Raw genomic sequence first — 489,716 nt, forward strand, 5'->3', positions numbered from 1 at the left:
GGTTGATACCATTTATTCCATCTGTTGTCTGGTGTTTCTGATGTCTGTTTAGTAATAACCTTCTTTTGCAATGCTGCAGGCCAAATTTCCCACTTGGGACAGGGACAATAACAAACTGAACTGAATTGGAATGCACTTAAGTCAACTCAACATGCAGTATATAATGGTTTATGTTCCCAGATGTGACATTGTATCCTTGCATACAGTGGAAGATGCGTAAGGCTATAGTTTCATTCAAAAATAGTAGCTAAATAGTGGTCAAGGAATACTGTCTGCAGTTCCTCATCACAGTGGCCCTTTTCCTCACTCACTTAGAGCTTAGATTACTGTATTTTAATGGCAGGTCTACGGTCACTGTTGAAATAAAACAAATTGATTCCCTCAGATGACAATGCAAAGTGCATCTGTTGCAGTTTTCCGTGACTATACCTCATACTATATGAATCCCCTGTATCGTAACTACTTGTACCACAGAAGAGGTTGCCTTCATTATTCAACATACTCAACAGACTACTACAACAGACTGTACATGTGGATAAAGCCATGTTGCCAGACGTAGTAATATGAAGAATGATACATTGCCTCAAGTGATGTCACTCGAATCAGTTTGTTGTAATTGAAACCTAAAAGTTTGAAATTGAAATACATTTTGGGTAGGCCTATGTTAAGTTAGAAAGCAAGCCGTTTCTCATCTTTGCTTAATGCAAGCGACTCAAGACTATATTAGCCTCTGCTAGCGTAACACTGCTGAATCTTAGAACGAATTGTAAGTGGTTGAACAGCATTGTGGGTTATTTTACCTCTTTTACCAGCTAATGTTTGCTCTGACTGGATGAGCTCTGCCGTGAACCACCGCGTCCTTCACAGTCTAAAGCTGTCCCATAGCACCCACTGCTTCTGACCATCAAGCCAATCACTGCACCAGTGGACAGTGGGTCATGTGAGACCAGTTAAGACTTTGATGAGGCTCCACCCGACAGACAGGGGGGAATGGGACAGAAGAACACTGTCTTTTATGGGATATTGTGGATAGTGTGCTCCCATCTCAAGGCTATTGAAAGGTCTCCCCAGCATGGAGACTCTCACAGCCTGGGGGTGAGACATGGTGCACCTGGACTTTTACATGGAGCAAGGAGACTTAACCTCTTCTCTCCTAAATCCTGCATTTCCTACACCTCATGTGTCCACCTCGCCATTTATATATGCCTATATCTTTACACCAGAGGGTTTCAAACTGTGAGGTGATAGACTTTGCTTCAAAATCCGTGCTCCTTCTCAGAGTCATAATTCAGACAAATTTCAGAACTCAGGGACATAAAACACATACTTTTCAGATTGAGCGTGACTTCTCGATCATAAACTTATATCCTGTGTCGAGTAAACGCCCATAAATCTGCTACCAAATAAAATAAAATAAAACACTCCTTATAAACAAAGAATTTGCCTGAGAACCATAACTTTCTTAAGTCTTCCGCAGCAAGAACACTTGCACATGGGTAATAATAGTACACAAAGGCATGCTAGAACAACATATTTACTCTTTGCATCCCCCAAAGCTCCAGAAAGCTTTCTTTATTTTGTCTGAAGAGGTGACTTGATGCCTTCATGGTTGTGATTGTTCTTCTAGAAGCAGCAGAATTCAACAGTGAGAGCGAGCAGTATATATAGAGATTACTGTACCCGCTTGAGGTTAGCTTGTGGTTCTGGTTAGTTTTATGTTCAACAGGCAGCTGCAGGGATAAGTGAGCTCACTCGACATTTACGTCCGAGTCTCCACCGACAGCAGGCCTTTATGACATGCATGTGCACCCGCAATAAGTGAAAGCCTGTGTCACCGAGAAGAAAACTAGTCCCATAAACCAAGATGCAATTAACTCCACTACAGGGGAATAAACTGTGGGCCTATAGAAGCAAGCACACCTCACTGAATTTTGATTTTAGAAATGTATCTCACAATTTCCCCCAGCTTGTACTGTATCCATCCATCCATCCAGAGAGCCGAGCATGCAGTGTGCTGCCAACGAGAGCATTTTGATTCAAGTGGGGCTCGCTAGTGAGTGTGTTATTGTGTGATCCTGAGCCTGTTTTCATGCCCCACCGTGCTGTCTTCCGGGTGTTATTAACTTAGCATCCAAGATGTGTGTTGGAGGAGGTTTCCTTTTTTCCCCAAATCTTTTCTTTTCTCTTTTTCTAAATCTTTCTGCTGATTGAATTCAACCTTCACTCTTCATACTATTTGTTGAGAGCTATATGTGGTAAAAACAAGGGAGGAAAAGGAAGACAGAGTGTGCGGGGAAAGTTACAAGGGAAGATGTTGAAAAGGCTTGATGTGGCATGCAGTGCATGACACCGGAGAGCAGCTTCTGATTTTGGATGTAACAGCCTCCTTTTCACATCTTGCCTTTTCTGATGTCAGATCATTGGCTGCCAAAGGGTTCCTCTCAACCACTCTAGAGAGGGTGGGATGAAGTGTGTTCACACAGAATCAGGTGAGAAATCAGGCTTCCCATTCTTCAGCAACATTATTTTCTCACATGGCAGATGTCTTGGCGCGCCACGGTGACCCGCAAAATGGGTTTGATTTGCAACTATCTGTGATACTAAAGGATGTTGAACATTAACATAAACAGAAAACGTTAAGTTTAGCTTAGCATCAAGAGTGGAAGCACAGGGGAAACAGCTGGCCTGGCTCTTTTTCCAGCAAAATAACTTTCCTTTGTATTATAGCACTTGCAACATGTTAACAATATGATTCGACTCTAGTCCTCCTGTCACAGTGGTTTAAAATGATTTGTCGATCAACAAAAGACATTTCAGCGTCTTAAGCATGAAGATTTGCTGGTTTCATTTACACACAATCATTGGTTGACAGACTTCACATTTTTGTATGTTTATGGTTTTCAGCAGCAATTCAACAACATATTTATTTAAATGAATAGCACACTGTTAGCTTATTTTGGCATACAGACGGTAAACAGCTATTCTGATGACAAGACTTAAGGATTCACTACTCTGCTAGGGGATGTATTTTACCTTTGGAAAAAGGCTTGTTGACAGTCTTTAAGCTAAACCAAGATGCTGGCCTTCTTTGATGCTGCTGGACTGCTCGAGGCAGCTATATAGTAACAATAAAAACATATAGTCAATATAATATTGATCATATCATCCAACTCCTGCAAGAAAGCAATTAAGTTTATTTTCCCAATACTTCCTTTTAGTCAGATGAATGTTGAGTCAAATGTTCTATAGTAAAAAGAAACTGTCACCTACTATATCTCCGGCCTTTTGCCAAGTGTCCATTTTTTTCTTCCATCCCTGCCCTTCCTCTTTACCCGTCTGCCTCCCTGCAGTCTGGACTTGTGTGCCATGTGCTTTGTGGCCTGTGGATAAAAGAGTGAATGTGACAGGGCGGGACGCCAACTGTCCCCAGAGGGACGTGAAGTCCTTCTGCCTCAGCAGTGAGTGAGAGCCAGCCCATCCTAAATGAAAGCCTCAAACTCACCATGACAGAGGAGGACGGAGACTCAGCTCAAGACTAAAAGCGACTGGACATTCTGTCGGGTCTGATCAGGAGCCACGTTTACATCCAATACTGCACCCATGTGATCAGAAAAAGTACCTTCCTTCCAGGTCTTAAATACGGTGGAAAATCCATCCATAAAAAGAGAGCATTATGTAAAACAGCTGTGACACTGCGGTTTTCTCAACAGGTGTCATAAATCTGGCTCAGAGCCACTGTCCAATAGTCTGAGGCGAGGAGAAGATAGAAGATGGCAGCGTCAAAGCCGTCGAGTGTCATTACAAATCACTCATAGAGGACTTTTACTGGCACGGCCACTGTAGTGCATACGCAGACGTGCTTGTAAAACCTCAGAAGTCTGCCCTGTGATTGGAGAGAAAAATGATGGGCCTCTGGGTTAATGGTGAAAGCAACCGGCGGAGGAAGCCTGTGTTTTTCTAGCTCATCTGGCTTAGATTAGTGCACGCCTGCACTCCACTGTCACAGTGAGAGCGGAGAGGAGAGATAGAAGCATTAAGATATGAAGAGAGCACAGAGCGAGGAGGGAGGGGACCAAGGGGAGGGGAGAGAAAGGGGGGTAAAACAAACAATAAAGGCAGAAAGCATGGAAGGAGAAAAAAAGCATTTGCAGAGGGTTTTCAGATTTGCGAGGAGCTCTGGCTCTGTCACCCCGAGTGCTTAGCACAAGTCAGAGGCATAAACCCTTTAGATAGGCCTTGTGCAACAATGGAGATGGGAAAAAGCTCTCAAGACGTGACCATGAATGAAAGCAAAGGGTCTGGGTGAAGGGAACAGAGCCAAATGCAAGTGCTTGCCCCTGGCACGTCCTTGTCCGCTAACTGAGAGCACATGCTTGGCGCAAAAGGACAACTTTCACCCTCATCACCTTCAGAACATCCTTCTGCCTCAACAATCCCCCCCCCCCCCCCCCGCCCTGCTAATGCACTCAACATGTCACACTGTTGCTCCCCGCAGTCTCAATGAAGGTGAAGACAAACACAGACACTATAAAGGGTGAGGGCATCCATATCACTCACTGCAGGTTAGCATTGTTTACATGGTTTGCAGCTTCCTCGCAACACGCTTGAGTCCCAAAGACAAGTTGCTGACGTGTTGGGACTAATTGTCTCTTCTGTTGACAACTGCAGGAAGCAGATTCAAAGGCTTTAACTTAGTTGCCTATTTTATTAAGTTGACAGTCTCGTTCAGTGTCTTTTGTCCTGCAACATGTTGTGTTTATGTGCCTCTCTGCACGCTACCGCGTCTCTAAATAATTCTTGGGATTGAAAAGGTTATTGTAAGTGGTATTTTCTTTCTGTATTCATGTTGTCTCATAAATGTTTGTGTTTATGTGTGTGCCAGTTAATCTGGGCTTTTAGACAGTGAGCTGAGTGGGGGTATTTGAGCCTGTCAGTCTGCCTCAGCTTGTTGTGTGTAGCATTCGTGCAGACAGGCTTTCTAGGTCAGGCATAATTGACGATGTGTATTAATAACAGTGAGTTGTGTGTGTGTGTGTGTGTGTGTGTGTGTGTGTGTGTGTGTGTGTGTGTGTGTGTGTGTGTGTGTGTGTGTGTGTGTGTGTGTGTGTGTGTGTGTGTGTGTGCTCGTGTGTTTATATATGCTGTATGTGTATGCGTGTGTGTTGCTGTCCTGGATTTTGCTGTCTCACTGTCCTCAGGCACACACTCAGCACCCCCTCCTCATAAAAACTCCTCTGCTCCCTGGGGTTCTTGCTGTCTTGGGGGATATCAGTGGGACACAAAGGGCTGCTGGGTGTGTGTGTGTGTGTGTGTGTGTGTGTGTGTGGGAACGTCCTGCTGTCACCGCAGGCAGGCCAGTCTATATGGGGTATCTCTCTCTTTCTCTCTCTCTCTTTCTCTCCCAGTCAGATACTGTAGGAGTGGGGGGTGCTGCGGGTTCACAGTCTGAACAAATAACATCACCTCTAAAGGCCAGGACACACCAGCCCGATAATAATGGGCAGACAGTGCAAAGCAGCAAAACAGTCAAACGGCAGACGAGTTGAAAGAAAGAGATTGAAAGAAATGGAACCTTGCATAATAACAATAATTAGTGGTTTCATGTCCATACAAACTCATTCATGCCTTCATCTCCAGCAGGGTGTACAACTGCACAAAGTAAAGACCATTTGACAATCTCATCACAGTAAGCATAGTGCTACTGAGCACGGTATTCCTGTCAATAAAGAAAAACTATTTTAAAAACTTTTTAGTTATTTATATATTTTTGGCTACCATTTCCATCAATAGCAATTACACTAGAGCTCTTGGAGCCGCTCTAAAGAAGTCAGATGGGGTAAAAAACCTGAGTAGTCACATGAGCAGAGTGGTTATAAACAGTCCCCGTGGTTTTGAAGAGAGAATGAAGCCTGATTAAGTTCCTTTACGAACAGCGGCAATGTGCACAGTTCTTCTTGGATCTTGGATGCAGCCTTCTTAATGTGCTGCAGACGTATGATGGTCATTTCATTGGAATATCTTTTTGGAGAAGCTGTTATAAACCAGAATTATACTTTAAATCTTTACACTGGCTTTCCATGTTGTTCTCGGAACAGATTTTAAAGAGCTGCTGCCAGTTTATAAATCACTATACTGGACTGGGGCCAAAATACATTTTTTAATTAGGTTGAAGAATAAAAAACGCGAAGGCACTTTAAATCTTTTGGAAGCAGTCAACTAAAACCAACACAATGAAGCTGCGTTTAGTTGGAAACTTTCCACTGATAGTAAATGCACACCGACTTTACCCTCATTAAAATCTAAATTAAAACATATTCTTTCCTGTAACTTTGACCGACTCATTTATTCCTTGACTAATCATTCTTCTTTTTATTTCATTGTTGTTCTGCTTTGATTTAGTCACTCTATCTCTTCATTGTTTTATTTAATGCATTTCTTATTGCTATGTGAAACATCTTTTGGGCTGCCTCTCACTCTCTCTGCCATGGTTGTCTATTTGCTGGAAAGTAAAAGTATTTAAGTGACAGCTTGAGGGACAGACCTTTGTCATTTCAGAGAAGCTCTTTCTCATTGTGGGGAAAATGACTTATGTAAACCCTCACCTCACAAACTTTTTTCATCTGGGGGGGAAAGAAAAACTCAACTTTTCCAGCTCTGTCTTGTGGTGGAAGATATAATGCATTTTCCTCACACAATGAGCAGGCTTCCTTGTTAATCTTGCAGGATGCACTTTGAGCGAGCTGAGTCTGGAGCTGAAAGCCGCGTTACCTTGAAAGCAGAAAAGTCGGTAAAGCGGTTCTCTCTCTCTCTGTGGAGCAAAGCGCTCCTGCTGCTTGGCCTCCTAATCCCTCACGGAGCTGCTGTGTTCGACACACACTCCAATAACCCTACGCTTCTTCTTTTGTCTGACACACGTCTCAGCTTTATCTGTGCTTCCTTTCTTTCATTTATGTCTCATCCACTAGCTGGAGCTGGAAAGAACCCCATCCACGCACACACACACACACACACACACACACACACACACACACACACACACACACACACACACACACACACACACACACACACACACACACACACACACACACACACACACACACACACACACACACACACACACACATACAAGCACACAAGCCCCTTCATCCTCCATCCATCTTCTATCTACAAGAACCACCGCTGCTCCCAGAGGAAATGTGAGTGTGTCTGTGTTGTGAGGGAGATGGAAACAAGTGAAGTTAGGGTGACATTATTTGTTTGTTTGTATCAGTGAAGTGTTCGCATAATGGTTCTCGACAAAATTCCCCCACCATTGACCAACATCTGACAGCAGTTGGGACAATAAATCTCTGGCTCCTTGTTAAGACAATATTTTGGACTTGGACTCCGGCACACACTGGTCTGTGGAATGTGAATGTGATCGCTTGTAATTCCTCACATCTGCTTTCCTCATAAGCGTCCACATCTTTATATGGTCAAAGTATTCTGTTGCTCCTGCTGCTATTCGCTAACAATGTCTAGAAGTGGCCTGAGATCATCATCTCAACATGTCCATGTCCACAGTTTGACATCTGCGGTGAAGCTTATTCACAGAGGCAGCCTGTGAAGCGTGTTGTGTGCACTCCTCCCTCTTGCTAAAAGCTACACGTGAACATTAACATATTGCTGCTGGAGCACACTTAAAAGACCTATACTTCACCGGTGGAAATATGAAGGTGTATTAAACTTTGAGATCCTATGAGGTATAAATGTGCACATTTTTTAGAAATCAGTTCATCCTAGCCTGAGAAAAGGCAGAAAGAGTGTTTTCTCACTGTCCAACCCTACATTTTCCCATGTGTGACATCACATATTGGTAAAATTTAGGGTTAGGATTAACAGGATAGCTGGGCCAAGGGAAGACTGAGGGAAGAAAAACCTCATACCTTATATTATAATAGCGATTTTATAATGATAGAAAGCCGGTTCCGTATGGGTGAAGTGATCCTTTAACGTGCACATTGTTTGCTCCATTCTCACTGAGAGTCCTGCTACTTTTGTCTGAGCAGACCGAAAAGGAGGGCCAAGTCCTGCTTGGCTCGCTCGCTGAACTCTGTTGTCATGGCGACAGAGACGTCGTGGCAGTTGGAGTGCATCTTCCCTTGGAAGAGAAGAAGCAGCACAGAGCATTATGCATCTTCTTGTGCCGCCTCTTTACTATTAATGAACATAAATATTTATGTGCTTTGGTAGATAGTGTCACGGTGGAGCAGAGCCGGTGGCCTGCGGTGAGCACAGACATGAGCTGATGAAGTGGTCTGTGTCAGACATTTGTGACCGTGTGCTTCTGTGGATGAGCATGTGCATCTCTCATCACCCTCTGATCTATCTTTAATAATGTGGGTGTTTAATGCAACACAGAAATGGGGCTTTTATTAAGGTTTGCATACATTTAAACCTCATCAATCTGCTGTGATCTTTTATATTTGAATCATGCATTTCTGTTGGTGAGCCCTGATACTGCTGTACTGTATGTTCACAGTACTGCATTCTCACACCATTGTGCTCCAACTATATGTCGATTATAATTATATGTACTGACAACTATTTAGAAAGTTGAAGTATGTGATATTTTTTTGTTAATATGCGTATGTGTAAAATGTCTCTATATTCATACAGCAAGCACCTAAACAGCATCGCAGTTCATAACACAGGTCTCCCAGTCATTCAGCTTTGCAGTAATTGGCAGTTAGAATTTTGAGTATCCTGCTTGTTTTATCCAAGCAGGAGACAGAGCTCTATAAAGAGGCAGGTCTCTGTGCCTGTGAACGATGACTTGCTGCTCTCCATCGCGGCACCATCTGACAAAGACGGCTGTGCATTCATGTGGTGGTGATGTATGGGGACGAGGGAGGGGACTGCCAACTGCAGTCACTGACAGGAAGTTAGCTAAACCATATCACTTACTTCTCCTTTAATAAGGTTGCTAATTTCTCTAGCAAAAATACCAAAAATTACCTGATTCAATCTTTTTCATTGGGATGATCAGCTGTTTTTTTCTGTTTTATTTCACCGTAAATTGAATATCTATGGATTTTCAGACAGACAAACAAGTATTTAAAGATGTCCCCAGAGTGATTAAGAACTCCAAAAGTGTATTACAGTTACATTTGGTTAATTAAAGCAGTTTGACGCAGCAATACAGCATATTTTATAAAAAGGAAAAGGAAAGGGGGGAAAAAAGGTTAAATATGAGGCTGGAGCCAAGAGATGCTTAGCTTGATTAGCTTAGCACAAGGAAGGAACTCACTGGGAGTCGCTGCTCCGAGCCAAGAAATAGTCATGGAACATAATCCCTAAATATATTTTACACTTTTGTGTAAAAAAACAAAAACAAAAAAACTAAATAACGTGTTACGAGTTCTAAAGTATTTTTTGAGTTTTAGATGTGCTCAAAAATACTGCCAGAAAAAGTGAATGAGCCTATTTCCCGAAATAATGAAATGTCTACTCTTTTAACATAAACCTGGAAACATATTCTATTTTCAGTGTCGGACAGGAAAGCAGTTGCTCTCGTTTTTACAGGAATAAGACAAACACAGAGCAGGAAGAGTAATGAATAAAATAAATACAACCTATCTATAGTTGCATTTCCTTTCGCTTTTCTTAGCCTCGAATTCCTCGAATGACACTCTCTGGCTACAAGGTCACCCTGCCACTTCAATGTGAAGTTTGAGATCTATATTTTATTGGCTTCTGTGCCGCTTGTGTCTCATCCTCATCGCCTCGTTCCTGTATACTTTGTTCTCTAACACACACACACACACACACACACACACACACACACACACAGACACATTTTTTGTGTATCCTCTTTCTCTTGGACCTGTAAAATGATTTCTGGTAATAAGTGTAGGGTAGAGGCTCCCCGAGGGCTTCCCACTGAGGGCTCTACTTTATAACAGATTAAATCATAAGTAGCAGCTGTGGGATGTACGGAGAGAGCAGAAAACCCATTTTTTTTTATATTTCATTTGCATGCTCTCCTCATCTCTCCTCCAGGCCTTTTTGGTTAACGTGACCCACCTCCCTTAGCTGTCTCACAATCTATCCTCTCTCTGATGACTAATTTAAATTGCTTTGATAATCCGTTAGTACTATGAATTAAATAGCCATTAGAAGAGGGTTCACAGGGAATGAAGAGGATGGAGGAGGTGGCCTGTCTCCATCTCGCCTCGTGCTCTGTAGAGAAACATATTTCACATTTATTTCTCATTGATTTGAAGCATTAGTTAAAAGCAAGACTAAAACATTGTCCTTTCATTTAAAGCTGAAGACCATTGTCTTTTAAACACACAATCTACAGAATGTCCTTATTTTTAGACAGTCATAGCCTCGTGTCCTCAGCTGTCATTTTGTAGACTTATTTCAGCCTTTATATCAGAGTATTTTCATTTACTTCCCGATTAGATATTTTTTCAGCCTCCAGTAAGAGTAAAATATGTATTTGAACTAGCAGACGGAACATCGGATGAAGTGGGAAATTGTAATTACGTTTTATCTTAGCTTTCCCTTAAAACTTGACATGAGAGTATACGAATGGTCTACCGTCATTCCAGGCTTCCCCCAACACCAAACATCTCTGAAGGATTTGAAATATTTAAAAAAAATCCTAACTTTTAACTTCCGCTGATGACAATGAAAAACTACAAATGATTGTGTGGCAACTAGCAGATAAGTCCCCTCTTGTCCTATATAATTATATTGAATTAGGGTTCCCACTATTCTTTCACATGGAAAAATACCTTCTGCTTATTCATACTTTTTTAAGCGAGGTGATGTTATACCTTCAAGAAATATTCAATTTGTATTTACTCTGTTGACTAAAGTTTCTGTAGATGAGCTGGGCTTGCTGTTTCCCATCTCCAGTATGTGTGCTAAGCTAAGCTAAGCTAAGCTAACTCATGTCTTCATGATTTCACTAATGCCAAGTAAGGCAAGGCAAGTTTATTTATATAGCACAATTCAAACACAAGGCCACTCAAAGTGCTTTACAGGGGAAAGATTAAAATACATAAAACACATTAGAAGACATTTAAAAGCGAATGAAAATAAGTAAAACGTAAGAGAATGTCTGCTTTCCTAGAAAGGTCAACTATTCCTTCAATGAAATGCTGTTGAAATATTGGTCAAATGGTCTCTTTTTTAATGTCTTTTTGCTCCTGAGTTGTACTCGTGGGTGGTATCTGTGGACCTAGAAGAAAACCAGCTTGCTCAGTTTACTAGTAGTGTACAGTTAGTAAAATCCCTCCCAGGAGTAAGGGGGAGGGGGGGGGGGGGCTTCCATTATTAAACAAGGCCCTCGGGCGCCAAACATCTGTATTGTTAACGGTAATTAACAATGCACTTTCCTTAAGAATAAACAGTTTTAATAAAGCAGCTGAGATGGAGCTCTTGAAACAAGGAGAGGGGTTGGAGCAGATTTACAACATGTCTTCCTGTAAAGCTCCGATAGGAAAAACTGATGGAGGGGGGAAGGAGGGGTGCTTGTGCTGAGAAGTATTCCCTGAATCCACTTCTCACGTGAAAGTTTTATGTAGGCGCCTATCTGTCACTTTCTGAGTGCTATCGTGGAGCTAGAGCAAATGGCACATTCATCCAGAGGGAATGTAAATATCACATATGTACACTGCCAACTGACAAAAGCATCAACATCCCTGATGAACTCGGCTCTTGGATTCAAGATTTCAAAATGAGCTTATTTGAAACTCAGCAGTCAGGTGTGTCCCCTGTTGACATGACATGAAGAAGAAAATAAGAGCAAACCGGGGCCGCTCCGCTTTCCCTATTAGCCTTTTTTCCCTTCATTGCTTCCCTCTTTCATGAAGTCTTTCATCTCATATAGTATGTGACACGTTTGCCATTTATTCTTTGATGCAGCAACAGATCGGTCTTGAAGTATACTTTGATGTGACAATATTTTACACAGCGAATACTTTAAACTCAATCAGGAGCTTTGAATCATCAGTGGTGGTGATCCAAGGTTAAATGTTCAATTAGACCCTCCACCTTCACCTTGTCGTGTCCTTGTATGTAAGTAATTACACCACTGTGCCTCTGTCTCTCACGATAGGTCGTTGCAATCAATCACCTGGATTATCTTTGGACAACGATCACATCTTCAAATAATGAGACTGAGATCCATCGGTAAGTTAATGTGTCACATCACTCAGGCGTGATGGGGGCCATATTGCTCCGGTGGACAAATAACTGTCCATTTCTAGTCCATCACTTTACTTTCTTTGATAGACTTTCCAGTAGAATGACCTTTCCAGCCAAAGTAGATGACCGAGCATTGAGTATTATCTTCATTTCATTTGAATTCCTTTTGATAATCAATTATAAATCATTCTTCGTATTTTATAACTTTTTTGGCAATAGCATTTAGCAGATGTTGCAGAAAAATTAAGCATACCACAGAGCACGTGTACATGTTTCCAAAATTTAGTTTACATTTGAAATCCTGTTGGCTATTTTTGTTGACCTGTCGAACTGAGCACAGAACGCACACTTACTACATAATGAGGGTTGCTTTCGAACCTATATTAGGTGATGAAAGCCTGTGCTCCTTACATGACCATCAGTCGCTGGTGGTTGAGCCCACTCACACAAAGTGCTGTATGGGAACGGGGTAGCAATTACGAAATATTATATTGCTTTTTCTTCTGAGATCCGCAGTGACCTTATTGGCATCTTCTGATATTTCAGTTTTTGCAGCTGTTTGGTTTAACAAGAACTTGTTGTCTGGTTTTCAAAAATATCCACATACAAGGTAAAGGTGCCTCTTAAAGTATGACATCACCTTTTCTTTAGCCTGAGGTGTTTCTTAATTTCTCCATGGAAAAAGGACCAAAATAAACACTCATTTAGTGCAGTAGATTTTGTTTTGGGAGTCTTGTGTCTTTGTCAATGGAAGCATGGCTGCAGCTGTTGTGCATGTAGAAACAGGTTAGAAAACACCTAACCTGATGTCGAAGAAGGAGGAGGAGCAACTCATTTGCGTTTCATCATCTCAAATTAAATTATGCATGTGAGGTCTGGCACTTGCGTGTAACATGTTTGAGTCATTTTTCAATTTACTCAGGGAGCTGTGTTTACATCCGTATCTTAAGACATCTGAGTGAGATGAGAAAAAAAATCTTTTATTGGTATTCTCAGATTTCTGATTCTTGAGTGTTGGACAGGTGTTACCAAGGAGTGGGCCTTGTCTCTGTTATTGGCCACACTGTGTACACACACACACACACACACACACACACACACACACACACACACATACACACACACACACACACACACACACACACACACACACACACGCGCGTGTAAATCCCTGATGGTTGGCCTCGCGCCTGGTGAATTTCACATAGAGCAGATAGTAATGAGAAAAAGGATAACTGTTCTCCATCAACAGCTGAGCCCTGCAGCTCTTGTCAGCATTAAGTGCACATGTATAGCTGCTGGCCATGCAGTTGCTAAGGAAATGTTGGTATCCAAGCAGGAATTGGCACGGAAACATCTCCAAAGTTTATTCAAGAGATTGGATGTAGCTGGAGTTGATTTGGAGCTGCATCGATTTTTCAGTTATTTATACTAGTTCTCTCAAGGGAAGGGAAGGGAAATTACCTGGGCATCTGTAAAAAAAAAAATAATGTATATATATATATATATATATATATATATATATTTTCAGTATTTTTGAAGTGGGGGTTGTGTTGGGTACATAGTTATTATGTTACCTTATGGAGCTGGCGGTCAGCGCAGTCATTTTAAGCGGTAATGCTGCTGTAGCAGAAGTCAGCGTTACTGTTGCAGACAGGGCCAGAAGAAAAAAAAAAATTCTCCAAAAATATAAAGTTAAAACCTAAATATCCCTTCAATTGTACACTGAACTGAGATTTTTTCCACATCTTTAGTTTGCAGCCAGGCAGCTGTGTGTTTTTGTTTTCTTGTGTCTCTTTAATAATCCACAGTAGCTCTGAGTCAAGCAGCTGATTGGAGGAGTGAAAGAAAAATAAACGGCTGTCTGGAAGCAAACTTAAGCTGTGAAAAAACCTCAGTTAAGCAGACAATTGAATGGATATTTAGGTTTTAAGTTAACATTTATATATGTAGAGAAAAAAAGCAGTACAACCCCACTTAAAAATTCTGAACTATCCCTTTAAGTGTAGCAGGTCCAAAATAAACACTGGGAACATCATTATCGGCGTGTGGACCAGAAAAAACAACGTTAGTGGTGGAATAGGACAGGCGCGAGAGTTATAGTCCTCCTTAAAGCCCCCAGCTCAAAATGTATTAACAGGTCTCCACATTAATCTTGGTTAGCGAGGTCTCCAACAGGCAGAAAAAACTAGTGACCACCATGACAGTGTAGTTTCCACACTCAGTCCAGTTAAAAGCTCTCGAAACCGTGGATCCAGGCCTCTGTAGACGGACCAAAAAAGTGTACTGCTGTAAAACATCAGACAGGAATACTCACAAACTTGGATTCCTCTGACTTGCAGTTTTTGTGACGTAAAATTATGATTTGAATCAATGTACAGCTGAAAGTTCATCTAATGAGATGGTTAAAGAGACATTGTCATCATATTTGCAGACTTCCTGGCATGGAATGTTCGGGTGAGAGAAAATTGCAAAGTGTTGAATCAGATTTCTTAATGCAAAAAGGTGTGTCTCAAGGACTTGCTTATGGACCACCTCAGTTTTTCACTTTTCTTTCAAATGTTTTACTCCTTCAAAACAAAAGAAATGTGTCAGTAATGCGATCACTGATTGTTTCCCTTTGGTTTGACCATTTCCCTTGTCTTTCCTGAGGTTGTTACTGTGAGGTCATGCTTTTTTGTTTTCTGTTTCTTTTATTGTGTCATGTTTTCTGATCTGTTCTGCAGTTGAGTTTACAACACTCTGAGGAAAAAATGTGACACTGTAATCACTTCAATTGGAAATTGGTTTCCCCTTTGTTTTTAAGTGTAACCCGGTTAAAATATTCAACAGATAGAACGGCCACATTGCCTCAATCCCACAAGTCATGATTCATTTTTTTAAATCTCTTATATCCCACAGTTCCACCTTACAAGACTTCCAGACCAGAAAATGTGTCCGGGCTGCACCAAAAAGCACAGAGCTTAAGCGGCACTCACAACAAGAGGCTCAGAACTGTTTGAATTAAACTAAACAGGGATGCCTTGTCAAAACACACAGAACAAAGAATGTATAGCACACCTACAGTAACCCAGTGAATATAAGAAAATAAAATCCTGTAAATTAAACAGAGGACTGCCGGAATTCTGTGTGACAGACAAAAGGATCTTTCCCCTCCCGGTGAATCAGATTTCCAGAGGAGGAGGAGGGGGAGGAGGGGATGCAGTGGCAGCTCCCATGGCCTACTTTCCTCAATTCGCCAACCATTTCATCCTCCTGGGAACACTGGAGGTACAGTAGTATATGGAGGGAGTTCAGCCACGCTTGGCCTGTCACCGCAAGACAGCAAAGAAATGGCTGCACTCAAAGGGGGTGCGAGGGACGAGGGGGAGAGTCAGCACACTTGCTGTACATAAAACAAGGGCAAAGACGGACCAGTCATTCCTTGGTTATTCACGCGTTCAATTTCCTCTCACTGTACACACAGCCCCGTTGCATGCTGTGTGTTTTCTCATTGCTTGGCCGAGCTCAGTGCCTGCAGATGTTTCTGAAAACAGCTGAAAGAATGGCTGTGTAAAATATCTGGGCAGATTGACACACATCTCCTCCCTTTCCCTCTTCCTTTCTCTCTTGTCTCCTCGGGCTCCTGTCACCGACAGCAAGTAGACAGCCGTAATTATTGAGGTGGAGGAAAGCCTCACACTAGATTGCCTACAGGTGTTTTTCTCCATTGCAGAGGAATGCATACATACACTGTAGCCTACAGAGCTGGACCAGTTTATAGAAGGAATTAAAGATACTCCAAAGAGTGTTCTGATTTCAGATTCAGCATACTCAGTGCTTCTGTACTTCTTCTGACGGATTGTGTCCAGTTATGCCTCTAAACAGCTTGTTGCTAGGTTACAGCCAGGTAACACACGCCATAACCACAGCAGTTGTTAAAATGAACGTGTTTCTAAATAAAGATGGTTCATTACCTTGTAGCTTAAGAAGTCAATTCTATTGTGAGCGCGTCTTTGTAAGCTTGGCTGTGTAATAGACGCAGACAGGCTCACTTTGCCAGATGGAGATGCATGAATTCACAGATGATTTCACGTGAAAGCAAGCTGATTTCAAACGGTGTCTTGGTAAATTCTCGGCTAGAGAAATGTATTTGCCACTTGCCTCACGTGAACGGTTTCTGCTTAAATATCTAACGAGAGCTAATTCTCCACAAGGTTTCGCCTCAAAATGAGCCTACATGTTGAAGTCAAATTCTATAAATAAAAACTAATTTTGACCAAGACAATACAATGGAAAATGAAGGGACTGTAAGCCTATTTAGAGGTATAAGTGAATGTGTGTGTGCTACCCTGAAAGGGCATCCAGGAGATGTGTCTCGCCCGCCTACACCCCATATCTGTTTGATCCTGGTCCTGAAGTCATGCAGGGGGCAGGAGACCGTGAGGTGTGGCACGTTTCCCCTGGGTGCTGCTGGCTGATCCCACCTGACAGATTGAGGCTGCAAGGCGTGGGTTCAACGTCTTTGTGTGTACATTTTATCAGAAAAATGTCAGGCACAGTTGATGACAAGACTTACACAACATTGTTTGTGCTTTCAAGCAAAAATAATACATACATAAAAAAAATATATATATCATAAAAGAAAGCATCAGTGTTTTGCGACTTATCCTAAAACTGTGACTTCTGCTCTATATACAGTTTTTATTTTAAAAGTTTCCAGATAACGTTTTAATTACATTTTTGTGAATGTGAGCCTAAATTAAACAGTTTATGTTCAATCACTGAGTCACCCACAGAACATTTACATTCACAAGGAATAGTTAAACAATGAAGATATACAACTGTAATGAGGACAAGTTATGGTGTATTGGAGGGTTAGTGTGGTGGAGCTATTTCTCACTAAACAGTGAGTGGAAAGACAGAGTATTCTCACCATGAAGTTGCCAGCACGGACCTCCCTGTAAATCCACGCTTTGTACATTTTACATTTGAGTTAAAGTATGAATAAAAACATGAGAAAAAAACATATTGGATGTTTGAACTTTAGAGATTAGAACCAGGCTAACGTTCTCTCTGCTTTCGATCTTCATGCTAAGTAAGGCTATGACCTCCAGGCTCTAGCTATAAGACTTGATCAATAGAAAAAACATTATTAACTCACATTGGAGAAGCTTATGCTTCTCCAATGTGAGGATCTGCTGTTTTTCACAGTTTTTTTTTTATAATTGTAAATTGTGTACATTGAATATAAGGTATTTTGTTTACGACTGTTGGTGGTTGGAGACGAATAAGTGCTCTCTATAAAATACATCTCAGATGGCTCTGGGAAATTGCGACAAGTATTTATCACAATTTTCGGACATTTGATAAACAAAATATCTCATTGATTAATTCAGAAAATGACTTCGTAGTTTGTTGAAGCTACTTACAGTAACGTGCAGACACACGAGTGGCAGCAATGCTGTAATCTAAATCTCAGCAGGGATAGCAAATAAGTTTAAATGTCAAACTATTCCTTTACCCAACACACATGCATTAGTGTCAATAATAACTAAGCTGCACATGGGAGAAGAGCTTTTAGGCCAAATGTAATCCTGCCAAACATAAGCATAATTTCAACAGTTTTATCTCAATGCAACAACCACCGAACGATAAAAACACACACAGTGTTAATATTTACATTTTACAAAAAACACTTAAAGACAGAATGATCCAGCGTCACATTACCGCAACATGCACTATCAAATTACTACTATGCTATTGCCGGGGAATTTCCTTAAGACCAAATCCCTTGTGTGCATCTGTGTGTGTGTGTGTGTGTGTGTGTGTGTGTGTGTGTGTGTGTGTGTGTGTGTGTGTGTGTGTGTGTGTGTGCACGCACAACAATGAGTTCGACTCTGTGAAAGGCTGTGAAGCATGTCGCAGCCTGTTTAATGAGATAGCATGTGGTATGATGCTATGTGTGTGTGTAAATTGAATTAAATCGGTTTGTGTGCAATAAGAATGTGCATGTGAGGAAGCTAGCCTAGTCAGCCTATCAGTGTGTGTGTGTGTGTGTGTGTTGTGCAATTAACACGGACACAAGAGTACATTTTATTGCCAGCAGCATGGATACTGGAGGAAAAAGTAGAAGATACGATACACTAAATCATGCCAGAAAAAAGTGAGGATTTCAAACTATTTTTGCAAACGTAATATAAGAGTGTGAAATCCAAACTCCTAATGCTTTATCAACCACGTGGATTTGTTGGACCAAAAAATTAAATACTTAGTTTGCTCTACTTCCATCGCCTCGTCTGAATCCCTTCAAATGTCAATATATCAGTCACCACATTTGAAAGAGTTTATTGATCTAAGTCACTTTAAAATGTTTCCTTGAATTTGTTTGAAGTGACTTCGACCGTCACTGAAAAGGTCAAAACCTGAGACTGTAAACTGATTTCGGAGATGTTTGTATTGACTGCTGTACTACGTCCCTAGGGCCACAGAGCACTACATTTGTTGATCAATCACTGATTAGTTAAGAAAAACAAATAATCATTGAACAGAGCAGGGTTGAGGCCTATAAGAAGAAAGGGACTTCTCCCCGACACCAGTGATCCATGTGAGCGCTCAAAGACAGGGGGTGGGGGTTTAGTCAGTGATTCACCTCAGCCTTTCTTTACTCTCTGACTGAGCCCTCTGAAAATACCCAAGGAGCCAAAAAGAAAATACCTCACAGCTGTTCTCTCTGCAGCTAAGCCATTCCTGTGATACTTCTCCTAAACACTGGCAAACAAAGGGCCTGTCTGGACCCCAACTCCTGACGTTTCTTTGAATCCAATCTTTTCCATACACTAATCTCTTGCCTTGTTTTAAAGTTAACTTTGAGCCGCTGGTTGTCATTTATTCTTGACTCCCCAAAAAGAAATGCTCTTAAAATTGAAGGATTCCTTTGGGCCAATAAGGGAAGGGGGATCAGGAGAAAACACAAGGAGACTGGGGGTTGGAAGTATCACGTATGCCACTGGGAATGTCAGTGTCACGACCTCAGAGGGAGAAGGCAAAAAGATCAGTCTCCAGAGCGCTTATCTTGCTCTCCATCTGTAGTAGATTTTGTGACATGGGGAGCACAGAGGGATAGAAAACACTACAGCCCCCCGAAACAAAAGCACTCCTCTTGTGTTCTGGCTGCAGAGAGAGGGGCTCACAGCATGAATAATTAACAAGGGGATAAACAACAACTATCCACTGCCTATCTGGGCAAATGACACTTATCTGTTGTCGGAATCAAAAAACAGTGTTGAGCTCGTATCTCAAGAAAGCAACACTCCCACAAAGATTATATTACATTCTCCCTCAGGATACTCTCCAAAAGCAGTAATTTGTTTTAGCCTGTTCTGTGTTCCAAAACCTTTTCATTACTTTCCCCACAAGTCATGACTGCTTCTTGTCTAGTCCGTGTAAACATGATGTTCACTTCCACCGTGTCTGTGTGTGTCAAAGATCATCAGGATAAACATAAAGATGATGTGCTGGGCTTTTTAATGACTTAAATCCTGCACCTCCAAACAAAAGGACCTTTATACATGAAACAATTAAACAGAAGACAAAGAAAAGAGCTTTGTTAATTCAAATTTTTTAACTTTTTAATGTTTTTGTAGGCTATTTTATGAAACACTCAGTATCCTAATTAATTCCTGACATTAACTAAGTAGTTTCGTGAAAAAAAGAGAAGGGGATAAGGAAACGTTGTGCCCGTTGATCCAGAATCTAACCTTGTTACTTTGTTATATCTTCTGTTTAATCCACACATAATTTACTTTTATCATTATCAGGCCAGTAATTAAGTATCCTGCTGGTTGCCTGGCAACATATCAGGTGATGACAAGACTTCAGGAAATGGCTGAAAAGATAAAGTCAGTTAACAAAGATTCACTGTGTGTGTTTTAAAGCTAGTTTGTAACTTCTGTTGCCCCCATGATGAATTCTGAGTCATTACAACAACGCTGTCGGTGCATCTACTTGTGCATGAGGTAAGCCTTCTGTGATCTTGCCTGGATTTGATACCTTCCGCTGTAGCCTATGTCAAGGTTTTTTCTTAGCATTAGAATCAACAAATGAAACATTACTTGGGCGCATCTTGGGATTTTTCTGAGCTCACCAGTGCCGGGGTGAGACCAGTTTGTAAACGCTGCCATGCTAAGACATACAGAAAGAGTTCTGTGGAGCTGCTAGCCAGGCTTAATCAATTTTGCGTCTATGTTGTTTATTATGAAAAAGCTACACACTATAGCTTTAATCTCAAAATCGTATTTTGTATTTCTTTCGAAATTTAGTCTTTATTCTTGACATTTCAAGTTTATTCTCGAAGGGCATAATGAAAAAATAATAATAATTCTGCTCTATTAATTTTTTTCTCTACAGTGTCCCATAGGCTACTACTATGTAGAGTTTGTATTCCTCTCCAAATAATAACACAGGAGTGACAATAGAGAAGGTACACTGGGGGCGTGTCTATGTAGGATGAGTCTCCGCCCTCCGCAGCAGAGCAGGCTGCAGGATGAGCCGTTCTGCCTTCACTCACTACTCCAAACTGTTTGCATACCAATCCTCCCTCAGCGCTGCATGCTTGTCCAAATTGGGGATCTCGGAGCGAGCGGTGGATTGTATTAGCTGGACCCTGCCTGCCGGGGCACGATTCACCTCCGTGGACATCCTTGCTGATTTTGTTGTTATTTTGGTCTTATTTGAATACTTTTCCTTTCTTCTCACCTCATCGGCTGGTTAGTTACATTTCTCGCAGGGAGACAGTTCGTCACAGCCGCTCGGCACTGAGCTGCGCTTTGAGGTAAGAATAAACGTGTCGCTAAAGTGTCTCCAACTTCAAATGTTGTGTGTGAAAACAAAAGATTAGACAAAAGATTCGACAATCACATGTCGAAGCCCCTTTGCTTGTTTCCTTTTGACTGTCTTGCTAATCGGGCACATTATTGTCTGATGGTAATGCGAAGTGTCTGATTTATGCTTTAGACTACTTTTTTCTCCTCGAATGAGCTGCTAAAACCAAATCACCATCATGGAAGAGAAATTAAATTACGGAGAAACCCCCTATCCTAATTGTTTAAGTAATGTATTCTGCTGTTAAAACCACGCAGACATGAGTTATAACCTCAAATTATGGTCACAGATAACAGTGCAGTATAATATTAGGAAACCTGACATCAGGGTAAATCCGAAGCAATGTGTGTCAGTCTCCAAGCTGGCATCCTTCCCAAGGGGGGTGCAGCCATAACCGAGGAGGAGGGCTGTCTGCGGGGATGTACGGGGTCACCATATGGAGGTCTCTGGCGGCGCTACCTTTGCTGTAGGGCAGGAGTTCACTGTCAGTTTGCATTAATCACAGGGATTCATCACCCAAATACACCTCATTCTTCTCTGTCTGTCTGAGCTCCTCTGAAGCAAAACATGACACATTCAAGAGCTCTGGAACAGAAAACTCAATTGGGCCTAATTCTGAGGTCACCCTTATAACATGCTCTATGACAAAGTACTGAGCGTGTGACTTTTTGAGTGAATTCATCATTGCTTCACTCAAATATTTGGACACTATCTGCAAGAGGGGAGGGGGGGGGGGGGGGGTTGCAGATTCAAAGTAAAAAGAAAAGTTTTGTGCTCACATAGACAAGACCCAAACAGTTGTTTCAGTCAGAAATCAGGTTCTAATTAGATTTGGTTGGAGGAGATTGTCTCCAAGGGACCCATTAACTCACACCAGTGTACAGGTGAGTGTGCTATGCAGGATTTTCTTGCCTCAAGTTAAAGTCACAGCCACTTACTCTGGCTTTCCGTCTCCCTGAGGCTGATTGTGTGTGTGTGTGTGTGTGTGTGTGTGTGTGTGTGTGTGTGTGTGTGTGTGTGTGTGTGTGTGTGTGTGTGTGTGTGTGTGTGTGTGTGTGTGTGTGTGTGTGTGTGTGTGTGTGTGTGTGTGTGTGTGTGTGTGTGTGTGTGTGTGTGTGTGTGTGTGTGTGTGGAAAAAGGAAGAGAAGAGCCCCACCAGCTCGGATCCATGGCGATCCTGTTTTTATTTTAATTAGTGAGCTGGGCTACCATACTCCTGCATCATTTAAAGATCTTTTTCCCCTCCCTCCATTTTTTGTTCCACTATGTTCTCAGAAAAGCAAAATGTTTGGGAGTTAACAATTTGTAGATATAAACTGGAAACAGAGGCGGGTTTGTTCCCCCATGTTGTGGGTGAACATTTGCCTCATCAAAAAAAAATAGGAAAAGAAACAGTAGTATTGATGCTTTTGGAGCCGCTGCCAACACGGATGACTAAACGCCGCCTGAAGTCTCCCTGTCCTCATCTTGATTCACATGTGACGTGTTGGGAAATAGTTTTGTGGCTCAGACGCAATAGTGATGTCTGAGGGATGAGGCCAAATGCAAACAACAGGGTTCAGTAAACCCACAGTGTAATTTACACAGGGAATAAAGGTTAGCAGAAACTATGTGGAGGATAGCAATTTGGAGCAAGCGATGTTTGAGCAAATATTGCAATCTCCTCCGAGCCAAGCTGGTATTTATTCCGCCCACAGACACGGAGCACCTGGTGTGAGACTTGCCACTGGTGATCACTGTACTCATTTTAATAGTGCCTCTGATAATGTGTTCGCTCTTAATCGCACATTCACAGTGGCAGCGATAAAAAGCCATCAGCAAAAAACAAGTGAAGAGGAAAGGAAGTGTGAGATTGAGACTGTGTGGAAGTGTGAGATAGAGACTGTGTGTGTGCGTGTGTGGGGGGGGGAGGAAGAGAAGAGCCCCACCAGCTCAGATCCATGGCGACCCTGTTATAATTAGTGAGCTGGGCTACCATACTCCTGCATCATTTAAAGATCTTTTTCCCTCCCTCCATTTTTTGTTCCACTATGTTCTCAGAAAAGCAAAATGTTTGGGAGTTAACAATTTGTAGATATAAACTGGAAACAGAGGCGGGTTTGTTCCCCCATGTTGTGGGTGAACATTTGCCTCATCAAAAAAAATAGGAAAAGAACAAGAACAAGTGAAGAGGAAAGGAAGTGAGATTGAGATTGTGTGTGTGCGCGTGTGCCACCCAGCCCTTGGCAGAAATATAGTAGGAATTGCAGTGTATGGCAGCTCCTGCTGAGAGAGACGGGGCGACTGACTTGATGCCGCCTGACCTGGCAGAACATCGCTCATTAAAAGGCCTGAAATTAATCAGTCTGCGGATCCACATGGTTGGGTGCCTTCGATTTCAGTCTCTCCCTTCCTTTCCCTCCCACACTTTCCCTATAACATTGGCTGATGTGCCTGCGAATTAGGCTGCTGCCCTTTTTGGCCAGTCATTTCATCACTGGGCAAGATTTCACATTCCTAATTCGCCACAACCTCCTTCCTCCTCACAGTCTCCGTCTATATCATCACATCTATTATTCTATCTTCCTCTTGTCCCCATCCTTTCTCATCATCCCTTTCTCCATTCTCCACCTCTTGTACGGCCAGCAAAGCATGTCGTCTCTATCCATATCGATGGGTTTGGAGCGGCGAGGCAGAAGGGAAAACTAGGCTGGGTCATCAGTCTACACTCGCTTTCATCTTTATCAGCCCCTCTACAGCGGCAGCGGTCCGTAGAGAGCCCGGAACTAAATGGAGTATCTATTGGCTCAATGAGAAAATTGCTTTTTTTCGATTGCTAGAGGACCCTTCATTTAATGTGTGTGATGCTGAGGCCTCCGTCAGTAATGGGTTCAACATCTTTGTTGTCGGGAGACATGAGAAAATGAAATTTGCTTCTCAGCTGGCGGAATTAATTTACTTTCAGAAGAAAGGTGTATTTTTTCATCAGTTGTTTAAAAGCCATGAAGGTGTCTGCTATAATACATGACTGCACTGTGTGTTGCAAAGTGCTGGATGTCCAAACCCTGTGGTTTGTTTTCATCTACTAGATACTTTCAGGTAAAGGTCCTATATTATTAAATCAATAGTCAGTTCAATGGTTTAATTGCACTTGACTTCAGAATAAGCACCCCAATGCACCCAACTCCTCATATTTACATAGTGGTATACCTCATGGAAACCCACAATAATTTGTGTTTCCTTTCCAGGTTTTCTTGAAATATAAATTTGAGCTAGGTTTGAATTGAAACTTGACTTGTGGTTGGTCACTTATATTTGCTCTTTTCAAGTTTTCTTATATCGATTGTGACATCGTGAATGATCTGGCTTTAGGGTGCGCCTCTCTGCCGCACCCTGCGTCTGCTCAGTTTGTGTTTTATATAAATGTTGTTAAATGTCCAATCTGTAAAATCTTGAATTCTGTTATTGTAATGTTATGTTGAATGGATTTCTTTTTTGGGTCCTGTCTTAATGTCTTAATGCTTGTCTCCTCTTGTCTCTTTTGTCTTTTCTGTAATGTTGTTAATGGAGCTGTTGCGATCCAAAACAAATTTCAGACTTGCTCTGACAGAGTAATATCGTATTGTATTATATCGTATGAAGCAAGTTTAGGAAAGACTTGTGTTATATTCTCCTTTTCAGTGACTCTACTGCAAAGCTTCAGCTCCCCTGGATTTTCTGTCAATGAATGGAAGAATATATATACTGTATATTCTGGAGCTGCACAAAATAGTCTCATAATCAGTAATGAGACAAGGCGATTATTGTGGGAAATAAAGTAAAGGCACGATTCGGCCTGATCACATACCATATACAGTATATCTAGTGTGGTGCTAGTGCTATTGAGGGATGATATCCCAATGTAACAATTTACTTTTAACCTCAAAAGCATTTTTTGGTTTTGTTTAATACAGCTTTTAAATGCTTAATAGGGGCGGGTTAAATTAAAGTGATACCTCCAAAACTAACCTCTGTCTGTCTGTGGTGGGTCTTTGTGTGAGGTACCCGTTTTTAGATTAGCTTTAGATAAGCTTTTGTCCACTTTTCCCTGCATGAACAGCGCTGAATATTCCAGCGATATTATTCACACATGCATTCCTTTGGCCCTTGTGTGTCTCCATATGGGCCAGGAAGGAGGGAATGACCTAAGCATGGGGCAGCTGGCAGCCCCACAGTTCACAGAGAGCAGGAAGCTGAGAGGCCTTTCTCAACCGACACTTCCTTTTTATCAAGAGGAAGCAGGCCGGCTGTTTGTGCTCAACCCAAGAATTCTTTGTGCTTATCTCGCCCTCACCCTATTTCCCTCAATAATGGCTGCGCTGAGCAGGTAATGAGGTAAAAGGTATGTATTTGACAAGCTGGCCTCGGCAGATAGCGGGCTCTCCAATGGTCTCACGGCTTGGTAGGCGCTTAGTTGAGGCTACACTCAGCCCCGGTCTCAGAGTGTTCAAATCACATTTATCTCCAAAATCCCCCCCCAGCCATCTTCCCCTCTGCATAATGTTTTTCAAAACTAATAAACCGTGTCGCTCAGGTGTCCATTAAAAGGCTGCTGGTGGGGACACACTGGTCATTACTAGTAGCGAGGACGCTCAGTAAATCCCTACGCTTTTGCCGGAAGCTTTCTTCTCATCGACTCGTGCTCTTTTCATCCCCCAGATGTAGTCAAAGCTCAGAGAGAGAGAGAGGGGCTTAGGCTGGCCGGGAAGTCTGGCACTGATAGGTATGTGACACGGGGCTGACGTTTGGGGGAGATTACCTGCCTGGCTTTAGAGAGGACTGGAGCTAAACTCCAATCCACTGAATGATGCTGGAGGTTAAGCACATTGCTGCCTGAAACAACACTGAAGCAAAATATCTAACAGGGAACCTCACAGCTTTATGTGTATACATGGAGGTTTTGTTTGCCACAATAACAGCCAGTTCTTTACTCACACAATGGTGCTCGCTTGATTCACATTGGGTTCAGTGTTGGCACACTGGGCAGGAAGAAGCTGGGTGTTAATCAAAGCAGCACTATGGGAGGAAGGTCTAATTTCTTGGCTTTGTTGTTGTTTTCCCCATTCATTGCCTAACACAGGAGCTTTTCACTGGAGATGACATTTAGTGCCAACTAAATGAACATCTAGATAAAGAACTCATGTGACACTCGCTTCTTGTTTCTTGCATTAATTGCTCGGTTCCTGCTTAGGATTTCATAAAGACTCAATGTTTGGAGTAATCGTTTATGAACACAAACAAAGCATTGTACGTTGTTTGTGGATCACTGCAGAAAGCGAAGATGGTTGGTGGATGAAGAAGATCACTGTTGTGTGTAATTTTAAATTAGATCCTGTGAATAGACATAGAGTAATGTAAGGCTTCCCCCTCTGCATGTTAGCAGACATGCAAAGGCATTCGTAGATGCTGTTTTCTTTTATGCTTTCAACAGATTTTTTGTGTTTGTTTGATTTGCAGTGCTGCACCTGTTGTTGTGATTTGGGCGGTGTAGCTACTGTTCTACATTACAGAATTAGAGCCGAATACATTAGTAAATTAGCAAATTAATACATAAAATACTTTTTAAAATGTTTACAGCACAATTGTTTCAGTGAAAGAGCCACAAAAAGTCTTAGGTCAAGCTTGCAAGGAGGAAATGTGACTTCAGGCGTCAGTAAACTTCAATCACCTGTTTTCACTGTTCTAGCATTTTGTCGAACAAACACTGCATTCATTTAATGGATCAAAAAAGCAGATTCAGCAATAATGAGAGCAGTTTCTATTAGAACTAGCTTGCCTCTGCAAACCCCTTTGACCTACATTATGCTTTTGCAGATGCTGTATATGACTTCAGTCTGCGGCACACTACTGGGCAAAAGAACAATTGTGATACATTTTGTGGCCATTGTCTGATCTTCTCTGGCAGTTTTTCGGGGATTGGTGTGAGCCCAGCTCAGCCCAGCTCTGTTTTTACAGCCTCTCCCTGTAGCTCATTGGGCCTAATGGTTCTCCCTTCTCCTGACTCAGGCATTTTTCTGATGAAATGGGACTCTCTCCCAGCTTCTGGTCTTTCTCTTTTTCTCTTTCCACAGCCCTGACTGTGTCCCGACACCCTTCTACTCCACCCGTCTCTCTCTCCTTCTCTACTCCCCAGTTTCTCCTCCTTGCTCTTTCCAACCACGTTTTTTGGGAATAAGAGTATGTACTGTAGCTTTACCAGAATGGCCTCATTAGTCATTTATAGCTTTCTTTTAATTGGTTCCTCTTTTCTTACATACATTTGGCTCTGCATTTGTATTCCCTCTGACTAAAGAGGATCTGAGCTTCTTTAAATATACTGTTTATTTTTAATCACTAAAGACGGGCTATAGTGTAATGTGATATGATAATTACTCCTCGCATATACAAACACACACTTAATATTACCACAAATTGATATGTTTTTTTAAAGCACACACATTTTTTGTATGGATGGACAGTATGGTTGTTAATGATGACCTGTATAATTAGCCCATTATAATTTTAAACAAATTAAATGCAGGACAGGTCTCGGAGCTGGATGTGAGCTCATTAACTGTCTTCCTCTTATGTACATCATGATTGGAGGTTGTGATAAGGGGTTGAGGTGGTGCAGTCACATCAGATTTATGGACACAGGGAGGAATGTCAATTGGTATATACAGTCATATGAAAAAGTTTGGGAACCCCTCTCAGCCGGCATTATAATTGACTCTGCTTTCACAAAAAAAATATAAAAGTGGTATGTCTTTAATTTACCAGGAACAGCTAAGTACTGGGATGTTTTCCAAACAAAGATTTTTTGAAAAGCAGTATTTGGTTGTATGAAATAAAATAAAATGTGAAAAACTGGCTGTGCAAAAATATGGGTACCCTTGTGGTTTTGTTGATTTTAATGCCTGTAACAGCATGTAAAACTGATGAATTTAAACACAAAGTTGGTTGGATTATGTTGTTAAGCCTTGAACCTCATAGAAATGTCTGTTTAATCATGAGAAAATGTATTTTAGGTGCCTAAATGCAAGTTGCACTTCTCTTTGACTCTCTGCTGAAGTGAGACAGAATGGGATCATCAAAACAGCTCCCAAAAGATCTGAAAAACAAAGATTGTTCATTGTCATGGTTTAGGGGAAGGCTACAAGAAGCTTTCCCAAAGGTTTCAATTGTCAATTTCGACTGTAGGGAACGTTGTCAGGAAATGGAAGGACACAGGCACAGTGGCAGTTAAACCCAGGCATGGCAGACCAAGAAAAAAACAGGAGCGGCATAGGTGGAGGATTGTGAGAATGGTTGCACACAACCCACAGATCAACTCCAAAGACCTGCAAGAACATCTGGCTGCAGATTGTGTATCTGTACATCGTTCAACAATTCAGCGCAATTTGCACCAAAACATCTGCTTTTTATAAAGACCAAATAACTTAATTTTTGTCTCATCAGTCCAAAGCATTTTCTTCCAATATGAATCTGGCTTGTCTAAATTAGCTTTTGCATACTCCATGCAACTGTATCTGTGGCGTGGGCGCAGAAAGGGCTTCCTTCTCATCACCTGGCCATACAGATGTTTTGGTGCAAATTGCACTGATTTGTTGAACCATGTACAGATACACAATCTGCAGCCAGATGTTCTTGCAGGTCTTTGGAGGTGATCTTTGGGTTGTGTTCAACCATTCTCACAATCCGCCGCATATGCCGCTCTTGTACTTTTCTTGGTCTGCTAGACCTGGGTTTAACTGCAACTGTGCCTGTGTCCTTCCATTCCCTGACAACGTTCCTTACAGTAGAAATTGACAATTGAAACCTTTGGGAAAGCTTCTTGTAGCCTTCCCCTAAACCATGATAATGAATAATCTTTGTTTTTAAGATCTTTTGGGAGCAGTTTTGATGATCCCATTCTGTCTCACTTCAGCAGAGAGTCAAAGAGAAGTGCAACTTGCATTTAGGCACCTAAAATACATTTTCTCATGATTAAACAGACATTTCTATGAGGTTCAAGGCTTAACAACATAATCCAACCAACTTTGTGTTTAAATTCATCAGTTTTACATGCTGTTACAGGCATTAAAATCAACAAAACCACAAGGGTACCCATATTTTTGCACAGCCAGTTTTTCACATTTTATTTTATTTCATACAACCAAATACTGCTTTTCAAAAAATCTTTGTTTGGAAAACATCCCAGTACTTAGCTGTTCCTGGTAAATTAAAGACATACCACTTTTATCTTTTTTTTGTGAAAGCAGAGTCAATTATAATGCCGGCTGAGAGGGGTTCCCAAACTTTTTCATATGATTGTATGACGCCGTCTTGTTTGCTGCCTCGGCTTTTCCAGCATGGCTGAATTATAAGCCCCTTTTATACAGAGATTGCGGCATATTGACGGAACAACATCACTCCAATATGCTGGCTTTGCTTGCTTCTGTGTTATTTACACAGAACCAAGCAACGCCGGCCTGCTGGCGCATCAGTAGCCCCTTTTACACAGCGTTCCGGAATGAAAATTAATAGCGGCGGCGATCCGGTCGCAGCCTAGCTTAGCCTAGCCTAGTTTAGCCTAACTTCCCCTGGGCAGAAATAGACTCATACACTGCAAAATGAAGCGCGGGGGTTTGGATTCAGCAGCGGACCTTATGACCAGCTAGATTATACGCCGTTCCTTTTATTTGGTGATTTTTACGGGACATCAGGCCGCCGTGGTTAATGTTAAACACACGTCCTTCAACTGCTTCGTTCCGCAACGGTCACATTTATACAGCAGGGCGGAGGGCCGAAATTCCGGCATATTCCCGGCTTTCACTGGCTGTGTAAAAGGGGCTATAGATTAACATTGGTTTTGGGTTTGCATCCCTAGTTGGTTAATATTACTTTGCCGTTCAAGACAGTGATAACCATACAAATACACAAACACAAATGTACATGAGGCTCTCACACACGCGCCTGCAGCCTGGGTGCTGCTGGCAGGTCTCAACTGGAATTGGGGTTGTTTCATATTAACGAAATACAAACCTCATATCTGCTCGAATCTAGGCTAAATGTTTTCCATTCATCTCGTAATCATGGCACAGAAAAACCTGAGCTCAGCTGAGTTTTTTCTACATTTTGGCTTGAAAGAGAATGTTGTAAACTTTAGTAGACGTAATTGGGCTAATATGAATCTGATGATGTGCATTTGCATTAAAACATCATGCCAAATATGAGAGTAATAGCCTTTTAGAAAAAACTGGCATTTTTCTTTTCCACGATGATGGCTGCTTCTTGCTGCCTTTTGAAGCCCACACACCTTGTCCATACAGCGCTGCTTCCTGCAGCTGCTGTGGAATAACAACAACGGTACAGTCCCTCTGTCAGGACGAGACTCTCCACAGGTCTCTCAGACACATGGGCTCCTTGTCAGCCTCCACAGCATCAGGGGGACAGATCAGTGTTTGATTTTTAGAAAAGTCCACAGCAGGGTTCCAATTCCTACCTGGGGAAACTTTGGAAGAAGGCCCCGCTAATGATGTCTCTCCTGCCAGGATCACAAGCCTTCGAGGTAGACGCTTGTGTTTCGTTTCAGCTTGTTAAAGAACAGGAAAATTCGAGATAAACTGATAGCAGTGTAAATGAGGGCTATCACACTGTAGGCATTTAGAGCTGCTCCAGTGCTATTCTGTGCTTGTGGGATAATGAAATATCACCTGAGGTTACATCAAATGAGGTCCTATTGTGCTGGTGTGTGATACAGGGGTGCTTTCTTTCACAGGGTTTTCTGTTTATTTCTTCAGTGTCATTCTATCTGTGGCTCACAATAGCATCATTAGACAGTAGTGGTGGAAAAAAAATTATGCACAAGGGGTGAAGGGGTGTTAGGCTGTTTGACAATGTAGCCTTAAAGTCAACTGAGGTCGTTAAAACGAGCCAGCATCCTCCAGTGATCCAGCCCAGTTTGCTTGTTCTGCATGCATCTTACAGTGATTCATTTATTTCACACCTCCTGCATGTCTGACAGAACAATAGCCATTGCCTTTTACCAATATATAAAATGCACAATGTTGTAGACTGTTATTTTTACTCCTCTGTGATGGAAACAATTAGACAGCAAAGACTGTGCGACCTTACTGCCTCATGATTATTTGATGCTGCTTTATGAAATTTTTAGCCCACTGCCACTTTAAAAGCGCGCTCCTCGAGACAGCAATCACAGGTCACTGCACTAAAACATGGCCTCTGTCCTTTGGGCAAACAGTCGGTCAATGCCAGACGACATGTTGCGGCCACAAGCAGAGCGCGCTGCCATTACTGGGGGGGGGGGCGGTTGCATGCATTTTATAAACTCAGTGGATCAATTCCAGTGGGGAAGCGTAAGACGCTGTGGTTTTTCTAAGAAGAGGGGAACAAAAATAGATATGAGAAAGCATTTTCTTCAACGTAAGATTTCTTTGCTAATAGTTCTTATGGTTAACACATGCACACCATGAAGCATAATTAATTTTTCCCTAATCCTCACCTCGCTGCATCTTCTTTTCTCTGAAGCTTAGGGGGGAAAGGAGAATCCACTGCATTGAAAAGCTAGCCACTGTTTACCCATTTCACGTAAATTAAAAGAGTTTGATATTTTCATGAACGGTATTTCAGTTCTAACATTTCTGACTCCAGGGATCACCTTCACTTGTGTTTTTCAGAGATAGCACATGCGTGGCAAGTGTCTCCAGTATGTGCAATTAAATCGTCTGCAGTGCTCATTGATTTAAGAAAAAATTTTATTATTTTATTCAGGTGATCTTGGATTGCTTCCCAACCTTATCTTGACCACCTGGGTGTGACGCTCAAAACTTTGAAGTGTTAGGATAAAACAGACAGCTCAGGCATTTCTCCAAGAGTTTGGGGCCCAGATCGTCTTTCCCGATAACACTTGGCAGGCATCAGAGCCCATGTGAAATGCCTCAGCACAAATGTTGAAGCCAAACTCATTTTGTGGTTGTCTCTGAAAACCCCTGGATGTGTGTAGAGGTTCTTTTCGCTTCATTTGTCAAATCCGTACAGTAAAAAAAAAAAATCTCCAGTGGCTCAGCTGGTGGTTCCAAACTGGTGTTTTAATTGGACAGATGACAACACTGGATTTAAAGTGGATACAAACTATTTTACATTGTGTTTTGAATGGTTAACTAAAATAAAGTTTCAGTCAATAACTGGAAATGATCTTGCCTCATTAAAATGATGCACAAAGGCCACAAATAAGGGAAAGGCAATGTAGTTGGCAATTACCAAAACCACTTTCGCTTATCTCTCAGGCAGTCTAGAATTGAACAAGCTGCTTTCTTTTTTTCTCTTGCTTTTTTACTGTAATGAGAAACAGATGTCCGACCTTTTCTTATTCAAAACATCTCTGCGTGAGCTTTCCATACGTTTGCCACATCTAGAGCAAACCACCTCCTCTCAACTCAACCCTTGTTAATCTAGCCTACACTGCAAGCTTTCAAAACACCCCCGTTTCAATTATTTGGCCAGCTCTTTATGTGAATGTATTTATTCTGTTGCCTTTCGCCTGAACCAAAGGTCTGTTGTGTTTCAAAGAGGCTTGAGACTTTTGCAGACAGTTGGGAGTTTTTGCAAACTGGAAATACAAGACCGTTTAATATCTCCTACTGATTATCCACCGCTTATTATACTGAATATCTCCTATAATCTCCTCTTCATATCCTTACCATTTGGTAGCTGGTAAACAAAAGAAAATGAAATTTAATTAATTGGTTTTTTTTTCTTTCTTGTTTAGGCTCATGCGTCTCTGGATAACAACATTTCTTGCAGGCGATGTGACATACATCTTGAATAGATACTATCGGTGTGCATATAAATCTTTCAATAATCCGCAACAATCATCTGTGGCAGTTTGACGAACGCTGCTTAAGTTCAGTGTACAGGTGATTAGCACTTCAGTCACACAGCCGCTCGGCTTCAGCTCATTGGACTTCTGTGCGTGCATCTCCAAGACGAGCAGGAGGATGTTTTTGCATTTTAAACTCAAGACACACTTAAAGTTTAAATAAGCAGAAGAGCAGTAATGTGTTTTGCCATAAATATCCCAGCTGTGGTCACTTGTGTGGTCCTGTTACAGTAGTGGTGAGCTGTAAATGGGTTGTTTATTTATAACTGTTGGGTTGCAGTAGGCCGATGGGTTCCCCCCAGTCGAGACAGCAGTGCACGCTCGCATTACTTACAATTTCATCACTTCCCCCAATTCATACTCAACATAGCATCAGCAGCATCTGCTCGAGCGAGACTGTTGTCATCAGTTCCCTGTAGAAGTTCATCAAGAAGCTTCTGTGTTACTATTATAGCTGTTTTATACTTTCTGTGTGTTTTCAATCCTTAATCAAAACCAATCATTTCAGATCGCTTTGACCTCACCATGGTGCCAGTGTTTGTCTGACCACATATACACTCCCACACAATTGTCTCCGATCCATCATGTTTTGTGGTGTAAACCTATTGACTTTTTGTTTCTTAAGGGACCCAATCTTGGACCGCCTCCAAGCAGCTCAGTTTCCATCCTCTCCCCATCTTTCCTCTGTCTCCCATAAATCAATGTGATGTAATTGCATAAACTCCCTTTCCCACAGCTTGGGCCTGGAGGCAGAGTATTCTCCGAGTGAAAGTGTTTCACTGTGGCCAGTTAACCTTAACCCACTAACTCCCACAGCTGCCATTGTCCCTGGCTTGTGAAAAGTTTTTATTTTGGTCTTTAAAGATCTCTGTTTGCAAAAGGTTTTTTTCATTGGTATTGTTTGACGTTTCATGCATTGTTTTTTCAAGCAGCAGTGCTGTGAAAGTTATGTTTCTCACAGCTGGTCCTGACTGTTTACATCTGGCTAATACACTCTAAGCTCAGCAGATTAAATCTCATTTCTCTGAGTGCTTTTTGTGTTGAGCCAAGCATGATTTCTCCTGACGTCTCCCCGCTTGTGGCTCCCTCAGCCCTTCCAAAGAATGTTTCTTAAAGCACTCCTCCATTTTCACAAGATTGTAGCCTATCGTGGAAAATGTCTTGCCCTCTTTTTCCACATTACAGTCCCTTCCTCTTGGTAGTCAGTCACTCGCAGGCAGGATAACTTCCAAAAGGATATCTCTCAACTCTTGGTCCTGGAAGCATCAAGCTTTAAGTGAATCAATGTGGAAAGGAGTTTTGTATCTTGAGATTTTGGATGTTGACAGTAGACTTACTGGCTCAGTTCACATCTTCTTTATCCTGGGTTCACCTTCCACTCCTCTATTAATCTTCCTGCCATCAGTCTCACCCTACTATGCCGAGGAACACGAGGGATACAACTATTTTTGTGCCACTCATGCAGAAAGACATTTTTATGCTATTTGGCCATTAGTGGAAGCACATTTGACAGTGTGAGAGACAAAAAGACCGAGTCATTTTCTCTGCTCCCTCTCTCTATGATGTTGTGAGTTTGTCACAGCTTGTTACCTTCTATCATCACCACCACAGTCACTGCATAACTGGTTGACATAGATGAAGGATTCCGAGGAATTCTGGGTCCTTTCGCACACGTGCAGCTTTATGAGGGGGTCTCAGTGTGGAGCGCCTCTGGGCTGAGGAAATGGTCCAGATGCAAAGCTTCTGGTTCTCTCGTAACCCAGTGGGACACCTGCCCTGCTGCTCCTGTACAACTTCCTGCAAAATCACCCACAGACTAGAATCTATCTGTATTTAGCAAATTTGTTCAATGTTTTTTTATGCACGGTAATGATACTTGTGCACTCTTGTTATGAGCAATGCATTTCAACCTCGTAATCAATTTAGTTAATCTTGAAGTAAACATTAGCCAGACTCATTGAATATGCAGCACTTGTTTTACCTGAAGGTCAATGTTTTATTTATTGATTTATTGAACGTTTGGATGTTAAGGAAGTTGGTCTTTGTTTCAGGGAATGTGTTCTATCTCCACTATAAAGTACTTGCCATGGCAAAGTTGTGAAATCCAATATACCATCAGACCATGGATATGGGAAGCAAACCAGCCATCTACCTCCATGTTTGTTTTGAGTTTTGTATACCACATGTTTGTTCTCATAAACAAAGCAATTAGGTGTGTTGTTTCAGCACAGCCTTTTGCAGCGTTGTTTAACCTATTCTGAACACGGTTAAAACGACAATTATATGCCTCAAATAAGCCAAATGAAAATATTCAATCACGAACACTCACTGCTATACTGCCTGAATTCATAGTAGTGTTTGGATAAAGAAGTTAGCTGTGCTGGGTGTGCTCTGTACGGCATGCGGTGAAAACCATCAGCAATGAGAACCAGACCTACTAGGCTTCACATTTTGGGCTGAACTGATGTCGAAACTACCAGGCAGCAATCCAAGGGTCCCTCTGCCCATGTTTGTTCGTTATATAGTCTATATTGAGATTTATATTTCATACTAATCCAAGTTGTCAGTTTTTGTTTTTCATTTGCATTGCCATGTAATGTATACATGCATTTACCAAGTGTTCATAAAGCAAATTCAGATAAACACAAGGAACACATCACTGCACACTGACACAGCTTTTTGTCAGCAAATAGCTATTTCATAAAAGGAGTTTTGCTCGTGGAGGAGCACAAACTCAAATGCCCTCTACTGGTTTTAATTATGAAAAATAAGTTGCATGTGCTCCGTCCCGTTGAGCAAAGAATCTGTTTCCACTTCTTGTATAACTTCTGCATCGAGATCTTTACCGCATTGTTTGTCATCACACTAAACGGCTCCATAAGTCACAAGCAGACAGAAGGTGAAGGTATAATGAGGACAGACATTAACAACTACAGGTAACGTAGAAATGAGCATTGCTAAAGTGGTCTTTTGCTACAGAATATGATTCCAACATATATACAGAACCTACTGCTCTATGGTGTTTTTAGCTACATTTAAATGAGGCCTAGGAATGGTCACCAGATGTGTTCTTAACACACGTTTAAGTGCTTGGTTTGACTTATAGGACAACAGTGGCCACATATTTCCACAGTCAATGTCTTGTGGAAAATACAATACCATATGTTCCTAGCAGAAATGCCACGAATTCACACAATATCAGCCTTTCAGGTTTAGCAACATACAAAAACTTCTATAGGTTCAGGTTGACAATTTGTCTTTAGTTGAGATGAAACTATCAGTCGTGGAATAATCAATTAAATGACTTTCAAAAAAGGTAATTGGCAAATATTTTGATAATTGCTTAAGCATAAATGTCAAAACTTATCATCTTCTGTCTACACAATTGTCAGGAGTATCTGCTCGAATTATATTTTATGTGATTCCAAATTTAAAAGTTTAGTAACTGACAAGCATTTCTTACAATTTATATTTGACAGACCGATTAATCGAGTAATTTACAGAATAACGGATAGGGATGGCAGTCATTTAAAAAATTAATAGTCCTGTCAATCGTCCAATTAGACTTGACCACAAATCTGGTGTGTTGTCTTTTTGTGCACTGGTAATGTTTTAGCTGGGGGAAACGTCCTGGGGTTAGACTTCCCCATTGTTCAGGCAGCCTAGATCCTCATCTCGATTCCTCTGTAAGGTGGAGGCTCTGTGCGCTGTAAGCTGTGAATTCTCAAGCTTCACTAGGCTTTAGAATTTAACTTGGATAAAAATGTTTATCATGCAGCTGTTCGTCAGCTTGCAGGGCCTGTCTGTCTATGGGAGAGTTGGTGAACAAACTGGCGAGAGTTTAACAGCCCTAGCCCCTTCTGTGTTTGTAGTAATGAACTCTTACCTTGGCTTGGAAGGCTGCACTGCTGGTATCCTTGCTGTGTTTTTGTAACCCTCACTAAAAAAGCCTTGCTCCTAATTGTATCCCACGGGGCCCCTGAGCTCTCAGTATTCACAGCCTTTCCTGTCCCTCGCACTGATCCTCCCCCTTTCCAACCTCAGCCCCGTCATCCCAATTGGACAGGTCTTTCCTCTTTAATCGTTCAACTTCAAAGTGGTGTTGTGATGCCCCACAGGCCCCTGGCTCCTCTGAGGCAGGGGGGGTCTAGCCTTTGGGGCCTGGGAAGTAGGGTGAAAGTGTGGTGGAGTATGAGGCGTCTTGTTAAGTTAGACAGGCATGGGATTAAGAAAATAACAATAAGTAGTTGGGTTGCTGTTTCTTATCAGGGTGTCACTAAAGAGAAGTTGGTGTTGTTTATTGTAGAAGCAGGTTGCAGACGTTTGAAAGGGTCTTTGATCGGGGGCAACTTTGCAGATGGTGGAATATAGAGGCTGCTGTCTGAGGAACCTGCTACACAAGAGGTCTGGCTAATGTTTGCCGCTGACTTACCCAAGAGGTGGACACAGTGTCAGTTTTCATCTCGGTCAAAATAGCACCCTACAAACACGTTACCATGGCCAGCGTTCTTAACTGATTCCATTTAGCCCAGAAGAATCAACACCGAGAAAACAGATGACTGCATAATGAGTTTATTCTGCATCTCTAGCTGGAAGAAATTGAGTACGCCAAATAAGTTAATGCATTCTTGGCAGGGTGTGTAACCCCGGCAGCAGCAACAGTAGTGTGGAGAAGTAGAGAGGGTATTGTTTTTCCAATGTGGTAGTTTATCCTTATCTCTGGTGGTTGACTCAAACTGTCAGATCGATAAATCCAGATGGGGTAAGGCGATAACTCTACCTCAGCATAACCCTCATTAAAACAGCCATTCAGGAGATGTATGGCTGCCGGTAATTGCCCTCTTTCTCATTTCTATACTATTACCCCATGAGGTTATAGACTATATCAGAATCACCAGGGAGAGCTGTAGATCGTTCTTTTTATTAAGTGTGTTTATAAAGATTTGATTGAAGGCGTAAAAAGGTACCACATAGGTCATTACTGCAAAAGTTTTGGTGCTAACTCTTGAGCTCGGCGGTTTGTTTTTGTCAGCACAGGTGAGAAGTTGAGGTCAAACCCAGCTGCGAAGTGTAGATGGAAGAATTGTCAGCCCTCCTACGTTTTACTGCCCACTTCCTGTCCTCAGCGGATGTGTCACCGATCAAACTCCCTGCTGTTCTCTGACCTCTGACATTTCAGTTAAGGTTGACCGGCTGACTGGCAGGATGGGGTGAGTCATGGAGGTAAAGGGGACGACCACAAACGACCAGTCCCTAGCCAATAGAACTCAAATAGGGAAGGATATAGTAAGCTCCAGATGAACCTGTTTGTGTGTGTGTGTGTGTCATCAGATCATGTCTGATGGCAAAGGTGTTTATGGCAGTGACACAGTCGAAGACATGAGGAATGTTACAAATGGGGATAGCGGAGCAGACTTTCACACAGTTTTCATGAAGTTTCCCGTAGATGTACTGTACACACAAAAAGTGTAACAAAAGTAGTAATATTGTGAAGCGTGAAAAATAAGAGCTTGAGAAAGACTTAGAAATCCATCCTACTTTCTCACCATGACATTGGTGGTTGTCACAGGCCTATAATATTGGCCTCGATCCGAAACGGACCTGTGGAAAACCTATCCAAACATACCCACCACAAATATAGAGAGCACACCCAATCCCACACTGACTAAAACAGCTTGGATTCCTAGTTTTACACCCTGCTTAAACAACAAAACATGCTGCAGCCAACTGGGCAACAGCAGACAATTTTTGTACAGGTTTAATATCTGTGAATCAAATTCCAATAAGTAATTTAACAGCATTAATCTTTCTTTAACTCTGTTGTCAACCTGTGAAGACCTCAGCTGCACACCAATTACTGTGTGAAGTGGATGTACTTGTCAAAGTGTCAGTGGGATGCAGCCTCCGAATGCCAAGGTCGGACACTGTTTGATGATCTGAGAAGCACTTTGATTGAAGCGTACCAATCCCTTCATTCCTCTTATTTCATTTTATTTTGGCCACCCACAGTTTCCGCCACCATCTCTATTGTGAATTGGACTGTGGGGGATAACTACAGTACAAACTGAATGTAGAAGCACATCATTTATAATGTGCTACAACCGGAAAGATGCGGGTGATGCAATGATATTGTCAGAGCCTGAAATCATCAGGCATAGGCTAATCAATTAGTGGCTGCCTTGATGTTTGAATTGCCCACAGTACTTGTGAGCTTAAATGTCAATGACTACTGGCGGGAGAGATTTTTTTATTAAAGCAAATCCATTGAGTGGATGTACATGAAACCTTTTCCTCTAGTGTTGAGTCGTTCCCCGCTTTGTTGGACCCTCTGTGGCCTGGCCTTTATAGTCTCCCTCGAGGGTTCGTCCTATTGTTGTGCTTTCTCAGCCGCCTGCGCTGATCTCTCTTCTCAATCCCATAACTGATTCAATGAGGCTCTGCGATCCTATTGGTGCTCCACTTTCCTATGAAGAGAAAAGGTTTCCATGGAAACCAAAAAAATAATACAGTCTCTCACCACTGTTGCTCTTTGACGGCTGATGGCTCTCTAAATAAGGGGTCCAGGAGAGACTACATGAGGATGTTGACTGTTTATCTATATGCTGCTATTGCCATAGACTGAAACAAAATGGAAAGCAATTACAGTGTTGTATTGCTTGGGAATATGTTTGCCAAGTCATATTGTGAATCTTTTGTAGATAGATGCCTCCTTCAAACAAGCTCCAATCCTTTAGCTCCCTGTGCACGTGTAGCCACTGTGGAGATGTTATTGATTCCCTGAGCATGTGCTGTGTAGTGCCTGAATTCAAGGCTCTGTGATAAGGGACTGTATCATTCCAGTGCATCTCCCCACTTCTCAGATTTGTCCGTTTTCTCACTCAGACTTTGATTGCCTTCTTCTAGATGCAATCAGAGCCCTTGTATTCTGTATGGGGGAGGGTGTGTTGCTGCCGCTGTCAGTTGGGTTCTTCGTCCCGGTGAATCTGATGTCTGCTGGCAATATGGTGTGTCGGCGGGATGATGTGGCTTGCTCTATCAGCCAGAATACTCCTGGGAGATTCTCCATCCCCAGCCCCTGTCAGAATGAAAATACCCTGCCTGTATTTCACCATCTAATGTGGCAAGAGCTGCATGCTGTCCATGCCTCTGTAGGCAGCTCTCGCCAAATTTGATGCCGTAGTTGTCTTGTGGGGCTTTGAAAAATCCTGCTCAAAAGAATAACCAGTCGAAACCATGCAGCCGACTATTTTCCCACATTGAGGCTTCAGTTCCAGCAGCTTAATTGGTTCTCATTGCTGTATCGTTATTTTCAGCTGGAAGCCACTTGTGGCAAAGCATTTAAGAAACTGGAAAAAGTTTAAAGCCTTTATATTCATTAGACACACTTGGTTGGAGACGTTTATTTTATCGACAGTTAAAACCTGCAATGTCGGGTAAAAAAAAAGGGAGCTATTCTTTTTAGTGAATAATGCATGAGTTCAGATGCTCATCAAGGTCACGTTATAAAACTGTATGAGGGGCCTTCGGTTCTTAGGTCTTCTTATAAAAGGTAATTAACCAAGACAGTAGGTCCAAGATTCTAACATCTCAAGGCAGATATTAATATTTTACCTGCCCAGAACACAGGCCTGGACTGCTACTATTAAAGACTGTACTTTTTTATCCTTACCTTGTTAATTCTGCCTTCCAGCTGAGAAGTGGAATATTCATACAGATAAAAACACTGTTGCAGTCCTAAATTAGCTCACTGCTGGGAGCGGGTGCTTCATACATAATAAATACGAACTCTGTCATTTTAAGTGTCCTAGAATTGTGTTTTTCTGAGTGTGTTTTTTTTTCAAGCACACATTCCTATTCTGCTTCAATGAATTACGCATACTAAGACAAATGTGCCATTATTCCTTCTCCTTGCCGGTGCCTCACTGTTTATTCATCTCATTAGCTCAGTCCTGACCTCTGCTTCTGTCTTTGTGCTTCTGTCCAACAGCCCATGAAAACAGGAGAGGAGAGGAAACCTGAACAACTTCACCTGAACAGAGGCACAAGGACGTAAACATGGTATGTATATTTAAAGTACACACGCTCTTGAAGAAAAAACACTACTTTTTTCTTCAGATCATATTTTCGTGTGAAGCGCATTTGTGCTCCTGAATTCCCCCAGCATTTGTAAAGTGGGGGTGTTGCCATGAAGTTTTCAAATCAAATCCAGCTGACACATGTTAAATCAGCGAGAAAACCACAACAAGAGCTTGCTGACAGACTCTTTTGAATGAGATGCTGACAGCACAGGCGCAAAGCCTTTGTTACCATTAACAGGAGGCTGGCTGCTGGCGAGAGCCTGTGCGTGAAGCAGGTCCTGCGAACAGGCAGACAAGTGCTTTTGTCCCTTTACTGTCACGGCAGGCCAGCACTGGTCTTTGTTAGCCCCTGATTTGCATTGGCATTTGTAACATTAGTATTCCAGGCACGTCTGAGTAGCAGACATGTATAGATTGAGAGGTTAAAGGGGAGTTTAGACCCAGACACATCAGCTGTAATCAGCCATACAGCACATAAACATGAAAGCAGCCAAACTGACACAGAACTGTGTGTGACATGTAAGATTATAGCCAGATTTTTGACACATCTCTACTTTTTAAGAACTGACTTAAAGTTTTGTTATCGTTTTTGTACAATTGAGGTATTGTTTTCTGAATTGTGGATTTACTTTGGTACAGACTCACTGAGCTATGAGGGATTTAGCAACATTTTGAGTGCTAATTTTAACTTTAATTTTACCTCCAAATAAAGTGGTTTAGATAATCTGTAGGTTTGTTCCCCAGGGCCTTAACTTGTAGATCCCAGCAATCACTTGATAAATATAAAAATGCAACATTTTCATCCATTCATAGTGGTCCACTTATCCGTCCTCTGGTTGCTGTGGCAACAGATCCTTGCAACATTTTCATAAAAATGAAAATAGATGTTTTTGGATTCAAAGTTAATACCTGACCCTGGAAACTGATGTGGATGAAACCGTCTGGCCACAATATTAAGTTAGTAGCTTTGTTGAACATGACCTTGAGTTCTTATCCATTTTGGCTTGAATTTGAGATTGAAGTTATTTTGTTTACCTTAGAAACGGTGGTTGACTTAACAGTCTCATCAGTATGAAATTAAATTGTTTTCCTCCAAAATCCTGCAAGGAGTTACATTAATCACCATATGCAGTATATGCGTCTATTGCAGCAAATAACAAGGCACAGTAAGAAACGTGAATTTTCTGCTACACTTTTCATGCAAAGGCATAAACATGCTTTATTTCTGTGGTGTTTTTATTTGCAATGGGGCCTCCAATATACATGTGTGGTATGTATCCCTTTCATCTCAGGCTCTGAATAAACCCCCACAAACATTCATACGCTTCATCCTCAAGGCTTTGTTTTAATCTTTGCGTTGCGCGTCAAACTGCAGCATGTAAGACAAATTAGGTTACACTGTTCCTTTTGCTGATTTTCTTTTGAACTTAAGATGAGAGTATGAAGGTTGAGATGTGTGTGTATGCATATACAGCCATCAGTAAGTATGAAAAAAAACAGCTCCTTGGTCTTCTATACAGGGGAAATAGCTGGGTTCAAACTAACATATGGCCTTGCAACAGGGTGTGAGTGATCTCTCATTAGACAAATGGCTGGCCAAGCTGTCCCTCTGTCGTAAAGTGCTCGATTTAGCTCCCCTTTGTTTTCCAACAGGAACTAGTGGTAAGTGGAGAAGCCAAACACAGCTCTAAAGACAAAGGCCACTCTCACCCCGTATCCGGGTTGCCTTGGAGACCAGAGTCCTTAATGGTGGGATGGAAAGATTCCAACATTTGTTAAGAGCACAAGAAAGTCACAACACTAATTATTTGTTTCGTCGTGCACTTGGACGAAACTGTTCTTTTATGCAACGTTGTGTGTGGGATTGTGTGCTCCTGCTTATCTTTCCCATCCTGTGTGTCTTTTTGTGTTCTGTCCCCTGAGGCTCAACGCGTTGTCTCTCCTTAAATCTCCCTTTGTTTACTTCTGCCGAGGCCATCTGTGATGAAAACAGCCTCAACTTGAACAATATTTAAACCAACGTGTAGAGACAGCATCACCAACATTTTAACTGTTCCATGCCTTAGGGTCAAACACAATGTCAAATTAGGGTTAGGTAGATTTATTGATTTGGATTTTTCAACAACTTTTTTTGTCAAGCGAGGAACTGATATTGTTTCCGCTCCTCCTGACAGAAGGAGGATTTTAAAAATTGCGAGAATGAAGAAAGAACAGGGCAGAAATAGGATTCCAGGAAAAGAATCCCCCTGTTGTCATCACAATAATTATTAAGCATTTAGTATGGAATTGAGTTATAACCCATTCTAGCGGAAAGCCCCAAAGGCAATGTATCATCCACCTAAGCATCCTGTGGGAAAAGCCCGAGCTGAGTCCAAAAAGGCAACGGTGCAGAAGTGTTTATGTGTTCATTTTGTGCTGCGAACCTGCTACCACATGCCCTCACTGCCAGACAACCAGCGGACTCCGAGATGGAACTCCAGGGGATCAATGCATCATTGACCATGTTCTTGGGCCTGATATTGATCCAGCCCTGCGCAGCCAGTTTGTCTCTTCACTCAGCTAGATAGAGGTGCCAGCAAGATTAAGTGAGAATCTCTGCTTTGGGATGGGCGAGGATCACACACATACACTAGTGTTCAATAGAAGTCCAGATCTGCTCATCTCAATCACATGTCCTCTGCTTGAGTTCACCGAGGAGTGAGCAGTACCCTAACCCCTTCCAATCTCTCTTACCTAGGGAGCTGGAGAATCGATTTCTCTGCAGGAGTATGAGCAACTGTTAGTACAGAGTGACCCAACAGCCGGATTTGTGTGCCCGGTTGGGATGTGAAGAATGTGGCCTGCAGTGCTGTTGACAACACATGGTCCGTCTGTTTCTGACTGTACATTTGTTCAGTCTGGGAGTCTTCCCTAGTTAATCAGCCTGTTGTTCAGGAGTGTGTCAGCTGCCTGGTCAGAGGACTTCTACCCTCGGGGATTCACACAATCTCATTTCCAAAATGAATAGGTCAGAAGAGTGCCACTCACAGGCTCAGATTAGAACTGCTTTAGATTCACAGCACGTATAGGAACAATGGGCTGAAATGATAAATGGCTTTGCAAGGCAGAGGAAATTCATCAGAGAGTATCCACTTTTTTATGGTGAACTAGCAATCCTGATAATGTGCAGACGCTGGTAGTTCTCACCAATCCTATATATATATACTGTATATATGCAGTATATATGCTCTGCGAAAAGTCATTAAGCTAAACTTGCCAGAGGGTAGGTTATTTCTAGGCCTCCACGTGAGCATCTAACCAACATTTGAACCTTTTGTGGCAAGCCTAGCAGTTTCAGAAACTTCCCAATCGGACTGTGTTTCTACGCTCTACACACATATGCACTGTGTGCTGGGATGCCTTTCCTGCTTTTTATACACTTTCTCTATATGGTTGTTCCCTGTTTTCTGCAAGCTGTTTGCCCTCTAAAGCAGCATACAGTGATATAGCTGCTTAGCATTCAGTACACTTCAAAGCTCCTCAGTGTGACAGCACAGCCCAGGGCTCATTCTCTCCTAATTGGAGGTTCATTAAGGGACATGGTGCGCCTCAGGGGAGCTCTGCTCACTGCCATAGGAGCATGTCTTTGTTCGGATTTTGGGGTGTTTACTCGATGTGGCTGATTTAGGAAGTCATCGGAAAAAAATACGAAAATGGGTTTTTAATTGAGATAAAGAGTGATGTGGCATGTGTGTGGTCCCGTAGTGTCATTGTCAGAGGGTATTAGCGCAGAGAGCTTTAGAGTACCATGCACTAGATGGAAAAGCACACCTGCTCCAGCTCCATCAGGGAGCCAGAGGATGAAATGTGCCGTCCCCAGGGTTCAACAACAGGTCATCATTTAGAGGTTCAATGACATTTAAAGGGGTCAAGTACCAGCCCTTATACTCTCAGCAGGGCTTCTGAATTAATGTTTATTTGTTATGTAGGCTCATGCTCAAGATGAAGGGAGCTGGCTGGTTATCAGGCAGGTGGAGGGTGGCGATAGTTTGGCGAAGAGAAGACAAAGTGTCCTTGTCGTGCTGGTCCAATTGTTCGGGGGCGGTGGCCAATGGAGCGGGTGAATAATTGTGCTGAAGATGTCAACTTCAAGGAGAACCATCCAGGGGTTGTATTTATATTTGGAGCAATGCAGAACTACGTCTTCCTTATATTTTAATTACAGTAGGTTGACATGACCATCATGGTTGATTGTGTAGATGACGGCCAAACAGACCTCTGGATTATAAAGGCCTGTAGCATTTTTTTTCACAATTCCTCATTCTCATGCTGAGAAGAATTTAGGTCAGATGGGTTTGCCCTCATTACAGAGCTCCAGCTTCTGACGGTACTGTGAAGTCGATTTAGAATCAGTTTTCATGAATCCACTGTCAAACTCACCCATGCAGCACTCCACAGTCCAAGCTTGTTGTTGTGGATCAGTTTTCACCAAGAGTAAACAATTGTATTTTACTGCTGTGTGGCATTTCATGATGTCAGGAACAGGAGAGGCTGCAGACATTGAAGGAGTTGGCATTTCCTTTATACCTCAGGGCAAAGACTGCCACTCAGATTGTCAGATTGAGGATGTACAGTATTGCCAGGCTGCCAGCTAACAAACACATAATCAACAGCTATAGCTATGCAGTATTTCCAACTGCTGTGTTTGTAACGTTTGCTTATATGTAGGGGATTTATTTGCAGGTCTACACAAACACAATTCCACATAACTCTTGATCTTGACAATGTTGGCTTAGCAAAGCAGTGCACCTGCGGGAGGTCGGCCTTTAATCGGACGGTAATTTGTCGAGGTTGTTGTGCGGCTGCACCTCCTTGGGTGTGAACCACGTTACCCTTGTTTACATAATGCACTCTGCAGAATGTTCAGAGAGACTTAATGGTCGGATCTCTACGGCTGGGCTTTGATCGATGAGCACCTGCGATCCCATGGGAGTCATGGGAAAGACCGTTTTGTTTACTCTGCACTTTCTCTGGGGTCTCTGTGGCAGTTTGATTTATACTATGCTGGTTTGCAACATAGGCATGTTCCTTGGAGCCAGGCTAGGCTAGGCATGTATAGCCCACTTAATTCTTAAGCATCCAATGCATTTTAATGCATAAAAAACGAAAATTGGCTCCGGATTTGACAGTGGGTGTGACCCTGAGATGGGAGCAAAGAGCAAAAGGGTGAAGCTGGAAGAGAAAGCAGACATTTAGCTTGCAGAATGTGAGCTGAGCCCTGAGAGTTTTTCCAGCTGACCCCATCCTCCCCCCTTTTTCTGTTCCGCCTCTTCATTCCCTGATCCAATAAATACAGTTTGCACTCTTCATAGGGGCCCAGGACCTAAAGTGGAGTGCTGAAGGGATGAGAAAAGACCTTTTCTTAGGCTTCTTTATGTGAGACTATAATGTATGCAAATCTCAATTAAGACCTCCTGTGCCCTCATTAGGCCTTTCAGTGAGGCTTAGGAAAGGGAGGGGTTAATTAATACCCATCTCGGCCTGTTGGTTGCTGTCAGAGTACCACTAGGAGAGTGATCAATACCTAAGCATATCATTATGATTTAGAGGAGCTATTTAACCAAAGCTCTAAATCAATTTCCCTGGGTTTGGGGAGGAGAGGAGGGGGGGGGGGATAAAAAGCCTTCAGGCTGGTGAGGGAAGGAAATGTTCTCACTCTATGTTAACTGGCTCCCACAGCAGACAAAGACCGCCTTCACATTTTCAGTATTGTTCAAATGTATTGTCACGGCAACGTACACAAGCCTATGATGAAACAACATAACTTGGAGCTCGCAGCCCACTTAAATTAGGAGCAGAGGGAAATGCACAAAACAATAAAAGAAAAACAGACTGGAGAAAAGATCTGGGTTATACCATTCCTATTTCTGCAATTGCTATACTTCTGTATAAAATGATTCCAGCAAACAGTTGAGCAGTTTTTGTTAGAGACAGTGGTTTTATGATTTATTTCTCCTCCTAGAAAACATGAATGTCCTAGTGGAAGGGGTGAAAAGGGTCAAGGTTGAATCACATTTGAGTGACAGCAAAGCCTGTTCAGAGATGGACATGAATCGAAGCTGGCATCGATCACAACCCAAAGCTTCAGCGCCGCCTCAGACAGTCATCTGGCAGCTCTGTAAAGACTGCCTATAGATTAGGAGATTACGTCTGACTGATGTGAATGAGAAGAAGACTTTTTAACAATTTATTTTTCAATTTGGAGGTGGCATTGTGAAGCTGCCTAGTTGTGTAAACCTGTACACTTCCTCAGAGAAATCTCTTTTTAATCCGCTTGTTACCCCGCCTCGATCCTGGCTATTACTATGGGAAAGCGAATTAATAATCAAAACTACAAAGCACAGCGTCGGTTCGTTTCTGCCAAATAATTAATTTTCTTCTTTCACTGAGACTGCAATTATAGCTGCCCCGCAGATTGTTTCTACTTTAGTTTTTGCAGAATGTGTAGAGATGATTCCTTAGACAATTCCTGTCCTCCCTGAGGGGAAACAACGTGTTCATTTGCAGCCTGTTGGGTTAAACAAATGCTCAAATGAAGGCTTTGTGGTGCACCAGATATAAATAGGAACTGTACACAGGGTCACGGATGCTGAGGCACCAATGTTGTCTCCTAATGCAGGAGAGGTGTTCTTCATTAAACAGGAGTGCTTTCCAGGACGGGCGCTCATCAGGGAAAGTGTGTTTTATGTCAGATAGAGGGTTGGGAGCACAAGGTCTCTACCTCTCATTACATTAGAAAGAAGAAGCTGCATAGTGAAGGCCATGCCTTGTCGGTTAATGCACCAGTCAGGACTCATGCCCTTAAAAATGCCCTTAAGGTGCACAGCCCCACGAAGCCACACTGAACCCAGGGACCCCATCTGTCCAAAGCTAGGGAGTGTTGATTGGGAATCAGGGCCATCTGACTGTGAAAGCACATTTTATGATTTGTTAAGTTGTCACGGTGTGTGAGGGGGATGAGTTGCGTCAGATTTGGTTGATACTGTGTAGCCCAAACTTGAAGTTAGTTAAGGAATGGTGAGAAACTATAGCGCGCCTGAGTGGATAATAGAAGGATTTCTGGCTGTATACGGTCCAAATGAACTGACAGCCCTGTGTGGGTGTGTAGGTGTGTATTCTCTCAGTTTGAGTGGCAGAACTCATTAAATATGTGAGCAGCTTTTTTGCAGAGTATTCTTTTCTTGGCAGTTTCATCTGAATGCCTATCCAAAAGTGCAGGAGAATGGGAATACTGTGAGCATTCGGCAGGATTCATTAAGTGACACGCTCTTGTTTTAATGTTGTTTTTCTTGTTGTTTTCTCTCAGGGGCAGGGAGAGGCTTCAGCGCGGGGGACAACCATGGAGGGGGACTGTCTCAGCTGCATCAAGTACCTCATGTTTGTCTTCAATTTCCTCATCTTTGTAAGTATTTTTCATCTCTATTTTATTAGTATTATTAGTATTTCTCTCTCTCTCTCTCTCTCTCTCTCTCTCTCAAACACACTTAATATGGCTGTCTCCTAAGTTAGTGTCAGTGCAATGTTTTAAAATGGGCTTCTGGCTGCCCCCTGCCCGGCTGCATAATGGAGCCACATTTGCATTTCATTAGGCGATGCAGTCCTGATTCCATCAAATTCTCTTTTGATTAGATTTTAGTGTGCCGACACTCATCTGAGGCTCACTGTGCCATGAAGACTTTGTGACTGGCACCTGAGTTTATCAGTCTTGATAACACAATCAAGGGTAATCCTGTTACTCTGAGCCTGTGAAGGTGGAAGGGGGGTTCAGAGTAAGAAGGTTTGTCTCTTCCCGTGCTTTATTAAGCACAAGTCAACCATTTAGAGACTTTACTCAGAGGTGGTTGTTCAAGGCCAGGGTAATAATGCAACCAGCAGAGCAAAGAATGAACTTGCCTGTTAGCATTGCTCGTTAACAGCCACTGTCTTACACTGCCGCCCCTTTGTTTATTTCCATGGTCATTTCACTCCATTTAACACAACAGTATTTTTCTAGCCCAATGCTACCTCCTCTCCTCTCCCCTTCCCACAACCTCTGTCTCTGAGATGAAGTGGCTTTCAATTTCCAGGAGCCCAAGTCTCTCCCAATGACAGGAAGAAGAGGATTGTGCTGGAGCGTATAAGGCTCAGATTTCCCCCCACACACACACCTCGATACCTTCTTTTCTTAATCACATGAGTCACCCCATGCTGGTTTCAGATAGGGTCTTAGTTCTTTGAAAAGAAGGATGGGAGGGGACGGAGGCTGCAGTACTGTGCATTTCTTTAGCAGAATGGGGGGTTAGTTGAAGTAGGGTAGATGTCTCCACCCACCCCCCTCAAAGGCATTATGGCTCTGTAGATATTCAGCCTTTCATGTGCACTCAACTGTCACCCTTTCAAAGATTTGCGTGACCAGCATGTTTTTTTTCTGGAAAAAAGGCACATATTTATTTTCCAACATATGAAATCTTTTTGAATTTTTCGTGAGCCATTTGGGAAACGGAGCAATCCTCTTGAGTTCCACATTAATTATTTAAACGGATACAACTTCAGTTTTCTAACTAGTGTCTTCTTTCCTTTTTCTCCATCAGCTGGGAGGTTCCTTCCTCCTGGGAGTGGGAGTTTGGGTCCTGGTGGACCCCACAGGGTTCAGGGAAATTGTAGCAGCCAACCCCCTGCTGTTCACCGGTGTCTACATCATCCTGGGCATGGGAAGCATGCTCTTCCTTTTGGGCTTCCTGGGCTGCTGTGGAGCCATCCGCGAAAACAAGTGTCTGCTTCTCTTTGTGAGAAATTTAAAATGCACTTTTGTTACTGATGTTGTTTGTGTGTATGTGTGTTGATTATCCTGTCTGTAGTTTTTCTTGTCATCCTTGAAACAGTAAGCCCGAAGAGCAAAAAAAAACGATATGCCCCAAACTTCATGCATAGTTAATGCTGAGTGAAGCGGGCACTGCCGAAATGGGATTTTTAAGTGACTGACACTCATCTAACCTTGTCCCACTCTGTCTCACCCTTTGCCTTTTTGTCTTATTGCAGTTCTTCATGCTCATCCTACTCATCTTCTTAGCAGAGCTGGCTGCTGCCATCCTAGCCTTCATATTCCGGGAACATGTAAGTTGCCATCAGCGTCCACTTCACCTTAGGTCACCAGTGTCCAGGGCTGGTTGTCAAGTATCAAAGTACAAAAAGCTGGCATTTATTGTCTGTTCAGATTGATACTCTTCTTAACTTTTATTTACTTATTCTTTAACCGGACAGTTTATGATTTAAATGTCATTTTTGCATATTTTATCTAGTTCATTATTAATATAGCTTTCCTATATGATTGTTCGTGCTTAGACAACCCTAAAATAGTATTCCATTAATTTAGCATTGAACTCCAAATATTGTCAGACTTGTCAGATGATAATCAGACATTATCCCTGTGGTGACACTAACCTTTGATCTCGCCTGCGGTGCTTATAGCTGACCAGAGAATACTTCACTAAGGAGCTGAAGCGACATTATCAGGGCTACAACAACACTGACGTCTTCACCTCTACATGGAATGCCATCATGAATACAGTAAGACACACACGGCACACATGGCAAATAGCTTGCACACCGTTGCTTTTACCAACTCATTGCTTCCACCGACAGTCTGTGGAAACCAGAGGGTTTTGCAGCCTGGCGTCAGGGGACTATGTTTTATAGATAAAATCCTAGACATTTAGGTCAATATTCATGCTGGATTGGTGCACGCACACAGTGGACCACAGGCCAGTGCACAAATAGGCACTCAAGAAATAAGGGCTTTTTCTCCTTTTCCTCTCCTCTCCTCCCATCAGTTTGACTGCTGTGGGGTGAACAGCCCGGAGGATTTTAAGGACAGCCTGTTCAGAGTGATCAACCAAAATCATATGGTGCCAGAAGCCTGCTGCCAGCGTGCCAGTCAGACCGGAGAAGTGCCCTATATCAGCCAGGAGCAATGCTTAGCAGGCAATATGAATTTCCGACATAATAAGGTAACTTCTGACATCCACCATGGCAACCTCTCTCTCCTTCCTTCTTTCTCTCTTCTTCCAGGTTTAATTAGAGCAGGAGACAGTTGAGGAGTTACATCCATGAACTTGTTGAGTCCTCCATGGCTGATTAAGGCTTATCCAAGTTTTGGGTGTCATGTGGAGACAATAGTGTGTGTGTGTGTGTGTGTGTGTGTGTGTGTGTGTGTGTGTGTGTGTGTGTGTGTGTGTGTGTGTGTGTGTGTGTGTGTGTGTGTGTGTGTGTGTGTGTGTGTGTGTGTGTGTGTGTGTGTACGTGTGTGTGTGTGTGTGTGTGTGTGTGTACATGTGCATATAATGGTAAATTGGATTTTTTTGTGGAGCATACATGTGTGCATGAGTAGAGGATAATAAGTATGTGAATATGGGGTAATTAGGTGTGCTTCACGGTTACACACATGCACATCCACATCCCTGCTTCCATGTGTGTATAGAATGTGTTGGAGTGGAATACAATTATAATGGGGGAGCTGATAGGAAGACATTTTCCCCGTGCCCCCCCACCTGTTGTTTTTCTATGCCACTAGAACAATGCAGGGTTTCCACAATGCTTCACTCTCACTGTTCATTCACACAAAGAGCCCTCATTAAAAGGCAGTGAGGCTGGAGGCCCTGCTTCCCACTCATTCGACCAGGCTTTTGTTCACAGCATCACTTGATTAAAGCTGTGATGTTGCTTTAATTGTCCCTGTAATGCTACCATTACATAGCCAATTGATTCTCGGCTGAATGTCACATCTTTGTGTTTCCACAGGGCTGCTACTCTGCAGTAGTTGACTACTTTGAACTGTACATCTATGTGGCTGGAGCGCTGGCCATCGTGGTGCTGACCATTGAGGTATGAAGCGATTCTCACTTTAGTGCAGTCATTACCTGTGCAGCATTTGTGTTGCCTTTTCAGGTATGTGATTGTTCAGGTCAGAGTGGGGAATTGTAAAATTAAACTGACCCTACGTTCCAATCCCCATACTTCCCTACTAGTATGCCAGAAAAAGATTTAGGAAGTCCCAATACATGTATGTCAATTGTAGTATGCTGAAAATACCTAGATGCCCCACTAACTCCAAAAGCATTTTGGAATATTTGTCTTAATTCTTGACATTTCTCAACATAATGAAAAAAAAACTTCCTTATCTGTTTTTTTTCTCTCCTGTGGCCCTAAAACTCTTCTGTACTTTAGTATGTAGTATAGTAAAAAGAAAAGAGTATGTGATTTGGAACGCAGGGTAAGAATAATTTCCTGAATATGTATAGTGTTATTTAGAAGATATCTGGATGGCAAGATCTCCATCTAGCGGTAAGACTTGGTGCTACAGGAACATAAATCTGACTGCCCTGCCTTTTTTCTTAAGGTACGAACACACTGCACATCGCCGCGCGGCGAGTTTCAATAGAAAGTCAATGTATTTCGAGCGCCGCCGCGCGAACCGGCGGCCGGCGGCCGGCGGAGAGCGGATCACGCGGCGCGGCCAGGGGCGGCGCGGCGCGGCGCGGCGCGAATGGGGCGGCGCGGCCGCCGCAGAAGTTGAAAATATTGAACTTTTCGCCGCCGGCCGCCCCGCGATAGCCAATCACCGTCGTTGAGCTCCTCCCGAAGTCACTCGGGTGAGTCTGCTGAGCTACAAGACACGTGAAACCTGGCTGGCGGTGCAGTCGGGAAAGGAGGGATAAAGGGAAAAAAGAAGGAAAAGACAGAGAGAGAGAGAGAGAGAGAGAGAGAAAGTTCCAACACATCGATAAAATGTATGACAGCAGTTTAATGAGACACCTTTTAGTAAAAGGAGCAAGGAATAGACTCACATTATAGAAGAGAGAAGGAGAGAAAGCCAGGGAAGATGTACTGCAGATGAGTGAATATGCAGAGACAATAAAAACTAAATACGACAACTGACACTTCCAAACATTTCCCTAAACATCTGAAAATCTGTTTGGGTTTTCTCTACATGTTGATATGCCGGCGTGAATGTGTAGCCTATATGCACGGCCATCGATACGTGCGTGTGTGTGTGTGTGTGTGTGTGGGCGGGTTGTGTGTGTATGTGTGTGTGGGTGCATGTGTGGGTGTGTTTACGAAGCTTGGGTGGCAGGTGGCGGGGAGAAATGTGTGAGAGGTGCAGTGAGACCAATACAAGGGCCGATGGCAGAGATGATGAAGGCAGAATAGCCTACTTCAGAGACGCTCCCAACAAAAACAAATCAGTGAGGATGACGACGATGATGAGAGAGATGTAAATAGCGGGAAGAAACTGGGCGTGTACATTCAATGAGTCATCGGGCGGCGGCCGGCGGCGGACACAAATGAGCCAAAATGACCACGCGGCGCGGAACCTGCGATTCGCGCGGCCAACCGCCGCGCCGCGCTGTGCAGTGTGTTCGCACCTTTACAATTGGGTTTTGACACACCTACACTTAGTCAAATCTTCTTTCACATGTGCTCTTTTCCAACACACAGCTCAGCACAATAGTTATTCTTTTGTCCATAATCGGAAAAATACAATTGAAAAACTTCATACACGTTTCAGGATCATCTCCTGTACCACAACACTGAAAAAATCCACTCATATTACAATGGTTTAAGGTTTACCATCAATCACTGTTGTCTCTTCTAATTGTGCTTGCAACATATCATTATGATAAAATGAGTGGCACCACTTTGTTGCATGGATCATGCTATCTACATCACACCTTATGTCCTATACTTATGTCCTTATGTAACTCTTTCATAAAGGTAATTCTGGAATAAAAAGAAGTGTTCAGTATTGTGCGGATCAATTGGTCATATAGCGTTAGTTTAGAGTGGAAGTAGTACACTGCATACAGTTCCACACTTTAGCCATAGTTTTGTGAAAATGGTTTTCTTTCTGTGTGCTTATAATTTATTTATCTTCCTTCCTTCACTCAGCTCTTCGCCATGGTCTTTGCGATGTGTCTCTTCAGAGGAATCCAGTAGAGCTGCTCCATCTGTGAATTTCTTCTTTTTTTTTCTTTTTTTTTAAGGGATTTCAGGAGAAAAGAACAAAATGGACACTTATAAATGTGTTGATCTCTTCTTTCTTTTTTGGCTAATTGGTAGAAAGACAAACTCTCAAACTCTTGTACTTCACAGCTGGACTTTTGAGGTACTGGGTGGCAACACATACAAACAAACAAATACACTTAAACTATTAATTCATTTGGAGATCAGAGACAAAACTGATGTAAAAAGATTTGTGTGTAAAGTGGAAACAGTACACTTTTTGGACCAGGTCTAGCACAGACTGGGCGTAATGGGGACAAGGCATGAGGACCAGGTGAAGCCTAAGCAGAAGGCACTGCACTGACATTTGGATGAAGAATATTTATATTAAGTAAAGTTGGCTTAACTGTAAAAATGTGTTTAATGTACACTTTGGCTGTTACCCTTTTTCCTTTCATACTGTATACTGTAACACACTCCCTCCCTCCATATGCCTTTTTTTTTACAGCCACACTTCTTTGATGCTGTATTATATAAGCTCTGTGTGTGGGCGTGTCTGGATGTGTGAGCATGTGTGTGTGTGTGTGTGTGTGTGTGTGTGTGTGTGTGTGTGTGCGTGCGTGTGCGTGTACATACTTGATGCTCTTTTTGAATGTGAATGAACTAGTTTGTGAGCATGTGAGCTCATGGCTCTTCATGACCCTTCCTGAGCTCTGATCTTTTTCTATTTGTATGGTGATGTTTATTGCATTAGTGGTTAAATGTGGTCTTAGGAAGTGAAATGTATGTGTATGCATTTGTATTAGATTGTTGAAAAGTCAATGACATAAAAGGCATTCTAAATGACAGTCCCTGTGTTTTGTTTTTTATTATTTGCATATAGTCATCAAATTTTTTTATTTTTATAAATTCAAGTCACTGCATGTGTTCTGCAAATAATTGAGAGTTGATACTGTATCGTGGTATTTTTTCTAATATCAAAATAATTTATTTTAACAGTCTGGTAAGACATACATATTTAATTTTTTGTGAAAAACAGCTTTAAAGGATTTTGGGTTTTTTCTTGCACTGGGCCTCAACATAAAATATATTTTCTATCTAAACTGCGAAACCAAGATATAAGTCAAAAAAGACCGTTTTCAACTTTCGGTTGTAGCCTTGAAGCATTTCTGATTGGTCTCTTTTAAAAAAGTAAAAACAAATCATTAATCCGTGCTGCACATTTTCGACATCTGAGTTATTCAAACATAAAAGATTGATGTTTAATTTATAGAAGAGCTGAAGCCAAATACAATGTGGTTAGGTCCCTCATGGCTCATGGTGCGTTTGTGATAATGAACCCCTCAAATGCATTATCGTATTGATTGATTTTTTTCCTGCAAGAAAATCCATAATGAGTTTGAAGGAGACCATTGCAGCTTGTGCGGCAAATGGCCAAACAATGCACAAAAGAAAATTGGAAAGTAAAGCATATGAGGAACATTAAACAGTTAGCCTACAAAATTAAAACGGTAGAATGAGAAGTGCATAATGTTTTAATTGTGTGTGAAAATTAGGGTAGCATATTTCAAAAAATATTTAATAGTTGAAGATTTAAATTACCAACATTAACCCACTTTGCCTGATACTCTTCTATGTGTGATCATTTATTCTCCTGATAATCTTATTGCCCCAGTTAGTGTGGAGCAACTATCATTTCTATACCTGGAGTTTACTCTCATTTTTATAAAAAGAACAGACAAGACCTGTGTCAATGTGAAGATGTAATGTACCAGAATACAATACGATTCTGTAGGTTTTAACATAGGGGTGTTTTCACACAATATGATACCCTATGACTATTGGATCGGACTTTTTATTTTTATTTTACCTGATTATGTAGCCTACTGATTTGTCAGATCAGTCTGATTGTCAGGGGCAAATGTTAGCTAAAGGGCCAAAAAATAGCTAAAGTTACTCTAGTAACGTTTAATTCCAGGAAGCAGTTTTACAAAATGTGCAACCAAAAAAAATCCACTAATTAATTTAAGGCGGGAGCGTTTTTGGCCGCTAGGGGGCAGAAAAACATCAAAACAGAATGTCGCAGACTGGTACTGCACATAGCCCTTCACCTGTCCACCTGGGAAAGTTGTTTATGATGTTAACATTTCAACAGAGAAGTACTTATTTTCACATGCAGTAGACACTCTTAAACATTTCCTGTGTTTTTGGTAATCTGTATCGTTAGCTTGATAGGTGTTCAGCTGTAGTAGCCTACTTGCTAAGGACATTGGAGCATCCATTCTGAGGTAAAGGAGAACCTGTGTGACTGCACCCAGCAGGGTTCACTGCTATGCCTCCCCAGATTTCATTTCAGTTTTGGGTGGGTAAAGTGGAAATCTGACTGACTGAGGCTCCTTACTCAAGCCAAACAGGTAAAACTCATTCACTCTTTTCCGGTTGTTGCCCTCCATAATTTTTTCCTGTCTGCTTGTGTCTCCACCTCCGTCACACTGTTCTGTTAGTAAGTGTTTTTTACTTCTTGAATTTTATTCAACTGTCACTGTGGTTGGTTTCTCAAAGGTATAGGTCTACATTAAGTCTGGTTCATTTAACGAACAAATAACCATATTCTTCAGATAGGCATCTTCAGTTCAACAGTTGCAAGAAGCTGTTTAATTCTTGAAAATCATAGGTTTTGTTTGCTATGTATTATTGGTACATTAGCACTTATATTAGTTAAACCAGACCAAGTTTGATTATACTGCACTTTCTCTTGCAACAATCCCAGATAATTTACATTTAATAATTTATTAATCTAGTTGGTAGGCCTATGAGTGGTAAAGAGCCCAGATGACCAGTGTTTCTTTTATTATGAAATTGTTTTGTGTTATATGGCTGTGGATGTCTTTCTAAGTAAATCAAATACAAAATACAGTTTCCCCTGCTGTAGTTCAACTTCCTGCAAACGCCATTACCCTTCTTGGTTTTCTTGGGGCTTATTTAACTGTATAGTTCTGTCATATTTATTAAATAATTGGACAGGAATACTTAAGATAAAACTTGTTGTGTAGACTCAAACTGTCACAACAGTACATGTACAATTTGTTAACAGGCTTAGTAAGAATCACACTTTCACACTTTGGGAATGTATGAACACTGCACTTGAAAGTGAACCAAACAATTGCTTGCTGACTTTGTTTAGTTGTCCTGCCTTAGAAATCACATGTATAAATAAAGAATCCTGACCCTGTAACTTCTTACAACTGGTTACTTGAAATGCCTCCCCCACAGTGTACTTCCTCCATAGGTCTAACATATAAAATGAGAAATCAGTATTTGTTTCTGTTACCCAGCACTGACTTCAAATCACCACATGGGGGCAGTAGCATTCCTTTCTCCAACCACCCCTTGTACGGGACCTTTGACCTTTGTAAAGAGACAGTTCTACATAAACATAAGGATTTCAGTAAGTAGGTATTTATCATTATTTTATAATTTTGTTGCATTTCAGGTAGTTAACATAACGTAGATGTTTTTCAGAATTCAGAAAGGAAGACTTTCAGGTACATTTTCCTCATTTTTAGTTTAGAATTTATTTAGAAATAAATGTAGCGGCTTGCCACATAAACCTAACACAACACCATCTGTGTGCATATGTTACATGGTGCCCTTAAACTGACTCTGTAAACATCAACTCCAATCCAGCTACTCTCAAGAGAGCCTTAGATTTGTATCCTACACACTCCCAAGTGTTGTCTGAAGCAAATTTGACATGACTATAAGGCCGGACCCTTAAATTAAATCAGTGTGTGTGGCACATTTTCCCGTTTGACCTGCTGATCAGAAAGTAAGCACCAGTAGCAGTTGGTGTGTCAGTCCCCCCTCACTTTCCCTCCCATTTGATGTGTCTGCATTGGCTCGGGTCAGGATCTCACTGAGTAGTTAACAGCTGCTAAGTGTTACTGGTGGTCAGCACGAGCTGCTCTTGATCCTGGTGGTTCTCTCTCTCTCTCTCTCTCTCTCTCTCGCTCTCTCCAGTCGCATCACATACAAGTTATCTAGTATTGACACAAGCCTGAGGTGAGCAACCCGAGTCATGTTGGCATCAAAGCAGACTTGCTACTTTGGTACAAAATCAACCCTGATGCAGATATAGTGGCTGCGTTCCTATACCCATACTTCCCTTCTATTAAGTATGGCAGAAAAAGATTTAAGATGTCCCAATACATGTAATAATAATAATAATAATAATAATAATTCATTTTATTTGAGGGCGCTTTTCATAGCACTCAAGGTCACCTTACAGGGCAGTGTTTAAAAAACAAGATCAACAATCGTAAAAAACACAAGAACAAGATACATTGAAACAATTTACACAAGTGGGGTGAAATGGGTGGGAGACAAGGAACTAGATTAAATATGTCAGTTTAAAAAGATGTGTTTTTAGACGGGACTTAAAAGTGGAGAGAGTGTCAGAGTTACGAATGCCAGATGGGAGGGTGTTCCAGAGGTGGGGGGCAGATCTGCTGAAGGCCCTGGACCCCATGGTGACCAGGCGGCCGGGTGGTACAGTTAGTTGAATGGAAGAGGAGGACCGGAAAGTGCGGGTGGGTGTGTTGGTGTGCAGGAGTTCACAGATGTATGGAGGGGCGAGGTTGTGGAGGGCCTTGAAGGTGAGGAGGAGAATCTTGAAATCGATGCGGGTTTTGACCGGGAGCCAGTGAAGCTGCTGAAGGACAGGGTTGATGTGATTAATGGAGGGGGTTCTGGTGATGATGGGGGCGGCAGAGTTCTGGACCAGTTGAAGCTTACGGATGGACTTGAGGGGGAGACCAAAGAGGAGGGAGTTACAGTAATCAATGCGGGAAGTGACCAGGGTGTGAACAAGGATGGCTGTGCTATGGGGTGTGAGGGATGGGCGGAGGCGGTTGATGTTGCGTAGATGGTAATAGGCAGACCGGGTGATGTTATTGATGTGTGCTTGGAATGATAGTGTGCGCCAAATGTGGTCAAATGCAGCATGCTAAAAAATACCCGGATACCCTACTACATCCGGACCAGTCGTAATTTGTAGTGTGGAAATAGGCATGCTTTTTTGTTGATTCTGAACCATAATCTACTTAGCAGCAGAAGTTATATATCACATTGACTGAGCCTCCAAGTTAGTACAACCAGCGATGCGTCGCGTCCATGGAAGTATTATATTGCGACAGAAATATATGCAAGAGGCAAGTTCAAGGCGAGGTCTTATAACAAAATAAATTGGTAAAAGTAGGTCCCAATTGCCTACTGCATGCAAGCTACATACTTTTTATGATCAGCTGTAGTATGTAGCATAGTTAAAATAAACAGTATGCGATTTGGAACGCACAGAGTGTTTTATCTCATTAATGGTTGCTTTTCATTTGACTCAAAAATACATATATGACTCATTTTGCTCTGAGTTTGTTCAAATAAATTGACAGATTGTAGTAACTCTTCTCTCAGAGCATCTATGATTCTTTCAGCATTTTCCATCTTAGTTGTGGAAACCGAACATCCTTGCAAAAGCTTTTGGATCCTCTCTATAATAACTAGTGTTCACTAAAGACAAGAGAATGAACAACCTACATTGAAGAACGCTCCTTTGTTCTCATGTAACCAGTTACAGGGGTAGGATGTGTCGTCTTCCTACTGCCCTCAGAGGTACTTGTGTAAAAGCCCTTAGAATAATGTTTGATTTTTTGTTGTGTATGTTGGGGTCACATCAAAGGATAGATGTTGTAGTATTTAACTCCTTGCTCCAGTGTAGTCTCTCACCCCTACGTCTCCTCTTTCCTCATAAAAATTCCTACCCAGGAAAAGGGGAGAAGAGAGCAAGGGATGGGATGGAGGAGAGGTGGGGCCGAGGGCCTCCGTGTTCGGTTTGTTTTAGCCCCCTGTTTGGAGAGGAAACTTTCATTGCTTGATGATTTATGAGTGGTTATACTCACAGGGGAATTAGAGAGTGCCTTTTCCTGTATGTAATAACCCACACTCTAACATAAAACGTACGTCGCTCCTTTGTGTTGTGTTTATCCAGAGTGAAAGGTGTTAGGTCCGGTGGGGAGTTGGAACGGCCCGGAGAGACTCTGAGGGCCGTTCAACAGAAACCATACCAGGGCAGGGGGGAGACGATTCACATCTGCTTGGATCTGACCGCAAACCCCATTGTGAAAATGTGAGAAGCTAAATATACTCCACGACGCAGTGTGACATGCAGGGCCCACAATAAACCAAATAATTCTGCATCCAGTGCTGTAACAGCCCCGCTGTTGTGGCATAAAAGGACTGAATTGTCCCACAGAACCAGTGGTCTCGGATTGGAGCGGGCAGCTTTTGTGACGCACTGTGTGGTGCCCCTGAAACAGGAAGTGAGCTAGAAAGGCCAGGAAATGAGTCTGTGGGGATGGGTTGTTTCTCAAGCCGAGCATCACCGCTGTCTGGAGAGATCTCTGGTGCCCTGTGACTCACTTGTGAAGCATGTGTATCTGTCCACAGGACTTGGGTTTTAGATGATGACTACAAATAGATGGCCCTTGTGAGAAGACCACAAAGTGCTCTATGGTTACAAAGAAGAAGAGTAATGTTTTGCAGCCAGCCGTGTCAGCCGAGTTGATAGTGACTGTTAGAGGCCACTTAATTTTTTCTCATTAGCTATATCTCTTTGTGTTGTTAGCATACTTTGTCCCCCCCTTCCCTACAGTATGTTTCTGTGCTACAGAGTTTGCTCACAGCTGGAGGTTAATGCGGTGCTTAACTCCTCACTGCACAGCAGATTTTCTCACCCTGTGGCCGTCGAAGTTGAGCCGACATCCACGCCTGTCAATCAGGTCCAGAGTGACCGGCTGCACATGGGTCCACCAGAGGTCAACTGTTGTGTATGTCTGGCCTTTGAGCTCTGCAGCAGGAGGGCTTCTAGTGCAAATGCAGTGAACAAGGCTAGACTTGAGTACACAATAAATCAATAAAACATTCATAATTGGAAGCATATTGCCAACAGGAGAGACACAATGAAAAGAGGGAGTTAGAAACACAGTCTGATAACAAACTTGACTGTTAACTTGGCTGTTGGGGGGAAATTGGTGGACAGGCTGCTGATTTCAGTACGTCGACTCATTGTAGACATAGACAGAAAAGACAGGGAAAAAAATAAAGGAATCACGGCGTGAGTTATTTCATTGCTAAAGCATGCCATCTGACAGTTGAAGCATGTTTAATCGGTGATTCTATTTAGGTTCTACCATATGCATTTTGTGAATTATACAAAAACATAACTGCTTTTATAAACTTAACCAATAGTCCTATACTTAATGCTTATGAAAATATTCACTTTTATATTTTCCCATTAGGTCAACAGTGCTGCTACTCTACAATGATACATGCATGCTGATTCTACCCACTAACCTAGAGGTTAGATTGGCAGAGGTCACCTCTTTTAGACATTCAACCAAACCATCAGCCATGTGTCGGTACCACTTTAAATCCTTTCCCTCTCTGTTTATGTGAGCATGTCAAAAAGCCACACGAGACATTTCCACACTCTAATAAAGTAGAGTTTTATTTGTGGGAGTCGTTGAATGATGTGAGCCATCGGGACGCTGTCTCCATGGTTACAGACCACAGAGATGCCTGTCAGGCAGCTGGCAGACCATCGGCTGTTTAGTGACCACTGTCAAGTGATGGGAAAAGGGTGGAGAGATTAAGACAGCAGGCTAATACCTCCTCAGACGTGGGAAGATGCTCGCTTTGATGACTCACTCACGTTGAGCAACCTTTCTCTACACAGTTTTCATTTTGACAATTTTGTCAATGGTTATGTACTATTGTCAGAAAGAATTACTTAAAGTATCAAAAGTAAAACTTCTAATGTTGCAGTTAAATGGTCAGCACTTTTCTATTATGTAATGATTTTGGAAATAATTTGTCTGCAGCATTAATTGGCATGTTGCATTTTACTGTGGTATTTGTTTAAGGATTTGCTCACTGTAGCTACAAAATGTAGATAGGTAGTTAGGTAGTTTATATTTATATAATTACATCTATTATAAGATCATCATATGTTTGTTGTGTCTTTGTTCTGTGTGTGAACCACATATATCTCAAAAGTATTGTATGTGTTCATGAAAACCGCCCTGTTTTCAGCTTTGTGAATGCATTTTTCAGCATATTACATTTTTAATTAATTCATTTTTAGTTTTATAGTTTATTGGCTTAAGAATTTGGAAAAATGGGACACACAATTAAGGTTCATCAGAAAAATATTTTCATTTTTAAATTACCACATGTGACAGGTAGGATATGAAACATTTTAGTTTGAAAAGCAAGTGCAGCTGTAAAAAGTAGTGGTGAGGTGAGGAAGGGGGTCATGTCATTATTTTTTCATCCTTAATGCCTTTACTGGCTAAAAAAGGAGTACTTCAATGCATGTGATGGAGCATTGTCCTGCATAAAAATCATGGTCTTCTTGAAAGATGCAGACTTTTTCCTGTACCAATGCTTGAAGAAAGTATCTTCTAGAAACTGGCAGTAGGTTTGGGAATTGATTTTGAGGCCATCTTCAACCCGAAAAGGTCCAACTAGCTCATCTTTAAAGATACTAATAGTTGCCTTTAAAGATGAGCTAGTTGGACCTTAACCACCTGACTTAAACCCTATTGAGAACCTGTGGGCCCTGCTTAAACGGGATATTTACAGTGAAGGAAATCAGTACACCTCTCGGAACAGTGTCTGGGAGGCTGTGGTTGCTGCTGCACAAAAAGTTGATCGTCAACAGATCAAGAAACTGACAGACTCCATGAATGGAAGGCTTGTGACAGTTATTGAAAAGAAGGGTGGCCATATTGGTCACTGATTGTTTTTTTTTGACATGTCGGAAATTTTTATTTGTAAATTTTGAGTTGTTTTATTATTCTCACTTTAACAGATGAAAATAAACAAGTGAGATGAGAAAATTTTTGTTTTTTTATTTAGTTGCAGAATAATTCTGCATAAGAGCAAAACATATATTTTCCTGAGAAAGACAAAACCTCACTTTTACTTTCGTAAACATTCAGGTTTAGGTTCTTTAACATTTTGGATTGCCCGAGAGCACTGTAGTTGTTCAATAATAAAATTAATCCTCAAAAATACAACTTGCCTAAACATTTTGCACACAGTGTATTATTCAACTTCTTCAGACTTGTTTCCTCACAGCTTGGTAACAAATTGTCCCGAGGTCCAGTCCTGGTTTAAAGCCACCTAAAAATCATGTTAACAGGGAGAGGAACAATCAGCCTTAACTTACGGTATATACTTAAAGTCTCAAACTTCTTCATATACTCGCAAATAAGTCATTTAAAAGGAACACAGACACACGTTCTTATCAGGTATGACCCCTAGATTTTCAAATCTTCAACCCTGCAGATGTGCTCCACAGTTTGAGCATCATAAGAGATAAAACTTTGTAGAGTTGAGTTTGTAGATACGTTGATAGAAGGGGCTGGACCAGAGCCAGAGAGCCCATTAGAAAGGTATCCATGCTCCTCTCTCAGTAAACCCCCACTCTGTCCGCCAAGTCCTCCTCCTACACTTACCTCCTGTTGCAGACACAATGACCTGTCACATTCTTCTGTGATCCTCAGACGTGATGACATGCAAATACACATTTAGGCTTCAGTTTTAATTATGTCATTCTGAGTTAGGTCCTAAAATATAGTTTAGCTGAGAGAATACCTCCCTGTCTCTTGCTCTTTATTTTCTTTTTTTGTTACTCTTCCTGCATGGCAAATCCTTACGCAAACAAATGTTACTACTTTTAGATCAGAAGTTAATTCAGGCTGGTTTTTTTATGTGTGTCAAAAGCTTAGATAAATGTGAGCTGTTTATTTTGCAGGTTGTAATGAGGGACGTTTTACTGGACAAAGTGATGTATGTTGTGTTCCTTCCCCTTCAGTGGCCTGCTCCTCCCAAAAAAAAAAAGCCTTGCTGAGGGGCTGTAGTGCTGACTTATGGCCACAGCAGGAGACTGCTCCGCCTTTTATGTCCCTTAGGACGGCATCAATATATCAAGCTTCTGCCGGCTCTTTTGATTTACAACAAGTCGCTTGAAGTTATTTGAGTTAGGTAGACTTTGGTTGCAGAGCAGCAATCGTGGCCTGTGTGAATTTACATGACTGAGTCTGTTAGGAGAGAGTTTTTTTTTTGTTTTTTTATTGGTCAGCTTGCTTGTCATGTCCTTTTGGCTCCAGTCATGTAAAGCTCATATAGGAGTCCCTTCATTGGTCCAAAAGTGAGTATAGAATTTAGATTTTACAGTTTGCGCTCTAAAGGGATAATTTAACTGTAAGCGAAGTGTCAGCTCTAAAATATGACCAATAAGATTTTTTTTTCTGAAATGTGATATAAGCACTGATTTACAGCCCTGGCCTGCTAACGATGGCCCTTAATGAGCAGCTCAAGCATCCACTTGTTTATGGAGCGGACTGATTGACAGGTCAACCAATGGAAAAATAAAGTTGTGAATGAGGAATTGGATCTGTCCCCTCTTTGCCCTATCAGCAGGGCCCTAATGTATTGGGGTGAACTTTGAAGTGCCCTAATGGTCTTCATGGTCCCTTAACCATGCAGGCTTCTATTAAGGGTGTCAGTGGAGCCTGGCTGGAGCAGCGTGACCCATTAGGTTTAATGAGTGCTGTTCAGGGCACAGTGGGCTGCTCTTCTTCCTCTTTGTGAGTGTTTGTTTATGTCATCTACCCGTGTTTTGGACAGAAAGGAAGTTTAGAGGCATAGGGAACGTCTCTTAAACTAGAGAGGCCCATTTGGTCTTTTGGATCTCTGATTTTATCAGACCTGTGCGGCCGAACTCTTGTCTGCATCAGCGAGATAGTCCCCACAATGCACAATTTGAATTTACTCCTGTTAACATTTGCTAAAAACTACAGTGCCCAGCTGTTTTAGGAAGTTATCAAGCCAACAATTCAATGATACATTTGTGATTGCTTTTTATAGATTTACGTCTTCTATATGGGGTTGATAGCTCAAAGACCTGCCGGGGATTACAGATAATACTGAATGATGGCCTAAGTCATTTTTTGGTTCTGTGTTTTCCTGGGACTTGTTGACAAAAACAAAAAGCAGGGCTCTTCTACCCATCCCTTGCATTCCTATTGATGACTACAGCTGGAGGCTTTAGTGGGTGACAGCAGGCTTCTCTTGAATTTTCCCATTTTCGTGAGATCAGAGTGTTAAACTCTTGCACAACTGTGGAAAAGACAGCAATTGTTTTCTGGGAGCGAGCAGAAAATGGCAGAACTTCAACATTCTTCGTAGGGCAAAGACCACAGCGATGGCAAGATGTGAATTGGCACAGGTTAGCTTTTTTTTGCTTCTTCCTTCTTTCCTTTGTCTTACGTGAGAGGAGTTGTCCGAAGTGGATGTTCCCTCTGTGGATGATATTCAGCACAAAGTTTGAAATAAATGCTGTATTTATTATAAACGTTATTGTTGTGTAGGAAAGATGTTTTGAAGTGATTATGAGTGTTTTTCTGAGGACTTTTTTTTTGGAGAATGATTAAGATCGTATTGCAAAAACAAAGAACATCTGTGTGAAACGCTGTTGCATACTGTATTGCATGACAGCTTTCTCTCGCCCCAGCCATAGCTACACTGTTAGCCGAAGACCACCTGGAGGTATTTAAGGCTCATTCAAACTATTAGGCTTAACTTTGGGACTAATGGCTCGGCCAGAGCATCCCATCTGGAAGCTGCTGATGCGAGAAAAAGAATGGGATCACATATCGTCCACCTTCAACCACAGATTTGCAAAACACACACACACACAAACACACCCACTTGAGTCAGTGATGCAAAAGATATTGCTATAGTTTGCCTATGCATGTTGATTTAAGCTCTTTATGTCATTACCTATAAGCATGCAAGTGTCTGTGTATATTCAGCGGTCTTATTTTGTTGGTTAGTGGTTCAAAACTTGGTTTCAGATTTCTCCATAATAGCCATAATTTAAAGTTAGAAATTGGAGGAAACAGTTATTATTTATTTAAGAAATGATGTGACATTCTGGGAATTTTTTTTCGCTTTCTTTTGAGTTTCTTGTTGAGTTGAGAAGATTGATACCACTCTCTCATGTCTTTGTGTTAAATATGAACCAGCAGCTGGTTAGCATCTATTAGCGGAAAAGCCTGGAAAGTGGGGACACACAGTAACAAAAGCCACCCACCAGAACCTCCGATCACTAATTAACCCGTTACATATTGTTTGTTGAATCTGTTCGAAGACGGAACTGTAAAAATGACACGTTATGGTCCAACCAGAGAGCAAATAAGTGTTCCCAAAATGTTTTTTAAATCTATTTTAGGTTTTTACACTCAAAAACTCAGACTGTTTCAGAGTATGTTCCCCATTTACTATAGACCTATTCACCTCCATCATTTAATCTCAGAGTCTGAATTCTGAATGTGAAAACGATACTCTATATTGTCTACTAAAAATGTCCACAATGGAACAGCAAAAAAAAGTGTAGACTATCTTTTTCCATCTGATCTCTGCACACGTATTTAAACACAAATACAGAAATATATAGCTCATGTGAAATAACCAAAGCTGTTCCAACTAAGTAACTGGCAAGTAACATGTGAAGGACATCATTGGTTAAAGGAAGAAAGCATTTTGGAGAAAAAACTTTGGGAAGTCATTCAACCATTGGAGATGCATTTATTTCAAAATAATTTCAAAACAAAAAAAACAGGTACCGTACTTCTGTACAAACAAAATATGAACAGCACCTTAAAGCGATGATGCTGTTCATGGTGCTAAATGTGGACGGGCTTAGGAGACAGTTCTGGACTGTTGGGACGCAAAAAGCACAAAGAGCAAAGAGGCCGCTGTCTCAGTGGAAGTGAAAAAACAAAAAAACAAAAAAAAACTCTTCAACACTGTAAGTGCAATAACTTATTGCAATGGCACATTATATAAATTCACCATCTGACGTAAAAATACTTGATTAATATACAAAAAGCTGCTTAAAGCCATGGGAAAATTAGTAAGCATTTCAACCTCTGTGATAGTCCAGAGCAAGATAACACACAGAACATCATTTTTAATTTCTTGGCAAATATTACTGTAATATTTAATTGGTTTATCTCTGGAGATCCATTATTGGCAAAAAATGCAAACAAAAATATACAAGCAATACAAAAGAACACTTTCATTTATGTTGTTCACATTCATACAATACATCGTTATAACTATGGATTTCAATTGCTTTATTTCAGTAGTATCAACATGGACGGAGCTGCAGAGGAGTGGAACAATGAGGGAAGACCAGCGAGAATACAAACACACAGTCAACAAAAGTAGGAATTCAGTCACACATGTAGTCACGCATATATTTTGACCACATCCTGCTTTTATGTTGAAATTGTGGGATAATGTTATTGATTTTTTGTTTCTCCTCAACTGATTGGAAGTAATTGCTTAATTTTGCAATTAATTACTTTTTAATTAGAGCCATTTGTTAAATTGCTGCTAATAAATCCTAGAATACACAGTGTAAACAGCAGGAAAACTCAAGTTAAAGTAATCATCATGTCTTCACCTAATTGAATTGCTTTCAAAGGTACAGGGCTTGATTTGAAGGCTACAACAATACGTTCAGTCACTGCCTGAAGTTAGATGATAGATTTTAAAATGCGTTCTCCTTCCTGTGAAAAAACTGCAAACTTTGTAATTCTTTCAAAATGTAACAAGAGTAGTTTGTCAGCTGCAAATACGAATTAACAGGAAAAGATAGAACTGTGTTCATAATAATTTTATATCTTAATGTCACTTTAAAATCATAAAATGCCAAATAATTTCTGGTTCAATCTTATCACATACTACTTTCCTTTATCTTATGTGTGAGTAAACCTAATATTTTTAGGTTTTGGACAATTAACACAACAGGTTTTATGAGATTATGATGATGAGAATTTGGGATTTTTCACTATTTTCTGGTATTCATATGTGATTAATGGAACAATCAGGAAAAAAATTATTCATTATTAGTTGCATTGCTGTTCTCAAGCATGAGGGCTGCAGTGGGCACTCGTATGTTCAAATGATCGTCCACACAGGGGAAAGAAAGGCCATGCAGGCGTCATAGAGAGATCAGCCAAAAGACTAATGAAGCCTGTCTCTAGCCTCAGCCTGCAGCCCGGCTCTGGTGACAAGCTTATTCCGGCGGGGTAACACACAGAAACACCCCTGCAATCACTGGACGCGCTCACTACATTCCTGCAGTCCCGCTCTAATGTCATGACATTAGCTAAACATTACGGAATGCTCTTCTGGACCATGGGGGGGGGCACTGATTTGACCAGCAGTCTCTGGCATGCGAAGGATTATTTGTCATCTCTGCTGAGCCGACATGTAACTATGAATTGATTACTACAGCGTGTGGAACTGTGTGTGCAGTTCGTCCTCACCATGATGTACTGTGGTGTTTAGGAAGGGCAGGACAGCTCACTTTGATGCTAATTAAGTGTGTCCATTCCTGTTGGTTCATGATCGAAGCTGGCAAGGCTAGTTGGTGTTGAAGGCTGCTGCTGTGCGTAGCTGGGCCTTGTCTGCCACTGGAGACAGTGTTTCCTGTAACCTGAGGCCTGAGCCTAGCAGGGGGAACCTGTGGGGGCAGCCCTGGGGGAGGAAATGACACGTTGGTTTGAAATTGCTGCCAATCCAACGGCCTGCCCTCCTCCCACAATAAATTGGCACAGGCCGTGTCTGCTCTCGATCAATTAGACTGTTCACTTATTCGATTCAACCTTTTGCAGGGACGTAAACTACCCACCGCACAATTGTTTTCTCTCATAAACAATTATAGTTTAACTTAAAGGACAGTTTGCAGTGACAATTGACGGAAAAGAAACTCCCAGCACTCCTGCATCTGAGCTTGCTTTCATTCGAGTGGCCTTGGCTTTCTAAATGGCTTTTGAAAAACAAATACAGAATGTTCAGATATGTATTTGAACTCATTTACACAGTATGAGAGCCAAGTCTAAAGTAACACAAACAAAATGAGTGGGGAAGGATGGGCAAAGAAGAAGCTAAGAAGCTTAAGGAAGTAGATATTGTGAATCAAGCTTAATTCTTTCAATTAAAATACTGTACGGTAACTTAAGGCTGGATTTGGCACTGAATTTCTGTCTTCCATAGATTTTGTAAACAGCTTTATTGTGTTGCTTACTTTACTGAAACCTTTAACTATTATAAATTACCCAGTTTATCGTGATATTTGAATGAGACCTGAGAGATCAAAGAATCAGGAATTAACACAACATCAAAGTAACATCTTCGTCAAAGTCACACCTTTCTTATTTCTCTCACTTTCAGCATCTGCTGATTGTCACAGTCACAGTTGTTATCCCGGTTGCGTTTGGCCGCTGTAATGGCCTCTGTTATCTCCACAGTCTCTCCCTGTTCATTTGACCTGTGTTATCATTAGTGCTCTCAGAAAGAAAGAAAAAAACTCCCTCCTCCCCCACGGCGCTCGCTGATGGCTGCTCCAGGAAAGAGGGCCATATGGGGGGGGGGGGGGGGGGGGAGCAGGGTGGACCCGGGGCCTGGGACATCATGTAGCCCAAGAGATGGCTGCACTGTGTTCCTTGGCCTTCATACGCAGCGCAGCTATGCTTGAGGACTTGCGGTCTGGATCAACATTGAGATCATAGCCATTGATTCCACCGCCCATCCCCGGACCCCCGAAAAGGCTGCCCATGTGTGTCTGTCCCATGTGGCTGCTGCCTGGACTAGGCACGCCCAGGAAGTCAGGGACGCCTCCGGGACCGTGAGGGTGAGGCGGCATGCAGGACTGGACCGAGTCACAAGGCACAACGCAACCCGGCACTGGAGAGGCCCCACTGCTGCTCCCGATCCATGAAGGGTTCTGGATCTGGAGGAGAAGAGCAGGGATTATGAATTAAAGCAGCTTTAATTGACATGCTGTCATAACAAAATCAAATGATAACGTGAAAACAGTGTGAAAGTGGTCGCTCGTAGTGATGAACCCACCGACAATATTTACTTAAATCTGCATCTCCCCTCTGCTATACAAAGCTTTATACATAGTGGGTATAGGCTCATCCAGCCTGCTACTTTATTGCTTCACTCTTTACCGCTCTCATGAAGTTGTATTTAGCCACATTGTGCAGCTGTTTTTCTGTGAGAAGGCTTGAAAAACCCCACTGTACACTACTATAGCTCAGGAGCAGAGAGCAGCTTAGTGGAGCCTTCAGCAGCCAAAGAAACAGAAATTAACCTCAAGAGTTGGTAGTAGACCAAAACCAGATATAAATAGAGCTAACATAGGACTTACATTCAGGTGGACAGAAAAACTATACCAAATTAATGCTAATGTTTCTCCGTTACTGCTGGATGTGTAAACATGCAACTTGTTTGCTAACAACATTTCCTATATCAGCTTAAGATAATTATGTCAATGTTGTGTTAAAAACTTGTTTTCTCTGCCCCCAAGCGGTTCAAAAAAACCACTGATTTAATAACACTCGCGTTTCCATGGCACAACTAGATTGGATTAAGACCAAACTAGACACTCGAACGGACCGTGTCACTTGTCTGAGTATACATGGCCTTTCAGGAATCGGATAAATGTCCGATGCATGGCTGTCTCCACTATGCTAGGTGGCGCTGTAGCCCTTTCAACAAGTGGTTATAGAGCCACGTCAGGTTCCCTTCCGGCAATAACCCTACTATTTTTTACGTCGTCTCCTACCACTTCCTTGTGAAATCCTCCGCAGGGATTCTCGGGCAAGCGCAGAACGAAAACTCCGATATGCGATATCCGATCCCTGTATACATGCAGAGAGAATGCCGACTATGAACGAGTTATCTAGGTGTTCTTATCCGACTTCGCTTGTCTGTTAATGTGCCGATTTGTGTGCGAAGTAGATTGGATAAAGGTGCTTACATGCATTTTACAAGTCCTGTTGAAGTCTTATTCGTTTATTTACCCGATTATGGGTCTGCATGACTCAGTGCGTTTCCATGGCACAACTAGATTAGATTATCACATATATCGAACTAGACACTCGAACGGACCGTGTCACTTGTCTGAGTTTACATGGCCTTTCTTTCAGATATCGGATAAATGTCCAATGCATGGCTGTCTCCACTATGCTAGGTGGCGCTGTAGCCCTTTCAACCATGCTTTCAACAAGTGTTGAAAGAGCCACGTCCGGTTCTCTTCCGGCAACAACCCATGGTGTAGCCTATTACGCGCAGGCACACAAGCACAGAACGAGAAGTCCGATATGCGATGTCCGATCCCTGTATACATGCAGAGAGAAAGCCGACAACCAACGACTTATCTAGGTGTTCTTATCCAACATCTCTTGTCCGTTATCGTGCCGATTTGTGTGCGAAGTAGATCGGATAAAGGTGTTTACATGCATTTTACAAGTCCTGTTGAAGTCTTATTCGTTTATTTACCCGATTATGGGTCTGCATGTAAACGCACTGACTGATTCATTGATTACTTCCACCCGTCATTACCATTTATGATTCTGATATCTCAGATCACAAGCAGCTCTGTATAGTAATATTCAGTGAGCGGTCTACCACGTCTTTTCCTTCACCTGTGCATAGTTTTCAGGCCGAGTCAGTAGAGGCAGCTCATAAGCCGTAGAGAAGTGTGTCCGGACCTGTTGCATCTGGCCAAAGCGCTCCCTCTTCCTCCACTTGGCTCTGCGATTCTGGAACCACACCTGAGAAGAAAACAAACCATTAGGAGAACGCAGAAACAAAACTTTATAAATTCAACTCTCAACTCTCGTCTCACGTGCAGACACATTTTTTTGGGGCTTTTTTTTTTGTTGCACAAAACGAGGCCGTCCTCACCGCTCAGCAAGACAAAGTGAAACGCTGAACCACATAAAATGAAGATTGTGGAGCAAATAAATTCTTCAGCACATGAAAGTCCGGGCCCAGGTTTTAAGACTTGACGTGCCTTTAAAGTGCCATCCACATGGAGCTATTGATGTGAAAATGGTGAGTCTCCCCTGGTGCCGCACGTTTCAGCTCCTCCCTTTGATACACAGGCGTCTGCCTCCCTTCAGGCTGCCAGCGTCGACAGATCCACATCTGGGCCTGTAGCCATTCATAAATCACTCTGAGAAAGGTGTGCTCTCCCCCACATGTCAGCACAGTGGGATGCAGTGGGGAATACCTCTGTGTAATCCATGAAAACCAAAGTTCAACTTTTGACCAAGAATATGCTCCTCTTTGTCCGTGTTTGGGTTTTATTAAGTATGCTATGGAGTATATGAAGCAGATCCTTCAGGGTAAATTCTTCTTTTGAGATTGATAGACACGCTACTTTACAGAATAGGGTGTTTCTTCAGGACCTGCTGACAGATCAAGTGCAGGCTACTTAGCTCATTTTAGCTGTGGAAGGCACTGGAGAAAAGCAGGACTGAAGGTTGAGAGAGTATCATTAGAAAAACAAAAAACTCAAGCTTCATTGCTTGAAATCACAGAAGTAGATCTGCTCAAGTGTTTGTATAAACGGTCAATGCTGTGTATTGCAGTAGCCTTTTTACTGTTGTTATTTATGTCTATTCCATGCACACAACGTCTACTGTGAATCTCTGTTGCTCTTTCTTAGCTTTCTTCCTCATTTGTCCGCATCCAATAGGTTGTTGTATGTTGTACAGATGGCAAATTCTTGTGAGGCCGATTTGTTGTATTGTGATTTCGGCTATGTAAACAAAATTGACTTGAAGTTGACGTTAATGGGCAAGAGTTACATTGTTGCCCTATAACGGAGCTATTGGATATTTACTTTAGACATAAACACATATTTATAGACATTACAATGCTTTGTAATTAGTTAAATATTAGCTATATTGACTGGCCTGGGTGAACCCAGCCAAGTCTGCCAGCGATTTGATTTCGCCCTCCAGGCTCTTCTGGACCACTGTTTTGCCCTGTCTCCTCCTTAACTGTTGGTGACAATAACAAACGCTGATTCCAGACCCATGTTCAATATTACATAAGATTGAGCTGTGGTCTGGTGACAGCCAGGCTGTATTTTGACACCTAAGTGGCCTTCAAACCTTTGTTTATTAAATGCCAAACATGTCTGCATGCTCCAGAGCTGCAATGATAATCTACAGAAAACTATTCATGGGAAATATTTAAAGTTAATAGTTAAAGTATTTTTTTTGGCATTTTTATGCTTTTTATTGACAGTGCAGAGACAGAGTTGAAATGGGGCAGAGAGGGGAGTGACATGCAGAGAACGACCGCGGGCTGGAATCGAACCCGGGTCCGCTGCTGGCCGAGGCCCATGGGGGGGGGACGCCCTATCAACTGAGCTAAGGGCGCCCCACTGTTAAAGTAAATTTGCTGGCAAAAATGTACGTCTCAAGCTTCTCAAATGTTAGAATTTTTTGCTTTTTTTCATCATTGTTAATTAAACATTTACTATATGTTGATGTTTCATAGAACAAAGTTGTTTGATCAATCAAGAAAGTCATTGGCAGAATATTTCATTATCAAAATAATTGTGCTGTACAGTAATTGTTTGATGTAAGACCAAAAGCAACATCTGCCTGTTAATGAAAATAATCAAATTAAAATGAATACAACTGATTCATTCAATAGACCAAACATAACTCAAATCAGGACATTTTAGTGATTTTTTACCTCTTAAATCCTCCAATAACATTAACTTTATAAAAGCCTGTGGAAGCCATTTATAATTTCTGCTTTCCTAACCATGCATCTCTTCAAAACTTTCTCACATGGCAATGCAAGAGAATATAGGAGCGAAGGGGGTTGAGGGGGTGCTGTGAGCCCCCACATGTTTGTCAGTATCTATTTGTTGGTTGTTGAATCTTATACTCCCAAGAGGGGAAGGGAAACTTCTTCAAAGAGAAACGAGCGAGCGATCCTGCTTCAACGCAGGGGTTTGAACTTGGATTGTGGGTTGATTCCCAGCCCAATCAGCTTGTGGTTTCCACAGTCCCTGACATGCAATTTCCCCTCAGTCAACCTCCTCAAATCCCCCCTCATGGCTCCCTCACTCTCACCATTTCTCTGTCGACTTAAACACAATAGAGTTTAATGACGAACATGAGCAGTGTTGCACAAAGATGTAAAGGATGTGTGTATTATTTTTACTATCCCATGTGGAGTTTTTCTTAAAGATCACTGGGGATTTTTATCAAATAGGATAAGACCAGTTATAAGAATCTCAACGTGCACACAAAGCTGTAATGTTTCTGACTGGATAAAACAACTAGCAAGTCATTTCATCAAAGAGAAGACCATAAATGGCCTCTTGCTGCACATATTGCCTGCGTTTTTTTTGCGAAAGGCTGACGTAAAGAAATGTCGCCTGACTCCGACATTCCGCAGGTCAGCTGGTGAGATTAGAGGATAGCTCACCCTAGCAAAGTGGTAAACTGATATCTGAGGTTGTGGCTGAACCCCAATGTCAAGGTGAGGGGTTGATGCCCTTTGAATTATATCGTATGTCCTGGAGGAGAGCTCGGAGTCTATGTTATACTCCCCTTGGGGATTTGGGCTGTATTATTGTTTAAGGTTTGTCATGTCTTTCCTTTGGTTTTTCTGTGGTTACGTGAGCTCATAACATCACAGGTCTCCAAATTTAATCCCCAACACAAAAGGCCCCCCATAGGACCGATGATGACCATAAAGCTTTCTTAAAGTTATTATTATAGTCTCTAGTAAGTAATGACGCTGTTTGGTTTATCAGAGGTTAATTTATAGCCCCAGGAATACTTTCTGCCTTTATGTATCACCATTTCATTTGAGTCGAAGAGCTAAGCATCATATTGTCCTGAAAAATAAATACACCGCAATATTTGGAAAACTCCAAGGTCATTTAACCAACCAAAACAATTACTTTTCTATATGGATGAAAAAAAGGTCCCATCTGCTGCACATACAAATCTCTCTCTCTCTCTCTCTCTCTCTTTCTCTCTCTCTCTCTCTCTCTCTCTCTCTTTCTCTCTCTCTCTTTCCCAGGTTATCCATATTTTATCTAATTCAAACACATGTTGGAGCCAGAAATTATATTCTGTATCTCTTCGCTCAATTTGTGCAACATGAACAATTAAATATTTAATATCTGTTATATTGGTTGTTTTTATGTTTCTATCCAATAGCCTATTTAATATTTTTATACTACATAATGTGTCAAAGTTGTGTTTAACATGTCATTTTTGGCTGCCTTGATTTCGGAAATACAGTCACAACTTCATAAACACGCAAAATCGTATCATGTTGTGGAGCTGATGAAATATTTATTTGATTTTGAACGTTTAAAGTCTTTAAGGATTCTGGAAACAATAAATGCAATTGGTGTGTACACGACCAGGAACCTATTAATTTTAATGCTTTGCTCTGTGTGATGCATTCAAAAGTATTAAAAGGGTAAATGATTGTTTTAAAGGTATAATGTTTTATCAGTTACCGAGCTGTCATCTCAGTTGTGATGGATCAACATAACTTTCCTTTACTCCTCTATTCTTGGCGTACTCCCAGCCGACTGTTGTAGCGCAGCCTTATCTCTCCCTCCCTGTCCCCCCGCCACCTCTCTCTCTCTCTCTCTCTCTCTCTCTCTCTCTCTCTCTCTCTCTCTCTCTCTCCATGTCTCTCTCCTCCCTCTTCCCTTTTAAGTCGGCGAGGGGAAGTGGGGATATTGGAAAGTGAGATGGGAGAATGTTCAAACTGGAGCTTGTTTTCATTTCATGTTTAATTTCCTGACGCCTAAGCCCTTGGCTTTCCGCAGCTAACCTCTCTGACCTTTCGGAGGCGTGCAGACGAGAGCAATGGACCAAGCGCGCACACACACACACACACACACACACACACACACACACACACACACACACACACACACACACACACAGACACAGAAAACAGATGCATTTACATACCATGTTATATACAAAATTCAAAGTCAGTCACTAACAAATGTGTTCTTTTAACATGGACGCTCTCACACACTTACTGGAACCTTCTATAAACAAACGATGTCAGACACATATATGCCCCCTTGTCTTGGTTTCTGGGCTCTGTGTGTCATGTTTCACAGAGGGTTTGCTCTACGTAGCTTTGCCTTTGAACGGCAGTAGGAATAAGACTCAAGCCAAATAGTTTGGCAAGGAGATCATTCAGGGAACATTATGAAGTCAGATGTGTCCCTTTGCTGCTCTGTGTCTCTTATTTTCCGACTTACAAAAGTCTAAGTTCATTTAAGAGGAAAGCATGCAGTGTATTTGAAATAGCAGAATTGTGAAGGATCAACGGAGTGACCCATCTTTATATATGAATCTCGAGGATGCTATAACACTTACTACTCTTGTTTGTTTTATCTTGCGGACATCTGCAAGGAAGGTGGCTCAGAGCTCTTGCAGCTCAAAGTGCTTGGCGGTGATACAGTAATTGCTAAAGACGTTGACAGCAAAAGGCAGCTTACAGAGCCATTAAAGAGCTTTATTTATGCTCCAGAGCCAGCAGGCAGAGAGAGGGAGAGGAAGAGGGAGAGAGGGAGGGCAGAGTGCACAACTCCAAAAGCAGCTTTGAAGTCCAGCCGTCTCACCTCATCTCTGTCATCCTGGACCGCAGCGATTGATAGACTGCCGCACAGTCACTCAGACACAGCCCCCTCCTACGTAAAAAGTGGTCAGTGTTGGGAAGTTCAAGTCTGAGGCCTAGACCCAATTGCACTAAATAAACTAGTGGTAGCAGCAGTCACAGATGTGATTATGGAAAACTGAAGCCCGACTTTATGAAGACATTCATCATCAAACTGAGGATAAAACTGCAGGACCTTGACATTGGCATTTTGGCAAAAAACATCTGCACCCTGTAGTTGAATGGCTGTTGTTTTCGAGATGAAAAGGATTCTCCAAATGGCTTGCCAAGCTTCCAGTGCCCCTTGGTATTCAACAATTGGATATCCCTGGACTTTGTCTTGATGGACCTTCTGTTGAAATTGTGGGGTTTAGTCTTGATTGCGTGCATATTTAGGGTCTGATTTTAGAAGCATGGGTCAAACCTCACAGTGACTCAACAGAGTCTGCTGTGTGCCTGTCAGATGAGGAAGTTAATTATATTCATCTGGGGAATAGATGGGCCTGTATGATCGCAACATGAATGTACTTATTTTACTGTACCACCACAAGGACCAGGCCAGGTTTTCGCTCCCTGACTATGTCTTGGACCCTGCATGGAAATTGAAACTGGCATCTCAAAGTGTTTTTTTATATCCTTGCCAAATAGCTTTGATGACTTTCCTTTTTTTCCCATGTGTTTCCTGGTGAAGTAGTTTGAAAACAGTAGTGCTGGGGAGAAACCCTTGGCCTCTGACCTTTTTCTTGCAGAGCCTGTTGCATGTAAAAGCTATGAGCGGAGTATTCCCTCAGTCCCACCCATCCCACTCTGATCTAAAACTGGCAGGCAGAAAGAGAGATGGAGAACAATAGGCCTTGCTGTCTGCTCAAAGAACAATCTTTGTCAACACGCCAGTCTTGACTCTCCCAGCCCTCTTTGTCAGGTCCCCAAGTGATTTTTTGCATGCAAACAGCTCATGGAGAAGGAACAACAGAATCTGTCATTTCAGCGAATATGCCAAATTGACATGTATTTGCTCTCGTGACAAAGCAGTGTTTCCAGAAACCTAACAAAGTCATTAGTGTGCCAAAGCTTCCAAACCTTCACATTGTCACATCATTAGACATTTCAACACTTAAATTAAATGGTTTTCCAAGGCACAGACAAATTATATCATTCTGTGTCGTTGCAGGTGTCACATGAGAAAACATTTCATTACTAAAAGGGAATGGACAAATGGACCTATTTTGTTCAAGTTGGAGGATTCCCTAATGTCAATGCAGGTATATTTTTGAACATTTAGTCTGGTATTATTCCCTGGTCCTCACCTGTACACGAGCCTCCGTCAGGTCAGTCCTCAGTGCCAGCTGCTCGCGGGCATAGACATCTGGGTAGTGTGTCTTCTGGAACACCTTCTCCAGCTCTTCTAGCTGGTAGCTGGTGAATGTGGTGCGGTTGCGTCTCTTCTTGCCTTTGTTGCTCTCGGCCTCGCTTTTGTCTAGAGGGCTGGAGAGGTCGGAGCCCGGCCGCTCGTTGGGCCCCTTCTCACCGGGCACCTTTAGGTTCAGGTAGCTGCCCTCCATCCCAGAAGGGTCCACGCTCTGAGGCAACTCAGACTCTGTCAGGCCGCTGTTGTCTTTCCCTGTGAGTACGAAATCAAGAAGGAGATGGAGGAAGTGTGGAAAGTTACAATTTTGTTTCTTAGTAAAGATGCAGTTTTATTGTCGAGGAGTACTACTTGGTTAGTGAACAGTTAATAAAATCAATAATAGATCTCATTTCTTCGGTTGCTCTGGTGGGGACAAAAGATAGCTTGGACTTAGGAGTTTAAATTCTTAACAGAAAGTCTACATTTGCAATTGAAAGTGTTGGGTTTGAAGGAAGTGTAGGTCCAATGAAATAATTCCATTTACATTTTGGGAAATGTAGGATCCCCTGTGTTTTTTCCCCCAAAATATTTCCTTTTATATGACTCTCTCTTGAAATACAACACTAAATCACAGTGCGTTTTAATTATGTGATGTGGTTTGACTGCACTGCTCAAAAACATAGTCAAACATACTAGAGAGATTTGTAAGTTAACATGGTCTTCTCCTGTTATTCTTAAAAAGCCATTTTGGTTTTGTTGAAGTTTGCCAACACAAGTTTGCCAGTTTGTTTCTTAAGGTTTTCATTTCATTCTTGAAAGATAGCTCTATATGTAATACAATTACAATTCTTACTGTGATAATATTATTTACATATATGCTTTTATTACCAACTTTTTTTTACCATTTTAGAGCTGTAAAAAGAATCCACGTGTTATCAATAATAGTCCTTTATAATTATTACTACTCTATAATTGGATAATTTAGCAGAACAATACTTTCTTCAAACCGTGGCCATAGTGCCTCAGTGGGTCTGCTCATTGTCACATTACAGCATCCGCCCAAAACGACATTTACTTTATGCTGACATCACCTCTCTAATGTTTTATTTTAAGGTTCAAAGGCCTTGTCTGAATGCAGAAAGTCTCTCAAAGTTGAAAAGAAGACATGTCTCTTTCTGTTTGAAAGGTATGTCACTACACATTGGCGTGACCTGTGACACAGCCCTTGAAGCCCTCTCCCTCACAACCCTCAATCACGCCACCTGAAACCCGAGCCACAAAACAACCTGCTTCACCTCGAGCCGTGTATGGTGGGCCTTGTGTGCGGGGGCCTTGCCCCTCAGATGTAAACAACATTGTGTTTGTCACTTTCAATTTCGACTGCATCCATTTTGTGACAGACCTGGCTCTGTTCTTGTCAGTGCTTGCTGGCTGTGTTGTTCCCCTTTTAGGAGATGAAGAAGGCTGTCCCTTCTCCTTCAATAAACAAACAGCTGTGTGAATAAATAAGCTGAAGGGCTCTGGTTGCTGGCCAGTGAGAACAGTGTGCTCTGTCAGCCTCCCTGTTTGACTTTCCTGCAAATGGGCACGGGGAGACGCTATCCTTACTTTATTGGTCCAAAACCAGCGCATAATGATCTCCTCCACACAAAAAAACATTGTGCAACACCAGCATTGTTTAAGTCCAACAACATTTGTAGGATCAAATGTAGGACGATTAGCTTAATAGTTATGTGCTTATGTGCGTGCATTTAACTTTGTCACTTTGAATTATTGTTTTGAGTAATGTCAGTAATGGCCTCCTGTCATGCTCAGAAACCCATTGCAATGAAGGAGAGTGACTTGACACCTAGTGGCACTGGTGACTCACTGAGCCGAGGGTTTTTTGGTTAGTACGATGACTGAATAGTTTTAGAGTGATGAAGCTAGGCGGTGGCTGTCTGCAACATGCATGTTTGTTTTCATGGATTAGTACGCCTTTTGGCTAGTCCGTCCCACAACGAGAAGTCAATAGTCATCCACTCGATACTGCAGCAGCCCTCCCCTGCTCTGTGGTGCAGACTTGCCCCGACTGAGATGCTAATGGAACAGCACAGCTCGCCCAGCTGGAGTTCATGACCTCATATCGCTGTGGCCCACCTGTCAGACCCTCTTACAGTCTCCACGCCAGGCAGATGTTCTGACATCATCAACCCCCGCGCTGGCCTCATATGCTAAAGCACTGTGCAATATTTTCATTTCTACCCCCAGGCAACAGCATAGCCGCAATGTTAAGAAGTAAGACAGGTCAATGGCAGGTTCCTGCTTTGCATTTGCATCCGTGAGAGAAAATGCAGTTATGCCCCTGAGCAAGGCATATATATCCTGTAACGCAGAGGGAACAGCTGGACACACATATGAGGAGAAAGGAAGATGGTGGGATAGTTGGTGGCCATGTTTAAAGTGCTCAGTCTTATACTGTTTCGGTAACATTGCCACCTAAATCTGCACTAACTACAATGTTTCTACCTTAAAGGATGAGTTCGTCATTTTGGGAAATATTCTTATTTCTATCTTTCCAAGAGTTAGGTGAGAAGCATAACACTACTCTCATCTGTACAGCAAACATAAAGCTACCTCTAGCAACAAGCTAGGTTAGCTAAGCATAAAGACTGGAAAAATGGGGAAACGGCTTGACTGGTTTGTAACTAAATCTGCAGCACATTTTAAGATCCTTAATTAATACATTATGTTTCACCAGTACAGAATACTAAGTGTAAAATGACAATTCACCATGTGATATATGACGATTTTTGACTGGAAGTAGTTGCCAGGCAGCCAGTGGTGTTATGTAGTCCTACCAGTTTGGCACATAACACCCTGTAAAATAAAATTGTATTATTACATTCAGGTTGTTGTACTTATTAAACAAAAGAAAAACAGCAAATGTTGTTACATGTGGGCAAAGCTAGGCTAGCTACACACTTTATGCTAAACTAAGCTAGTCGGGTAGTTGTAGTAGTGTCATATTTACTAAAAAAATGAAAGTAACATAAGTATTTTAATCGAAGTCCCTACAAGAAAAGTGAAACTGTTCCTTTAATGTTCTCAGCCTTGTGTAGACTTTACTCTGGAAAATGCACTAATCAGCATTTTTTTTCTGTCTACTCCAAATTCATCTGTCTTTTTTTTATCTGTTTCACCAATCACACAGAATCCTTTGCCACAAACATCTCCCAGTATTCCCACATGCTGAGCTGTCTTTTCTGCACACTGTTCTGGAGAACACAGCCTTCACACACTGCTTTCTTTTGGGAGCCAAGATTCCACTGCACTAGCTCCAGCTTTCTTGGCGTTGAGAGGAATGTGTTCTTGACTGTTGTTCTCATTTGGGTATTCATCAACGAATGTATGAATGCGGCGAATATGACCGGCTGATTCCTGCAATTTGCCAGAGTTACTCTGTGACAAGCTGCAGACCTCTTCAGTTAGCTGAGGTCAGATGTTTACTAGGGTCAGCAATTTAATCACTGCTGAAAACAGAGAGAAAACATCAAAGTGTAATTTAACTGGTTGTAAAGCAACAGGGCTCCCTCTAAGTTTTTATGGAAAGGGACGGGGAGGGTCAAGTGAAGCCAAATAAAAGAAACACTATAAATTAGTAACCTGGGGAAGGGTTAATGACCAAACACTAAATAGGGAAGGGAATGCTTTTAAACAGAGTGCTCTAAAATGTTCTCTCAAAACACTGAAAGCTGACTGCAATCTGCCACAATGGCTCTCCACTTATCACACCTTTAATGGACCAAATAAAGTCAAATATTCCAGTCTTTGGCGACTTTTAATTTTATATTCACTGCCTGTTTGCAGACATGCTTTGGGCTAGATTGTCTTTCCCGCAGCACAGTCTAAGACCTGATGTTGACTGTTGTTTCCTCGGTTGGAAGGGAGGCTCCCAGATGTTCCTGAGGAGAGATCTATGCCAGTGGCTCACGCAGGAATGCAGATTCCCTGGGAAACCAGAAAATCTTTCTGTTCAGCCTCAGCTCCTGATAAATTGACACGATCATGACCTCACTACTGTCAAAATACCTTGAGCTGTAGCTGTCACTGACTCCTATCAAAGAGCATAAAAATAGTTTGAGGATTTTTTTTCTTTCAGAAATGCAGTGAATAGTGGTAAAGGTACACATGTTTTTTCCCTAAATGTTTTGGTAAAACCTTAAATTTGAAAAGCAGATTTTGAAGTATTTGCAGTGAAACGCATGTGCATGTTCAACTTAATGTTATAATAAATCAGTGCAGAGAAGAAAAAAAATCCACAATCAATACATTAAAGCCACTACGAGTAACATGGCACGTTGGCGTCCCCTTTGGACAAAAGCGGTATAGTAGTATTTTTACGACGCCCGCTGTCGCAAAGCTGTTTTCTAGCTCATGCCAGGCGTGCGAGTGTGAACTGAGAAGGGCGCAATATAGTGCATGTCCGTGTGTTGAAAGTGTGAGGACTCTTTTCAGCTCCGTGAGAGTGGTTTTGACACTGCATCAACTAATGCCAGTCAGTGCTACACACACCTGATTGCAATGAGTTGATGCAGCAGTGTCACCTAACTACTCTCTCTCACAGAGCTGAAAGATTACTTGTCCTCACAGAAAGCGAATGAACGAGAGACGGCAGTTAGTATGGATCACGATGAGGTAATGTGTTTGTGTTGTTGATGTAAATAATGACTATTTCAGATAATGGTTATCTGATGATGGTGAAGCAAAGCAAACTTTGTGTTAGTACCAACCGCTCATTCATTTAGGAGTAAACACTGCAGTCTAGTTTCACTCTTGTGAAATTGTATACACGTTGCTTGGCAATGCCCTCGTCCCGCCCGTAGCCTATATCACTCTCCCTTTTAGCTTTTCTTCATTGCATTATCTTTTTTTTCTTTGATGGTTCAACCCCGTTATCAGTCGTTATGACGACAAATAACTGTCTCAAACAAGGCTCCCGTTCCCCTTCCCTCACCTTGAGGGATAGGCTTCTCAAATCGCGTTGCTGCGCCACACTGAAATCTGCGACCAATACGGATATGTGACCATAGAGCCTGCACGAGCGAACCGAAAATCGGACTGGGTGTGCGACCAGACCAAAAGCAGTAATTAAAAACTATTTAAAAACGTCTTTCTTTGCACTGATGGTCTCGTTTGCTGTTAAAGGTCATTTATGATTATCAGAGGAAACATGAGGCTGTTTAAAAGATATTTAAATGTTACTCGTAGCCGCTTTAACCTCTCAAGGGCTTTGTATCATCATTATTACTAGCAATGGGCTTTGGTGATAAACCTGAAGTTAAAACAAGGGGGTATCATATGATAAAGAATCAAATCAGGATAAGGATTTGTAATTAAATGTGATTATAAATGATGCAATCAATTGTTGGTTAGCCTCGCTCTGTCTTCATGTCATATTATCACATTATTATGAAATTGTTTTGCCTCTTTGCAAATATAGAAAGCATAAAGAAAGTTTGTGGTACAGGCAGTGTCAAACTAGAAAAAGAAACCTTGCTTCTCTGCTGAAAGGATGCTGAGAAAGAGAAAAATAACTATTGTTAATTATGGGCCTAAAAGTAATCATCATACTTGTGCAATGCCCAGTAGTTTCCATCATTAGTCTGTCTTGGATTTCCGGAGTTTACGTTTTGTGGCTTCTCAGGCAATATGCTTATACCCTTTCTGCGTGGCCAATGTTTGCATCATACTAGAACCCTTACATAGTTTAGATTTAGCTGACTGATAAGACTCAAGGAAGTCAAGGTAAAGACACAGCTTCAGCCTCCACATGAAAGGCACCGATTAAAATGTGTGCCAGCTGCTTAAAGTTTCCAAATCCTGAAAGTGAAGGGCAAGGCATGCTGTGCAAAAAAATATAGGAGCAGAAAAACATCATTTTGAGTGGTGATAAGGAGATTAAATCCACTTTCAGAGATGAAACACTCTGCACTCTGTGTTGAACGTCTTGTGTTTCTATTCACGCAATTGCAAGCGATTTGCTTCCTGAGTCACAAATTTGAACAACGCCTTTAAATTGTAATGAGTCAGGAATCCATTCTTTCAAGTGTTCTCATTATGCATTCAGATGTATTCTACTCCACATCACACACGCCAGCACGATCACAGGTGTCAGTCTGGCATTTGCTTATTGTTAACATCGACACAATGTGTTAGTCATCAGCGCATGCATATCCTGTGACATCACTTCCCGCAGCCTTTTAACATGTACTTAAAGTTCTATATTTTGACAGGATGCCTTGAAAACGCTTCCAGGACTTTTTTTGGGGTCTTGTTTTGGTTTTTTCATACACCCTAGAAAAATGTTTTACATATCACAGGATGCTTTAATATTCCACTGACAGGAGGAGGGGTTGTTTGAAAGTCCAAAGATTGACGTAGCTGTATGTTAAAAATATGTAATTTGCTTTAAACTGTTATTTTGTGAAAAGACAAAGCGAGTGAGGCACAGAAAGTGCATACAGAGTGTTCACACAGACTCTTCAATGCAATGCAGAACTTAACCTCAGAACTGACCACAGGCCCATAAACACAATGGTTTCTACTTTTCACATTTAGCCTTTGGCTCCACTTACATTCTCTCAAATTTAGAAGTATGGTAATATTTTCTTTTTAAATTTGTGTTTAGAAAATGTTGCAGTCTCTTTATTACAGCCATTTATAAGGAAACAGAAAATTTATTAAACGTATAAGCAAAAAATACATTTATGCAAAGCATCTCAAAGCCACAGCATTCAGTAAAGTCTATGCATGTAAACAATCATTCACACACGTGTGCGGCTTTCCAAGAAACCCTCTTATTTCTCCTGAGTCCCCCAAATAATTACCCAAGCTCAATGTCCTTTACTGACTCATTGCTTATTTGTACAAGGTATTGTTGAGACGGGGTTATGTAAACCAGTCCCACTTTGTCATCTCAGGCACTCTCCGAAGCTTTGGAGATCTGATGTTAGAGGAGTATGAATAATAACTATAGGAGCCAGTAATGCACATCTGCCTTGGATTAATGTAGACCTCTCCTGCAGTGTTGACCTGCATTCCTCAGCACTCGATCAGCTCCAAGGGTTTTATTTCATTCATCGCTGTGTGAGCAGGTAGACGGCTACAACCCTGTCCTCACTGTGGGATAGTTACTCTGATTCACACAGGCACTCTAGGACACAGTTCCGCAACCTGAGCCACCGCTGTACAGAAATACGCTCAATGACTCTTTCAGGGACATTACTGTATTTTTAATGACAGCCACTTAAAAATCGGGTTGAGACTATAGTGTGATTTTCATTTACGCAAAACCGCATAAACCTTGCAAAACATTTTGCTGTTATTTTAGAGATCAAACTGTATATGCGAGAATTTCTGGATACTAATTTTAGTATCACTTTCAAGCTTTTTTAAATCTCAATATTTGCTACAGCTGAATCATACTTGTTGTGCCATTGAAATAAAGTGATTTTGAAGAAATAATTTGCCAAATAAAGAGACTGAAAAGTAGGTGTTAATATCTTGAGGCCTATGCTACAAAATAATTCCCTTCATATTTGAAGAGAATTAGCACAGTAAATCCACATATTTACTTTTGGTTCTCTCATGCTATTAAATGTAATTACTAACATATTTGCAATTTAAGCATGTATTGTATACACAGTGGTGGCATAGCTGGTGAGATGTTTTCTCTTTTATTCTGTGTATTTTGATGTTCCCAAACACTGATTTGCATTTAACATCCTCAGAATGACACAGATACCAAATGTTGGGTTGCCATGTAAACAGTGTTTCATTTGTAGCATGAAGTTGCCACACAGAAACCTCCCTTCTCGTGTGAGATGACTTTTGTCATCAGGATGGAGATAAAGCATCAGCATTGAGCAATACATCTCCCATTGAAGACCACACATAACAGCACAAGCCTGTTGACGCCTGAGGCTTTGGCAAGACCCCAAAGTATCCTCCCCAGAGCCATGATGCCTTCATCTGGCTGCAACATTTTCAATAATAACATTGCAGAGCTCTCCTCAAGGGAGGCATGTTGCATTTAATGATGGTGCTTAAATGGTTCCGTCAACGCACTTGCCAAATCAATTCACCTCAGTGCAGGGGTGCTTGGGTCTGATTGGAGGCATTGATCCACTACAGAAAAAGTGACACTTCAGTTCCAAACAAAGAGTGTGGCCGTTTTTTTTTTCTTTCTAAAAAAAAAAAAGATTACTTATCACTTTATGACTGTACTATGGCAGTGGTGTACGGCTACTGCTCAGAAAATGTAGTTATAGCCTACTGAAGGCCTAATTGGTTCCACTGAACAGAATTAGCAGGTCAATTTTATTTTTTACAGATAATGTTTCAATTTACGTTTATACTATCAAGCATTTAGTGTATTTAAATACGTCATGGTTTAGCTTCTGTAATCTAATTATTTATTTTTTTCAGTGACTAAATATTTTCCAGCGCGAATCGCCCATTACGATTTGGGCCTGCATTTGGTTGGGTTGCTGCAGAATTTTAGATGAACATCCAATTTTAACTGTGATTATAACAGATGTTTTCTCCTGTAACATCCGCGTCATTCTTAACATCTGGACCTGAAAGATAGGCGCCGGAAAGTCTGTACTCCGATAACTCACCAAAATATTATTATTAAGGTCAATTTTAATGCAGGCGATAATATATTTAAAAAAAATCGTATGCACATATTTTGAAAAGTTTATTTTTTATACATATATAAGGGTGTATTTTGTAGGGTCTCGGCCCTTCATTGCGGGTCTGTTGTCACGCTGTCTGCTCAATAATGAGGTTTTCTCGGTTTCTTTTAAACCCTCACGTCTCGTAAAACGGACAGTAAACAGATTGTTTTCTTTAAGCTGTATTTTGTAGTGTAGGCGAATAGCCATAAGACTCTGTAAAATAGGCAAAGCTATCGTTTTAAATACACCTATTGCTAGCCTATTCGTCGGAATATCCAAGCGTGCAGTCTCAAAATATTTAAATCACTGTCAGTGATTTTTTAATTATGCTCGGCAAATTGTAAATAGAGCTGCTCCAGTGAATACATTAATTTATTTAGTCAATTGTAGTAATTATTTTTAAAAATTAGGCTATTATTCACCTGCGCCTAAAATAAAATAAATCAAACATAATGAGCCATGTGTTAGAAAAGTGTGTTTTTAGAGTAGACTAAATAGAATTGTACTTTTTTCATTTGGACCTTTTTCGTTATTAGTCTACATGTTTGTGCGCCTTAACGCAGGTGAGTTATGGTTTACATTTAGCCTAAATAGTCAAATAATTCTTGACGTCTATATTTGCTAGTGATGAAGATCATTTTACTGTCGGCAGACAAGAACAGACTGCAGCAGTGGGCCAGTGGGAGATCAGTGACATGGCTCCTGAAATTAGAGCCAATAAATTAAGTGAAGAGATGGAAAACCTGTCACTGGCAGTCTGTTAATGTCATAAGGTCAATGTGCTTAAAAAGGTCATGCATCAGTTATAAAAATAGTTTAGAATAACTTCGTCGTAACGGAAATCATTTGAAATGCTACATGTATGGCTCATCTTGCAGGCTTTCAGGGCAGGACATCCTATTTCACTGAACTGTGTGTTAATGTAGGCTAGAGTTTGCGTATTTGTCCATAAATGTTCATATTCAGTAGGCTACCCCATATAGTTGCTTATTTCGTACAAATTGTATAGGTTTTCCTAATAGTTTTAAGGATTTATAAGGTATGCAATTAAGACAACCGGGTAAGTTACATTTTCAGAAAAGCATGGCTTATTAAGTTTCTCGTCAGTTGTCCACATAAATTGAAGATACATTGTTGCATTAAGTATTACATTATACATAAACGTCTCTGTTCAGTTGACAAAAAAAAAATCTGGGGCTGATTGGTGGAAATCCTGGTGGGGTTTACCCTGTCTTCTGCTTTTCGCTCACACATTACTAACTTCAGATGCGGCATCAGGCTACACACTAGGCTTTACGTTTCCATTATTGCTTGCAATTGTCTCCTGCTGTCGTGCATTTCCGTTCAACTCAAGGCCGATGTGTTGCCTCCGATATATAATAATTCCACTGACTCACCATAGCAGGGCATGAGCGTCCCGTTGAGTCCCCCGTCCGGGTGCAGCTTGCTTCCTTCGGGCGGAGTTTTGCAGGTCGGTCGCTGCATGAAGAGCTGGTATTTGTTGAATGTGCCTTCTTCAGCGCCATCCAATGACTGGCACTCCGACTGGAAAGGACTCCGGGACTTCTCTCCGTAAGGCTGCCCCTTACCCTGAATGAACGTGGGGCTATATTTGGTTTCAGCGCTCGGGAAAGTCCTGAACGGGTTCGCCTGGTGATCCCTAACTTGCGAGGACGTGCTATAATATGAATCCATCGATGTCATATCGCAGTATGAGACGCACGCTGCGTTCATACCTAAAAAAAAAAGTTATATTAAAAAAAAATCCACACGGTTTCTTCTTTCCCTCCCCTTCTCTAGACAGCAGATATTCTCATGCACTGACAAACTCACTCATATGCGCTCATGCACACACACTCTCGCGCTGCCGCATCTGGGACTGGTTAAAAAATGAATCAGATGTTTTCCAGAGACTGCAGACTGAACAAATGCTAAAAGCCCCCTGAAGGTTTGTCGAGGTAAAAAGAGAAATGCCTTGCTCAAGCTGATGCCGCCTCAGTAGCTTAACACACACACACACGGAGAGAGAGAGAGACACACACACATAGGCCTACACACACACACACCAAACACAGCACTCCGACCTTCAGGCTCCACACACATCTGAAGTATAGGCCCACACCGGGCTTCAGTCTGCGCTATTATGCAGTAGAAATGGGAGGTCAAGCTCAGAAGAGAGAGGGGGCTAGAGCTTTTTTAGTAAACACGCGGAGACACAACACATGACATTAATGTGATTAGAGGAGGAATATTTCGGCTTTGATTCCTGCAGCTGCATGCTGAACACCCTAACCCTTTGACTTTATCCTTACTTCAAACTTAAAAGCATCTTGGTTGATTTTCTTTGATTCTTGCAGAAAGACGACAGTAAAATGACACGTGAATGAAAGGATCAATTGGACCTAAAGTCAACCGATGTTAAGCTTAATTATTATATACATAGCATATTTTCCCTCTGTAGGCCAGCCTGTGATAATTGTTAAGTCAGACCTGTAGGCAATTAAATCAGATATCAACCGTTTGACCAGGACTTTAATATGACAAGTCAGCTTATAATGATAGAGACAATTAGGAGTCCATCGTCGTATAGGCTACATTACAGCGATGCTATTTGGAATGTGGCTTCTCTTCTATTAAATTCATTATAAAGCATTAAGCCTATGATTGAAACAGTTGGCTTCGGACGCTGTGGCGGTGAAGGTAAAGCGACACCGTGCCAGCAATTTGCCTTGTCTTATAAAAACCTGAATGAAAGCGGTGAAAGCGTGTTTGAAGGACACAACATAGACCTTGATGTGGCGGAGTCAAATTGGATACGTTGTCTCAAATCACGTCCTTATTTTCGTTTTTCCCCACTTTGTAGCGATGTTCGAGATTTGCAGGTGATTGTGACATGATCATCAAACAGAAAGTGTTTGATAGTGTATCCTAATATATCTTTTATGTAGGCTAATCCTGTCAAATTAATCGGTTTAATATTTGAGAGCCAAAAAAACTATTATTTTTATTATAATGCCTGTTTATTCTTATAGGCCAATTATTATTAGGCCTATCCTTAATAATGGGCTATTAGTAGTAGGCCTATTTTCTTGTGAGTTGCTGATCCTGAATGTAATTTTAAAGGGATGAAACGGATTTTCTTCACTGCGTTCAAATGTAATTAATTCAGTATAGCCTACGCAGTAGCCTACGCTGGAAATGCACTCCGTAGTCGCCTTTAATTAACGCATGAATTGTGACTGAATACATTACTCGCGTCCTGTCGCGGTAACACAACAAGGAGTCTGCAGTCCATAGCCTACTCAAATAAAAAACAAATATAAAAATGATACAGGCAAAAACGGAATTGAAATCAAATTATTTTATTTTAAGCTGCGGACAGTGATTTCTTCATTTGTTTCTTTTAATTTCAAAGAATTCTTTAATCTTAATTTATTTTCTATTCGAACGGTTTTCATCTAAGCATCTCACGTTTCTTTCTTTAAGCAATTTATATTTGCACGTCTGAAAAATAAATTGCTCGGTTATCAAAACATGAATTTACTTGTTTTGGGCCCAGTGTACGTGCAGTTTACCCCTTGTGTCTCATTTTCCACCGGCACCTCTCTCGCTGTGCAGGTATTCGTTAACGAGCCTTTTGACTATATTCCTCAATGTTTTATTAGTAAATGTCTCCTGTAAAGAGCTATTTCCAATGTAACGTAATGCGTTTAGCTTTTTCTGCACACCACACCGAGCCTACACTTTTGTTCAGGCCTAACAGTTTTTCTTTTAATTATTTTATGTTGCGGCTTGATTTAGGGAGATTTTTGGACCGATTTTAGTTTTTTTTCTCGTGCTTATGGCTGCATTTTTATTGCAGCGGATTTGTATGTGTTCATGTGTCAGAAGATCAGAGCGCTCAGAGAACATCAATCCACAAGCATCGGATAGTTTATTTGACTTTGACAGCATTTATCTGCCGATATCATTATCGGTGGTGTGTGATTGGCACAAAACAAACAGTGAACATGTCAGTATGTTGATGTGTGCACTTGTTTCTACACGTTACACGGTTTTCAGAGGATTTTACTTCAACATTTCTATTTGTTTGCTCATACAGCAAATTGATGTTGCCTTTGACTTAGAAATAATCTCTTGGTGTTGTAAGACTTATTCATCAAACTGAATGTTAAAATGAAAACAGCTTTAAACATTTTAGGGTGGAAATTATGAGATTTATTCACACTTGGTTTAGCTTCACATTGCTTGTGTGCATTGGGCAGCACAGGGATGTTAAAAAAAGGTGGACACATTTTTGCACATGCCAGGGTTTTCTCTGCTGATGAGAATATTTGGCTACATGTATTACTAAAGGGGTGAAATTTGAAAATGTAGCCTACGTTAAGTTGCATTTTGTTACCTTTTCACGTTGCAAGAAAAGTTGCCACAAACATATTAAGGTGACACTTTTGCAATAAAGAACCTCAAACTTGCAAGTCAAAGGTTGTCACACAAGCTAAACAGTCAAGAGTGACAGCCTTCTGCTTTGAGTGCAGCGTATGTGCAGGCCCCCTTTAATATAAACCACTCCACTGCTACAGGCTAAAGTCTCAGCTGTCACAGATATACATCACTCATGCATGGCATTCTCTAAAAGGTTTCCACTATAATGGCCACTTGTCTGTTTAACTTCCAGCAGGGACTGTGTCCAGGTGTTTGGACGGGCTCTTCGCCGATGCTCAGAGCCTCTGGGGTTTACCTTGGCACAGGCCTCGTGTGTTTCAGCAGCAGAACTCCTCTGGCTATCAGTTTCTTCTCTGAGAGGTGTGGCAGTGTGGGTAAGGGGCTGGAGAAAGTGCTTCAAGTCAGACCATAAGGCTCAGCCATACCATGTTCAGTTTGTCTGTGGGAAAGGCCAGGCATGGGAGATGGGGAACAGTTATGTTAAATAGCTTTTTTTTTGTTTTTGTGCTGAGATGTTCACATGTCATTCAACAGACACATGCTCAATCAGATTGTAACTGGAGTTGGACTTGAACTTGTTTCATGCGATTCCCAGTTTGCTCATAGATGGAGAATTGAATGTAATTAGAAGAATGATGGGAATTCATAAACCACGCTGAGCCTCCTCGGGCCAGGCCTGTCACAACACGGCTGCCGATCAGATCTCACTCTGTCATTTGTCCCAAAGTCTATTTTGGGGGCGACGTTTCTCATGAGCCTTGTCTCCTGCATGCACGTCTGCACTAATCCCCGCTGTAGCACTGTCCTCTATGTGTCGACTGTGGCTACAGGTTATGTTAAAAAGGATAGTTGAATTTTGTTTTCTAGTCTTTCTTTAAATAACACTCCCATGCCATGCCCGTTTGTGCAGCTGAAAACTTTTGATCGCCGTAATTGTCTCTAAACTGGTTGTGAATAAATTGCTCTTTAATTTGATTTTAAACTGCAGATCAGACAGAATACAGCCCTGTGTTTAAACAATGCTGTACTGGTAGAGGCTTTTTGTTTCAGGTATACCAGTGAGACAAAGTAATATGATCGTGGAAGACCAGTTTTAGCTGAACATCAATGACTTTGAAATCTTATTAGACGTTGAAAAACTGTACAATGATGATGATGGTGGCAGATGGTAGAATGGTCGATAGATTTAAAATATTGAGTCAATCACAATGTAAACTGTTGATGCTAAGAAAAACTTACACCTGAAACTGGATCTTGGCCTAAAAGATGTGGGACAAAATCCACAGTCCTTATCCTGTGCAAAAATGTATTCTGAATTTCCGAAGGTGAAGCAAACATGAGACTTCAGTAGTCTATCATTTGAATAAATTAAATATGTATCTTTTAAAGTTAATTTTATTTTATTCTAAAATGTCACCCCAACAAGACTGCCACATTGGAAGAGACTGCTTAAGATTTGGCTATAAGCTCTAACATGCATTTTTGCACAGGAACAAAAAAATCCGAAAGCTTCTCCTTTCTGAGTGAGCATCAGAGCAGAAACTATAGGAGCAAGTCAAGAGATTGAAAATATCATGTGGGAATGTTGAGTGTTGCATAACTTAAAAAGATATAACATGACTCCTGCTCTTAGCACACAGAGGTGTGACTACTGTTTATGATTGTGAAGCGTTGGATATTTTGTGCTTTTTAATATGATGAAGATGGGTTCCACTATGCTTGAATCTCTTCCTTATCTTGTCCATCCATCCACAAAAATGCCCCATTGTTCTGTGCTTTGGATACATCTCTCTCTGCCTCTCACCTGTGGATGAGCCATCAGATGGTGCTCCCTGCTGAGATTTATACAGGCAGATTATCAAGAAGGTCTCTGCATCTTTGACAAATGGCCCACACCCTCTGTATGTGTGTGTGTGTGTGTTTGTGTGTGTGTGTGTGTGTGTGTGTGTGTGTGTGTGTGTGTGTGTGTGTGTGTGTGTGTGTGTGTGTGTGTGTGTGTGTGAGAGAGAGAGAGTAAAAGAGACACCAGATTTTTATGTGTAGCTTTAAATTGGTTTCACATGAGCCGGGCACACACTGCATCAGCAGATTCTCTGATCAAATTAAGCAGAGATGAGGGGGGGGGGGGGGGGGGGAGAGAGAAAAAAGAGTCAGCGGTTGTACTGATGTATAATTCAATAAACAGGACCAAGCAGGGGCAGACAGAGGGTTTGCTATACTGCCTTCATCTCTCAGCTCTATATCTGGTTCAGTCACGGTGGACAGTTAACCCATGAGCAGGAGTACACCTCCATCCATCATCACTGCAGCAGCAGACACAGGCCCTGTGGACTCACTACACATACACACACTGTAAAGTGAATACAGATACATAAGAGCAAGGACATAGAGAGCACAACGTTATTTACCATATACTGTATATCACAAAAGAGCGGCTATTAGTTGATCAATCAATTTGTCGACCAACAGAAACTTAATCCGCTACTCCTTTGATATCATTAGGTTTATACTGTCATTATTAAAAACAGCACGTTCACTAGTTCCAACTTCTCCCTTGTGAAGATTTTCTTCTTCCCTTTGTCATTTGTTATATTAAACTGAATATCTCAAAGTTATGGACTCTTTTGGGACTCCATTTCAAGATATCACCTTGTTTTTTTTGTGTTTTTTTTTTATAATGACCATTTTAACCGATTTTCTTGCATTTTATTGTCAAACGATCAAACTAACAGATAAAACAATCTGCAGATATGATGGTAGATTATTTTATAAAGTGTTCACTTACTAAAATTCATGTTAGACCATCTGTTGAGCTTTGCATTAGCATCGAGTTTAGGATTATCCATGTTTAGAGCCAATTAATTGTGAACTGGCAATGAAAGTTAATCGGCATCTGTTCAGACAATTAATTATGGTTACAGTCATTTTTCATCCAATAATGCCAAACATTCACGGGTTACAGTGTTGTCCCACGTGATAGTTAACAGAATAGTTTTAGGTTAGGTTAAAAGAAAAGCCATTTGAAGACATCAACTTGATCTTTAAAATCAAAATGTGCATATTATATGCCTTTTTAATTTGACCATTTATTTGCTAAATGATTTTGACAATTATTTAGCAACTATCCGCAGATTAATCGATATTGAAAATAGTCGACCATGATAGCATTTGGTAGCTATGGATTTTTAATTACAAGATAAAGAATGTCATGCATTTATGAAAATATTGCCTTTTCTTCACTTTCAGTGTTCACTTGCTGAAGCAGTTTAGCTCTGTATTGCTGGGAGCATTAAGGTTAGGATTATATTTATTTTCATCACTGCTATTTATTATGTAGAAGTGACACAATTAGTTTGGTTCGTTCACATTATTAGCTTTTTTTCAAATGCCACACATTGGGATAACACTTATCAATAACAAAGAGATGTATATCAGGGTAGATTAAGCAAGATTCGCTTTCCTCCTCTTTGAATATAGAAATTATTATCCATTTACAGAAAATAAGTCCATAAAATATAGGCTTATATGGCCCCAAACGACCACATAATTAATGCATCATTTGATTTAGGAATTGTGCGACCACTATATAAGACATTGAACATGTGGAAGCTTGAAGGTGGAACATCACTCCACAGTGTTAATATATTCACGGAGGTGCCTCACTCTAATAATGCAGAAATTGAAGTAGCACTCATGATTGTTCAAACACGGGACATATGGAAGACTTCAGGAGATGGGGTTCAGGGTTGTGGACACGTGCTAAGACAAGAGATCACACACACACACACACACGCACACACACACACACACACACACACACACACACACACACACATACACACAATAGTAATGTATTCAAACATGTCTGCGCTGCGTTGATGACAGATAGAGGGCATCTTCACCGTGCACTTGTGTAAGATCACTCACCGCAAACGAACACGGGAGATAATGGAGATAATGACAGCCTCTGTTAAAGCTGTGTAAATTGACTGCAGACAGAAATTGTGCCATCTGCCAAACATTCTGAGAAGATTACACTAATGTCCTGTAATTTGGACGTTAACTTTAATATCGTTGGAAGAAGCCAGATGGTCTTTGTTCCTAAATCATCATGAAAAGTAATGATTGAGGGATAACACACAACACTTTTACAAGTCCATAACTGACATTTTTGCATTTTAATATCTCACTGGTCTTGCTAATATATAATCAAATATTCTTGTAAATCTCTTGTAGACACAACATCTCCACTGGTTGCTAGCTGATGCAGTGCAGCTCCTGAACATTTGTATACAAAAACTCAGATTCAAGGCCCGCCTAATGCAAGTCAAATGCTCTTGGTCTGAAAATAGCACTTGTTGCATTGGCATGTATTTGTGTGTTTTGCTTACTCCAGTCCTTGTTTACAAGATGTACTCTGGAACATGCTGACTTTTATTTGTCTCTTTTCAACAAGGCCAAATTACCTGGAAGTCTGATTACACTTCAAACAAGCGTTCTCTCAGATCATTATGAAATTAGCTGCTGACGATGGCCGACCTCTGTAGATATTTGTGAACTGAAGTCGAAGTCTATAATAATTGAGCATAACAAACACGTATCTATTTGCTGTGTACATGTTGGAACAGTATTCTTGCAGTTCATTTAATTAGACCTAACACGGCTTGCTTTGTATCTAAACAGTGTAATTCCCCAATTACATTTGGCTTGAGTTTGTGGTGGCTTGGAACTCAATCAATACACAGGAAAAACTCACAATGTGTTTCTGTTTTTTAAGACTGAAATTAATTAAATTGTATTACGTACATCAGCCACTGCTGTCATCTCAAGACCATGCAAGGTAACAGCCAGAATTACTGCCACATTCTTTTTTCACCCATGGTCCCCAATATATCTGCCCTTTTGATACAGTTTTAGTAAGTGTTTGGATTGTAACAGAACACCGTGTGTGTGCTGTCCCAGCCTGATCTTCCCACAGCAGTGTCTGGACCCGGCAAGGCGATGTGTGCAGAGATGCTTCACCAAAACAAAACAAACTGGGGCTAAGGGAACATGTCTGTCGGTCCAGGGTTCAGCCCAGCCACACAGGGCTCAATGAGGACTCCTATCTAGATGGGGAAAGAGCCACATTCCCCTGAAATGAGCTTCTCTAGGATGAAAGCCTTGTGTGAGCTCCCCAGATGACCCACGACCCCATCTGTATTTGTGCAGGGGGGAGCCCTGATCCTGGCTTCTCAGCCTCCCTGCCAGGATCCTGGGGAGTCGTGTTGGGGTGGCCAGACAAGCCCATCATTCTGCCCTCGGGTGTTTTGCTTTTGGGGTAAAGAGAAACCCTCAGATGAGCCGGCACTGTCACAGCAGTAACCTTTCACCCCCAGAGGTGAGTTTCAGAGGTGGGCCATAGGAGGCCGTTCCTGGAGCGTGGCACTATCTCATATCAGAGTTTGCTACACACTAATATTTCAAATTGAAATCTGTTGTAAAGTGTTTTACTTTACAAACACAGTTTGAGATTTTAATATTGAAAATCATCCTGTACGTATCTGAGTTCAAAACGCAGTCATGTGATTGAGTAAATTGCACTGGCAGCATGGTGTCCACATTTTAGTTGCCTATAACTGAGAAGAGCCGGACAGGAGCTGGTCTCAGTAAACTGGAGACCAGCTCCAGTAAATCCAAACTATGGGAGGAGGTGAGGAAAGAAGCTGTCATCAGAAATCAGTTTTTTTCTTTATACCACTTTATTCTACAACAGTACATTACAAATAAATACAGACATTAGTAATTCGTTAACAAAAGCTCATATCATGACAACATTACAACACTTCAGAGATTCAATTGAGCAATAATGGTCCAATTAAATTTGTGTCTTAGTTTGGCATCGTTTAAAATCCTCCAAATCCTTCCAAATTTTCATGGAAAAAATTTGTACCTATTGGTGCCTTTACATTTGACATCTATCTCCCTGTTTGTCCCATAATCTCTGTCAATCTCTGATGATTGTGCACAGACATTATCACGCCAAGCATCCTTTGATAAATTGCTCGAGGGATGAGAGGAGGAGAGATGAATGTTCACAGGCCAAACTCTTCCGTACTCAACCCTGATACATTTAAGGAGTAGTGATGCTCAAAGTTCAACAGTAGAGGTATATGCACGGTTTTAGGCATGAGCACAGTGTACCAGCACTGCTATGGCTAACCTCTGCCCTATGCCTTAGGCTTTGCAGGATGTCAGAGTCAGTCCCAAACACACCCAAATACAAACAAACACAGATGCCCCGAATTCCACTTTCACTTGAAACAGTTGTCTGACCCTCTATTCCCCTCTGTTCAGGTTACCTCTACCCACCCTCACCCTCAGGCCAACATTAATCCAATAGAGAGCTTGCTTTAGAGGAGGCTAAACAGGAGGACACTGTCGGTGACTGGTTGACTTACCCAGCCTCTACCTCTTCCCCCACCAGCCTGCCTATGTTCGAGAGGGGGGTGGGGGGGCACAAGGAAAGAGTGCATGTTGACCCGATCCTTATCGTTACCCTGACCCACCCCAGGTTACCTTCATACCCTCCCTTCAAACTCTTCAGCAAGACCGTTTTCCCCTCTTTATCAGTCCTGTATTTTTTCCCCCCCTGTAACTGATTTTCACAGCAGTATTTGCTTACTGTTAATCTAAAAATTGCACATTACGACCGTAACAAAAGGACATCTTTAATGTTAACCAAAGTTTCTTATATTGTACTTTTCCATTGGAAAAGTGGAAAGTATCTTAAATACTCAATTAATGCTAAAAGCGAACAGGCGAAATTCTAGTGGATAGGATCGAAATCAGGCTGGTATTGATTAAGACAATAGAGCAAGCTAAATAGTCCTACTAACACGCCCACAATGTAAACATGCTGATGTTTGGCATTTGTGTTTAATTGGCATTAAACACAAAGTACTTGGTTTAAATAATTTAATGTACTGGAAAAGTTTAATTTGAATGGCAATTTCATTGTAATGCATCCAATATGCAGTTGTTGAGATATGAAGCTGAGATGAGGTCACTAGGTGTATTCCTGTCATAAAAATACATCCCCAGTTGCTTTTGTATAACTGATAGTTGGACCCATAACAATTTGCAATAATGTGTCAGACAACTACATTTTGTTAAGTTGCATTCTTTGATTCTGTCTTCTTAGGTCAAACTCTGATTCTCTTATCCTTTTCCATCTCAAAAGACACAAACTTTCCACCATTCATCTTAAATGTCTCTCTCTTTTTTCCACTGTCACCCCATTGCTCACCAGAGTTTGGCGTTTCTAAATGCTCAGAGGCAATATCCGGATTCTGTTTTGTGGCCACAACATAAAATATTTCCTTACAAAGTGACATTCCCAAAATGCTTTTGGCTCTGCAGCTGAGCATTAAGCCCCCCAACACCAGTCATATTAGAAGCTACATTGGCCCAATAAACGTGTCTGTCATGAAGAAATGGAAAAGTAAAAATTCAAATCCAATCCAATCTTATCTCTTTGACTTGTTTGCTGCTTTTCATCTGTTCTTACATGAACCACAATGGCATGTAATGTCATTTTAAACCTCCATGTGAATGGACGGTGGGTGGGTGTTCACCTGGCGTTTGTTAGCGCTGTCATTGCAGAGCTGCATGCAGATACATCACATGGTTCCTGTCCATCTTAGCCTCCCAGGTAGTCACTGAACCAACTGACAAGGTTGCCTCCGAGAGACAAACAAAGCTGTACTCATCCTCCTAATTGTCAGGAATGTCCCCAATTGAGACAAGAAAGAAGCTCATTCACATGGTGCTTAATCAGAGTCATGCTCCCCGCACTAAGTTTCAGAGAACACTTGTTAAACAACTGCCTTGTCCTCTTACAAATGGCTGCAAAGACACTGTGTCCTACTCGCCCCTGCAGATCCACCACAGGACAATGTTAGTTCTTAGCCTTGCCCGTGTCGCAATCTCACGAATGCCACGTCTGTACATTGCCACTTTAAACAATGTGTCTTCTTTTACGTTTTTCGTTTGTAAAACTCTGATGGAAACATTACACATCTCTAAGAATAATATAACCAGGGTTGTGTTAGGGGTTGAACCCAAGGGCAAACTGATTCCAACAGCTTTGATTGTTACCTTTTTGAAAGCTTGATTCGCATGATGCAAATCAGTTCAGTTTGTGATCTAGCTCTGTAGCTTCTGAATCCTCTGTTATGTTCGCCAGCTTGTTGCTAACTTTGATTGTTGCTGTTTGGTGCTGGTCAGACAGTCTACAGTGGGTTTATGAAAACTTTTTCAGTCAAATAACCTCTGTTGTGACTGAAAACAACAGTAGTGATGTGTGTGGCTCTTTGTGTATTACTTGTATTTTCAAAAATACCCTTTATAAAAGCAATTATTTACAATCTCTTTTTTCATTTGTTGTTTCCAATGTTAAAGATAAGATACCACTTTATTGTCTGTCTAGTTGGCACGGATATTTGTCTCGCATGAGGGCTGTAAATTTGATATGTTTTTATCAAGTAGTTATGTTGTTGCCTACACAGTGACATTGATGTTATGCAGGTATTGTTTTTTAAAGGCTATGAACTTAATTTCTCATTGAAATGAGGAATTAATACATTATATTTATGTAAGTCAAAGATCTGATTGCAGCCCCACTTTGGCATGCTGAGAGAAATTGCATGAGATGGTGACTTAACTGTGATTTGTGGGTTCAGATGTGATCTGAATCAGCTGCAGTAGTCCTCATTTCATCCAGGAGTCTGTAACAATTATAGTAACAAAGCTTTACAACATACAGTATAACTTGAGAATAGGGATTCTGGCTGCCCCACTCCCGCTATTGTGCTGCAGGGTATTACTGTAAATCTATGGGCCTTCTTGGCACATGCCAAAAGGGTGTAGTCTATCTTTAACAGTATGACAGTTGGCAAGTAGGCTGACCAAGCATTAAAGACACATGTTGGATAATACACTTGTCTACACACACATTTGCCGAGATTGCTTCCACAAGTCAGCTCCTCAAATGGTGGCGAGAATTTCTGACATTTCTACAATCCTGGAATTAAAGATTAACATCTACTTTTATATTTTTTTAACTAGCCTTGACTGTGCAATCCCGCCAAGGGCTCGTGTCCCTTTGGTTTAGTAATGATCTATATTTTACAGACTTCAGCTCCTCTGGGGGACTTTGATTTACTCTGAGAATTAGCAGACTTGAAGTAATTTATGGAACTATTTCGCTGCATCACAATAAAGCTATGGAGTAGGGTCCTCTCCATTTTCTTTACTTTAATGCCAAATTTGCATGAGCTGGGACAGATTGACAGTAAACAGCTGTGTGAACGTAATGGGTCCACACACGCAGGGGGAATATTTCAACTTGTGTCACAACTCGGGGTAATTTCACAATCCTCTGTCACCGATGTTTTGAATTCGAAGCTTTTATTCTTTCAGTTGTTGAAAGCAGTCAAGTCAATCTACTTGGTATGATGGCTTTTGACTGAATATTGGCCTTATCTGAGATAGCTGATGGAAAACATTCCCAAAACTTGACATGTCACAGTGTTTGTGGAAATTCTGCTAGCAGACAATACTAATTGGGATGTTTTTCTGTAGTTCATCCCAGTCTAAAGATAGTGACTCACATGGCAAACACAAGACATGGCAAGCCTGAGCAGTAAACCTGTAAACTGTATGGTTCCTGAAATTGGTGGCACAGACAATTAGAGTGGAGGGGTCCACACAGGGGTGCTGACCAGAAGCCAAAGAAGGCGCGTGATGCAGCCTGAAAAGTGGCAGCGATGATGGAGGGTCCTGGACAAAGGCTCCACTCACCAGTGCTCTTTTGCTTTACGCCTCACACTCACGCGCATTGCCCTTCGATTGCTTATTGAATTACATCTTATCATTCAATTAAAGTCACATGGAGGAGCAGCATACGTTGCCTCAAACTGAGCCACCGGACGCTGGATAACGGGTACTGTGTTGTTGTTCGTGGGAAGTTTCAAAACAAGATGTCTGAAATGTTAGCACCATGACAAGCGTCTGAATCCCTGGCAGTTTTTGGTGAACGACAACTTGGGAAAGAATCATCGTAAAATATATACAGTATATTTATAATTGAACATCAAGTTAACCTTACATTTGAATGAGTCTAGGATAAAGCCTCCCTTTTATGTTTTCAAAAAGGATGATTAGGCAGCTCTGGGCAACTGATCACTAACATTTAATAATTAAGGGATGTGAAACTATATTCTGATGATAATGAATGAGCATTCACGTTGGCAAATATTGCAATGCATTCATGTTGCAACAAATGGTATGAACAGCGCAATTCTATACTCTCCTTCTATGTAGTTTCAACTGAACGTGCTGCTGCAATGTCTAATCATAATGAACAAGTATAGCACTTTAACCAGTTCTTACAAGATTTCTATCTGTAATGGAGGTAACAAGTGTCCTATCATAATCAATAGAGGCAAATGTATCTGTTAGATACATTTAATTATAAATGGGCCACAAACTCAAATTCATGTGTATGTAGTGTCTCAGGTGGTGTTTTTTTTTCATTATCAGTTAATCTGCTGATTATTTTCTAAATAAGATATTTGGTCTGTAAAATAAAAGAAAATGTGTGATTTTTTATTATTTTTTTTATTCTCATGTCATACCATTTAAAATGGTCCATCCTAGAGCGGTTTACTTGACACCCAATAATAAAACATTTAGATCAGGAACTTCTGACATCCATGTTAGAGAAAAAAATCCTTGCCATCAACCATACTAATCATAGTTGGTCCATCCATCAAAGGGGAAAAATGGAAAACAAAAAGAACAATCATACGTTCAAAGTCATCATATAATTATATAGAAGACGCAGAAAATAATAAAAATGCCCATTGTAATTTTTCGTTGTGCAACCTGAAATTTTTAGGCTATTTGTTTTGTTTAATCAACAGTCACAAACCCAAACACATTAATATTATTATCATATAAAACAAGAAAAAGCTGAACATCTCCATATTTAAGAAGCTGGAATCTTTGAATGTACGTCAACTGTGCTTGAACGAGAAATTCGAATGTTTTTCTTGACCAACAAATTGGTTTTTTACCAATTATTTTAGCTACAGTTTACACTAATACATTTTTTTATCTTGGGCCTTTGCCCATCTATATTCAGGCCCTGTAAAACATTAACAAGCATGTGGAATTAGTTTTATTGTTGGATCAGCTGCAAGATCTGGTAGAACTATGTATCTCTATTTACCATGGTAATTAGACCAAAACGTTTCAATCCGTGTTCCGAGCGCTGATATTGCAACAAAGTAAATGATGTAACATTTGGGAGCAATGGGCCATTTATTGGCATAGTTCTATGTGTATGTCTAAGGCTTTCTGCAGGGTCACTTCCAAGGTTTTCTCAATGTATACAAGTTCCATGTGGAGATCTACTGTGGCCACAGCCGGTTGGGTGTTGAGAGGCAGCAGTGAGTGAGGAGGAAATGGGGTCTGGCATGTTGACTCAGGAGTAAATCCCAACGGACTTCTCAAAAGGCTGCTATTAGAGTTTAATCACCCTGCGATCCTGGACACACTCTGAGGAAGCTGAGAGGGTACGACTGATGAGCATGCAGCACACAAACTGTAAGCATCAACTCATCCAGAAGCTTCTATCAACGCTCTGGATGGATCAGTGCAACCAGGAAACACAATAAGATTCTTCTTTTTCTTAAACCTAATGGTATGCTCTTCTCTCCACATTTCACGCTTCCTCTTTTATTAAAAACTGGCTCTCGCCTGCGTTTGAGCTATTTTCATTGTGAAGCCACTAGATTAAACTAGTAAATGAGACTCCAATAGCCAGCGTGAATTATCCTTCCTCCTATTTATATTTTATTGCCTCAAATTTCCAAAGACCTTCGCACCAGTGTTCTCAATTTCTCAACAAGCGGGGCTCTTAGCTCTGCTTATGCACTGCTTGTTTTTTTTTCAGACAAAGGGCTCATTCTGTTGTTCTGCTAAAGCAAAAGGCAGAGCACCAGTGAATTGTTTCAAGGACATTTGCATAATGCTTACTGACTGAGTCTCTATTTAAGGCAGAATTTTTTCCAGACATGGCCGTTTGAGCTACCCGAGTAAAAAGAACAAGTGTGGAGAGAGAAAGGGACTATCAAAGGAAGGAACTGAGCTTTCATGTTAGGACATTTTGATTGTTTTACAGATTGGTTCCAGGTGAGAAAACGCTGAAAGAAAGGGAAGAGAGAAGTTCATAACTAAGGATGGCATTGCAGGGATTTAAACATTAAGGGAAGATAGAGAACAGCAGGTGTAGGAAATCGATGAGGCTCAATTGTTCTATGTTGTGGTGGGTGGCAACTCCATGTGGTGTCGTTTTGTTTAATAATCATTGTCATTTGAAATATCAAAGCCAGTCGTGGAAGGTAAATAAGTTCATGTACTCTAGTACTTAAGTACAATTTTGAGATATTTGTACTTAGGAGTATTTCCTTTGTATGCTACTTATATTCCTGCTACACTACATTTCAATGTGAAATATTGTACTTTTTTGTCTCTTCTATTTTATAGCAGCTATAGTTGGAGGTCAAGATTTCAATGATTAATTATGTAACCAACTTTAGGCCTACAACTAATCATTATTTTCATTTTATATTATTGATGAATCTGGCTATTCTTTTCTTGATTACAACTCATAGGGTGACATTATCAAATGTCCAAAATATCAAAATCTTCAATTTATTACAATGTAAGAGTAAAAGCGATGAATTGTCACATTTGAGATTCCAGAACCATCAAATGTTTTCCCCTTTTTCTTGGGAAATACTTCTCTAGGACTAAACCTTGTTGTGAAGTATTGTTCTTCTACTTCCCCCACTGACAAAAGCCATACAAAGCCTGTAAATGTGTCATTTAAAATCCCCGCCCCGGTCAATTTTTTCGGTCCTGAAGTTCTTCATGATCTGTCCAACTGCGGCCCTCCATCCTGCCAGCGTGCCTGCCTGCGCTGGCATTCTGCAATGATTAGAAGCAGGCATTGCGTGGGAAGTCCAATTAGAAACGGGAAATTGCACTGAGCCCCGCGCCGTGTAGCCAAGGTTTGACGCATGGTCACTTACCTGCACATCTGCATTGATTTTTTAAAAGCAGTAGCCACCTTTTTCCACCACCTTAATTGGACTCTCCATCGCTGATTGCTTGAAGGAGAAATGCAGTGCCACGGTCTGCTTCCTGGTAACGGTCTGGCATTTCACTGATGTCTGAGAGGGAGGTGGGAGTCAGGTTTAGATTGAAACCAGGAAGTCCTTTTTTTATGCTCATCTAAATAAAGCAGGTCTAAACTTATGAGGTTGCCGTACAAAAGGTCACATACTGTCACTGGAATGATATGTCATATGCATGACAGTGCAGTGTTATGAGAAGAAAGTTGGCCGAATGAAAAGTTACCACAGCAATCAATCACTAAATTAGTGTTCACATGTAGGCGAGAATAAATCAAACATTAAGTAAGATTCACCGTCATGAAAATAATTTTTTTATAGGTTATTGGATGGGTTTTCTCTTTATAACAAGCCTCCCTCTATTTTCAGCACAAACCAGCTTCACCTTTGACCTGTAACACTGTATCCACTCACTCACGGTCACACTGAACCCACACAAATGTTTTCATGTGTCATTTCGGCTCATTTTCTCGGCTATTCATCCGTGAAAGCACAAGTCTGTGGTTTTGGAGTTATAAAGCAAGTAATACCCACCATTGTAGTTTCTAATCCATATTATGTGGTCTTGACATGCAGCTACATTTATTACTCTGCGATATTGCTGCTTTGCCCAATGTGAGTCAGTGCAAGATAAAAAAAAAATGCCTCACCTAACACCCGCCCATCCCATAAGGGCAGCACTTTCACCCAAGCATATGCTTGATGCAGGTCTTGGGACAGAGCCTCCAGTGCAATGTGTAGTTGGTTCATCAGAAGCCAGGAACACTGCTAAACATGTGGGGATCATTTTTGGGGGAAAAGGACTTATGGCCAAAGAAACATATGTAAAAAACATAAGGTAGATTGGCCCAAAAACTAATTTACTACACTTGCATCACATTTCTTGTGTCATTTCAACCATGATAAATGCAAAAATGTGTATGCTTGTGTACAGACACACTGCTTTGTCAATGATGCAAAGTAACCGATGACATTTTCGCAAGAACTATATATAGAGATATAGATGAGAAGATTGACACTACTCTTACATTTGTTTGGTAAATATGAAGCTACAGCAAGAAGCTGAAATGTGGAACTATTCCTTTATACACATATTTGAATTACTTTTCTTGAGTATTCCCTTTAAAGTGACGTATTGCCTCCAATTCAGTTTTGGAAGAAACACTGAAAGTCTATTTGTATTCTACTATATTTTCGGGGTTACAGTTACTTTATAATAGAAGATTGACGTTCCCCCTGCTTGTAAAATATGATGCATTGACATTGATAACTACCGAGTGTATCAAATTGTTAAAGTAATCAGTAACTGTCGGTAATAAGAATTTTGTAAATTCTTAGTTTAAGTCACAGGTCACAGGGACCAGTTTGCTGCATAGAATTATAATATTTGATACTTCAAACCTTTTGAATTACACTTAAGTACTTTTACTTAAGTAACATTTGAATGCAGAACTTATTTTAGCACTATGGTGTTGCTACTTTTGATTTACCACCACTGTGCTCCAGTCCTCGACCTCTCTGTGACATAAGAGCCTGCAGACATCTAAGCTGAAGCAGTAAACATTGTAATAATCACAGAATCCATCACATCACACATCTATCCACATGGCTGTCTGAAAGTATAGTGAAAGGGAGGAAAGCTTGAAAGACTGAAGAAAAAAACATGCTGGCAGTGAAAAACGGATGGGAAAGAATATTTAAAAAATTGGTGAGAGAAATTGTTTGAGGTAGGAAGAAAGAACATGTAGGGCCGGTTTCACAGACATGGATTAAGCCTAGCCCTGGACTAAATGGAGTTTTGAATGGAGATTGTCCATTGAAAGTACAATTTAGTCCAGAACTAGGCTTAATCCATGTCTGTGAAACCGGCCCATAATGTTTTTATTTAGTGAGTATTAGTATAGTTTAGCATCTATTTTTGTATCTGGTCTGTCTGTGTGTTTTATAATGGTGTCTTGTAAGCCCTTGTGGGTATGGCATAATAATGCATGACGCAATAATTAAAAATAATTAAATCAATTCATATAAGGAGGGGGAAAAAAGTGGAGGTGACGGCTGCTCAGTGTTTCTGGGGGCCCCCATAATAAACCCTCAGCACATATTTAATTCAGTCGGACGACTTAACACAGCAAGAGTTAAAGGATGCACACTTATTACTCACCTGGATTATTACTCCCCTCCCCTGCTCCTAAAGCCTGTCCTCCATCCAGACTGTAGGCGCTACGGGCTATCAGAGAATCGGAGCAGGAATGTGACTCCTGACAGACACATCTCCGAGGACCACAGGCTGAATATGTTCCCAATTAGCCCCATCTGATAAAGTGTGAGTGCAAGTGAAACCCAAGGCGGGCATGATCAATAGCACTTGACTCATTTTGTGAAATGGGTTTGACATTGACAGGCTGCGCCGTGATTTATCACCGCGGTGCTGCAGATAATTGTCCAACCACATCTTCCTTTTGTAGGTGTCGCTGAACTCTCACTGTCATGTCTTTAGGGCTTTCAATATGGCTCGTCACGTTCAATTCACTTCTAATTAATCTTTTTCTATTCATGAGCTGACACTGGCCTACATACGAAAACCAGCTTTCACTTAATCTGCCTGTCAGTTATTTAACACTTGCGCGCGCGCACACACACACACACACACACACACACACACACACACACACACACACACACACACACACACACACACCACATGCAGGCTTTCTTTTTCCAGCGCATTCCCCCAAGAACATCAACCTGGACCAAAATCGCCATCTGCTGTCCACACTGCACACTGCACCAGTGTGAGGTCGATGTGTGGCGGTTGTTCCACTGGGGTGAGCTGTTTGATGAAAACAAGCTGTATAACGTTGCGGTTTCATCCCAAAAGAAAGTCTCCTTGGTTTCCATATACGCACAGCTGGATGGTTTTAGGTCTACCCGTACGGGACTGCTGTGACATGGGCACTAGAGATGAAACAGGCCTGCCTCGGCACACAAACACAGCACTACACTCCCGGCCTTGTGTACAGCTGGCTGGGATGACACAAGAGGCACAGGGCTTTATTGAGACCTGCTGAGGCTGCTGTGCAAGTCAGGGCAGTGCTCTGGCAAAGCTCAGCCTGCAGGGCAACAGAGGAGAACAGGCCGATGGATCGCAGGCCGCTTGGCCAATGTTGAGGGTCTCTGTAGGCCGCTGTGTTGTGTGTGAATGTCGTGAGATGAGACCTGGCCTTTCCCTCAGTTCCAGTCTCATTAAACTCATTGAACTTTCTGGAGAAAAGGAGCAGCAGATAAAGAGTACAATGCTGTCCTTCAAACCCTAAAGTTCTGCTTTGGGTCCTGAAGACACCATGCTCTCCTTAACGGCTCCAAAACATACTTAACACTTTTTTAGCATCTTCATACATAATTACTTTCATAATTTTATGAGAATGACGTATGAAGAGAATATTGGACTGACATCAATTCTGTTTGAGGTCCAAAACCACATTCATGAGGAGGACATTAATGTCTTCAGTACAGAATTGTATGACAATCCATTCAATTGTAGTAGACTATGCAACGTAAGATTAGCCTGTTCCAACCAGACCATCGTACTTCATTTCATTTGTACAGAAGGTCTGGAAGTGCTGTAATTGGCAAACGTTCACTCACTTGGAGGCGGGTGTCTGTTGAAGTTTAAAACTATTGGATCTGCCCAGTGCCACTCTGGATTAGCCAACCAATCACATCACGTTTGGTCAGACGTATGTCATGAGCCGGCTTCTGACTGAAATAGGAAATTTCTGACTTCACTATATTGTAGTCTATGGATCTACCGGTACCTGGCAACGGTAACTTGCTAGAGCCTAATGTTTAGTTATTTGGATGAGAAAGGTTGTAGGGGTCCATACTTTCCCGAGCAGATGCACTGGAACACAGACAGGTCGGAACTCGGAAATTTCCGAGTTCCGAGTATAAAGGAACGCAGCATTCAACTGAAACTGGAGCGCGACTTCGACGTCATCATTCTCAGCCACTCGCTCTGATCGCTGATTGGACTGCCAAAAATTTGGACGAGCAGAATCCCACTAACACACCCCACCCCCAGACTGACTACTGAAGTGAAATGAAAGTTGAGCGGAAGTAGGTAGGCGGGCGGGCGGAGCCAGGCTAACGTAAGATACTATGTCACAAAAAGCTTAATATGTAAATCAATCTATTTTATTTAAAGCTGGGGTGGGTAACTTTTTCACTGTAATATTTGGCAAAAATGTCATATTAGCCATTTAGCTATATCTAGGTGAAGTGGTCTAAATATCTACTCATCACTTTGCTCTCCCCTGCCTCTGTGTGCCGGCCCCAAAAATTGCCACCGCTCATGTACCAATCAGAGCGAGGCTCCAATTCTCCGTTCTTATTGGCTGTTGGGACTGTCCATTCACTGGCACCGACGTTGTTGGTGTAGAGCATGTCAGGGAGGGACCAGAGAGAACACAAGTGGAGTGGTTGAGGTATTTGGATTCGAATCTCTATCCCAACTGCTATTTTCTCCCAAATCATATACCCCAGCTTTAAGTCTGTTCAGTTATCTTTTACTGATGTATGAAAAATAGTTGTACAGGAGTAAGTTTTTAAGAATAATAAAAAAAAACATATACTGTATGTAACATAAAATATGTCCATGCTTAATGTTAATTTCTTCTAGAAATGTGTAAGCCAGTTTGTGGCAAATATAAAAGTTACCACTTCTGTGGTTTTCTACATATTTTGTTGTCAGAGAAAGAAAAGAAAATCTGAAGGATAAAAAAAAAAATTCACACACAGCTTTGATCTTTGAAAGACCATAAATAATGAGGAAGCCAAACCAATGTCAACCAAACACAAGGGTTAATAGTCCTATGTCACCAACAATGTAAATGTTGTAGACTACTGAGCTGCCGCCAATACTTTGTTGTATGTAGTTAACATGTTATTTATCCAAACATATCTTAAGCCTGCCGTTCAATATGGAACTGATTTGTTGTTGAGACCACCGTGTAGTAGATTTCATTTTGCTATGCAGCCATTCCTACAGCATTGCTTAATACCACACTGACAATTATTTAATGTGCAGACCTCCAATGAGCAGCGGCCTAGCATCCCTCTGTGTGCCTGCCTATACAGTAAATTCCCATCTCTATTGTGGGAAAACTTGTTAGTTTCCCCATGGGTATCTCTTTCAGCAAAAGCGTCATCTCAGCCTGGGTGGGTTTTTTAACTCTGTTCCTTCATTCCTCGCTCATCTATGAATAAACTGCTGTCAGGCCCGGACATCATCACAGAGCTTCTCTGCTTCTTCCCTTTACCATGCTCTCCTCTTTTTCTATCTCAGAGTCCTTTTCGTCTTATTTGCAAATTGTTTCCCGATCACAATTTAATGTCAGAGCTAAAGCTGCTTTTCTCTGTGGTCCAGCGCTTTCGTTCCAGACTTCACACGCAAGAGCAATTCATGGATCCAATGAGTGATGTTATGCCTGTAAAGATAACTGGGGATGGCAGGTGGTTATGGGATGGCACTCGAGGAGCACGCCTTGTGGCCAGTTCAGAGTCAGTTGACAGCTGGCAGACATGAAGAAGGCAGCGAAAAACACTCTGAACAGCACCAGCTTTGAAGACAGACACCAATGAGAAAGAAGCCAGAGACAGCGACAACATTAGAGCCTTAAACATCATGACTTCATTAACACCAAGTTCTTCTGTCTTCAATCTGGCAACAAAAAAAAGATACCTGATTACATGAGCTGTTCATTGAATGCTTGGAATTCGCAAAAATCTTTAAGTGGCCTCTTGTGGCTAAAACCGGGTATAAAGAATAAAGCGCTACATCTATTCAATAGGAAAAAAATGCGGAATGTGAGGAAGGGCTCTAGCCACACACTAGTGGGGCTCTAGCCACACACTAGTGGGGTCCCAACTGAGCTTAAATTTATTTTGAATCCAAGGTATTCACTATAACTTATTATAACAGAACAACATTGTATTAACTGTGACTTATAATATATCCTGAAATTTCATCTTGAAAACCTATCGATGTCATGGGTCGTTTTCCCCCTCGTAGCCTTCGTGTGCGATGTCAAAAGGTCAACCCAACAAGCATTCCATCGCTATGTATATGTTCATCTGATGCCTTGATTTTATGTGTCTTAAACCCATATGCTTCACATGTAAATTTGACTTCAACATATGCAGCCAGTTTTTTTAGGTTACGCTTGAACTTCACAATTGATAAGATATACTTAGACTCTCTCCAAATACATGTGTGTGTTTGGTAGGAATCAGCACATTCACACACATTCATACAAGTACAGCATGAGTAAAGGGGGCCAAGTGACTGGAAATTTGTGTGGTCGGGCCTGGCTCATACCATAAGGATCTACTGTTATTTCATAAAAACATCCACAATCTATAGTATTCTCCTTTATATTTGAAGTGTTCCAAAGCTGTTTGCATACCACAATTAGATGTATATGCAACTTAGACTTCGTGGGTGATATAAATGTGGGTCACAGTCTGTTGGAGTTGGTTTAAATCATTCTTTTAAAATTCCTTTAATTGCATGGATTTCAGGTTTATTTGTAACTACCAGGAATACCCTTACACCAATGCTTATCACTGTTTCTCTAAATTGTAATTTATTTCATAAATGTACATGTAAATATCCCCCAAAATTGGGTGCATGTCCAGAGAGTTGCAACAATTACAAAAGAGACGCCGGAAACATCTCCAAAGTCGGTAAAATAAGTAAGTATGCATGGGTTCCCTCAATCACTAGAGGGCGCCACCAGTTCAACCTGGAAATACAGTGCAATCATTCTGATCAGGACTTTTCTAAATGGATATTATATTCCATTTATATTATGATAATCTGGTAAACTATTCAAATAATATAATAATAAAATAGAGACAGAGTCTTAAGTCTTGTCAGTGCAGCAGGTAAGATGAACATGCAAATGCCTGGTAAATTTGTCTTCAAGCAAGCATACAATTAAACAAATATGGAGCTTCCAATAATGAATGAAAAATAAGTAAATATTTACTAGAATTTTTGGCAGTTCCCTTTCTTATTTTATCTATTATTAATTATCTATTATTAATACCAAATAACAGTAGTTATTCCCATGAAGTGATCGACCCGTAAAATAAAACCTAACTGAAATTCTTATTGAACATGCAACAGTGTTTGACAGCAAGAAACTTAAAACATTGCTAAAATTCCAGTGTATATAATAAACAACTATTTTTGAATGTTTAAGTATTTTTAGTCTTTAACTTTTTTTTGCATTCATGAAGCCTCTGAGTAAAAGCTTTCTATTATTGCTGATATTCTTCATTAGTCTCCACCAGAGAGCTGTGCTGAGTTTTTGCCTCTCCTATTGCATTTAAAAGATTCCAGATCAATGACATATGCATGTTAAAGCCTGCACCGGCTACAACATGTCTGTTTATCCATGTTTCATTGTCTTGTGTCAGTGCCAGTGGGGAAAAAGGCAGAGAGAGTCTTTCTAAACCATGTTGTTGTTGTTGAGTTTGGTCCACTCAAAAATGTCCTGCTCGCACACAATGTCTGAGTTGATGAGCAGGTAGCGGTCGCCCACGCAGAAGTGCTTCTGGCAGGCGGCACACTTGAAGCACTCCAGATGGTAAACCTTGTCCCGCACGCGCATCGTCATCTCAAATGCTCGGATCCTCTTCTCACAGGAGGCACAGAGACCGTCCTGACCGAAAAGCCTGAGCGTAAAAGAAGACATCAACGTTATTGAGAGGGAGAGATGTAACATTCACTCATTCTTGATAACATTCACTGATGACCTGTTAGGGGTTTCCCACACTTCTTTAGAGGATCAGGCTGGCAATATTCTACATTTCCCTACTTGTTAACACATTCTTCTCTGCATTGTCTTGAGCTCATTTTTGTTGAAGATGTAAATCCTTAAGAATGTGTCAACAATATACAGTTTAACTTTAATGTTCTTGTATACAGACTTGTATTAACTCTTAGTAACTTGACAGGTTAACTGCTATACAAGAACATTCAAGTTCATTTATCACCGTAGACTAAATTAACCTTTTTGGATTTATATACACTTTAATATTTTTTTTTTCATTTCTAAAAAAGATGGGCACTGTGGTAATTAAGCAAGTATTACTAAAACCATTGTAAACAGTAGGTCCTATATTTGTCGGGGACTATTTTCAGCTGCTGATTTATACATTTGGTGTACTTGTGAGGGTTTATAGCACCAGTGTATGTGGGATTGACTCAAAATAACCTTAAGGTCACGTTTGTTTTAATTAAGGAACATGTCATGCAGCACAGAGGAATACACTATCAAGCTTTGGCTACAGAAATATATATCAAGTCTTTTAATTGGAATTGATAACAAAAAAATTCAGACAACTTTTGAATAATATAAATCACACTGCAATCACTTTGACTCTTATGACACTTTACTGTTGTTAAGCAGTGTCTCGTGATAGCGTAAACTGTTTGGTTAAATGAATCACAACATTACACCATGGTATACCAACCTGAGGTAGTCTCTTCGACACAGTTTCCTTCCCAGCTTGTAGTAGAGCCTGCGGCCCACCTCCCCGAGCCGACAGCCACACAGGTCACAGCTCAGGCAGTCCTCGTGCCAGTACTGCTCGATGGCCTTCAGGAAGAATCTGTCACCTATGCTCTGCTGACACCCACCACAGTTCAGCAGAGACGGTGGCATCTGGAGCACCTCATCCACTGGCTCCCTGGAACAGAGAGAACCCTGGTTAGAAAATTCAATATTCTTGGACTGTTATAAGTGCACTTTTTAAAAAAAAATCAATTAATTATTGAGTCTTTAAAAATAGTTAAACATGTAGCACAATTTCCTGAAAATGACATTCTGCTCATATAATCTAATGTCATAAGAAACAATTGAGAATCAGACTCTAGGGAATGTAGGGGCATTTTTGCTTTGCATACGATTAATGGCTTATTGAAATAGTTCAGATACATTTTCTGTGCTTGACTTATTTATTAATGAACTCTTTGTTTTAGCTCAAAATTAATAATTAAACTACCCGTAAAATACAATATGATTGATTTGCTTATATTTCGAAACATGTCAAAATAATATCCCAAAAAGCCCAGACTTCCATAATGATCTTGCGCTGCCATTTGTTGGTCCACTGATTTTAATCTGTCCATCTTGGACTCACTTGTACAATGACAGTGAAACAATCAGCTTAACAACAAATAATCAACCTTTGGGACACTTCATGTGTTGTGTGAAACACACACAGACACACTAAAAACAACAGCATCAATCTGCTCTTGGACATGAACCTTTCCAAAAAGCAGGAGGCTCCTGACCTCATGCTATCAGTCATATGCAGTTGTTGCACGTGTGACAGTTTGGCTTTCACATCAAGGAATCATCTTAATTTTAAATATCAGAATAAAAATGTTATTTCCACTTAATACCAAAGCTACTTACTCATTGGCTTCCATTGTCTTCCTCTCTATAGCGGATGCCATCAGTATAATAGAATGTCCAGCCTGATCCAGATTAGAATTCAGAGTCCACAGCCAGGACGCGCTGCACCTGCTCCCACAGCCTCCAAGACGCCACTTAGTTACCCCGGGGTGAGGCTTTTTTGTCTGTCAAATTAATAAGCAATTGTGGAAATGGCCGCAAGAGAAGAAATGTTCGCTCTAAGCAGCTAAGCGCGGATGACACTGTCATCATTTCCTGAGGCAATAACCCGCCGTGACACTTCCATGTCTCTCACGTGAATGTGTATCTCCCTGCAGCGACTTTGATGACTGTCCCTCATCTAAATCCAAACACCATCAGTCCGATCAGACGGTCAGTGCGCAGGGGTCTGCTGTCTCCATGCGCTGTGGACAGACGCGCTCCTCCTCCATGCAGGCTACACCACCGTGTTTAAATACGTCGGGCCGCCTCGGTCTCAGCTTTCGTTTCCCTCTTCCTGCTCACGACTGTTTGACAATGGGGGGAAATCGGTCTTAAAGCGACAGCCAAACACTGCACACTGCCCAGCGCGGCGCTCTGTCAGGCGTGGAGGAGTTGGGTCGTGACTGAGACTAATGAGTTCATTATAGGCTGCGCTGCTTGACCAAAGTGCCGATAGGACAAAAAGATAAAGAGCGGCGTGATATAATAAGTAGGCTGTAGGGCCCTGTGCATGATGAGAGCGGGTCTCATTACTTCCCTTGTAAGCAAAGGAATGTATGAAATATGTTGAAAAGTTGTTTGTTTATGGGTAGGCCCCTTTCTCACAAGGAAATAGGCCTAACGGACTTAATTCATTATTAAGAAATAAGTAACTATTGAGATGAGTAATAGATGAGCCTAAGCCATAATAGCCTACACACAAAAAAAGTGTGGGTTGACTAATGTATAGGCTAACACATTTTAACTTCCACTTCCAATAGTTCGGATGGAAATCTTGCACTTTTTGCTTCACTAGCCTACATTTATTTAAAAAGTAAATAGGTGTTAGTCACTTTGATTTGTGTATAGCTTACAAAACATTTTTGCCTGATATATATTATTAATAACAGTTATTGTAGGTTAAATGGCACGGTTACCCACATAGGTGTTTCCAGAATGATTAGAACTATTCAGGTTGGAGGTTGGAGTGCAAAGTTTTACATGCGATCACCAAGTCTCATAATATTAGTCAGGATAAAATTGTAACTTGTCCCACAGTAAAACGAACAGTAAAGGCCTCTAAAGAGCTCTTGAACTATAACAGACCTACTTAGTAAAATGGTAGAAGAGAGAAACTGCTATAAAGTATCCAAAAAATAAGATCTTTTGAAAGTGGTCTCTGTAATGAATGAATGCAAGGATATTTCTACATAGTGTCCCCATAGTGCCTTTCTCCTTTTCAAACCCAGAGCGGCTGTGGGCCCTTCTTCTTCTTCTTCTTATCTGCTGCCAATGTCTTGGGGCTGTCTGCAGGAGGGCGGGACACACACAGCAGTTGGACTGGCCAGGGAGATAAAGCACCCAAACTCCAGCAGCAGCCTCAGTAAGCTCCTCAGCCAGATGCAGCGGAGTAGAATCTCAGGGTAACTCTTATTTCAGGATGAATGAGTCCCGGGGCTTGACAGTCTTTGGACTGTGCAGGCTCACTGGACAGATACCAAGCTGAGAGGGCCCGGAAGCAAGGTGAGCGTGGCACTGCATTGAGTGCCAGCTGCACATAAAGCAGAGATAAAACTCCATATCCTTCAAATGAGAGACATGTTTACAGCAAGATTTTCCCCTGGTGTCTTTGTACAACACAACGGCACAGTGCGAGGGGCTAAGGTGGCTGTCTAGTCTTAGTCTTAATTTATATTAAAAATGACAAACACGTGAACCATAATTTAGGTCAAAAGGGGGGTCTACATCTTCCCTTTCCCTTCCCTTTTGTATTAGACATCGTAGCCAATCCTTGTTGCAATCTCCCCACGTGGTATACTCTGTAGCTTTTGATCATCATGCAGTCTGTATATTCAGCATCATCCAGCAGTTCATTCAATGTATATCACACTCCACATTTCTAACACATTAAATATATATTTTTTTACAACATGATATTTTATGTTCAGTTTGCCATATTTGATGTCTATATAATTTGAATTAAAGTTTAGTGGGTTCGCTTGCACAAAAGTCTTTGTAATAAAAAGTATTTGGGGTTAGAAGAGCTTAATCAAAATGACACATTGCTACCATGATGTCTCAATACCTCTCAAATGTCATGTTGCACAATATAACACAGATCTCAAGAGCAAATTTATGATGAGACGAGAAGCAGGAAAAGGGAAAGTCAGCGCTGATATGACACCCAAGTCATCCGCTACTTCCTGTGGAGTTGACTGAGAAAGCCCAGAGGATGTGCAACTGGCATGCAGAGATGAAGCTTTCCTGGGGGGTTGGTACACACTGCATTCACTTCCTCCCCTACACCCCCTCCAATGCATGATGATGGCATTGGCACACCTCTCATGGCTTTAGATAGGCAGGTCGGTTCCAGATGGTTCAGTCTGATAGTAACAAGGCTTAGAGCGCACCATTAGAACTCTTATATGTGTATTCAGGCTTCCTAAAAGATCACTAGAATTGCATGCTTCATGTCTCAATTCAAATAAATTATTTATCATTATGTTTGGGGCCGCACAGGCAATTTTGTTTTCCAATTTTATTCCAGTCTCAAATAGAATTTGGAGAGCAAACAGTTAATAATGTGGATGACCTTTTGGGAAGTGGTGTCACTCATGTCCAACTTCCTGTTATGCAGTGTTTGGTACTGAGAGCATTTTGGAGTTGAAAGCATTTTGGAATTTGAGGGCAGGTAAAAATAAGTGGTCCTTTCTCTCATCATGTGGAAAAGATCATGTAGATAAAGTAGAAGTTCTTGTAGCCACGGCTGTTGCAGGATATACAACAAATATCCCACCACCTTGCTAAGTCATTAGATATTTCCCGTTTAATGTTTTCCTTATTATTAGCGAAACAACGATAGTAATCCAATATCCATACATCATGAACTATGTGGACACAGGCTTGCAGGCCTGTTTCCTGAAATAAGAGGACTCTGGACCCATTGTTGCCTCTTTGATAGCACACACTCTGGAACAGCAATAGAAAAACCGACCACTTCCTGCCTGTAGTGAAGTGGTAATTGGCATCTGTTTCAAAATCCTCCTCTTAAACTGTTACAGTTCTACAAAGGTATGAATGTTTAATTGTGCACTGTTACCTCATTGGTACAAATTGAAGAACTGTCTGATTCGTTGTTAGTATTAAAATGTAACAGAGTAAGGTGTCAAAGGTCAGACGAGGAACCACCCTGGAATTCTTTTACAGAATGGCTGATGGACTGTGTTCAGTGTTGTTGTTTGATTGAAACACAGCAGGCTGCGGAAATGAGTCACTCGTTGAAAGAGAGCTTCACTTGCCCTCGGGATCCTCCCTTAATCAGTATTATCCCTGAAAGAAAACACTTTCAATGGAACAGTGCAATCAAAACGCTGCGCAGCCATGTTAACTGCTTCCTGTATTTGGCAAAACAAAAGAAAGCTGCTTTCACGTCCATATGGTCAGTTGATTCTTTTATAGAAACAGATATGCTGGTGAGGTGAAGCTGAAATAAAAACAACATGTTAGAAGTCCCAATTTTATTGGAAAAGAAAATCACAGATCTATTAAATTATTGATTCAGTGTCTTTGTGCACATGAGCTGAGTGTGAAATAACCGCTGACCTAATTGTTTTACTTTTGTCAGTCAATGTATTGAACATGAACGTTAGGTTTAAAGGCAAGCAGAGGATACACATAAGCTTAATTTCTCTCCAGCCAGTTTTACTGTATTGCACTGCTAGGTTTTACTGCCACCTACAGTTGTAAGTAGGGAAAACAATTTAGTTGCAGTCATCAGCATTGCCCATTAATTTCTTCTTTTTTTCTGCGTTTTCACAGCTTTAATTGATAATGCATAGAGACAGAGATGAAATGGGGTATATAGGTTAATGACATTCAGTGAACGACCACAGGTTGGATTCAAACCAGGTCTGATGCGAGGAGGACTGGGCCTCGGTGGACCACTACACCACGAGCGCCCCAGCATTGACCATCAATGACATGATCTCTAAAACCAGTTTTAATCTTGCAGGTATCATGACCATCTACTTGTGTTCACACAGCTGATTATATTAATATACAGTATATTTAAAAAAATATATATTGTATGAGAAGTGTACTGAAAAGTGTGTCAACCTTGGTGATACTTCTATATACTGTAAATATGTTTGGAGCTAACTTGTATGTTCTTGAAAATATAATGCTAAATAAATGTTGATTCATAGACATGACTTGATAACTCTGCTTAGGTCTTTAATCCACATGTACACATCTATGTTACTGCAATTACCACAAGTTATGTTAGTGTACAGTACAGCTACTTTATACTGTATATACAATAATTCATAATTGAATTTTTTTTTTTGTAAATATGTGGTACTCGTATTTCCCCTACTGTTGTGGGTATATAAACAAGCAACTCTATTATATTATAGCAATTATAATCTTCAGTGGTCAAACACACATCAATCTTGACTTAAAATAAATTAATGCATTTCTCCAAAAGGGAGAACAGAGTTTTACTATAATAATTCAATTTCTTTAACCTCTCAAAATTACTTTAAAATGCTGGCAATGGATGCCGGGAACCTTTGGGCTTTTACAGCTTTCCAAAAATTCTAACAACGATGAAACATCTTCAAATAATCATATCAAACGGAAAAGTTCAACCTAGACAGATATTTGTTAAATTTCCCTTTTATTTTATTTATGCCATCCAATGTGCCTGCTATTTTAGTATTGGACCTACTCAGAAATCTCAATAACCTGTACCTGTTAAGAGTTGATTATTGTTATTATAATTATTAGTTTCATTGGTTCTTTGCTGACAGCTTCAGCCTTAAATATCCATATGTTGGTTTTGGTAGTGTTCAAATTACTTTTATTTGTCATATGTACATTTAGTTTTAATTTTAATAATATAATGAACTACTTAAGCAGTCCCCGACAATGAAGCCATTGGTATTCAGACTCTAAAAAAAGTTTTACAAAATGTATGATTTCCAGTCTAAGTCTATTTTTCTAAATAAAAAGTGCAACTTTAACTTCACTTTAACTTTTTGAAGCTGTGCTAGTGACAGCCATCTTCATATAATTAAATGCCCCTGTTGAACTTGAACTTTAAAATTCTGTGCCAAAGATGGTACAATCATCTATTGTTGGACTGGTTATGTGGGGAGACAGCTGTAAAACACATGCCAATGCTTACAGCTGCTGCAGAAAAGGGCTGTATGTATGGCATATGGATAGGATAGAGAGAGAGTAGCCTAATCAAAGCTAATGATTGTGCAGATTTTCTGCCAAGAGGCTGTTCACTATTTTGCCTGCCCACAAATAAAAACTTTTACTGTTTAATTATGAAAATATAAAATTGTGCTTAAGCAATTGAATTAACACGTCTGTGTTACATATGGTCAATTTGTTCTTAATGAACTTGTGCTGTGTTAAGATTTGTTTTTGTAGTTGTATGTATTTAGGCAAATCTTCGACAGCTGAAAACGGACCTTCTCCTTTATAAAGAGTTTCTCCGTCTCGCGCACCGTCTCAGTTGTCGGTGAGGCCGGCGGGGCGGATCCCACATTAAAGTGAAACAGAATATAAAGCAACACAACAACAATAACAACAAGACCGCTTTGTATACTTCGCCTACAAGCTCCCCTGTGGATACAAAACATCAAGGTGGGTTAAGTAGGACTCGCGCGGTCAAAGGTAACGCTGCTCCCCGGCCGGCGCCTGGTAAGCACGCGCTGCTGTTGCTACCAGACAAACCTCGCGCTAGCACTGCGTGAAGATGCTAAGTGCAATGGTCTCTGCTAACGGTAGTGCGGCCAGGGCCATTTTACCGAACCTCAAAGATAACACCGGCTAGCGTACCACTGCACTGCCAAGGACCATATAGCTTGAAACCAAAGACGCTGCTTTGTAGGTGAATTGAATGTGTAATTTTTGTTAGGAGAAAAACCGTGTCGCTCCAGTTTACGCACAGTTTGAATCAAAGTTAAACAGTTCCTGCGATGAAATGGTTTGGGATCTTACGGATGTAGTCTGACCAGTACCCTGTTTTGTTACAAAGCTAGTCATACTTCATTTTATACATCGTTAGATTACACTTATGATGCACCACCTGTAGTAGTTATATAGTTATATATGTTTTGCATGTGCTATTTATTACCAGACCCAGAGTTAACATAGTTAATATCTCAGTGACATGTTATTGATGTGATTGTGGCATTCAATCTGACAATTTATCATCTAGAACTTGACACCATTAGTTGAACAATCTACTGGTCGACTGGCAGAAGTAAATGTACCAATAACAATTCTGATTAACAATTAAAATAATTTGTCAATTTTGAAGGAATTCCAGGTTCTCCATTGGAAACTTTGAGTTTGTTTGTCAAACTGATGCCCTTTGGGTTTTAAACTGTTGGTTTGTTAAAACAACAACAAAAACAAGCTGTTTTAATATAGTGCTTTGGGAAATGCTGATGAACATATTTAACTATTTTGTAATGATGCATCGATCCTACCTACTCTCCCCTGATACCAAATTTATCTGTGTACTTCACTTCGTGAAACTCATTGGAATCATTTCTGTAGTTAACACAGGGCCATAGATTTCTTTGGCACTAAAAGCTGAGTCAGGCCTGAATTCATGAAATGCAAAATGACATTTACAAACAATCTGCAGTGATACTGATCCAGAGTATGTGATTGTTGCATTGATATTACTATATGTCAGTCTAGAGACTGGATCATTAATTAAACAGAGAGAATAATTGGCAAATTAATCGATAATGAGAGTAATTGTTGCCCTAATGCCATGACACTGCTTTGCTTTCAATAGTTTATGCAGCAGTTATTGACTTTTTTAATAGTCTGTCCAATGACTGTTTTGACAAGTTTCAAGCGAATAATCCTTCTTTCATAAAGGCATCTTCTTTTTACAGCCAGAAGTTAACTCTTCACACTTTAATTTCCAGATGCCCTCAGTGATGAATTCAAATGGGACAGGGCCGTCGGCCAGCCCAGAAGTGGGATCCGCTCCAGGATCGATGGGCAATTTTGGACTAGGTGGACAGTCCGAAGTGTTGAAGCAAGTGTTGGGTATCATCGACAAGAAGTCCCGCAACATGGAAAAGAAAAAGGTGTGTGCTATTGCCAGCCTTTTTTAAGGGCCTAACTGATAACATGTAGTTTAATTTCTTCTGTATAAAATATAAGCCATGACTGGTTTTCCACCATAGCTGATCAGCTAAAGCATTGGAATAAAATCTTAATTTTTTAATTCAGAACTGTTTTGCCCCATTCTGAATGTTCTATTACAGGGCAAACTGGATGATTATCAAGTCAGGAAGAATAACGGGGAGCGTCTCAATCAGGACCAACTTGTGAGTACCGTGAAGCCCTCATCGTTTCTACTTAGCCACACATAATCCTGTAACTCTTACAAACAGTGTGTAACCCCTTTTCTTCTTTTTAGGAGGCTCTCCTCAAATACCAAGAAATCATGAATAACTTAGAATTTGCAAAAGACTTGCAGAAGACGTTCATCACACTGGGACAAGATGTAAGGACTCTGCTTGTCTGTCAAGTTCCCTCAGAGTGTCCTCCAGCTGGACTTTTAGTAACTGGACTTCATTTCCATATTGTCATTAGATCCAGAAGGTGGTGAAGAAGTCTGCCCGGCGCGAGCAGCTCCAGCGGGAGGAGGCGGAGCAGAGGAGGCTGAAGACGGTTCTGGAGCTGCAGTTCCTCCTGGACCGGCTGGGAGACGAGGTGGTGCGGCAGGACCTGAAGCAGGGAGTCAGCGGCTCACCACTGCTGACAGACGCAGACCTCACAGCTTTTGATGAGTTCTACAAGTTAATGGGGCCAGAACGGGATCAAAACGTCAGGTAGGTCTCAGGCCTGGTGGCAATTTGAGATGCAAAATACTTCTTCTTCTTTCCCTTTCCTTTTTTAAACAAAGGTCTGAACAACTTATGTCTTCACTTGCAGGTTGGTTGACCAGTATGAAGAAGCATCTGTGCACCTCTGGGACCTGCTGGAAGGGAAGGACAAGGCTGTGGTTGGAACAACATGTAAGTCGAATTAATAATGAATGAGTAGTTTGGGAGCATTACTGTAATTAATAGCAAAATTACTTTTTTCATTCATGACAAACTGGCTTCCTTTATATGCCCAGCGGGTGGTGACAATTGTTGACAGGACATTGATTTTAGATGCTGGATGACACAGCGGTCATCAACAAGTGTTTTTCTTGTGTTGAAGCTGGCCATAAATGCTTTGCTTGATACTTTTGAATGATCCCAAGGCACGCTAGATATATTGCAAAAGCTCACAACAAAAACAAGTAACTTCAGGCCATTAATAAGTCTTAATATGCTAATGTTGCGTGTACATTGTATTTTGTTATGCCGCATGTGTGCAGTGCTCTGATGTGAATAATCAGGGTTTGGGGATATGGGTGTACTGCATTCTCAGCGATCTGGCCTCAGGTCTCGCACTGCTGCATTCTGCTTGGGGGCTGAGCAGTGTGGGCTTATCCTGACTCAGCAGTGGGGCAGGGTGCCAGTGGCCCTGTCGCCTGTGGTTCCACTGGTCAGATCTCTGGAGCTACAATAGGATACTGGTGGTGACCCAGTTCACTTTATCAACACCAGCCAACTCTTTTCCCCCTAAGTTAGGACCTCTTGGCCTGAGGCAGTAAACGATATAACATTGTCCTGCTTTGCCTGAAGAAGCGAATGTAGAAATGCTTTAACTTGAGGGCTCTTATATCATAGACAATATAATGTATCTTTATTGTCCACAGTGGTGGAAAAAGGATTGTTTCTACTAGTTGCATATTTCTGAAGTAATTTCTAATCTGGCCTTAAACTTTTTCTTGCAATTAATGTTGATGTTGCCATGGTTTTCAGTTGACCATTGCATTATGGCAATTTGGCATTGAAGGCCCAGAAACATACAGTATTTTCTTAACTGTTGCTCAAATGGGATCCTTGATGAACGCAATTATTTTTTCCTTTTTTTCTTTTCTTTTTTTTTTTCTTCTTCTTTTTGTTACATAAATATTCCAAAGTGCGTTAGTTTTAACAGTTGTAAAAAGGTCTGTGTATAAAACGGTTGCTGGATTGAGTTGACTATTATAGACATAAGACATAACCACATCCACCTTGGTTAGAAATGTAAAGTTTCAAAGCTCACAGAATAATACTAGTTTGATTATTGTGACTATGTGGATGTCTGCTTCCATGGCTTGACCTTCCAATAAATAGTTGACTCTGTTGTTCCTCTGCTAGACAAGGCACTGAAAGACACTTTGGACCAGATTCTGCTGAGCGGATACTTTGACCGGGTTCCACCTCACCAAAACGGAGTGTGTGAGGAGGAAGAGGAAGAAGAGCCCACCTCAGCAGCAGCAGCACTGGCAGCAGCAGCTGAATCGTTAGACACAGAAGAGCAGACTGTTGATCCAGGTCCTGACCAATCTCTTTAAGTTATGCTGCATGAAACTGTCTTTTAAAAAAAAATCTATTGGAATCAAACAATAAAGAAACCAGCACTGCTTTCTCTAAGTTCAGTTTCTTATTGCAGAAACTGAAATCATTGAGGAGTTTGTGGAGCCCATTGCGGTGGAAACAACAGAGGTGAGGTCAATTTTCCCCGACCAGTGAAGTCTTTTAGTTAAATATAAATCGATTTTTTAGCATCGTGTTTACGTTTTGTTTTTTTCCCTCCAGTTTATAAACAGACAGTTCATTCCAGAAGGCGCTTACAGTGAGAAGGAGCAGGGGGATGAGTGGACCACAGAAACAGAGGTATGCCGCAGGGATTTGGCTTTCTGAGATGATCTTTTTCCTATTTTATGCTTCTTAATTTGGCTTTAAATGGCCTCCATTTTGATAGTCTGATTTGATGTTGCTATTTTAGGTATTTCAGTGGAAATGTATACATATCTAACAAGAACAATTTAAAAACGAGTTAAAATCATTTTGTAACTTAAAAAAACTGTGATTCCAAAGATGTCCAAACCCTTTCAAACTATCTGTTTATAGTTTATTGCTTGTAGATTGAGATTCTGCATGCAGTTAAGTTCTGAAGTATGTGAAATATTTTTCATACAGTGGATGCAGCCACAAAATGAATAGCAAAATGTTTCACTCAACAAAAATGACATTGTGAAAAACTCTTGTTTTGATGCACGTTGCCTAAATAAGCAATGTATTGGTGAGAGCTTTGGACTGTTATCACCTGACATCTGCATTCCCTTCGATGTCATGTTCAAACTGGTTATGTTGATGTTCAGATTAGTTATGTCACTGTGTCATATCAGATGTTCATACTTTGTTGTCAATTTTTTTTGTTCACTTATTATTGACAAATATTTGTCAGACATTGGGTCCAATTTTCCACTATTGTTATTACTGACAATCAGTTCAAGTGAGGGTTGTGATAGCTTTTTCTTTATTCAGAAAGGCTTTAGTGAAGTGTTTTATTACTGAGTAAGCAAATAGGTGTAGATGGGAACATTTGTTGCCAGCCCTAACACAATGTATAGTCAAGATTAAATGTCAAGATTTTTCTTTTTATCACAAGCATCTGTATGCATGCTCATGCTGCAGTCAGTTACTATTTCTTTCTTGCTGTGGTCATCGCTGTGTTTTTCTGTTGATTCAAAGTTGTGAAAAAATAAAACATGCAAAGTTTCCTTCAGAGAGTGGTGAATCTTTTTTTTTATAGGCCCTACACAGTATGTACAGGCAGGTGTCTGAGAATAATTTTTAGATGTTGTGATGTCAGTTGATAAGTTTGCAGCATGTCATTTTCTTTGCCTAGTTAAGTTTTTCTTTTGCTGGGTATGTTTCCTCTGTTATACTGGTCTGATTGTTACTGGCTTGCAAGTTTACACTGACAATGACTGAAAACACATAGAACATAAAGTCAATGAAGACATTGCTATACTGGAAAGCACTCAATAGATGTTTTATTATCAGCTGTGATGACTGATGAGCCCGGATGTGAGTATAAACCCACAGGAAGCATCAAATGAGCACTCAACCAGATTCCAGTTATTCCTTGTTCCTTTTCTTATTCTCCTCTTCTGTCTCCTCCACTTACAGGCCGTCAGTGCCATGCAACAGCCTGTGCTGCCTGTGGCTTCCCCCGTTTCCATGGAGACCCACCCTGTGAACCTAGCGTCTCCTGTGCCACCCGCTGACCCTGTAGTCAGGAAGCAGGTGGTTCAGGATTTAATGGCACAGTTGCAGGGAACGTACAACTTTATGCAGGTGAGGACTTTGTGCGGGGAACGACTGTTTACTTCAGCTATGCAGCGTGATGCTCATCTTCCCTCTGTTTTCAGGACTCTATGCTGGAGTTTGACGGACAGCCCATTGACCCAGCCATTGTCTCAGCACAGCCTATGAAACCCGCTCAGAACATGGACTTACCACAGATGGTGTGTTCTCCAGGTACGTTTTATTGAAGAGAAACTTAGTACTGATTTCATGTGTTGTGTAAAAATTATACTTGAAATGGCTTCCCTTGTTCACTAAATCTCAATACTGAAACCTCTCTTAATTCACCCAGATTCCCGGCTATCGCAACCCAAGTCTGTTCCTGTCCAACCTGAGCCCACACAAGTGAGTAATCTTAACTTTAACGGTCAACACTGATTGTGAAAAAGCGACCCTGAAGACATTTTAAACAAAACAAACACTCCATTTTTACACTCCATGTTTTAGGTTCCTATCGTTTCGCCAAGTCCACCCCCCATGTATCAGACCTCACACACGCCCGATCCTCGACCCCCAACAGAAGCAATTGACCCCATCCAGGTAAACCACACTGTTCATTGAGAGACTCCCTGTGTGACTTAAAGGATGTAAATGTTCACATATATAAATTAATGTACCATTGTATCATTAATTGACCAAAAGATTAATTTACTGGTTATGGAAGTAGACAAATTGGTTCCAGGCTGATCCACCGGCAAATGGCAAGAGATGGGTGGTCTGAAATTATAAAAGAGTTTATTTAAAAAGAGAGGCCAGCTTTTTATATTCTCAAAATGATTTAATGTCTTGAATGAATTTCCCAAGATGAAAAGTCCAAATAATATTTCAAAGTCTTAAATGCCAGTAAATAAAATTCTGGTAGAGAAAAAAGTAATAAGTCCTATTTTATACTGCAGATCGAGGCATTTTGAACATTGTACCAGCAGAAATGCTTTTGATGTGTCAAGTAGTATCAGATGCTTGTTCAGATTCTCAGCTTGTTTTCTTCTTTGATCAGATTATTCCTCATTAAGGAAGCTTCTAATTTCAGACTATTTTATTTATTTGGGCAAAAGTGTTCAACAAATGTCGGATTGTGCAATGTGGAAGCACCTTTTCTACTTCCCAAAGCAAGATGTGTTTAAGCGTACTGTATAAACAGAGACCCAGCTCTAGTCCTGTCTTAAGTTTAATTAAAGTGTATCGGAATACATCATATTTAATAAACACCTCCTGTATATTTCTTTACAGAATTGGACATTTAAATTGTGAAACCTTTGCCTAAATAAACTATGAAGCGCTTTTGATAGAAAAAAGTCTTGAAGCCATGTGCCCTGTGTTTTCTCTCTTTGACAGACATCCATGTCCTTGTCGTCGGAGCAGCCTCCACCCTCCACAGCTCTCCCAGCTGCCAGTCAAACACAGGTTTTCCAGCCTGTTTCCAAAGCTCCTCACAGCAGTGGCATCAATGTAAACGCAGCACCATTCCAGTCAATGCAGACAGTAAGGCCCTTGTGATGACACTAGTGTTATACAATGATACCGTATTAAAACCTTATATTCTAGTTAACAATGGCCTGTCATGTAGATACAAAAGCCAAAAAACAGGTATTTCCAAGACTTTTCTGTGCGCCAGGGAGATCAAAATATAAAATACAGTACATTAACTCCATTAGTAAGTGGTTGAAGAGTCCTTAACTGTCCTCATGTTTGCAGTTGTATGAGTTTGTGGTGGAGCGGCTTTGTCCAGGAAATATTGAGTAGTGGACTTTACTTGTAATGAGCGTGTGACCTTTCCTCTGCTTTTGGTTTCACCACAATGTGGCCCTTGTTGGTCCCTCAGGTGTTCAACCTCAATGCCCCAGTCCCACCAGCTAGTGAGACGGAAGCTTTGGACCAGGCCAGCCAATACCAGAACACCTACAACCAAGCCTTCAGCAGCCCGTCACCGCATCCTGTGGAGCAAACAGAGATGCAGTCAGAACAACTGCAGAATGGTAGGCAGATTTGTAGTCTTTTCTTTCCCCACTTTTTAATTTTGCTGTAATTCCTGCGATTTGGTTCCAGTTAAACTAATTTTTTTATTTCATTACTGCTTGGTTAACTTTGACTGGAGATTGACCTGTATTTTTTTTTTTTTTTTTTTTTTTTGTAGTTGGTGCCTTCCATTCCCAAGACCAGCCAGGAGGCCATCAGCAGCCTTCCCAGCAGGGCCCAGGCTTCGGCCGTCAGCCTCAGGCCTTCTACAACAGCAGAGGCATGTCCCGTGGTGGACCTCGCAATGCCAGGGGCATGATCAATGGCTACAGAGGATCATCGAATGGATTCAGAGGTAAACTTATAACTTATAGACACAAGTGAATTAATTATTTTCACTGAAGCCATTTTCAGACAGAAAACAACACTGGCTCCATCGGTCTTTTCAAGTCATATACTGTACAACCAAAGTGACATAGGTGTTACGCTATGGGATTATTCAGACATAATAGGATCTGAGTAGACCTCAATAGGACAGAAATAAGTGGTATGGGTGAGTTGGAAAGTATTTAATATCAAATAAAGTATTCTGTTAGTCAACATATTGGATGTATTTTTTTAAATTAGCATAATGTGTTTAAAAGTTATTTCTAGGCTTAAATAAAAATCATCCTGAGTGTGATACTGTGCATCTGTCTATTATATAATGAATAGTGACGTTTATGTCTGGAAGGGGCTAAAGACTCAGATTATTTTATTAATTTATTCTAGAAGCATTTTAAGTTAAAAGTCTTCCTATTTTCAGGTGGCTATGATGGTTATCGTCCTCCTTTTGCCAACACTCCAAACTCTGGTTATGGACAGACTCAGTTCAACACAACTCGGGATTACTCGAATGGGAATTATCAGCGGGTATGAAGGAAGCATTTAGACTTCACAATGGATTGTATTTATATCGCCCTAGCTGTCTGTTGGAGTTGTTTCTAAAATATCTGTATTATGTTTCTCTGTTGCTGAAGGATGGTTACCAACAGAACTACAAGCGGGGAGCTGGTCAGGGACCCAGAGGAGTATCGAGAGGCAGCACTCAGGCGATAAGATCCTGAAAAAGCCTTTTCATAATGACTGTGACTGATTAACTTGCACCACACTGAAAAATTCAAAATTCATGCATTTGCCCCCAGCTCACTCATGTTCTCTTTTTTTTTTTTTTTTTTTTTTTCCGTCAGTGGTATTTTTCCTGTCTCATAAATCAAAGTAATGCCTGCTTTGATATTTGGAAATAATAAATCCTTTTAAGTCTAGAAACACAAGCTAAGCTGTAAATCCAATCATCGGTTTACACGAGCCATGTTTTACAATATTCCTGTAAACTTGAAAGATTTCATAAGTTATTTTTTGTATAAAAAAATGCACCTACCACTGCTGGTCCAACCCTTGGGAGTTTATTTCCCATTCTCAGTTCTCTTCTGTCATTTTGGTTATTAAAAAAAGATTTTATGTTCAATGAGCTCCCGTTTCCTTGTTTGTAAATTGATGTTGCTTCAAGAGTTTCAATAAAGTTGTGTTGCATACCCGTGCTTCTGCCTTGTTTTTCTGCTGATCAGTCGAGATGTGTGTCAGTGCGAAGGTGCTATTAAATCCTGCAGTTTTTTTGTAATTATTTATTTGTTCTATTGAGGATTGAGTTTTTCTCTTTATACGTTTTATTTGTTTGTAACCTTAGTTTACATTAGTTTGTCACTTAAACACACACAAAAAACTTAAATTTAAGATTTTATGTGTAAATAAGTGATGTGTGCAACATGTACACATGGGTTGTTTTGAAGAGTACCTTAACTTTTACACTAATGTTAGACTTATCTATTGTTTGTTTTTTTGTGCTGACAAAATCTCGACAAACTGCCTTGGGGTACAATCGAAAATAAACTTGAATTTAGTTCATGCTGTGGTTTAAGTGTTTTGCCTCTGATATTTGGGTTATCTTCCCCCTGAGTTCATATTCACAGGCAGAAATGGTGCACATACCGTTGGTTTTAATCCATGGATATATAAAAGGTTTAATCCAGTATCCACTCCAATATGGTTTATATAATATATACTATCTATATAATATATACTATCTATGGGTTTAATCAGCCTCTCACCTGAAACTGTAAAGATTGATCCCAATCTCAGTCACCAAATTCCTTAAAGAAGTTAACATGAAAAAGTGGCTCTCTTTGATGATCCACTCAGTCTGAAACACACAGGTTTCATCATACAGGAATACTAGACATATTCACTTTTTTACAAGTCATAACCAGTTATTTTGTTTACAGTCTTGCTTAAAAGGTGACTGTTTGACTGTCGTCAAACAGTCACCATTTATCAAGTAGTTGCATGTGGATTGGTCATATTTTTCAGCTGTGGAGAAGTCCACCTGTGAGGATGAATTCGGGGCTGAATATTCCCCTGCTTTCTGAAAGCGTCGCGCTCTTCTGACGTCACACCGGGGTCCTCCATGAACGGGTGTCGGTGTCTCCACGTGAGTGTATCAACAGCATGATGGCTGGCATGTAAATACAATTCAGCCGCTCGTCTTTAAGAAGTTTCATGAGATAAACCAACTGGAAGTGTGTCTTTCTTTAGAAAAGGTAACCGGAAACGTTGAATGTTTGAAAATAATGTGTGCCCTTGCTTCCTCGGGCTGGGGCAGATATTTGGTTTCCTGGCGGTTTTTAACTCTGGTTTGTTTTTGGCTGAAACCTTAGTCAATGGTCCCTTCTGAAACCAGTTGACAGCACATTTTGTATTTGTAAATTGCACTGTTTACACTTTGTATCATTTGTTTGTTTGTGTGTGTGTGTGTTTTCTCTCGGTTGCAGTGAAACAATGGCGACAGTACGCAAGAAGATAGACAACCGTATCCGTGTCCAAATAGAGAATGGAGTCGCTCTGCAGCACAGGACCATGTTTGTGGTGGTGGGAGATCGTGGGAGAGATCAGGTTATTCATCTCCTCAAGTCATCATTTTCGGCAGCTGTGTGGGCTTGTTTAATATTTTTCTCTTTTTGCATTTGCCATTTCAAACCACTTAAATCTCTCTCCGATTCAGGTTGTCATTCTGCACCACATGCTGTCTAAAGCCTCCGTCAGAGCACGACCCTCTGTGCTCTGGTGCTATAAAAAGGACCTCGGATTCAGCAGGTGAGTGTAAACTCCTCTCAGAGAGATGAAGTTGTGTTGACATTTTTTTGTTTCAAAAAGAGTAGGGAGATTTGATTTGTCAAACGTGTCCTGAACAGCAACCGGAAGAAGCGCATGAGACATCTCCAGAAAAAGATCAAAACCGGCACGTTGAACCTGAACCAGGACGATCCCTTTGAGCTCTTTATCGCCGCCACAAACATCCGCTACTGTTACTACAACGAGACACACAAGATTCTGGGAAACACTTTTGGCATGTGTGTCCTGCAGGTGAGTCACTCCTCTTTGGGTTCTTTTAGTCCAGTGAGTGCCAAGATGTTACTGCTTCCAAATCCAAACAAAAATGTTGGGAACCGCATAAAAGCAATAAAATCTGTCTCTTAAGAGCATTCTTTTTCTCTGCTTCACAGGATTTTGAAGCCATCACTCCCAATCTCTTGGCAAGAACCATTGAGACGGTAGAAGGAGGTGGCATTGTGGTGTTACTGCTGAGGACCATCAACTCTCTCAAGCAGCTCTACACTATGACTATGGTGAGTATTTTACCTGGTCCAACCTCCACACACGTGTCCGGTTCTGTTTGCCAGCCAGTCAATTTGGTAACGTTTCATATTGGCTTGTTTTTTTCTGCAGGATGTGCACTCTCGATACAGGACCGAGGCTCACCAGGATGTGGTGGGAAGGTTCAATGAGAGGTGGGTGCTCCTCTGTTGCTTTCTGCACTGTGGGATGACACTTTTAACAGTATTGTTCAATATTTTTTTATTGTTTTCCTTTCCTAGGTTCATTCTTTCGCTTTCATCCTGCAATAACTGCGTTGTCATCGACGACCAACTCAACATCCTGCCTCTCTCCAGCCATATGGCAAACATCAAGCCGGTCCCCCCAAAGACACAGGTAACAACGTCAGACCAGAGGCGGTTAGTCTCTCGGTCTATTCGTTGATCAACAGAAAAACCCGTCTGCCATTAGTGTGTGATTATAGATTACTTATTAAAAGTCAGTTTTGAAGAAATAAAGAACATTAGCTGTTTCCAACGTCTCTAATGGTTTAAGGTTTAACGGTGGAGTCTGTATAATGCTTGTTGTCATAATCGCTGAATATTACAGAGCCAAGTCGGTGTGTATTAACACTCAGTTTTTTTCAGTGTACTGTGCACACACAGTACGTATAGGTAGCAGATAATGGAGATATTTACATATTTTGCACAAAAGTGATTTTGACAATAAGCATTCTCTAGAATCGCAGACTCAACTGATTCTAAATGTATTACTCATCATACAAACATCATGTCTTTAGGCCTCTTTTAAAACAGGCCTAATTTCTATGGTCTTATACCCCTTTTACACCAACTGCTCACTTTAATAAAACTTGGTTATTATTGATTTTATAACTTGATATTTTGTGGTTCATACATTTTGTCCTTGTTTTTATTTTGCCTTTTCGGTCTCTTTTATTCTTCTTTGCTCTCTTCTATAAAGGTCTTTGATTACTGTTTTAGAAGTTCTGCGTAAATAGTTTGCTTGCTTCCTCGTTGGCTAAAGACTGCCAGATTTCTGATCACTTTGTCTGGTCCCCTTTCAGGAGGAAGGCTTGTCTCCACGGGAACAGGAGCTGAAAGATCTAAAGGAGTCTCTTAAGGACACTCAGCCCGTGGGTGTGCTGGTAGACTGCTGCAGGACCATGGACCAGGTCAGGACTTCTAGCTAAAGATGCACTATTAAGATTCATGGACATTTGGGATTTCAAGCAAACAAGCTTCATATCAGCCTTTTGAAATGTAGTTTTAAAGGTGTGCACTGTCCTCTAGGCTAAAGGGGTGCTTAAGTTCATTGAGGCGACCTCAGAGAAGACTCTGAGGAGCACCGTGGCTCTCACTGCAGCCCGTGGTCGAGGCAAGTCTGCAGCACTGGGGCTGGCTGTTGCCGGAGCTGTGGCTTTTGGGTACAGATTACCTGTATAATGTCATACAAATATATAATTTTTTTCTATTATAGTGCCCTAAATGTTTGCTCATGACTGCCTGACATTCTCTGCAGCTACTCCAATATCTTTGTAACCTCACCGAGCCCGGACAACCTCCATACCATGTTTGAATTCATCTTCAAGGGCTTTGATTGTCTGCAGTATCAGGTAGGCTGAGAGTCCTCTCTGCATCAGTAATAGTTCATGCTGTAAGCGCACGTCTCCTAACATCTCCCTTTTCTTATTTGCAGGAGCATCTGGACTATGAAATCATCCAGTCTTTGAATCCTGAGTTCAACAAAGCTGTGGTGCGGGTGAACATTTTCAGAGAGCATCGGCAGACGATCCAGGTGAACCAGACCGTACCATACCTTCCCCTGTATCCTGTTATTTCCAACAGTAATTAAACATATCTGACCTTTTATGTTTATGCAATCAACAGTACATCCACCCAGGTGATGCGGTGAAGCTGGGCCAGGCTGAACTGCTGGTCATTGATGAGGCTGCAGCAATCCCTCTTCCCCTGGTGAAGAAGCTGCTGGGGCCATATCTGGTTTTCATGGCCTCCACCATCAACGGGTCAGTCACAGGCTGGATAATGTTTACATGATCAAACAACACATTAATGTAGTCCTTATAACATCACAAAAAGGGAGTCTGAGAACTATGGATTTAATGGCCAGTAAAGTAGAAGCAAAATTAATTAGCTATTTGCAGTGCCGAAAGAAACTATTATTTTCACATTTTCTTTCATTGTCATTCTCAAAAGAGTCTGAAAGATTTTTTTTAAAGTAAAAATGTTTTCTGAAATAAAAGTTAAAAAGCCACGAGAAATATGTTTAAAAATGCATTAATAAGAGTTAATATAATGTAGCTTAATAACATTTCATCATATCAGCTGTAGTTGTTTGCATTTCTGACCAGTCATTTTCTTCACCTCTGTAGGTATGAAGGCACTGGTCGCTCCCTTTCCCTCAAACTGATTCAGCAGTTGAGGACGCAGAGCGCCGACAGTCAGCAGAGCATGTCAGCAGAGAACAGGAACACCAACACAGCAAAGCTGGCAGCAGGTATATTGTGGCTGTGTGTAGGTGTTGGTGTGGTGCAGCTCTATCATCATGTCTGACTGCTGTTCACTTGTCTGCCTACACAGCTCGCTCCCTCGTCGAGGTCACTCTCCATGAGTCCATCCGGTACGCTCCAGGCGACGCTGTGGAAAAGTGGCTGAATGATCTTCTTTGTCTAGACTGTCTGAACATTCCCCGGCTCATTTCTGGCTGCCCACTCCCACAGACATGTGATCTGTATCCTTAATGTGCTTTAAAGGCTACCATTTATTATTATTTTCATTATTGATTAATTACTTTCTGGATAACGGTTTGGTCCAAAAATGCAGATGTTACTTAAGTCCAGTACAAATTCCAGAAGCCTGAGGTCACGTGTTCAGATTGCCTGTTTTTTCAGATAAAAGAGATCCTCACATTTTAGAAGCTGTGACGAGATAATTATTTGCAAATTTGTTTAAAATTTAACTTTGATAATGAATCAATGTGTAATCACATATCGATTCAAATATTACTAAAGATATTATACAATTTTATGAGTGCCCACAAAGCTCTTCTGCCTGTCACATGTACCGTTTGATTAACAGAAACTTAGGAGAATCACACTGTAGGTGAGCGTTTGTTGTTCCTTTTTCCTTAACACACACTGTCCAGATATTATGTGAACAGGGACACCCTGTTCTGTTACCACAAGGCATCAGAGGCCTTCCTGCAGAGGCTGATGGCCCTCTACGTGTCGTCGCACTACAAGGTGATATTAGTTTGTATTCACACAACTTTCTCTTCCTCCACAAGCATCATATCCTAAACACAGTGCTGTGTCATCTTTGTGTTTATTTGCTGACGCAATGTTTTCTTTGGCTTCAGAATTCACCAAACGACCTTCAGATGTTGTCCGACGCTCCGGCCCATCACCTGTTCTGCCTGCTGCCGCCTGTTCCTCCCACTCAGAACTCACTGCCAGAGGTCCTGGCTGTGGTGCAGGTAAGACCAGATGAAACTATGTATTGTTATGGTCACGAGAGGGATGGCCACTCCATACATTTGAAAGTAAAAAGTAAAACTTCCACCAAATCATCCATTCTTTTTATTAATTCAGAGAATAAGCTCCAGGCTTTTCTGTTGTCTTTGTATTTTAATTTTCTGCCCATTATGATTTAAAAGCCAGTTTATTTACCCTATTGTATTTGTTCTCTTAGTATGTACATTTGTTCCTCCTTGGTGCCTCAGGTGTGTCTGGAGGGAGAAATATCTCGACAGTCCATTCTCAACAGTCTATCTAGAGGAAAGAAGGCCTCTGGTGACCTTATCCCCTGGACAGTTTCCGAACAGGTACATATCGGGGGCCTTAAAAGCTTTTTTGACAATCATTATAGCTAACTGTTACCACAGTGTAAACATGAACCGTCTCTGTTCATTCTAGTTCCAAGACCCAGAGTTTGGCGGCCTCTCTGGAGGCAGGGTGGTGAGAATAGCTGTCAATCCAGACTACCAAGGGGTAAGAACTGGCAAAGGCCTCCGTGCACTTGTGCAGCTTTTAATCAATATGGATGCATCATGATCTGTATGTAACTTGTTTCATCCTGTTTGCCAGATGGGCTACGGCTCCAGAGCTCTCCAGCTGCTGCAGATGTACTACGAGGGCAAGTTTCCCACCATGGATGAGAGCACACAGTCCAACCACAATGAGATCACCTCTGTTAGTAGTGAGGTAATGCAATCAAAGGCATAAAATGCTTTCAGCTGTTTTTGAAAGACAATAACTCCTCATGGAAGTGAACTTGAAATTATACACAATGTAGAGATTGGACGAGGAAGGTTAAGCACTTCTGTAACGGTAGCCCTGTTGTTGTCCAGGCTGTCAGTCTGCTGGAAGAGGTGATCACCCCACGGAAGGAGCTCCCTCCTCTGCTGCTCAAGCTGAGTGAGAGGAGAGCAGAGAGACTGGACTATTTAGGGGTTTCCTACGGCCTCACTTCACAGCTGCACAAGTGAGTTACCTTTTGAATATGGGAGAGGGGTTGTAATATTATTGTGGATTTAGAGATTTAAAAAAAAGTTTTTGTAATCTGACAGATTCTGGAAGAAAGCAGGTTACACTCCAGTCTACTTAAGGCAAACCCCTGTAAGTATATAATTATTATAATTTTTTTTAACACTTTGTTTTAGTGTGTTTTGGTACATTGTGCTGTTATATGCTGTAATTGTGTGTGTGTGTGTGTGTGTGTGTGTGTGTGTGTGTGTGTGTGTGTGTGTGTGTGTGTGTGTGTGTGTGTGTGTGTGTGTGTGTGTGTGTGTGTGTGTGTGTGTGTGTGTGTGTGTGTGTGTGTGTGTGTGGTTGTATCTAGAATGACCTGACAGGAGAGCACTCTTGTGTGATGCTCAAGGAGCTGAATACAGATGAAGACCCAGAGCAGAGCCAGTGGCTCTCTGCCTTCTGGAAAGGTGAACCCTCCTCGACCATTGCTGTACTTTGTCCACTTTTTCTTTAAAGCCTGTTAAGAGCCCAACTGAACTTTATTTTTTTCCGTCAGATTTTCGCCGGCGCTTCCTGTCTCTCCTCTCCTACCAGTTCAGCCGCTTCCACCCGTCCATGGCACTAAGCATCCTGCAGAATAAGAAGTCCAAGGAGGAGACGAGCAGTAAGTCTCCTCTAAACTGGTCAGATTTCCCTCTGCGTCTCTCACTCTCTGATCTGACTCGCCTCTGTCCTCCACAGCTCTCAGTAGCGCCGAGCTAGCAGCCAATTTCAGCCCTTACGACCTGAAACGTCTGGAGTTGTACTCGAGAAGCATGGTGGACTACCACCTCATCATGGACCTGATCCCAACAGTGGCACGCATGTTTTTCCTAAAGCAGCTCGGCGATATCTCGCTCTCAGCCGCACAGTGTGTAAGTCCCTCTCACTGGTTATGATCTCGGTTGTTCATTTGTCGTTACATTTAGTTTAATTGTCATCTGTTGATTATCCCCAATGCGTTTCTAGGCTTTACTGCTGGGTGTAGGGTTACAGCACAAATCAGTGGATCAGCTAGAAAAGGAAATTGAGCTCCCGAGCTCGCAGCTCATGGGCCTCTTCAACCGTCTGATCCGGAAATTTGTTCAAGTAAGTCCGTTCTTGGTAGTCGTAACATGATGTAAAGAAGATGCCATACAAACCTAGCTTTAAAACCATTTCAACCTTGTTAATATTTAATTGTTCTGGCCTGTAATATCATAGGTATTCACCAGCATCCAAGAGAAAGCTATTGAGGCACAGATGACGGACACTAAAGAAGTTTCCATGGAGCCAACTGTTGCAAGCCTTAATGATGATCTGGTATGTTGGTAAAGATTTTAAGGTTCAAAAATGCAAAAAAAAATCTGGTTTTAAGCTCCTTCTGAGAAATTGCTGCTTTGACATTGTGAATAAAATACTTTGGAATTTTGAGCTTCAAATTTGTCACAAACATTTTTTATTTTTATTTTTTTTACACAATTGTGACATTATATAGACCTAATTAAAAACATTTCATCCTTTCACATTATGGTTGGCTTTTTCAGACGGGGGGAAAAGTTGTAAATCAATGTTTTTTTTCTCTTCTGCCAGAATGAAGCAGCTAAGGAGTTTGAGGAGAAACACAAGCAGGATGTGGAGAAAGTGAAAGAAATGGACCTGGAGGAGTGAGTAGAGTGAAGTTGGGAGGAGAGGTGGACTCGGTCATTATTTGTGTGAAAATGCACATTGTGATATTTCCTGTATTATTCACAATTCCGTTTGTATTTCCAGGTACAAGATCCGTGGACAGGATGAGGAATGGGACCAGGTGTTGAAGAAAGCAGGGAGCCCGGCTATCGTCAGCATCAAGAGGTGCAGTGACAGACAGGATCTTTGGCCATATGATGAGTTTGTTGTAGAAAAACACGTTTGTGACAATGTCTTTCTTACTCCGCAGTGAAAAGAAGAGGAAGTATGAAGGGGAAAACGCCACAGCGAGCAATGGGGCTCCCCAGCACGGGAAACTTAAAAAGAAGGAGACACAACACGGCAAATTTAAGAACAAGGAAAAACGTGGCAAATTCGGAAAGAAGATGTGATGGTGCTGCATTTATGGGACTGTGTGTGATCACAAAGCGTCATCTGGAGAACTTGGAAACGTGGACAAACTTGCAGATACTGAAGAGCAAAAGACTGGATATCTATTGATTTTCTTTTTTACATTATATCTAATCAATCAGTAGATAATAACACGTTTAAAAAACGTTTAAAATTCCCTTTTTAGTTGTCATGATTTCTACAAATAAAAGTTGTTTTTTTAGATGAAATTTGAGGTATATTATCTGCTTAAGGCTCCACGGAACATGTCACTTGATCCCCTGAGGCTGGGTATCAATCCACTTCTGTCTGAGCTGCTGTTTGACGGTGTCTGGTGCGAAGATGCAGTCTATGGCCCGCTGGGAGAGCTGCCACACGGCCTCACGACTCAGACCAAACGTGAAAGCTGCCAGCTGATATTCCTGAGACAAGTCTGTAGAGAAGACTCCCTTATCGTCAGTCTGTTATGTGACAAAGAATAAAAAAATCATTCATGGACTATTGATTTTCTCACCATTAAGTGTCAAAACACATCGGTGTCATTTCACTTATCACAAGCAGCTTTACTTAGTCTGTGAAAGCAGTAGTTAAGATGTTACTAAAAATACTGTGATATGGCAGTTAACATGCAGGTTCAGTCAGAATAATGACATGTTGAGTTGGATTTTGGGAGTTGTAGTCTCTAGCTCCACTCATACTGAGAATTAAAAGGATATTTGGGCCTCTGTTGAATCAATTACTTTCAAGTTATCCAACCAAATGATAATACAATATTGAACCCACTAGATTGCCCCTAGTTAGGGCTGAATATTTAACCTCAATACTTGTAAGTCCTGTTGGTTTCAAAAACTCTTATAAAGAGCAGTAACTAAATCTTACATTTTTATATTTGATAAAGAGTTGAACAACAGTTTTTGTGATCAACTCAATTGGATGAATGTTAAAGCTTCTCGCTAAAAACATTTCTAATACATATTTTTTAAAAATAAAAATGTACAAAAGAGAAAATAATTTGTGCATCAGCACTTAAACTAGTTATATTGGTATACAAATATGTTCAATGCTTCGCAGCACCTAACAAAATAAAAATAAAAGCTGTACTAGGAAAACATTGCATTTGAGGTACAAGGAGAAAAACTTACACAAATCACAATTGGATGTCCTAACTCGTACCAGTATTTGAAATGATGTTTGGAGTAACATGGAACAGTTCTTCCTTTGACGTTGGATGTCAGACATAGCTCTAAAATAAAAGGACAAGTTGGCAAATCCAAATACCTGGTCATTTTAGTTTGCTCACCACAGGAAAATAATAATGTAATCTCAAACTCACCCAGAGGTATGTTGTGCTTCAGTACTTTGTCAACAAGACTTTGAGATCCACCCACTTCAGGATGCAAGAAGGTTCCGTGACCGATCCGGTCTGGAGGAAGATTCAACAGCAAGTCTGACTCTTCCAGCTGTGACGGCACCTACAACGTGAGTGGTCGCTCTGTCAAAGCACTAACAGATAATGTAACCACAGATCATAAATTACATTACAAATGTTGTCATCATACTTCTGAGAGGTGCAGTGACAACTTCAGCCCACAGTTCTTGGCCCTCTGTAGAGCAGGAAGCAGGTCTTTTCCATCTCCAATCTTAAAATAAAAACTGCATTAATTAACAGGAAGTATTATAACAAAAGCATGCATACCTAACCTATTGAGGTAGAAAAATACTTATTTATAATCTGAATGAATGGAATTCCAACCATATTGCTTTGATGTAAGTCACTCATGAGGATATTCAGGAATTTCCCAGCAACAGAAATTCACTACAATCAACACAAGTGCTATTTAGCTCAATACGCGACACAATCTTAAAGTAGGCTATTTCATCCCATCTCTATTGGAGCCATTAAGCACATATTTTCATGCTTTGGATGATTCGACTAATTCTGAGTATGCTGTGCCCTGTAAGAATGCTTGTCTCATTATTACCAATCTAGTGGGTTTAACTCGAATGAAGCATCATTTTAGGAGTAAACTTTACTACTGACCGTTGGATCTCCGCTGAGGTCAATTCCCACTACCAAACCATCAGACGACAGCATGAACTCTTCGGCCAGCTTCACTGTCTCCATGGCAACATCAGTCCCATTCCTACGGTCAATCGCCACCAGGAACCTTTACCAGAACAAATGGGCACATTCAGACAAATGCGCTAGAGTGGCAAACAATCAAGTTACTGGATCATAGAAGCCAAACATAACGCCATATTTTTTTCACACCTGAAATATATTTCTAGCACTCGTTTCACACTGACATAATCTTTGCTTACCTGACATCAATGTCCACTCCTTCACTCTTACACTGTTGGATGGCTTTGATGACAGTTTCAACATATTTCTTTTTTGTTAACCCTAGGGAAAATATAATACACTTGTTGGCCTAATAATGTGGTAAAAAAAACACTGCAGAGGGTATATGGCTCCATGTTTAACAGTCTCTCACCTGTGTTTTTGTCTTCTCTTGGTGTGCTTCTCAGTTCTAAATATTTGACCCCATCTGCTGCAAACTCCTTGATAACATCTGAAGCCACCTGGCAATAAAGATCAGATCTGTTACTGTTATTCTGGGTCAAAAAGCAAAGGCTTGCTAATTTATCTTTAATTTAACTAATGATAAGCCAGACCTCACCATAAGGATATCCTCCTCCGTGTCCACCAGCTGATGGATGACCTTGAAGACCTGAAAACACCTGTGGACACATATGTCTTGTTGTTTTTAATGCCTTTAACAATTTTACAAAAGACCCTTCCTCCCCATTGTAAGCCTGCTATCACCGGTCAGAACACAGTTGATCTAAACATAGAAAAGATGTACCAGTAATCAGAAAGGAACCAATATGTTTCTACATAACTCACAGATTAAGCAAATAAATGAAATGGAAAATAGATCACCAGGGTTCATTCCTACAGGTCAAGGCAAATGAAATGTAAGACTTTTTAAATTCCACTTATTAAAAAAAAAAAAAAACAGACATTCAATAAGTTTGAGTTTTTTAATTGTACGTCAGAAAAAAAGATTCAATCCTACCATGTAATAAGCATATTTAAGATTTTTTAAATATTGATTGAAGACATAACATTGAAGCATTGTTTCAAGCATTTAAAAAATAAATATAAAAAATGATTTTTGAAGGATCTATACAGGAACCCTGGACATAGTCATACTCACTCATCCAGTGTCCTCCGCTGGCCTTTACCGATAGCTGTCATGTCATGTCCGATGTTGAGATGTGGTTTTCGGCTGATGAGTTTCTCGATGGTTTTGAAGCTGACGGAGCCGTTCAGGTGCGCGTGAAGCTCCTGGTGTCAAGTCAAGCTGACGTTAGCATGTAGCTACCACAAGTGTTAATTTTACATTTACCGGTACCCTACTCTAAGAGTTTCCTCTCTTTTTTTAAAAGTGTATTTCAATACATGTGTTACTCACCACTTTTGGCAGCTCTCGGTAAAAGGCATCAGTCTCATTCTCCATCAGCCTGCCCTGTCTTAGTTTGCGAGACGCTGATTTTGCGGTCTGTTTTTCACGTAACGCCTGACCACTCGCCTTTTGTTTTCAGTGTACATTTCCCTGTAGCACCACCAGGTGCAACACCGAAATAAGTTCCCCTTTTTGGTCCTCAGGGTTCCGCTACTGAGGGCTTTGTAATTTATTCTCTAAATAAATAAATAAACAATTATATTGTTTGGAATTGCTGTCTCTTTAGCTTTTTACCTTAAACTCATTGTCGGCCCACATATAGGCATGCATCTCAATCATGTCTTAAACTCCTAGACTCCGTTTTTCACTCTGCCTTAAGGTTCATTACAGGAGATGCTTATGACACTCACCATTGTCTTTTATATGAAAAGGTTGGGTGGTCCTCTCTTAAAGAGAGACGTGATGCACATTGGCATATTTTTATATATAAAGCCCTGACCGGAAAGCTGCCACTCTATTTGACAACAATGCTGCATATTTCAGATGGGCTTTATCAAACCCGCTCAACTGAAATGCTCATGTTATATGTTCCATACGCCCGGTCTGACCTTGGTAAAACTGCTTTTAGCCACAGTGCCCCTGACTCCTGGAACAGCCTACAACATCAAATTAAAATAAATACACTCATAACTGTTAACCAATTTAAAGTTATCATTTTGAATCAGCCCCACTCCACTTGTAACTGTTTTAATTAGGCTATTGTTCTGTTTTATTCAATTGATCTGAATGTTTTAATTGTTGTTGTCTCTTTGTAAGCTTGTTGTGTATTCTCATTGTATATTGTGTATCTGTCTCGACGTCATTGTAAAAGAGGGTAACCCTCAATTGATCTTTTGAGAATAAATAAAGGAAAATGAAATATTCACTTACAAAACAAAACCATTTTCACTATAAATTAACCTAGATTTTCCCTATTGCTTCCCCTGATTAATTGTATTGTGCCATCACTCAATGAGACTGTTGACTTTGGTGTAATGTTCCTTGGTATGGTAATAAGGTTTTTTAAATGAGTAAATGCAATGTTGAAAGAAAAGTAGCTCATCAAGTAACAACATCTTTTTATATTGCAATTGTTTACTTAATAATTTTTATTTTACAATATTTCAAACAGAATATTTCTTATTTTATTGAACTTTTTAGAATTGAATGGCCTTAATTATGTGGTTAGTTTGCAAAAAGGTATATTACATGGGTGAAAGAAGTAAAACCAGATAATAAAAAATACAGCTTAAACTTCTACTATAAAAGTACAGAAAGTATTATCAGCTAAATATATTCTTCTTAAAGTTTCAAAGGTATAAGAATTAACTATGCAGAATGGCCCATATTAAAATATAAATAATATATATATATATATATATATATATAATGCTACTAGATAATCCACTTCTTTCTACTTGAAAAGTTTACAAACTTTTTTCTGTAAGCAGTGTCACAGCTATTTGTCAATCTTTCTTTTTTTGTCCTTTTTAATGTATTGATATATAAGCAGCCTTTTAATGTTGTGGTAAGTAGTTGCCACAATTGCAAGTAGTTTTGAGTATTTCTACAGCACTGATCGTTTCAAATAATACAACTTGAAAAAAAAGATGTTAAAAACGTTGTTATTCTAAAAGTTATTGCATACTTTTTTTATTGTTGAAAATGGCAACACAGTAAAAATATTTACATTCTCATTTTCTCATCACACAAATCCAGATCATTAAAAAATAAAACACTTATTGATGTCAGAAGGAAATCTTGGCACATGGGTCGTTGTCTGCATGACTGAGCCGAATGGTGTCATTATTATCAGTAGTACAGGTGACCTTCTTTGTACAAACGTGTGCTCCCTTTTTTGTCTTACAGAGGGGCTCAAAAGTTGGGAAATACAGCTGCATTATTAAAGTTTTTAAACTTAGTCCCTTTAAGAAAATAATTCAACATTCATGCAGAACCGTACCTGAAAACTGTCGGAGAAGAAAAACACACAGTGAATAATAACTTATCAAAATTGTTTTCCTACTTATGAAACTTCTTTCCTCCTTAAACGGATACAATGGATTCAGTCAACTTAGTCAAATGATGTAACCGTCTCCCTGTTCACACAATTAAATGAGGCCACAGATAGGACAGAGGATATCAACTTAAAAGGACATGTAAAAATAAACAAACAAATAAAAAAAAACAGGTCAAGGCAATGTGGCTCTGAGGCAGCACTTTGTTAAGACTCGATATGATAGTTAATCATCCACTCTTGATAACTGAGTGCAGAATTACCTGTGACAGTTTGCATTACAGCAGTGTCAATAACTGAGGGATGAGGCTCAGAAACTCACATTTTGAAAGTTGATGGGTATTGTGTAAAAAATTAAATCCAACGTTGTTGTGAACTTTAACAAATAATACAGTTTGAAACCTTTTTTTTCATCCCAGGATATGGTCCAAGTGGTCAAAAGTGAGGGAGAAGGAAAGTCACTTTCTGTGTCTGCTCTCTCAGATCTCTCATTGTTTTTTTCCCTTTCCTTGGCTGATATGTTGTAGCCACTCCTTCAACATCTGAAAGCTTGGTCGAGCAGCAGGATCCAGGTTCCAGCACTGTTTCATGATGTTATAAACCACTTCAGGACAGCCATCTGGACAGTCCATTTTGTATCCCTTCTCTACTCGAGGCACAACATCTTTTAATGGCTAAAGAATTAAAAAAAGGGAAGTCATGGAAACACACGGCCAAAGAATGATTTGAAATGAGAAATGTGACATTAAATAAGGACCGTTGTTCCTAGTCTTTCTTTCTTTTTTTGTTTACCCCATGGCTTTATTTCATGTACAATGGCATGTTATCCAAAAGAAACATTTTGAAAGGTGTAGAGATTTTCCATTGTTATTTTCTACAAAAGTCACAAAACCATACCAAAAGTGCAACCTGAAGAATTGTATGCTCTGGAGCATTACTGTAGTAAGAAAGAGTCTATAATAGCTGTTGATTAATATCTCTCTAAAATCAAAGCCCCAATTACTACTAGTATTGTCCATATTCAACTTTTCAAACGTATATTGATACTTACAATTCTCGGGTAAGGCACTCGGCCAAAAGAGTAAATCTCCCAAAGCAGAATACCGTAGCTCCAAACGTCCGATTTAGTGGAAAATTTCTATGGATTGAGAGAAATTCATACATGTAAGGGTTTATTTTAATCAGTGAATTGGAACAGCCATTGAAAACAACAGTCTACCTTTTCTCTGAGGGCCTCCGGGGAAGTCCACTTCACAGGCAACTTAGCAGTATCCTCAGTGTTGGAGGCCTCCTTGGTGAGACCGAAGTCGCTAACTTTGGCACTGTTGTGTTCTGAGACAAGAACATTGCGTGCTGCTAAGTCTCGGTGGACAAAGTTACTGGCCTCCAGGTATTCCATGGCTTCACAGACGTCTCTGTGAAAGACGATAAGAAAAGAAAGTTCAAAACTTGAAAAACACTGCTCTTTAAACACTCAATCCTAGGATCAAAAACATGCATTGCAAATTTCCTGATGATTTAACAAAACATTGTAAATCTTATTTTTTTCTAGCAAATAATAGTGATTATTACCAACTTCATCAGACATTTTCAAAGCAGATTTTCTTTTTTTCTTTCTATTTTTTCTCTACTGGCAGATTTCTGCTTTTTACAATTCACAAACATCACCACCTGTCAACATGGGCAATTGGATGAAACTGAGAGACATCAAACAACTGTTCTGGTCACTTTCATTTTCGGTAATAATGGTCTGTTTTTGAGGTATGCCTGCTGGCAGGGGTTAATGTACACACACAGCAACTAATGAGTTGTTTCCCTTAAGACATCACATGTCAGGCCAGAGTAATGTTTCACATGCCTTCATGTGTGAATGCTGGTAGAACACAAAATTGAACAATTTGGGGACCCATCTCTGAAAACATTGCTCCAAAGCGCCACTAGTGGTCACCAACTCTATATTCTCCTTTAGTAGATCATTGCGGTCATACGCACAGTGTAAAATTAAGAAGAGCATCTCCATCAAGTACTGTCCGGCCTCTGGAACGTAAGTAGTCGACTAAACAGCCCTGAAGAGAGGATCAAATCAATAAACATGTCAAACATGTAATGTCTTTTTAACAATGGGTATTGTTTTTAGTTCTGTACTCTGGCTCTCTATAAATGCCACCTACCTTGGACATATACTCAGTGACTATATACAGACTCCCGTTCTCCTCCACAATCACTCCAAGCAGCTGCACCAGGTTATCGTGCCTTAGTTGCCTGAGGAAGGAGAGAAGCACAGGAGTTATTTTGAGTTATTTGTTTATGTGTTTTTATCATATTTCCCTTAAGAAAATGTATCTAAATATTGCTTTTTCCTTACGTCATGACAGAAGCCTCTGCAATGAAGGCCTGCGCTGTGGCGTCATTTTTTATGCACTTCACAGCTACTTTAGCTCCTCTGTAGTCTCCCACCATGACATCTGGAACGATCACAAACAATAACAACGATCAGATAATAAGAAGTCAAAATGCATTTATATGAACCTAAGCTGCTCAAAAATTTCGGAATAACACATTAAACTTTGTTAATTTAACAACAACCTTCACTTAATTCAAACAGGACATGGGAATACGTTTCTGGTTAAAAGATATTGACCTCATATTTATTACGGTTGAGCAAACTTTATTACCTTATTTCCTGTTTACATGTTAATAAATATCTGATCTCTGCCACATGTAAGCAATACAATAAAATTAGGTCAATTGTACTATGCAGTGGGAACTTAACTAAAGTTATAAATGTAAAACCTGAAGCTACTTGCCTCCAAACTCTCCTTTTCCAATAACCTGCAGCAGCTTGAGTTCTTTCCTGTTCATCGACCAGCCACCTGTTGGCCATTCAAAGAGTAAACAACATGCAGCTGAGACTTTGCAGGCCCATACATGCTTCTTCTAAACAAAGAATGCTGTTACGAGGTAGTGACATGAACTGCAAAGCGCTGAGAAACTGAGACTTACTCCTGGAAAACTCATCCTGGGCAGCCACCGTCCCTTCCTCCACCTTTGGCTTTAATAGGCTGGTGCACAGGCCATCTGCATCCTTGGTGTAGTGCTACAAACAAAGCAAAACCGGAAAATAACACCTATTTTTCTACATTTTATTCGGATATTATCGGATATTATTTTAGCTTGTAAGCTTTCCACCATGTTAACGGTTTGTCTATGTATTTAAAGTTGTTTTGTACTGGCGGTATACTTAAAAAAAGTTGTCAGTTTCTGAACACAAATAGAGCTTTAATGAAAATACATATGACAAGAAAAAGCAACATTACATTTCAGAGCAATGAAACTCAGCAATGACAGTGCATTAGAATGACCAATAGAGGGCCGTGTAGTCAAATTAGCTATAAAGATATAATGGACGACTGAAAAGTTATTCCCTCAAATAGGCCAGCCTGAACGTACTCTTACTCCTCTAGTTTACTCTGTAGATTATATAGTAAGCGTCTGTTGAAAACAAGCATGTCATACGGGGCAATAAATCATTTTGAGAGTATAAGCCCTGGTGTCTTTTTGAGGTAAGAACTCTGAACATCAGCATGCTGTTCACTCTTCCTCTTTGACACTTCCTGTTCATTATTTGTTCCAGGAACTGTGTGTGGTCTATGTGGTAGCACAGAGACACAGGGACTCTAAAACAGGAAAATAAGAAATGCATTCGGCAGACGAACTCATTTTATGGCACCAGAGAAAGCACTTAAAAAAAAGAACGTGTTATAAATATATATTTTTTTAAACCTAACTTTATGCCTCACCTCGACCAGCTGCATGAGGTTTTCAAAGAAGCCCTCATCATCGATTGTGAGCTTGCCGTTGTTGTAGACTATGCGGTAGTGCTCCACCTTGCCGTCACAGCTCACACACAGGGTGTAGTCGCCGGGGAAGTTGGTGCTCTCTCGCACTAAGAACAGGCCCGTTTCAGGAGGGTTCAGCAACAGCTCCGCCTGATCCCGCGTTATCTTTCCATGAAACCATCTGAGAGAGAGAGAGATAAAGACACCACAACTATGTCACCAAACATGTATCTCATCGCTGTCAATTTAAAAAAAATCCTCAAAATGGTGATAATGTACACATTTTAGAAACAATATGTTTGAAATCTACTTGTCCCTTCTGTCTGCATCGATTACAAAGCATATTAAAGGTACATGTATCTAAAACTAGTGCATTACAATACAGTAGTCCTGTAATTCCTACCTTCAAGAAGGTATATAGGTATTGTATATGTTGAAACTGTTTTTAGAGAGGTGTTGATTGAATTGTATGGTCATTTTAGCAGCTACAGCTTTGTTGATAAGACGTTATTCTGATATTTTTCTACCTCATTCATCAAAACAAACCACTCTATGCATAAAACAATACAATACAATTAGACAATTTATAGAACAAAGAACACTTTTATAGTCATAGATTAATCCAAAACCTTTGATTGATATGATCTTACTTTTTCAAAGGAAATTCTCTGTTGTTGTTTGAAGGGATGACTAACTTTTTAGGAGCTATTCATCAGATCAACCTCAGTGTTTTTACGCAGGGAAGGCCAAATCCGAAATTCCTGACGGTTACTAAGGAAACACTGCCTGGATCCATTTTGGCCATGTGTTTCTGATTATTTGTCATTAGCCTTTCAGAAAGTTTCATATTTCCTTTTGTAATTCACTCCATAATGTTATCAACCTTAAAATGGCCCTTTAAGCATATAAAAAAAACTACAGTTCTGGAGTCCCGGAGGCATAGATTAAAGTAATTTGCATATCTACTGTGACTAGTTTTATTATTGAGATCATTCTTCTTCTTTTTTTAATATAGCCTACAGTATGCATGTAAATTAGGCTATAGAAGCTAAGGTAGGGATGTTATGTCTTCCTAATGGCTATATTCTTCATCACAAGTACGGTAGTTGATCTAGGTCGGTTTGTTCTGAGGTCATTTGAGACATCATTTTGTGATCAAGGGCTCTATAAATAAACCTTTCAGTCAAGCACATGTGCACATGCATGCACACGGAAACTCGTCATGTGGACAAACGGTGAGATTTTTGAGATTACTTCAGTCGGAGATAGAAAAGAAACAACAGGAAACTGTGCAGTGTTCACACAAAGCTGAGCTGGAAACAGACACAGCAGCATTGCAATTACAACACAGCCTGACCCAACTGTGGTCTCCACTCAGATTCATAACTACGGGGTCACTGCCACGAGAAATAGGCCATCTCTCACACAGCCATAGGAAGAGGGCAAAGTCAAGCTATTTTAGCCATTGCTGCAGATAAGAGAGATAGACATGAACCTAAAACAATAGATACAACTAATCTTGTTTCCTTTTAACATTAAATATTACACTGGGTTTCAGAACTAAACAAACCAAAACAATCTTTGTACTCACGGCATAAGACTCAGCTTGCCACCAGATTTGACACCTTCTCTCTTCTGAACATAGTTGGCTGGAATTGTCCCTTCTCGACCTGTAGCATTTTTTGCTTTGTACCAGTTTGGATCCTGAAACACAGGACGTCAGACATTGTTTAAACTAATACATATCAATGTGGAGTAGGTAACCTATTAATGAAGTCATTCAATGTGTTTTTCAATCAACAGGAAAGAAGTGTGATCGTCAAATTCACACACTGCATGAGAACTCAAAATCTGCACATGAAGTTAACAGAAATTTGGCGCATGAAACATTACCTTTGTGACGACTATGATAGTCAACACATCTCCTTTGTTAAACGGCAGGTCCTGTTCTGATGTGCCTTTGAAGTTGTACCTTGCCACACACTCTGTGCCCTGTGGCCATGTAGTCTACGGGAACACACGGGTACTAATCAATAAACAAATTATTCATCAGACATGTCTTTGCTGTGTATCCCAGTTTGTACTGTGGAGGCCTGTGTTACCTGGACCTCTGTCATGGTGACGGCGGTTTGATCCTGTCACAGGTGATATTTTCTAGATGCTACCATTAGAGCTGGTCAACACACACACAAGCAGAACCTGTGAAGAGAAACATAGTTTAGTCAGTGTGACACACCAGGAAAACCAGCAAATGTGTTATTTGGCTGTGCACATTAATTCATAGCGAACAAGTCAGCAAGACACACTGCAGTGGCATCAGATCTGACAGTGTCTGTAAAAATAACTTGCAGAAACAGAAAGCAGAACTAACAAGTCTTCTTTTTATAATCACACTTTCACAACTGGGCCTCAATGTTTCCATGACGCAGGATTTCAGTACATGAAGACAAAGTTCCAGTGTGCTAATGAACCAATAAATGTTAGAAATTTACTATAAAATAAATTGACGTGACAATACAATAATATTCTAGGTGAACACTAAAAGGCATAAAACATGGTCTATTCTGTATTCCATATGGACATTCTAACCAAAAATGGACACACACTGGTTCATACGGCCAAGCTCCAATGACTGGGCCTTGTAGGAATCAAGATAGCTCTCTTAAATGCTGGAATGCAAACTTGTGGTGGGATCTGACCAGGCCCGAGAGACTCATCCAGCCCAGCGTTTCTTTACGTCAATAAAGCAACCACTGCTAAACTAACCTAAGGGCCTGAGTCACCCGGTGGCAGTGTCTCCATGATACACACACAATAAAATCAGAGCAGAGGTTGCAATGATGACCAATGAATTATTAGGTAATGCTCAACCCACCCCTCTTGCTTTCCTAATCCCCCCCAAACCACACTTCCTCCCTTACTGTATCAGTTCCCATGAAAAAAGTGGTGGGGCTCAATGTCAGAAGTCAGGGAAAATGCTGGCTCTAATAGATGTGTCACCTTACATGAGGTCACATCCTCCCACTTGTCCATAACCATGAGGTCGACTTCCTGTACGAGAGCCCACATTTAGAAATCTTCCAATATTAGGGTGGGGTTCTCAGAAACATGAAAGATTCAACGGATACTCTGCTGATATCACTCTCCTAACACACATCTCCATGTCAGGCATTGAAATGAATAACCTGCCCCTCACCAAGTGTGTGAGACTCCAAACCCTCACGTTTCCCAGAGAGGAAGGCCTTCACTCAGTATGATGAGGATGTTGCGGATGTCACGCCGTATGGAGTGTACTGCAGCAGCTGTCCTTCGGTTTCAAGGGACAAAACTATATGGACACATTTCCCACACCCATCAAGCCAGCAAGGAAACCCCTTTTTTCCCCTGCTTACCCCCAGCCCATGTTTTCTACATTACACTTTGACATTTCACATAGTGCACAAGGTCATAACAGGAAATGAAGACTACAGACAGTGTGAGTGGCTCTTTGAGGCTCGGATGCTCATAGTGAAGAAAACCAAACTCATTTCTCCAGTTGAGAGTGATTTTCCCTCCTCAAATTTACTTTCAAAACTAAAAGTATCCAGAAAAAGAGGAATTAATAAGGAACAGTCTAAGAAAATAAATTGTGTAGAACTAAACAAAATAAAATAATTGAATCTCTCCAAATACATTTATCATCTCTGATTTGACAACTGTGCGACAGGACCTTTACTCAAGTACTGTACATTACAATTCAGACAGCTGTCGAGACATTTCACTCCAAATGACATATGTCAACGTGCTGATGGCACTAGAGCTCAAGTCACGGTAACACCAAAATCAGGGGGATTCCTCCTTTATGGACCATGAATGTTCATGCAAAAGTTGTTAGAAATCTATCCAATTGTTTTTGAGATATTTCTATTTGGACCAAAGTAGAGGACCACCCAACATTGCCATCCCTGGAGCCATGCTGCAAGCATGGCCAATAAATCATCTAATATAGGTGATAATCCAATTTTCTAACTGAAATCTCAGTATGAGTTCTATCTTAAAGCAGGAAGTAAGTCAATAGTCAATTGTACACAGGGCACATTGAAATTTGTCTTTTTGCATAATGCATATTCCCTCTCAAGTTTTCAACTTCGAACAGGGTCAGAGCACAGGGTCAGCCATACTACATTGTCTCTGGAGCAGTTTTGGGTTAAGTTACTAGTGGTCCCCTCTTTCCTCAAGGCCATCCTACCAGGAAGTCATGCTCATGATGCTCTGAAACAGACTTAGGTGATTGCAACAGAATAACTCTGATCAAAGTCCTGATAGAGCAAAGTGATCCCACTAGAGGCAAAGGCCAACACACAACAGCACTTTTTAATCTGTCATGGAGACAGTGAATGCATCTCAGCAGCAGGGCACATCAGCTCGCTGAATGGGACAGAACTCATTCTCTCAATGGTGTCACATTGCCATTTCCAGAGAGCTCCACATGGAGCCACAGCTTGCTCTTTTCAGGAAGTGGACAAGGATGTCATTGTGAGTGGGTTGAGTTTCTACTGACCCCTGGGCTTCCACTGACCCCTGTCCGATTTAGAAGTCCATCATCCAAGTCTTGGCTGAAGATCTTCATTTTTTTGTTGTTGTAGTGTTGTAGTGTAAAGCTTGAGTTTTCATGTAAGCTTTTTTGAATTGTGTGATGCATTTAAATGTTGGTCTGCTGGTCTTTTGACCCTTTTATTCTAATGTAAAGTGCTTTGTAACATAGACACAAAATATCCTTACATACCTAATAATGCCATGGCACAGCTATTGTAGAGAGCAGGGGATATATACATCCAATTGAAAGATAGTGTCTGCAACAAGAAAGAGATGCATTACATAAGCTACTTAAAGCAACCATTGACAGACTGAACCTGAATGGAGTCAGGAAAGTGAAACGCTTACTTCAGATTGTACAAGTAAGTAACTTATACATAAAGGTTTCATATCACTTCAAACACCCTTATAGCTTCAGTAGTCAAATTAAGCATATTCCTGGCATCCATAACATTCCTATTATAGTTCAAACAAAACCAGTTGATCAACATTCGACTCTTATCTCATATAAGTCTGTCATAGTCTTAACTGTAGAAATCAGTGGTAGCCCGACTGCACAAAGCAAGACAGGACAGGAATGTAGAAATATCTTCTTTGGCCTCCTATTTAGTCTGCCACTCCCTTGTCTACCTGCAGACAAAATCTGAAGGAGAAAATGCTGATCATACAAAGTGCTGCAGATGCTGCTGTGGAGTGAGGAGGCAAGAAGGTACTGTGGACAGTTTTTACAAATGTGTCACTTAAAAAAAAGGTAACTGGTCTTTGAAACGTTTGCTTAAAGAATAACAAGGCAACCTTCAAATAAATATAGCTTTAGTGGTGAAAAGTTACAGGTACTCAAGTAATGTGCTGTGTACTAAACCTTTCCATTTGAGGCTTCTTTACACCTCTCCTGCTAAATGTTGGAGGAAACTATTGTGCTCATTAGTTAATTACATGTATCTGACTAAAATTAAAACATTTACGCAAGCCTGGAGTACATCAGATAGTTTCATTTGAATAACTCTTGGAGGCACACAAAGGCATTGATCTGCAATATTTCACTAGAAAAATCTAAAGTTAGAGAGAATAATGAATAAGAAAGTTTCTTCTTCAGTATGGCAATAATCATGTCAGGACCGTTAAATGTGTCTTGTGACCTTTTTCCAGGGCCCCGACCCCTAGATTGAGAAACACTGGATTAAACTACCAAACTTTATATAAAATAGTCTCAAAGCTGGTTCCACAATGAGAAGCTACTATAGTGAACTGCTGCTTAAAGGCCTACTTCACCGGTTTGAATATGAAGGTGTATAGAATTCTGAGATCCTATGTAGTATAAATGTGCGAAAAAAATTGAAATCGGTTCATCCTAGCCTCAGAAAAGGCAGAAAGAGTGTTTTTTTAACCATATATTTCTCTTTCTCGTGTTCTCGTGACATCACAGAAAGAGAAATATAGGGTCTTATCTTATAAAAAAAAACTTACTTTGTAAATATTACTGTGATGTCTTTTACTGTGACATCACAGTAATATTTACAAAGTACGTTTTTTTTAACCCTATATTTCTCTTTCTGTGATGTCACGAGAAAGAGAAATATAGGGTTAAAAAAAACACTCTTTCTGCCTTTTCTCAGGCTAGGATGAACCGATTTTAATTTTTTTTGCACATTTATACTACATAGGATCTCAGAATTCAATACACCTTCATATTCAAACCGGTGAAGTAGGCCTTTAAGGATTGATTCATCACTATTAACAATCAGCTATACAAACCAACACACAGGTTGGAGAGAAATAAGAGCTATATAGATGGAGATAGAGTGCATGCCTACAGTTCACCCAGCTGGGTCTGCAGATTATGGAGCTTCAGAGGAGGAAATCACCTCTGGCTCCAGGACAACAGCTGGACTGTGGTGCAGTGGCTTGTGCTCACTGAAACAACTGTCTGTGAGAGCGGAAGTGCGATTGCAGCGGTACACCCTGCAGTACAAGCCGTCATTGTATCACTTTAATGACTGTCAGTTCTGCTTGTGACGATCTGTAATATGAGCCATGAAAGCATATGACAGGGTACACACCTACAGTATCATTAAATTGACCATGAGTAAACACAAAACAAAATCAATTAATGTTACTCAGGGAGGAAATCCCACTTAATTTGGCATCCGGACTTTTCAGCAAACTTTGCATTTTACACCTACCCAAAGTTCAAACAACACAGTGAATGTCTTGACACTTATGACACCGTAAGCCTATGAATAAACCCAGAGCTAGTCAAAACTGCCATGCCTGAGCATGTGGACGGACACTTCCTTGCTGTGGTGCTATGCACATCATGCAGTGCAATGCTGCTCTGCTGATGCATGACATATTGCAGGGTAGCTATGCTTTGCTGTGGTTTTGTGAGCTCTCTTCGTCAAGTTTCACTAGCATAACCCTTCTTCACAGATTTGAAGAAACCTCTCCAGAGCAGACTCGAAGGCCTCCGCCAGGAGCACCAGACTGGCTTCAGCCTGTTCTCAGAAAGTTGCTGACCTTTGAGAAAATGTGTGTCATTACCACGAAACAGACCCAAAGAGGTCCCGAGTTCCTCTCTGTGACAAATACAGCAATCATTGAACTTTTATTTTCTGTTTGCCTCTTGCTATCAGTGCATTTGTAGGCTACTGCTTTTCCAACGTTTTGTTAATTGTATCCTCACAATAACAGACATAGATAAAGAATAATCAAACTGAGAGGCATCACCAATTCATAATAACACTCAAGTCAGACATTTCTGCAAGTGCAGCCAGTGACAGCTTCAGAATAAGACCAGTCCATGATCCCAGGCTCTGTGACACTGCTGATGGATGCTCACCATCTCCAGTCAGCACAATAACACGATCATTATCTCAACTTTTGACTACCAACCTGTGACAGAGCCAATGTGGAGTGCTGCATGATGCAACTGCTGCAACCAAGGAGACAGAGGAAGTGGCAGATGTTTGCAGGGAGGAGGATGTTAATAAGGCCTCGTCTATAAAGGAAATCATCCGTAGCCTAGGCTATTTTTGTTTTAGGCTACTGTAAAACACTTTGAGCTTCGTCTGTCCTAGCCAGGAAGTGAAAAAACGCTTGGTTATTATGTAGGCTATGTTGCCTCCGGACCCCGCAGCTTTCTGATAAGAGAGCTTAACTTCAGACCTGTCAGTCGCCGGACATTCAAATAAAGTGAAATTCACCAGCTGATAGCCCTACAGGTCAGCTGTAGGCTACTTTAGAACTGACATGCCACGACACAACAGCGTCACTGTATCTATGATTATGAACTAAGGCTCCATTTCAAAATAAAACTCTTACCTGTTTGCATGCAAAAAGGCGAGAGATGTGAGGCAATAACAGGTGATTCGGTCACTGCCCGACGTCCGTTTTCATCTGAGCGTGCGACAGCAAACTAATTCCCATTCACGAAATAAAAAAACGACCGTTAAAGTCCTGATGAGGAAGCGAAATGTGTCTCAGGTGACCCGAAACTTCAGCGGTCCAATAGTAGCTCAATGTAGCAATATTGTAGTAGGCGCGTCTCCTGTCAACATCATCTGGAAAAGGAGCTTTTGGGGTAAAAATATAAGCTTTTAAACTTTTCTACAAACGGATCTGCAGTGTTGACGGTCCCTCTGCGTGGAAAAGTAAAGTATGCGAGCTCAACTGGATTATTTTTTGCAGCGATGAAATAAATGCGATCCAGACACCTTTGCGTCAACTTCAGACTAGGCTATTACCCCAGTCTTTTTCCCCGTCAGAAACATTCAAAGTTTTTTTTTTTTTTTTTGCCCCACCTTGATTTTGCAGTGCACATGCGCGTTAATGGTAAACTAGTCAGGCTAAAAATGGCTCACTGGGTCTATTTGAGTCATGTCGGTGAAAGGAATTTGCTAATAGATGGTCACAGAAAATCCCACAAATAAAAAAAACTAAACAAAAATAATGGTAAAATGTTTTTATTGTTTCAATCCGCGGACATCGACAACAGAGGACTGCACAGCTTTAGGCTACACCACACATGAGCTCCTGAAGATGAACTTCGCCCTTAGAAGCAAACAGTCGTCCAGTCTAGACGAATAACCTCCCATAGATTATTTAATACAAAGTTTCTGCAACTTGAAAAACTGATTATCTCCAGTGCAGATCCGAGAATTTAAAACATGTAAACAAATCCTAGAGCAGCATGACCTGCATCTAAACAAATATAATTTCAAACAGGCGTTTCCCCTTTCCCAAGCCAGAACACCACATGGCGTCTTGACTGTTCACATTTCTCGGAGAAATAACACTGTTGTTGGAGGAAATCATAAAGTTGCCATAAGAGCAGGACGAACGAGGAATGACCGCCAAACGTGTGGTTTCATGGCCCCCTGGCGTACATAGGAAGAAATACAAAACTCTTCTTTTTACATTCCGGAGCGCTTGCTGATGTTTACCACGCCAGGCTTGTCTCAACAGATGAGACATTACTCATCAGGCCGGAGGAATGTTGGAGAAAGGACAAACCCCTTTATGCATGACAGTCATTTTCAAATAGTCAGCGTATGAACAGGCTAATGCGCACTGAGAAAAAACCCCAAATATAATCAGTATTCTTTAATCCTCCTGAGCCCTTAACATAATTCTGTGTGGACAGACAATACCACACCATAAACCATATCCCACATGATTTGTAACCTCGGCAACCATGAACTTCTACTACACTGAACTCAAAGAGACAAGATTTAAGGACATGTTGATGTGCACATTCAGTGAACATATACCTAACAACTGCCTCTGATCTGGACACATTTTACATTTCAAATTAAGGAATAGTACAAGCAACAGACTTGACTGTCACAGTCAAACAGATGTGGTTGTACAGTTGCCTACACCCACGCTGCCAAGGCTTCAAGAAGCAAGAAACAAGCATCTTTTCTTGAATTACATTAAAATAAAGGTTAAGCATGAGCGCATGAAAAGAAAACCCGATGATTTCTGATTACAAAGACCAAGTCTAATTCCTTCAAAGAGGGCTCTCGGTGCTGAATGCTGCATCTTGATAATTGTGAGTTTACATAACCCTTAAATGTATTTAAATCCCACATATTACAGCGTATTTAAACTTTGGAAAAGGCTACCTCTTTTGTAAACCAAAACAACTTTGCATCGAAAATCGAAAAACTGTCTAACCTACAAGGTTGCAATTCAGTCCAGTGCTTTGAAACATTACGGACATACCCGTGTTTGTCAGCTAATTTAGAAGAACAAAAAATCACATTTTAAAAACATAAAACAACAATCTGCCAACCATGTTTTATAAATGAAGACCCAGTTTGTTTTCAGGCATCCTCTTAAATCTACTAAGACACTTTATACTTTCATCCATTACAGACAATGTCAAATGCATTCATTTGTCATGGCAATAAATTGCAGACTTTTGAAATCTGGGATTAAACTACACTATCACAAAACAATTATGTAACAGTGACCAAAACTACTGCAAACTTAGTATTTACTGGGTTAGCTAATGGATTTGTGTACCATTATAAATCAGAAACCAATAGAAAAATATATATAAAAAAATCGTAATGTACACTTAAAAAAAGATCAACACAAATATATACATGGTTTGTAGTTAAGGAACTGAAATTTGCCTTAAAAACTCTGGCTTGGTCCTTTTATTGATACAATGGAGCCGAAGTGAACTTCCAGATTCTGTTCCACAAGTAAGAAAACCTTGTTCATAATCTCAGTGACATTTGTAACAATGTTAACTAAAACAACTTTGTTAGAATCACAAAGGTTTCTAATTGTTACAGCAGCTGCTGTAATGGATGATGATTTGTCTTAGAATATGACAGTTTAACTCCCATATAAGTAAAAGAACAGAACAATGCATTGAGATACAGAAACTAGTGGAACAGAAGCTTGCCTGGACTTGATGTCATGATGACTTGGGCTCACTATTGTACTGAAATTTAGTTGCCAAACTTCTCTTTTTCACTAAAAGGTGGGATTTATCAAGGTTAGTTATGCTGTCTCGTTTTATCAAAGCCCAATTTACCATGAACAAACAAAACTGCTGAAATCTGGATTATTTCCAGTAGCTGCCACATTCAACACTGGTTTAGCTTGAAAACATCATTACTCACATAAATGACAAACATTCCACATCTGATAGAATGTCTATCCAAATAAAACATTACACAACAGTAACTGGGTGTTGCAGAGTATGGCAGGCTGTAAGCAAAGCCATTAGAGATGGTAATGCCAATATAAATTGGATTTCTGTTGTCTCATCCAGGTTAATTTAACGACATTTCCTTTGCATGTATTATATGGTGGATCTCTGTGAATTCACCAGATGGTTTTGGAATGAGGTTAGATTACAGTGACATTCAGAACTTCCCCATTAAGTCAGAGATTGTCATATTCAATTTAAAACTGAACATTATCTGGTATTATTTTTGACAAGTCAAATGTATTTTTGAAAACCTTTCTCCCAAATAATCTTGTAATATGTATATAAACAAAATAATCTACGTAATTGCTGAATAGTAAATATATATTTCCTTTCTCAATAAAGCTCTCAGCTTTCCTACCAAGTGTGCAAAAGAGTGGTCCTAAAGTATGAGGGAAAAGTCTTATTCACATGTCGATGGGTTAGATATGTAATGGATGAACTGAAAAAGAGCGGAAGCTCTGGCATATACAGTAGGGCGCCAAAACCCAAAATGGTCATGGAGGGTCTTTCATGTTGACCATTAGTCCCATTATGCAGAGTGCAAGGGGATGACAAATTTGCACCCAAAAGGAGAATGGTACTTAATTCCCACTTCTTGGAACACCTGGCGGGGGATACCTATGTCACACAGGTAAACCCTGCCAGCCCCCTCAGTGAGGGCAAGGGGGAGGCAAAGGGAAAGAGACCACTTGGCCTCGACCGCATGCCCCTGTCCACTACCAGGAGGGTCTAAGCTGAGCACTGGCGCTCGGTTCTGGTTAGCCCAGTCTGCGGCTGCTCGGTACCAAGGCTGATCCATCAGGAATGTGTTCTCATGGCAGTCCAGGCAGTTGATGATTAGGTCAACCGGGGTGTCTGGAAGGTCTGTGTAGTCAGAGAGAAAAACTTCAAAATCTCATGGTATATTGCTTTACCTGACCACCCAGAATGTTAAAAATTAAAAAAGGCATAAATAAACGCAGAAAATGATGCCCACCTTTGATGCTTGACACCTGTTTGCCACCTGTCTTGTTAAAGAGTGTGACCTCGCTGGTGACTGAGTCGAGCATCTTGACAAAGTTAGGCAGAAACAGGATGACCTCCACTTCATGATTGGCCAAGTGACGACCACAGCTGATGCCCTGAGCTCCCTGCACATGAGGGCCACACAGCAGTGCCACTGTGGGACGCTGGTGTAAATTTTTTGGAGTGAATCTGGAAGAAACATGAATTATAAAATGAAGGCATTAACAAATACATAAAAACATGAATAAGCAAAATATAAAATAAATTGTGAAGTTATAAAATATATTTCAAAAATGTATTTCATCCTTTTCTGATGATCTAATAAAGGCATTTTTCTTCAACATCGAACACTTTAAGTCTTATATCTAAGAAAACGACTACATTTAGAATTCTATTAGAGTAATTATTTACCCTTATTAACACTTGGTGAACATTATAATAGCCAGAGAGAAAATATTTTTTAGTCAGCAGACAATAAAATAAAAGTATAACATGACTGACATGACATTTAGCTACAGTAGATTTTCTTTGCTTACAAACCATTAGCGCTGCAACGATTAATCGACGAATCGATTATTAAAATAATCGACAACTATTTTGATAACCGATTAATAGTTTATATTAATATATCAATTAATAGTTTAATAGTTTACATTTTTTAATAAAAAAATTCCAAAATCTCTGATTTCAGCTTCTCAAATGTGAATATTTTCTGATTTCTTTAATCCTATTATGACAGTAAACTGAAATATCTTTGTGTTTTGGACATAACAATACATTTGAGGACGTCAACATGGGCTTTGGAAAATGTATCAACATTTTACGGACCAAAACACTAATCGATTAATCGAGAAAATAATCGACAGATTAATCGATTATCAAAATCATCGTTAGTTGCAGCCCTACAAACCATCACTACATGCTTACCTGTTGGGCCCACCCAGCAATGTAAGTGCCATCTGACTGGCACACACTCCAGTCATCTCAAGTCGTCGCTCCAGTGAGAGACCGTAACGCTCAGCAATTGCCAACAGGCGCTTGTGTAGTTCATAGGATATACTGGGTACAACAAGTCCTGAGTCTGTATGGAAAAAGGACAGGTGTTTGTAACAGTTTACTTCTAATCATTTACAGTCATATGAAAAAGTTTGGGAACCCCTCTCAGCCGGCATTATAATTGACTCTGCTTTCACAAAAAAACATTTAAAAGTGGTATGTCTTTAATTTACCAGGAACAGCTAAGTACTGGGATGTTTTCCAAACAAAGATTTTTTTAAAAGCAGTATTTGGTTGTATGAAATAAAATAAAATGTGAAAAACTGTCCGTGCAAAAATATGGGTACCCTTGTGGTTTTGTTGATTTTAATGCCTGTAACAGCATGTAAAACTGATGACTTTAAACACAAAGTTGGTTGGATTATGTTGTTAAGCCTTGAACCTCATAGAAATGTCTGTTTAATCATGAGAACATTTATTTTAGGTGCCTAAATGCAAGTTGCACTTCTCTTTGACTCTCTGCTGAAGTGAGACATAATGGGATCATCAAAACAGCTCCCAAAAGATCTGAAAAACAAATATTGTTAATTGTCATGGTTTAGGGGAAGGCTACAAGAAGCTTTCCCAAAGGTTTCAATTGTCAATTTCGACTGTAGGGAACGTTGTCAGGAAATGGAAGGACACATGGGCATAGTGGCAGTTAAACCCAGGAATGGCAGACCAAGAAAAAAACAGAAGCGGCATAGGTGGAGGATTGTGAGAATGGTTGCACACAACCCACAGATCACCTCCAAAGACCTGCAAGAACATCTGGCTGCAGATTGTGTATCTGTACATCGTTCAACAATTCAGCGCAATTTGCACCAAAACATCTGCTTTTTATAAAGACCAAATAACTTAATTTTTGTCTCATCAGTCCAAAGCATTTTCTTCCAATATGAAGCTGGCTTGTATAAATTAGCTTTTGCATACTCCATGCAACTGTATCTGTGGCGTGGGCGCAGAAAGGGCTTCCTTCTCATCACCCGGCCATACAGATGTTTTGGTGCAAATTGCACTGAATTGTAGAACCATGTACAGATACACCATCTGCAGCCAGATGTTCTTGCAGGTCTTTGGAGGTGATCTTTGGGTTGTGTGCAACCATTCTCATAATCCGCCGCATATGCCGCTCTTGTACTTTTCTTGGTCTGCTAGACCTGGGTTTAACTGCAACTGTGCCTGTGTCCTTCCATTCCCTGACAACGTTCCTTACAGTAGAAATTGACAATTGAAACCTTTGGGAAAGCTTCTTGTAGCCTTCCCCTAAACCATGACAATGAATAATCTTTGTTTTTAAGATCTTTTGGGAGCTGTTTTGATGATCGCATTCTGTCTCACTTCAGCAGAGAGTCAAAGAGAAGTGGAACTTGCATTTAGGCACCTACAATACCTTTTATCATGATTAAACAGACCTTTATATGAGGTTCAAGGCTTAACAACATAATCCAACCAATTTTGTGTTTAAAGTCATCAGTTTTACATGCTGTTACATGCATTAAAATCAGCAAGACCACATGGGTTCCCATATTTTTGCACAGCCAGTTTTTCACATTTTATTTAATTTCATAAAACTAAATACTGCTTTTCAAAAAATCTTTGTTTGGAAAACATCCCAGTACTTAGCTGTTCCTGGTAAATTAAAGACATACCACTTTTATCTTTTTAGTGTGAAAGCAGAGTCAATTATAATGCCGGCTGAGAGGGGTTCCCAAACTTTTTCATATGACTGTATCCTGACAACCTTTTATTCAATTACACCGTCGTCTTACCAGTGCAGTACTCCTTGGCAGCAGGCTGCGGTACAGTAATCCGTCTGTACACAACAGGTTTGGTCTCCAGGATGTTTTCATCATGACGGTACCTGGTGGGCGTTTGCTCTTGAGGCGTTCCACGTGACCTAGCACCGTTACGGCGCTCGGTTGTGTCGATTTCTGAGAAAACTGCTGCTTTGTCGAAAAGAGCCAAATTTCCTTCAAAATCAAAGTCTGCCTCCAGCCCGTCCTCAACAGCATCCCCAAAACAATCATCATCTCTTTGCTTCTTCTGACCGTTCTTCACCCCGTTCTTCTTCGGTGTCACTTGGTTTGCCCCTCGACTACTAGATGACCCTGATTGTAACAATACAAAGTAAATCAAAACACTGCAACAATCAGAAATATTTTTTCTGTCTGACTGTACTACATTGCACTTACAGGAGTTGTGTCTCTGCCGGAATGCTTTTGGCTGACCAGGTACATCCAGATGATGCTCTCCATAGCTTTTAGAGCAGTGCTGAGGAGAGTTCACTTTCGCCACAGACCTGGGGTCTCCTTTTGGCACTACAACTGAGGCACTGCTTACCTTTGTAGAAGCATTACCATTTGTGATATCTAGAATCTTTAGTTCCTTTATGTCAATGGCACTGCAGAAGAACAAAAAAGAAGGGGAAATACTATATTTAGTACTCTAGAGGAAAGTTAGATTTAAGACGTTCTATAATGCTACTTAAGAGTAAAATTACTACCAATTTTACAAAAACCAAAACTGTAGAGAAATACAACATCAATGAAGTTGGCTTATGTACCATTTTAAAAACATGACTTCTTTGGTCCAGTGGAAAAGTAAGAAGATACAACAAATGTTATACAAATATGTTTTGGTATGGCATTATTCAATTTTAGGTCATTCAAAAAACACACACCTACAGAGCAATAACTAATGAGCAGCATGACCATATTGGATCACGCCATGCTGATAAATTGGGTGTTGATGCGAGATGCATACATTAATTATTTGAAAAAAAGTAAAAAAATAGATGCTACAAATTATTTTGTTTTTGAATTGCAAAGTCAGAAATAAACTGTTGATATTACCCTAATCCCTGGCCCAATTTTCCACTTTAAAGACTTGGAAAGATTGCTTGAAGATACTTTGATGCCACTTATTGCCTTATTTGTAATAATGAATTGTAGGGAATGTGTAGTAACAGGAGGAAACAGACAGTAGTTTTTCTATCATGAAAAAAAGCCTTGGCTTTTAGAGTTTTACCTGAATGTGACCTCGGGGACAGGGCACTTGACTCCATTATGGAAAGGTTTTCTTAAAGAGATGGTTTGGCTGGACTGGTCCACCGACACCACCTCTCCTTGATAGACTCCCAATGTTGGCCCACAGTTAATTGACACCAAACTTCCTAACCAATCCGCAGCCATGACTGCAAAACGACAAAGGACAATAGTTTTAATTTAACGATACTTTGCAGAAAAGCTTTATAGTGACCACATACATTATATTTGATTCATAAGACGACTTTCTGACATTAGGACATCAAAAAAAACTAACTGCTTGCTAATTAACGAATGGTTATGCTTATTGAGTAGCGTTAGCATCGGCCTGTTATATAGCTTAGTTACACTCTAGCGTTATATTCAAGACGCAAACGCTGTATTTGATTAAATACTTGGGTTTAAAGTGTTGTACTCTACCGGAATAAATGCGAAGCACACTCCTTCAAAGAACACAAATGAATTAAGTGCCACTCGTGGTGCTGAAAGAGGAAAATGTTGCTCGCTTAAACTGCTAGCTTTTAGCTCCTTCAATGGCTAAAGCTACTGCTGCTACTGGATGACTACGTCCGGCTTCCGATATAAGGCAATTTTCAAAATAAGAGCTAAACCGAGAAAATCTTAACACAAGTGGCCGAAATGTGATTCCTTTATGATTCATTTGGTTATAGGTATGTTTTGGTTGTGTTTTGTTTAACTTTATATGCTCATAGCCTATAGGGTTTATAATTATTATAGTGTTATTTTGTAAATTAGAACTGTTTTAATGATCTGCATGTATAAATAAAGGTCCAATAGAAAATAAATAAATAAAATTGAACGCTCATAATGATTTAAGCATTAAAGTTGAATTCAGCGTTTTTAGAGAGTGATTGTTGACAAAATCACCTTTTGTCGAAATAAATTGAAAAGCCTATCTCCACACGACCCCCTACGCCTGTATGTGCACTGAAAGAAATCAAGTGTTAATACACAGCCTTGGCTCGATAAACTAATATGTGAACAAAGATATGTAAACAAAGGGGCCAACCATAGCTAGCAACATACTTTATCTATCTATCTTTTAACTTTATCTATTTATTTTTTCAGAGCACACATGGTAGAGAAATAAGAGCTTGACCCATTGTGGATTGTTAGAAGATATTCACTGACTCTGACAAAAAGTGATTTTGACAACAAGCCTTCTCCAGAATTGCTCACTCCACCTTTAATCAGGATGTGCAATATTAATGAAAAATGGTCCGACTGGGCCATGCGAAGAAAGAACCAGTGTTGGGCACAGTTCCTTTAGCTTGTTGTTTAATAGAGGCCTACAATTGAACTTGATATTTTCTGCCAGCCCATTTGTTTGACTGGTTGAGCACTGACCTTAATTTAAATTGGTTCAATGTGAAAAGTACAAATATACATTTTTTAAAGTATTTAAAAATAAAAACTGTAAGCTGTTTTTGCCATGTTGCTGTAGCTTCAATGGAAACTGACTTGTAGCTTAGCTCACAACTCTTTTCAAGTAGCTTGCCCAACTATGGAAACAACTTTGGATTTAGTCAGTGTGCAATATTTCACACTGAGCTGCAGAGTATTATATCCTTGTCATGATAGTTATGATGATACTCTCAGACAATTCGTAATTTTCTTGCTTATCACTGACGCTAAAATACAATCCTTTAAAAAGGACCTTTCAAAGAGCATTGTTATAAAACATGTTTCTCCCTCTCTTCAAAGGTAATCATAATCAATCGTGACACATTCACTATCTTTAATAATGAATCAGTCAAGTCACGTGCGTTATGCTCTCTATTTGGCAGATGGTCTCAACAACTCATATCAACAAACAGCAAGTCAGCAGAGTGACATCACGTGGAGACAATCCCAGAAGTGTTAGCACATGACACACCCACCCCACTGTTCCCTGTGTACATGGGTTACCATGGATACCCAGTGCAGGGGCTGTACATTGAAAAGCTTAAAGTCAAAGCTGCGTGAGGCTTACAGACAGATCAAGTGAGCCTTTGTCAGTGGATAGGAGAGGATTTCTGCAGCAAGGTAGCGTAAGAGAGGTGCCGCTTGGTGCAGACTCCAGCTATTAAATACAAAGATATCTTGTCTTTCTTTTCTTAGAAATCATATTTTTATACATTTGATTAAACATTTGAATAAACATTGTAGGCCTATATAGAAATGGAATAGGGTGTAAGTGACTCCTTTTCAATAAGAGTAAATGATTGCATGGATGCGGATGGATGTAATACCATGCAGTGTTAAAACTAGTTGTTGACCATGAAGCCAGAAGTGGAAATACCAAGACACATGATCCAAGAATTGCCACCCACCTCGAGCTGCCACCTTTGTGCGAAAATCTATCCCTGTGACTTGGGCAGACATGTGGGGAGATGAGGATTGTTGCCTCTCCCATACAAAGGGTAGTGACAGCTTGGATATAGGAATATTCTCTAACATGTTCAGCAGAGGTTCAAGTCCATTTTCTCTCACGGACCTCGACATGTGGGATACCAAATCCCGCTTAACAGCCCAGGTAAGACACAAATATAGGCTATATATATATATTTTTTTTTATGGTAGAGCATGTTGATGAAGTGCATTTGTTATATAATGTGTGTTGCTTTCTTAGACCGCAGCATGGTGTGGTATGGCATCTGTCTCTGGTACAGGGTTTATGTCCAATGTCGGCTCAAGGTACACAGTTACAATAACAGACACAAAATATATATTTTCTTTTAAATCAGGTAATAAATAAATGTAATAAATCCTGGCTGATATAATGTATTCATTCCAGCACATCTGGAAGCACTGGTGGCTTCAGACAGAATGACCCAGGTCTGAGGAAATGGCAGTCATTGTCCCAACTGGTAGCTGGGGGCTCTCCACGACCCTTCCCTCCATCTCCAAGGGCTGAAATAAGGAGCACCCGAGCTGAAAATCGCTTTAGACAACCAGAAGTGGGTCAATGGCTGCAGGATGCTCATGAGCGTTTAGACAATCAGCTGGATCGGCTGAGGAACAGAAATTCACAGCTCAGCTACAGCCTAACGAGTTCACAACTACTTGACATGAAACATAAGGTATGTAAAAAGAAAATTTAAACTGTGACTATTTTTATTTTTTTTACTGGTTTGGTTCTATGCGTTTTTCTGCTTCAGATAGATGTTTTGTATGTGTTACATTCGATTGTCTTGTGCTGATGTGTTTATCAGCAACTGGCTATGAGTGCTCTTGAGCAGCAGAAGGAGGCAGCGGAATTATCCCAATATGAAAACAGCCGGCAACGTGGAGACCTTCATGAAAAGTAAGTGCAGCAAAGGACATTTTTTTTAAAGATTTAAGCGAAGACCAATTCCTCATGTTAAATTCACTTACAAGGGTCCTACAGCTGGAGAAAAACCTGTTGCAAATGAGGTCTACATTGGACAGAGAGAGCAATGAACAACCAATGGAAAGAACTCCTGACTCGCTCAGCGGATCAGCCTCATTGTGTCATGAAGACTTAAACGGGCATGTGCGTAAACTTTTAATTTTGTTAAAAATACATTTGTGATTTAAAAAGTGTATTATTCTGTTGGCCAAACATTGCTTTTACACGTGGCTTTAAATCAGGAGAGGCAAAGTGTTGACACAGAGCTGTATACGCTGAGAGAGGCTCTGAGAGATGCTGAGGCGAGGGCAAAGACACAAGAAGAAGAACGAAACCAGGCACTCCAGGATCTCCAGACTTCTACAGATGTCAGTTTGAAAAAATAATAACAGAATTTACAGCCTTTTTTAAATTTTTTCGAAAGCCACAAACTTACATTGCAATTGTCTATTACACTCCCATGTTCTTTTACCAGCATATTCACACCTTTAAGCTGTGCGCAATTTTGTTTGTACCTAGACCCAAAGGACACTGTGGAATCAAATAGAGGAGATGAACCAGAGGCTTAGCCTGAACAGACAGAATCACTCTGAGGTGCAAGAACAGCTCAGTGAAGCTAACAACAAGATCAGCGAAGGATGTCTGGTCAGTTTTTATTATATCATTATCGAAACAACATCACCTTATTCTGCATTAGAAATGAAACCTTGAAAATTGTCTTAAATTCTTCTCAGGAAAAAGCCATCTTGTCAACTCAAGTTTTTAAACTGGAGGAAAATATAAAAGAACTGAAGGGCAACCTGAGGGGGCCTTTGTCTAACAAGGATCACCTGATAAAGGTATCATATACAACATTTAACTCTAATGTCTGAGGCATCTAAGATCCAAATATTATGTTATGACCAGGCTTGTTTGCACGTGTGCTGTATAGGAGAAGGCAGATCTGTACAAGACAGGCAAACAGAGTTCAGATGGTTGTGACACAGAGTCACACAGCAACAAACAGGAAACTGATCTGATGAATGGAGAATCACAGGCTCTAAAAGAGGTTAAAAGCTACAAGTGGACATCTTTTTTTTTTAGGTTCAACAATTTTCTTAATTCTTAATCCCCCTTGTATCTTTACCTCAGGTAAATGAAAAGCTGACTTGTGAGCTGAAGACGTTAAAGTCTCAGTTACAGGAGAAAACGGCGGAGAGGGACATCGACTCCAAAAAGATCACAGATCTGAAGGCAAAATGCTCTCAGCTGATCATAGAAAAGGAGGAACTGCTGAGTCAAATGAATGAAGTTCCACATGAGGAGGTAACAGAGATGAAAGAAAAGTGCCTCCAGCTCAGGTGAGATGATGATGAAAACGCACCATTCTTGAAATTTGATTACCTTCTCTTTACTGAACCTCTCAAACTATTTTTCCAGGAAATCTGAGGAAGCTTTGGAATTAGAAAATCTGAAACTGCAGGATCGTTGCCTGCGTTTGGAGGCTGAGGTCCTTGAGAAGGAGGAGAGGCTGCAGCTGCAGGAGGAAGAGCATCGCAAACAAGATGCAATGAGAATCCAGAGCAATGAAGGACTAAAAGCCGTGGCCTCCCACTGGACTGAGAAGTGGCAAAAGGTGTCTTTGGTCCTGCGGTCCACACAGGAGGAGCTAGAGGAACTCAAAAAGAACAGCGCCAGAAACAAAGTAAGACTTTATAACTCGCTTAAATGAAATAACTTTATTTCCAAAAAGCAGTGCATTTAGATGTATCTAAATGTCAAAATTAAAAATCTTATTTCAGCTGCGAGTGGAAGCTGCAGATTGTGCAAATGAGATTGAAACACTTAAGAACGAGGCCCGGAAAGACAAGTGAGTCAACATTGCAAATCACCAATATTGTATATCACTTGACACCTTTCTTAATCTTGTTTTGCTCATACATATGTTCTACCTTTAGAGAAGAAATTGAGACTCTGCTGCAGCACAAAGCTAATATGGAGACATTGCTGACCAAAGCCAAGGTAGTGTATAACTGAGAGGCTGGATCTTGAGCCTTTCTGGTAAAATGTAGTAGATAAACATGTGAGCTATTTATGTTTTGCCTTTTTAATAGATAGAATCTGACTCACTGCTAAGGTTTGAGCTTGATACATGCAAACAGGAGCTGGAGCGGGAAAGGAGCAGGAATCAGGCACTGCTTCACAGACATAAAGGTAAAGGTGAATGTACTTCTCAGCAGTCTGATATCTTATAAAGTACAGTACAGTGGAGTATAGTTAAAGTACAAATGACAAAAGTACTGTTTTAAGTACAGCAGCAGCAGCATCAATTCCAGTGTACAAGTTTGATTTCATTCTTTAAACACAAGGGGGCGTTAAACTGCTGTGACATTGTATCTGCAGGTGGGGAAGCTGTGCTAACTCAGGACAAAGAGTGAGCAGATTTTGATGAGATTCTCATTTTCAAAATGCATCATCAGCAAAAGCTTGTAATGAAATCCTGTCACCCTCTTGATTGTGTGCTCTGTCTATCTGTTTATCAGCTTATCAGAATCCTCTTTGTTATGGGAGCCGCCATCACACTCCCACAGCAGCCAAAACGAGTCCCCTCAGGTAACAGCGATCCCCCCCCAAAAAATAAATAAATAAATAAAATAAAAATGTATTTTGAAAATGTGATTACATATGATGTATTTTTATATAAACATGTATTTAGTGTAAATAATAAGGCACTGAGGGAAAAAAAGCTTTTTTTTTAAAGATTACTGAAAGAAAAATGATTAGAAAGGGAGTGAGTATGTCACAAGTTGTCATTGTTACTGGGAAGAATCATTGCAGAGTCTAGAAAAGGCTGAGAGAAAAGACATAAATAAGGGTTCTTTTTAATTAACTTGCATGGGGGCGCCCTTAGCTCAGTTGCTAGGGCGTCCTCCCCATGGGCCTCGGCCAGCAGCAGACCCGGGTTCGGTTCCAGCCCGCGGTCGTTCTCTGCATGTCACTCCCCTCTCTGCCCCATTTCAACTCTGTCTCTACACTATCAATAAAGCATGAAAATACCAACAAAAAAAAAATCTTTAACTTGCACATGGCTTCCTTCCTTAACGTTCATGAAAAAAGGTCCCTAAAGAGTGTCGAGATGATGGAGGCCAAGCAAATGACCCAACCACCGACTTACTAAGGGCCCAGCTAGAAGGTACGAGCCGAGCTGCTTTTGAAAAATAAAAATAAACTACAGAGCATAGTGTGTTTATTTACCTCTTTGACTCAGCTCATAAATGTCTTTCTCCATTTTTTTTCCAGAGAGCAGGAGGAGGACGGACCAGCTGCAGAAGCTTCAAGCGTTGAGGCAGCCTAACCAGGTAAAGTCCAAGAAAACATCTTGGAGATGACCTCTTAAGATGACCTTCAGTGGTGGTGATGATGGATAAACATAACAAATGACAGACTCTTTGTCTGCAGGTCAAAGATGAGAAACCATCTGTTGAAGAGAGGAGGGATGGAACTGTCTGTCCAGTCAATCTAGAGACAGAGCAGCAGAGAAGGATGGTCACTGAGCAGGTGTGGACTGTAAGATGCACAAGATGCAATTTAATTTCCGTTTTTTTCCACACCCGTATATACAGAGGACCTGACAATTTGTAAGGTTGCAGTAACCTTTTACCTTACATATTGTCAGGTTGAGGTAAGATAGTACCCGCATTGTATCTTCTTAGGAGCTTTAGTTTCCATGAAGCATTTCCTATCACCTTTCTGCAATTGTATGCCTCACAGAGCCATATAACTGCCAGGCTGTATTTCAAATGTTATAGCTGTTTTAAATAACAACAAGCCTAACAGGAAAATACTGTATCCGACCGTATTTGCAGTTAAAGAGTCTGTTTAAGGAGCGTGAAGGAAAGGAGGCAGGAATGGTCGACAGCATTTCAGCAGCTGCTCAGACAGGAGCCTCTTTACTACAAGACTGGACACTCCCATCTAAAGTTGTAAGGGTAAGAAGCCTCAGCAAATCAAAATAAATAAAAAAGAGAGGATTACTGTGCAATAAACACAAATAGCAATTCATTGGATTACACCAATGTCAGTGTGTGTCATTTTCATTCAGAATGTAGTGGACAGGAGGAGCTGGCAGCAGGGCTCAGGCTTGATGCCAGTGTTTGAAGAGGATGAGGAGAACAGTGATTGGCCCGGAGAGGAAGCTCACCCTAAGGAAAACATCCAGAACCAAAGCCAACAGGTTGTAAAAGGCTTACATTACACTACACATCAGTTTTATGATCCCCAGGTGATGGCCAATTAATCCATATTTCCTTCTAAATCCTAAACCTGCCTTTAAAAGACCATCTATATACAGAAAGGTCCTGACTGCAATACTGCAGATGCCTCATTAAAAATATGTGTTAGCATCAGCAACTGCAAACTAATAACATTAATGGCATAATCGTGGCGGAGAGATTATAGCATGAAATTAACATAACCACCCGCACATTCATTTACTACATATACACACATATGTGCAAACAGCACTAATCCCTACTGCTTTAATCAAAGAGCATATAGCACACAGGGAGGGGTGTCAGCCTGGCTGCATAACCACTTAAACTCCATGTGAAACATAGTTCAGCCGTAATCTCACATATGACTCTTTCTACTCTGTAAATAATCGGATTTGGCCCTGAGGAGTGAACCGCTCAGCTGGAACCCATCCATCTGACCAATAAGATGATAGGAAAGAGTTACAGTACATCATTGTCTTGTACTGAAGGTCCCTGACTACGGTGGCAAGATCCACACATAATATAATCAAATCTGTCTCAAAGTGTCTCAGTGAATCAGCTGATATATGCAGCGTTTAATTTTGAAATTATAAACCATTTTAAGAAATGGTAAATTCAGTCTTCTAAAAACTGAAGACAGGAGGTGTAAAAAGGTCAAGATCTTAAATGCTCAGCATTAAGTTACATTTCATTATCAAAAATATACATCAAGAAGCATTGATTTAAATAATACAAATACATATGTAATTGAGGCCTGTAGCATCGAATACAAAGATGAAAAGAAAGATTTGAAACCATTGTGTCCTCTGCCAGATGTCACTTGTGGGTGCAGGAATCAGCAATCTGAACGCAGAAAATGAGAATGTGCTGCAAGGTGAAGTTGTGCATGAATCTGTGTATAAATCATTAGTGTAGATGAGTAGTTTTGTGCTGTGATCTGTGCCGTGTTTATAGTTTAAAGTCGTATTGGTATCTGTATGTTAGAGAGGGACATATCCACAAACACTGGACTGGATTAATAATGTGGAGCATAATATTTGATCAAATAACCAGCTGGTGGATAAGTCCCTGGTCTCAATCCGTTTCCCTTTTTCTTGCCCTCAGCCTTCAATCTTCTGTATGTGTAAGAATGCAAAATTAATTTGAAATAATTGGGTAAATATTTCTCTATGTATTTTATTTAGCCACACTAAGGAGCAGGCAGACGATCCAGGAATGTCCCCTGACTGCAGAAAGAAAGACATCAGAAAAGTCTTCTGATGCTGGAGTGTCAATTGTGTCTCACGGTTCAGATGAAATTGACCTGCAGCGGACCAGCAGGCCAATTTTCCTCTTTCCTGATGGAACATTTCTGGCTGAGCTTGTAGATATCTGCAGCCCTGATGAAGATGAAGAGGACAAATGAATAGTTTTTTTTTAAGACTGCTACAATGGGCAAAACTGGCTATATACGGCTCTATGCATACACCTGTCATTACAGGGTGCTGCACCACCCAACTTTGTGCCTTATAGATTATACTGTGTGTTTTTGTTATTCACATGAAATGCAATGATTCATTTACTTTGACAAGTAAAAGACAAGATTTCACTTGGGTCTTACTAAGTGGATGCTATTGAAATTTACGCATAAGGACTGTGATATTTTTGTTAATATATTGGAAAATCACAGAATGGTGGTTAGTAAAATATACAACAGCAACAATTTAAACAGTGAAACTTGAGACACTAGTCTTAATAAAAGTCACAAAGCTACTTTTGGCAAAAGTGGGCTTTATTTCTATGACATGATATGGTTCCTCACATCATTATTAAATTCAGAAAGATTCTTCAGCCAGAGATATTTTAAATGTATCTCAAAAGGAACTGGGAAATTTCAGATGTACACAAGAGTATATAAAGTACATTTGCGTTTATTACATGGTACTCACACATCAAATCAATGACGACATGTTTTATCACAGGGACTGAATACTAGAGTAAAAGGTAAGTATTTATAGATTCAGACCAAATCGCTTAGTCCAATACCTTCAGGCTTTTCCATAGTTTATTGGGAGAGATGCAACATTTTTATAAGAGGGCTTTCCACAAATACATTGTTCTGTCTCACTCTCAAGTCTACAAACTCCTAACTCACATTGTGTTTTTAGAAAATAAATCTTGTGCGCTGACTGTACTAATTTACGCATTAATACATTGCAATAAGGCCATTATAAACATTGTATTGTATATATCCATCCATTTGAACTCACATCATTCAATATACAAAGTGAGACATTACATGTGTGCACTTCATGGCAAAGGTTGCCAATAATAGTTTATCGTGCAGATGCCCATTGAGTTCTTCAGGTACATAAGATCCTCTGCTCATAGAAGAGTTTTTTTTGAACACACAAGTGTCACAGATCTATAGAGGCTGGGGTTGGACTGTGTGCCAGCGAGCCTGCTCCACCTGCAGAGTCCACATGTCCCTCCAGTGGGCACGTCCTGCATCAGCGGCCTCTGCACCGATTAGGACTCGACCAAGAACGTTGTCCTCTGGAAGGACCTGATTGTGTTACATAAGAGAAACATGGAAATCACTGGGAAGATAGCCTTTTATACGAATGCATGTAGTTGTAGTTATATGTGAAATTCGGTTCATTTCGTGATTTAATTGTGCCCCAAGAGTGAACCTTACCTGCATGATTATGAACTCGAGTGCGAGGGGCAGCTGACTTATGTCCCCGGGAGGCAGGTCAAACAGGAAGGAAGTATTCCACACAGAGCACGAGCCTCCTTTAGTTTCTCTGCTGCTGATCACAGCTCCCTCATGATGCAGATTGATCACCACCTGGTATTCTGTACACATGGACATAGACGTCATACAAATAAATCCAATGCAGAATACAATTTAAACTTGATGAGAAGTGGAAGCCTGGAAGGAATGAGCGTTTACAAATAAACAAATTGGAATCTAACTAACTGTTTAATCATAAGACAGGTATCAAATTCAAATGAAGTCCTGACTCGACTTGACAGGAAAGCCAAACATAGGTTTTTTTTATTTTTTTATTTTCTTGTTGTGTTAATAGCTGCAAGCATATGTTTTCCAATCCAGTTAAGTCTAGTCTCTGTATAAGTTCAAAAAAAATTGTCTTGGTTAAAAAATTACATTTAATCATAGTAGATAATATAAATAAAAATGAAAAATGTAACCATGGATTGTTTTTTGCTGTTTGTGTAGGGTATGCTCAAAGGCTTTCAGAATCTGGTATAAAACAAAAAGAGGTTGATCCGAGTCAGATGTATGTGACATATTGTACACAAAACAGATATCATAACATTTAATGGCTCTGTGTACAGGGTTTGCGTGGCTCCAATAAAACAAAAAATACTAGAAAGGTTAATGCAAACAAAGATTACATCTGTCAGATCAGACTTCTAGAGGAGATTGAAATGTTTTCCGGAGGATTGTGAATAGTGAAAGGATTAATCCACAATGTCATTATAAAAAGGGATGATCCCCTGCTACATTCGGGTCCTGGAAGACAACATTTAATCCCCTAAACATTAAAAGCAAACATAGGGAATTATTTTACCTCTTCCCCTGTAAGGCAAAAGTTAGTTCTGCCCACACATGCTTATATAATGCCTCTATGCATGTATTCAAATACAAGTGGCATCAGAAGTTGCTTGTACCTGCTGCTGCCGACGTGTGAACGATGCTGTCAAGGTTATCTGCTCTGAGGACTGTGGCTTTGATGCTGTGGGCCAGAGCCTGATACTGAAGCAAAATGAAGATCTGTGGAGGACAGCTAAGCCCCTTACTCATCAGTGCATTGTGTGAGATCTGACTCTGCAGTCAAAGGGCCAAAGTTCAAAGAGTAAAGAGAGAGAGAGGGAAGGGATACACCTCAATCAGCAAGAAAGGTAGAATAAGGCTTTTGCTTTGCAGTGTACAGGAGTCACATAAAATACCTAAGAAAAAAAAGTTAAAATTGTTCTGACCACAGAGATCAGATCAGATCACATATCCATGTGTAACAGATGGAATTGTTTTATCCTTTTCTTCCCCCTTACGCTTGCTTCAGCTGATAACTAGTAAACTGCATGCTGTTGCCACCTGGACACAGCATGCAATTATCTGCTCCAGTTCCCCCACACCCACAGGGCTAAAAAAAAAAACACATTCATTTATCTGGAGCATTAATGAATTTTCGTTATTGACCTCGGAAAACGAAGTCTGTGGTTTAAACTTGAGCCCTAAAAGTGTGCAAATCGGAGTCAACAGTGGCCCAATAGCAGACTTTTGCACAAAGGCCTCACCTTGAAATAACTCTTGTATGTAGCTCAACAAATAAATACAACACCTGCTCATGGATATGAATTCAATAAACCACTACCTGTTTTAACGTCCATTTGTTTGGGTTAAGCTCCTCCATGAAGTGAAATGGTTGCTCTGGCCTCCAGTCTATTCCCCCACATTCAGCCTCCAGCTCACCCAGCGTGGTGCCTCTCAGACTGGGACGTTCCCGTGTGTACACGGCTATTCTCAACACACACCTCTGGAGCTCCTTCACAGAGCGCACTTTCAAAAGCAGCACAAGGCTGTGGGTGTTGGGGCTGAGGCTGCTCTGGGCAGCAGTGGCTTGTATGGGACAGGGGGACAGAGGCGGCAGGCTGCCCAACACGGACAAGTCCTCCAGTCTGTGGGACGTCCCGGTGAGGCCCAGGACAATGACTGCCAGGGTTTGCTGCTCTGGGGAGAAGGCCATAGTGAAGTGGAGGCAGGGTTTTGGTGATACTGGCTTTTGGCATCCCGCGCTGGCGCCGTAGCACAGTGGACTCAGCGGGATTGATTCTTCAGGCATTGAGGGAGACAGAGCAAGGGGGCTGGTGAGCCTGCTGTGTTCATTGTAGGATATCCTATCCCCAGTCACCGTGCAGCGCCTCTGCATAGCCTTGCAGGTTTTGGTCAACAATCCCAGTTTGGGGAATGTAGGCAGAGAACCGTGAGTGGGATCAATGGGCTTGTAAATGGGTGATGTAAGTGTCGGTGTGCTCAGCCGGCGTAGGGAAAAATAAGACTTTGGTAGCTCCTTTCGTCCCGATTCGGCTCGAGCTGGACTAGTGAATGACAGAGAGGTAAAGTCACCCTGCGAAAAGGCAGGGCTGGTAAAAGTGGAGGGATAGTCCAGCATGTCTCCGTCCAGCTCCTCGTATTGCTGCTCGGACCCTGTCGACGCTGACAGACGGGTCCTGGACGAGAGAGACGGGTCCTGGTCAAAGGTCACCGGTTCAGCAGGAGCCTGTGTCTGAGTCAGAGCATCTTTGTCTTTCAATGGACAAAGCTGACTGTCCCAGCAGCACAGAACACATCCCAGCACCAAACACAGGCAAAAGACTATCAGTCCAACCAACAGAAGAATTTGGAGGTGCACTGTATAAGAAAAAAAAAGAATCAGATGAGTTGTTTAGAAAACTTTTGTACTTTACCCTCATGCAACCCCTAGATTACATAACACGGATCATTTGTCATTGTTCATCCCCGTTTGCCTCAAAGGATAAACTACGCGCTTCATAATAAAGCATTGTGAGAGGATTAGCTCACAAGTTTCAAGTCAGTCTTACAACAACATCCAGATTCAAGAAAATCTTGGTTAATGTAATGGTGTCCATAAAGGCTGTGAGGAGATCCCTTTCTTACATGGTCAAACACAGGACTGTGGAATGATTGCTAATGTAACTATGGGGATGTATGTAAGTTTTATTTGGGCTTGAGAAAAGGAAAACTGGGGAACCAATACTTCAAGACCATACCTTCTAGTTGTTTGGTGAAGAGGACCTGCACCAGAAGCCAGAAGAAGAGAATGACAATGATGCCCTCGATCATACCCTTACAGCAGAAGAGCAGCACAGACTGCCACAGAGGCTGGCCTGGGTACTCCTCATCGTGGTAAGGCATGGTTCCTGGTGTGCTGATGGTGTCTCTGTGCTTATTTCAAATCATTAACAATTAGAAGCCCCCTAGCTCCCAGTCAAGACTGACAATACGACATTCTGGTTTTCAGTCCTGGAGATATTTCCCCACATAATTCTTCTTCAGAGGATCAATCGAAGCCATCATTTTGGAGTGACAAAGTAACAAGCATTAAAAAAACATCCTTATCCCAGTAAAACATCTTGGGTATTTGTAATCAGAAGTTACAGGTTTGAGCATCACAATGAATTAAAAAAATACTTGCGCATTACATGATATCCCGAGATTTGAATAATATTATTTCTCATATAGGATGGACCTTCTTCCAGAAGTTATACTCAAGCAATTGTATACTCCAGTCTGCGTCCCAGGACAGTGATCTCTTCATCTGGAAAGCGACTTGACTATATTATTCCTCCCTAGCGGGCGGGACTATGGGCGGAGATATTCTGCAAATAATACCTCTCATATTGTGTCTGTAACATCTTTCTTCTACAGATGTCAATCCAGCAGTACCATCCCAACAGTAATAAATCCTGCAACCCATCCCCCACCCTCATCCTGTGAATCACAACCTCTTATCTCCCATTAGTCTAGTAGTCCGTCATAGATCTGCTGCAGAGTACAGGAATTAACTGTCAACACAGACTCTTTCCATATACTTCATCTTCAATGTAGTATGTTGATTTAAATTTGATAAATGTAATCTAAAGTAAAACACTAATAAACAATGTTTGAATTCTGTTTGTCACCAATAATAAGGAACATAACTTAATCGAGAATAAATTCCAGGACAAGAATTTAAAAAATATATAAAAATTCTTAATTGAGTAGTTTAGGTTCCTGGTTAAGAATATTAAGAACAGAGATGTCAAAGTGACGATCAACTGGAAATATTGATACATGCGCATGTTTATGGAAGGAGAATATCCCTGAGCTTGAAACGGTGTGTATTCTTGTATGAGGGAGAAAATACTACCCCCGTCTGGCCACTGAATAATTTTCTTTCTGGTATGTACTTTCCTAGTGTGGGCTGGCTGCGCAAGACAAGTGCTTTCCCGTAGTCGAGAAGTTTTTCGGATCCTTTACTTGATGAGTAAAATAGCAAATACTGCAACATTAAAGTCCTCAAAAATAATATTTTAAAAGGGGTGGGGCGCCCTTAGCTCAGTTGGTAGGGCGTCCCCCCCATGGGCCTCGGCCAGCAGCGGACCCGGGTCCGACTCCAACCCGCGGTGGTTCTCTACATGTCACTCCCCTCTCTGCCTCATTTCAACTATGTCTCTACACTATCAAATGCAGAAAAAAAAATACCTTAAAAAAAAAAGGTTTTAAAGGGGATTTTTTTTGTCATACATAGTATACTTTCTTTACGATTTGTTTAGAAACAAATCAACTATAAACAAACTATGATGGCAACTATAAAAAAAAATGATCACTTCATACACACACACACTAGCCTGGTCCAACCAGACCATCATACTTCATTTAATTTGTACATAAGGTCTGGAAGTGCTGTAATTGGAAAACGTTCACTCACTTGGAGGCGGGTGTCTGTTGAAGTTTAAAACTATTGGATCTGCCCATTGCCACTCTGGATTAGCCAACCAATCGCATAATGTTTGGTCGTCACGTGTGTCATGAGCCGGCTTCTGGCGGTGCGTTCCAGTTGGACAGGGAACTCGGAAATTTCCGACTTCATTACATATTGTGGTCTATGGATCTACAGGTACCTGGCAACGGTAACTTGTTAGAGCCTAATGTTTAGTTATTTGGACGAGAAAGGTTGTCGGCGTCCATACTTTCGCGAGCAGATGCACTGCAACACAGACAGGTCGGAACTCGGAACTACCAAGTCGAAAATCTCCTTCTTCCGAGTATAAAGGAACGCAGCATTCAACTGAAACTGGAGCGCGACTTTGACGTCATCGTTCTCAGCCACTCGCTCTGTTCGCTGATTGGACACACATAAATCTGTTCGAGCAGGATCCCACTAATACGCCCCATCACCAGACTGACTACTGAAGGGAAAATGAAATTTGGCCGGATGTAGGTAGGCGGGCGGAGCCAGGCTACACACACACCACAATATGTTAGCTATTGTATCTCTCTTGACTTATCTCCATACAAGCAAAAACACTGAGGGGTTTACAAACATAACACTGACTTCAGAAAAAAAAGTAAATAAATAAATGAAACAAGCAGTCTACAGCACACATGATTGTTTTATTCCTCAATGTCTAATGTCCAAGAAATATGTTAATCCAAAAACCAAAACAGAGTTTAATCTAAACTTTGATTTTTTCCTTTTCAGAAGTCAAGTTCAGTGACATTTATTTGCAATGATATGTCTACTTGATTGTCCACATACAGTATATTCCAGCAGATGGCTACATAAACCAGCTAGCTGCATGAATAATTGCATATTTCTCTAGAAGAGTGAGGTAGCACTGTTTCAGTGTTCACTTGTCAAAGGTTTGAGGTCATTATTTCCATACATTCTCTGTGTTTATACAAATACAACACAGCAATATATTATGAGATTCAGTATAACAGTGATGAGTCCGGAGGACATTTCCTGAGTCCAGAAGAAATTCCAAAACAAAAGTCATTGTATCACTTTCATCCTACATAAACCTCTCACATTTTGCCTTTGATTCACAGCTGACATGAAATAAACGTTTTGTAATTTTTCAAAATGATTAAATAAAAAATAAAATGTAAAATAAAACACAATGGAATACCTTTAAAGAAAATCCAACCAACCTGCATCAAATTTCTTTTAAAATGTATTTGATTCTTAAGGAGACCTTGTATTATCCTCTGATGCACATAATCCCTGAAAGTGTGCCAAAAGTATTATAAACTTACATCAAGTTAAACCAAATGTTTACTAGGCGAGATACAGATAGGCTTCAGCAAAGCAGTTACAGATGGGAGCTATGACACTGAGATAAGGCTTTTTGGTCTTCATCAGCTGCGCATTGGAAACCACACGGTTCTACTATGGAAAAGGGCAGCTACAGCACTGTTTGATATTTGGCTGTAAATGCAATTGACATCCAAAAAGGCTCAGCATTGGTTCTTACGAATGCCACTACATTTAAGCACTTAAACAGGCACTAAGGTAAACCATGATCTAATTCTACATTATAGTATATTATAGGAAGCCTTTGAGGTCAAATATCATTGATCTCTTAAAAAGACTCATTTAAAGCACATCAAACTGTTAAAGTAATAGGAAAACAATGATGGGAAAACAACTGTAACTATGTGTTGCAGCTGATATTCCCTAGGATTCATACAGAACTTGCCTGACATGAGAGAGGTATATTGTGTAATAATATTGCCCAGAGCAGATTCAAGAGCCGGCTAATTTGGTCCCTTTGAGGAGGTGGAAGATGAAGAGGAGGGACTGTGTGACGAGGAGAGGGCACTGAATCCACTTGTTCCTGCCACAGTTACAGCCTGCGACGCCACGGGAGCAGCTGACTTCTGGGCAAACAGCATTCCTGTAATGCAGAGATCAGAGAGAACGGTCAAATAAAAAACAAGTCGACATTAAGAAGCACGTATGGTGGGATTAACTTGTCATATATTTGCAGAAATGGCAAATCTCAGGATCAAGTTCAAGGGAGAGATTTGTCATGTAAGTACATTCAAGTACATTGAATACAGGTCAAAGTGTAATTCATCACCTGAGTAAATAGTGCCATTGACCTCCACAGATACACTGATACTGGCAGCTCCATTAGTGGAGATACTCAGAGACAAATCCTGCTTGCTTTCTATGGAAGAAATAGAAAAAAACCAAGTCTGATTAATGGAATTCCCCTCAAATCATGTTCAGTAATGATAAAGGCATGTGTCACAAAGCAAACAGCAGAGGCAACCGACCGTGTCCATTGTTAGGCTTGAGGTTCACAGGGTTGAATTGAGAGGCGAAGGCCAGGAGGTTCTGCTGGATGGCCTGCTGCATGAGGCGCTGCTGCTCCTCTGCCAGCTGCATCATTTTCTTCTCAGCGCCGTCAGCCGCAGCTCCTCGCTCCAGCCTTTCTCTCAGATGCTCTAAGGTAGCAGCTTGTGCTAGCTGCTGCTGCTGCCCTAGTGTCAGAGCCATGGGCAGCCGGCTGGCTGCTACAGGGGTTGACATCTCATCTGATCAAAAAAAAAAATCAAAAAAGGGAAAATAATATTTAGCACGTCATTAAATCTAAAGAATAGCGCAGAGAAAGCTAAATAAATTGTACATTTCCATTTAAATAAGATAATAATTCATATAATGTCCTACCCATGTTTCTCTTCAGATTAGGGCTAGCAGACGATATCAGGCCGTTGTGTCCAGCCATGGCACTATGTATGGTGGGTGAAGAGTGAAGGGCGTGAGGGCTGGGCGAGGAGTGGCTGAGGTGTGAGCCGCTGCTGCCCCTACCCGAGGGCGAGTAACGGTACAGGCTGTTGGTGTAGCTGGGACGTCGGCCCTCTCTGCGATTACTGTCGATGGCGGTCTGAAGTTCACCCGGAGAACTCAGGCCCTTCTTCTCACACTCAAACAAGTACAGGTACTTCATGTATCTATGGGAGAGAGGGGTTTTATATTAGTCACATGATACCGGTGAAAAAGAGCACAATTTGAAAATAAAGTTGAAAGAAGATAAAGAAATGGTTTCACATAATAGCTTAGCTTTATAGAGGATGAATTAATCTTTTCACAATGTAAAGCAATGTTTGTGTTTCACATCGAGTATGTGACTTTGAATGTCACATCCAGGAAATAATACCTGTATGCCAACTATTACTGGAATGTCCATGTTTTAACTAACACCAAGGCTTAGACTTTGACATTCCATGATAACTTTTACATTTAGATTCCTGAAGACAGTGTTTGTCAACTGAACAACATTTTGAGCTATTTGTTGTTATCGACAAGGGAGACACCTACTGGGTGCGGAGGGTGAAGGCTGCGCTCGTGATGGAAGTGGGGAGGTTGAGACCTTTGGTGATCTCCCTCCATATCTTCTTGTTAATAACCTCCACCAGGCCTCCCTTCTCTGTCACAAGCTTGTAGAGCCTGTACAGGTCCAGCACCTGCTTGGCCATTATGGGAATGCGGTTAACAGGAGTTCCTGAATGAATGAGAAGATAGACATTTAGATGTGTTAATTTTATTTGAATTCTACTCGTTAAAAATACGGAGTGGTCTTGTAAATGCACCAGGGGGAAAAAACATATATCCTGACTGACCAACCTGATGGCCTGACTTTAACGTTAGGTAATGTGGCTTAGCGTGTGGATAGACTTCGCTAATGAAGCTTATTTCAGATGAATGGGGGTGGGGATAATTCCACAGAAGTGGATCTGTTGCTGGATTGATTTGAGCGCAGGGGGAGGGGCGATTTTAGAGCCAGCAGTGCCTGCCAATCACAGGATTGACATTTAACCCCAATCACAATCCTTATTTGGAGCAAAGCCAATTAATGAAAAAGGCTGTAAAGCTGTTGGGACAAACAAGATCACCTGGTCCTTAAGATGAAGGCTACACACACGCACAAACAAGAGATTGCCGACTGCTGAAGTTAATTTTTGGACCAGCGCATTTTGGCTTTGATAAGGGTCAGATCTGTGTTTTACACACTGCTAGAGAACAATAACATTGCAGGTAGACAAAAATAAAATTCTTCTTCTTCACATTCTTCAATAAAGATAAAGATTAAGTAATACATTAAGTACAATGTACATTTTAAGTTAAGTTACTTTATCAGTCAATGGTTACATTGAAATTTGTCTTTTCGCATATCCCCTCTCTAGTTACCAAACTTCGGACGGGGTCAGTGCGCAGGGTCAGCCATAGTACAGCACCCCTGGGAAAGTTTGGGATTTAGTGCCTTGCTCAAGGACACAATGGTAGAGACGGTGGGCACCGTACATGTAATACCAGCCACCACTAGTTTTACAAATAACACCCTCCTGTCCGGGGCCAGGGATTATACCAGCATGGTTGCTGGTCGGTCCCTCTTTCCTCCAGGCCATTTTACCACTAAACTACTTTAAAATATCATAAAACATTTCAAATGTATTTGATTATTAGAACATTCACACATTAAAATCATTCAAAGTATTAACTTATTGGCTCTTCCAAAGATCTGTAAATCTTTGATTAGTTGTTTATTTGATGCTGACAATATAATCCACAAAGACTTGGGATGGTAAAGTACGGTAATAAAGGAACATCTTACTCTCAAAAAGAAATCAAACATTTGTAAAAGCAGAAAGCTCTGGTTCTTACCTCGTTTCTGCATGAAGACAAATAGTTCATCAAGAAACTCCTTCCGTTGTGGGTCGTTATCCAGTTCATAAAGCTGGTTTGGATTAAAAAAATAAAAGACATCAGCAACACTCTACAGTGTAGTCAACTGTTAGACTGAGAATATTTCAGGAATGTTTACATGGACACATGTTAAAGAAAAAAAAAGAAAAAAAATACTGACCTTGGCAAAGTCCCTGGATGGTTCTCCTTTTATTTTTCCTCCGTCATTCTCCTCAGCCCAGATGGCACTTCCTTTCTGTTCATTGACAAACGGGAGAATTAGAAACATCAGAGAACAGTTGGTCATATGAAGCAGACCAAGGACAAGATGGTGGACAAATGTAAAGGAGGAAAAAAAGATGTCAAGATTAAAAATTATTTTTAACTGCTTATTTCATTTAAAAACGTAGGTACAAGTACATTCCGTATAGTGTTACTTTATATACATCTCCCGGCAAACATTAAAAAGAGTATATTCAAATCAAACCAACACCAGGATGTCTACCCATCAATGAGATGCCATTCCAATTTAAAGGCCAGGACACACCGGCCCGATAATCGCCGTCGTAGAGTCGGGAGGGGGCGGGGACACGAATCTGTTTGGTGTGTGCATTGAAATCGGTCGTCGTAGATGTCTTCGGGCTTCTTTTGAGCCGATTGAACAGGCGGCGGGCAGTCTTTCAGTTGGAGCAATTTGATTTGTGGAGGGCTAGCGAATCAGTGAAGCCCGGAAGTGAGGCGGGTAGCACAAACAGCTAACAACAGTTAGCCATCGTTTTAATGTGTTTGTTTGTTTCGTTCAGCGAGTACTCGCATGCATCAACCCTTGTTGACTGCTCGACACCATGCTCGACACTCTCTGCTAAAAATGGTGCTCTTTATGGTCCATAAATATAAATACGTATTTCTATCTATGTTTATGGTCTAGAGAGCCGTCCCATCATTTCCGGCTTCCGTATTTTTTCGGGCCACAATACAGATTAGCGCCGCCTGCTGTTATGGAGACATTACGTCCCGCGCAAGCGCAGAGCGTACGGAAAGTCAGCAGTCGGTTTGGTGTGTTCTTTGCACTTTTTCGGCCGCGACGGGAAGACTGGAGCTCCCTGAATCGGCAGTCTCCATTTTCGGGTAGTCGGACTGGTGTGTCCTGGCCTTAAAAGCTTCTATTTGTCACTTTCCCTCAGGGCTCTTATTGTTCCCTTGTCCAACTCCAGCACTTAAACCACTGTTTACCACGCTGCAGAGTCAGTCGGTAAACAGCTGGTCGCACTAAGCATCTGGCTGTCTGTACTGTTGCATTGTGTATACATTAATGCATCTCTTTTGAAAAAAAAGGAAGTGTCTGTTCAAAGCTAGGCACAATAAAAAGGGAGATTAATGAAACGCCCAAGGCTCATTTGGTAGTTCAATATGACATGGTGCTCTTCCATCTCCTCCCCCTTAACATGACAGTTAAAGGTTAAAAATGTGAGACGAGGGCAGTGTGTGTTCAACTGTGTGGAAAAGCCTGCTGAGAGGTTATTGTCCTACAAACGCGCACAAGCGGCATGGGATGAAAGTGTTAAGAAGGGTCTGTCATCACAATTACATGAAGTGGATGATTTATTCAATTATCTATGCTATCTTTATTAAAAACTGACACTGTAATTAATTCATTTTAGGGGGCACTGTCAGTGTAGTTTCAGCTTGTTGCTGTTTTGTATTCTGTTGGGCTTATGAGGGACACTTGCTTACATGCTTACACTCAGCTCCTGCTCTTGTTTTATGTGAACATGTTTTATATTAAAACATGAGAGTGAATTTTAGACATCATAACATGTTTGTATTTGACGCAATCAAAAGCTTCAAATACCATGCTTGTGGTTCATCAAAATAATGGGCTGTTTATGTCTCGTCTCATCTTACCTCATAAAAACTTTTAGTTGACATTCGAATGTATCATTTTGGATTTTAAAACACATTATCCCACTCTAAATGTTTGGCATTGCAACCTGATCCGACCTGGGGGGCGACAACCACAACATTTCACCCTCTGTGCAATATTATTTATGGGAACCAATAATGTTTTGGGCTTTTAGTCCAACTGTAACCGTCGTGTTTACAGTATAAACACATTTCTAACAGCAAATGCTGACCTACAAACAATTGCATGATATTGTACCAGTGGGACCAACCATTGTTGACAGATGCACCCTGAACAGCACCTGGATAAATTCAAAACGTATAACTGCATTCAAGTGGTTATTTTACTTTATAATATTAAGTACTCAATGTTAAGGATGGTTTGGACAAGTTTCCATGTGTACTATTTATTCTATTAGTGGAAAAGGATGGCGATTTTAACCATTTTGCTTTTAACCTAAACTTTTTTAACCATTATATTAGCTTACTTTTTCCAATTCTTCTAGATTGAATTTAAGCCCTTTCAACAATTTTTCCGTTGTTTCTATTTAGCTGCAACATTCATCCATAGCGTTTATGTGAACCATTTACCAGTTGCATTTAGCAAAAACAATTTTCAACCTTTTATCATTTAGTTTTAATACCTCAACTTCTTATCTATGACTTACAGCTTTTAAAAGTTTTCACATCACATTTGGTTAACTATTTCAACCATTTATCAAAACTATTTGAATGACAGAGGGGATACGCCTGACTCATTATAATGATATACACGAGTACCCCGGTTGAGAATCGCTGTTGTAAAGGACTAAAAATAGTTTATTTGTTAGTTTTCAGTGTATTTTTTACTGTATAATTCCATTTTAAAAACAAAACTATGCCCAAGCGCTGACAGAGCTGTTGACACATGTAATGTCTTCAGCTTGGAATTACTAATAAAAGGACTTCTACTCCCCCGCCAGAAAGCTTATTGATGTGAAGGTAGATAAACATGCCAGTGTTTGCACCATCAAATGGAAATAAAACCCATCCCCCCTTATTGATGAGCAAGTGAGACCTACTGTGGATCTATTAACAAAGAGCTTTCAGTTAATTGCTCACAGAGTTCACACATCCAGCCCTGGGAATCCTGATAGTATTCAGTATGTAGGTCAGGAAGAGGTTTCCTTTGTTTTGAAAAAAAGGCCTGCCTTTATTATGCTTTTAATGATTTTATACATTTAAATTACAACTGATCAGGATTATGCATAGTACTAAACACAAAGTAATTATATTAAACTACATCTGAATCATTACATTTTATTAAAAAGGACATTTCATTTAAAATGCTGCATTAAAATAATGGCCAGCAGTAATCTCTTATAATAAGCTTAATTAAAGTATCTCAGCTGCTCCAGCTGAGCAACAGTGAAAACGTATCCATCTCTAAATTTCAATGTAACTGCAGGGGGGAACACATTTTTAATCCAGACCATAATTTTGGGCCTTTAGTCACCCGAAAAAGTCAAGATCATTTATTTGGCCCCTTGCTGTGCTGTGAGCTGGGCCTGAGAGAGAGCAGGGTTGTTTTTTTAATCCCCCCCCATTCCATGACGTACAGTGAGACCACACGCAAGAAGCGAACAATGGCAGTCCGGCATGGCGTAGGAGCAGCATGTCCACAGCATGTCAACCATAATGAAATTAATAAAAGAAAATGCTAAAGATGGGTTAAAGAAGAGGCCCGATTTTAGCGTCGAAGGGGGGCAACAATAGTAAAACATAACGACCATTTCAGCCAGAAAACTCACAATAAAAGTAACATAATAAAAAAAACGTAAATGTGTCAAAGTGGAAAGCATTTTTAACTTTCTCAATTTAATTACAACTTTGTTTTGCTTAACCTTAACATAAAAGGCCAACATGATGAAATTAAACACCACAAGCAACCCCACCCTGTCTTAGCCATTTAGCACAAGTGCAATTAAGTTCTTTTAACAACAGCCTCTCACAACTTGTTATTGTGGGCTTTGACTGAAACAGAATAATTGTTATTCATCACTCTGAGTGTCACTGGCCCAAGGAAAGGAAATGTGTGCTCACTGCAGTGGCCATATAATGTATTGATTACTTGCCGCTGAATTAGGCTGCCATATAGTGTTGCCAGGCGACAGCTAAATTATGCAAAGCTATCCACTGAGCTGCAGCTACGTCAGCAGTGTGTTTTTTTTCTCAGCCTGTCACAGGAAGCTAATGAACACATACATTGGCTGAAACTTAAATACATGAAGAGAACCAGTAGGATTTCTCCATATGTTAAACTTTTAGCTAGAATTAATTGAGGGGAAAGAAAAGCACAAGAAAATCTCTAAATAATGAACACAGGTGTAAAAGAGTGCTAACAAACATTGGTGCTCCACTGAAACTGGTGTAAGTTACCTTTATGGGAAGCTTGCTGGTATGCTGATAGGCACTGACCCAGCTGTCCCCCTCATACAGGCCTCATTAATCATAACGTATTGTACTGAGGTGAGGCCATTTCAAGGGGAAACATACTCAAAGAAGAATGAATCTAATTGGTCTCCACAAAGAAGAAGAAAAAAATATGTGAGGCGAATCATAGCCAAGCATATTTTGCTGGAAAACCTACTAGTATTTGTATGGAGATCTAGCTGATACAATGAATGAAAATTCCATCCACCCCACCCCCAGGGGTTTTGTACAGTAGTCAAGCACCGAAGGCAAACTTGTGAATAAATACACGCCTGCGGCCATTCCATTAATCCCCCTCTCTAATTCTAACTCCATCTCTGTCAGGCCCCGCTTTGAAGAGTTGGTATTGGACCACGGCCAAGACCAATTAGCTGGCCGGGTGGGGAGACCGATTTTCAAGACTGTGAGACAGGAGGGTGAAGTATAGCAGAAGGAGAGCTCTCTGACCTGGCCAGTAAATAAACACCATTGAGTTTTGGCGCCTTGCCAAGGGAGACACGCTCCTTCCTCCACATGGGAGAAACCGGGAGAGGCAAACCTCTCAGCGGGAAGAAGTGGGCGATAAAAATAAAAGATTAAGAACACTACACCAGCCAAAGAAAAAAAAGTAACACGGGTGCAATGATGAATCATAACACCGGCCACCTCAAACTGGGGTCATATATCCATCCATCAAGAGGGGTATTAAAATAGGATTTAGTGCATCTGTCTGAGAAAAAGTTCAAATATTCACTGGTTTTCAATAACAAAGTGAAGAAACGGTGAGGCAAAACTCTCAGCAGGAAGAAGTGGGTGATTAAAAAAAAAGTAGAAAACAACACACTGGAAAAAAACAACAACATAGGAGTATTGAGGAGAACTTACTTGTTGTTTATATGGCTCTTCGTAGCCCCAGTCAGTGAAGCCGTTGGTGTTGGGTGAGGTGAAGGCTTGCTGTTGGCCTGCAGGAGACAGCAGCTCCTTCTCCTCCTGCTCCTGTTTTATTGACGAGGGCGGAGATTTGGACATTTGCTTCACAGCAGAGGTCTGAGGTGCCGGGTAAGGAGGGAAGGGGAAGCCACTGGTGACCTGCTGCAGTCGAGCCTTCTTGGTCTGGAGATCATGAGGCCCGTCCACTTCCTGCTGGTCTTCCTCCTCTTCTTCCACCTCGTCATTCTCCCCAGTCTCCACCATTTCCTCCTCCTCTTCCTCGCCTGAGTCATCATCATCTTCCTCGTTTGGATCCATCTGACCAAGATGGCTGTTCAAAGCCTGCAGAGCTGCTGGATAAGTCTGTCCATCTGCTTTGCCGTATAACGCGGAAGGGTCCAGCCTGGAGCCCGGGGCCCTGGCTGCTGCATGTTGGGCAAACAGGAGCTGGGCCCGGAGGAGATGTTTCTCCTGCAGGTCCATCTCCAGCTTGGCTTCTTGTTGTCTCTGCAGCTGCTCCATCACCGCCTCCAGCTTCACTCCTGCAGGACTGAACTGTGGGCACCCGGCTGAGCTGCCTTCATCCGATAGGCTCGACTATATACCCCCCCCCACAAAAGAAAACCACCAATCAACTTCATATCTTACTTAACATTTCACAGTTTTTTTTTCAAGTGTTTTTTTGTTTACATTACTGCAGAAAATGACCCAAAATGTGTAGATAATGGTAACTGCATTCAGCAAAGGCAAAATGGTTAACTAAAAGGTGCAAAATACAACTTCAAACAAACTGTTGCTTTAATACAAGGTATATTTGTCTGAAAAAAGTTGCTTTTCTTTTTTTATCCAAAAAAGTACTATAGATTTAAGTTAAAAATGTTTTCAAACAGGCTGTCTGGGCCCGAGGACAAACCTGGTGGATTAAAGTAAAACGAAGCTCGCCGGGCTCGAGACAATTATTAACAGTGAAAATACACGACCCCAGTTAATACATTATAAATTAAATATATTAGTAGCAGGATACAAGTGTTTCTTACTCAGCCTTTTTGTGTCCTAGCTTTGTGAGAGAAAAAAGGCTACTTACAAACATAAGAAGTAGCCTAGAACTTGTTATATAGGCCTATATTAAAAATATAGGCTACTTTATTTAGTATGCTAGTGTTAAATACGAATACAAAGCCTTTACTTATATCCATTGGGGGGAAAAAACACGACATCGGTCAGTAGCCTAACGCAAAGGGAAACGTCGTCGTTAAGGTGGAAACGTGCCTGTTTAAAATGTCCACATTAGTCGTCATTTGCTTTGTTACTGTAACTAGAAAAACAGTCGTCGACACTCACCATTTGCGCCTTCGAGAAATCCATCCTCGCCAACAGGTCTAATCTAATTTTCCCTTCTTTCCTTCGGCAAAAACAAATCACATCGCATGACCAGTTTTTTTCAGTGTTTTCTTCTTCTTTTCTATTCCAAACGGGAGAGATTCTTCTGATCAAATGTGATTTTACAAACCCCTGTAGTGTGGAGGCCGGGGTGATCGAAGCTGGAGGAGGGGTCGTAATGCTCTGCGCTTTACCTCCTTGGTCACTGCGCATGGAAACTCAAACATCTTTGATTGTCTTTGACTGAGTGGCCTACACCCCCAACTTGGATGAATGAAAGGCCCGCCCCGTGCGTAAAGCTCGTAAAGTGGGCTCTATTGCCAACATGTCTGCGGAACTACCCACCCACTTTACAAGGAAAGCCCACCCACTGCCATTATCCTAAACTTTATATAGGCCTAGGCTATATAACATTATATAAATGGCCAGTGCCTGGTCAAAGGTCCACTGTTATCTTTTCCCAAAATACTCCATCCTTAATTCCTGTATTCATTATCGCATTAACAAATAGACATAGGGCAACTACTGATTAACCTTATTTATCAGCTTAAACAGGAGGAAAAAAGGACTCTTCGGACATTGAGATAAAAATGTATTAAAGATGAAAAAAACAAGCTACACAGCTTTTTCACGTCAGTCATGAAAATGCAGATATGGAAATACACAATACAATATTCGGTTGTATCCTCCCATCCCTACTTGCAAAAATACAAACCCCTCTGCTATGACTTCCTCACATTTAGTCCGTCCTATTTGAAGAGAACAGGATGACTTTTTTTATTTAACAAGTAGGCCTATAAGTTACTCCTCTTTGCCTGGTTAACTTGCGGGCTATGGTATGGTGTTATTCCTCACAAGCATGTTAACATATACTGAAAGAGGACACCATAGCTCCAAATCAAATAAAATCAAATTATTTGAATTGTTGAGTCTTTAAGCTCCTCTGCACAATCCTTGATGAATAGCTGAAAATAATTAGCAGGCTAGTGAAATAAAGTGAGAAATAATTTAATCAACTACGGTTACTTTACGTCAGTGTTTTGCCACAAAATACATATTTAGTTGACAAGGAGAAAAAACATTTAAAGATGACCATTTCAAAATGATACAAAAGTAAGTTAGACACTGACTGAGGGCCCATTGGCTTCCCCCTCAAAAGGTTTTTATTTACACACCTTGGATTCATTTTATGCTCACCACAAAAAAGGCAGCGCTCATGGTCATGATAAGCAGTACAGGCCAATCTTCACATCTACCAATATTATTATAAAAGCTATATATTTATATATACAGTAAATTGTAAAGTGAAATTTCCTATGGGGATAATAAGATGTTTGAAAATCCTTTAGTGCATTCTTTAAATAAAAAAGTAGGAATTCATATTTAGTATCCATTCAGGATTTACTTCAGATATGCGTTAATAAAATTTACACCATTTGCCATTTGAACAAGTTTATTTTACCAGCATGTAAATATTCCCTGAAATGAAAACAGATGTAAAATAAATTGATTACAGTAGAATGATTTTTACAATCATGTGAAAATGCTGCTCCCTGGTGGCAAAATGTGACTCACAAAAAATGTCCCTGACACTCAGACAACATGCACCGTAAAATGACGCTCCGATCTCCATTAAAACAACCTGTAATGATGCATTACTTCAAGAAGTACACATTCTATTCAAAATATCCCAAAATATTTGTGACACTCAATTAAGATACATGTTCCTTTATTAAGTTCATTAATATTTTACAAGCAAAAGAACTTAATAAAGGCCAAATTAAATATCACACTTTATATGAGGCAAACATTTAAGTACAAGGGTTCTGTGTCCTGTGGATATCCACCATCGTTTGGTCTGAAACAAACAAACAAACACAAGATCTCTGTTAGATTTACATTTAATGACAGACCTGGTACGGTAATGTGACCCCTCCCCCCATGATTTATAATACTTACTCATCTACAGTTTGTCAATGCCGAGCTCTTCAGGTGTAGAGATGCCCAGCTCATCTAATGTTGGCTTAAGCTCTTGGAGCAGGTATGGGTAGATTTCTTTATGAGGGCCGGATTTGTCCTAAGACAATGAAGGGGGAAAAAACATTCATCATTAACCTATGACTACCAACTGCACTGATGACGGTTGGCAATATTCCCCAAATTATAACCGGGATCAGAAGCAGCCTTTTCCCCTCACCTTCACTGCTTCCAAAATTCGAATAGCGCTGGCCAAGTCGTCTAATCTCCGACAGGCTCTCAGTGCTGCCTCGAGAATCTTTGGCTCAGGTACCAGATCGTAACCAATCAATGTGTTCATCCCTGGAAGAAGGAATTACACTTAATATATGAACATACAGAAATCAACACTTTTACTATAAACATTTATTCCATTTCCTGTTGCTAATATGACAAGGCTTCAATGAACCCATAGAAAAAGAAAACATGGTAAGAGGAAAACATAGTTTTTGTATAATTCTCATTTTTAGAAATAATTAAATATACATCAGTACATTGATTTAAGCGTTGTTGAGTGTCCAGAAAAGCACTATATTCATCCTAGAAATATTATAATTAATTTATTGTATGATAATGCAATAGAAAGCTTACAATTTAACGTATTATGTATAGTATAGCAGGTGTGCACCCAAGAAAGACTAACTGATTGTCATGGCCGCAGCTCATTTTCTAGTATCCTGCTAGACAAGTCATTATCCTGTTCAAAAAAGTTCTCATCTTATTTGCACAAATGTAAGCGAGTTGACCTTGACCAATACAAAATAAGGCTGGCTTTCTCCTTTTTTTTTTACTTATTATTATTGTGAATAAATCCCACTAGACAAAAAACAATATTGAAATGATCCCAATAAAAAGTATTATGTGTGTTATGATGATCCACTGTATCATAGACCTTAATAAATCACAAATACATACTAGTGCATTTGCGTAATAATCCACGACTTAAAATGGTTCCCAATAATTGCATTTACTTGAGTAATGTTTTCTAAAAGCGGCAGTGACCAGCTGTTCTAGGGAATGCTGAGTCTGTTTTAACGATGAGACGAAAGCTGTGTTATGTCTTTAACAGGACCCAGTGGTGTTGGAGCTGAAAACACAGAAGTGCAAACCAACCACATTTGCAACAGTACTTCCTGGCTTCGTACATAAGTTTCAGTTTAATGTTTAACCACAAGAACTACCCTCTGAGCTTCTTACATATTTAGTGGTTTTACAGTTTGTCACATGGTAAAGCGCCTCTCCCCAGTTCCCTTTCTTTCCAGCCACTCAAAACATCTCCTCTATTGTCTTGTATTGGGTGTTAAGACCAAAAACAACAGCCCTGCATTGAAATGTTGTGTGATGCTTCAGGTATAACTGGTATGATTTAATACCATCCAGGAAGTTCAGAGTGAGTATCAGGTTAAAGCGCCCAAACAACAAACAATGGAACCGTTTATAGAACTCTGACAGGATTTTATTACGCTAAAAAAATATATTACAGGGTCAACCATTTTATATTTTGTAGTGACAAAAGTGTGGTAAACAATGTTCATGGTAAAAATATAAATATTTGAAATGCATGTTTGCAACTAAATTGTCAGATGCAGAACTTAGCTGGATGACATTTGGTCGAAGCAAACCTGAGCTTCCTTGTCTAACATTTGTGAAGTTTGGATTATTTTGCTAAATAAAAAAGTGTTCTATAAACAAATAGTGTTCATTCCTCAAACTAAGGTTTGGCACTGCTTCGGTATCTGTACGAAACTCAAGTTATCTCAGGTATCAAATTGGCACCTCAGCCTAGTATTGAATGTTCACGGTTTAGGTGTCACTCCAATTGAATTAAAACAGACCAAAGTTATCATGGCAAAACATTACCAGACAGATCAGTAATGTTGCTCATTCAAAATTAGGTTCTAATTTAAAAAGAAAATATTGGAATAATCAAATGAATAATAATTTTAAAAAGTATAAAGCGGTCATTCTTGCTGCTATGCTTCAAATCTTTAATCAGATTAAATCTTAACTAGCTGACAACTCCATGTAGACTCATGATTAATATTTTATAATCACCAAACCTTAACCTGGACTAGTGAAAGCCTTGTGCTATACTAACAGTTTGACACTGTATTTAATATTTCTAATTTCACAAAGCTAATAACCTTTACTAAGATTTAGTTCCACCGACAACCATGAACGTACCTTTTCTCAGCTCCCATGCATCAATGTCTGGCTTGTTAAAATAGGTGACCCAGCGGGCATCAAACTCCTCATCCGTCTCTTGCTTCCCATGTGAGTAACACCTTAAGGCCAAAAGAGCTGCATAATGAAAACAAGTTTTTTTAACTGGGACAATCTCACACCAAGAAAAGCAATGCAACTCCAGAGTCAAGTGCAACTGCAAAGTATTAAGTCAAACATGGTCAGGGATATCTGCACTGAGTCAAGTGGGGAAAGGACAAATGCTGTGTGGCAATGCAGCTGGATCAGTGCCAGCGTCCTGATGTGACCTACCTAGCACATTACTGCAGATATCAGTTGACATACACACTGATAAAACACAAAGGCACTAAGGTATACTATGGTTCTCATGCTACATTAGAGAAAGCTGTACAATAATTATTTTAAAACCCTTATGCTACTACATATAGGCTAATGTTTTTGTTTTACATTATTTAGGTTCTTGCCTTTGTCATCATTGATTTGTATTGCTCTACGCTTGCTAGATGCGGGTTAAATCATTGTGTGTTAACACTTTACCTGACAGTTAACCCTATAAGGAAATATCCTGGTTAGCATGTTAGCATCAGTAGCATACAGTCTATGACAGAGAGTGGGAGTGGGCCCAGACTGAACCTTCACTGGGTCGGTCATGGCAAGGACAGACACCACCGAACTCAACCACGGGGCATTTTAACAGCAGCACACACCCATGAAGGGTAGGTAATTACAAAAATGAAGGACAGCCTACATAACCTGACTGAAAGATTAACACGTGCAACTGCACGGCGTGTATTTCTATGAGATAGTTACACTGGCTAAGCTAATATCAACTAGCCGGCTAGCCTAGCCGCGCGGGCCCACTTGATTTCCGTAAGTACGCCCTGATTGTTTCATAAGCAACGAAATCAAATATGATTTAAATTTGACGGCAGAATAAAATAAATACCTTGGCATCCAGGTTGTGTTCGGGTTAAACTCCGGACACCGGAGACCGAGAGGCGGACGGCGGCTCTGAACATGATGCGGGACAGCCAACAACACAGACCGGTGAGGTTCTACAACAGGAGGAAGCTCGAGGCGTCACGTACGCGATGCTCTTCTGCGCATGTATCAACTCCATTGATACTTTATTCTGTGTTGTTGAACGACCGGTTCTGACTATAAACACTGTAAAGAGCTGAACCTTTTTATAAATTCTCTGTATGTATTTTAGGACGAGTTGCCACCAATGACAAATTTATGAACATGCTTGTATACATTATAATGTTCACATGAAAGTTCATTTATGTGCAAAATCACTGTTCAATTCCTGTCTTGACTTATCTTCTATTAAACATACTCCAAGTGCAGCTTTAAAATACAATTTAAATGTTTAATTTTTTTTTAGTTAACCTTTATTTAACCAGGAAGTTCATTAGGAACAAATTCTTATTTACAAAGACAGCTTGGCAAAAGACAAAAGCCTTTTGAGGGGAGGGTCAAGTTAAATGTTAAAAGGACAAACAGCACACCCATTTCATCCAGACACTGCGAACACAGTAGTAGACAAACAGCAGCAGACACATTTCAGTAAATCTGCTTCTTTTCTATAATGGTATATATAGTTATATATAAATAAATAAACATATGTACAATCTCCAACATTACATTGTCCACAATGCGCTTCCAAACTAGTTTATTTATATGATGTCACATCTACAAAAATGGTGTGCCACTATAAAAATGAACCATTAACCTAAACATTCTGGTCCTATGTTTCATAATAATGTGCATGTTCTCCAAAAGAACTAAACAAATGAAACACTATTGATGCAAACCCTGACGTTTATATTTACAATGACTGAAAGTGATCTTGTACTTTTACAGAGTTGTGTTGACTCTTTACAACAAAATTAGTAAAAAGACTATTATTACCATTAATGTGACCATTTATATGGCTGACAATATTTTCAATACATATTATGTTTCCTTCCAACATTACTAAGTGTTGCAATATACGGATTAAAATTTCAACATGCACATGCTCGTATTGCTTTACGAATAATCCTCAGTTTTTCTACTACAAGTATCATCACCATTATTAATTCTCAGCTAAGCTCTACACTGAGGCAATAATGGTCATCAAAGGCAGAGGCAATTGTTCACTTAAGTGCTGGAATATCTTACATAAACATTCAAATATATAAGTTTGAATTCAGAAGTAGTTACAGTTTAGACAACCTTAATGCTGCCAAAAACCCATGATAAAACAACCCGCATTTTTCTGATAACTCATGTGATGTGGTCAGACATTTGTGATGAACATACACTCCAGTCATCCAGACAGACTCGCTTGGCTGTGTGCTCTGAGGAGGGACTGTGAGCTCTGTGGCTCTCTGCTTCCTCGTTGGGAACATTCTGGGTTTTGGGGGGTTGGTATCCAGGCTCCTGGGGATCCAGAGGGTCTTTAGAGAGCAGAATACAGATAGCAGGGACTGTCCTCTGCATGGTTACGCCTGGTACTCCCTGTTTTGGACTCTCCCAGACTTCATTCACTGCCTTGTAGTAGAGCTTGGACACCTGGTGGAGCCCTCCCACTTTACGTTTCAGAATCTCCACACAGGTGATGGTCTTGGTGACTCCTCTCCCTGAGCCGGTGAATACTACCTGTCTCAGGGACGTCCCGCTTTGGTCTTTTCCCTCCCCCAGAATGCGAGTTGTTGCAAAACGCAGCAAATTGCGAATCTTGCTTCCCTCTTTCACTTGCATGTGCAGGATGTCTGCTGCCAGGCCGGGAATTGGATAGGGACTGATGTCCTCTGTGCGTCTGACTCTCTTCAAGTTGCTCTGGCCAAGTTTTGGAGAAAAAGATGAAGGTGGGACATCAGGGTTAAATGAAGCAGACTGCCGTTCCATTGCAGTACTGCTTGCAGCATTTGAACTCATCACCTGACCCCTGGGTTCAGTCATTGCTTAGAAAGAATTTAAATAACAGCAGGACGCTGTTTTCTGAGCCTGCAGATTTGGACTATTTGAATATCTCCCTAGAGAACTAAAAAACGTTGCTTCTTGGTTTAGTATGAGAAACTAAAAAGTCCTCAGCTTTGTAATCCAAACTTGGTACTTGATCTTCTTTCTGTCCTTTGTCTATACTGCATTTCCGTCTCGTCTTTTGAATACTCAGATGTTAGACAGCAGCATGAAGAAGAGGGTATTTCTTCCTCTAATCCCATTGACGTGAAGGAAAAGATGTCCTTGCTCTTTTCAGCACAGAGGACAGCTGATGCCAACAAACACATATGAGGCTCAGAGAGAGACATGTAGAGTGGTGGGACATAGTGCTCTTAAAGGCACACGCAACATTTAATAATGTCTGTCACATTCTAGTTTGTTGGTTTTGGAGGGAAGCTTTTGTTAAACCCTTTAGGGCTCGGAGGTTTTATTTATCCATGTGGCTGCTTGCATTATATGGATGAATAGGCATGCGTTACTGAGATTAAACAAGGCATGCAGATGAAACAGTCCTTTAATTTAACTGAATTGGTTTTGATTGTTGATATGCTTATTGTGGCTTTTTGCAGATATTGCACCAAAGTAAAATCTCACCGGGGTAAAGACATTTAATATGATAGTTGTGGCAACATTTATCGTTTGTTTGAAGATAACTTCCCCTCTACAATAACATCAGAGAGCCATATGGTCCTTGAGAAATGTCTTGCTTAAGGCTAATACAGCAACTTCCCAGTTCTCCTCCCTTCAGTCCATTGCATGCTGGGCTGACCCAGAAAATGCTTGCTACATCAGTTATACCTCTTTGACTTTTATGAGGACAACTATACCCTGCAGCTGCTCTTTTTATTTATTTATTTTTTTACCAAACAGGCATAAAACTTGTATCTTCATCCAGATGCAAACAGAGGTGTTTCCCTAGATGCTTCCTTCAGAGGAAGCTGAGCCGAGGGAGGAGGTCAGGAGGCAGCTGTGGGGCTCATATGGAACCAGTATACTGTTATAATGGTGCATTTCTGCCTCACAGGATGGCATGCACCCCATGATATTCACTGACTTGAACAATGAGTGCAAATATATGGTTCTTTGTGTACTTTATGTGTACTTTATAGTTCAGAGCAAATGACAATTGGTTCCCAGGAGAAAATGTGAATTACATGCACATTAACTGCCCTGATTGAATTTTTTTCCATCATAAAAATATTGGTCAAACATTCAAATGACAGACATTTACAAATATAACTGCCGTAATATAACAATAACGGAGTCTTATTGGATCTGTGTTAGCAATACATATCCTTTGGAGTCATCGTCATCGGTAACCATTGTGTGGTGCAACACACGTATTACACAAACAACAAAGAGTCTGTCATAGGAAAACACCTTATCTGTTGAACAAAATGATCTAATATTGTAAACCTTTATTTTTGTTAAAGTGTGTTTATAAAAATGTACAAAATATTGGTTTACAATACATAGTTATTTTCTTTTTGTTTTACAAAGTGTGTGTGTGTGTGTGTGTGTGTGTGTGTGTGTCAGCACAGCTTTGAAGCAATTACTTGTACAATTTCCCTGTGGATACTGGCTCCCTGAGTGTTGATGTGGACATCCCCCACCGCCGTTCTTGTACCTGAGAGATAGAGACAAAAGCAGAATGTTGTAGAAAATCTGAAATATAGTTTGGAAATGTCTTATTACACTGGGAGGCGGATAGGCAGTTGCCACTCACACAAAGAGGAAACGTGTGCACACATGGTCGGATATTGGACACACCCAAATGTTCCCATGTTTTTGAAGGTCTTTTGAAGTAATTACTGTCAGGGCATATAGACACCTATAAAATTTTGTCACAAAATGATTCCTTGTATAATCGAATCGAGGCTTTTTGTAACATGAAGGTATTATCTCAGATTTACCTTCGCAGAGAGCAATGCACTTTAGGTTCTCATTTTGTAGAAATCTGCCTGGCCCCGGTTGTTCCTGAGACAAGAAGTAAAGACAGGATGAGATGGAATGAACAAGAGTGCATCATAGCAAGGATTTTACATTTTTGAATGATAATCTACCTGTTTGATTGTGTTTATTTGGTTGTATTGCTTTATGAGTTCTTCTTTGGTGGGTATTTTGTGTTGCCCTTTACCCATCTATGAAAAAAGAGGAAAGAAAGGTTTTTAAAATACATGTCGGAATCAATAAAAAATGGTAATCTGTGTAAAAACAATTTATTTTGTATGGGAGTATTATGAAGAGAAAAAAGTTATAGTGTGCTTTTATACCTGAATATCCTAATGATATACTTGAGATAGGACTCAGATAGATGCCTTTCCCATATGCAGCTCCATAAAGCTTGAATGGGAAACAAAATGTAAGATTGAAAGCAAATTAACACTTAAATTCAATCATATAGGTTTGATGGGTCTCACTGTGCAGTTAATCTAAGTCTGACAGATGATAAACTTAAACATTTGTTGAGATGTCACCTGTGAAATTACACTTGATATATTATTTTTACTTTATATTGTTGAGCTCAAAGAATACAAAAGCATGTTCATACTCTACCTGTAATTTTGTATAAGAGGCATTTATCAGACCATTTCTCAAAATAGAGTGCCAGTTTTCAATGTGGGGACCACTGAAAAAAAGAGGAAAATATATTTGGTATTGACATACAATAAAGGGGTCCTCTTCTGTATTTTCTGAAGGTCTTAGATTGATTTCACTCACTGGAAAGCAAATGCACTGCTGTAAAGTTTCCTGGCAGTTTGAAAACGAGCCTCTTTGGATGGAGGGCTGCTGATCAGCAGGAACTGATGGCGTGTGTGCATGAACTTGAGTTGCTATTAAAAGATTGAGGAGAGAGCAACATATAATCAAATGTATATAAATATATTGGTATATTAGTTTAATTTGTAAAGTATAAAACACAGTATCATCTAATATTTGTCTGACATTTATTAACCACTACTGCTGTAAAACGACTGTGTTAAAACATGGGTCAACTACTTTGCCTTTACCCTGTTCAGTGGAAGCTTGACAATGTGTGATCTGCTGCTTGCTAAAATCCTGTTGTAAAACATACAAGCACACATACACCTGCAAAATGAATCTAAGAAACATTCAGATTTGATGACATGTCAAGTTAATAAAAAATAAAATAGCTATACATAGTGAAGTCCTGGTTCCAATTGGGTTGCTCACCATTGTAGTAAGGGATGAGCGAGAGGGTCTATGTTGTCCATCGACTTCTTTATCTCAGAATATGGACCCTGGATATATATTTTTTTAATACAATTTCATCCATTTGAGATTTAAGCAAGTGTTAAGGGAATATTCTAGCTTCCAGCTTTCAGATTAGTCACAGATGTTGGAGAACCAGAAATTAATGTTGAAAATGGTGTTATGAGTGAGTGATTCATTTTAAAGTCAGTCTGGCGCAGGTGTCCAGAGCTTTTTTTTTTGCAGCCTTTCTTAGCTCTTTCTCTGCCACAAAAAAAATCAATACATGATTGTTTCAGAATAAAGGAAAATTACATTGATTAGCCCATTACAAATCGAGTCAGTAATAAACTACTTTAGTTGTTACCTTAGGACAGGGGTGTCCAAACTTTTTTCACTGAGGGCCACATACAGAAAAATCTACGAAGGGCCGGGCCACTTTGCAAAAATAACACATTTATCAGGACATGTAGCTGCTCTGATGTTTAGTTTCATAGTGTCTTCGTAAATTGTAATCCTTCTTCACGGCAACACTTTGCTTGTACATTAAAAAGATACATCCCCCCTCTTGTTAAATGCCATTAATACACCCAGTGTTTTCTGCTTTTACGTCTAATGTCCAGCTTGGTGAAAATAGTAGCCAGCCGAGATCCCGCCCCTCCAAGGGGGGTCCGGGGGTATGCCCCCCCGGGAGATTTTTTTAAGTTTTTAAAGTGACATGCATGAATCTGGTGCACTTTGAGAGGGAAATTGAGAGGCTAAAGCTGAAGAATGTTGTATGAAAAAAAATGTAAACACTGTCAGATGAATTAGAAGCTATTGGAGAAGGACACATGGATTTTCCATAATAATATTAATTTAAATTAAAATATTATGCAGGGTCCTCTGGGATGGCCTTGGTGCTCTTTTTCTTTTATGGGACATATTTCTCTGTAATATAATGAGTGCATTTAGATTATTTAAAAATTAAAAGGGCCATATTACATTATATTTTTAAAATGTGCCAAGGGCCAATCAATCAGTTTTGACACCCCTGCACAAGTGGGTTAACTAAAAAATGCAAAAAAAAAAAAGTTTGGACACCCCTGCCTTAGGACTAAAAGCCAGGGTTTTAGGGTTGCAGGGATCAACAACAGAGGGGTACGGCTAAAATATGATGCTCTTGCGTGAAGACTGAAGGGCAGCTCTGCACATGGCAACCAGCAGGTCAACTACCTGTACATACAGATGTCACTGTCATACATTAATCGAATATCATGATCATACACACTACCTGGAAATGTAACCCATATGTATTTGTTACAAACCTCTGCACCGGTGGCAACCTCCTTTGAAGCTCCAGACATGACCCCCATCATATGAAAGGAAAACACGCAAAGCTCCCTCGAGCAAACTGCGGGCTAGAAACACGAACAAAGCAGAATAGTCACATTATATTAACAGCTAAGTTTACTTTTAGCTTTTGATTAGACTAGACAAAAACAGAAACACCATCTACAGTAATTATCTTTGTAGGAGTGTACCTTCAGCAAAGGGCTGCTCTGAAACACATGTCGCTCATCGCAGACCACACAGTACTCATTCAATGTTGGGATTCTCTGCTCAGCATAACTCATTATCTGGAAACCAAATAAAAACACAGTACATTCTATTTTAATGTCTGCTTTATATGAGCTGAACCTAAAATTAAGAACTGGAATATTTACTCGACCATTTGGAAACTATTTTACTGAATAAATGGTTGTTTGATTCCTCGATTATGAGCAGGTTCACAATAAAGTCCGGGTAAATTATTTATCTCAGATTATTGATATCAGAAACATACATTTCTGAAGGTTCTGTTCTGAGAACAGTTTTGAAGACATAACCATGTCCTTGTGTAACCTATTTTGACATCAGACTGTTATTCTGTTGAGTTCTTTGCCTGTGTCTTGATAGATTAAACATGCAGGGAAACAGCAGTTTACAGAACAATCCTAACAAACAGTCCAGGTGGTTAGGTCTTGTTTCTAAGGACAAGAGAGGATTTGATTTTAAATCTCATATTTTTTCTCTTTCTCACTAAAAAAGGCCTTTTTTATCCTCTTCTAACTGACTGCAACCTTGCGGCACTTTTATAAGGTGCGGTTGCGGCTATTCTCAAAGTCTTCTCCTTGATCTACTGTGACTTGGAATGTACTTTCTTTGTATGTTGCTTTAAATAAAAGTAAAACTCTATCAAATCCATGACAACTGGATTATGAGAGTATAATAGAAGATAATAGTACTTGATTGATTATTCTTTACCTGTACCAAGAAGCCGTGCTGCAGAGTTGGAAATGTCTTACAGTGCCTTATGGCTTGGGAGGAGAAAAGCAGTTCTATCAGCTGTTTGGTGCTGAGCTGTGCTGATGACTTGACTGCTGACACCACCACTCTCTGTTTGAACATTGACACTATTATTAATCACAGAATCTCAGAACCTATAAGTAAAAGAACAAACAAATATCTGGAATCATTGCAAATATAAAATACTTGAGTAAATCTCACAGAAAGTGTTTTCTCCAAAATTCTTAGTAATTTACCTGAAGAAAGGATTCCTCACCTTTCCACTGGGTGTGTAGGTGAAGAGCTCTCCTGTTGAATTCTTGATGGTGTAGGAAACTGTGTGATTGGTGAAACGGTTCAGCTTCATCGCTGGCACCATGATCCTTCTTCTCACAGTGGATTCCGGCTGGAGCTCATTGGACCTGCACACGGTGATTGAGGAAGCAGTGAGTATAGAGACTGGAGAAAGAATTGAGGGCCCGTAATTATTACTCTCCACCATACTTATTCTTACTTCTTTTTATTCTTCCGCCACATTTTCCAGCTGCTACTCCTCCCACACCGTTTCACTTAGAAACGCAAACATTTCACAGAACGTCCGTCCCTACCCCGAATGGTGTGCTCTTATACAGTTGTTTGAATTTCTGCTAGGGGGCGCTGTTATTAAGCCCCGACTGAAGAAAGTTTGAGAGGCCACAAGCCCCGACTGAAGAAAGTTTGAGAGGCCACGCCCCGCACACCGTAAATCCGATTGACTTGAAATTTCTCTCACAGGTGTACTTAGGGTGCTCTACAAAAAAGCCTCTGGGACCATATAAATCCGCCAGGGAATATGTTTAGCTAATTAGCATAAACTCGGGGGACTATCACACATGCCCGTAAAAGATTAGTAAGAAAGCTTGAAAAATATGGCCGCCATTGACTAAAACGTTTACGCAGGGGCTGGGCTTAATAACAAATTGGCCATAACTAATTAACCATAGGTCCTATCATCATGAAACTTGCAGGATATGTGCAGACTGCTTCTGTTATGGTCAAACAACTCAGCACTGCAGGGCGCTGAGGGATTAAAGTACTCCCAGTGCTTCACAACAATGACTGAGACCAAGGCCATTATTCCCATCATAACAAGAGGTTTCACAAGATTTAAAATGAAGGTAACACAACATATAACAGCTGTCAGCAGATTATAATTCAAGCCACTAGAAAGCGATACTTACGCTGATTTCACAGAGGATGTCCTCTGTGTCACTGTCCTCATGGCTCTCGGTCCACTGCTGGCACTCCGTCTCCTGTCGAGTTGATGGAAAAAGATGAGATACTCGTCTTGACACAGCTAATTTGTTCCTTCTGTGTATCCAGAGAAAGTCAATGAGCCACTGCTGAGTCTGCTACCTATCTCAACACATTTGCAGGTCATTTAGATAAATGAATACTACGTCAACTTCAGGCAATGAAATCGATTTGGAAATACTGTAGGACACATAATAGATATAAAAATCTCTTTGTGTTGCAAAGCAAGACAGGACTATGATTAGTGAACATTACATGATCAATTAATCTGTTTGTTGTGTACTTGATCAATCATATACTGTATTTATTTGGTCTTTAAACAAAAAAAAGTGACTTGGAGCCTATGTTTCAAGCAGGTTTCAAGCCTAATGTGGCAAATTCAAATGTCTTGATTTGTTAGCCTAATAGATCAAAACCCAACTATATTACTGGAACAATATCTATTTAGTAATGTTCCTTCAAGAATCCACTGTCAAAATGTTTGCAGATTAATTCAAACCAATCTACTAATCAGGTACGATTTCAATTGAAACACATATCCAAAAGGTGTGATAATAAGAATATAGTATGATAAGAGCAGGAGATGGAAATGGTGCTCATAGACTCACCATGTGTTCAGTTCTTTGGCACTTCTTCAGCAACAATCAACAGTATGTTACTTCCACCATGACTGACAAAACTAATGCAGGAAAAACATTATGGGGACGGAATGAACACTGCCAGGAGCAGGAGACCTCTGAGAATATGGGGACAAAAACATGTAACTTAATCAGCTCAGCTACCTCTACAATACATGTGAACTTAATACTCTCTCAGTATTTTCTTAAAAATGTAAGCTTAATTTTAAATCTACATTTCATTTCCCACCCTGTGATCTCAGCATCCTCATGGATATGATACAAAATGCAAAAAAAATGAAACATGTTTGGTAATAATGTGCGTTAATAACTGATGTCAGTGTCAAGAAAAACAACCTTACCTTTCCTTCCTGAGAAAAACTTTGAGATTCCATATTCCTGGATGTAATACAAAATGCAAATAAATTATACATTAAACATATTTGGAATTTTTTTGACTGTGTGTGTGTGTGTGTGTGTGTGTGTGTGTGTGTGTGTGTGTGTGTGTGTGTGTGTGTGTGTGTTTTTGTTCTGGTGTTTATGATATTATGGGGACGGAATGAACACTGCCAGGAATTGGGGACCTCTGACAATATGGGGACAAAAACATGTAACTTAATCTGCTCAGCTACCTCTACATTACATATGAATTTATTACTCTTAGTATTTTCTTAAAAATGTAAGCTTTATTTTAAATCTACATTTCATTTGACGCCCTATGATCTCAGCATCCTCATGGATATGATACAAAATGCAAAAAAAATGAAACATGTTTGGTAATAATGTGCGTTAATAACTGATGTCAGTGTCAAGAAAAGCAACCTTACCTTTCCTTCCTGAGAAAAACTTTGAGATTCCATATTCCTTTGGAACAATGTAATGAAAAACAACAACAAAAAGAAAAATCTAATTTCTGTCTAACCCATGAAACCAACAACAATGAATAGTAGTGTGTTGGCTTAGCTGGCTGTTAGGGCTTGTCTCCCCCTCTGGTGTTGAACAGCAGGAAGTCCTCAGACTTCGGAATTACTTGATTGGCCACAGACGCTGACAGTCTGAATCCGCTGAAATTGGTCCAGACAGAGAAAATGGCTTAGGAAAACACCTGCAGCTCTTTGGCTCTGCACACTCAGTATCTCTGTCCTATGTGTGTGATATCTGTGCCATAGTCTCCACAGCATTTATGGTATATTTCTGATTGAAATAGAAAAAACAACACAAATGTAACGGCTGGACAGGGAGGACACAGGCGCAGAGACAGTACCAGTTTAAGAGGGTTTATTTTGAAGGAATCTGGGGATTTGGGCCGGGCTGGCAGGCATGGGGGTCCAGGGGGAAGTGCCAAGGGGAGAATCCGGGGAGATGAGCAGAGGCAGGCAAGAGCAGGCAGGCAAGAGCAGGCGGGCACGGGGGTCCAGGGAGGGAGAGCTGGCTGACGAGGGCTGGAGCTGGTGGCAGGAGTCAGGCTGGGAGTTGCGTTCCGAATCGCATACTCTTTCTTTTTTCTATTCTACATACTACATCCGACGATAAAAAGAATCTAGTTAGGATGCAGTAGGCATACTATTGGGATATACTTTACTCTCTTATTTCATCATAACATTGCGCCTTGATCTTGCCTCTTGCTTTTATATCCGTCGCATCCCCGTTTGTTTTCATAGAAGCTTCGTCGATGTGACGTCACTTCACGTGCGCACTGGATTGTGGGTCAGAATCGCCCAAATAGGATGCACTTTTCAACACTAAGGTTGCGTTCCGAATCGCATACTCTTTCTTTTTTCTATTCTATATACTACATCCGACGATAAAAAGAATCTAGTTAGGATGCAGTAGACATACTATTGGGACATACTTTTCTCTCTTATTTCATCATAACATTGCGCCTTGATCTTGCCTCTTGCTTTTATATCCGTCGCATCCCCGTTTGTTTTCATGACATGGACCTATAGGCTTCGTCGATGTTACGTCACTTCACGTGCGCACTGGATTGTGGGTCAGAATCGCCCAAATAGGATGCACTTTTCAACACTAACAATCTTGGCCGCATGAAGTAGACCATCCGGGTATTCTAACCATCCTAAATCTGGCCACAAGAATCGGGACATCCTAAATCTTTTTTCTACATACTATATAGTAGAAAGTATGCGATTCGGAACGCAACCTAACAATCTTGGCCGCATGAAGTAGGACATCCGGGTACTTCTAACCATCCTAAATCTGGCCACAAGAATCGGGACATCCTAAATCTTTTTTCTACATACTATATAGTAGAAAGTATGCGATTCGGAACACAACCTCTGGCAGTGTCTGGAAGGTTGAACCGGGTATAAGTAGAGCAGTAGATTAGTAGATTGGTGGCAGCTGTGGATGCTGGTGCCTGGCTCCTGCACACCTGACTCCAACCCTGCAATCAGACCAGACAAGGGAAAGGGGAGAACACCACAACAAAGGGCTTGAGGCCCAGGCAGGATCGTAACAACAAATCCATGTTTTAAACAATGCTCCAGACTCTTCCAAAATCAGCTTCGCTAATGCATTGTAAGGCTGTTACGACAACATAGATCCCTGGTGGCAGAGTTAAAGGACAGCGATGTTTGGCATTAATTAGTCTTCCTGCCTGCCTGCTTTGCTGCAGACTGACCTTAATCTGCAGTTACCCTTGTTTACAGTCGAGAGGCACCTATTTGCAGACCCATGGGGAAAGTGGAGCTCCACCGGAAGCCACGCCCCGAACTCATTTCATTGGTCAGAATTGTAACCTACTCTGAATTTGTTTTCTTCTTTTTGTTTTACTGCCGGAGTTCACCTAGCGGTGAATAATAATACACAGTTTCCACCGGTTATGGTGCTAGTACACAGTAAAATACGTCAGTTTGTTAAGGGTCCCAAGTGGCCAGGACGGTGGTAAAAAGTAGATGTTGAGGTAGAAGATGAATGAAGCAACAAAGCTTTGTGTACATCTTCCGAAATCCGTCTGTTTAATTCACAATTATCACGAGTAGGTCAATCACATACAAATATAAACTCTTGTAAATGAAACACAAAAAGTGCCACCACATTAAAATAAATAACTCATTTTAAAAAGTGCCTATTTCTAGTAGGCCTATCTGTCTAACAAACAATTAGGCATATCTGTGTAACAAATATATAATTATCCTGACTTCCAAAAGCTGCTTGTCTGAGTCATGGTCTGAGTGTGTGTCTTTTCCTGGCTGAGGACAGAAAGCCATTCTGATACTTGTACTTTACAGTACAATCATTGAATGAAGCTGTCAAATGTACCGGCACTTATAGCTGTCAAATTTACAAATCGTCTTCTAAACCAATGAAATTGAGAGTTCATGGTTTTCCACCAATGAAATGACGTTCGGGGAGGGACAACGCTTTTGACCAATGAACGAATGAACTGAGTTTGGGGCGTACAATTCTGACCAATGAAATTAGTTCGGGGCGTGGCCCCATCCTATTTCCGGTGGAGCTCCGTTTTCAATAGGCTCGTTCGACCTAACTTTCAGCTCGTCTGGAAAGTAGACGAGAGTAGCCCAGGCCCCCAGGACTGTGCCTTCTCCGAGCAACCAGCATGGACATGTGGCCAACCCATTAGTATTGCATGGTGAGGGGTGGAGCTTATTTTCATACGGCCCGTAGGCAGATTTCCCTGTCCACACAGTACAAGCGGCGAACAAGATTGTGTCTCTGCAAAATTTTTCTGGATATCAATCATAGGCTCATACTTATCTTTAGACCATATACTATTAAAACTGAAGTTTTCTCATTTCAAAACGCCACCTCAAGCGTTTTATTAGCCCAACGGCTTTTAACGGCTTTCAGTTTGTTTTCGCCAGGCTAGATGCTACAGAACGAGAATGATTCTACTCCCGCCTCCAGTCCGCTACGCTTGCCGCCCTCTTTCTTGATAGGTCCATAATGCAGCTACGTCGATGCTACGTCATGCTTTGGGCCGTATGGAATTTCCGGATTATACTTCCTTGTTGCTTCTCTGCGCCTATGAGCAGCTTTCATAGGAATGAATGGGCGCCATGTTTCAATACGGTGTCCATTTCTTTATATGTCCATGGAGTAGCCGAGTGCAGTCGGGGGAGTGACGAAAATGCCTGACTGCAGCCGGACAGCTCCGAGTCGGAAGTAGCGTCCTTGTTGCGGATGCAGTTCGTTTTCTAGTTTTATTTTGAAGGCCTATTAAAAACATATTCGCAGGAGAGTCACACATGCTACAACCGATTAGAAGCAGAACACAACACAAAGACGAGTAAACACTTTAAAAGCGAGGAGCATTTTCAAAACAAGAAACGAGATATAATATCCCCATTCCCCACACATCTTTATCTTTCTTGTTACTTTACTAGAACACCTACTTTTAAGTGATAAAGAATAGGCTAATTTACGAATAATTTACAAATCCAAATAAAGGAGGTTTAGTATTTCTCCCTTCACATAACGAATATGATCGACCTAAATAAAGAAGGTCTAAGAAAAGATCCCTTATTATTATTGTAGAGATGGATATGATGAACTGTATTATGATGTGTAACAAACAAACTACTTGTTGTAGTTTTGGTCTGGCTTTGCAAAACTAGGCTACATGTAAAATACAATTCCCAGACCATTTAGATCACTTGAAATAAGCCTATGATTTAATCTTAATGGTATAAAAATCACTTCACCAAGATCTTATGTGACTCAAGTTTGTGTTCACTTTTAAATATATCTATACAGGAGAGTTACACATCCAAATTATTTCTATGTCAAGGGTTCAGATCAGTGGAGGTTTAACTCTGATTAAGTACATTTCTGCTTAAATGCATATTGTGGCGGCCTAATGATTAAACATAAATTAAAATCAAAAAGAATGGATCGTAATTTAATTTTGAGCGGTGATGTCAGACTTTTGCCTAACCAATTGGGGAAACGCATCAAAGGCACGGGGTTTAAACTCCCAATTAGCGCTCAGCTCCGCCTGTCAGCAAGACGTTTCCCATCAGACATTTCGCTCCCGCAGCCCGTGGGGAGCAACTGCAGCGACTTGCTCCAGTGTCTGTGTCCGTCTTGATACCGCGGGACTTCAAAGTCTCAAGCAGCCGAGCCGCAGCCAGCCACGGGTGCAAGTGGGACAAAAAGTCTAACCATAATGCAGTGCGCTCAGCAAGACGAGCGTCATAATTGCGCAGGTCTTAGCAAGACCATGGACATATAAAGAAATGGACACCGTATTGAAACATGGCGCCCATTCATTCCTATGAAAGCTGCTCATAGGCGCAGAGAAGCAACAAGGAAGTATAATCCGGAAATTCCATACGGCCCAAAGCATGACGTAGCATCGACGTAGCTGCATTATGGACCTATCAAGAAAGAGGGCGGCAAGCGTAGCGGACTGGAGGCGGGAGTAGAATCATTCTCGTTCTGTAGCATCTAGCCTGGCGAAAACAAACTGAAAGCCGTTAAAAGCCGTTGGGCTAATAAAACGCTTGAGGTGGCGTTTTGAAATGAGAAAACTTCAGTTTTAATAGTATATGGTCTAAAGATAAGTATGAGCCTATGATTGATATCCAGAAAAATTTTGCAGAGACACAATCTTGTTCGCCGCTTGTACTGTGTGGACAGGGAAATCTGCCTACGGGCCGTATGAAAATAAGCTCCACCCCTCACCATGCAATACTAATGGGTTGGCCACATGTCCATGCTGGTTGCTCGGAGAAGGCACAGTCCTGGGGGCCTGAGCAAGACGGCGACAGGTCGAACGAGCCTAATGGTTTCCCCCATGGGTCTGCAAATACTCTTGTTACAGTCACGTGCTGCTCTGCAGTCTGGCCAGATTAAACACTTCTAAGGGTGTATTCACACTGGGAAAGTCCGCTAGTGCACTTGCTTTGGTCCAGACCAAATAGAGTTTTGATTTTTTTTGTTTGGTGTGGTCCACTTTCATATTGCCCCTTTTGCAAGTGAACCAGCATTACGAAGCAAAACCACACGTGATCTGAGGTCATTCATTCATTGGACAGACATTCTGGGGTGGAGAGAAACAGGAAGCACGAAGTTTAAACTGCGAAATATATATCATTGATATAATATGGGGCTAAAAATAATAAAAGGGCCTACATCTAACCTATAAATAAAGAGGAAAAACATCAAATTATTGTTGTTTCATATGGTCATAATGTGTAGCCTTATGTCAATGCCACGTTATGTGGCTTGTAGCCTACGATGTGAAACATAATTTTTACTGTATTTTTGGTGCTGGATGCGCGTCACGCGAGAAGAATAGGCTCAAGCTGACACTCAGCTGATTAAGCTGTGTATCAGCTGGGTCGGCGCAGTTCAGCTCCAAACTGACACGGGGATAGTATTGACGGTCCCGTACATGGGAAGCAAAATAAAAACACACACTTCTTGCGCAGCGTGAACCTGTTGGCACTGTGCGAGAGACGCTCCCCTCTCCTTCATCTGATCGCTGAACACATTCAGCATTTATATTGTTCTGGGCTCCCGGTCAAACCACAACTAATCTTCCTAATAATGGTGACAACAGCACTTTCCCATAATGTGAAGCTGACGGCTATTTATTAAAAAAGAAAAGAAAGAAAAGGCACAGTGCCTCCTGCATTTGGGTCGGATCGAGTCCGAACAAATTCACACCACAAACGAACTGCAGCAGAGTGCGTTTGGAAACGCATCGAGACCACCTCTTCAGCTGGGTCTCGGAGCGTTTGTTTGGTCCGCACCCGAGTGCGATTGCTGTATTCACACCTGCCTGAAAGATGCGCACCGAAGGCAGAAGTGCATCTGAGTTCGTTTCAACCGAACTAAACACGGCATGTGTGAATACACCCTAAGAGTGCATGCTTGCTTCTGTGCAAGTCTTTTCTTAACATGTGCTTTTTTCCCAGATGAATCCACTTAGACATTAGTGGCTGTTAAATTACGTTGTGTTGTTTATCTAGACAGAGAACCCAATATCCTGAACCCCTGTACTGCATAGGGCCATTTTCAAGGCTGTGCATTAACAATACAAATACAATTGCCTGTAGGCTATATACAGTAGGCCTACATGAATGCATGCAGAGAACAAAATTATGAACCTCACAAAGTTAAAATTTGTTGCAGGAATATTAAATATTACAGAGTATATTGGACATTTTGATTAATATTTATTGGATACTTTTACAATATTATATTAATATTTTTCATATTAATTGGAATCTTTATGAATATTTGTCAGATATGTTCTGACATTATACTGTTAAAATTTAGAGTTCACAGTCCTGCTCTCTGATTCGCTTAAGAAATGGATTGGAGGAGGCGCCTTTAGCTCAGTCGGTAAGGCGTCCCCCTCCCGGGCCGGGCCCAGCAGCAGACCCGGGTTCGATTCCCGCCCGCGGTCGTTCTCTGCATGTCACTCCCCTCTCTGCCCCATTTCACCTCTGTCTCTCTGCACTATCAATAAAGCATAAAAATGCCCAAAAAATATCTTTAAAAAAAAATTAAAAATTATTGGAGGAAGAGGAGGTTTCCTGAACAGAAGAACAAAAACTGCAACAATAAGATGATTATGAGGAATTCTTTGACTGTGTGTATGTGTTTCTGTTCTGGTGTTTGTGACATTACGGGGACGGAATGAACACTTCCATCTGGGGACCTCTGAGATTATGGGGACAAAAACTAATTTTAAGGTGCCTGTGTGTTTGTGTGGCCTGTCCTCCTTCCAGGTCCCAATGGTATAGATGAGGTCTTGTGGGGACCTAATGAAGCTGCTCAATGTCCTCCTGGATCCTTATTCTGAATATGCGTCCTACAATCTACATGTATATGGTACTTTCTTAATGTAATTGTTACTTTATCATCTTCTTATGTCTGTCCTGGGTGAGGGATCCCTTTCTTTGTTGAGTGTCTAAGGACAGTGATCTCAGTAAATAAACATGCTGGGTACAATGTGTTAAAGGATCCTACTGTGTTAGACCATTACTATTAAACCAGCATGCAGATCAATAAAGTGGAAATATCCTTTGTGACATGACAGTTAGGAAACTGCACTTTAACACTTCAGTCTGCTGCGACACTTCAGTACAGTCCAACCACCAGAAGATGGCAGCACAAGGTCCCTAAACCAACTAAGCAGCTCAGAATGAAGGCCCCCCTCCAATACATCCCATCCCAACCTCCCTACGCTCCTCATGTCTCTCTCATCACATCTGTCTGCAGCTGCTTCACTCTGACTGCTACAGAAAGCTGATGTTGTGTTTGGACTTGTGTAGGTACAATGCACCCTCTGGTTCTTGTTCTTACCTGGGTGGTGGTTGTTGAAGGTGGGGTGCAGAGCAGAGACTGTCCAGCTGGGTGCAGGTGTGAAGATGTTGGGATTATGCAGCGAGTCTACTGTGTGGATGTCGGCCTAAGATCAGTGCCCTCCAACCTGAGCGGCTTCACGTCTTCTCTGTGAGTACAAACTGTTGCTGGTGACATTTATTCTCCATGGTGCAGAAAGAGTATTTTATTGTGGTCTGTTTTCAGGAGAACAGGCTGTTTATGTTTCCTTCCTCACATTAAAGTTTAATCAATCTCAAAACAGAGGAAATATAATTCAATGATATTACTTAAATCAAAATCACACAGATGTCTCTGAATGTAGTAAAACATGTGAACATATACGTAAATGTACCAGTGACATCTACATTCAAACAAATATCATTAAAGTGAAGTTAATGTTTTACACTGAAACTTTTCCTTACACACTTCTCTCACTCTCTGGCAAATTTAAACTGACAAACTTATTTTTTTTAGCAGAATTTATTGTGACACAAATTAATTAAAAATAAAATAAACACTTCAACACTTTAGTAAGACATTCATGCGTTAACATCAGGCCACTGAAAGAAAGCGACAGGATTTTAGATGTTGTGCTTTTTGGAAAAGCTTAATCTTGATCAGAGAAACAACAAACCAATTAACATATGTCTAATATACAGACGGTCCGAAGCCGACGCTTTCACATTGGTGTGTTTTGCAGAGTTGTCTGAGTTTGAAAAATGTTGACACAATAACATCGAGTGAAGGAACCGAATTGGACTTTTCATATTTACAATGAAACATTGATTGAAAAAAAAAATAGGAGAAGACACAGAGTAGGTTTGACTTATACAGCAAGTACAAAATAAAAAATGTATGAAAACAATGAACACAGCTTTGTTAAACTTCCATTGTTGCAACATCATTAAACAATTAGACCAACGCCTGTCAACACCATCAGATCCTAGTAATGTTTTTAATCGTACGCTTTGTGAATATTGGTAAAATACCTAATGGATTTTATGGTTAAAAAGGGATTCAGAATCAGAAAAGAATCTTGAGTTTGGAAGTAACAGATGGGTTATAATCTTAATGGACAAAGAAATCGATTCAAATAACATTAACTTACAAAAAGAAAATAATTCAGAATGGTAACTTATCATAAAATTATAGTATGCCAGTATATGTCCCTAAACCTCTTCAGCGTTTCTGAAAAACTGAAGAAAGAATTACCATAAAACTGTTTTGTTCTTTTGTCACTGAATTGAAGCACACGGTCCAATACTTACAGGGACGGTCTGCGGCAGGATAAAAAGACATGTGCACAGATAGATAATAATAAATAGGTTAGTGAGATGTTGGATAAAAGTAATACAAATAAAAATCACAGTAATGAAAAAATGTTTGTTAAAGAAGAGGACAATGAAAACGGTGAGATCAGATTATAGCAGCAGCTGGATTGAAAACATTGATATACTCCAACATCAATTATAGTTTAGGTCAGCTGTTATTTTTGATCAAATATAAGGTACAAAAACAGGTGTTGGTAAGGTTTATTGGTGAAAAGTTTGAAAAGAAAAAGAGGACAAATTATTTATTAAAAAATTCAGGTAAAACATTTTGCTTGATAAAGCTTGATACAAATACTTTATTGCAAAAATGTAATTAAAATGTGATTATTTATTGCCTCTTAAATGATTTAAAATGCAATCTCATGATCTACATTAATATATAGACCGACAAATAAGAACAGACAACTGAATGACAGCATTTCTGTCACAGGACACTTCAATTTTTTAATGTATTGATCTTATTGCTTTTAAATGTGTTTTTACATGTTCTTCTTCAACATAATAGGCCAGACTTTAATCATTAATTTGATTAATCAAAAAAAGTGCAAAGTTGTCACAAAGAAGTGACTGAAGCTGATTGTTTTTAACTGATGTTAAAAAAATGCTTGACTGTTTTTTTAGACAGTTTGCTGCTATTCCTCTTGACCTTACTTGACACTTTAATCTCTCTGTGAATGTTAGACATTTGATTTGTTGTATTTAAAAAAATTAAACTGTTGCTACATTTTCCTGAATTATTAAATATTAAACAAATCAATTTGTTTTTTGCCCTTCTGTTTTACGTTTTTCTTAATGTTTTGTATATTTTAAAACCAATGGCACTGTTTATACTCTGCTTTACCCCGGTGTGTCTGATTTCTTTTGTTCTTTCAATTATTTTGAATTGTGTTTAAGAATATGCAGAATTGCATGTTTTTAAAATATTCAGAATTTTGCAGTTTATAAAAACAACAGTTTTGTTTACTTGTTCTGGTTTAATGGGTTGTTTTAACTCACACAGGATTATTATTATATGTTACAGTTATTTGTGATTATTTATTCTTAACTAAAATACTTGTTTAGGAATGTTGACTTATTTAACAGGTTGTGAACTGTTCTAATGGACTGCAGCTTTTTTAATGTGATTTTCTTTTATCGATTATTTCTGACGCTAATCCTCATGAACATGACACACTTTGAAGCTCAAACAACTTGAATTTGAAGTGTTAAAATGTTAGTCAACAATGAATATGTTTTATGAAAGGTAAATAAGAGTACTATTGTCTCATTCTGATTACCTATGATATCCTGTTTAGAGACTATGAACAGATGAACATCTGATATGAATAGCTAAGACATGTTAACTCACTGTTTGTTTCAGAGATGTGAGTATGAATGACCTGCAGGAGCTTTCTCCTCATGTCTTCACTCACCTCTACCGCCTCATTGAGCTGTGAGTATATATATCTCTCTCTCTCTCTCTCTCTCCCCAACAATACTATATGTGTTACAAAATATGTATAAAATAATTACATAATTGGAACAAAAACTTACTATAATCTAAGACGTAAAAACGTTCCGCAGCTATGATACTGTGGTCACCTAATGAGTATCTGTGTGTGAACATGCCTATTCTGAAGCATATTGGAAACAGCTGACATTGATAAGCGAATACTAGCGTAGACTACCGTGCCCTGCCTGAACCAACAAATACTTTATGTATACAGAAGGCTACTGTCAATCAATATTACATTGGTCTCTATCAGTGTTGCAGCTATAGCACACAAGATAATTGTTTAACAACAATATGAATGACTGATTACCATCATTACCAATCACCAAACAAAGATGTGCAACATGATGTAAAAAGCTCCTATGTTTGTGTTTTCTATCACAGGAAACTGATTCACTAAACCTTTTCAATGTATTCTGTATTTTTATTGACTGAATGATTCTATTCATTTTAAAAACATATGAATCCACCATGAAATGATGACATGGATAATCCTTTCATTACACTGAGTTGATGACAGCATTGACATGATTTTGTCTTTGAACTTAAAATTGAACACCTCACATCTCTGTTCAAAAGCAGCTAGTGGTCTCAAGCGTGGATTCATTCAGTCTGTAAATAGTCAGAGGATCCAAACCTGATCCGAGCAGAGCAGATGAAACCACTCAGAGATCAGATGTGGTTAAAGTGATGAACTAACAGATCTGTGCTGGAGCCAAAAACACTAAACATGTTGAAATTAAAGTCTTCAGTTCTCTGATCGCTGTTGTCTTTGTGGGTCTGTTATATCGACTCACGATATTAAAAACAACAGCAGCTCATTAGTTTGGATTCTTCTGACTGAGATTCACCCATGCACTAACTCAGGGAACTATTATACAGGAATAATAGTGATTATACAGGAAGGTTTCATCCTCAAGGCAAAGCATTATGAACTGAGCCTGAAAAGAGGACAAAGAAACAGAGTGACTCCACCAGCGGTAGGCAAAATCATTGTTAAGTAAGTCTGAGGCATTGTACAAGGGTCCCAAGTCAAATCCCCAAGAGAAAACTTTGCGTTTTGAGTCCAAAACTAGTCATAACGCCCCTCGCTAAATGTAATGCCAGTTGTGAAACCTTACATGTGGAACAAAGTTGTAAGTTTTACAAAATTCCTTTTTATTTAATTTTTTTTCGACCAGTGTGTCAGTTTGGTTCAAGAACTTAATTATCTTAAGTATAATTTTTTTCAGCTGGGGCTGAGCAGCATAACGTCATGTTCATGGTTCTGTCACGCAAATTAATTGGATGGATGCTGTTGGATTAGTTCAAAGTTCAAGCAAAGTGATATCTTTAAGTAATGAGTGGAAAGATACTTTGTTATACCTTGATCACGAGATCATGGAACCAAAAACAAGTGATGAGCATTACAGTTTTTACCTAATGCTTACACACTAAAAGTGGTTGCCATGCCCAAAGCATCACAACCTCTAACTTTGGTGACCATGCCCTAAACACAAGCACCAACCCTATAATTACAATTAGTGCTTTGCACTGTGTTTGAAATTCTCCAACACACTTCTTGCAAAACACTACACACTGTTTTTCACATAAGACACATTGTTCAAAAATGAAATCTCCTGCAATCATTGGGAAAACACATCTATTTAAAATACAAAACACAACTAAAATTGGAAAAGCACACAGACTCACACACATGAAAAATAAAAAATAAAGCTAATATAATACCAATCAGTGTCAGCCTTAGCATTACAAATAGACCTCAGGTGAGCTCAGCTCCTTTGTGAGACAGTAAGAGTCAGGGGAAGAGGACAAGAGAGAGCGGCAGGCGGACGATGACAAAGGAGACAACAGACGGAGACAGGGTCACTATAGTGGACCATGTTATAGATCATGGCCTAACAATATAGGAGGCTGGTCTGAGATTCCAGCCCAACAACACAATAGCTCCATAATTAGGTCATGTAGACTGGATATCAGGAATATTTTTGCTGTTGGTTCTCAAAGGATGACATTGCATGTGATGTCGATGAGGCGATGTGGCCAGACGCAAACGGGAGGCGGTATCCAAAGGATTCATAATCCAATCACCCCATTCCTTACAACACTTTTTTTTTTTTTTACATTTTAATGTAATTGTTTCAGAGTTCAGAGACACACTGAATTGCTTGTTGAACTTCAATCCTACCTATTCGTTGTGTTTTTTTCTTTTGTTGGCCAAAACCATGAAATTGCAATATAAACTTTTTTTCAGAAGCTTTTCTATATTTTTTTCTTATGTCTAATTGAAAATATAGTGGTTGGCACGCAAGGCGATATTTCCCCCGTTGCTTGGCAAGGGAGGACATTGCCTGTGACGTGAATGAGGTGATGTGGCCAGATGCCAACAGGGGCCTGTTTCAGGTAGCTGGTTTTACATACTCTGGGTTTAATCATACGCTCTGAGTTGGTTAACTCAGAGCGCAGGGTTGATAAGCAACTCTGGGTTTTCGGTTTCAGAACAGTGGATCAGCGTTGGGTTTATCAACTCTGAGCGTGTTCACTCTGGGTGGAGCGTGTGCATAAAAGCCATCGTCAATGGATCGCTGATAACATGATTCACCATGGAAACAGAAGAAACAAATGCGTGATCCTCCCACTTCTCCACTTCTCAAAAAAAGAAAAAAAAACTTCTCCGCTCCTCCCACTGGAGTTAGAAATATTAACGAATGAGTTTATGGTAGCCTATGGAGAAGAATTAACGGGTATATTGTCACATAACTCTGATCTAATCTCCTCGGCAATTCAGAAAAAATATATAGTACATAGTCCATTTTAAAAAGTTACGCATATCAGCAGTAAAGTAATAAAGCTGGCGCGGCACAGCATTTCTGACAGTGTTTTATATTCGCTGTATTTGGGAAGCTGTAGCCTAATAGCCCACTGTGCAGTAAACAGACTGTCGCTTCTTTTAAATGGGGAGTGAAAGACATTAACGTCTGACACATAAGGTGACAGTTTCCATTGAAGAGCCTGATTGATTTATTATCAGATCCATTTTCCTCAAGTGATCACAGTTTAAATTATTATATAATTATTTATGTAATTTTTATATTCATATTAGGCTATAATATGAATATAAAAGGGCTCGTCTGTGACTTTAGGATCGCACAAGTGAACAGTAACAATCGCGTGCAGCCGCAGCGTTACACGAATCCACCTGACATAAATCTGTTCAGTGGCACAGACGTTAAAAAGCATACAATACAAATAGGTTTATTAATCTGAATGTAGAGCATGTCACGATGTGTAAGGTGGCCGCCTATATGAACGGACCGAGGGCTGAGAACAAGGCTACTGATCAGATAAATGATCGGTCAAACGTAAAATCATCAGGAAATGATAAAAACATCCCGATGGAGATTTCTGTGGAGTGATTTTGCTTCAAACTGTACAGGGACGCGTGTGACAGTGACACTCCTTCTTCAGTCGGAGCTGCAGCGTAAAGTGAAAACAAACTCGGGTAGGTCTAACCACCTATCCAGCAGGTTAGACCCACGGCGTATGTTGCCGCAGTAACTGACTCTCGGTTGCACTGAACCTGCTACCTGAAACGGAAAACCCAGAGTTTCCACCAACTCAGAGCGAACAAACTCCGGGTTGCCTCAAAACCAGCTACCTGAAACAGGCCCCAGGAGACAGGATCCATAGCCTAAATTTCTTCCAATCATTCCCCTACAACACTATGTTTTATAGAACATTCTAGTTGTACCATTTCTTGTGTGTCTTTGTGTTTTTTTTACTTTAGTAAAAACCTGAAATGGCAAAATAAAAAAATAAATGTGAAGCGTTTACATTTTGTTTTCATGTGTCTAGATCAACTGTAGTGGATCAATCTTTCACAAAAAAAATCTGTATGAAACTTGTAAAGTCAAAAACCATCCAAAGTACTGAATTCAGCTGTGTTTTTCATAAAGCACATCAGTGTGTTGTTGCTGCTAGGAAAGAGTAATCCAAAAGTGCATGTGTGTATTGTTTTGATGCTAAAAACAGTTTTGAAATGGGATTGTTAGGTTTTGTTTCAAGAGTTTCATTTTGCCGTATAAGTGAGAAGTTTATCTCCATGTGCTTTGTCCTATTCGGCCTGTGTTAAGTTTTGACACAGTGGGCCAAAGTCTGCAACATGTGTGTAAGCATTCGGCAAAAACTGTAAAACTCTTGGCTTCTGTAAAATCAAGTCCAAAGTCAACAAATGTCCCTCTCAACAAAAACAACACTGAGCTAACTCATGACACATGAGGGCAAGTAACATACTGCTGGGCCAAACCATTTAATAGACAGGACGGGTTAACAATATACAATACATTTGCCACAGCATTACATTCTGCTACTAACTTATAATCATTATTGTGTGTGTGTGTGTGTGTGTGTGTGTGTGCGCGCGCGCGTGCGTGCGTGTGTGTGTGTGCGTGCGTGTGCGTGTGTGTGTGTGTGCGTGTGTGTGTGTGTGTGTGTGTGTGTGTGTGCGTGTGTGTATTAAACTGCATCCATTGTGTTTCCTGTCCCTGTCTCTGCAGGCGGATGGCAGGAAACCATCTGACTGAGATACGCAGAGATACTTTCACAGGACTTGTCAGTCTGAAGCTGCTGTATGTGTGCTGCTCCTCTTTAAATAAACATTATTTATGTTGACCTGATGAGTCATTGACTGCAGTGAAAACTCTAAGAAGATAAAAGTCTCTCACAAAATGAATATTTCTTTGTTCATTAAGCACAGTAGCTTATTGCTGCTATCTCTTTTTATAAATATATGAACATGTTGCTGGTACCAACCTATAACAAGATGTGATGTGATAACAAGAAATGTTCTTGTTTTAAGAAGATATGAAGAAATCAATAGTTAAAATGTAAAAAGGATGTCATAATAATGAAATGTTCCCATTATAAAAAAATATGTTTAAAAACCTCTGGACCTTATAATAACAAATGTATTATGACATCTTAATGAGAAATGAAATAGTGTTACAACAAGAAAAGTTAGAAAAACAAGGCATATCATGAGAGATAATGATGTTAATGTGAGGACCTCATTCAAACTTCATTGTTTTACCATACATGATGCAATAAAACTCATATTTATTAATTAATTTATTTATTTTTCTTTCGGACAATTACACACACTTTGTGTTATCGTCCGAAGGGTGGCAGGAGAAGCCACATATGAACATCCATGACATGATTTTTGATGCGATTACTGATGAATCAGAAAACAGACAATGCCTTATTACTTGATTTGTGTCTGGATTATCCTCATGGTCTCCTTATGTTCGCCTCTTGTGTTTTCAAGCTTTGATCTACTTTGTTTCAGACATCTGCTTTCAATAAAAAATCATGTCAGGGATTCCACCATCATAGTTAAGTTTAAGAAAAGCCAGTCAAATGTTTTGTACTTTCTTTTTCTTTTCTTTTTTTCCACTGGTCTCATCATACAGAACTCTGCAGAACAATCATATCAAGACGGTTCCCTCTGGAGCTTTCGAGAACCTGATGAACCTGCGTTCACTGTGAGTACAGCTCAGCCAGGGACTGAACTTGATAAAGTGAGTCTTGTTAAACCTGAAGATATGACACATCTTCACAGGTTGACTCGTGTAAAAATAAATACATTTAAAAATAGAAAAAAAGTATGATATTCGGCTGATCTGTGCTTCCCTTATCTGTGACGCTATAATTAGAGACACCCCAAACATCAGGTCTGTCTCTGTATGAGAATGTAAATACGAAGGGAAACACATTGGTGACAGGTAGACCTAGAGAGCACTGGACACACTCCCTGGCACAGCCTGATATAGCTCAGCACATCCATATACTGATCCTTTATCAGCAGCTGAATTATGACTCCGTACCATAAAACTCCTGAATGTGTTGCCCTGAAAATTCATCTAAACAACACTGTAAAACAGTTAACACCTCACGGTTGTTCAGAAATCTCTGGCCCACAGCAGCGGCAGGAGGTGGAGGGTTTCAGCCACAAGCCAGCTGTTTGTGGTCATGCCAGGAGTGTTTGACAGGCAGCTGCGTCGCCACACGCCGTCAACACCATAAATTACTACCATGCAGCCGAAGAATGTGAGGACCTCCCTGATCAGAGCTGCTGGTTCTGTTGGTTATGTTGGTTCTGTTGTCTATTGCTTCTTTTGGCTCTGTCTCTTCTATTTGCAGACACTTGAGGGAAGGTTGAAGTTTAGTGAGTCATAGACAGAGAAATTATGGGACTAAGCACAAACTGACAGTTTTAGGAATCTGACATATCACAGATGAGATGAGAAATGGTAAGAGACCAAAGCTGATGTATGACGTCTGAATGTACGTTGGTTAAGACATCCTTGTTATTGATCTTTTGCACAGGCTGGTCATGTTCAGGACAGAGGCCAGCTCACACCGGAGTCTGATATTATTTCTGTTTCCATTTATTCTCTTGTAAGTTGTGACAACCCATCAGCCGAGTGTGTTTTAATCTCCTCTTGACTTTCCTCTTCCAGGCATCTGGATGCTAACTCCATCTCACATCTGTGGGCCTCCTCCTTCAGAGGCCTGCCGTCTCTGCGTCACCTGTGGCTGGATGATAATGTTCTGATGGAGGTTCCTGTTCTGGCTCTGAGGACCCTAACGGAGCTACAGGCGCTCACTCTCGCCCTCAACAACATCAGCTCCATCCCTGACCGAGCCTTCTCCTCCCTCAGCCAGCTTCTTGTGCTGTGAGTGACTCTGGCTTCATATATCTTCCGGCATCAAAATCATGCTAGTAGGCTATCCTACTAAAGGTTATTTTAACACTTAATACTTGTTAAGATGCAGTGGTGAGATGAATCTTTGGTATCTGCTGGTGAGGGATCAAGGTCTTTATGCTTCAGTATAGCACATCACTGCTCAGCCAGAGGTGGGGCGGCTGGTCCTGATAAATCGCTGCTGATTTAACATGTGATACATGTCTGTCTGCAGCTGTTCACAGGTCAATATAAAGGTGCATGTCCCCCTACCTTTACCTTCTGGTTATTATTGTAACTATGACTTCAAAGTACTATAACAAGTAGTCAATTCTAAATCTGATCTTTCCCTGAACCTATTTTCTTTATATTATTTCCTCTTTCCTTGTTTTGTTTTTCTGAAGACATCTCCACAACAACCGCATCCATTTTGTGGACCGGAGGGGTTTTGACGGACTAAACAACCTGCAGACCCTGTAAGTCTACCTCAAACCAGCATGGAGATATAGTATATTATCTCATCATGTAACTAAATTATCAACTTAACTTTCTTCTTTGAAATTCATTTAAGATTTTGTCAAATTTAAACTGACCAAAAAATTAAAAATTAATATGTCTACTACAACATTTGAGGACAAAACATCAAGACAAAATAATTAGGTTTTGTTTCGATTTTAAGGCTTTTCGGCAGGTTTAATAGCCCAAAGGAACCAAAAACATCTGAAACTACAAGAATCATTTGCCAAATTATTACTGAATATCGTTCCTCTCAAACCGTCTTTGTTAGTTCCATAATTATCTGATTCAATCAGTAATTCTATGGGTGTTAGGTCCATATTGGGGGGGAGGGGGGGTTCTTTACACTGCTTATGAGAATAAAGTCGACATTACAAGATTAAAGTTGAGCTTTTGTGGATCAAGTTACGAGCTTAAGCACATATGCTTCTAATAAAATGCCTTGCCTTAGATGAACTGGTTGAATGGTTTTAGTAATACTGAAAATATTTCTATTTTAGCACATAATATAAATAAATACATAAATACATGAACACTGTGTGGTGATAATTTTTAGGACTTTGAAGAGATAGAGCTAAAGGAGAAACCACACAAACATTCGAGCTAATTCAAACAACAGTTAATGGACAGATGAAGGGCATCGATGGTTTAGGACCTATATGTTTAAGATATTAATGTGAATGTTTTTATATTCCTTGATTTATTTATATATTTGTAAGAAACATCCAACAGGTGCAGCCTCTACAAGATAAAAGTCTGTGTAAAAGTGAGCCACCAGTGTAGTTCAAACAGCCTTATGTGGAACGTCACAGTGTGTGGTCACCACTCACAATTACCCGGCATCTCCTACACAAGAGCACATGTTGCCTTCACTGTTCACCGGAGAGTAAAGGATATATTTACATTTGTTCAGCGATATATATTTAAATTCTGTGTGAAATGTCTGAACTGTCTTTCAGAATCCTGATTTTCATTTGAAAAATTTGTATAAACCATGATATGTTTTTGTTTCAATTAAAAGAAAAAAATCGAATACGTATGCAGTTCAGGCTGATATTTGTGTCACCTTTTAAAACCAATCTTTCTAATGATCATTTGTTATTTGTTCGTTCATTATTGATTATGTCTTTCAATCCCTTCAATGGGCACTTTGAAAATAATATTTAACTTGATAAAACATATTTCATGATGTAAAAATCTGGTCAAACAACACTTAATCAGAAACATTACAACAAGTGCACATGTTTATATATTTATAAGACATTTACTCTTTATATTCACTAAATTTTTCACTACACATTTTGTTAAACTGAATAATATTTGAACAACATTTGATTCAAGTTTCAAACAATCATCTGTTTTTTAGCTTGATACATGACCAGTTGTATAAAGTAACAACTATTGTGCTTACGTACAATGGTGAGGTGAGAATTTCCATTTTATGCCATTTTATATTTCTAATGGACCAAAGTTTGAAGGCAAATATTGTCAACATACACCTGTAATTATTCATATTAGGACTTTCATTTTAAATAAAGTATTTTTATATTTCAGTATTGCTACTTCTACTTTATTAATTGCTCTGAAAACGTTTTAAGTTACTGTACATAACTAACAAAGCTCTGAATGTAAATAGCAGAGCAGCAGATGTAATTAAGAATTTTTTTATTTATATAGCACTTTTTAAAACAGACCGATACAAAGTGCTTTACACATGCAAATAAAAATTAATGTGTACATTTAAAAAATAAAAAACAGTACAAATAACAATATACAACCATGCACACATGATGGTATTAAGTGGCTAAACTATCTTTGTCAGTGTTCCTGTGTATACAGTGTGTAGATTTATTTGGCATCTTAACAGCATAAATGCATCCGGCTGTCGTTTATCTAGATTGGTCTATTACTACGTAGAGCTGTATGAGATAGAGCCGCCTGCGGTCTCTTTGTGTCTCAGCAGACATGAGAGCTAAAGACGCATCTATAGAAAAACACAGGCTAGACATTTTATTCCATGAAAGACTCTGAGGTCACTATGGGAATAAAGAACATCCTCCAAATCTTCATTGAAAGAGTTAATTATCAAAAGGTCCATTTTGAATTGTAAGCACATTATGCTAAACACTCAACAAGAGACAGTTAAAAAAAAATTATGAGATAGATAAAAAAAGAAAATAAGTAGGCTATATAGTTTAATTAATTCAAAAACTAAAGATTGACTTGATATTCACATTGATCATACATTGATCATATTTACCTTCATTGATCCTGTCTCTTCGCTTTATTGTTTAGTGTTAATTTAAAAAAAAAACTGTTTTGTGTCTCTGCAGGGATTTAAGCTTCAACAGAATCAACTGTTTACCCGCTGCCATCAAACACCTGAACAGCCTGAGAGACCTGTGAGGACCACACACACACACACACACACACACACACACACACACACACACACACACACACACACACACACACACACACACACACACACACACACACACACACACACACACACACACACACACACACAGTGGCGTGCACAGGTAGACCTGAAGTGGTGCTGAAGCACCTGCCCTTTTCCCCTGGCCCAATCAAGTGCCCTTTTGGAAAAAAAAAAAGAAATCTGAAAGTTCGTTTTTTTTTTGTTTACTGTGTATGTGGCCCATTCCGACATTATCATATATAAATGCTCAACGATTAAAAACGTTTGACAATAATGCCCCAATAAATATGCCCCCCCTCCTCCTCCTCCTCCGCACACACTTCCTTTGTCAACGTGAATGCGCAGAGTGGACACAAACGGAGGCGCGTTGCCGCAGCAGTTCACAGCTGCTGCACACACACACCTACTCCCCGGCCTGCCCTGGCCTGGCCTGCCCTGCCCTGGCCTGCCCTGCCCTGCCCTACCCTGCCCTGCCCTGCCCTGCCCTGCCCTGCCCTGCCCTGCCCTGCCCTGCCCTGCCCCACCAGCGAGGTAACACATACATGAATGGAGTCAAGGGTGTACTGTTTGCCCCCTAAGCCTCAGTTGCCAAGCTATAACTTGCATTTATTTGTCTCTGTTATAAAGTAGCCTCTATCATGCAGCGCCACACAGCTGAGCATAAATTAGCCGACTGTCCTGCTTAACAAGCTAGCCCCCCAAAAAATAATAGACATGACGTGATGAACACAACTAATGTCGGCGGAGTTTGTCATTGGTGCAGCATGTGAATCTATCAGTATGCTGAATATTTAGTGTTGTTTAGGTTTACTTTAGGCTATATAATTAACACATGCAGTAAATGATTTGCTAAATGACAAACAGGCAATTCCCAATTGCAGTAGCCTTGTGCCTTGTTGTATGTAACCAAGCAGTCTTATTTTATATGGTTGGTCTCTTTTTATTTACAAATCGCAGTATAATACCTAGAAAGGAGAGGTTAAAATTAAAAAGAAAGGAAGCTACCGCAGGCAGCCCAGGGGAGCAGCTCTCTGCTCTCCTGGATGAAAGCATCCACCAGCAGCAAGGAGGAAGATGAAGATGAAGGGTCAGAGTCAAGACCAGAGTCATGTTAACTGTTCAGGGCCTTTTAAAGCTCAGATTTTAATGTTGAACTGTTCCTCAAATGTTATTGAAATATCTTAAAAGCTGTCCACACATTTTATTTTAACTACGCAAAGTGGGTTGGTGGTACTAAATCAGTCATGAAGCTATATAAGCTAATTATATTATTTTGTCCCGACCATAAGTTATTTCTATGTTACAAGACTTGCAGTAATCTTGTATTTACCTTAATAGGATATTGTTAGTACGGAGATCAGGGGCCTAACGAAGACTTCAGAGAGAGAATTCGGGATAAGGGATTATTTAAAAAAATCTGAACTGACTGTTTTTCTTTTCAAACATGCAAATTTTTTCTTTCTGCTTTTTGGTAATTCTGTGTCTCCAAATTATTCCAGAAAATAGTACTAAATAGCCCACATCAACACAGGTGATTTAGCCATAGCTTTCTTCTCAAAGTGCACCAGATTGATACCCTGGAAATCCAGACAATGATATCTTGAACGATAGAGGGTCTGGCCACGATCAATAGTAATTTCCAACTCAAGGGGCGGCTCCTACTCGTGCATTTCAAATACCACTGCATGCCCTACAACCAATCAGAGCGATGCACAAGGTGACGTAAGCCCCGTTCGTTTAGCGAACAGCTGTTAAACTGTTAAATTAAACGTTTGCCGTTGTCGGTCGGCAAAACAGAACATTCCACTTACTTGCTAATGAAAGATTTGAGTGCCCTCTTCCAAATCGTTAAGGGTCGAGGCCAAAGCAGTCTCAAACTCACACAACATATCCGCAGCCATCTTTGATGTTTACTATCACGGCTTCGACGTCGCATGCACGTCACTGTCGTCATCCGGTTACGTCCTCCCCAGAGTACCATATAAAGGGTTCTGGCGCGCCTATATTGCCTCGTTTCCACCGAGTAGAGCGGGTCGGGTCGGAGCAGCTCAGAGCGGGACAGCTCACTTTTAAGAATCTCGGTGTTGTTTCCACCGCCGACCCTACCCTTACTGGTAGGGTCGGCGATAGCCGCCGCCAGAATGTGGGTCAAACTATCGGGCTGTGGAACAACTGTGGTCAAGCCAGCGGTCTCTTGTTTTTGCATGGTCAAACCAGCCGCTTCTTTATTTATTCCCCCCGTGTTGTTGAGGCACAGAGACGGCTCGGTGCAACTGATAGAGACAGTGAGCGAACAGCGCTGGCTGCGGCAGCTTCGTGACATCGTAGCAGTGGGACACAGTGTAGCCAACTGATTCATTTAATGACGAGGAAAAACACCACACAATAAACAGTGCCGCGCTCACATTTTCGCCAAAACACACTGACTCTCTTCACTCTAGCCGAGGTGACTACACAAGGCGGAAATGATTCTTTCGACCAACTGTGGTCAAGCCAGCGGTCTCTCGTTTTTGCTCGGCCAAACCAGCCGTTTTTTTATTTATTCCCCCAGTGTTGTTGTGAGCGTGTATTTACTACTATCTAGGCTATGGCGTAAACATACAGAGACGGCTCGGTGCACTAGAGACAGTGAGCGAACAGTGCTGGCTGCGGCAGCTACGCAGTGGGACACAGTGTAACCAACTGATTAATTTATCGACGAGGAAAAACACCACACAATAAACAGTGCTGTGCTCACATTTTCGCCAAAACACAAGACTCTTGCCGAGGTGACTACACATGGCGGAAATGATTCTTTCGGCCAATCAAATGACGGCAGTGTGTAGCTCCGCATTTTCGGCACCCTTTCAGGCGGCTTGTACCCCTATGGAGGAGTACTGAGATTTGGAGCGGCTCAGAGCGGTTAGGTGCGCTTAAACCGTACCCTACCCAACTTTTGGCAAATGAAAAGCCAAACTACCCGGACCGAACCGCTCCGATCCGACCCGCTCTACTCGGTGGAAACGAGGCATTAGATAGAACCAATTGAAACGTGAGACCCAGATTTCTGGTCTTCTTGATAAAGCTTCAACGGAGCTTGGCCAAACCAACAGGCGCAGCAAATTTAATTTGCCAGCGCCTAGTGGCAGGTCTGGGAATGCCAGGCTACCAGATTGATGAATTTTACTTTAAAAGGTTAACATTTTTCTTCCGGGAGAAGGTCCAGGGTCCCACACACAGTCTCCCAAATTCCTTTGAGAAACACTCTATGTGTGGCCGGGTATTAAAAGTCATTAGGCCTGGGGGGGATTTTGTACAAGTACCCTTAAAATGATTTGGTCATTCATCGATAGAATATATATTGTGCCCTTTTTTTGCACTGAGCACCTGCCCCCCAAAATGTCTGTGCACGCCACTGCACACACACACACACACACACACACACACACACACACACACTGTTTTTTAAAGCAACTAAACTGTGAAGTAGGTGCAAGGTTTACAGTTCAGAATACGTTAGTTGAAGGGAAAGACAACTGAAGACTCACACAATTAAAGATGAAATATAAACTAAAACAGACTGGAAAATAATTCTGCACACTTGTGAGTGGTCAGTTCCAGCTGCTGCCTTTTCCCTCCACTCCAGGAATGGATTCACTTCAGTGATTTATCAGTTAGTTAAAGAGGACCTATTATACTTTTTCGACTTTTATGCATAAACAATGCTATAATGATTGATAGTCATGTTTAACCATACTAGCGTATCAAATAATGGCATACATGCATTTAGACGTATTCCCTGCTGACCGTCTGGGGTGGCTGTGCAGAGCACTAAACACTAGGGCAGCCGGTCGAGAATTCACTTGTTCAAATCGGTTCAAAGATGGCCGAAGCGCAGTGTTGACAGAGCATGCTGAATCGCCCAGATGAGAGGAAGCGTTTCCCGAAAATCTACATAGTTTTGTGATGTGATTCGTGTCAGGTTGCTATAGCAGTTTTTAACAAGAAATAGGAGATCTTTAAACATTAGATAAATATTACAATACTGAAGAAACATTTCTAAACATTTTTAAAGAGGTCATGTTTTTATTGACAGCTTAAACTCTGTATTTGCTTCCAAAACACATCACAAACCTGTTCCATCATTCCCGCAAAAATTCCCCCAGGAATTTCATATTTGACATCATAAAAGGAGTCCAGAAGGCCTGAAGTGCTCTTGCAATTCCTGGCTCCGAACCAGAGGATGGCACGCAGCAAAAAACACCAACAAGCATCCCAATAAAACCAAAACACAATTTATTGTACAATATAAAGATAAACTGTGCATAAATAAAAAAGAGGGTATATATTTTATATATTTGTATATTATTTGGTTTACTTCCATATAGAAAAAGTACTAACAAATGATTCTGCAGGAATCTAAAGAACAATGACATCCCAGTGGTCACAGAGAACGCCTTCTCTGGAAACCCTTCCATCGAGATCATGTGGGTACCTCCAACTTCATGTCAACACTTCACCCATAACAATGACACATACATTTTAAAAATTATGAATAATTCCGTATATTAAGTATGTAACATATTTAATGCTGATTTTTTTTTCAAAAGAAATATCCAGAACAATCCTCTTCACACTGTGGGTCACTCATCCTTCAAACTGCAGCCGGAGCTCCGAACACTGTATGTCCTCACGGCCCTCAATTTGTACACTAAACATGTTTTTATCTGTATTTACTGACATTACTCCTTTGTTTTTGAACACTATGCGTTGTTATTGTACACTGTTGGTAACAAAATATATATAAATATTTCCCGGATCTTTATCTGGTATTTTACTCTGGTTCTTTCTGCTGGTACCGCAGTACCAGCAGAAAGTCAATTATTTCAGTTATTCCTCTGTTGTTGGAATGACAGTTTTCTTATTTTTTTCTCAGGATCATTCGCTGTTTTCCTTGACTCTGACTTTTCTGCAGATATAATTTGTTTTCATTTTCACAGTTGATGTCTTTTTTTTAAAACATTTCAGGAAACACAAATTGTCATCCTGCATAATTGCATTTCCCTTTCTTCTCTGGAAATTCTTCCTGCTCTATATAAGTCTACAAACAAAAAACGTGAAGAAAAAAATCGTATTGCAATCATATAAGGAATCATACAAATATATTATAATAAAAATGCATTTGTGCCTTTGTTTCTGTCTCAGGTATCTGAGTGGAAGCAGCATCACTGATTTCCCAGACCTCAATGGATCCATCAAACTGGAGACTCTGTGAGTCAGCTAGTCTCCAGATCACAATATCACATTTTGTTTCAAAGTCATGATTTAAAATAGCCGCAACCAACATGTTGGTCATTCATTCTGGGGAAATGAAATTATCTACCACAGTTCAGAATAAAATTCCCACCTCTGTGATACAACTAACTGAAGACTTAATTTACACATAATATAATAATGTTAAATTAAATCATATTTCAGAATTTTGGAGTTACTACTGCAGGTTTTTGTATCTGTGATCAGGAGTACTCAACCCATCAGAATATTTACAATAAAGGAACATACCACATCAGTTAATATAAATGAATATTAATGTGGAAGTCTGACTGAAGAGATCTGAGATCAGTAACAAGTTGTGGTATGACTCACATGACATCATGATTTATGCATCTGAAAAAAACATGAAAAAACATTTCTGAATGTTATTGACTGTTTTATGACTGCTCAGCTCCATCACATACAGCCGCATCTCCACCTTACCCAACATCTGTGAGCAGCTGCCAAACCTGCACATACTGTAAGCGTCATCTAATTTTTTCTCCTTTCATTTCATTGTTTGTGTACTTATGGGGGACAGTGAACATTCACCAACTGTCTGTCTGTCTGCAGGGATTTATCTCATAACCTGATCCATAGTCTGCCTAGCTTCAGCAGCTGCAGGAAGATACATACCATGTAAGTGATCTATGTTTGTCTGGATCAGAGTGATATGCAACCCCTTATTTGCAGTCAGTTAGGTCAGAACTTTTTAACATGAGGTGAAATAAAGACAAACCATGACTTCAGCCCGATAGCTGCAGCACTTGAACGTCAGCTAAATAATCAGGTTTTAATCTTTTGTGTTTTTTTCTTCTTTATGTGCTCAAGTGTGTAAATATTTACTCTGGAGAAAGAATTGTGTGTGATATCTAAGACAAACTGTGAGACGGTAACTGTGTCTCCATCAGTGATTTGTCCTCGAACCGTCTCTCTTCCGTCTCTCTGCGGAGTGTCACACATCTGAAGCTGAGGGTCCACGACCAACATTTGCACGGACTCAGGTAACAGCTCAGACTGAGTAAACAGCATCACTTCCTGTCCTTGTGTTGTCTCGTTGTGATTGGTCGGTTGTTGTGTTTGCAGAGAGTCGGAGCTTCGGTTTGTCCCCCGTTGTGAGACATTTCCGAGGAGCGGTAAGTCTGATTCTGAAACTTGGGCCTGTAGAGTTTATATGTGAATATTAATATTAAAATAAATAAGAAAATGTAGAAAACTGCTGTAGTTTTTAAGGATCTTCTTGGGAAAAGATGTGTCTGATTTTTTATTTGCAATGTCACCTTGATAAAAAACTCAACACTTAAAGGATTCTCTTCAACGTGTCCCCCTGCAGGTTCGTCCACATGTGGTCTAGACTGGTGGTGTCTGAGGCTGCTTCACCTCAGTGTCTCCTTCATCTTAATGCTGCTCCTCCTCTCCTCCGCCCCCCGGCCCTCCTCCAGGCGCTTCCTCACTCTCCTCCTCTGGTTTTGGCTCCTGGCTGCTCTCTCCTGGTCCAGCATCATCAGCCTGGACTGTTTCTGTGGGTGGAGCCTGGACACTGATCCACAATCCGCAGTCTCCTTCTTGTGTCTGTCCTCTGAGCTCTGTGTCTTCATGGTGGTGATGTTGGTTGTTTATAGGAACAGAACCTGGACACGGAGCTGCACCCAGATCAGCTTCACCCTGACCCTTTATTACCTGCTGATGGTGACACCTGAGATCACTTTGTGTTCTTCCTGTTTCCTCCTCAACCATTCCTGCCTCCTGTTTGTGCTGACCCGCCGCTGCCGCCGCCAAAAGGAAGTGACGTTGAGCCAGAGAGGAGTCAGTGTTTAACCTCTCTTCTCTCGAGCTGATCATGGGCAGTAGCCTCTAAACCTAACTGGAATGGTGCCACAATTGAATTGTTTTTACTATTTTATCAAATACAAGTACAAGTACATATAAACCACACACTCTCACACAAACACTTAATGTGTACATATTGCTCTCTTAATAATACAAATCTGAGGCAACATTAATCTGTTTGTATGTTGATAAATTCCATTAATAAAGAAAAAGCTTATGAGCAGTAAGGCTTGGAGAACTTATTCTGCCCCGGGTTTTGCCTTTCAGACCACAGTCTGCCTTACCCCTTTTGGTGGAGGTTGTTTAAACCATAGATAGTATATACATTAAACCTGAGAGGAATACCTGCAGACACTACTCAGGGGTGAAGCAACCTGAAAAAATGTTTTATTCACTATTGTTATTGACAGGTTATATTGTCTTGTGTCGTAAAGGTGGAAACATTATTCAGAAAGTTAAGTTAAATCACATAACCAAATGTATACTTAACTGCTGTGTGTTTTTATGTTATACAGTATATACACACTGTATAAATAATATACACTCAGTGACTTTATTAGGAACACCAGCTGAATGTAATGCAATCCAACAGCTCAGCCATAAAGTTTGAAAATAATTTGTTCTGCAGAATATATATCATCGATTATAATTTATAATCTCCAAAGTTTTCATTGCTAATGAATTTGTATACAGTTGGGTACTGTTACTGCAGTAACTACTAGTTAAATAGAGCCTTACTGGTGTTCAATAACTTCATATTAATTCCACAATTCAGCACATTTCAGCTGTACTGCAGATTCACACTCACCCAGCAACTCAAGACACTTTGACCAGTTGACCACAAGAGAGACCCGTTGTTGAGACTACATACTAATTGCAAACTGCATGCTATATAAAATATCAAACAATGACTTTTGAATGTGAAACTAGTTTTACCTGTTTCCTTACACACCTGTAGCACTATGTTATATACACTCACCGGCCACTTTATTAGGTACACCTGTTCAATGGCTTATAAAACAAATAGCAAATCAGCCAATCACATGGCAGAAAATCAATGCATTTAAGCACGTAGACCTGGTCAAGACAATGTGCTGAAGTCAAACCAAACATCAGAATGGGCAAGAAAGGGGGGTTTAAGTGACTTAGAAGGTGGTTGATGGTGCACGGCAGGATGAATCCATACTTTCATGTTGTTTACGCCAAATTCTGAATCTGCCATCTGATTGTCGCAACTGAAACCGAGACTCATAAGACCAGGTATGATTTTCCTATCTTCTATTGTCCAATTTTGGTGATCCTGTATGAATCGTAGCCTCAGTTTCCTGTTCTTAGCTGACAGGAGTGGCATCCGGTGGGTCCAGTTGCTGTAGCCCATCTGCTTCAAAGTTGGATGTGTTGTGCGTTCAGAGATTGTATTCTGCATATACCTTTGTTGTAACGAGTGGTTATTTGAGTTACTGTTGCCTTTCTATCATCTCGAACCAGTCTGCCAATCCTCCACTGACCTCTGACTTCAACAAGGCATTTTGGTCCACACAATTGCCGCTCACTGGATATTTTTCCTTTTTTGGACCATTCTCTGTAAACCCTAAAGATGGTTGTGTGTGAAAATCCCAGTAGATCAGCAGTTTCTGAAATACTCAGACCAGTCCTTCTGGCACCCTCAACATTGCCATGTTCAAAGTCACTTAAAACCCCTTTCTTCCCCATTCTGTTGCTCGGTTTTAACTTCAACAACTTGTCCTGTTCAGGTCTGCATGCCTAAATGCATTGAGTTTCTGCCATATGATTGGCTGATTATATGCGTTAAGAAGAAATTGAACTGCTGTACCTAATTAAGTGGCCGGTGAGTGTAGAATGCAATATGTTAGACAATTAATGCCAAATCAACACTATAACATATGCTATGGGGATGGTGTGAATGTGTGAAACTAAACACAGGCAGTTGAATAGTGACAATTTCACTGGATGTCATATTAAACAGATCGTTTAATTGTTTCAGCTATAAACACGTCTTTAAATGGGGGGGTCAGTACTGCAGGCTTTTCTATGCAGCCACTGGCACATTTGGCTTCCAGCCAACTTTTACACTTCAGGTCTACATTTGTCCTTATGTAGGCAGGGCGTCAGCTTAGAGTCAAATTTCCTCCTGGGCTGGTCACAACATCAAGCTTTTAAAGACAATGAATGTAAGACACATATCCATATGAAATATGTTTGAAAACTTAGTAGGGCTTAAAAATGTACAGACATTATTTTTACAAAGCCATCAGGACTCAATTCATATTTCTGGTACAGCTAAGGATGTTCATTTGAGGTGAGCTTAAAGCTTTTTTGAATCTAGGTCAATGAAGAATACAGCTTTTTTTATTTAAACAACTGCAGATGAGAAAAATGTTGCCTTACCATGCAATGAATACATATTAACAAATGTTCTACATTATTTGCATCTTAGAAAGGATTACACACAGGTAGAGTTGGAGCTCCACCTATCAGTGGGAATTATTGTACTGTATTACTGAAAACGGTTGAGGCAGCATATTTTTACAGGTCAAGTATATTATAACAGCCAGGAGAGTCGAAATATGTTGAACATGGCAGCTGAGTGGATCTAGTTGTATGATTCTGTACAGTATGTTCCAAATACTGTATCATGGCACATGAGCTCACCATGCATGGTACAACTATATATACATAAACCATGTACAACCTTGTATGACAGCCACATGCATGGGCTGGGCGGAGTGGGGTTCTTTCCTATTTTTGGTAAGAGTGTGTCATCTGCTGCTATACATGACTGAGTCTGATGTACTGCATGCATTTTTGCATTTGTATGTTAGCGGGTTAGTATTAATTTTGCATCTCTGCAAGCATCCACTGTTGCTTTTGACTATTGGACTGTCATATTCTCCAGTACATGTCATTTTCAGCTTGGCCATAACCTTTTCTGTTACTTTATATGAATCTCTAAATGAATGCATATGGTTAACGATGCTGCGGGAGTGCCGATACAATCCCACCCCTGCTAAGCTGCTTGAAACAACCTAAATATATAGCATTGTCCTTCTGAATCGTCCGAAATAAAGTCTTGCATTCGGTAAAAAAAACGGGAAAAATAATATAATAGGTAATAAATGAAGAAGAAATAAAAGCGTGAAAAAATATTCTACAACAATAATTGAATATTTAAGTTCTGACCTAGCTGTGATTGGGTGTGCTACGGAAGAAAAGGCGGATCTTAAAACATTTTGTTTTAGATGTTGCATGATGCTGATAAAGTATCCTGGAAAGAAAACTAACAAATGTCCTCACAAGAACAGAAAAGTGAGATCTCTAAAACTTAATTCATTTTCCAATACACAACTGTCCAAAAGTTTGGAATCAACCTTTGAGAGAAACGTTTGTGACCCTTGACCACTACTGAACCACAACTGTGAGAATGCAATTAGGCTCTGGATATTTTGAACGCTTTTTATTTTTTTTTTTTTTTTTCTGGTAATAGGAGGGGCTGGGGGGCTCGCTGCAGTCCAATTTTTTAGATCCAGCTCCAATAGTGCAAACCTTACACTCACGTTCTAGTTATATTTTGAAGTTTTAACAATAGCTTTGCTAAAGCAACAAACCCGTTAATTCAGCGTGTTATTTTGCACCTGACACTGAAACAAGAACCTGATCCTGTTTATATCTGCACAGATTTGAATGGTAAGGCTCCAGTTGATTTTACCATTGGTAGGTTATTTCTTATGTTCTTATTTAACTGTTATTCAGAGTTATCTTTGTATCTGTCTATCCTTTAAATGATTAGTCTGCAGTGAAACATTGTGCAGAGCAGTGTTCTCTGTGTACAAAACACTAGTTCTTTTTTAAACCATTCAAACAAATTCTATTTGTCAAAAGGACTTCCAACAACCTCAAAGGGTCAATGAACTTCTTATTTTTTTTTATTTCAAAAGAAAAAAAATTATGATTGCAAACCTTTGACCTGTAGCACATCTCAATAGCCTAGACATATTTTGGTTTGAGTGGTGTTGAGTTCAAGTAAAAATAGGTTGATCTCTCTGAGCATGCATGCAGGAAAGGTTGGGATCAGGGCTCTGTGGTCATGCAGTGACCAGGAAAAGAAATTAAGTCCTGACAAGTCGCCAGAACAAAACACATTGTATGATTTTGCCTGTTTTTCTTTTTAAATGCATGCATATTTTAAGGGAATCAGAACTATAATAATAATAGTAAATAGTTTAGAAGAACATATGATGAAGCAGAAAAAAAGGATATGGAAAAATAAATAGAATATCTTGTTTTTTTAAAAGCATTAAAAACAGCAAAGCCTAAATGACAGTTCAGATGTCACCCAGTTCTACTTTGGGGTGCCTCAGGTCCATATTGGTAAACCCAGGCTCATGTTTAAGTATATGAGAGCGCTATGATTTGCCGGCAAACGACACAGGCATTTGCGCTGTATCCTCCCTCAATATCTGTCCAGTTTCTGTTCTTTTTATCGGGGAAAGTGACATCGTATTCGACACTGACGTATAGGAAGCAACATCCATGTAAATATTTTACGTCCGCCTCCTTGTTGAAACGATAAAACTTGCCTTAAAAGTCGCGCCCTACTTCCTGTGTAGTCTGGTGCCGTATACACACAGGAAAGTAGTTCCGGTTAGTGAGGGGAATAAAACCAGTCGCCGCAGCAGGTCCATTGGCGCCCTTGGTCCTTCAAAGTTCTCCCACTAGGTGAGTAACAAGTGGACTCAACTATAGACAGAGGAGATTTGATAGTTTTGATTGAATGTTTGTATCAAGTTGTCTTACAGGTTTTCTTTCATTTTTTTCAGTTAAAAAAGTAATTTCAATCCCTGATCAAACTTTTTATTTTTATTTACACAAGTTTTCAATATATTTAAACTTACTATGCATGTTTATTATTCCTGTAAAAAAAAAGAATTGCAGTGTGGAGAATTTTGTGACACGTTTAAAGTGTATAGTGTGTGAAAAAAGACTTTGAAGCTCCTCTATATAAATAACTTGAATCTGAATTGTCACTTTGATGTGGACTATCAGGGAAGTTCACTATACACGTGTGTTGCACATACAGTTCCTTTACTGTATATATTTATGCACACTGCACTATGGCAATAGCAATATATACCTTTCTAGCTTTGAAGTATTTGTTAATTGTATATATTATCCATTTATTTATCTGAATACATCTCTTCTCTGCTTCCCCTGCCAATCTTATACTAAATGTCCCTCTTTGGGAGACACGCATTTTATTCTTGTTTTTTCTTCCGTGTACTGACAATCTAGGTGTAGTCTGTAGCTCATAATTAGTGAGACTGAAAGTGAATAATGAATAATGAAATAAATTGCAGCTTAATGTTTTAATTAACTGTTAGATCATTTATAAGGGGCCTTTGCAGAGTGCATTAGTCAAGTTTTGACCTGACTATATATGTTTTTTTTAAACAACTGTAAATATATTTGTTCTGTTATGTTTTACAGTCCATAAATAATCGCAGCTGACCAGGTTATTTTAAGTGAATGCTGTGGACAGGAATGTCATCCCAGCACGCTCTCGCTCACACAGACACACACAGACAACTGTAACACGTCTGTCAAGCATGTTGCGGTTACCTCTTTTGCAGCAGATTGTTAAGCAAATCCTCATAACTCTGCTTTGATTTAATATACAATGTTTGGATTCTCAACCATTGCACCTCAGGCAATTTAAATCATATTTTTTAGACTCCCCTTGGGATTTTCTTTCTGATTTGGGTGTGAAATTACGTTTTTAGCCTCTGTTAAAAGTGACCGGCTCCTCTTCTTCAGCTGCAAATAAACTCACGCTGGAATGTGGGAGTGTGCAGTCAGGCAGGCACATACTGTCGTTGTTGCTTTTTGCACAGGCTGTTGGGTCAGTTTGCACAGTCACTCTCTGCTGGTGGAGACTTAAATGAGTCCATGAAGAGGTCACACCTTACAATGAGTGTGTACTTCTGCACTGAGATTACTGGTAGAATCTTATAGTATAAAGTTTTTGATTTACTTCTCATACTCTTTGAATTATATTATATCAGAAGCTCTTGGTGTTAAGTGTCAGGAGCCTTTGTGTCACCTTGTAGAACATAACTCATATTTTCTTCTGCATGTGGCCCATGAAAAACAAAATCTCCTGCATGATCTATAATACATGTCAGAGAACTGTCATCACACCTTTTTCCTTTTCTGTCTCCACAGAAAATTTGCATCAGACACAGATCCAGTCATGATGAAGTCAAAGGATGCCGGATCTTCCATCATCCACACCCAGCAGCTGCATGCTGCCATGGCAGACACATTCATCGAGCACATGTGCCTGCTGGACATTGACTCCGAACCTGCTGTGTCTCGCAACACTGGCATCGTCTGCACAATCGGTCAGAGTCGTTAACAAACACTGTTGACCCATCTCTTGTTACACATGTATTTATAAAGATTACCTCACATCTGCACATCACCTTTTTAAACTTTCTTCCCTAAAATCATGATTGTCATCATGTCTTGTTGTAGGGCCTGCCTCCCGCTCTGTGGACATGTCCAAGCAAATGATCAAGGCTGGGATGAACATTGCAAGGATGAACTTCTCTCATGGCACCCATGAAGTAAGTCAAAGATGAGAAATACTCAGCGAATAGCTAATTCTTTTTTGTGTCAAAGCCAAAACACCTGCTGTGACGTCACCGATTCAAGTGTGTGCAGTGCAACACATACATTTATTTTATTTTCAGCCAGTTTATGTTCAAATAATACACAAGCAATTAAAAAAAATCTAAACGTGATATTCAGCAGAATATAAGCAACAGATATGTAACTCAAATAATATTGTGAGGGCAACACGCAGACAGAACTTTATAGCATTACAACATGTACCCTCTGCAAGGCATTCATTGTGGATTTACCCTTTACAGCTGCAGCCATGAGCTTGGTATTACTCTTTTGGCTGTCCAGGGCTGTTATATGATCTATGAGCCCGTACTTGCCCCCTCAGTCTCTGTTGTAGCCTGTGGTGTGGCGATCCATCCATCTGTATCACAGCCAACTCTTTGGCCGACCTTTTACTACTGACCCCTCGCCTTTAAAAGTCAGGACTCTTTACCTTTTCTACTGTCACCTGAGTGGATGGTCATCTTAGTATGATCACCCACAGTGGCTATTTGAACTTTACTGTAACTGAACTCTTAGATTGGCTTTTGAGTTGTCTGTGTTGTGCTGTGATAGGTCAGCCCTGCTGAATATAACATTTAAGAGTTTTTGGTCAGGCTTTCAGTGAGTAAAGATAATAGAATAGATATTCATGACTTGAGGAAATAGTAATATTCATAATTTATTTCGGTCCATATAAGCGGTGTATTCCATCAGGAATATACTTAGAAATAAATAAACAACAAAGGCATTTGATTTCAAAAGAATTGAATAGATTTAGCTTGTCCTAATTGCAAAACGTATTATTTTAGACACTACTAGTTTAAGTACAAAAACAAAACAAAACAAAACTAAAGTTCTAAACACCAAAAAATATCAATATGTGTTGTTATATTTGTTGAACGCCATATTTGAAAAAAAAAAATGTAAAAGTGATATTTTTATTTTCATGTTAAAACAGCTCCACAAGTTTACCCCTTTTACTGATATACACATGTTCTTTATCCGTCCTATACCATTTTTTTTATACATGCCTATTCCCCTTAGTACGACTCTCTCTAGTTCCAAACAATACTGATAGGAAGCAAATTATTGTGTGATTTGTACATTTCATCTGTGAAGTATTTAGATCGACTAGATCACTGGATTTTAAAGTGTGGGTGTGTGTTAATAAATAGTTTGTTCGTTGGTCTGTAGTAATCCGATCTAAAAATCACAAAGTGCGTACATGATTTATAATGTTAAGTGCAAAGTAGATTTGACCTTCGTCTTTTTGTTGTGTCAGTTGTCAGTACAGCTATAAATAGGTCTTTTTTGAGAGTTAGCCTCACAGCAACTGCACAAGTGAAAGGCATGTAGGGACCCAGGCATTCATTATTGACTGAAGACAGTCAGTGTATGGATTAGACTTTGATGATGTTCTTTTTTTGTTTGGCATGAAGTATGCATTTACTAGATCAATAGCTGTAAACACAGAACATAACAAGTTAATGGTTTTCAGCTCAAATATTTTGGAATCTATTCATGTCATACACAAGGTTATTTTTGAACAGGAAAGGTGAACAATGTCACAATGTCAAGTGCCAAAATTGTGTTGCAGCTGTCAAGATTTCTGACATATAGTTATATTACCATTGCGCTGTTGTCTATCCTCTTGTTGTTGTAACTTCCTTTGACTTCTTAAGCATTTAAACACAATTACACATCATTTTATCCATTTGAATAAAACAAGACATATATGACTTTGACATAATAAACTAGTGAATTCACTAATGTCATATATCCTCTTTTAATGCAATGCTGATTTAATAAGTTTTTCAATGTGATGACATTTGTTTAACTCTCCACATCATGCAGTACCATGCTGAGACCATCAAGAACGTCCGTGATGCAACTGAGAGCTTCGTGCCCGGGTCTGTTGAGTACAGACCAGTTGCCATCGCTCTCGACACCAAGGGACCAGAAATCAGGACTGGACTCATCAAGGGAGTGAGTTCTGGCCAAATGGCTATGGCTCCAATGAGGCCATTTTTGATTTATTGTGTAAATGATTGGATTTCATGCGGCAATTTCTTTCTGAGAATAAACTAGTTCTACGTCCCTTATCTTGTTTAGAGTGGCACTGCCGAGGTTGAGCTCGTGAAGGGTGAAACCATCAAGCTCACACTTGATGACCAGTACATGGAGAAATGTGATGAGAAAGTTCTGTGGCTTGACTACAAGAACATCACCAAGGTCCTTCAGACTGGATTCCATATCTACATTGACGATGGACTGATTTCCCTCAAGGTTAAAGAAGTTGGTAAGCACACCATCTATTGAACCATCTATTTGTCCCATCATCTTGTCTGTTTTTATTGTGCTGATTTTGCTTTCGTCTCTCTGCTAAGTCATGGAAATTAAGTTTCTCTTCGCTCTGTGTCTTAAGGCAACGACTACTTGATGTGCGAGATCGAGAATGGCGGTACCCTGGGAAGTAAGAAGGGTGTCAACCTGCCCGGAGCAGCTGTTGATCTGCCAGCTCTGTCTGAGAAAGACATTAAAGACTTAGAGTTCGGTGTGGAGCAGGGTGTGGACATGGTCTTCGCCTCCTTCATCCGTAAAGCTGCTGACGTTCAGGCCGTCAGGAAAGCGCTGGGCGAGAAGGGCAAGGACATCAAGATCATCAGCAAGCTGGAGAACCACGAGGGTGTGCGCAGGTGGGTGGATTCTCAGTGATCACACTCAAACCTGCACAGATAAATCAATTGGATAGCATTATGACCAATCAAGCAGTGAATAAGGTGACGTATTCAACTGGCAAATTAAACTTTTTGCCGGTCGGCAACAGAAAATGTTTCTTTCTTGCTAAAGATTTGAGTGCCGTCTTCCGAATCGTTAAGTGTCGAGGCCAAAGCCATTTCAAACTCAAACAACGTATCCTCAGCCATCTTTGTTGTTTACTATCACGGCTTCGACGGCGCATGCCCAGCATTGTCGTCATCCGGTTACGTTCGCCCCAGAGCACCATACATAAGACTCTGGCCCGCACATATCAGATAGAACCATTTGATTGGCAACTCCGAATTTTCCGACATAGTTAATGAGCTTCAATGGATCGTGCCCAGACCAACAGGCTGAGCAAATTTTAATTTGCCAGCGGCAGGTCTGGATTTCCAGGCTAATGAATCCTTGGAGAATTGGTCAAACTGATTTTTTTTTTTTTTTCATCTGATAGATTCGATGAGATCCTGGAGGCTAGTGACGGCATCATGGTTGCCCGTGGCGACCTGGGCATTGAAATCCCAACAGAGAAGGTCTTCATCGCCCAGAAGATGATGACCGGCAGGTGCATGAGGATCGGCAAGCCCATCATCTGTGCCACACAGGTCTGTGATATCAGTAGGATGTCTGTTTTGTGGAAAACACTTTGAAGAAAAATAAAGTGTATCTGACAGCCTTTGATGTTTTCCTTAGATGTTGGAGAGCATGACCAAGAAACCCCGCCCTACTCGTGCTGAGGCCAATGATGTCGCCAATGCCGTTCTGGACGGCAACGACTGCGTCATGCTGAGTGGTGAGACCGCCAAGGGAGACTACCCCCTGGAGGCCGTTCGCACACAGCACATGGTAAGAACACCTCTGATTTTTCAGTGGTTGTGTTCAGAACATAGGCATCTGTCATGGCAATGGTAAAAGTCTGTACCAGTGTTATGCATTTGTTTGGTCAGTGTTTTACATTTGACATGAGAATTTACCTGTTTTCCATACCAAATCCACATGATCAAGCAACAAAAGCAAAAATATACAATTATCCATGTTTAAGCTTCTAAATAATAAACTAAAATTTACTTTTGAATATCCTGCGCTATAAATATTAACAGTACATGACTGACAAAACATGCTTTTATTGAAGATAATGGTTGCTTTATGGTTTAAGTTGTTTGAGTATATTTCTAAATCATGTAGAATTAAGAGAAAATAAGCTGTTGTTTAGCTGTCATGTCTCAGTGGTGTTTCAGGTATGAAGACCTCTGCACTAAGGTTAACTGCTCCTTTTGTTTTGTCCTTTAAAATACAAACTAACTCCTGCAGTTAAGACTGGCTGTTCGACTCCAGCCTGACACCACTGTAATCAGTTTTTTCTTGTTTTTTTTCAACTATTCAGATTGCTCGTGAGGCAGAGGCAGCCATGTTCCACAGGCAGATGTTTGAGGAGCTCCGTCGCACCTCTCATCTGACCCGTGACCCCACAGAGTCCGTCGCTATTGGTGCTGTTGAGGCTTCCTTCAAGTGCTGCGCCAGCGCCATCATCGTGCTCACCAAGACTGGAAGGTGAGACTCAAGAGAAGAAGTCCACCCTGTAAATTTCCTCTGCAAAGCTCTGAGTCATACTATCCCCCTCAGCGCCCACTGTGAGCAGAGAAAAAGAAAATGGTGCCTTATCATATTTCTCTATCCTTCCGCCACTGCTCCCTCCCTAACACAAGCCCCCGGCACACAAGAGGTGTTCTAACATTAATGGCATTCATAATCTGTGCTCCACTTGTGACCTTTTGGATTTGAACCCTGACATTTTACAAGTTAATTTTAACTCCGTCATTCCGTTCCATTTAGGATTTCATCCTCATGCCACATGATACTGAAGGCGTACTACTGTTATCTGGATGGATTTCCTAATGATAATTTGTTAAATTGAAGCAGCTTTATATAATATTGTTATATAACATATCTTATGAATACTTGTATGCGATTGGAGTGGAATAGAGACTTATCCCCTGGCACTTCTGTTCCCCTAGACTTCTATTGTTTAGGTTTCTGGCCAGTAATTGTTTTGTTCTGGTTCCCTCTCACGGTCTCAGTGTCTCTTAAAGAAAAAAAAACAGCTAAAAAAGAGTGAATATTGGACTAGATCACAAGTTAAGTTAAGTCATTTATTGTCAATTAACACACAAGGTAAATCACACAACACACACATGCAGTTCTCCAGAAGGGGGTCCTGGCGCAGGTTCTAAAATATTTAGCATTTAGCCATTTGTTTTAGCCAAAGAATAACAGTTTTTTAACTGGTGTTGAAAATCAAATATTTTCAGATGTATAGATCTTTGTAATAATTTTGACTTGTTTCCTGCAGGTCTGCACACATGCTGTCAAGGTACAGGCCCCGTGCTCCCATCATTGCTCTTACTCGCTGTGGCCAGACCGCCCGCCAGGCTCACCTGTACCGCGGTATCTACCCTGTACTCTACACCAAGCCTGCCAACGACGTATGGGCCGAGGATGTTGACCTGCGTGTGAACTTTGCCCTGGACTATGGTGAGTATTTAAATTTTGTGTCGTGTAGAAATTATTCTCAGATAAGAGGACTTTGAAGAGTGAAGTACAATTATTAAGTGGGAGTCAAAAGCAAAAAGTTGTAAAAGGATTTAGACTTTAGTTTAGTTAAATCATTTTTGTACTCCCACTAACACCTCTCTTTTCTCTATACACAGGCAAGCAGCACAAATTCTTCAAGTCCGGTGATGTGGCCATCGTTGTAACCGGCTGGCGCCCCGGTCCCGGTTACACCAACACTATGAGAGTGGTGCTGGTGCCTTGAACTTCATCAAAGGACATTAGTAACAACCCTCCCTCCTCTTTCCTGTAACCTGCCTCCCTACCTTCATCTGACTTTTCATGACCAACACAAACTCAAAGGACTTTTGATGGTGTCATTTACAGACAGTAAAGCACTGATTCCCATCATCCATATTTGCAATGAATTGTCGTAATTCCTCCTGAGCTCAAAACCTTTTAGTGGTAACACTTATGTCATGCCGACTCTGTTTGCGTCGTGAGCAGAGTTGAAATCCGTGTTCCGCTGCGTGCAATATAGCCTAATCTCCAAGTACACATTTTGTCCTTTCCTTGGTTTTTTGTTCCGTAATTATCCAGGGATGAATATAAGTATGTACTGTTATACCCCACTGTGTCATGCAGTTTTTGATCTGGGGTGACTGGGTTTCCATCCATTAAAAGGTGTTCTTGGGTTAACTATGTTGGTTTTCTTCACATAATTGCTGTCACTGATGGCAACAAGAGAGAGATGGATACAACAACAAAAATTCAGTGCTGAATTCAAAGTGGTGATGTTGCATTTCATGGTAGGCTTAATCTTAACCCCACAGGGTGCCCTTATCTACGCATCTCTGACTAAATGCATGTGCAGTGGTTGCAGTCATCACATAATAAAGGATTTTAAAAGTTTCGCAAAAAAGATACATCCTACAAAAGTCAAAATATGATTAGTTTGGAGAGCATTGTGTCCAGGGTCAATAAGCCATATAATGTCACTAAAATGGTTCAAAAATCACTTATAAAAACAGGTAAATAGAAAAATAAAGCATATGCCAACCGTCTTATTTTCTCACTATGAAGCAGTATGCTGAATTCCAATGACAACATAAAAAGCATTATACATTTAAATTATGTTGCATCCCTGATTTACACAATAACAGCGTATTGCAGGCAATTTATTTTATTTTATATTTTTGTGGGGTTTATCATCTTTATTTGACAGAGTAGTGCAGAGTGGACATTGGGAGGTGTGGGGGGAGAGAGAGAGAGAGAGAGAGAGCGAGAGAGAGAGAGAGAGAGAGAGAGAGTGGGGGGGGATGACATGTAGCAAAAGATCTGGACTGGAGTTGAACGCAGGATCGCTGCAACAAGGACTTCGCCTTAAATGGTGTGCATTCCTCCCAGTGAGCCAATGGGGTGCCCCATTTATTTTTAAATTTTTGAGTCAAGTTCTTAATTTACAACTTGATTTTTCCTTTTGACCATTTGGTTAAATTTTGCAGGTTTTCATCAATGTATCAATCAAGACAAACAGAGCAGAGCCAGTTCTGTGATTAGCTGTTGCCTTGGCGCAAATGAACGCCAATCTCAGAACTGCTGCTGCTCTCTATATACTGAAATTCTAACTATAATAATAACTATAATAAGGAAAAGCAGCAAAGAGAACATTTTAAATCTTATTAAAGAAAAAGAAGTTGCATTTGCATTGAAATAAATATCTATATTTACCGGTTGGCTTAATTAGAAATTAAATGTCAACACATGACAGACATTATATGAAGTAATCACTTCAAGATGGCTGATCATTGTAGTTGTGTTGACAAGTCAAATTTTAGGCAGATGATAATCCTGGCCAAGTGGCCATTATACATTTTGGAACTGAACAGCATCATGCAGTTCTCAATTTATAATCCGGCTTAAAGACTGAAACTTCCCCAGCGTTTTTATCAGATCTCTTCGTGCCCACACGCTGCTATTTAAAAGAAACCAACAACCAGGGTGAGCCTCATTGACCATATGTTCATTTATTGCATTGAATCCAGTAGCTAAAATAAAATATGCCTAACATACAAAGGTGATGGAATCCTCAGATTTGTTGGTTAAAAAGGCAGAGCAATGAGATATAAATATATAAATATAGATGAATGACCGACACCTCTCCTACACGCACCTTTAAGATGAAAGCACTCAAAGTAACCTCACACTTGATCCGAGCCAATGCCTCTGGCAGGTGGCGTGCTGGTGCGGGGTCGGAGGAGAATAGTAATGAGGGATTGATCCAGCCCATTGGCAGTGGTTGGCCGGTGTGCCCGATAGCATCTCTCTTCCCTCGGGGGAGTCAGGGTCACAACAAAACCTCCAGTTCAGCAACGAGGCAGTTAAAGCCAATGGACAGGATCCTCTGATGGTTTGACCTGTTGACCGGCTATAGCTGCTCACAGGTCCGGAGAGTGAGACAAGTGTCATCTAAACACATGAAACTTTTAACAAATAGAAGGATTGAAGGAGTCTGGTTTCTGAAAGCAGTGAAACACATCTTACTGATAGAGCATAGCATCACAAAGCAGCAAATTGTTCAACAACACATGTCAAATGATCACAATCAAATAATGTAAAATAAGTATGTAAAATATGCAGCAATATGACCCATCGAGGTTTCTTGTCAACCATGTATCCAAGTCACTGCTTTTAGCCCTTTGACTGGTGCAAGAAACATTCAGATCAGTCTTAGTGCATTGCTGCTTTCAGGATGTTTGATTATCCACAATTGCTTTTGTACATCTTAATTCCTTTGTTTTGCTCCAACTGAAAACAACAATCTCACACGTTGACTCAAGTGCTTCACTTCACAGTACTTTTGAATATCCATAGAAAAAACAGCCTCATCCTTAAGTCCAACACAATCAAAAATGAACCCCACATTTACGACTCAGACATGACAAACATTACATTACATTCATTCCTTCAGTTTTTTTGGGATGTGTTCTGATTTGTATGACCCATTTGGGTGTGCAATATTGCTGAAACGCTATCTTGGAAGACATGGCATCATCAAACCATTACAGTAGGTGATCTCTGAAACGAGCAAAGCGCACAGTCTGTCTCTCCTTTAATAACTTGGGGGATAACCTTGCATTCACGCCACACACTCTGTGGTGGGAAAGGATTTAAAAAAGGACAATCATTTTTGGTTTCAATTATAAATGGATACAGTTGTGGACACATTTCAAACTAAAACAAATGTAGCTAAAAGGTTACATAAAATGGACTGGACAATGGGATTTAAACAAATACTTAAAACAATTCACAGAGTGTGGTTATAATACAATATATAGAACCATTGAAATTGTCATGGAGGTGCTATATATACCCATCAATAGGTTTCAGATTTAATTACTATATCCAAAGATGCAATTCTGTAGAAAAAATATCTATAATTATCCATTTGATCCACAATCTATTCCCTCTGATTAAAAATGAAACCGCTGATCCCCAACCCGATTAGAATAACACACCCTCCTACTTCGAAGTGTGACAGAGTGGTGATAAAAACAATGCCGAAAGGGGACAACCTCCCTTTTGTTCAGGCATTTAAGGAGGGTGTGTCTGAATCTCACAAGTTAGAGGGAAGTTTGGACTGTTTGTGTTCGGTCTCTAACATCTTAGAAGGGGATCTAGCACTGGGAGAGGGAACACCAGCGGACTGGCTCTGAGATTCGGGCCCTGAATGTGTCCAACTGACAGGAACAGCTTGACCCGGGAGCGGGCTGTAGGGTTTAGTGGCCGCAGTAGGGGAGGAGAAGGGACCAGATGCCCCTGGTACCCCGTCTGAAGAGCTGCTCTGGTGCGTAGACATGTGAGAGCCTGAGATAGTCTTAATTTCCTGGGTAAAAAGATCCACCTCGGAACCTTCTTTGAGGGTACAGGGCACCCTGGCAGGGCATGAGGTCTGGGGGGCTAGAGGGCTGTGAGAGCCCACGGTGCTGGGGACCTCACTGTGGTAAACAGTCCTTCCTATCATGGGGCTCTGTATGCAGGGACTGTGGACCGGAGGCGTGTAGCAGGGGGAGGCCTCTGCAGAGCCGTACTGGGTCAGAGAAGCTAGGGCAGACTGCTCAGGGAGAACCTGGGGGAAGAAAGCAGACCGGAGACCGGACAGGCTGTGCTGCGCCAAGGAGGATGCGCCCCCAGCTCCCACCGCAAACCTTGGTTGAAGACAGACACTGGAGGACTGCGTGCTGGCTACCAAGGGAAAATGTTGGAAGTTCAGACCGCTGGATGTGCTGGCTGCTCTGTCATGACCGTACCCCATATGCTGTGCGGTGGCGTGAGAACTCTGCTGCAGCTGGCATAGTATGGGGCTGAATGAGCTGGAGATCAGAGGGCTTATGGTGGAGGCAGAGGGGGCTGGGAATCTCCCCGTGAACCTCCCTGGCGCCCCCTGCTGGAGGAAACCTATCGGGTGAGGTGGGGTTTCCATAGCACCGTGGAAGGGCTGGGAGTGGAGTTGTGCAGAGCAAGTGTAGGAGACGGTGGCCTGGCTGATAGGGAAGCCAGAGGCCACGCCGGAGTGCGGCGGGTGGGGCGAGGACTGGTACGAGGGTATAGGGGCCAGGGGCTGCAGGCTGCTGGTAAAGATGTGCTGGGACGTCATGGTGGGTGACACCGGCAGGGTGGATAGATGGTGGGCCCTAACGGACTCCAGTGACGGAGTGACAGGAGAACCCGGCCCTGAATCAAACCTGTTGAACGCCCCAATATGAACTCTCCTTGGATGGCTAGAGGGGTCCTGCAGGGGGCCAGATCCAGGTGCCAGTGGATGGTGGAAGAGGATGTTAGGCAGATGGGCCTGATGGGCTAAGGCCAGAGCCAGCGGGGTGGTGGCAGCAGCAGCCTGGAGCGGGGCCTGAACTAGCGGGGCCCAGATATATGGGATGGGTGACGGGGGACTGGCGGGAGGGATGAGGCTGGTCTGTTTTAGCTGCTTGCCGTGGGCCATGTCACGGTCATGCTGCACTATTCTTTGGATGATCTCTGTCTCTTGGAAGTTGAGTGTGCCAGAACTTTGGTGATGTTGGACTTTATGCTGAAGAACAGAGTTCCTCTTCCCTGTAAAGAAAATACAAATAGGGCCACGCTTTTTGCTACTTTTTCATTAATGAGCACACACTATGCTGTATATTACTAGGACATGTTAATAAAATAATGTCATGTCAATGAAAAGCCCCTCCAACCTTAAAGGTTCAAATACAATAGAGAAAAAAACATGCGTTTATCTGCAACCATTTACAGCAAAATGTCACTGAATCAGTATCAACAAAGTGGGATCCAAAACTTGGTACAGTGAATAAACCTTAAATTTACACACTTTTTTTATTCTACACGCAAAACATTTCCTGTAGATTACAGAAAAAAACGGTTTATGGATCCAGCGTCCCTAATTAACTTGATAAAAACATAGACACATTTATTTTACATATTTAATCTCATTCAATTTGGTTAAAATTTCATTGATTTGTTTGAGCATAATTAATTTTTATTTGACATTGCGTTCATACTCGATACCTAAGTAAAATATAGGGGTACTAAATGCTAACATTTAGGATTGATGATGTCATCAATAATGTGTGAATAATAATGATCTGATTAACTTGATTTAATTTCCTGTGTATTTATTCATTTATTTTGCAATAAAATAAAAACAGTATAGAGAAGCAAATTAACATATAAAACATGTCATTTTCTTCTGTGTTTGGGTTTTATTTTATTACAAAGGACTTACCAATGCGGTCCAGGCGGTCGAGGGCCACAGTCTCAAAGGCCCTCCTCATCATGGGATACTCATCCAGCACCTCATCGAAGTCTTCCACGGACAGAGAGTACAGCCGGCAGTAGTTTTCTGCTCGCACGCTGGCTGTCCTCCTGCCTCGTGTCAGCAGGCAGATCTCTGCAGGCAAGGGAGTTTAAAAAAAAGGTCAGATATCTCTCTAAAACATTCTGAGAATATTTTTTTTAAATGGGTAATGAATGTGATGATTTTCCACTTTTCTAATATAAATTGCGTGATAGGATACAAACACATTTATATCTTTTTGGACCCATTTATGAAAAAGAAAAGCAAAAATAGTATCATTAGTGAGAGACTATAAAACGTGAAAAGACAGAACTCCACAGATGGAGCACTTAATGCAATTTCTGCAGCTTACAGTTTGTCCTGACCTCATCTGTCGTGCCAGATCAGAAAAATAAAATAATGCCCCATTTAAAAAAGAAGATAAGTAGACATATTTTTCAGGACAGACATATTGAGGATATGCGAACACACACACAAACTAAATTCTCTCTCTCTCTTTTTGTGTCCTATTATTTATTTTGTCTGTTCACTCCTTTTGCCCTCAATTCTCATTTTCACATCTGTGTGTGTTTTCAGCTGTGCTGACTTTTTAAAAAGGCAAAATATATATTGTTTACCACTCTTGTGTATTAAAGAATGCTTAGGTGGTCAGATCACATCACTTCAAGTACAAAAAGAAAGTAAAATAAATTGCTTATGTCTATGTGTTTCTGGTTAAAATTCGATGATGACATTTCGGACACTGATAATGGCAGGTTGAATCAGGTTGAAATATTGGATTCCAGATTTGATATATGTTGTTAACAAAAGGGGAAAAAAACACAGATGGAATCAAAGATCACAAAGCTTTGCTCCTCTTAGTCCTGCGCCCTTTTAAGGAGATGATGTGGACAAGCTGTAATAGTCAGGGAAGTTAATCTGCTGAGTGCCAGAGCAAAATAAATCAAAACAAATCATACTATCGCCACTCCTTCACATACATTCAAACTGACTCGGTGCCAGCGACAGGGTCTATTAGCATGCAGTACATGCAGCAGGCTGGGTGCAGACATTACCTCCAAAATAAGAGCCATCAGACAGCTTGGTGTCTTTGCTGTTCTTGGTCAGGACACTGACAACACCGTGCTGGATGAAGTACATCTTGATGCCGATGGATCCCTCTCTGATGATGAAGTCGGTCGGCTGGAAGACTTCAAAGTGCAGTTTTGTCAACATGGAGGTGACAAAGTTTGGATCAGCGTTCGCGAACATAGGCATGGAGGCCACCAGTTTACGACAGTTAAAGTTGATGATCTCCTGCAAAGGAAATACACAAATGTAGCATTACTAAATGTGTTCATACATTTAAATACTTATAAAAGCAGGCAGGTTATCAGTTTAGTGCTCTGTTAACGAGGTTCTCCCTCCTCATACATTCTCAAGCCATTACTAATCAGATTACATGACTGTGAACATTAATGTGCCGCTAAGAGAGCCCTATTAGATTATACAAATAATTAACGGTAAACCATTTAGAACGAGAATATTCACTCCATTAATTCACATATTTGACGCAGAAGAACACAAAAATTAATAAATAAAATAGATTTTGCAATTACACCTCTAGCACCTTTAGCAGTCATAAATACAAATTTTGTAAATGGTTTATAAGACAGCAAGCAGATATGCAGGTGTTTGGAAGTGGTTAATAAGTATTTTACAGTTCAGCATTTTTTTAATAATCATCATCAATAATCATCATCAGCAACAACAACAACAACAACAACAACAACAACAACAACAAGGTTAAGGAATTCTGACCTCTCGCAGCGGCTCATTCAGCTCCTCCAAAATGCTTTCTTCATCAAACATCTTGCCCTGATAGCGGTGTTCGTAGTAGTCGTGGATCCTCTGACGCATTTCGGTAGGGAGCTTATGGAAGGACATGTACTGTTCTACCTGCTTGTACTGTAAAAGAAAACAAAAAACAGGTCAAAACATTAAAAAAATATATATAAAAATAATAAAACTCAAGGGAAACAACAACCACAGAAGATAACTGTTAACTGTTCATACAGCAATTTAACTGCATTTGTGTCGAAATGCAAAGTCATGTCAAAATGAATATATTAAACTGATTGATGTGTTGGCTCGGAGGTGGTCTATAATGCGTCTCATTATGTTAACAGTCAACTGTCAGGCCATCTGTGAAAACCTGAGCACAGGGCAACGCTGTGCCTGTGTCCATCCCATCTGACAAATACGGCATTGCTACGCAGGCTGCAGCTAATAACATTAACTACCGTGTCCTTCAGCCGTGTCTACCAGCACAGCACATACGAGTGGAGTAAGTCACCTCTCTACAATGCCGCTCTTGTTTCTGTGTGAAAAAAATCCACAACAGCAGCTTAAACGTCTTCCACCGTTCACTCATGTTATTCTCCTTTTCATCTACTTATGGTATCCCTCTGTGGGGGATTTCTCTCTCGCCTTTTTTAGATTTATGACAGGTGGGAAAAAAGTCTTTATAACGGTCCTCTTTATAACGGTCCTGGATTAAATACTTATCGTTGCTTATCATCATCATGATTTAAACTGCATTTCAATTACTTTTGGAATATGCATTCAGATCCTTTACTATAATAAAAAAGACAATACCACAATTCGCAAAAGTATCTACACATAAGTAAAGTTACATAGAAGTAAAAGTCCTGCATTCAAAATACTATCGGCTAATTGCAATTAGATAATTAAAAGTAAAAGTACACATTATGCCTGTGAGTGTTATATTATTACATATCATATGGTTGGAATAATAATACTGATGCATTAAGGTGTAAGTAGCATTTTAGTGTCAAGGTTTTAGTGTTGTCAAGATTATTATCACTCATTTATACTGTTGGGTAATTAAACAATAAATATAACAATACATTATATTAACTTAACTGATTTCATGTTTTGTATATACAATCTTAAATCTGAAAAACAACTACAGTTATATTGTTGTTATAAAAGTATAAAGTTGCATAAATTGTGAATACTCCAGTAGAAGTACCTCAAATTAGTTTAAATTAACTAAGGCCTACTTACTTTCCAGCACTGATTTCAATTCTCCTTCCCCTAAAGAAAGTTGATTGACAAATAGACAACACACTCCCACCTTTTCTTGGTACTGCCTCCTGGAGGAGTCTAGAGACTGAATGAGTGCAGTTGCATGCCCCACAAACATGGCAAAGCAGGTAGCGCCCACGATCATGCTGAGTATGGTGAGCCACACGTCTGCCATGCCGATAGGGGGATACAGGCCGTACCCGATGCACAACATGTGACTCATGGCTTTGAACAGGGCGTAGGAGTACTGCTGACCCCACGTGTCATTCTGTAAGGGACGAAGGGGGAGGAAAGATGAAAGTTTAGCAATATCCACAACGTTAATGATGCAAGATGTGTGAGGGACCCTATTCAGCATCTGACATCAAGACCACAGGTGGAGATCCCTGTTTCCAGGTCTGTTGGCTTAGAAATATCTTGCTGAAGGGGTTCAGACTGTCATAAAAACATCACCTTATAACATGATAGCTGACTTATGCACTTGCAATATTTTCCTGATTGAAGTAAGTCTATTTTATTTACAGTATGCCTATAAACATATTCTGAACTTAAACCAATAATTACTAATACGTTTCTATAAATACGTAAATATGATATGGGTTGCAACTAACCATTATTTTAATTATAGGTCTGCTGATATATTCTCACCTACTTGATCAAATTGTTTGGTCAATAAAATGTCTGTTTATAATTCCCCAAAAAAAACAAGGTCATGAATTCAAATTTTTTGTTTGTTTTTTGTTCAACACTACAAAAATAATGCTATGATATTTAGTCTACTATCAAATGTGACAAAGAAAAGAAAATGTGGCTGAAACAGGGAATGTTTGGCAGTTTCACTTATTAAAGAATAAATAGTTGCCATTAGTTGTCAATCGAGTAATAGATCAATGAAAATGTTGCAGATCTAAAAACAAGCCCATAAAAACAAAATAAAAAACAAAAGCGTTTCTCTAAAAGATTAAATAACCATTATTATCAATTGTTTAATAAATTCAACAGTAAATATCTGCTTCATTAGGACTGTGTAGGAGAGCTTTGATCTGATTTGATTGAGATTAACCAAACAACCTCACCAACTGTCATCCGATTTGGATACAAATGGGGCTAAACCCTGACAGGTGAACAGGATGTGATAACACCTTTTGGCAGCTGACACTCACCCACTTCAAACCAGTGAAAACAGAACAGACAAAATCTCTTGTGTGAAATAAACAAAAATTTTCTGACTTTTGCACAAAATGTTCTGTCCGTTCAGGACCCTATCGTTATAATAAGAAGATTATTGAGAGAGAAAAAAAAAGAAAAAAAGGATTTGAGGGCCTCTAAAAAGGAACACATTTGGATGGTGTCTGACTCCTAAATAATCCGCTTACCACCATCTTGTTTCTAGTAACCCAACAGTCAGAAGGGAAGTCTTGCAGCATGGGTACCAGGAACTGCAGACAGCCATCCCAGTGACACAGCAGCAGCATCATAGCGATCAAGTTCATGATACGCACCATGGCACTGGCCAGGTCATACGTCATATGGAAAACCTGGGACACAGATTATCAGCATTAATGGAAGAGAGAGACAATGAAACATACATCTCTCAGTGAATAATGTAAATCCGTAACATTGAAAATCTCTGTCATGCAAGCAGAGGATTTGAACTATACAGCAGTAGGTACTGTGAGGGCCGATGGCTACAGTGGTCCCATACCAGTCCACACTGATCTTAATCTTCTATAGGCCACCAGAGGCTGTTTCAGTGTTACATAATCATTTGCAAGCATTAATGGGCTATGGGCAGCGCAGCCTCAGTTAGAATTATAAGAATAGGATAATGCAAAAAATATGTGTTTAGTAAGTTGATTGTGTGTGTGTGTGTGTGTGTGTGTGTGTGTGTGTGTGTGTGTGTGTGTGTGTGTGTGTGTGTGTGTGTGTGTGTGTGTGTGTGTGTGTGTGTGTGTGTGTGTGTGTGTGTGTGTGTGTGTGTTCTTTTCTCTGAAAACTGTGAGAAATACTGATCACAAATTGGCAGAGCAAGGTGGGGTTCTTCAAGGAACTTCTAGCTGCCCCTTTGGACAAAAGTGCTAGTCTTTTTACAATGCCAGAGCCAAAGCAAAGTGAGCAAAATTACTTTGACTTAGCCACTGTTCATAAAGAATGGAAATTCCGGTCTGCCTGACATTAATCGCTTTGTCTAAGTTCCATGAAAATCAGACCTGTCAAAGGCATTAATGACACCTATATAAAAAAAGCACTGTTTTCTCTGATGGTCTCGTCTGCTGTCACAGGTCAATTATACTTTTTTACTATTTCATAAACATTTAAAAAGTTCCCCATAGGAGGTTCAAACAACTTGTTTTATACAACCTGAAGTTCAAAACCCAAAGATATTCAATTTACACTCGTAAAAGACTTGAACTATGATAGCAATTGGCAAATATTTGACAAACTGTTACACCTGTATTAGCTAGTGTAAGTTCCTAAATAAAGATCAAAAGATCAGGATATACCTCTTCCCACTGGTGGATGTAGCGAATGAGTCTGGAGAGGCGTAGCAACCGCAGAAGACTGAGGATCTTGGTGAAGCGGACGATCCTCAGGGCTCGGGCTGTCTTGTAGAACTCAGAGTCGATGCGCGTCTCCACGATGAGGAAGATGTAGTCCACGGGTATGGACGAGATGAAATCCACCACGAACCAGGTCTTCAGGTACTTGACCTTGATCTGATGCGGGTTCAGGATGATCTCCGTGTTGTCCTCCCTGACGATGCCCGTGCGAAAGTTGAGGACCAAGTCCATAAGGAAGAAGGTGTCCGAGACCACGTTGAAGACGATCCAGGGCGGCGTGTGCTCATCCTTGAAGAAGGTGATGCCCACAGGGATGATGATGAGGTTTCCCACCATCAGAAGCAGCATTGTCAGATCCCAGTAGAACCTGAAATGCATGGCCACACACATTAGAATGAATCTTCAGAGGCCTCTCTCATACCTTTGACAGAACCACTTATATCATGTCAGGAACTCTCATATTCTCTAGTTATTTGCAGTGCCTACATAGTGCACATATTGTAGTTCTTGTATTACTATTGTTAGATTTGTATTGTTATGCTATTACTTGTTAGCCTGGCTCCGCCCGCCCGCCTACTTCCGGCCAAATTTTATTTTCCCTTCAGTAGTCAGTCTGGGTGCACAGCCCATTTCCCAGTTTTGCCGGAGATTCGACAGCCGGTCCAATCAGCGAACAGAGCGAGTGGCTGAGAACGATGACGTCGAAGTCGCGCTCCAGTTTCAGTTGCGGCCAGAAGCCGGCTCATGACACACGTGACGACCAAACGTTATGCGATTGGTTGGCTAATCCAGAGTGGCACTGGGCAGATCCAATAGTTTTAAACTTTAACAGACACCCGCCTCCATGAGTGAACGTTTGCCAATTACAGCACTGCCAGACCTTCTGTACAAATGAAATGAAGTACGATGGTCTGGTAGCACCAGGCTAATAACTTGTACTATTAAGCACATATTCTTTACACTTATGTCTGCTATACATATGTTTCTATTCTAAATGGGAGCGACTGTAACACACCGAATTTCCCCGGGGTATCAATAAATTATCTCTGATTGTGAACTGAGTTTTTTGTATTTTGGGGACACTTATTTTGCCTTGACAGTTGTATGGTGGCAGAAAATAAGGGAGGGGAAAATAGGTAATGAAGTGGAACAATGGAATTTGGTCTGCTTTCTTTAAAACAGTAGAAGAAATCTGAGGATCTTCGTTTCACAATGATGACTTTTAAAGCCAGAGTCTGAGTGTATCTGTGCATACTTAATATGTGCTGCACATCCAAAGAAATGATATACTAGTATACAAAAGGTTTCAAATCTCTGTGTGACCTGCAGTCTCACACTAACTCAAAATGCAATAGATTTATCTTCAGATGAGTAGAGACATGCAAACAAAAAAGCTTGGGCATAAACACTGAAGCAAGAAATGTGATGATTCTTGAAAACAATGATGGTTCCCTGATTCAGTTCAATACTGGGCTTCTGGCCACAGAGGACATAGGAAAATGGGTTATTGGAATTCATCTGAATAGCTCATCATGAGGAAATATTGATTTTCACAACTAACTAAATCTAAAGTGTCAGCCGCAGAGTGGCTCAATTGCATCTATATTGGCTTAAATAAGGGGCTGCTTTTAGTTTTTGTTGTCACCAAATAGCATTTTTATTTTATTTAACTAAAAAAATGCATTGCTTAATTTATACATCTTACAGCTATAAGCTTAATATTAAAGAGTGATGCTTTTCGACACTATAAGTAGTCGTTACAGTTGCTGTTTAATGTTGTGACATTAGATATTGGCAGTTATCTGATGTCTTTATTCCCTTGATTTTGCAGTACAAAGGCCAGCTGAGATATGGAGAGTATTTGTTGACCAATTCCCAATTAGTCGTGAGTGTCTTTCTTGTGTGAGACAAGAAAGCATACATGCATGTGATTGCATGTCCAACCCATTTCAGAGTCCTAATTAAACACTGATCGATCCAAAAAGGAGCCTGCCAGACATGCAGGTCCAGCAAAAACTGAGCGGAAATGAGGGGGGCAGACCTACGAGGGTGCATGTATTACAACACATCAGGGCACTCTGTGCATGAGAAGTAATCAGATGAAGTGCAACGTTTTCAAAAGCAATTATTGGAAACCTCACTTTCTTGCCAACAGGTACAATTCAATACTTAAATTCAAGATTTACAGAGAGAAACTTTGGCTTTCACTAAATGTGAGTAATAAATGAAGGTGATGATGTCTATAACTGGTGCACGTTGCAAACAACATCCATTAAGAAACAGCTGAGAGCCAGAGGCAGCCTACCATGGTTCCTGACCATGTGATATTGTATGGGCTCAGAAGAAGCTCCAGGAAAGAGGAGACCTGAGTGTTAAGGCCCAGGGTATATCACGACCAACAAACTCAGATTTCGACAAAGCTTGACTTCGATTAGATACTCGCACAAAACCATTATAGAAGAACAGCACAAAAAAAAGGGAACGAGTGAGGGCAGGGATGGCCATTTGTTCTAATCAGCTTTCTGTTCTCTGCCAAACAAATTTGCATTCCTCTCTTCATCTGCCTGTTGTTTCTGCAGTGACACACTGGTCCTAATTGCACTTCCCCTCTCTAGCTAAATCCACTGTTATCTCCTGGGAATCCATGTCATCTCCAGAAGTCAGCTCCCATCAGCCAGATGTTGAGTAGTTAGCATTACTGCTCTGCACACGTCACTGTGCTGCAGAACACTGGAACAGCTGGACCCAAAAAAAAAGGTCTGCAGGGGACAGTACATTACCGGCGTGCACTGAAACCATACTGCTTGCTCTTCGGCTGACTCTGCATGCAGCATTACGCCCACAAAGATAAAAAAAAAAGACTTGCTGATGTAATCTGGTGTTACCGTCCAACATAAAAGCTGACGTTTATGGGGTCTCAGGACCTCCACCGTCCAGAATGGAATCTTACACTATTTGGGTCAGAGTGCAACTATGTTAAAGTGCATGAGAGCACAAAGAGAGGGGAGTTACAAGCAAAGTGAACACAAAAAGGCTTAAAATGGTGAAAGGAGCTTAGATCAATCAGGACAGCTGAAAAAGGGATCACATTTGTACTAGAGATACTTATCTCTTGCTGCCAGGGCGCAGCTGAAGCACAACAGCCTGCATGCAGCTCAGTGGCTTAACACACACCTGTACAGTGGCTCAGGCCCACCAGCAATCATATTAACCATATTTACGCAGCGTGACAGTTTAGTACGTCCGCTGCTGTAACCACAGAAAGCTTTAATAAAAGAATGCAGTTGCTTGTGGTCTATATGACTCCTATATGGAACAACATAAGATACATGGGCTGATGAACAGTGGTCATGGAAACATGCAGAATGTCCGCTGTCATCTGTTGCAGATATCAGGGAGCGAGGTGGGCTGTTTGCAAGCTTTAGATTGGATTCAACTGTGTTTCATAAGCCAAAACATAGTATTGAGGGTACAAAGGTTTAAAATGCTGTAAAAATGGCATGTGCAAGGTTAAGTGTTCACCTTAAGATGCCCAAATCCTTCTCAAAGTGTAAGCCAAACTGAGGACAAAGTTTTGACACCTTATTCCTCATACACAGACTAAACAGCTGCGTGTCCCGATTCCTCACATCACTTTCATTTCAATTTATCTTCCTATGTGTGGGCGTGCGTGTTTTGTTTAGTATCCCCCTCCCTGTCCACACCATCTCTGCTCCATTAGACTAATTGTACTGTAATAATCTCCACTGATGTGTGCTTCTAATATCTTGAATGGTCATGTTACCCTATTTTGATTACCCCATTTCCAAGCCCCGGCTGCACTCTCTGTAATCCACTGCCCTGGTTAAATGATAAAAAAAAGTGTAATTCAGATGAGTGGAAAAAAACTGTGGCGAGACCAATCGGTGTACAACTGCCCAGTGAAAATATGATGACAGCGAGCCTCAAGGTTAAATGTCATGACAATCCCATGATGGCGGTGATGAACCGAGCGTTGGTTTATATGCAGGATGCAAACAAAAATATGGAACGTGCACGCACTGTATGCATGGCACAGCATGGCTGGTAAATTAGGGAATTACAGGTTGGATTAGTTTGGTGCACAAAATGTAATTTATAGATTGAGAAACATGTACAAAAAATTGGTTGGTTAGATTATACAATTTGATTGCCTATGAAACCACAGGTACACATCAGTTCTCTAGGCCGAACAAAAGAGGGACTATCTTATAGATATGATAGGCTATAATTTGTGTCTGTGTGTAAAAAGATTTTGTCTGCCAGCCAACTCCTTTTGGATACATCACATCTTTACCTTAATGGCCTGACCATGAGCGGTTAAGTCTTAAGAAATAATTTCAGAAATTAAGCCATTTATCTATTCAAGGAGTTGATGGATTACCAAGGCACATTCATATTATGATAAACCTATTCTATTCATGCTGATGTGCCTGATCATCACGATTATCATAATATTAAAACAGTGATATGAGAAAAAAAATTATTCCTGGTAAATGGGGATTTGTGTTGGTTTTAAGATATTTTGTTGATGGTGGGATGAGGTTATTCTAAAATGATCCTCAAGCCTAACATGTGTGACAGGATCACACTTTTTTCTTTGCAAGATCACTGCTTTTGAGAAAGGTTTCCTTCACACAAATTACCTAAAATCACTGTACGGGTGGATTATCCAGAAGCCAGCAGACTTTACTCGTTCCCGCTCGTGCTCCACGGCCCTCTCACTCCCCAACATCCGCAGGGAGAACTTGTTGACTCCAGGTTGGAGCATCGCTCCAAACTGCCGGTGCATGAAGCCGGCTTGGTACAGCCGCTCGTCCTCAGGTACTATGATTTGCTCAGTGCCCTCCAACTTGATGAAACTTGTCTGGTCAAACACAGACGCTTGCCCGGTCGCGCCACTCAGCCCACCCATTTCTCGCTGCTGGGCCCCGCGGCTGGGCTCACCGGGGAAACTCTCGCTGACACCGGAATCAGCCTCGGGGATGAGGCGCCGCTGCTCCGCTGGATCTGTCCCGGGAGGATGCCGCCCGGTGATGGAGGAGATGCTGCTGCCCCTGAATAGGCGACAGTCCCCATTCAAGTTGGTCTTCCCAAAAACGTCCCTATCCAAGTTTTCGTCCCTGGCCTCCTCAATGCTCTTGTAACTGCTTGCAGGAGACGGGGGGGACAAATGTTTTAGTCGAATACTTTTCCTCTTGGTGTCCTTGTCGCCGTTGTCTCCTTCGTCAATCACGAAGGGTTTTTGCCCAATGTTTTGCGGCAGGCTGTATAGCCGTTTGCGCATGGAAGACTGAAACCTTTCCATTTCGAAGAAGGAGAAGATATGTGTTTTCTTAAGAATAGCCCGTGGAAACAGAGGGATGAATCATGAATCTCACACACTTGGGGTGCCACTGGAGGCAAAACAGTGACGGCGCATCCGCAGGACAGGTTGTATCTTATTTGACACTTGGGACGTGCCTCTCTCCCCCCGGTTCAAACATTGAGCTGCGTCAACAATACGTGGCCACCTCTCTATCCGACAGTCATGTAAAAGCGGTAAATGGTAAAAGCATGTAAATCCAGGTAACCCCACAGCGTGCAGACGAGAGCGCATCAGGATGCTGCATGCTGAGCGTCGGACGTGCCGGAGTGGGAGAATGCTGCCGCTGAGCCGCTCAATGACAAAGCATGATCTCCACCTCCCCAAAATATCCGAGCGCTCCGTCAGTGCAAGGTGGTGACACACATGCACGCAGCTGGCTGCAGCTGCAATTCAAAGAGCGTTGACATCACTGATCCATCAGCCAGCTCCCGCTTTCTAATAACGTGAATATTGATGGAGTTAATCTATCGGGATGGCACACGCGCTCACCCCGCCCCGCCAGGACAAGTGGAGAGGATGAAACAAGGATACGATCCAGCGTGGGAGTTGATAGTAAACTATAGAGCTATACGGGATGACAGAGAATCTGATGTTTATGCATCTAGTTAAATGTGTTGACGGGCCTGAAGAAAAAACAATCCAATAGGTTATTTTGCGAGGATGTTATGTCGGAGACTTAAATAGAAAACTCTGACAACACGTCGTATACTGTATCTGCATCCCAATTGACTCTATGGGAATGCATATTGTTTATAAGTTTTATTAAAAGTTGTTTTTCATACAAACCGTCAAATAAACATAACAAACGTGTTGTCACAATAGACTAGTAACAGAAATGTAGTTTATGTTTGCTGTAAACTGCTGTTTAGTGTTTATTTTTTCATCCTCATTTGAGTTGCAAAAAAAATTTAATAAAAACTTTCCTTCTTGATGTGCAATGACAGCTCATAATACAGCTTTACAGTATGTGGTCCTCTAGAGATATGAGTTTTAGAGAATAAGTGTAGCAAATTCTACGAATCACATATTAGTGCATTAAGAACTGGTCAAAAATACACCAGTTCACTCACTTAATCTGCTAAATAGATTTTAAACCGGATTATGGGAAAACCAATGAAAATGTTGTATTTATTTTATTATTTTGTATATCTAAGGCAACATATGGCCAACCTGCAGTAGAGAATGTTCTCATATGCTAAAGGGGGGCTGAAATATCTCAACTGAACAGAGGAAACAATTGTTTCCAATTCTACATCCCTAAATATTCGCTGATCAACTCTTGAACCTACATCTTGAGTCTTACTGCTGTTCGTTGTGTGCATCTCTTCCAATCAGTAATCTGTGTACAGAGTCTGACACAATCCGTGTCTCAGCAACAGCACCTCCAGTTCAGAGTCTTCCCATCCTCAACTGCCCAGATTTCACAGACGGGGCTTTATTTTAGAACAATCCAGTCACGACTTTCCGTTAGGTTTGCGTCCAGCGAAATCTTGAAGGTTGAGCTCTCCATTCTTGTTACTTGTAACTGTACGTGGATTTGGAATAATTTAAGAAAGAGTAAATAACCTCACATTTAAGTTCCAAGAATTTTTGCACCAACGGTTTGACCAAACTTGTTCTTTTTCAAGGCAAGTCATGAATAAGACACACCATAAAGACTATATATCTTTTGGAGGGCATCTCAAAAAGGTTCAGATATCTTTAAACCCCATCTTATGGTAAGAAAATACATTGTTTCTATTGTTGAGTGTTGCCTTCACCTCTTCAGTATGTCATTGCCACGACCAGGATATAGTCTTTTGAGGGCATTCAGCAATTATGGTGCATTTTTAACTATTTGACATCCAGGGAAACTCCTTATGAAATGTAACACATGTCTCAATACGACTACATTCACCTAAATATAAAGTATGACTAACTGTGAAACTTTAAGTTTGATACCATACAAACTGGATGCTACTGATTCATTTCCACTGCAGCCAAGGGAAATCACATCCTCCCCTCCTATTCATATGCTTTGTTTTCACATAATATCCATTTTATTATGTACACCTAAGACAAACCCAGTGTAATTAAAATTTGGCAGGTTCCGGTTCTCAGGTGGATCTGGATCTAAATTTTGGAGGCTGTATTTTGTGCTGCTTTAGAACATTAATGCAATATAATGTACCAATAGATGTTTCTAAGATTTTCCACATATTAAATGTGATGTGTTTAGCTAAGTTAAGCTACCTCATAACATGCAACCAATTTTTGTTCCACATGTTTTGTTAAATCAATTTTTTGTGAACTATATGTTATTTTCAGGTGCGTAATTTTCTTACTGTCCTGTACTACACGTGTGTAAGGATTTTAACACCCATGATATTTATTCACCAAAATATCAAATGGGAAAATATGCAAATGATGCAGCATCAGAAAAAAAATGAATAGGTTGTAAAACATATCTGGAGAGAATCTTTTAAAGCAACCAAGTTCTGGTCACTGGTCATTTACAACACAATAATGGTTGTTCAGGTAAAACTTGACAAAATTACATTGTGGAAGGTCCAAACAGATTAAAAAAGAGTAAAAGACCCTTCTAAAAAGGTATGAAAACACATTTATAGTTAATCACTTTACAGCCAATGATAGTTATGGAAACGTTGCCGAAAGCCAAACAATGGGTCCCGGCCACTGGCTATACCAACCAGCAGTCATGTATTGTAATGTTTTGAGCGTGCTGCCCACTACTGTTTGACAATAAAGCAGGAGAAAAAAAAACCTTCAGCAGCTAGTTTTTGATGTAGGCTGTGGTGCTGGTGAATTGTATTATTATTATGTTGTTACCGTGAGGTGTCTTATATTCAGTGCCCTTATCATTTATACAACAGGGTCGGATCATTTATATATAAATGTGCGTAAGCTTAACCCCAAACGTCTTGAAAAAAAGTCATGACCTCTTGTAGATATACAGAATTTATTTTCACCTCAACCTATCAATCATGGTTACCAGAAAGACAACTTCAACCCGTTTTCACCACCTGATGCTTGAAATGTCACATTTTACATATTTTCACATCAAACCTAACATAAACAATATTGGAAAGAATGGGCAGAGTAAAATACATTTGGTAAAATACATTTGGTGGGCTTTATACATTTGGTGGGCTTTACACTTCTAAAATTGAATGGATTAAGAGAATATACGTTTATTTGATGGAGGCAATGCTTACTGGTCAAATTAATAAATGAACTGTAAATTAAATCAAATCAAATCAAATCAAATCAAATCAAATATTTTTTATTTGTATAGCCCAATATCACAAATAGACATTTGCCTCAGTGGGCTTTACATTCCATACAATATGACACCCTGCCCTTACACCCTTAAAATTAGTCTGTTTTGGCTGGCTGTTTATACGTAGAACTGGCCAAATGTTAAAAGGAACCACACAATGTAAAATAAAACAACAAAGTAAGATACTTGATTGATTTCTAGATTGAAGTGCAACAAGATTTTTTTAAATTAAGGTTTGGTGGTCCTTGTTTCTCTGATATCTTTAGTTCATCATGTTTAACATGTCTGCTGTAAGTCCCCCAAACTCCTACTAGATGGCACTGTTTCTACACATTTGTTTTTCTCCTGCATCCCATTGGACACCCTGTGTGCATCATGAAGTGTAAAGTTCAATGCCTGATGTGAACTTTTTATTATTATTTTTTACAAATAAACCAAGTCAACAGACACACTTTTTACTTTCTCGAAATATTTATTCTTAAAAATGAGTTGGGATCTTGCAATTGCTTCACATGTAAGTCCTGACGCGGGCTACATTCACCGCCTCCCACGTCAGCTGTAGAGAATTCATGCAGCTTTGCAGTATGCCGTCAACGCTCTATGGTGATCCTACTATAGTTTAAAGCTTTGTCACAGAGAAATCAAAAGCTGCAATGATTTTTCAATATATTGATATGGATGATAATTGCATAGGATAATAGCCATGCTGTACAATACACATGATTATAAAACAATATCTTAGAATGATTAGTACAGTTCCCTAAAGTAGGTTTTATACAGATTTTTCCTTATTCTCAACATTTAAGTGCATCATATCATATGCATGTCTTTATATCAATTGTGAGCCAATACATAGCTATAGTGAATACTCATACAGTACATACATACAGTAAGGTAAACCTTAACCAAATTTAGAGGGACATTGCAAAGCCCTTAAAATGTAATACATTTTGTCTGTTAAAATGATTGAAACTTAGAAAATGGTATGCAGGAGAATGATAAAACTATACACAACTGTCATACCAGATTACGGTGGCATATGTTTCTACATTGCCCAGTTTGTTATCCTCTAGAACACACAGATTATCTACATGAAGCCACTCTCAGATAAAAGAAGAAAAAACAACATCTCTGCCTTCAAACAGAAGGTCAACATCTTGCATGCATTATTTTAGAAGTCTTAAAGTTTTTATTAGGGGTGGTTAAGAGGGTAAAACCAAAAAACGTCAATATCTGCATGCAGCAACAGTGGTTATAATGTTAACAATTCTGCAATGGTTTGAGTACCTCCGGACCTCGCACAACAAAATTCTAAGGCATGCCTCACTCAACTCCTCCGCAACCACACATTTAATGGCAGATACATTAACGACTGGTATTGGTTCCCCTCTTGTTTACCTTCATATGGTCAATACATGGATAATGAAACCTGCAAATGAAGAAAAAGGGTTCAAGTCATTAGCTCAGTCTTATTAGGGGCGACAAGTGCTTTAAGCGATCTTTTCATGTGGTGGATCGTCTTGTAATTTGTGGCCACGGGCATGTATATTACACATTTACAACCAGGCTTTCATCTTAATAATTCAATACTTACTCAGCGGACAGGCTGCTCAGTTTGTATTCCTCTGGCGGACATTCTTGTCTTTGTGGTTGTTAGTTGAATTGGTTTTCCTTTAGCATAAGTAAACAACACAATCAATTCACCTCAAATGAAATATGTGGATACTAGTGCAGAAACAATCAGTTGACTTATTTATCAAAGAAAAAACACAAGACGTATATTTGATACTTTTGGTTATCGATCAGGGGCCGTATTCACAAAACCTTTTCAGGCTAAGAGTAGGTCCTAACGTGCTGATTTAGGAGTAACTCTAAAAATAAGGGGTGTTTCACTCCAAATTTTAGGACTCCTAACTTTTTAAGATAAGTGTAATTCACAAAGCATATTAGCGCTAAAACTAGCTCCTAAATCTATGAAAAGGTAGGAGTCCTCGAGAGTCCTAAGTCACTAAGAGTAAATCACAGACAACCATTTGATGGTGTTTGAGAGATGTAATGCTAGTGAGCTTTATAAAAGGTACCTTTAATAGCTGTAAGGGTTTAATGATCTCAGGAAAGCTATATTTAGAAAGTATAGACAAATTTATATTCATTATATTTATATAAAAAAATCATTTATTAAGTTCCTTTTCCTGCAGTTGCTTTGGGTTTACGATGCACTGAAAGTTACTGTTGGTGTCACGTTTGGGTTTAATTTGTTACTAGAGTAGGCCTATATGTGGCGCTTCGCAGCATCTCCTCCGTTCCACAGGTCCGCTACTGTACAGTATAGTTGCGCGTCTCTCCTTTTTCCTTCTGCATGCTGTTGTTTCTAAATTGTGAATTTCCTGGTTTGTCGCTGTCTGACTATTGCTGCATAGTCCTACATTGAGAGAAATACAGTGAGAATGCATGGCGTGCAGCTGTTCAATGAGGATATTTTTTCCGATTCAAATCATTGTAAAATTTAAAATGAATAGGCCTATGTGGCGCTATTGTAGGTTCATTGTGAACGAATGTGTGGGAAACCCTGCAGTATCTTGGTTTCATGTTAAAGCCACTACGAGTAAGATGGCACGTTGGCGTCCCCTTTGGACAAAAGCGGTAGTATTTTTACGACGCCCGCTGTCGCAAAGCTGTTTTCTAGCGCGTGCCAGGCGCGTGAGTGTGAACTGAGAAGGGCGCAATATAGTGCATGTCCGTGTGTTGACAGTGTGAGGACTCTTTTCGGCTCCGTGAGAGTGGTTTTGACACTGCATCAACTAATGCCAGTCACTGCCACACACACCTGATTGCAATGAGTTGATGCAGCAGTGTCACCTAACTACTCTCTCTCACGGAGCTGAAAGATTAAGTGTCCTCACAGAAAGCGAATGAACGAGAGACTGCAGTTAGTATGGATCACGATGAGGTAGGCTAATGTGAAATGTTGTTGATGTAAATAATGACTATTTCAGATAATGGTTATCTGATGATGGTGAAGCAAAGCAAACTTTGTGTTAGTACCAACCGCTCATTCATTTAGGAGTAAACACTGCAGTCTAGTTTCGCTCTCGTGAAATTGTATACACGTTGCTTGGCAACGCCCTCGTCCCTCCCGCCCGCCTATCTCTCCCTTTTAGCTTTTCTTAATTTTTCATTTTTTTCTTTGATGGTTCGGCCCCGGTATCAGTCATTATGACGACAAATAACTGTCTCAAACAAGGCTCCCGCTCCCCTTCCCTCACCTGGAGGGATAGGCTTCTCAAATCACGTTGCTGCGCCACACTGAAATCTGCGACCAATATGGATATGTGACCATAGAGCCTGCACGAGCGAACCGAAAATCGGACTGGGTGTGCGACCAGACCAAAAGCAGTAATAAAAACTATTTAAAAACGTCTTTCTTTGCACTGATGGTCTCGTTTGCTGTTAAAGGTCATTTATGATTATCAGAGGAAACATGAGGCTGTTTAAAAGATATTTAAATGTTACTCGTAGCCGCTTTAAATCAGTGTCACTTGTCATTAATTGTATATAAAAACTCTTTACTTTAATACAGCGACACGATATGGATATCTCCCACAGTGTTTCTATCATAAATTCACTCTTAGGGACTCATTCCCTCTCAGCCGATCACTGTGGGCATAGAAGGTATGAACATGACATCATCCATAGCAACAGGGTCAACCCCGCCCCCTAGTCTTAGTTTAGGAGTCCCTCCCATTCCTTAGTAAAAGTTGGTCTTAGCAGCTTTGTGAATAGATTTTAAGAAATAACTCCTTACTAAGAACTTTTAGTGCTCCTTATGATTACTTTTAGCGCCAAGATAAAATGTTTTGTGAATACGGCCCCAGATTAACTAAGCAATTTTAAGTAGGCCAACATTTTTTTTAATGTGGGCACTGCCAAATTGTAAGGCAAAATTAGCAAAGTTTCTGAATTTTCTTTAATCACATACAGTGTATAAAAAAAAAACTTGATGAAATGGGCACACTGATTTTACACACAGCAAGTACTAATCAGATAACGGTGGAATGCTCCTGTAAATCAATACTTAAAACAATACTTGCAATGCCCCTTTCATCAATAATTATATTATCGGTGACACAGATTTTGAGGAGTGGCACTGAGCTCTGAAGACAGTCAGGAGTGGAGACATTATGATAAGCTACAACAAAACACACATAACCGATCTAGACAGCGCTAAGGAAGGTAAAATGTTCATACTTACGCTGGTCCTGCTTGGTCATCATCTGATGCATTAAGGGAAAATATGGAGAAATGAAGACCAAACAAATAAAATAATCGCAAGGAAGCTACATTCTTTGGAAGTTTTTAACAAAATCATAAAGAATGGCAACATGACTGAAACACGGTACACTTGGTCCTGAGTTTTTTGGACAAAGTGTATGTTTCAGCTGTAATGGATGAGCTGACTGTGTAATGGGATGAAAACACAGCCTAGATGAAGTTTTTAAAAAATGAGGTCACACAAACGCACAATGCAGTTCAATCTGGCACAATAGCACATTAAAAATGCATAGGCAAGAGAGAACAATTTCATCCAGGCAAAAATCAAATAATGATTTAAAAAAATGTTTTGTTATGCACAGACAAGCAGCGCTCACAAAAAACAGCTGTTCACTCAAAGAGATGAGCAGCTTCATTATAATCAGCACTCCGCTTAAGGTAATAAAGTCACTCAAGCAGTGTAAATAAGTGACAGTAAAAATTATTTCTATACAAGAATTATCTTCCATTCTTTACCGTGACTTGCATGCAAGTCACCACTTGTTAAATAAAACAGACATTTTTGAACTGCAACACGATGCTGATGATGCCACATAGCACAGTGTCCTGTGAACTGGAGAGGAAGATGAGGCTGAATGCTTATTGAAATTCATAAAACATGCAAAGTCTCACACTTACCACAAACACGGTTTGAGGTTATGCAATTTTGGGGGATGGGGAGGATGGCAGACATTACAACAATCTGTTAAAATACTGAACAGTGAAATCTGATATAAATTAAAGAAATGCAGGGAAAATATGCAAATCAGTAACTTTTTGATGCGAGAAATAAGTGTATGACTCACGCGCCCTACATCTTGTAAGACTAAGGTGACCTAGACTCTCCCAAAATCTGCAACAGTCCATTTCTGATAAGATATTGAACAATAATAGCAATACATTCCTCGACAGTGTCACTGACGGCTCTAAGCTGACAGTCATTTGCTGCACATTGCATCTAATGAGCATGTGACCACATCAAAACTACGTGTGAGAGGAAGGGTTACCCAAATACCATTAATACATGTTTAATAATATAGCTAGTCCCTCGAAAATGTAGGTACTCAGCGGTAAAAGAAAATCCCAGAGTGGAATACGCAGGTTGTGTAGCAAACAATGTTGTCTTGTGGTTAAATTTGCAGCAGCTCGGGGACGGCCCAAGGTCCATGGAAAGCAACTAATAATTGAAACGGTCCGCCTCCGCAACACGGCAGTATCATATTTCCCATGAATACTAAATGCGTGAAATTGTCCTGACAAGGTGCGGCCTCCTGCAACAGTGTCTGCCTGTTGGGTCAACCTCGACAGTCTGAATTATTAAATGCAGGCACAGCACAGTGTCGTGTGACTCTGTTGGCGTCTTCGGCGAAGGAACGCCTTAAAGCAGACACCGCAAAAACTAAGAGTGCCTCCTTTCACAGTCGCCTCACAGCCCAAGGCTACATTGACAAAGGTTGGTTTTTTTTGGATGCAAAAATACTTTTCACATGAGGGATTCAGGTCAAAACAATGAACAATAAAAACCTCAGATAAATGAAATACAGGAAAAGAATAAAAGAGTACCAACACACTATCCATTGTGACTCACCGTCTTGTAAATCGTCGGGCTTCTTGCGCTTCTCATAAACAACGATGATGACGACCAGGATGATGATCTCGGCCAGCACGCCCAGGAGAGGCCATAAGGGGGCCAGGGTGCTGCGGACCCTCAGCATGGACTTCTCCTCGCGGCTGCCGATCATGTTGGTGGCATTGCAGCTGTACTCGCCAGGATCCAAGTTAATGTCCAGGTTGACAATGACCAGCTCGGTGTAGTTGTCTCTGCTGTTGACGGAGAAGCGTCCGGATGAGTTGTCAATTTCCTGTCGAGGGACATGAAAGAAACGTAACAAAATGAGGTGTTTTCAATAAGTCCCATAGTGGCTGTGTTTACATGGACAGCGTTGCTTTAATAATCTAGTTAAGGTCCTGTGGTTTTTAAACATTACACAACATTTCTCAAGAGTACCTATTTGCAGACCCATGGAGAAAAGGAGCTCCACTGGAAGCCACGCCCCGAACTCATTTCATTGGTCAGAATTGTAACCTACTCTGAGTTTGTTTTCACTTCACGCTGCAGCTCCGACTGAAGAAAGAGTCACTGCCACAACGCGACCCTGTACAGTTTAAAGCGGGATGTTTTTATCATTTCCTGATGATTTTACTTTTGACCGATCATTTATCTGATCAGTAGCGTAGTTCTCAGCCCTCGTGCCGTTCATATGCGGCCACCTTACACGTCGTGACATGCTCTACATTCAGATTAATAAACCTATTGTATTGTATGTATTTGTTTTTTTTAACGTATGTGCCACTGAACATAGGCTATTTAGGCTATGCATGGTTGAAATGTAATTCTGCAGCTGCACGCGATCGTTACTGTTCAAATTGCGTCATCACAAAGTCACAGACGAGCATCGATCGTTAGCTTAATATGAATATAGAAATTATATAATAATTAAAACTGTGATCACTAGAGGACAAGGGATCTGGTAAATCAATCAGGATCTAGAATGGAAACTGTCACCTTATGTGTCTGTCTTTCACCCCACTTTTAAAATGAGCTGTTTATTTTAATGTGGTGGCACTTTTTGTGTGTTATTGATAAGAGTTTATATTTGTATGTGATTGACCTAGGCTACTTGTGGTAATTGTGAATTAAAGAGACGGATTTCGGAAGATGTACACAAAGCTTCGTTGCTTCATTAATCTTCTACCTCAACATCTACTTTTTACCACCGTCCTGGCCACTTGGGACCCTTAACAAACTGACGTATTTTACTGTGTACTAGCACCATAACCGGTGGAAACTGTGTATTATTATTCACCGCTAGGTGAACTCCGGCAGTAAAACAAAAAGAAGAAAACAAATTCAGAGTAGGTTACAATTCTGACCAATGAAATGAGTTTGGGGCGTGACTTCCGGTGGAGCTCCACTTTCCCCATGTGTCTGCAAATAGGTGCCTCTCACATTTCTTGCAGTGTTACGAGAAAATTTTTTTGGAAAAAAATGAACCTCAAATTTGCCTCAAATTTGTTTATCCAACTCTTTTTATGTAATTTTATTATTGGGTATTGTATCGTATTTTACCTTAATTTGCCTGGTTTAATTAGATTGGGTAACACTTTATTTTGATAGTCCACTGTTTACACTCAACAAGCTTTCAGTAGATATGCTTTTGCAAGTCAACAGTGAATGAGTTGATATTCAACAGAACTATCTCAACAGATAAGTAACATGTATCCAACTAACTGCTAGTTAACTATAAGTTGCACTATTAATAGATGTTTAATTGAACAGATTTCTTTCAACAGATAAGAAACATGCATTCAACAAACTGTCAGTTAACTATAAGTTGCACAATTAGTAGATGGTGTGTTGAATGTCAACAGTGAGATGGTTGATTGTCAACAGAACTGTCAACAAATATGTAACATGCATTAAACTAACCGTCAATTAACTATAAGAACATTTTATTTCGTTAAAAGAGTTGGTAATGTTGGTTTGTTTAAATATCTTTATTCTCAGTTAAACAAACTGCAGAAAATATGTTACATTTATAGAAACCTAGAAAAAAAATCAAACACGTTCATTGGCCACTCAAATACTGGATAGCGTTAAAATCAAATTCAATCCAACAGCCCGGCCATAAATTCTACCTTCACAATAATAACAATGCTCAGTTTTGATTGATGGTTGAGGTTGTATTTTCCAAATGTTGTTGAACTGCACTTCATTACATCAAGAGATGTTTTTAATGTGTTGCCCATTTACAAACATGAGTAGGAGAATATTAGAAAAACATTTCAATATAACGCAGTCCACTTCATCACCACCACTAACTACTACCTCAATAACAAACATGTAGTAACTGAACATTATGATTATTCTACAAGTAGAAGTTGCAGCAGCTCTGTTATGTTGGATTGCATTTAGTATTGTATGTGTGCTTAATAAATTGGCCGTGGAGTGTTAAGTCAGTCCACATACCCTATAAATGCCGTTGTCGAACTTGCGCCAGGTCCACGCAGGGTGAGGGTATCCCACAGACTTACAGTAGAGCAAAGCACTCTGGCCCTCGTTCTTATTCTCACTGCGCTTGTGGCCTGTAATGTCAGGAGAAGCTAAAACAAAACACCCACGATCAATTGTTGTGAGACATTCAAGAAAGTTAAAAAAAACAAAAAAAAACAGGTAGTAGCAAATGTTTGCTTTTCATCCTCTCATGTTCAAGTAGAAAAGTAGAAACCGAGAAATCTTTGCAGCATTAACCATTTCAACATTAGTTAAGTAGGCAATGCTTATGGAAACCAGCAATATATATATATATATATATATAGAGAGAGAGAGAGAGAGAGAGAGAGAGAGAGAGAGTTTTTCAGGCGATTAATTTACAGTCTTCAGTTGATAAAATTAGTATAATAAGAACTAAAACAACAATGAGAGTGCCTTTCAAGCATATGCACAAAGCACTTTTCAGAAGTAGGAAGATACAAGCAATATAATTGGCATTAAAACAGGAGCAATATAAAGACATTAAACATAGATAGAAACATAGATAGGTCCTTTTATATAAGTTGTTGAGCCATGATCATATGAACAGCAGTGAAAATATCAAAATATTTACATTTAATCTATGAGGGACATGTGATCTAATGTAACATCATGTGCCTGTGTTATTCCGTGTAATCTGCCTTGCTGTAAATGTTTTTCAACCACGTTAAATGAAATCCCCCATTAAAAGAAAAGCAAACCTTCCCAAATTGCAATTTGCCCTTATAGCCATGCATGCGACTACAGAAAAGGCTGACCAGATTTCCACGATGAGACATAATCCGTTGCCATCCTACAAACAAGGCACCATCTGCCGCCACTGAGCCGGGCATTGGTTAGATGGAGGTGTCAAGGGCGCCGGCTGGCCCTGAGCAGCCAGCAGAGCTGTTTGAAATCACAGTTCTTCACATGACAGGGGCCTGCCATTGCTCAAGGCCACTTTTAAATCGGTGACTTCTCTTGGTAGAAAAAATAACAAAGTAGCTCACAAATCAACACTTACATTTAATCTCGATGGTTGCGTTGGCCGGAGGAGACATATCGAAGGTGTAGACACACATGTACAGTCCGGCGTCGTCTCCTCTTGGTTTGCGCAGCCTGCAGAGCAGAAACAACTCACATGAAGCCATAACCAGGCAGCTGAACCCCCGAGTTTAGCACTTTGTCTCCCATATGTACCCAAAAGTTTCATAAAGTTTCTCCTATGACTTCCCCACCTGTACTCAGTGTTCCCATTTGGGCTGCGTGTGTCTGCGATCTCCTCCCCATCCTTCATCCAGAAGCTCTCCAGGTGGGCACCGTGGGCGCTGGTCAGGTTGCACTGTAGCATGTAAGAGTCACCTTCCACAGGAAGCGTGGTGTGCTCAGAGGCGCTGATTGACGGCTCTGTAAGAGAGACACACATCAGCTAGGGCAGAAGTGATGCTCGCCGGGACTCATGGTTTGACGATGTGTTGTAAGATGCAAACACCAATGCACAAAAGGGTTCAGACAGACACAACAGCCAACACACTCTATACAACATAGCACAGGAATAGAGCTGAGAAGTGGGAGGGTTTCTTGAATAGAAGTAATTTTCCACATTGTAAGGTGGAGGTGGAAGTGGGAGCACTTTTAGAGCTTGGTGGGATAGGATATGAATCTCTCTCGGTTGAATTACCAGTACAAAAGATTTGCATGATTTTTCTTGATAAACAATGGATTGGATTTATATAGTGCTTTTCAAGGCACTCAAAGACGCTTTACAGGGTTCCAGGTTCCATTCATTCACACACAGTCATACTGGTGGTGGTAAACTACCATAGTAGCCACAGCTTCCCTGGGGCAGACTGACGGAAGCGTGGCTGCCATTCAGCGCTATAGGGCCCCTCCGACCACCACCTCAGACATACAGCAGTTATACACATTCACACGAGGCAAGGTGGGTGAAGTGTCTTGCCCAAGGACACAACAACCATGACACTGGTGGCAGAGTGGGGATCGAACCGCCAACCCTTGGATCATTGGCCAACCCGCTTAACCACCTGAGCCACGGTTGCCCCTAAACAAACTAGTTGTTTGCTGCTGGTGCTGCGAAAAGCAAAACCATGAATGTATTCATAAGATTCAGAAATAACTACTTAAATTTAACCAGATGGTTGTCATCAGCGTCACAACAAATATTGGACCTTTTTTTGCGTGTAAGTGTAGTCAGTCTAATGACATTTTAAAACACAGAAATAAAACAGGTTATGACATTTATATTAACTCAAAAGTACAATGAAATTGAAAGTAGAAGATGGAAGCTAAGGGGAGACAAAATTGAAGGGAAAGAGGAAGGGGCTTGTGCTCTACAGGATGAAGGATGTAGTGAGTGGAGTGAACGATGTAAAATACTACTCAACTCTTCTAGTCACAGCACATACAAGTTGATTGTGTTTTTCTTTATTTTTCCAAATCTGTAGGGGAGAATGGAGAAAGCTATGGAGGACGCTATGTTCCTTCTGGAGAGGTCTGAGGGAGGCTGTATCACACAGGAGCTGATTTGGTTTCTACGGGGTTTTGGTGGTTTGGGGGGGGTTTATTCCTCTACACTGACCACTCACTCTGCAGCACCGTTATAGTGGCCTGAGCACGGATCCAGGTGGTGGCTGGATTTTGGTGCAGATCGTTACGTCTCGGGTCATTGCTGGCCCTGCACTCGTAGGTCCCGGCATCGTCCAGCGTCAGACGAGAGACGCCCAACACGCTCACCGCGTTGGCGCCGTATGCCGTGCTGATGGACACGCGCCGCTTACGGGCGCCGTCCCACAGCTGTCTGAAGGAGTCGGCCCGGTTGATCTCAGAGTACCACCACTGGATCTCTGGGGTGGGGTTTCCCACCACGTCACAGTACAGCTCAAAGGTGTCGCCCGTGAGCTTAGTTTCAGACAGAGGGGATTTCACAAAGCCAGCTGGTTGTGGTGGAGGTTGGGGGAGGGGGGGCATGTCCAGAGATAAGCCCATAAAAAGAAAAGAAAACAGGTGTAGGATAGAAAAGGCAAGAGAAACAAAAACACGGTAAATTAAATGCGAACAAGAAAAGGTTTGAAAAAAAGATAATATGAATGAAGACATTGATAGACAAATTAAAATGAAACCAAGGTTGATTTAAACAAAAAAGGACAGAATTATGTGAAACATACAATAGGGCTACAGCTAATGATTATCTTATTGATTTATTTGAAGCTAATTCTTTTAAATTTATTGTTTTACTTATAACATGTATGAATATATAAGTTGCCTTATTCAAGTTGCTTTATTTTGGCTGATCAACAGTGCAAGCGCATAAGGATATTCATGAGAAAAGAAAAAAAATTAAAATTAAATGTTTTGTTTCTGTCAATAAACCAATAGTGTGAGCGCTGCTATACAACATAAAACTAAATCATCATCACACTATTAGATTAAAGAGGGAGAGAAAAAAGAAGCGACCTTAGCCTCAGATCTGCCTAAGACATTATTGAAGCTATTTCTAGGAAGCATTAATTAAATTCTGCTGGGACATCCTTGCAAGGCTGCTGTCACACAATTAATGTCATTATACAAATGTCTGCCTGGCTCACACAGCGCTCACGTCCAAAAGTCCTCCAAGTGACCTTGTCTTTTTTAGGTCTTGTCTGTGTAATGAAAAACATCATCAACGCTCAGACAAGCTCGATCGAGTGGTTCTTTCGATAATGGATGCCGCGAACACAGACAAACTGTGCTTTTAATTCTATGAGGATGAAGGGTCTCCCTCTCTGAACTGGAGGCAATAAAAGTGAAACAATTGATCGTGGCTGCACAGTGAGGAGGAGGAGGGCAGGCTGTAATCAGGAGCCCGGTGGTCTATAGGCGCTGTGGAGCGCACATGAGATTCAAGAGCAGATTTATAGAAGCTGCAGCTCAGAGTCTCTTAGGAGTGTGTGGGCGCATGGTGATGGACCTCCTCCGTTTCCATAGAAGCACTGACTCTACGGCAACAAAGTAGGAAGAGGAAGAGACAGCCAACCAGACGAGGCAGATCATCACAAGACGAAGACGGACAATTACCTGTTTCTTTTTTTTCTGTCTTTTTTTTGGTCAAGCGGACATCATAATCCTGCTGTACAGCCCACAATCAGTACATCAGCAGAAGCACATATAAGGCAAATATAGACTCCAACACACACTCATAGATATAGGCCTACAGCTAGCTAAAGCTGATGCAGTCGAGGGCAACAGTAGTCCTGCAATAAATCCAAACATCATCAAGGTTATCATGTTCAGTTGTAGAGCCAATGATAATTTTTGAGTATTTAGTTGCTTGTATTTTCAACAAAACATTGAACATTATAACCAACATGATAAAACCATTTACTGCAGGAGGACTGTTATTACACTGTAGCTAAGTGTACCTATTAAACCTGAAACAGATTGTCCACAAGTACCGGTAATAAATAACATGACTCAAATCAACACCTATAGGCTTTTAAGATAGCGCTGCTGAGGGACAGATCCTGTCACCTAGATAGTCTAGCTCAGGGGTGTCAAACTCATTTTGGTTCGAGGGCCACATACAGCCTCTCTGATCTCAAGTGGGCCGGACCAGTACAATAATGGCAAAATAACGTACATCAACTCCAAATCTCTAGCTTTGTTTTTCAGTAATATGCTTTATCACTCAGTCTACATTTGTAACCTACATTATCACGGATCACAAGGGATCTCTGTACCCCCCAGGAAATGTCTTAGTAAAGGTTGCTGCTGGCCATGGGAATAGGAGGTGCGGCGCGCAGCGCCGCAGCAAAAATTTGGGGGGTATTTTGCTCAAAGATGCCAATACGCACTAATGAAATAAACAACTGTTTATTTGAATACACAAATACAACAGGCACTGACCTTACAGTTGTCCAATTTTGTTTACTATATGTACAGGGACACATTTTGTGCAAACATGCAGACAGTACAAAATAAAATTTAATAAAAGTGCAACTTCTACTGTTTTGATTTATTTTTAAATACAGAGGTTATTGGTTGTTTTGGAATTTGTTTTTCCCAATTTAAAACATAAAAATGAAGCAGCATGGAAAATTAGGAAATAAATCTTGTAGGCCTACACTAGCATGCTCCTGCTCGTTTCGCACGTGCAGAGCCGCGGACACATCGCGCTTGCTAGTACATTAATTGTTCAGCACTAAAAATAAAAATTGTTTTATTTATTTTTTTGGTTTTTACTTTGCCATAAAGCACTGGAGGAAACATTAATAGCGGTGAAGCAAGTTTGCCATTTACCATTTCCCACGTTGCTAAAATGTGCTTTTTTTTAATTTAGGCTGCCCCCTAGCGGCTGGAGTGAGCATTTTGGTTATTTCTTTAAAAATTCATATCTCCTCACAGGAATGGGCTAGAGACTTACTTTTTTTTTTGAAATGCTCATAAATGTGTGCTCTACAAGTCGCGGGCCGGATTAAATCATCTCGCGGGCCGCATCCGGCCCGCGGGCCGTATGTTTGACACCACTGGTCTAGCTGCATCGAAAGTGCTGAGCGAGTAGCGATGTCACTACACGTCTGGATGACATCACGCATGTCAAGTGGATGTTAGCTTAGTTTTGGCATACGGTAATGTGTGTCTCATGTGGGCGATAAAAGCTGCAACAGTTCCACGATCACGTGGAATCAATCTGATGAATCTAAAGTGATCCGCATATTTGAATGTGTCAGGCTGGCTTCAACACCTGATTAAATATTTACCAGCGTACTGTCACGTTTGCTACAGCACTACTAAAAACATATGCTACCTGTGTTTCATGGCGATAAATCTTAAAGAGGACCTATTATACTACTTTTCTGGTCTTAATTTCTTGTTTTACACTGCTATAGAGCAACCTGACACGAATCACATCACAAAAAACTATGTAGATTTTCGGGAAGCTCTTTCTCTTATTTTGGCGATCCAGCATGCCTGTGCTTCGGCCATCTCCGCTCCCTCCGCCTGTGCTTCGGCCATCTCCGCTCCCCCCCCGCCCCCTCCTGCAAACCCCACTCCGTTGTGATTGGTTACCTTCCTTCCGGAACACTTTCAGTGGCGGGAAGCGCGAGCATGGACCTATAAGGGCGCGAGGCAGACGCGAGCAAGGAAGTGACAGCCTTACTATACATGGAAACATCCGCGTGGTGACGACACCAAGTTACATGCGACGTCACAAAGTTACAAAGCGTCAAGCCGCTTTGAACACGTGACTTCTCGACTGGCTAGAATAGTGTCTAGTGCTCTGCACAGACACCCCAGACGGTCAGCAGGGAATACGTCGAAATGCATGTAAGTCATTATTTGATAATTTAGTATGGTTAAGCATGACTATAAATCATCATAAAAACGTTTATAGGTCATAAAAGTCACAGACTCTGACCATCTTTTAAAGATGGCATAAAAACTAATATTTAGTGCTGCCTTCTAATGTTATTTAATCGTTTTTATTTTGATATCAATTTAGTGTCACTATTGCCTCCAAATTTGCATAGGCCTACGTTCACACCATAGATAGTAGTTTTCACTGTTTTTGTTTATAGTGGGTTAGGGTTAGTAACCCCTCTCTGCTGATAGCTACTAATCAATTTATCAGCTAATATTTTATCTAGCAGGATAGAAATCCAGTATAATTTACATGGTTTACACTTGGATGTTTCATTGAGGAACATCTCCTTGAAGCCGATAGTGACTGTACATGGAGAACTGAGTAAATAGGGTTCTTAAAGCAGAAAATCAAAATCAAAAAAGGATTACCCTTATTGCTCCACTTTTTATTATGACTGAAGACTGCACCCTTGATTTAAAAAAGATGCTAATTTGTGGTTCATTAGACAAACTGCAAAACTAACAACAGATGGCCTCGAATAGGTTTTTCTTTCAGATATTTTCACTGCATCTTCTTATCTGCTTTAAATTATGGGCACGATCCAGTCAATGAACCAAAACAGTTGCAACACATATCAAATAGCTAATTGGATGCTAAATGAATATCTTATCAGGACAGAAGGGAGTCCTGATGGACATAGAATACTAAGGAGCAGGGCAGAAAAGCAACAGAGAGCATGTATGGTATACATTTTCATGCTGGTCAGTAAAGTAACGGTATAATTGCATATTGAAAATGTTGAGTTACAGAAAATAAAAGTGGGTGTTTAAAAGGACTAACAACATGATTTTAAATCTAAAATTCAAAGGGAAATATATGTTTACATTTGATGCCATGTAGTCTTTAGTGTGCTGTTCAAAAAACTGATATATAGAAAGTCACTAACTCTCCTCAATTAGGGCGCCTTGGATGTGAAATATGACAGAAACCAAATTAGACCTAAAGCTATTAGTCGATTAGCTTTTGAGTTTGGATTGATTTGTAAGTAAAACATTTTAAATGTTTATATAACTACTATATCATGATGAAATAATTAATTAATTGGCAAATTGAGGAAATAATTATTGGATTAATCCATAATGAAAATAATATATATTTGTAGCAGTACCGCAATTTACACAGAAAGGACTTAATGGTTTCCATCTTACAGGCTGCGTTAAACACTTCAGAAGATGAGCGCTTTGTTGATTATTTGTTTTAAAGTTAACTGATAGTGCATTTAAAACCTTCCCTGTTTGTATATTTCCTGTTGATAATACCAAACCCAACACTAATCATTCCCAAATATTCCTTGATTGCGCTGAAGCTATACCTCCCTCGATTTGCTTTGATCAGTTCATCACGGTAGACATTATTTATTGACGGCTGTATTTTCTGACTTCTATATGAGATAATGACCAAAAAATCATTTGAAGCGGTCTCCTTGGTAAAAGTAAATCTCCTTCAGCTGAAACACACATCCTCAGGGAACCTCACCAGTACAGTAATAGATTATCATGTGAGCAGCCACTAACAGATACAAATGGCTTCTGTGATGTGGTTTACTACTGTGTGTGTGTGTGTGTGTGTGTGTGTGTGTGCGTGCGTGCGTGCGTGCGTGCGTGCGTGCGTGCGTGCGTGCGTGTGTGTGTGTGACTATCTTGCAGAATACCTACCGGACTGAGTGAGAAAATGAACTAAGGCAAACGGCATAATGCATACTAATAAATCATAGTTGGTGTAAACTGTATGATCCATCCAGCATCTCTGGACATTTCATTTAACCAGCAGCAGTGTCAGCCTTATCAGCTGGAAGAAGACAAGCTGTTATATGAGTGGGTGTGCAGCACAGGAGGAGGTGTGTTATACATTCACACACATGGTGAACTCATGCAAGCTTACAATATCCAAACATACTGGGGGTTACTCTGCTCTAATCTGCTTTGGTGGGGATGAGATTTATGAGCGGAGGGCCATTTGGATGAGAGGAACCTCGCTGAGAAATCAATGCCATTATGCAGTGCAGCACATCTCAGTAAAGAGTTAACCAATTCACTGTTGCAAGAGGACATTAAAGCCATGGTTCCCAGTGCAGCAGCATCTCTCTAGCTCTAAAAATAGAAGCATGCAGCAAAATGGACTGGTGGCTATTTACAGAGACGCATTTCTTCTTCTTCTGAAAATCATACATCTAATCACATACATTGATGAGATCTGTCACAATGGGACTCCGGCCGACGCAGGAGGGGAATCAGTGGTGGATAATAGCCTAGGGCCTACCACACTGCTGGATAGGCTACTAAATGCTGCATTCCTCGGCATATCCTTATCCTTACATAGCCTTCCCTAAGCATACCCAAGCGTGACAGCATGTTGGTTGTGTGCATGTAGGCTATGTGCACCCTCCACCCCCTACAATCTAATGAGCTGTCCTGTCGGCTTGTGCATTCAGCTATACACTTCAAAGGACATTTTAGGGACATAGCACGGGCCTGCGTGTGGCCCACTTCATCCCCAACCAATTAGCCTATTAATAATGTATTGACCCTTCATTCCAGAAGCACCTAAAAAAAGCACTTTAGTCGATTGATAAAGCCTATCTGTTTCTGTCAGTGTAGCGTCAAAGGATTAACCCATTATAGGTTACTTGGCTGCAGCAGAGACATTCGTAATAAATGCACGTCTTGTAATTATGCATTTAAAAATGCCCCAAGTGCAGTTTAGGCTAATGCAGGTCGACATCCGTTCATTAAAATATCCGCATTTCTCCGTGGTGTGTAGGCTATTTCCTATGAGGAGAGTTGGTTTTCCCTACCGTTCTGGGAAGAGACGGACTGCAGCATCAGCGCTCCAAGTATCGCCACCGAGAAGGACATGACAGCTCTTCGTTTGCCAGCTATCATCTTCGGAGACGACGGTAGACGATGGCAAATGCCGGTAGGCGAGCGCTAAGGTTACCTGAGCGGGGTGTGATGATGAATGATGATGCTGTGGGCTCGGCACCTCCACACACGCCAATGGTTGCACGCAGAGAGTGGAAGTGTCGCTAGGTAGACTCGCGGGGGGAGCCCTCAACCACTTCTGCTGCTACCTGTGCTGTGCATGGGTGCTGTGTCTGTACGGCTCTCTGCTGTCTGTCAGCCCGGGCCCGGTGCAAAATGGGAAAAACCTATTTAAACCACACGTTAAGTCTCGCGCGATCTTGCAGGGGCGCAGCAACAAGCGGGGTGCGCATCTTTATAGGTCCATGATCCAGACAAAGGTCCCGTGATAAAGTGGAACAGAAATCAACTAGCCTAGTGAAAACATTTGACAAAATGGAAGCTATTTTTATTTAACGATTGTCAATTAACAACTAAAAAGGTGAAGATTGTTTGTTCCAAACAGTGGTTTAACCTTTGGCCGGAAATATGTTTGATGAATCAACATCTGGAATGCCTATATTTCTCAGATATTGGTGGAGAATTATCCATCTGTAAAAAGGGTATAAAATTCCTAAAAAAGTGCCACTGAGCCTTAAATTGTGCCATGGGTCAGGCAGTTTCTCAGGCCAACTAAGCCCTGACCTCAACAAGACGTGGGGCTTTAAGTAGACTTTTAATCCTATTTCTCTTTACTAATTGAGTAAATGGCAGCCACACACTTGCAACACAGAGTAACCTTGTTCTCAAACTAAATAAACAAGCCAGATAAACAGTCTGATTGCCTATAGCCTACTTGTTGGCCTGTACGTTTTTGGAAATAACCCTTACAGAAAACCAGATATTTGAATAATAACAACAACAATAATAATAATAATAATAATAATAATAATAATAATAATAATAATAATAATAATAATAATAATAATAATAATAATAATAATAATAATCTGTTGTTGTGGCCTACATGTTTGTTGAGATCTGCATGTTTTACCTCTGAGAGGAATTGGTTCAGAATTGTCATCAATGGTTCTTTACAGGTGAGTCTATCGAACATGTTAGTATCAACATCCATCACCTCCCTTTGCTCTAGTTCTTGATAATCAGGCTGATCGAAGAATATCGGAAGTAAAACTGTTCTGGATCAACCCTATTTCCAAAGTCAGTGGCGCAAAAAGTGGGTACTATATGCACTAGCCCAGGGGTTTTCAAAGTGTGAGAGAGTGAGCCCCCCCTCAGAGAACAAATTTCAGCGGAGCCCCCCCCCCCCCAAAAAAAAAAATTAAATAATTATTTTACAAATTTAAACATGTTTTTGAAACATTCTAAACATTTTTGTGCGTTTTAAACACATTTAATACATTTTAACATCTTAATCCAGTGTTTTAATCCTGCTTCCTTTAAGCATGGATAATACTGACTGAGTGTGCATCGGAGTGAGAAAGATAGGCAGACAGACTTGCCCAAATTATTGACTAGTTAAATGTCATTCACACACCCAGTGTTTTTTCGCTAGTGCCTCCAATGTCCTGCTGGAGGAGAATAGTAGCCAGTGGAGAACCAGACCCTCCTAGGGGGGTCCGGGGGTATGCCCCCCCGGGAGATTTGTTTTCACCTTTTTAAAGTGAAATGCATGAATCTGGTGCACTTTGAGAGGACAATTAAGAGGCTAAATATGAGGAATTTTGTGTGAACAAATAATTTGGAGACACTGGGTCTGATGAATTAGAAGCTATTGAAGAAGGACACATGGATTTTCCATAAAAATATTAATTTAAAATAAACAAAATGTATGCAGGGTCCTCTGGGTTGGGCTTGGTGCTCTTTTTCTTTAACGAGACCTATTTCTCTGTAATTTACTGAATGCATTTAAATGCAGTGAGGGGAACGAAGCAGAAGAACTTGTGTCCAGCTATGCCGTGATCTTAGTATAAAAAAGAAAAACCAAAAAAAAACCCGCCATAACCCCGCGCGCCCCACAGTTTGAAAACCGCTGCACTAGCCTATATGCGGCGCATAGGGGCGCCGCACTAGAGGGGCGCCAAAGCGATCGGGGGAAAATTATTTGGAGTCGGCATTTTTCTGTATTTAACAGCGTTTGTGTAAATGATATGATCAATAACAGAAGCACGTCAGTGATAAGGCGCCCCCCGCTCCTTCGCCTCCTCCTCCCCACACGCGCTGGAGCGCGAGAGCTTTCATTTGAATCGTGTTGTCTGACAGGGACCTAAAGTTGGAGAGGCAGAAAAGAAAGCTCTCGGGGGCACAACACCGAAAACGGGAAGATTGATAATGTAACCCAGTTGAAAATAAGGGTTCTGGTTATTAATAATCTAGATACATAATAACTACTATTTTGGTTAAATACAAGTTTATTGTTTTTCATAATGTTCTGTTGGTGTTTTAATATTGCATACAGTGGAAATGTTTTTGGAATATTGTATAAATACTTTCATTTCACATTTCACATTCACAGCTTTTAGCTTCAGTGCACCTGACTCCTGGAACAACTTACAGCTAAAAATTAAACTAAATACATTCATATCCTTTGGCCAATTTAAACAGACTATCTTGGATCTGCCAAACTCTACTTGTAACTGTTTTAATTAGACTATATTGTACTGTATGCCTTTTAATTGCTGCCACTCTTCCCCACTCTGTAAATGTTTCAATCGTTTTGTTTTTTCTTCTCTTCACTTGTTGTGTATTTGATGTTTTTGCATTGAATATTTTGTTTGTATTGTTGTTTTGAATTTGTTTTGACTCGACGTCATTGAAAATGAGGGTCACCCCTCAATTGGTCTCTCGAGGATAAATAAAAGTTAAATGAAAAAAAATGAAATTTACTTACCTGTAATGTAGCCATCCAGTCACCAGGGGGTGCAATGACATGTTTGTGGGTTGATGTGAGAATTTTGAAGAAAAGAGAGAAAAGAAAATGGCTTTTACTCTGAGATTGTGAGAGAAACACGAGTGTAGGAAACGTAGCACACGTTTTTGTTATTCAGTTGTAGTTTAAAGTTGATGACAGATCAGCGACATAAGCTTCAAGTGTTCCTGGTGTTGCAGTTGACATATCGTTCAGCAGGGACTTTACTAGAAGCTGCAGGACACGGTAACGAACGTGTCAACGAGCAGTTAGTTAGCCCAGCTAGCTGAGAAAAGTAGCAGTTAGCTAAACCAGCCAACAGACGCCACTGGACTTGCCGTGGATCGCCGGCCAGATAGCGGGTGTGGCCACGTGGGTATGCTACACCTTCCTCTGGCGAAGAGGACTCAGCATCTCGTGAGGAGCGCTTTTTTCTGACCGTGGACTTTCGCGGACATTCGCTGCATTCTCCTGGACGTAGTGAGTATATTGCTTTAGCTCAGAGGAGCGACGAGGATTGCTCATCAACAGGCCTGCAATGGGGGTTTTGAAAGGACACTTTTATTTGTTTTATTAATATTACATGCCGGCTTAGCTTAGGTGTATAGCTTTCTGTTTAAGCTGTATGATAATCAAAAAGGTTGAATTGTATTCTCATTGATTTTGCATTTTATATTTTATAAGAAAATTAAGTAAACATTTAATTACTTACCTTTTTGTTTGTCTGCTTAATCATATGGTGAATTGTTTATATTGTGCATGTTTAAGAATTAATGGGTACTGTTTTCATATGTTTAAATACGGAATCCAAACTGATATTTAAGTAAATAAGTTGGGTTAAAGAACCTAGGGCCCTGCCCTCTATATTAATGGGGTAAAAGGGGCTACAATAGACCCCTTTCCAGTCTACGTCACACCGCGTCACTCCCCGCTCTACTGCGCATGTCCGCCGCAGAAAGAGACAAGAGAGACACTAGCGACAATGTCTTGCTGTGTTGTTGGATGTACAAACCGTTATAATAAGCTTAACAAAACGAGGAAGTTTTACAGGATACCAGCAACTCGCACCCCATTTAAGGCAAACAGGAGACGTCTTTGGTTACAAGCTATCAGAAGGAGTGATTGGAACGAGCAGATGATTAAAAATGCCTCAATCTGCAGCGATCACTTCATATCAGGGTATGCGGCCGGGCAAAAAGTTGAAAATAAATACATTGAAAATAAATATATTGAAAATAAATACAGTATAATGGCTAACGTTTTTTTTTTCACATCTAAACTTAGTAAGGAGCACGTTTCACAATATAAACACAAAGGCTAGATGTGCATGATGGCGCACTTGCTGTTCGGGCTATTCAACATTTCAAAGGCAAATACTCTTATGACTATACACTTACAAACCCTCTTTTAGTGCACTAAGATATGTTCACATATGTCCTGAACATGATTGTCTGTGACATAACTGTAGGCATCCAGTGTCGTGTGGTACTTCAGGCTCTCTCGGATGGATGTCCGGACACGGAAGTCGTCGGGGCCATTTCTTCTCATCATTTATAGCTCAACTGCCGGCAACGCGTATGGGTCATTAAGACGTATCCCGTTCAATATTGTTAATGTTTAAGCATAACCAATGTTATCACTCGCTGATAAACTGTTTTTAGTAAGCTGACAACATCGCTATTTAACACCATAGACCTATAAAAAACACCACAACTACAATATAACTAAACGGGTAACCATGGTAACCATGTGCTTTCTGCATTTGCGCTGCGCACGCATCCGCCGTGTTGGTAAACAAAAAATCCCCCTATAAACCCCTTATCTGTTTATCAACACGGCGGATGCGCGCACTGCATAGCTGCAGAAAGAAAAATTGTTTGGCTGGTTGCCATGGTTACCTGTTTGGTTATATTGCAGTTGCGGTGTTTCTTTATAGGTCCATGGTGCTAAATAGCGATGTTGTCAGCTTACTAAAAACAGTTTATCAGCGAGTGATAACATTGGTTATGCGGAAACATTAACACTATTGAACGAGATATGTCTTATGACCCATACCCGTTGCCGGCAGTTGAGTAGATAAATGATGAGAAGAAATGGCCCGGACGACTTCAGTGGCCGGACTGCTTTTGGAGAGTGACAGTAAAGACCGGCAGACAGATAGACAGAGAGAGGCAGAGATGCCTTTATTTCATAATTTAGCTTTTTGATTTAAAAGTTATCATAACTAGCCGTGATCATCTGTTTTTAGACTGACTCCTGCTTTCGGGGCCGTTGGGCTCACGAGCCGACCAGCTTATCAGACCAGCTGTTTGAGACGGAGATGAAAAGGAAAGTGAACTTTATGGAGGAGCAGTTAAATAGTTTAATGAATGAATATTATAACCAAACACAATACTGTGTTGTGTTATCTGCTTTAGTAGCCTACAGTAGGCTAGCACATGTCGACCCCACTCAGTTTTCGTTTATTGATTTTTCCTAAATGGTATGATTTAGCCTACTTACCGGCTACACGTGTACACCCTACTGCCTAGTCAAACCATAGAGTCAAACACAAGGGAAGAGGACGGAGATGTATAACGGGAGAAAGATTGCGTGTTTTATACGGCCGATTGTATTGATTAATGCACACTGATTATTGGCCGCGACTCGCGGATTGTCACTGCAGATCTACGTGTGTATGTGTGAATGGTAGTGTAGTGATTATAGCAGGTCAGCGCCAAAACAACACACTCACCTGTTTCCCACTATTATCATATTTTGCACCATTCCAGCGCACGACTGAGTTGTGTGTGTGTGAGAGAGAGAGAGAGAGAGAGAGAGAGGTCTCCTTACAGAGGCAATGTCTTTTCATGTTTAGTTATTTATACATTTTAATCAACTGAAATTGTGAGTCTGGCTCATTGCCTCTGTAAGGAGACCTACTCCCTCTCTCTCTCTCTCTCTCCCACTCACTTTCTCTCTCTCTCTCTCTCTCACACTCACTCACTCACACACACACAGTTTGTCTTAGTTTCTGTTTCCAATTCACTGAACAAGGTGATGGATTCGCTTGGATGAATGATAAAGAGATACACACACACACACACGCACGCACGCACGCACGCGCACACGCACACGCACACACACACAGTCTTTTGTCTGAATTTTGCGAGAAAGGGGTGGGGCCTATGTTTCCTGCTTGACCTGTTTTGACAAGGAAGTTCCACGATTGTCTTTCTATGTGATTGATGACGCACTAACATGACAGACAGACTACTGTAAAAAAAAATTAATAAACTGACTGTTTTATTCAAAATATGCCTGTAAAACATGAATTGATTGCCATTTCTTATATTTTATTTTCCATGTCACCCTTTACATAAGAAAATGGGAAAGGAGACACCACAAAGCATGCAATTCAGAATCCCCCAAAGCATTACAATTCAGGATCGGTTTGAATATTGTGTAAGTTAGGCTACACATACAGTATTACAGGAGAGAGAGAGAGAGAGAGAGAGAGAGAGAGAGAGAGAGAGAGAGAGAGAGAGAGAGAATAATAGTTTATTGTAAGGGAATTTGGTGTGATAGATTGGTGGCTCTAAGTTTTTCTATCTTATTTATTGTCTTCTCTCTCTCATTCACTTGAAAAAATAGTTTTATCAACAAGCTGGTTTTTCCAATTTATTTTCTTAGTAAATAAATACCTACACACGTTGTATGGGAAGAGTCAAGAAGGTTGGCTGACTAACTTGTTTGGCTCATTTTACTATTAATTTTTACTGAAATAAAAGTTTTCTTTCTCTTTAATTCTCTTCACCAGAGTTCACCAAATTGCTTATTTTACATGTTCAAATCACAAAAAATTCTGGGTGGGAAAACCCCAGACCCCCCTAAAGGGGTGTGTTTTCAGACATGTCACCTTTTTCATGTCTTATGAGTATGCATGCCTGACACTAGTGAGGCCACAAAAACCTAAATGCCCAGTATATAGTTTTATTTCTGATGACCAACCTGTTATTCACTGTGTCCTTTATTTTTGGGAGAATCAGTGCAGGCAGACATGTCATGGTTGAGCCGATCACCTGCTCTAATATGCAACTTAAAATGGAAGTCTGTAATTGGGGTGGAGGGGGGGGGGGGGGCGCCTGCTAAGTGCCTGCATACCCCCCAGAAAGTGGGTAGTTGTGCCCCTGTCCAAAGTGCAGGCATGTGGGTAAGGTAACATTATTTTAACAGGATGGTGTATGTACTGAACATGGTGATTACCTATTGGCTAAGTAAACTATGGGCTACCTGATAGCAGTAAAAGACAGACCTAAATTACTTTTTTTTAATAGCAGATCTTGAGTTAAGAAATTTAGGAAAAATCCTTCTGAGCACAAGATAATATCCAATCCCCCTGATGAGCTGAGACGTGCCCATAGAGCACAACTATGTTCACTTTTATACCACAAACCACTGAAACAACCCGGTTTTTGTCGAGACATAGATAAACATGCAGATGTCTCGTTAGACTTGAAGTTAAATGAAAAACCACAATGTGGAAAGGACATAAGACATCTTAAAATACAAACCATTTGAAACTGTCTCACTTGTAGCGTTGGGTCCTCAAGAAGGTTGGTAAAACCTACTTTTGCTTAAATTCTTAACGTTCAAATTCAAACCAAGAGACAGAAAAAGCTGATTGGTTGTGTTGGTTGTACATTTTTATGCTTTATTGATAGTGTAGAGAAAGAGTTGAAATGGGGCAGAGAACGACCGCGGGCTGGAATCGAACCCGGGTCCGCTGCTGGCCGAGGCCCATGGGGGGGACGCCCTACCAACTGAGCTAAGGGCGCCCCTAATTGTAAATTATTTTAACATGAGATTAATATGCATAAGAATTATAGAGAGGATTTAAAAATATTATTATTTTGATATTTTTCATAAAAGAATTAAGCATGAATTATCTTTTGTTGTAATCGACTTCCCAATGTATACACCTATATTGAGAAAAAAAACAAGTTATGATAACTATGATAAACTGTCTTACTTGATATTGTCTCATTTGTACATAACATATTTTCAATCAAACACTGTACAGATAAAGTTTTCTGTAATACGTTAAATCAGTGTTGCAGTTTTATCAGGCAGTTGTATGGAGTATGAAACAACTTCTTAAAAATATATGTGTGTGCATATTTCTCAGTTCATTCTAAAAATGAAGCTTCATCCTGTTTCTCTACTGAACTAAGCTACCCATCAATAAGTCTGTGAATTGCTGAGGTTTTTTACTTTGACTTTTGCAGACACAAAGCACGTTCACTGTGATGTGACTGGTGGGAAACAGAGATGTTAAGGCAACTGTGTATTTTTGTCTCTATTACCACATCCTGCATATGACTGACATGATTCTGCCGTATGTGTGAGACCAGATGTTTATGAAATGTCATAATCAGAACAATTACATGATGTGGCATGGCTAGGTCTGTTCTGCAGACAGCTGTGCCAAAGAGTGCCAAAACACACCTTATTTAAAAGCCCATGCAGAGTGACAGACAAGACGGAGATGTGCATCTTTTTCTCCTATCTGGTCTCAGCAAACTCACTGTGAAAAAATGCCTGTCCCAGAAACCTAAAAGTGAATTTAAATATGAATTAGGTCACATAATGTCATCGGTGTGTGTGTGTGTGTGTGTGTGTGTGTGTGTGTGTGTGTGTGTGTGTGTGTGTGTGTGTGTGTGTGTGTGTGTGTGTGTGTGTGTGTGTGTGTGTGTGTGTGTGTGTGTGTGTGTGTGTGTGTGTGAAATGCTATTTATTGTAATTCTTAATAGATAATTTTTAGTTTATCATCTTATTTTGGACTGACGTTTAGGATTATACCAAAACAAATTTCTGGCTGTCCATGAACCACTTCCAGCAAGACTCAGATGCGTGGATACATTTGATTAACTCAGGTGTACCCATCTGGACTATGGTGGCTGGACAGTAAGAAGGAAGTTTGGAAAACCTAAAAAATTCTAATAGAAACTATAAAAGTGCACAAATCCATCTAAATTTCCATCTAGGCCGACAAAAGTGAGCTTTCCTGTGTTTTAATCCTTCCCAGGTCATAGGCACCAGCTGTGGCTTCTGATTGGGTTAGAACATTGTGGGATTTTTTTTTGTGCATGATGCAAGATAGTAAAACCTAATTTGAATTAGATTTAATGGCGAGGTTTGAGATTAGTTGTCTGGCCAACTATGCAGCATGATTCTGAATCAAATAACCAGGCACATTAACCAGGTGTTTATGGAACTGCTGGTGATGGTGCACTGTAAAAAAAAATACTGTAAATTTACAGGATTTTACTGGCTACCTAATTGCATTACTTTCACAGTAATTTCACAGTAATTTCCTGTACATATTTTCACAGTAATTTACAGTAAATAATTCACAGTAATTTACAGTAAATAAATCACAGCAAATTACAAGGAAAATACAACTGCATACAGTATATTCACAGTTACCATGCCCATGGAATTACTGTGATTTAGCAATATATAGCTGTGTTATTACAGTACCTTGCAGTACATAAATTACAATTAATAGCTGTGTTTTTTAGTTTTTACTGTGAAAGTAATGCAATTAGGTAGCGAGTAATTTAGTGTAAATTCACAGTTGTCGTACCCAAATACTGTGATATAGCGATATACTGTAACTTCACAAACATGGATCCAAAGTAAAAGGAAAACAAAGAAAACAGGCAATTTGTTCAATTCAATATTTATTTACACATTAATACATTTAACTTTTTCAAACAAGTTGGAAGTACGATTCGGAGAACCTTATAATCTGTAGAAATAATTACATTTTTAAGCCTAAAAATCTGAACTTGTGTTTTTGTGACGTAAACATTTGATCCAAGTAGTTTTGTTTTCACATTAACTGATACAATATAATTCTGTATGCAAAGTGGTGTAATGTTTCTGTGTGTTTCACAATTTCAAGCACATTTCAAACCTTGAAAACACAACATTTTGAATCAAACTTTATGAGCATGCTTTCAACTATAAATGTACAATAGTTATTCATCCTTCCCACTGAGTAGCAGTTCGGTTTGGCAGGGCACGGTAACCCATAGGTCTGAGTGGCAGAGATCCCAAATCAACCTATGGCAGCTGTCACTGTGACATGTGGTATGCCATTTAATTTCATATGCCACAGGATGTGCTGTGCCCTGCCATTGTAATAATAATTTAAAACTAGAAAATTCACGGACATTTTAAAAGTGCAGGCCCCCCTAAGGTCAAAAAATAAATGAATCATGGCTGACCCCTATGGTCCAAGAGGCTTTATTGTGGTGCACCATGATCTGTACGTGTGTTTCTGAGCTATGGGTCTCACATTTGTGTCGCCCCCTATATGGATTGGGCTTTAAAAGCCTTGGGAGACATGCTACCACACATGTTCTGCCATTTCCAGCAAGTTTCATGATGATAGGACCTATGTTCAATGAGTTATGGCCAATTAGCTGTTAAGCCCAGCCCCTGCGTAAACGTGTTGGTCAATGGCAGCCATATTTTTCAAGATTAGTAGAATAGCTTGCAAAACATGGCCGCCATTGACCAAAAGATTTACGCAGGTGCAGCTGAGCTGTCTCTGCCCCACCCATCCCTTCCTTTGCATAGAATGTTTAGTAGTTGCGTTTTGATTTCATCTAAGGTCGCCTCTGGCCGCGAAAGCGGGGCTGGCGGTCGGCGCCGGGAGGCTTGCACTTTTAAAATGTCTGCAGAATTTTCTAGTTTAAAATTCTTATTCTATCTGCAAAGATTGGCGAATAGGAAATACATCACTGTCATTTCAAAAGCATGAGAGACAACAGAATAAACAGATCGGCCATTATAACAACAACATGGACCAAAGAAATGTAGCCTACACGTCTAACAGCTAGATCTGGCTCGTTAGCACCTTTACATGGTAGACGGGTTTATGCTGCACGGAAAGAATATATACAGTCTATGGATCAGAGCCGTAGATAGGCACTGGCCACGGCAGCAACGTAACTAGTGACATCATATTAGTGGGACACAGTGTAGCCAGCTGATTAATTAATTGAAGAGGAAAAACACCACATTTACACTTTTTTCTAAACACAAGACACATTTTACATTGATATCCATTCAAAGTTCAATATTTTCCGTAAGAGTGTGCTCACTGCCTACATGTGGATTAATCAGTCCACGTCCTTTCTTGACTTTGGAGCCCGTCTCTGGGTTGATGCTCAAGAAGCACCTGTGAATGAACCAAGAAAACAACTTTCAGTTTTACATTGATATATATTGCATAATTTCAAGACAGATGGAGTAAACCTTACACCAAAGAAAGAAGTTACGGGCACACTGATAGTATCAACAATTAGGGGCTGCTGTTCATCACAGAGATGAAAGACAATTTAAGTCAATGTACTTTTTTTGGTTCAACTGTAGCCTTAAAGTAGCTACGAGGAACTTTGGCATTTGAATTTGGGCTTTCTAGCTCGTGCCGGGGGTGCAAGTGTCAAATGATTAGGGCGCAATATAGTGCATGTCCGTGTGTTGAAAGTGTGAGGGCACAGACTTTTTTCGTCTCTGTGAGAGTGGTTAGTGACTCTGCATCAACTAATGCTGGTCAGTGCCATACACACCTGATTGCAATGAGTTGATGCAGTGTCAGCTAACTACTCTCAAGGAGCTGAAAGATTCTGTGCCCTCACAAAAAGCGAATGAACGAGAGACAGCAGTATGGATCACGATGAGGTAATGTGTTTATGTTGTTGTAAATTATGACTATATCAGATGAATAATGGTCGTCTGATGATGATGAATGAAGCAAAGTAAACCTTGTTTTAGTACCGTTCATTCACTTAAGAGGAATTTTTTTTTTTTCTTTGATGGTCCAGCCCCGTTATCAGCCATATGACGATAAATAACTGTCTCAAACAAGGCTCCCGCTCCCCTTCCCTTACCTGGAGGGATAGGCTACTCAAATCGCATTGCTGCGCTACACTGAAATCTGCAACCAATACGAATATGTGACAATAGGGCCTGCATGCGCAAGCCGAAAATCGGACTGGGTGTGCGACCAGACCAAAGGCATTAATAATACTAAATAAAAACTGCTTTCTTTGCACTGATGGTGTTGTTTGCTGTTAAAGGTAATTTATGATCATCAGAGGAAAAATAAGACTTTTTTAGAGATATTTAAAAGAGTTCTTCGTATCCGCTTTAACTAGAAAGCACTGTGGGAAACCCTGCAGTACAATATTCATTTGAGTGTTAAAATACCTTTGGATAAACTCCAAAGTGGAGGGGCCCTCCTCCGGGTACTGCAGGTTAAAGCAATAATGGCTTGCAAGAAGTGCAGCTACTCCATTGCCGAAGGAATGGTGTGGTCCCACGACAACCTTCTGACAGTTCAATGCTGAGCATCCATGTGGTTGGCTTCTGCATGTCACCTGAAAAGAACAGAGAACACACATGCAGAGCTGTTGTAAAGAAGTTGGGTGCTAAATGAACAAGGAAAGAAGTTTCAGCAACCTTGAGTATTTTCACAACTGGTTACCCACTTATTGATAATTGTTACTGATGTAATTGATTGTCTAATGGACAACTCAAACAGAAAGCACTAAAGAATATAAACAATATGTTGTTTCATATTGCATCGTTAGTGCAGACACATTTTGCAGGGACTATTTAAATCATATTACTGGTGTGATGTTATGTAAAAAAATTAATTAAATAGAGCATAAGACATTTGAAAAATATTGAGATATACTGTATATTGTGTATCAAGATATAGTCCAAAAATACAGAGATATTGATTTTACCCCCTATTGCCCAGCCCTATTACAATGTATTGATATAATAATATTTGTAATACTGCACAGTTTTAAGCTAACAAGTTTACCTCTGTGCCTCTCTGGCCAGAGAGTGGCGAAATACAATACGATGGCGATGGCTGCCTTCAATAGATGCTCAACAAAACACCTGGGAACAGAGAAAGACACATTAACATATGCCACACACACACTTAAAATGCTATAATAAAGAATATCTCAGAATGAATGTGTGGAGTCAGTGCAACAGACAACACCTGCTGTGTTCATTCTAATGGCATCACATTAAGCTGCCTGAATGAAAGCTCAACTAGATTCAGATAAATTTAAAAGGTGGAAAATTAACGTATCTTTTTCAACAGTCAACTGTGCAGCCTGAAGGGGCCTTCACACCAAAGCCATGCTTATTGGATTTTTTTTTTGTTCATCTCTCTAGTGTGCTGGAACATAACGGTAACATAGTGAGTGTGTGGTTTGGCGCTGATCTGCTGTAAGCACTACATTCACTTCAGGTGTGTCGGCCAGAACACCACACACATTTCAAAAACCGTGAAAACAGCAATAGCCAAAAGCACATAACTAATTTGAGGTGACGTTTTCTGCAGTTACAATCCGCAAGTCGCGGCCGTTAATCAGCGTGCATAAAGCAATACAATCGGCCATATAAAACAACGGTTGGAAAACTCAGTGTACTTATTATAAAAGTGATTCATGTAAACTAAGTAGGCACATTTCCACGGTAAAATAATAATACTGTGGCTTCTTGCACGCTCCGAAAACTTGCAGAGAGGAGAAAAAGTCAACTTCCCTGCAGACACTCTGACTGACTGATGTCACCGCCCATCAGAGACAAATATAGGTTCTGATTGGCCAAATCACCGTCAACGCACATATGATAGGAGTTACCATCTGTCACTCATACTCACTCAGTCGCTATGGTCACTACACACACACACACACACACACACACAGTGCTGACGATATAGGGGGCCAATTTTGTTAACAAAACGGCGAATTTCGCCGAAAGCTGACTAGTTTGCATGCGTGATAAATTTGCACACCGCTGGCAAATACACAAACAGCAAATCAGCATCATACTAAACACAACAGCATTGTGTGCGCAGCAGCAGAACATAAACAGGGCAAGTTAGAGACAGTTAAGGCTTTTTCACACCGCCGCGCGGTTGCCCCCTCCTTACCGGAGGACTCCACCCGAGAGCCCGGCGCTGAAAAGCATCTGCTGCCGCGGCGGCAATGACAGCGAGGGGCTTCGGTAATCATACACGAGTGGAGGCCGCCAAAGTGGAGCTAAAATACCACAACCATGATCCAAAATAATGTCGGATCATTTAGTTACTGACACGACCAACAAGCTGTAACAATATTTTAGGCTTCAGGCATTTCAAATGTTGAAAAAACAACAATGAAGCTAGCCTATGTAATTCTCATCAGACAACACTGCTGGGGAGGACGTTAGCAAGCTAGCTAACCAATGTGACACGATCAATCCAATAACTTGTACCTCACATCAAAAAGTCGAGCTAAAATAACCCAGTGATCCAAATGAATGTTGGTTAATTTACCGACAAAATCAACAGTATATCAAGTCAACAATATTTGGAATAAAAGCATATTTTAGGCTTTAGAAACATTTCAATTTTCATAAAAAAATTAAAATATCATGGAAAAAAATGTACACATTCTATTTTCAGACTAACTGTTAACACATTTAACCACAATCATTTAAGATTAACCACCTATTAATGCTAAAACTGAGAGGGACTTACCTTATCAGTGAAGCTTCTTCTTCCTCTGTCTTCACTTGGCGCCGAATGAGCTAACTGCTCGGTTACGGACGGTTAAAAATTAAAAGTCGCGGGACCTCCCACAATGCAGTGCGTCAACGTAAATTACTGTGTTTTCACAGGGAATGGTCTGAATACAGGATTTAACTGTGAAAAACTACAGTAACATGTTGTGAAATCCTTGTAATGCAAATATCACAGTAAATAACAGTGAAATTTGAAATTACTGTATTATATTGTGAACATTACAGTTAGAGCCTGTAAAGTGATTTTCACAGTAATTTATTGTGAAATATTACAGTTAAATATTGTGAAATCCTGGTAATTATTTACAGTGTGTTGTAAGCAGAGGATCAGCTGTCAAAGGATAAAACCAATGGTTAAAGTCCACTGCTTACTGACCTGCAAGAGATAGGGAGACAGCAGTAGGCTATAGGGCACACGTCCTCGCAGTGGCCCTCATTTATCAATTTTGCGTGGAAACTGGTGCAGATTCTGGCGCAAATACCTCCCTACGCCAGGTATCGCGTGGGATTTATCAAACAGGCGTATCTCGCCAATCTCAGCGTACGCCAGGCCATTATTGATAAATGCGGCGGATGAAAACTAGCGTATCACGCCCCTATATTTCTTTTAGAGGCCTCGCCCAGAGGTTTTACGACATGGATATGCGCAATACGGCACTTCCCTGAAGTAGAAATGGACAGAATAACAGCGAAAGTAGAAAAAAAAAGAGTTTCATTTCGGAGCATTAGCCTACAAGCAGCATCAAAGAACGACAGAAGGCAGCAGTTAGGAAGGAAATAACTGCTGCGGTCAACAGCGTTGGTGTTGACTCAAAATCGCCACTAAAAAAAGCGTGTTGCTGTTCTGAAATGCAACCAACTGGGGGTGCGGGGCTGCGGGCATAATATAAGTGGTGGAGGAGAAAAAGACGCACCAACTGTCCGATAATGGTCCCCATAAAATAAATACAGGTCTGCAGAGATTTGAATGATTAGAATGTATTGGCCCTTTTAGATAGCACTATTCAAAAGGGTTTTAAAAACTAAAAATAACACATTTAGCGTTTTACTGTATGACAGCATGCGCTTGGCACGAGTGGTCAGCCCGGCCGTCAGCTGCACAAGCCGACCCGGCAGCGATCAGCTGTGAGAGCGCCCACCGTCCTGCTCCACCAGCAGATAGGAACAACGTGCCGGTTAACGGTGGAAATAAATCGCTCGCTTTAGCATTGATGACACATTAAAAGAGGAACTAACATCTACAAAGTGCGTCAAATAAATAAAATGTTAAGCTGAATGTTGTGCCGTGTATTTTTTTGTATCATAAAGAGCAGTGTATGTCTACTACATATTTAATACTTAGGCTAACATTTTGAATGAATGCAGCCCCCGTGCCTCAGTGTCCCCCCAGCAGCTCCAAGACGGAGACAACTGCCCTTACGCAGTCCCATGCAGCCCTCCTAAGTGGCCGGTGTGCGCACTATTGAATCAGCTCTCCTACTCAGTTGCACACCATAAGCTGCTCATTTTTAAGTGATTAATATCTTTATTTCGGTCTTATTTGCACTGCATTTGTATTATCTTCTAATAATTGTCCAACAAAGTCATCGGCTACCCGGCACAGCCTGCACTGCGAGTCCAAGCTGTTTTCAAATTTGCGTACACGAGCTGAGAGCTGGCGTGGGATTTGAGCGTACCCTACGCTCACGTCCATATTGATAAATGCCGAGATTTGCGTGGAAATGTACGTACACCCATTTTTCTGGTCTACGCAAGATTGATAAATGAGGGCCAGTGTGTTTTCAGTGTTACATGTTAACAAAGATCTCTGCCTCTACAGATCAGATAACTGTTAAAGAACGGATGATAAAGTATTGTAGCTCACATCAGTTTGTAGACTAGCTGCACACCTTTAACTTTTCAGGCAGGTCAAACTTCAGCATGCCTTGCTGTTGTGTGGAAGAGACCACTTACACCTCATGAAGCGTGGATCAAATCAAGATTCCTCACCACATGATGAACCAAATGGCAGATTATTGACTGACTTCTTCATTAAACCAAATGCATTAGTTTAGGCAGTGTGCTGAAGTCACGCTTGGATTTGGCAGATGATCATAAGCTGTCTCTTAAATGCTTCACAATTGGTTCATTCACAGCTGTGTGACACCCAAAAATATTCATGCGGTTGTGCAGCTCGGACATTACAACCTTAAAACAACCTTGTGCACACACACTCACACCTTTCAAAAAAAATATTTTAATTGTCATATTCAGATAATTTTTACATTAACATCCACATCCATAAATCAGCTTACACATAATAATTAATGATGGTACATTGGGGCTTTAAGTTCAAAAAGGTGATGTAATATGTAAATCAACCCAATGGCTTGCAGCTCAGAGAAAACTTTTATTGTGCAAAGACACAACGTTTGGGGCTATAAGCCTTTAACATGACAGACTAATTATTTTTCACATTTTAGGCATTTAAAAAAATGTAAACAGTATACAGTTATTTTTTTGCTTATGCTGTCAATTTAAATATCACATGTATAGAGTTGTTGGGTTAATGTTTGGTAATGATTTGATTTCACACATAAAACCAAAGTGTCATTCATGTTTAACTTTTTTCCCAACAAAAATCATTCTCCACAGAAACCTTACAATTGTAAAGCAGGTTAATGTTATAAGCAAAAAAACTGTCAACAAAGTAGCAATGACATCCACAGAGTTGTAAACAAACCAGGACATTTTGTAGGAATGTGTCTGCAGATGTGGGGCTCCTTTATGTCTTATGACGTATTCTATCCAAAACACTGCCTTGTCTAGTGGTTTCATAGGCTGATCTCTGTGAAGCCTTGAGAGAGTTTGCATGGTTTCCCTGTAAGAGGAATTGTAAAGAGCTGTCATCAGGGCATCTCCAAAGATGTGTCTATCAAGCATGGCAATATCCACAATCACAGCTCCTCCCTTAGCTCTGATTCTGGAGAGGTTATCGGGCTGGTCATAGAATAAGGGAAGTCCAACGACAGCTACTCCATGGTAAATAGCCTCCTGAACTGAATTGGTGCCTCCGTGGGTAATAAAAACTCTAGTTTTGGGATGTCCTAAGAGGTCATTCTGTGGCAGCCAGTTGACTATTAATGTGTTGTTGGCCAGGTTGGCTGGCCTTTTCCCCATATATCTCCATAAAACTTTCTGAGGCAACTGGGCAAAGGCTGCAGCAATTTCCTCAGCAATATGTTGAGGAAGCTCCCCGACTAAAGTTCCCAAGGACATTATAACAACCCCATGGTCTCCAGAACTCTGGACAAACTCTTCCAGGTCCGCAGCAAGTGGCTTTGGGGACTTGCACTGAAATCCACCCATATAGACTATATTTGGCATTGTTGGACGTGGAAATTCAAATATAAAATCATTCCTCATAAGCCATATATCAGCATTCAGGTTAAACGTTGAGTAATCCACATCAGGACCAAAGTACTTCTTAACAAGTGGTTTGTAATGAGGTTCTGTGATGTATGATAGTGTGTACATCCCAGAGATGTAACTCAAAACATTTGTGACTCTCTGAGTGAAGGTCATCTTATCTGTGAACTCTGTGGCTGTAAAAGGAACATATGACAAAGGTGAGGGGGCAATAAGTAAATGAGCTTCACCTTGAATGGTCCACCTTACATTGAAAACAAGCGGAACCTGGAGCCAACGTGCCAGCATGGCCCCACCGCCAATGCCAGGGTCAGTCAAAACCACGTCATATTTGGCTTCAAGAAAAGACTGCATCAGGTTTTCATCTTCAAACATCTGAGTGATCATTTCACTCATTCCCTTATGTAAGTGAGAGAACTGATCCACAGACACCTGCTGCGCCTCAATAAAAGTCCAGAAGCGTGACCAAAGAGATACACCCTTATCCCGAAGCCGGATCTCGAGCTGTCGAGACAAAAAGATTTCAAAGTTTTCCTCAAATCTGTTGGGGCTGGGAATGGTGACGGCAGTGTAGAGAGGAGACTTTTCCTTGATGTACCAGCTATCGGATGCCCGAACCACAGTGACCGCATGGCCTTTGTCATGCAGTTCCTCTATGAGTACTTTCATGTTTACCCAGTGGCTTCCATCCAATGGGAACACAAGGATTTTGCCCCCAGATGCACTGGATAACTGAATCAACAGTAGCGTAAAGGTGACCAGAGATGCATGAGACACCTTCATTCTGACGTCTTAGAGAGACCATAAAAAAAACACAAAAAACAAGTCAATATGGTAGTAATGTCTGTGTGGTTTGAACATGTTTTGAGTTTATTGACATATTATAACATCAAATGCATTGAATAAATACACAAGTTGATGTTACGTAATACTTGTATTCTACTAGCCCTACAGTTCAGGTGGAAGTATTGCAATCTTAAACCCCTACATTGTTGATAGTGATAGTTTCTTGTTTGCAGCCTAAAAGTGTACTTCAAAAATGTGACACTCTTTGGGGCCAGTTGTCACACTGTAGATGTTTGAGTTGTTATCATTTAATGTACTCCCCAGACAAATTCCCCCACCACACTTCTCAAATGGTTTAATGTAAATAAAAATAACTGTTTGAGCCCAAAAGAGGTCAAATTAGCCAATATTTCAGAAAAGAGGAGATAAAGTCAAAAATAAATGCAAATTTGAGACAGACTACGTTTTTTATTTTTTATTTCCGACCCCTAGATTAGCAACCATAATAATAAAAAAACAATAAGAATAATACTTTCCAAAAATAAGTTGATCGCAATACCTGTTAACAAGCATTACTTTCTGTAAAACCTAAACTAAAAAAACATAACTACCAAGACTTCCTTAGAAAAGCAAGAAAACTGTCTGTTTCCTGTTCAACCAAACACACATTCCATGAATATTTTCACTTTTTCTGTGCTAATAAACGAGCTTAAGTTTACACTTACCCAAATCCTCTGGTACAGGAGAGGAAATCCAACTTCAAAGTTTCAATTTAACTGTGGTATTTGTTATTCAATAAGATGGTAGGTTTTGGAAGAAAAAAACCTGTGGTGAATGTTCTTCATAGTCTGTCAAAGTCATGACTAAAGCTGCATGGTAGTTACATGTACGTATATGTTCAGCTCTGTTAAGAAGGCGTGGTACTACTGAAACTAGAGTTCATGTTCACTTCATGGCAGAACACATGTTTATTTGGTGCCATCTAGTGTCAAGTCATTGCACTAACCATTAAAGTGCTCAGGATTGTTTTCCTGAACAGAACAGTTAACCAGTCCATTTTACACAAACTGCTGTACCCATGTCCTAAAATAATACTACAATCTATTCAATTCAAATTCAAATTCAAATAACTTTATTTTTCCCGTGAGGGAACTTCATTTGTGGTCAGGCACATACAAACAAGACATACTTCAACAATAAATAGTCAGTATCATGTACGAGAATAAATAAATTCTTAAAAGCTAAAAACCCTGTGGGTAGGGAGAAGGCTTCAATAGGTTGAAGCCTGGAGTAATGGGTTGGGTTTGGCGGGCTGGAGGGCCTACTGTTTATTCAACAGCCTGATGGATGCTGGAACAAAGGTGGACATGGCTCGTTTGCAGGGAACAAAGTCTCCTTCCTGAAGGTAGCAGGTGGTACTGGTTGTTGAGGTTATGGGTGGGGTCTGATATAATCCGTCTACTTTTCCTGATGGCCTGTTTTTCAAATATGGCTGTAAGGGTGGTCTGTGGCTGTCCAATGATCTTCCCACTCATCTTTATGATCCTGTTGAGGGGACCTTTGTTCACCTCACTCAGGGAGCCAAACCAAGCCAGGATGCTGAAGGTGAGGGTGGATTGGATGAAGCAGTTGTAAAATGACTGGAGTATTGACTTGTCGACTTGCAGTTGTCGCAGCTTCCGGAGAAAGTACAGGTGTTGTTGACATTTCTTGAACATGCGGTCTGTGTTGCTTTTGAAGGTGAACTTGTGATCAATGATGGAACCGAGATATTTGTATTCTTCCAGTCTCTCAATTATCTGGCCATCTAACTGAAGAGCAGGGGGGCTGGTGGAGGAGCGCCTGAAATCTATGACCATCTCTTTGGTTTTGGAGATGTTCAAGGAAAGATGGTTATCTTTGCACCAGAGAGAGAAGTCGTCCTATAATCTATAAAGATTATTGATTAATCACCATCTTTGATTAGGTGACTTTGGTAAACTGTATGATGTTTCATATAGAGACCAGGGAAATTATAGGGTTATTGTGGTTATAAAATCAGCATCTGCATTTAAGAATAACTTTTTTTTAAAATGTAAGGAAAGTTGAGATGGAGGTCCATGTGAGAAAGGAAGACGAGACAACTGTTGATTGAAAATGCACACTTTTATTTTATTTATAGTTTAGTTTAGCTAACATTGTAAAAAGGAGGACAATGAATCACACACAACTAAAAGATGCCAAAGAAGATGACACAATTAAGCCTGCAATTTCTTCCTTTCAGGGTCCTGCATGTTTAGATAACTGGAGTAGTTTAGGTTGCAAGGTGACATTAGTAGAGTCAATATCCTTAACTTGAAAATCACTCTAAGTCAAACAAACAATTATAAAGATGACATATTTTATAACTATAGGCTGCATACCAGCCAGAAGCCAACTAAGCCAATTTGTAATACAACTAGGGAAGAGACAGAGATGAAGATTGGAAAATAAATCATTATAAGGTTCTAAACTTTGAACGATTAGATGGAGCTATACAGAACTTTCAAGGCCATAGTTTGCAATATGTTTTGTGCTGCATAGGTATTCTGTTTAAAACTACAGTAGACCGTTCAAAAAAAACATGACACCACATTTTTTCTTTTTTCACATGCATGGATTGGGTTCAAAAATTATTAGTTGTGCGTGCCCCTGTTGCATGCATATTACCATCAAGTAAAAACTAGAAGCGTTATTGTATTTTGCACAGAGATGGAGAGACCCAGGAACCATCAGACTAAAACCAAAAACCCTGTGAGCACAATATAAACCCAAAGTTAAATAAGTTAAGGATAAAAAGGTAAAACTGGAACATGACACAGGACAACAACGTTAAGTTGCCTAATAATGCAAGAGGATCCAATGGTGGACATTCCAAAATGAAATCTGCATACAGCGAACCTGGACCCTTTATAGGTTCCCTTACTAACTCAATTTTGCTTCTTTTTTTTGTTTTACTGTTTGCTTAGAGGCTATATAATATGGGCCATTATATGCATATGTGTGTGTTACATAAGCTATATTTTAAACATATTTTGGAATGTTTTCATCTTATTTTATGTGTTTCTGGTTGTGAACACTATAGGCCTATCGCGAAACAAAACCACGATGACATGTGATAGGCTACTAACAAAATAATACGACATATAATTAAATTTAAATACTTTGAGCAAAATTTGAATCGCATTTAAGATATGTAGTGTCCTTTGTGTGACAAAGTGCTGGCAGTGTGCATCATGAACCTCACCCTCCAGCCAGCCCTTTGTTGTTGTTCTCACGCTAACAGGCGAGATCCGTAGAGCCGACTCCACTGCGCGGTCGGTCACATCCCGCCCCGACTTCCCCTCTGCCAGCGGCCTGGTGGTTTGAGATGAGTAGAAGATGTCGGTTTCGGGGCTGAAGGCCGAATTGAAGTTTTTGGAGTCCATTTTTGACCCAAACCACGAAAGATTCAGAATATTAGACTGGAAACCCGACGAACTCAGCTGCCAATTCAACGTTACAAGAGAGAAGCTGCTGATCATTCACTGCAACATCACGGTGAGTGGAGGCCGAATCCCGGCCACTGACTATCAACTGAAATACAACCATTCCGTCGAAGGGTTGCGTGTTTACAAAATACATTACGAAGAAAGAGTTCGCTCTTGGTTTCATTGCGCGTTTGGACGTCAATATTTAGCTAACCCTGTTGTTTTAAGAAAAACAACACCGCGCCATGATTAAATTCACTTCGTAAAAGTATAAGAGAAAATGTCGATTAGTACGTACGCTGCGGTAGCTCCTGTTAGCCACCTAACTGAAAGTAACGTTGATGCTAGCTTGTCGTGTTAGCCGAAATAACTGCGTTACTCTTTGCGGCACTACGGCTGCTAACTTTCTAACTAATGAACCTACGCATGCATTTAATCCCATTGTGTATTTCAGTTTAGGCTTGAGGGAATTTAAGAAACATCACAGCTCTGTATTTTAACTGTTTTTAAAATAACACGTTTGTCTGAACAGGTTATACGATTGACTGTCGGTTTCACATATTTAATGTTTTCATTGAAGCTGTCTAATGGGATGTTTTCTGCCGTTTCAGTAAATAGACCGATCCCGCTGACGAACTTCCACAATATTAAAGCTGCGACGTTAATGGTCCCTTTATCGTGACACCAAAACTGTATATATGAAGGAGTGTACTGTAATGTAATTCACTTGGTGACATTTCTTTTAACAACTATTAATCCGAGCTCAGGTGTATACATGGATTGTGTTGACGTTGATAACGTCAGTCGGGCCTGGTTTTAAATCCATAGAAATACCAGGCCCTACGAAATTTTCAACACCATCTCATTCAAGCGATTTATATACAGGATTTGCAACTCTTTTAATGGCACAGTATTGATATGGTGCATATCGTCTCCACACCATTGCAGCATCCTTACCACATCCTCCTACACAAAGCAACAATATACACATTCACCCCATTTTTTGGGGTGGAAACAGACAGACTTGTTAACATTTTTGTGTCGTGTTGAGACTCAAGCTGAGTCAGTTTGCATCGCCTTTGAGTCAGCTCAATCTCTGGAGGGAGACCAGATTACATTTAGCATCACAATCCTCCCAATAGAAAATAAGCGAGTAAGTAAAATTACTTTAGGTCCCACCGCCAGTTCAATTCTGCCTCCGGGTTTCCAAAGCTCTGTGCATGATGGACCATGTGTAAGTACCAGCTATTGATCGACTGAACCCACCAGATTCGGCCAATCAGTGTAGGAAGAGCAGGTAGAGATGAAAAACATGCAGGGCTTGGAGTCGACTGAGAAACACTGCTTTAGTTATCTCTTATCTGTGGTGAATGATACGCTGCTTTGACATTTTGTCGGAAATCAAATATTCCTCCAGAATTCAATTTAACATTTTATATAGATGAAATTTCCTTGGGCAACATTTTGGTTTCATAAAAGCAGTGGTGTTCACTTGTCATTTTCACACATGCATCAGTGGCTAAATTCCCATGTCCTACTGTTCTCTTTTGCAGGAATCCTATCCCTCAACATCCCCAATATGGTTTGTTGACTCTGATGACCCCAGTCTGGCTGAAGTGTTGGAGCGCTTAGAGGATGTTAGAAAAGGCAGCAGATTGGTAAGTCGGCTGATGTGGATGTGAGCTTCACAAAGGCTTGCTCAAAGTAGTAAAAGTCACATAACTTCAGTGATTATAAGAGTGGAAACTTTGTGTAGAATTGTTGATTCACAGTTGAGGATTTATTTTGGTGACTTCACCTGCAGCTTCTTCAGCAGCTGAAGCGCCTTATTTGTGATCTGTGTCGGCTTTACAACCTGCCACAACATCCAGATGTAGAAATGCTGGACCAGCCGCTGCCTGCTGGTCCCATAACACAGGAGAAAAAGGTAATTGTCTAAAGCAAAGAGTAAAAAAGTAATTTAGTGCCTTTTCTTGCATTCAAAAAAACTCACTGTCAGTCATCTCCCAATGTTTCACCACACTTGCAGCATGGCCCAGCCGATGAGGTGACATCTGAGGAGGAAGAGGAAGAAGAGATGGGAGAGGTGCCAATATATATTCCTGTCATTTCGGTGGATTTGTGGTATTATGTTTAGCTTAGTGATTCAATTGGTTTTGCATCCGGTTTCTTAACACAATTAATCCACTGGCAGCAGGACATTGACCTGGACCAAGACCTGGACCATTATGACATGAAAGAAGAGGAGCCGGCCAGCGGGAAGAAGTCAGAAGATGACGGGATAGAAAAAGAAAACCTGGCCATCTTGGAGAAGATTCGAAAAAACCAGAGACAGGATCACTTGAATGTAAGTGCCTCGTCTACTTCATGTTTGGTGAGTTTGTGTGACTACAGTAGACTTGAGAAGTGGAGGGACTACTTTTCACTATAAACTCTCTTTTGAATATTAACAGTATTTTACTGAATCTGAATCCATTATTGAAACCCTTTTTTAAATACCTTATAATGAGATTTAAAATGTGTAGAAAATTGAAGTTATAACAAGCTAAAGCTCAGAATCAGTTGGGATCTGTGATATTATTTTAGTTTACTGAGAAGGCTGAAGTACTGTACTTTAATGTTCACTTACTGGAGATGAGCAGCATTAGATATGAAATGCTGATCAAAATCCTGCTTTATAGATCCAATGTTTTCTACGTTGCTCTGTATCATAATATTTCAGATAAAAGGCTAAACAAGAGATTTGTTAAGAGTTGGAGTTTAGGACCAAGAACCATTTGGCAAAATGGAACCGGTTATTGCCCCGTTCCTACTGCTGGGTGGTTTCACTGCATCGGGTTATACTATAGCCACGAGGCACATATTTGTCTCTTTTATTCCTTCTGACAAATATTTTTTAAGTCAGTTTGGCCATGTTTAGGTCAAATGTAGCACTGTATTCAAAACACAGGCTCATCAGTTCCTTTCACTGCTGACACAGTGTGGCTGATACCACACAGGGACTCCAGTGGGGAAATAATGCCAGGCTGTCCAACAATAAAGTCAAGTTGGCTCTAAACTTTTGCAGCACTGAAGTCCAAAACTATCCGGCAGCGCAGTGGTCTCATCGGTGGTGGAGAGGATGCCAGCTAGAATCAGGAAATTGTTTCTGCAGTCAGGAACAAAATCTCCCATTAAAAAAAACGGCATAACCTTCTGATTTTCGGATTTCTATTTTTAACGTCAACTTGAGCGCAAGTGGAAAACCGGTCATTGGTTTGACACATTCACATCCCTAATGCATAGAGAAAGTAGTAAACACTACCACACCACAAAGACTGATCAGACCTTCATCTCTTATTTATTTTTTATGTTTGAACATGATTTCTGCAGGTGAACTATTCATTAAACTGCCCAAATTCAAGAATAAAAACAATTATCAAACTTCTGGACTTTAAAATACTGGCCGACTTCCTTCAGTTGTAGGCTTCAAATTCAATATGTGTGCCTGGTTTTATATTATGTGTATAAGCAATATCAATATTTCATATCATTAACTAAAATAAAAACAACCAAATCTAAAGGGAATATCTATACTGTTACAGTACAGATATTCCCTTTATATTTGGTTATTTTTCTAATATAGGTATTATAATTATCACACTAAATTATGAAGAAGAAAAAAAGTGTGTGCAGGGCCAGTGAAAATGTACATGGGGCCAGTAAAACTCGGATCCACTGGCCCGGTGGGCCAGTAGGGAAAAAAAGTTATGTTGAACCCTGCATATTTTCCACTGAAGTAGTTCTGTCCACCTCTAAAGCATACTCTTACCTTCTTACTTCTGGCTGACATTTTGTGTTTTATGTTGCAGGGTGCAGTGTCCGGCTCTGTGCAAGCATCAGACCGCCTAATGAAGGAACTCAGGGAGATCTACAGATCACAGAGTTACAAGACAGGTGACTACAGTGACACATTTCCCTGCACTGGTGACGTTTATTGTTTTACCGTCTTATCAGCAGATGGAAGTAAAGCTCTGTGTTTGTGTCACTTATCTCACAGGTATTTATTCAGTCGAACTAGTCAGTGACAGCCTTTATGATTGGCATATCAAGTTACGGACGTAAGTTCTCACATTCAGTTTCTTTTTAAGATCAAATCTTTCCCAATGTTGTGTTTTCTGTTATATTTGATTTGTTGTTCTCTATTACAGGGTAGACCCAGATAGTCCATTACATAGTGACTTGCAGGTCTTAAAAGAAAAGGAAGGAGTGGACTACATTCTGCTCAATTTCTCTTATAAAGTAAGTCCCGAGATAATCTTTGTCAATTGTTCTTTTGGGGGGAAATAGTATTCTTGAGACTAAATCATTTTTTCCCTTTATGTGACAGGATAATTTTCCTTTCGACCCACCTTTTGTACGGGTTGTCGCACCCGTTCTCTCCGGAGGGTGAGTATGTAGAAATCTTGCCCTTTACAGCCCTTTTTTTTTTTAAAAGAAAGCATTCACTGACTGGGACTTAGTCCACATTTCTTGTGCGCACAGTTTTGACACAAATCTTTGATGGAAATTGAAAAAAACACACCTGTGAACTACTAACTTAATGTTTCACATTTTATGTTGTTTTTGCAGATGTGATAGTACTATACTCTGCTTGCTTACAAAACTGATGTCAGATCCTTGGATGAATGGCTTTAAGCTTTTAGGTGCAGGGTGGATTTTTTTATTTATTTTTTTTATTGGTAGTATGTGGTTTGCTTACGACTGACTGCAAATGATCAACTCTGATTCTTAAAAGTAAAGAGAAGCATTGCCATACACCACTGAAATAAAGCTATCAGATGCATTTAAAAAAGCTTTTGGCAATTCAGTCAATCCATATTAAACAATGTGATACAATTCCACCATTCATCTCAGATCGTACCGTTTCTTTAAGTATTCTGATTTTAACTCATAAGCATTGACAGATTTGAATGGAAAGCACTGCTAGAAGTTATTGGTGCATCCAGAAGCAACATTTAAAATGTCCTCCTTTTTGTAAAAATCTAAATCTCTCCCACAAGGCAAATCAAGGCATTGTGAAGTCAATTCGAAGCGCAACAGATCTGTAAAAAGTCGAGTGAAAACTTTCTTGATCAACGGTACATAGCTGCTCTAATATATAATATCTACAATTACAACTCATCTTAAACTCTGAATTGTTATTATTTCCTTTCAGCTATGTACTAGGAGGAGGAGCCTTGTGCATGGAACTTCTCACAAAACAGGCATGTAAATTAATTTGATTTGTATTATGACATAATAAAGCTTCATGAATAATTAATTTAATGTTTTTTTGTGTTTGTGTGTGTTTTTTTCAGGGCTGGAGCAGTGCCTATTCCATAGAATCTGTCATTATGCAGATAAATGCAACTCTGGTTAAAGGAAAAGCCAGGGTGCAGTTTGGAGCCAATAAGGTAACTGATGTCATTCGTCACGTTCAGTTTAAACCATGTCTACAAGGAAACGAGTTTCTAGCAGTTTAGAATGGTCTCACTGGAGAAATTCAATCATGCGATTGCGACCTATTAACAACTGTCTGATTAATAAACCTTCTCCAGTTTTCGCCTCACATACACACATTACAGCTTTATGCTTCTGTTCCACCATTTTTCTACCTGTTAAATGTTTTGTAAGTATACATTCTAAATAGTTTCGCTCCAGCATACTTTTATATACATTCTTTGAACTATTAAACTTGAATTCAGCTTCTGAAATCCTATACAATTTTCGAAAAATTAGGTTTCAAGAATATTCCGGTCCAGTTTACATTTTGGGTTATTTCAGCAGTTCAATGCATTTGAGCTTTCACATGTTTCAGACGTCACACTTCTGCATCTATTTACAATGCAATGTTTTACATACAAGCTAGTTTCTGTGCATCTAACCGAACAATATTTGTCTTTCAGAACCAGTACAATCTGACCAGAGCACAACAGTCGTACAAATCACTTGTGCAGATTCACGAAAAGAATGGTGAGTAGATATTTCCAAATGGCCGGAGCTCAGTAGACACACAGTGGTTTGGATCCATTGGCAAAGGGCTTTCTCTCTCTGTTTTTTCACAGGCTGGTACACACCACCCAAAGAGGACGGATAAGGAGCTACTACCACTATGCACTGAGAACATGTCTTTGGGTCAAAGTATCTTGATTTCTTTGGAATATTTTCCCCCCTCTGACTTAACTGGGGATATATCACCTTTCTCGTGGAAACCATCTCGTTGGCTCATCTGACAAGTATTCCTATCGCCTCGCTCCAGGGAAAAGACTTTATTACGGTATCACTTGGCTTCTCCCCTCCGGAGGATATGAAGGGTATCACTAGTCATGTTTTCTACAGTAAATAATATGCTCATTTGTCTTTAAAAAAAGAACTTTCCTCCCTTTAAATGTGGGGAAATGCTTTTTCTTTAGCTGCTTTGGCAAACTGGGCTTCATAAACAGTCAGTTACCCCTCATTAAATGGGAATTTTAAAAGAAGATTGATACTGAAGCTCTTGAAGTGGCACTTCACTGCACCTGTTTTATTGACCACATCATTTTATTTCATTTTTTCTTCCTTTCTTTTTTCTTTTTGAAATGAACTGGTACATGAAATGCAGATATTGTTTTTATGATCTGAACATCCTGGACAGTAAATGAGCATATTTTTCATATTTTGGATGCTTATCGTTAAATTGAGATGACGGACCCATCGGTGTCTTTTTAGCCCTTATCTTTCAAGTGTGTGGGAGGAGTATCGGGCCAAGCAGAGCCAAAATGCTTCGATCTTGATGAATATTTATGATTACCTGTTGTCGGTAAACAAATCCACCAGTGGTAAAAAATAAAATGGGGCCAAAGTAAATGAAAAAGGTCAGAATCTGCATAATGCTTATCTTGGAAAGAAGAAACCGATATGATGCGTGTTAGGGCATCATGTTGAAGCGAAATAGCTAATTTTTGCCTAAATTCTTGTTAAAACAACTGCCCAGCAAGTGCTCAGTTAGCTTCTTAGCTGTAGAGGTTGATGGTGAAAATTTCCAGTGTGCATACTTAACAGCATGTTGCACACATGTTGTATCGTCACAACTGCGATTGGAACACATGGGTGGATTTGATTACAGTCACCGTTTTGGGATGGGCTTGGATTAAGTGCAGGGTGCCTGGATTTTTTTTTAGTTTTTCCATCATTCTGCCCATTTTGGAGTCATTTCTTGCTGAAATACATTGATTGTTTACCTGTGGCCAGTTTAGATTTGACACTGCTACCCCTGTTACATGACGTCCCATGCAGCTGGACTCATCCCCTTTTAGTTTTAGCAGCTTAAGCAACCGTCTCCTGCGGGGCTTCCTTTACCATGACATTTACCATGCATTTCTGCATCGCTTTGGGTGTGTAATTAGGAGCATTATTTTTAGTGTAAGACCATGCAATATACCGTAGTACATCACCAGTACTGCTGTTCCACATACTACAGGACACTCACAAACACTGTATCTATCAATCTGTTGGCTCTTTTGCAGTTTATTTGTTAACACTGTCTGCAAAAGTATGTTTGAAATGGCAACTCAGGTAACAAACAATACTTAGGAGGGGGAATCTGTATATGTACATGTGGGGTTTTGGGTTATTTTGTTGGGTTAATTAACACTCTGATCCGCTGTCGTTTACGTTTACTCGCCCACTGATTTGATGTCAAAAAAGAAACGTAACAAGCTTTATGCTAATATGGGCAACATGTTTATTTAAAATGAAACTATGTAAGAGGAAGGAAAGATGCCCTTTTAATAGGATTGCAGCAGCATGATGGCCATCCCATGAAATATTTTATCAAGAACAGTACCTGATGTAGGTCTGATTTCAGTGTGTAATCTTTAAATATTCCTGATAAACATATTTGCACAATGTCCCGGTAGAGGTCAATTCATTCTAACAGCAAACGGGAAAGATCAGGAAAAAGTTTTTTTTCCTGTTACATGTGTGATATAGCTGAGGGGGAGGATGTATCATTATAGGGAAGTGTCCTAGCTTCTTTGTGTTGTCTGGCAAAGTTTTGAGTACAACCTCCCCAGCTGCACAGCCGTCATACACAGCCTGTGATTGCCTCCCTCCAAGACTTCAGTCAGAGGGGGCGTAAAGAGACAAAGTTAGATGGTTATGCCATGGTGAATACACTTGCACGCAACTGGACTGAGTTTTGAAAAGATTCATTTTATCTCAATTGTCGATTCATTTGGCGCAACTGGCACCGACAAACATATGGTCGAGTCTGGCGCCCTTGGCTCGCTTTGGTTTTATTTCATTTTCCATTTGAATACATTTTGACCATGTACAGTAATTTGTAAACTTGCATCAAGTTTATAAATAAAGAATTTTAAGATTATTGATGTTTTACTGGGTCCCCTGTGTATTATTTGAGTCACTCGAATAGAAACAGCTCAGTTACTTAATGGATTGCAGATATATTGGGCCGATGTTGATATTTTTTTTAATTCAACTAATAAAATTATTTACTGGTAATACATTTTTAATCTGTGTTCCAGCATTTTTCCTTTAAACTGAGTACTGTATCAGTTTCACCTACAGTTGAATAGTTATAGCTCCACATCAAAGACTTTCACCAGTCAGGTTTCCACTGAAATGTTGAGTAATGCTTTACTTTTTCCAATGAAAGAACGAAATTTAATTGATATGGTTAATAACTGATAGACCTGTTAACAAAGTGTAACCAAATTTACTGCGTTTTCATGTAGATCTTAGAGCCACATTGAAAAATATGGTTTTAGTGTTGAATACTTAAAATAATATTTTAGCACATTGAGGAAAGGGCAGTTTTTTTTTATTCACCACTACAGAAAACTTAACTTGATGATTTGGATGCTTTTGAAATTGAAAGCAATAAGGTATCAAATCAATAACAAACTTTTAAACATTCAATTCAGAAAGACTATCCAGTTTGTTGGTAAACTGACTTTTAGTTGCCATAGGCCAATTTGAATATGCTTTCAAATGTACCCTATTTTTATTATAACGAGTCGTCAGTCAGTCAATGGTTGAAGTCTTCAGATCTTTTTTTTTTTTAAAGATATTTTTGGGTATTTTTATGGTTTATTGATAGTGTAGAGACAGAGAGGGGAGTGACATGCAGAGAACGACCGCGGGCTGGAATCGAACCCGGGTCCGCTGCTGGCTGAGGCCCATGGGGGGGACGCCCTACCAACTGAGCTAAGGGCGACCTCAAGTCTTCAGATCTTTAATAGAATTAGTACCACAACATTGTATTAGTATTCCATTAGAATTAAATGTTGCATTCAAATGTACTTATGTTGTATTTAAATAAAATGATTCATTACGATCAATGGCTTCTTTCTGTGTGTGTGTGTGTGTGTGTGTGTGTGTGTGTGTGTGTGTGTGTATACAGGTCCTTCTCATATAATTAGCATATTGTGATAAAGTTGATTATTTTCCATAATGTAATGATAATAATTGAACTTTCATATATTTTAGATTCATTGCACACCAACTGAAATATTTCAGGTCTTTTGTTGTTTTAATACTGATGATTTTGGCATACAGCTCATGAAAACCCCAAATTCCTATCTCAAAAAATTAGCATATCATGAAAAGGTACTCTAAACGAGCTCTTAACCTAATCATCTGAATCAACTAATTAACTCTAAACACCTGCAAAAGATTCCTGAGGCTTTTAAAAACTCCCAGCCTGGTTCATTACTCAAAACCGCAATCATGGGTAAGACTGCCGACCTGACTGCTGTCCAGAAGGCCATCATTGACACCCTCAAGCAAGAGGGTAAGACACAAAAAGAAATTTCTGAGCGAATAGGCTGTTCCCAGAGTGCTGTATCAAGGCACCTCAGTGGGAAGTCTGTGGGAAGGAAAAAGTGTGGCAGAAAACGCTGCACAACCAGAAGAGGTGACCGGACCCTGAGGAGGATTGTGGAGAAGGGCCGATTCCAGACCTTGGGGGACCTGCGGAAGCAGTGGACTGAGTCTGGAGTAGAAACATCCAGAGCCACCGTGCACAGGCGTGTGCAGGAAATGGGCTACAGGTGCCGCATTCCCCAGGTCAAGCCACTTTTGAACCAGAAACAGCGGCAGAAGCACCTGACCTGGGCTACAGAGAAGCAGCACTGGACTGTTGCTCAGTGGTCCAAAGTACTTTTTTCGGATGAAAGCAAATTTTGCATGTCATTCGGAGTCTGGAGGAAGACTGGGGAGAAGGAAATGCTAAAATGCCTGAAGTCCAGTGTCAAGTACCCACAGTCAGTGATGGTCTGGGGTGCCATGTCAGCTGCTGGTGTTGGTCCACTGTGTTTTATCAAAGGCAGGGTCAATGCAGCTAGCTATCAGGAGATTTTGGAGCACTTCATGCTTCCATCTGCTGAAAAGCTTTATGGAGATGAAGATTTCATTTTCAACAAGACCTGGCACCTGCTCACAGTGCCAAAACCACTGGTAAATGGTTTACTGACCATGGTATTACTGTGCTCAATTGGCCTGCCAACTCTCCTGACCTGAACCCCATAGAGAATCTGTGGGATATTGTGAAGAGGAAGTTGAGAGACACCAGACCCAACACTGTGGATGAGCTTAAGGCCGCTATCGAAGCATCCTGGGCCTCCATAACACCTCAGCAGTGCCACAGGCTGATTGCCTCCATGCCACGCCGCATTGAAGCAGTCATTTCTGCGAAAGGATTCCCGACCAAGTATTGAGTGCATAACTGAACATAATTATTTGAAGGTTGACTTTTTTGTATTAAAAACACTTTTCTTTTATTGGTCGGATGAAATATGCTAATTTTTTGAGATAGGGATTTTTGGTTTTTCTTTACTTTTTTGCCAAAATCATCAATATTAAAACAATAAAAGGCTTGAACTACTTCAGTTGTGTGTAATGAATCTAAAATATATGAAAGTCTAATGTTTATCAGTACATTACAGAAAATATTGAACTTTATCACAATATGCTAATTATATGAGAAGGACCTGTATATAATCATATAGAGAGGTTGAATTACTATGTCAATATGTATTTATTTTCACTCTTTAGGACACAATTCCAAACTAAAATTGATGAGGGATGTTCTTTTCTTTTTTCACAATGCTAAGCATTGTTTTGTCATGTTCTGTATGAAGATAATTCCAAAATAACCAACTCAAGTGCAGTGCATTATATCAGAATACATTAAAGCTGCTGCCAGGATGAGACATTTTAGTATTTATCTTGAATGTTATCAATTCTTATTTTTAAAAACATCATTCTAGGCTTGAAAAGCCAAATATTCATAAGAGTGGTTGAATTGATTCCATAACACAACAGTATTCATGAAGAGAAGTCACTCTGTTCAGAGAAACTCACACTTTGGTCAGTTTTTAACCATTTGAACGCCTGAAGGGATGAAGCCAAGAAACCTTTTGATTGTTGGTTGATGGTTAATTTAGAAAGCTGGGTTGTCCATGAAAACCAGTTATAAAGAAGTCAATTTCATGAAATAAAAAAACAGTCATGTGATTCAAGTTTTGTAAAAAAAAAAAATATGTATTTCAATATTTTTAAATATATATTTATTTATAAAATGTCTTACTTAAGGATCACCTTATATGACGGTTCATGTTTCTTCTTCACTAACAGCAATGTAAGGGAAATCCTGGATGGTGTGAAGACCCTTGTGCAAACTCATCAAAAAAAGAAACAAGATGCAACAAGAACTGTTTAATATCTATTAGGGTAAGACCAAATAATACAAAAGTAATACACAAAAATGTATTTCTCATTCACCTCATTCGTGGAGACATAGCCTCCTCAAATAATTCACTCACCTCATTATAGCATGTCTCTACAGAATGTTTTTATCCATTGTAAATATATTGACCTAACCTCAAGTCATTATATATTTATATCTAGTTCTGATATAGTACATGATAATACATATCAAACAACATACAGTACATGTGGGAACATGAGGAGGAGTTGATGGGGGAAATGGCTTTCAGAAGCTTTTGATACAGCAACATGAAATGTTGAAAAGTACTAGCACTGCAGTTCCTGCTACACGATTACTATACAGATGTCATTTATTTTATCACATTAACTGTGCTGTATGTACATACGTCAAAAAAAGGTTTTGGACTGGTCCAAAACTCCCCGAAGACCATTCTAACTTACTACACACCGAGAAAAGTAGCTTGTTGGTTAATTTTTGTGCATACTTTACACTTAATTTAACATATCAGCTACAGTTAGCGCATTAACTAAGAGATGAGTGTGTGAGTAGTACAGTTACAGGGTTATACTTTGTAACTACTGCAAGTCTGCATCTGCTGGTGAAAAATGTTATGCAATTCTTAAAATTATACCAGTGGTGTCAAACTTAAAAAAACAGGCCCAGTTTTTGTTTTTTACTTTCTGACGTCTATATTTAAAGCCTGCACAACAGGACCCAACTTGAGCATAATATTTTTTTGTATTTAATATATTGATGTTGGTATTGATCCACTGTGATTCACTGTGAATTAAGTTGGCACTAACTGTCAACAATCTGTTACCCACAGCCAAAGAGCTTCATACTTCATCCACACGTCATCCAAAATACACAGGCACACACAAAAACAAAAAATAGGTACAAAAAATCAAGAGTAAAACAACAGTCTATTGAATACCACATGATCACAATCAGACAAGACGACTCACATTTTTGGAAATAATTAACATTCGGACACATATCTTCACATCTGATTGGATTCTAATACTGTTTCACTGCAGTAAACCATCTACTGAACCTTGAGGACGTTTTCAAAGAAGACTTGAGGCGAAAAATCTTTTCACTGAAATTGACACAACGCCGCCTCTGACCGGGGCACATCACGCACATAAATATTCCCTCGCTTTAAATTTTCACATCAGAAAGAAATCATTGGCTCAAAATTATTTTATATTCTATGTCCTTTTATATAAATATCATATTACAGCTACTCATAGAATAACACCAACAGCAACAAAATGACACACTAATGCCTGAAATCCAGAGCTCCAGAAACAAGTAGTCATTTAAACATTTACATGTAGGGGTAAGTGGGAGAAATTTGCCATATGGGGGGAAAACATCCATCACTTCGTACAATGCCATGACCACCTACAACAATGATTATTAATATTTACTGTATAACTGACCACCCAGCACGTGTTTTGGTTTTTCTTTTACTTTTTAACCTGTACAACGGTGGAATGTTTTAATCCAATGAACTCCTAATCCTAAATACTGTATGTGCTTCACTTTAACATATAATCACAATTCATTTCACTGAAATCAACCCACACTGAAAACGTAACCTGATGGAAACCTAACAACCCGATTAGTTGATTAACGGTGACAAAAGCCCGACATGTTGACACTCAAAGGGCTTTACAGGTAGAATTTAAACAGCTCTTAAAAACTGTCCTGAGAATGTAAAAACAAAGGTCACCAAAACATAAACTGTTAAAAGTTTTTTGTCTGGGATTTAAAAAGTTTTAACTCTCAGAAAATGACCTGGGTAAAACACCTTCTTGGTAAATTGTGAGTAAGATACTGCTTCAGGCAAAACTTTTCTGATTTAAATTATATTAGAATTAAATCATTTGATACTTTTTATTCATCTTCCTTAATTTTTATAATGAATTGCCAATAGTTTTTTCAATATTTTGGGTAAGTAATTTTTTTTTAAATGTATAGTTTACATACAGAGTAAGATAAAGACTATATGTTTTTTGGCCAGCATTTAAGGAATAATATGCACATCGATCGAGCATTATCGGTTTTCTAATCTTGCTCTCAGCAGGAAAGTCGATAAACGCAATTCCCAAATTTGTCAAAATATTCTTTTAATGGGAAACCAATTAACTGCCAGCTGAAAAGCAAGCAACCACAGCACATCGACTGTGGGGGAAATCGTTTTTTAACATTTGGTGACCTTCATGGCTAATCAAAGTAAACACTCTTAACAATGTAGCTACTGCAATATAATCATTTTAAAAAACACATGAAAGGTAAAAGACGTGACACAGGCAGGGGTAGAGCAGTCACTCTGTGCTCACCACAGATGAACCTTACCTGAATAAACTGATGAAGCACACAAACATTGACCAGCTAAAATTGAGCAGCATAATAGATTTAGAAAAAAACAGAAAGGAAAATAAAAAAACAGCTTTTCGATAACTGGCTGTTGATTTAAATGTGAACTGACGGAAATGAATATCCTCCACGTGTGTCAGAATTCAATAAAACTACACTTCCACCAAAAACACGACTTTGTTCTGTTTAAATTCATCTTGTACAGTGTTATAATGAAGGGCACCTAAATTTGAATTGTGTTCTAAAGTGATCCCTTTTTTATCTTTCTCCCACACAGACAGCCTGACCCCCTATACTCTGTCCTACATGGGGGGCTCATCATAGTTGTAGGTTGGCGCTGCTGAGTACTGGTTCTGCTGCACGGCCCCCTGCGCTGCTCCCATGGCTGCCTGCTGAGCTGCCTGCTGGACATGGGGGTTCTTCCAGGCCCCGGTGGTCCACTCCTCCTGGGCCTTACCCATGCTGCCTCCACTGCCACGGTAAAAGTTATGAACCTACAAAAGACAATTTACCATCATCATTACCATGGAAAGGGTAGTATTGACGTAGGAACATTGTTTTCAAACCACTAATGATGGCGGGACTGTAATTTAATTGGTGCGATATCTGTGTGGGCGGCGACTTATAACAACATAATAATATTGTTCACTAGAATTTCGAAGGCCATGCCAGACATAATTTGCCATGGCTCAGTCCGAGTTTTGATTAGAGCAGTCTTTACTTCCCTAATACATTATGTTGTTGTTTTCGTTTCGTTGTCACGTTGTTTATATGATTATTATAATAGTATTATAGATGTGGTTGTGGTTAGGATTAAAGTATTGTGCATTGACAATATAACACCATATGCATTAAATCTGGGTTTAATTACACTGAACAGTCTTTGGCTGATGTGAGACCTCCATACTGTTTTAGTTTTTTAGGCACGACTCAGCAGGTGTTGAAATAACAAGAAGCGCAAAAAAAACTTTCACAAAACACAAATGAATTGGGTTAACTAGGCAGCATGATTTACTAGCTTCCAATCTTTGAGGTCATGGTATAATAGTATGATAATAGTAGCAGTACGCCTATCATTATAGTCCATATTTCCTTACATAAAAATAAAGTATAATTCAAATTGCAGATCAAATTTAAAGAGTCCTTTTACTTAATAGAAGCCAACAAAACACTCAACTCTGCTACTTTTCTATTTTAACTGAAAGAGGTAGAAATGTAAAGGTCACCTTTGTGAGGGCGATGGTGGAGAGTACAGCCACACCAGTAAACATGATGGTGGGAATCAGCATGACCACAGCTGAGCCAATGTTGGTGCTGAAGAAAGTGATGGTAGCCAGCCAGCCACTGATGGGAAGAACATAAAGAGTTAGTAACATCATTTCATGTTTATTTACAGGTTTTTGTCTATATCCTACGTGAACCAGAATCACCTGGCAGACAACAGTTACCCTATAGAGTGTAGACTAACTTATTCTCCCATTTTAATATAAATAAATCCCTCTGTTTGGTGCTGGGTACGGTATCGTATATACAGAGGTGGTGGAAAGCTGGATTTGAACCCAGCTGAAGACTTTTGAGATTTTTTAAAACAACATGTTATACACCTATCTCTATTCACGTGTATTCACAACATATTTAAACCTATTAGAAATGTGTGTTTGAAAAATAAGTCCTTACCACACTCCCCAACCTGGAATGCCAACACACTGGATAATACTGATCACCACCTGGGCCATGAAGACGAAGAAGAAAGCCATGAAGTTGAAAGAGCTGTCGTCCCTGCACAAAGCAAATGGAAAAAAACATCAGAAATGATGCCGTTCACCAGAACAGTGGGTCGTGGTGTGGACTATGACGTGTCTCACTTGAAGGCCTTGTAGATGGGCCTGAACCAGCACACGTAGGAGCACGGGGTGAAGAGGATGAGCCAGAGGAAGGCCATGCCGAAGTTGGCCGCTGCACCACCTCCGCACATCCACGCCAGACAGCCAATCAGATTAACAGCCAGCGTGGCACTATTAACTGTCAACGGCGCAGAGAAGGAACATGGTTGACCAAGACATGAAGGACTGAAGACAGCCAGTATCCCACAGGCTGCATTGCTCACTAATTCAGCAGGACCAAATCACTTTGAATCTCAGCGACTACTCAGCGACTAGTTTAGGCTCTACTGTATATTAAAGCTACAATCGTTTTATGTGGACTGGAGCTACAGTTTAATTAGCAAACACAGCACACAGTTTCTACTCTACAAGAACCATTATGTGGGTGGGAACTAATTTACTTTTTCACCAGACTTACGTTCTTGTTTTCAAGTGGCAGAACCTATGTAATGATGGAAAAAGATACCGAGATGCTCATGTGAATATTACAGTTTGACACATTACTATAAACTTCTGCAATCAACCATTGTCTTCTTCAGTGATTAATCTGCCAATTATTTTCTCATTTAACAGATTATCATCGGTCTATATAATCCTAATTTTTCTTTTAAATGGCTCATCACATTTTCTCAGAGTCTGATAGGGCTTTCACACCGACACGGTTCCTGTTCTGGCTCTGGTTCTTTGGCGCTGTCTGGTGAACCAGCCTGCGTTAATACCAGTTAAAATGGAGCAAAAGTTTAACCCCCCTAATGTAATGGTTTTATGCTGTTTTCTGCTGCTCTCTAACTTCTCCTGGAAGTCGGTTGATGCCCAAATCTCCACCAAGCATTTAGTTTCCTGGGCAGAACACTGACATTTTTTCGTTTCTGCTGACTGGACATTGTTTCTGTCTTTGTTTCCTTCCTCTAGTCTTAAGAGCTTAGACAGGCCCCTTGATGACATCACGGTCCTCTATTTTTTGGTTACAGCTGAGAACCAACTTTTCAGGTTCACCAATTTATTTTAGGTGTGTGAACGTGCCGGTCGGCTCAAAAGTAGGTGCTGGAACTGGAACCAGCACAGAGCCTTGCCTGTGTGAAAGACCTATATCTTATTTTGTCCAACCAACAGACCAAAACTCAAAGATAGTCAGCAATGAACTTAACATTTTCAATGATATGTACAAAAGAAATCCTCACATTTCACTTAATAAAGAGATACAATTACTCAATAATCAAAATCAGCCGAATTACTTCAAAGAACCTGATATAGGATTTGTAAAATTGTACATATTAAACTGGCTCTGTGCCAACAACGAAACCGGTAAGGCGGTAAGGCTGGTCTCACGGCTACAGTGGATTGTCTATGGTGTGTGGGTCTCATAATATTTTGGGTAAAACAGAGTGACATGAGAAAACAGAAGTGCTGAACAGGTTCACAGCTTTATGATGTAAGCTATATTTAGTAAAACATTTTGAACATGTAACATTGCACTGCAAGTCAATGACAAAATAAATTGACTGCGGAGTCACTCACAGATCCATAGGTAGTAGAGCCTCTTGCACATGGTGCGATTTTGGTCTGGGATCTCATTGAAGTCTTGATAAAAACATGGCCTGAGGGGAATGAAGCGAGGCAGGGGAGGGAAGTTGTTTTCTAGGACACAAAGAGACAGTTAACAGCAGCTGCCCACATGCCAAATTCATACAGAAGAAACCAAGTCAAGACAGCTGCATGCAGGATATGAATGCAGCCTTTTATAAATGAGTTGAATTTCCTCCAGTCACAGCATAACAGCGTAACACACACTGTGTAACAGCTGATCAGAATGGAGAGCTTACCTGCCATGATGACCGTTCAGTATTTTCCTCCACTTGCAAACAGGCACACAGACTTCAATCTCAGCTGCCTTGGACACCAAACTGCAGAGGAAGAACAGAGCTGTTTCATCAAGTGCACCATCACTCTCACACTCTAGGTGACAGGCTACGGTCCTCCATAGGCCTTACTGGGAATGCATGCACCCACTTCAATGGAATAAAGGGACTTAAAGGCTTTAGCTTCATCATGAGAAAAGAGGTGGTGGCCCAACCTATTTCAGTGCATTCACAAACATATATTGGTGCAACATTCACTAAATAAAGATGAAAATGTTTCCTGGCCACATAGCCTATTACAGCTGTGTAGCCTGATGCGCGCGGTGGGAAACATTGTCAGGCCTTGTCCCGATCCTTTATATGTAGGCTATCAATAAACTATGGGCGTAAAATAGGCGTGTTAATGCCTACAAAGGGAACAAATTGGACATTGCGTTGTAGAGCTGTAGGCTATAATTAACCACATTCCACATTATTTGACCGTGTTTGAAAACCACATTTCAATGCATATGATGGTGGATGTGGGCTAAGCTCTGAAGGGCATCTATCTCCTGCAAAACACAACTCCCCCTACCATAAAAAAAAAAAAACAGACTGATTCCGGTTATTTCTGTGCATTATGATCTTTTAAAATGTCCTAATTGTGCATTTGCCTTGGGTGGATGGCAGTGATGCTGCAGTAGGGCTCAGCTAGTGCATCGTGATCACAGGCGATGGAGAGGCGTCCTTCAGCCTGTGCGACACGATGCAACGGGGCTGCCGAGCAGGTCAAGCCCAAACTCCTTACAATAAACCACCCAGGATACAGATTTCGAGGTTTTACTGAAAGCAGAATCCCATTCGATTTTTTGTTTTTTTGATAGACTACATCCATTTCCCTCATCCCTTAGATGGATTGTAGCCTAATGAATGAAAATGTCGTGATTAAAATACGCCTTACCTCGCTAAGTTAGAATCCCTCCGTTCGTTTAAATTGCATCCTACGGATCAATCGGCGTTACAACAAACAAGAGGAAACATCCAGGTCCGGCGCCGCTACGACAGAAATATGACGTTAACGGTTATTCCTCAAATGATGGGTGGTTTGGGACTGATAGGCGGTCACGTGACGTATGGTCTTTTCTTTACGCACATATTCTCCTCCCGCCCTCCCCCCTCCAGCTGGTTTTACCCGCCCGGGCAGGACCCAAGAAAAAAAAAAAGATTTGTTGCTGGCCTGAATTACTTCCATGGCCTGAACCGACCAATCAGGGAGCAGGGATATTTCAACTAGCCCCGCCCCTCACTCATGCTGAAAAAAACACAATAACATTATTATTATTATTATTATTATTATTATTATTATTATTAATAATAATAATAATAATGATGAAGATGATGATGACGACGATGATGATAACAATAATAATAATAATAATAATAATAATAATAATAATAATAATAATAATAATAATAATAATAATAATAATAATAATAATAATAATAATAATAATAATAATAAATAATAATATTAAAATAGGACTATCCCATTTACAGATCTAAATATGTAATGCAGTCCAACTCTGAAGGAAAGAATATCACATTGATAAAGGGGGTACAAACCATGGTAAAAACATAATGAACCAGATGCCAATATATAGCCTACCTTTATATCATTAACTACAGTTACATTTACTACTTGTACTGCTAAATTACAAATATAAGGCAAGTCAAGTTTATTTGTAAAGCCCTTTTAATCTACAAAAGATTCAAATAATCTTGTTTATTGGATGGATAGGATAGGACCAGGCACAAATAAGACTTGTGCTTCAGACTATCCTTTTTCTGTCAACAAATGATTGTGTGAAATGAATTAATTTAAACATGAATGATGATTTGTATTCACAGTTACACAAATGTTTAGGTTAATTCCTTATAATGTACGACATAAATACATACAATACATATCATTATCTAAAAGCTAAGTTATAAGTTTGTGTAACACATTTTTTTTTAAATAGACTGAAAATATGTTTTTCAACATGAATACACATTTCATTGACATCAGTGGTCGGTTCCACTTTCTCATACTCTACTTTTTAAGAGTTTATGAGACTTGTGGCTTTATTGCAGGTTTAAGAAAAAAATATTATGATGATTTACTAATCAGTTATGCGCCATATAGTACAGGCATTTTGTGAGAAAATAGGGGTGGACCTTAAAAAAATAGCAACCGAAACCATTCCAACTGTTTTTGACTCATGAATATGTAATAAATAACATACTAAAAGTCTATAAGGAATCCATGTGGTGGAAAGTAATTTTTTAAGGGTTTTCTTAACCACACCTTTTTTGCCAATTTTCGGCGTCTAAAGTACTGTTTTATGGTAGAGGGGATATGTGCCAAATTGTTAACCTTTTCAGAAAAGCATGAAGCTTGGTACACTTATACAGTTTGGGGCCCTGAGCAGTTTCAAATATCTAGCCATTGCAAAATGTGGCGACCATTTTACTTTCCGCCATAGCCTAATTATGCATTTTTCCTCATAACTCCTGAACCAAACATAATAACACATAACTAGTGATGTCTAACCCTATGTTTTCATGGTCAGGGATTACAATAATACCACATACAACATCAGAAACAGTGAAGGTCAGTAGTTAAGGGTGAATCCAATGTTTTTCCGAAAATGAAAGCCCAATATCCGAAAACATCGCTGTGACTTTATAATTTGGGCCTATGTTGCATAAACATTGTGTAGCATTTTATGAGTTTTAATTTTGTTCTCTAACAAAGACATAGGCTTAAATGTTTGTAAAATAGCCTATTATAACAATATAAGAAAACACAAATATTTGTGAATGCTAAACTGGCACAAATTGATAAATTTGAACTGATGAACATACATTTTAATATGAAAATATTTTGGTGCACAGACTTACTACTAATTCAAAGTGCAGCCAGAGCAGTACTAATGCAATGTGAAAGGGGTACATCAATGCATACCATGAATGCATTACCCTCTGACCCCCTCTGGGGTGTGGTAATTTAAGAGGGGAGGTTAGAAAAGACAAATTTCAATGTAGCCTCATGTAATTGACTAATAAAAAAAACTCAACTTAGTATTCAGATAGACTTTTACGTTTATTTCATAGTTGTATAAAGCCTTGGAGCAAGTTTTCTTAAACATAGTGTGGTTTTCCTCATCGTCTTCCTCATCATCACCCCCAACCTGAGATGATTTTGCACCCCCAGATTATTTGCAGGTACCGCATGCAACAGAGCACTCAATGGCATGCCTCTTTCATGTGCACTTTCAGTTGTTACAGTCTGTCTTGCATGTGCATCAGAGACCCATAAGAGTATCTGTGGAGCTGTTAGTAAGGCAGTTTTGATATGGACAAGCACCCCATCATCACTCTTTCAATCCCCATTTGTGAGGCGGCATGGTACGTCCGACAGTTCCTTTTCTGTTGGTGACCACTGAGTATGTTGATGAACTCTGCTTTATTTTGTTTGAAAGGAACTTGCACGTTCTCACCTATGACGACGGCTGTTTTGGTCCTCCCACCTGCTCACCTACATTGTGCCATGTCTTTGGTCGATCTGCCCTGTTGAACATGAAAACTTCCTCTCCATACTTCCTTTTGACATATTCGCTGTACAGTTTACTAATGTCTTCATATGTATGTGCACGTGTCCGATCGATGCGCTGAACAAGTTCCACCATCCAACACATACTAAATATGACCTGTCCCTTCAGGAAGGTCAGGTGTGTGGAACGTCAAAATGGCATCTGTTAATACTGGCTTCTGTGGCTGTCGAAGCAGCAAGAAGGTCTCAACTAGAGCTGGAGGAGGACTGCACAGCTCATACTTAACATGGATCCCAGTTCTTGTGAACCTTTTGCAGCAATTATGTGTCACTTGAAAAGGATCCACCTGCACTGCTTCACAATCAATCTTCACTGAGGATCTTTGTACTGATGGTGATCACTCGACCCCTCTTCTTGAATGTGTTCTCAGCAGTAGTTTGTCCATCCACGCTAACCAAAATGGTGTTTCCGATGGCCTTTGACCTAGCAACATTTGAGGATAGGTGCGAGACACTGCACAATCGATTCAATTAGATTTGGAGAGACGAAATGAGAAATTGAGAGTAGAAATGGGGCAAAGAGGGAATGACATGCAGAGAACTGAACCAGGCCGTATTCAAACCGGGGCCTGGGCCTCTAGGGGGACACTCTAACCACTGTGCCACGAGCGCCCCCTGTAATTGTGTCTTTCTTGGAGATTGTTCAGAACTGTGTGCGTTGTTAACTTCAGCACAAGCTTGCATGGAGTGAAGCCATGTCAGATGTTGCAGCTATGTCATCCCCTGCACTCTTGTGAGGCCACCAATGGTTTTCATACTGTCATTAGAACCTGCTCAAGATCCATAGACATGCCAGCCCATAGGCGATCACTCCATCTGACCACATGGAATCCCTCTACAAATATCTGGTTCAAATCTGGATGTTCCAAATGGACCTTGCACATCCATTGCACATACAGTAGATGTGGGCTGATTGTGTGTAGAGATTATGCCCTGATACTGCCATGAAAGGAAGCATTTCTGATATTGTTCCATAGTGAAGTTCCCAATTCCCAGTACGTTCAGCTCTCACAAACTTGCTAAATATGTTTACCAATGGATTTTAAGGATTCAGTTTAGCCTTTGAGAAGTCATCTTATTCTGAGAATCACATCAGAATGGCAAGCTTTCTCTGCAGACATCGCTCTATCAGCTTTGCATAGATTGCAGCAACTTCATTGACACCAGAGTTTTTTAATCGATCTCCAGCAGGTATCATCCGCTGATGACATTTCTGCATCACAATATTTTGTATCTCCTTGCAGCTGAAGGGGAGCCAAAACAAGTGCATCACACAGATTCAGGCCATTGAGGACACCATCAATGCCAGTTAATCTTATCCTTTTCCCTGTCATAATGTGCACAACGGCATTGGCTGCATAGAAAATCTCCATCACTTCCTCTTCCCAGCACCAGCCATAACATGCCCAATGGACCCCTAAAAACTAATATCAGTGTGGAAGCCCCAAAGTCACTAACATAACCTCTGGGTCAGCTTCTTTCATAAGAAAGGCCTTCCACCAGTGGTTGATTAATGTGATGATTGGGGTGGAATTGTGGCAGTGGGCATGTTCACACATAGGCACTTACACTTATCTTCTAGCTTGGTTTATTATTGTAATACTAGCCTACAAAGCAGTGGTGGAGAAGTGGCTACTATCAATATCACAATGCAGAAATACTTTAATTGTTTGTCTGCCAAAGGCAAAAACTGTATATAAGTTTAAGAGGTCAATTTTTTAGGGCAGCAGATGTGGAAGGAGAAATAGTGTTGTTTTGTTTCTACAGTGAAAGTTGATAGCTCTTTAAACATCAGCCAAGTATTTGGAATGGTGCTTTCAACGTCCCTCGTACATTTCAGTCCAATTGTGCTTAGGGAACATACTGTACTAGAATTATGATGAAAACACAACAAATACGAATGTACTTGTTTTTTATAACCAAAAGTAATTGTGTGCTATTTCTCATTATTATTTTACTGAAACTCACGCTTAGCATTATTTATTGTGTGAAATATCTGCCGTGTTTGTATTTGTAGGCTACATCTAGTCAGTGAACATCCACTTTTCCCATTGTTTTAAACCCACCTGAAGGCAGCAGATCGCAAAGCTAATGTTAGCTCTTCCTGCAGTGCTATGAGTTGAGCGAGACTGAAGGTAACGTCAAAATAATGATATACAACTAGTATCTGTCAAGCGTTAAAGGTCTGTGCGCACACAGGGACGTGTTCCCGACAAATTCAGGATCCCACTGTAGTCCGATAAAGCTGTTTTTGTCCTCAGAAACGTATTCGACGTTAGATACATTAGCAGCTCGGCACTTGTTGTGGCACAGCTAATGTTAGCTAACCTCACACCCTCTTTCCCTGGGTAGGAAAGACAACAAGACAAGCTAACAAAACACAGGAACGAAACAGCAACGTCAGCGAAGTTGTCAGCATAGAAAAACACGTTCATTGGACTTTTTGTCTTGAAGTGTCAGTTTTTGTATTGATATTGGATTGACCATAAAAGTAACAGTAGACGATAACTTTTTTTTTTCTCAAAAATGAATAGTGCCTACGTGGGCTTAGCTTCAGTGTTTGTTTGCTCAACAATTCCTAAATGACTTTCGTTACCTGATCTGTTTGGTGTTTCATAACCATGTTCCTACTGATCCTTAGAAAGGTCTTAAATTAATTAAAAAAATAAGGCCTTACTTTGTATGAAATTTAGACATTCAAATAATGGTAGCATCTATGTATTATACTAACATAATTTGCAAGTGCTTCTCACATTTACATCGAGCAGAGATGTATGATCTGATCTGGACACGATGAGACATTCCTTTGACATTACAACTATTGTTTTAATCTTTTTAGTCATGTATTTTCAATGACCTGAAATAAAATGATAACATGCCAAATTAAAACAGGATATTGATATTTTTTTCAACATTGAAGGTGCTGTTTTTTTAGCTGTCAATTGACCAAAGAAGTTATGTTTTATGCAAAATGTTTCCATGCCCTAGGTAGTTGATGTCGTTTTTTTTCTACAGTTTTTGTAAAATTGACCTTTTAAGTAGATTTTTTTTTAAATATTACGTTTTACATCTACAGGTTCAATTTCTTCCGTTTAAAAGAAAATATGCATCCCCTTCCTTTACACATAATTGTTGCAGTGTTAGTACTGTAAACAATCATTAGGGGATGCAGAGTTTAAAGTTTGGCACAAAACAACAATTTATAATCAATTTAAATTTTCCCTTATACAAATTGTCATGGGGTGCTTGCTATGTTGCTAAGCTAACTTTTGGCTGCTCTCATGCGTGCTATTTTATCACCTCTGTCTGCAGTGATGGGAATGCAGCCACCGCTTCCACCTGAGGCGGTCAGAGAGCTGGTGTGCTCCTGTCTGCACAGAGACCCAGTAGCAGCTGACCTTCGCTGCAGCCTGTTTGTTGCAGCTGCACAGAACTACAAGAGGGACTCTTTGCTCAGACCTTTCCCTCCAAGATACATAAGTGCTGACAATAAGGACTTTGAAGAGCTGGTAAGATATACACTGACAGTCACAAAGCTTTAAAACACCCTCTATTAGGGGGCGCCTTTAGCTCAGTCGGTAAGGCGTCCCCCTCCCGGGCCGGGCCCAGCAGCAGACCCGGGTTCGATTCCCACCCACGGTCGTTCTCTGCATGTCACTCCCCTCTCTGTCCCGTTTCACCTCTGTCTCTCTGCACTATCAAATAAAGCATAAAAATGCCCAAAAAAAAACACCCTCTATTGGTACATGCAGGCACTGAAATAGTTTTAAGTGCCGTTATTATAGATAGTATAAGTAAACAATAAAAGCACAAAGGTTGTATTCCGAATCGCATACTTTCTACTATATAGTATGTAGAAAAAAGATTTAGGATGTCCCGATTCTTGTGGCCAGATTTAGGATGGTTAGAAGTACCCGGATGTTCTACTTCATCCAGCCAAGATTGTTTGGGTTGAAAACTGCATCCTATTTGGGCGATTCTGACCCACAATCCAATGCGCACGTGAAAAGACGTCACATCGACGAAGCCTCTATATGAAAACAAACGGGGATGCGACGGATATAAAAGCAAGAGGCAAGATCAAGGCGCAATGATATGATGAAATAAGAGAGTAAAAGTATGTCCCAATAGTATGCCTACTGCATCCTAACTAGATTATTTTTATCGTCGGATGTAGTATGTAGAATAGAAAAAATAAAGAGTATGCGATTCGGAACGCAACCAATGTGTGAATTTGGAGGGGAAAAAATGGTGACACACCATGAGCATGTTGTGGCATGGTAAACATACACTTGGTGGCAGTAATGCGCTGTGAGAGGTAGCAGTGTGTCAGTCAAAAACTGTGAAGAGCAAGACTGAAAGACAACCATGTAGATTAAACAACATAAAAATGGCTTTGCAAATGGATTAGAGGTAAGTGTTTCAAGTATATAAACAACACACATCAGTCAGAAACACTAATGGTGCATGGACTCCACTTATATAGCACTTTCCCTGGTTTTTCACTGACCCAAAGTGCTTTACATTGTTTTGTACGCATTCACACATTCATACACCGATAGCAGCAGATACCACGCAGGGTGCAAGCAAACTATCGCGAACAATTTGGAGTTCAGTGTCTTGCCCAGGAACATGTGGCGGAGAGGCTGGGAATTGAACCACCAACCCTGCAATTCACTGGACGGCCCACCTACCCGCTTTGCCTTAGCCTTAGCCACCTCGGCACATAATAAAGCTGCTTATTTACAATAAAACATTATAGACACTTTACATTTGCACAGATTGGGAGTCATACAAAGATATGAAATGTCTTCATTGGGAAAGGTACTTAAAGCTGGGGTATATGATTTGTGATTGGTCAAAGTTAACATTAGGGCTGTCACGATAACCGCACAGATGAAATACTGCAATATTTTCAAGCCAATCGCAGAGCATGGGCGGTCACCGCAACAACCGCACGTGACGTCCACGTTATAAAAGGTGACGAACCCCCGTTTTTCAAAACTCATATTTGGAAAAAAGATTTGAAGACCAGATCTTGTTTTTAAAAGGAAATACATTTTATTTATTAAAATCATATACGAAAATAAAAACGCATTGAATAAAACACTTTTCTTCATTGCAAATGAACAGTAGGCCTAGAGCAAATAGACCGAACTCTGATGTGTGACTTTGTTCCTCTGCCCCGCTGTGATCGCTCTCGCTGTCATCTCTCTATGCTCTGGTTCGGTCATCCTCGCTGCTGTCCTCGGCATCTGAGACGCAACATTTATTTAATGCTCAATGCTCATAGTTAATCACATAGCCTAGTGCTGAAACAAAAGCAATAAACGCCGTGGTTTAAGGCTGAAATGATAACCGGGGCACGTTACAGTTGTTGATTGGAAGGCTTCCGCGATCTCCGTTATTTTCAGTTTACAGCCAATAAAGTTACAATCACAACGACCGCATGGACAGCGTTTAAATAAAGCCTCTTATTCTTATTATCATTAGGGCTTTGAAGCAAATGATGAAATCTAAACATTACGGCGGCTGTGGTGTGCGTAAAAGGAAAAGCGCAGTTGGCAATCTGATCTCTCCTTACTGCCGCAGCTAAAAAGCCAATCGCACAGTCGATTCCTGCCTCTGACACATTGACTCGCAACATAATGAGTCGAGGCTTTGCATTGGCTTTGGCGATTTCTCGTGCCTCTTGTTTTCTCTCCACACAAAGCGTTCTCTCTCCCATTGCACACATGCCCCGGCTGCTTCCGAGAGCACAGACAGTGTTGGTTCCAACTGATAAAAAAATAAAATAAACACAACTGAAGCTATGTAAAGCGCTTTGAGTGCGAGAAATGCGCTGTATATATTAAATATAGCCTATTATTATTATTATTATTATTATTATTAAGCTGAATGGTCGCTCTGGTAACGGGACGACGAATACTAGACCCCGAATATAAGACGACCCGACTTTTTACGACCTATTTCCAAGGGAAAAAACCCCGTCTTATATTCGGACCAATATGGTACAAACAAGTTGGCTTAATAAATATATAATTAGGCCTAAAAAAGGGGTGGAGCAATTATATTGCATACTGTTTAGCCACTGTTTAACTGTTTAGCCACCCTGACTCACCGCACGGGGTATTCCTTCACCGCGACAGCCCTAGTTAACATGAGCTGTACACTTTGACCAATCAGAGCGAGGCTCCGATTCTCTGTTCTTATTGGCTGTTGGGACTGTCCATTCACTTTGGCACGACGTTGTTGGTGTAGAGCAGTGGTTCTCAAAGTGCGGCCCGCGGGCCAATGGCGGCCCGCAGAAACATATCTGGCGGCCTGCATTGAAAAAAAAAAAAATAATATATATATATATATATATATATATATATATATATATATATATATATTTTTTTAATTGAAACGCACGGAGGGGATGCGTCCCCCGTAACAGTAAAAACAGTACAGGGGTCGAAACACTTAAATATCCCTTCTAATTGTTTATATTCATTCCCCAATTATTAATAATAACACCCCACAGTGGACTGTACCATCTTAAACTTGCCGACGTTCGGCTGGCCTCAAGTGTCTAAGGATGGATGCTAACATTATCTGGTTTCTAACTCTTTCTATGCTCTTTTGCCTAAAGTTTAGCTAACGTTAGCTAGCTGCTGATAGCCATGGACCTATCTGCTTAGCTGGCTGCTGATAGCCCACCCTGTTAATTTTCAATGTATAGTGTCATAATAGTTAACACTGCTGCTACATCATGAGAAGTGAGTCCTACAAAAAACCACTCCAAAAGGTGATACGTTTTCAATGTGCAGAAAGTTTTGAACAATAAAGTAGAAAAAATATTTGAATGCAATACAGAATGCCTCAGTGCCTTACTGATTTATATTCCATTAGATTTGCGTCAATGGGAGCTAGTTGTCTTTTCCTTAACATGTCTTCCATAAATAAATACAGAAGACACAAATTACTGCATAAAAATTAACCAGAATGCACAAAATGAAGTGTTCGAACCTCAAATTTTTCTGGGGGACTACCCCCAGACCTCTGCTTTTAATGTGTCCCCCCCAATGTTGAAATGAAACCTAGCCCTTCATTTATTGATTAAAATGTGTTAATTATACATTATTGGATACAGACTAATACATGTAGAGACGCAACCTGGCCATTGAAATGATTTCAGTTTTTAAAAAAAAATTCCTTCGGTGGCCCTCGGTCCAATGTTGGGTTCCTAAATTGGCCCTCAGCTATCAAAAGTTTGAGAACCCCTGGTGTAGAGCGTGTCAGGGAGGGACCAAAGAGAACAAGTGGAGAGGTTGAGGTATTTGGATTCAAATCTCTATCCTCCCAACTGCCATTTTCTCCCCAAATCATATACCCCAGCTTTAACAGTACAAAAATGACAAATACAAAACAATTATTTAGAGAATACTGTTGACAGGCATGAACACTCATGTTGTGGCAATGAGATCAAAATACATTTGTTCTTCTTCTCTAGTTGGCAGATGTGACCTCTTTGCCTGGTGTGAGGGAGTTGGTGCGACTACGACCCCGAGAGGGAAATCATCATCTGGCGCTCACACACTGGATTCTCTCTTCAAAGAGCTTTGCTGTGAAGACACTGCAGAAAGATGAGGTACATTTTATTTTATACAGACTATAAATATATGAGTAACCACAGCACCTTTTACTTCTTTCTTTTTTTGTTGACAGTATGTCTTTCTCCTTCAGTATGCCAAACTTTGTGAACTGACGGAAAATGAAGGGATTTCTGCGCCTGTGCCAGACTTCCTGTTTGAGCTGGAGTACTGTGACCAGATGAACGCCAGGTTTGAGAAGACGAGGGCCGCGAGAGACGTCTTCTACGCATTCCACGGGAGCCGACTGGAAAACTTTCACTCTATCATTCACAATGGGCTGCACTGTCACCTCAACAAGGTCAGAGCAGTCATGAAGCCTTCCTCTCTTTTGTCCAAAGGCCATTTGTTTTATCATCGTAGTAGAAGAAGCTGTTGAGAGTAGCAGAGCAGAGATAACCAAAGGAGGAAGTGGAAATCAGAGAAAGTCTCTTGTTGTTTCTGTCTGACATAAAAACTCAGTTGCTCCCGTTTCTCTTCCGGATGTTTTGTGCAGAACTCTGTGTTCGGAGAGGGGACCTACCTCACCAGTGACCTCAGCATGGCTGTCCTCTACAGTCCTCACAGCACCGGCTGGCGAGAAAGTCTCCTGGGTCCACTGCTCAGCTGTGTGGCCTTGTGTGAGGTCATTGATCACCCAGATGTTAAGTGTCAGGTGAAGAAAAAAGGTATGTTGACACACTTAAAAATCCTCTTACACCGATGTGCAAATCGCTTCACCAGACACTCATCTCCTTTTTCAGATTCTGAAATCATTGACCGTCAGCGCTCAAGAGCAAGGAATAGTGAAGGAGGAGAGGTACCGCAGAAGTACTTTGTAGTCACCAACAATCAGCTTTTGCGAGTCAAGTACCTGCTGGTTTACTCTCAGAGGACACACATGTCCAGGTAAGAGGCTCCTGGGTATAAGGTACTTTGGACAGTATGTCATTGACCTGCTCAATGCAAACACACACTTGAGACAAACTGGAGACTGCAGGGCTCTTAGTATAGTTATGTGTGAATTCACCCTAATTTAAACTTTTGTTCAGTGAAGTGTAGATTGAGATGGAGATTCTTTTTGTTACAAATAATAAACTACACTGTTATAAATACTTGTCCATAGTTTGGGGCATAAAAGATACACATTAAAGTAATTGACAGTTGCGACTCATGAAGGAATCAGATGTGTTGGTACTCTAAAAATGAACTCAACTTGAATAGGAATATAGAGTAGATGTAGCTCCATAAAAGCTTAACAGAAATAGATGAATATTTTTTTTTAAACGTGAGAAAAAGAGTACATTTTTGGTTGGTGCTTGGAAACAAAAGGTAATTTTTTTGTGTTATTCCTGCTCAGACATTCTCGCAGCACCTCCTGGCTCCTCCGACACCATTTTGCCATCATGATGAGCCTGTACCTTCTGCTGCTCGTATTCATCGGTGCCTTTAACTCCACCACCTTCGTATCCTTCTGGAACAGACTGTTCAGGTGACAAGACGACAGGACTGACTGCCTGGATGTTTGACTATCCACAGTGCCTACCTGATCAGACAGACCAGAGGCCTGGGGCAAAGATTAAAAGTTGTATGCACCTTTTAGACTGTTTTCTCTCTACAGCCATTCTTTTTCTTTACGTGTAGCTGTTGGGATCTTCACTGTGTATTCATTTTTGTTCAAACAGGCAATAATACCATTCTGCATTTAAACAATGTTATGCAATGTTTCATCTGTAATTTGTATGTTTTGAGTAACCATCCCGTTTTGTCGATGATGTTTGTCGCTGTTTGGTTTAAGTCGTCTTCAGTCTTACTAATCAAATGGTTCAAAGAAATAAATGTATAAATAACTGGAAGCGGTGAGGTTGACTGACGACTCTTTAGTGTTTGTCTGTTGACCAGGCACTAATGAACATTTTCCAGTTTAAATGCTTACTTTTCAATGGTCTGAAGTTTGAATCACTCTGTTTTTTAGGAAATAAATGGGAATGGACTCATGATCTTAATTTGCTGAATATATTGCTTCGGTTGAATAAAGGAAAAAAATAAAGATCGATCACAGAAAAGCCAATGATAACCTCATTCATGATGATTAAGTTTATGCTTTGTTATCCTTAAAGCAAAGGAGCTGCATATCCTCCTAAAGTCAACCGTTTCATAACATTTGCAACAATCTTTCGCACCAATAAAATTATCATTTTGTTTAAATGTTTGACTGAGGTTAGTTTGTTCCAAAGTTGAATGAAAAATCTGAAAAGTAACTTAAAATGATAGTCAGTCAGTCCCCAGAAAATATCATGGTTTTTGGACATCCAGAGAATTATCATGTAAAAATCTCTCTGGAGCTGCTTTCCGCACTTCAATATCTACTTGAAGGTCACTCCTTCGTACTAATCTCTCATACTTTTTTGTTCCAGGGTTTTGTGTCGTATTCAAACTTTAACATGGGTTTCCTCTGACAGGGGCACATTTATTACAGTTGAGACGCAGACAGTCCTTTGTTATCTGTTGTTTTTATCAGTAAAAAAAAGAAGGGAGACAGCTATATGAGATTGATAACAGAGGCGGTGTGCTTTGGTGACAGATCCTGTCGTTCTAATATTATACCTGACATGGGTATCCGCTGTTAAAAGCACAAAGTTACATCTATTTTTTATCTATTTTTTGCAGTCTGCCATACAATGCATTGGAAGTTGACAAAGTATAAACTGATAATAGGTTAGTACACCATGTAGAATTTGATAAATATTTAAGCTTCAGCATGACTTATTTTAAAGATTTCCTAAATGAGGAAACAATTGAAGTATTTTAACAATGCTTGCCTTGTATTCATTTTGTCAGCATAATTGCTGACAGGATAGTCACTATTTTTTGTTAATTTTATTATATTTTCCTCTTCTGGCAGGCACCTATTAGTTGAGAAACAAACTTGGACTAGGAGCAGCACCGTCCTCCTCTTCTCAGTTTGATTATAACACTGGAGATGATTCAGGTACCGCCACACTACTTTAGTGATGCAACTGACTGGCATGTTAAAAGAAGATGAAAGATAGATAAATAAAAAAACTATTCTTTCTTGCGAAATCCTTCAGATAAACTTCTAAAGCTTCTCTTCAGAAACGGCTCATATTTAAAGGACATAGAACAAACTGTCCATTGTTGGTCCACACTTTATTCCCTCTCTTCGCAGGCTTCATTATTGCTGCCTCATAAACCGTCTGTAATTCAATAACCATCAACAGTCTGGCAGCAGTGATGGCAGAGGGGACTCAACACACTAGTTTTTCTATCACTCCGCCAATCAGCTACAGGACTCAAAGCTCCTGCGGATTACTTAAGAGACACAAGAAAACAAAAACAAACAACTGTCTAGTGGTAAACTAAAGGTGTGGAAAATATCTCAGTTTAGCGTACCATTTAGGGATAATTAGGTTTTAAATTAGCATTTATATATGTGGAGATTTTTTTCTTTCTTCTGGCCCCCTCTACAACTAGCCTGGTCCAACCAGACCATCGTACTTCATTGACTACTTAAAGCGGCAACGAGTAACTTTTAAATATCTTTTAAACAGCCTCATGTTTCCTCTCATAATCATAAATTACCTTTAACAGCAAACGAGACCATCAGTGCAAAGAAAGACGTTTTTATATAGTTTTTATTACTGCATTTGATCTGGTCGTACACCCAGTCCGATTTTCGGTTCACGCGTGCATGCTCTGTGGTCACATATCCGTATTGGTCACAGATTTCAGTGAGGCGCAGGAACGCGATTTGAGAAGCCTATCCCTCCAGGTGAGGGAAGGGGAGCGGGAGCCTTGTTTGAGACAGTTGTTTGTCGTCATAATGACCGATAACGGGGCTGAACCATAAAAGAAAAAAAAAGAAAATGCAATGAAGAAAAGCTAAAAGGGAGAGTGATAGTCGGGCGGGAGGGCGTTGCCAAGCAACGTATACACAATTTCACGCAGCGAAACTAGACTGCAGTGTTTACTCCTAAATGAATGAGCGGTAGCCTACTAAAACAAAGTTTACTTTGCCTCACCAGCATCATCAGATGACCATTATTCATCGGAAATAGTCATTATTTACAACATAAACACATTACCTCATCGTGATCCATGCTAACTGCCATCTCTCGTTCATTCGCTTTGTGTGAGGACACAGGGACTCGTTCAGCTCCGTGAGAGGTGACAATGCATCAACTCATTGCAATCAGGTGTGTTTAGCACTTACTGGCATTAGTTGATGCTGTGTCACCCATAGACTCACGGAGCCGAAAAGAGTCCGGTGCCCTCACACTTTCAACACACGGACACGCACCATATTGCTTCCTGATTATTTGAATCTTGCACGCCTGCACGAGCTACAAAACAGCTTCACGACAGCTGGCGTCGTAATAATACTACCGCTTTTGTTCAAAGGTGTCGCCAACGTGCCGACTTACTCGCAGTAGCTTTAAGTGAAATGAAAATTGAGCGGAAGTAGGTAGGCGGGCGGAGCCAGGCTACTCTACAACAGTACAAGGCTGGCTTCTGCTACAGTGAGATCTCCCCCATACTCCTTAAATTCACTGCACTGACCGCTAGCTCATTAAGGTAAAACAATAACCACTTCAAAAATTCTGAACTATCCCTTTAACTCTCAACACATAGTACAGCTGATGCTGATGGGAAATTAACCTGACGGGAACATGAACGTCTAAACAAAATTTCCTGGCAATCCGTCAGATCAACGTTATCGTCTCTAGAGCCATGCCGCTAAAGACTGTATCTGACACTAGGCAGATGACATAAAGTATTGTGTTTATCAGTGCTTCATTAACAGATTACCATCATCTATTCACTAAATTGCGGAATTAACTCAGCCCTGACACATAGAGTTATATTTCCAATAGAGAAAGCGTACTGTACATGTTTAGTGAAGAACAGCTAATTATTTCAGAGGCAGCCCAAGTGTTTTTATCATTAACCCAGAGGGTCAACTTGTGAACTTTATGTCACTGAGGGGAAAACTGTCCCTCTGCCTGGTCTAAACATAAGATATACAACACATCCAATATACTTTGTTAAAACAAATGCTAAATCCTGCCATGTAACCTCACTACAGTGTTGTAGTTCTTAGACTCGGAATAGACTGCATTTTTACTCGGTTTTGTCTCGGTCTCAGACAATGAGGACTTTGTTTCAACACCTTTCAAGATAAAAACTTGGATATCACTTAGCCTAATGCATACACATGTATACAGTATATGGCAAACTAAGGAACATAATTTGTTTTTATGGGAACGTTGATCAATTTAAGGAGTGTTTTGCATGTTCCACATTTTATCCTAAATGAGTCATGCAGTGTGGGACTTGGTTCCAGTTGGTGTGAAAGGGGTAACACTGGTCTGGTCTTGGTCTTGACTTGGGCTGAACCCCTCACAGTTGTGTTCTTGTCTTGCTTTCGATACACTCTGGATTTAGTCATGACTTGATCCCAGTTTACGTGGTCTGGACTACAACATTTCAGAACAGTAAGAGAAACAATTTTAATTCATGATCAAAAATACATACAATTTATTTCCAAGATATTTATTCGGGTTTACACTGAAAACAAAATGTGATTGTTGTATTAAGAATTTTAAAGTTGTTCACAAGGTTTAAAAATAGCTGCCTTTTTTGCATTTTGCTACATGAGCTGTATTCCTCAGGGTTTCTGCTCTTTACATGGGGGTTTACTAAAGTGCATTTGGACAGGCCGGGACCAAACACAGAAAATGCCCCTCAGGATTACCCTACATAGAGAAAAAGAAAGACACAGTGTTGCATTAAGGGGGGAAGTATTTTAAGGCAGTACAGTATAATGAAGAAATACATGTGATCTGTGGTAGCATTTGCACTCTTTGTCTCCCTCTTACCTGTAGGTTGTTGTGGCACACTGGATAATGAGTTGCGGTCACGTGCTTCTGCACACATTTCCCGAAGTGTTTTAGGCAGGATGAGTCAGAGGGGCTGCAGGTCTGAGGGCATGATGGGGGTTTCAGCAGCAGACAGCTTGAACAGGAGGTGTGTTGGCAGGAGCCCTGGCACGCTGTCTTCTCCAGAGACACTAGCCTACATTGCAGCAAATTCAGATTTATGTTAGGAATGTAGCAGGAGAAGATATAAAAAGGAATTTAATTTATTTTTTGTCACCTGGCAGAGCAGATCTCAGATGGGTTGGCCTGACAGTATTCCTTTGTGCACTCCGGGTAACATATCTCTGGATCCAAGGATTCAATCACTGCACAAAGCACATTTGAAATACAAAACTGAATGAGAAACAAGAGATTGAGCCTTGCCATTCACAACACATTGGAATATATAAAAAATTTAATATTTACGTCTTTTCCTGAGCAGCGATGACAACATGAAAACTTCTTATCTAATACTACGTCTGATACCGTATCATTAACGGTGTCAACTCTTCCCAGATAAGATGTGTAATTATGGCCGAACTGTTAGTAGAACCCTTTGAATCAAAGGAAGCCTTGACCGCACTATCAGTCTTCACAGATCATAAACATTTACCACATTGGAACAGTTCCATCTACAATGGCTTACTCTAGCACATTGATACAAGTTCTGCACTTGAGAACAATGTTGAGGTAAGTTCAAGTATTTTATATTTAATGCAACAATAAAATGCATGAACACTTGATCAATAATAATAATACAATATTAAAATAGATATATAATATTGACGGAAGCAATTATACTGCATGATGGGTATTTAAAAAAGCAACTGAAGACCAAGCTTTTCAATTGGAAATTTGTTTCGTCCTAAAAATACTATTGAATGTTCTCCTGCGTTAGTCCACTGTTGCCTGATTGGATGTTTTTTTAAATGGTATTATTTATTGTCTTAATTTTTAATTAAGCGTCTTATTGTGAAGCACTTTGTGAATTTAATTTTTTTGGAAGGTGCAACACTACATAAACATGTTACTTTTTGATACTTGAAGTAGGCATCAATATTATTTTTAGTCAAGCAATAATTTATACATTGCTGGATCTTGTTTTAAATAGGATGTGGGCCTATCAATGAGTGTGTGTTAAAATAAAGTTATTCTTATCTTATCTTACAGTGGCTTATAATATAGTAATCAATGCAACAAAAAACAAAAAAATCAGAGCCACATTCTGCTTGATACTAAATAAGGTTGTGAACCATGACCTCACCTGCTTCACAAAGCCCTTTGTGCTCTCCGTCTGCCTTGTCAGCTGCTGCTGCGTCCTGGTAGACGCACACCAGGCCCTCGTCACACTTGCCCAGATAGTCCCAGGTTCCTCCGCAGCTCTCCCCCGCTGCTCTGGCGCACACTGGGCAGCAGCCACACACGCCCGTCGTGACACCGCCTTTACACTGGAGCTTCAGCGCCCGCCGGGAGGAGCAGTGGATGCGGTCACAAGGCGGGCAGTGCAAAGCCTGGAGCTGCGGTGCTGCTGCAGAGGGCGCTTCCTCTGACCCCAACGCCCCCAACAAGACGACACTTAGAAAAAACAGCATACACATCCTTGAACGACCTTGATGTTACCCTGGGGTTAGAACAACACCTGCCAACACCTTTATACACCTTCATAGTATATGATCCACAACCTCCACCCCCACCAGCAGCCAATAGAGGAGGGAATGGATTTAGTTTAAATACACAGTTAATTATCCCCCACGTCTTATCTTCACACTATCAACAGGGGGATTTTGTTTTGAAATAATTATTCCTCCCGAACACAGATAAGTCTTGTGATGAATACTGGCCCCCTTTGTATTTTTAGAGTCGCATGACCTTAGAAAGGGGTAATTCAGTGCACACCAACAATCAGGTAATGACCTATTTCTTGAAAGAACAAAAGAATTAAGGCACCAGCAGGTTATCTGATCAGGACGTCTCGTAAATGTCATATCTCTGAATAAAAACGTTGGCTGGTCGTGTACAAAGTAGACAATGAATATATCTGTCAAGGGAGTCTGGAAGTTTTTTTTAAGGATAACATGTCAGCCGAATGGTAGAGATGGCTCAATCAGGTTGAGTTAAGTTTAGCACGCCTCTCAAGAAGATATGGTGACTCAAAATGTGCTCTACCATTTGGTTGAGCAGGCAGTTAAAAGTGCAGCTCCTGTGAAAATTCACTCTCCTACTGCTGCCTAACAGGACTGTGATTCCTAATGTGTAGCAGTAAGAAATAAGTTGTAATTGTTAAAAAGCAATTTGATTCTGAAACTTTTATAATCCCTACGTCTTTTGTTCATAATTATACCCATGTAATGTATTTTACTTATAGGAAGCTCAGTCGTATAAAAACAAATTTATTTTCAAGGGAACCATTACGTAACACTGAATACAACAGGAGTGATCATTCAATAGTCAAAACTTGTGACTCCTACATCATAAGGATCCCACATAAGAGACGTCCTGGAAAACAAGATTTCAAAGCAAACATGTTGGCAATTTGCTGGTGCTACAATTTAATTTTTTCTTACCCCACATAACAAATTGAGGTGATACACACCCGTGTAGAAAAGTGACAACATTTTACATCAACTTACAAAGGGCTGGATGTCAAAGTGCAAGATGCCTGAACCCCCCCGTCCCCCTCCCCACACTCACCCCTCCCTCATTAAAGAGGACGATCGAGATGTTGAAATCCGAAATGGACTCGCAAATACAAATCTCCAAAATTTAAATTCAGCCATTATGGCTTTGTATTCAGTTGATACCCTATTTTTGTTTACATTACATGACTTTAAAATATTTTGTTTCAGAAACATTTTTCTCCCAAAGATACATTTTTCAAACTGCACCTTACAGACACTGCATGTAATGGAGTAAAGCATCACAGGAATAATGCAGGCATACGACAGAAAAGCAGCCGTTTATCAACAACTTCAAACAAAACACTAACATGTTGGTTTATAAAAAGCAACCGAATCAAAGAATACATACTAAAATCTGAAGTGAAAATTAAACGACTTAAAAACCTTGAGGAAAAAAAAATTATGTACATATATTTACAAGTAAGTAGAGAGAATATTATACAGGTTCGACTGGCCGTTCAAGGTCAGGCTGAAGCCACCAAGGTCCATGTAATCCAACACTGCATGACATTCAGTTTTGTCAATCCAAAATCATTCTTAAAAAGACAAAATACCTTCCAGGAGGTCGTCTTCAAAGTCTAGAAAGAAGTGAGCAAAAAGGGAAAAGTCTGCCGCGGTGAGCAGGTCTCTTTGTTCTCTGTCTGATTTTATAAAAACATCCAGGGCCTTTTGACTCACACATGGTTTTCAATTTTACATGTTTTGCATGATTTAAAAAAATAATAGAATAAAACTAAAATAATGGCAAAGTTGTGTTTGCACAGAAAAATCGATTGAATATTTCCTTCTAATGTTGATACCATCTCAGACTGAAAGACAAACTGGAGGTCATCAGTCTGGAGGAAGGAGGCAGTGCAATCGAAACTGCTCTCGGATGTGCGGTCTGACATCTTCGTTCTGTGATGAAGAATGAGAAAAGATGGAAACATTCAGAAAACTACAAGAAACTACAAACTTTTTAACTCATTGTTGTTGACTAAGGCCTCAAGTTTCACAATTGAACAGTCAACATCTCTCTTTGGACAAAAACTGAACACGATACATTAAATTCAAGAAGGATTTATTATTTACTGCATTAGTTTTAGCATTGTTGTTCTTGCACACACACACACACACACACACACACACACACACACACACACACACACACACACACACACACACACACACACACACACACACACACACACACACCTGTTTGTTCGCCTTTATTGCCTTCATTAATTTCTACTCTGTGAAAGGACATATATAAATAGCCTATCACTTTCTACAAGTCCACGTTTATGCAGGTTGAACAGGAGTATAGATAAAGTTTGGTCTTTTTACACCCACTTAGAGCATTGTTCATGTCGACTGGGTTTTGTCAATCTTCAGTTTATCTTTCATCTCTCTGCCGTGGCTGTGACTGCGCACACACGCATGTATCTGTTGCGTGTCCACAGTGCTGGCTGATACACACACACACACTGAACGGGGCAAGCGGATTCTGCAGACTAGCTTTTATCTTCTCCAAATAGTTTGTGAACTTTCTGATTTGAAATGGATTAATGCGTGTTTCCAGAACACATTTAAGTCATTGAAAAAAAGAAAAGAAAAAGCTTTTTGTTTATTATTGATTTTTCCTAAATGGTTATGATTTACTAACCGTTTACACGGGCACACCCCTACTCAACACTGATTTTATTTTCTCTAATATCTGTATAAAAGGGACTGTGCAGGTAGGTAAGAGTGGGTTGGATATTCACAACACACCACCCATATCATTAGGCTGTTATCAATGGTTGAACTAGACGTAGGCCACAACATTTAAAGTCAGAATACATACCAGCTCCACGAGCTTCTCGAGGAAAGGAACAAGCTTTAGAAGCTCATTGTCATTTCTATCCACAAACCAGCTCTCTATAGGGATTCCATTGGAAAGCTGAAATACACACAACATATATTGCTTCAGTATCTAGATACAAAAACATTGAAGTTATTTTTTGTTTGTTTTAAACTGCTTAACTTGTTGGTGGGACAACACTTTACCTGATAAGCGAAGGCTTGGGGTGAGTTGTCGATTATTATCGTCTTGGAAAGATCCCGCCCGAGAATGTTAAGGTCTTTAATATAATTTCCTTGAACACACACACAGTGCTCGCGAAATAGCCTGTGCCTGAAAACAACACAGAATGAAGGAATGTTCTTCAGTTATCTTGAAATCTGTTCAACAAGTTTTTTTTTATGTCTAAAAAACACAAACAAATGGAACTGAAAACATAACCTCCTTAGCGTGTCGTGTGGGAAAATAAAAAAAACAAAAATAATGTATAATAATAATTATGTGAATGTCTGATTATTATTCGCAAAACAGGTTCTTCCTTTCAATTGTCAGAAGAAAGAGGAAGTTGCTCTTGTGTCCAACCAGACTATTTTACATATTGTATTTATGGTTGAAATTTAGGTAAAACAGCCATGAAAGGTGTGTATGGCCAGATCAGAAAGCATTGGTGTGTATGGAAGATAAAATATAAGCATCAATAAATATGGTGTTAAGGCATACTAAACTAGAATCTTCTTTGTCCTGCTAACAAATTCATTCAAAATCACTTATTCTAAAGATGGTTCAGAGTCTTTGTGTCGTCACTGACCTGACCAACTGTTTCTTTGGATCCAGGATGTTGAGCAACTTGTCGGCGTAGACTTTCTTTGATGCCGTGAAGAGAATAATCTGAAAGTTTAAAAGGACAGCAATAAATGAGTAATATGTCAACATGGAGGAGGTCCAATTAAAACAAATACTGTCTGGAGTCTCTTGGGAATTAAAGGGGCATTATCTCACCTCATACATCTGAGACATGCGCTCAAGGAACTCGCGGAAAAAGGGCCTCAACCGAACATACACCTTTAAATCACAAAAAAAGAAGGAAAAAAAACATAGAAAAGAAATGTTATCACACCAGCCAATAATTGGAGAGCTTTGGGACCGAGAATGACATTTGACAGTTATACCTGGTAGATAACATCTTGAAAGAGCACAGGGAATGTCAGGGCTGCGTCTTCTAGCTCATTCAAACTACAGTGGACCAGAGTTTCATCCTGACGACAGAAACCAAAGGAAAATCAGTAGGGGAAAAACAACAACATGAAAGTCAATTAACCTCTGAATATGAGACACAACACAAGAAACCGTTCACTGCTTACTAGATCCAAGACGAGAGAAAACTCCGGTGTGCTGCGTGTTTTTAAAGGTAGCGCTGGTTTGCGCGTTAACTGCTCTTCTGTCAGCGGAGGCACGTGCTTGATGAAGAAGTACCTTTAATGCAGAGAAACAAAGACATCGACAAAAACCTTAATTAACAAAACAAACAAGTATCGTCTCAACAAAGAGCAACTCTTTTAGAACTGTGTCAATATAGTATCGATCATCATGGTTGAAGTGTGGATAGACAGGATGCCCAATTTGTCTCTTCACAACTAAACAGGAAATGCCTATTTCAATTTCCACGTATAAATTCCTGGTTTTCAAACATGTTAAATGTTTATAAGTAGATTAAACTGAACATCTTAAGTCCAAAGAAGTAGTAGTGGAGTAAACATGGTGTCACATGTCAACACATAGTATTCATTCATACACAGGCTAGCAGATGGGTTTGTGTGGCCATCTAGTGGTTAACAAAGCTCTACATTGCAGCAAGCTATGTTCCCACACCAACATTCAATGTCACCTTGGACGTGATTTTAAATTAAGTCTGTCAAAATTTCTGATGACTAAATTTACCTCATCATTAAATCTACTTACGGATCAAAAACTTCCCAGTCCTCATCATATGTAGCTTCTGCAGGAGCAGGAGGTAACGCGTGTGTGTAAACACCGTCTGGCACACAACCAGGAACTGATGAAGACAGAGAAATGGAAAAGAAGTGAAAATTTAACGTTTTTTATATATATATACAGTAATATGAAAAAGTTTGGGAACCCCTCTCAGCCGGCATTATAATTGACTCTGCTTTCACAAAAAAAATATAAAAGTGGTATGTCTTTAATTTACCAGGAACAGCTAAGTACTGGGATGTTTTCCAAACAAAGATTTTTTGAAAAGCAGTATTTGGTTGTATGAAATAAAATAAAATGTGAAAAGCTGGCTGTGCAAAAATATAGGAACCCTTGTGGTTTTGTTGATTTTAATGCCTGTAACAGCATGTAAAACTGATGACTTTAAACACAAAGTTGGTTGGATTATGTTGTTAAGCCTTGAACCTCATAGAAATGTCTGTTTAATCATGAGAAAATTTATTTTAGGTGCCTAAATGCAAGTTGCACTTCTCTTTGACTCTCTGCTGAAGTGAGACAGAATGGGATTATCAAAACAGCTCCCAAAAGATCTGAAAAACAAAGATTGTTCATTGTCATGGTTTAGGGGAAGGCTACAAGAAGCTTTCCCAAAGGTTTCAATTGTCAATTTCGACTGTAGGGAACGTTGTCAGGAAATGGAAGGACACAGGCATAGTGGCAGTTAAACCCAGGCATGGCAGACCAAGAAAAAAACAGGAGCGGCATAGGTGGAGGATTGTGAGAATGGTTGCACACAACCCACAGATCACTTCCAAAGGCCTGCAAGAACATCTGGCTGCAGATTGTGTATCTGTACATCGTTCAACAATTCAGCGCAATTTGCACCAAAACATCTGCTTTTTATAAAGACCAAATAACTTAATTTTTGTCTCATCAGTCCAAAGCATTTTCTTCCAATATGAAGCTGGTTTATCTAAATGAGCTTTTGCATACTCCATGCAACTGTATCTGTGGCGTGGGCGCAGAAAGGGCTTCCTTCTCATCACCCGGCCATACAGATGTTTTGGTGCAAATTGCACTGAATTGTAGAACCATATACAGATACACAATCTGCAGCCAGATGTTCTTGCAGGTCTTTGGAGGTGATCTTTGGGTTGTGTGCAACCATTCTCACAATCCGCCGCATATGCCGCTCTTGTACTTTTCTTGGTCTGCTAGACCTGGGTTTAACTGCAACTGTGCCTGTGTCCTTCCATTCCCTGACAACGTTCCTTACAGTAGAAATTGACAATTGAAACCTTTGGGAAAGCTTCTTGTAGCCTTCCGCTAAACCATGACAATGAATAATCTTTGTTTTTAAGATCTTTTGGGAGCTGTTTTGATGATCGCATTCTGTCTCACTTCTGCAGAGAGTCAAAGAGAAGTGGAACTTGCATTTAGGCACCTAAAATACCTTTTATCATGATTAAACAGACCTTTATATGAGGTTCAAGGCTTAACAACATAATCCAACCAATTTTGTGTTTAAAGTCCTCAGTTTTACATGCTGTTACATGCATTAAAATCAGCAAGACCACAAGGGTTCCCATATTTTTGCACAGCCAGTTTTTCACATTTTATTTAATTTCATAAAACTAAATACTGCTTTTCAAAAAATCTTTGTTTGGAAAACATCCCAGTACTTAGCTGTTCCTGGTAAATGAAAGACATACCACTTTTATCTTTTTTGTGTGAAAGCAGAGTCAATTATAATGCCGGCTGAGAGGGGTTCCCAAACTTTTTCATATGACTGTATATATAAATATATATACATATTTACACATGTCAACAACATTTTCTAACAGCTGAAACAGTACCTGGACGTTCCAGTTTGACTTCAGCTGTCTACTGTTAAATAATATAACGGAGGTTACAATTATATTAAAAGTTTGTTTGATTGTTAAAGACACTGTCAAAACTGACGTATAGATCTTCAAAGAGCAGTGTCATATTTATAAATCTTCAGTCATAAAAAAGGTTTAAAATAGTAAACCTCCAACAATAAATAAATTATTAAAACTTAAATAACATCTAAAAGCATATTATGATGACGTCCATGTGATACACTTTACATGCTTGTAAGTATCTACTAACACACTACTGAAAAATAGAAAGTTTCCCACAAGCTGAGGTCTAATTAGAGAGCGGTCGTACCCGTCAGTGGTGGCATGTCAGTTTCCGTGACGATTTCCCCTTCTTCTATACTTGTATCAGAGTTAATCTGAAGCCTCTGTGGGAGTATGGGAGCGGTGTGACACGGAGTGAAGCCCTCTGTGGATGTGAGAGTGCTGCTCGGCATTTCTTCTGCCTGCTCGATGTCCAGTTGTTTCATGATTTCCTCTGCCTCTACTGCTTGGCCAGGGGACTCTGAACCAGGTGTGACTGAATGCAAATGACAACAGGGGTCAGCGTTTGTCACATACCACAGATATAGATATGATTCAGACATAATTTTCTATGATTATTTAGTGTTACCGGTTTTAGTTGCTGGTGAGAAAAAGTTGAAGACTGGAGAGAAGATGGTTCCCAGCAGGGTGGTGCGTGGTGGGCTGCTCACTGCCTCTACGGGGGCCTCTAGTTTACCGTTTGGTTTCATGGGTTTACTGTTGCACGTCATTGTAGTCTCTGTCATAACAACCAAACAAACAAAACATATGTGTACACCATTCCTTTTTTGTACCTTTGCATCTTGGGAAAAAGCATGCCATCTGTAACGCTATAGTCAAGATGAGACATTTCTTTTACCTTTAGTTGGACTTTTCCGGCAAACTCTGGAAACTGGTTTGTTGGAAAGGCCTCTAGTCTGTGGTGTTGAAGTGATTAGATCGCCTTTAGCATTACAATCAATACGGCTCCTCTTGGCGGGGATCTCCTGCTCCACCTGAGAGAATTAGAGAACAAAAAACAGATACAGTCAAGGTTACAAAATGTTCACATAATTAACATTTCAAATGCTTTTTAGTCTTTCAATATGAAAATCTACAATTGATCATAATGAGAAATACAATACACTTTCATGTTTCAGAAAAAACAAACATGAAATAGTATTGTTGTCATTTGAACATCAAAGAATTCCAAATGACAGCAACTATGATGTAGTATAAAAGTATTTATATGTATAAGTGTTGATTTGATAACATCTAAAAAGGTTCCTTTATTTGTCATTCCAACCTTATCAACACTAAAACACATACAATGTAATGACATTACGTTAGTCAGGGCCAGGGGGCAATAATTTATTTTTATATTGGTGGTTAAAATAAGTGATGGGGGAGAAATAGTCAGCGATAGTTCAACCTGGTAAGATCTTTACATAAAGTGACTCAGTTACTTTTTTCAGATATGGGACCGATACGTTAAATTGGCAACACGTTTTTCTTTTAGAGAAATGCTCTTCTTTTTTCTGTTAATACACTTACTTCACTGTGTGGTTTTACAGTTGGTAACTAGCTGACTGTTTCTCATTATCTCCAACAGCTGTCAGAATGAAAATAGAGGAAGTTCACAGAAACATGTTTAAAGCCACTAAGAAACAATGTTGGCTGAGTAGAAACCTTCTAGTTAGTGTCTAAAAAACCTTCTTATTATGCGAGTCCCTGTTTCACATAACCATTAGCACAGAATGCTGCGGAGTCACAGCTTCTTCTCTGTGCTCCTAAAGTGTATTACTATGTTCAAGAGCAAAACAAAAGTAAATAGTAAAAGATAGGGGTGTAACGGTACACAAAAGTCAAGGTTCGGTATGTACTTCGGATTTGAAGTCACACTTCGGTTCTGTAAGGTACAGTTTGATTAAGTGCAAAAATGCAAAAAAAATAATAATAACTGCGTGCAGCATTAACTACAATTACAGTCTATAGGTATGTTTCAGTATAGAAAAGAAAATACTGCCCCAAACAACCAAGGTCTCAAATAAATAAAATAATTCTCAAATAAAAGTGAAAGTTCCACACCGCAATCGAAACAAGCCTGTACATTTGGCATATTTACGCCATCTTGACACTATTTATGCCATAATTACATATTGCGGTTCGGTACGAATACGTGTATTTGTTACACCGTTAGTGAAAAAGCAGTCGTTAACACTGATGTAAGCCCACCTTGACAGCATTTCCACGGATGAATTTTTTAATGGTGGAGAACAGGCCTGTCTCATTCTTCTGCATCTTGCCTCGACCTCTCAGCGGGGATGGCTCCACCTCACAGTGTTTCCGTTTGGCCTGGGACGGGTGGCTTCGACGGCCCAAGTTCGGCTGCTGAGGAGCTTTACGCACTCTCAGCCTCATCATGCTCCACCGTCACATAGAAAAATCTGACAAGGGTGGAAAAAAAAGTTAAGAAACATTGATTTCATAATGAAAACAATTCAATACTCTGAAAATATAGATATATTTTTCTACAAAGAGATTGTTTGCACTGAACAAAAAAACACCAGGTTGTGAAATGTGACAGGTTGTTCAAATCATAAGTACCGGTAGCTTTGAAAAACTCTGCCAGAATAAAAATTGTCTGAAATATTTCGGTTATATATTCGACAAGATATGTGATACTTTGTTTTTGATAACTTGTGCCACAGACTAAATTTGGTCAGTACCGAAAAAGTACTGCACTTCATACCACTGCCCTTTAAAAATTGTACTTTAATGATAGTATAAATTCATTTTTCAGACATATTTTTGTACTTTATCATATGCTTATTAAAATGTATGCAATGAGAGTTGTCTTCTGCGTCTAATCTTAAAATGCTGTTATGTTTATCTACGATCGTCAATTATTGTGCAATAAATTAATATTATTACACTTCTGTTCAGGGAGGACTTGTGACACTTTTTACTAATAAGGACTCAATCACTGCCACAGGTTGCCACTGCAATAATATATGCAAATAATTACTTACGATAAGTTAAAATGTAAGTAGCTAAACAACTCCTGGGTTCAGCAGATAACAACTTGAAAAACGTTATCTTAACCTTTGGTGCATCCTTTAAAAAAAAAAATCACACTGCCTCCTAAGGCAGTGATTGTGATACCTAAAATTGATATGTAGATAAATATAACATGAATGTAGCTTTGTACCATTTGTTTTGTATTTTTCCAACTTCAGTCCTCACCATACAAACCATATTCATCTTTATTTTAAGGATTTTAACTCTTTAAATTTGAATATATAGTGCATTATAGTGTCAATATATGAATTGAGGTTAAAATTCATTAATTGGCCAGAAATCATTAGCATTTAGCAAATATGAAGACTTCTGCATGAACACAGTCACAGCAGTTGTAAAATGAAAAACAAAAATGTCCCAAAAAGGACTTACGTTGATAAGAATCGGGGCCAAGATATGTACCCAGAGTGGGACATTTTACAGATAGGTATAAACCTACTTTCTGGTCTCTTAAATAATTCGCAATAGCTCTGAGTCGAGCAGCAGATTGGCGGAGTGACACAAATAAAGGGCTGTCTGGCAGCAAACTAAAGCTGTGGAAAAAATCTCAGTTTATCGTACAATCAAGCGGATATTTAGGTTTTTCGGTTAAAGAGTTGGAGAAGTTTGGAGCACAAGTTGTTCTTAATGCATGTGAGGCGGACCGGTGAGTGGAGTGGGCGGTGTATGTGATAAATATTATTCGTAATTGGATCATATGACAGGGACTTTAAAGTGTTAAATGGAACTGGTTTTTGGTACAAACACTCTTTGTGTATATATGCAGATCGGGTTTATAAGCTAATGGTTGCTAAATCATATCTGGTAGCATAACATCATTGCTTCTGTGGTTATGTAACATCGGACGGGCTACACCGACGACGTCAGCTACAGCTAATGTTAGCCAGCTGCTGATGTTTAGCAAATGTAGTCTATGGTTCAGCATCGAAATACTAGCGTACAGCCACCACTGCTTTAACAGTGGTGTCCCACATGTGGAGCCACAAAACAATGTGTCCCTGTAACCTCAGCTGACATTTAATGTACCCATCAATTTGAATGTATCCTTCTGTAACCTAGACCAGATGCGGTCTGTGCCTTAGCTAGTGCACACAAGCCGCTAGTTAGCTTTCAATCTAACAAACCGCAAACGACAGCAAAAGCAAGGCCGTGACAATATTCACTTCACTCACATTTATCCATGTGAACATGAGTATGTAACGGGTTAACAACCGGAGAATTCCTCGGTAAAATAGACAAACATGACACCTAATATTTTGTTCGCTTCCATAACTATATCCAGCTATTAGACTACGCCCCCTTCGCTGGCTAACGTTAGCCGCTAACTAGCTGCCGGGGAAGGGAGGGGGACAAACCTTTTTGTTTACACATTGACGTTGTTTGTTACCTACTGTTGATCCAGGGAGCTCTTCCAAAGTATCCGCTGCGTTGTCAGTTCTCGGCCGCGACCGTGTCGGCCACCGGTAGAGGTCGGGGCCGTGTCTTGTTGCTCAGTAGTTAGTCACTGATCCACTATGTCTGCGGACGCCATTTCCCGCCTCAGCACAAACATAACGTTAGTAGTGCGCAAGAGACTGCGACACACACGTAGGGAAACCAACGTGGCGGAGAGTCGACTACAACGGGAAAATGGCTATGGTGTGTGTTTGTGTGCGCAGCTGGACTAAAGCCACGTTATCCCCGCTGGTAGTGTTTGTTGTATGAATACCTAAGACACACAGAGCAATGTACAAATTGCAGTTATTTCTTAAATAATATGAATGAAATTTATTCAGGGCTTCTGCAGGTCCTTCAAAAGTCTAAAATCCAATCCAATTATTTGAATTTTACACATTACAAGTCTAAATCTTCTAAAAGTGACAATACCATTTTGACAAGTCTTAAAATGATTTGGATTACTTTAATATAGTTGCTTTAAATTCCAGACTTTCATTCAAACAAATAGCCTATACAAAACCAACATGGAGCCATATAATTCTTAATGTAAAAAGCCTAAATTAATTTACTTTGCAAGTCATTTCCAGACTCAAATTTCCTTCAAAGCCTTACATTGTTACAGATTGGATGTAAAATGTGTCATAAATTACATTCATAATGGACTTAAATTTAACCTGTAGAAACAGCTGTGTAATAATTTTGGATCAAATGTTTTGCATTCTTTGCTTTTATAATAATGCATACAACATGTTTTCAGTTTCAAAATCATTACATGTGGAATGCAGTGTTGAAAAATCATTACAATGTGGTATAGGCTACAGTGTGAAAATAAGCCAAGGATGACAATGGATCAGTCAACTTTCGATCTGTTTAGTTTTCAGCTTACTTTCAGTGAGTCCTGAAGTACCGTAGAAAAATCAAACCGGGAATACAAACAAGCAAAAATACACATTAATTTGAATTGTTCAATGCGGGGTGTTTTACTGTAGACAGCCCAAGATCAGTTCTGGCTGTCTAAGCGTTGCACCAGCAATGAAGAGAAAAACAGACAATGTGCATGTTGCTGCATTTCCAAGAAAATCTTGACAAACAATTATCATTTATTAAAACAAACATTGTCAGTTTGAATGACTAAGTGTTGTCCTGCTGATATGATGCTTGGGCAACTGGACGAAAGCTTTATTTTATCTTAAAACACTTAAAACCACAACCATGATGGGACAGTCAATCTGACTGATGTAAAAATATAAGAAAAGCCCTTGCAGTGGTTTGCATGTAAATGGTTAAGCATTCCCTTACACAACCAATCAAATGTGTGATAGAACAAATTATAGTCACAGATTGGATTCTGCTGCATTTAAGAGAGACAGACATGAAGACTGTTAACATTTTAAAATTATTAGAAACCCTACATACATTATTATTACACTTCGCTTGCACCAGAGTAAGTATACGGTGTTTAGTGGCGAGTGTCAACACTGGTAGACCATGGATACTGTTGTCGTTCTGGGCATTGCCCCAATACCCAGCAAAAACATAAAGTTGTTTTAATTGTTCTTTTATAAAATGTAATGATTAAGTATAAAAGTGTCAGACAAAAATGGTATGCAATTTACATTCCATGATAGTTAAAACAACAAAAAAGAGCAAGTTGGCACACCTGAGGCTCCTATACAAATGTCATTGCTGAATAGATAATGGGTTTGATGAAAGTAGGAAATACTTTTTTCTGCACTGTGAGCAACTCTTTAGGGACTCATTTTACTTCATGATAAAATCAGTGCACCACTTACCACAGGTTTACCTAAACCTCAATTAAAATGTAAATAGTTACAATACTTCGAACAAACCTTTTGGTGATTAGTCAAAATGTTGCCACTGTGTATCCAACATGTTAGAGAATGGTGGATTTACTTTTTTCCGTAAATATTTAGGGAATGTAACTAATTAACATGCAAATTGATGAAGTAGCTTCATTTCATCCCAAGATGAAGGAGTTTCCTGTATGGCCCTGGTCCACCCCATAGGCCCCTGGTAAGATGAATAAAGAATAATAATAAAACGTAGGGAAAGGTGCAGTAAGTGTTTGTACAACTAACTTAATGAACTACAGTTTATACATACCGCAGCATCCCATGCCAATAGAGGTGAGGCATCACATCAGCTTTCATGTAGTACAAGCTTCTTCTTTCTTTGGCTTGGTTGATGGGGAAGGTTTCCAGTGGTTGACCATTGTAGTCAAACTCTGCCAGAATGACTGTGTTGTAGCTTGTTACCAAAGGGCACGAGGTGTAGCCATCATACTGAGAATAAGAAGATGACTGATGATGTATTAGCATGTATTTATATTTATATAAATAATAATCTAAAAAAAGTTATAACATTCTTCAAAATCAAAGATGTAGCCTGTTATAGTTTATCTTTGTGCCACTTACCTTCTTATCTGGCTTCTCATTTTTCAGTATTTTGCTGATGGTTCTGTTCAAGATACCCGACTGTGCAGCTGAGAATGAGAGAACAGATTTAGGAAATTATTAATTTTGTAGTGCTTTCTCAATATGAGTAAATTTAGTATTTTGGGGAATTTAGAAGACTATGTGTCCCAAATCCACACCACATATCAATTATTTAAGATACTACTCTCACACAATGCAGTGCACAGAGGACAACATAGTTATTCTTATGTGCCTTACCACTGGTGTACATACTGGTCATAATCCACTTATCTGTCTCCCTGGACCAAAGCAAACAATATGAATTTGGTATACATTCTTCCCTGATTTTAATATCTTTATCGGGAGAAGTTTGCTATGGCAAACTTTTTTTTAAATTTACATGTTCTTGGGCTAGGTAGCTGTTTAATTTTTTAATTTAAACTGGTGCATATCATCAGAACAATAGGGGGCTCACTATAGGAGCGCAACAAGGAAAGACAATGCAAGAGAACCTAGTTTCAGACTTCCCTGGTAGTGATAAATCAGACAGGTTCTTTCCCGGACTACAAAGGTCAATTAGTTTAGATAGTTTACAATAGTGTGTTTAACTGTGGTAATTGTTATAATCGCCAATAGTAGTTTTATTGTTGTAGACTCATTGCTTTGTTTTTTGTAGTTATTTGTTTTAGTTCCTTTTTGCTTTCATTTTAATCACATAATAGTTCTTTTAAATATGGAATTCTGACTCTATAGTTGTGTAGCAACACAGCGATTTCCAGTATTGTCTTAATGCAACGTTCAAACTAATAGTCCATATACGTATATACCAGATATCGGTACCATCTGGTCGGGCATATTCTAGTTGGGATTCATTATATCCTATACATCCCCGGAGGAGGTTTTGATGTGATAGACCTTTTATATTGGTAGCTTTTAAGTGTGGTTATCCCCTCTTAAAGTATAGACTACTGTAATTGAAGAGAGACACTGTAGGTGAATAGGTTAACATTTTGAATTTATAGATATCATGAAACTTTGCCAGTCGATTACTTATATTAAAATAATAATTTTTTACATTAAAATTTTCAGAAATGTTTGAATCAATATGCAAATTTGCATATTGATTCAATCACATCCAATCAATCACATCTAATCACATGCATAGCCTATACTTTAAGAGAGGATAACCACTAAAAAGCTACCAAAATAAAAGGTCTATAATATCAAACCCCTTCTACGGGTGTAGGATATAAAAAAATCCCAACTACAATTTGCCCACCCAGATGGTACTGATAAGTGACATGTTGGGACGTGGCCCATGGACTATAACGACACAATAATCCATAATAATCACATACCGACAGCCGCGCCCGTTTTGGATGTAGGCAAGTTGGTACAGTCTCCAATCCCAAACACATTAGGATACCTCTTGTGTTGGAGGCTTTCTTTGTCGACATCCAACCAGCCGCCCTCATCTGCCAGTGGACTGCCTTTTATCGCTTGAATGGGTCCCATTGGTGGTGTGACATGAAGCATTTCATACTAGTATAGCAAAACAGTAAAGTTAAAGGTGCTGTAAGCGGAATGGTTCTTTTAGCTAACTTCCTGTCAGTTACTGCAGTTAGCAGTCCCCTCGCTCGTCCCTACGTCACAACATTAATGCACTGCGGTCTTCAAGCAGCAAGTTATCTAGCATCATCTCAGATAAGTAATTGTGATAAAACATAATAAAAACCATCAAAACAGACATTGGGAAGGATTTTAACCTGCTCCGACGTTGTAGGCGCATACACATTCACCCATCTGTTGCTCTGACGTGCACCGGCAGTGAGACCATGGAGTGTATATACTATATATGAGTGAGACGAGTGTCGGTTTGAAGCGTTCTCTCTTCTGATTGGATTAAAATGTCGGGATACTACAATAAGTTTATTTACCGATTACATGCAAAGCTGCTGACAGAGATCGTCTTTATGAAACGTGCACATTATGTAAGTGATCACCGTATGAATAAAGAGCATGTCATATTGTATCACCTGCTGGGGGCAGGCTGGTGAATCTACTTTGAGACCTCTGGAGTCTTTATACAAACAAACCTTAAAAACACTGGACAAAAAGCCAATTCGTTATCATCATTGTAGGATACTTGAGAAACATGAGTTATTGAGCTTTGAGAATTTTAGGTTATTCGTCAATTTGTGTATGGTCTATAAAATTTTAAATGGTTTGGCCCCACAGTCATTATGTGTTTTTGTCCACGCTCGCTCGTCAAATTCCATCAGATCCACTAGAATATCCTCCATACGAGATTGTACCATACCATTTCGCCGCACTGTAGCGGGGCAATCTGCTTTTTCTGTAAGAGCCACAAACCAGTGGAATACCTTACCTGACGCCGTAAGGGGCAGTAGCTCTCTCAGAGTCTTCAAATCTAACCTAAAAAATCTGTTAAAAGCTGCTCAGCTCTGCAACCACTAATTTGGTCCTTAGACTTGTTTTTGTGTGTGTGGGCGTGGGTGGGATGAGGAAGGTGGGGGGAGTTGCACGCAGACGTGTGTAGCCATGTTGTTGTGGTGTTTTATCCCTGTATACTAATAATCTGTCTTGTTACTGTGTTGTATTTTTGTGACCTGCCAAGGGACTACAGATGCAAATTAGCTTAAAGCTATAATCTGGTATAGTGCATCAAATGGCAACATTTATGTTCTAACTGTACATTGTCCCTTTTAAATAAAGATTTAAAAAAAATATATATATATTACTATGTAAAAGTTACAGTTGAGGTAAAGTCATAGTTACCTCTATCACTTTGGTTTCACCTGGTTTGTCCAGATTTTCGAACACAGCTTCCTGCTTGTCTGCCCGCACTTCAATCAGATTTTGCCTTAAGTTTACTTGTAGGTCACGTTCTTTCACAATTTTCCACAATGCGTCAGCATATTTCTTGACCCCAAAAATCACAGGCAGCGATGTGTTGTATATCACATTGGCCTTTGCCCTTTTTCCTGTCTTGGATAGAAATGTACAAAAATCTTCATTTAGAATGTTAAAAAAAAGGTGAGATAGTTTCAAAATGTAGGCTACTAGGCTGCATTAACTGTGCATTAGGGAAAGTACCTTTCTCAGAAAGGCATCTGATAGGTACATAATCTTCTGTGGTGCTCCAGCACATTTTACAGGAGTATTTGGGAAAGTGAACACAGCGTTGCCCTCTTTGAAGTTCTGCAGTGCTTTCCAAGTTTTATCCACAGTTTCGACTGAGTAGTTCGACCCAATGTTTGGATGATCAAATCCTTCTGGCAGTCCTTTGATCTACATAGAACAGAATAAGTTTCCTGGGATGTAATTGAATCTATATACGATAGCAAAAAGTTTACTAGGTAGGTGTAGAGTAGAATTACCAAAGCCTTACGTCACCTTCTCAAAATGGAGTTGTAAACCAAGAGCCACAATCAAATACTCATAGGAGAGCTGTAGAGTGAAAGAAAGTCTAAGTAATGCTAGATTCACAGAAATCATCATATGATTTAGAAATAATATTGCAATCAATATATAAATATGTTAAAGCGGCAACGAGTAACATTTAAATATCTTTTAAACAGCCTCATGTTTCCTCTCATAATCATAAATTACCTTTAACAGCAAACGAGACCATCAGTGCAAAGAAAGACGTTTTTATATAGTTTTTATTACTGCATTTGATCTGGTCGTACACCCAGTCCGATTTTCGGTTCACGCGTGCATGCTCTATGGTCACATATCCGTATTGGTCGCAGATTTCAGTGTGGCGCAGGAACGTGATTTGAGAAGCCTATCACTCCAGGTGAGGGAAGGGGATAGGGAGACCAGATCCCAATTCACCAGATGTGGGACAAAGACTACGTTTGTGCGGGACAATGCGGGACAAAGTGCCGTTTTTTTAGCAAAAAAACTCGTGTCACCACCGGTAATGCCAGAGACACGACTTTCTATATTAAAAAAACACTATCTTTAGATCAGCGCGCAGCAGTTAAGTTAGCTACTGTTAAACAAATAGAGCATTAAGGCTGCGGCTTCACATTAAAAGCATTTCACTGGCTTCACATTAGCATTTCACTTGACAAACGTGAGTTGGCTTTTATTTTGAAGTAACAGGAAGACAAACGCTGAAGCACTGCAGGCAGCACCTTCACAGAGCCACTGAGCCCAGCAGCCCGATATACACACACAGACAAACACACACAGACAAACGGAGACTGCTGTCTCCTCACAGCTATCGGATAAATGCCAGATTATAAAACACGCATTTAAAAAGGGGGGCTTACTTTCAATAACAATGCTTCTAACTTCTAGGGTGACCAGATCGCATTTCCATTACTTTTCACACGTCCCGCAAATTGAGACGTTGTCCCGCGGGAGCCTTGTTTGAGACAGTTATTTGTCGTCATAATGACTAACGGGGCTGAACCATCAAAGAAAAAAAAGAAAATGCAATGTAGAAAAGCTAAAAGGGAGAGTGATAGGCGGGCGGGAGGGCGTTGCCAAGCAACCTATACACAATTTCACGGAGTGAACCTAGACTGCAGTGTTTACTCCTAAATGAATGAGCGGTAGCCTACTAAAACAAAGTTTACTTTGCCTCACCAGCATCATCAGATGACCATTATTCATCTGAAATAGTCATTATTTACAACAACATAAACACATTACCTCATCGTGATCCATAACTAACTGCCGTCTCTCGTTCATTCGCTTTGTGTGTGGACACATACTCGTTCAGCTCCGTGAGAGGTGACAATGGATCAACTCATTGCAATCAGGTGTAGTTGATGCTGTGTCACTAACCACTCTCACCGAGCCGAAAAGAGTCCGGTGCCCTCACACTTTCAACACACGGACACGGCACGCACTATATTGCTTCCTGATTATTTGAATCTTGCACCCCCTGCACGAGCTTCACGACAGCTGGCGTCGTAAAAATACTACCGCTTTTGTTCAAAGGTGTCGCCAACGTGCCGACTTACTCGTTGTAGCTTTAAGATATGCAACTATAATTCAATTTAGCCATTAGATGACAAATTCTTAAGCAATTTTATAACTGCAACAAGACAACACTATCATATAACAGGTTTCAAGAGCTAACATACTTCAGTCCCATCGTCTGTGAGGACAGTGTTAGTGTCTGGGTTTATTTCCTGAACTTTAGATTTCACCCACTTCACTCCAGAAGGCATAACACTTGCGGTGGAGCGTCCTGATGCTTTGAGAGTTTTAGCGCCGGCACCAACCAGGGTCCATATTGGCTGATAGTAGTGCATCTGAAATAAATAGAAACATTGTAAAGACACCAGTTTAACATAACGGGAAAATACTGTAATTCTGAAAATACAAACATGATTCCACAGTCAAACTAGTTAAAAGCTACCACTTTTCACAATGAGTACTTTATACTGTGTTCAAGCAATAGACCAAGGGAGGAGCGATAGATAGCAATCCTAATCTTGTGGATGCTTGCCTCACTGGGCTCCACAACAGCCACGTTCTCAGCTCCCAACATCCTCTTCATTCGTGCACTCATGGTAATGCCCCCAGTTCCTCCTCCGAGTACCAGCATTTTGTAATGCTGTTTGGCAGTGGCTCGGCTGCTCGTGTGAATATGAGAGATAGCAACGCCCATGGGTTGGCACTGCCTCAGACAACGCAATGCAGCCATTCTGTGTCTGAACAATGAGGACAGGTTATTTAAGGTTAGCAACAAATCAGGTATACTGTCTCAGTCTGTCTGGGAATTATAGCTTGTAGGCCTTCTTTCCATTTTGCTCAGATCAGAACAAAGAAGTAGGTTACTGCAGAGAAACTATGGCCACATTTATGTAATGTAGTAGTTACATGCAGTTATGAAACAATGAGACCATAAATGTGATTGTGGCTTTATAAACCCAATTTGCAACAAGGGACCCTCCCACATAAATTGATCTTACTAAACACGACGTAGACACACACACACACACACCAAAATGTGTAACAGTTACTTTTCTTGACACACTGAAGAGCAACATTTAGTAACTCGACTTGCTTTCACTTTGAGTGACATATTCTAACCTCTTTTTTTTAAGATATTTTTTGGGCATTTTTATGCTTTATTGACAGTGCAGAGAGACAGAGGTGAAATGGGGCAGAGAGGGGAGTGACATGCAGAGAGCGACCGCGGGCAGGAATCGAACCCGGGTCTGCTGCTGGGCCCGGCCCAGAGAGGATGACGCCCTACCAACTGAGCTAAGGGCGCCCCTCTTTGACAACAGGCTAGGCCTACTAGTCTACTTCAGTATGCTCTAGACTAGTTGGTCAGTCGCCAGATACCTGTAGCCTAGATAGCAGAAGCACAAATAAGCCTAACTAAGACTAGGATGTTTACATTTTCTTCTGCGAAGCCTTACCTGAGCTGAACCGCTACTGCTGCTTCATGGTGCGCAATAAACTCACTACGCTTCCATAACAAATCTTAACAGGTATACTGAGGTAGTTCGTAACGTGACTTGACGTCGAGAAAGACGGACAATATAATAGTCTACTTACCTTGACCAATACTAGGCTACTGTTCCGTTTCACTGTCACTTTAGACAATTTGCTTAAACGACCCAGGAGAATTCAGCCAGTAACTTAGTTAACGCTCTGCAGGAAAGGGAAGCTAGACCGAACTTGTGTTGTACGTGCTGGGCTGTGCTGTGTTAACTTCAAGTCACCGCCCCATCGATGGATGGACAGAGTGGTGGTCGTATGCGAGTTGAATATCAGAACGCTAGCCCCGCCTCCTGGGCCGCTCGACGAATCAAACGACACGAACTGCCCGGAGTAGCCTACCGTCCGTGCTTTGGCTAAAAGGGGACATATTATGCTAAATCTCGGTTTTAAAGGTGTATTTCCAAGGTCTACTAGAAAAGGTTTTCATAGTTTATTGTTAAAAAAAAACACATTCGTTTTCTACTATTGCCTATCTTATCTACCCGCCTTCGCAAAAAGCCTAGTCTGCTCTGACTCGGCTGTCAGTTTTGTTTACTTTTGGCCAATGCAGCATGGAGACCAATGTAAACATGTTTAGCTTCATTTCTACCGCAAATATCGGCACACTAACCAGTTCTAAACTAAAAGCTGTACAACTGAACCTGTTCAGACAGGAGTCTGAGCTGAAAACTGTGAAAAGGGCATCAATATTTCTGATTTCCCTGACATTATCCTTAGGTAAATACAGTTTAACCTATGTCACAGTCAATAACAGAATAGTAGCCAAGTATTTATTCATAAACTCTCTAAACTGGTAACATAGGCTACACCCTGGTTTATGTTTGTCTTTACAGGTCTGTGGAATGATCTAGCCCAGTGGAGTGAAACAGCTTTGGTTGTGAAGCGATGCTGAGTTGACATGTAAAAATGTACAGTAACCATAATAATGGAAAGGAATGTATCCTGAATCATGTCAAGATTCACTGGAAAGGCATTATCTTTTGTAAAATGTATGGTTGAAATAATTATGCTTTAGGTTTGTCAGATCTGCAAATGATCTGACACCATTTCAATATCTAGTAGATAATGTATCATTTGTATTGTTATCACTCATTCATAATAAAGTTTTGCTGTTAAAAAAATGAATTGTGTTGCTTACTGTCACTGTTTGCTACCTGTAGTAAAGGATTACTTGAAACTCACATTTTCATAGTCAGGATGTTGGACTAAATTTCTGACCGCATGGACTTCTACATTTTTCATTTCACCCCTTTATCTCGCTGAAGATTTTCTCTGATAAAACAGTATCATTACATTTTAAAAAGAACAAAAACATCCTTAAAAATAAAGCAGTTTATTCATAGCCAGTGGAATGAAAATATAAAGTGTTCATATCAAACAGAAGCAAAGCCATAACTTTTATGTAACTGTCAAGTTGCTGTTGGGCCCTAAAGAAGACCACCTGTCCCACCCAATGAACACATCCTCCTCTGATGGAACAGAGTGTGACGGTCCTGGTTGGTCAACGCACCCCTCCTCAAACACTGGCTCTGTCAGGTCACTCAGATAGCTGTAAAACATGGCACATTCAATGTTACATCATGTAGCCTAGCTGATGTAGTGTATTTTGTTATGACACATTCTAAGATTACTGTAGTGTATTATGTTACTATACATTTTATATTAAGGTCTACTGCTACAGAGGAGACAAAGACAGTCAGCCTCATCTGGCAGGGGGCAAAGTCAGGGATGTCAGCTGCTTGAGTGAGGAAACCCTCAAGGCTGACCTGTAGATAATTCAAATTTCACACAAAGGTGACTGTCTTGTGAGTTAATCAAAGACAGTCTGGCTAAGAGTTAGCAGTAGTTTATTGACCCTGGTCATCATCATCATCATCAGCATTGTCTTAAAAGTTGCTGAATCAGACTTCTTGGCCAATGTGACATATCGCCTCCAGGTGATGATTAAACTCAGATGGCCTCTAGGGGCCAGAGGACAACCTCTGACTCATTAGGGTGGAGCTAGTTAGGGTACACCAATTAGGTGTTAGGAGGAGCAGGGCGTACTGTCCTAAAGAACCAATCAGATCACTTAGATTGACAGGTTAAAACCAGCCACAATGCTGGAAAAGTTGGGTCTTTTAGGATACAGGAACTTTTCATAGCTTTTGGTTTTATGCATGTACCTCTATTAGTTTTTTGGCTACAAACACTTTAACTTTTTATTGGCTTCGTTTTGACTGCAGGATGAGTTTTGTTGTAAATAAAAGAATTGTTCCTGAAGACCTCCTCATCTGCCTCAAACTGCGTCTTCTTTCATCAACCCACCACCAACGCCGTTTTTCTGAGTAAAGGCCGGAAAATACAGGTCCTTCTCATATAATTAGCATATTGTGATAAAGTTGATTATTTTCCATAATGTAATGATAATAATTGAACTTTCATATATTTTAGATTCATTGCACACCAACTGAAATATTTCAGGTCTTTTGTTGTTTTAATACTGATGATTTTGGCATACAGCTCATGAAAACCCCAAATTCCTATCTCAAAAAATTAGCATATCATGAAAAGGTACTCTAAACGAGCTCTTAACCTGATCATCTGAATCAACTAATTAACTCTAAACACCTGCAAAAGATTCCTGAGGCTTTTAAAAACTCCCAGCCTGGTTCATTACTCAAAACCGCAATCATGGGTAAGACTGCCGACCTGACTGCTGTCCAGAAGGCCATCATTGACACCCTCAAGCAAGAGGGTAAGACACAGAAAGAAATTTCTGAGCAAATAGGCTGTTCCCAGAGTGCTGTATCAAGGCACCTCAGTGGGAAGTCTGTGGGAAGGAAAAAGTGTGGCAGAAAACGCTGCACAACCAGAAGAGGTGACCGGACCCTGAGGAGGATTGTGGAGAAGGGCAGATTCCAGACCTTGGGGGACCTGCGGAAGCAGTGGACTGAGTCTGGAGTAGAAACATCCAGAGCCACCGTGCACAGGTGTGTGCAGGAAATGGGCTACAGGTGCCGCATTCCCCAGGTCAAGCCACTTTTGAACCAGAAACAGCGGCAGAAGCGCCTGACCTGGGCTACAGAGAAGCAGCACTGGACTGTTGCTCAGTGGTCCAAAGTACTTTTTTCAGATGAAAGCAAATTTTGCATGTCATTCGGAAATCAAGGTGCCAGAGTCTGGAGGAAGACTGGGGAGAAGGAAATGCCAAAATGCACTGAAGTCCAGTGTCAAGTACCCACAGTCAGTGATGGTCTGGGGTGCCATGTCAGCTGCTGGTGTTGGTCCACTGTGTTTTATCAAAGGCAGGGTCAATGCAGCTAGCTATCAGGAGATTTTGGAGCACTTCATGCTTCCATCTGCTGAAAAGCTTTATGGAGATGAGGATTTCATTTTTCAACAAGACCTGGCACCTGCTCACAGTGCCAAAACCACTGGTAAATGGTTTACTGACCATGGTATTACTGTGCTCAATTGGCCTGCCAACTCTCCTGACCTGAACCCCATAGAGCAGGGGTGTCCAAACTACGGCCGCGGGCCAATAAAAAGCGGGCCGCGGGCCGCCGCAGTTGGCCCGCGGCCCGCTTTTTATTGGCCCGCGGCCGATTTTAAGAATATAATGTAATATGGCCCTTTAAAAAAAAAAAAAAAAAAAAAATTTTTTTTTTTTTGCATTTCTTAGTTAACCCACTAGTGCAGGGGTGTCAAACACTGATTGATTGGCCTGTGGCACATTTTAAAAATATAATGTAATATGGCGCTTTTAATTTTTAAATAATTTAAATGCACTCATTATATTACAGAGAAATATGTCCCATAAAAGAAAAAGAGCTACAAGCCCATCCCAGAGGACCCTGCATAATATTTTATTTTAAATTAATATTATTATGGAAAATCTATGTCCTTCTCCAATAGCTTCTAATTCATCTGACACAGTGTCTCCATTTTTTTTTCATACAAAATTAATACTTAAAACTTAATTTCCCTCTCAAAGTGCACCAGATTCATGCATTCCACTTTAAAAACGTAAAAAAATCTCCCGGGGGGGCATACCCCCGGACCCCCCTAGGAGGGTCGAGACCTCGGCTGGATACTATTTTCACCCTGCTGGATATTGGACGCAAAGGCAGAAAACACTGGATGTATCATTGGCATATAAGCAAGAGGGGAAATGTGTCTGTTTAATGTGCAAGGAAAGTGTTACCGTGAAGAAGGATTACAATTTACGAAGACACTATGAAACTAAACATCAGAGCAGCTACATGTCCTGATAAATGTGTTATTTTTGCAAAGTGGCCCGGCCCTTCGTAGATTTTTCTGTATGTGGCCCTCAGTGAAAAAAGTTTGGACACCCCTGCCATAGAGAATCTGTGGGATATTGTGAAGAGGAAGTTGAGAGACACCAGACCCAACACTGTGGATGAGCTTAAAGGCCTACTTCACCGGTTTGAATATGAAGGTGTATTGAATTCTGAGATCCTATGTAGTATAAATGTGCGAAAAAAATTGAAATCGGTTCATCCTAGCCTGAGAAAAGGCAGAAAGAGTGTTTTTTTTAACCCTATATTTCTCTTTCTCGTGACATCACAGAAAGAGAAATATAGGGTTAAAAAAAAAACTTACTTTGTAAATATTACTGTGATGTCTTTTACTGTGACATCACAGTAATATTTACAAAGTACGTTTTTTTTAACCCTATATTTCTCTTTCTGTGATGTCACGAGAAAGAGAAATATAGGGTTAAAAAAACACTCTTTCTGCCTTTTCTCAGGCTAGGATGAACCGATTTCAATTTTTTTCGCACATTTATACTACATAGGATCTCAGAATTCAATACACCTTCATATTCAAACCGGTGAAGTAGGCCTTTAAGGCCGCTATCGAAGCATCCTGGGCCTCCATAACACCTCAGCAGTGCCACAGGCTGATTGCCTCCATGCCACGCCGCATTGAAGCAGTCATTTCTGCGAAAGGATTCCCGACCAAGTATTGAGTGCATAACTGAACATAATTATTTGAAGGTTGACTTTTTTGTATTAAAAACACTTTTCTTTTATTGGTCGGATGAAATATGCTAATTTTTTGAGATAGGGATTTTTGGTTTTTCTTTACTTTTTTGCCAAAATCATCAATATTAAAACAATAAAAGGCTTGAACTACTTCAGTTGTGTGTAATGAATCTAAAATATATGAAAGTCTAATGTTGATCAGTACATTACAGAAAATATTGAACTTTATCACAATATGCTAATTATATCCTTCAAAAAAGAAAAGTGTTTTTAATACAAAAAAGTCAACCTTCAAATAATTATGTTCAGTTATGCACTCAATACTTGGTCGGGAATCCTTTCGCAGAAATGACTGCTTCAATGCGGTGTGGCTTGGAGGCAATCAGCCTGTGGCACTGCTGAGGTGTTATGGAGGCCCAGGATGCTTTGATAGCGGCCTTAAGCTCATCCACAGTGTTGGGTCTGGTGTCTCTCAACTTCCTCTTCACAATATCCCACAGATTCTCTATGGGATTCAGGTCAGGAGAGTTGGCAGGCCAATTGAGCACAGTAATACCATGGTCAGTAAACCATTTACCAGTGGTTTTGGCACTCTGAGCAGGTGCCAGGTCTTTTTGAAAAATTAAATCTTCATCTCCATAAAGCTTTTCAGCAGATGGAAGCATGAAGTGCTCCAAAATCTCCTGATAGCTAGCTGCATTGACCCTGCCTTTGATAAAACACAGTGGACCAACACCAGCAGCTGACATGGCACCCCAGACCATCACTGACTGTGGGTACTTGACACTGGACTTCAGGCATTTTGGCATTTCCTTCTCCCCAGTCTTCCTCCAGACTCTGGCACCTTGATTTCCGAATGACATGCAAAATTTGCTTTCATCCGAAAAAAGTACTTTGGACCACTGAGCAACAGTCCAGTGCTGCTTCTCTGTAGCCCAGGTCAGGCGCTTCTGCCGCTGTTTCTGGTTCAAAAGTGGCTTGACCTGGGGAATGCGGCACCTGTAGCCCATTTCCTGCACACGCCTGTGCACGGTGGCTCTGGATGTTTCTACTCCAGATTCAGTCCACTGCTTCCGCAGGTCCCCCAAGGTCTGGAATCGGCCCTTCTCCACAATCCTCCTCAGGGTCCGGTCACCTCTTCTGGTTGTGCAGCGTTTTCTGCCACACTTTTTCCTTCCCACAGACTTCCCACTGAGGTGCCTTGATACAGCACTCTGGGAACAGCCTATTCGCTCAGAAATTTCTTTCTGTGTCTTACCCTCTTGCTTGAGGGTGTCAATGATGGCCTTCTGGATAGCAGTCAGGTCGGCAGTCTTACCCATGATTGCGGTTTTGAGTAATGAACCAGGCTGGGAGTTTTAAAAAGCCTCAGGAATCTTTTGCAGGTGTTTAGAGTTAATTAGTTGATTCAGATGATCAGGTTAAGAGCTTGTTTAGAGTACCTTTTCATGATATGCTAATTTTTTGAGATAGGAATTTGGGGTTTTCATGAGCTGTATGCCAAAATCATCAGTATTAAAACAACAAAAGACCTGAAATATTTCAGTTGGTGTGCAATGAATCTAAAATATATGAAAGTTCAATTATTATCAATACATTATGGAAAATAATCAACTTTATCACAATATGCTAATTATATGAGAAGGACCTGTACTTTAGCTATACAATCAGACAGCTAGCAGGTAGCAGACTGAAGCTATTAAAAAAAAATACTCTTCAGTTTACAACACACCATACAGTAAGCCTATATATAGCGAGTCTACCTTTATGATATTCCATCAACAATTCCAGTTTTGAACCCTAGTAGCATAGTGGTTTATAACAGTCATTTTAACAATGAAAGAAAAATGTATCTTATTGTAAGCCAGGCCCGGTTCTTGAAAGTCAGACTTGGGTGGGCCTGTAGAAATTTTAGGTGGGCACACTTTTCAGGGAGAGCGAAGATGCGAGCGCGCGCAGAGCGCGCAGGCAGAATTTTTTTGCCCTTGTAAGATCTCTGCGTCTGCTTTTTGGCACATTTACTGTGAATTGTGTAGAACACAATATGCAAATAAACTTTGAGTGCTGCTGTGTGGGAGATTTGATTCTTGCATGTTTTTTTTCCAAAATGTTTATGAATAACATATAATGTACATTATATACAACATAATGTATCTTATAGGGAGCCTGAGCTGATTGAAGTGAAAGCTTTGGGACTGGGCAACCTGGATGGTGGTAGTCCAGAGCGATATACTATACACATTACTTTCCACTATTGCCTCTGATTTCTAGCTGGGTTAAGATAGTAGCCACCCGAGGTCACGACCCTGCTAGGGGGGTCCGGGGGTATGCCCCCCCGGGAGATTTTTTTTTACCTTTTTAAAGTGAAATGCATGAATCTGGTGCACTTTGAGAGGAAGATTAAGAGGCTAAATCTGAGGAATTTTGTGTGAACAAATAATTTGGAGACACTGGGTCGGATGATTTAGAAGCTATTGAAGAAAGACACATGGATTTTCCATAGAAATATACATTTGAAATAAAATATTATGCAGGGTCCTCTAGGATGGGCTTGGTGCTCTTTTTCTTTTACGGGACATATTTTTCTGTAATATGATGAATTAATTTAAATGCAGTGAGAGGAACGAAGCAGAATAACTCTGTTGTCCAGTTATCTTTTTTTCCACCGACGAGGCTGAAATAGGCTATAGACTACAGTATACACAGTGCATGGGCAACTGAGGGCAGCCCCATTTTCAAATATTTTTAAATAAACTCAATACACACTGTGCACGCCATGGACTTGAACGTGACGTGATCAGTTAACCTCGGATTACCTCCTAGATGAACTGATTCAATTATTAAGCTAATAACTATCTACCAAAACATTGTATTCCTTTTATTGTATGATAATTTACATTTACATAATATGATGTTGATATCAAACACAAACTAAAAAAAAAAACTTGGCAGTCGGGACCCTAAGCAACCGCTCATTTCGCTTATGCCTCGGGTCGGCTCTGCTGAGAAGTGACCACTATAAGCGGGTGGGTAACTTGGAGGCAGGCTGTCCTGCCCACCCAATAATACAATTAGAAGCAATGCATGGTAATGGTATATTCTTTAGTATTAATTAATTAGAATTTTATTTGACATTTTCTTGGACAGCGAATGAACAGTTCCGTCCGATAGTGGGTCTGGACTTCCACCTAAAAAAAAAAAAAAAATTTTTTTTTTAGACCGTTTTGAGTGCACGACCGAGGAACTTACAGTGCACTGCATTTTGGCACACTCTCCGGTTTTGCGCAAAGTGCACTCAAAAAAGTAAGTGTAAGTACAGAAGTGCGCGATTTCAGACACAGCACTGGTTCATGTGTTGGATTATCTGGTGGTGACAGGCTTGGGAGGATATGGAGCAAGTAGCTAGCTGACTGTCGATACCTGTCAGTTTTAAATTGTACATGTAACGCTATTATTCAGATTTAGGCCTAGGCATACTTCAGAAGGATTGGTGATTATTTGTCCATACGCCTTTAGTGAAATGTTGTTTGTGGTAAGATAGGCTATTTGTGTGTAACCATTGAAGCGTGGAGGTGTGTGTTAGCTGGGGTTCTACTACCGTGTTTCATACCGTGCACTATGTGTTTTTCAATACTTGGAGTCTATTATATGGATGTGACTGATATGATATCACATTACACTATTGTCAATGTATAGCCTAAGGAAAGCAGCAGCATTTTGCTATTGTAGCCTACGTAGTTAGTCGAGGTGGACATAGAACTGCAATTCGCTCATTTTACACGAGTTTTTTTTTATTATTATTATTTTTTTTAAATGGTGATAATAACAAATTTGCACAGTTGTTTTTCACCAAACTAGTGGCGTACTGATAAAATTCTGACACTGAGCAGTTGAGATAGATATGGAGTTTCTGGTTCGCCTCTTACTGATGTACTAATTATTTTTCTTTTTTGGTTGGGGGCAAAAAAAATTGGCGATTGGGTGGGCACAGCCCACATTTGGGTGGGCACGGCCCACCCTGGCCCCTGGCTACCGCCGGCCCTGTTGTAAGCGCTGATAAAAAATAATTGCTATGTACAAAATTATCTGACTTTGATGTTAAAATGTAAGAAAAGCCCTTGCAGTGGTTTGCATGTAAATGGTTAAGCTAGCATTCCCAGAGACAACCAATCAAATGATTATATGACCCTCTTAAAAAACAAACATTTTCACAGACTGGATTCTGCTGCATTTAAGATAGACAGACATGAAATAATGTTAAAATTCTAAAATGTGGAGAAAACTTAAATACATTACAACTCTATGCTTTTTTGATGAAGTTGATATACTTGCATGATTATACAATGTAGGCTTACTGGTTTAATGCACATATTGTAAGTTGCTTTGGATAAAAGTGTCAGCCAAAAATGTAATGCAATTTACATTCCAGGACAGTTCTTAAACATTTAAAAACAAGTTTAGTTACAATACTTTGATCAAACCTGTGGTGATTAGTCACTATGTGCAGGACATAAACATAACCACAATGTTGCTACTGTATGTATCCAACTTGTTAGAGAATGGTGGATTTACTTTTTTTCTGTAATTATTTAGGGAATGCACTGATCAACTTAATTAACAATTAATCAACAAATTGATGAAGTGACTTCATTTCCTCCCAAGATGAAGGAGTTTCCTGTATGGCTCTGGACCACCCCAATGACCCCTGATGTAAGACAAATAAAGAATATTAATAAATTGTGGGGAAAGGTGCAGTAAGTGTTTGTACAACTAACTTAATGCACTACAGTATATACATACCGCAGCATCCCATGCCAATAGAGGTGAGGCATCACATCAGCTTTCATGTAGTACATGCTTCTTCTTTCTTTGGCTTGGTTGATGGGGAAGGTTTCCAGTGGTTGAAAATTGAAGTCAAACTCTGCCAGAATGACTGTGTTGTAGCTTGTTACCAAAGGGCACGAGGTGTAGCCATCATACTGAGAATAAGAAGATTATTGATTATGTATTTGCATATAAATAATATAAAAAAAATAAAAAAAATTATAACATTCTTCAAAATCAAAGAGATGTATCATAGTTAATCTTTTTGCCACACCTTCTTATCTGGCTTCTCATTTTTCAGTATTTTGCTGATGGTTCTGTTCAAGATACCCGACTGTGCAGCTGAGAATGAGAGAACAGATTTTGGAGATTATTAAATTTTGTAGTGCTTTCTCAATATGTGTGAATTTGTATTTTGGGGAATTTAGGAGACTATGTGTCCCAAATCCACACCACATATCAATTCTTTAGAGTTTGTATTGACCTACGACTCTCACTCTTTTAATATTTGTATGGAAGAAGTTTGTTATGGCAAACTGTCTTTTTTTGCATGTTCCATTTGATTTTTAATTTAAACTGGTGCATAAAATTAGAACACTAGGGGGCTCACTATAGGAGCGCATCAAGGAAAGACAATGCAACCTTGAGAACCTTGTTGATGTTTCAGACTTCCCTGGTAGTGATAGATCAGACAGATTATTTCCCGGAGTACAAAGGTCAATTAGTTTAGATAGTTTACAATAGAGTGTTTAACTGTGGTAATTGTTATTATCGTCATTAGTAGTTTTATTGTTGTCGACTAATTGTTTTTTTAATGCATTTAGATTTCATACTAATTTTTTAAAAAGCAATATGTAATATTTAACTACTGTTATGTAATATTTACTTGTGTGGACGGAAGGAGTAATTGCTACCTTCAGGATCTAAAAATATCAATGCAATCTTGTGGACCATGAACCTCTCTGCAACATGTTACAGCTGTTCACTCAATTGTTGAGATCTTTCTTTCTTCGTAAAAGCTAACCCAATGACAGACAGATGCAATGACTGATAATATCTACCTTAAAGCGTAATATGGATAAAAACAAAAATAAAAAAAAGAATAAGCATGGAACTTAGCAATTGTATACGCTGAATGTAAACATGGTAAGCGTACTTAAGCTAAATTCTTTAGTTAGATTGCAACCGTTGAAGAAAGTGATAATTGGTTTATAACCGGCGAGTGATCATTATTAAATCACACCAAGTTTTCCGGGAACTTCCAATCTTGAGTGAATAGACAGTTAAGTAAAGTTTCTGGTAAACACTTGTTGTCAAGATCAGTGAACATCTAACGATCCGCAACCTGATATTCACTTTTTTTGACAAACTGATTTTGAAAACAAGCTTTCTTTAGAATCACTGACTCTACCTTAAGCTGTATGTTGCAACATAGTGATTTCCAGTATTCTGCTAATGCAACATTCAAACTAATAATAACACAGTTATCCATAATAATCACATACCGACAGCTGCGGCCGTTCTTGCTGTGGGCAAGTTGGTACAGTCTCCAATCCCAAACACATTAGGATACCTCTTGTGTTGGAGGCTTTCTTTGTCGACATCCAACCAGCCGCCCTCATCTGCCAGTGGACTGCCTTTTATCGCTTGATTGGGTCCCATTGGTGGTGTGACATGAAGCATTTCATACTAGTACAGCAAAGTTATACAGTTATTCACTTGAGTCTCTTTTCCTAATTTGGCATATATTAAGTGCAAAGGGAGAACAAACTATATATTGTATGAGGTTGTTCATTTCATACAGGCAAAACAGACAAATACAAATCTTGGAACAGGTGGTCCATTGTACAAAGCAGTCAATAATATTACTATGTTAGAGTTGCAGTTGAGGTAAAGTAATAGTTACCTCTATCACTTTGGTTTCACCTGGTTTGTCCAGATTTTCGAACACAGCTTCCTGCTTGTCTGCCCGCACTTCAATCAGATTTTGCCTTAGATTTACTTGTAGGTCACGTTCTTTCACAATTTTCCACAATGCGTCAGCATATTTCTTGACCGCAAAAATCACAGGCAGCGATGTGTTGTATATCAAATTGGCGTTTGCCCTTTTTCCTGTCTTGGATAGAAATGTGCAAAAATCTTCTTTTAGAATGTTAAAAAAAAAGGTGATAGTTTCAAAATGTAGGCTACATTAACTGTGCATTATGGAAATTGAAGTACCTTTCTCAGAAAGGCATCTGATAGGTACATAATCTTCTGTGGTGCTCCAGGACATTTCACAGGAGTATTTGGGAAAGTGAACACAGCGTTTCCCTCTTTGAAGTTCTGCAGTGCTTTCCACGTTTTATCCACTGTTTGGACTGAGTAGTTCGATCCAATGTTTGGATGATCAAATCCTTCTGGCAGTCCTTTGATCTACATACAACAGAATAAGTTTCCTGGGATGTAATTGAATCTATATACGATAGCAAAACGTTTACTAGGTAGGTGTAGAGTAGAATTACCAAAGCCTTACGTCACCTTCTCAAAATGGAGTTGTAAACCAAGAGCCACAATCAAATACTCATAGGAGATCTGTAATGTGAAAGAGAGTCTAAGTAATGCTAGATTCACAGAAATCATCATATGATTTAGAAATAATGTTGCAATCAATATATAAATATGTTAAGATATGCAATGCATATTCAATATAGCCATTAGATGACAAATTCTTAAGAAATGTTATAACTGCAACACGACAACACTATCATATAACAGGTTTCAAGAGCTAACATACTTCAATCCCATCGTCTGTGAGGACAGTGTTTGTGTCTGGGTTTATTTCCTGAACTTTAGATTTCACCCACTTCACTCCAGAAGGCATAACACTTGCGGTGGAGCGTCCTGATGCTTCGAGAGTTTTAGCGCCGGCACCAACCAGGGTCCATATTGGCTGATAGTAGTGCATCTGAAATAAATAGAAACATTGTAAAGACACCAGTTTAACATAACGGGAAAATACTGTAATTCTGAAAATACAAACATGATTCCACAGTCAAACTAGTTAAAAGCTACCACTTTTCACAATGAGTACTTTATACTGTGTTCAAGCAATAGACCAAGGGAGGAGCGATAGATAGCAATCCTAATCTTGTGGATGCTTGCCTCACTGGGCTCCACAACAGCCACGTTCTCAGCTCCCAACATCCTCTTCATTCGTGCACTCATGGTAATGCCCCCACTTCCTCCTCCGAGTACCAGCATTTTGTAATGCTGTTTGGCAGTGGCTCGGCTGCTCGTGTGAATATGAGAGATAGCAACGCCCATGGGTTGGCACTGCCTCAGACAACGCAGTGCAGCCATTCTGTGTCTGAACAACGAGGACAGGTTATTTAAGGTTAGCAACAAATCAGGTATACTGTCTCAGTCTGTCTGGGAATTACAGCATGTAGGCCTTCTTCCCATTTTGCTCCTCAACCTTAACATTTTGACTATCAGACAAAGGAAGAAGGCTACTGCAGATAAACTATGGCCACACACCAAAACATGTGCTGGAGCACATTTGTAACTGTTACTTTTCTTAACAGACTGAAGAGCAACATTTAGTAGCCTATAACTCAACCTCCTTTCACTTTAGCTGGATCCCAATCAATAGACCGCGTCGTCTATGCGGTCTATGAAGGCTATAGCCTGTGAAGGCCGATTCGAAGGCCGATCGAGCGTTGTTAAACGAGACGGTCTCCGCAGGTCTCCGTTTACGAGCATTTCCGGTTTGCGTGACGACTCGCCGCTCCTGTGCTGCCTAGCAACCCTGATTGCTGCCAACGGAGACAGCCTTGTCAACGGAGGAAAACATAAAAAGAAGTTGCCTACCAGACGAAAAGAAAAGTCGGGGTGACTGTGGCTCAGGTGTTTAAGCGGGTTGGCCAACGATCCAAGGGTTGGCGGTTCGATCCCCGCCCGGCCACCTGTGTCATGGTTGTTGTGTTCTTGGGCAAGACACTTCACCCACCTTGCCTTGTGTGAATGTGTATGATTGCTGTATGTTTGAGGTGGTGGTCGGAGGGGCCGTTGGCGCTGAATGGCAGCCACGCTTCCGCCAGTCTGCCCCAGGGCAGCTGTGGCTACTCTCGTAGTTTACCACCACCGGTATGACTGTGTGTGAACGAATTGAACCAGGAACCCTGTAAAGCGTCTTTGAGTGCCAAGGCAATAAAGCGCTATATAAAACCTATCAATTATTATTATTATTAAAAAAAAAGTACAAGAAAAAAAGAAAGGAAGATAAAAGTTAAGAAGATGGAGCAACACGTTGCTGTTTTGTTATTTTTTATTTTATGCCATCTCTGAAAAAAAACAATGAATCTTGGGATATGTTGGGCCGCGAAGGATCCATCTGTTGCAGCCTTCAAAACCGTGAAACGAAGGATGCATTTCTCGGCCGCATATGAAGGAGCCTTGCAAATCTTTGCAAATGGAACAAGCCTTCGTGCGCCGCTATGACGCAATCGGTCTTCAAATGCAGCCTTCGTAGGCTGTAACCCCTGAATTGAGATTCACCGTTTGAGTGACTGATTCTAACTTTGACAAATAGGCTACTATAGTGCGCCCTAGCTCGTCAGGAGACAGATACTGTTTGCCTAAAGCAAAAATAAGCCTTAATAAGACATTATAACATAAGGATGTTTACATTTTCTGCTTCATGGTGCGCAATAAACTCACTGAGCTTCCATAACAAATCTTACCCCTGTATGTGCGTACCATAGGTAGCCTACATGTAGTTTGTAACGTAGCCTAACTTGACGTCATGAAAGACGGACTTTGGCCTATATGATAGCCTACTTACCTTGGTTTGACCAGTAGGACCTACCGCTGTCAACTGTCGATTTAGACAATTTTCTTAAATGACCCAGGATAATTCAGCCCGTAACTTTGTAAGCACTCCGCAGGTAAGGGAAGCCCCAGCTAGACTGAACAGGTGCACGTGCTGCTCTGTGCTGTGTGAACTTCCAGTCACTACGCCCCTCGAGGGATGGACGAATAACAGTTGAATTTCAGATCACTAGCCTCGCCTCTTCAGCCGTTTGTCCAATCAAACGCCACAAATTGATAGGTAGGCCTAATTAATTATTAATTTAGCCTACAATGTGAAACTATCATTTTATTAGGATGAAAAAGAAAATAGTTTATCGCGTTAGCGAGATGGCCTTTATCACGATTTTCTTTAGGCTACAGTTTGAAATAAACTATAAAGAAACGGACACACCCATTTTAAATGTAGCCTAGTAGCCAAATAGATGGCCTAGTTTGGAAAAATTGTTTTATTTAACATAGCCTAGTTTTATAACATTCAATTCATAATCAAAATGTAGGCCTAGCCTATGTACTATTCAGCCTACTGAACAATATGTACTTCTTTCCCAAATTGATATAGCCTACATGTGGTTTACAGTGGAGGTAAAGGGGGCGGAGGTTGCTCAGTGCAGCACAGACACCTACACTCCCATCTCCCCAATGACGGCTCCCGCATCTCCATTGTCGGCTTGTGAGTTATCACAGAGTTGATTTTTGTTCGATCTCACTTTGTCTCCACACACTTTCTATCGGATAATAGCGTGATCGCTTTTCTTGTCGCCTGTCAGCACCACGGCCCTCTTTTCTCTCTTTTTCTATTTGTCCACTCAGTCACCGTTATTGAGATTTACTTCTGCAGTTCGTTTGCATGACTTCATCCACATCAAATCATTTTTCATTCGGGAGAATGTTATAGTCTACACTTGTGTTTATACTGCAGATACATCTACTTGAAATAAACGCAGGCCGTGCTAACTGACAGGATACATGGATTCAACAGAATGCAGCCTGTGACACACTTGTGCAAGGTAAAATACAACCACCACAGCTACACAAAAGGTTAGGATAACGCACATGTATGCCTTTGCCTGTATCTCTTTTAAAAAATATAAATGTTGTTTACAGCTTTGTGTTATTCACATGGGGATCTTTTGCTAAGGAGACAAAAGTCACCAGGGATTTAGCTGCTGACAAGACAACACCAATTGCAATACTGTCCCTCTGCAAAATGCCAGAGAGAAGACAGTAAAAGTATCAGAGTTGTACTTGGCCTCCTTAAAAGAAAAAGTGTTATTATAGGCTATATGAAATTATTCAATGATATTACTGATGAATTCAAGTAGCGTTTTATTGTAGTTAGTCAATGTGGTGTTAATTTTATTAGTTTTAGTTGGATATCTTAAAAGGCATACCACCATTGTATTTCACATAAACCATCTTTATCTGTAACATTGCTGAATAAAGCTTTCATATTGATGTATTGGAGTAAAAAGGACGAGTATTTTCCCCTGAGCTGTGACGGAGTAGAAATATAAAAATAGCAGGTAATTGATACATTTAATTAAAGTCAATTGTATTTAAGTGCAGTACTCCACCTCTGATTTCTTTTAATGCTGACACTCAGGGAAACCGTCGGGAGGTCCACGAAGATGGGATTCTGGAGGAGAAATACATACATTGGTAAGAATAATTTTTCACTATAGAGGTGGTATTTGTTGTACATGGTTCAGTGTCAAAATTGTACGCAAAAGTAAATAATTCAATTTGAGACTTTGTCTTTCAAAAGCTGAAAACGTCTCATCCTACCTTGGTGCAGTGCACTTGTTTTAAGATAGAATGAAACTGTATACAGATGCATCCGACCTAGTGTCAATTTGTCATGTTTGTAATCATTATCTGCCTCACACACAGTGAAATGAACTTTGAAGTTGAAGAATCAGACTCAAGTGTATTTCAATTCCTTAACATAAACATCCTTACAAGAAAAACTAAGGGGGAAAGTACAGTTATGTGATCATTATAGGGAAAATACATGTCCTGCTATGGAAACTGATGATCTTAAAGCTCCCTCTATCAATGTTAGACTCAGAAGTAATATGACTGGTACTCTGGGAATTAGTCAGTTAACATCTCTATGTGCTGTAGAAGAGCAATATTGCATTTACACATCTTGTAATTCAATGTTTAAGCGGACCAACGCCTGGCTGTCTTAATAATTAATTGCCGTAGTAACTGATAGCAGGAGGAGGCCTCTATCGCGTGAGAATGTCTCTCCTGTTGCAGCTCTGTGCATGTGTGTTATGCATAATACAACAATGACTTAACCTCATTTGGAAAACAGATCTAGTAGAGCGCTACTTCAGGTATTGCTCTGTGTTTAGAGTGCTGTTCAAAGCATGACTAAGCATTATTAATTTTATTATATCCCCTCGCGTGCAACGCCATGTGATGAATGTCAAAGTTAACCGTGAATGAAGCTTTATGTTCTTGGGTATAAAGTGCAGGCTCAGAGAGTCAAGATGTCAAACACTTAATTCTGTCAAATCCATGAAATAGACTCATCCAAATAGGTGTCAAGGTTTTCCCATATTAACATTTCCGTTTGGATTTCCCGTGTTACACTAGTGTGAGTAAGTTCAAGGTTTTAATGAGGAGTAAGGCATACTGGCCAGTACAGGGTGGATGCAGGAACATGCCGATAAAGTCCACACTGTCAAAACTGGCACACTGACTAAACAAAGAAAGCAGTGGATGCAACCAAACACAAGCAAATGACTCCTGTTATATTAGAGGCTAATGACTGAATGTGATGCAGGTGAGAAAACTGGGAGTGTTAACGAGCTGATTGCAGGAAGGTGTGTATGATTAGCAGAACAGGAAGTATGGAGTATACACACACACACACACACACACACACACACCGTCACATACCAATCACAGGAGACAATGGCAGAAAAGTGCAAACAAATAACTACATTAAAGCCACCACACCAAGGCGAAGATCCCTTGCATGTTATAAAATAAGACTGTGTGAAAGACAAGAAAGCTTACAAAAGAGTTAAGAGACCCGCAGAGAGTTGTGGAGTAGAAGTCGGAAAGTATATCTCATTCTCAGCCTCTGCTGTTTTAAAATTCTCCATTCTCTCTTTAAAATCTCTCTTGTGAGTCCTCTTACTTTATGAATGTGATGTACTAAAATGGCCAGAGAACCCATTTAAGGAGAATGAGATGATAACCTCAGTATGATGATGATAAGTACCCAAGAGGGAGACATTCAATTTGTGACACAGCAGCTCTCTCCTTACAATCCTACAATGTTATACCAAGTGTGTTGCTCAGACAAAAACTTCTGTCTCATTATATGATCACTTCTATTTGCAGAAATTGTAAAAAAAAAAAAAAAAAAAAAAAAAAAGGTCATTGTACCAAGTTGTGCCCATTTTTAGAAAAGAAATAGGATGAATATTTTAAGGAGTACAACACTTTCTTTTCATGGGAAAATTTAAATCTTTTATCTTGAGGTTCTCTTTCTGAATTTACTCCTGTATAGTGTACTCTTATAGCAAAGATGCTACTTCTGGTCCAGTGACGCATTCTGCTTCAGTGGAATAAACTAAGCCTTCAGTTAAAGAAACATAAAGATATGTAGGTTGCATGTTTCTCCTTCTTGAGAATTAAAAATCTATGATACCTGTCGACCAGTCTCAGTAAGCTTAAGACACTTCAGAATTAAAATGATACATTTTGGGAGTTATATGGTGATGTTGACAATCTATTTTAGCAAATCAATAAGTGGTTGTAAAAACAGAGCAGACACTAAGTCTGAAGTATTATATTAGTTTTATTGAGGGGTCATTTAATTAACCAACCCTAACCCTAATGACCCTGTGCTCTTTGTATGCAGAGAAGGAACGCCATGTGAAAGCTAATGCGCGGGACTACAATGACAAGTTCTCTTACACTGTGAGTATGTCCTCAAAATGGAGCAAGTTTTGCTGTTTTATTTCACACTTTATATCATCAGCGCTGTTTTTTAAATGTGTGGTTTTTCAGGACAACCACATCAAAACCTCAAAGTACAATGTCTTCACCTTCCTGCCCATCAATTTGTTCGAGCAGTTCCAGAGAGTTGCAAACGCTTACTTCTTAGTGCTGTTGATACTGCAGGTATAAGAAGAGGAGAAGAGACATTGCTTTTTGCACATTGCCTGTAATGAATGTGGGGTTTTTTTAATGAGTTTTTGTGAAACTGGGTGAGCTAACCTTCTTTTCTTCTCATGTAGTTAATCCCGGAAATTTCCTCTCTGTCCTGGTTCACCACCATTGTCCCTTTGGTGTTGGTGCTTGTAATCACGGCTGTCAAAGATGCCACCGATGACTATGTCAGTTTTTACTCAAAGTTCAGCTCTTCTCAATGCTCGTTTTCTACAGCTATATCTCCCATGGTAAAATAGTTTCCCTGCCTTTTTTAAACTTTAGTTCCGTCATAAGAGTGACAAGCAAGTCAACAACCGCCATTCTCAGGTCCTCATCAGCGGAAGGTATTATCACTTTCCTCTTTCTCATTGTCGTTTAGCTGAACAACCAAATCACAAAGCATAAATTATATGTTCAAGGACATTTAATTATGAGTTTTGATTTCCAAGTTTGCAGAGTGAGAAGTGGATGAACGTCCGTGTGGGGGATATCATCAAACTAGAGAATAATCAGTTGGTCGCTGTGAGTAAACTTCCCTTTTTTCATTTTTTTGGCAGCTCTGATCATAGGATATGTATTTCTGTCTTTCATATACTCATATAAGGAAAAAATAGAACGCAAAGTTTAACAATGAAACATTTCTTCTGCACGATCCAGAGGCTGCTGGGGGCTCCTGAATGTTTCCGCAGGGTAGAGATTGGTTTATTTCCTTATCTCACCACTGAGTGTTTCATATTGGGGTTTTTTCACACAGGCAGACATCCTTCTTATCTGTAGCAGTGAGCCATATGGACTGTGCCATATTGAGACTGCAGAGCTAGATGGGTAAGTGCTGTTCTGGCTATGTAAAGTAGAAGTGAAGATATCTTAACTGCTTTAGTTCAAACACAGAATCATACATGTGAGGAATGAGACTAAGATTATGATACCTGTAGGGGATTGATTTTGCATGAAGTTGAGGTGAAATTTACTTTTCGTAAAAGAATACAATTAAACAGTTTTTCGAACATTTTATCCCTAAACAGAGAAACAAATCTGAAAGTTCGTCAGGCTTTGACCGTCACCTCAGATTTGGGAGATGTTACAAAACTGATGGACTTTGATGGTGAGATGAAGCTTGACATACAGTATATGTATACCTTGTAGATGCCTCAGGTTCTATGTGTGTGTAGCCATGACTCTCTTCACAATGATTTCTTGTATTTTTTTGTTGTTGTCTATTGTCTATTACCGTGCAGTGATGGCTTGTATCGGTAAGACTTCAATTTGCTTCGTCTCTCAGGAGAAGTCATCTGTGAGCCACCAAACAACAAGCTGGATAAATTTACAGGAACTTTATACTGGAGAGACAATAAGTTCTCTCTGGATAATGAAAAAATGCTGCTGCGAGGTTGTGTACTCAGGAACACCGAGTGGTGCTTTGGGATGGTCATCTTTGCTGGTATGAAGTTTTTTTGCTCATAAACCCTCTTGTTTATTAATGTTCTTTAAATACTGATGGCCTAATTTCTCCTGCAGGGTTGCAAACCAAACTGATGCAGAACTGTGGAAGGACCACATTTAAAAGGACAAGTATTGACAAACTGATGAACACTTTAGTTTTGTGGGTGAGTGGTTTGTTGCTTTTGCATGGTTACTCGTCATATTTTCTTTTTTAGATACATTTTCTTTTACAAAACAAAACACTTTAAGAGAACCACCTTTTTCCTGCAAAAGGTTCCTGCACACAGATGTTTTTTTTACTCTGGTAATTAAAACTCTGCCCAGGCTGAAATAGTGTGGACCTATTCAACGATTTATGTGAGAATAAAATATTTTAAGTACCAAAACAAATGAGGGGCAAGTCGTCCCTTCCTAATGGTTAATGCTTGGGACATTTCTAATAATCTGTATAAGCCTTGGTACAACAGATGAACGATGCTTGTAAAAGCAAAACTCTTTTTTCCCCAATTTTTTTATAAAAGATAAAGTGAAACCATAAAAATTATTTGTATTTCAGATCTTTGCCTTCCTCGTTTGTATGGGAGTTATTTTGGCCATTGGAAACACTGTTTGGGAGAGCTGCATTGGCAGAAACTTCCAGGTGTTTTTGCCGTGGGATGAGTTGCAGAGAAGTGCAGTTTTCTCCGGCTTCCTCACCTTCTGGTCCTACATCATCATCCTCAACACTGTTGTGCCCATCTCCCTGTATGTCAGGTGAGAACAAAGACATTAATCACAACAAGTTTATTTCCGAAATGCATATATGTAACTATTCTAAGTACAGTTTGTGTTGTAGCCCTTTAAAAAAAAAAAGTATCCACGGGCCAGACTCGAACCCGTGGTCTGCTGCTTCTGAGGACTGAGCTTCTATTGGGGCCCCCCTGTAGCCCTGTAATTTCGAAAGAAATATGTTCAAGTTTACAAATGATTTCCCTGTAAAAGTTATATTTAAAATATTAAATGTATGGTTAAACCTTCCATCAGCGTGGAGGTGCTGCGGCTCGGTCACAGTTACTTCATCAATTGGGACTGGAAGATGTACCACAGTCTGACAGACACTGCAGCGGAAGCCCGCACCACCACACTGACAGAGGAGCTGGGCCAGGTGCAGTTCATCTTCTCCGACAAGACGGGCACCCTCACCCAGAACATCATGGTCTTCAGAAAATGCTCCATTAACGGACAGACTTATGGTAGGTTTTTTTTTCTTCTTCTGAACTCTTAAAATCTGTATAACTGATTTAAAGGTGGAGTCAGTGATTCTGGAGAATGCTTGTTGTTCCAATTCCCTTTTTGTCATAATCAGCTAATATCTCTTTGTGATTCAATACATTTTGCAATGGCTAAATATCTGAAAATGTTCAGGGCCCCAAACTGTATAAGTGTACCAAGTTTCATGCTTTTCTGAAAAGGTTAACAATTTGGCACATATCCCCTCTACCATAAAACAGTACTTTGGGAAGCCGAAAATTGGCATAAAGGTATGGTTAAGAAAACCCTTAGAAAATAATTTTCCACCACATGGATTCCTTAAGACTTTTAGTATGTTATTTATTACATATTCATTAGTCAAAAACAGTTGGAATGGTTTCTGTTGCATTTTTTTTAAGGTCAGGTCATAATAATGCCTGGACTATACCTGTCTGTACTGTGTGTGCTCTGGAAAAATGATTGCTGTTGTTAATAGAGAGTCTTGGATCTGTAAATAAACATGCATGTCAACAAAGGGGATGTAAACAAAAGGGACCCACCTGCTAGCTACATGGCCGTTTACAGAGCCTAGGCTATGTATTAACACCAGACTTTTTCAGGAAGCATGAATCATCAAACATATAAATAAAATGGTCTGTGTGACTGAAATATTATTTATGCCTTAAAATAAATAGTAATACAATTAATATTTTAAGCCTTCAAACAAAATACAAAATCACGACCACCAGTACTACCTACTACTGCGCATTGTGCTGAAGCATAGTCAAGGACAATGACACATTTGATGTATGTTGTTGAGGGTTTTTAGAAGCATTGCCGATAATCTCCCTTCCCTACTCTTTCTCTCTAAGGTGATGTCTATGATGAATTTGACCAGAAGGTGGATATTACAGAAGTAAGTAGGCTAAGAACAAGCATGAATTCTTAACTCTGATAATAATTCAACTGATAATAACTATGTTGGGGTTCTATGTGCCCTCAGACAACTGCCTGTGTGGACTTTTCCTACAACCCTCTCTGTGACACAAGGTTTAAGTTTTACGATGGCAGCCTGGTCCAAGCAGTTAAACTGGAGGATCCGGCAGTGCAGGAGTTCTTCAGACTGCTGGCTTTGTGCCACACTGTCATGGCAGAGGAGAAGAGCGAAGGTACACTGTGCACACCATCCAGCTGTAGCACCACTAAGAATAGACAGAATTGAACATACTGTAGTAGGCCTATATTAAAGGGGTTCTTTTATGATCTTTCTGTTACCACAAAGGGAATCTGGTGTATCAGGCTCAGTCTCCTGATGAAGGAGCCCTGGTCACTGCAGCACGAAACTTTGGCTTCGTCTTCCGAGCCCGAACGCCCGAGACCATCACCCTGTGTGAGATGGGTCAAGCCATCACCTACCAGCTCCTGGCCATACTGGACTTCAACAACGTGCGCAAGAGAATGAGTGTCATTGGTTAGGTCTTCAACTATAACAGTAAAGATCCCTTTAGCCTACATGTAGTCAACAAGACACTAAGTACACATTCATAATGTAAAAATGCGTTTCATTTTAAATAAACAGCAAGTCTGTTTCTCTTGTGACTGTCTATAATCCTTGTATTTTTTTCTATGTATTTAGGATTTGATCAAAACAGTATTGTTGGGTTCTCCTACTGTGCCCTTTACAGTGAGAAATCCGCAGGGCCAGATTAAACTGTACTCAAAAGGAGCTGACACTATTATCTTTGACCGTCTGGATCCATCCTGTGACGACCTCATGTGCACTACCTCAGAGCAGCTCAATGTAAGGGTTACACTATTGGATAACAGTATTAAATGACTGCACTTTGCATAAACAAAGTACCATGCATCTTGTAGTATAGTATGGTTTATAGTCTCATAAAACTCAATACATCAGATAAGTTGCCAAAAACACTAATGTAATGAGTTAAGTGGCTCAGCTGGTGCAGGTAATGTGTTGATGTTAACATTTCAGGGTATGTACTGAAAAATGCCACCGATATAGTCAAATATAAGTACTAATCATTATAAAATGGGCTACGTCTGCTCTCCTCACACAACTGCAAACTTCTGTAAAATATTCATTACACTTTTTAAAACAGGTACATTGCCCTGTATTGTTGCATGCTACAACTGTTATAGGTGTTTTTGGTTTTTCATCATTTTCTCTGCAGGAATTTGCTGGAGAAGGGCTTCGAACATTAGCGCTGGCATACAAAGATCTATCCGAAGATTATTTTAAGGTTTGGATGAAGAAGCTCCTGTTTGCCAGCACTGTAACTGAGAACCGCGAGGATCAGCTGGATGTTCTGTACGAGGAGATCGAGCGGGACTTGAAGGTAACATTGACAACCTTTTTTGTGTCGATAGTTTAAGCAATCAAATTCATTGTATGTATGGGTTGTAGCTCAGTGGGTAGGGTGATCGACCCGCAACTGCAGGGTAGGTGGTTCGATCCCCCGTCTCCCCGCCACATGTCCAAGTGTACCTGGGCAAGACACTGAACCCTAAATTGCTCCCGATAGTTAGCTTGCATGTGTGCTCCAGTTGTAAGTCGCTTTGGATAAAAGTGTCTGCTACATGTAGTGTAATGTAATTTTAGCTTCTGTATACTGACTGTTGTCCTCGCTGTAGCTTCTAGGAGCTACAGCCATCGAGGACAAACTCCAGGAGGGTGTCCCAGAAACTATCGCCTGTCTGAATCTAGCCGAGATCAAGATCTGGGTCCTCACAGGAGACAAACTAGGTAGCATGATTCTCCTAAATAATCTTTTTGACCAAATTAGTTGATACTAATAATAACAGCTTAACCTATCTGTTCAAATAAATCTGCATAGATGTAAAACATTGTGTGAAACATTTCAGAGACAGCCATGAACATTGGCTACTCCTGCAACATGCTGCGAGACGACATGAATGAGGTGTTTGTCATCTCTGGCCATACACTGCTGGAGGTGCAGCAGCAGCTCAGGTGATACACTCACATATTCTCTCAACAACTGCAATTGGAAAAATCTTGGTGTATAACATCCTTAAACTTAAGGTCTATATGTAATATTGTGCTTGATAAAGCATATTTTTATATGCTAAAAAAAAAAGTAAGTTTACTGGCTTCCCTCTGTCCTCAGGAGTGCCAAAGAACACATTCTCGGCCCGAGTCGCAGTGCAGGAGATGTTGAGAAGATGGATCTGTTGGCAGATGATTCTCTGTTCGAAGAAACCATTATTGCAGAGTTTGCCTTAGTCATCAATGGACACAGTCTGGTGAGAAATTTAACAGTGGTACATTTTACAGCATTTTAATGTTTTCCATCCTCTGCTGTGCTTGTTTTTATTTTGCTATACGAATGCCAACAGGTTTTACTTTGTTAAACAGTGGTTGTGTTGCTGTCTGCTGAGTCTAGCGTCTCGTTACCCAGTGCTGACTGTGCCGGGGCCTGTAATGAGCAGAGGGCTGCTGTGCTGTGGAGGGCCCTCGGCTCTATTACGGCTTTTCATTAACATCCATTTCCTCACAGAGGAGCCGCTCCCTCGCTGTGCCGGGAGCGGCTCGGTGGAGGTGTTACAATGAGCTGTTGCTTGGTGTTTAGTCTCTGCGGGCGGTTGACGTGGCAGGACGGTAATGAGAGCTGCTAGCAGGTGTGTGATGTATGTGTGTTTCTCACCCTGCAGGCTCACGCACTGGAGTCGCAGTTGGAGCGTGCGTTGCTGGACCTGGCCTGTTTGTGTAAAACAGTCATCTGCTGCCGGGTCACGCCCATGCAGAAAGCTCAGGTGGTGGAGCTGGTGAAGAGGCACAAGAGAGCCGTCACCCTGGCCATTGGAGATGGAGCCAATGACGTCAGCATGATCCAGAGTGGGTCTCAGGATCGAATATGTTACTCGTAGTCCTATGTGTTTGGAAAAAGCAGCATGGAGCAATTCTCTCATGTGTTATGAGTCACATAAATGAGCTTATGATAATCATAAAAACAACTGAGGATTATAAAATACACAAAATATTTTGAGAAGTAACTATTCAGATGAAGTAAATACTTGTTTAACTTTTAAAATGTTGCAACTAAAAATCAACCGAAGTTTCACTGAAATTTAAGTCACAGGTTGTGGTTTTAATTTAGTAAGTATTTTAACAGTGTTTCAATGATGGTTGATTTCACTTCCAATGGATAGTGATCGGTTTGTTTCTCCCACAGCTGCTCACATTGGTGTTGGCATCAGTGGTCAGGAGGGGATGCAGGCCGCTCTGGCCTCAGATTACTCCTTCGCTCAGTTCCGGTACCTGCAGCGTCTCCTGCTGGTGCATGGACGCTGGTCCTACTTCCGCATGTGTAACTTCCTGCGTTATTTCTTCTACAAGAACTTTGCCTTCACGCTGGTACACTTCTGGTACGGTTTCTTCTGTGGCTTCTCGGCTCAGGTAAGAAAACTGTAATGTATCATGAGGCCCGTAGGATTTTTGAAAGTATCTCTTTTTTCCCCACATTTTAATCCATTTAAATTACATTTAATCGAATAATTGCTCGTACACAGACATAAATACATATTATGCATGTTTATATGTTCTCTTTCCACAGACTGTGTATGACCAGTGGTTCATTACCCTCTTCAATATAGTCTATACATCTTTACCAGTCCTGGCAATGGGACTTTTTGATCAGGTAAAAGTGTTTCATATGAAATAATACTAATAAAGAACTTATTTATATAGTCTATATCAAATTATATAAATATTTTTAAAAGAAGTTCTTCATTTCTAAATTTGGACTGAAGACTACATTTATTTTTCAAGCTGTTTCCAATGGTACCTTCCTGGGCCATGGTATCATTTTATACCTTTTTTTGTTTTTAAAATACTGTCAAGTCATACAGGTGAATATCTCATTACTACTATTTTACTGTGTCCTGATTAATAAACTTCCCAAAGGTACCTACACATATAACTCTGCAGTAGTTGCTACATTAAATGTAACCTACGTGTGAACTCCCTAACCTGATCAACCCGTATCAATACAATATTGTATATTGTTTTTGTATCACATTGAAAGTACCATCTTCCATATAACTAGCATCAATCACTTTCCTCAATACTTCACCCTCACCCTCCTCTATATAATAATACTTATGATATCTCTGTTTCCTAAAGGATGTCAATGACCAGAACAGCCTTCTTAACCCGAGCCTGTACACATCAGGCCAGCAGAACCTTCTCTTCAACAAGCGTCAGTTCTTCCTATGCACACTGCAGGGTGTGGGCACATCATTCCTGCTCTTCTTTATTCCCTATGGAGCTTTCTCTGTCATGGTAAGAGATGACGGCTCCCACTTTTCTGACCAACAAGCCTTTGCTGTCACCATAGCAACATCCCTGGTCATTGTCGCAAGTGTTCAGGTAGGAGTATGAACAGAATGAAAGACAGACAGAAAATAGCCATGTTGATTTGACTATTTACCACTGTATGTTGATGCATATATGTTCCTAGATTGGACTTGACAAACACTACTGGACGGCTGTCAATCACCTCTTCATATGGGGCAGCCTGACTGTGTACTTTGCCATACTGTTTACATTGCAAAGTGATGGCATGTTTGGCATCTTTCCAAGTAATTTCCCATTTGTAGGTAAGTTTGGCTCCTTTTTGGAAATGCTGATGCAATAGAAATGTAGTATAGATTAATACAGATTTGTCTCTCCTCAGGCACGGCGCGTAACTGCCTGTCAGAGAAGGGCGTGTGGTTGGTCATTCTACTCACCACTGTGGTGTGTGTTGTGCCCGGCTTAGCAGTCAACTTCCTGAGAGTACTGCTCTTCCCAACGCTCACAGATAAGGTACAATACCTTAATTTACATACAGTGATTGTGCACCAGAGAAGGAAATAAACTAAGTACATTTACAATTTTAGGTAGATGTACCTGACTTGAGTATTTATTTCTCAATACTTTTACGTTATACTTCTACCTCACTAGATTTTAAAAGGAAATATTGCACCGCTGTATTTTTTTTTTAAAGCTATCACAAGTTCCTTTCCAGATAAAGATGTTACTAATCAAAAGATGATCAGCCAATGAAAGATAATTTATTAATAAAAAATATATTAGAAACATACTGGATTAAAATGCCTAACTGTCGGTAAAGTATTTAGAAACTAGCTCCACCTATAATTATGTTTTAATACTAATACCTCCGTTTTGGGGCTACTTTATGCAGAAAGAGTACTTATACTTGTATACACTTTAAGTACATTTAGCTGATATTTGTTATTCTTACCTTATGGTATTGGTCCTTTTACTGAAGTAGAGGATCTCAGTCCTCCTTCCACTCCTGCTGTGTTTTGACAGGTCCGTCGTCTACAACAGTCCAGAAAGAAGGAAGGACCTCAGGGGCCGAACCTGAGGCGAGTAGTACGCAGGACCAGCTCTCGCCGCTCTGCCTACGCCTTCTCCCACCAGCAGGGCTACGGAGAGCTGATCACCTCAGGCAAAAACATGAGGGAGAGCGCAGTGTCTTCTCCTCGCTCCCCAACGAGAACAGCACACAGCCCCACCTGGATAGAGAACATGCTGAAAAGAAACAATGAAGTCTCCTGCGTCCCTGATGAAGGCGCAGGAACCTCAGGAAGTGGCTACAAAGCAACAGAACAAAGACCTGAACTAGACCTCTGACTAACAGGCAAAGTAGCTACACACTTTAGGATTCCATATGCATGGATCCTATGGACCAAGTACAAGGTATGAATGTCAGTCACTGCCTGGGGGAATTTATGCTCAAATCCAACAACACATCGTCGTACCTTGTCGTGGCCAGTTCTTAACCTTAGTTTTAAACTTTTCACCGTACAGGGGATCGCTCGCTGGACTCGCACGTCTCTGTTCAATTATACTCAGAGTCTTGCTTCTTCCTTTCAGATGATTTATTTTCTTTATTTTCACAAAACATTTCATTTAGCTTGGTGAGCATGAGCTAAGTGAGCGTGAGGTCTAAAGCAGTCTCGATTCCCCCTGTTCCACCCTGTCAATGGCTCATTTCCTTGCTCTTAACCTGGCTTGGTGACCCAACCCACTCTATGCCGGCTGCCTCTAATTAGGCTATACCTCCAATTAATCCAACATAAATCTAATATTTAAATAAATAAGAATAAAACATAAACATCCCAACGTCAAATAGGAATTAATTTAATATAATAATAGATTTTAAACTAACATAAAATATGTCTCTAACACTCCAACCCCTAATTGCTCATTATATAGCAATTACATAAACACAACGAAATAGAGCCAATATTCAGACAGTCAATCATTATTACAGTTGCTCTTTTCAGTCCATAGGCTTAGGAGCAGACAGAGTTTGTTAACAGGTCTTTGTAAGACACTTGTTTTTATCCTATTCCTTATTTTTATTGTGCAAATCATGTAAACTGGATTGTCAAAAGCGATTTGCCTTTTCTGATCAATGAAGAAAAGGATTGGACATTTTAGCCACTTCAGATAAAACATTAAGCTGTCACCGACAAACTACTGTCTACAAGTCTGAGCAAAAACACAGGCAGCCCTGAAGAAAAGTCTTTTAGACTTTCACCTATAAAGCCTATGCACTGAAACACTTCATACATAAAGTATAAAGCTGCTGAATATGACGATAACACAACTCAATTGGACAAACTGCAAACATCAAATGTGAAACTTGTAATATCATCCAGTGATCTTTTTTCCCACATCTGTGCCTTTTAACATTACTGTTAGAGATAATCTTTTTTTTATTTGATAGCAATGGTTCTTTGGTTTAAGCTTAATTCTCAAAAAAAGGAAGTTATGTAAAAAAATGTAATGAATGACTTGAATCTGATATACTCTTTGAAATTTTTAATCGTCATTTTAAAACTCCCAACATGATTTGGTTCTTAGACTGCTTCTACAAATGAAGACAATGAATCACACAAATACATAGAAATTTGCTTTAAAAGTTTTTTTTCACCAAAATGACACCCTCTCCTTTAGCCTAATCATTCAAGTTTTGTGTATATATTTGACCAAAGAGAGTGACGGGTGCAAATTGATAGAGTGAAGGTCCCCGAAGAGATTTAAATGCAGAATGCTGAAGTTCCCTTCAGCACAGTACAGTTGCATGTGCCTTATCACCAACATCTCTGTATTGAAGTGAAAATGTATACTGTTTGATTTGTGTGATCGTATTGTATGAGGGCTTCCTACCCTGATTTCATCTTGGGCTCACACACTTTCAACACAACAGAAATGTGACAAAATTTAAGAAAAGGTCTAAGTGATGCTGCTCAAATGATGAGTACTTAGGATACAATTGTTAATCCAGCACTGTTTAATTCTTCATGATATTGTTTGCCATTGTTTACAAAATTATGTTAATTTATCAAATGTTTCTTTTTTAAAGGATGGATGGATGGATACATTTTATACAGCAGTACAAAATAAATGTATTTGTTTTTATTTGTTGTCTTATCTTTCTTGAGTTTAACAATGAGACATCAAATTTGCTATAAGAAATTAATCTATATAAAACCCCCCAAACATTTGATTAAAAAAACAAAACTTATTTAACACAAAAAGCATATTCCCTTTGTATGAAACAATAACCGGCTGTTGACAATGTTTGGCCCCTTATATTCCAAAATAATCTGCAGAGAGTATTAAGATGAAACATACAATCCTCTTAAAGTGCTTCCTGCCTTAAGTGGAAGAGTAAAAAGAAATGTTACTTATTTCCCTGAAAGTGAATGATAGCTGTGTAAACAGACATGACTGATGGAGTTCACTCCTCAAGGAAAATGGAAGCTCCTCCGCCAGGCTTTGTAACAAACAAACTCTGTTTCTCCATCGCCGCCCTGCGTGGATCTGGGAGGTAGTAGGCCTCCCTCACTGCCTTCAGAAAAGACTCCATCTTCTCACAGGGAACCATGGAGACAGCACAGCCGCCCCAACCTGCTCCCGTGAGCCGGGATCCCACTGCCCCTGAATTCCTGTAACCAAGATAATCCAGCCGTCAAGTCAGTGTTCCAAGGATACTTTTGTCACACACTATAAACTTTAAACATCATACCTGCGTCACAAATCCTCCACACTGCAATTCAAAAAATTTTCAACATTTCTCTGATCATTCGTAAAGCTGTATGTCATATGGTTGTAAACTTTCATCTTTATTCATGTCATCATACATTTAAGGCAACAAAGTCAAAAGATTTGATCTTCTGATGGTGAATACATTGTTCCTATTCCCCTGTGTACAGTACAGTGCACAGGGGACTATGTACATACAGTTCTATGTAGTATGGAATTGGAACATAACAAGTGAAACCGCATGCACAATACAATAGCCGAAGTAGCTAAATTTAGTTTTTTTTTATTTTAATACAGCAATCTGCCCTTAGTAGGTTTTTATTTCTTATTGGTGAAAATCTCCAAACGACATTGGCTAATATATATCATAATTTGTCCCAGTGATTGAAGTGACTCTTTGCTGTATACTCACAGACAGATGTCCACCAGCTGATCCAGCTCAGGGCAGCTGCACTCGTACAGGTCTCTGCAGCTTGCATGACTCTGGTTCATGAGGTCTCCCAGCAGCCGTACGGATTCGGCAGGTTTGGTGTCGCACACGTTCTTAAACTGAAGCACGCGCGCTGCCTCACTGTACACGTGCTTGGCCCGCTGGTGCAGCTTGAAATGTGTCACTAAGAGAAAGGAGAAGACATTGTCAAGTCATTCAACTGCTTTTGTTTTAATTATTGGGGCACAGTGATACTTATCAATTCTATGATGATACTGTTGAACAAATGTCTCAATGTACAGTATATCAGTAAACTATGATGATATTTTTCGTTTGATGCTAAGTCATCAGTCAAGGCTTGTTACCATTCACTTTTTTTCTTTCTAGAGCAGATAAATATTGTGTAAAATGTTTGCGTTTTAAAAGGTATAATAGTTAAGTCCTGGAAAACATAGATATCACAATATGACGATTAACATTTAATCTCATATTACACGTCACTGTAAATATCTTCAAATAGATATTGCCCAGCTCTATGACAAAGAAATTATGGCAGGAACTACTAATCATTTAATAATTGATTCATCCGTTTTCTTTTTTCATTTGTTTAGTCCATAACATGCCAAACACAAATTACGAGACTTTATAAGAGATTGTGCTCACTATGCTGAGTGTTGGCGCTCAGCAGCTCTGTGTTAAAGAGCTCGGAGGTGACGCCCAGCGCCTTGCATATCTCCTCTCGGCTGTAAGGCTCAGGATGCAACACCTCGTCCACCATAACCAGCATCTCCTCCAGCGAAGCCTTCAGCTCCGTCTGAACCTGGGCCAGCTTCAAAAACCTGCTCGAGTCCAGACCCCGCGCATGGGCCAGCATCTGAAATGTACACATGCCAAGACCGTTTATTTCAACTTTGATCTGAGTTCTTCCACAATGTTTTACAGCGACAGGTTCTTGTAGGAAGATTGAAGGGGCACAGGATCCTACTAAATAAAACCTTTTTGCCCCGTGACCCCTTCAAACAAAGTGATACAAGACTCATCATAGGATGTACATCTAAAAGCTTCAGTTTGTTTGATGCGGTTAAGAGGAGTGTTTAAGACGTTTAAGAGCATTTCCAAAACAGCAAACAAACAGTGAAGAATCTTAATACAGAGACAATGGTCATAAACTTGAATAATAAACTACAATTTTAAATATTTTTCAGACCCAGGTTGAGAGCCACTGGACATGGAGCACTGTACCTTTGTGGCGATTCGACACTCCACCACACGGATGTTGAAGTGAGAAGAAGCCGCTTTGTTCATCTCTACACAGCAGTTGGAGATCACAAACACAGCCCCATCCGGGAGCTTGACATCAGTGGCCCGCAAAGGCTGGAACTCTATCAGCTTTGCCTGACCGTGAAGGGTCAACAACAACAAAAAAACTCAAACAACAAACTTAAGAAAAAATAACTTTTAGTCGCTACTATATGATAGTGTTTTTACACCTATAAAAAGACAGAAATGTTTGTTTTGTGTGTAAATTACCTATAATATACTGAATGGAAAAATACATACAGTTCCTGTCTCTGCCAGGAATGAGATGGATTGGTCCATGCCCCCACCTTCTGTACCAATGTAGCGCTCACATTTGGCACATAACTCAGCCAACGCCACCTGGAGGATCATAATCAGAAAGGAATGAACAGACCATAAGACTATGACAATCTCTTATATTTACTACTGGCATGAATGACAGACTCATTTGCATGTAAAATAGCTAATATTCTGCTGATACATTTTGCTTACAGAAATGTATACAGCAGGTTTTCTAATGTAATTTACATATTGTGTTTTTAAATAAAATTTTTAATTTTTTGTCATGGATTTTACCTTGGAGAGGGACTTTTGATTTGCCTCCATTGTTGCGAGCCCGGCACAACAAACTAAGGCACTTGAACTGGACAGGCCAGAGCTTGGAGGGATGGTCCCATCCACGACACACGACATCCCTGCTAAAGAAGCAATCCCAAACTTCTCCTGCAGAAGGTCAATTACACAAATTTAACGAACAAAATTTGGAGAAAGTAGGCTACTACTTTGCTTGAAGTGATAGTCATACAGTAGGCCTATATACACCCTTGTCATGTTTGAAGAATAAGTATAACTAATTGCTGCCTTACCTGAATACCTTTTACTCCACAGAGAAAATAATAATGCCACTTTGGATTCTCCCGGTCTATGACGATGTCCTCTGAACACAACACAGTGAAATCCCTGCCAAGTGACGAACATTAGAAAATGAAGATGATGAAACTGTATAAACATTTTGAGCTTGTGAATTCATTACACAAGCACAATGCAGGGTGTTTGAGGCTTACTTGTATTGAGGATTTGTGTTGGCCAGTGTGATTGTCCCTGAATTGCTCACTGAGACGGCTGAAAGGATGCTTTGTTCAATAGCCATTGGAAGAACAGAGTAGCCACAATAATCAATATGCTCTCCTGGAAAATATGAGGAATTGGGAAAAGGGTGATTTTAAAAAGGATTTTAAGACTTATTATTTATCCAGCATTGGGTTAACACTAAAGCTATGAAGAGCTGATAATCGATTTCCATGATAATGTTATTATAGGGCGGCGGTAATTTGATTGTCCCCTTTCTAAAACAGAACAGACATTAACAGAGACCATGCACATCATGTATTTAGCTAAGGCCATTCATTTAACAATAGGCCAACACACATTTTAGAGAATTGGACAAATAGGCTTAAAAACCTTTCTTTGAAGATTTAGGATAGTTTACATCCATTTTCATATGTTATTTTGTTCTTTGATATGTTATTGTATTGCCTATCAGGGGCAAATAAGGCAGCATCAGCCTTATATGCTATAGGCCTATTTCTGACTGTAATAATATAAAATGTAATTACCTATAAGGTTTACTCTTCCAGGTGCATATGCAAAGAAGAGAGGCGATTCTCCATACTTTGTTTCAAAGGTATTTTTCAAGTTTTGTAGCCTGTGACGAAATTAAATGAATATTAGACAGACACAGAAGGCTACACATTTGCTTGTCTTACTGCCACTGGAATCAGAACCTCTTACTCACCTTTCATTGGCAGTAATCGCAGTCTTAAACTTGGGTGGGTTTGCTTCCATTTTCTCTCAGTTTAAAATTACTATGAATGGACTTCTTTCTTGTTGTCAGACACTCTGAGCTCGAAGCTTTCACATATCCTGGATGCGATCAGCTGATAGTCACAAGAGGATCCGGGATGCCAAACCGCTGAACTGCAGTCAGTTATAAAACATGAATTCAGCTAAATTCAGTTCCATTTTGTATCAAATCAACTGACTCTGAATCAGTTCAGGCCACAGCAGCGAAAACACGGAAGTGTCTGCAGGACAGGAGTAGGAGGCGTGGTTTAGCGATGTTACCCTATTCATTTAATAATTCATTTTTTTCCCGATAAGTTTTCAATCATCTACACGAGATGCATATACTTATATACGTGTTACTTGCAATAGTGAATCTATAAGGTAGAATATAATTAATTGAAATGTTATTTGAGTCGTGATCATAGATAGTAAATAATAGGTCGTGATCGAGTCGTCTCATCTTCACGTCTACTACACTTCCCAGAATTCCAGAGAAGCTGTTACCATGGAGGCGTGATTCTCAGTTCCGGAGTTGGCAGTAAGAACAATAACGTTTGTAAAAAAGTATTTATCATGAATGTTTCGTTACAGAAAGTGAATATTAAACTATTCGTGTGCCTGTTAGTGATATAATGTGACTCGTGGTGATGACAGAGAGACTCATGGATAGCATAGAGTGTGTGTATATTACACGAGCCTCAGTGGTTTGCCGCTGCTAATGCGCGCGACTTTTCAAAGTGGGCGAGTCTGCGGCTCTTAAAGAGGACGTCCGTCCAAGAGGCTACAAGTTAGCTTCATACTACTTCAAGGTGTACTGCGCCAAAAAGTTGGCAAAAAAAAACAATTTGCATTCAAATATGCTAACGATTCGAAGTACTTGATCATACGTAGTTGAAGTAGGTCCCACTCATTTTAATATGTTTTATCGGTCTCGTTGTTGCTAAGGCAAGCTACCGTGGCTGTGTTACCTCTAGTTAGCTGCTTTGTAATGAAAACAGTTATGTGGCTGGTTGTTAATAACTCCACAAATGTAATGGAATAAGCAACCCAACAAAAGAAGCGTCTATCTTTTTAATGCCAACAGGTAAGCTAATGTCGTGTATCTGTTTTTAACTGGTTCACATCGGCGACGACAATGCTAACGTTGGTCATACATCGGCAACATGTAAAATAACACACTTTCCTTGTTTATGATTTATCCTCTCAAGTTTGTTTTTACACCTCTCTGCAGAGCACCCTGCACCATGTCTATCGATTTTGACAGTGCTGCTCTTCAAACCCAGCATGATGAGGAAGAATACGACCAGGAGGACTTTGCAAGAGAGCAAGAGGTACAAGCAGGGCCGCTGCTAAGCTTTTGGGTGCCCTAAGCTGAAATTGTCAGTGATGCCCCCCCCCCCCCCCCCTTAAAAAAAAAAACACCAAGAAGCTCGTGTCTGTAGGGCGTGAGCGAAATTTTTTTGCCCTTGCAAGATCTCTGCGACTGCTTTTTGGCACATTTCCTGTAGTGATGAGTTTTTGCGAACAGCATTTACTAACAGAAAGAACAGCTTAACTTGTGAAAAAAGAAAAAAGTTGCCTAGTATCCTACTAACTGCCTTTGCAAAGGAATTGAGTGATAGGATCATAGACAGATTATGAGATAATGGGCCCCTCGGCACACACTCTTAAAGGGCCCCCCACTTGTCCCTATCCAGTCAGGTACACTGAATTTTCTACACGGATACATACAATTAATGGCAAAAACATATTAAGGAAGTCAGTGTTTCCCACAGGATTTTGGGGTATTGTTGGAGGGACCCTGTACCTTGTTGGGTGGTCCGGGGGTATGCCCCCCCAGAATTTGTTTTACCTTTTTAAAGTAAAATGCATCAATCTGGTGCACTTTGAGAGGATATTTTAGAGGCTAGAGAGATATCAAATCCTGAGATGCAGAAGGAACATTATTTTTCAGATTTTTCTTAAACAGCACTCTTTACTCTGCAACTGTAAAAACAGTAGATTGGTCTGCAGACCCATGTTCTATGATGGAGGGGCCCATTTCAACAGATAAAGGGTGGATATGAACAATTTAGAATTCACACATATAAAGCTTATTTGTGTATGTGTGAGGGGGGCTTCAACCCCCTTAGACAGAGCTACTAATGCTGTTGTTTTTAACTTGCTTTTGTATTTCTCCCCTACTAGTTGAGGGGCCCATGATGATTTCTATCTTGTTACATTTTAATGAGTACTTATATTTAGGCTATTCCTTTTTGGACCCTGTTATTGACATCAGTGTCTGAGCTCTTTGACTATGGAACATGAAAAGTTACTATCAGTATCTCTGGCTGAGGGCCCCCCTGAGCCCTTGGGCCCCTGGGCCTGTGCCCGGTGTGCCTGTGCAGTAATCCACCCCTGGATAGGTTACACAGTTAAGAAAAAACAACGATGGGCCTGTTCATAACTAATTTATATATTTTTGTAATGTAATGATTATCATGAACTTTTTAAAAGAAAACTATTTTGGGGGGCCCCCGGACCATCTCTTTTTCCTTTTTAATAAAAAAAATAAATAAATTATATATATATTTTTTTTTTGGGGTGCCCCCCCAGGAACTTGGTGCCCTACGCAGTCTGCGTACTCTGCGTATAGGGAGCGGCGGCCCTGGGTACAAGACACATAGCTACCGCCTTGGAAAGTTGTTGAGATAACCTTTGTTTAACAGTTAACTTTATGTCTAGTTGTTGAACTTCGTTGATAGTTTGATTTTGTTAATGGTTTTCTGATGGCTTGAGTCTTTTGGTTTCCTTACTGTACATATTTTCAAATGCCCAACATGTCAGATGACTTAACAAGATATCCAAGACATGCTTAAATTATGAAACTACAACCCGTGGTTTGGTACTCTAGGCAATTACTAACACGTGTTCATTGTTAATGCACACTGTCATGTTTATATTATTATAATGACATAATAATTATTATGACACAAGTGGTGTACAACAGTATATAGAACATGGCTCACTCAAAGCAATGTAAAACTTGTATTTCCTATTAGAATGGGGCATGCACATACTGCTTCTGGTTTAAGGCTTTTTTTCAAATATCTGCACACAATTCTACATTTTTCAAAAATATAAATGAACTCCTTTTTAAGCTTTACATTTATGGACCCTATTTGTTTTCTCAGTTAGCGTTGTTGTTAAGGGAATCATTTGAAGTGTGTATCTTCTTTTAAGCCCTGCAAGGTTCAGAGCTAACCAGTCATGTTGTATTATTATTACTCACGCCTACAATCTGTTGCGCCATGAATCTGAGCTATTATTGGTTCAAGAAAAAGACCTCCTTCCAGGTGTGTCACACTGAAACTAGCCCTGCCCTGTGCTTTCCCTACTTTCCCTCTATTACCTTGTTTCTTTGCTTGACCCCACTGAACAGAACAAGACAGAAGAAACAGTCATTTAATGTTTTCATTGGGCTGCTACACTGTATTTTTGGACGATTATTTATCTTGAAAACTGATTTTATTCATCAGTATATTGCTTATGTATTATATGCAAGTTGCTCAAGTGGAAAATGTTTTCCACCAGTAATTAGAATGTTTCTGCTCCAGTTAACCTTGCTATATGTTTTGTCCAAACAATGGAGTTCTTTGGGAGCAAAGCACAGCAATACGGCAGGGAGCCGAAAACATGCCAGTCATAGTTTGGATGTTTCACACAGAAGGTCTTCTCTGCAGAAAGATAGCGCTGGGAGTTTATCATGTTTCTTTCCAACTGAAGTCGAAGGGTCTTTTCTTTTAAATGTTGTGTAAGTGGGATAACATGGGTCCTTCGGTTGTGAACACGGTGGAGGATTTGAAGAATATTCAACGGTCCTTGTTGGACGTAAGTACAGCTGGCTCTGCTTGTTCTACAACACATGGCTGGTTGTAAAGCAAACCTGCTCAAACTGTTGTTAACGCAAAGGAGTATCTCCTTGGATTTTGTGTCATTAAGAGCTAAGATGTTTTGACATTAAACTACGTTGTCATTCGCAGATGGTTTTTGATTGTCTTCTTGAACGTGAGAAAAATGTGCATATATTATACAAAATTTAAAGTTACATTTAGGGCTGCTGCGGCTAATGATTGCCTTCATTACTGATTGATCTAAAAACATGGAACTGGCAAATCCTACACATAAAAACTACACATAGTATAAAATAAAATGGTGGCCAATCACTAAAACGTGTGAAAAGTGTGTTCATCAGCTACTTAAGACTCTTTCATTTCAAGACAAGAGTTTGTTTAACCCTTTTTCAAAACTCTACAAACGCACCCCGTCAGATTCTGTGTCTCAGGCTGTCAGTGATTGCTTCTCTGTTCTGTTTTTTATTATCTGTTTCTTTTTTTACAACTTTGTTGCTGAGCAACGTTCATGACTCATTTCCATGTGCTATTTTTCCACAGCTGCAGAAACTGCTCACAGACCTGCCTGATGACATGCTGGAGGACAGCAGAGACTCCTCCTCCCCAGAGCTAGAGTATTCCACCTGCACCAATAAAAACACTGGCAACAGGTAACACACACATGTTGCTGTTTATACTTTAGTAATCTCGGACTTGTAAATCTATGGTTGTGGTTCAAAACAACAAAAGATACAATCCTTATTGCACTGTAATGCTGCTTTTTTCACCCCCTCTCCATTTAGCCCACAGTCCACATGGACACCACAATGGTCAGTTCATCCAGGGCCAACCGTTCATGACCAGGTAGGTTGTAAGTTTGTTTACACTCACTGATGTTTGTCTTCTGAATTTCTAAAGGATAAAATCAACCACCTTCACTGTCAATGTCTCTCTGAAGAACTATGAGGGTGTTTACGATCGACGCTCTCATGATGAGTACGCGTATGAGGATGGAGCTGTTCACGTCAATGGACATCAGAATCGCCCTCAACCGCTGCCTCATAGCTGGAATCAGGATAATCAGTTCAACCAGGGAGATTATACATACACCACCATGGCCACAGAAAAATCGACAGAGACCAATAATTTCTCTGCAGAAGAGTATGAGTCTAAGTCATACCCTCAAGGCGCTAACAATGCTGTAGTGTATAATGGAGAAGAAGGCTACGGGGACCACAATAATGCCAGAAACCATTTTCAAGTGAGTGGAGTTTTATGTTTGTCCTTTGCAGATTATACAAACATATCGACACAGTTGCCTATGGATAATTGCAGTGATTTAATGGTTTCGCCTTTAGGCCAGTCATCAGTATTTAGTACACTTTTATTGTGTTTTTGAGAAAGAGATTGCGGTTTAATCTGGAAACTTTGTTTTATTTTTCAAATTGAACAAAATACAAATGTTATTGTGTTGTGATCTTCAGAATTTGACACCTGGAGCTGTGGAGCGAGTTGGGGATCAGTACAAGGCCAGCTACAACCCTCACCATCCTGCCCATCAGCTAAAGATGTTTAACACACAGGCCGCTCGGCAAGAAGGTCAACTTGACCCTCTGCAGAGAGAATTCCTTGACTCTACACAACGTGAGTCTTACCGTCTTGATTTTGACATATATTCACAGTAATCCAATAAGGAATTTCCTGAATTGGCTGGACAAATTTATCTAAGTGAATAATCTAGATTTGAAATAATGTTTTGACGTTTGCTTAAGGGTTGTTATCTCCTTAACTCTCATCTGCTTCACTGAAGTTGTTCTGTGTGCAATAGCCCAATAGGTATTTGCAGTACTTCTGAAGCGACTTATTAAAAACATAATCCTTGCATAGAAATCACAACAAGCAGTTTACAATATGTCTATTTTCTGTCATGAATTGTATGTATTAAGTTAGGCTACAGGACACGTGTAACTTTAATAGCTTTATTAACTTTTTTGGGATTTTATTATCTATCAAGCTTTTAAAGACCGTGAGTGTTATTGTTTAACCTTCTACTACTCAATGACATTGCTGGGAATCGTTACACTGTTTATATGAGGGTTATGGGATTGATGTGTGTTGAATATAGATTTTTCTCCATGTTTCAGAAACTGCTGATCGGGAGCAGCTAGCCCAGCTGCAGATATTAAACAAAGCTCAGCAGAGGCAAATTGAAGACTTGGAGCGAAAACTTGAGGATTCAAGGCGTAATATGAGATACCTCGAGCATCAGTTTGCAATTGTCAAAGGTATGTTATCCAAGGCCTCTGAGAGCTATTTAACACAGCAGGTCCTGCTCTGGCCTTGTGTGTCCTTGTTCTCTTGCTGGATGTGCTGCTTGTTGGAACGTTATGTTTTTTTTTCTTCTTCTTCTCTTTTACATCTATAGATGAAAAGGATGGCCTTGCAGTAAGTCTAAAGGAATCGAGTCGATTGGTTGAAGAATCCAGAGAGAAAGAGATTCTAATACAAAACAAATTGAAGGCAATGGAGCAGCAAGTACAGGTCCTTAATGAGAGGGACCAGGAGGTATGTTCTGTGCCGACACACACCACTGCTTTCCTCCCTCTCGTCATTGTGATTCTTTAAAGCAAAATACAATCTGCAATACATCGAATTATCTGTCTTTAACATCTGATCATCTATTTTATAAGTGAAAAACTGCTTAAAAGAGTTTAAAAATTAGACATTTTACATAAGAGGCAAATGTGTTACAGTAGTTTTTTTGTTTTTGTAGAACACAAAGAAGCAGAGGGTGGGAGAGGCTGCAGTAGACAGCATGAAGCAGCAGATGTTGGAGCTTTGTCGCTCTGACACACTGTCCAAATCGCGGGAGCAGCATGACCGAGACCTTACCGTCATAAAGGAGCAGCATGAGGCTGCAGTGTTGACCCTAAAGCAGAAGTTAGACTCTACATCTCACACTCTGAACCAACAGGTCTGTAGCGTTACTGTAACAGGATGAAACAATATGAATTTCACCTACTTTTGAATTCAGACAAATGTCTATGTATCAGTAAAGCAAGTCACCTGCAGACATAGTAAGCTCCTGTGTTGTTGCTTCCAGATGGATGTTGGTCAAAGGTTACAAGAGCAGGTGAGGCAGCTGGAGCGCCAGAGAGAAGAAGAGCGACTGGAGAGAGCCAGAGTGGTCAACGCTCTCACTCAAAGTCTGGAGGAGAGTCAACAACAAAGTGCAAAGCTGCTGCAGACAAGTGAGTGAATTGATGAATGTGCACAGTTAAAACACATGTGTGTGTTCCAATCAAAGACACTGATTAAACATTTTAGTTTGCTCAATTCCAAATCACCTTTTCTGCATTTTCTCTTCAGGTTCAGTGCAAGAGACAACTCAGATGCAAATCAAACTACAACAGGCTCAATCAGCCAAGGCACTGAGTGAAAACATGAACAAAGGCTTACAGGTTTGCTTTCTCATTTTCATGGCTCTAAAAGCTTCCACTCTCAAAATACATTATTACTCAACAAAGAGGCTTCTACACAGTCAATTCAATTTCCATCTTTTAATTTTGTCCTGAAGGAGGATCTTGCTGAATTGAAGGAGCAAATCACTCTGTATGAATCTGCTGTGAAGCACGGTGTTATTGCATTAGACTTGAACAATGAATGGGAGAACCAGCTGTCAGACTCCTGCATGGATTTAGGATTGAAGAAAGCAAACAGGAAAAATGGCATTCTTCACAGGTACACAATGAGTCATTGTCATCACAGAGCACTTTGTCCTTTTGTGTCATTAGGACATAATTATATTCTGTTAAACAAAAATTTCTACTTTTGTCACCACACCCATCGATAACCTATTCAAATCTATCTTTACCTACTGTTTATCAGCCCTGCCCTGGCTCACCTGTCAGACTCCAAGCTTCCCAAAGACGACGCCCTGCGGCTGCTGCGTGTGGAGATGCAGCGCTGCCTGGCCAGTCTGAAGGGCAAGAGGCAGAAGATCAGTCAGCAGCAGGAGGAGCTCCAGCTCTGTCGGGGCCAAGTCAGCCAGCTGCAGACCCAGTTAGATGAAGCAAAACTCAGCTCTACTGTGAGTAAAGCATTTAACACTGTACAAATACCTGTACTGTAGTCACTATCGGTTAGCTTTCATCCAGATTAAGTTCAACTGACCAATTTTATATAGAGAAACACATGCAGATGGTTCAAGTAAGATAAGGAACCTATTAAAACATATGGACCTGAAAAGATTTATGCATCATATTTTTGCATGTTTTTTGCCAACACTTAATTTGTGTTTGCATAAAAAGAAACAAATGACATGTATGCAACATATTGCATGAATTAATTAATAAGCAAATGGTAAAATATTTTAATTGAATTAAATGAATCATAAAAACTGTGTCTCTGTTAACAGGTCAGAGAGACCAGTCAGATGAAACATCTCAACATAACTGGAGAGTCTCAGAAAGAGTTCATGAGACTACAGGATGGCCAACAACACTTGCAGGAACAAGTGGAGGTTGGTTGTGGTGTGTTGTCAAATGAATTATGTTCTTTATTCTTTTAAGAAAAGGATTGGTGAAAGATTGGTGATCTGTCCAAACTTTCTAGGTGTTAGAAAAGAAGAATAAGGAGCTGAAACAGAGTGAGGAGAAGTTAAGGTCAGTCAACTTGGAGCTTTGCACCAAGATGAGGGAGATGATCCAGGAACTGGACCAAGAGAAGCAGGAGGCTGCTCAGAGGTAAGGCACACACACATGTATACAGTTATATTTAAAGTATTTTTGACTTAAAATGATCATAGTGTGTATTCATATTACGCTTCTGTTTCTTCATGGAGATCTGAGCGGATTCATCAGCAGTATAGGGACGACGTCGTGGACCAAATCAGAACGGAGCTCATGCTGGAACACGATGCTCAGGTTGAACAGCTGACTGCACAGAACCAGCAGCAGTTTAGACAGCTACAGTAAGCGCCGCACCTGACACTGAACATGCTAGTTATCTGGAAACCTTTGTGGATCATTTGCAGCACTTTTAAACTTTTTCACAGGACCCAGCTGTCTGAGACCAATGATAAGATGTTGGCTGTGCAAGAGTGTTACATATCGGTCTGCAAGGAGAAGGACTTGCTTGAAGAAAGGTTACGCCACAGGGAGAAGGAGGAGAAAGAAAATGAGGTATTCAAGATCCTAAAATGTTTACGTATCAGAAACAGTTGGACATTGTTTTAAAGTTCTCCAAACCATCAATAAATGGTTTTTCTTTTAGAACATTTCCTAGTAGAAGTTAGTGATAACGTATGTTCTGATTTTGCATGTGTTTGTGTTTGGGACACTTTTACTATTTCAGACAATTTGTTTACTAACGTGCTAAATGCCGCACTTTACAAATCTGCTTCTTAGTATACAAGTTTCCTATATAAAACATAAATTACCTGTATACTGGGAATAATTAATGATTGGATGTTATTCCCAGGAAAAGATGAGAGATGGTTCTGATTCCGCTGTAGTGAAGCTGAGGGCCGAGCTTGAGGCTCAGCATCAGGCCTCAATAAAGCAACTCAAATCTTTCTGGTCCAAAGAAAAGGAGACTGAGATCCAGCTGCAGGTAGACTCTCACGTCGCCTTAGCCAAGGCTGCTTGGGAGGAGGAACTACAACAGGTAGGATTTCCTGTAATCCCTGTTCAGCTTTATCATCTCCCTTGCAGATTTATGTCTGAACTGAATCTTTTACTGCTTTTTTGCAGTTGGAGAAGAGCTGGGTCCAGAGATTGGAGGAGGCTCAGAGGGAGAAACACAGAGATACTGCTGAGGCAACTTGTCAGGTAGATGAGATTGAGACCAGCAGCGGGAGCATTACTGTGGAGGAGATGGAGTCCAGGCTCAGTGCCCACAAACAGCAGCTGCAACTGGAAGCTGACAAAGTCAAATGTAAAGCTGTGGAGGAAGCCAGGAAACAAACCCAGAGAGAGCTACATGAGAAACACCTTGAACACATGGCCAAACAGGTCAGTGCTTTTGTTTTTCGTAGAGTACTTGTGCTTGCTGTACTTTTTTTAAGTGGCACTAAATATAATTGGTCAAATGGTAAATTGAACCTACTTATGTAGCTCTTTTCCCCCGATTTTCTCCGCCCCAAAAGGCGTTACATTGCTTTGTCTCATTCATCCATTTACACACACACGCATGCACGTGTGCATGCAGCAGCAACCACGCCACTAAACTTGCTGAATGTGTAATTCATAGAGATTTTTCAGCTACACAATGATTTTTCTGATGCATCCCTACATTATTTGAAATGGTCCCATTATATAGTTGTCCATCAAAAATACACACAATTCTTCTCCAGCATACCATGCTGTTCTCCCCAAAAATGTTTGCTATCAGGCCTTAGCCACGGGATGATACATTTAGCTGTGATCAAATGTGTTGGTGTTTCAGGTTGAAGGTGCAGTAACCAGGGCCTACAATCGCTGGATGGAGGATTTTACTTCATTGCCAGAATACCAAGCATCTCTACAAATGGAAAGGGAGAAATGGGAGAAACTACAGGAAAAACACTCGGAACAACAGGTATGTTTGGCTTCAATTTCTGTGAGTCATTGCTGTCAACTGGCCATTATTTTCTGATGTTGTATATATTCCTAAATCTAAACCTGCAGGTATCACAGGCCCTGAAGGAGGCCGAGGGGCAGTGGCGTAAGAAGCAAGAGAACCAGCCGCAGGAGCCCAGCTCTGAAACGCAGAGGGTGGAGGAGCTCCAGGAGGAAGTGGAAGCTCTCCACAATCAGCTGGACCAAGGCAGGAGAGAGCAAGCCGCCCTGCTGAAGGCTGAGCTGGCTGGAGCGAGGGCCGTCTGGCACCGAGAAAAACAACAGGAGATCTGTGTCTACCAGGCCTGCAGTGAACAGGTTTACCAAACCAAGCTTCAAGAGCAGTGTCAAAAGCTGGAGAAGGCCAGGGAGGACGCCGACCTCCAAAAGAAGGAGCTGATGGAGGCCAAGCTACAGCAGACTCTGAGGGACAGAGAGGAGGAGTGGAGATGTCAGCAGGCAGACAAGGAGCAAGTCAGCAGACAGAAGATGAGGGATGAATTACTATCAGAGCTTCAGGCTAGTCTGGCCCAGGTCCAGGAACAACTTTTCAGGGATCCCAAAACAGTCACCGAAGACACAAGGAGGACCGACAAGGGGTCCACATCACAGGGCACAGTTACACACATCATCCAAACGTCCTGCAAAGACATAGTCAACAGAGCGGTATCTCAAGCCAAGAAGGAATGGAAGAAGGTGAGTTGTTGGGTTATTGATTGTCTGAAGATGAAATGGAGATTATCCGTTAATCATTTAAGTAGGGCTGTCAAATTAACGCGTTAATTTCGATTAATTAATCACAGAAAAATTAACGCAATTAAAAAAAAAAAAAAAATTACGCAGATTAATCGCACTTCTATATTGCCCTTTGACCCGGTGCAAAAGAGGTGAGACGATAGCGGAGCTGCACCTGTAGCTTAAGGACACGGCCCACACGGGATTAAAGAGTAAAGAAAGAAGCAGGGGAAAGGGGCCGAGGGCTCTATGGATGTGTTGTGGGCTGCTCTGGGCAAATAAGCATGAAGGTAGGAATACGTCTTATGTTATTCTCCGCAGTGTCTGTGCATTATTGATTAAATGGTTGCCTAATTAACAATGTAGGTTCAAAACAGTAGGCTATCTCTCAATCTTCCTCCGTGTCTCACTTTTGTTTGCTAGCTGCGATCGTCTCCCGCTAACGGATACCCGCCCCCTCTCACTCTTCCTAGCATATGCCTGTCTTTTTTCCTCGTGTGTGTGTGTGTGTGTGTGTGTGTGTGTGTGTGTGTGTGTGTGTGTGTGTGTGTGTGTGTGTGTGTGTGTGTGTGTGTGTGTGTGTGTGTGTGTGTGTGTGTCAATATGTTTGGCTATGAGAAGGACGATGGTGAATGTGTGCAGCGCTGTCTGTTGTGGGAGATAGACAGTCGTCAGAGAAACAAACGGTAGCCTACGCAGTTGTTTATAAACAGGCATAAAAGTGTCATACAAGTATGCGATTAATTTAGATTAATTAATCACAGAGCCTGTAATTAATTAGATAACTTTTTTTAATCGCTTGACAGCCCTACATTTAAGACGACTGGCTCTGCCTATAGACTACTTTACTGATTCTGCAGAAGGCAAAGGTTATAGTCTGATATGGGTGTCCTTTTTCCTCAATCAGAAGAAGCACTGCCATGATTAAAAGCTGTCACGTGCAATAAGAATTGTCTGAATGTGCTGTTGTTGTTATATTGTATATTTTATGTGGTACAATGTTTGTTACTTTCTCCTTTTGTAAATGCTTTAATTTGTGCCCTAACAGATGAGTGAGGAGACACTAAGCCGTGTGTTGAAAGAAACACAGCAGCAGCATGAGAGAGAATTCAACAAAATGCAAAGTATGTCATGTCTTCACTTCACTAAAGCATTGTGGAAACATTCTATTAGAATCCAAATGGCGGGCAGTATTCATTACTTTGATTAGACTAAAGGGTTACGCCCATCAGCAAATTTACATGACACTACTTTTCCACTGTTTCTAGGCTCCTTGTCTCAGAGGAAGGAGCAGACTTGTTGCAGGAAAGAGTGCACTGATACTGTTGGTAAGCTGCAGAAGAAGAACCAGGAGCTCCACAGACACTTGGAGAAGGCCTGTCGTCAACTCCAGCACAGCGTTCGACAGCACAAAACAGCCATGCAGCATCTGAAAGGTACTCGTTCATCTTTTAAATCGATTCATTTAAGTGCATGTATTCAACCAGCACCTCACCAAACCCGGGTGCCTTTGTTGATGGTCTACAACTCTTTTGTAGATGAACATGAAAGCAGCTTTAAAAAGGCAAAAGAGGACCATCTGCAGCAGCTAGAAGAAGTGAACAAAGCAAAAGAATCCTCAGGGTTTGTGTTTTTATCATTTATTATCTTTAATTTAAAGTCCAAGTAAAATTAAATATTGATTCCCTGGCTGTGTTGTTACTCTTGTATACTTTTACTCTTGCCTTTTTTTCTTTTGCTTAAGCATCTTGCATATGGGGAGATATATAACACAAATAGTGTGAAAGTTTTAATTTATTTTAATTAAAAATCAAATTACCTTAGCTACACTTTATTTTATTTGCAATAGAAAAAGAATTTACTTTAAAATAGCTGACACTACAGAGTTCATTGCGCCCTCACTTTCGGGAGTGTTTCAAATGCTCTGTAAAACCATCATCTGATCTATAGCATTAGTAGATAATAACGTTAAATCAGATTGTTCTTTCTTACAGAAGTGCTCAGCAACAAAATCTTCAGCAAGGCCTCGAAGACATGAAGCAGCAATACCTGGGGACTGTAGAAAAGATCAGAGGTGGGTTATGGTGCAGACTTTCGCTGACTGTGTGGATTTAAAATATTCTGTATTTCATGTAACTTGCCCCTGCATGGACAGAAGAAGGAATCAATGCAGACAAATGCAGATACTGTTTCTGCACTGTAATGGTGTCCACATTCTATGCATTTGTTACTTTCCCAACTATGGCAGTTTACATACATTTGCATCAAATATCCCTTTCACGTATATGCAACAATTGAAAATCACACATCACTGTTGTGTATCTTTATGGCAGGAGACATGCTGCGTTACCTCCAGGAGAGTCGGGAGCGAGCAGCAGAGATGATCCGTAGGGAGGTGCAGAGAGAGAGGCAGGACACCACCAGAAAGATGCGCCGCTATTATCTGACCTGTCTGCACGAGTTACTGGAGGACACAGGAAATACAACAGGGCAAGAGGCCATGAATGTGTTGCTTACTTAATACTTGCATGTTTGCTTGCTCCATCATCAAAGCTGGCTCCTCAGGCTAATTGCATTAATCTGTCTGTAATCGCAGGGCTGAAAAGAAAATAATGAATGCTGCAAGCAAGCTGGCAGCCATGGCTAAAGTGATGGAGACGCCTATCAAAAGTAAATCTGGAAAGAGCCACTGTTCACAAAGTGAGTCCCATTGTGCAAGACTGCTTCACTGTAGTTTTTTTTTTTTTTAAGGTGGAAACTCAGTGTGGTGTGAATCTGTTTTGTATTGACAGGATGTTTGACGGCTGGGTCCACCGCTCACTGCACTCCAGGTAGAAACGCGGGTTTGAATCAGAACCTACCAAAGCTAACTGAACTTCCTGACATCGGGCCAGAGGAGAGACTGCACAGTAAGACTGATTCTGGACAGAAAATGGCCACTGCAGCGAGGACTAAAACTTTGAGTCACTGGGAATTTTCTGCTTCTGGAAAGCAGAAAATTCCTGTTGGCTCCTCTGAAGATACAGGTCTGAAACCCCAAGCTGCTGCTGCTCACACACACCTACGCTCCCACAAACCTTCTCAACAGACCGCTTCTCCATCCCAGGTGGATTGTGTCAGTGGGTCTGTGAGGAGTAGGGTTGACCCCAAACACCGCCTGGACTCGGAGGCTCCCGTCAGAGAAGAGAAACAAACCGATTGGAGTGTGAGCAGCAGTGACTCGGACACAGGCCTCCAGGGTTCCAGACATTCCTACTCCGGGAGGAAGGTAGAACCAGTGAAGCCGTTCTCTGTCTGTTCCGCTTCAGGAGAGTTCTGCGGCCTCACCCCGGACCTTTCTGACCTGACTGTTTATAATGAAATCACCAGGAAGACGACGCCTCACACCCACAACTTGAACTTCCCCAACGCAAAGATGAGTACGCACCGAGAGCCCAACCCCGGCTCTGAGGGGGAGAAGCAGCAGCAAGCAGTTTGCTCCAGGCCTGTGTTCTCTGAGTTGAGACAGCGCCAGCAGGACAGTGGCTTTGACAGTCCTTTCTACCAACAGAAATGACATGAGTGAAGGACAGGTATGAAACAAAGCAGGGAGAGCTTTGAACCAACCATAATTTCAGTGAGCTTACGGTCAGCAAATAGTGCCTTCAATACAAGTGTTTAAAGTTTACATTATGTTTGCCTTTATGGGAACTTGCAGTGTCTTTGTGTGTATGTACGTTGTGCTAAAAATGTTAATGAAATAGTTTGACATATTGGGGAAAAAAATGTTTTGCACTGAATTAGATGATAAGATTGATACCACTCATATTTGTACACCTATTATAAAGTAACACCAACAAGCTTGTTGGCTTAGCCTAAACACTGGAAAGGTAGTATAATCCCCCTACCTGCACCTTTAAAACTCACTCCATCATATTTGTTTATTCTGTACAAAAAACAAAGAGTAAAGACGACATGTGTTTACAGGGGGTTATGTGATCCACGTAGACAGGACAGGAGCAGTGTTGTCAGGGTGAGGTTGCCAGACAATCAGTGGAGACTGCGGTGGGTCACTGCTCCCAGCAGCTAGTAGATTAAATGAGAATCGAGAAATCATTTACAGTTTTGTGAATATTTACTTCTGGTCTCTCGTACTCCTTCTGGCTTCTCATACTCCTCTCTCACAGTTCAGTATAGCTTTGAAAAAAAGCAGCTTCAAAATCTCACTCAGGCAAACACACAGTGGGATCAAAGACGAAATAAGTCTAGAAGGGTTTATTTATTTTAACAATGCTTTATAAATGAACACTAACAGTCAGATCTGAGCAGAGGCCAAAACAAAAATATATTCTCAGAATACTGGCAACGCTTGGTCTGGTCTGGACGTTTGACCATGTTGCAGCTCACTGATACATTGAATACATTTAGCCTTAATAAATATATACTTATATGTCTATAAAGGGCTGTTTGAGTTCAATCAAACACCTTTGTTTCTTCACCACCAGTGTCTTCTGATGACAGTTCACGTCCAGCAGTGTTCAGGTGTTTCCTCTGTATCCATGTGCTTGCCTGCAAGTGATAATTACATCACAGACAAGTGCATTTTGTAGACATTTGTTTTCAGTTCAAAAGTCGTAGAGTTGTCAGCAGTTTTTTTTTCTGTGACCCTGTTTGAGAGATAATAGCAGTTTCCTATTACACCACAGCATGTACTAGATAAAGTGCAGGTTAAACATGTGTTCTGTTTCATTATCAGTAGACACAAGTTTCTCTGTGTTTTTATATTTTGAATTTTATATCAGGTTAATGAGATATGCTGTGCATAGAATATAAATGTTTTTATATATATTTAATTCGTTTTAATAAAATGTTATTGCAAACTAAAAAAGAATAATTGATTTGTTGTAAGAGTCAAACCTCTCCAGCATATCTTGTCTCAAACATTTCATCTTAAAAATGTGTTTATATTTATGTTTACATTTTTGGGTGTATGCTTAAAAGTTAGAGCTCAAGCGCTAAGTTGATTAATTGATGAAAATTGATTTGCCATAATTGTGATAGTTGTCATTTTTACTGCCCAAAACTCTCTTGTTTCAGCTTCTAAAAGATGTGTTCATGGTGCTTTATTTGATCTTTACATCAATGGACTTAATATTGTAGGTCCATGTTCATGCAATTTGAAGATGTCAACTTGTGCTTTAGGGAATTGTAGGGAATTGCATTTTTGTTTTCTGACATTTGATAGGAAACTAAATTAATGGAGAAAAATTGACAGAATAATCAAAGAACGAGTGTGTGATGGAAGTTCTGTTAAGGTTGGAGGTCAACTCAGGTGGAAGAATATTTTAGGAGACTTGGATGAATTATGAAGCAATATTTATTACAGACTTGGCCAAGGAGAACCGGACTGCAACTCTCGTGACTTGCATTTCAATTCTGACAAACTCATGCTTAGAGCTCTGGTTTATATTCTGTCACTGTTTCATATAACTAGTTAAATCAGTTTGAGTTTTAAAACAGTCTGCCTCCCCCTCTTATCATCCTATGTCAAACTGTAACTTGACACACTTTTCCTCAGGCTGCTCAGTTTATCACCGAGACGGAGATTCCCTACTCCCTCAGAGAGGTTTGTCCCCCCAACAGATCAACATGTCTTTCTGGGTAGTAGGCCTAGTGCTTGCAGCTGGGTTATGTATAGCCTTTCTATTCCGCCATCCTTACTTTTTACAGGATGTCCAACACTTGCTCGCTAAACTTAACGTAAAGCGCCGGGTCCTACAGTACTTGAAGACGAATTACACCATCCTGGACCGTTTTTTGGAGTCGGTAGAAACGCGGCCGAACAAGCCTTTCCTTCGGTTTAAAGATGAGACCTTTACCTACCAGGACGCCGATAAACTCAGCAACAAAGCAGCGAGGGTTTTCCTGCAAAGTGGACTCGTTAAAGAGGGCGAAACGGTGGCGTTGTTCCTCGGGAACGAGCCGATGTATCCGTGGCTGTGGTTGGGTTTGGTGAAGATCGGATGTTCCGCTGCTTTTCTAAACTCCAACATCAGATCCAAGTCCCTGCTGCACTGCTTCGACTGCAGCGGGGCCAAGACGCTGGTCGCAGCTGCAGGTAAGGTTTGCATTTATGTTTATGTGATGGCTGCGGGACAAGTGATCACTTCTTTGATTGATCTATACATGCTGCAAAAACACTCAACTTTCACTGTAACTCTTACTAGACACTTGTTTTGTTTGTTTGTTACATTAGGCCTATGTTACAATTCAAAGATAATGGTAGGTTTAACTCCACTGCCAGAAGTTTCTTCCATTTTTCCCGTTAAAGGGTGTTTTTCTTTTGGGAGGGGGTTAGGGGTGTGTGACTTTGCCTAACTGGATCGATAAGAGGAACAGATTGTGTTCCCAGATAGCAGATACACATTGATTCAACATTGAATCAAGGTTAATGCGTTGATCTAATTAACATTGAAACAATGTTGTTTTCTGATGGTTTTGGTTGATTTATGACCAGGCTTGCACCCTGAAATAACATTGTTTCAACATCAAAATAGATGTAAAACCAATGTTGTTTCACAGGGTATCTGCAGGTTTCAGCATGTCAAATGTAAGACTTTTTAAGACCTTTTTAATACCACCTTGAATTAAATTTAAGACCTAAAACACAATACATATAGCCTAGGCGATATTTGGGGGGTCCAGCTGTATTACAACCCAAGCATAGCTTGTGTGTCACTCAATGAGACTCATTCAAGTTTACTTTTTGTCTGTTTATTGAACATAAAGTGATACTCATTATATCAGAAGCTAGTGTAGTGTAAACAAGGAGGTGTTGGCGTGGCCGAGTGGGCCAATTGTTTACCTACATTTGATATTACTTGAGAGAGAAGGAGACATCTCAACAGGCTCAGATAGACACGGAGGAGAAAGGGATCGGTCTAACAGGTACTTTATTGAAGGGTTGACATAACAGGATATCAGCTTAGTAGACAACTTCTACTATGAACACAAAGGTACTTATTCATTACAATAGTTCAGATCTCATCCTACCCTATCCTACTCTTGACAATTCGGGGGTACCGAGATCCCATAAGCAGTCTTCATTCCTCGGGCAAAAGGCAAAGGCCAAGGCCAAGATCTAGTGCAGGCGGTTGGTTAAATACACTATCTGTCTGGGTGTGTGTGTGTGTCTGTATACGTGTGCATGTGTGTGTGTCTGTGTGAGTGTGTGTGTGTGCATGTGTGTGTGTGTGTGTGAGTGAGAGTATGTGTGTATGTGTGTCTGTGGGAGTGTGTGTGTGTGCATGTGTGTGTGTGTGTGTGAGTGAGAGTATGTGTGTATGTGTGTCTGTGGGTGACTGTGTGTGTGTGTGCAAGTGTGTGTGTGTGTGTGTGTGTGTGTGTATGTGAGTGTGTGTGTGTGTGGGTGTTCGTGTGTGTGACAGATCTTATATCAAGCCTTATTAGCAATAGTGTGCTTTTAATAGAAGCCAGGTCTTGCAATCGTGTTCCTATATTCTGCTGTGTCTGCAACAGTTGTTGTTGCCGTCTGTAAGGTCACTGTGTGACCTGTGTGTCTTGTGGTGCAGTTATGGCTTTTCTGTATTACCTCAAACCTTACTAACCTATTTTAATATAACATAAATGTTGCAGAACACTACATATCCCTCCTTGCATCGTAAATACGGTGCACCAAAGAATCTCAACATTTATCCCTTGAAGCCTGAAAAATGCACAACCCTTAAACTCTACAAAATCAAACATCAAACCAAAAATGATAAACTTTGACAAAATAAAACGACAGTGGCCACTGTTTACTATATAGTATGAAACTTAATAAAACCCTATTAGACCCTCTTAAAATTCAACACCAATAACAATAATTGAACAGCATATAATGACTTTCATAATTCTTTCAGTCTTCGTTCTTCGGACCATTGTCCAGTCCCGCAAATACCCGCGCACTTGCGAGAAACGACACGAGCATACTTTTAGAATTGCTTAAACAGGCAATTCTTTCTGTGCGAAAAGCACAACACAACAGCCCCCCCCCATTTCAACTATGGGGAGGCTGTGGGGAAACCCAGAGGTGCACCCATGCATTGGTGCCCCAGCTGGGTATTGATGACTGGTGCATGACTTGATCGCCTTGAAGGGGAGACGAGAGCGACCCCTCTCGAATTTCCAGATGACGACATTGACGACTGCATCTCGATTCTCTGTTGTTGGCGACTTCTCGTCGACCAGTGTCGAGTTGCTTCTCCAGGCCGACAGGTGGCACCCTTCTTGCTGGTTGTGAAGTTGTCTGCACAAGCTGGATGAGACGAGTTGGCGACCCCTGGTTTCTGGCTGGGATTGGGTTGGGCTGTGTAGTTGCGAAAGCGACCCCCTCTCGATCTCGGCTGTCAGTTGTCCTGTGACATCACGACTTGGACACGGCAGTGACATCACGCTGATGGCACGAGTTGAGAGCGTAGCTTAGCATCAGATTTCAGCACGACATTTCTCCCAATCTGCACAGCAGGATTCTGTACCTAGTTCTTTCATCGAGGCCATCGGAGAAAAGATATAGACAGAGAGAAAGACAGATAGGGAAAAGAATCCTACCTGACACAACTTCTAAATAACTTCTGGGGAGTTTGTGTTTGTCTTACTTAATTATGTTACCTAGGTTTACTGTATTACTGCAAACACTTGTAATGTAATCACACTTGATGTCAACTGTGCAGTAACACTTTTTGGAACAGCTATGGATTATGACATTGACAACACACTACAAGTATGTTTTGTTCTTACTTTATTTAATGGAGTGTTGATCCTGAACCCTAAATAAATTACTTATAACTTACTTATTAACTTAAATGGATATTAAGTATTTTGATCATCCTCTCTTTCTAAACTTACTTTGTTGTAGTGTTTTCTCTATTTTAATTAACGTGCTTTCTTAACCTCTTTACCATGTACTTCTATTATTTTTAAATTAATGTGCTCTCTCAACCTCTCCCTCCTTTTTCAAATTTCTATTTGAAACACAAAAAGGAGCATATTAAGTTAAAAACTCAGCTAAAAATAAGATGCTCACTTTGTGTGAGCAATTGTATTCAAACAGGAACAAACAAACATGTGGCTTTCTCCCAGCCCTCTTATCAACAAAACCCCAAAACGGTTAATAAATTTAGAATGCTAACCCTTTTTTCAAAAAAATCCAATTTCTTGAATCGGTAAGATGTACAGAGCAACCCTTAAAAACCTCAGGTATTCCTGAAAGTGTGAGAATAAGATTGGTTCAAAATCCTACTTAATCAACAACTATTTCATTATTTATCCTTAATGCAACTTCACTTGGGAAAATGTATCCTTTATTAACTTTATTAACTTTGTTATCTTTAAACTTTTTTACTTGGGAATATCTAAAAACACTAATCTCTTTCTGAGAAAAACATTAAGGTGATAATTCTCAGTCATGCTTCCTTTCTTTTTGGCTGAGAAAGCAACAACACAATCTTTTATTGATTTGAAAACGGTAAACACTAGTTGTATTTTTTATTTGGAAATAACCCTAACCATGCTTTTCTTCAATGCATAAAAGAGGAAACCTATTAGTTATCAAAATAGTCCTTTAAACTTTTAATCTTACATACTTTTTTTCCTTACAAAATCTTATGTTGTCTTAAAGGCATAACTAAATTAGTTTATGTCCAAAGCAGACCTATTTCATTCGCTTGCTTGCTTGCACAATCTACATTTAGGGGAAACACCATTAATCAGAAAATTGTCACAATTTAAGTACTTGCACTTTTTTCTTAAGTGGAGCAGTTGAATCCACCCTCCTTTTACAGAAGGAATGTCCACTTTTTCAGTTCAGAAGCAAAGGAAACCCCTCTCATCGGCTCCTTCAATGTCTCTTTTTTCCTAGAACACAAGGCAGAAGTCAGGAAATGTCATTATGGCACATATTACTTGCCATCCTTGTATTTTCTCCCATCCTGCAGTCCACAACAGGGCATTGAATGTCACTTTTGGCACGGTGTTACTTAGCCACGTGCATACACGCCTCCATCTTTGTAGTTCAGTCTGGCATTGGCAGAGCGATCCCTGCCGGTATGCGTTGGCTCCAGTCAGACTGTTCGCTTCCAGGATCAAAACTGAAACTGGAAACTGCTCTTGAGCTGAGCAGACTTCAGGCTAAGTGTCTTCTGCATCTTAGTCCATTTTTCTTACATATCTTTTTGTCTTTTGTCTTTTTGCGGCATCGGTAATGCCAGGCAACTTGTCTTTACACTTTCTTTCCTTCTTTCTTGATATTAAATGCATTTTGTGTTTTCCTCTTCTTTTTTGGGCAGAGAAAAGGTATTGTGACTTGTGACAACCCTCGAATTTTAGTGCCCCAAAACCAATTGCAAGCATAATAATTTCTCTTAGAATAGACTTCAGATAATTTTTTTATCAATAGTGAATTCTTACTAAAAAGGGGATTTATTTGTTTATCTAATTCTTCAACCCAAATGCTAAACCTTTACATTGCAGTGCACTGTAATCGTTTCTTCCAGTGCACTCTCAGTTAACCAGCTTCTGGAAGAGAAAAAAGGAAATGTTACACATTTAAAATAGAACCAAGGGATTCTCAAACCTTCAAAACTGTTGCTCCCAAAATCTCTTACTTTTAAGTTAATCACGATGTTATTCAGAAGATTTTATTACTTACCCAAAAACCACAAGGTTTACTGTTTTTTACTGTAACTGAGAGCATGCTTTTTAGCCTACTCAGATGTAAACCTTAATTAAAATCACTTATTTACTTAATTTTTTTTTTAGTAAATTTCAACAGGTCTAACCCTTTTCTAACAATTCAATCTAGCTCTTTTTAGACCTACAAAATCAAAGATTCTGTTTTGGTTTTTTTTTTGGAAATAAAATATGGCAAATCACACTTCAATGATTCTTACTAGATTTAAGAGATCATTTTTACTTAAACTTCAACACTGAACATTTTTCACAAACAAAACAGACATTTTCATCCTCTTTCAATCACATGAACAACGTACACTCACGTTTTCACACATGTTTCAGAGAACTATGTTTCACATAACAGGTGACAATGCAATTTAACGCTTTTAACAGCTCTCAAATCCCAATTGAGAAACAAATGGTTACATATCAGTGGAAAGAACTTTACTGTCTCTATTTGTCGTATATCACTGAAACCCCTGTAAGGTATTTTCACAGTTTCAATAAACTTATGCTAACTTAGTTTAATTAACACCTGTTCTCACAGAGTTTAATAAACCCATATTCTTACTTAGTTTAATTCTTACTAAACACATGTCACCTCTTCTTTTATTTTTTTTTATTATCTCATATGTCTCTTCAGTGTCTTAAAACACAGGCAATTTAACTTAGATGTTTCATTTTCAGTACAAACCAATTCTTATGTTAAGCCAAATCAAAGAATGTACCATTATATTTTATTCCCTAATCAATTTATTTACTTTAAAGCTTTCTTACAGATTTTTAAGATAAAAAATCAGAGCTACTGTTCAATCTCTCCCTCCGGCTACAGGCAGCTATTATTAGCCTGCCTGCATATTTGACACTCAGGCTTAGAGCAAAAACGGGAAGGAGGGGGGAGCGGGGGGTTCTTCTATTACGAGGAGACTACTGAGGCGGGTCTCGGTCCCCACACAACAATCTTGATGTAATCAAACTTTTGACTGCTCTCTCCTTTAAACTGGCAACCATGCCACAGAAATTTTCAGGCTGTACACAACTCAGTGCCACTCTTTGCTCAATGAACCAACACAACAACTATACAATTATACCAAAAATCAACGCAACAAACAGCATTCAATAGTTTTACTTGCTATTCCTTTTTCAAATTAAATTATTCTCTTTAATTTTCAACTCTTTATTTTTTATTTTTAATCACATTTAAAGCGCAACCCTTCATCTGTCGGTAATCAACGTCCTAGACTCTGTGTAAATGTCTATATGGAGAGAAGACCTTGATCAATTGAAATCTCGATAGACAAGAACCAGATATATGCTGCTTACCTTTAAAACGTTAAAGCAATCCCAGACTTTAACTGGAAGTACTTTGACGCAGTAACACTGTCATTTATTAGAACAGCAAATGTCTCTCTCCCGAATTAGATAATTTATTTATTTTTAAAGACATTACGGGTGTAATAATGTCTTTTTTGACGTACTGTCCACCGTGGAAAACGGATCTCTCTGTACCAGTCAGAGGTTCGTGTGCTCGTGGACGGGCCCCAACTTCATCGACAGGTATCTCAGTACTTTTATTATTTTTTTTTCCTCTTCCTCAACGGGAAGCACATCACACTGCAGCGATATTCATTACAAAATGGAATGTCAAAACACGGAACCAAACAGCAAGAGTGGCCAGTATGGGTAAAACAACACAACCATTTCTTTCTTCCCAACTAAACAAGTTTCTTAACATTTTCCAGAAAAGCCAAGATTCAGTTATAACGACTAGCAGATATTTTATCCTGACAGTCTATGATTCTGATACAAGCACGCAAGTTTAACAGACCTTCAAAGAAAAACAACAGATGACAGGTAGTGACAAAGGGCAACAATACATTACCCAGATGCTTGTCTGTCTGCTGCAACTTCTGAAGGTCTTCCGTTTCGACAACGCCATTTATGTAGTGTAAACAAGGAGGTGTTGGCGTGGCCGAGTGGGCCAATTGTTTACCTACATTTGATATTACTTGAGAGAGAAGGAGACATCTCAACAGGCTCAGATAGACACGGAGGAGAAAGGGATCGGTCTAACAGGTACTTTATTGAAGGGTTGACATAACAGGATATCAGCTTAGTAGACAACTTCTACTATGAACACAAAGGTACTTATTCATTACAATAGTTCAGATCTCATCCTACCCTATCCTACTCTTGACAATTCGGGGGTACCGAGATCCCATAAGCAGTCTTCATTCCTCGGGCAAAAGGCAAAGGCCAAGGCCAAGATCTAGTGCAGGCGGTTGGTTAAATACACTATCTGTCTGGGTGTGTGTGTGTGTCTGTATACGTGTGCATGTGTGTGTGTCTGTGTGAGTGTGTGTGTGTGCATGTGTGTGTGTGTGTGTGAGTGAGAGTATGTGTGTATGTGTGTCTGTGGGAGTGTGTGTGTGTGCATGTGTGTGTGTGTGTGTGAGTGAGAGTATGTGTGTATGTGTGTCTGTGGGTGACTGTGTGTGTGTGTGCAAGTGTGTGTGTGTGTGTGTGTGTGTGTGTATGTGAGTGTGTGTGTGTGTGGGTGTTCGTGTGTGTGACAGATCTTATATCAAGCCTTATTAGCAATAGTGTGCTTTTAATAGAAGCCAGGTCTTGCAATCGTGTTCCTATATTCTGCTGTGTCTGCAACAGTTGTTGTTGCCGTCTGTAAGGTCACTGTGTGACCTGTGTGTCTTGTGGTGCAGTTATGGCTTTTCTGTATTACCTCAAACCTTACTAACCTATTTTAATATAACATAAATGTTGCAGAACACTACACTAGGAAGAAAGTAGCCTCTCTCAGGGTATCTGCACATTTTAAGACCTCTAATGAACACCAATACCTTGGCAACATAAATCTACAAACTACACTACAGTAGGCTATAGGCTATGCTCTGTAGAGGTTTATTAAGTTTGAATATCAAATATTCAATGCACAATTACAGAAAGTAAAAAATGTTCAGCAGTCTGAATGAAGACAATGTCCCCCCGCATCAAATAAATATAAGATCGCTGTAAAGGCAACGTGAAAACCCATCATTACCACCTTTTCAACCTATTATAGAGCTGTATCAATTGATTGACATTTTCTGATTAATCGAGTCACAAGAACAGTTTAATCAATAAAGATGTGTTAGCTGCAGTATTAGAATGAAATACAAAAATCTGGTAATTTTTGGGGAAGAATGTCCTTCAAATTCAAATTACGTGATATATGGATGAAGCTGATTAAAATACATGTATAATAAAGTTATTATAATCAACTTCATTTCACAACATTGCAAGTGGAGAGAAGCCATCAGTACGAATAATCCAATATGACTAGTGGATATCATGTCACAGTGTTTCATTTTAAGATTTGATGCTTCATGTGGATCAGAAGCTTCCAGAACATTTTGTTCTTTATAAATTAAATAAAATTGAATGCATGCACTTCTGGTATTACCAGAATGAGGAAGGAAATCCTACCTATTACATTTGGACAACAGAGTGCAGGAGTAACTAAATACAGTACATACTCAAATCTTAAACCTTAGTAGGCCTACAGTTTTAAGATCACTTTTTGAGATAGGCCTACTTTATGCATGGATTCCAGGAAATATTATTGTTGTATTTTTCGTTTTTCTACAGTATATAAAGCAATAATGGCTCCACCTCAACCAGCCACATAATTTAAATCTTTCTTTAGTGCATGGAGAAATGCAGACCTGTCGCCAGACCTCCGTCTTAAGGGGGAATATGAAATGCATAGGGGGACGGTTTTTTTCGATCGCTAAACCACAGGGCACAACTGGAGCGACATGTGCAAAACTCTAACAACGCTCTGCACAGCAGCAGTTCATGTGGACCAAACTGTAGCTAATTTTTCATTGCTTAAACACAATTTTCAAAACTCACTCGTATCTCATGGCTTAACCACAGCCTGCACAACACTGTGGATTTCCAGCACTTTGTTCAAATGGTAACACACTGCTGTCACAACTCTAAACACATTCAAAACAGAATGGATTTCAGCCTAGTCCATTTAAAACACTGCGGATTGCAATTTCAACTGAAACACTAAGAAGGTTAAGACTTGTGAACATATACTGTATATATAGGCCTACAGTAAATAGGGAAAGCTCAAAAATATTTTTTTGGGAAATGGACCAAGGAAGACAGGTTGGTGGAGGGAGAAGAGTGGCAGTGAGAGTGAACGATTGGAGGAAGACCTAGGAGACAGAGCTGTATTTTCCGATGAAATAAGGGCTACTCTGATAGACCCTGTTGTGAATCATGGTCTCTCATTGAGAGAGGCAGGGTTGAGGGTGCAACCCAATCTGCAAAGATCTAAAGTTGCATCTGTACTACGAATTTTCCAGCAAACAAACAGATAGTGAGAGATAGCCTGGTCCAACCAGACCATCTTACTTCATTTCATTTGTACAGAAGTGAAATGAAAATTGAGCAGAAGTAGGTAGGCGGGCGGAGCCAGGCTAGGTGAGAGATGCATCCTTACAGTAAAGGACAAAATTACAGGAATTGATTTCTGTATTTCAATTATAGAATATTTACACAGATAAATACAAAATTTGGAAATTTCATCAATAAAATAAAAAGATGTATCTATTGAAGCAAACGTCTGATTTTCATTTATTTTTGTTTACCTAAACATAACTGGTATAAAATAAACAATTTCATGTGAAAGAATTTCACTCTTTCCTCAAAGAAAATACTATGTTATTTGTGTGAAGTAACTCAGATTATTCAAGCTGTAAAGATTAAAAAGTTTAGTGTTAGTGTTTCTACTCTGTGTGTTCTGAGTGACAGTGTGTGTTATCTCAATGAGGCTGGTTCATCATGTTCTGAGCCTATTTTGCAGGTGAAGTGAACCGCTCAGCTCCATTGACTGTTGGTAGTGCTGATTATAGTTAGAGTTTTGCACATTGAGCTCCAGTTGTGCCCACTGTGGGTTAGCGATCAAAACAAACTGTAATAATTGTGCCCCCCTATGCATTTCATATGCCCCCCTTAAGACTGAGGTCTGGCGACAGGTCTGCATTTCTGCATATTAGCCTAAAGTTGTTTTATTGTACATTTTACTTCCCAGACAGGAGAAAACATAAATGACTGCTATACATCACTGTAAACCCTTTGAAGTCTTTCAGTTGCATAGCACAAGTTGGTTTGGTTTCTCTTTGCAGAATTACAGGATGCTGTGGAGGAGGTTCTGCCCAGTCTGTTGGAGCAGCAGGTCACTGTTTTCATCCTGTCCGACACATGCAGCAATGCAGCCGCCCAGAGCTTCACAGACAAAATGAGTCAGGCTTCTTCTGAGCCTCTATCCAAAGAATTACGCTCACATTTAACCTTGCGGAGTCCAGCAGCCTACATTTACACATCAGGGACAACAGGTAAACTACTTCAGGTGTAACATGTTCTTTATTCAACAGTAGAAATAAACAGTGACTTCATTAATATAAATACACCTCTGGCTTGTTTCTCACAGGTTTCCCTAAAGCAGCAGTGGTCAGCCATGCCAAATTGTGGAACGCCTGTTTACTTGTCTGTCTAACAGGAGTGACATCCAAAGATGTGATCTACAATACCCTCCCTTTCTATCACAGCGCCGGCTTCTTTGGTTTCTGTTCAGTCATCGAGAGGGGTAGGCACACATTTGGGTTGTATATTTGTTGAACCTGAAAGGGAAAATGTTCAGTCATGTGGTCTTATCCTATATTCATATTTTTCTTAATATCAAATGAAAAAACATAGACAAAAAAAATTCTTTTGAAGAAGTAAATCTGAAAAAAAAGGTTATTATACCTTCAAGTAATTTTCTGAAGCAGATGAACAATGGAATTTTTAGCAAACATTACTCAAACAGTATTAAATGATACATTTGCTGGAGATCATTTTCTGCTGTGGATAAATTCACATTTGGGGTGATGTCAGACAAAATAATCTGCGTATTTAAAGCAGCAGGATGGTTTAGACAAATTTAGACTAAGAAAATATAAATAAATGATTTTTAGGAATAAATCATATCAGGCTTTAGACACAGACACGGTAATCTTTTTATTGTTGTTTTGGTCCTTTGAAAGATTTATTGAGAAAAAGAAGAATCCTTTTATCCATTTAAGATTTGTCTTTTTGTCGTTGTGTGTAGGCATCACAGTGGTTTTGAGGAGCAAATTTTCTGCGTCTCAGTTCTGGGACGATTGCCGTAAATATAACATCACTGTCATACAGTACATAGGTGAAATCATGCGTTACCTCACCAACCAGCCAAAGGTATGTATTGTTTCTCACAGCATTATCATCAGTGGTACTATCACCTGCAGAAAAAAAAGTTTTGGTTCTTCCTTTTTCTTTCCCAATAGAAACTTAATGATCAAAGCCACACAGTCAGACTTGCGATAGGCAACGGGTTGAGGGCAGATGTTTGCAGGGACTTCATAGGAAGGTTTGGAAATATTCAAATTAGAGAGTTTTATGGGGCAACAGAAGGCAACTTTTCCCTGCTGAACTACAGCGGTAAGATTGGAGCAATTGGCAGAGACACCTTCCTCTACAAGGTAAAAGTCCATGTTTCACTCCAGATTATAAAGCAAACGCTTTAAAAGCTGTTAATCAATATTGTTTTATGTTGTGTATCCTGCAGATGTGTTTCCCACATGCTGTGATCAAATACGACATAGATGAAGGAAAGCCTTTGAGGGACTCTTCTGGTCTCTGCATACAGGCTGCCAAAGGTGCGTTAAAACCAAACCTGTGGGTCACAGAATTAGAAGTCATGTCCTTTTTATTGTCCCTTTGATTTTAAATTTAGGAGGTCCTGATGTGCAGTGTAGGGTTTACAATTTAAAGTCACACATAAAAGGTTTTTATTAGAATCATTGTCCTTAAAGGTGCTACGAGGAACTTTTAAATATTTCTGAAACAGTCTTGAAACTTTTCCTCTGATGATCATAAATTACATTGAGCAGCAAACGAGACCATCAGTGCAAAGAATGCTATTTTTATATTCTTTCTTTATGCCTTTGTCATGGGTAGTTTACCCAGGAACAACAGCTGGCGTAGTAAAAACACAACCGCTTTTTGTCCAAAGGGGGTGCAAGAATGAACACAGGCGAAAGTTCCTCTGAGCACCTTTTAAATCGTTCTCTGCATGTCACTCCCCTCTCTGCCCCATTTCAACTCTGTCTCTACGCTATCAATAAAAAGCATAAAAATGCCAAAAAAAAATCTTAGATCATCATGTGTAGAGAAACTCTGGGTCATACAACTGCCCTGCAACATTCAGGTCACAGGTTTTCTTAAGGTGCTGTTAAATGTATGTTGTCTTGGGTATCAGCTGTACAATACTCAATAGAGGAAGTGGTATCAGAGCCTCTCCTGTGTTAACGTTCCTCAGGTGAGCCTGGCCTCCTGGTAGCACAGATATCCATGACCGCTCCGTTCTCTGGTTATGCCAGAGACCTGCAGCAAACAGAGAAGAAGAGGCTGCATGACGTCTGCAAGAAGGGAGACGTCTACTTCGACACCGGCGACCTGGTGCTCGTTGACAAAGACAATTTCATCTACTTTCAGGATCGAGTCGGAGACACTTTCAGGTGATTTTCATCTCCTGTTTCAGACGTCTAATTGAAAGTGGAGCTTTAAAGAACAAACAAAAATGGTGTGTGTTTTTTTTGGTAATAGATGGAAAGGAGAGAATGTGGCTACAACTGAGGTGACTGACATCATGACACTGGCTGACTGCATTAAAGAAGCCAACGTGTATGGAGTCGAAGTGCCAGGTAGTTTTCATTGAACATCTTTTCCATGTCGTCTGCTGTCACAATTGCAGCAGAAATAGAACACACCTTACTCATATTATCCCCAAAGGGAAATTGTATAAACCTCCTTTTACATTTTATTCGTCTCAAATCAAATACAGAGCCTTGAGTTTAAAAGGTTTTTTCTTTGAGGCCGACAGTCAGTAAACAAGTCCAAACCGAACACTATATTTGATACCCCCATTGGGTCACCTGTTATACAGGATGACTATTTTTACTATTAAGTGTTTAGGTGGCGCTCAACAACTTGTAAGTTCATTAAATATCTCATGAGCACAGCATATTAATCAAGTTTTTTTTCACATGATGTTCTTCATGTTAACTAGAGTAATGAAGTGCTACAAGTTGTGAAGGTAGTACGTCCGGCAGTTTGCTTATGTTTGAATTATGGACGTGTTGCAAATCAAATAAAAGTTTGCTCATTTTTAATGGATACATTTAACCATCACACTGTTGTCAACACGTGTCTATCGTGTGTTGTCGTAAAATGGTGTAACATGTCCTATAAACTCTGGTTTAGTTTCTAATTCCCAGTGGTATTTACTCGTCATTTGTTCCCAGTGTCCTGGGCATACACTTTGGCCCAAATATTTAACTTCCTGAGGCAATCGGCAATCTGAAGTTGCACAGGACAGGCATGCAACAAAGAGGGCAAAGTCCAAAAGGGAGAACTGTGAACTAAAGGGGGGTGGAAAACATGCATGAACCAACCAGACAAACCCAAAAAAGGCTAACACTAGACTGTATTTGGATGCAAAGATTCAGGCGTTCATATCTGCCCATTACCTTCATACTGCTGCCTCACTCTGACACGCACACTACTCTCCCTCTCCATTGTCTTGTATGTTTAAATATTTTCTATGATTGACAATTTGTGTCAGAAAATGCACTCCTTCTCAGTCATAACATGTGTTTTGGTTATCTTTTTCCAGGTAAATCATCAACTCTCTGATACCCATTATATCTATTGTGAAAAGGAAAGTCTAATAGCTAATTTAGCATAGGCTTAATTTTAATGGTGCCAATTTGACTACATGTAATTAAATATATGTTTAAATAAACAGGTCTATCGTCTAACTCACTGAATCCTTGCCAACATTATACTTTTTGTTTACATCCCTAAAGCCCTCAATGTATGAACTATAGTTCCAAAAATTAGACCATGAGTATTCACTATAACTTATAAGACAAAGAATAATAATAGTTCAAGTGACCAAAGCCTTTAGCATGAACTTATTCAAATGTTCGAGTGCAGAGTTCAGAGCAAATTCTTAGACTTTCACTTGTGGTTGTCGGTGACCTACATGTTGTATTAACAAGTTTGTGTAAAGCATATCCCAGATTTTAGCCCCTATTTAACACGTGTCAAGCTCTAAAAACATTGGATCCTACATTTCCCACAATGCAACAGTTCTTCTTTCAAAAGCCCTTCCTGCTAGGTCAACAATCACCTTGAATTCTTGCCCACGGTTTGTAAGATAGGATTCTTGTTTTAGATGTTGTTCTCTAAGCCCAGGCTGACCCTGATGACATCATTATGATATAATTGGGGTTACTTTGTCAGTCAATCAATTCGGCCGATTTGAATCAATTCTGAAAAAAAAAAAAAAATCTTCTTCTTCATGGAGCCTGTGCCATATCCGCAAGTCGCATACGCTCCCAACTGTTAGGAAACTTACGTGGCTTACAGCTAGGAATGTCTGCTGAAAGTTCTACAGCTCAGGATTTTAAGCCATGAATTGATGAACTTGCATCTAAGAAGAGCTGTCAGTTTTCTGAGGGCTGTAAATAGGCCAATATATGTGGCCAAATAGCATGCTAATATTGATGATTGATTGTGTCAAGTGTCTAAGGCAGTGGTGTCAAACATCCGGCCCGCGACTTGTAGAGCACACATTTCTGAGCATTTAAAAAAAAAAAGTAAGTTAAATTAAAATTAAATTAAATTGGGAAAAACGTATTCCAAAACAACAAATAACCTCTGTATTTAAAAATAAATCAAAACAGTAGAAGTTGCACTTTTATTTAATTGTATTTTGTACTGTCTGCATGTTTGCACAAAATGTGTCCCTGTACACAAAATTGCACAACTGTAAGGTCAGTGCCTGTTGTATTTGTGTATTCAAATAAACAGTTGTTTATTTCATTAGTGCGTATCTTTGAGCAAAATACCCCCAACATTTTTGCTGAGGCGCTCCGCGCCGCACCTCCTATTCCCATGGCCAGCAGCAACCTTTACTAAGACATTTCGTGGGGGCTACAGAGATCCCTTGTGATCCGTGATAATGTAGGTTACATATGTAGGCTGAGTTATAAAGCATATAACTGAAAAACAAAGCTAAAGATTTGGATTTGACATATGTACGTTATTTTGCCATTATTTTACTGGTCCGGCCCTCTTGAGATCAGAGAGGCTGTATGTGGCCCTCGAACCAAAATGAGTTTGACACCCCTCTAGGTGTTCTTATCCGACTTCTCTTGTCCGTTATTGTGCCGATTTGTGTCCGAAGTAGATCGGATAAAGGTGTTTACATGCAGTTTAAAAGTCCTGTTGAGGTCTTATTCGTTTAGTTATCCGATTATGAGTCTGCATGTAAACGCACTGACTGATCCCGTAAAGACTGCCACTTCTGACTTAACTGTACTTCACTTTTTCCCAGGCCAGGAGGGGAGAGCTGGAATGGCTGCCGTCATTTTAAGGGAAGGACAGAGATTTGACTCCACAGGTGTTTTTAAACATGTCGCAAAATTCCTGCCGTCCTACGCAAGGCCACGCTTTATAAGGATTCAGGTATTTTTCTTTCAAAGCGTTTTTGACCGGTTTACCCTCTGTGTTTGTTATAGCATAATTAATTGTGCTGTGATTTGTTACAGAGTTCCATGGACGTTACTGTCACGTTCAAACATCTGAAGATGAAGCTGGTGGAGGAGGGCTTCAACCCGAATAAATTAACGGACCCTCTCTACTTTCTGGATGAAAAAGTCCAGAATTACATCCCACTCACCCTGGACATGTTCAGTTCAGTTACAGTGGGGAAGATCCACATTTAAAGTGACTTTCCTTGCCTCTCTATTGACCAAGTGAATTACCTTTATATCTCTATGTCTTACTCTTTACCTTATGCTGCAGCAGGAATGTCACACATATTCCTCAGTGACTTCATTTCTCCTCCAGTGAAGATGTTTGAGCTTGTTGCACTGAGACGTTAAATTTACACATGTTGTGTGCAGGGATGGCTTCACCTAAAGAGTATTTTTTTCCCTTTTGAGAAAAACTGAGATCTGTGAGCGCCTTATTCTAATAATGGCCTCTGGCTGTGTATCATTCAAGTCTGTTGATGCTGTTGTCGGTGCACATTTCTCTTTGAAATTGCTATTCCTATACATTAGGTTATAGTAAAAAGTATTGTTCTTGCTGGTCTTAAAAAGGCACTCAAATCCAAATCATGTTTTCGATGTATAAAGGATGAATTGTTTAGCCTTGATGTGTGCTAAACTGCTACATTTCTCTACAGTGAATACAGTGTCTCTGTTTCGGGGGATGATTTGTCCAGTTCCTATTGTTAAAAGTACAAATGTGAAAATGGAAAATGTTAAGAAACTGTTAAGGGGCATTTTTCATGGCAAACATTTTGACATGAAACATTTTCTTGGTGCAAAGTTTGATTTTTTCCTGATGCAGAAAAATCATGTGCCAGTGGTAGTTCAGTCTGATCTTATTTCAAATAAAACATTCATTTGGCCCATTTAACTTGACCTTACTCCAGTGTGTGAAAATCAGCAAACTAGAAGTAGATAATGACCTGACTGCTTTCAACAGTGATGTGTTTGAAAAAAATAAAATAGAAAAAAAACACAGCAGCAAAACAATGCCCTTCATGTACCTTTTTAAATAAATCTTCATCTGAGCCCTTTTTGAAGCACAGCAAACTGTTTTTAAGCAATATGACCCAACAGCTACTGGGAAAGAAAGGGCGCAGGGTGAACCCGGGCTTGTGTTGCCCCTGGAGCCGACCCTGGATCGGCTGCATAAGTGGGTCTAGAAATGTACTATTTTTTACAAGTGAATCCAACAGAAACCCATTTTTTTCCTTTTTGTATCTAGCTGAGATCAAAGAAGTGGGTCTGAATAATAATTCAATATTCAGGGTCTGTGGCGTTGCAAGGTCAACTTGCTATTGTCCAGGCATTTGCCTGGACAAAAAGTCAAGGTTCTAGGTTGAAGGTTTATTCCAATAATATGTTAACACATGAATGGAACAAAACTTGTGACTCGGGTACAGCAGTGACTGACAGATAAGGGACATAATTAAAGTGATAGAAAGCAATAAAGTATACAGTCATAAATAAATAAATCAAACTACAATAACTTAATATCTGAGATTATATCTAAAGCCTATAAATAAAAGACGTGTGCGTTGTCCTCTTTGAATTCTCAGGTCAGGGTGAGTATTTGCGGTCAAATGCTATAGGCAGTCAAGTCCAAATCAAGTCTCTGCTTGTTTGAGTGCTGCAAGTCGACTTGCAGCTTGGATAGTGAACCTTTCACAAGGTCTTATATTTACTATTCCTGGGACAAAGCGAGTTGAAGATGTGTCACAGCCTGGCTCAAGGGAATGACAATGAGGAAACCACACAAGAGATTAAGTTTAACCAAATAATAATTTATTTAAACAAAGTTTAAAGTAAGCTAATAAGTGGTGCGTGAATGTCAGTAATCAGTAATGGGTGCGGTGTCTGTGTGAGTGAAGAGTGTTATGTATGTGCAAAGCAAAACTAACTAAGCCAAACCAAAGCAAACCATACATCAAGGAAGGGAGACCAAAGTGGCTGATTCCTGCAGTTTATATAGCTGAGGAGATCAGCCAGCATGGGTGTTGGTAATTAGCAATCATCTCCTGGAAGCCTTCCAATCAGGAGGTGCCAGGAGCTGTCACACCCCCCTCCATAGAAACGAGGTTCAACACGTAACCTGCAAAACAACAACAGTTAGATACGTGCAACATAAGTTACATTACCAAACAAACAAAACAAGCCTAAGACACAATTTATACTCGGGCATGACCAACCACTGACCGGTTGAACAAATATCTCTCTTTGTCCTAAAAACATTTTTTTCCCGCATCCCCGAGACCCAGCAACTAAGACCCTACAGAACGGGAACACACCACAGGAACGAATGCTACCAGGTCTTTATACAAGTAGATATAACCCGTTTCATACAAGGCCAGAAAAAGTGCTGAAGGACCCGCCCATATGTTCTCCTCAATCCCCCTTGACCAGCTACCTGCACCATTTTGATCACTGGCTGTCTATATTTCACAGGAAGCACAATCTTCCCCACTGACCCCCCAGCCAAATTTCTCCCATGAGGGACCCACCTTCTCATCAGCAGGCCATGATGGAGAAAATAAGCTCTAGAAAGGTTTCCGAGCTTACCAGAATGCACAGCACGATCAAATAGTTCAACTAAAGAAAGATCATCCATCTGGTCCTTCACCAATTATGCATGAGAAACGGACCCAAGATCAGATCTTTGTACGTCAACTCTTGGCAGCACACTGAGAGAACGGGTCACTGCACACTGACTGCTCAGGTACCTCAGACCTCGCTTTAGCAGGAGACAATACACACAACCCAGCAGAGGTGGAAGCGTCAGGCCACATACATGCTCCTGCCAAATCATTGCCCAGAATAATTAACACCTTTCATTGACAATTCTGGACACACCACCTCTACATCCCCCTGTATCATACCACAGGACAAATGCACTGTATGGACAGGCACAACAATGGTGTTTAAATCCATTCCTCTGATTTGAACACACCTTCCTGTCTCAGAGTCTGGTGAAAAATGTAAGGCTGACTCCCTAATGAAGCTAGTTAGAGCCCCAGAATCTCTAAAAATGTTGACAGGCACCTTCTTGCTATTGTCAACTAAGGATACAAAACCTTCTGATATAAATGGAGCAAATCTTAAAGCAATGTCAGCTGCACTCATCTGAAAAGGAGGGACAATTTTGTCAGTACTTAGCTCGGAGCTACTAAGCGGAACAGCTAACCCAACGGATTGAACAGGCCCTGTACTAAAACCCTTTTTTGATTTTAACAAAGGGCACTCCTTCTTCCAGTGCCCCTGTCGCTGACAATAATTACAAGTTGTAATAGGATCATGGTTCCCAACTGTGCCTAGCTCTACCTTTAAAGAGGACCTATGATGCTTTTTGACTTTTATGACCTATAAACGTTGTTATGATGATTCATAGTCATGCTTAACCATACTAAATTATCAAATAATGACTTACATGCATTTCGACGTATTCCCTGCTGACCGTCTGGGGTGTCTGTGCAGAGCACTAAACACTATTCTAGCCAGTCGAGAAGTCACGTCTTCAAAGCGGTCTACCCTTTCATAATTGGTGACGTCGCATAAAAATTGGTGATGTGACCACGCGGATGTTTCCATGTATGGTAATGCTGTCACTTCCCTGTTCGCGTCTGCCTCGCGCCCTTATAGGTCCATGCTCGCGCTTCCCGCCACTGAAAGTGTTTCGGAAGGAAGGTAACCAATCACAACGGAGTGGGGTTTGCAGGAGGGGGGGGAGGGTAGCGGAGATGGCCGATGCACAGGCGGAGGGAGCGGAGATTGCCGAAGCACACACACTCAAGTGTTGACAGGATGTGCTGGATCGCCAAAATAAGAGAAAGAGCTTCCCGAAAATCTACATAGTTTTTTGTGATGTGATTCGTGTCAGGTTGCTCTATAGCAGTGTAAAACAAGAAATTAAGACCAGAAAAGTAGTATAATAGGTCCTCTTTAAAGAACCCCCGACTGAAATCTGATTCACCTTTCTCTCCGCTGTCTTTGCGTCCAAACTGTTGACTTTGCTCCCCATAGATACGTTTGTGTGTTAAACCATATTTGTCAGTGAGTACAGCGGCTTCTTTAGGAGTTTTAACCTTTCGCTCATTGACAGTGGCGTGCACAGACATTTTGGGGGGCAGGTGCTCATTGCAAAAAAAAGCGCACAATATATTCTATCGATGAATGACCAAATCATTTTAAGGGTACTTGTACAAAATCCCCCCCAGGCCTAATGACTTTTAATACCCGGCCTGCCACACATAGTGTTTCTCAAAGGAATTTGGGAGACTGTGTTTGGGACCCTGGACCTTCTAGGGGTGTCAGGGGGAATGCTCCCCCGGAAGAAAAATGTTAACCTTTTAAAGTAAAATTCATCAATCAGGTGCACTTTGAGAAGAAAGCTAAGGCTAAATCACCTGTGTCAATGTGGGCTATTTAGTACTATTTTCTGGAATAATTTGGAGACACAGAATTACCAAAAAACAGAAAGAAAAAATATACATGTTTGAAAAAAAAAACTGTCAGTTTCGGATTTTTTTAAATAATCCCTTATCCCGAATTATCTCTTTGAAGTCTTCGTTAGGCCCCTGATCTCCGTACTAATAATATCCTACTAAGGTAAATACAAGATTACTGCAAGTCTGGTAACATAGAAATAACTTGTGGTTGGGACAAAATAATATAATTAGCTTATATAGCTTCATGATTTAGTACCACCAACCCACTTTGCGTAGTTAAAATAAAATGTGTGGACAGCTTTTAAGATATTTCAATAACATTTGAGGAACAGTTCAACATTAAAATCTGAGCTTTAAAAGGCCCTGGGCACCAACTGGTCTTAACTAAGCCTGGTTGTAACTGCTAAGTAGGGCGTAGTTAAGACCAGGCTTAAGAATGGGCGTAGTTAAGACCAGGCTTAAGAATGGGCGTAGTTAAGACCAGGCTTAAGAATGGGCGTAGTTAAAGGGGTAGTTCAGGATTTTAGACATAGGGCCTTATTCCCAAGTTAGCCTTGGTGTTCTTTATCATTGGAGACAGTTTTCAACACATTTAATTCAGTCCTTCTAGTTGCAGAGTGCGCTCGTGCTAAGCTAGCGCACGGCATCGGGGGAATACCTAGCCTGCTACTAAAACAGTCTTACCCACTCCACAGTACACCCGAGGCCAATCAATTATAACGCCAGACTATCGATGTAAATGTCTGTGTTGATAGAATAATTTTAGAAATAAAACCAACCTCGCATCGCATGAATTATCGCATTGTGAGGGACTACTTTCTTAGCAGCAGCGGACTTTTACTTTGCTGTGTAACCGAATCACTACAGCAGAAAGTAAACAGAGCAGCGTGGGACAGAAACTGAAACTGCACTGCCACCAGTCTACCGTCATTCTGTCCCGGTTCTCTGCTGCAGCTCCAGCGGGGGCTGTCTCTACAGACGCTCTTTCTCTTTCTGCCCTTTGAGCATCCCTCTCAATTCTTCATCAGTGTATTCCGGCTCGTACAGGTACGGGCAGCAGCAGGTAAACAAACTATTATAGAGCCTGTAACCTAGGTATTAGTCCGCCGCTGCCGCAGCCTACAAGGAATAAAGTCCCTCAAAATGCAATATGCGAGGTTGGTTTTATTTCTAAAATTATTCTATCAACACAGACATTTACATCGATAGTCTGGCGTTATAATTGATTGGCCTCGGGTGTACTGTGGAGTGGGTAAGACTGTTTTAGTTGCAGGCTAGATATCCCCCCGATGCCGTGCGCTAGCTTAGCACGAGCGCACTCTGCAACTAGAAGGACTGAATTAAATGTGTTGAAAACTGTCTCCAATGATAAAGAACACCAAGGCTAACTTGGGAATAAGGCCCTATGTCCAAAATCCTGAACTACCCCTTTAAGACCAGGCTTTTAGAATGGACAGTTAACATGACTCTGGTCTTGACTCTCACCCTTCATCTTCATCTTCCTCCTTGCTGCTGGTGGATGCTTTCATCCAGGAGAGCAGAGAGCTGCTCCCCTGGGCTGCCTGCTGTAGCTCCCTTTCTTTTGCCTTTTTAACCTCTCCTTTCTAGGTATTATACTGCAATTTGTAAATAAAAAGAGACCAACCATATAAAATAAGACTGCTTGGTTACATTACAACCAGGCACAAGGCTACTTTATCTGCAGGCAATTGGGAATTGCCTGTTTGTCATTTAGCAAATAAATTACTGCATGTGTTAATTATATAGCCTAAAGTAAACCTAAACAACACTAAATATTCAGCATACTGATAGATTCACATGCTGTACCAGTGACAAACTCCGCCGAAATTAGTTGTGTTCATCACGTCATATCTATTTTTTTTTTTTGGGCTAGCTTGTTAAGCAGGACAGTCGGCTAATTTATGCTCAGCTGTGTGGCACTGCACGATATAGGCCAGGCAAAGTAAGGCATTTTGGGGCCAAAAATAGAATAAATTGTAAAAGAATTTTTTTCAGCTCAGATCATTTCTATGAGGTGTCCAGAACAACATACTAAAAGTCCTAAGAAATCCTAGTTGGGGAAACATGTTTAATTCTCATCAATCCGAGATGTGTGCCAATAAGGCGAGACACCAATAAATCCCAATGGGGCTATTTTTTTCCTTTACTCCTATCAAAATGAAACTTTACACAATGAAAGTATCCATGAAAATTTAAATGTTTTGTATTACAAGTTTCTTTGAAAATGTATTTTAATATGCAAATGAGCTATACACTAATCGTACACGCCCAAAATAAACCCAAATAAGCTTAATTTTTTCCTTTACTCATACCACAATAAAACTTTACATAGTAAAAGTATACTTGAAAAGTAAAACATTTTGTATTACAAGTTTCTTTTTAAATGAATTTGAATATGCACATGAGCTCCACACTTATTGAATATCCAATCATCGTACTGCCAATGGGTGATGGCAATGCTGCTTTTAGACTGGCCTCTAACCTGAAAAACTGCCTGGCTTACCTGCCAGGGGTATAACAGGTGCCTCTCATGAATTAGATTTGTCTCTTCAAATACCACTGCACGCAATTTGATAGCACTACATCCAATCAGAGCAATGAACAATGTGACGTATTAAGCCCCGTTCGTTTAGCGAACAGTGGGGTTAACTGTTAAATTGAACTTTTGCCGTGGTCGGTCGGCAAAACAGAACATTCCTCTTACTTGCTAATGAAAGATTTGAGTGCCGTCTTCCAAATTGTAAAGGGTCGAGGCCCCAGAGCACCATACATAGGGCTCTGGCCCGCCCATATCAGATAGAACCAATTAAAACGCAGCTCAGGATTTCTTGACATATTTAATGAGCTTCAATGGAGAGTGCCCAGACCAACAGGCGCAGCACATTTAATTTGCCAGCGCCTAGTGGCAGGTCTGGAGTTCCAGGCTAGTGCCATTCCCTTTCCTATGCCAAATAGACGAGATGTAGAATCACAGCCTGAAATGGCATGGAGAAAGAGGAGATTGTCACACACCTTGGGACCAAGTAACTCCTTTGTCTACTTTATGCACCATATCCATCTTGTTTTTGTTGCTTTCTTTGGTTCTTGTGCCATAAACAGCTCGTGTGCATTCAGATCAGCATGATGCAACAAGAGTACTAACAAGTCTGTGTCATCACCTACTGAGACTGTGTCTTTTGTTCTGGCAGAGGCAATGGCAGTTTGGACAATGAGCACATCTGCATCATGCTTTGCATGGTTTGTGATACACCATTTTTATCTTACAAGTTTCTTTGAAAATGAATTTTAATATGCAAATGAGCTATACACTAATCAAATATAGGCTACCCAAAATATATCCGCATAGGCTTCATTTTTTCCTTTAAAGATCCAAGTGACTGCTGCAGATATTGCTGCGGTTGGTTGCATACACATTCAGTACTTTATGATTCCTCCTATACGTGAACCTATTGTGTATCAGCCACTGGCTCTGTTGCCAGCAGATAACAAAACATCACAGCTGGATGTTTTGTGGAAGACATCCCTACACCTTCACTCTCAAAGGCCATCATGGTCTGGTATGATGCAGATCCTGCATCTTCTAGATGAACACCCTGGGAGAGCTTCAGTAACATTACTTCCAATGATTGATCTTGATCCCAGTGATGAATCCTGCATATACTCAACATTGAGGTTTGTGGCAACTCAAGCTCTGCAGTATGATGTGACCCCTGTTCTGACGTTCGACCAACCCCTTCTGGAAAGCCTTGACCATTATAAGTTAACTTCTAATACAAATGTTTTACTTTTCATGTAGACTTTCATTGTGTAAAGTTTTAATGTGGTAGGAGTAAAGGTTAAAATGAAGCCTATGCAGATATATTTTGGGTAGCCTATATTTGATTAGTGCATAGCTCATTTGCATATTACAATTCATTTTCAAAGACAAAGACAAAAAATGGTGTATCACAAACCATGCAAAGCACGATGCAGATGTGCTCATTGTCCAAACTGCCATTGCCTCTGCCAGAACAAAAGACACAGTCTCAGTAGGTGATGACACAGACTTGTTAGTACTCTTGTTGCATCATACTGATCTGAATGCACACAAGCTGTTTATGGTACAAGAACCAAATAAATTAATGTATAGCTGTCCCCAGACAAATGTGCAATATCACATCTCTCTTCCTGAGATCCTCTGAGATTGTCTTTCCCTTTTGGCAAGTCTGATCTGTATGGGTTCACTTTGGTGAGCCTAAACTGACCTGGTTTTATCTCTGTTTTATCTGGTGCCGCCCAATTACTTCCCTAAAGATCTCTCATTACATTGGTCCATTTCATCACTCAATTTGGCCCACCTGATTGTGTTTACCTGCTCCATTTAAGCAATGCAGCTCAGGGTTCACAAACTTTTGCACATACAAAAGTTGTCAAATAATTTATTTTTTATCAGTTTTAACAATTGATTTCAGGTAAAGAAAAATGTGGAATTGATCAACAAAAATCTGTTATTTCATATAAAAAATACTGGTATTGATAAAAATTAATTAATGATAGTCAAAATAAATAAAATTCCAAAAGGCGAGTTAATTGGTCCCAAGGTGTGTGACAATCTCCTCTTTCTCCATGCCATTTCAGGCTGTGATTCTACATCTCGTCTATTTGGCATAGGAAAGGGAATGGCACTGAAAAAAGTAAAAAATGACACTAGCTAGGGGGGGGGGGGGGGGGATCTAATTCATGAGAGGCACCTGTTATAAGTAAGCCAGGCAGTTTTTCAGGTTAGAGGCCAGTCTAAAAGCAGCATCGCCATCACCCATTGGCAGTAGGATGATTGGATATTCAATAAGTGTGGAGCTCATGTGCATATTCAAATTCATTTAAAAAGAAACTTGTAATACAAAATGTTTTACTTTTCAAGTATACTTCTACTATGTAAAGTTTTATTGTGGTATGAGTAAAGGAAAAAATTAAGCCTATTTGGGTTTATTTTGGGCGTGTACGATTAGTGTATAGCTCATTTGCATATTAAAATAAATTTTCAAAGAAACTTGTAATACAAAACATTTAAATTTTCATGGATACTTTCATTGTGTAAAGTTTCATTTTGATAGGACTAAAGGAAAAAAATAGCCCCATTGGGATTTATTGGTGTCTCGCCTTATTGGCACACATCTCGGATTGATGAGAATTAAACATATTTCCCCAACTAGGATTTCTTAGGACTTTTAGTATGTTGTTCTGGACACCTCATAGAAATTATCTGAGCTGAAAAAAATTCTTTTACAATTTATTCTATGAAAAACGCTATTTTGCCTGGACTAATAGAGGCTACTTTAAAACAGAGACAGATAAATGCAAGTTATAGCTTGGCAACTGAGGCTTTGGGGGCAAACAATACACTCTTGACTCCATTCAATGTATGTGTTACCTCGCTGGTGGGGCAGGGCAGGCCGCGGAGTAGGTGTGTGTGTGCAGCAGCAGCTGTGAACTGCTGCGGCAACGCACCTCCGTTTGTGTCCACTCTGCGCGTTCACGTTGAAGTGTGTGCGGAGGAGGAGGAAGGGGGGCATATTTATTGGGGCATTATTGTCAAACGTTTTTAATCGTTGAGCATTTATAGATGATAATGTCGGCATGGGCCGCATACACTGTTTAAAAAAAAAGAAAAAAAAAAAGAACTTTCAGATTTTTTTTTTTTTTTTTTTTTCAAAAGGGCACTTGATTGGGCCAGGGGAAAAGGGCAGGTGCTTCAGCACCACTTCAGGTCTACCTGTGCACGCCACTGCTCATTGATATAAGTAGATATGAAATCAGACACAGACTGCTTAAATTGTTCCAGCACAACCAGGTTACGCAGTTCTTCAAAGGAAACAACACTGGATGCAGAACACCACCGATCAAAATGTATATCTAGCTCCCTTTCAAAATCCACATGCGTTTGCTTTTCCACTTTTTTCCAATTTCTGAAGAGCTGCCTGTAAGCTTCAGGAACTAATTCATAAGCTTTTAAAACGGCTTCTTTAACAATTATATACTCTTTGCGCTGTTCTGCTGTTAATGCTGCATATGCCTTTTGGGCTTTACCTCTAACCACGCATTGAAGTAACAACGTACATTCACTATCAGGCCACTCCTGTGCATCAGCGAGACACTCAAACAAGGAAAAAAACGTATCTGGGTCTTCCTCATCAAATTTAGGCAGCAATCTGAGATTCTTAGTACAATCCACTCTAGATGAACCAGCAGACCTAGTTATATCAGTACCTGCCATTTTACCTTCTCCAACTAGATCTAGTTTACATTGTTCAATGTCCAGGTTTGCATGCTCCGTTTTTTGTTTTATTGCTTCAAGCGCCAACTGCTTATCCATTTTTGTACGTTCAAGGGCCACTTTATCCATTTTTGTTTTTTCAAGAGCCAATTCTTTATCTATTCTCATTTTGTCATGTTCCATTTGTATTAACATCAGTTCCTTTTGTTGATCAAAGGTGAGACTCCCCCTGGTGAAACCATCGTACTTGGTAAACCCTTACCTTCATCAGAAGCCAAAACCCCTTCTTCCATCAAAGTCGCCTTCAGGATACGTTTGATTGTGTCCTTCAGACGTGTGGCTGCAATTTAAATTTTGAAATGATCAGCAATTTTCAACAGTTGGTCCTTTGTACAGCTGTCCAGCAAGGTTTCAGAAGGCGACTGAATAAATGCTTCTACTAAAGAAGCCATACCGCCAAGAAACAAAATAACCAAAAAAAAAAAAAACTTAATAGCAGTTTCTAACAATTTTAGAAATTAATCACTGCTGAGCACAGTGAGCAAGCCTCCAAGTGCAACTGATAAACTAAGCAAGCCCCCTGGTACCTGCCTAACTTCAAACTAAACCTACCTGGCTTCTGCGGCATACCGGGGTCGAGGCTTTTTTAAAGCAAGCTCAGTTAACCTCAGCCCTGTGGCCAAGGCGTTACGCTCTCGCCCCCACCAGAGACAAGTCTCCACCCAGGATATCGAAAATAAAAAAGGCAAAATAACAAATAGTGCACCGATGGAAGGACAGATTGCTCTGCCCAGCTGGCACACTCCCTAACTAACCAGGGAGATCACACAACTTTAAATCAAAAGCACTCAGATACTATACCCCCCATGAAAAGAAGCTGCTCCCAAACTAACTACCAACCTGTCCTGTGTGCTATTCCTCCAAATTGTTCAATTACTCAATCCAACCACTTATTGACAAGCCCCCCATGTCACAGATGTAGCTATGGGTTCTGACTAATTGTAATTGACAATGTATACTAACAATATTTTAACATTTAGAGGATTATCATTTACATTTAAAAAAATAGTATGCTCCACACTTAGGGTATCTAGCATGAGCAAAAAAGAAATAGGCTACCCTCGCCGGTTAATGGGACACTTGACTATACTGTTGAATTCAAACTGCAACCTTGTGTCAATACCATAGATAGTAGGCTACGTTTAGATAAATCTATTGAAAGTACTATAAAAAACTGAACAGAATGTGCTTGCCAAAAATGTGTAACCTGTGTGTTATTTTTGACTGTGTGTGTGTGTGTGTGTGTGTGTGTGTGTGTGTGTGTGTGTGTGTGTGTGTGCGTAACTTAAAAGTACATCGTGGTCCACCCATCAGGCAGGAGACATATAGGCCTACAATTCAGTTTAACAAGTGCACGCCCACCACGTGCTCAGGTTGCAGATTTTTTGGAGGAGGGTTACCATCTGCAGTCTCTATTTCTGAGATGATTTCTATGACTTGTTTTTAATTTGCGTGTGTGGATTCCAGTGTTCTTGTTTCTGCCGGGGTTAGAATGCCCTTAAAAAAGGAAAAACAAAATTATCTGAAAATATACTGCAGTTAACGGTCGCAGCCTGGAGGTGTCGCGTGCGTATCTTGGGGAAGTGAAAAGCACCGCCTCCCTTCATGTTTGTGTCAGATTGTTTTTTTTTACACTTTTCTCACATTTCAAAAATCTTCAACCCAATTCTTGCGCAATACAATCAGGTTGCGCAGAATTACGCAAAGTGAGAATTGCATAATGCCTCTGGATAGAAATAGCCTAAGTGCAAAATCAGTCCAGAGTTGACGTTGAAACACAGCAAATCTGGAAACTCGGAAACATTCTGGGAATGAAGGAGGGGTCGCGGGGCCCGAGCACCGCCCCGGGACGAGTGGGTGAACTTTGTCACAAATTTCGCAGCTTGACTTATTTAGCCCCCGTGTTTCCCTCTGACAGACAGATGCGTCCAGCGTAGCGCGCTCTGCAAAAATGTACATCTGGTTCACCGTATTAGCCGGACTGGCTGTCCTGTCCTTCTCATTCCTAAAGACATTTTTTCCTTACTTGGGCGAAGACTGCGCGTACATATTCAGGAGCATCAAACTTGGCGTGCGGCTCGTCCGATACAAGAAAGTCAAACCGTTTTACAGCATCTTGGACTGCTTCTTGGACGCGGTGAAGAGGGACCCCAGCAAGATTTTTGTGCACTTCGAAGGGAAACAATACACTTATGGCGAAGTGGACACACAGAGCAACAAGGTGGCCCGGGCTCTACAGGCTGATGCCCAGCTGAAGGAGGGGGATGCGGTCGCCCTGTTTATGGCCAACGAGCCCGCGTACGTGTGGACTTGGCTCGGTTTGGCCAAGCTGGGCTGTCCGGCTGCTCTGCTCAACTACAACATCAGGTCCAAATCTCTGCTGCACTGTTTCTCTTGCTGCGGGGCTAAAGTGATCATCGCCTCTCCGGGTTAGTTATAGTTATAACACGTTCCTAAATCCACCAGGCGCACATAGTAGTGGGGGGCAGGGGTCTTTAAGTCTCTGCACTTATGGTTTCCTTCAAACCATTTCTACTCCAAAAGCACGCCTGTTGCTCCCTCTCAAGTATCCAACGTTGATGAGCTCACATTTTCCAGTTTGGCAACTACCAGTAGTGGAAAATCCATCTAGTCAAATAGCTGACACTTTGTTGGCACTTAGTTTGGGTGTTGTAAAGTGCTTTGGTTTTATTTTAGGAGTTTATAGAACACAACTTATTGTTGAAGGTTGAACCAGCAGTGACTCCATACAAAGCAACTGTGACATTTTCCATCTAAACTTTCCACATGGTTTTCAGTTTAAATAACCATTCTAGACACAAAGAGGTCAGAGTAGGCTATCCAATATTTCACTCAAAACAACCTAATGTCACGGCTTCCTCGGATATATCTAGTGACCCTTTAAAGGGGGCCTGACCCCAAGAGATCCACTGGACTTAAATGACCAACTCCAGGCTCGACTTGGATCAGCTACAACACTAAATTTCTGCTTTACACTTTAATTCATCAGAGTTCACAATCTGGTTATGCCCCTATTAAATAACATTGTGAACTTTTACTTTTGATACATTAAGTACATTATGCGAATAATATAAACTCATTTCAGACAATACCTGGATGGAACCTCATCCTATGACAGCTGTATTTACCATGCAGCTATTGACATGCAAAATAGCATACAAACATTTGATAAGCTAAGAACACGATGCATCACTATCAGGGTTGAAGTGACCTGAGATGGGGGCTCACCAAAATAAACTTTTGCCCAAATGACTACCGTACTTCCCGTTTTCTCTGCTAAACATTTGATGTTTTAGTTGATGTAAGATGTAAGAAGTGTGGGCAGAAAGGATATTTTTTTAAACAGATAATGGTAATATTTTATGTCACTTAACTTGATATAAACATGTCGTAACAGTTTGGTTATAAGGAAAGACAACAGCTGATTTTTTTGTTAAATGATCACCTGATAAACCAAAAAGATTAAAGGTGCAATATGCAATTTCAGGTGAGGGGGATTTGTTTACATTTGCAGAGCCTGCAGCTAGTTTACAAAACATATTAACTCTACATGTAATTCTTTGTATTGAAAAATTCTATCACCATAAATCAAAACTAAATTATTTTGAGGAACCTGGAACCCCAAACGTAAAACTAGAATATGTTTGTAAACCAAACTGTGGGCCCTACTGCTGTAAACAACAACTTGTGAAACAGTAACTTTTCAGGAAGCTTTCTAACTTCAAACAATGTTCCAGGGATCACTTCTAGGAAAGTTAATTTATTCAGTTATGAGAACATACCTTAGAAAATGTTCACTTATCTGACACACTCAAAGTTACATAGTGCACCTTTAAAGTGCACCTTTAATTCCAACTTGTGTTTAGACTGACTTAGATAACACCGCAATGACAACACAAGATCTATTTTACTGCTCCTCTGTTCGATTGGTTACGACCAAAATGGACCGGAAAGTAAATTTAGTCAAATGATGTCTACATCTTAAAGTTAAGCAAATTTGTTTAGGAACAAGAGTTGAACCCCTTTCTTTCCCCGCACTTGGTTTCAGTCAATATTCAGTATCTTTAAGGTAGCATCGCTCACGAAACAATTGTTTCTCCCTGGCTTGCTGCTCTCATAATGGTGATCGAGTATAGTTCCAGTCCTGAGAAATGCATACATTTGGGGCTGAGCTGCATGCACCATGTGCTCGTTCCTACTGGCAACGTGATATAGGCCCCCCTACATGTGCTGCATTGCGCAACAACACAGCGCTCTGACTATATTGTGTGTGGGGCTGAATGCTGCTCTGTGTTTTGCAGAGCTGCAGGGCGCGTTGGAGGAGGTTTTACCCACACTGAGAGAGCAGGGCATCAGTGTGTACCTCTTGTCTGAGACCTGCAACATCCCAGGCATCAACACTCTGTCTGACAAGATCAACCAGGCCTCAGACCAGCCACTGTCCCCAGACCTCAGAGCCAATATCCACATCAGAAGCACTGCTTTGTACATCTACACGTCAGGCACTACAGGTAACTAAGCCAGGAAAACTCCTCTGAAAGACAATGTGACCAATGGAAAGTTAAAGTCTACACAGACAGCCATGAGAAGTACATTCAGTCCGATGTTTATTAGATACAACAGACTAAATCTAATGCTGTTTAATTGTTGTTGAACTGAATTGCATTAGAGTATACGTAGAGATGTCAGTCATATTCCATCCACTGCATTTACAGTATATGATATAGAGGCTAGACATTCGATTTTTCACCCAGTGTATCTTTTGGTCATTTGATTTTCCTTTCTCTAAAGGATATTCAAAAAACAAGTTAAACAATTTAAAAAAAAAAATTCTTACATTTACTGTTCGTCTTATTTAATACATATTTATTAAAACAGCCCAATAATAAATAAACATTAACATTTTAAATCAAATTTGTTTTTGTTTTTTTCATTTTCCGTATTTTACAAGGGAACAGATATGGATTGAATGGAAGAAGAACGGATTTTATTCAGTGGGACTCCTTGAAATGTTCACATACGTATATGAGATTTTCAGGGACATTTAGTCTGCTCTCTGCTGTTCCACTCTTGTATTGTGATATTTCATACACAAGTGTGTTGTTTGTGTTTTTCAGAACAGACTTGGCAGAAATGGAATATAATATTGATAATTATGTTTTTAACTAATACATAATCGCTTGAAAATAAAAGTTAAAAAAAAATGACATTAGAATGAACCATTTATGTGCCATGTTACACCGCCATGTTTCTACAGTAGGAAAAAAACTGCATGTAACTGCACGTCGTATGAAATACCTGTAATGATTTATTATTCTTTGAACTTGGAAGGTTTGCCCAAAGCAGCCGTTGTCACCCATGAGCGGGTCTGGGCGGCCTCCTTCATCCAGGCGGCATGTGGAATCACGTCAGAGGATGTCTTCTACATCAATCTGCCTCTCTATCACAGTGCAGGCTTCCTCATCGGGATGAGTGGAGCCATCGAGAGGGGTAATTATAATAATCCTAATCAAAAATGGAACTAGAGCATTTACACCCCTAGTTTGAACTGTAGGGAATGTGTCTTACACTGAGATAATAATTCTACAACATGATCATTTTGCAGGTGCAACCATTTTCCTGAGGAGGAAGTTCTCCGTCACTCATTTCTGGGAAGACTGCAGGAAGTACAATGTGACAGTGATGCAGTACATTGGTGAAACCCTTCGGTACCTCTGCAACACGCCCAGGGTAGAGAAAAAAAGAATCCGGACCAACTTCTGGTTATGCAAATAACAGTATTGTTCTTGAGGTAGAAGTGACGCTTTGCACTCCCTCTCACTCTTTGCAGAAAATCAACGAGAAGAACCACAAAGTGAAGATCGCCATCGGCAACGGGGTCCGAACTGAAGTTTGGTCTGAGTTTCTGAATCGCTTCGGGGACATTAAGGTCAGAGAGTTGTACGCTGCCACCGAGGGAAACATCGGCTTCATCAATTACACGTCCAAGGTCGGAGTAGTGGGGCGACTCAACTTTGTCCACAGGGTGAGCTCTAACCAGAGGGACAGGGGTTTTAAGCCATACCAGCATCAGCACTGATTACAGGGTGGTTGGGTCGGTCGCTCAGTCCAGACCAGTTTGGTCCAGAAGTGAACTATCCTTATCCAACTACTGGATGGATTGTCATGAAATTTAGTTGAGACCTTACTGGTTTCTAGATGATCAATTCTAATGTCTTTGGTGATCCCCTGACTTTGCCTTTAGCACTGCCACGATGTTAAACTCTTTTTTTTTAGTAAAATGTCTCAATAATTTATGTACAGATTGTCATGAAATCAATTTGGTACATTCAGGTTTCCCTTGTGGATGCATTGTAATTGTGATGGATCCTTGTGGCACCACCATGAAGTCCAAATTTGTCAAAACTTTGGCTTATGAAAAAATGACAAATGACATTCTCATCCGCAGCAATTGTTCTTTTTTGTGTGCTACCTAGCGAATGGATGTTAGCATGTTAACACACTTAACTAATATTGTCAAGATGGTAAACATACTAGCCAAACATTCCATGTTGTGTGGCTGCAGACTCTTGGTCTTGTTAAACCAAAAAGCAAATCCTCATCAACCGTAGATTGTTGAAGTATATTAAAAAACATTTTACCTTTTAATTGATTCCATTTTTCTCTACAGTTTTTCTTCCCCTACACATTGATCAAGTTTGACATTGAGAAGGAGGAGCCTGTCAGGAACGCTGAGGGTCTGTGTATTGAGGCAGCCAGAGGTGAGTCCATGTTAGCGGTGGAAATCTATTTGTCTTTCTTTGAAACGAGAGCAGCAGTACGGCATTTGTTGTCTTCACAGCTGAAACTATTCGGTACATCAACAATGTTGACGATCAAGTTATTGTTAGTCTTTTATCAAGAAAAGACACCAAATGCTAAATGCTTCCAGCTTTTGAAATGTGAAAATGTGCTGCTTTTCTCTCTTTATAATCTTCGTAAATTTAATACGTTTGGGCTTTGGGTTCTTGGTCGGACAAACCCAGCAGCTGTATGTTTCCACTAAGGGTCGAAGGGGAGACTGTGATGAACATTTTTCATGTATTTTTCTGTCAGGTGAGACAGGACTTTTGGTGGGAAGGATTACCCAGAGGTCTCCCTTTGTTGGCTACGCTGGCAACAAGCAACAGACTGAGAAGAAGAGGCTCTGCAATGTGTTAAAGAAAGGAGACTTGTACTTCAACACCGGAGATCTGCTTCGGTTTGATGAAAACAGCTTTGTGTACTTTCAGGATCGAGTCGGTGACACTTTCAGGCAAGATGTGACGGCTTTTGCATTTCTAATTCTTGTCTAAATCATTCATCCGAAAATTACAATCGGGTTTATTAGAATACGTTTTTTCAATAGCTTATTAGTTTTATTAAATGGATGCTGTGCTAAATTCTGATGCACAATTTGGGTATGGATGGATCAGAATTTATATATATATAATGTCATATTTAATGCAAATATCAGTTAAACGTCATAATTTCTAATTATGGTCGGCTTTAATTTATACATCATGAAGCTCAGTTCTTTCCAAACTCATCAAGGTATCTTTCCAGTTTTTCTTCTTGAATTTGGTGCTGATCAGTAAGCTGTTTGGCTTGAGTTTTGTCCTTTTCTCTCCGTTGTTCCAGATGGAAAGGAGAGAACGTCGCCACCTCGGAGGTTGCAGACGTTCTCACGAACGCTCATGGAATTTTGGAGGCAAACGTCTATGGCGTTAAAGTTGAAGGTAAAAACACTGATTTCAGAAATAGTCCAGACGAAATGTTATACCCAATTCATACAAATCTTACAGTACAGAGGAAAAAGATGAATACAAATGTGCCTTTAAAAAAAATCTATACTGCATGTATTGAATTGGAATGTCTGATAAGGTCATGAGGGGAGGATCGGGATGTCAGCTGTCACGTTGAAAGAAGACCACGAGTTTGACTGTTCGGACGCTTACAAGCAGGTTGTGAGCTACCTCCCAACTTACGCCAGACCACGATTCATCAGGATTCAGGTAAAAAAAAATAAAAAATCTTATTTCATGCAGCCTTGTTGTATTTTTTGACACAACTAAAAACAATGTTCTGAAGTTTTCATGTAATACACTACCTCGGTGTGATGACAGAGTTTTTACCATTTCAGTTTGATTTAATCACTAAATGAAGATATCGCACCGATGACTTATCTGATATCTAACATTAAACCTCCACATTAAAAATCTGTGTATCTAGAACTGACTGGGATCTTTTCAGAGTTAACACAAGGCCATGATGAAGGAATGCTGTGGTGTTAAAAAACCTTGGTAGCTCACTTGGTAGAGTGCATTCCATACGACTTAAGTCCTTGTCACAGAAGCCCGGGGTTCCAAGCCCCCAAGTGTCCTTCAGGAAACACTGAAGGACACTGATGAAGAAACTGTGTAACACAGCGTGTTATTTCTGAAATTCTTTGTGTTTTTTTGCAGCCCTGCCTGGAGCTGACGGGGACATTCAAGATGAAGAAAGTGAGGTTGGTGGAGGAGGGTTTTGACCCAGCTCACATCGAGGATCCGTTGTACTTTTTAGATCCCGAGAAAAAGACGTATGTTCCCCTGAGTGAGGAAATCTACAAAGCTATCGCTTCCAGGGAAATCAAACTTTAACGTGGAAAAGCAGTCGGTGATCCATTTCACAAAAGTAGCCGTTCATTCATGGATCTTTTTAACATTGAACTAATCTCAGGGGACACTTGAAACATTTCATTGTGTTTACAGACCAGCTTTTTTGTATTAACACAGTTACTGTGAATCTCTACAGTTTTTGTAAATTAATTAGATCATTCTGACAGTAAGCTACAGGTATGTCTTACTGCCACTGTTGTAATTGTAATAATTAAAGTCTTCTTTTTATTATCTGGTTCTCTAAATTTCTGCTGACCATCATCTAAAACCAAAATGTGTTATCAGTTTGTCTGTGTTAATAGCAAATACTGCTTGACTGCATCTTTAACTTATTACATCAAATGTAACTTATTGAAGGATTGTTTTTGCTACTCTGCCCCCCAAAGTGACCTGTTGTTAATCCACAGGCCTCTATAATCTGCTCTGAAAACCATGTGGACAGAGCAATCTTCTGGCTGGTGGGATTGATTGACCAATACCTTTGGCATGAAATGATACTGAGACTTTGTAACACAAGCTATAAGTCACGTGACGTGCACGGCCCGAAAATATGTCGAAATCATGTTTTCAGAAAAACAAGAGAAAGTTCATACATTTCTTATTGTTTCTTGGGCCAAGGTTTAACTCTACACAGTGAAAGACAGATATTACAGTAGGAGGCTGTTTTCACTTTCAGGTTAGTTTTACACGTGTATACTGTGTACATATGAACGACTGGGTTTTGAGCCGGTCATGGTTCAACACGCAACTAACACAGGTGGGCAGTGGAAACCTAAAATCTCCAGCTCACATTAACCGAGAATAGACCCTTCAGTGAAGCGAAAGACATCTTGTCTCGTTAACTTTTAAAATAAAATAAATATTTACAGATTTAAGATTTGGAGGGAAACGTTGTGAAAGTGATTACCACACATTTGTACCTTGGCAGCTAAACAGTTTTTTTTTTTTTTTTTAAGACTGGTTAAGCGTTATCCTAATGCAGTTAACTAATAAAGTCCTGGGATAAATCTTACACACATTATGTTTTTATAAAGTGAGTTTTTTGGCTGAAATTATTTAAAGGAGATGATTTACCTGTTTGGTCAATTTGTAAGCTACATTTTGTGGTGCTGTTAAATAACATTGCACAACACTGACAGGACTGCTGTATAATTCCACTGCATAAGTTTTAGCTAAGTGTACCTTATAAACTGGCAACTGTTGAGTGTTATCCGGATGGGATCTTTCAGGGGAAAAAAAGGAACAAACTTCTCAATGAAAAGAAGAGAACCAGAAGGGCAAGATGAGGAAATTAATTTACATTAAGAGAAACTTGTTTTTGTGGGAAGCAAACCAACAGGATGCATGTCACAAACTCTGTTAATCTTTAAATAATAAAGACTGGATTTGCATTTGTGTGGGTAGAGAAATCCACTTGATAGCTCGGTTTCCTGATGGTTTTACATGTGGAATAAATTGAGCAGCAGCTGTGAAAGACAGAACACTTTCTAGGCATTGCATACTGAACACAACAGCCAACCTTCAACCCACAGAGGAATCGTTTGTGCTCTCCGGTCAGAAACAGCCTGGGTGTGTTCATATGCAACATCTGGAAGTTTACAAAACACAGCACACTAAGAGCAGTTACTTTAAAAATGAAATTTATTTATTAATACAGTGGTATACTTAGAAATGTGTTGCAAAGAAAATAAATAAAAACAGTTGAAATTAAAAAAAAGGAAAACAAAAATCCAAATAAATAAAAAATAATGTCAGCCACACGGGAAAATAAACTAGTGTTGGGGTTGAAGCGGTGTTATATCAAAAGAAAATAGTACTGATGTGCCATAATAAATTGTCTATTAGTACAAAAATACATTTCAGGGCACACAATACAGCATCCAGTATCACAAATAAAGGAAGGGACCACTCTTCACAGCAGACCCCCTCCAGTACATCTTTTAAAATCATTTTAACCAAGCACTTCTCTATTTTGTAAATAAGAATAAAAAGTTTTTCTGACTGTTAAAAATGCCTTAAGTAGTGTTGTGTATATGTTGGTAGAAAAGTCGGACTTATTACTGCTTATGTCAGTTCCAAGGCTCAGGGGTATAACCAGAATACAAACATAAACAATGTAACCGCTTTCTCTTTTTTAAACAAACATTTTCTCTTTTATACAAAATAACAAAGATGTACAAAAGTTCATTTACAGAGAACCAAGGCCATATACTAGCAATATGTACAGCCACAATTTAAACATCTTCTAGCTTTTTTTGTATTTCCTCAGAACTCCATATGCATAGCAGTAAAAGAAAGCATACCTTTTCATCAGCCTCAATTATTCTCGTGTGCTAAATCCAAGTTCACCGTTTATGAGAAAATGCAGAGACAACTTTTTTCTTCCGTAGTGATCGCTATAACTGAAGAATCCGATGTTTTAAAGTTTCACTGAAAAGTTAATATGCAGATAAGGCATCACTGCTTGCAGTGTACGATGGGATTTTCATGTGTTGAACTTAGTAATAGCAGGCTTCTGGACCTGAGTCATAGCACATGCATAGATCTCTAGACAGCAGGAGTTTGTAAAATCAAGTCAGTATATTTATCTACGGTAAAACATTGCTACAAAACATCAGTTTTAAAGAGAGAGAGAGAGAGAGAGCCCGGTCAGAACAAACGGGCGTCTCGTACTAATACTTAACCTTCATTCTTTTTATGTTTTCATCTTTACGTCTTCCTTCATGAGTTGGGCTCAGCATTTCTCAGTAAGTCCTTCAGAGATCCTTCATGAGTGAAACGCATGACCACAGAACTCACAAACAAAAGTTTTGCATATACCAACTTTGCTGTTTGTGAGTTTTTTATTTTTTTAAGTAATTTTTTTTTACAGTACGCAAAAATCCCATTGCAATATTAAACAAGATTCCAAAATTCTCCTTTTTCTTGCAGTGTTCTGACCTTTTACAAAAATTTGCTACAAATGTCAAAATGAGATTATTCAGTCTGTGGCACTGGTCATGCATTCCAACTCCAGTTCCTTAGTTTAAATAACTTGTTTTAATTTTTTCATTTTTTGCAAGCCTTGGGAAAGCACCAGAAAAAAAAGAAAGAAAAAAGAAAGAGTGCAGCCTTGGGGTAGCTGGACTCCTCCGACTCTCCTTGTGTGTGGGTTTTTTTTCCTCTTCTTTTTCTTTTTTTTTATTATCTTGGGCACAGTAAACAACGTGAGAGTGTCATGTTATTTCTTCACCGAGCATCGTGCACCCCGCCACGGTGGAGGAAGCATGGCAGGGGCGATGGAGGTCCCCCCATTTATCACATTCAGTAACAGGCCAGCTGTCGCCCTCTTCAGAAGTGGTCAATGAGCACAGACACACAGTTTGCACCCACCAGGTAGTTTGGGTCTCCAGGGAGAGATTTGTTCTGCCAGGTTTTGGGATCACCTATGGGGACATAAGATACATGATGTCAGCTGCTAGAGCACGTCTCCTACTCTTCAGAATATTGGACACAAAATAATCATGGAAGATGCTCCAAACAAAATGGATATAAAATAAGTCACGATAAGAACATGCGATTGTATATGCTGAATGTCATGATTGTTAATGCATGAAAAAATATCCTCTCGCTCACTGCGACTTAATGTGATTCGTTAAGGCTTAATGGATCCTTAATTGTAATGAATCTCAATTCGCAGTTACTTTATATATGAATTTATATTACACCAAAGCTGGAGTCCAGTTACATGGAAAACGGCATTTCAGAGCCATGCGTCTGGCCAGCCTCTCAGAAAGCACAATATAGACAATGCATGTCATGCATCTCATATATGCATTTATACAATGCATATATCTATGTTTATAAATATAAATATAGATGTATGCATTGTATAAATATATAAAATATAAAAGATTTATAGTATATTAAGTTGTATGTAAATGGCAAATATAGTATCGCCAATAGTACAGAGAATATATGTATAAGAGAAGCGAATATAATTATTATTTTTATTTTATTTTATTTTGATTTTTTTAATTTAATAAATATTTTGATTTTTGATTTTTTTAAGGCAAGGGGTAGGATTAAATAAGTGTATACTTCTTCCTGCTCCTTTTCAGGCATATCTCAACAACACAGATAATTTTTTTTTTTGTTTTTTTTGTGAAAACATAATTTTTGTTTATTGTATTTCCATGCTTTTCATTTTGTTTTGTATAAAAAAGTTATATATATAAAAAAAAATAAAAATAGACACCTGTGACTGTTTTTGGGGGTCAGATGCAACCATCCACATATTGCTACATGACCCAACTGTCTTGTTTAAGTTTATGAAGCTTGTGGCCCGAGGCTACAATCACTTTTAACAACATAACCATCCAAATCTCTGACTCAACTGTGAGTTGCTGCGTGTCATTGTGGGTAATGTAGGCACTAGGTTTTGGCATAAAAGAAGAATTTGTGGAATTTTTAAAACGGCGTTATTTGGGGTTGTGCTTCTTTGATATTAATTCTGTCAATTCAGTCAGACGGTGTTGTAAAAGTTATCTCTTAAAGCTAACAGAATCACTAGAGGTCTACCCAATAGAGAGTCCAAGATCAACAGACGTTATCTGTTGGACTTCTGTCTCCTCAAATAAAGTCATGTCATGATACTAACCAATCATGAACGTGCATTCTCTGAAAGGAAGTATACATTTTTATAGTTACTGTTATGCTTGTCCCTGAAACGTGAACTGAATTTACAACAGATTAAATAAATGTCATGATTCCCATAACAACTTAAAAAAAAAGTTATAATATTTAATGTAAAATGCATTGAAGGCTGCAACTAATGATTCTTTTTTATCACAGTTGAATCTGCTGATTCATTGTTTGGTCTATCAGAACGTCAGAATACACTTGTTTACTCAGTTTACTATCACATAATATAAAAGACAAGAAGCAAAACTATTGAGAAAGCTTGAAAGCTGAAAAGTATGTTTTGCTCTGAAAAGGAGAATAAATGATCTCTTTACCAGATTTTACTTTTTTCTTTGACAGACTTTGAATTGATCAAATAAGTTGTTTCAGCTCTAGCAGCCCTGTAGCGTTTATTCATTAGGAGAAGTTGCGAGGCTGTGTAGTCCATATGAATCATGCCCATAACAAAACAACTTAAAGAGCACATGCATGAAGAAGAAGTGAAGGGGAATGGGGAAAACAAGATGAGCTGATTAAAATGAATCAGACAACGACACACTCTCCTCTCTAATCAGCCAAGCCAGCCCACGGACCCCAAAGGACAGAGAGAGGACAGCGTACCCGACGAGGAGTCGGAGGATTTTAGAGCAAAAGACCAACCATCAGGGGTCATAGACGCACAGTGAGGTAAGCGCAGCTCCACCGGCTTCAGGAACTTGAGTCCGTGAGGTCCACACATCACCAGCGGACTTAGCAGCGTTTCTCCTGCATTGACACACACACACACACACAACACGATTTAAAATTCCACAAATAAAACATGAAGGAATTCACCAGCACACAGGATAATCCATTACTCAAACACCAAACACAAGGGCACAGTGGAGTCTAATGCTTTCATACTGAAGGAGAATTAAATGTTGACTGACTTGGTAGGTTAATTAAATTACAAAACTCCCTTGGTACTGAATGTTAATTTAAAAAAGAAATCCTCTTAATATAACTGCTGGCACGGATGTCATTTTATATTAAGAGCAGATTTCTAACTGCATATCGTGCATATTATTTATTTACCTGTTCTATCTCTTTGCTTTTTTTTAAATTGTATAGCAACACCACATGAGAACAGGTGTACAAACTCTTAGATATGATCAAATGCACAGTTACTCAATAAAAGGTACTTTAAAAAGATGGAGTCAACGATTCTGGAGAATGCCTTTTCTCAAAATCACTTTGTCAAAAACAGTGAATACTGCTGCACGATCCACGACCTCTCCATACTGTGTGTGCACTGGAAAAAAATATGGTTTCAATACACAGCCTATGCTCTGTAAACACAAACAGGCATTTTGCTTGCTACAGTGGGCCCCTTTGTTAACATACCAGTCAGTTTAAAGAGCCTAGGCTGAGCCTGAACACCAGATTTTTTTTCCAGTGCACCCACAGTAGGGACAGGAAGCTAAACGTGAGGAGATATTTACCGATTTTTACTGAAGTGATTTTGAAAACAAGTGTTCTCCAGAATCGCTGACTCCACCTTTAAGGGACTTTACCCTGATATATAGAAATTGATTCAAATAATACAGATATGACGTTAAATCTTACAATCTCTGCACAGTGGTCACTTTTTATCTTAAGTACATCAGCATTGCAGGTTTTTAAAACTGTTTTTTTCCCTCTCAGATTCATCGACTGTTTGTTGTTAATTGACATATTTACGATATAAAAGGAAAGTCAAGCACCAACCTTTCTCCTTGTCGAGGGGGGGCAGGATGCTGTTGTCCCGACACACCTTGAAGTAGATCTCCTGCTCCACGCTCTCGGGGATGGCACCTTGGGGGATGATGATGCTGACGCCTGTCTCTATGGAGCTCAGCACGCCTCCGTTACAGTTGAAGACTCCCCGGGCTGTGGCCACCACCGTGTGCCCTTCGTCCTCATCGTCGTCTTCCAGCGTGCTGGGGCTGAGGGACGGATTCACGGAAGTCAGTCAGCATCATCGCTCAAAACAGTGTGTAGGCAGAGAGTAAATGCACAGCAGAGGACACCAGAGCAACAAACAAGTCTCTCTCTCTCCCTCTCTTTGGCAGCTCACTAATTACCCTCAGAGAACTTCTTGCTTGCAGCTGGATGTGCTGCTCTTACCTCACGGGGATGGCCTTGGGCATGGCGTTGATGTTATTGTGCTGGTATTTGGGCCTGTTGTCCATAGTGCGTGTGAAGGTGTCCAGGCCGCTGTCGTGATCCAGGGGCTGCGGTGACAGCTGAGGCTTCCCCCCGCTGTTGCTCACCACACTGGGCTTACTGAGGAGCAGGTCTGTCTTCACCTGTGTGTCGTTGGGCAGCAGGTTGTGGTTGAACTTGGGGCTCTCAAACTTGCGCTCGAAGGGCCGCGCTGAGCTTGTGTACGGCTTGGGGACGTAGCGGTTGTAGCTAGTTGGAGCGGGAGTGCCCAGCGTCTTTGGGGGTGCTGCGTCGGTACCGTTGACCGGGGATTTGTCGGGGAGCCGGTAGCCACCTGGTGTGGGTTCGTCCCTGCTGGGAGGCCTGAGAGCTGCCAGCTCAGGTTTAGGATTGGGTGACATCATCGGCTCGGGTATGGAGTTCACTGGAAACGTACATGGAGTAGGATAGAATCACTTAAATACTGGTATTATATTCTCAATTCATCGATTACTTGTCTGATTTGTTAAATGTCTTTGAATAATAAAATAAAATACATTCCTAAAACAATTTTGTCTGACCAACAGACTAAACCCAATGATATTCTGTTTAAAAAGGGGATATAAAACAAAGGAAGAATAGAAAAATTGAAGAAGGTAGGAACCATAGATAGTAAATAACATGGATGTAGCATCCGGGCTGACCTCAGTTATTCACACGGCATCCAATAATCCTGGTTTATGCGCGTCGCCATTTTGTGAGGGGGAGGGAGATAGCTGACGTATACCTCCGAGGCAAAGTGAGGGACAACGGGCGGAGAGCAGTCACTCAAGAGATCGCGCCAATACATTTTAACCTCCAAAAGAATAAAAACTAGCGTGGTCAAAAAAAATTCACCCCCCTCAGTGTTGTCATGGAGATATGACCTAAACATACAGACTAAAATGGTTTCGTGGCCCAGGCTGTAAATAGGTTTAATAAGACTTTGAAAACGGCCTGTCAAACAAGTGAGTCAACTGCTCGGTCTTGGCACCACCCCCCAGTGGCACTTCCGGTTACTACAGTTGTGGTCACTTCCTTATTGGATGCTGGTAAAAATCGCTGAGGTTGGGGCTTGGTAGGAACAGATAATGTTTGACAGTTTTATTTGAATATTTGTCGCATAGTTGCTGTCGGTCATTGTTTAAGATCTACTATACATCACAAGCGGAACAAAAAATTCAAATTCAACAAAAATACATATACATGCAATGTTAATGTACACTAGATAAGCAGGAAAGCTTACCGTCACTGGGGCTGAGCTTGGGCAGTGTGTTGGGTGGCATGGCGGACGCTGGGGGCCCGTACTGTGAGGAGGGGCTGATTTGGGGAAGGGGTTCATATCTCTTTTCCACTGGACTCACTTTCTCTAGAGACTCAACTCTGCAGTAGGCAAACACACAAACAATAGAGTTCATGAGAGCAATTATAATTGGGATATCTGGTGTGACTCAGCCAACAGTGCTGGCATGAGGTGTATGGTCGTACCTATTGTATGGGTAGGAGAGCTGAGCAGGTTTGGGCATATCATGGAAGCGGTTGATGCCAGGCATGGGTTGGCCCATGGCCTTGCTGTCAAAGCTACGGCGATCAAAGTAGGACAACTGTTTTCTGTAGTACTCCTCATCCTCATCTGGGTCGTAGTGGTTGGTACGCATTATATCATCCAGGGGTTTAGTGTGGGGCTTCTGAGGCTCAGGAGTCCTGCAGAGGAGGAGGAAAGAAACAAGTTACACAGCTGCAATGATTTAAACAGACAGGAAGATTGACCTTCAGCCTGATGACAAGAGATGATCTGCAGAGAATACTCCCAGACAGGGAGACTTATGTCCACTAGGTGGAGCTCAAACAACAACAACAAAAATGTATTCCTTTACAAGGATCTCAGGGTTGTCCATCTGCCTGGGATGCTGTAATGAGGACTACGTACCTATAGGTGGACTTCTCCTGCTCCAGGTTGCTGAGGGAATTGGCTTTGAGGACCGGACCAGGTGCACTCACAGGTTTAGGAACATCTGCAGGCTGAAAAAGCAAAAAGAGGGCGTCTGTTTAGTGCTTCTTGCATCTGATCCAAATTTTTTTCACATGAATGGATTGCATGCACATAGATACGAGCTACTGTGCCTAACTTCTCACCAGGGCCAGACGGTTACAAAACAGCAGCACAAAAACAAGCTTGCAGTTTCAAGTCTTGCAGCTCTGCAGTTTTTATGGCTGATGCATCTGCAGCTTTTGGCTTCCTTGGAGCTTTGTTAGTGAGCTTGTGTTCTATTGAAAATACTTCACACATCACAGTACTAGATTTTAAACATCTTTAATAGCTAACCAATGCTCCTACCTCACATTTAGCATGATCCACCTTGTACCAGGCGTTATAATTATATGTATTTAGAGTATTGTCTTAGTTAACTTTAGTTAAATTAATTGTTAACATTTGAGTTATTTATGTTTTGCATTATAGTACTTACTATACTGTTTGACTATGTAACTTTATTTGTTATGATGTTAATAATTATGATGAAGTTGCTTTAGAGTTTAGAGCTACTAGGTGTTTACATTTTTTTGTCTAAAACGTATAAATCCACATGTGGGACAATAGGGTCCCACAATCCTGTGACCCGTTGAGGTGACGGCTGCACATACCTTTGTGAGTGAGGAACTTACCTTGAGAGCTGACGACTCGCCTTCTTTAGCCCTGTCCATAGAAACAGAGCGTTTGTTCTCAAACATCTTGACTCGGTTCAGCACTGACTGCGGTTTCATGGCCGGGTCCTCGTCGTGGTCTTCCCGGGGCGGGGGAGGGAGGGGTTTGGAGCCCGGAGTGATGGCTGGCTCACCGGGAGAGGACAGGGTCTCTGCAGAGATTATGGATTCAGAGTTCATCATGGGCTCGTGCATCCCTGGCTTATAGCCCCGGTTTGGAGGCCCGGGAATGTAGGTGGGCCTCAGACCAGAGTCACCGTAATACTGCTGCTGCTGCTGCTTTGGGGGCTCTGGTGTCCGAGGTGAGTTAATGGGGAAGCCGTGAGGCTCGGCCTCATACGGGGAGCGAGCGTCATAGCCGGAGGGGGGAGGTGGGGGTGGGGGCTCATCATAACGAATGGGCCCGGGGGGTTTACTGTGGCGCGGTCGGCCGTCGTAGCCCAGGACCGGGGCTTCGTCATAGCGCGGCTGAGGGGGGCTGTAGTCCCTCCCTGGTCCGTCCTCATAAGGGGAGCGGGGGCTGTAGGCCATGGGCTGCTGCTGGTGGCCCGGCTGGTACCCCGAGGGCTGCTGGGACGGTGAGGTCTGCTGGTCATAGGGGGGCCACTGTTCGCTGTAATGAGGCACACGGTTGTCGTAGTGCAGGTGAGAGTCAGTTGTGTTGTGAGGCTTTGGTTCTGTGTAGCCCCCGCCTCCTCCTCCATCGTATCCGTAAGGCGGGTGGTCGTATTCGCGGTATGGCTGTTTGTCCTGGTACGACGGCTGGTGACTGTAGCTCATGGACTGTTTCATGCCGTGGTTGATGCGCACAGGGTCCTCCATATTGTACAGATCTTTCTTGTACATCTGTGAAGAAACAACGCTAAATGAATGAATGAATCCATCCCATCGTCATCATTTTGAACTTTTAACCACCACCACATTTGAAGGATAGAAAGCGGTAAAGTCACAATGTTTTTTTCCCTCCAACACCGATACAACTTCAAGATTTAAATAATTACTGTGATATTAACTGATACCTTGAGAAAATGAACAGCATTAACCAAATCATTAAAAAATAAATCTTTCTGCAATTTACTTAAACAAACATTGATTTAAGTGCAATAACACAAGCAAACCTTTGTCCATTATTCAAACAGATCTGAATGCCTGTTTGACAAGATGCCTTTCAAGAATGATAAGCACAGCTGGGTTTTACACAATAACACATTTTATAAATGGTAAACTTACAAGAAATTTGCACATTTCTGAAAGGCCTCATTTCAAACATATGATGTGTAGCCTGTAGACAGCAAATCTAGTTACAGGGAATCCTATTGAAGAAGGTTGATTTGTTGGCGTCTACTCAAAGCAATAGCAGGAAACTATAGGACAGAAGACACAATGCAGTGTGCTGATTGTAAGTTTGTTTTTCCATAAGGAGAATTGCTTGATGGTAATAGTTACCAAGAGTACTGTCTGCAGGTTAGCTTTCATCATGCAACCAACATTCAGTTTGCATCTAATGCAACGTCAAACTACTAGCACTACAACAGACGACACATCTACCACTATGATGCCACTGCAAGTGCTGCTATCGTTCATCTACAGAGGAGAGTTAAAGCTGAAAAGAACCCAAAAACATTAGGAGCCATGCAAAGGAAGTAAGAGGCAACAGTTAGGGCTGGTTGTGGATGTCTTCACCCTGGTCAAAGACTGTACCAGTCCTTCTGGTCTCCCAGCCTACTGTGGTGCATGTGGACTTGTCTGTCACACATTTTCTCTGGGAGCCAGAGGCACACAGTGGGCTCTGTAAGTCACACAGTGTGGGCGTGTCATGCAGAGAGCGAGTGGAAAGCATGTGCGAGAAGACAGGCAGTTAAAACAGCAGGCTGTGGCCCAGGCCCGGTCCGAGTGGCTGGTGAGACAGCGGGTACCTTTGGTTCTGGACCAGGCGGTCCAGACGGGTGGGGTTCGTGTGGTGATGGTGGGGTCTGAATAAGCTCAGGGGCAGGGCTGGGGCTGCTAAGTGAGTCAGCCTGAGGAGCTGCGGCTGCAGCAGGCGGCTCCTCAAGGTGCAAACCCTCTAGCTGTACAGGCTGCTCAACAGCAGGGGGCGTTACCACCGCCGGAGGCAACGAGGACATGGGCAGAGCAGCCTCATCTTGCTGTGAAGTATTGTTAAGAGACATTTATAACACAGCCTGCCAAGGGCACACAAAGTAAGCTCACCCCAACACCATGATCTTCTTCCTTACACTGAATCAGTTTTACACCAGCCAGAGAATGCGCCCTCAAAAATGTGGTTAGAATAGATAACATACCAGTAGCATTTACAAAAATGTTATTACTTAGCATAGGACATTTCATCTTAACAAAAGGTCAGGATACAACACTGAACAGACATATACTTTAAGCCATACATCCATCCCTGACAAGCACAGCCTACAGTAGCCTGCCTGCAAAGCTAGATATGAACTTTACCTGTTGCGGAGCTGCTGCCATCTTGAACCCAGCAGGGTCAATGCGACCGGCCGGGTCGGGCTGCACAGGGTGCTGGTATCCAGGGTAACCCGGTGTGTCCTGAATCACAGGTGGGTCTTCTCTAACAGGCTCTGAAGAACGGGTGATGGCGGGCTCCGTGGGAAGGCCCACCTCGTCGTTCAAAGTCTCGTCTAGTTCCTGGTCTGTGTAGGCTCCGCCCTCCGTGTCTGTGTCCTCATAGTCAGAGGTGTGGCGGCTGTCCGTGCTGTACATGGAGTATTCACTGCCTGGAGCCGACAGGTAGGACAGACGGTCGTCGTGGATATCCAAGTCATCCTCTGTAGTGCCGTCCGCCTGGGCACAGAAGATGATTCATCATCTCACATTTGGCTAGGTGAGAATAACAGAACTCCAAAAATATTGTTTAATGAAATGGAATGAAAGAAAAAAAAAAAACCCTCACAGGTCTGCCTCTCACCTTGCCCTCTGACACCCACACCAACTGGTTCTGCTGTTGCTGGATTGTTTCTTTCAGAGCGCCGTACCAGCCGTCATTCATATTGTTCAAGTTGATGGTGGCTATGAGTAGAATAATTTTTGATCCACAATCACTTCATCAAGAATAAAACATGTAAGAAAAGACAATATAATGTTTTAATGTTCTATGTTATAACTAGTCTCTGCCCACTCACTGGTGAACAGGTGGTGATTATTCTTCCTCAGTTTAATGGCTCTCTCATAGAGCTTCCTGGCACTCTTCCTGGACTCTGGACACAGTCTGGTCCTCATGTTCTTCACACCTTGCTTGTTATCAGGATTTAGGAAGACTACGATCGGGTACCACTGAGCATAGTTCAGCCTGTCCACAGCGTTCGGGGTAATATCCAGCACTGCATGTTTGTCCTTCATTAGATAAGGACAGGAAAGAAATATTCCTGTGACAAAGTCATCTTAAAACCGTTATTCATTTGATCTGCTAAAACTGAGGCATACTCACTCTGTCAATGATCGTTTTGATGGTGTGAAGACGAATGATTCCTGAACTACGCTGGTCTGTTCCTGCATCTCTCGGTTCACTCTCTGGGAAAAGAGGTTAGAGGGATTTATGTAGAAAACATTTTGGAGTTCCAACAGGTTTCACTGTCAGTTGACATTACCTTCAATTTAAGTGTTAAACGTACTTGCAAGTTCAAAAAGATCTGGCTCTTCTCTGGAGAGTTTTTCTCGAGCAGTATCAGCGATGGGCCCAAATATCACCACAGGTCTCAGAAAACCAGCTGCACAAAATAATGAAAATACAGCTCTTAAAAAGGTTGATTTATTCTCACATTGACATGTAGGCTATCAGACATGGTCAGATTGCTCACCCTCTCTCAGCACAACTCTTTCATAAGCTGGGAACTTTGTCTGGACAGGTTGGGAAGAGAGGTCCTCCCTGCTCTTTCTCAGGTTCCTCTTGGAGCTTCGAAGACCTCGAAACCTCCAGAAGTCCGCCCTGTCGCCCCCTGCTGTTTTGGGGAGAGTGTATTGCACGCTGGAGAGCTGCTCCGCTCTGTTGACAAACGGCAGAAACACAAGAGACAGTCCGTAATGTAACACAAGCTAATGGATGTGTCATAAACTTGGCCGAGCTAACCTTAACACTGCCAATACCTAAGGACATTACATGGCAATGTTAATCATAACAAATGTAATAGAAATAGGGGGACCTGAATGTCTACTGTTGAGACAAACATTTATCCAGCCTGTCACTCATTGGGAGATGACTGACGCGTGTGTTTGGTCAGGATGCGCTCACCTGTTTTTGTTTGGGATGATGCCCCTCTCCACCTCTTGGTGGTTCTTGCCAATGCGAATAGCCAACCAGGAGCCAAGCTTGCCGTTGTAGAGGGTGTCCACCACGCGGAACACCTCGCCCTTGTTGAAGCTCAGCCCGTACGGAGATTCCTTCTCGTACTCAAAGTGTGTCCGAATGTAGAAGGAGTCGCCGACGTCCGACTCCACGATCCGCCGATACACTGAACCGGAAAGAGCGGTGAAATCAGAAAGACTGGGTGAATGGGACCAATACAAAGTCATCTCTCAAACTCATCTCCCCTTACTCACTTCACTTACCATCTTTCTTCTTCTGGGCCAGAATGGTGACCTCTTCACCCTTAGGGAGGTCCAGGAGGAACAGCACCGCCTCCTCTCGGATTATGTTTGCAAAATCTACATTATTTACCTGAAATTTGGGAACACCTAGATGTTACTGCTTTATGCTTTCCTCAGAATAACTTCACCGTTGTATAGGACTGTTAAGGTTAATTGAAGGGATTCAGCATTATTGTATATAGAGTAAGCGACAGAAAGACTAAACCTCTATTTAGGTAAAAGGTTTACATAGCTCTTTCTATTCATAGTATTGCCCGGGTAACTGCAGGTTTTACTGCACTGCAAGAACTCAAGCCATTCCTCATTATACTTAGAGAAAGGAGGAGGTGGTAAAAACAGTGAGATATATAGCTTTGAGGAAATGGGACAAACACAGCGAGAGGAAACAGTTTTTGTGTGTGTGTGTGTGTGTGTGTGTGTGTGTGTGCGCGCTCCCTCTGGGCCATTGCTAAGAGACCAGCCTGGAGGTAGAAGAATTTTGGAGCAGCCAGTGTGTGAAAACATGAATTAAAAAAGGGTAAAGCTTGAGTACACATTCCCCATAAAACATGGCTGTTTACAAACAACACTATCAGATACCCATTGTTCAAACAAGGAAAAACAAAAAAATCCTTGTAACATTGCATAACAGCAGTTTTACAAGCAAATGTTAAGCAATCTAATTTGTACAACTACTCTTCAATTTCTAAACAACCACTTAAAATTTCAGCTATCAGGTTATACACTTGCTGTATTACAAATAAAGTATCTGACCCTGAGAATTTGGTCGCCCTCCTCCAGGCCTTCCTTAGCAGCTGGGCTATCCTCCAGCACTCCAGCTACGAAGATCCCCACGTCATTCCCCCCAGCCAGCCGCAGCCCCACACTCTCCCCCTTCTTGAATTTCACCAACTTCATGCTTGGCCTGAGGACAGAGAGTAAAGACAATAGTTAAATTTGCGTACTTACTTTCCAATGCAAACTTCAATAATAAATAGTTGAGTGACTCTTGGATGCAAGCCAGGTTTCAATTTCGGTAATATTGTTTATGCTTTAGTATGCTTGTGAAAGCAAAGAGTCCTACAGAAAATGTGACTACATTTCAATATTTTCTTCAATAGCAATATTGTTGCTATGGATGAACGTCATTTTTAAAGTGCTTATTCAACTTGCCCACCAAACCAGCGCATGCTACAAAATACACATCCGTCCACACGGTTGACTTCTCTTTATAATCAAGTAAACTGAGAACAGAGAGGGCACATAGTAGTTTTTGTTATGTATATTTTTTAGGGCTGTCAAGCGATTAAAAAAATTAATCTAATTAATTACAGGCTCTGTGATTAATTAATCTAAATTAATCGCATACTTATATGACACTTTTTGCCTGTTTATAAACAACTGTAGGCCTATAGGCTACCGTTCGTCTGTCTGTCTCTCTCGCTCGCTCTCTCTCGCTCGCTCTCCCGGTCTCTCATAACTTCTGTCTCCTCTAAAAAAAAAACAAGCAGGCTAAATTAGACTGTCTATCTCCCCCAACAGACAACGCTGCACTGCCACAGTTGCGGTGCGCATAGCCTATACCGACTCATTCACCGTCCTACTCATAGCCAAAAATATTGACACACACACACACACACACACATGGAGGAAAAAAGACAGGCATATGCTAGGAAGAGTGAGAGGGGGCGGGTGTCGATCGCAGGTAGCAAACAAAAGTGAGCACCCACTAAATCAATAAAGCACAGAGTAGACATGCGGAGAATAACATAAGACGTATTCCTACCTTCATGTTTATGTGCCCGGAGCAGCCCATTACACATCCATAGAGCCCTCTCTATGCTTCTTTCTTTACTCTTTAATCCCGTGCGGGCCGTGTGCGCAAGCTACAGGTACAGCTCCGCTATCGTCTCAACTCTTTTGCACCGGGTCAAAGGGCACTATAGAGGTGCGATTAATCTGCGTTAATTTTTTTAATCGCGTTAATTTTTCTGTGATTAATTAATCGAAATTAACGCGTTAATTTGACAGCCCTAATATTTTTAGATAACCTTAATATGAAATGGTATAAAATATTACATATATTTTTCATTTTACCTTAGGATGCTATCGTCATGGGCAGCGCTTGGCACAGGGGCATCAGCAGGACTGACTGGCAGGTCTACGTCTGGCTGTCCAGGTTGAGCATACACCGGCTTAGGCTCTGAACAAAAACACAAACAAACCCAAGTTATTATTGTAAACAGTTGATGACATGCATCACTTGTATTTCAAAAACAAAGAAATACTCCCTTAAACATTGTTGCTACTTAACAGTACAGCACATACATATGTTACACCAAAATACACAAGTGTTTAAAACCACATACAGACAAACCCTAACCCATTTGACACAATACATTCCCTAGCCCCTTACCCTAACCATCACAAAATAAATGCCTAATATAATATAGGTGTATAATATCATATATATCATTTATAAACCTCATTCTGACTGGAACCTTAAAACACAAGTCTTAAACCCTTTAAAGTATAGTGAGAACAGGCCACTTCAAAAATGTCCTCACTTCTATGCGCTAAAACTCAAAGTGGTCCTCACAAAAGTAGATGTACAAGCACTCACAGACACACACACACACACACACACACACACACACACACACACACACACACACACACACACACACACACACAGACACAGACACACACACACACACCCCGAGAGAGAGAGAGAGAGACACACACACACACACACTTAGGGGGAAAGAGATAGAGAGACACAACACACACAGAGCGAGAGAGAGACACACACAGAGACACACAGTGTCCTGAACGGAGAGGTCAAACAGAAAGACAGCAGAGTGCTGCAGGCTGGGGAGGAACGTCACATTCGTTCAGCTCATACGGTTTATTTTCACTTGGCTCCAGGCAAACTCTGCCAGGCTCAGCAGGCATCTGTTTGATTTTTTTTCTTTTCATGGCAGCGTTGTAAAAAGGGCAGAACATATTTAATTTGACCATAATTAAGTCATTGAACGATTTAGGGAAATACCCAATGGCTATTTTTCTGTCAGATATTGCGTATGGATTTGCAATATAATTTTCTAAAGTCAAGATTGAGTTTAACATTCACTGTGTCAACCTTTAAATGGGCATTGTGTCTTAAGGGAGGTAGTGTGTTATGGGGTTAGTTACCACACAGTGTCTCATCAGTAACAGTTGCAAACAACTCTGAAATAGTAGTTTAGTTACTAACTGGGCTAGAGCATCACTACTTTCTGGCTGTACACTTGTTATATAGCTGCCTTTGCTGCTGTTTGCAGTGCTCATATGGTTTGTTAGGCGACTGCAGGCCCTGCACAATACCTTCTTTGTTGCACAACAGTCTTTTCAAACATGATATAATCCCTAAATTGACCAAAGTTGCATCAGGCCATTGTTCCACACCACCAATGTAACGTTTGACTTGCATTCATGTGTTTGTCCTATTTGCTTAAATGAATGGGTATTATGTGTAAACTTCCGACATGTACGCACTACACATGCGCCTACCTAATTGTCTTGTTCAAAATTGTAATTTGGGTTTCTACTAGACTGTTTTCATGGTGTAGTGTCCACAAATCCTTTATATTTCTCACAGTGCCATTGCTGAATTTACTCTTTTTAGCCTCTCTCTGAAACGCTCAGTAGAGCCTGTCTCTTTAAGACCTGTATTCTAAAAAGCCAAGTTTGCTCTGATAGGCCCTGAATCTAACTGTCAGTTAGATTCAGGGGTGTCTGGGGGTGTGCTTTTCAGAGGTAGAGGTAGTGCTAGGTTAGATTGGTAATTGGGGGTGAGGCTATTTTCAGAAAGGTTGGAGATGGAGTTGGAGAAAAAGAGAGAGGGTTGTCTTTTTTCATACTTTGGGAGTCTCTTATCACACTGGGGACCCATATTGACGTTGAAAAAACAAACATGAAAAGTGCATTTAGCTTAATAACATGACTTTTAATGGACAATTGTTATTCCTAACCTGGAAGTGGGGGGAGGAGCTGTTTATCCTCTCTGACAATGGCCGCCTCTTTCGGTTTGGGCAGAGGAACCTCCTCTGCTAGCTTTGCTGGTGTTGAAGCCTGCTTCGAGAGCCGCTCATCATCACGACTTCTGTGACTGTGAACAAAAGAAGATGTTTTGAGACAATTTATCTTTACAAAATGAATAACTAAGACTATAAATATTGTATTAAGGAGTTGTAAAGATTGAAGGAAACTGGAGGGCTTTAAGTCTACAAAATCTGGACTACACGGAACAATACCAAGGCCATACACCACTCAGTACAAAATCCAAGATATATTTTTCTCCTGACTGCAGCGGACACGCACCAGCTGAGCAAAGAAAAACAGGTGAAAGGAACAGCCTATTTGAGTTTGAGGCTGCATCTTAGTATTGAAGGTCACCACTTTGTCTTTCCACCCTTTTGAGCTCTATTTTTAGATCAGCCTATCTAAGGTGTCAGAGTGGATTTTGTCCTCCAGGTAAATTGCACTGTGAGGCTCTGGCTTTATAACAGTCCATGTTTGAATACGCTGCCAGTCTCAAAAGGTAAACGGATATGCAGTGACCCATGCCAATTAATGAGTCAAATAATTGTAAATGATGACAGAGTGATTCCTTTGTTTTTTTAAATTTTTATAAATACTGACATTCTCCATGTTTTCCACATGAGAAATCAAAATGGAGCAGAAGCAAGCACAGCAGGGTGTCCATTGGCTCCATTGACTCCAACCTTCTGGCCACATGGCTGCTCACTGGCACAACTTTACTGGGCAAAACACTCACTCGCTTTATTCACAGGATGAGTGACCAAGTAACCATGGAGGAACCTGTTAGAACCGGCTGCAGAGGAACAATCCTCCTTTTTTTTAACCCATCCTGGAGGAGACCCTACTCTTAACTGCCAACTTCCTTAACCGAGAGAAAAAGTCACAGGTCTCAGATCAGGTTCAGACAAACACAATAACATCCAGTCCAAGCATCTCCTTCCAGTTAATTAGAAATACTTTTGGAAATGAGTCAGTGCTCCAGTAAGCTTAGATGTGTCAGAATTAAATTATAACAACACATTTTTGCTTTTGGCATCTTCATTTATTCACACTTCTGTCTATAATTGTGAATTTTGCCCAAAGACACAATCTATTGAACAGATACAAAAGCTCAGCCACACGTAAAATGGGAGACTGTTGCCACTGATAGTTTGTGACGGCCTCTTCTTCCTTCATTGTTGGAGCCATATTGTCTTTGTGCCATACATGTTGGCCCACTAAAACATTCAGGAGACACAGGGATCCTGGGATACTTTCACAGGGCTGTGTCATCTTTAGTCAAAACAATAAATCTTACTGAATAATTGATGTTGTAAAAAAATGTGAACTCAGCAATATTTCATAAGTTTATAACCTGCTGCTACAAGAAACACTGATTTTTCGGACACAAATTCAAAGTTCTCTACCGCAAAGATGACTGTGTTTAGAGTGTTTGTAAAGGTCCTAACACTAGTTCTACTTTTCTACTAATGCACATCAAATCTATTACTACCACTACTATTGGTTACTATTCACTGGGATACTGTGCCAAACTTACGGTATTCTCCAGCTGTTGAAGTATAAGGGGGAATAAAAAGGGCAAACAAATCTCATTAAAAGTGAGTATTGGTGCGACTGTACTCATAAGCATTGTTGCTTATTGATGATGCATATTTTCATCTTTGGCATATGGCATCAGTTTATAAAACTGCTATGCCCAAAATGGCCTCAAGGACACAGTAATGCATTTTACAACTGAGCAGAGCACAGTTTTGACCTGGTCCTCAACCCTAACTTTAACCAAGATTGACTCATTCGCTGCTCTCTTTAACAGTTGACTTTTATTTTTCTAAGATCAATAGCCAGTGTGAAACAACTCTGGTGCTCTATGGAGTTCAAATGAAGAATTAATGAGGTACGTTCAAACAAGATTACAAACAAAGAAGTGCTGAATGGGCTGATATAAATCACAGAAAAAAATCGAAAGTCCTTCACAACCAAAACAAAAACAAAAACATGAAAAAGGCTGCTTAATTCATTTGGACAAACCCGGAGCACATCGGTAGCTGAGTATGCATGCCATATAACCGCAAAGTTGCTGGATTATCAAAAAAGATGTATATTCTTTTTCTATCGATGTTGTTGCAGCTGTATATAAACACAGTTAAAAAATGTGCTGATACTGGTTACATCGTCACTGCTGTGGTATTTCTATCAGTTTGCAGTCAAGTAATTGGAGCTCTACGAAGATGTGCCTTTTCTCTAAGAATTTTCTTTGTTGGAATTATTGTTGGCACTGGATTGCTTCTGTTTAATATCAAACAGAGAGAGGAAGTACAACAAATAAAGTAGCAAACTAAATGAATCTACAGTATATGAAAATGACAGATCCCTCCTGTTGCATTTCTGTTATCACAGTTAAAAGCCTTAAAAAACATTAAATGTATGGATGTATTCTCTTTACCTTCCATTGCTTATCTGTGGGGGCGAGTGTCTGGAGTGGTCTGAGGGCTCAGACCGTCTGTCTGGAGAGCGGGAGCGGCTGCTACGATGTCTGTCATGCGATCGATTGGACTGATCGGATGCCAGAGAATGGATATCTGAAATGTCTGATCAAACAAAAGAGCAACTGTTTTAACGACTGCAATCTGAAACACACACCGACACGTCTGGGTTTTTAAAGCTCAGCATCCAACACTGGACACCACTCTCTCACCGTCTCTGTCAGAGGCGTTGGCTGAAGCAATGCTGTCATCGAGGTCCGGGATGTTGAGCAGGGTGGCCCTGTCGTCCCTCTGAACCACCATTTTTAGCTTGCCCTTCGACCTTTCTATCAGCTTCTTGGCGTCTATCAAGGAGAGGTTCTCTGTCACTGTGCCATTGATCTGAGAGAATTTAGAAAAATAAGCAAATTAGCCATGAACTCACAAAGAACAGCCAGCACATTGGGTTTAGTAGTAACAGAAATAAAATAAAGTATGTTTTTAAAACATAAATACATTTGTTTCTCTCTTTTTTTTGTCGTTGCAATAAATGGTCATATGAGGTGTTAAGTTTAGGCTGCAAATGCATGTTTTAAAAAAAGCAAGATCATATGCAAATTTACTGCAACACTGATGATGTTTTTCAGGGAGAAATTCATTTGTAAAGATTTGGATGCAGCCCTAACAGGTTCAGAAATGGATGTACATTACAACTTGCACATCATTTACTGAGATAATGTAATTTTTTAAGTGCTGTGAAAGACAATAATGCTACATTTTCAGTTGTTCCTTTCATGTTAAATATTTTTCTTGTATTGACATATCTATTGTTCAGCAGGCTTCTTGTCCCCCTCCCCCCACCTGCTCCCTCACCTTCAGTACAACATCCCCTTCCTGGATGTTGCCGTCCCTGGCTGCCAGGCTCTCTGGGGAAATGTCCTTGACGAAGATGTGGCTGGCCAGGCGCAGGCCATATTCTGCTTACAAAGTGAACGACAGCAACAAAGAGCATGTTAGCACAGAGTTGACATGACCACACTGCACTGACCACACTTTGCTGTCAATCCCACTGGGATTAACAGTACTGATTAAAAGAAGATTAATTGCTCTTTTACTTTAGATTTACTTGAGTTTACTTGGATTTTCGCTGTGGCTGGCAAGTTTTGTTTACTCTGGCAGCCGACCAATGCTGATCTGGATGTCTTATTTTCTCTCTAAAAAGGTCTCGCTTTATGGTAATTGTTGGGTAAATAAAATGGACGCGATTTCCTGGATTATCACAGTAAAACATCCATTCAGTCCTCCGTCTTGATTTAAAAAAAAATTTCTATTCAACCTTTGTTTATACAGGTAATCTTATTGAGACACAAGGTCTCATTCTCAAGAAAAGACCTGTTTGGGACAATATAAGAACAATCAGTTACAGACAGAGGAAGACAGATTACCAATAGTACATACATACAATATCTAAAATGAAAGTGTATCCATCTAAAACACTAAAAACAGGAACACATTTCCAAAGATGCTTTTTCCTTCACCCTTTAAAATGAGGTTTAAAATCTCCTATGTATGGTTAATAAAGTACCTGGCTATTTTCTCCCTTTCTATTTCTATCCTCCATCTTTATAACCCCGACTTTGTGAGCCTCACCTTCATTCTTGCGAGACTTGACCAGCGTGACCTTGGCGGGCCGCGGGGGCAGGTTGTGTGAGCGGCGGTCTGAGCGCGGCGACAGGCTCCTCTCCCGGGAGTTGCTGCGCTCGCGCTCCCGGTCGCGTCTCCCGCTGCGCCGGCCCACGGCCCCTCCCAGCGCGCTGTAGGCCCCGCTGCGTCTGCTCTGCGTCTCGTAGATCTCCTCGTCATAGCTGTCCTCCTCCTCGTCGTGCTCAGACATGGTCTCCCTCTCCCCTAGGCGGCCCATGGGCACGTGCACCTTCCTCTTCCGTCTGATTGTCTGGCCAAAGGAAAACATGAGGTATGTGTATCAGTGACAGTAAGATCAATCCATCACTCGCCCTCCTCGATCGTGAACGTTTCTCCTAACATGTTCATATGAAATATTATAGTGCCTGACTTTAGTTTTACTTGCAACAACTAACAAATGATTAGGGTTTTCCTCCACAAGAATTCATAATGGAATGTAGACAACACTCACAATTTTGGCGATTTTCCCACTTTTGCGAAGCTGCTGGACTGCGTATGCGTGCTCCACATTGTCCATGGAGACGGCGTTGACCATAACGACTCTGTCATTTTCCCTAAAGAGGGAGAGAAGCAGATAACAGACATGCTGGAGTCTTCCTGTAAGAGGCAAGGTAATTTAATACTAATAAACTGGCAAACAGATCGGGATGCAAATAATGGAACAAAATCTTACTGCAGTAAGCCTTCGGCAGGGCCTCCTTTCAGCACGTCTGAGATGACAATGGAGGTCTCGCCGCTCTGAAAATGAGGGTTATCCCGACCTCCTGATATGGCTATCCCGAAGCCAAACCCTGGTGCCTGCACACAGTCAAACATAGATTAGGATGTTGGTTTTGCAGTCTGTGTGGACCAAAATACTGAAGATAATATGGTGTGGTAAATGTTTAACTGCTTGAACATATGGAATTGAAATTATGGTTTGTAATCCAATTATTCTCCTTTTGCTCAAAAACAATCAGCAGTTGTACATGGTTGCATTTGCTATTTTTTTACTGCCAGTGTGAGCTTCTTCTGTGTAGTAAACCATCACAAAATGAAATGTTTTTATTTAGAATCCATAGCCAACAACATTTAGGAGAAGCTCTGTGGCGAGTGTGTTTACACAGTGAGCTCACAGGAAAGAAAACTGAAGGAATGGGGGGGGGGGGATGCTGGAAGCGAAGATAACAAAACATGGAGATTACCGAGATAATGAGACAATTGACGAGTGACAATGTAAGCAGAATATATGGAGCATTTGAGGGAGATAAGAGATACCTACCCTGTGTAGTGTTACTGTGTGCTGTTCCCAAATGACAGTCTCCTCCATTGCTGCGCTCTGGAAGACACAGAAATGTTACAACGTGATTAACACAAGAGGTCCAACACATTCAAATCCAAAGAGACATAATAGGACAGCAGGACATGCTGTTGGCCTGATTGCCTTGTGACAAAAGGAACACACAGAGATTCAGCCAATAGAAAAGGCATATGCCTGGCCAAAGTTCCCTTCATTAAAAACCCCCTTGTAAAAACTAATTTGACATCTTAGCTACATCTGGCAAATACACTGCCCAGCCAAAAAAGAAAAAGTCACCACCTGGATTTTACTAAGCAAATAGGCAAGAGCCCTCTTATCGGTTAGAAACTGCAGGGAATAATATGCTTCAGTTGGCAACAAGTTATTTAACCCTAACTGATGCAGTGTATAGCTTCTTATTTCTTAAACAACCATATCATAAGACATATGCCGTGGTTTTGGAAAAGTTGTTACTCTGTTTCAGAAGGGTGAAATGATTGGCCTGCATCAAAACATAGAAAACTACTGAGGAGAAGTTGAAACTATAAACTACAGCTCTGTAGCCTTAAGACAACCACTTATCAGTGGGACTTATAAGGAAAAAATGCTTCAATTTGCTAGGGAGCATAAAGATAGGACTCTGGAGCAATGGAAAAAGGTTGTGTGGTCTGATGAGACCAGATGGACCCTGTTCCAGAGTGATGGGTGCATCAGGGTAGGAAAAGAGGCAGATGAAGTGATGCTCCCATCATGCCTACTGTACTGTGTGGGGGCAGTGTACAGTATGATCTGGGGTTGCTTCAGTTGGGCTGTTCTAGGTTCAGCAACCTTATGAGCCAAAAAATGTTTTATCAGAATGTGCTACAGCGAATATGTGCTGCAATCAAAGCTCAGGATGGTCCAACCAAATATTTGAGAGTGTGATTTTTTTTGGGGGGTCGGGGTATGTTTCAATGCAACACTTATCGTAAGCCAAAAAACTATCTCTGCTGACAATAAAACATGCAAAAATAACAATTGAAACCTATAAAAGGTGAATGAGCTTTGCACATCTACAGACTGACATTTTTGCCCATTCTTCTTCAGAGCTTCAGATTGAAAACCATCTGTGAACAGCAATTTTCAAGTGTTTCCAACTGTATTTAGGTCTGGACTTTGACTGGGCCTTTCTAACACATGACTATGCTTTTATCTAAACCATTCCATTGTAGATATGGCTGCATGTTTAGGGTAGTTGTCCTGCTGGCAGGGGAACCTGCGTCCAAAACTCAAGTCTTTTGCAGACTCTTAACAGATTTTATGCCCTGTATTTGGCTCCATCCATCTTCCCATCAACTCTAACCAGCTTCCCTGTCCCTGCTGAAGAAAACCATCCCCACAGCATGATGCTGCCACCACCATGTTTCAATGTGGGGATGGTGTGTTCAGGGTAATGTGCAGTGTTAGTTTTCCGCCACACATTGCATTTTGCATTAAGGCATTCAGCAGAGACAGGGAAGCTGGATAGAGTTGATGGGAAGATGGATGGAGCCAAATACAGGGCAAAAAACCTATTAGACTCTGCAAAAGACTTGAAACTGGGATGGAGGTTCACCTTCCAGCAGGACAAGTACCCTAAACATACAGCCAGCTCTACAATGGAATGTTTTAGATGATAGATCAAAGCATATTCATGTGTTAGAATGGCCCAGTCAAAGTCCAGACCCAAGTACAATTTATAATATCTGGAAAGATGCTCTCCAACCAATCTGACGCAGAATCTGAAGTTTGAGCTATAGCAAAGAAGAATGGGCAAACATGTCAGTCTCTAGATTCTAGATGTACAAAGCTGGTCGAGACATACCCAATAGACAGCTGTAATTGCAGCGATAGGTGGTTCTACAAAGTATTGACTGGGGGCTGAATACTTTTGCACGCCACATTTTTCAGTTTTTTATTTATATATATATATATTTTAAAACCATGTTTCATTTTCATTCCACTTCACAATTATGTGCCACTTTGTGTTGGTGTATCACATAAAATCCCAATACGTGTGTGGTTGTAATGTGATACCATGTGGAAACGTTCAAGGGTTATGAATACTTTTGTAAGCCACTGTAATAATATACAATGAATAGTCTCAAACCATATACACATTTGGAAATATAGTATTTGACTAAAGCCCATTTTCCCTAGTCTAAATAAAGGGAGGGAAGCACTCCGAGGGTTTCTGGGCGCCTCACAAATTTAATAAGGATGCAAACTGTCACAGCCACTATGAGCTGAGGGCAGAACCCAGCAGATTATTGAGTGTGTTGCAAGTTTTACACTGTCGCTTATTTACAGACAGTGCTATAGATGGCAGCATAGTGTTGTGTTGGTTTGTATTTGCAGTAAACTCACACATTGTCAAACAGACAGACCACACAAACAATAACAACACAGTCACACTCTCCTTTATATCAGGTCCACAGTATGAGGTCTCTCATGTTTACAGTGAAATCTATTATAACAATAATAAAAACCCTGCAGGATACAATGAGGCCACACTGACACTAAGTCTTTGAAGTCAGAGCATGGCCTCGGTCACATTAACAACCAGAGAGGATAAGATGAAGGTCGACTGAGCATCAGCTGTCGGGTCAGCACCGTGCCCCCACACACCCCGGCCACCGCTCACTTCTTATCTGATCTCTGCTTCTGTATCATTTCACCTCCACCACAATCTCACGACACTTTAGACATTCAATGACTGCATATAAAATACTATCAGATGCATCCCTTTGGGGCAAATTACAACGCCCATTCACAGCACCTAATGCAATAACCCCCACTTGTCATGTAAATTGATCCTTAATAGGTGAGACTATCACACTTTCCCTTCCTGCTTCGCCTGTAATTTTCTTTGACACCTCCAACACTACCAGTGCGGCCACCGAGGCAGAGAAGTCGTTGTGAAGAGTGATCCCATGTTGCGGCACATTAAAGTGTGATGACAGACGAGCCCAGGGAGATGAAACTAACATTAAAAGCAGCATCGCTTTCAGTGCACGGACCTTCAGCACACATCACTGCCATCCCGTTTGGCAGCTTTAAACCCAAAACACTTTGCAAGTGACAGTTCGGCTACATATTGAAGATTAATAGGCATATCAGCAGTTTAACTACCTGCTAATGGTATGGCTAACAAGTTCCCAAAGTGATAATGATGCCTTTATCTTAGATGAGCTGAGGGCAAATATTTAAAAAAAGTCTTATTTGATTTTTTTTTTTTACAATTTTTAAGGAAACAATGACCTTTGTTTCACCAACACACCTTCAACACATCGTCCTTGTGTCTATTGTGACTGGTCGGCCAAGTGCCAAACGGTAGCTGCTGTCTGGGGATACAGGCAGCTGAATAAATCGCCACAAGTGGCCCCAGACGTTCTCAGCTTGGCAGCCACAGTCACAAACTCCTCAAGCAGCTTATGGTGCGACTCACACAAGGAAGGGGGAACAAAAAGTTTGAACAGGGGAACTCCCCTTGGCCTTTTACATTGAATACACTGTGCACTTGAACGAGGGAAAAAAAGAAGATTTCTGAATATTAACAAGACAGCTGAAAACAGAGGCATGGATTCACACTGGGAAGCTTGCCCTTGTGAGGAGGAGGATTTATACTTGTGTCTTCTTGATCAGCACTGTGGAAACGCAACATTTTGTCTAAATGTATATAGATAGTTTGCCACTAAACTGCAAAGTTCTGGAAGGCACTCGTTTCCAGTTGACTGTGAGAAACTCTTAATGGGCAAGTGAATATATTTTGGCCCTGCATTGCGGCAGGTTTATGAGAAATGTTACTTTGTTATCTGTAAAATATTATCATTAGAATGCTTATTGTGTCCGGTACAATGCAAATAAATCACCATGACATTTATGGAATGTAAAAATTCCAAATGGAGCAAAATAGAAGGAACCAAAAGATGTAAAAAGGAAAAACACAAGAAACAATGATTTTGCAAGGTCCTGCAGGCTGAATCTCTCCATCTCCCAACCTACCACTCACACACACACACACACACACACACACACACACACACACACACACACACACACACACACACACACACACACACACACACACACACACACACACACACACACACACACACACACACACACACACACACACACACACACACACACACACACACACACACACACACACACACACACACACACACACACACACACACACACACACACACACACACACACACACACACACACACTTTTCACTCTGAAGGGATGTCATTTTGCTTTCTCCTCCTGCAGCGCTTGTTGCTCTGGTAACAGAGGGGGGAACAGTGTGGTGTTGTTCAAGTGGCCTGACATTTTTAGGCCGTGTCGAAAAAGTTCCTCTCGATTGTGGGAGGTTTAAGAAAGACACGGCTGAATTCATTTAGGAACCAAAGCCTTTTTCACATTTTAGATGAGCACTGTTTACTTGTTGCTAGATGTACGTCTAAACACAGACGGCATTTTATCTGCTGACAATTGTCAAAAACAAACACGTTATTGTTTCTTTCTAACACCTGGCACCTTTCTTTGTATGAATAAAAAAAAATAAACAAACTGACTTTGCAGATCATTAAGACCAAACACACATTGTATGCACACAGCATCAACATCAAGAAGACATACGAGAAACAACAGGGAAGAATGTTCTTTGGTTTGAGTGGCCTGTGCAATGCTCCTGTGTACAGTATAACTAAAGGCACATCAGCATCCATCCAGTGACTGATGGGTTTTTGTAGCACTTCTGTTTACGCCCTTTATGGCCACAAACAACTGGTGCCAACACAAGCCTCTTGCCACAAGCCAGAGCCAGGGCTGGCAGCAGCTCCACGGTGGAGACACACCATGCCGGTTGGGTCATGCTTGGGGGGGATTACAAAAACCAGGCAACTTGGGAGCCAGCAGCACTACAACACAGATGGACTACATCACAGATGGATCTCAAAGAGTGTAGAAAGGACAGGAAAGCTTTGGTCAAAATGGACTGTGCGGAGTCAATACACAAATGGTAAACGACAAAATAATTCAATAAACCCGCTGTGGTTTGAGTCGGCAGAACAAACTATTAAAGTACATCTGTCAAAGAAAATCTCTACCAACTGCCCTTAAGGCTGCTACTTTCCTAATGCAGATCCATTTAGGGTGGCAACTTGATTATTATTTTGTTCAAACAACAGTCCAAAAGGTAAGAGATATAAAACAATATTATGAGAAGAGAAGCAAAGAGAAGCTGCAACCAGACAATTATTTAAAAAAAAAAAATTGAACTGTGTACAAATTGGGTCGAACATTTCACAAAGTATGACATGTTTTTTATAGTATTGTTTTCAATAAAAGGATGTTTTTAGATAAGATGTATTCTTTAAATGGTACTTTTCACAAATGCCCATTTACTATTTGCCCCCCTATTTATTTTTGGTCAATCAGCTAATTGACCAATTATTGCCAAATATGCATCTCTATGGGATCTGGGACCACTTATTATAACTTTTTGCTATTTGTATACATTTTATGGACCAATTTGACAAAATATAATCTGTAGATCAATCAATAATGAAAAAAATATTAGGTGCAGGGCTGCATTACTTATTAAGCTGCATATTATTTAGTCAATTAATCGTCTATCACTGGGTCTATAAAAATATAACTAAATCATTTTAAATATCCACATTACACAAGTTCACATTCTTTAAATTGTGTTTATGTCATGTTTAACTGTCAAAACGCAAACAGGATTCGACTTCAAATAATCGTTTCAGGTCCGAATCAATTATAATCAAAATCAGTGGCAGAAATGTGTTCACTGTTACACGTGTGAGGCAGACATTTGTAGCAAAACATTTTTCAAAATGTATTTTTGCGCCAGGGAAATAAAATGTGTAAAGTATTGTGTGACCAGGCAGTGCCTTCTGGATCAAGTTAAACTGGATATTAGCAAATTTTGGCTACTGTTGGCAAATCTACCCGATGCTTTGGCAGGGCATCTGCCTTTTAGACAGTTATTTTCAATTGCAAATATCTATTTGGCTGGTGAATGAGCAAAAGGAGCTGATCTTTGGGGTTGCATTGCAAGGAGCGGCCAATTGCTCTGCTATGTTCAATGTAGCCTACTGATACATGTTCTATTAATCTAAACATGATATAAAGTGTGCCAGAAAAGTAGAATAAAATCTTTGTTGCCACTGGGACAAAATCCTTAACATACGCAATGACTCATCACACTACCACTAACCATGGGGAAGCTACCATGGCATTTCATTTTGTACTAACTTTTGAGTATCATTAAAATGAAAGAGTGCTGGCACTTCAACTCCGTATTCAGCAGAAAAACAAAAGCATAATTCTTCCGATAGAGAACTGTAAACCCCACCATATTGCCTCAGATCTCTCTGACTCAAAGAATAGATGTTGTGCTGTGCTATGGTTTAGGGGGGTGAGGCAGAATCTTATTCAATTCTGACCGCTCTGGGACCAGAGCAGCTAAAAATAGCTCTTATTAATTTCTGCCGTTGTGATGCTGCAACAGAGTGATTTAAGGGAAACTTGCAGCGTGAACACTGGAGAACATTTAATACCCTCTTGTTATATTAAATGCCACGGATTGACTGAAACAAATGATGCATTACAGCATAGAAAATACATTAGGTTTCTCTCTAGTGGCCATTTGTTGGATTTTTCAGTGAAGCCTGAGGATCAAAGAGGTAAAACGTTTTACCCAAAGCCTATTCAGTGCCAGAGCAGTGCAAATGGTGAGTGCAGTGTTGCTGAGATACTCACATCAGGCATAGTGGGTCTAAATTAAATTTTTTAGCAGATAATTTTGTAGATTCGCTAAAACAAAACCTCTTATTTTTAGTATTAATATGAGCCACTTTTTTTCTGGTGCATCCTTGTCTGGGACTCAAATGAGTCTCCACAGTCAAACTACAGATGGGTCCCACACACATTATGAGCTGCAATAAAGCTAAATCAGGCTCAGACTCCAGCTGGGAAAGAAACAGCTCTCGTTTGCAGTACAACTATTAAATCAAACCCAGGAATGAAAAGGCTAGCATGCCAGCAATGAATAAAATAATACAATCTGAACAAAGATACTGGCACAACACTGTGAAAGTTGCACTGCGGCCAAAGACAGAAAACAACAATAGGATCACACTCCACAGTGGCTTGCTGGCAGTGAAGCAGCAAACAAGTCAAATTGAAAACGATGTGCTGGGAGTGCTGACAACTGCAAAAACTCCCCATATGTTCAGAGAACATACAAATGTTAATGAGAGCCCAATGCCTTAGAGCCAGGCAGGGGGTCCCGAGAGACAAGTGACACACTGCACATACAACATGGTCGGACACTGTACTGTGGGTCGCAAACGGAGGGGAGATAGCGGGAGAGATGCAGCATGCGTGCGTGATAAGGTCAGGAGATGAAGCCTTTTAACTCAGACATAAAACTTAATTGCCAAGCCCTACAGCAACGCAAGACACACACTTAGATTATTTAAAGCAGACCTCCACAATTTCTCTTCTCTTAGTTTTTCTTATTCAGATAAAACTGGATGCAGCGTAGATCAGAAGTACTTACATCAGTTCATCCTGCGTTCATACAGCGGACACAGACAAAAGCATCTCCAACCTCCAGCTGCTCCTCAGTTAATCCAGTAGGAGATTCCTGCAGACGCACATGAGCAGCCTCAGAGCATAACTGCACCAGTCAGTGCTGGGAGGGACTTGCCCCCACCTTCCCTTCCTTTCTCTTTTCTTAGCTCTGGAGCAACTGAAATTACGACCACAGGTGAGGGCTTCTGAAACACACCCGGCAGCTACGCCCTGAGTGTTCCTCTGCACAGTACGGGTCTGTGTCCTCTCCTAACATCTTTCTTCACAATGTATCCCTCCTCTCAAACTCTCTCTCTTTGCACACTCACGGGATCGAAGCAAATCCCCTCTAGCTTGGCAGCGATCTGAGTGGGATCTGCAGTTCCGCTACAGCATGGGACTCCTCTGTACTAGCGAACATCCATCCGCAGTGTAAACTGCTGTATCGGACTTAACCCCTGAGGTGCCGTGTTGAACCGGAGCAGAATCCATCAATTCTCATTGCTGTGGGACATTGTTAGGCCCCTCCTCCCCAGGTGTGCTGCATTGCATGCATAACTTATGCTCATCGTGTCAGTGACAGCCCACAGAAGATTGCTGACCATCAAACCGACCGATTATACGTTAACAATGCTTGAAGACAATAAAATTTGTGTTTTTACACTGCAGCTGACATCACAAACACAATCACCATTAAAGGCATACTATGCGATTGTAATCTAGAAAAACTTGTTGTCAAAATGAACTAGTAATTACTCACCATCAGCTACCTGTCTGTAGTATGTGCACGATTAAAACGGTTGAGTTTTCACACACAGACGCTGCTTTGCTAATGGCGTTCTAAAAAATCTTGCTCAGACCCAGCAGCTGTTTATGTTTATAGTAACCGCAACCAGTACGTCGCAAATTCTACGTTTCAGGGTAACGTGCTGGGCCGGGCACTCGCTCTGAGTGTCAAATATTGCAGCGGTTGGTAAACAGATGTGGGGCCCATAGTAGTTAGCAACATGGCCATTTGAGAGCCTAGGCTGTGTTTTATCACTGGATTTTTTTCCCTCGTATTGAAAGAAAATCTAGCTGGGTTTAATACCCATCTAGATTGCTTGAACAAATTTAGTCCAGTTAAAATGTCACCATCCTGTTATGTTGTCTGTCCCTCTTTCAGTTCAATAGATAACTATTTTATGGAAAAACTCAATAGTATGCACTTAATATCCCCCCAGGGAAATGCTATTATTATACAGACTTTAGCCCAAGTTATAATAGTGTTACTTTCACTGATAATGTGGCATTATCCTGAAAACAGCTTACTACAGTGCAGTTTGCATCTAAAAAGGCAAATAAAAATAAGGACATTGTTCTATCATGTGGAAGACATCTCAGTAGTTTGTGTCCTATCAAAGAGACAACTGGTCACAAGTGTTTAGATCTGATTTAGTCGCTGAATTCCTTGCTGTCTCAAGATTGCATTTTCCATAACCTTTGAAAAGGAAATACATGATAGTTATTAACTGCTGGGGCTACCCTTCTCTTTACAATTACTTTTGTTCCAGGACATGTTTAGAAGACAGGTCAGAAGAGTCTGTGACATGAACTATTTTAATGTTCACTGTGGACTTCTTTTTGTATTGCATGACATCGGGCCGCTCCGGTGGCGTAGTGGATAGAGCGTGTACCATATTGGTTCCGGCCTTCGTTGCATTGGTCGCGGGTTCAAATCCGACCCGTGGACCTTTACTGCAGGTCATCCCCCTCTCTCTTTCTGTGTCTCCCCATTTCAACACTGTACTATCTAATAAAGCTTGAAAATGCCAAAAAAAAATCTCTGTATTGCATGACATGTTGGGAAGGAAGCCATAGTTTCAACTATAAACCATCTCCTCAACCACAGGTACTTAAACATTTCTTACCGCCTGTAACAGACTGATTGCTCCCTATCAAATTCCTGACGTTTACGAGACTGTTATTACAGATTCTGCTTTATGTGTGAGGGCATCATTTGCATGCTCTGTCTTTGTCCTGTTGTCTTTGAACAGAGGGTAAACCGGCCGTGACCAATGACATAGACGCACTGTGCATCCAGATCAAGTCAGTGGGTGACTCAGCTAAGAAAGGAATTGTTACAGATTTGTATGTGACTGTGAAGGAGGAAATTCATTCAAAATACACAAGTTGCAAAGACAGGAAGGAAGAAAAAAAGGAAACATTTTGGATAGAAAGTTGAATAAAATTAAATACACCTTTTTTTTTTTTTTTACAAATATTCAGCCCAGATTCATCATCACGGTAGAAAAACTCAGCTAACACAAAGCCAAGGCTGTGTGGGTCATGACATCCCACAATTCAGTCAGGATAATGATCGAGTTGGACAAGGCTGACAGGCATCCAGTCACCGTTGGCAACAGGGACGAGTTAAATTTACATCCCTCAAAGCAGAGCCCGAGAGTGGTGACAGATTCCACACATACTTTGCTCTCTCCACTAACTTCTGCCGACCAGCCTCCAAATTAATTATTTCTACCATCAACCAAAAGAGGAATGTACGGAACCTGTGCTGCTAATCGCTCCTAGTCAGCACTTCAGTCACTGCAATATGTCTTTTTGTATAATGCTTAATTCATGACTGTAGAATGCGATGTGATGATGTGTGATTTCACTTTGAAAAAGTAACAGTCATCCCTTCTTTGCTAAAGATTTTTCTTTTTCCCTACACATTTTCTTATTGTAACAGTTAAATTATCAAACATATCAAAGGAGTAATGGATCAGCCAACTGGAGTTATTATAGCAAGCCTTATTATTTTCATTTACTGCTGTACTCATTTAAATATCTATCGTGTAAAACTTTCATGTTTAAATGCACCTAAGTGACAAATGGATGGTACAACAAGAACATGATTTCTCTCATACAAATGAATCGAATTAAAAAAAAAAAATTCTTTGACTACGGATATTTTATGCATTTTGTTGTGTTTTTATTACCTTTAACTCTTTGGCTGTTATTACGATTCTAACCGTCATAATATTGACGCCGAGATGAGTGGTGTTATTTCAGTCCATCAGTGTACATCCATAGACAACACACATGTTGCTTTGTGGGAACATATTGTATTGCTGGTTCTCTCTTCTTTTGTCATGACACGTAACACAATCATAGTCATATTGAGCACAAAAATAGCTAAAGTTACTTGAAATCCATTCTGCGTGGTCAGGCTTAATTCCATTATGTCATGTGTAAACAGTTTGTGTACTGTGGGTTTTAAGAGCTTTTCTTTGAAATCAAAAACAACGCCATGAGAGAGAATGAACTAAAACAGTGAAGCCTCAGGTCAGACAGACCCAATAAAGAGCTCACTAAAGCAACCTCTTATCACATTTTCATTTGATATTTTTATAATAAGATAAATTGAAAATAGCCGCTTTACGTCAAAAAAATACCAAATTGGCATTTCTTTCTTGATGAAAAGTACACAAACTAATTAATTTTTAGCTTTCTTTCCACCAAACAACATAATAACATAGAAGAAAGAATATCAAACCTTTGATATGTTGCTCACTTTAAGCAGAATCTATTTCCAGGGCTCCATAGTCAGTGATCGTAACCAGAGTGCGAGTGTGTGAGTCTGAACATATGAAGCAGGAAATCAGCTCCTGAACTCAATCAGGCCAGTGGAAGTTATCAGTGCCCCACACAGAGCACACAGGAGGGCAGGAATGTGCTGATAAGCCCAGCCACTGACCTGCACCCCGCCTACTCTCCGTCACAGGGATGGAAATGAGGACAACGGAGCCAATGAAAAACAGTAATGATAAGGGATGTTGGAGCTCTATGAGAGAAAAGAAGGTCCATGCTGAAATGTGATTGATTGGAGGTTTTGCAAGCCTCTTCATCCTGATAAATCCACACCCCTTTCAAATAGGGATTTACGATGGACCTGATTTATACGAGCACGCTTCTGTATAACTGGAGCTATAACCATAATGCAAATATGCCATTTGTTAACACACTAGACTAACTGTGCTAAGGGAACACAGAGTTGAACTATATATTTTTAAGGAGGCGTTTGCTAGGAAGTCTATAGCTTGGTCATGTAGAGCAGTGAATGTCCACACTACAGCACAGCACCCATCAATCTACTGTTAAAAAGCCTAAAATTGAGATAGAATAAAATAGTTAAGGAACGCAACTAATTAAAGCCTGACCCAAACTGTCATTGATGGGGCCTATCAGTATGGTACAATATGCTTTTCAATCTCTGCTACCTGCCTGCATGTTCTGCCCTATGTACTTTCAATGTGATCTTTGTGGCCTATTTTCCCTTGTCTATGTGTGTTTGTGTTGTTGTTGCATGAACTGCCTTGATATCTTTGCCATCATCTGTGCTTGCCTGTTTGTTCTTGCTCCAACTGTGTGCAATATGTTTGTTTGTCTTTTTCCCCTTCTTGCTCAGGCCTGCTGTAATTATAAATGTAATGTATTTTTAAATTTTTTTTACTGTTATGTATTGTAGGTTGCCTACTGACAACTGGCTGGGGACTACAGCTGGAAATTAGCCAAATAGGCTAAAGCTGCTCCTTCTCAAAGGGGACTGTCCACGAAACTATAAACAAATAAACTAAACTAAACTAACCATATTTTATCCATGAATACAGTTCCTATAAACAGAACTCATTACATTACAAAAAAACATTACAGTTCATTTTGATATGCTCTGAGATGAGGGAGTTTGCTGCAAGCTTTAAAAAACTAACTCTCATGGGCTTGGCACAAGTTGCATTATATTTCCTCTTGTGTCGGTTAGAGCCACACTTAACATGCAGAGTAACATTCGAGTGGATATAATGAGGGATAAGGGATAATGGATTAAACAAAAACCCTACCCTGAAAAAAGATCTATTGGCTTTATGTTGTCTATTTGAGGAAATTATCAAAATAATCCATGGTGCAGAGATACCTTATGTGCAGGCTAACTCTAAATTATATTTATTTATTCTAGTGCTACCTCTAGGCTATCACTAACAATGAAAACACATGCTTCACTCAGTCACACATTTTTTCAGCATAGTTTTACAGTTCTCTCTCTGTACAGCTACAGGAGGTACCAGAGGCCCAATATCTCTCTCCCTCTCAATAAAATAAGCTATTTGGTTGGACATTAACATGTATGCAAACCTTAGTTTCAAAAGAATATAGAGTTTAGTTTGAAGGTGTGCCATGTGTCAACATGACATTAGTGACAGTGTCAGTTACAAGTTATAAAACCGCAACAGGATAAGCGAATAAGTAATTTTTTTCTATATAGCCTACAGTTTCTATAAATACACATCTACAAAATTGCAGTCAAATTCAACTTTAGTGGGCAAAATATCAAATAAATTTGCCCTTCCAAAATCACAATGACTCAGATGACTGCTGTTCCCATGACAGCTTAGGGCAACATGATTTACAGGCCAACACATATGGCTGCCCTTGAGCAGCTAGATATTCTCTTCACCTCGCAACCCCCTGCACAAGACTGCCATCTAAATTATCAAAGAAAAAAAAACAATAAAACTGTTTAATTGTGTAATGAAACCTCTAATGGCTGCCACGAATGTCATCTGAACGGTGCCTCTCTCACTTTGTTTGACTAATCTGTTGCCCTGCCCAGCTGCCATTTAATACAGCATTACTGATCAGAAGGCCAGGTCCAGGGATAAAGTATTTTAGTCCTAGACCCAAGCTCTTAAAAATTAAACACGTTATAGTTAAAAAAAAAAATTGTAACTGAATAAAAAAAATAAAGGGTATTTCTTTTGGGATACCTTTATGTTAATGTGCCTATTTTATGGAAACAAGAGAAATAAAAGACAACTCAATTGTCAACGGAAAGAGGTATTTGCAAAGTGTTTAAAAAGAGATGCTACCAATTATTTGGATTTTCAAATTGCAACAGAAACAAAAATAAACTCCCCATGTCTTAACATTTTACAGACTTTTAAAAGATTGATTTTTCAAGACATTTTAATACAAATGTAGGCTCTATTTTTAGATTAACTTAATGATTGCCTTTTAAGATATTTAAAGGCTCTAAACTAAGCAACCCTCGTCCTAATAGGATACTAGGCGGTATAGTAGTTGAGAGCAAATGTAAACAGATAACACAAATGCTAATCTACAAAAGCATGCTGTCCAGTGTTATCAGGATTCAACAGGTGATGCTTTTCCTTCATGCTAACAGCAGTCCATCAGTTTGTATGCAAATGTAAATAGAGAGATAACTTAAGCTTCAAAGGAGCTAAGCAAGACACCGACCACACACAGCTGACACGACAGTAGGCCAACCATGTTTATGACAGCTGGTTAAAAATGTACAAACACTGACGACAGACATTTAGCCTATCACAGCCACCGAATCAAAACCAGCTATCAAGCTAACGTTAGCCAACTGCTGCCTAACTTTGGTTACCAAGTGGACCATCACAACAAGGTGAGCCATCAGATGACCTTCTCTTTAATACAAAAAATATTTACGTATCATATTTCTAGCAACTGACCTAACAATACCACTCCCTGCTTGCCTCTCACAGAGTGGCCATGGTGAATTGTGTGCCCACTTTTTATACCCGTCTTGGTCAAATCAAACCCCCCTAGCTGGCCGACATTTTGTTCCACCGGCTAGGCTAGCCCATCCTAGCTCACAGTACCTGGACGCTCCGGAAACAAACCCACCGCCCGATGACAGCTCAACCACAAGGCATTTCGTGACTCAAAAGCATCGCTTATGCAAGCTCCTAAAAAATGGAGGTCAATGGACATCATTTTGCATGCTTTCCATTCAAAGGTATCGTTAGCATGCTGGGTGAGTAGCTAAGCATAGCACGTAGATGCAGTGTGCTAGCACTGAGGTAGCTCAGTTATTTCGGCTTGCACCGTTATCGCTTGTATCCGCAGGGGGACACATCCAGTCAGCTCCTGCGGCTAGAGCGAAATACACTCCCTCACCAACTCACAACAGTGTACTCACGGGATAAACAAAGAAACCCATTCACCTTCGCGAAAGCAACGGTCCTCACGGCGTGCTGGTGGATATCTTAAGAGAGAAACGGATGGAAAAGGTCTTTCTGGTGTTGCTCCAGAGCAGCAGCCGCCGCACTGCAATGGCAGGCAGTGGATGAAGCCTTCCTTCTCCCCCCTCTGCTCTCACACTTCGGCTGCCGTCACCGACGCGGTGACAGTGACAGCTTCGCCTGGAAGAAACCATTCCGCTCCGTCGGCGGGGGAAGGGAGGGAGGGGAGCAGGGAGGCAGAGATGCAGAGATGCTGTCCACAGCAGCCGCAGCAGAAGCAGCAGCAGATACCCAGCAGCATCAAGCGCCATTCCAGCGTGAGAACAAACGATCGGCGAAGAGAAAGAAAATACACCGATGAACCTTTATCGGCTCTATAGCAGTAGGCTATACAGTAATAGGCTATAGGCCTATGGTCCGAGCGACTGTTATCAACCTATACCATCTAGGTAGATCAATTAGGAAATCACTGCACGGACTAAAAATAAATAGGCTAGGCCTATATAAAAAAATCGAAAAATTCTCCCACAATTCTGCTTCAGTGCAAAGTCCCGGATTTCATCATCCACAATGAGGACATTCAATTTTAAGTAGGCCTATGCCGATTTAAACGAAATAGCTAGGCCTAATGTTATAAGAATATTATAACACTAGCCTATTCTTAAATGGGAGACTATTATTAGTTTTGACAATTAGGATACTTATTTAGTTTAGAAAAATAGATGTTTAACCTCCACAAACGCATACATTGTGTTGGTGTGTCAAAATTGATTGTATTATTTTATATTTAGCCTTTATCTATTTTTATGTTCATATAGATAGGATATATATATGATTATAAAACTCTTCAAAGGGATGTGTTGAGCAGAATAAGAATAGGCCTATCTGATATACTTTTTTGCTACAGCAAATGGCAAAACCATTTAAAATAGGCTTCCAGCTTTTAATGGGTTAACAACTCTATTTGAACTTTGTTAAGGATGAAAAAAAACCTTCCTTTTCATGGTAATAGGATTTCCTAAGATGTAAGTAGGCCTAACATTGTGCACGAATAAATGAAATCTCGGCCTTTGCATCGCTTGACGTATTTTGTCTTTTAAAGACGTTTTAACCATCAAGCAGAGAGCTAATAAATCAGGTCGAGGACGAGGGCTATTCAGAGCTGTTTGCAGTGACAGTAAAGCTACATTTTCTTCATACACCTAAAGACGGGCCTTTAAATCGTCCTTTGTGTCATCATTTTATGTCAGACTGGTGGCCTAGTGGTTAGCAGTACTTGTTTTTCGTGTTAAAACTATGACTTTCTGGGATACTTTTAAATTGCTTTGCCAAAGCATACAATAATAGGTTGTACACCTGTAAACATTGCACATGTAGATATCCTGTTGCTCTTACCTATACGCAATGCTTATTATCTATATGAAAATGTTAAAGAACCAATATGAGATGAGGACATTTTCATGTTGAGAAGGCCTTCATATTGATCTAACAGATTGGATTTGAAAATATAAGTTAAGTTTGATCGATTAGGCATCCTTCTAACAAAGGACTTGACAAGGACAAGATGTTAATCCGTCATGCCTTTGTGTGCCTGTGTGTGTGTGTGTGCATGTGTGTGTATGCACACAACAGCTAGTTATTTTAAAATGATAGCTCTTTGCCAAACACGCATTGTAGGATGAAAATCACAGGCGGTATTGGTGGATGGTATTTTACATTGTTGTATTGTGCCGATTGCAAAAGGCGCTATGAAAAAAAATGTGGAGATCGGTTTTAACTACAGCAAACATAAACTCTTTACAAGGAGAGCTGAGGCGTCTTAGTAATGACATACTGCATAAAGTCATTTAAAATGCAAAGGATATAACTAAAATCCACCCTACGGTCACGATGCTCAATACTCCTTCCCATGGGGCATACAGATTTAATCAATATACAGTAGAATGGAAATTGTGCACTGCACCAAACCCCACTCTTAAGACTCTATCGCATGCACTTTGGTTGTTTTTTTCTGTGCTGCCTTTTTCAGAAGTACCTTATTCCTTGCAGCACTTTCTGTTGTGCATTTTATCACTTTGAAATCGTGTGACCGCTCTCATCACCTCTACCTCTGGCACTAATGAGCACAGGAGAAGACAGGGGCAGAATATAATGCTGGGGGAGCACAGAGGTCCCTGCAATGTTGCTGACGTAAGGAGACTGGGCGCAGATTCCATTGGAGGATCGCAAAAAGAGAGAGGGAGTGGGGCGGGTGCATCTTGAACGGAAGAATGCGAGTTGGCCAAGGTCATGAGAATTAGATAAACAAGGGCGGTCATATGTATTCTGTAGAAAAACTAAATATGATGAATAGCTGTCATAGATATAGCAAGGAAGTTTCCCCATGAAAAACAGTAAATGTATCTGTGACCACGAGCCTCTACAGATTTGTTGATTGTCAATTGATAGCATTAACAGGCACACCTTTGGATAGTATGTCACTGAGCATGAACGTGGTTAGATGATGGCTTTTGTCATCATTAGTTATCATCATGCATTAGAGTATTAGATAATCTACTGGAGCAGAAAATGTAATTGAGCTATCAAAGGCCTCTAGAAATGCATGAATATAAACTTTTTTTTCTGCAGTTTGTGTCTGATTAAATTGGCTTGGATGTGAGTTTACCCCGCTTAATGTATCTCTCGAAGCCCTTCAAATACCCTCTGTTAATGCTTCGACAGTGTTTGCATCACCGGCTCCAACTGCACAGAGGGAGTTTCACATGCCGTGCAACAGAATTATGCAGCCCCATTCTCCCATCAGCACATTTAGATGCACACACACACACAGAGGATCCAACCCAGAATATATGACTGCAGGAGCAAATCACACGAGTGGAAAAGCAAATTAGAAATCCACAGCAGGTTGTCTTTTAGAGTGCACTGGCCCTGACAGTGAGCGAGTCACCTCTCAGCCGCACAGGTCATGAAAACAGCCTACTAAGCAAAGCCTGGCGTCGCTATATCTATGAGCTTTAATGACTGCTACTATCAAATGACATGACAGACGTTAAACATAGCACTGCAGCGGGGGGAAATAAATGCATTTGTCCAATAGCGGGGGGGTGAAAGAAAAAAGGATATTACGTGACGCCATGTTGCCATAGCTGCAACAGGATACATTTAAAAAAACATTGTGCTTCTTATCCTGTTATCCATGTCTTTTGGTTTTACCAATTGGGACTAGCCTACAACACTGTAATCTCATAAAAGGAGTGAGCTGGCTACTGTACAGAGGCTTGTATTTCTGTGATTTCTGTGTCGTCCTCTGTCACTATCACTGACCTCTAGCACGAGGATGCAGCACATTGACTTGACAGCCAGCCTATTAGTTCAGGACCGAAAATTCCTTACACAAGGTTTCATAGGGCTTTCTCGCGATGACATGGTGCAGCTGAAATGAAAGAGACAGGGCTCTACGATCCGGCGAGCATGAGGTATGTTATAAAGGCAGCAGTTAAAAAACACTTAAAGGTGCTTTATAGAAGAATGAGCTGTGACCTCGGTGAAGCTCGGTTGAGACTGTGCAGCAGTAAAATGCAGCTGATACCTGCAGGTTTAAACAGTTGAAGCTGCAGCATTCTGAGCTCTGTCCAGCTAATTAACAGCTGATTGTACTGTATGTGCTTGCACCACCTGTCCCACCGACAAAGAAATATCTCATCTGGAGTATAACATTAAGATAATGCGTTAGAATACAGATATACATTTTGATGATAAGCGGTCTACTCTGCTTTTCGGGCTTCTGTGCGCTCAGCTTTTTCAACTAAACAACCGATTTTGTAGTGGACCAATTTTGTTCTTCATGGTTTGCTTCCTTATAGTTGAAAATGGAATGAATAGTTTCTATATTTTCCAAACTATTGTATCGTTAACTAGCTGCTAGAAGATGCATCTGATAATTTTTGGTTCACTGGCGGCACTAGTGTCTATTTTTTTTAAATATTACCACTTTAAATGTGG

General features: G+C 40.4%; 28 protein-coding genes and 1 pseudogene across 43 annotated transcripts; 10 read left to right on the forward strand and 19 right to left on the reverse strand.

The window, feature by feature from the left end:
* The first annotated feature begins 20,776 nt into the window (after nucleotides 1-20,776).
* On the forward strand, nucleotides 20,777-54,887 carry tspan18b (tetraspanin 18b). The gene is made up of 9 exons (XM_080027604.1): nucleotides 20,777-21,016; nucleotides 40,932-41,002; nucleotides 48,368-48,463; nucleotides 49,632-49,826; nucleotides 50,080-50,154; nucleotides 50,509-50,607; nucleotides 50,871-51,047; nucleotides 51,838-51,921; nucleotides 53,986-54,887. The coding sequence occupies exons 2-9, from the start codon at nucleotides 41,000-41,002 to the stop codon at nucleotides 54,031-54,033; spliced, it is 777 nt and encodes a 258-aa protein (XP_079883730.1). The 5' UTR covers nucleotides 20,777-21,016; nucleotides 40,932-40,999; the 3' UTR covers nucleotides 54,034-54,887.
* A 13,964-nt stretch (nucleotides 54,888-68,851) lies between these two features.
* LOC307250797 (homeobox protein aristaless-like 4) lies at nucleotides 68,852-88,553 on the reverse strand. The gene is made up of 4 exons (XM_080027998.1): nucleotides 88,170-88,553; nucleotides 78,009-78,322; nucleotides 71,670-71,798; nucleotides 68,852-69,967 (listed from the first exon to the last, which is right to left on the reverse strand). Exons 1-4 carry the CDS (start codon nucleotides 88,504-88,506, stop codon nucleotides 69,647-69,649), a joined length of 1,101 nt encoding a protein of 366 aa, XP_079884124.1. The 5' UTR covers nucleotides 88,507-88,553; the 3' UTR covers nucleotides 68,852-69,646.
* A 22,574-nt stretch (nucleotides 88,554-111,127) lies between these two features.
* On the reverse strand, nucleotides 111,128-114,374 carry lmo2 (LIM domain only 2 (rhombotin-like 1)). The gene is made up of 3 exons (XM_080027999.1): nucleotides 113,951-114,374; nucleotides 113,004-113,219; nucleotides 111,128-112,202 (listed from the first exon to the last, which is right to left on the reverse strand). The coding sequence occupies exons 1-3, from the start codon at nucleotides 113,989-113,991 to the stop codon at nucleotides 111,977-111,979; spliced, it is 483 nt and encodes a 160-aa protein (XP_079884125.1). The 5' UTR covers nucleotides 113,992-114,374; the 3' UTR covers nucleotides 111,128-111,976.
* Nucleotides 114,375-119,649: 5,275 nt separating this feature from the next.
* On the forward strand, nucleotides 119,650-128,942 carry caprin1b (cell cycle associated protein 1b). 3 transcript variants are annotated; one of them, XM_080027994.1, is made up of 18 exons: nucleotides 119,650-119,788; nucleotides 121,093-121,257; nucleotides 121,438-121,500; nucleotides 121,593-121,679; nucleotides 121,769-122,007; nucleotides 122,111-122,193; nucleotides 123,415-123,591; nucleotides 123,710-123,762; nucleotides 123,856-123,933; nucleotides 125,236-125,403; nucleotides 125,478-125,586; nucleotides 125,705-125,757; nucleotides 125,860-125,952; nucleotides 126,748-126,894; nucleotides 127,226-127,388; nucleotides 127,547-127,723; nucleotides 128,174-128,280; nucleotides 128,388-128,942. In XM_080027994.1, the coding sequence occupies exons 2-18, from the start codon at nucleotides 121,093-121,095 to the stop codon at nucleotides 128,472-128,474; spliced, it is 2,049 nt and encodes a 682-aa protein (XP_079884120.1). In that variant the 5' UTR covers nucleotides 119,650-119,788; the 3' UTR covers nucleotides 128,475-128,942. The 3 variants fall into 3 exon arrangements, with proteins under 3 accessions (XP_079884120.1, XP_079884121.1, XP_079884122.1); XM_080027995.1 differs by having other exon boundaries at nucleotides 127,235-127,388; XM_080027996.1 differs by lacking the exon at nucleotides 128,174-128,280.
* A 924-nt stretch (nucleotides 128,943-129,866) lies between these two features.
* On the forward strand, nucleotides 129,867-137,928 carry nat10 (N-acetyltransferase 10). The gene is made up of 29 exons (XM_080027248.1): nucleotides 129,867-130,004; nucleotides 130,236-130,356; nucleotides 130,466-130,557; nucleotides 130,656-130,827; nucleotides 130,968-131,090; nucleotides 131,191-131,252; nucleotides 131,340-131,454; nucleotides 132,143-132,250; nucleotides 132,369-132,502; nucleotides 132,598-132,691; nucleotides 132,775-132,873; nucleotides 132,966-133,102; nucleotides 133,469-133,593; nucleotides 133,677-133,827; nucleotides 134,242-134,338; nucleotides 134,455-134,571; nucleotides 134,818-134,919; nucleotides 135,011-135,085; nucleotides 135,182-135,298; nucleotides 135,445-135,578; nucleotides 135,664-135,712; nucleotides 135,936-136,032; nucleotides 136,122-136,229; nucleotides 136,307-136,479; nucleotides 136,574-136,693; nucleotides 136,808-136,906; nucleotides 137,177-137,250; nucleotides 137,357-137,437; nucleotides 137,523-137,928. Exons 2-29 carry the CDS (start codon nucleotides 130,243-130,245, stop codon nucleotides 137,662-137,664), a joined length of 3,111 nt encoding a protein of 1,036 aa, XP_079883374.1. The 5' UTR covers nucleotides 129,867-130,004; nucleotides 130,236-130,242; the 3' UTR covers nucleotides 137,665-137,928.
* Nucleotides 137,929-141,253, reverse strand: mapda (N6-Methyl-AMP deaminase). Its single transcript, XM_080027249.1, has 10 exons — nucleotides 141,142-141,253; nucleotides 140,884-141,014; nucleotides 140,344-140,404; nucleotides 140,158-140,245; nucleotides 139,985-140,066; nucleotides 139,704-139,830; nucleotides 139,222-139,302; nucleotides 138,996-139,134; nucleotides 138,805-138,905; nucleotides 137,929-138,123 (listed from the first exon to the last, which is right to left on the reverse strand). The coding sequence occupies exons 1-10, from the start codon at nucleotides 141,184-141,186 to the stop codon at nucleotides 137,932-137,934; spliced, it is 1,047 nt and encodes a 348-aa protein (XP_079883375.1). The 5' UTR covers nucleotides 141,187-141,253; the 3' UTR covers nucleotides 137,929-137,931.
* A 1,554-nt stretch (nucleotides 141,254-142,807) lies between these two features.
* On the reverse strand, nucleotides 142,808-155,343 carry LOC307250174 (tyrosine-protein kinase CSK-like). Of its 2 annotated transcripts, XM_080027164.1 has the most exons (14): nucleotides 154,924-155,343; nucleotides 151,793-151,859; nucleotides 149,130-149,226; nucleotides 148,921-149,034; nucleotides 148,619-148,731; nucleotides 146,989-147,208; nucleotides 146,192-146,285; nucleotides 145,996-146,061; nucleotides 145,554-145,653; nucleotides 145,360-145,450; nucleotides 145,181-145,254; nucleotides 144,408-144,603; nucleotides 144,240-144,326; nucleotides 142,808-143,862 (listed from the first exon to the last, which is right to left on the reverse strand). In XM_080027164.1, the coding sequence occupies exons 3-14, from the start codon at nucleotides 149,142-149,144 to the stop codon at nucleotides 143,677-143,679; spliced, it is 1,356 nt and encodes a 451-aa protein (XP_079883290.1). In that variant the 5' UTR covers nucleotides 149,145-149,226; nucleotides 151,793-151,859; nucleotides 154,924-155,343; the 3' UTR covers nucleotides 142,808-143,676. The 2 variants fall into 2 exon arrangements, with proteins under 2 accessions (XP_079883290.1, XP_079883289.1); XM_080027163.1 differs by lacking the exon at nucleotides 151,793-151,859.
* A 258-nt stretch (nucleotides 155,344-155,601) lies between these two features.
* edc3 (enhancer of mRNA decapping 3 homolog) lies at nucleotides 155,602-163,468 on the reverse strand. Its single transcript, XM_080027630.1, has 7 exons — nucleotides 163,342-163,468; nucleotides 162,905-163,070; nucleotides 162,070-162,278; nucleotides 161,647-161,985; nucleotides 159,767-159,920; nucleotides 158,811-159,028; nucleotides 155,602-158,698 (listed from the first exon to the last, which is right to left on the reverse strand). Exons 2-7 carry the CDS (start codon nucleotides 163,066-163,068, stop codon nucleotides 158,364-158,366), a joined length of 1,419 nt encoding a protein of 472 aa, XP_079883756.1. The 5' UTR covers nucleotides 163,069-163,070; nucleotides 163,342-163,468; the 3' UTR covers nucleotides 155,602-158,363.
* Nucleotides 163,469-179,090: 15,622 nt separating this feature from the next.
* LOC307250271 (AT-rich interactive domain-containing protein 3B-like) lies at nucleotides 179,091-189,552 on the reverse strand. Its single transcript, XM_080027302.1, has 9 exons — nucleotides 189,438-189,552; nucleotides 188,052-188,693; nucleotides 182,995-183,069; nucleotides 182,793-182,865; nucleotides 181,449-181,632; nucleotides 180,798-181,081; nucleotides 180,404-180,664; nucleotides 180,205-180,294; nucleotides 179,091-180,018 (listed from the first exon to the last, which is right to left on the reverse strand). The coding sequence occupies exons 1-9, from the start codon at nucleotides 189,459-189,461 to the stop codon at nucleotides 179,879-179,881; spliced, it is 1,773 nt and encodes a 590-aa protein (XP_079883428.1). The 5' UTR covers nucleotides 189,462-189,552; the 3' UTR covers nucleotides 179,091-179,878.
* Nucleotides 189,553-190,672: 1,120 nt separating this feature from the next.
* On the reverse strand, nucleotides 190,673-194,772 carry LOC307250263 (cytochrome c oxidase subunit 5A, mitochondrial-like). Its single transcript, XM_080027293.1, has 5 exons — nucleotides 194,644-194,772; nucleotides 193,677-193,793; nucleotides 191,674-191,795; nucleotides 191,436-191,553; nucleotides 190,673-191,334 (listed from the first exon to the last, which is right to left on the reverse strand). Exons 1-4 carry the CDS (start codon nucleotides 194,714-194,716, stop codon nucleotides 191,440-191,442), a joined length of 426 nt encoding a protein of 141 aa, XP_079883419.1. The 5' UTR covers nucleotides 194,717-194,772; the 3' UTR covers nucleotides 190,673-191,334; nucleotides 191,436-191,439.
* Nucleotides 194,773-195,968: 1,196 nt separating this feature from the next.
* On the reverse strand, nucleotides 195,969-196,646 carry LOC307251227 (ribonuclease P protein subunit p25-like protein; the record flags this gene model as incomplete). The annotated part of the gene is made up of 1 exon (XM_080028548.1): nucleotides 195,969-196,646. The coding sequence occupies one exon, from the start codon at nucleotides 196,644-196,646 to the stop codon at nucleotides 195,969-195,971; it is 678 nt and encodes a 225-aa protein (XP_079884674.1).
* Nucleotides 196,647-198,220: 1,574 nt separating this feature from the next.
* On the reverse strand, nucleotides 198,221-203,469 carry LOC307251228 (protein mono-ADP-ribosyltransferase PARP6-like; annotated as a pseudogene). The gene is made up of 15 exons: nucleotides 203,429-203,469; nucleotides 202,486-202,630; nucleotides 202,188-202,319; nucleotides 201,425-201,520; nucleotides 201,205-201,301; nucleotides 200,985-201,112; nucleotides 199,884-199,951; nucleotides 199,700-199,748; nucleotides 199,410-199,522; nucleotides 199,245-199,317; nucleotides 198,960-199,031; nucleotides 198,752-198,829; nucleotides 198,602-198,665; nucleotides 198,415-198,499; nucleotides 198,221-198,315 (listed from the first exon to the last, which is right to left on the reverse strand). The product of its transcript is annotated as a protein mono-ADP-ribosyltransferase PARP6-like (transcript).
* Nucleotides 203,470-236,795: 33,326 nt separating this feature from the next.
* LOC307250228 (pyruvate kinase PKM-like) lies at nucleotides 236,796-244,786 on the forward strand. Its single transcript, XM_080027251.1, has 11 exons — nucleotides 236,796-236,827; nucleotides 238,331-238,509; nucleotides 238,643-238,734; nucleotides 240,632-240,763; nucleotides 240,890-241,076; nucleotides 241,203-241,473; nucleotides 241,992-242,142; nucleotides 242,231-242,383; nucleotides 242,922-243,088; nucleotides 243,888-244,069; nucleotides 244,246-244,786. Exons 2-11 carry the CDS (start codon nucleotides 238,359-238,361, stop codon nucleotides 244,350-244,352), a joined length of 1,593 nt encoding a protein of 530 aa, XP_079883377.1. The 5' UTR covers nucleotides 236,796-236,827; nucleotides 238,331-238,358; the 3' UTR covers nucleotides 244,353-244,786.
* A 2,917-nt stretch (nucleotides 244,787-247,703) lies between these two features.
* On the reverse strand, nucleotides 247,704-260,921 carry LOC307250120 (potassium/sodium hyperpolarization-activated cyclic nucleotide-gated channel 3-like; the record flags this gene model as incomplete). Its single annotated transcript, XM_080027078.1, has 8 exons — nucleotides 247,704-249,199; nucleotides 249,873-250,037; nucleotides 251,000-251,240; nucleotides 251,745-251,891; nucleotides 253,084-253,302; nucleotides 254,411-254,572; nucleotides 255,539-255,962; nucleotides 260,260-260,921. 8 exons carry the CDS (start codon nucleotides 260,919-260,921, stop codon nucleotides 247,704-247,706), a joined length of 3,516 nt encoding a protein of 1,171 aa, XP_079883204.1.
* Nucleotides 260,922-265,871: 4,950 nt separating this feature from the next.
* On the reverse strand, nucleotides 265,872-281,947 carry LOC307250398 (neuroplastin-like; the record flags this gene model as incomplete). The annotated part of the gene is made up of 8 exons (XM_080027470.1): nucleotides 265,872-265,932; nucleotides 268,514-268,535; nucleotides 270,161-270,434; nucleotides 272,603-272,736; nucleotides 273,669-273,763; nucleotides 273,883-274,051; nucleotides 275,251-275,598; nucleotides 281,860-281,947. The coding sequence occupies 8 exons, from the start codon at nucleotides 281,945-281,947 to the stop codon at nucleotides 265,872-265,874; spliced, it is 1,191 nt and encodes a 396-aa protein (XP_079883596.1).
* Nucleotides 281,948-298,696: 16,749 nt separating this feature from the next.
* LOC307250662 (UDP-glucuronosyltransferase 2A1-like) lies at nucleotides 298,697-301,552 on the reverse strand. Its single transcript, XM_080027798.1, has 2 exons — nucleotides 301,400-301,552; nucleotides 298,697-300,679 (listed from the first exon to the last, which is right to left on the reverse strand). Exon 2 carries the CDS (start codon nucleotides 300,669-300,671, stop codon nucleotides 299,070-299,072), a length of 1,602 nt encoding a protein of 533 aa, XP_079883924.1. The 5' UTR covers nucleotides 300,672-300,679; nucleotides 301,400-301,552; the 3' UTR covers nucleotides 298,697-299,069.
* A 2,441-nt stretch (nucleotides 301,553-303,993) lies between these two features.
* Nucleotides 303,994-311,959, forward strand: LOC307250670 (ubiquitin-conjugating enzyme E2 Q2-like). 4 transcript variants are annotated; one of them, XM_080027813.1, is made up of 13 exons: nucleotides 303,994-304,232; nucleotides 305,716-305,820; nucleotides 305,967-306,089; nucleotides 306,192-306,248; nucleotides 306,357-306,536; nucleotides 308,014-308,098; nucleotides 308,202-308,262; nucleotides 308,353-308,443; nucleotides 308,532-308,590; nucleotides 309,360-309,408; nucleotides 309,502-309,597; nucleotides 310,090-310,156; nucleotides 310,249-311,959. In XM_080027813.1, the coding sequence occupies exons 1-13, from the start codon at nucleotides 304,074-304,076 to the stop codon at nucleotides 310,278-310,280; spliced, it is 1,164 nt and encodes a 387-aa protein (XP_079883939.1). In that variant the 5' UTR covers nucleotides 303,994-304,073; the 3' UTR covers nucleotides 310,281-311,959. The 4 variants fall into 4 exon arrangements, with proteins under 4 accessions (XP_079883939.1, XP_079883940.1, XP_079883941.1 ...); XM_080027814.1 differs by having other exon boundaries at nucleotides 306,360-306,536; XM_080027815.1 differs by having other exon boundaries at nucleotides 303,995-304,232; nucleotides 306,357-306,509.
* A 4,189-nt stretch (nucleotides 311,960-316,148) lies between these two features.
* Nucleotides 316,149-323,115, reverse strand: scamp5a (secretory carrier membrane protein 5a). The gene is made up of 7 exons (XM_080028239.1): nucleotides 322,982-323,115; nucleotides 322,006-322,086; nucleotides 321,701-321,820; nucleotides 320,165-320,321; nucleotides 319,977-320,078; nucleotides 319,526-319,643; nucleotides 316,149-318,793 (listed from the first exon to the last, which is right to left on the reverse strand). The coding sequence occupies exons 2-7, from the start codon at nucleotides 322,010-322,012 to the stop codon at nucleotides 318,602-318,604; spliced, it is 696 nt and encodes a 231-aa protein (XP_079884365.1). The 5' UTR covers nucleotides 322,013-322,086; nucleotides 322,982-323,115; the 3' UTR covers nucleotides 316,149-318,601.
* Nucleotides 323,116-327,753: 4,638 nt separating this feature from the next.
* parp16 (poly (ADP-ribose) polymerase family, member 16) lies at nucleotides 327,754-335,465 on the forward strand. Of its 2 annotated transcripts, XM_080028341.1 has the most exons (7): nucleotides 327,754-327,810; nucleotides 328,988-329,184; nucleotides 333,171-333,308; nucleotides 333,404-333,610; nucleotides 333,806-333,977; nucleotides 334,053-334,197; nucleotides 334,649-335,465. In XM_080028341.1, the coding sequence occupies exons 2-7, from the start codon at nucleotides 328,990-328,992 to the stop codon at nucleotides 334,782-334,784; spliced, it is 993 nt and encodes a 330-aa protein (XP_079884467.1). In that variant the 5' UTR covers nucleotides 327,754-327,810; nucleotides 328,988-328,989; the 3' UTR covers nucleotides 334,785-335,465. The 2 variants fall into 2 exon arrangements, with proteins under 2 accessions (XP_079884467.1, XP_079884466.1); XM_080028340.1 differs by having other exon boundaries at nucleotides 333,806-334,197.
* A 3,543-nt stretch (nucleotides 335,466-339,008) lies between these two features.
* LOC307251229 (cysteine-rich motor neuron 1 protein) lies at nucleotides 339,009-340,825 on the reverse strand (the record flags this gene model as incomplete). Its single annotated transcript, XM_080028549.1, has 4 exons — nucleotides 339,009-339,065; nucleotides 339,189-339,384; nucleotides 339,466-339,553; nucleotides 340,492-340,825. The coding sequence occupies 4 exons, from the start codon at nucleotides 340,823-340,825 to the stop codon at nucleotides 339,009-339,011; spliced, it is 675 nt and encodes a 224-aa protein (XP_079884675.1).
* A 1,105-nt stretch (nucleotides 340,826-341,930) lies between these two features.
* ctdspl2a (CTD (carboxy-terminal domain, RNA polymerase II, polypeptide A) small phosphatase like 2a) lies at nucleotides 341,931-352,196 on the reverse strand. Of its 3 annotated transcripts, none has more exons than XM_080028571.1 (13): nucleotides 352,057-352,196; nucleotides 349,820-350,031; nucleotides 348,465-348,600; nucleotides 348,195-348,344; nucleotides 347,874-348,101; nucleotides 345,687-345,780; nucleotides 345,089-345,200; nucleotides 344,897-344,983; nucleotides 344,727-344,789; nucleotides 344,536-344,615; nucleotides 343,934-344,060; nucleotides 343,731-343,826; nucleotides 341,931-342,802 (listed from the first exon to the last, which is right to left on the reverse strand). In XM_080028571.1, the coding sequence occupies exons 2-13, from the start codon at nucleotides 350,006-350,008 to the stop codon at nucleotides 342,737-342,739; spliced, it is 1,428 nt and encodes a 475-aa protein (XP_079884697.1). In that variant the 5' UTR covers nucleotides 350,009-350,031; nucleotides 352,057-352,196; the 3' UTR covers nucleotides 341,931-342,736. The 3 variants fall into 3 exon arrangements, with proteins under 3 accessions (XP_079884697.1, XP_079884696.1, XP_079884698.1); XM_080028570.1 differs by having other exon boundaries at nucleotides 352,053-352,196; XM_080028572.1 differs by lacking the exon at nucleotides 352,057-352,196 and adding an exon at nucleotides 351,838-351,924.
* A 762-nt stretch (nucleotides 352,197-352,958) lies between these two features.
* Nucleotides 352,959-361,231, reverse strand: sqor (sulfide quinone oxidoreductase). Its single transcript, XM_080027777.1, has 10 exons — nucleotides 361,093-361,231; nucleotides 360,032-360,236; nucleotides 359,664-359,834; nucleotides 357,955-358,008; nucleotides 357,655-357,849; nucleotides 357,337-357,546; nucleotides 355,896-356,079; nucleotides 354,538-354,605; nucleotides 354,227-354,405; nucleotides 352,959-354,133 (listed from the first exon to the last, which is right to left on the reverse strand). The coding sequence occupies exons 2-10, from the start codon at nucleotides 360,227-360,229 to the stop codon at nucleotides 354,076-354,078; spliced, it is 1,317 nt and encodes a 438-aa protein (XP_079883903.1). The 5' UTR covers nucleotides 360,230-360,236; nucleotides 361,093-361,231; the 3' UTR covers nucleotides 352,959-354,075.
* Nucleotides 361,232-362,432: 1,201 nt separating this feature from the next.
* Nucleotides 362,433-375,821, reverse strand: LOC307250645 (sulfide:quinone oxidoreductase, mitochondrial-like). Of its 2 annotated transcripts, none has more exons than XM_080027775.1 (10): nucleotides 375,679-375,821; nucleotides 373,998-374,202; nucleotides 373,630-373,800; nucleotides 373,374-373,427; nucleotides 373,074-373,268; nucleotides 372,760-372,969; nucleotides 372,359-372,542; nucleotides 371,128-371,195; nucleotides 370,830-371,008; nucleotides 362,433-362,587 (listed from the first exon to the last, which is right to left on the reverse strand). In XM_080027775.1, exons 2-10 carry the CDS (start codon nucleotides 374,193-374,195, stop codon nucleotides 362,437-362,439), a joined length of 1,410 nt encoding a protein of 469 aa, XP_079883901.1. In that variant the 5' UTR covers nucleotides 374,196-374,202; nucleotides 375,679-375,821; the 3' UTR covers nucleotides 362,433-362,436. The 2 variants fall into 2 exon arrangements, with proteins under 2 accessions (XP_079883901.1, XP_079883902.1); XM_080027776.1 differs by lacking the exon at nucleotides 362,433-362,587 and adding an exon at nucleotides 368,917-370,734.
* Nucleotides 375,822-376,573: 752 nt separating this feature from the next.
* Nucleotides 376,574-389,235, forward strand: atp8b4 (ATPase phospholipid transporting 8B4; the record flags this gene model as incomplete). Its single annotated transcript, XM_080028550.1, has 28 exons — nucleotides 376,574-376,714; nucleotides 377,311-377,366; nucleotides 379,591-379,649; nucleotides 379,740-379,853; nucleotides 379,970-380,068; nucleotides 380,166-380,227; nucleotides 380,333-380,405; nucleotides 380,638-380,708; nucleotides 380,909-380,988; nucleotides 381,166-381,324; nucleotides 381,402-381,490; nucleotides 381,883-382,079; nucleotides 382,350-382,558; nucleotides 383,429-383,472; nucleotides 383,560-383,725; nucleotides 383,839-384,027; nucleotides 384,242-384,357; nucleotides 384,749-384,913; nucleotides 385,209-385,320; nucleotides 385,440-385,545; nucleotides 385,703-385,838; nucleotides 386,247-386,430; nucleotides 386,768-386,991; nucleotides 387,149-387,232; nucleotides 387,718-387,963; nucleotides 388,055-388,175; nucleotides 388,271-388,401; nucleotides 388,912-389,235. Exons 2-28 carry the CDS (start codon nucleotides 377,336-377,338, stop codon nucleotides 389,233-389,235), a joined length of 3,591 nt encoding a protein of 1,196 aa, XP_079884676.1. The 5' UTR covers nucleotides 376,574-376,714; nucleotides 377,311-377,335.
* A 1,208-nt stretch (nucleotides 389,236-390,443) lies between these two features.
* Nucleotides 390,444-395,346, reverse strand: galk2 (galactokinase 2). Its single transcript, XM_080028243.1, has 10 exons — nucleotides 395,184-395,346; nucleotides 395,005-395,093; nucleotides 394,453-394,576; nucleotides 394,255-394,348; nucleotides 393,965-394,111; nucleotides 393,650-393,748; nucleotides 393,332-393,484; nucleotides 392,753-392,963; nucleotides 392,072-392,273; nucleotides 390,444-391,562 (listed from the first exon to the last, which is right to left on the reverse strand). Exons 1-10 carry the CDS (start codon nucleotides 395,231-395,233, stop codon nucleotides 391,355-391,357), a joined length of 1,377 nt encoding a protein of 458 aa, XP_079884369.1. The 5' UTR covers nucleotides 395,234-395,346; the 3' UTR covers nucleotides 390,444-391,354.
* Nucleotides 395,347-396,144: 798 nt separating this feature from the next.
* Nucleotides 396,145-411,173, forward strand: cep152 (centrosomal protein 152). Its single transcript, XM_080027443.1, has 28 exons — nucleotides 396,145-396,317; nucleotides 396,465-396,564; nucleotides 399,667-399,776; nucleotides 399,909-399,969; nucleotides 400,064-400,366; nucleotides 400,590-400,749; nucleotides 401,250-401,390; nucleotides 401,531-401,670; nucleotides 401,879-402,079; nucleotides 402,209-402,356; nucleotides 402,475-402,566; nucleotides 402,683-402,846; nucleotides 402,994-403,195; nucleotides 403,523-403,627; nucleotides 403,720-403,850; nucleotides 403,949-404,077; nucleotides 404,162-404,288; nucleotides 404,587-404,772; nucleotides 404,859-405,119; nucleotides 405,553-405,684; nucleotides 405,774-406,400; nucleotides 407,488-407,563; nucleotides 407,708-407,875; nucleotides 407,978-408,062; nucleotides 408,434-408,513; nucleotides 408,773-408,929; nucleotides 409,036-409,139; nucleotides 409,232-411,173. The coding sequence occupies exons 2-28, from the start codon at nucleotides 396,478-396,480 to the stop codon at nucleotides 409,993-409,995; spliced, it is 4,941 nt and encodes a 1,646-aa protein (XP_079883569.1). The 5' UTR covers nucleotides 396,145-396,317; nucleotides 396,465-396,477; the 3' UTR covers nucleotides 409,996-411,173.
* An 837-nt stretch (nucleotides 411,174-412,010) lies between these two features.
* Nucleotides 412,011-428,674, forward strand: LOC307250287 (long-chain fatty acid transport protein 2-like). Its single transcript, XM_080027321.1, has 10 exons — nucleotides 412,011-412,536; nucleotides 422,348-422,557; nucleotides 422,653-422,808; nucleotides 423,313-423,437; nucleotides 423,527-423,721; nucleotides 423,808-423,898; nucleotides 424,561-424,759; nucleotides 424,848-424,945; nucleotides 427,645-427,775; nucleotides 427,859-428,674. The coding sequence occupies exons 1-10, from the start codon at nucleotides 412,068-412,070 to the stop codon at nucleotides 428,033-428,035; spliced, it is 1,851 nt and encodes a 616-aa protein (XP_079883447.1). The 5' UTR covers nucleotides 412,011-412,067; the 3' UTR covers nucleotides 428,036-428,674.
* Nucleotides 428,675-440,393: 11,719 nt separating this feature from the next.
* Nucleotides 440,394-447,570, forward strand: slc27a2 (solute carrier family 27 member 2). The gene is made up of 10 exons (XM_080027320.1): nucleotides 440,394-441,069; nucleotides 442,963-443,172; nucleotides 443,993-444,151; nucleotides 444,267-444,391; nucleotides 444,492-444,686; nucleotides 445,332-445,422; nucleotides 445,757-445,955; nucleotides 446,321-446,418; nucleotides 446,564-446,694; nucleotides 447,145-447,570. Exons 1-10 carry the CDS (start codon nucleotides 440,592-440,594, stop codon nucleotides 447,319-447,321), a joined length of 1,863 nt encoding a protein of 620 aa, XP_079883446.1. The 5' UTR covers nucleotides 440,394-440,591; the 3' UTR covers nucleotides 447,322-447,570.
* Nucleotides 447,571-449,002: 1,432 nt separating this feature from the next.
* tjp1b (tight junction protein 1b) lies at nucleotides 449,003-485,841 on the reverse strand. 5 transcript variants are annotated; one of them, XM_080028269.1, is made up of 28 exons: nucleotides 485,697-485,841; nucleotides 471,013-471,069; nucleotides 470,425-470,549; nucleotides 470,203-470,305; nucleotides 469,698-470,001; nucleotides 468,921-469,024; nucleotides 468,281-468,449; nucleotides 468,029-468,173; nucleotides 465,516-465,652; nucleotides 463,600-463,705; nucleotides 462,277-462,427; nucleotides 461,485-461,593; nucleotides 461,168-461,387; nucleotides 460,737-460,921; nucleotides 460,551-460,646; nucleotides 460,367-460,449; nucleotides 460,062-460,272; nucleotides 459,848-459,948; nucleotides 459,370-459,723; nucleotides 458,823-459,053; nucleotides 456,868-457,752; nucleotides 456,134-456,225; nucleotides 455,692-455,907; nucleotides 455,450-455,586; nucleotides 454,147-454,609; nucleotides 453,748-453,965; nucleotides 452,683-452,766; nucleotides 449,003-450,764 (listed from the first exon to the last, which is right to left on the reverse strand). In XM_080028269.1, exons 2-28 carry the CDS (start codon nucleotides 471,058-471,060, stop codon nucleotides 450,670-450,672), a joined length of 5,172 nt encoding a protein of 1,723 aa, XP_079884395.1. In that variant the 5' UTR covers nucleotides 471,061-471,069; nucleotides 485,697-485,841; the 3' UTR covers nucleotides 449,003-450,669. The 5 variants fall into 5 exon arrangements, with proteins under 5 accessions (XP_079884395.1, XP_079884392.1, XP_079884393.1 ...); XM_080028266.1 differs by having other exon boundaries at nucleotides 452,662-452,766; XM_080028267.1 differs by having other exon boundaries at nucleotides 468,921-469,027.
* Nucleotides 485,842-489,716: the final 3,875 nt, after the last annotated feature.

The sequence above is a fragment of the Ammodytes marinus genome, assembly GCF_949987685.1.
Source record: "Ammodytes marinus genome assembly, chromosome: 5".
Taxonomy (NCBI): Eukaryota; Metazoa; Chordata; class Actinopteri; order Uranoscopiformes; family Ammodytidae; genus Ammodytes; species Ammodytes marinus.

Coding starts and splice junctions, on each gene's coding strand:
- LOC307250228 (XM_080027251.1), top strand. CDS start 238,359: ATGATGAAGTCAAAGGATGCCGGATCTTCCATCATCCACACCCAGCAG. Junction 238,735..240,631: donor TCTCTCATGGCACCCATGAA/GTAAGTCAAAGA, acceptor CACATCATGCAG/TACCATGCTGAGACCATCAA. Junction 241,077..241,202: donor CCTCAAGGTTAAAGAAGTTG/GTAAGCACACCA, acceptor CTGTGTCTTAAG/GCAACGACTACTTGATGTGC.
- lmo2 (XM_080027999.1), bottom strand. CDS start 113,991: ATGGCATCCGCTATAGAGAGGAAGACAATGGAAGCCAATGA. Junction 113,220..113,950: donor AAGACAATGGAAGCCAATGA/GTAAGTAGCTTT, acceptor TCTCTGTTCCAG/GGAGCCAGTGGATGAGGTGC. Junction 112,203..113,003: donor TGTCGAAGAGACTACCTCAG/GTTGGTATACCA, acceptor TTTTACGCTCAG/GCTTTTCGGTCAGGACGGTC.
- slc27a2 (XM_080027320.1), top strand. CDS start 440,592: ATGTACATCTGGTTCACCGTATTAGCCGGACTGGCTGTCCTGTCCTTC. Junction 444,392..444,491: donor ACCTCTGCAACACGCCCAGG/GTAGAGAAAAAA, acceptor CACTCTTTGCAG/AAAATCAACGAGAAGAACCA. Junction 445,956..446,320: donor CGAGTCGGTGACACTTTCAG/GCAAGATGTGAC, acceptor CCGTTGTTCCAG/ATGGAAAGGAGAGAACGTCG.
- mapda (XM_080027249.1), bottom strand. CDS start 141,186: ATGGAGAATGAGACTGATGCCTTTTACCGAGAGCTGCCAAAAGTG. Junction 140,405..140,883: donor CAGCGGAGGACACTGGATGA/GTGAGTATGACT, acceptor ATGTGTCCACAG/GTGTTTTCAGGTCTTCAAGG. Junction 139,135..139,221: donor TGTCACTGCACCTCTCAGAA/GTATGATGACAA, acceptor CTCACGTTGTAG/GTGCCGTCACAGCTGGAAGA.
- nat10 (XM_080027248.1), top strand. CDS start 130,243: ATGGCGACAGTACGCAAGAAGATAGACAACCGTATCCGTGTCCAAATA. Junction 131,253..131,339: donor GTGGGAAGGTTCAATGAGAG/GTGGGTGCTCCT, acceptor TTCCTTTCCTAG/GTTCATTCTTTCGCTTTCAT. Junction 132,251..132,368: donor GCTGCAGGACCATGGACCAG/GTCAGGACTTCT, acceptor ACTGTCCTCTAG/GCTAAAGGGGTGCTTAAGTT.
- cep152 (XM_080027443.1), top strand. CDS start 396,478: ATGTCTATCGATTTTGACAGTGCTGCTCTTCAAACCCAGCATGATGAG. Junction 404,773..404,858: donor GGGAGGAGGAACTACAACAG/GTAGGATTTCCT, acceptor GCTTTTTTGCAG/TTGGAGAAGAGCTGGGTCCA. Junction 405,685..405,773: donor AAAAACACTCGGAACAACAG/GTATGTTTGGCT, acceptor CTAAACCTGCAG/GTATCACAGGCCCTGAAGGA.
- LOC307250645 (XM_080027775.1), bottom strand. CDS start 374,195: ATGGCTGCACTGCGTTGTCTGAGGCAGTGCCAACCCATGGGCGTTGCT. Junction 372,543..372,759: donor GTGAAACCAAAGTGATAGAG/GTAACTATTACT, acceptor TTGCTGTACTAG/TATGAAATGCTTCATGTCAC. Junction 362,588..370,829: donor TATTGGCATGGGATGCTGCG/GTATGTATATAC, acceptor CATGTTTTACAG/CTATCTGAGTGACCTGACAG.
- LOC307250797 (XM_080027998.1), bottom strand. CDS start 88,506: ATGAACGCAGCGTGCGTCTCATACTGCGATATGACATCGATGGATTCA. Junction 71,799..78,008: donor TGACGGAGGCTCGTGTACAG/GTGAGGACCAGG, acceptor TTTTCTTCTCAG/GTGTGGTTCCAGAATCGCAG. Junction 69,968..71,669: donor GGCCTGAAAACTATGCACAG/GTGAAGGAAAAG, acceptor CTTCTCCTCCAG/ATCCAGAACCCTTCATGGAT.
- LOC307250263 (XM_080027293.1), bottom strand. CDS start 194,716: ATGTTCAGAGCCGCCGTCCGCCTCTCGGTCTCCGGTGTCCGGAGTTTA. Junction 193,794..194,643: donor AACACAACCTGGATGCCAAG/GTATTTATTTTA, acceptor TTCATTATGCAG/CTCTTTTGGCCTTAAGGTGT. Junction 191,796..193,676: donor TGCATGGGAGCTGAGAAAAG/GTACGTTCATGG, acceptor TCCTTCTTCCAG/GGATGAACACATTGATTGGT.
- tspan18b (XM_080027604.1), top strand. Junction 49,827..50,079: donor ACAAGTGTCTGCTTCTCTTT/GTGAGAAATTTA, acceptor GTCTTATTGCAG/TTCTTCATGCTCATCCTACT. Junction 51,922..53,985: donor TCGTGGTGCTGACCATTGAG/GTATGAAGCGAT, acceptor TCCTTCACTCAG/CTCTTCGCCATGGTCTTTGC.
- LOC307250662 (XM_080027798.1), bottom strand. CDS start 300,671: ATGAAGGTGTCTCATGCATCTCTGGTCACCTTTACGCTACTGTTGATT.
- LOC307250271 (XM_080027302.1), bottom strand. CDS start 189,461: ATGGATTTCTCGAAGGCGCAAATG. Junction 180,665..180,797: donor TAATCTGAAGAGAAACATGG/GTAGGACATTAT, acceptor TTTTTTGATCAG/ATGAGATGTCAACCCCTGTA. Junction 180,295..180,403: donor CAAGCCTAACAATGGACACG/GTCGGTTGCCTC, acceptor TTTCTTCCATAG/AAAGCAAGCAGGATTTGTCT.
- parp16 (XM_080028340.1), top strand. CDS start 328,990: ATGGGAATGCAGCCACCGCTTCCACCTGAGGCGGTCAGAGAGCTGGTG. Junction 333,309..333,403: donor AGACACTGCAGAAAGATGAG/GTACATTTTATT, acceptor TTTCTCCTTCAG/TATGCCAAACTTTGTGAACT. Junction 334,198..334,648: donor CAGAGGACACACATGTCCAG/GTAAGAGGCTCC, acceptor ATTCCTGCTCAG/ACATTCTCGCAGCACCTCCT.
- edc3 (XM_080027630.1), bottom strand. CDS start 163,068: ATGGCTGCGGATTGGTTAGGAAGTTTGGTGTCAATTAACTGTGGGCCA. Junction 159,921..161,646: donor TGCCAAGGAGTACTGCACTG/GTAAGACGACGG, acceptor TTTTCCATACAG/ACTCAGGACTTGTTGTACCC. Junction 158,699..158,810: donor ACAGGTGTCAAGCATCAAAG/GTGGGCATCATT, acceptor CTGACTACACAG/ACCTTCCAGACACCCCGGTT.
- ctdspl2a (XM_080028571.1), bottom strand. CDS start 350,008: ATGATGAGGCTGAGAGTGCGTAAAGCTCCTCAGCAGCCGAACTTGGGC. Junction 348,102..348,194: donor CTCACCAGCAACTAAAACCG/GTAACACTAAAT, acceptor ATTTGCATTCAG/TCACACCTGGTTCAGAGTCC. Junction 345,201..345,686: donor GACTGGGAAGTTTTTGATCC/GTAAGTAGATTT, acceptor TCTGCATTAAAG/GTACTTCTTCATCAAGCACG.
- LOC307250670 (XM_080027813.1), top strand. CDS start 304,074: ATGTCGGTTTCGGGGCTGAAGGCCGAATTGAAGTTTTTGGAGTCCATT. Junction 306,537..308,013: donor CCTCGTCTACTTCATGTTTG/GTGAGTTTGTGT, acceptor TTTATGTTGCAG/GGTGCAGTGTCCGGCTCTGT. Junction 308,591..309,359: donor GCACCCGTTCTCTCCGGAGG/GTGAGTATGTAG, acceptor ATTTCCTTTCAG/CTATGTACTAGGAGGAGGAG.
- LOC307250174 (XM_080027163.1), bottom strand. Junction 146,286..146,988: donor ACCTCATGCAGCTGGTCGAG/GTGAGGCATAAA, acceptor CTTTGTTTGTAG/CACTACACCAAGGATGCAGA. Junction 145,255..145,359: donor TCACTGAGTATATGTCCAAG/GTAGGTGGCATT, acceptor TCCTCTCTTCAG/GGCTGTTTAGTCGACTACTT.
- scamp5a (XM_080028239.1), bottom strand. Junction 319,644..319,976: donor ATTCCAGGTTGGGGAGTGTG/GTAAGGACTTAT, acceptor TCTTCCCATCAG/TGGCTGGCTGGCTACCATCA. Junction 318,794..319,525: donor CCACCATCGCCCTCACAAAG/GTGACCTTTACA, acceptor TGTCTTTTGTAG/GTTCATAACTTTTACCGTGG.
- caprin1b (XM_080027994.1), top strand. CDS start 121,093: ATGCCCTCAGTGATGAATTCAAATGGGACAGGGCCGTCGGCCAGCCCA. Junction 125,404..125,477: donor GAACGTACAACTTTATGCAG/GTGAGGACTTTG, acceptor CTCTGTTTTCAG/GACTCTATGCTGGAGTTTGA. Junction 126,895..127,225: donor CATTCCAGTCAATGCAGACA/GTAAGGCCCTTG, acceptor TGGCCCTTGTTG/GTCCCTCAGGTGTTCAACCT.
- galk2 (XM_080028243.1), bottom strand. CDS start 395,233: ATGGAAGCAAACCCACCCAAGTTTAAGACTGCGATTACTGCCAATGAA. Junction 394,349..394,452: donor AACACAAATCCTCAATACAA/GTAAGCCTCAAA, acceptor GTCACTTGGCAG/GGATTTCACTGTGTTGTGTT. Junction 394,112..394,254: donor GTGGAGTAAAAGGTATTCAG/GTAAGGCAGCAA, acceptor GACCTTCTGCAG/GAGAAGTTTGGGATTGCTTC.
- sqor (XM_080027777.1), bottom strand. CDS start 360,229: ATGGCTGCATTGCGTTGTCTGAGGCAGTGCCAACCCATGGGCGTTGCT. Junction 357,850..357,954: donor TACAACTCCATTTTGAGAAG/GTGACGTAAGGC, acceptor TGTTCTATGTAG/ATCAAAGGACTGCCAGAAGG. Junction 356,080..357,336: donor GTGAAACCAAAGTGATAGAG/GTAACTATGACT, acceptor TTGCTATACTAG/TATGAAATGCTTCATGTCAC.
- LOC307250287 (XM_080027321.1), top strand. CDS start 412,068: ATGTCTTTCTGGGTAGTAGGCCTAGTGCTTGCAGCTGGGTTATGTATA. Junction 422,558..422,652: donor TTACACATCAGGGACAACAG/GTAAACTACTTC, acceptor TGTTTCTCACAG/GTTTCCCTAAAGCAGCAGTG. Junction 424,760..424,847: donor CGAGTCGGAGACACTTTCAG/GTGATTTTCATC, acceptor TTTTGGTAATAG/ATGGAAAGGAGAGAATGTGG.
- tjp1b (XM_080028265.1), bottom strand. CDS start 471,060: ATGGAGGAGACTGTCATTTGGGAACAGCACACAGTAACACTACACAGG. Junction 462,428..463,599: donor CATGACGATAGCATCCTAAG/GTAAAATGAAAA, acceptor CTCTGTCCTCAG/GCCAAGCATGAAGTTGGTGA. Junction 459,949..460,061: donor TAATCACCACCTGTTCACCA/GTGAGTGGGCAG, acceptor TTCTACTCATAG/CCACCATCAACTTGAACAAT.